At 55.6% G+C, this 449,407-nt stretch overlaps 17 protein-coding genes and 1 long non-coding RNA gene across 52 annotated transcripts; 10 read left to right on the forward strand and 8 right to left on the reverse strand.

The window, feature by feature from the left end:
* Positions 1 to 587: 587 nt before the first annotated feature.
* ENGASE (endo-beta-N-acetylglucosaminidase) lies at positions 588 to 5,082 on the forward strand. Its single transcript, XM_050319502.1, is given in 15 exon segments — positions 588 to 729; positions 1,012 to 1,088; positions 1,220 to 1,421; positions 1,712 to 1,860; positions 1,950 to 1,976; positions 1,979 to 2,106; positions 2,257 to 2,405; positions 2,567 to 2,732; positions 3,064 to 3,167; positions 3,402 to 3,510; positions 3,611 to 3,783; positions 4,003 to 4,157; positions 4,257 to 4,359; positions 4,451 to 4,565; positions 4,675 to 5,082. Coding segments are annotated over 15 exon segments (2,175 nt in total). The 5' UTR covers positions 588 to 616; the 3' UTR covers positions 5,080 to 5,082.
* A 655-nt stretch (positions 5,083 to 5,737) lies between these two features.
* Positions 5,738 to 146,615, reverse strand: RBFOX3 (RNA binding fox-1 homolog 3). Of its 9 annotated transcripts, none has more exons than XM_050319361.1 (15): positions 112,940 to 113,416; positions 81,669 to 81,784; positions 36,520 to 36,564; positions 26,012 to 26,348; positions 13,545 to 13,796; positions 12,913 to 13,050; positions 12,457 to 12,510; positions 11,875 to 11,967; positions 10,885 to 10,945; positions 10,585 to 10,638; positions 10,167 to 10,299; positions 9,584 to 9,623; positions 8,960 to 9,021; positions 8,590 to 8,668; positions 5,738 to 6,995 (listed from the first exon to the last, which is right to left on the reverse strand). In XM_050319361.1, exons 4-15 carry the CDS (start codon positions 26,111 to 26,113, stop codon positions 6,993 to 6,995), a joined length of 1,071 nt encoding a protein of 356 aa, XP_050175318.1. In that variant the 5' UTR covers positions 26,114 to 26,348; positions 36,520 to 36,564; positions 81,669 to 81,784; positions 112,940 to 113,416; the 3' UTR covers positions 5,738 to 6,992. The 9 variants fall into 9 exon arrangements, with proteins under 9 accessions (XP_050175318.1, XP_050175317.1, XP_050175316.1 ...); XM_050319360.1 differs by lacking the exon at positions 5,738 to 6,995 and adding an exon at positions 7,005 to 7,731 and having other exon boundaries at positions 12,913 to 13,047; positions 112,940 to 113,434; XM_050319359.1 differs by lacking the exons at positions 5,738 to 6,995; positions 112,940 to 113,416 and adding exons at positions 7,009 to 7,731; positions 146,409 to 146,615.
* ENPP7 (ectonucleotide pyrophosphatase/phosphodiesterase 7) lies at positions 137,435 to 146,744 on the forward strand. The gene is made up of 7 exons (XM_050319617.1): positions 137,435 to 137,675; positions 138,794 to 138,939; positions 139,740 to 140,360; positions 140,951 to 141,229; positions 143,500 to 143,588; positions 146,309 to 146,556; positions 146,653 to 146,744. Exons 1-7 carry the CDS (start codon positions 137,435 to 137,437, stop codon positions 146,742 to 146,744), a joined length of 1,716 nt encoding a protein of 571 aa, XP_050175574.1.
* Positions 146,745 to 147,392: 648 nt separating this feature from the next.
* CBX2 (chromobox 2) lies at positions 147,393 to 151,580 on the forward strand. The gene is given in 6 exon segments (XM_050319355.1): positions 147,393 to 147,464; positions 147,556 to 147,599; positions 148,108 to 148,173; positions 149,701 to 149,770; positions 150,241 to 151,099; positions 151,102 to 151,580. Coding segments are annotated over 6 exon segments (1,590 nt in total).
* A 5,298-nt stretch (positions 151,581 to 156,878) lies between these two features.
* On the reverse strand, positions 156,879 to 161,119 carry CBX8 (chromobox 8). 2 transcript variants are annotated; one of them, XM_050319367.1, is made up of 5 exons: positions 160,964 to 161,119; positions 160,570 to 160,613; positions 160,326 to 160,391; positions 160,161 to 160,227; positions 156,879 to 159,997 (listed from the first exon to the last, which is right to left on the reverse strand). In XM_050319367.1, the coding sequence occupies exons 1-5, from the start codon at positions 161,030 to 161,032 to the stop codon at positions 159,173 to 159,175; spliced, it is 1,071 nt and encodes a 356-aa protein (XP_050175324.1). In that variant the 5' UTR covers positions 161,033 to 161,119; the 3' UTR covers positions 156,879 to 159,172. The 2 variants fall into 2 exon arrangements, with proteins under 2 accessions (XP_050175324.1, XP_050175323.1); XM_050319366.1 differs by having other exon boundaries at positions 160,161 to 160,251.
* Positions 161,120 to 164,810: 3,691 nt separating this feature from the next.
* On the reverse strand, positions 164,811 to 168,346 carry LOC126642189 (collagen alpha-1(I) chain-like). Its single transcript, XM_050319618.1, has 4 exons — positions 168,045 to 168,346; positions 166,759 to 167,637; positions 165,357 to 165,658; positions 164,811 to 165,247 (listed from the first exon to the last, which is right to left on the reverse strand). The coding sequence occupies exons 1-4, from the start codon at positions 168,344 to 168,346 to the stop codon at positions 164,811 to 164,813; spliced, it is 1,920 nt and encodes a 639-aa protein (XP_050175575.1).
* Positions 168,347 to 178,888: 10,542 nt separating this feature from the next.
* On the reverse strand, positions 178,889 to 183,451 carry CBX4 (chromobox 4). The gene is made up of 5 exons (XM_050319354.1): positions 183,284 to 183,451; positions 183,148 to 183,191; positions 182,403 to 182,468; positions 181,643 to 181,709; positions 178,889 to 181,117 (listed from the first exon to the last, which is right to left on the reverse strand). Exons 1-5 carry the CDS (start codon positions 183,350 to 183,352, stop codon positions 179,789 to 179,791), a joined length of 1,575 nt encoding a protein of 524 aa, XP_050175311.1. The 5' UTR covers positions 183,353 to 183,451; the 3' UTR covers positions 178,889 to 179,788.
* Positions 183,452 to 199,304: 15,853 nt separating this feature from the next.
* On the reverse strand, positions 199,305 to 228,709 carry TBC1D16 (TBC1 domain family member 16). 5 transcript variants are annotated; one of them, XM_050319346.1, is made up of 12 exons: positions 228,576 to 228,709; positions 222,085 to 222,371; positions 220,389 to 220,983; positions 206,766 to 206,963; positions 205,775 to 205,922; positions 204,585 to 204,752; positions 203,648 to 203,796; positions 202,728 to 202,862; positions 201,967 to 202,153; positions 201,267 to 201,446; positions 200,608 to 200,754; positions 199,305 to 200,100 (listed from the first exon to the last, which is right to left on the reverse strand). In XM_050319346.1, the coding sequence occupies exons 2-12, from the start codon at positions 222,311 to 222,313 to the stop codon at positions 199,855 to 199,857; spliced, it is 2,382 nt and encodes a 793-aa protein (XP_050175303.1). In that variant the 5' UTR covers positions 222,314 to 222,371; positions 228,576 to 228,709; the 3' UTR covers positions 199,305 to 199,854. The 5 variants fall into 5 exon arrangements, with proteins under 5 accessions (XP_050175303.1, XP_050175307.1, XP_050175305.1 ...); XM_050319350.1 differs by lacking the exon at positions 228,576 to 228,709 and having other exon boundaries at positions 204,585 to 204,749; positions 222,136 to 222,371; XM_050319348.1 differs by lacking the exon at positions 228,576 to 228,709 and having other exon boundaries at positions 222,136 to 222,371.
* A 189-nt stretch (positions 228,710 to 228,898) lies between these two features.
* Positions 228,899 to 239,834, forward strand: CCDC40 (coiled-coil domain containing 40). The gene is given in 19 exon segments (XM_050319343.1): positions 228,899 to 228,947; positions 229,980 to 230,070; positions 230,201 to 230,355; positions 230,846 to 230,929; positions 231,012 to 231,231; positions 231,590 to 231,747; positions 232,594 to 232,716; positions 233,089 to 233,210; positions 233,802 to 234,045; positions 234,147 to 234,329; positions 235,210 to 235,455; positions 235,982 to 236,195; positions 236,692 to 236,861; positions 236,985 to 237,076; positions 237,628 to 237,748; positions 238,390 to 238,578; positions 238,793 to 238,951; positions 239,502 to 239,648; positions 239,650 to 239,834. Coding segments are annotated over 19 exon segments (2,835 nt in total). The 5' UTR covers positions 228,899 to 228,929; the 3' UTR covers positions 239,749 to 239,834.
* A 210-nt stretch (positions 239,835 to 240,044) lies between these two features.
* GAA (alpha glucosidase) lies at positions 240,045 to 248,614 on the forward strand. Of its 2 annotated transcripts, none has more exons than XM_050319345.1 (19): positions 240,045 to 240,472; positions 240,538 to 240,683; positions 241,025 to 241,190; positions 241,570 to 241,666; positions 241,752 to 241,871; positions 242,000 to 242,118; positions 242,246 to 242,377; positions 242,515 to 242,625; positions 242,776 to 242,889; positions 242,997 to 243,081; positions 243,204 to 243,321; positions 243,523 to 243,656; positions 243,786 to 243,937; positions 244,074 to 244,222; positions 244,321 to 244,462; positions 244,619 to 244,717; positions 244,867 to 245,031; positions 245,385 to 245,537; positions 248,494 to 248,614. In XM_050319345.1, exons 1-19 carry the CDS (start codon positions 240,110 to 240,112, stop codon positions 248,551 to 248,553), a joined length of 2,625 nt encoding a protein of 874 aa, XP_050175302.1. In that variant the 5' UTR covers positions 240,045 to 240,109; the 3' UTR covers positions 248,554 to 248,614. The 2 variants fall into 2 exon arrangements, with proteins under 2 accessions (XP_050175302.1, XP_050175301.1); XM_050319344.1 differs by lacking the exon at positions 248,494 to 248,614 and adding an exon at positions 245,928 to 246,292 and having other exon boundaries at positions 240,051 to 240,472.
* Positions 246,231 to 249,799, reverse strand: SGSH (N-sulfoglucosamine sulfohydrolase). Its single transcript, XM_050319368.1, has 8 exons — positions 249,659 to 249,799; positions 249,197 to 249,357; positions 248,879 to 248,984; positions 248,523 to 248,673; positions 248,103 to 248,259; positions 247,829 to 247,910; positions 247,545 to 247,748; positions 246,231 to 247,276 (listed from the first exon to the last, which is right to left on the reverse strand). Exons 1-8 carry the CDS (start codon positions 249,744 to 249,746, stop codon positions 246,717 to 246,719), a joined length of 1,509 nt encoding a protein of 502 aa, XP_050175325.1. The 5' UTR covers positions 249,747 to 249,799; the 3' UTR covers positions 246,231 to 246,716.
* Positions 249,800 to 249,849: 50 nt separating this feature from the next.
* On the forward strand, positions 249,850 to 256,860 carry SLC26A11 (solute carrier family 26 member 11). Of its 2 annotated transcripts, none has more exons than XM_050319352.1 (16): positions 249,850 to 250,112; positions 250,501 to 250,693; positions 250,889 to 250,974; positions 251,485 to 251,564; positions 251,656 to 251,798; positions 252,084 to 252,259; positions 252,378 to 252,450; positions 252,752 to 252,802; positions 253,131 to 253,191; positions 253,602 to 253,657; positions 253,759 to 253,899; positions 254,029 to 254,156; positions 254,557 to 254,656; positions 254,917 to 255,053; positions 255,295 to 255,367; positions 256,076 to 256,860. In XM_050319352.1, the coding sequence occupies exons 1-16, from the start codon at positions 249,948 to 249,950 to the stop codon at positions 256,156 to 256,158; spliced, it is 1,746 nt and encodes a 581-aa protein (XP_050175309.1). In that variant the 5' UTR covers positions 249,850 to 249,947; the 3' UTR covers positions 256,159 to 256,860. The 2 variants fall into 2 exon arrangements, with proteins under 2 accessions (XP_050175309.1, XP_050175310.1); XM_050319353.1 differs by having other exon boundaries at positions 254,920 to 255,053.
* Positions 256,861 to 256,907: 47 nt separating this feature from the next.
* RNF213 (ring finger protein 213) lies at positions 256,908 to 303,815 on the forward strand. The gene is given in 69 exon segments (XM_050319341.1): positions 256,908 to 257,145; positions 258,776 to 258,911; positions 259,065 to 259,130; positions 260,584 to 260,897; positions 261,351 to 261,977; positions 262,548 to 262,729; positions 263,361 to 263,519; positions 263,766 to 263,959; positions 264,141 to 264,421; positions 265,507 to 265,760; positions 266,737 to 266,925; positions 267,421 to 267,619; positions 268,301 to 268,353; positions 268,592 to 268,736; positions 269,199 to 269,354; positions 269,937 to 270,035; positions 270,790 to 270,912; positions 271,322 to 271,502; positions 272,058 to 272,231; positions 272,473 to 272,631; positions 272,914 to 273,515; positions 273,786 to 273,951; positions 274,519 to 274,736; positions 274,866 to 275,006; positions 275,172 to 275,333; positions 275,790 to 276,597; positions 276,600 to 276,929; positions 277,875 to 278,068; positions 278,427 to 278,579; positions 279,226 to 282,819; positions 283,064 to 283,200; positions 283,491 to 283,586; positions 284,012 to 284,130; positions 284,608 to 284,718; positions 285,344 to 285,426; positions 286,202 to 286,349; positions 286,674 to 286,809; positions 287,400 to 287,588; positions 287,874 to 288,013; positions 288,432 to 288,586; positions 288,930 to 289,142; positions 289,508 to 289,689; positions 290,416 to 290,536; positions 290,644 to 290,744; positions 291,000 to 291,179; positions 291,521 to 291,684; positions 291,773 to 291,875; positions 292,491 to 292,605; positions 293,030 to 293,240; positions 293,885 to 294,075; positions 294,345 to 294,473; positions 294,702 to 294,812; positions 295,054 to 295,296; positions 295,929 to 296,010; positions 296,611 to 296,645; positions 296,964 to 297,058; positions 297,385 to 297,544; positions 297,863 to 298,043; positions 298,820 to 298,914; positions 299,191 to 299,442; positions 299,751 to 299,883; positions 300,130 to 300,213; positions 300,515 to 300,695; positions 300,811 to 301,012; positions 301,145 to 301,222; positions 301,522 to 301,719; positions 302,454 to 302,543; positions 302,640 to 302,818; positions 303,120 to 303,815. Coding segments are annotated over 69 exon segments (15,801 nt in total). The 5' UTR covers positions 256,908 to 256,980; the 3' UTR covers positions 303,274 to 303,815.
* A 407-nt stretch (positions 303,816 to 304,222) lies between these two features.
* Positions 304,223 to 313,008, forward strand: ENDOV (endonuclease V). Of its 17 annotated transcripts, none has more exons than XM_050319294.1 (9): positions 304,416 to 304,557; positions 304,843 to 305,053; positions 306,193 to 306,327; positions 306,526 to 306,565; positions 306,667 to 306,779; positions 306,889 to 306,957; positions 307,505 to 307,674; positions 311,229 to 311,305; positions 312,306 to 313,008. In XM_050319294.1, exons 1-9 carry the CDS (start codon positions 304,417 to 304,419, stop codon positions 312,346 to 312,348), a joined length of 999 nt encoding a protein of 332 aa, XP_050175251.1. In that variant the 5' UTR covers position 304,416; the 3' UTR covers positions 312,349 to 313,008. The 17 variants fall into 17 exon arrangements, 16 of the variants coding, with proteins under 16 accessions (XP_050175261.1, XP_050175251.1, XP_050175259.1 ...); XM_050319302.1 differs by having other exon boundaries at positions 304,843 to 305,014; positions 307,546 to 307,674; XM_050319303.1 differs by having other exon boundaries at positions 304,843 to 305,014; positions 307,546 to 307,674; positions 312,309 to 313,008.
* A 9,406-nt stretch (positions 313,009 to 322,414) lies between these two features.
* On the reverse strand, positions 322,415 to 326,314 carry NPTX1 (neuronal pentraxin 1). The gene is made up of 5 exons (XM_050319420.1): positions 325,847 to 326,314; positions 325,433 to 325,640; positions 324,741 to 324,985; positions 324,463 to 324,642; positions 322,415 to 324,355 (listed from the first exon to the last, which is right to left on the reverse strand). The coding sequence occupies exons 1-5, from the start codon at positions 326,279 to 326,281 to the stop codon at positions 324,134 to 324,136; spliced, it is 1,290 nt and encodes a 429-aa protein (XP_050175377.1). The 5' UTR covers positions 326,282 to 326,314; the 3' UTR covers positions 322,415 to 324,133.
* A 12,570-nt stretch (positions 326,315 to 338,884) lies between these two features.
* On the forward strand, positions 338,885 to 437,531 carry RPTOR (regulatory associated protein of MTOR complex 1). Of its 4 annotated transcripts, XM_050319475.1 has the most exons (36): positions 338,890 to 339,206; positions 351,370 to 351,472; positions 354,055 to 354,137; positions 361,801 to 361,959; positions 363,779 to 363,925; positions 366,822 to 366,997; positions 371,867 to 371,926; positions 377,370 to 377,470; positions 378,392 to 378,536; positions 386,190 to 386,265; positions 388,406 to 388,507; positions 391,950 to 392,033; positions 393,440 to 393,550; positions 395,496 to 395,570; positions 396,110 to 396,175; positions 396,755 to 396,946; positions 397,999 to 398,139; positions 399,292 to 399,409; positions 400,056 to 400,196; positions 400,621 to 400,779; positions 407,134 to 407,252; positions 407,591 to 407,659; positions 411,107 to 411,210; positions 411,326 to 411,509; positions 412,259 to 412,369; positions 416,932 to 417,037; positions 418,899 to 419,013; positions 419,659 to 419,783; positions 421,004 to 421,108; positions 424,132 to 424,179; positions 429,489 to 429,595; positions 431,558 to 431,685; positions 431,767 to 431,853; positions 433,325 to 433,441; positions 433,615 to 433,744; positions 435,191 to 437,531. In XM_050319475.1, exons 1-36 carry the CDS (start codon positions 339,045 to 339,047, stop codon positions 435,257 to 435,259), a joined length of 4,125 nt encoding a protein of 1,374 aa, XP_050175432.1. In that variant the 5' UTR covers positions 338,890 to 339,044; the 3' UTR covers positions 435,260 to 437,531. The 4 variants fall into 4 exon arrangements, with proteins under 4 accessions (XP_050175433.1, XP_050175435.1, XP_050175432.1 ...); XM_050319476.1 differs by lacking the exon at positions 424,132 to 424,179 and having other exon boundaries at positions 338,885 to 339,206; XM_050319477.1 differs by lacking the exon at positions 407,591 to 407,659 and having other exon boundaries at positions 338,893 to 339,206.
* LOC126642121 (uncharacterized) lies at positions 342,515 to 344,690 on the reverse strand. Its single transcript, XR_007629390.1, has 3 exons — positions 344,190 to 344,690; positions 344,020 to 344,100; positions 342,515 to 343,214 (listed from the first exon to the last, which is right to left on the reverse strand). It is a non-coding gene; the product is annotated as an uncharacterized LOC126642121 (long non-coding RNA).
* Positions 437,532 to 438,320: 789 nt separating the features above from the next.
* CHMP6 (charged multivesicular body protein 6) lies at positions 438,321 to 444,599 on the forward strand. The gene is made up of 8 exons (XM_050319492.1): positions 438,321 to 438,412; positions 438,912 to 439,021; positions 439,493 to 439,580; positions 440,199 to 440,285; positions 440,390 to 440,455; positions 440,590 to 440,670; positions 440,790 to 440,844; positions 442,191 to 444,599. Exons 1-8 carry the CDS (start codon positions 438,350 to 438,352, stop codon positions 442,241 to 442,243), a joined length of 603 nt encoding a protein of 200 aa, XP_050175449.1. The 5' UTR covers positions 438,321 to 438,349; the 3' UTR covers positions 442,244 to 444,599.
* The last annotated feature ends 4,808 nt before the right edge of the window (positions 444,600 to 449,407 follow it).

Here is a 449,407-nt window from a genome sequence, read left to right on the forward strand (position 1 = left end):
TTGGTCAGAGCATCCACTGCTGTGCCAGTGTGGCGTGGGCAGCAGCCCAGGTCCCCAGCCTAGTCCCATGGCAGGGCCAAAGCCTCCTGGCAGCACCAGCCCCTCAGGACCAGGTACCATTTCCATTCCAGTCTGCACAGCAGGGCCTGCTATGGGACACAGGTTTCATCCCAGCACACAGATCCTATCCTGGGACACATGTTCTATTGCAGGACCCACAGCCCATCTATACACACAGTATAGATGTCTCATCCTAGGAGACACATCCCCATCCTGGGACACATGGCTCCTCATCCCAGCACACTAGTGCCATCCCAGGTCACATGTCCCATCCCAGAACACAAAGTCCATCCAGACACATGTGGTCCCATCCCAGGACACACGTTCTATCCCAGCATACATGTCCCATGGCGCGAGACTCGTCCCCATCTCAGGACACACGTCCCTTTTCCGGGACTCGCGGTGCACCCCAGGACACGTCCCGCCCCGGGACAGCGGGCGGTGCGGGGGGCGGTGCGGGGTGGGTGAGGGCGGAGCTGCGGGGCCGCGCCCCCGGGAAAGCCGGGCCCGGTGGCGGCCCCGCCGTCAGTGCGGCAGCGGCGGCGGCAGCAGCGCCATGGCGGAGGCGCCGGAGGGGCCCGGGCGGCGCGGGAAGAGGACGGGAACCGAGGCCGGGGCCGCGGCGGAGGAGCCGGCGGAGGCGGAGCGGGCCGGGCGGCGGCGGCGGAGGTGGATGGCGGGGGCCGGGGCGGCGATCGGGACCGGGGTCGGTGCTGTGATCAAGACCGGGACCCAGACCGGGGCCGGGCCGGGGACTGGGATGGGAATCGGAGCCAGGGTGGGGACCGGGACTAGGAGCGGAATGGGGATCAGGACCCGAACCAGGATGAGGATTGGGACTGGGACAGGGATCGGGACCGGGATGGGGACCGGTGCCCGGGCTCGCGGGGCCCCGGAGGGCGCTGACCGCGGTGCTGGTCCAACCCGGCACTCACCCCCATCCCTGGGCAGCTTCCAGCCGGCGGCGGAGACCCGGGGAACCACCGTCCTGCACGACACCATCAATGACCGCCCGCAGCCCTTGCCAGGTGAGGCACCGTGAGAGGGGCCCGCTGCACCGCTGGGGCCCTGCCGGGATGAGGACAGTCTGGTGCTGGTGCCGAGCTGCACAGGCAGTGCTCCCTGCTGACCCTGTCCCCTGTCTCCCCACCGTGCCCAGCGAGGTACTTCGACACAAAGACGACGGAGCCCATCAGCTTCTTCTTGTCTGGCCTGGAGGAGCTGCTGGCCTGGCAGCCCAACAGCAATGACGACTTCAACATCTCGGCCGTGCCGCTGGCCAAGCGCCAGCCCTCACTCCATAGCAGGAGGCCCCGGACGCTGGTGTGCCATGACATGCGTGGCGGGTACCTGGAGGACAGGTAAATGCTGGGTGGAGGGCAGATGTGGCAGCAGGGCTTGATTTTTCACACCCCAAACCACTTCTGTTTCTGGATGATGTGTTTCCTTCCAGCTCAGCCACAGGTGGGCAGGGATGGGGCATTTGGCTCTTGGTGCCAGTGCTCAGCAACCTTGCTCGGGCTGGGATGTTCAGGGCTGGCTCAGTGCCACAGCTGTACGCAGCTCTCAGGTGTGAGTCAGGCTCCTACCCAGCCCCACAGCATCTGCCAGCGTCCTTCCTGCGCTGCCCAACCCTCTTCCCTCTCTGCAGGTTCATCCAGGGCTCGGCCACACGCAACCCCTATGTTTTCTACCATTGGCGCTACATCGACATCTTCGTCTACTTCAGCCACCACACTGTCACCATCCCGCCCGTGGTCTGGACCAACGCTGCGCACCGGAACGGTGTCCCTGTGCTGGGTGAGGGCAGGGCTGAGCCTGGGGCAGCCCCAGGCATGCAGTGGGTTCACTGGGGCGTGCGGCTGACACTGCCCTTGCCATCTCCCCAGGCACGTTCATCACGGAGTGGACAGACGGGGGAAGCTGTGTGAGGCGTTCCTGGCCGGCGGGGAGGAGGCTTACGGTGCCGTGGCCGAGCAGCTTGCCCGCATCGCCCAGCACTACCGCTTCGATGGCTGGCTGGTCAACATAGAGAACACGCTGAGCGTAAGCCATGGTGGCCCTGCTCACCTCCCTGCCTTCCCCCTGCTCACCTCCCTGTCTCTCCTGCCTACCTCCCTACCCTCGTACTGCACCCGTAGGGAGCCCCCCATCCCATACCCTTCACCCACATCTCCTTGCTCTCTCTCCTGCCAGGCAGCAGCAGTGGGGAACCTGCCCCCCTTCCTGCGGGACCTAACGGCACGGGTGCACAGCGCTGTGCCGGGGGGGCTGGTGATCTGGTACGACAGCGTCCTGCAGGATGGCACACTGAGGTGGCAGAATGAGCTGAATGAGGAGAATAGGTGAGGCTGGCAAAATCAGCCCTGGGTGGGGGGCATGAGCCCACCCCAAACCCTGTGCAGGAGTGGTCAGGGCATGACCTTTGCAGCCCTCGGTGTGTGTGGGGGGGTGTCTGTGAGGACAACCACAGCAACTATCCTGCCACCCTGACCCTCATCCCCAGGGTGTTCTTTGATGCCTGTGATGGGCTGTTCACCAACTACAACTGGAAGGAGGAGCAGCTGGAGCACACACTCAGGCTGGCTGGGCCGCGCCACGCCGACGTTTATGTTGGTGTTGATGTCTTTGCCCGTGGGGATGTGATAGGTGGTGGCTTCGACACTGACAAGGTGGGTGTGACAGAACTGGGCCAGAATAGGACCCTGGACTTCGCCCAGCGCAGGGCTCTGAGTTCCCACCAATGGCTGTGCCATGACCTGTTGGGCTGCTTACCTGGGGATGAACTGGTGAGGAGTGGGGGATCCCAGAGCTCCCAGAGATGCATGGAGAGGGAGCTGGGAGTTCCCCAAGCTTCCATCCCTGGAGAGGGAGATGCCACAGCACATTCCCTCAGTGTCCTGCCTCACCACGGGGACAGTGGGACTAGGGGGAGGAGGGACAAGACAGGTGACAAAGTGGCTACCTGGTCTGGCCTGTGCTGCTCACCACTCGTCTCTGCAGTCCCTGCGCCTGATCCGCCAGCACAGCCTCTCCGCAGCCATCTTCGCTCCTGGTTGGGTCTATGAGCACCTGGGGGAGGAAAACTTCCTGCAGAACGAGAACAGGTGAGAGTGGCTCAGCAGGAGGTTGCAGGGGAACAGGGCTGGGCCAGGAGGACTGTGGGGCGGCAGGAACAGGGCTGCTGGGCCCCCGTGGCTGCCGGGGCACTGTGGCTGGGACACTGCTGCTGGCCAGGAGCCAGCTGGTCCCACTCTGCCCCAGCAGACACGATGCCCTAGGCAATGCAGGGCAGCGACTACAGCAGGGGCCTCTGCCCTGACATCCACCTTTGCCTCCAGGTTCTGGGGCTTGCTGGCTGAGTACTTGCCCACACACAGCATCTGCACACTGCCCCTTGCCACCTCCTTCAGCCTGGGCATGGGCAACAGCAGGTTCCTGGATGGGAAGGTGGGTACAGGGTGATGGCTCTGGTCTGGCTGGACTGGGTTGGGAGGGGCAGTGGGTCCCTGCTCTTGAGCCCCCCAACCCAGCTCTCCCTGTGCTGTAGGATGAAGAGTCTGGGCCCTGGTACGACCTGAGCCTGCAGGAGATCCAGCCCCTGTACCCGGAGCAGCAGGGCAGGCTGAGCACCAGCTGCTGCCTGCAGGATGCCTGGTGTGGGGGCAGCTCCCTGCGGCTGCAGGGGACCATTCCCCCCGGCGAGGAGCGCGTGGCCATCCGGTGAGTTGGGGTGAAGCCCTTTGCCCCCTCCTCAGCGCCAGGCTGGCACCATATTGGCACAGCACAGCCTGCGTGGCCCAAGCTGTGTGGCCCCAGGGCCTCATGGCAAGTGAGCTGGGCCTCTGCCCACACTACCCAGCACACCTAACCCAATGCATCTTTGTTTTTCTCTTTGTCTCTATCTCTCTCTCTCTCTCTGGGTGGATTTGGGGTCATCAGCCTCTTCTCTTTGCAGATGCCGGCACCCCCCAAGCTCTTCCTGACCCTGCTCTACAAGCTGGAGGGGCTGCAGCCCGATGATTTTGCGGTGGCACTGGAGGTCACCACCTGGGACTCAGGGACCTGCCTTGAGGGCAACCCCACCTCCCTGCCTGGTGAGGACCCTGTCCCGCCATGCTCTCTGCAGTGAGCACCCCCTGTGGGGCGCAGGACCAGCTCAGTCCCTTACCCCCTGACCTGTCTTCCTCTTGCAGAGCCCAATGGCCGGCACTACCCCCGGTTCCTGCCGGCTCCTCCGCCTGGACTTGCCAAGCTGCTCGCCGCCTGCCACCGTGGCTCCCATGGCTGGACCAGCCGGTGAGTGCCCTACCTGCATCCTGTCCCCACAGGCAGGCATGAGACACCGTGGCCCCCTGGTACCATTCCCGCTCTGCCCCTTCCCTCTCAGGTGCTATGAGCTGGAGCTGCAGGACTGCAACCTGCGAGACCTCTCTGTGATTGTGTCCCGCCAGCAGCCCAGCCCGCAGGAGACATCCTTCACCTGCCTCCTTGGGGAGGTCCGGGTGAGTGCCTGCCACTGTCAGCTGGAGCCACCTGCCCCGACGCCACCCTTGTTCTGGGAGGGTGGGAGGGTGCCTGCTACTCCTTGACAGCCCTGTGGTTCCCTCGCAGGTGCTGGACACAGCCAGCGTGGCGGCTTCTCCGCCACAGGTGCACAGTGTGACAGCCTCGCAGCTTTGGTGGCAGGAGGGCCCCGAGCCCGAGGAGCTCTCGCTCAGCCTCACCCTGCGCTGGTCCTTCCCGCCTGGCCGTGCTGGATGCTTCCGTGTCCTGAGCCAGGGTGCCCGGTGCCGCCGGGGCCAGACGGCACCGCAGCTGCTGGGGCTGGCGCAGGGCTGCCTGTTCCGTGCCGTGGGGGTGCCGGTGCCGCGGCCGATGCCCGGGCAGTCCTGCCGGCTGGAGCTGCTGGTGGAACCGGTGCTGCGGGACGAGCTGCCCGTGGACCCCGACCGCTGGGGCCGCCTCGTGCTGGTCTATTCTGCACCAGGCAGCGGCACCAGCTCAGATGGGCATTAAAGCAACCGTGGTGCAGCCTGTGTCGTGTTTCCTCCATGCGGTGGGTGGGCTGCGGGTGGGGGACACCAATGGTGGAGGGTGCATTTCATCACCCTGGGTAGGTGGGTCCCTCTTCTCACGTGGTTGTGCTCAGCCCTCACCGTGGGGGCCCACTGAGTGCTGACCAGGGCCCTGTGACAGGCTGGCAGGGACCCCCCACCGATATGTGACCCGCTCCCCAGCTCCTGCAGCCCTCACTGCCTGCAAGCTGTGCATCCACAGGCTGGGGCTACTTGTCCCAAGAACCCTGAGCCCCAGACCTCCTCCCCTTGGGGCCCAGCCCAGTGGGGAGCTGCCAGCATGTCTGGCCACTGTGCCCATCACCGTGGACCCAGCCCAATGCCATCAGCCTGTGCTGCCTCCCCTGAGCATCTTCTGAGGAGGAGAGAAAATTTATAGCAGCAATTATTTTCTCACAGTCTGGTGAGCAAGTAATTAGCAGGCAGGAGCAGGCGAGCGCGCCCACAGTGGGGTCCCCAGCCATACACCCTCTGCATGCTGGTCCTGTCCCCAAACAATGCGGGCTCCGATCAGGTTCATCAATGTCAGCGGTCAGGCAGGAACGCACTCAGGAACGAATTAGGCCCCTGCACCCCAGTCAAAACCTGAGTCACCCTGGTTGAAGAAAGAAATCTTTATTAATAATTTCAATAATAATAATAATCCTTGTAATAATAATAATAATAATAATAATACTGTTTATTAGAATGGTCACACCTTTAAGCATACAGGATGGGCCGGCGCCAGCCCGCGCGCCGGGGCGGCGCAGGGGTGCTGTAAGGGAGAAGCCAGTACAGCGATGGACGGAGCTTTGTACACGGGGCGGGCGGGGGCTGGGGCTATGTACACCGGGAATAGAAAAGGCGGAGCTCATCGCTGGGGTGTCAGGGGCGTCTGCAGACTATAAAGTGAGGTTTGAGGAGTGGCAGAGCCACGTGGGTGGGGAGCAGGGGGCTGAGTGTGAAGCCGCCCATGGGACGGGGCTGCACCCCAGGGTGGGCTCCACAGCACCCCGTGCCATCAGGCACCAGAGCCAGTGTGCCAGCGGCTGCAGCCCGACCTCGGGGCTCGGGCAGGTCTCCATGGGTGATGCAGCAGCTGAGACTCCACGCCCATGGCTGGGGGGTCCTGCTGCCTCGGGCAGGGTGGCTGTGAGCATGACCCACGCTGTGGAGCAGGTGGGAGCAGGAGCAGGATCGGGGCAGTCCCTGGCCCGGTGTTGGTCAGGGCTGCTCCGGGCAGGGTGGGAGCATGGGGTGTCAGGGATAGAGGGAGGGGAAGGGGTCGCAAGCGAGTTGCAAGCTCCTCTTAACAAAAATTCCCTTTAAAAGGCAGAGGCTTGTCCCCTGCAACGCCTCAGCACCGCGGCTGCGCCGCCGCCCCAGTTCCACACTGGAGCCGAGGCCACGCACACTTGACACGCTCATGGCCGGCAGCGCCGGGTCTCGGGCAGCACAGAGCTGGGTCTCCACCCTGTCACCCAGTCCCCCGAGCCAGGCAGGGGTGCAACGCTCTGCCGGCACCCCCAGCGCTGCCACACCGGGGAAAGGAAGACGTGGTGCCCAAGCCCTGCGCCTGGGCGGCTGAGGGCCCCGTGGACCCCCACGGACCCCCATGCTGGCTCCCTCCCTGCGGGGTTGTGGGCCGGGGCGCAGCAGGTCCCTCCGGCGCGTCCGGCCGCCGGTGCTTGCCACGGCTCCTCCGGGACTTGCTCGCTCGGTGCGTGTGGACAGTTTGGGACTCACTTGGCTGCTTCCGCTTGGCTTTGTTTTTCTTTTTTTGTTGCTTTGCTTTTAATTTTTTTGTTTTGGGTTTTTTTGTGTGTGTGTGTATTTTTTTGCCCTTCCTGGTCCCAGAAGGAAACAGCCGTGGATTCACTACAACAGAAACAAGAGAGGCAGGTCTTGCTGGAGCAGCCTGGCTGAGCCACTGACCAGGGGGGACACAGGCACCAACCTGGCCCCCCGAGCCCACACAGCCAGCCCAGCCTCATGCACTCAGCTCTGCAGAGCAGCACAGTCAGCCCAGAGAAGTGCTATTGCCTGGGGGTGCCTTAGGGTCCTGTGCCTTCCCCAACCCCATCTGTCTCCAGAGCTGTCAGCAGCCCCTGCCAGCTCCTCTCTCTCCTATGGGGGCAGAGGGGCTGCTTGGGAGCTGCCACCGCCCCATGCCCCAGCACCTCGGGCCAAGCATCCCTGTGGGCCGAGCACCCCAGCGGGCTGAGTATCCCCGCCTGCCTCACAGGGGGACGAGCCCTCTGCACTCCAGCCAGGGCAGTGTCTGTGGGGGGACCCTGCACCCCGGCTCTGGGAACGGGGTGCCACTGGGGCCGAGGGCTGGCCCTATTCCCCGCAGTCCCCGGGGTGGGCAGACGGAGCAGGAGAGGTGCGTGGCGGCGGGACGGAGCGGCTGAGGTAACCCTACAGGTGTGGGGAGCCCGGTGCCGGCCCCGGCCGCCCAGGCAGCGCCCGCGGGTCCTCCACAGGCTCGGCCTCGGCTCTGTCTGCCTGGTTTGGTTTGGTGCTAGTGAGCATCGGGGGCAGTGGTGGGGGGGCTGGGTCTGTCTTGCTAGTAGGGAGTGAAGCGGCTGTACCCTCCTCGGTATAGACTAGCCTGCAACATCAAAGATGAAAAAAAAAGCCAATCAGTATTTGGAGAGAGGCAAAGCCCAGACGTTCCCTTCTTTCCTTTTTTTTTTTTCTTTTTTTTTTTTCCTCTTTCAACTGATAACAAATTGCTGCTGTTCTTGGGACATGAGGATTGGGCAAGGCCAGGGTGCCCAGTGCTGCCCAGGCTCTGTTGCGGCCATGGATACTGCCCTGGGGCCAGAGGCTGCCACGTGCCCCAGCCATGGCACTGCCACAATGTGCCTGAGGAGCCTGTCCCCATCCCTGCTGTGGCACGGGGTTGGAAATCACCAGGATGGAGTGCCCACGGCCCCTCACTAGTGGCTACCTGGGGCTGGGGGTGCCAAGCGAGTAAAAAAAGGCAGAGAAAGGTGGGTTGGCTTTGAGATGCCACCCATAAGTGAGATTTTTCATCTTTGATGCTATCAGAGCTAGCCAAGAGCTGTGGCACATGGTGAGCTGCAGTGCTCCCTGTGTGTGGCTCTACAGGGGGGCCTGGGGACAATGCCCTGCACTGGGATGAGAGTGGGGGTCCCAGACACCAGGCAGGGCCCTGGGACATTGACCAGGCAGCTGGCACAGGGGGCAGCCAAACCCCTGGGAAGCGGAGTGCGTGGGCAGGACTACGCAGGGTGTGAGGGGTGCCTGGAGCAGAGGTGCAGGGTGGGGGTCTCCTCTCCTGCAGACAGAGCCAGGCAGGGGCTGCGCTGTCCCCACTCCCCTCCCACAGTCCCCGTGTGCGGGGGTGCCCATGTCCTGCAGGCTGCCCGGCTGCTGTGCTGGCCCCCTCCCCGGGCTGGCTGAAGACCCTGGAAGCAGAGGAAGGCCGAGGGGCTGCTCTTACCATGGTGCCGATGCTGTACGTGGCGGCGGGGCCGATGGTGTGGTGGTAGGGGTCTGCTGCTGCGTACACTCTGCCGTAACTAGGAGCAAACACAGTGGTGGGTGTTAGTCACAAGAGTGGGGGTCCTGTCTCCCCTTAGAGCCCCCCTGCCCAGCTGTGCCTGGGAGCCCCCCGGAATCTCCCTGATCCCCCCTCCAGTGGTGCCAGCCCTTTCCAGTCCCAGCGCTGAGGGAAGTGCAGGGGTCTCAGTTTGCAGGACACCCTCCCCGTGCCTGACTCTGTGCCCATCCTGCGGTGCACAGAGCTGGGGGTGTCAGAGAGGGCAGTGCAGGGGGTGACACAGGGCTCCCCCCAGCGCGGCCGTGCTTACCTGTCGCTGTACGCTGCCGCTGCTGCCGCAGGCTGGGCGTACCTGTAGGCAGCATAGCCCCCCTGCAGGGAGGAGAGACTGGTCAGGGGGCAGCACCCACGATGGGGGACTGGGGTGAGGGCAGCTGGGTGACCCATTGCACTGCACATAGCAGTGGTGAGGCCTGTGGGGAGCCAGTGCTGCTGCCACCGGGCATGCAGCAGCCTCATTACCATTCCCCAGGGGCTTTCAAAAACATTAACCTTAAAAAATTAAGAGGAGAGAATGTCACCTCCCCACTCGCTTTAATGAGGTGTCACGTTAGGAAAATCCTTCAGCAACCGCCTGAAATATTGCCACTGGCTCCTCAGACACAGAGGTTAAACGTGGGTGTAAGGCACTGACACCGTAAATCCCACGTGGTGCTGGCCCTGCGAGGGGTCTGGCGGGCACAGGACAGGGCACAGGACCCTGTGCAGCACCACCCAGATCGCTCCAGAGGAACCACACTCTGTTCATGCTCTGCCTCTCAGGAAAAGGGGCTGGCAGGGGCAGAGCTGACCACGGAGATGCCCAGTGCTGCCTGCTCCCTGCCCTGGCACAGGGTCCCCATCATGGCCCAACCCTGGGCACAGTGTCACTTACGTAGATCTCAGCTCCGTAGAACCCGTCCTGGTAGACGACCCTGGAAATGAGGTGGAGGTGTCACAGCCCAGCCAGTGTCCCCAGACGAGGGTGGTGAACGAGGGGAGCTGCCTCAACAGTGCAGCTGAGGGGTGAGGAGTTGTTGTGCAGGCCCCCGAGGACATGTCCAGGCTGGGACTCCGGGCAGGGACCTAGGGATGGGTGAAGGGCATGGCCCAGGGCCCCAGGAGTGCTCCAGGGATGGAGGAGTCTGGAGCATGATAGCTGCTGGGAACAGCTGGGCAGCTGCAGATGGCCATGGCCATGTCCGTGCCCAATGTCAGCACAGAAGAGAGTTTCCATTAAACTAACCATCCTGGCTGGAATAACATCCCGTGCCTTGGGGCACAGGAGGCTGGTGAGTGCGTGGGTCACCCTGAGGGCAGCAGCCTGGAGGCTGCAGAGAGTCCATGGCCAAGCAAGTGCTGTGGGAGCCGCAGCCTGTTCCCGATGCGTCAGAGACTGGTGATGCTGCTGCAGACCCGGAGCAGTGTGGCAGCACACGCCCCCCGCCCCGAGCAGGGCCCCTGCCGTGGCTACTCACGTGCCGTAGGTGGGGATGGGTGGCGGTGGTGGTGCAGCTCGGAAGGTGTTGTAGACGGCGCGTCCCCGTCCCCGTAGGTGTGCCCCTCGGTAGGCCACAGCTGTCCCCGTGGTGGGGTATGGGAACCCCGTTACTGTGGGAGGAGGGGACACACGTGGGCTTTCCACAGCAGGACTGCAGAGCCGCAGCGGGGCATCCATGACACAGCCCACCTCTGCACCCCTGGCCTGTCAGGGACATGGCCCTGTGGGGATGCTGGGCAAGGGGATGGGATGGGGGGAGCAGTCCAGGCAGAGGCACAGGACAGGGAGAGGGACTGGGGGCTGCTTGCTGTGCTGAACAGTGGCAAGTTTGGACACAATGCAGGGCTGACATTTGGGGGGCACCTGCGGCAGGGACAGCTGCAACCCGGTATTACCTGCGTAGAATTCGGGGCCATAGACTGCTCCCACCACTGGGTTCAGCTTCCAGCCTGTGGGCAGAGAGAGCCAGTGAGGACAGGGTACCGCTCCTGTGGCACTCCAAGGGGTCACAGCCCCATAACTGGGCAGGGGCGTACCCCCCCGTGGGGGGGTTGTACACCTGCACTGGGCAGGGGTGGCTGCTCTCCACAGAGGAGGATGTTCACAGTCAGAGCTCCATGGCAGCCAGGCAATGAGTGTGTCCAGGGGACGCCCCTGCCCACTGCAGTCCCTGCTCTCTGGACACCGGCCCTTACCATTGGTGTAAGGGTTGGCCACCTTCTTGTTGGTCATGACGCGTGCTGTGGCATTGTTCACCTGCAGAGAGAGGGACAGGGGCTCAGTGCCTGCGGCCGTGGGGCTGGCGAGGCCGTGGTCCAGAGGGCCCGCTTGGCTGTGCTTGGCGCATCTCGCTGCTGCTTCAGGTGCCGGAGCAAAGGATGCCGACTGCAGCAGAGCTGTCACGAGGCAAGTCTCTGCCCGCAGCCGCCCCACAGTACGCAGACCGGCTCATACCCCCAGCCAGACCGGGCCTCCTGGCTCCAGCAACGAGCGTGGGTCAGGCTGGTGGCTGGTGCCCCAAGTGCTGCGGTGCCATGCTCAGGCCTGGCTTTGTTGGACCACATTTTCCCCATCCATGGGGCGTTGCTGTACCCTGCCAGGCTCCTTCCCTGCCCTCAGCACTGCTGGGATGTTTTGTCCCATTCCCTCTGCCACGTGCCACCCTGCTTCCCACTGCTTGCCAGTCACCAGTGAGGAGCTGCTGACAAATGGGCAGAGCCTGATGCCTGTGCCAGGCTTGGAGAAATTAAAGCCTCCAGGTCAGGTAGCCTCTGGCATTGTGGGTGCAGAGCCCTGAGTGGATCCTCCCTCCTGGCACAGGTCAGGTGGGAATGGCACACTGGGCAGAGCCCTAAAGCTCCCTGCAGAGTGCGGGGCAGCTGCACAGCAGGCACAGGGCTGTGTGTGTGTGTGTGGGGTCTGCCAGACCCATCTGTACCAGGCAGAACAGAGCCCCAGCTGAAACCCGGCGCTCCCTGCACACGGGAGGATCCTTTGGGCCAAGCGATGAACTCCCTGGCAGCCGGCACACATGCTCCTGTGCCACATTCAGGGACACATGCACACGCTGGGCACAGCTCCCCAGGGGCACCCAGGACCCAGAGCTGCCCTCAAGCACCCCGCAGCCCGGGCAGGGGACACGCACACGCAGGCATGGCACGGCACTAGCACACTTATCTGAGCACCTCAATCTTCCGGCCCTCTACGATGGTGCCATTCAGCTTCTCCCGTGCCCGGTCGGCATCTGTGCTAGTTTCAAAAGTTACAAACCCAAAACCCTGTGAGCAGAGGAGAAAAGGAGAAAGAAAGACAGAGAGAGAGACAGAGAGAGGGTGTGGGGACAGAGAGAGAGAGGGGGTGAATCAGGAGAGCTGGCGCAGAGGTGAGGCTGCCACAGTGCAGAGATGGAGAGCCCGGGCTGGGGTCCTCGCGGGGGCTGGGGGTCCCGGCTGAGGCCCCAGCATCGACCACAAGCTGGGAGAAAAGTTTGGGAGAGGGGCACAGAAAATGGGGAAGATACAACAGAGACATCCAGACACAGAGGGACATGAGCTGCCTGTGGGGGGCCAGAGCAAGCCCTTCCTTCCCTCCAGTGCCAGCACCACCCCAGTCAGTGCAGGAGCTGCCTCGAGATGGGCCATCCCATGCCAAGATCCCACAGGGCAGGAGATGAGGGGAGAGCAGGTTACAGCGCTGCCAGGCAATCTGGCTGTGCTGACCCCCTCCCCAGGACTCGCCATACGGTGCCATGTGTGGGCAGCACTCACCTTGGAGCCCCGCTCATTGAAAATGATCTCCACATCCAATATCTTCCCGAATTGCTGCAAGTGGAGAGAGCAGAACGGTGAGTGCCTGTAAAGCCCCCGGCCCCACACCCGGGGCTGATGGCATGGGGCTCTGTGCCAGGGATGGGCCAGGGGCTGCCCTGGGGGCCGGGCCCAGGGACTCTCAGGGCCATGCAGGGCAAAGCCCTCACCCCTCCCATGGCTCCCACTGTGACAGGACTTTGGGAGTGTCACCCAAAATCTCATTAGCCAGCAGTGCTCTTGAGTCCTAATGAGGGCCAGGAAGGGGACAGTGAAGGAAGACAAGGGCAGTGTCACTCCCTCCTCCACACACAGGATGGGCCCTTGGAAGGGGACAGTGTCAGTGTCCCGATGGTGACACAGAGCAGCACTGAGCAGGGAGCAGGTGACATGGTGGCTGGATGGGGCTGGACTCACCCCAAACATTTGCCGCAGGTCGGGGTCCCGGAATCGGAAGGGGATGTTGGAGACGTGTAACCTCTTAGGCTGCTGCTTGTCTGTGTTGTCTGAGGAATGTAGCTGCTGGCTGTCTGTCTGTGCCGCCTCGTCTGTCTGCTGTGGGAGGCACCACCACCATCAGCCCCTGGCCATGCCAGACTCATGTCCCCAGTGGGGCTCCAGTCTTGGGAAATGTCCCCCTGCCCTGTGCTTGGCCCTGCCTGTCCCCAGGGACACCCCGAACCCTGGAGTCCCCAAGCCTCGGGCAGTACCCCATGGGTGTCTTTCCATCCTGGTGAGCCGGGGAGACGATGGCAGGGCTGTGGGGGTGCCGATGCTGCCTGGGGGGCCATGTGGAAGCACCAGAAAATGCTGAGCTCAGCGCTTTGCCAGTGCTGAGTTCCCGCCCTGTAATTGCCATGATCTGGTGGATCAGAGCCAAGCAGGTGGATTACAAGTGATTAGAAATGACAGGGGGGCTGCGAGGGGAGGCAATGGTGGAGGCACCCACCCCGGTGCCCCGTGGGACTGCAGCGAGGTAGTACCACTGCCCCAACACTCCCAGAAGCTCTGGAAATGCCCTCGGTTCCCCCCGTACCCCCTGCCCTTACCGGTACTGTCTGTGTCCCTGCTATGGACTGTGTGCTGGCGTCGCTGCCCGGCTGCTCGGCGTGGCTCTGTGCTGGTGTGTAGAGGGTCATGGAGTGCTCCGGTACTGTGCTCTGCCCCGAGTAGTCCTGCGTGGGGTGGGGGTGCGGTGGTGCGTACTCTGCGGGGATCCCGTTCTGGGGGGGCGGGGGGTACTGGGCCGGGGGGTAGGGCTGAGCCATCGCGTCTGGCGGAGCCGTGGCGTCCTGGTTACCCTGCCAAGAGAGTGGCACCGTCCCCCTTAGCCGTGACTCACCTGGGGTGCCCGGGCTGCCACCTGCCCACAGATGGAGTCCTGGTCCCCGCAGCCAGATCCAGGTCCCCCCACCCCACCACTCTGCAGCCCCCCCCCAAACCATGACCTGTCTCTGTGCTACAGTGGCTCTGGGCTCACGTTTCTGGCAGTTGAGCCCTGATCCTCTCCCTCTCTGAGGCCCTGTCTACCTAATGCACTGGGGTTTAGGTAGGAGGATGGACACTCCTCTGTGGGGTTTAACTCCTGAAGTTGTCACATCTCTGTCCCTGGGGAGGGAGACCCAGGAAAACCCCATTTTGAAGTCCAACATGGGGCAAAGCAGAACCTGACTGGCAGCATTGCTCTGCGGAGGCTGCACAGCACTGGCACCTGCCAGTGTCCCAGTGCCAGTGGTGGTAGTGAACGGGAGCAGGGCTGGGCAGGCAGGGAGGGGAGGCAGGGAGGAATGCTGATGGTCCCTTGGCAAACACCATACAGGGATCAATTAACTGCTAAATATTTGATTAGGCCTTTTGCTCTAAGCAGCGGGCCTGGCTGCCCCGGTCAAACTGGGTGAGCTGCACCCATGCCAAGGGCTGAAGACTGTTGGGGGTTTGTGGGGGGCTGAGGGTGCAGCCCACACAGCTGTGCAGCCCACAGCCTGCACCTCTCCTGTACACCCACCTATTCACCCACTGTCCATCTCCACAGCCCAGTGTGCACCCGTGGGCTCTCCCCCCTCACACGTGTGTGCTGCACACAGCTGCCCACCACGGCCGCAGCCCCCACCGGCAGCCCCGAGGCCCTGCACGGCAGTGCCCGCAGCCCCCCAGATGCTTTACAGCGTGCCGTGGCAGCCTCTCGCCCGTGAAATCCATCTGTGGCTCAGCCTGCGGAGACAAGCTCCTTAATTGTGTGTGTCACCAATTTATGTTGCTGGGGGACGGCAGAGGGCTGCAGGGGGACGCGCTGGCAGCCGCCATCCCCAGCCCGCAGGGCCGTCGCGCCTGCGAGGGCGGCAGCAGAGCCGCGCCGGGGACACACGGAAACCCAGTGGGAATAGCCCCGCTGCAGATCTGCAAGTCATCGGCAGCACCAGCAGCGCCTGCCTGTGCTGACTCAGCTGCTCGGGGATACGCCAGCCTGATGCACCTGCCAGCGCGGGCCGGGGCTGCTACGCTGCAGGAGCCAAGCCCATCACGGCTGCTGCCCTGAGACGGGCAGCCAGGAACTGCTTCTGCCCACACCACTCCTGCCCGCACCGCAGGTGCTAATGCCACCTGGCAGGCTGGAGGATTCCATCCAAACCTGCTCCAGGGAGCAGGCAGACACCGACAGTCACAGCGGTCACACCTCCAGTGTGACCCTCCCTGCTGCATCCCTAATTCCCGGCACCAATCTTTCCCTTTCCTGCACGCACAGAGAAAGGAGCAGCCCACATTCCTCCTGTCTGCTACCCACTGGACACTCATCCTAGCTGTCACCACAGCCACGATCAGCCACCACCATGTGGGGACCGGGGGCAGGGGGATGCAGATGGGTGCCGGGGCAGGGACTGTCCCGACCTGCCCAGATCTTGGGCCCTGCTGGCCCCTCATCAGCCTGTCTCGACAGCCACGTTCATACCAGTTATTAACTAGGGCTGTCGCAGAGCCTGTCAACCTGGGTATTATTTCATTCAGGGACCATTAGGTTCCCCTGGTTGCTGCTCACAGCTCTGGGGCTGCGGGTGCTGCAGAGACGCAAATCCACGGCTCCCAGCACCTCTCAGCTGCCCCCAGCACCTGGCCAGCCCCACTGGGGACAGGGCTGCTCAGTCAGTGGTGGGGGCTGGGGGCGAGGGTTCCATGGGGAGGGGGATGCCGGTGAGTTTGGTTGTGTGATGCTTGCTGACATCACAGGGAAAAAACCGCTGCTCAGCTTGCACCCCACATTGCCCACACTGCTGGAACAGCTCATCCCCGGGCAGTCCCGGGCAGTGAGGGTCCCCCTGCTCCTCCCAGGTGGTTATTGTGGGCCCTTCTCAGGGTCCTCCCTGTACTGAGCACTCAGGGGTCCAGGGGGACCCAGCTGTGCAGCTCAGAAGAGGCAGCCTAGGTGCTCCCAGCCTGGTGTGCCTGGCCATGTGGGGAGTCTGTGGCACAGTGCTGGCCCACGGGTGCTCGGCACAGGGACTCTGACACACATCCCTTGCTCCCACAGTACCTGTTCCTCCCTGGGGTGTGGGAATGCTCCCACATGGTGCTTTCGGTACTTGCAATAAAAGAAATGCTGATCATTAATAGTCCTTGGCCTCATTTAAAATGAGACAGATCAGTGCAGTGTTGGAGCCTGGAGCAAAGCCGGTGGCATTTAACATGGTGTAGGAGACACAAGTAGTACCCCACCATCTCTGCTGCCTCCACCTGCTTGTGCAGGTACTGCCAGGACTGTGACACAGCCCTGTGCTGAAACACCATGGCCCCAGGGACAGCAGGGGAGAGGCTGGGATGGGGAGCCCACGTTCCCCTGTGCAACATCCCCTCTGCAGTGTTCTCTGTATGGTGTCCCCTGCCCAGTGGCTGCTGCCTGGCATCACCTCCGTGGTGTCCCCTGCCCTGCCCATGGCTCAGTCTCACACCACCAGCCCTGCGCAGCGGCTGCTGCAGCAGGCAGGGGGTAGATATCATCTTTAGCTGATTAAATGTCCCTCATTAACGAGTTTCTTTAATTAATGAAGTTTTTTTTGTTTGCTCCACTTGCTTTCTCCCCCTGTACTCTGCCTCCTCAGCACAATCCAGGCCATTTCCTTTCAAGTCATTTAGTGTGTGGGGCCGGTTCCTGCCGACGCCGCACTTTGGTGATTGTGCCTGTCAGCTTGGGGATGACAATGCCATTTCCCACATTTTCTCCTTTTTAAGAAAATAACGCACTGAGAGCCCCCAGACTCAGAGAATGGGTCAGAGCAGTCAGTCGAGTGCAGAGCCCTGTGCTAACAACGGGGTACCCACTGGCCACAAGTACCCTGCGATGGACCACCAAACCTTGCCCACAACAGGCGCCCTGCCAGCACAGAGTGATGGTGCCATGAGTGCCTGGGGTTACTGGCCCCTCACCAGCACCTGTACCCAGCTGCCACCAAGGCCACAGCCACCACAGATGTGCCTAATTTCCTCTAAAGCCTCATGGACACCCCGCTGCTTTGTCCTGGCCCCACTCCCATCTCCAGCCCATGTAACTCCCCCCAGCCAGCTCTGCCTGCAGCTGGGCCCTTCCTGCACTACGCCGTGTGGATGGTGCAGAGGCAGCACGGCACAGCATTGCCCAGTCACAGCATGACACCACCTAGTCATGGCATGGCACTGATTGGCCATGGCATGGTACTGCCTGATCATGGCATGGTGCTGCCTGATCATGGCTTGGCACTGCCCAGTCATGGTTGAACCTGCTTGGTCACAGCACCACCTGGTCATGTGCAGCTGAGCTTGAAGCTGGAATGTGGAGCCGGAGCAGCTGGAGAGGGGACACAGTCCTGTCACCACACACCTCCCCACCCTGACAGTGGTCTCCACTTCTGGCAGCTGTCCCACTCCTCCTGCTGGGAACCAGACACCTCATGCAAGGGGGAAATGAGGCCAAGGTCCTCCCCCCACCACAGCATCTGCAGAGGCCCCCCCAGGTGTTCCTGCAGAGCCTCAGTGGGCACATCCCGCAGGCAGTGCAGGCAGGGCAGCGAGGGCAGGGAGGGCAGGCAGAGTGCAGGCAGAAAGCACATTGCTGTGACCTGGAGTGGCTTCTGCCCACTCACTGAGGACTGCCTTGCCACATTGCAAGGCAGCCTGAGGTCACTGCTGGGCTGAGGGAAGGGTGTTGAGCAATTCCCGAGGTCTCCTGTGGACCTGTGCCCACCAGCAGGACACAGAGCAGGCAGCAGCCAGGGACGCTGACGGGACCACCTGCCCTTGTGCCCACCACTCCAGAGCAGGGCAATGTAGCATGCTGGGCAGCAGAGATGGGCTCAGCAAATGCCCCAATGGAGGCAGGAAGGTCCTGGCATGACCCCCACATGCCCCCCATGCACCCTGTGCCCCTGCAGCCATCACCGTGCCCAGCATGGCTCATCTGCGTGACAGCCACAACGTCCCCCCTTCGACCCCGCAGCTCGTTCATGCTAATGACTGTCAACATGAAACAGAGGCCGTGAAGGGGAAGAAAATTACTCCCCGAAAAGGAATTGACTGATCCCCGTCATTTCTCACGGAACCACTGACCTGTGAATATTTCATTACCCCAAATGCTGCACCATCCATACAAAGCAGCACCCGGCCCTGCACAGGCAGCGTTCCTGGAGCTCCCGGCTGCGGCGGAGCGGGGTCGGGGTGCTCACCGTGGGGATAGTGGGAGGTGGCAGCAGGTTGCTTCTCCCCAGAGTGGGGCCAGACCCCACAGAAAGCTGGGTGGGACTGTGAGGAAGGACCCAGGGGAAGGAGCAGTGGAGGAGTGAGGAGCTGTGGGGACCACAGGCAGCGGTCGCCGCACTGGATGTCTTCATCACTGAGGCGCAGGGAGGGGTGAGAGGCTGGTAAGGGCATCTGCCAAGGATGCTCCAGTGGGAAGGGAGTGCTGCAGAGAGCAGCAGGGCTGGTGGGGTCAGGCAGGACCCGAGGGGCAGCAGTGATGGTGTGAGAGGAGAAGGAGTTGAGGGGAGCAGGGCAGCCTGCTGGCGTGGGAAACACCATTTTTCTGAGCTGCCACATACTGTCCAGGCACCTTCCATTCCCCCTTCCCTGCTCCTACCCTTGGCCCCCCTGAGCCCTTGCCAGCAGAGTCAGGACTGGACACTGCTGCTCCTCTGTCCACAGGAGCCTGGGGAGGAAGGATGCAGCGGTGGCAGCCATGTGACATCCAGGAGTGGGGATGAGATGAGATGCTGCTCTGGGCACACACCTCTGCACGTGCCCCCATCACCTCCAGTGTAGGGCAGGGGGACCACAGTCCGGCCCGAGCTCCTGGCTCTGCCAGCTGGAAACTTCGGAGCTGAGGCTGCATGAAATATTCATGAAGTAAATGGTGCAATTTCATCTGCATTCAGCCAACTTCATGTATATTTCAGAGTATTATGAAATGATAATGTTGTGTAACTGAGGCGAGACGGGGGTGCTTGGGGGGGCTCCTGGCCACCCCCTGCCTGCATGGCCGACAGCTCCCAGCCCGCTCGCCCCTGTGCCGCTGCACCAGGAGGGACCGATGGCTGCGTTACCGCCGGAGCTGTGGCAGGATCAGGCGCAGCAGTGGGAGGAACAGAGCTCTGGGACACGTGGCACTCTGCTCCCTCCTGATCAGGGCCTGGAATCTCTGGTGGGGTCAGGGCTCACCTGTGGCAGCTTGTGGCATTGTCAGCGATGCCAGGGCTCCCCTGCAGCAGCCCCCGGCATCATCAGCAGTGCAGGTGACATTCCTGGCACAACTCTTCCTTCAGGCACACTGGAGCAAGTCACACCTGGTCTACTCAGTGCTGGCCGGGATTCCCAGCAGCATGTGGTCCCCAGTGGCCACCAAAATGTTGGGACAGGTGGTACATAAGGTACAAGCTTGGTTGCAGAGTGCAGGAAAGGGCTGGAAGGGATCTGAGTTCACTGGAGCTACCTGCTCCTCCTGAGCCCTCCAGGCACCAGAGTTGGATGCCGGTGCCCAGGCACTGCACAGCTCGGCACACCAGGGTGACCTGTCTGCTGCTCCAGCAGTCCTGGGAGCGGCTGCTGTGTCCCCCTGCTGGCAAGGGCTGGGGCTCTGAAACCCTTGCGTGGAGCTGCCAGAGCCCAGCTGGATCCAGGCAGCTCCAGACAACACAAGCAGTGGGGTGAATGGCCATGTCCACTGGCCTCATGCCTTCCTGCAAGCTCCATGCCAGCTCCACTGCCATTCCACATCTGGCCCCAGAGCTCACAGGGCTCAAGGAGCCCAGCTGGACTCTGGCCCCGATCCTGTAGAGTCCCTCACACCACAGAGCCCTCTCGTGGCCCCTGTCCCAGCCACATCTTTGCTGCTGCGCTGGGGCTCTGGCACAGCTGCTTGCGTGACCAGTGTGGGCACCGGGGGCACCATGGACCCATGTGTTTGCCCGGACAGCGCTCCCACACAGCCCTCTCTAATAGGCAGCCAGGAGCATAATTTTTCCTCTAATTACATATTCAGCACTTCTGAGAAAATGAGATTTTGGTAATTCAATTGGACTGAGAAGCAGCGCTATAATAAAATGAAATTTGTAACAATCGCGCAGTTAAATTAGTTAAATGGAGAGGAAGGAGCTGTGGAAAATTGACCCCTCGATCTCCTAAAGACTAATCAGACATTTGAACCGGGTTGTGCTAACAAAGCCCCCAGGGTGTGCGGCACAGAGAGAGGGGAAACTAAAGATGCCACAAGGGAAGAGCTGGAAAACAGCCGGGACCTTGCGGTGCCGCAGAGGGGACGCTCCTGCTCCAGTCCTGGGGTGGGCCAGGATGGGATTGGTGGGGAGGGTGCCATGCTGGTGCCGTGGTACCACACTGGTGCCATGCCCTCTGTGGCACTGGCCATCTCCAGGGCTTGGCCAACTAGGTCCTGGCAATGGCTGTGCTGTGGAGGCCGCTCTCCCCATGCTGCATCCTTGCTGAGGGCACAGCATGGGGGACATGGGACATGAGCACCTGTGCCCTGCAGTAGGACCAGCCCTGAGTGGGAACAGGCACTGCAGGACACCTGGACAGGGACAACACAGCACATTGGGCGCACGGGAGGAGCATCCCACAGGCTGGAGGGGCTCTGCGGCAGGTACAAGGTAATTAGCCTCAATATTTATCTTGCTGTTCCTCTTTATTTTTTCTTGTGAAAGAAAAGGAGAAAAAGACGAGTTTCTCATTTGCAAGTTAATTAGTCTAATTACCTCTAATTAAGAGCTCCCCACACAATGCAGATCACAAATAAGCTGCCACTGTCGCCTGCTCCCACTCTTCTCTCCCCAGTTTTGATTTTTCACAGGACTGTTTGAAGGCTGCAGCCGGAGCTGTGGTGGAGAGATGCCGAGTGGGTGCAGCCAGGGATGGGGGAGAGATGTGGGATCCCACAGTCTGGGGCTGCTCCCCTCCATGGCCGGTGCCTCCAGGCACGCAAAGGGACGGTCTCACTGCTGCTCCCCTGGGGGACCCCAGCACAGAATGAGGGCTCAGCTCACCGTAGGGAACTCCAGCCTGGAGCCAGGGCTCAGTCTGGCTCTCTGACCCTGCACCAGAGCAGGGCCTATGCAACCTTCCCCTGATTCCCTCCCTGGGAAGCTCCTGCACACATAAAGGGCTTTGTCCACACACCCTGACTGGTGCTGCTGTTGAGGGACGAGTGGGTACAGCTGGTACCTGTGTGTCCTGCCAGGCAGCTGGAGTGGGGATGCAGCTGGAGTGGGGATGCAGCCAGCACAGCCCTGGCTCATGCCTCAGACCCGGAGGATTGAGCTGTCTCCACCAGTACAGTGTGTCCCCAGACACGACCCAGCCAGCCTGGGTGAAAAGATGGGGACAGGAATACACTGGAAAACACAATCCTCACCAAGCTCTGCAGGTGCTTACCCTGACAACTCCCCAGAACTGCCTGCTTCCCTGGCAGCACCGGCCTGGATGCTCAGGAAGCTACCAGGGTGGCAAAGTGACAACCTGGGCTTGGGACACTAGCTGGGTACAGCAGGGCTCGTATGGGATTTGGGAACTGCACCTGACACCTGGATGGCAATGCCTGCAGCACCAGGCGATGCCTGTCCTGTGGTGGCCACCACAAACCCTGTCACCTGCTAGAGCGAGGGGGGACACCTGCTCCCTGCTGGCTGCAGGAACACTGAGGGAGGTGGTGCAGGTTAAGCCTTGCCAGGGTTGCCCAGGGGCAGCAGAGGGGTGAACCCTGCAGCAGCCCACAGCTCCCAGCCCGCAGCTCCCAGCCTGCTCAATGGCACTGGCGCATCACCAGGCCAGTAGCCACGGCAGGGCCAGGACTGCAGAGCCCCTGGCCACACGCTGCCAGGCTCACACTGGGAAGATCCAGTTCCTGCCTTGGACATTTGGTTTCCTTCTGAGTTCAGGTGCCCTTCCCAGCCTTCCCAACAATGGCACTTCCCCAGGGCTCCCCACACCCTCCCGGCACCCAGCCCCACACCTGCCTGCTGAAACCATCTGCACTAAAGGGACTAACAGCCTTCCTGGAGGAGCTGCAGTGCCCCTTGGTGCCCCTAGCTCCCCCACGGAAGCCCAATACTCCACAGACACAGTGCCCCCCTGCATAGAGGTCATTGTCCCCATGGGGAGTGCAGCTGGAGAGCCAAGTGACCCTGAATTTCATGGAGGTGCCCGGGGTGCCTGGCTGCAGCACCCACTATCCTGCCCAGCCCTGGCTGCAGGCCCTGGAGCCATCCTGGCCCAGGGGCAGTGCAAGAAAATCAGGTTTCAAAAGCATTTTCCTATTTGGATGCTGGTCCCTAAGTGGAGGAAGTTGTAGGGCCAGGGCAGTGGAGCCAGTGGGGGTGGCCTGTGCTCGCTCTCCTAATTAGCCTTTCTTTGTTAACCCCCCCCCGACTGCCTGTGATGCTTAAAGAATGACAGATACTAAATCTAATTTAATCTACTCATTCACCCATCACTATAGTACTAAAATAGGAATATACCTATAAAAAGAGCACTGCTAGGCAGTGTGGGCCAAAATCACAGCTATTGTGGGAAAAGCAGCTTTGCAAAGCTAAAATTAATGTCAGTGTTTTCAACATATATATATATATATGCAAAAAGCAGAAAAGGTTTCTGGTGGCTTTAAGGCTGGTGCTCCCCGAGCAGAGCAGCTGCCACAGCGTGGCCAGAGCCGCGAGCCTCCATGCCAGGTCTCGTATCTGTGCGACGCGCGAGCAGGGGGAGAAACCCGGTTTGAATTGAACCCGCTGCTGTAACACACGACAACACTGCTCGGAATAGACCTGCTCCCTAAAAATATAACGTGCTAAACTTGGCAGCAACCCTCTTGGAAAGGAATTTTCCAAGCAGGATTTGCAGAGGCTGTTTCCCAGCGGGCCGGGCACTGCTCAGCCAAGTCTCCTGCGCCACAGTGTGACCGTGGGCACCAGGGATGTTCCCAGCAAGCAGCAGCTCAGGGGTAGCATTGCAGGGGGGTTCAGCACACCTGTACATCAACCTGTGCTGGGGCCAGACCTGCACATGCATCACTGCCTGTGCCGGGGTGAAGCACTGATTCCTCAGAGCCTGGGTCTGTCCTGGGTCAGCGCTGAGCCCTCTCCTGCAGCCATCACTGCACACTCACAACAGCAGTTTTAAGCAGTGACCGACTCCTCTGTTCATGAAACAAAGACACCAAAGCGTCCCTCCACACCAGGTCCTTGCTGAGCAAGAGCCAAATGTCCTCACCAAGCCCCACCAAAGGATGCAGCGTTCCTGCAGGCACAGGCTGCTCCGCCATGGGCACGCACCACCCTCCTGCAGCCTCTGGCCCCCCAGCGGCACCACTCTTGGAGTATGTCAGTGCTGGGAGGAATTCCTGGACACAGCACTCAAGAATGCTGTGGACCATGGCTCCTATGGCCAGGCCAGGTCAGCCACGTGGGGGGAGTGGAGCAGAGTGAGCTGCTGGCACCCGCAAGCACCTGCAAGCACCTGGATGAGCCATTGGCACTAATGAGCTCTCCCTGGTACTGGGAGAACTGAAGTTTTCTTGAGAACTTAATTTCTTGGTCATTCCTTCAAATCCTGGCACTGTGGAAAACACTGGGGCTGGGAGCTATGAAACACAGTTGGCATACTGAGGAACAAACCTAGCCCATGCCACAAACTCCTGGCAGGAAGAGCATGTGTTCAAAGGGATGATGGCAGCTAGTGCATGCAGACCCTGGAGCCTCCCAGCTCCTGACACCCTGGCCAGCCCAGCAGACTCATTTCCCAGCCAGTGAATCAGTCACGATCACGGTATGTGCCCACCCCAGTTGCCCCACTACAAATCCGCACACCTGGATAGGGAGTTGTAACCCAGGGGGTCAAAACCAAGCCCCCCACAGACCTCAGGACACAACCAACTCATGGAGAGTCGGTTGAACCCCTTGAGGTATCCCTGCTACACAGAGGTAAGCTGAGCCAGCTGACCAGGCCCAGCTCTGCAGCAAGCACGTGCCCACGGGCACAGGCGGCATTGCTCCCTCTGTGCTCCTCCGGTGCAGGCGGCACAGGTGGCATGTCCAAAATCCAGAGAAAATTCAGGCCTAAAGCAGGTGCCAGGCAGGCCCATTGCTCACCTGGGCAGGATGAGGGGCCTGGCAGAGCACATGCCCTGTGCCCCTGCCCCATATAATAGCTGCCAGTGACGTCCCTCTGCCTGATGCCTTGTTATGACATGCACTGTGAGACACACCTGTCCCCACGCACCACGTGCAGAACCTCTGCAGGGGACAAACCCCAGGAAGAGGATGGAGATTTTTGCCTCCATTGTGTTCAGCTGGGTGAAAATCCAACTCCAAATCTTGTAATAAAACCCTCCTCCTGGCTCACGAGTCTAGAGCTGCTGCCAAGGAGCAGAAGGCTTCTGGGAGAGCAGGGAGGAAGAGATGCAGAACACGATGGTCAAATCAAACCAGGCAGGGCGATGGGGGAACCAGGAGACACCGAGTGCAGAGACGCACATCTGGGAAAGCTGCTGCTTCCCAGGGATCCCCAGCTCCGCTTTGCCCAGCCCTGTGGGCACCAGGAGCCCTCATCTGCCTCCATGCTGCTGTCCCTGTCACCGTAAGCCGCAGGCAGCACAGCCAATCCATGCCAGAGTGCTCCACAGGGCAAGAGAGCGGCACAGCTGAGCCCCTCGTGTGGCCAGGGACAAGGGGATCCCGGCTGGAGAGGGACATCTCCCATGCTGCAACAGAGGCTCTAGGCCCTGTTCTGGCTGCCATTCCAAAGCATCCATGTGCTCCCTTCAGAGGGACAGAAACTACCCTCCAGGATGAGTGGGGGCTCAGGGGTGGTTTCTTCTTGGTGTCAGAGGTGCAGCAGCCTCAGGGAATTTGATGCAGCCCAGGGAGGCTGAGACTGAAATCCAGTGCAGCTCTGGCTCTCCCCAGGCTCTGCTCGCAGGAGGGTGCAATAAATCACACACCCACCTCGGCAGCCCCTGCTGCAGCCCCCGCGCGCCCCACGCTCCTGTAACCAGCACCAGCTTCGCCAGCCCCATCGCCCACGCACCAGAGAGAGCAACCACAGGCCTTGCCATCCCCACTACCAGCGGCCACGCTCCGGCTGCAACCCCACTTGGGCACTGGCCACGGACAGCCCAAGGGACAAAACACTCCACAGCCCTTCGCTCTGGAGTGGAGGGTTGGCACCAGCGCCTGTCCTTGCCACCGGGTGAGCCGTGCTGGCCACGCCGAGTGTGATGAGGATGCCATGAATTTTTAAACTCCTGAAAGCACAAATGGAATGGTTTGCCTGGTTGGGAGACGGGATTTCCTACGCAGCAAAGAGGCATTTGAAGAAGACGCTGCCTCTCCCAAACGGCGCTTCCCCTGGGATGATGAGCCCGGAAACCTAGGGCGCTGGGTCCAGTGCAGGAATCAGGGCAGCCCTGTGGGACAGGGTGAAAATCCTGGCCAGGGTGAAGGACCAAACTGACGGCCCCGGCATCCTCCGTCCAGGCCACCCAAACTTGGGACTCAGCCGGCGCTGTGTCCCCCCAGTCCCTCTGCAGCACCGTCCTGTGACGGTGACACAAACTCGGCCTGGCTGCAGGCACGCGCCATGTGACAGTACACACACACACACATATGTGCACACGCGTGTGCATGCACGAGCCCATCACCTTCCCTTCTCTCCGGAGGCTGCTCAGGCCGCGCGGGAGCCTCGTTCCTTTATCCGAGCATCCATCATCGCCAAGCAGCAGCAGCACCGAGGCGGGGAAGCGCTGGACTCGCGCCGGCGGCTCTGCCTGCTGCACTGCCTGCGCCTCAGCCACGCTCCAGCCCCGGCCGCGCTCCCGCCACCTCAGCATGGAAACCAGAGAAACCCCCCAAAGCTGCAGCCGAGGACCCGGTGCTGCGGGGCTGGAGTGGACAGGCTGGGAAGAAGCTGCCAAGCTCTGACCCTCCGCCGAGAGGGAACCGGCCAGAAACACGTGTGAACCGGAAAGCAAGAAAATCCCCTGGAGAGGGTTGCTTACCTGTTGGAGGTAGAGGAAGGCTGGAGGACAGGGGAGAGAGTGAGGAAGCATGCCTGAGTTGGAGACAAGGAGGCAGCCCGAGTTAGCCATGGAGCACAGCATGTGTCGACAGGTAGCCGTGGAGCTGCTCGCGGGTCCGTCCTCTTCCGCACACTGCTATCCACCGCTATCCTCGTCTTCCTGGCTGGCCCCTCGGGCTCTCCCCTCCTCGCCGTCCCTCCCGACCCCTCGGCGCTAGTTAGGAGGGTTCATCTGTGGCAGGCCGGCCGCGCTGCCGCCGGAGCAGCGCTCGGCTCTTCACTTCGGGGCCATTAGACACTGGCACTGAGCGCACGGTCTGCAAAGGGTGTGCGTGAGCCAGAGCGGAGCGGGAGAGAAAGGAAGGGGAGGAGGAAGGAGAGAGGGCTTGGGAGTGAAATAAAAGGGGTGGGAGTTGGAGGAGGAGGGGGAGTCCCCTGTGCATTCAGACATCAAACAGAGCTCTGTATAAAATGAAGAGAATCCGTAATGACATGAGAACAGCTGATCCCGCACTTAACCCCTCCACCGCCACCGCTCGCAGATGGTTTCCCTGCCGTCCTCGCTGCCCCCGCCACACGCTGGGGAAGCAGCTGGGCAGGATGGGGCCGAGTGGGCAGAGCTGTCTCCCTTCCCAGCGCTGGCTCCCAGGGGAAGAAGGGTCTTACTGGGAGTTTCAGTGGTGCAACGCGGGAAGTCGTGCTGAGCAGCCGGCACTCGCAGCCGCGCAGCCCCCGCGATGGCGGGGCCGCTGCGGGGCTCCCCATGCACACACCGCCGGACACGTGCACACACGCCACGCTCTCCGTGGGAGACGCCACGGCAGGGCGGCCGTGCTGGGGGGGACACGGGAGCCATGCAGCAGCCCCAGCTCCGCCTTCCCGGGAGCCACCGACCCGCTCCCGCCTGCAGCCCCGCATGGCCCCGCAGCCACTGCTGCACCGCCACGGGCCTGCGCCACCGCGGGCAGGGCCGGCAGCCCACGGCATTCCCTACGGAGCAGCCGCGGCCACGGCTTCACCGCTGCCTGCCTGCCTGCTGCCACAGCTGCTGGGCCCTGCCAAGGCATGGGAGCCCCACGCAGGGCCCTGTGACCTCCCCTGCCAGCCTGCCAGTCCCCCAGGCGTGCAGGGCTGAGGGGACCCCTGCACCCTGGGGTGACATGAGGGTGACATGAGGGGCCCTGCCAGCTGGTGTTGGCTTCCCTGCGTTCCCCGGAGCGATGGGGACCCTCTGCCCTTAGAACCACTGGTTGGCTGGTGGTCAGCCCCAGCAGAGCTCAGGAGGCACTCTGGTGTTTCTGAGGGGCCCACGGTGCTGCCAGCAGCCCTGACGCATCCACACCACACACACCGCTGCCACAGCTGCCATGGCAATAGCCTACGTGCCAGTGCCCGTGAGGGACTGCCGGCATGGGCACACACATGTGCTCGCTCGGGTCTCCGTCCCATCTTATGCCTCCACCTGCCCACAGCCCCACAGCAGCCCCGGCCCCCTCTGGTGCCACAGAGCTCAGCATTGGCACAGAGGTCCCTTCCCAGCACCCCGCACCCTGGCACTGCATCATGCCTGGCTCTGGAGCTGTGGCCAAGGCCAACAGGATGGTGTTCTGCTGGGGTATGTGGGAAACAAAACCTGAGCTCAACTCAGTTTCCATCTTGGCCAAATATGATGCACAAAGGCAGGGCTGTGCCAGCAGCTGCTGATGCTCTGTCTCCGCCGGAGCCTCCAGCACACGACCAGCCCTTTTTGGAGCTGGGATTTTCCACAGTATCCCCAGGCAGAGCGACATGCTGCAGTGTCCTGGTACACTCACAGCGGTTCCCGTTTCTACTGCAGACACTCAGAGCAGCAGCACATGGCATGGCCGGCCCAGAGCCACAGGAAAAACCTGCTCTGGAAGAGCTGCCCTGAGGAAGCAGAGTCTGGGGCCTAGGGAGTGCCAGCCACTCCTATGGGGTTCTGAGACTGAGGGGACCACGCTCCATAGGGACCAAAAGGTGCCAAATTGGGTAGGGGATGCCAGGCTGGGGGAGGGTTTGGCAACACCATCACCCCCCAGAACCAAGCACTGAAGGGGTCCAGCAGTGACATCCACTCCACTGCCAACAGCATCCCTGGGCACTGCTCCCCGCGAGGAGCACGGGTGTCCCACCACGACCGCTTGCCATCCAATTCCAAGGACAATGAGAGATGCAGTGGCCCCTCTGGCACACCACAATGCTTGGACCCTGTGTTCCCGCTCGCCTCCAGCTCCCCTTCCTCGGAAGCCCCACGGCTCCAGTGCCACACTCTCCTGCATGCTCCAGCACCCGGGGCAGGATGGGGACAGCTCTCTAAGGCACAGACTCCCACAGTCCCTCAAGCAGCTGAGGGGAGAGTGGCCCCCCGAGGCACCTGCACGCACCCTGGTGCGTGTGTGAGGGGCACCCTGAGCAAGCTGATGGGCAGCTCTGAAAGCCCTGGGCTGGTCTGGCTCCACTGCAGCTCCCAGAGGTGGCAAGGGCAGGGCACTGGCCGGCAAGCCGGCCTGGCAGTGCCTAACCAAACAAACCACGTGAGGCAGAAGCCGGCTCCAGGATGAGGTAATCTGCCCATCCTCCCCCATGCCGGAGTCTGGCTCCGGCCAGGGTGACTCAAAGGCATTCCTGGCCTGTGGCAGCACCACAAGTGCTGGCACTGCCCTGCGCCAGCAGCAAAATGGGCCCAGCTTTGGGAACTGAGGAGTGTTAGATGTTGGGAGTCTCCTCTCTCCCTCCTCCAGCCATCACCAACACCTGCCTGGCTGCAGAGATGCCCCACAGCAGCAGGGACCCCTAGGGAACTCCAGCACGGCAGGGCAACACCAACCCTTTCGGCTCCAGTGGGGAACATGTTTCCAGCCAGCAGCAGCTGGTTTCCCTCACCCTGCTGCTCCCAGTGACACTGTGCCACAGCCCCAGCTGACAGCACCAGCAGTGGCACCAGCCGCGAGGAGCCCTGGCCAGGGCTGCCCAGCCTGGTGGAGCCACAGCTCTGGAGGAGACCCTCTGAAACTGAAGCCTCCTGGAATGAAAGTTTATTTATCTGTTTAATTAAGATGTGTTCACCAGGCGCACAGACCCCGTTCCATCTGTCTCACTTACAGCCGCGTCCCAGTAAAATTAAACCTAATAAATATCAGCAGAGGGAAAGCAAAGGGCATGTGTGAGATATACGATCAAAGGCAGAAGTTGCACAGGGCTGCAGTTCTCAGCACATCTCTCTCTGCCCTTCGGGGCTGGGCTGGCACTGTGCTCCTCCGCGCAGGATGGGGCTGCCTTTCTTTCAAATCAGCACAATTCCCAGTTTTTTATTTATTTTAAATGAACCCTTGAGGGCTCCTTGGTTTTGTTTTCTGGAAGAGGGAGAACAACATGGCACTGGGACAGGAGTGGTCTTGGCCACTGTTCTGGTGCTGGAGCCAAGGGGCAGAGCCTGCAGTGGGACGGCTGATGGGCACAGACCCCCCCAAACCACCCCCGAGGGAACCCGCTGGGGACAGTGCGGCACATCCAGCTGCTCCAGGTATCCAGGAGGTACCAGCAGCCAGTGCGGTGCTGGCAGCTCCCGGGGAAATGCCAGAACAGCTCGGCTCCCCTCTGACGCACACTCCATCATTTAGAAACTTTATCAGCCAGGAACGAGACCCCCAGGGTCTGCCCGGAGCCCCGGAACCCCTCAGGGCCCCCAAGCGTGTGGTGCCGCAGGCTGGTGGCATGGCATGGCTGCGGCACATCCAGGTGCCGAGGGTCCTGCACACACTGCCCTAAGCCCTGAGTACACCTCAGAGCTGCTGCCCTCCCAGGTCTGCCCCAATGCTACGTCCAGATCCCAACCCACGGCGTGCCATGGGAAATCCAGCCTCTCGTACTGTGCTCCTCACCAGGACCCATCCCTCACCCTCTCCCAGAGAGGGATGAAGCAGCGCCCACGGACCTGCCACGAGGGCACAGCCATGGGTGGGCTGGGTGCCGTGTGGGCTCCCAGTGTCCAGCGTTTAACAGGACCCCCATGGCCCTGCAGCATGCTCCCATGGGGCAAAGCTGGATGCTGGTGCTTGGGAGAGCTGCCAAAAGAGGGCTGCAGGTCAGGCGAGGCGCAGCCACTGCCACGAGGGCTGGCGAAGTCAGACCGGCGAGGTCAGACTGCGAAGTCGGACGCTCCAGCCTCCCTGGGGTCATCCCGTGAGTGCAGTGCTGGTGGCCTGGCAGCACCCAGGGAACGTGGCACCCGCCTAATCCTCTTCTCTCACCCACTCCAGAATGCCTCCAAGCCATGGCATTCATTAATTAAAAGCTCATTAGTAGTTAGTCATAGACATAAAGCGATTAGATGAAGGTGCTGACGGATCTCAGCTGCGGTACTGTGATGGGAGGGTCCCACATCCCCAGTGCCTTGGCTGCAGGGACTGCCCCAGTGCAGGGCACAGACCAGGACGGTGATAAGGAACCAACAAGCCTCGCTCCACCCTGTTAAACCTCCCCTCCACCTTTCCCTGCTCCTTCCTCCTATTCCAGCAGCTCTCAGGGGTCACTAGAAATCCCGCCTGCTCTGAATTCCCAAAAGTGGAGCACCCAGGTGTGATCTCACCAGGTGAGGAGGGTACTGTGATCAAGACATGGTCAGTATCTGAGACAGCAGCTGCAGCAGTGGGACAGGATCAGGAATGTAGGGAAAGCATGTGGAAGTTTAATGGGATCCAGGGAAAAATCCACCTCACTGAGACATTCCTCGCCCATGGTGGGGGCCAGGACGGGGCCTTGGACACCTTCAACCTCTGTTGAGAGCTGCCAGCACCGTGCAGATCAGGACAGTGGCTGGGCTACCATCTGGGGATGTCCTATGGTCCCCCATGTCATCCCTCCCTCCTTTGCCCTTCAGCCACATGGGCAGGGATGGGACCCTCAGTGCTCTCTACAAAATGGTGCCCCAGTTGCAGCCATCCTATGTCCCCCATCATCTGGCATGAGCAATCAGTGCACAGGGACTTCCCATAACCCACTCCCTGTGGGACACACGGCAGCTCCTGCGGGGACACATCTGACACTCCTGGTTGGGCAGGACGAGCCGGAGCCTGTCACTCTGCCTGGTTCCTCGCCTCCCCCCGCACGACCCTTCCAGAAGCCCTTTCACTTGACAAAATATTTACATGAAATGGCAATTAGGCTCCCTGAATTTGATGAGAATTAATATGCAGCAGCAGCACCGTGGCAGAGCAGCTGCTGCCGAGCACCTTGAGCTCGTGGGCCGGGTGGGCAGTGTGGGGGGGCCATGGCAGGGGAAACGGCTGCACTATGTGTGTCACAGGGTCACCAGGGCCACTGCCACCACTGGGGCCAGAGTTACTGCCATTGCCAAGGCCAGAGCCACTGCCAGGGCCAAGGCCACCACCAGGGCCAGAGCCACCACCAGGGCCACCACCACTGCCAAGCCCAGCATGGATGAAGGAGGAGGTAGGAATGATGGAGGGTGACGCAGGAACGACGGAGGGTGATGCAAGGAACAAGCAACTACAGACCCAGGGACCCATAATGCCACATCCCAGAGTTCCCCTCTTTTCTGAGAGCAGCTCTGTTGCCTGATAAAGAGTTCCCAAGAAAATGCACCCCTAAGATGTGCACCAGCCTCTCAGACTGCTGGGTGGCTTTGGCAGCAGGCCTTGGGGTGTCAGCACATGGCACAGGACAGGAGGGGTCCGAGCAACCCCAAGCAAGGGTGCACACGGCATGCCAGTGTGGGCACAGGCACTGGGCTGGGACCCACTGGATTAGCAGACAGGTGAGGTGGGCCGGGAGGAGCACCAGGTTGGAGTTGCTCCAGGAGCAAACACTCCATCTTCATTTTGAGGCTTTTTAAATGCACAGATAGGATATAAGTGTTAAACAGGCACCAGGACCCCAGGGCAAACTTTAAAAATCATAATTACAGACTCCTCCTTCCCCTCACCCCACATGCTCTTCATTTCCCTGCAATTACTGCTCATTTGAAGACATTTTGCTTTGGCATCTCAGCCTGTTGCGATGTCAGTGACTGAGCCACCCACTGCCACCTGCCACCACAGCACTCCAGCCATGAGGGGACACCGGACCCTCTGCTTCCTCCCACACCACGACAGAGAGACGCTTGTGATGCCACGAATGACACTCCCTGCTCCACCAGGAGCACAGCCCCTGCCCGGCCTCCCCCAGCAGAGCTGGGGATGCCACCACGCAGAGCCCAGACAGGACAGGACCCTTAAGCACCACTGCCCCACAGCCAGCATGGTGTGGGGAGTTGTGCCTGAGCTCCCACGGGAACTGGCACCCCACGCTGCCCGCGTCTGCCCGGCTGAGCTCGGCGAAGCCACGCGATGCCAACGGAGCCTCAAGCGGAAGCTCCGGTTCACTCTTGCAGCTGTGGAGAGTCGCTCAGTCCCTGGGCAGAATTAGCGCCAAAGCAGGAGGCTCTGCCAGCCCTGATGAGCTCCGGATCGGCGGCAGCACCGACATCCCTCATGACAAAGCACCTTACGCCTGGAAGCTGCTTCCCCGAGAAACAATGAATTTACATTATCCTCCTCCTCCTCCCGTAAGCTCTTTTCCCCACATCCCCCATATCCTGGCTCTGCTCACTCTCTTCCCTTCTCCCAAATCCAGGGGAGCATAACTCCCTGGAATGTGTAATCTCCACCAGACTGCTGCAGTCTCCAGCCCCCTGCCATCTCTGGGGGAGCAGGAGCGGGTGGAAGGGGCTGGCAGCACTGCCTTCAGCCCCAGTTACGGGCCAGGGTGCCACAGGAAGACCCTTGGATGGTGTAGAGCCTGACACAGCCCAGCTCCTACAGTGCTGTGGAGGGACCTCAGCAGCCTCAGTCATCAACTTCAAGCTTGAGATAAAGTGTGGGGACCACCCCAGGAGCATCCAGTCAGACCCTGGGTGAGCACCCACAGGGCACAGGCCCCGTGAGAGGCAGCTGCTGCTCCACACAGAGCTGTAACCTGAATGTCCTGCTGGCATCACAGGCCTGCATCCCTGCCTAACACAGCCCCCAGGCAAGCTCCAGAGCCCACTGCCCACCACCATGGCATGGCTGGGGCAGGGGACTGGTTCTGGGCAGGGGAGGCAGCTTCTGCCTGAGGCCAATACTGTGTGGGGAGGCAGAAGGGTTGTCTGGAGGTGCCCTCAGCAGGGCACAAGGTCTGGGTAGGGACATCAGCCCGCTGCCCCGTTCCTCCCCAACGCCAGGCCTGCCTCCAGCACTGCAGCCCATCCCCTGCCCGCTGCTGCCAGCTGTGGGCTGCGAGTGCCTGGTCGGAAGGGAAAGCGGTCCCTGGCCGGCAGCACAGCCAGGGAGCAGCAACAGCGAGAAATGACCCCCATCCTGAGCAAAAGCCCGGCAGAGAGGGAGAGAAGTGCCCACCCTTGGCGGAAGTACCTACCCAAAAATACATCATCATGTTGGTGGTCGGGTGTTGAGTCGCTCTGTGGGATCGGCAGGAGGGCAGTGGGCTGCTCCAAATGCTGGCTGTGCTGGCCGCAGCCCCTCCCGAGTGGGCTCTGTCCCCTCCGGCTGTCCAGCTCCAGTGCCGGCACTCCCGGAGCCCTGCGCACTCCCCTCCCTCCCCGGCGGCGTGAGCACCGCAGTTCAGAGCCGGTGCTCGACCTCCAGCATGCTGCTGTGGGAGGGCAGGGGCTGGAGGGCGGCCGCAGGGCAGCCTTGGCGGGCCACAGCTTATCCACCCCAGGGAAAATGGGAGAGGCAGAATAGAAATGAAATCCTCTCTGGTGTCCTCAGGAGCAAAGCAAAGGACGAGCGTGAGAGGGGAACCAAGCCCGGCGATGAGAGGGGTGCCGCGGTGGGGGTCCGGGGCCAGGCTGGGCGCTGGGGGCCGCGGCAGCGGCAGCGTGGGCACTCGCCAGTGCAGCGTGGGCTCCCGCTGACACTCCGAGAAGCCGATGTCCTGCCTCAGCATTTTTCAAGCTACCCTGTCAATAAGGGAATCCGCTGCTCGCGGTTAACCTGCGAGGTGCCAGCCGGCTCCTGGCCCCCTGGCCACAGCGGATTCCACAGCCCCCTGCTCCCACTGCTGCTCCCAGCAGGTAGGGACGCTCGGCTGTGGACGGGCAGGTCCTGCTGGGAAGGGCTTCCTGGGGGGGTCCAGCGTCCCCCCACTTTGTGGGAGCAGCTGATCAGTGGCCCAAGAGGGACAGAGACAGCAGCCATCAGCCCCCTTGTGCAGTGGGGAGCGATAGGGACAGTCCCTGCAGCCTGGGATGTGGCCACCTCGGACTGCATGAGAAGGCACCCAGGAATCCCCAACAACAGGGCAGCCACCATCCCTCAAAGTCCAGCCTTGGCCCCCACAGATGTCCAGGACCCCATCCCATGGGGCAGAGCAGCACAACCAGCAGAGATCTAGCAGGGGACACAGTGGAGAGCTGGCTACAGGGTCAGCCATGGGGATAAATCAGGGGAGTCCTGGGGTAGCTGGATCCTCCCCTCAGTCACCCCCAGCACATGCTGCAGGCTCAGCAGCTGGGCAGTGCTGCTCCTCAGGCACTAAATCTCCATCCTCCTGGGGCACTGCACGGTGGAGGGAGCGAGGGAACTGTGAGCGCTGAACCAGGCACGGGAGTGAGAGAATAAATAAGGATAAGGGAAGCACAGGAGCGAGGGGGGCAGCAGATCGGTCTCCGGAGCCCAGTGGGCTCTGACATCTCCAGCCCCATAATCATATTCAGAGCAGTGCTGGGCGGAGGCAGCTCTCCTCCAGCACGGCAATAAACGAGAGCAACACTCTCAATAATTCAGCACTGGGAGAGGTGATAAAGCAGCAAAGGCACCACTGCAGGCATCTGGGGTGGGGGGCTCCTTGCTCCCTCTTATATTTCAGTGATCCAAACCCTCTCCTCTCTGTGCCCTGCAAATGCAGCCCCAGTCATGTCTTGGGGTCCCCCCAGACTGCCAGACCTCCCCTGCTGCTGTGTGAGACAGGCAGAGGGGGCAAATGCAGCACAGTGAAACTCCTCAATCACCAGCAGCCAAAATCCAGGTTGTCAGTGGGTAGGGGGGCAGAACCATCTTGGAACCAGGGCAAGGGCAAATGCACTTCCCCAGTGCTGTTCCACCCTCTCGTGCTGCTGCAGTCCCCCAGCACCGCACACACCTCACCCTGAGGTGCCTGTGCAATCAGCACCAAGATCCCCGTGCCACATCCCAACTCTCCCACCCAGAGCAGGCATGGGGCAGCTCAGCTGCAGGAAACCCACCCTGCTGCCCTCCCCTCTGCCGCAGGCACGTCTCCTCTCCAGACACAACCGTGTGGCCACAGCCCAGCACGCTCTGGCACTGCAGCCACCACTGACCCGCGATTCCAGACCCACACGCAGTCGGACACTGGGATGGAGCAAAGCCCTCTCCTCAGCACAGGGAGTGCTGCCAAGGCATCAGCACAGACACGAGAGCCAGAGGTGGGGACACAGCCCCGGCCCTGCAGCCCTCACTGCTGCTGCCAACCAGCATGTGCCCCCCAGGCTCACACCCACAGCCCAGCCTTTGGCCCATTCATGTTGGCACCTGGCTTATGCTGCCTGCGAGCCCTGCTCCTGCCCCAGCCTTCCTGCTCCTTTGAGCAGCTCTTTTTCCACGCTTCCCACAGCACCTCAGGACCCTTCCACACCACAATCCCCTTTCAGCAGATCACCTCCACCCTCATCCTGCAGGTGACAGGGATGGGAGCGCTACCTGTCCTGACACCTCTTTCCACCATGGGTTTGCATGGTGGCAGCTCTCAGTGCCCAGAACCACTGCCTTGGCCCTCACCACCCCCTGGTCCCACTGGCACCCCCAGCCCATGCCAGAGCCCAGAACAATGGATGCACCAACCTCCTCCTCCCCAGCCCCTCGCCTTTTTTTGCTCCTCTGCTTCACCAGCTTCGACAGTGGAGCACAGGTTGTGCTACCCTCAGCAGGATGGACCGTGGGGGATGTGGTGTCCCCTCTGTGGTGGGCAACCGCCAGGTCAGGGCCAGTACAGGGCTGGGGGCTGCTGCCCCCCCAGTAAGGGCAGGGTCCCCTCAAGAGGCTTCCCCAGGGATAGCTCCCAGGAGCTGCACAGAGCATGGATGGACAGACAGACAGCAAGTCAGCGCACACGGACACTCACAGACACGGCAGCCTCAGCTCTCCTCACGCAGGACTTATGTCATTGTGTCACTCCTGCGTGGGGGCTCAACACCCAGGGGGTGGGGTACCAGGGCCGCTGGCAGAGGGGAGCAGGCAGATTTCCTCCCATCCCTCCCCACGGAAGGCTCTGAGCCCACCTGCCCCGACCACTGTTCCGAGGGCTGAGGTGCTGCCCTGTCCCAGCTGGCCTCGTGCCAAGCACCCATCACCGGCCCCTCACATGCAGGGTTGAGCATGCAGGAGGGACCCCTGGAGCAGCCAAGGCAGAGCCCAGTACAGCCCCTTGGATCCAAACACTCCGTACCTTTTATTCAGCCCAGTTCCTCCCACGGTGCTCGCGCTGGGCTCTCTAGAAAAGACGGGAAAGAAGAGGAAGAATTAAAATCAATGATCATCATCACTAACCTGTTACAGTCAATGCTGTCTGCTCATCGACTGCACAGTGTTGGGATATGAGTATGGGTGTGAGTGTTATCTCCCAGGCGTTAGGAAACCTGTGCTGGTCAGGAGCCAGTGGCCAGGCTGGGGGCTCGGCCCAAGGCAGATGAACAGCACCCAGTGCCCAACAGCTCCCTGTCTGGGGTGACGGGAGCAGAATGCCCGCCTCCAGCTCCACCAGTGCACCTCAAACCCAACCCAGCTCCCACAGACCACGGGCCCCTTTCTTGGCCCCCTGGACCCTGCAAGCACAGCCACAGACCCACACACATACACAGAGTGAGACAAGGCACAGCCGGTCCCACGCACACCCACGACGTGGGACAGGACGTAGCCATCGTTGAAGCACTGGCTGCACAGCTGGTGTGGTGTATCCCAAACCCTCTGTCCACCCCAGCACAGTGACACGCTCCTGAGAGGAGCGATCCCTGCAGCACACGGCTCTGCTGCCATCCTGGCTCCGGGCACTTCTTGGAAAATAAAGCCAAATTTCAAAGAAAACTTCCTGAAAGCTGCACTTCAACTAATTAGCTTTTGCAGCATGGCCAATACAAACATTCATCAATCATGTCAGACCCTCAGAAATAATGAGAAGGGCTGATACATCCCAGGAGTGGTTAAGGAGCGAGCGAGGACCGCGTGTGTCCATACCCACTGCTTTGGTGACCTGGAAGTGCTGCGTCCCACCTGCCCAACAGCTCCCTCCCCAGCTGACAGAGCCGTGGCACTGGGACCCCCACACCAGGAGGAGCACCCTGAGCTGAGGTAGCCCTGAGTGCTGACTGTGGGTGCAGGGACACCGTGCCCGGATGCTGCTCCCAACTCACGGCCCATCGTGGTGAGTGCACGGCCCACGGAGGGTCTGGAGGCCCAGCCACACGTGGTGGCAGCTCAGGGAGCGCAGAGCCCGCTCCCAGGCACTTGTGTTAGCAAACACGGCTCTCAACCGCGCAGCAGGATAATCAATTATGGTAATTCCTGCCTCAATGAATCAGATTCATGGAGGAGCACAGCTCATTAGGCTGGTGCTGACTTCCATTAGCACTCTTATGATAAAATCCCTCCCAAACGCTCTTGCCCAGCACGTTTTGTTCACCAGGCTGGGAGTCTCCCCTCCCCAGCCCCGGGCAGATCCAGTTGTGGGAAATGGGTGTCCTAGAAAAGCTGTTTGGGGACACCCCTGCAGTCGTGGGCTCAGCAGAGCTGCCTGCCTTGCAGTCACCACTCCTGAGCTTTTCCGTGGCTTCGCCAAGGCAGCACCCACCAGGATCCCGGCTGGGATCGCGAGACGGCACAGCGGGCACAGAGCTCCAGCAGCAGGGCTGGGAGTGCTGGGAGCACAGCCTGCCTCTTCTGCAATGAATAATTGACACTGTGAGCTCCTGGGGGAGGCTCAGCGATGGGTAACGCCGCATTTCCCAAACACATTTCCCAAGGAAGGCGCCTTCTGAGAAGCTCCCTGTGGCAGCTCGGGGCCTGGCAGCCGGGATGCGCCACAGTTGGGATGTGCTGCGCTTGCTGACACACTCAGGGAATTGCCGAGCCCAGCACCTGCCCAGGCAGGAATCTCTGGTGGTCCCGGCACTGCAGGGAGCGGGATGCCAGCCAGAGCCTCCCTGTCCACATGCACCAAAGTGGGAGAGGGAAACCCCTGGCAGAGCACTGATGGGAGGTGGGCAGGAGCAGCTCTGGGAGTTACTGAGGTGATCTTGCCTCAGTCCCTGCTTTCCTGGCACAGCTCTGGGCTGACTGCCTCCAGCTGGAGCCTTGTGAAGCCTCACAGGGACCTGCTGCCAGAACAGGTGATCCCAACTCAGCTAAAACCATCTGGATCCAAATCGGGGGGGCTGCAAAGGAAACACAACTCGTGTCATCCAGCTGCATGGACCCCATGGATGCTGCACCCCAACATCCCCCATCCCACGCTGCATCGGTGGGGCAAACCCTGAGGCAGACCTGGTTTCGATCCGCTGGGAAACTTCTTGGTAGTTTCTCAAAGTACATTTTGACCCCCCTTTCCTCCACCAAAAATCCTAAATTAATTTTGATTTTAATTAAATTCATTAGCAAAGATTATCTGGCTGAGGAAAAATAATGTCCCGCCCCTCCCCCCGCAGCCCTCTCTATTTATATCCCCATATACAGAACAGCAGTGAATATTTCTTTATGGGCCATTAAAGGTTTAATGTTTAATTTATAACCACGTTCTCCGGCGGGTGGGATGGCCAGGCACAATGTCAACACTTTTAATTAAATGAGAAAGATTTTTTTTTTTTTTTTGAACTAAGAAAGATAAAATGCCCCGTTCCCAGCAGCACTGGAGGTGGGGACAGGAGGGACAGGGGCTGGGGTGGGGGCTGGCTCCTGCACCACAGCTCTTGGGATGTGCTTCCACTCCATCCTGCTCTGCCCATGGTTGAGCCTGGGCCATGCCACGCTGCCAGCTGAGACTGGAGGAGATGATCAGGCCTCGCCCAGAGGAGCAAGGCTCTCACAGCAGGGCTGGTGAGGGGCCATCACCAGGACAGCTGTAGGACTGCTCAGGAGAATCCTTGAACCACTGGCTCCAGTCTGGAAAGAGCGGTCCCATCTTGGGGACAGGGATAAAACACGGCACTGCCTCCACTTTGGAAACCCCTCCCAAATCCAGCTGTGGGGACAGGCAGGGTCCCAGCACAGGGCTGAGCACCAGCTCCAGCCATGGGTCCCTTGGGGACGGAGGTGAGGGCACAGCACTGCGACACTCAGCACAGCCCATGCCAACATCACCAGTCAGCAAACCCCACCTGAGTGACAGCTGTGAACCTCCCAACCAAAATCCTTCCTGCAACTTCTGCCAGAACCCAGCATTTTAGCCCACCTGGTGACAGGGGCTCCTGAGGCATCACCACCTTCTCCTTCCCAGTGAGGAGATCAAACTGCTTCCAATGCCCATACCGACCATGGAACCCACTGTCAGAGCTGCATGGCACCAGCTGGCATGGCAAGCACTGCCAGAGGAGTCTGGCATTCCTGGCTCATCCCACTGGCATCCCTCCCACAGCCTCCCATCCCACCCCATCTCAGACACAGGGGCACAGGAGTGACAGGGGAGTGTGCCCAGCTGGCCCCGTGTGGGGCTGGGCATCGCCCAGGCTGCTCTCGGTGCTCCCAGCAGCAACAGCCTCAGCACGAAGGTGCAGCCCTTCCTGCCTGGACCATAGTGAGAGGCGGCTCTGAGCAGGCAGCTTCCCATTAATGGACTATTTTATCTTACAGGAGAGATTAAATCTCTGTATGGAGAAGCACAGAAACACTGAATCAGCAGTTGGCTGGGGGTGGCAGGTTCGGCCATGAGCATTTGGCTCCAGAACAGCCTGTCAGTGCTTCACCCTCCTGCAGCCGTGCTATGCTGGGCAGTGCCAGCCCCAAGCACACCCCACACACCCCGCTCCCTGCCCTGATGAGTTCCAGGATGACTGGAGAAGCCACAGGCAGCCCCAGCCCCCTCATACTGCCTGGCAGCCCCATGCCAGCCCTGTGCCACGCTGATGGACACGAGCAAGCTGAGCGCCTGTGGCATGAGTGAGCTGCCTTCCCCCCTGCCTCCCTTACCACCCTCTGCACAGCACGCACAGGTTGGCAGGAGGTGTCCCGGCGCAGTTGCCGTGCCCACAGCAGCACTGCAGGGCACTGGGGTCCAGACTGTGAACTGAGCACAGCCTGCAGTCAGTGGGTCCCCAGCCCATTCCTCCCTGGGGGCTTTGCTCCCAGTAGCCATCCACACCACCATGGTGCCCCTCACAAAGCCACGTCCCTGCTACCACAGACACGACTCTCACGCCCTGCGTTGGCTCTGAAGCCAAGGAGGAGGCAGAGTGGGCAGTTGCTCCCACGTGCCCGCACACGTGTGCACACAGGAGCAGGAGTGTGAGGCCCCACCGCGAGGAGCCGAGCAGGGATGGCACTGTGCCGCTCACTAAAAGCATGAGTGTCACTAAATCAATAATTCATTTACTTTAATGAGATAAGTACTTGGAAAACTAATTGCAAACCTGCTCCATTTACTCCAACCCGTTATAGCCTTTAATGTAAATGGCAGGAGTGCTGCTGGAGGAAGGGGAAGGGCTTTGGATGGGAGATGGTGTTGTTCTTCCCCTTCTAAGAAAGAGAAACACCAGTCCTCAGCTGGGACACTGGAAGCTGAAGGAACTGGTGGAATCACCATGTGGAAGTGCTGATGGCAGAATCACTGCATGGAAGAACTGATGGTAGAGTGAGGAGAACAGCCAGCCCTCTCCCCAGGGTCACCACCCTCCCTCTGCATTTGCTGCCACCACAGAGGGGGTGTACCAAGCTGGGATGGGTCTTCACTCTTCCCCTGTGCCACAGATTCCCAGCTGGATTCCCCCCCTGGCTGTGCAGGTGGTCACTGCAACGACTCAGGCTCGTTACAAACTCCTGGCTGCATGGCTGGCACAGCATCCTGCACCATGGGCAGCTGCCACCTCCTCTGCCTCAGCCGCGCTGCCCCTTCCCACCGCTCTGGCCCCTGCTGGCCCCTGTGTGCCCAGGGAGCCGGAGGGAGCAGGGGTGTCCTGCCAGGCCCTGGCACTTTCCCGAAGAGGAGCAGCGGCTCCCGGCAGCGATGCTGCCACATTCCTGAACGGCAGCTGGAGCGGGAGCTGGGCGCCAAGGGCTCACTTCTCGCTTGCTGGAGCAAATGGCAGGTCATAAAAAGGAACCGTGACAGAAGAGAAAATGTTCCAGAGTCCACAAGGACCAGTCCAGGGTAAATCCATCTGCTCAGCAATTTAGCTAGAAAATCCTTTCCAATCATCTATGCTGTAGGTACGTCACTCCCACCGTGCGGCTCCGGGCAGGGCCTTTCCCACTCTGGCTGCTCACACAGGGGTCCTGGTGATTGGTGATCCCGCAGCACCTCCATTGGAGATGCTCGAGGAGGGGGCCACACCTCAGGGAGGGGTCACACTGCCCCTTGCAGAGGGGCTGACAGTGACAGTGGCTGCAGGGGCTCTTCCCCGTGCTGCTGGCTCACTCAGAAGAGCACATCATCCTTCCCAGGTTCTGTATCCACAACACCATTTGGGAGGGTGCTCAAATTCCATGTGGAGCTACGTGACCAGCCCTTACACCTCCCTTGGGCAGCAGCAAGGAGGCTGCCCTGGGAGCCACGGCCGAGGAGAGCGTGGATAACCCTGCCTGGCTGAGGACTCCGCGGCTCAGCCTCGCGCTGCCGCCGCAATCTCCCTGCAGGCATCCCGGTGAATCCCACCTCAGCCACTCCTGTCTCACAGAAAATCAATGGCAAGCATCTCAATTAATCACACCGGGGGCAAATTGATTAGGAGCCTAAATAAGGTCAACATGGTTGTCTGCTTATAGGGTAGGACCCTTTAATCATCATTTTATCTGCAATGGGCTGCGGAACCAACAATCACAGCAGCTCAGGAGCACGGAGGCATCTGCACTGATCTGCAGCTGTGAGGGCCACTGGCACCAGAGCCACAGCTCTGCCATAAGGAGCTGCATTCCAGCATGTGGCAGCCTAAGGGCACAAGCAGCTGGGAGCTCCAAGCGGGGACAGTGGGAGCCCCGAGCACTGACCCCATGGCCACTGAGCTCAGCTGTCATCTCCATCTCCAAGGAAGACAAAAGCAGCAAAGCACTGCTCTGGGTGCAGCACATCCCTCTAACCCCAAACCAACAGCTCATGCTGGAGGTTTGATTAGCCCCATCCTTAGGCTGCACACCTGAAAATATCATTAGGGGTCACAAAGGCACCAAACCTCTGCCACAGCTCAGCTACTGTTCTCCTCCCAGCTGCCTTCAGCATCTGGAAGCCCCCCAGGATGTGTCTCTCTCCTCCCAAAGCACTGTGCCCTTGTCCCTTCATGACCTGCTGTTCTCAGCACAGGGAGCAGACGCTGCTCTGGAGCCAAGGATTTCACAGTCCATTCCTGTCTGCTCCAGAGAAGAGTATTCCATATGGTTCCACACCCCAGACAGGCACTCTGCATGGCAGACAGTGCTGTGGGCTGGTGTTGGGACCCCTCAGGTGCCCCAGGGAGCTCTCTGGTAGGCACAGCCATCTGCCAGGCCTCCCCAGTCCATGGGGACCTGCTGCCTCATGCTGCCTGCCACCCTGCTCATCCCAGGGGCTGGAGGGGACAGACCAACCCTGGCAAGGGGCTATAGGGCTCTCGAGTCCCTGCTACCAAGACTGCTGGCACGGTTTGATGGCAGAGCATGGGACAGAACTTCGGCCAGCACAGCTCATCCTCCCTGCAGGGCATGGGGCAGCCACACACTGCACCCCCAAAAGCACCAGGTGATTCCTTCCCACTCTGGTTTGGAGAGCAAACAGTCCCCCAAGGCAGTGTGGACACAGCAGGACCCTCTGGCAAAGCAGTCCTGCAGTGTGCCATGCAAAGGTGTGTGTGTGCTCAGCTCTTGACAGGCTGGGAACGCTGTTCCCTTCGCCAACAGATTTTCCAGTTGGAAGTGAAATCAGTTCTCTGGGGTATTGCACTCCACTGGGACTTGGTGAATAGCAGCCCATGTCCCTGCCTGTTTGCAAGCCATGGTTGGGCTGGGGTGGGAGACAGAGCTTAGACTGCTCCTCTGGTCCCCATGACCCCCGTGTGCTGCCCACAGTCCCTCCAGCACTGTACGCCCCTCACCTCGCCTGCCCACCACTGCCCCAGCCACCCCCCGCCCCCTTTTGTTGTAAATACTGGTATAAATATTATAATTTGGTTTAATATTTAATATAGTCAGGTTAAATAAGCATTCCCAGCCCCATAAATAATCATTAACGGAGGGTTCTAATTGTGCTATTGGGATCTGGCTTCATGACTTATTTAGCGGGCAGGCGCTTTTCCCCTCCGCGCTCCCCACACACCGTAAATTAACCTGCAGCTCAACCTCTCAGTGAGAACCTGGTGGGACATGGCACAAGGAGACAGATCCGCTCTGGGATGGCACTGGGATGTGGAGCCAGAGAAATGGCTGAGATGAAACCGGTGGGGACAGGCGGACTAGAGCGGCTGGAGAAACCTGCAGGAACGTCAAGCAGCCGAGGGAGACCAGACTGTGGGAGAAGATCCATGGACACTGGGGTGTCTTTGGCTCTGGACACGCGTGCACAGGGTGAGCCCTTGGAGCAGAGGTAGGTGATCCATGGGTGACAGGCTGCCCACATGGGGTCCCCACTCACCCTCGCTGCTCCCAGGCTGCATCAGCAGGGACACAGGGACACAAAACATGTCCAAGCAAGCAGAGGGCAGGGAAAGCTTTTATCCTGACCAGAAACCTAGTACGAAATTGATTGGAAACAATAGCACAAAAAGAAACAAACCCCAAAGCACCAAAGCCAGCGCGTGGGGAATTGGCCAGGGGCGAGCGTTCTGAAAGCACCACGCGGAGACACGAGGACAAGCTAAGTGCAGGAAAACCTCTGTGTGTCTTCCCCTCGAGGGATGTGCCTATGCAGTGCTGTAAAGAAAGGTCTGGGTTTTCTTTCTGTAGCTTAATTTCATCTTGAAATGAAAAACTACAAAAGTAAATGGAAAGATCCCCCTCTCTGCTGAGCCCAGCTGCAGCCACCGGGCTGGTGCCATCAGCTCTGTGTCTGGGCTGGGAGCATGTCCTGCTCCCCAGATGCCCTGGGGTGCTCCTGCTCCTGTTGGCCCACCCAGGGCCACCCTGCTGATGCCATCAGGATGGTCATACTCAGGGTCTGTCCCCAAACGGTGTCCCACACCCTCCAGCTGGGAAACATAGAGGGACCCTCAGGAGGTTTCCCATCCCACTGAGAGATGCAGCAGAGGGGACGCTCAGGACCCAGAGGTGACAGCCTCTGGCACGTCTGCTCCAGGCCCTGTTCATCCTGAGACATGGGGGCCCCGAACACTGCCAGCCCTGACTCTGGGCTGCAGCTCCATGGAAAATGGGCTATTTTATCTTTATTTGTCAGGATTTATATAAAAAGGAGATAGTTCAGCTCTAAATGTAATGAGTTGGAAGAACAGCCCTCCAGTGGCTTCCTCAGCTAACACAGCATCAATAGCATTGATTGCTAAAATTAACTGATAACCCTGGCCTGGCGTGGCAGGGAAGCATTGTTCCCTTCTCCGGGTCCCCAAACCACCCCAGCACCGGGTTCTCAAACCACCCCCTCTACCCTGCCCATGGTCAGCATGGGGCTGGTCTCCAAAGAGGCACAGGGACACGTCTCTGTGTCCTCAAGAGGAGAGAAGGTGAGAGCTGCCAGTCTGCAGGGATGCCCCGGGATCACCTGGACAGGTAACAACAGCACAGCACTCTGTCCTGCTGTCATTACTGACCTTCCCAGGATGGGAACAAAAACCCAAGAGAGAAGAAAACGATCAAACACGAGTCTGCAGTTAGGGAGGGAGAGTTATTCAGCCTGTAGGAAACAAGTCTGACTTAATAGAGAAGAAATAAAGTATTTTAAAATTAACGATACAAATGTTAGCCCCATCACAGGGATATTAAACTCTGCGGTTATTTGATGACCTTCTGCAGAGCTCCCTCCCTGTCCCTGGAGCACAGTGAGCACAGACACCTCTGAGATGGCACCACCTGTGATGGGCAGGAGCACACATGCACGGACAGGGCAGTTGTATGGCACAGCAGAGCAGTTATTTGTAAATAATCCTTAATTAATGAGATTTGCAGGCCTGGGTGGCTCAGTGGATTCCAGGCAGGGACAACGGCAATCTCCATTCTTCCACCTCTCAATTACGGCTTCGGGGAGGGAAGCAGGAACTGGCCAGGGTGAATTAGAGAGACTTTTGTCACGTTTAATATCACTTCATTTTGCAGACTGCTGACGCAGCGGGATTTCACAGCTCAGAATTTACGGTTCTTTTGAGAGACATGCGCAAAAAAAGGGGAAAAAATACCCTGCCATCAGCACAAAACCATCAACTCTGCTGGGAAGGAGCTGGGGTCTGGGGGGACCCCTCAGGGACCCCATGGGGAACAGAGCTCAGCAGGGCTGGAGCCACCACACCTGGCTCCTCAGCTTCAGGTGAGCACATGAAGGGGTCCTGGGACACCCAGAGATGCCCTTGGCTGGGGTGCCCATGTCCCCAGGTCCCTGCCCACTGTGCTCCCACCCACGGCTCCTGAGGAGCAGCCGTGCTGGCAGTGCCGGGGCCGGTGTTACACGGTGTTATTCAGCCCCGAGGGGGTTTTATGCAAAATGACACACAATATAAATGACTGTTGTAAACAGAGAGTTTAATAAAGGGCTGTGTGCGAATTTTACAGCCTCCCCAAGGATAATTAAAATTATTTATCTACTTACCTAGCTCGCCGCTGGAGCAGTCTATTAATTATTATCTATTACACAGGGCCTGCTTTGCATGCTGCTGGAGCACTGCCTGCCACCGGCACCCACACGGACGCACTGCAGCACCGGGCGGGCTGCGGGCCGTGCCACCGGAATCCTGGGCTGCTCCCAGAGCGCTCCAGGCCCCTCACAAACCCTCTGGGAGCACGAGGTGCTCGTGATCAGGTGTTTCTCCACCAGCTTTTGGCAAGGGGAGACCCTGCTTGGTTTTACGAAGCAGCAGCTCCCCAGTGCTGGGAACAGAGCAGAATGCCAGGCGCAGGGTGAGACGATGCTCAGCCAGCCTGGCTCCAGCACTGGACAGCCACAGGCACCAGGAATGGGGGAGGGAGACGCCACCGGTATTTCGGCTACACAGCACCTTGAGGGCCAGCAGCCCCCAAGAGCGTGCAGAGCAGCACTGAGGGGCTTTGCAGATGCCCAAACGGCAGGGTGGGCACGGCAGGGAGGCGGCGGTGCGCCGGCCTGCCCAGTGCCGCAGCAGCCTGGCGCAGGGCTACCTGCTCCTCTCCATCCATTAGCGACACAGCAATCATCAGCACGGAGGCTCCAGGATCCCCCAGCTCATCTCTGCACATAAAGAGACCTCGGGGGGCTCGGCTGTGCGGATACTTAATGTTGCTTTATTAGCTTAATAAACCCAGCGAGGCCGCCAGAACCTCCGAACCGGCCGCAAGCCCTGCCTGTTGCAGGAGAGGCCGGAGTGGGGAGAACTGCCAGGGCATGGGCTGTCAGCACAGCTCCCACAGCCTGGCTGGCACCGAGAGCCCTTGGCGAGGCACGGCCCTGCAGCCTAAAGGGCCTGGAGCAACTTGTTGAGAGCAGAGGATCCAGCTGCTCCCTGCCACCACGGGCACTACGAGCTGTCAGCTCCACCAGCACACCATTAATCACCGCTGCAATTGCTCTCCCTGCCCATCTTGCCCAGTCCCAGCAATGCCCTTGGCAACCCCAGCACCAGTGTGAGTGGGGCTGCTGTGGCACCCAGTGATGTTGCCAGCAGCAGCCCTGCTGAGATCCCCCAGACAGCCCCCAGGACATGCTGCGACAGGCTGTCCAGCACCACCTGCAGTCCCCTGGGATGTGTTGGGACAGGCTGTGTCCTTGGGTATGGTGCAGCCAGTGGGACCTTCCCTCTTGGCTGACCAAGCTCCAGCAGGTCCAAGTCCTGGTACCAAGGTCCTGGCCAGTGGTACAGGGCAGGATGGCCCCAGGGGCTGGTGGCAGCTCAGAAGAGAAGCCTGTTGTCCTCTAGCAGCTGCCAAGGCACAAGGGCTGTTGTAGGTGCATGAGAATGGCTCTGCCATTAGGAGCTGGAGCCCCTCAGCAGCCTGCTGGGCTATTTTCATCTCCTGGGGTGGCTCCCCTCAGCCCTGCAGGTCCCAGCTCACTGCTGCATCAGCTTCTCTTTGATCCCACACAGTTACACTTCCAGTCTCATAATCTAATAAAAGCTGCACGATCAAATTCCAGGTCAGGACTCAAGGAAAGAGACCCTTCCACGCCGAGAGCTCCAACCCAATTACAGCGTGCCCGGTGCTCCTGGCAGCCGCCTGCCATGCACTGGCCTCGGAGGCCCCGGTGTAACAAGCAAGATGCAAAAATGTTAATGGAGGCGTTTAAAGGCCGTGCTGGGGGATTCTGGTCAATATGGGCACTCGGCAAGGTGGGGGCTGCTGCTCGTGCTCAGCTGCCAGCAGCACTGAAAAGGCAGCTCTCAGCTCTGCATCCATGTAGGATGGGCTTTGGGGAAAAAGCTCAGTGTCTCCTCCCAAATCCCTTGGAAGAGGAGGGAGATGAGGAGGGGAGCAAAGGGCCAGACTGCTGGGGTCCTTGGCCCCGGGTCTGCTCTCCTGTCCCCTCTCAGGACTGCCGGTGCCCGGACGAATCTCCCCCTGGGAGAGAGCTTGGTGACAGCCAGCACACAAGGGGTGAGGTCCTGGGCAGAGGTAACCACAGCGAACTGCGAGCGAGCCATAGCTACCTGCATCCCCCAGTGCAGACACGCACGTTCCAGATGTTAAATACCAAATAAAATCACCATAACTGAGCTGCGATCAAATCTAGACGTTTAGCATCAGGGCTGGGTATCACCAGCTCCCTGTGATGCAGCCACCAACACTGATTCATCGATGCAAATCCCCTGTGGGGAGGGGGCAGAGCTTGGATGGCACACTGGAAGGGATGGGGACAAGGACAGCATCACAGGGACAGGTGGGGCCTGGGGCAGCAAGGGGCCCAGAACTAGGGACAGGGACCTTGGGGCTAGCAAGGCAGCCTGGCCTCGTGGGGAGGACAAGACCCCAGGAAGCCAGTTGGGGCCCTGCTCTGAGGTGGGCACTTGCAGCAGGTCCCAAATGCTGCCAATGACCCTGCCAACAGAGCAGGCACCAGCCAGGCTGCTGGAGCAACAAAATCAGACTAACCAGGCTCTGCCAGTTCATGACTCAGGAGGGGCCAATTCCTGCCACCCCCAGGCAGAGACCACTGCCTCAGGACAGAGCCTGAGCCAGTGGGTTGAGGGCAGTAGGGCAGGAGCCAGGGCTAGCATTGTTCCCAGGCAGAATCAGAAGGCACCACAGCTGGAATTTGTACTGATGCAGCACCAATGCAGGGAGCAGAGCAGGGTCATCCTGCACTTGCCAGCACGAGAGCAAGCAGGGCTCATTCTCCCGCCCTGCCGCCATCCCCTCTATGCCTGCTCCAGCCCCAGCTCCCGGGATATTCACTGCTGGTTCCCCTCAGCCTGCTCCCGCCCCAGCCCCCGGGATATTCACTAGCTGGTTCCCCTGAGCCGTGCTGGGGGGGCTGCTCCCGCCCCATCACGGAGGGAGCTCGCGCCGCAGTTCCGCGGAGCTTGCAGAAACAGCAGCCTCGGAGGAGAAACCCACCCCGGCCGCGCTCGCTCGGGATGATGGACGATTATGGACCATCTGCACTTCCAGGAGGGGATGGATTTACGGGCGGCACAGACAGCTCGCAGAGTGTCCATTACTATAACTCACCGGCCTCTCCAGCGCTGCGCTGATCGGCCCCTCCGCCGCTGCCGCGGGGAAGTCCGGGTTAAGCGCTGGCAGGCAGGAAAATCAATTATGTTTTCTTGATACGGCGCTGGCAGCGGGAAGGAGGCAGCCAGGGACCCCCAGGCAGTGCAGGGTGGGGGGCTCTGCTGGCACAGCACAGCATCAGGGACCCGGGCCTGAGCACACTGATCTTGCCTGGCCCCTCCAGCGCTGTCAGGGAGCAGCTGGGGAGGCAGGTCCCACACAGGGAGGGATGCTCCACTCCCGTTCCGGTGACCACGAGGCCCAGAGCACATGGTCAGGTCCTGCAGCCCTTTGGTGACCCAGCCCTAGCAAGGAGGATGCAGCCATGATTCCTGAGCGTAGAAGCACGTGCCCCCTCCACACCCAGTGTCCACCTAGGCATTAGCCTGGCACACTGAGCTGCAGCTCCTGTATCCAACAAGAAAAGCGATTTCCCAAACTGGTTTCTACATCTGCAGAGCAGCTCTCCACCAGGAGCCAGGGAGAGAGGTGGGTATTTCCATCCTGGCTACCCTGCTCATGAGCAACACTGTTCCCCAGCATCCGCCCAGGTTCACTCCAACAGCCCCAGCCCTCTCCTCGCTGCCCAGGGGCCCATGCCAGCAGCTAGGAATGGCACAGCAGCTCCCACTGTGTTCCCCCGTCCTGGCACCCACCACTTCCACTGGGAAGAGGTCACTATCAGCAGGACCAAGCACTGGCCAGCGTGTCCCAGGAGCGAGTGGGTAGAAAGAGGCAGCAGATGGGACCTCTGAGCACGGAGAGCAGAGAGATACACACTGAATAACAATGGTGAATTCCCCTGAGCTCTGGTGTTTTTAATGCTGGATTAGGCTGTCAGGCAGCAATTAAATGGGGTAATAAAAAGCTAAGTGCTCGTATTTCAAGGTTCCTGCCTCCCACGCAGCAGGGAGGATAGGGGCAGGGGGCTGCTCTGCTCCCCACAGAGTCCAGCCTAGGGTTTCAAAGGAAGAGTGGAGGAACTTTTCAAAGGAGAAGACACTTTCCTATCACAGCTTCATAATTTGTCTCCTGTTCTCAAAACCAATATATTTAAGAGGTGTTTCGTGCTGAGAAACACAACAGCAGGAGATGTCCCTGTGATGCCAGTGGCACCCCCAGTTCCTCTCTTCATGCCTGCACTTCCCCAGTGCCTCCAGCATGGCCAGGGCTGCAGGGCTCAGCCCACCTCTGCTTTCCAGGCCCTCGGGCCATGGTCACGAGGACAACTTGGTCACTGTGCCGCTGGCACCAGTGGTGAACTCCTGGCAACCCACAGCCAGAGAAGTGATGGTGAGGAAACACAGGGCACATGAGGGACTTGCCTGCAGTAACACCCAGCTCAGCACCGAGCCTCAGCACCTGAGGAATTGCAAAATAACCTGAGCCTTTCAGGGCCAGAGACTCTAGGAACCCTGCAGGGGACATGCCAAATACCCATGGCCACCTCACAGCCGGGAAATGCACTCCAAGCACAGACCACGGCAGCCAGGCTCCTGATCTGAAGGTGGCCCAGGCAGGGCTCAGGGTTTCTAGCAGCCCCTGACCCCTTCCCTCTGCCCGAGGCAGGGTCTGCCAAGACAGCCCCAGCTGAGATGCTCCAAGTCTGCCTGCACTGCCTCTCCCATGGGATGTGTGGCCAGGAGCAGGGCCAGCTCAGCCCATCCCACCTCCCCTCCTCTCTCCCAAGACACAGAAGCATCCCCACAGGTGCTTCCCCTTCCCAGCCCATCACACCAGAACTGATGCAATGAACCCCTGCACTTTTCTAACCTCGTTGTGCAGCTCCTGGTTGGGGCCCGGGTTTATCAGTTTTTATCCCGTGTAATATTCATCACGCTGGTTTATTTATGGGCCCCCTCTTCGGGAAGGTATTTTTCAGGCCTGGTGAATAAAACATAAGGCTGTGCGGGTTGTCAGAGGGAATGCGGCTCCTCTGATGTCAGCCTGACTAACGGCCTTTAGTTTTCTCCAACGACTGCACTTTGAGAGAAATTTATTTGTATTTGGGTTCCCGTTGGTCGGTGAGATGTGAATTCTTTTCCCTTCAGAATAAATGAGGTTTCAGCTCCACAGCAAGGGGTGGAAGTGGGATGATCAGGTACAGACCCTTGGCCCTGGGGACAGCAGGGGAGCAGGACCCCAGAACACGAGGCCTCTCCAGGACACCTCCAGCAGCCGTCCCCCAGGTGGGAGAGCGCGACAGGCTGGGCAAGGCTGAAGCAGTAGCCAGTTTGGCTCTTAGCACTGCCCCTGCCATGGGGACAGTCCCCCATCTGGACCCCAGATCCCTTCCCTATGGAACCTCTGCACACAGGACTTCTCTCCTTTGGGGACCCTCCTCCCCTGAGCTCTGCACCCAGCACTCAGTGCTGCCCAGGCTCAGTGCAAACAAACATCAAACAGCGCCGTTAGCTCCTTTACTGCAGCAGTATCTCTATCCTGGAGTTTGGAAGCACACATTCCCTCTCCCCGCAGGGATCTCCCTTGGCCTCCCTCCCTCCAGGGGCTCTCTGCCCTCCCAGGGCTCTCCAGACAGCAGCACCCACCAGGCAGGAGCTCCACGTCCCTGGTGCTGCCAGAGCCCAGGCAGGACACACAGGGAAAGGCTCCTGCCTTAGTCATGTGTTCAGAAAAACGGGTTTGCCATTTGAGATGATTCCCTGGATGGGAATGATCCCCTGCTGTGAGAGGGCACCACAGGCACCTGTGGAGCAGGTAAACCCCTCCCCGCCAGCCACCACGACCTCTCCATGCTCGGGCGATGCCTTGAGCTCTCGATGTGCGTGTCCCGGCAGGACGGAGCAGGGCTGGGTCCCGCCACGATGTGCACTCTGTGCTGACAGCTCTGCAGGTAAGGAGCAGGATGAGGACACCCGAGAAGCTGTCCTCTCACACCAGCAAGAGAAGGAAGCGAAGGGAGGCAGAATTCCCTTCTGCAGCAGAGATCATCACAAACAAACCCCTTCACAGCAAACACCAGCCACAGGCTGCAGCCTCTGCCACACCGGGCATCCCCCTACATGCGGGACCTCCCACCCACGCTATGGTGGAGCCTTGTCCCATTGCCCAACCCCTGGTACCCAATCCCTGGTGCTGTGCCACCCCCGCAGTGCAGGGACCCACAGACACGGTGGTGGGCACCCACAGCCCTGCAGGCTGCCAGCATTGACAGCAGCTGCTCCCGGAGGCCAGAACCAGCTCCCGCCAGCACAGCCCCACACAGCGTCGCCGCACAATGGGGCAAACCCTTCCCTGAGCCGGGTAAGGAATTCCTGGCCATGACCCAAAACTCCTATTAACAAATCAAACCATAAAAACCTACAGCCACAGCCAGGAGATTTCCCTCCATCAGCTGCTAATTTATGGGGTTACTGGTGTCAGCGGTTTGAAAGCAGCAAAATCCCATCAAAGAGTCGCCCCAACTCAGTGCTGGGCGCTTGAAAACAATCACAAACATGCATCTGAGGAGGCTGCTTGGGATGCAATTCCTTGATGTTTAATTATTAATATTCCAGGCAAACAAGTTAAATTCTACTGAAGAGAAGGAGAAGCTAGAGTTTCAAGTGAGCCGAAGGAGCATCATACATCATCCCGGGAAGTGTCTGGCAGGAGCCCCACTGGAGCCTCTTGTGCTGACAAGGAAGAGAGGAATCTCAGCAGGGAGCAGAGGGGACCGGCAGCACACGATGCCCCTGAGACACAGAAAGACTGTGGAGTGGTTTCCAAAGCTTCGCAGCTTTCTGCTCCCTGGACAGCCCGGGAGCAGGGATGGGACGAGCACAGCGGCTCCATCCATCACAGCACTGCCTGCGGCTCTGACCTCCCGGCCGGTCCCGGCAGTGGCTCTCCCGCACCGCTGTGCTCCACCATCAGCACACGCCGCATCCACGCGCTGACTGCCCTGTCAACGCACCCCTCCGACACTGACTGATGCACCTCATCGCCCTCAGTGCCAGATAAGACGCTCTTAACACACGTGTTTCTTAGCCCATAATATTTGGGGACATCCCATTGGCCTTCCAGACCCCACCTGTCCCCTCAGCAACCCCAAGCTGTGCATGTGGGATCCTGGGGCTCAATGTGACGCAAAGCCAGTGCTTGGTGCCCAAATGCAGACCACTGGTTGATGCCCAGAGGCCCCGGTGCAGCACCCCCTGTCTGTACTGATTCTGGGGCCAAAGCAACGCTTTTCTACTTTTGTCCAGCTTCCAATTTCTTTTCCAATGTGCAGCGCAGTGCAGAGAGGACGACAGACAGCTCTGTCGAGCTGCCTCCTACCTCTAAGTGGGGTCACAGGAACCAGTTACAGGGGCCTCCCCATTCCTGGATCATGCACTCTAGCGCTTTTCTCACTCTCCTCTCCCCCTCCTTTCCCTTCTTTGCAGTTTTGTTTTCCCATCCAGCAGAAAGGAGAGCAGCCAAGACTTCTTGCTGCTTCATCTCGATTCAGTCAGTTTTATATCTCACAAATGCATGTGCAGATTTTTCTGCTTCTTTATTTGTTCATTAAGACTCCAATAAAACTGTTATAAAAGTGCCCTTTTTTGTTGGTAAATGCAATTTCTGGTTTAATATGCGAGCAGTGCTGACTCTCCTTAGAGACTCCTCGAGCTCTCTGTAAAGGCTGTGGCTGCCCAGCCCGCCGTGCGCTGCAGGCCCAGTGCCGGATCCACCAGCTCCTGGAGCCCAGCAACGATGGTGGCCACGGCACCTCCTCCAGACCAGCTTCTCCTCCACTGCCCCCACCCAGAACTCCAAGCCCTGCACAACAGGGCAGAATCGGCTGCTCAGAGAGACTCCCAAGCCCACGCACCCCTGTCCAACATGCAGGACCCCTGGTGTCAATTCCCCACCACTTCCACAGCCTCTGTCTCTGTGCAGCACATGGCTTTTCGCTCTGATGTTTCCCATATCGAGCATCTGCCTCGGGCTGATGAAATTTTGAGGGAAGTTTTAGCAAAAGCAGTTCAAACACTTCCAAGAACACGATGGGGGAAAAATGCTGTTTTGACACATTAAAAAAAAAAAAGTTCTACAGCCCTGATGCTCAGGAGGTACCACAGCTCCTGTGGTCAGCAAGCAGCCAGAGAGCAGGGCTGGGGGTGTCCCCAGTCCCTACTCCCCCACTGAGCCCCAGCCCACCCTGGCAGTCACACACAGTGTCCAGCACTTCTCCTGCACTTCTCCCTTTCCCCGTGGAGTTCAGGAAAAGGCTGAAGCTACAAAGCACCAACCAAGTCCCTGGACAAGGCAGTGAGACACAGCCCAGCCCCCTGAGCCCCTCTGTGAGAGAGGGTCCAGCCCTGCAGCAGGGTAGTCCATCACCCAGACATCCCTCCTGAGACATTTTTACCCAAAGCTGAGCCATGTGGAGAGGCCAGGACACCGTCCTTGTGTTCAGTAATACAGGTCAATAGGAACCTACAAGACACATGAAACAAGAAAGGGCCTGGCCATCCCACATGGCAAAGTGAAGCTGTTTGAGACTCCAATTCAATAAATGGCTGCAATAACACTTCATTTTATTGGCACATTTAATTCATACCTAATTCCAGGGGAGCTCTGACAGCAGCCCCTGTGGCACCCACAGGAAGGACAGACAAATGAGTTGTATTTAGTGCTGAGCCAGCGAGCACCCAGCAACCCCCTCACAGTCACACACGAGGGATGTGTAACAGAAAATACACCTTGTGACATGTATCACTGACATGTTGGGCAGTGCATCCTCAGGAACCAGACTCAGAGGGACCGGTGGCTCTCTGGTACCCTGACAGGGATCAGCGAGGGGTCTACACCTGCACTTCTACCTGCAAAATTCCCAAGCACGAGGAGAACCGGGAGAGCAGGGGGGCATGAAGAGGCACAACACAGCACTGGAATGGGTGCCCACTTGGAAAAGAAGAATTTGGGAACTGACAGCCCGAAACTCCAACTTGTGGAGGACAAACAGCTCCTGCCAGTGCTGCTGCAGCAGCAAAATGCACCCAAGAATCAGCTCTGCATGAACTGCCTCTAACAGCCCCCATCAGCAGGAAAAACAACTTTCTGGTTGCTAATTCTGGACAACTGAGCTGCACAAAACTCAAAATTTCTTTATGCCGCTATTTTTCACTCCCCCCCCCCCCAAAAAAAAAAAAATCAAGGAAATGCTGGGCTCTGGTGGCAAATGCCTGTTTTGGAAGGAAGCTGCTTCGGTGGATCAGGTTGTTCTGGTACCGCATCATAATCTATCAAAGTCTGAGTCCCCAGAGCAAGAGAAATCAAAACATCATGAATAAAGTGCAACTTTAAGGCTTGGGAATTCTGACAGTGTCAGCCTGAGCCTCCTGCCACGCAGCCCGGTATCGATGCCTTCCCCTAATCAAGTCGATGCTGGCCGAGCTGTGCTGCCGACAGCACATTTGCTCAATTAGAGGAGAACAAATAAGGCAACAAGCCAAGATGGAAGCGGTAAACACTGCGCCGAGCACACGGGGCTCCTGCACCCGCCCTGTGGGCTCCAAGCCTGCTCCCGGCCCGTGCCGGGATGAGGGAGGCCCACCCTGCTCCCCTTCATCCTCTTGCCCTGATGCTGTGGGGATGAGCAGGTACAGCACCCACTGTGGGACCCCCAGCTCCGGGCAAAGATGAAGCCACAGTACATCATCCAGATGTGGCATCAGCTCCGCGACCTGCCCCTTGCCGAACGGAGAGCACCACTCATGGCGACAGGGATGCAAGTCCGTGCAAACGCAGCACAGGTTTTTGCTGCTGTCCCTCCCAGAAACACCCAAGTGCTGTTTGTGCATGAGCTGCCAGTGCTGTTTTAAGTGTGGTGCACACAGCGCTGTGCTCCCGTGTGCCCGAGTCCTCTGGCATTCCCAGCGCCCCGGGTCTCCTCGGGGCCACCCCACTCGCAGGCTCAGCACGTCCCCCCAGAGCAGGCGGATTGCTCTGATCCTCCCGACATCTCCAGCGGGCAGAGGCTCCCTGACTGCTGCAGGCAGCGGGGAGTTCTGGCCCTCATGTGGTGCCTCTGGCTCTCGGTTCACACTTTCAAAGGCAATTAGAGCAGCCCGAGACTCGTCAGCTGCGGCAGCCGGGCAGCGCAGGAGGGTCGCGCTGTCACAGCTGCTGCTGCCCAATCGCCCACCTCGGCACAGGGGCTGGCAGAGAGCCCCGAGGAGCCGAGGGAGAGGGACAAGGCAGATCAATACCCAATTCCCTCGTGCAGCCCTGGGGAGACAGGCTGGGTGCACGGTCTGCAGCCAGAAACATCCTGCAGCCTCACTAGCAGACTAGGATTATTCAGGCTGCAGCAGAGCAAGCTGGCCAAGTGCCCAGCCCCATCAGAAAGGCACCAAGGAGTGACCAGGGACCCTCCCCAACCTCCTGCTCTGCCCTGAGCACCCTGGAGCTGCTGGAGCAGGGGTCAGCCCTGCCACCTCCCACAGCTGACACCAAGTAGCCCCCAGCAGGTCCCTGTCTTCCCTGCCATTTGGAGCGCAGGGTAGAGGAATCCAAAGGAAAGCTCCCTCTCCCAAGAAGGGCAAGCAGAAGAGACAGATGACTCTGGTCAGAAGAGCTCAGTGCATGCTGAACTGCATGGAGCTGGGCCAGTCAACGTGGAAAACATCTGGAAATATGACAACATGTAGCAGAAGGTACAGCAGGTCAGGGGAGCCAGGCAGATGGCAATGTAGGAGTTGGGACGGAGACAAACCAAGGCAAAAGGGATGGCAACAAGCAGTGAGGAGAGGGGCCGTGCACGAGACTGGTCACCTCGCACTCCAGAGTGGGAAACCTGATTTACACCAGCCCTGTGCCTCATCCTCAGCCCATCTCCTCGAGGCAAGGCCATCTCTAACAGCCCTCCCACAGGGCCTGAGACCTTCACTGCCCAGGAGCAACCAGCAAAGAGCCACTGCCAGCTCAGAGTTCGTGCCAGGCACCTCCAACAGGCCATCAACACAGGGATTAAAAACATGGCCAAGTCTGATGTCTCTGAGCTGTGCTCCCCGGGCTGGCAAGTGGAACAGTGAGGCTGTAATAGAAAATCTCCACATGGCTCCATCCAGTCCAAGCAGCATTGGATCAGTGCAGCCCAAATCCCCTGGTGCCAAGAGCTCCCAGCCTCGCCCCCAGTGCTGAGCCCGGGAGAGGCGCAGGCAGGGTGTGCAGGCAGCTCATGGCACCGTGGGATGGGTGAACACCACGACCTTGGCAACCTTCCCTGCCAAGGGCAGGGCCAAGCCTGGCACGATCCCGGCAAGGTTGGTGGGAATGCAGGGAAGGAAAGGTCAGGGCTCAGCTCAGTGGGTGCCCCACATTGAACCAGCCCACGGCTCCAAGCAGAGCTGGGACCCGGCCCTGCCACCAGCACTACAAAGGCAGAATGGCCTTGGACAGAGCCCAGTCCTGGTGAGGTGCAGCACTGATGAGTCCTGGAGCCCTCGCCCACACCAGCACCGCTGCTGGGCTCCCGCTGCCAGGGCAGAATGTCACACAGTGCTGTGGCTGCAGCACACAGACCCCCTGCGAGCCCTCCTAAAGCTCCTTCTCACTACAGGGCCCCTCTCTGCACCCACCCGAGGAGCCACACAGACATTCTTTCACAGGTTTTAAAGCTCTGTCACATCCCACTGAGCTCCAACTCTCACCACAGCTCTAAATCCACAACCTTGACTGTGGGATTTCCAGCCAGCCACCGCCTCCGCCAGTGAAAGCGGGGATGGATTATGGCACCTCAGCTCGGCAGCACCGATAATCCTCTGCCTTATCGGAGCAGGGGGGAGCTGGCAGGAAGGACACTGGAGCTCGGAGGGATCCCAGTGCCAGTGGTGCTTGGTTAGGAGGGAGTTCCTACCTGGCCAGAGGTGCTGATCCTGTGGCAGAGCTGCTCTCCTGCTGCACCAAACCCAGCGGTCAGCAAAGACCCTTTTCCCACCACCGCAGCCCTGCACGTCGGGATTTTATCCCTGGGAGATCAGGGCTAGTAGGGCAAGGGGACAGCCCCAGGGAGGCAGTGGACACAGAGCTGCCTCTGCACTGATGCAATTGAGTTAAAGCAGTTAAATGACAACACCCAAGTCAAATGAGCAGCACTAAATGAGAAGCCTTGGCCACGTCAGACCCTCCTTACCCCAGCACTCCCACCACACCTGTCAGGCACCCACACTCCTTTGTTCCCTTCCCTGCTGCCCCCTGGCTCAGCCCTGTGCTGTCCTGCAGACCCCCTGCCCAAGCCATCCTGTTGTTGGGAATGCACAGGGCACCGGCACAGCAGAAGGATTTAATTGCATGTCAAAATTAAATCTCTTTTGATGAAGAACAATTCAACTATGGCTCTGTCTAATCAAATTAACAAAGTCTTTTTTGATTTTCAATTATCTTCTTCGCTGGAACACTTTATCCGCCGCTCCTGCGATGCAGCTGACAAGCCCCGACTGACAATTGAGGTGTTTGCCGCACTTCAGCAAGGCAGGGTGACCGCAGGGCCCCTCGCCAGCCCCCTCGAGCTGAGCCAGGAGACAACTGCAGCAAACACACGCAGCAGAGTGACAATGGCAGCCCCTTGCTGCAGCACAGCTGGGGACAGAGCAGCTCCTCTCCTCACTGGGGTGCTGATGGGACCAGCTCATCCACAGCACCCACAGTAGCACTGCTGTAACACCCTCCCCCACCAGCCCAAACCAGGAGCCCAGAGACCTGGGGACAGTCAGCAGTGAGGCCAGTCCCACCACACCATGCCCCCACAGCAGCAGCAGCGAGAGGGGACCCCAGGGAGCCCACCCAGCACCTTCCTCAGGGGGAAACTCCAGACATAAGCACCCACCGCCTTTCCAGCTGCACCCAGCACTGCCTGCCTCCCCAGAACGGTCAGATAGGACCCAGAACAGTTGGTACTGGGCAATGCCAGCTCGTCCCAGCACGGCCACCAGCAGGGCTGCATACCCCACCATTGGCCCTGGAGCTGCTCTGAGCTCCCTGCAACTGCAGAGACATTAAGCTCTGATGGCAGGACAAAATATATTAAAAGATGCTAATTTAATTAAAAGAACACTAAAATGGCTAAATGAGCAAGGGAGGAGAACACCTCTGTAACCAGGGCACACATACAGGGGGAATGCAGCAGGACCCCACAGTGGAGGCACAGGCTGAGCTCCAGGCTCCCTCCTGCACCAGGACAGGGTTCTAGGGATCCTCTCACCTCTCCATCCTACTGTGGGTGCTCAGCACACCCAGCCAAGCACCCAAGGCTCTTCTCTAGATTATTTGCCAACTTGCAGCCGTTCCCACACAGCACAAGCAGCAGCATCATCTCCTCCTCACCTTGGTTCCTGTTCCCTAACACAGGCTAGAGCATCTCATCCCTCTGCAGGGTCTCTGGGGTCAGGAAACTGGTCTTTACTGGTACCTTCTGCTGCATTTGAACTGGAACTGAGCTTGGTCTTCCCCCCACGAGCCAGGGATATCACCCACCCCACAGGCAGGGGACAGCGGGATGCCCTCTGCAGCACATCCCTGGTCCATCCCAGCATGTCCTACAGCGGCTCCAGCACGGCTGTGGTGCCTTTTCCTCCTTATTAAGCTGTTTGTAAGGGAAACCTTCCCCATCCCTACCGATCTCGGGTGGAGCAGTGCCCCTGCCCTCCTGGAGCTGGCAGCAACCAGCACAGCCCCCTCCTCCCTCCTGCCGGGGGGTCCCTGTGGAGTCCGCACTGCGCCCCAGACCACGGGGGGAGCCCCCCTGGGGGGTCCTGCACACGGGGGTCCCGCACACAGGGGTCCTCCCACAGCCCCCCTGGGGGTCCCGCACACGGGGGTCCTCCCACAGCCCCCCGGGGGTCCCGCACACGGGGGTCCCGCACACGGGGGTCCCGCACACGGGGGTCCCACACACGGGGGTCCTCCCACAGCCCCCCTGGGGGTCCCGCACACGGGGGTCCCGCACACGGGGGTCCCCCCGCAGGCGGGTGGGCACTGCCCCCTACCGGCCGCCCGGCCCCACCGCAGGCTCTGCAGCCCCCAGACCCCCTGGTCCCTCCGGCTCCCTGAAGATGAGACCCCCTGACACAGCCTGGCCTGCCCTGCACCCCCATGACCAGGTCCCAGGGCAGGGACTGCCGCAGGTTGAATAAGCACACACGGATCGGAGAGAGTGCACAGGGAGCTCCCAGGACACACAGGAGGGCTGAGCAGGGGTCCTGGAGTCCAGCCTGGAGTAGTGCAAACACTCCAGGACCCCCAGAGAGCTGCTCTGACTGCCCAGCTGAGGAGACGGAGCAGCACCTGCAAGCCAACCCCACCCTGCAGCACAGAGGATATTGCAGCCCCAGCCAGGCCACCAGCATGGAGCTTCAGGGCTCCACATACCCCCAGGGTGACCTGGCCTGGTGGGATGGGAACAGCAGCTCCCCCTCACTCCTCCAGCCCTGGGCTACGGCAGGCAGAGGGGCTGGAGGAACGTGTGCGTGCTACTCCTCCCAAACACCAACTGCTTCCAAATGAATATCTGACTCCCTCTTCACGGATAAAGGGATCGGCTCCCATTCCCAGGTCTCTCCACTTCCAATCCCTTTTGTGCATTTTCCAAAGAGGGGTTGATCACATCCTGGCAGATGCCGGGAGCAGACGCCTAATGGAGGCCATCTGCCACGTTTCACAGGGAAAATTATTCAAACTCACTAGGACTTTAATTTAATCAGCTGGCACTGAAGTGGGCACCGGGCGTTCACGGGAGCAGGTGTGAGCACCGGCCGGCAGAGGAAAGAGTCACCCCCAGTCACCACACCGAGAACAGGACCTCACCATCAACAAAGACACAACACTCACCAGCCTTGAGCTACAGAGGAGCTCCTCCCTTGGGAAAGCTCCTCGAGTAGCCCCAGCATTTGGGAACTGCAGCATGGAGGAACATTCATGGCAGGTGACACCAGAGCAGATGGGCCATTGGTTACCAGTAAGGAATCTGCTGGCAGGTGCCCATCCCTGTAGACCTGGAGTGCTGCTGAGCCACGGCCGAGCTGTGCAGAGGAAAAGGGCAGGAGGAGCTGTCCCTGGGAACATGGCAGTGTCATTCAGAGCGGCTGCTGGAGCTCACCCAGCCCCCTCCCACCTGGACGAGACCATCCCACCCTCGCTGCCTCAAAGACTTCCCATATGCGAAGTGACAGATCGATTTACTGCAAAGACGGGAAGTGCCAGCCTGGCACTGGGAAAAAGGGACAGGAGGAAAGGTGCTGTCTGTGCTGCATCCTCTGAAATCTGCCTTACCCCAAGGTGAGGCAGCTTCCCGTGCCCAGTGGCTCCCGGTGTTCACGGGAACCCCAAGGAAAGATAAACACATGCCGGTCAAAGAGAGGAGGCAAAGGCAGCCTGGCTGCTGCTCCAGACATCTGCAGAGATCTGGGATCTCTCCAAGCAGGTGGTGTGTCTTTACTGCCTCTGTCACAAACCATAGAGGACGTGTGGGAGCATCTGACCATGGCACCCCACGCACCCGGCACGTGAGCCCCTGCCAGGGACTGAAGGGGAAATGGCCCAAGTGCAACATGGCCCAGGAAGGGAGACAGGGCCACAGGTCCTGGAAAAAAGTCACTGAAGTCCTCATCTGATCACTGTGAACAGAACCCACCTGCACTGGATGAAAGGACAAAGCCTCCAGCAACCCCCAGCCAAGCTGATTAAGAGGAAAATTCTTCCTGAGCCCAAATCCAGGGGCACATTTACATCCAAGCCACTAATTCTGTCACATCATGCAAACACAAGGCAGTTCTACTTTCTCACCTATCAGATCACTTCCTCCCTAGTATTACAGTGTGTCTAGACTCAACCACTAAAACATTTTCATCAAACCTGAGCTCCACAGTGCTGACCCCACACAGCCACTGCAAGACCCGTGGGCTGGGAGTGCCCCTGGCCCAGTTCATGCCACATCACTTCCCTTCCCTTCCACCGCCTTCCATGGTCACTCCAACTGGCCATGGACCCCCCAAGGCAGTGGCAAGGAGCAAACACAAGTTCTCTCATCCTTGGGAAACCACTGACCACTCTGCTCAGGACCTTTCCAAAGGGCTTGTGGCCCAGCTTAGCTGGAAAATCCATGAAGCCCAAATGAAAGTGGGCAGCAAGGGAAGGGGATAACTTGGCAGCTGCTCACATTTAGTTTGCACCTTCTTTGCCAGTATGGAAGGAAACAAACGACCTGTGAAGGGAACTGAGCACAGTGATTCATTACCCCCGATGTGTGATGATGGCTTAATTATTTTCCTAACTGGGGAGAAACACTTTCTGACAGCAGGTGCAAATTAATTCTCCACTGTTTTTAGGAGTGATCGGCCCAGGACAAGTAGAAAACTGGAAAACCTAATTAAATCGGGAGCTAGGTGGAATAAGTGGAGCAAGGAGTTTGTTTGCATGGTGCTGATGGGTACTAACAATCACTGGGAAAGGCACAGGGTTCCCAGCAGGAAACTGGAGCTCCTTGCACCGGGACAGGCTTTAACAGTTTTGGGCAGGAGATGCCACTGCACATGCTACTCACTGCTCAAGGATGGGGAAACCAGGGCTGTGCCCAGGGAGAGGCACTGATGGACGGGGAGGACCAGGGCTGTCCCACTGCCAGGTGCTGAGCAGGAGATGGTGTTCACAGGCTGCCAAACAGATGTGCAGCACTGGGGCTCTCCACGTCCTTCCAGGCTTCGCATCCCTCGAGAGCCACAGGACAGCCAGTTACTGAGCCCCCAGCACCCACTGGGCAGGGGAGCCTGTCCCATTCCTGTGCAGCCAGAGCAGGGGCAGGTAACATCCTTGGAGGAGCCAGTGCCCAGCCTCCCAGACACAAGGGAAGCCAACACGGCTCTGCCAGCCCTGCTCCAGCCCTGGCACACGGTGCCACCACTGCCAGCTCCTGCACCGAGGTGTGGAAAATAACCAACACCTGAAGGGTTTTGCCACCGGGGGGAGCAGCCAGGGCTGATCCCAAGCTCGACAATCAGGGAAGAAAGAGTTTCTGTTGAACGGTTGCCATGGAAACACCATTTATACTTTCCTGCAGCTCCAGAGCCGGCTCTCCCAGTACAGCCACTGCTCGGCCCCACTGCCCAGCCAGGCTCTCCATCACTCCCCTCCAACTTCAGCCTCCACGGGCTTGAGCCCCTCTCCAATGGCCTCAGGGTGCTGAGCCAGCAGTGGCACCACCAGGCTGTTCCCCAGCTGCATCCCAGAGCACCTCCAGGGATTTTAAAGGGAAGGAGCATCTGAATCCCAGCTTAGATGATACAAAGCTAAAAATGGGGGAGCACAGTGGTATCAGGAGGTTAAGTGGGTGTCCTGGTCTCCCTGCAAATCCTCTTGCTGTCTAAGGAGTTTGCTCCTGTGCACAGCTCTTGGCCCCACTGATCCCATCTCACCACCTGGGGGTCTCTCCCACCTCTCCCCAAGTCTGAGCCTGCTGGGCTGCTCTGCTAGTCACCCCCCTCCAACACACCCACAATGCTAGGAAAAAGAACCCTAATTGCTTTTGTTTTTCTGCTTCTCCCATCATTAAATCCCTTCTTCATCCCTAATAGTTTGGGATTCTGTGAAGGTTAATATGTTTCAGGTTCCACACAAGTACAGCTAATTAACGAACAGTCCCCTCAATTCCCTTTAATGCTACACATGGAATGCAGTCGCTGCAATTACCTGCTTCCCAAAGCCATTACAAACCACAGAAAATTAGCTGGAACAGGTGATAAAAACCTTCTTTTATTGGTTCATGAAAGTAGCTGATCCCCAGGCAGCAGCTTCCCCACCACGCAGCTGGAAGGGACCAGCACCCTCTGAGCAACCCAGCTGGGATCCCCCTGGATCCCGGTGAGCCCTAAAACACCAGCAGTTCCAGGTTCACCTTCCCTTGGGCGCTCAAGCCCAGACTCCCCACCTCAGACCTTAGCACCAAGAGCCAGCCATGTTCTTCTACTGATGAAAATGAGTCTGTAACTAAAGCAAACCCTCACCAACTGCTGGGGGAACTCAGCGAAGGGGGCAGAGCTCTAATCCTGAGGGGCACCAGGACACCCTGATGCACAGGGTGAGAGTAGAGCCGAAGCCAGTACTGGCCCGGGGTCCTCAGGACTGGTGTGTTGTCACCATCCTGAAGGAGAGTTGGGACACAATCCCTAGGGACTCACACACAGAGAAATGGGCACAAGGAAAGGGGAAGAATGTTCACACCCACTCCTGGAGGAAGAAGGGGAAGGGAAAGCCCTTATCTTCCTCCTCATGCTCCCAGAGGAAGAGCATCCTCTGCAGACTCCAGGAGGGGTCACAGACAAACTCCCTTCACTCTCCACCTGGGAACTGGGCTATTCCCAGAGGAATCAGAGCACTCACTTTGGAACTCCTTCATGTCTGCTTTCGGGAGCCCCAGAGGGAGATATCCAGTGCCAGGGAATGCACTGAGCTCCCAGTAAATTGCTCCATTAGCCCTCATTAAAAACCAGCCCCTCTCGGATGAGGTTCAATTTCCAGCTCCTGGATCTTGTGCCAGAGGGAAGAGCTCTCCAGTATCAGCCTCCCCTCTGCTCCATCACTCACATGCAGCAGTGATACCTGGGCTTGCTCCAGAGCCCACGGCCCTGAGGAAGACCCAGCTGCAGCCCCAGCACCGTACAGGGCTGCTCCACAGCCCGGCCAGGCAGGTAAAGGCAGCGCAGGGGGAGCAGAGAGCACCGCTCCTCTCCCCAGCACTGACATCCCTGCGCAGCAGGAGAACCAACACCCCCGGGTTCTTCAGAGCAAACAGCTCAGCTCAGCACACACGAGGGACCCCCACACCCGGCACAGCCTTCCCAGGCACAGCCTAGGCATCCCCCCCTCTGTGGGGGCTCCACTCCCAGCTCCCCCAGCACAGCATGGCCACAGCTGTCCCAGGGGAAGCGTGCTGCCCAGAGGCAGGCAGGTGTGCCCGACCAGCCAACAGCATCACCATCCAGCTCCTGGGGGCAGCTGCACGTCTGAGTGTCTCTGGCTGGGCTTCACCAGCTGTCTGTGCCCGCGGCCCCCGGAGCCGCGCTCGGTGGGGTACCAGCGGCCAGGGCACCATGCCCAGGCAGGTGCCCGGCTCCGGGGGTCCTGCTCATCACACCCCCATCCCAGAAGTGCCAGCCAGCCTCTCCACAACCGCATCCTCTCTTCTCAGCACTCCTCCCCGAGTGCCAGAGCACCCTCCAGTGATGGGCTTCCCATGCAAGAGCTCCTTATAAATGTAAATTGGGAACAGCCTCGCAGCACAGGAGGAAAATCACTGTAAACAAAATAGCAGTTGCTGTGGAAACCATTAAAAATAGATTCCCCATGCTCCCCCTTTTGTGCCGGGTATTATACAGCTGGGTTCCTTCATTCCGCATTATTATTACTTTTTAATTATGAATAATTTCCTCCCTTCTATAGGAAGATGGAGTAAAAAACAGAACTTTCCAAACGAGGGGCCTTTAGGATATGTTTCGATATGCAAATGAAGGCAAACATGCATTCAGTGGTGTTTACGCCACAGGGTAGAAATCTTTCTGCATTAACCCTTCTCATGCCATGTTCCCCATTTCCTCCCCTTTCCCCCAGCCAGGAAGGCCAGTGCCCACAATCCCATAGGCAGCTGGATCTGGAATGAAGGGGAAGGGCAGATGTAGGGTAACACCTCAGCCAGCTGGGCTCAGTGCTGCCCTGCCAGCCCTGCTGTGCTGGTCAGAGCCACTGGCGTGTTGCCCACAGCCCTCGTGCACCATGTGACAGAGCTGCTCCACGGCAGGGACCAGCTTTGCCTTCCCAGAACAGTTCTCCATGCCCAGAAACACTGAGATCAGCACAACTTGTGCTGCCTCAGCTCGGATGTGGAGCCCACAAGTGCTAGGGGAGCACTGGGAGCAGAGAGACAGGGACATGCTGCCCCACGGGACAGAGCACAACGAGCCCCCAGCTCACCAAGGAGTGACAGAAATCCCACTCAACAGCCCTGTCCTGCGGGGCTGCCCTCTGACACAGGATTCAGTCTCTGAGCAGAGCAAACCTTCAGAATTATTTGGAAAACGATGGTACCCGGGAAGATGGTCCCATTCCAGAGCCTGACTCAGTGGCTATTTTCAGCCCTCGTCCACGGGAGAGGATGCTCCTGCCCCGGGCGCGCAGTTGGCCACCAGCACCCTGCCGGGTGCCAGCCGTGGGCCTGGCAGCAGCAGCGCGGCACGGGCAGTGCCTGCCCACGGCCCCCAGCGAGCAGGCTGGCCCCAACCCACGGCCCCCAGCGAGCAGGCTGGCCCCTGCCCATGGCCAGCGCCTCGCTGGCTCCGCACAAACTTCCCGCTGCCGCTGAGGAGCAGATGGACGAGCCTGGGAACCCTCCAGCACACGCTGAGCCCACGTCCTGACAACGTGCTGCCCGTGCCCGTGGCCGGGGTCAGACCCCCTGCCAGCCCCAGGCCGAGCCCAAAGCACCCAGGGCTGCAGGACAGACAGTCTGACAACTGTCCATCCACAGTGACCCAGCTCAAGACACAGAGCTGCACAAGCCAACCCTGCTGTGCCCTGGACACCCCCGTCTCATTTCATCCTCCCTGAAGGTGTCCGGGTCTCTGATCTGAGAGGAACATGACTTGCTTTGGCTTTTGGGAAGTTTCTGCGGCCCCATCACACAGTGCGGGTGACCAACAGTGAGCAGCACGGTCTGACCAAAGGCGTTACCACGTGGGCACAAAAAACAGGCTGGAAAACCCCAAACAGGCCTGGATTTGGAGTTTAGATTTTCACAGTTAAGAAGAGAAAGTTTCACTGCTTTCCTGCAGATACCAAATGGGGACAGGGACGGAACTGAGCTGAGGGAAAGGGCAGGGATCTTGAAGGCAACTTTAGCACCTTGCCACCTCCTTCTGAAAATCCCCAGGGAAAACAAGAGCATCTCTCCACAGAGACAAGCTCTCCCAATTCCCATTTTAAGTGCTTTGGTGTTCCATGTCTCCTGTGTAACCCAAATTTCAGCCTATCACAAAGTACTGACACTGAATATTACAGCCCAGGGCTGGAAGGGCACTTAGACCCAGCAAGTGCAGCCCTGGGACACGGGCTAAAGGCTCCAATCCTGTGTTCATCCCGCTCAGTGCCTCCCTCCCAGACAGATATCCGGGTTTGATCCAGAGATGTCAAGCAACAGAGAATCCCCTACAGGCTTAAGCTCTTCCCGTGGTTAATTACCTTCCCTGATAAAAATATGCCCTTTGTTTCCAGTCAGAATTTGTCTTGCTGGAGCTTTCAGAGCCTGGATCTTGTTATGTCTTTTCCCTGCTAAATTAGAGCGCTCTGTACCCATAGAGATCTCTTGATCACAGCCTAAAACAACCCACGTTGCAAAGCCACCTCTTAAACTTCTCTTGGATGAAAAGTTCAACCTACTTAGGCTCTGTCTCCCACAGCAGAGCAGATTTTCCAGCCCATGAACCATTTCTGTAGTGCTTTCCTGCACATTTCCCATGCCACCAGTGTTTTTCCAGCACAGACCCCAAGCATGGTCCCAGCATCCCAGTGACACTGCTGGCACTCCCACGACACACGCTCCCTTTGTCACCCCCTTTCACCCCAACTATTAGTGGGGTACAGCCACAGTCACCCTAACGCAGAAGGGGGACATTCAGCATCCTGCCCCGGTGCAGGGGGGAGAGTGGCTGGCTGTCCCCCCTCCCCTCCTAGCAGGATGGTCCCCAAACCTCTGTGACAGCCAGAAAGCTGCACCCAGGCCAAAGGGACAGCTGACACAATTGTCACCCCTGCACCGCTTCCTCCAGGCTCAGCGGGTCCAAGTCACAGGTTTGTCACCACCACTCTGGGCAAGGAAATGGCTCCTCAGAGAGCGAAGATCCAAGTGCCTTAAAATTCCCCTGGGAGTTTGTCTTAGGGAAGGGGAGGCAGCAACCAGAACTGGGGAGACCCAGGGCAAGTAACCTATTGAGCACCCTGAGCCCAGAGGTACCTGGTGTCCCCCACAGTGATGCCACCCCAGAAGGTCACCAAGCTGTGCCCAGGCTCTGCTCCCCACCCTGCCAGGGAGCTCCATGGCACCCAAGCCCCCCCAGGCACACTGGGATGGGCCCCTTGCCATGGGGCTGCAGCTGGGAACGGGCAGGATAGCAGGATACCAGGGCAGAACCCTCACCACGGAGCCCTGCACCCCAGGAATGGCCCAGCACCGGCTGCACACGAGCACAGCCATCTGCAGACGCACACGGCGAGCTAACAAACCCAGGCAGCCCCCGGGACCGACACGGAGAGAAGATAAACCGGCGGAGCCCCGGGAATACTCACAGGCTGCTTGGCTCTCTCCTGTCAGTACATCCCCCCAGTCAGCACAAACATCCAGTCAGACCAGTCAGCAGAGAGAGGGAAGGAAGGTCTGCGCCGGGGTAATGCCCAGAAACCCCCCAAATCCTCCCCAGCTCCAAACCAGCAGCACGGGGGGGGCCCAGGGAACAGCCCAGAGAGCCCCAGCTCTGTGTGCTCCCCGTCAGGCAATGTCCTGCTCCAGCCACAACTGCATCCGTATTTAATTCACAGCAATTACACTCACATTCTGCAAGACAAATACATTTTACAAGCCCTCAGTTAAATGTGGATAATTACGTCTGCCTGCACCAGGGGACAGCCCTGCCCAGGCTCAGGAGGAAGAATCACATCCCGATTCCACTAATGCTGTAAATTAGCAAGGAGCATCCCAATGGCAGCAGAGTAATTACCAGCTCCCACATCCCCCTTCCTGTGGGCTGCTGCTCCTGCGCTCCCCCCACTCAGCATCGTCCTCCCGCACAGCACGGGTGTTCCCAGGCATATGCTGCTGTTAATGGGGCTTCTGTCACTTCAGCTGCTGGCAGAGATTATTTTATCTTGGGAACCCTCTCCCAGTGCCAGAGCCCAGGCTTTCAGCTCTAAATCACCCACAGGGGAACTCACAGGTGCAGGGGAACACAAGATGGAAGCATCAACTTTTTGGTTGTGCTTTGTGCCACAAAGGCTGCAATGGCAGCAGGAGAGGGGGGGAGACCTACAGGACCAGCCCTGGCAGAGCCCAGGGAATGCACCCAAGTCCAGCAGGCACAGAGAAGCACTGAGAAACAGAGAGGAAAACGGGACAAAACCATCCAGGAAAGGCAGAGAAGAACATCTGGTCTCCAGCAAGCACTGAGGATTGCTGATGGAGGAGCCTCAAGACCAGGGACAAGCTCCAGCCTTGCCAGGACACCCAACAGCAAACACCAGCTACACCACATGGTCTGCAAAAGGATGTTTTGCAGACCTGAGCTCTGTTTAACAGGCAGGTAAACTAAGGCAGGCAGCAGCAAAGGAAAAACAAAAAAGCTGTCAAGAGACCAAAACAAGCACAAAATTCCCTCCACAACCCCACTTACCTGTTCCATCTCCTCTCCACGCTACTGCACTCACAGGATGAAAACAGAGCTGCAGAGTCCCCTCCTGCAAACAGTCTATCCCCTCCTTGAAGGGCTTTTATAGGGCACAAGCACTGTGCCTGTCCTCCCCAAGCCCTCGTTCCTTCAACCGCCTGCAGATGTGCCTGATGAGGGAGAAAGTCTTGGGCAGAGAATGAGGCAGTACCAGCACCTGTCAGCACTGCTAGGGACCCTCCTGGGGTCCTAAGCCCCTCTGAAGGTGGCAAATAATGGAGCCAAGGGCTCCCAAGCCTGTCCCCAGGCAAGGATGTGCAGGGACCCAGGTGGGCTTGGCATGACCTCAAGCTGTGTTGTAGGGAGTCCCTGCTCCTCTCTCCACCTGCAGCTGCCATGGTAGAATAAAGATAAATAACAACACCAGAATGGAATTGCCTCATTTTTCAAATCGATGTGTCAAAGCCAACCTGTGTAATCCAGCCCTGTGCGGTCCTGCAGTGCCACCACCTTCCCACGCTGGGCACAATCATCTCCCACCATTTCTCAGCCCCTCCAAACCTCAGAAGGTCCCAGATCAAGCTCTTCTTCTGGTGCAGAGCTCTGTGACCCCTCAGGAGCTCCAAAACCAGGACCCAGGGGGACAGATTCAGTGTCCCTCACCTGACTTCCCAGTGTGTCAGACCCACTCAGTGGAGCATCTGCTAAGACACTTCAGACCTGTGTGTGAGCAGGGTTCAGGCTGGGGGGACTGGGGGACACAGCACTCCATTACAATAATTGGTTTAACATGGACTGGAAGAGGAGAGCAGCAAGAACAAGGTGAGGGCTGCACGCATCTCCAGCCCAGAACCCGCACGGGAGACGGACCTGAGGCCACAGCAATGGCAGACTGCAAACCTGGATTTACGCAGCACGGCATGTGCATCCTCCACCTGCGCCACGTTCCTCCTGGCAGCCCACGCCCAGCCTCTGCTGTGGGATGGAGCTGGGAATGTTCCTGCTCTGGGCAGGGTGGCCATGCAGCAGGCAGGCAGCACCAGCAGCTCCCAGACACGCTCCACCCCAGCCCCGGAGCACTGCGGCCTCTGCACGGCACTGCCATCGTGTGCCAGAGCGTCACTGACCCTCCCACCCCGCTCCCACCCCGAGGAGAGGGGGCACTGCTCCATGGCTGCATGGCAGGCATGAGCAGACGGAGGCTCAGCGTGGCTCCTGCCAGGGAAAGCTCGTGCACTTTACCACTGCTGAGCAGCTTCTGTGTTCCTGAAATATCCTCTTCCCCTGGGCAACTTCACATGCGAGTCCTGGGACTTGCCGGAGCATTAAACTGACATCTAGGTCACGGTAAGGAATTGCTCAACGCCTCCAGGAAAAAGGGTTTTCCTTCCACATCCCAGCGCCTTCTTCACCAGCTCAGGAGCGAGCACTTAACAGGGGTGACCACTTCTAGCCAAGAATGAAGGAGGTTGTTGGGGTGGAAAAGGGATTAAAACAATTTCTGAGACCTGGTCTAGAGATAAGCTGCCTTTTCTGGGGTCCACTCAGCTCTTCACGGTTCCTGGAGCAGCACCTCTGCAGAAAAACACACTGGCACGATTTAAAACCCAGGGAGCCCGGATGGACACGGGCCAAGGCCGGCAAGCAGACGTGGGACACCCAGGCTGTGGGATGGACAGGGGACAGACTGGGAGGGGTGTGACCACACGGGCACAGGGATCTGTGGGACAGAGGGCTGGCCCTGCTCTCCCAGGGAAGGCTCGGTGTAGGTGGTGCCTGTCCCTCTCCCTGGCGTGTCACGATGATGGAGTGGCAGATGCAGGCACCGTAATGGTTTCATCAACTTAGCTACTTTTTATGAGAAATTTGTTGCAATCCCTTCCCCAGCTGCTGTCACCTTAACAGATGCCAGACCTGAAAGAATAATAATCCTGGCAGGAACCCTTGAACCAGAGTGAGCAGCATCCCAGGGGAGGGCAAGAGTGGGCAGAAAATTCATTTTTTCAGGAGCTCAGGTCCACTCAGAGCTGCTGATGCTGCTCGGGCTGGGAGAGTCACTAGTACCCTCCTCTTCCTTCCTTGAGGAAACCTGCTCTGTGCAGATCTGCTGCCATGCTGGGAAAACTCTGGAGAGGAGCCCCTCAGCCCCAGCCCATCCATCCTACCTCCATCCAGACTCCATCTGGACTCCATCCAGATTCCTGCCTGCTGCACTGACCACCCACCCAGTGAGCACCTAAAATCTACCTCCTCCCCTGACACAATTCCTGCACCTATTCCTGTTCCTGACACCTCTCTAAGAAGCTTCATCAGTGGAACCAGTGCAGGCAGAGCCAGCTCCAGCAGAACAGACACAGATGTGGGCAGATGTTATCGTGCCCCACATCCTGCTGCTGGATTCCTCTGGCCATCGCCCGGCAAGGCTGGACACGGGCAGCCTGTGCCGTGATCCATCACGTCCTCGCTGCCCTGCTCTGGGAGCTCACCTCCTGTCTGTCCCCGCCAGTGCTAGGGGGTGGCACGGGCAGGAGGCAGTGGCACGGTGACACCACCACAGTGCCACCATGGGCTGCACTGCAGCACAGCGGGTGGGCAGCGGGGACAGCACAGTCCCTTCTGCCACTCCCTGTCTGCAGGCTCCAGGGACACCCCAGACCGAGCCAGGGATCTGATCCCCATGCCGAGCCCATGGGCATTGGCAGCAGCTGGAGCAGGTGGAGCCAGTGGGATGGGCAGCAGAGACATCTGGGGTGGCTTCCCTTGCACTCGGCAAAGCCCCAGGAGCCGATCTGGGGATTCCCAAGGCTGCGAGTGCCAGACCTGCCCTCGTGCTGCCTTCTCCTGCGAGGAGCTGCTGCTCTGCGATGAGTCATCGCTGGAAGACGAATTCTATTTAAAGGACTTTATTCGCAGAAAATTGAGTTTTAATAACAGGGCATCAAACGAGCAGAAAATACCAAACTTCCAAGTGGAGCGAAGTTTCCGTATGTTAATTTATACAGCACAGTCACCGCTTGGAGGAATAAAAACCAGGCAGAGAGCTCCTCTCCCTGACAGTGCAGCAAAGGGAGCCCTGTCCTGCTCCCCAGAGCATTTCCCGGCCACAGAGAACAGGAATGGGCACAGCCACCCCGGCTGTGACCGCTGCCGCTGGCACGGCTGTGAGCACGGGCTCGTGGCTCGCCGGCCGCCCTGCGCCGCTGCCGCGCTCCCAGGAGCCTGCGGGCTCTGCTTCGCTGCCGGTGGGAGGGCGGGAGGAGACAGCGTGGAGCTTGCTTTAAAAATAGATCAAACCCTCTGCTACGAAGCCATTTTATTAGAGCAGCACAAGCTGTTGGGCTGGTGACACCTCTGTGAGCACCCGGGGAAGTCTTCCCAGATGAATTTGAAAAGCAAGTGAGGGGAAGAACGACAAAGATGAAGCAGGCTTGTTTTCCAACCAGAAAGCAAGCATGGGGCAGAAGCCTGTCTGCACTCAAGTCACCATCCCCAGCCCAAATGCCTGTCCCCAGCCCACACACACCTCCCAGGCATCACCAGCTGCCCTGGGGCCAGTGCCGCGGCTCTCACATGAGGGTGAGGCTTTGGCTAAGCCCGAATCTACCCAATGGCTCCCCTGCACAGTGTGGTGACTCCCGTGCCCCCACCTTGCCATGCACTGTGCCCGGCTCTGGACAGGGCCAGCACCTCTTGTGAAGGGCAGAGGGAAGTGCCTCAGGTCTCCTGGAGCTGCAGCAGAGCTGTGGCCGAGCATCACCATCCCCCCGAGGCTGCCCAGGACAGGGTCCCAGGGCTCAGCAGGGCTGGGGGTTCAGCTCAAATCCAGCTCAGTTTCCCTGAGCTGGAGCTGCCAAGGACAGGATTTGTCCCTGTAGGGCTCAGTAGCCCAGCAGCCAGCCCAGGATCCCAGTATCGCCTTTGTGTGCACCACCACTGACTCATGTTCTTAAAAGGAAAACTGGGAAGAGGAGAGGGAAAGAGGAACACGTGGGAGCTCTCCCAAAAGCAGGAAAGCGCTTTCCATCTAATTCACCTCTTGTCATTCAATCACCACCTCTCTGGCTTCCACAGCTGGGCAAAGGCCGAGTGCTGGGAAATCCACGGTGGGCCTGGGGCACACTTGGTCCTGCCATGAGCCGGGTCCTGTCCTGGGGCACTGAGCTGCATCGGAAGACTTCCACTGGCAAGGAGCTGGTTCCCCCTGCAGCAGCTCACGGAGCAGCTGGCAGAGCGCCAGGGTCCTTCCAGAGCAATGTCAGCGATGCCCAGGGAAGAGCTCATCTCATGTCACGGTCACAGTGTGGGTGGCCAGTGGACACAGTGGGCACCGGGGAGGGCAGGACCAGGGCTCTGCTCCGGCTCAGCTGCCAGTGCCCATCAATGGCCCCACGCACAGGTTTGGCACCTGCCACTCCCAGGACTGCTCCTGGTGCCAGCAGCTGACCCCTCTGGCCCCATCAGACCCAGGTGAGAGCAACATCTGCCGCCTGTCGGCCTCGGCTGGTGGGACACGGTGAGTGCTGGGGCACAGAGAGGCTGGTCCCAAGGCCAGGGAAACCACTGAGCACTCCTGAGGCTGCTCCACAGCATGGATGAGGGGGAATAAAATTAACCTGGGTGTTGCCTGAAAGCTGACAGAGAAATTTGCTTTGGTGCATGGGAGGGATGAGAGGAGAGGGATGAAGGAACAGGGATGAGGAAAGAGGGAAGAGGGACAAGGGATGGTAACCAGAGGAACAAGGAAACCTCCATCCCAGAAAGCCCCCAGAACTGGCCCAACACATTGTGTCAAGCTGTGATGGGCCATAGAGCTGGGAAGTACAGCATGGAGATCAGAGGAGTTGGGGTATGGAGAGATCCCCCCCAGAAACCCCATCATGCAGAACAGGAGCTCAGTGAAAACCAAGGTGGAAATACATGACAAACAGGTAAGATCTGCCCATACCTAATGCAGTTCATGCAACAGTAAGTTGAGAATGCAAGGGGCTGGGCTGGGCAGCAGCATCCCACAGGATGGGGGGGGGCAGGAGGAGGGGTCAGCCCAGAGAGGGTTGGCACACTCTGAGACCAGAGACACCAAGCAGCAGGAAGTCCAAAACACTGAACACCAGGAGCACGTGGGAGCATCTGCTCCAGCCTGGGAACCACATGGAGACACTTCTTGGCGCATTACTCAGCCATGGGCTGACTCTGAGTCACCAGCTCCGGCATCTGGGAAGAGAGTGAGTGTGAGCGTGCGAGTGTGAGTGTGAGTGTGCTCCCAGGCTGCCTGGCACTGGGAGCTCCAGGGAAAGGTGTCTGTGTCTATGTCACCACACCGTGCTTGGCTTGGATGTGTGCTGTGGGATGACCCTGTCTGGGAAGGTCAAGCTGGGGGAGCAGGGAGAGCTGCCAGGGGATGGGGAGCTGCTTTAGGAGCCAATGAAAGAACAGAACAGAGGAGCTGGTCCAAACCCAAAGAAGACTTCTCTATAAATACACAGGGAATGGGCACTGGGAGGAGCTGGTCAGGTTAAAGGACGATGTTGGCACAAGAATAAATGCGTATAAAAGGCTCAGATAAAGGGAGGCAGGAGGAAACAGGGAAGGACAGGCACCAGGTGAGGAAAGGGGCTGCTTTGAGACTGCCTGGACAGTGGGACAAGGCTTGGGGCTCTAGGTCTCTTCCTAAAACACACTTTTAAACACCACACAGATGTTTCACTGCTTCCAACCCAAAACTAAAAAGTGATGCCCAAAGCAGCGCAGCCCTTGTCCCCATGAGCAGCGACCACCCACTGCAGAGAGCAGGCTGAGGACAGGGGATTGGCCCACGGACACCTGCTGGCCACTACACTGGAGCCTCTTCCCACTGCATCCCTAGAAAATCAAGTGCTGCTGCTCCCTGCTCTGTCCAGACTGCTTCCCTAACTCTGTGCAGCAATCCAGGCTGCTGATCAGATGGAAAGTCTCCATCCCATAATAAACAGAGCGTACTATTTATAAACCTGAAAACGTCTTTATTATTATTATTTTCCCCCAGAAAAAAACCCATAATAAACCCCCCCTGCACACTGCTGTTAAACACACCCCAGCACGGCCCTGCAGGTCCGTGGCGCTGGTGCCGCTTCCCCAGGCAGTGCCCAGCGGAACAGATGGCAGCGTGGGCGTTAGGTACCAGCCTCCTGGCAATCCGAACATCTGTTACCGTTAGAAAATGCTAATTGCCATCAATCAGGACAGCACCTACCCACATTTACATGCAAGCACAAAAAAATTACGTCTAAATTTCTCCAAGTACAACACTTGCTGCATGTTAAGTAACCGGAGCTGCTCAGATGCTGCGCGGCAGCCTGGCACCGGCACGGTGGGTGACGCGCCACAGCTGAGCGCCCAGCAGCGCCTGGACCCCCGTGGCACAAGGGCAGAGCCCCCTGGGGCTCGTCCCACCCTACCCCATCCCTGAGGAAGAGTCCCCTGTCTGCACCCACCCCGGGAGCACTGCCAGCAGTGCGGGGCAGCCCGGGAGGACGGTCCCCTGTCACCATCCCTCGGCAGCGCTGCAGGGTACCTGCATCCTGCCCTCTGCACAACACTCCCGCCTCACCAGGACATGCCAGGCACAGCGGGAGCCCTTTGCCCCCAGCTTGCTCCCTCTGGTGACTGCAGAGCAATCTGGGGTCCTGCACCCTGTCCTGCTGCGCTCAGAGACCCACAAGGCTCCCACACGCTCCGCTGCTCCCTTTGCCCTGCCAAACGTCACGTCCAGCTTGGAGCAGCCCCTAGGAAGGGACCAACATCCCGCCCCACAGAAATTCATCACAGACCACCTGAGTCTGGCTGGGAACTGCCTGGTCCCAGCTGGTCTTGTGGTCTGTGCAATGTAAATGAGACCCTCTCCGTCCCCAGAGAGCACAGAACAGGCAGGATCACAACCAACCCCCCTGTGGTTCATCGAATCACATCCCAGCACACCGACCCCACAGTGAGATGGCAATTCCTGTTCAGAAAAAGCAAAGGCACAAATTCTGAACAGCAAACTCAGACACAAAGTTGAGGCAGAGAAGATCGAAAACAAGAAACCTGGAGCACAGTGATCCCCGAGTCACAGCCCTTTCTGCAGCTGTCCCCCACAACCGGGCCGGTGTGCGGCCCCTGAGCCCTCGCTGCCGGCCCCCGCCTCCCTCGCAGTGGGGAACCATGCCTGAATGCAAATGATGCTCCTGGAGAGTGCCAAGAGCTCCTTGTTCCTTCCCCAATTTAGGACACCTCTTGGTGCTGCAGCCCTCAGGAGCTGACAGGAGGCTGCAAGGGTGCAAGAGGAGATGAGCCTGGCCAGGGTGACTCCTCGATGGCAAAGCCGCATGTTGCAGTGCCCCTTTCTCCTCACCTGGATCTGTTCCCTCAGAACCACAGTCCTGGATCGCAGCTCCAAGAGAAACTTCACATGGCAAAAGACGTTCTACCTGCTGCCCTAATGGACATGACCCTGACCTCTAGTGTGTCCCCACACACCATGGCAATGGCAGGAGAGCTCTCCCCACACTTGTCCCTGCTGTGCTGACTGCTGACTGCTGCCTTGGCTCCTGGAGAAAACTCAGGCTCTTCCCAAAGAAGAGCACAAGGAGAGAGAAGGAGTGATCCTACTGCCCAAGCCAAGAGCTGGGGGCACAGGCTGGAGGAGCTGTCGAGAGGCTCAGAGTAGCCTCACTGGACACATCACACTCTTCCCACAGCCAAGGGGAGCCAGGGATCATGGTGCACATTGAACTCCCCTGCAGCCATCACATCAGGGCTGTTGGGCTCTGGCTCCATCCCCTGGCTTACCCCATATTCCTCCCAGCCCTGGCTCCCTGACAGCTCCCGCCAGTGCGAGCAGGTTGCGGCACCGCTGCCGCTTCCCGCGGCTCCCACCGTTACTCAGCAGCCGAGGGAACCGCTCAGAGCTGCAAGGTCACTCAAAAACACCATCTGTCCAAGCACCACTCCTCGCCTTGAGGAGAGTGGAAGAGAAAATATTCCAGTGTGCTGATGGCCATCATCCCCCTCTCCGCTGCCCCGCTGCGTGTCAGCACCTCGAGGTGCTCACTCAGCCTTGGCTCAGCGAGGGGCAAACCACAGCATCAGTGTCTGCAGGGACACCTCAAAGGCTGGGGCAGCCCCCCACACCCTCCACACCACGAGGGCACCCAAGGCTCCAGGAGCTGATGGGGAACCCTCTGAGTGATTGTCATGGGGTGATGTGTTTGGTGTTGAGGAGAGACCGCCTGTGCTGGTCAGAGCCACTGCCAACTCCCTGAGCCCTGGCTGGCAGCCTCTCCAGTGCTGGGAGGGGGGCAATGGGGGTGCAATGCTGGGAGCAATAGTGGGGGTGTAGTCTACCTTGCATGGGGACAACAAGCCATGGGAGCACCTCAACACCCCCAGAAATTGCCAGTGCCAGGCCCCCTCCCCCAGCACTGCCTGGGGACTATTTCTGGAGAGCTGAAGTCACTTACACTTGGGCTCTGAAGTCACGTTCATCTCTGCTTGTGCTACTTCTCCTGCACCTCAAAGTGTCACAACACAGCGCTATCTCTGTCGAGGTGGTTGGCCCCACACACCGTGTCCCAGATGCTCCTGCATCGCTGCTCGCAGCCAGGATGGCACAGCGGAGGGACTCACACCCAGCCCCGACAGGAAATATTTCATTTGAGCTCATTTACAAACCCAGCCCCGCAGAGCATGCCCGGGGCTTGGTGGAACATCCCTCTGCTTGGGGCAGGGGCAGTGCCTGGCTGTGCCCCTCATCCGTGGGCATTCCAGCAGCTACTTCCCACATTCACCAACCTGCCACGGCTCCATCCCCCCTCTGCGTGGCCCCCAGCTGTGGTGCTGAGGTGGGCACTGCCCCCAGGGCTGCCCCGCAGTGGGGTTCCCTGCACCCCAGGACCCTTAGCCAGGCTGGCCCCGTGGCCCTGCAGTGAGTCCTGCTGTGCACAAGATCCCCTCCATATGGGAGCAGCCAGCGGAACTGCCAGCTCCCAGCTCCAGCGCTTGCCGCTACATCTGGAAACTCTTCTCACCCTTAATTGTTCCTAATGCCTTAACATGCAGAGTGACTAATAAGACACTAATTGGGCAGTGTTAGCAGTGAGCAGAGCAGGAACACGCTGGCAGTGCCCTCCATGCTGAGCCACCAGCTCCCAGTGCCATAAATCCCCACAAACCCCAGTGCCTTTCCCTGCTCAGCCTTCTGGGTGCAGTGGGAAACCTGCCCCAGCAGCAGGGAGCATGAAATGCCACCACTTTTAGCTCTGTTTCATGGTCCCTGTTCCCCGGGAGCCGATGGAGGGAGGGTACAAGGTCCCCCCACCCAGCAGGGATGGCCCACACACAGTCACCCCTTGAGCAGAAAGGCACCAGGTGAGCCCAACGCCCCATTGCTCCCCATCACTGGCACTGCTCGGGGCTACTGAGTCCTCCTGCCACCATGCTGCCTCTGGTCACATATGGGCACTGCCAGGATGGGCTTGTGCTTGGCATTGCCCACATTGAACCCAGGAGAGAAGACGAGTGATGAACAGCCATGGGAACACACTTGCTCCAGCTGATTTATGGGAGCTGGGGTAGAAAACCGCTGCACTGGGGACTCTCTTGTGCCCCCGAGAGATGGGGGTGACAGCCCCCCACTGCTAGGGCTGCCCGGTCTCCCTGGGAGCTCCCACGGGGCTGCCAGCCCTGCCTGCACATCTGCTGGCAGCGCCGCGCTCGCCAGAGCCGCTCGACAGTGGGAAAGAGGCACAAATCTTGTTACACACTGGCTAAGCCTCCCTGGGCATGTTTTCTATAAATCTCCTGGAATTTATTATATGATAACTAGCCTGGAAAAGCTAAATTAAATCCACAGCCAAGAAACTGACTTTCAAGTGTGACCTAATTTAGTTGCTGGAAGGGGAGGGAGGGAGCGGGGATCCCGGTGCCAGTCGTTCCCGGGATGACCTCCCAGTGCAGCCGCACACCCCCGTCCTCCTCCTCACCGTGACTTTGGGGACGGAGCTCTGCAGCCTTTCATGTCTGAGCGGATCTCACACTCCCACTCTCTAGAACAAAAGCGCCTCAAGGGCTCCCCTGTCAGATGTTTTCCATTGCTCATCTCCAAGTCTTCCTTGAAGGAGCACTCTCCTCCCAGGGGGTGCTCTGGCAGGTTTGGGAATGATGGGGAAAGTCGCCGCAGGGGCTCTGCATTGGAATGTTCCTCCCTGCTCGGGGCTGCTCCCCACCAGCCCAGTGAGCCCTGAGCTTGGCACCAGCACCCGCACAGTCCACGGCCAGCAGCACACACAGAGGCCAGCGAGGGGGATGGCTCCAGGGGGAGAGCAGGAAAGCAGCAGGGAGAAAACTGGATGGGGAAGAGACTTGATGGCCTGAGCTCGAGTGAGCCCAGAGCAGGTCCTGGCAGCAGTGGCTGCACCAGCCCCGCAGATGAGGCACATCCCCCAGGATGGGCACATCCCTCCCAACGCAGCAGCAAAACATGCATCACGGCTGGGGTGACAGCCCCCCAAAAAACAGCACAGCCCCAGCCCCAAGAGCCAGACAGGCCCCAGAACAGCACAAAGTCATGGGAGGAACTCCCAGTGCTCCGGCTTCATCCAGAGCGCTGATGATGGCCAGCTCCGGCACACCATGGAGCTCTGTGCCCGGGTAGGACCGTGCACCTCCTCACCCCAAACCTACCCGACCACGGGGCTGCTGGCTCTGGGCAGCAGCAGGTGGCAGGATGCAGGAGCGTGGTGCGGGTGGCGTGGCCAGGGCCCACAGTGAGGGCAACGTGGGCAGAGTGGCACCGTGGTGCTCTGGCAGACCCGGGGGTGGGCTCAGGGCTGGCACGCGGGCGCGTGCTGTTGTTCTGGAACGGAGTGCACTGGCAGAGCTGCATGTGGGAAGCTTGCATAATAGTGCCAGCCCACACTACGCCTGCTCCTTCCCAGCATGATCAGCCCCTTGCTTTCATGAGCAATAACATCCACCCAAAGTTTTCTAAAAGACAAAAAAAAGAGCTTCAAGGTGATGCACAGAGCTCAGCTGCCTTTGCTGCCTCTGAACTGATGAATGCAGCTGGGGAATCCATCTGCACAGCCTTTCTAATCCCCTGCTCAGGACGACCTGTGCCCTAGAGAGTGATGAGAGCCTCAAACTCTCGCTCCCATTTCATGATTCCGGAGCAGACACTTGGGACTGGGGCACAGTGGAGGAACCAGCGTGTGGACAGCGGCACTGCAAGGGATGCACTCACAAGCCCCCACCGCTGGGAGCCAGACAGTAATGCACAGCTCCACGGGCACTCACACCTGCCTGGGCACTCCCCTCGGCTCACGCCAGTGGGAGAAGAGCAGTCCCAGTTCTGTGGGTCCCCTCAGTGCAGCAGTTGGTGGGGAGGGCACTGGAAGACACATGCAGTGGTAGAAAAACCCCAAGCAGAGCCCAGTCCCAGGTCATCACGGCTGCCACAGCGCTGCTGCGACCCCTCTGAGCGCCTGCTGTGCCCGTGGGTACTCGCAGCGCTGGGAAGAAACGGGGACGGTGCCTCATCTGGAGGAGAGAATCCCACTGCCTTTGAGAAGTTTGAATTTTAACTCCTCCTCAAGCTGGTGAGAGCTCCCAGTGCAGGCTGGTGTCAGCGTGAGGGGGGTTCCAGTCCGTGTAACGTGAACTGACGGGGACGGGTTCAGCCCAGACCACGCGGAGCGGCGCACGCAGCCCTGAGGGGGGTTTGCAGCACGGTCGGTGCCAGCAGTCGGTTCTCGGCGGGTCCAGCCGGGCTGCGACGTGCAGGGCTGTGCGTGCACTGTGGGCACACGCTCCCCTGGCCGTGCTGGGGCACCACCGAGGTCCCACACGCTCTGGGACCTCCATGCTCCTGCAGCGAGCAGGAGGGAGATGGCTGGGACTGATCCCTAAGCAGGACCAGACCCCTCCACTCCACATCCCATGAGGACCAAAGCAGGCACGGCTTCTCCTTGTGATGCTCCCCTTTGCCAGGTCATCGCACAAGAGTCTGGACCCACAGGATCTGTACCCGGTGCCGGTGCAAAGTACCTGGTGGGCTGATCGTGGGCTGTTGCCCCAGGCACAGCCGTGGGAAGCAGCAGCTTCATCCTCAACTGAAAAATATCTCCATGCCCTCCCCTACATGGACTGCTGGGTGGGAATAACATACCTGAAGACGAAGAGCAGGTGCCTCAGGCGCAGTGGCAGGCAGGAGCTCACACTCGTGTTCGCCCCTCGGAGCTGTCAGGAAGAGCCGCTGGGGTCTCACAGCAGCAGCTTCTCAGCCTGAAAGAGAGAGGGAGAGGCTCCAGTCCCGTCCCTATGTAGGCACCACCACTAATAACGGAGGAGGACGTGGCAGAGCTCGGCGCCTCAGAACACCGCGGCTTCGGGGACTCACACACACTTGGCCCACTCCTTCAAACAGCACAATTATCTCATGGCTGGGGGGCAGCTCTGGAGCAGCCCCTTACATGTGCAGAGGCAGGACCCTGCCCACTGGAAAGCCCCCCAAGAGGGGGAAGCGTGGCCCTGGACAAGGGGTTTGGCTGCACAGGGTGCAGGGGAAGTCCCCAGCTCAGGATCCCCAGCGCGACACATCCCGGTCTCTGCACTGACACAGCATGCTGAGGCTGGTCCTGCCTCCCCAAAAGCACCAGCCCTAGCCTCAGATGAGCACCTGGGATGGAGACAAGGAAAGGCAAAAACTTCCGAAGGGAAAAAACACCTGTTCCCCCAAAGGCTGCCCACAGCCCCACTTTACTTTTCCCCAACCCAGGTTGAACAGGAAATAGTTTAACAGCTTGTCCCTTGTTTTAATGGGACTTTTTCCCCGTTCCCCTGGGCTGCCCATCCTTCACGGCACGGAGCGGTGACGTCCCCCCTGCAGTTCAGCCAGGCAACCCCCCTGCCCGCCGTGAGTTATGACGCCTGCACCGTGCAGGGATGGGCTGGGAGCACCAGGAGCTGAGATTTATCCCCTCAGCACAACAGGGGCAGAGGCCGGCAGATAAGTCACAGCAGAGCTGCGGGAGCGGCGCTCAAGGTCCTCCAAGGTTGGTTCATTAAAAACCAAGAAGAAGAGGAAGGAAAAATCTACCCGCAGTGGTGTGGCTGCAAATCCCCCTCCTGCTGCCAAACCAGCCATGGCCAAGAGGGAGGTGGGAAGGGAGTCAGGACCCCCAGGCCATCTCTGCAGCAATCCGTGGGGCAGCCTACTGGACCCTGCAAAGCCACCAGTGTCCCCCAAACATCACCCCAGCACATCCCAATAACCACAGCAGCACAGGGCCTGGACAAGGATATTGTTCCCAGCAGTGCAGGAGCAGAGAGCCAGTAAGGAGCCAAGGGCAACCCACAGAGCTGCTCAGATGCTGGCCCCAGGACCAGCTGGAGCTGCACACACTGGGATTGGCACCAGCAGTCAGCCAGCATGGCAAGCCCACTGCTGGGAGTGGGCACCATCGCCACGATGGGCACCATGAGCAGTTTGGGGATAAACCAAACAAAACCCACAGAGACGCAGTGAACACCACAGGCACTCCCCAGCCTCCCCAAACCTGCTGGAATTCCCCTCCTGTTCCATTAGTCCTGCTCATTAGGCTCTGCTCCTGATCAGCAGGCAGAGCTAGAGCTCAGTGCAGCATCATGCTCACTGGTCCCTCCATCCCAGCCCCTTTAATGCTGGTCTGTCACAGCTGGTCCCATAAGGCCCCCTTGGCTGTCCCCTCCAGCAGGCACTGCCACCAGCCTCCCTTGCTCTGCCCTGGATGGTTTGTGTGTGACCAGAAACCGCAGCTGAGCCAGAGGTTCAGTGGGGACTCCACTGTGGGGTTTGCCCAAAACTGAACCACCCATGCATGTGCAGTGAGCGCAGGACATGATAAACACTGGGAAAATCCAACAGCATCCCTGAAACAAGCTGAGCACAGCAGGATTTTTTTCAGCACCTTCTATTTTCAAAAGCAAGCCTACGTGTGTGCTGGGGATGGGGATGGCGTGTTCCCCACTGGTGTCGGGGGCCCAGCAACATCCCTCACCCGCCAACAGCATCCCTTACCACTGGCAGCATCCCTGCAGCACCCCCCTGCAGGGAAAGCGATCCAGCCCCAGGAGGGATGGGAAAGTAGATTGCAGATCCCCATGGGGCATCTCCCCCAGGAGCCACCGGGCTTTTACTACACACTAAACCACAGCGATTAGATCGACAAGCCAACCCCTGGAAGGCTGAGAGGTTTTATCAAAGCCAGCAGCACCCCAGGGAGGAGATGGAAAGATGATGCAGCTGCCCGCAGCATCTGCAATCCCAAGGCCAGCCCGGCGGCTGATGCGGGGGGGCAGGACCGAGGCTGTACCTGCTCATTTTCGGGAGGCTGAGCTCCTGCCACTGCAGCATCCCATGAGGACGCTGGTCCCTGTTCCCAGCCCAGAGCATTCTGCCAGACCCCAGCATGGCAATGGGGTGGCACAGAAATGCCCCTCAGCGGGGCAGGGCTGGGGGTACAGTGGGGGCCTGGGGGGTGGGTGCCCACAGTGGTTTTCCCTGGATTGCAGAGGAGGGGGGAGAGGAATTTTCTTTCAGCAGCAAACTCACTGAAGCAGCACTTGGCGCCTGTGCAGCCTGAGATACAGCTCCTGCTCCAGCCCAACCAGGAGCTATTTCCCACTTATCTCTGCCGCCGCTGATATCTGTGCAGCAGAACACGGCGCTCAGTAATAGGATTTTGATGCTAAACAGAAGATGTTTTTTCCCTGGGTCTCACTTACGTCACACCTGGAGGTATCCATGGCCATGGAGGTGACACAGAGGAAGGCTAAAGAGTTTCAACTCTTGCGCTGAGGGAGCAGCTTCTCCTTTAGCTGCAAAACAGCAGAATTTCAGTGATCTAATATTAGCTGCCCGCATCGTGCCCCCATCCCAGCACAGCCGAGGGAAGAGGAGGGAGGAGAGCACGGCCCCACTACTGCAGCCCAGCTGATCCCCCTGGGGATGTGCTGGGAGAGCCTGCACCCCATGGGCATCACCTGCACCCCATGGGCATCACCTGCACCACATAGGCATCATCCTCTCCCCATGGGCATCACCCGCTCCCAGCGCTTCCCCAGCCCTGGGCACTGCTGTCAACTGCATCCCGTGCCACAGGGACCACCCACACATCACAGCAGCAGCAGCAGCAGCACAAAGCCAGGCTTGGGTGGTGCAGCCACGCTCACAGCTGCCTCAGGGAAAGAGGAGGAAGGCTTGTCACCTCCCTGCCACCCTCCTCCCTATCTGAGTGAAAGGAAGGTCCCACGCACCCCTGGCTGCTGAGAACTGGGAAAGTCTCTGCCTGCCACAGACAAAACTGAAGCGATGGGAACCACCCCCGCTGGGCACAGGTGACATCTCACCCGTGGGAACGCTGCCGGCGCGGCGTCAGGGCTGTCACTGCTCCCACGGCACAAACCGGGTGACAAAGGGCACCGGCAGAAATGCCACAGGCTGCTGGTGGTGGGAGAGTCTGGCCAAGGCCAAGGTCAGTGTGTCAGGCCGGACTCCAGCACGCTTGGCCAGGCTGACCACAGGGTCCCACACCACCACAGCGAGCAGCTCCAGCCCTGGCAGCGATGGTGCCCAGGGAAGCAGGTACCCAGGCCAGCCCCGCTCCAGCTGACCCGAGGAACGCCCCAGCACCACGGGAGGGAAGCACAGCACTGTGCAGGCAAGCACAGCACTGGTACAGCCGTGCCACCACAGACCCCATCCCACACGGACTGTGTGTGGACAGCATATGCCCCAGAGCCAGGGCAGTGTGGGCAGCCCCTGCTGTGGGGACAGGGATGCCAGGGGCCAGGCCAGCCACGCTGTGAGGACAGGGGTGCCAGGAGGCGGTCGCAGTCTGTTTTCCTGCACAAGCACATTAAGCATTCCACACGGCACTTTTGCTGTAAATCACTTCCTATTCAGGCTCACTGCTGAGGGTCTCTGAAGGTCGATTTTCCATGGTTATGACAACAAAAACTAAAATTGGGTCAAACCTGAAAGGTATTATCTTCCTCCAAGCTGCTAAATGCACAATAGTAATGAGGTTGGTTAAGCAGTTCACCCCCAGCCCGCATTATTTGCTCTGAAGATGTATTAACCAGTTAAATGAGCGTGATAAGGCAGCTCCGCTCGTTCCTCCCACCAGCCGCACGGAAGATCTGAGGTTCTGGGTCTCTGTATCCCGGCTAATCACCGAGACCGCAGCCCTGACGGCAAAGGCGGCCGCGCCACCCCGCTCCGGGCCAGGCTCTGCCCGGCCTGACCCGCGGGAACACAAAGGGAACTTTAAAGGCATCCAGCGGCTCAGAGCCATTGGAAAAAATAATTATCCTTCCTCCTCCCCTTTCTCTTTCTTCTTCTTGACGCTCTCCCCCGTCCAACCTCCTGATGAAAGAACGAACCCGCCACCCGCCCCAGCAGAGGCGGTTTAGCAGCGTCCCTGCGCCAGGATGGGGGATTATCCCTGGCAAACACGTGCAGCTGGCCTGGCTGCCGCTGCTGGGTATGGGACCAGGGGGCAAAACCCACCCAACCACCTCGTAAGCATTGCAGGTCACCTCACAATGGTACCCAAAAGATGCTGCATGCCCAGGGCAGAGCTCTCCGTACGGACCTGCTGTAGGGGGTGTGGGGCTTAGGCTGCCTAGGGCACCCACCTCGGGAATCCCCACCCTAGCAGGGCTGCGGGGCTGGCTGTGGGACACAGAAAACATTTGTTTTTACAGGATTTCTGCTGTTTTTCCTAAAACAAACACCCATTAATTTAAATATAACTGATGTAAACAAACACGACCCTAAAATCCATGTGCAGCTGTATGGAACGGGGGAGAGGGAGGGAGGGAGGGGAAACACTTTAATTAATTCCTAAAATGAATGAGATGGGAAAACCCAAACTGCAAGGAAAGCATCTGGTACTGCTGCAGGAAGGGGCTGCCCAGGACATGGGGTCGTGCTCTGCTGTGTAACACTGCTGGAGCTGCCACACCAGCCACCTCACAGCACCAGCCCACGGGTGGAAGAGTCACAACACATCCACAGCACCCACGGAGGGGAGACCACAGTGGTGCCAGTCCCACGTGCCACAGCCCCAAAGCCCTGAGCTGGACACATCTGACTGGCTCTCCCCTCGTGAGCTGCTGCGGGTCCCTGGCTCCATCCCCAGCACAGAGAGGAGGTGCAGGATCCCTGCACACAGCCTGTCCAGATGGGGGACAGGTTCCAAGGGAAGTGGCAGGAGGTTTCACCTCCCAAAGGAGGGACCCTGCCACCAGCCAGGGAGCACACGGAGGAAGCATGGAGAGAGCCTCGGTGTGTCTCTCCCAGTGATCCAGCTGGGGCTTTGCCAGGAGGAAGTAGCTGCATGGAGAAACGCCAGCACTTTCTAGCACAGAAGGATGGATGAAGGTATCCCGAGGTGGGATCTGTGTCGGCAGAAGCTCTGGGAGCAGCACTATGGCCTCCAGGAGCCATCTCCTGTGTGACCAAAATGTGGCTGTAAACAGTAGCTGAGGACCAAGTTGGGAGAGAGACTACAGATCAGATCCAAGGAGCAACAAGATGGGAAGAAAAGAACTGGTGCGGGTCAACCAGAGGCAACAGCGGATCCACACAGTGTAAGGGGACAGCAGTGGACCCACAATGGGCTCTTTCTGACTATTCCAGGCCTCCCTGCCAGCAGCCGCTGCTCTGGGCAGTTCCTTGGGAGCAGCTATCTGAAATGCAAAGAAAGTTGGATGAACTGGAAAGACAAATTTGATGCTTCTGTCCTTTTATGGTCCAGAACTCCCAAGCATACGTGGGATACCTTGGGAGAACAGAGCAGAAATATGGAGCCCAACACGAAGCATCATCTCTGGAGCTTGGAGCAGGGGCTGCTCTGGGGCACTGCAGCACACACAGTGAGTGGGGACACGCAGTGACACGTTCTGTGCCAGGGGACATGGCAGAGGGTGCAGACTCCCCAGTTCCTACACTGATGGCTGGCACCGCATTGTGCCCTGGCATGGCAGGGAAAGGTCAAAACTAGCACAGCCACACAACATCCCTGCTGTCATTCCTGATTTCAGCAGCCTGCCCACCATGAAGCCCTGCCTGCACCCCTGCCCTGTCCCTGCCTGCACACACATAGTGGGCTCTCAAGGTGACACCTGTCTCCCTGTGGATGTGTCCATCAGATCCATACTGCTCCCCCTCTCCTCAAGGATCTCAAACCTCTGCCATGGTGGTGGGAGGTCAGCCCGGCAGGGTGCTCCACTCTGGGAAGTCAGCCCCTTGCTCCCTTACCTTGGTGCACCATTCATGCTGCCAAGGCTCCTCAGCAGTGAAGGCTCCAGGATGGGCGGGCAGGACCATGGCACCTCCAGGACCCACCCAAGCACCGGAACTGGCACGTGCCGGGCTCTGCACCCCAGCAGCCCTCCCGGCCAGGCCACACGGCCGCGGCTCCCGGTGCTGTCTTTGGAGCCGGCTGCCGCAGCGCACACGTCCTCCCCCCTGCCCTTTCCAACGCCGCCGGTGATGAGAGGGAGTTAGAAATGCCAGGAGAAGCATTCCTTATTCCAAGAAGCCAGATCATCTGAAGACTGTCAGCAGCCCAGTGCCCGGCGAAACATCCCCAGATTTACGGCCAGCACGGCCAAAGAGACAGAAGAGCTTTAGTGAATCTGGTTTTAAGACCCCACAGGAAAGTGACAGTGGAACCTGAGTGACCCAGGAACTCCACCTCTCCATGGGGAAAACAAAAGTGACAAGAAAGGAGCCTGGCAGCACCAGGGACTGCAGGGAGGGGGCTGCCAAGGGATGGTCTGTGTCCCAGGACCAACGGGACACGCACACACAGGGATCAGGTGGCTGCTGGGACAACAGGGCATCATTGCTCGAGCACCCTGCACTGCCTGCGGCACTGATCCAGCCTCCCCCTCCTCCTCCTCCCGGGCTTCTTCCTCTCCTTCCCCTCTTTGTCATTCCTCTCAGCTCACGCCTCTTCTCTGCTCTCCTTCAGCTGCTCGAAGCAATAATCCAGGGCACTGACGCCCCGGCAGATTGCTCAGCGCCGCTCCACACTGCTGACCGGGGTTTTAATGACTCCCCCAGCTGCGCCGGGGCCGGTCCCCACCTCCACCGGCTGCCAGGCAGGCTGTCCCCACCACCCCTCCTCCAAAAACCCCTGCACCCTCCGCAGGGATGGGCAAGGAGCACCCACCACCTCCAGCTTAGCGGGGGCTCAGCCAGCATCTGCTCACACCTTGCACCAGGCTCTCAGCCACCACGGGGACCCACAGGATCTTCTCAGCAGCCCCGGCCCCACAGGCAAGGCGAGTGCAGCCAAGGACACCAGTGCAGCAGCCAGAGGGGACTGCACAGTGCATATTCCTTGGGGACAGGGAAGGGACAACTGCGGCTCAGTGTCGGTCAGAGTGCTGCTCTAAGCATCTCGGCACAGGGCTCTGGACAGGCACGGACCAGGCAGGGACAGGACAGGTACTGGGGCTCTGCCTGCAGGATCCAGGCAGCACTCTGGGCTCCAGCTGCTCCGTGCCAGCACCTGCCAGCTTCTGGCACCAGTACCCTGTGAGGGGTGGGGTGAGGGGCTGCTCCCCAGTGAGGAGGATGGGTACGACAGGGACAGAGCCCCGTCCCCAGAGCTGAGCTGCCCATGGGCAGCCAGGCAGGAACATGCCACCAGGACTGGGGGACAGGCCAGCAGAATGACTCTGGCCAGCCCTACCATTGCCCCCCACGAGGCCACATCGAGACCCAGTGTCCAGCTTTGGGCCCCCCGTGCAGGTGGGACTCATACACTGGAGTCCAGCAGAAGGCCACAGTGATGGCTGGAGGTTGGAGCATGGGACAGAAAAACAGTGGGAGGGAGATGGGTGCTCAACCCAGAGAAAGGGAGGCTCAGGGACACCGGGGGTGGGGGGTAATGGGGAGATCAGGGCCAGGGCAGGCAGCAGGGAGGGCAGTGGAGCTCCAGCTGCAATATCCTGCTTCCCAACAAATCCATCTGTCCATGCATATCAGCAAAGTGATTTTAGAGGCAAGTAGCAACCACCGTCCAGGAACCATAAAGCAGAGACAGTGCCAACTGCCAGCAACTATAGCCTGCTGGTCTCCTGCCTGACATCACCTCAGACCCTGCTCCATCTCCACGCTCAGCCTCAGCCCCAGCCCCAGCTGCAGGGAGCAGCAGATGAGCCAGGGGCACAGGGCTGCCCCATGACCCCCAGCCCCCCCGACCCGTCACCGCCAGGCACACCACTCGCTGCCAGGCTGCAGGTCCCTGCGTCCCGTCCTTTAATTAACATTCCACATGTAAAGTTGGATTGTAATTACTGCAACTGATTAACAGGCCGAAGGTAGCCCGTCTCCGAGGGAGCAGATTAGCCGTGGCTCTCTCAAGCTGCTCCTCTCACCTCGGCACTGCCGGTGCATTTTAAGCAGGGCCCGATGCCCCTGCAGTCAGTGATTAATGGGTGAACTGAACGAGGACACGGTGCCTCCGTCCCTGTCCCTGCTGCTCTGCCCACGATCTGCTGGGGCAGGATAGACCCAGCTTCAGTGGCTGGGGGTTGGCAGTGGGGAGGATGTTGGATGCCAGGAGGTGATTTCTAGAGCCTCCTCTCCCGCTGTCCATGCACCAGACAGGGAACACAGGACACTATTCCCAGAAGCCAAGGTCCCTGTGGAGGGAGAGGAGCACACCACTCAAACCTTGCACTGTTTGGATGTGAAGACACACGAGAACGTCCCACATCCCCAGCTCGGCCCCTCCCAGATCACCCGTGGCTCCAGACACTGTGCTGCCCACCCGCCACGGCCCCAGGGTGGGACAGGACCCTCCAGCCAGAGCCCACCGTGGCTCCATCATTCCAGGCAGGGGAGGCAATCAGCTGTAATTAACGGCTGCCGCGGGTAGAGCACAGCACAGGAACCTTCTTCACTTCTTTTCCCCAAGACTGCAAAATAAATTATCCTGCAAAGTTAGCAGAGGCTGAGCTATGGAAACAATTAAACAAAAATTAAATCTAATTCATTTATACTCGGAGCACAAAGTGGATAATGTGGGGGTTTTCTTTGCTCTCCTCTCTTTGCCTTGGTGTTACAGAGGACTATTATGGGAAATTAATCACGGGGAAAAGCAATGAACGTGATCTATCGGTCTTTAAAAGTGCACTGTAGTGATTATATAAAAATCTATTAGAGAGGCCAGGAAATAGCAGAGTGACACCATTTAAAAGGAAAAAGGAGACAGGGCTGGTGGCAAAGGGATCGATTTCTTAAATGACGGATCCATGGCAGAGGGAGCGGGAGGAGGTCAGTCCCCACGGTGGGCAGCGGTGCAGACTGGGACAGCTCTGGGGGACAAAGCCAGGCCCTGGGGCTGTGCATGGCTGAATGGCACTGCATCCCCAAAAAGGCCATCCAACAGCCCACATGCCACTGCAGGGAAGACTGACCCCATGGGGCTCCCACAGAGCACAGTCCCACGCTGCTGCTGGCACAGGCACAGGGATGGCTGTCCACACAGCTGCAGCATCCCATCACATGCCCCGTGGCCCTGTCCCTTCTGAGGGTCCCCAGGAAGGTGACCCCCATCACTAGCAATGATCAGGAGAGCAGACCCTCCCTGCCCGGCCCCCCCTGCGCTGCCACCCCCTGGCACACGCTGGGCTCCTTAACAGCGGCGATAAAACCTTCACTAAAACCTTCACGGAGGCAGATTCCACCATAAATCCCAGCCAGCAACAGGACCAGCCCCGGGGCCAGTTTGAAGCTTTAACGACACCATCAATCCCTGAGGAGCCCAAGGCTGAGCAGGGGGATGTGTGGGCTGAAGCCCCAGCACGTGGCCAGGCAGGGGCTGAGCCCCCCAGGTGCCAGTGGGTGCTGCACCCCAGGACTGAGGCTGCGGCAGAGTGGGCAATTGGCCACACAGCTCCAGGTGGACAACCTGCCCTGATGGGCAATTTAGACTCAGAGATTAGCTCAGCTGATCAGAACACAGTGTGCATGACACCAAGGTTTTGGCTTTGATCCCTGTATGGGCCATTCATTTAAGAGCTGGACTTGATGATGCTTCCACCTCCCTTGTGTCCCTTTCAACTCTGAATATTCTGTGATTCTGTGAATTCCACACCAATGGGCAATCCATCACCAAACCTCAGGCAATCCTGTGCCAGTGGGCAATCACACAACAGGCACTCCCACTCCGATGGGCAATTCCATGCCAATGGGTAATCCCACTCCTCTGGGTAGCCCTCGGCCACCACAGCCACCCAGTGCCATCACCCCATGGCCACCATAAGCTCCTCCAGTCCCACATTAGTGCAGGGAAGTGCCTTTATGGAAATTTAACGGCAGTTTCTCCTCTCCACCAGGCATGTGGAAGCCAAACGCTCCGTGCTGCTTCCACTGCATCCTTTCAACGATTTGGAAAAAAAAGAAAGAGTGGAAAAAAAAGCCCTTTGATCTCAGCAGCCCGTTTGTTTAGCCCATGCCGGGATTTAATTGAGAAGGGATGTCCTTGAATAAATGCAGAGATGTCCTCACTCCCCAGGAAGGCTGCTGTGAGTTGAACAATCCCCTGTATGAGGTTTTCTGCTCATCCAGGGATATTCTGGGACAATACAGCCCCAGGGCTGCTGCCGCATGTCACCCATCCATCACTGGGAATGCCAGCGGCGGGCAGGCTGCCGCGGCACACAGATGAGTGAGGGGGGCACCGGGCCCTGAGAGACAACCAGGGACACTGCTCTGCCCCCCAGTCCAGCACAGGGAAAAGCAGGAGGCCAGGAGGTGGAGCAGCCATGCATGCAGTGGGACAGGGCCCGGGGCTCATTTGGCACTGGCAGAGGGGCTGCAGGTGGGTCGTGGTGCCCCACAGAAGTTGAGTTACGGTGTGACAGAAGGCAAGGGGCAGCCGGCCCACGAGAGTTGGCACTCACAGCCGGGGTGCCAGCACCGGCCCCTGGCAAACGCCTTCCCTGCTGCCAGGCTTGGCAGCAGTAGAGGAGCCACAGCAGAGAGCCCGCCAGCCCCGGTGGGGAGGTCGGCACCGCCGGCCGCAGCGGGCAGGTTCCTGCTCATTTCCTCCCGGGCTGCGGCCCCTGCCAACGCTCAGCACCCCGGCATCCCTGGCCCTCCTCTGCCAGGTCCCTCCGGCCCAGCCAGCCTTCCTGCCGGCACAAAGCCTGATACCGAGGAAAGGAAGCGGCCCTGGGGATCCCCCGGTGCTGCACGCCTCCGAGGGGAACCAGAGAGGGGCAACCATGTAGGGAGGGGTCCCTCAGCGGCAGCACTGCACTCACAAATTTGGGTCTCTGTATCTTCTGCCCTGCCCAGCGCAGCCGGTGTCAGGCGCCGATCAGCATCACCCTCCTCCTCGTCCTCCTCCTCGCCGCCGCAGCCACTTGGGTGTCTTTGCCGCAAGCCTCCTTTGCCAGGGAAGCGCCGCGCTATTTTAATCCGGCATCTCCCACCATCCCAGCGAGGCTGGCTGCGAGTGCAGCCCCAGGAGAGCTCTGCCCCGCGCCCCCGCACCCGCTCAGGATGGAGGAACACCCCGAGGCCATGCTTGGAGGAGTCAAGCTGGAGGCAGGAGGGGGCTGGCGGGCACCGAACCCGGGAGGGGGCTGCTTTTACCCAGGAAGGGAATTCATGGAGATAAAGGCGAGTGCGGGGAGAGGACACGGGAATTCCCAGCTCATTAAAGTGCTGGCATTTTCAGCAGTTACAGCAGCTCCTCTTCTCATCCGTTCAAGTCCTTGTCCTCTCCCTGCCCAGGGGACCTGCGCTCAGCTCTGCAGTCGCCCCAGCTTTGTCCCACCAGCCCTACCATCAGTATGTGCCAGCGCAGAGCCGCGGGGATGCTGGGTGCCCGCGGGATCAAATGCTGGGTGCCCGGGTGGTGCCCGGCCGCAGCTGCGCTGGAGAGCGCGGGGGCTGCGGGCGGAAGGGGAGCGGGAGCAGGAGCGCTCTCAGCCCCTGGACTCGCTGGCTGCGGTGGCTAAAGGCGAGCTGATTAAAGCAATTAGGATTTTAAATAGTAACACAAGAGTGGCTCATCAGCGCTGAAGAGGCAGTCAACTGACAGGCTGAGGAGCCTATTTAGGGATCTCGCTTGGCTGAGGATCCTCAGCGAGGCCCCAAGGCTCCATTGGAGAGAGGGCGCCGGCACAGGGGTGTCCCAGGGACCCCACAGCCTCTCCGGCGCCTGCCCGGGCACAACAGAGCATCCTGGCCAGAGGGTGACAAAGGGGACAGCCCATGCACGCTGCCAGCTCTCTCCCCTGCCCTGCGGCCACAGGGACATCAAGGAGCACCTGGCGCAGCCCAGAAGCACCAGCACGGCCAAGGAGTGCCCACTGCCTGCTCCTCCCTCTCCTTAAGCTTGTTTATTCTCTTTAATAAAGGCTCTAGGAAGGGAACATGGAACGAATTTCGCAGTGTTTCCCAGGAGGCAATGTCGTGCAGCAGCGGCTCAAAAGTAAGCGATAAAGTGCCTTTTGCAACAGCTAAAGCCCCACACACACATTTTGTCTGCTTGGACTCAAGGCTGAGATGCTGGAGATTTAAGGCAGCCTGGTGGGAAATCCATCTGGTTTGGTGTATGCAGATCTCCAATCACAAAGGAATCTGGACTCACATACAGATGCAGAAGTAGCATAAACAGCCTCGAAACGCTCCGTACCCTTCCCGCTGCTCATTCCCTACACCTGTGTTTGCTCCTGGCTGTGCCGGCTGACGCCGGGGTGCCGACAGGTGCAGGGCCCAGCCTGAGCACCTGCTGTGGGACATGACCCACAGGGACAATGGGGGCACAACTGCGAGGAGCTTCCCAGTCCTATCTCCATGGGCCCTGCAGCCCAGGACTGGGTTGCTGCTCCATCCTCGCTCCTGCAGCTGCATCCCAGCAGGATGGCATCGCTGCCGAGCAGCTCAATGTCCCCGGGCTCCAGGGCTGGATCCACTCACTCTCAAACGAGGGAAAAAAGAAAAGGGTAGGAACAGGGAAGGGAGGGCAGGAGCTGCAGCCCAAGCACAAGCCTCTTGCTGACTTTCTTGCGAGCTCCGAGATGCCGTGGGAGGGAACTGGCACAGGCGCATTCCATTTATTTATAGGCATTTCTGTGGCACTCGATTAAACGCTGTGGTGGAGATATTGCAGCCTGAAGAGTATTTAGAGCTGTTTAACACCTCTTAGTCGGCAAAAGCCCATCTGATTCCCGCAGCGAATTGGGAAAGTGCACACAGCAAGGGCAAGAGCAAGGAAGATGCCCTCTCCCAGCCCCAGCTCCGCTTGGAAGAGAGAAGGGATCTTGTGATCCTTGATGTACTTGTGGCAGTGCATCCGTGGCCTCAAAGGATGCTCCACTGTTTCCAGGTCAGCAGCCAAGGGACCAGTGTTCTGCAGCAGGACATGCATCTGCACCCTGCCCAGCTCCCACAGAGATGCATCCCTCCAGCTGCTGCAGGAGTGCTGGTAGCACAGTGCCTGCACCATCCCCAGATCTCCAAGTCCTGCTAAAGGATGGGGCCTGCCCAGGGGAAGGCACAGGAGTTCCTGATGCTCAGGAGAGGCTTGCTCCCAACCTTCCCTGGGTATCTATAACCACTCTGTAAAACCTCCCAGTGCCTTCTTATCAGGACAGCGAAGGGCTGAGCCAGTAAATCTCCAGACCTCAGGAAAGCCGCTGGGGGAGAGAGTTCAAAGGAAAGGCTGCCAAGTGCACGCCAAGGTGAACTCTAATTGCACCGCTGCAAATCTACCACTGGCACTTTTGCCCTTGGATCGCTTCACCCCCTGCTCCCCTCTGCTGCAGAGTTTGGCCTGCTCATCCCCCAGACACGGGGACAAGCCATGGGAGCATCCAGGGCATCAGCAGCTGGGTGGCCACACCACTGCTCACCTGCAGCACGAGACACACACGAGCAAGGCTGAAACATAGGGAGATCACCCAGTCCCTGGCGATGCCAGAGAAGCACCACCAGCTCCTGGAGATGCACATTCCCATGGGCTCTCCCATGTCATCCCCCAGGCACCAGGCACCCTGAACCCACCAGCATCCTGGCAGTGCTGGTTTTGCTTGAGCTGAGTGTGTCCTGGTGCCTGGACAGGAGACGCCCTTCGCCCTGCACGGTGATGGACCCAGGGATCCCACCCACCAGGGTGCTGGGGGCAGGCTGGGGCCAGTGGACATGGGGTGCCAGGGCTCGCCCTGCCAGCTGCTCCCGCTCACCCGGGCCGTGTCGCTTGCAAATGGATGCAATTAAGTTGATACTGCAGCGGCCTGTAATTGCTGTTTCCTCAGCTTGGCAACACGACCCCGGAAACCCCCATTATACTAATCACTGTCACACGAACACAATCGCACAACACATAAAAACCTGGTGTGCCTCGTGCTGAAATATAACCCCGCCGAAGGCTCTGCCGTGCCATAAATCTGCTCAGCACTTAACACTGCCGGCTAAATGGCCCCCGCTTAATTATAGCTCCATAAACAGGACTTTATAGCAGTATCAATACCGTCGAAAATCAATCCTGCTGATGGACAAAGGGATGGACTCATGTCCTGCTGCCCTAGGGCTGGGGCTCCCTGCTGATCCCAGCTCAGGGGGATCCCGGGTGGCTCAGCCTCACTCCTGCACCCATCTCGGACACGCTGCAGCCCGGCCATGCTCCGTTGGACACGGATTCCAACCAGCCTCAGTCTGGTGCTGCCACAGAGCCGCAGCCAGGACATTAGCATGGCAACCCACACCGATCTCTGTCAATTATGCTCCAGTATTTGAGGTCTAACCAGCTTCAAATTGAATCAGGGCGAAATCATCAGTATAAAAAGCGCCCGCAACAGCCCTTCAATTCCAGCACTAGGAAAAAAAAAGTTCTACATCTCATAATGGCCTTCTACCCCATAATGAACAGGAAAAATAAATTAGATTCCCAGCTAAGGGTATATTTATACAATTTCATTATGTGCCCATGAGCAAGTCTGGTTTTCACCAAGATAAAAATGAGCTCTCAGCAATGCTCGTGCTAAATAAATGGAGTGATTTAACAGCTTAACAAGGAGTGCAACGAAGGGGCTGCGGAACCATGGCAAAAAACAGAAAATAAAAATAAAAAATACCAAAATGCTTGTGTTTCCTGCACCACGCTGGCGCTGCTGGGCCAGACCCGCTGGGGAGGCAGGAGACAGCAGCGCTGGGACCACAGGCACATCCTGGGTTGTGAGCAAGCACATCCCACCCTGCCAGGAACAACTCCTGACTGCTTCATCTGCTGGTGCTCAACGTCCAAGTGATCCTTGGAAGCCCAAACCAAAAACCCAGTTCCTCTCCTCACCAGCTGCCGGTGGGTCCAGCTCACTCCCGCGCTGCCACAGCATCTCCACGGCTGCCAGGGCCACGTGTGCTGGCTGCCTGCAGGAGCAGCAAGGATTCTTGTGGCAACTTTGGGGCTGAAAAGGGATATTTGCAGCCTGGAAGTTGTTCCCAGACTCTGAAAGCTTCAAGCCAAGCATGGCTTCTCTCCCAGAGCTGCTGGGAAATTCCTAATTCCTCCCTCCCAGAAGAAGGCACCTCCTGGTACCCAATTCCCACCTCCCTTCCCGTGCGGCACTTGCAGCCCTTGTGCTGCTGGGGACTGCAGCACGTGTCCCCCACAGTGAATTGCCCTCACACAGCTAGAAGGAACCCAGCTGGATTTTGGAGGAGCTTCTTGCCCTTCCAAGGTTATCTGCTCCTGGTGAAGGTTCCTCCATCCCACCTTCTGCCACTCCCAGAAAGTGCGTGTCAGCTCCCTCCGGGCCCCATCCTGGGCCACACATCCATCTGGGCTCAGCACCGTGTGTCTTCTCCAGCACAGTGAGGCTGATCCCAAATCCATAACCCACACTTGAATAGCTCATCCAGTTAATGGCACCGCTGCCAGCAGGCAAATCTGTCCTCTCAGCAGCAGCAAAGCCAGAGTGAAGCAGTTGCCTTTTTTTTTTTTCTCCTTTTTAAATCAATTGTGAGGCCACATGGTTCATCAGAGGGATCTGGAGACCATAAGCCATCTCCAAGACAGAGCTGCTGGCTTGGCTGCCTATCACAGCTCTCCTGCCACAAGGTGACATTTCCCCCTCCATCCTCCCTACCCCAGGGAGCCGGGAGGATTAATAGTTCAGCGGGGCTTTGGAAATATGTGTGCTGGGAGTTATGAGTCTGATTCATAACAGGAGTTCCCTCCCCTGCTACAGAGATTAATCACCGGTGTAAATGCAAACACCGGTTGGGCTCAACCGTCCCCAAACCGCGGCGCAGCTGGAGCAGAGCAGAGCGGAGCTGAGCACGCTGCCAGCTCCCCTGTGCCACTGCTGGGCCTTCACAACATCTGACATCGGAGCCTTTACCTCTGGTATTATGGAAAAATAAATGTGCTGTGGAAAAGACCAGTTCCAAGCTCCCGAGTGCTCCATACAAACACGGCGCAAGCCCTGGAGCCTGCCCGTGCTGCCTCCTCCTGGGAGGAATTATAGGGCAGCCCAAGCTCTGCTCCAGCCCAGAGGAGCTCAGCCCACATGGGCACAGACTGATTACAGCTGATTCATCCTTAAACACCTTGATAAATGCAGCAAGAGCCCAAACCCAGCTCCAAGGAGCTATCCCTCTCCTGGATATCCCACCTGGATGCTCCTGCCCACTGGGGAGCTGCAGCTGGAGGACACCCAAACCCAGCACTGCTCATCATGCCCAGCCCCATAGTGCCCATCAGTGACCCCAACACACTTCCAGAGGCTCTTGCCCTGAACGGACCCAAGTTCTTTCTGGTCAAACCAGCCCTCTCAACACCGTGCCCGCCCAAGGACGGGATGGAGGATCTCTGTTCCCAAGGCAACAAGAACCATCCCCATGATGCTCTGTCCTGGCTGCTCCGGAATTCCTTCCTTCTGTCCCCCTAACATAAATAACAGCCAGATCATTTTTATCACACCATTTTCCCAGCCCCAAGCAGAGCTGTTTCCCCGGCTGCCAGAATCCTTTACAACCCCCAAAGGATCGGCAAATGATTTTTCACTCTTCCCTTTCGATTGGAGAGAAGAGGGATCTCGGCTCAATTGCAATTAGAGTGAACTGCAGCTTGTAAGCAGTGAAAGCTCCCGTTCCACTGCGCAGCAGGAATGATCTAATCAGGCACAGGGTCAGATCACCAAAAAATAAATCCCTGCAGAGATGATAACGGTTTGTACCTGCCCTGAGCTGAGCCGGGCACTGGGCCTGCAGGCCCCCACGCCCTGGAGCTCCCCAGGCAGGACCAGGGGCCATGGTGCTGGTGGAGGGGTCCCACTGCAGCAGTGACACCAGAAGGAAAACAAATTTGCTTTCCCTCACTATCTCTGCTCTGCACCCTCAGCCTCCCTCTACCCCCTAATCTGCTCCTCACCCCGAATCAAGGAGGCTGCAGGTTCAGTGGGGCAGGACGCTACAGACCAGATTGCATCTGTCTGGGTATAAATAATTTACTGCTTGATGGTCAGAGTGAATTTAATTAGTTCTTGTTCTCCTGATAGAATCAGCCCACCGCTGCTAAAGCATTTCACTCCGAATTAGCCTGAGAAGCACTAACAAGGCAGCGCTAAATTTACACACACGACATCCCCCACAGTCTCTGAAAATACTGCTCCGTGGAGCAGGGAGCAGGGAGCAGCACAGCCCCGCAGGGCCAGGAGAGTGGCAGGGAGGGCGAAGCCGGGCACAGCCTGGGCAAGGAGGAATGCGGGGAAGGGGCATGGATGGGCACCAGAGCACAAACCCCATCCCTTTGCCTTTTGCTCTGCCCTTACTTCCAGTTCCCCAGGGAGAGGGCAAGGGACAGGGAGCTTGTGGCTAGCAGAGCTGTCACTGCTGCCCGCTGAGTCCCCTCCTGCCCAGTAAGGGGCTTCCTGCCAGCTCAGTGCCTACCTCACCCCCCCTCTCCCAGCTCCCAGGGTCATGCCAGGCCACTGGCTGCTGGAATTGCTGCTACAGCCTTGGAGAAGCACCAGCACACGTCAGCGCTCCAGGGGGACGCGTGCCCGCTCACCTGGAAGGGAGAGGAGAGGGAGGAACAGCGGGGGTGGCTGCAGGAGGTGGGCACAGGTCCCTGAGGCAGTGCTGGTCCCAGCAGCCCCCCAGCACTCGCCTGCACCCACAGCCCCAGCAGCTCTGGCCCCTCCATGCTCAGCATCCTGTCCAAACAAGGCTGCATACTGGCCTCATCTGAGGTGGAACCATGCAGTCCTGAGGCGTTGAGGCGTGACCCAAGGCACTGAAGGCAGCAGAAAGGTCCCTGCCCCACTGGCTGCATCACCACAGACTCTGAGGGCCCCCAAAACCCGCCTCACAGGCCCCCATCCCTGTCACCTGTCAATGCCCCTCTTCCCTTCGCTCTGTAATTCCCATCCCTGCAACTGCTGCCACCCATCTTCCCCACGCTCCCTAATGAGCCCCTGAGCTCTCCTCTAAGGACAGAGCCGCTCTGCCCGCAATGCTTTACTGCTCCTGCCTCCCTGCTCTGACCTCCCCTGTCTCCACCAGGATTTATGCTCTGCATTAGCAGTCTGCCCGAGCCGCTTCCAGTGTCACTGGGGCGAGGTGGCACCGCAGCATACTGTGCCACACCAAGCCCCTCTGGAGACCCCAGACACCACCAAACAGCACAGGGTGCCACTTCCCTGGGCACTAATCCCTCCACAGACACAAAACCTGGGCATTTCCACCCAAAAGTGAAATTTTGGGGATGTGGGCCAGCAGGGAAAGGCTGAGCAGGCAGCTCCAGCAGTGAGGATGCTCCAAACTGTGCCAGAGGGAACCTGCCTGGGGTAACCGTGCGGGGACTGGGTGTTCATGCCGATTTCTGCGTGGAGCAGAGGCAGCCCACCACGGAATCCCTGCAGCACCTGCCCTCCCTGCTGGCACACAGAACAAACCAGCTTGTTTTCCCCAGTTACTGGGCACTGGCTCTGAGCCTCTAATACACCATACTGCATCTCACTCGATAAATCACCTGTAAAGGTGAAGTGGTCACAGCCACTGGCAGCTGTCAGGAGCCCATGGACAGAGGCCACTTCTCCCCTCCCCCTGGCTCACGACTTGCTGGGCCACCAGTGCCACAGACAGCACTGCTGGCAGTGCTGGGGCACAGAGACATCCTCACGATATGGGGGCATCCCCAGGGCACAGCGGCATGGGGAGCAGTATCCCTCCCTCCCTCCCTCTCTCCATGAGCTCACCCTCCACCCAAGTCGCTCTTCCCCCCACCAGGCAAAGCCTGTACAGTCTCGTCCTCTCTCCTATTTACACATAAGCTGGGCTGACAACTCCTCTTCATCACAGTGTCAGAGCCTTCCTCAGCAGCCATGCATCTCAAGCAGGACAGCACCATAAATATTGCATAGGAGGTGTTTCTAATCTAGTTACGGGCTCAGCCTCTCACGCTCTTCCATCAGGAAGGCTTGGATTGAAATTGAAGTGTATTAGTATAATTTTATCAGGTTTTATTAAGCCTGGGGTCTCACGTTTTTGATATATAGTTTTAATTAAGTTTTAAGTCAAAGAATGCAGTCGCTCATATTTTATCTCGCTGTGGCACTTTGGGAGGAGGCAGTTAATCAGCACATACCCAAACTTCCCTTTGCCCGCCATCAACGGGAGGAAACTTTGCTGGTGGAGCCCAACTTCCCTCTGTTGCTCACAGCCCAACCAGCCCCCTGCCCAGCCTCAGCCCCCTCCCCATGAGTGCAGCAGCCCCTTGGGGATGGTGCAGCCCCTGTCAGCTGTCAGCTGCACAGTGGTGCTGCCAGGAGCATCACCAGCCCGGTGCACTTCTTTCTGCTATGACGAGCAGTTTGGGGACACAAACGTTGAGGTCTGTGCCCTCTGCCAGTGAGAGAAGCAGATGCCATCACAGCTGGTACTGTTGCTGCCCTCACCTCGTGGCTCCCTGCCTGTGGAGGGCTGTGTCTCCCCAGGGACCCAAGACCACGGTGGTGGCAGATTGCTCACAGGTCCTTGAGAAAGGCTGATTCATCCCATCTGGAAGGAGCCACAGCACAAGGTAAGGCAGAGGCTGCCCACCCACCCACTGCTCTACCTGGACACTGTGACATGTCTGGCTGCAACGGTGCCCTTCCCACACACAGCTGGGGCAACAGGACCACATCACATCAAATCACATCAGCCCCCATGCACCTTCCCCACTTGAGAGTCACAGCAAACCCTCCTCCAACAGCCCTGGCCAGGCTGGGGTCTCCAGATATCTCACCCAGAGCATCACTGCATCCCCGAGCACCAGCCTGGGCAGCAGAGCTGGGGGGACAGGAGCTCTGGGGACACACACAAAACACTCCCCCATATGTATGTCACCATCACCTTAGCTAGGGACAGAGATGTCAGAGGATTCCTGAGGATGGAAACAGCCACAGCCCATAAACACCTCAGGTCCTGGAACGCCCCTGGTGCAGGAAGTGAAGGAGCTGAGCACAGACCTGTCTCTCCCAGCTGAAGTGCTGAAAAATTTATCATCAGACTTGCCAAAATTAAAAACCATTTTGATGGTATTATATAAAAAAAAATAATTCTCATCTTTCCCACATTGTGGTCCCCATCTGGAAGAGTGACAGAAATAGCCAAGTGCAGCATTACAGGTGACAGGTACAGCCCTGCCAGCGACAGCCACGTCACCAGCCAGCACACCCAGCAGGGCCAGGACTGTGGTGGCTCCACAGGAGTGAGAGACCACTGGAGCTCTCAGTCCCCTCCCCTGTGACTTGCTCCAGCATCCCACTGCCTCCATGGACAACCACATCCCGTCCTGGGAACAGCCGATGCTCACAGCCAGCGCGACAGCACACGGCTACAACGCCATCACCGACGCCAGCGACGTCTCTGCAAGGAGGAGGGAGGGAATCCCAGGACAAGCAGCAATCATTCTGCTCATCAGATGAAAACTGATAGACTTGGGGGGTGGGGAGCGTGTTTTGCATTTCCTTCTTTTTCCTTTACAAAGAAACAGGGATTTGGGGTTGGATTCGAATTTCATCCAGAAAAAAATAATTTCCTTTGAAAAGGAAGCGGTTGGATTGCTTAATGTGTTCTGTCCCTATTTCCACTGAAATGGGATTTAAGGCAAAGAGAGAGTTTCAGGCCAAGCAGCTCCACTCCTGCTGCATCGCAGTGTGTAGGTTATGCTGGGGCCCACCGGTCCCGCTGTGCTCCACTGGCTCCTCAGCCTCTCACCTGACAGGCAGGAGCATTCTGCACCTGGGCAGCAGCAAACCCACTGCAGCCAGCACTCGGCTCCAAGGCTCCAGCAAAGGCTTCCCACGCACAGGAGCTGCAGGAATTGCTGCCAGGGGGCTCCTGCCCCCAAAAACCCACAGCTCAAGGCATGCAACACCCGAGCCCTGCGCCTGCCGCAGCAGCAGCACGCCGTCGGCATGACAGCTGCCCACCTGCATCCCGCCACCCACTCCAGTGCCGGTGCTGCCAGGAGGGCTCTGGGTGCTGTGGTGCCACCGGGAGGGCTGCAGGTGCCTGTGCCGAGCCTGCAGATGGATTTTAACTGGGCAGCAAGAGAGCAGGGCAGGGCGAGCTGGCGAGCGAGCGCGCTGCGTGTCATTCCAACGCGTGTATTTATATCCTTCCCCGACGCAGCATCCCTTTGTAAAGGCACGGAGCGTGTACAGGCAGGGCTGTCAGTTCAGCGGTGTGTTACAAGTGTTTGATATGGAGATTTTGGCAGTGGGAATGGATGTACCTCGCTGAGAGGTTTATGTAAAATGACAGCTTCTGGAAAATGAAGCACTCAGATATAAAAAAAAAAAAAAGAAAAGAAAAGTACAAACAAAAGGGAGGGAGGGGAGGCCTCCACTCGGTGAGGCCAAAGTGGATCTCTCCTCCCTGCTGGCCTCGAGCAGCTCCTGCCGCAGCCGGCGGCAGCAGCACCAGCCCCGCCAGCTCTGCTGGTTCAGCCGCACACCCGCGCTCCCCACCTCGGCCGCTGCCCCATTTCCATCCCATCCCTCCTCCTCTCCCCTGTTTACGGACTGAGCCTTTCATCGCTGCTGCGCGTGGGCGTGCGCGGGCGGCGGGAGGAGGATGCCTGGGAGCGCTGCTGTCAGCGGGGAATGCGCTGCAACTCCTGCCACGGCGGGCTGGGACGGGGGATGCGGCGCCACCAGAGCCGGGCAGCGGCTGAGCCCCTCGCCCAAGCTGGGACGGCACGATGCTGTGCCAACAGTGCCCTTGCCACGGCTGGGACAGGGGGATGTGGTGCCAACAGAGCCAGGCAATGGCCAGGCCTTGCAGCAGGGTTGGGATGGGGGAATGTGGTGCCAGTGGAGCTGGGCAGTGGCCGGTCCCCCTGCACGGTGATGTGCCAGGGGACGATACTGAGGTCTGGTCAACAAGCAACTCCAACACCTGCCGAGGAGTCTGCACCAGCAGGTGCAACTGGAGGAAGCCCAGCTGAGGTCAGAGGCACCACAGGGGGAACAGATGTGATCCCACCTCCAGACAGATCCAAACCCCATTTCCTGGGGAGCAGGGAGCATTTACTCCTTCGACTCCCACTCAGGCATCCACCACTTGAGGTGGGAGGAGACAGGGATACAGCACCCCTGGCAGAGCCATCTCATCCAGGAAGGAATATGGAGGCAGTGTCCAGCTCCATAGCAAGGCCAGAGTCTGGCTCATACTTCCAAAGCCACAGCCAGCTCCTTCCTTCAGCTTTACACCCTCCTCCATCCCCTGCGCCCAGCAGGGATCTGTGCCACGGCCAAGGTGGAAGCAATTCTTGCTGCAGCTATAATGATCCATAAAGAAGCTGACTTGTTTCTTACCTCTCCGAAATGAAGGATGGTGATTACCCTCCATCCCAGTCCACAAAGCCTAATCCAAATTGATGGCCTCCCAGAGATTGCTTCTCTTGTCTCTCACCAATCCAATACCCAGCTCCTCTACACACATCTACTCAGGAGCAAAACGTCAGAGTAACTCACGCAGGCTCCGGATGGAAAGGCCATTTATCCTGCAGGAAAGGCTCCTGGATGAGACATTAAATTAACAGTGCGCTAGGAAGAGGTGGCAGCATCAGCTCTTGCCTGGCCTTTGGACCACGGGTAGCAGGGTAGGGATCTGCTCCGATGCCCTCAGGAAGGAACCCTCTAAGACACCCCGCTGCAAGATGCAGAGGCACTGAGGAGCAGCTGCACAGGGCAGCGGAGCTGGGCATGGCTCTGGCTCACTATAAATATCCTGGAGCAGGAGTGACAGCAAAGGTGATAGCTGAACTGCCACCATCCACCCCAGGAGCACAGCACAGCCACCCGCAGACCTGCCCTGTCTGTGTCCCCACACCTGCATGAGACCTGGGAGAAAACACCCTTTGATGTCCCGTTGACAGGATCCTGGCACGTGTGCTTGTCCCTGCGGCACAGCTGGGCCTGCGGTGCCCCAGCAGAAGGGCTCACTGGTGATCCAGCAGGCCAGGCAGTGGGGGAGCCTCCGCCACAGGCACCAGGACACAAACCCACGGAGGTAGCAGCTCTTTCCCTGTAGCACCAGGCTCAGGTCAGTTGGCTCCACTGGCTCTAAGCATCTGCATCACCGAGAGCCCCCAGTGACCTCAGGCATCGCTGAGCAGGAGCCCGTTGTGTCCCCAGCCGCCAGCAGCCCCCTCCCCTCGGCTGGACAGCACAGGCTCCCGCAGCCCGACCTCAGGCCATGAGCTGTTGAACACTCACATGTCAGCCCTCCCTCTGCTGCTCGAGATCTCCTCATTCCACTGCACCACAGGTGTGCGCAGCGCTCAGAGCCGGAGCGGCCGCGGAGCCCCCGCCAGGAGAGCCGGCTCTCTAATTACACAGATAACAGCAAATCATGACAACAGACCACCACAGGGACCGGCGGGACCGCTCCTCCGCCGACAGCAGGGGCTCCAGGCTTGCCGACAGCTCGGCCGCTCTGCACTCGCTCCCCACAGCCATGGGGATGCAGCCCCGCAGAAAACTGGAGGAACAGGAGGGAGAGAAGGGAGTGGGGTCCCTTCACCTGCTGCCCACTGCAGCCCTTCCGCCCAGCACCACAGCACACTTGGCTGCTCCTGGGCACCAGTGAGAGGTCAGGTGGGAGGAAAAAGCATTCTGTGCAGGATGAGGCCAAAGCCAGAGCCATGCCATGGCACCATCTGCCCTGTGGGGCATCAGGAGCCACTTGGAGCACTGCCTGCATGTGCAGGGGCACCCCCAGCACACACCACCACAGCCGGAGCAGGGGGTCCATGGAGCCGGCACACCTCGCCCCCAGGAGGGGCACCCCATCCCAGCTCTCCCCAGCAGCTCCAGCACCAACCCAGCAGCCACTGAACCCCGAGGGAAAGCTCTGCCGGGAGCAGCCGGGGAGCCCCGTGCTGAACCGGGGAGCCCGGGCAGCCTGACTCACCGGCTGCCATCGCTCCCACCTCGCGGCGGGTGGGCGGCCGCGCCGGGAGGGGCTGAGTGGGGATGTGGAGGGGGGGCTATGCGGAGGGTGTCCCCAGAGGAACAAGGAAAACAAACCTAAACTCGAGGGATATTCACTGAGCCAGCGCAGCCACCAACGTGCCTATCCAACGGGAGGATCCCAGGCAAAGCCATGAGAACCTGAGCACTGCTCCAACCCCTCGTCCTTCCCCAAATTCTCTTCAAACCAGACGTGCCCTCGCAGTGCCAAGCCTCAGTGTGTGCATGCGCATGTGTTTTCATCCCAGTCTTTAAATGAGGTCTTTGCTGAGAATTTACAATTCCCTCATGGCCTCAATCTTGCAAAGATTGCTTTTTTAACACTGTTGGGCTTTAATTCTAATAAGCCTCCTCTTTATTACAGAACCAGGTCACATTGCCTTGACACTGCAAGAATATCTTTCATCGGGAAGGAAAATGGAGAAGGGAAAAGAGAAATAAAGGAATGGAGGAGGAGGAGGAAGAGAGGAGAAACAAACAAATTAAAGCAGCTAGCCCCCTTCATCCCAGAGACTTTCTGACCCCGGTGAGCAGCCGGCGGGCAGGCGCGGGGCCGGGGGAGCGGAGCCTCCCGCAGCGCCGCTCGCACCCCGGACGCGCAGGATTATTTCTGGTGCGGCTTCACTTCCCACGCACCCTCCCACCCTCCGCCGCTGAAAACGCCAAAAGGAGCAGGGGGCGGGGGGAGGAAACTTGACAAAACTTTGACAGAATGAGGACAGAGTCCAGCCCTGCCTGGACAGATGGCCACCACTGCCAGCCCAGCACAGGGTCCTCGTTACCTGTCCGGCACCGCGGGGATGGGAAGCGGGGCCGGGAAGCAGCGCAGCAGCAGTGCCAAGCACTGGCAGCCCTGGTGCTCCTGCCAGCAGAGATCACAGCCCTGCACTGGCAGGAGGCAGCACAGCTTCACCTTCCCATCCAATAGCTTCTTGAACGTCCACTGTCCCTTCTGGAGGCTCCAGAATCTCTCCAGCACCTAGCACTGGGCTGGAGGGGTCGCTGCTGCCTCCCTGGCTCCCGAGGCTCTGGGGTTTGCCTGGCTCAAGGCACATTATCACAAACTATCTCTGTCAGTGTCTTATACTATGGCCATCCTCATGGAAATGGGCTGATCTCATACCCCACCTCGGCTCCCTGTGCCCACATCCGTGGCCTCCAGGTGCTGGATCAGCAGGGGACTGGTCTGGGACTCGTTAAACCCTCTGCGTTCACTGGCTCCTGGAGAGCGAGGCCCTGTGAGCCAAACCACAGTGTGAGATGGGACTTGGGGTGCTGGTCCCTGCTCCCACTGCCTCCCATCACCCTTCCCATCCCACTGGGGCTGGGCAGGCAGACCAGGAGCCTCCTGTGCCCCACAGGAGCAGTGGCAGCATCGCAGGCTATGCCTGTGCACAGCAGTGCACAACCACGGCACATCACAGGAGTCCCACGTACTGGTGAGCCAGTTCACTGCCACCAGTGGCACCAACAGAGCAGCCCCTTCTCTGCCTGCATCGGAGGAAAGCTCTTGGAAAACCCAGACTGGGCTTTAGCCCGGCAAACAGATCAAGCACAGGAGCTGAAAATGCCTTTTCCAGGGTGGGCAAAGGGACAAGGTTCCTGGAACCCAGGATGATGGCAGGGGGAGGCTGTGGCTGCTCCAAATGTAGATGTTTAATTCTCAGCACTGGCAGCTGCACTCAAGGCAGGAGAGGCAGGGAAGCCATGCACAGGGGTAACCATGGCAACTTCACGGAAGTTAAATAAAAACTTCTTTAAAAAAAGCTAACGAGGTCCCTGAATCATGCTTTATCAGCTGTGTTGCTATAAAGATCGAGATCCAACCAGCTCAGGATTCCTAATTACTCCTGCAATATACTGGAAAGAGCTTTATTTAAAAAAAACCCTGGCTACGCGTGGAACAATTTCAGCCCCTCTCCATGCTGGGATTTGCATAGTCCATGAAACACCTTCCCAGAGGAATCTGCTGGCGAGAGCCCTCCTGGGCAGCACCTGCCTGCTCATGGCTCATCTGGTGGCTGCACCCCAAACACTGCACGCAGGGAGAGCCCCCCCAGTGCTGCTGTCACACCATGCTGTGCAGCACACACTGCCTCTCGCCATGGCACTGCACATGGGAGCATCCCATTTCCTGGGACTGGATCCCTGGGCTGCCTGCGGACCCCTCGGTGCAGGGTGATGTTCTCCAGCACCATCCACATGTGCTGAATGCCTGCACATGGAGCCCTCAGTCCTGACCCCTCCAGAGAGGGACTCGGGCACCAGGGCAGCGACACCCCATCCTTTGGGGTCACCATTCCTGGGCCAGAAAAACATGCAGACAAGGGACAGCAGTGCCATGACCCCCCGACTCCCCTCTCCTGCCCCTGTATAGCCTGAGCCCCAGAGAACACAGCATTGAGAGCTCCTGAGCCCGGCTGGGCACCAATCCCAAAACCATCACATTTAGCCAAAGGATGCCAGGTTTTCCACTACAGAGAGGGCTGCACCACGAGCAGCTTTAAAGGGTTATTTGGAGTCTTTATTTTCACAGCTTATGGTAAGAGTTAGTGAATTATAAGTATTATTTACTATGTTTTTAAACTCATTTAATTTAAGCTGATTCTGAATGGAAATTAGAATTCAATTAAAACGTGGGGGGAAATTCAGCATTTTGAAGCAGATTATAAAGTAAAGCTACATTAAATACTCTGGAAGCATAAATATCTGGGAACAAGTTCTATATTTACAAGACGATTTATTCAACCAAGGAAGTATCATCCGTGGTCCAGGAACTGAGGAACCTGTTATCAAGGTCAAGATTTTATCAGCAGGTCTCAGATTCTCACATCTGTGTTTCACCCAGAGCTTGATTAAGAGTTTAGAAGCTTGGAAAACCCTCCCTTTTGCTCCAGCTTCTGCTTTAGAATTAATTGTTTATCGATCCAACAGGAGGAAAATATTCTCCCTTGCTGCAGAGGAGCTGCCAGGAGCTGAGCCTGTTGTCAAAAGTTGTTTTATCACTTCCATAAATTCCAGTTGCGGTGGCTTCCTCAGCTTCAGTTGCCCTGTTTCTCTGGATGCGCACCCTGCTCACAGATCCACCCGGATGATTTTGGCAGATTACAGCTCTCAGGCCACTGCCCAGATTGCCAGTTTCAGAAAACCTGGATCCATCAGATTGCCCAGAGGGAGCAGCAGTGGTTCCACTCTAACTCCACCGAGTCCAGGATCTCTTACATATGTAAATCCTAATTCCCTCCCCATCTCCTGCCCAGGCAGAGCTGAGCACAGGGCAGCACACTGGGCACTGTGGCACAGCCTGGAGAGGACAGAACTAGCAGGGGCTCAGCAGTCACCATCCCCATCCCTGGGGCAGTATTTCACACCCCCACAGCACCACCAGCCCAGATTCCAGAGAGCCTTTTTTTTTTTTTCACCAAGGGGAATGCGGGCAGCCTGGCAGGGCCCACGGGAGCACCCGCTTCCTTCCACGCTTGGGAAAACCAACAGCAAAACACTGGGAGAAACCAGCTTTTCCCACCCAGGAAACCCTCTGAATTCCCCTCCTCCCACTCAGGATCCAGCCTCTCAGCCCCTGACCCCCCAGGTGACGAGGGCAGAAGGGCCCGAGCTCCTGAGCCCCTCTGCCCAGGAAGCTCCCACGAGAAGAACCGAGTTCAGTTTCTGAGCAGGACACGCCGTGACCGGCAGCAAGAGGGACGGCACATCCACAGTGGGTAATGCAACATGAAAAGGGATCCCTCACTCCTGTGCTCGTTTCTACCCGTCAGAAATTCAATCTTGTCTGGTTGGGAAGAGACAAGGATGCCTGGAGCATCCGCATGCGATCAGAGCGAAGGGGAGAGCTGCCTTCAAACTGCTTTATTAGAGGTTCAAAACAACTGTAATCTCAATAACTAACGAAATAACAGAGAAGACGATTTTGCTTCCTCATCTGGTATCTCAGCCTGTCAATTAATTTGCAGGAACGTACATCCCAAAATACCTCAAACGATTCCAGCAGAAAGCCCTGGAATGGCACCAACAGCAGCCGCTGCCTGTATGGCAAGAGGAGAGAGGAAAGAGAAGCTGCTGTCGGTAGCACTGAGCATCCCAGCCCAGCCAAGGCTGGAACATCCCGATGGAAGAGCTCCTGGCTGGCGGCAGCTCTGCGGTGATGCCCGAGGAGCTCCAGGCTCCCAGCACCACATGGCTTCAGCCACAGCTCTACAGCTGCAGCATGTCCAGCACAACCCCCTCACCTCCCCCTGGCTCAAACCTCCCCTACAGCTCCTCTTCCTCTGCCACAGCTCTTGGAAAAGAGTAGATCAGCCATAAGGACTCATTATCCACTGAGCTCTCACCCCATAAGGCTCTAAATTAAAAGAGAACTCAAATAAATTACGGAACTTCCCTCACGCCTTTTATTATCTCAATAACCTTCAGAGGGATTTATTCACCGTCAGCTGAGCAGCTGAGAACTGTGCCGACAAACTAATTCAGGAATTGCACAACTGAAACCCTTTATTTATGCACCGAAGGAGCGAATGGGCCCGTGCTGATGAACTGCTCGAGACTGGGACTGATGGGGACACAAGTGCCCAAAGCCAGCCACTGTGTGCTCGACCCCCATTCCCACACTCCCCTCCAGATGTCCTGGCAAAGGAGCTGCTGCGTGGAGGGACAGGCTCTGCCACCAGCAAAGGCTGCTCAGCCATCCCAGTGCTCAGGATGTCATCCTGGTAATTCAGGACGACATAATCTAGTGATGGGAGATGGAGAAATAGTGCAACTGGCAAAGAGAAAAATCCCAGCCCTTGCCACAGAAGGGCTGTGTGAGTAGGGGGTGTACAGGTCTGGGAGAGGAAAGCTGGAGGCGACAGTTTTCCAAAGGCAGCATCACACAGAGCAAGGGTCAGTATCCTAAAACATCCTAAACATCCCGGTCGGCCCAGGGAGCAGCGGGGAAGGACAGGATGGGACAGGCATGGTCACAGCCGTGCAGCCAAGCCCATGAGGGATGCCAGCCTTGTGCCAAGCAGGCTCCTGGGGAGCTGTGTGTTGGTGACAGCTCCTTCAGCGCCTCAGTTCTGTGACGTCTGTCCCCACATAGTGCCCAAACTGCCAGGAAGGAGCGAGAGCTGCCACTGCTGGGCCAGGGGCTTCCCAGTCTGTCCATCCCCAAAAGCAAGTGCCACAAGCCCAGCAGAAGTTCACCTGCTGCTGCAGCTGTGGTTGTGCCCTGTGCCAGGGCTCTCTGCGGTGTTGAACAACCCCATAGATCACTTTAAAGGAGAAGGGAAAAAAAAACCTTCAGTATTTTCTGTGAAATTTCAAGCAGAGCCTCGGCACCACTTCCCAGAGCCAGGAACAAGCTCCACCAACAGCCAGGTCCTGCCAGCCCCAACCACTGCAATCAGCCCTCCCTGAAAGTGATCAACTCCAGGCTATTTCTCCATCTGTTATCCAGAAAAACAGCCTTAATTTCTTGCTTTGTGAGGCTTTATCACGCCTCAACCATTTTAGCCTGAAAGAAGGAAGCTCTCCGGGAAGCAGAGTGCCTTCATCTCTGTGCAGCACCCAGCACAGCAACCCAGTACGGCCAGGCCTCCGGCTCTGGGAATGCAAACAACACCAGGCAGCAGGATACACCCCCAAAACGCTGAGAGATGATCCACAAGCCCCCAGCATCCCAGAGAATGATGGGCACAACTAGAAGGGAAAGGTATTCCCTGACCTTGCAGCCTCCTCCAGCACTTGATAACCTGCACCTACCCAGGGCTGTGCCCCCCAGGACAGAACCCAGGGCTGGAGCTGTCCTGCCCCAATGCCAGGCATTTCCGGAGGCAGCGAGCCAGTGCCAAACCTTCACCAAAGGCGGATGAAAATAGCCGGGGTTGTTAATGTCACGCTCACCGGACTGAGAAGCCGAGAAATGCCTGCTCCCCCCATCCCTCCATCTGCGCACACAGGGGCACTGCCAACACCTGGCCAGGCTGCTCTGGCCGGAGGGACAGGTCCGTGCCCCTGGCTCCAGGCACCTGCTGCCCGTGCAGGACCTGCCCCGCACCTCGGCCGGGACCCCCACGCCGCGGCTGTTTACCTCAGATCTGCCCTGGCGCGTTTGGAGGCGACGCTGTGAGCGATGTGCGCGGTGCAGCCTCCTGGCACGCACACCACCGGGGACCAACCAGGAGAACAGCACTTGGCATTTCTACATGGATAATGGCGCGAGGCATTTACACACATCACACGCATAACCCAGGTGACCCCAAAGGGCCTTCGCCATCCACCCGCCCCTCCCCAGGCACAAGCCCTGCACATGCCAGCACAGCAAACTTGTCTTGCAATGAAATTCCTGGAGACAGGCAGGAATTCAAGAGAGGAAAAACCCACGAAGAGCTGCCTCGCTCGCCTGGCTCTGCCTCACAGCTCACCCAGCACAAGCAGGACCCTTTCTTCCTCCTCCTTCATCCATCCCATTAATCCAGACTCCACCTCATCTCGCCTCATCCAACTTTTTCGTACAACGTACCTTCATCTGGAGTCTGTGACGGTAATTAGCGCCATATTCCTGCTAAAAGCTGCCCCTAATTAAGACATCCCTTACGAACCTTTAACACAAACTTAATGGGGCCCCTCGCACGTTCCACGCTGCCGCTGGACCGGGCTCAGCCAGAGGATGCTCTCGGGCTCCCGAGAAGCAGCCGGTGGCGGCGCAGCGCGGGTGCCGCCTGGCGCTGGGGTGAGCGCTGCCGCCCCGGCCTCCCCCGGGGACTGCCGACGTGACTCCCGATGGGGCTCCCGGTGGACGTTCCCCCCGGGGCCGCCCCGGCGGAACTTCGCCGCCTCCGTCCGCCGCCCCCCCCGCCCCCCTCGGCGGTGCCGCCGCCCCCGGTAACTCACGCGCTCAGAGGTGTCCGCCGCGACGGCGGAGGCGCAGGGCGGCCGCGGGTCCCCGCCCGCCGAGCGGCATCTCCCGAGCACGGCGACCGGGGCGGCCCGGCGGCGGGTCGGGCTCTCCGGGCTGGGCTCCGCGGACCGGGCCGGGCTCTCCGGGCTGGGCTGAGCTCTCCGGGCCGGGCTGAGCTCACCGGGCCGGGCTCTCCGGGCTGAGCTGAGCTCACCGGGCCGGGCTGAGCTCACCGGGCTGGGTTCACCGGGCTGGGCTGAGCTCACCGGGCCGGGCTTAGCTCACCGGGCTGGGTTCACCGGGTTGGGCTGAGCTCACCGGGCTGGGCTGAGCTCTCCGGGCTGAGCTCACCGGGCTGGGCTGAGCTCTCCGGGCCGGGCTGAGCTCACCGGGCTGGGCTGAGCTCTCCGGGCCGGGCTGAGCTCACCGGGCTGGGCTCACCGGGCTGGGCTGAGCTCACCGGGCCGGGCTGAGCTCACCGGGCTGAGCTCACCGGGCTGGGTTCACCGGGCCGGGCTGAGCTCACCGGGCCGCCTCGCACGCGGCTGCGCCCGCGCCACCGGAGCCGCCGAGGGCGCGCGCCCCGCCCCGGCCCCGCCCGCGCCCGCCGCCCCCGCCCGGGGTCCCCTCCCTCTGCGGGGACACCCGAGCGCCAGGCGGGGGTCGGGCCCCGCTGCCCCCAGCGCGCCCCGCGGCCGCTCCGCACACGCTCCCAGCGCCGCGCCGGAAAAGAGCCGGGCTGTGTCAGTTTCTCCCCAAAAAATGATCCTCCGGCGGCGGCCCCGGCTGGGAGCGGAGCTGTGGCTGTGGATGCTGCTGCCGGCGGAGGGGCAGGGGCTGCCCCGGGCCCTCTCCCCATCTCTCCCTGCGCTCAGCAGCACCAGTGCTGGCCAGGAGAGAGACCCCTGGACAACCCGGATCGGGACACTGATTTCATCACTGTGCATCCACCTGGGCGCTAGGTGGGATGCCCCTGACAGGACAGCAGCAGAGAAGGGGATTTCCATTCCTCACTGCCAACACTGGGAAACCCAAGGCAATGCCGGTAGCCCACAGGGTGTAGGTTTGTAGCATCCTCCAGACTCACTAAAGCTCCCTGCGTTGTCTCAGCCCCTTATCCTTCCTTCTCTTTCAATGCCATTTAAGGATCTGTGGGCAGTGATCCGGGCATTCCCACCGCAGCTGGAAGCTTCCTGGGGTGTTATGCAAGAGCAGACCTCTGGCTTTCCCGGCTCTCTCCCGTTTTCCTGCTGCTCACCTCCTCCCCTGGGAAGCTGGCAGAGTGGCGCAGATCTGCGCTGTCGGGCTGTGCAGACCCTGAGCTGCCAGAGGTCTTTCTCAGCCCTTTCCTGGGCTCACCACCAGGCGATCCCATTTCGGAAAGAGCCACGAGCAGTGGCTGTTCTGGTAGCAGGTCCCTCATACTGGGTGGCCGAGTCCCCTTGAGCCCCTCTGACCCAGAGGATGTCACAGTGAAGTGACAGTGACCTGCTTCTCTCAGACCTGACGGCATTCCTGGATGGGGCTCAGCAGCTTTTTCCAGCTCAAATTATTTATTTGTGGTTCCCACTAGTTAATACTGTGATGAAGGTCCTCAAGTTCTATATCCTGAGAAATATCTGAAATACCTTGTCTGCTTGAGCCAGCGGTTATTTGCTACAAGCTTAGCATAGGGTCATCTCTGAGATGTTCTCAGCCTCCTGCAGAGCCCACCCACAGCCCCAAAAACAGACACTGCTTCCCCTCCCCTCACACAACTTCCCTTCCTTCCAGGGGGCTGAGGAACACTCCAGAGAAAACCATCAGGGTTTCAAGGAGCCACAACGTGAGTGAGGACTATGAATGCATGGCCTGCGCCTCTCCCATCCCCACATCTATTTTGTATGATCCACGGGTATTTTTAGCCCTCGGGGCCGCGGCAGCCCCGGTGCCGAACGCGGCAGCCCTTGTTCTCCCGACAAAGGCAGCGCTCAGCCAGGCCTGCTCCCAGCTCTGCCCCGCTGTGCCGCTTCCTCACGCCTCACTGGGGCTGAAGATGCTTTAGGCAGCAGATTTGGAGAACGAGGAGCCGGCAATGCAGGAGAGCTCAGCTCTGCAAAATCTGCCCTGCATCTCAAGCCTCCGAGCCGGGTCCTGGCTGACATCCATTCCTAGAAGCGCAAACTGGTCTCCAGTCCGGAGGTGCAGCTGTGTGAGAGGGAGGTGTGCGTGCGGAGCAGCGCAGAGGCGGCGATGTGGCATCAGGATGCTGGGATTATGCGATGCTGGGATTGCTAGGCAACCTGCTGGAGAAGGCCTGAGCCCAGGCATCCGTTCTGGGGCTCCTGAGCAGGAAACCACCCAGAGAGGAACCCACCAGGGGAACCTGCCTGGGTGTCTCCAGGAGGGCAAGCCTGGGAACCTGGCCATGGCAGAGGAAGAGGAGGGGAGCAGGTGGGGGGATAACGGCTGAGGATGTGCGAGAGCAGCAGCAGAGGGAAAAGCAGCCGTTGGAAACAGCACAAGGCTGTTTGTGAACCAGAGGAACAAGTATTACTCTGGGAAAAATACGTTTTTCATTTTTGCTTAGCTGATTTCACAGCCTATTTGCCATCAGGGCCTTTGTTTGGAGGCATTTGGAGTTGTTTAAATTACTGTTGCTGGTTTGTTTTTATCTTTAAGGAAGAAGAGGTTTTCCTCCTCAGAACTATGGCTGGACTACAGAGATGACAAGACCTGCTGTGGCTCCATCTGGGGTTTTTCCTAAACGCAGCTGCTGGAACGTGAAACAGCACAGCCCCAGCACTGGGGATCCCCTCATTCCCCAGGGCTGAGCATCGTGTTCCTGTCAGGGCAGTGCCAAGCAGCCAGTCTTGGAATCTCCATGAGGCAACAGGGGCCACTCGGCACCAGGGAGACAAGGAGGCGACAGCCCCCCACATCGTCCTCTACAGTTCTCAGGGACCCTCATCAACTGTGAAGTGCCCAAAACATGTCCAGCCCCTCTTCGTGACTCTGCCTGAAAAGGGGATATTTGCAGCCTGTTCATCTCTGACGCAGCCCCAAGAGCTCAAGCCTGGCCCTGCCAGGAGCTTCACCTGCCAGTGCCGGTGCCTGTTCCACCCTGTTCCACCGGCGCAGGCGGACGGCCTGGGGGCACGGTGCCAGCTGGAGCTTTCCCCTGAGAGCTGCCAGAACGCTGGGTACCTGCACCACCCTTGGCTGCAATGGAGACGGTGGGATGACATGGCAGGATCCAGGGTTGTTTTTTTGGGAAGTATCAGATACCCTGACCCAAAAAACCCGAAGTGGAATGTACAATCCCAGTGAGCAGCTGAATGGACACGCTCAGCCTGCAAAGCACCGCAGGGGGAGCAGGGAGAGCCACGCTGATGGGCTCTGCAATAATGCTTTCTTAAATATAATTTCCGATAGATTTCATAGCTAAGTTATGCAACATAATGAGCAAATCTACAATGCAATTGTCATTGCACATTAACAGCAAAATCCTGAGCCCCTATTACACTAACAAACTTATTAAATCAGTGAACATTGTGCTGCATCAGTCAATTACTGAAACAATGCCAAGATCGGGAGAACAATCTGATATCCATTACAGGGAGCAGGAGCAGGGATGTCACCGGGGCTGCCTGCAGCTCTGCGTGCTTTAAAGCATTCCATGTATTTACGGCGTCGATGGACGCTTCACCTGCAGGCCCTTCCCCTGCTCCAGTGGAAGGAACAAGCCTGAGGCCACCCCTGTGCTTGGACCTCGGGTCCCTGCCCAGAGCAGGAGGTAGATGGGGGAAGCACCACCAGCCCCACTGCTGGGAATGCCCCAGTGCCAAGCGATGGGCACTGCAGCATCAGGAGCACTGGGTGACAGAAATCACCCTGCAAAGAGGCAAAGCCTTGGGAAAAGCGAGGGACCCGTGGCACTGCTTGGACGCTGGATTCCCACTCTGGGCACCAACTCGGGCCCCATCGCTGCCTCTGCTCCCATCCCTGGCTGCCCACCCTGAGCCCCTTCCCAAAGCATCCCTGCAGCACTCACAGTGAGCAGCAAGTGGATGTGGAACAGCCAGGATTCAGCCGTGCCCCTTTCCAAGGAGTTGGCATTGGCCTGAGCTGGCAGGTCTGTGCCCACAGCGGAGCTCGAGCTGAGCTCATCCCTGGCTCTGGAACTACAGCCACCCACTGCCACACATATTTCCAGGGAAGGGCATTGCTCCAACACCAGAATGGGGCATGGGAAGGCTGGCAGGGGTTTGGCCCTGCAACCCCCAGCTCTCACATTCCCTTCAACTCCATGAAATCCCATCAACACCAACATGACATCCTTAGGAGTCTGTGAAACATGAAGTAAGGTGAGCTTGGGGAAACCTGGGAAGATGTCCATGCAAACACCTTAGCAGAGCGTGCCTTGCACCTCGGTGAAGTGATTTGACACAGCACTAATTATGCAAATTAATCATTGGTAAATGAGGTCCCTTGGTTATTTATTTATTTCATGCTCTGCCCTGCAGCCCAGCAGGAGCAGCACTGGGAGAGAGGAGCAGCTCCATTCCGGCTGAGAAGGAATGTTTGGTAACATGTTGCATGATCCAACCTACCCATATTCTTTCTCAGATAAAATTCAGAATTGATTTGCTGGTATCACACTGCTCCCAGCCCTCAATATGTCATGGCAGTTAATGAACCGTGCCAGGGACTCATTTATAACCCACTATTAGTCGCTTCCATCGCAAAGAGAATTTCTTTTCCCTCTTCGCTCTAATATTCTAAAACTTTAAAAAACAAACCAGAGATCACAAAAAAAAAAAAAATCACCAGCAACACCAAAATCACCATCAGCTGAAAGTCAAACACTTGTGTAATTCCCATCCTTCCTCTTGGACCTGGCTCTCAAGTGGCCACAGAAAAGGCCCTGGACAATCACCCAAAACACTGCTGATCTTCCCCAGGTTCCTCTCCAGCCCCTTCTCCCTTTGGGCAGAGCAGCTCATGGCATCTCCTCAGCACATCTGACCCCACCTCCTAAACCTGCCTTCAAAATCATCCCAGAGGCAAACGCTGGGAGCTGGACCTGAGAGGAAAGGGCTTCCACGCCCAGCTCCCTCCTGCCCACCTCTCGCATTCTGGAGGAGCCTTAGCTTGGAGCAGGGAGGTGATGCTGAGAACTGGAGAGGCCCAGGAAGGCAGCGGCATTCCCCTTCACTCCATTCTGCATCTGCATGTCAGGATGGCAGCGACAACTCTATCGGGGGAACAAGAGCTAATTAAATTTACCGGGATCATTGAAGAGGAAATTATTTAATATTCTGCATGGAATTTAATATCTGAAAGCATGAATGGCCTTGTTTCGTCAGAGATCTGTTCCTTCCCAACATTCAACTTTACTTTTCGGAGGCAGCCCAGCCACCGAGGGACAGGCAGGGACGGGGGAGGACGCTGCCAGTGGGAACCACGCGCCGGAGCCAGGGAGAAACAAACAGCGGGAGAGCGGAGCGTCAGTGGAGCCACGGCCGCATCCTCGGGTGCTCCCGACGGAGCAGCAGCTCCACGATCCAAGGAGAGCAGCCTCCCAAGGGGCTCTGTTGTCTCCTCCGCAGGAGGATCCTCCTGTTACCATCCACCATTGCTTCCACACAGAGCTGCCACTGCTCTGGTGAGCACCCCCATCCCCTGGGACCTTCAGCTTGTGACCTTACACTGTCATCCAGTCCCATGGGAACAGCCCAAAGGGTGCCACTTCTGAAACACCCCCAGTTTGCTCTTCTATCCGAAGAGGAGCCTGAATTGGCCACACCAGGATCCAGGGAAAGGATAACTTTGCCACAGGGAGCCTTCACCTTGGCTGTGCATCCCTGTGGTGCTGCTCACACAGATCAGCCCTGAGCGTCTGCTGCCTTGCAGGAGGATCCCAGCTCTGAGTTCTCCCGTGCTCCATGCTCACAGCTCCTCAGCTTCTCCTGGCTGCAAAGACCCTCCTGGTCCCAAGGGCTCGTGGCCACCTCTGTGCCCTCTCTGGCAGCAGGGTGCCAGAGGGGAGACAGGATGTGGAATGCCAAGTGGGATGCAGGCTGCCAGGTTGGAGGTGGGATGCCATCAGCCACCTTCCTGCCCATGTATGTGGGGACCCCAACCCAAAGGGAGGCTTGGGGGAGCTCCTGTCCCTGCCGAGCAGTGGGTGGGACACCACAGGAGTGATGTCCTCAGCACAGTGTCCCTGATGCAGCTCAGCCACGCTGCTGCAGCCGCTCATCCAGAACCACTCTGTTCCCTACAACACAGCTCCTTCCCTTGGCTGTCAGTGAGTTTCTAGAACCCAAATGTCAGACCCTGCTTGCTGCTAAGTAAAGTCCAGGGAGCACTTCTCAATGGGACCTAAGTTCTGTCCTCCTGCTCCTCCAGCCCCACAACAGCCAATGGGGGCCAGGTCTCTCCAGGTCCCCCAAGCCTTTCTTCGGGGCAGGGGACCCCACATGCCCCAGATCCCATCCAGCCAAGCCACTGCCCACAATTCCCCTTCCCTTGGGCCAGACCAGCTGCAGGAAGTGCCATTCCTCAGCCTGTGTTGCAGGTCCCCTGTGACTGTGCAGAACCAGCATGTCTTCAGTGGAGCAGGAGACACCAGTCTGGGCTTCCCCAAGGACACACCAGCCTTGTACTGGACACCCCCAGCTCCAGCCCCTCTGGCTCCCTGTTTCCCTCTCTCTGCCCTGATAACGTCTTCTTCCCCTCACACACATGAAAGTGATGATAAGTAGCAATAATTTTGCTTCTGTATTTGTGTCACCAAAACTTCCAGCTAATTCCTGTAGCTGCCAGCACGGAGGCACTAATACCTCTGTGAGAGACAAAGCAATTATTTCTAAACATAGCTTGTCCCTTGCATTGTCACTATCAGAACCACCCAACCCCTGGGCCGCTGTCAGCATCTTCCTCTAACTAGCAGGGGAAAAAAAGATAGTTTTTCCCCAAAAAACACATCCAGTGGCCTCGAGCAAACCAAGATGCACCCAAACCCTTGCCTCCCCCAGCCCTGCAGCACCCAGCCCATGCTCAGGTCCAGTAACTCAAGGTGGGTGTGACACGAGTGTGACCGTGGCTGGAGGGGGGCACAGGCTTCACCCAGGGACAGCTGGGACAGACAGGGACATCACCCTGACCAGGGATGAGACTCTCCAGTGCCTCAGTCCAGAGCACTGGGGCTGCTCTGAGCTCTGCAACAAAAGCTGTCTGGGTGACAGGGACCCCACTGGGCACAGCAAAGCCCCCAAAGAGGGGCCCATTTTTAGGGGAGGGAGAAGAGATGCACTGAGCATAGACATCAGGAGCTGGCTCTCCCACGAGTCTGAGCATCAGCCCCATTCAGCCACCCAACTTCTCTGCCTCACAAACGCCTCCCTGCTCCTTCCCAGGTGACAGACATGGCACTGCCTGACCCAGACACAGGCACATTAGCTGTGCTCCAATGTCTCTGGCTGGATGGAGACACCGTGTCTGCTGCAGGACCCTCTGCAGCACCAGACCTTGTTATCCTGCAGGTCTGCTCTCAAGAAATTAAAATGAGCCATAAAATGACAAGTGAAGTGAAATAAGGAATATAAGAGGGAGAATGTAAATGGTGGCATTGGCACATGAACAGCACCCAGGTCAGCACAGGCCCAAGGAGGGGACATGAGACAGGGACACGGCTCTTGTGCACAGCAGCCATGGTGGTCCCACCCCCTCTCTCAGGAGGGAGAGGTCCCTGCTCACCCTACGGAGCCACAAGGCTTTCAGAGCCCTTGAACAAGATGTGGTACCCCCAGCCCTGCAGAATCCCCCAGGTTTGCACAAAGCCCCCAGATCCACGAGCAGCCCCCACTCGAAGGACACAGGCAGGAATAAGCAGCCACAGAGTTAATGAGCAGACACAGTCTCCCCACCAAGGGCTGAAATGAGCCAATACCTGGAGGCAGCACACACCTGGGTGACCTACATACCACTGCTGATGGAATATTTAACGGCTCTTTCCAATGGGTTGGGCACGAAGAACCTCACGGCTCTTGCAGGTAATGAAGTCTCTGTCTCCATCTCTCCTGGCCTCAGATCTCAGAGGGGTTCACAGGAACAGACGGAGGCTGAGCAGGGAGAACAGGGGTGGGAGCTACACCCCTGCCCTGGGATTTTGGCCAGATGCTCACCAGCATCCCAAATATTCATAGAGCTCCCAAAGCGAGGGGCTCACACCCCGAGCAGGGCACCGGGATACTGCTCTGGCTGCTTCCCATCTGAGGCCAGTGACATCCCCCTGCCCAGAGCTGCCCAGGCACCTCCACCCCTGGCTGCTGCATGGGAAGCACCAGGGATGCTCCAGAGCCACCCACACCACGGGCTGGTCCCAGGTGGAGGAGGCAGCTCCAGGTGTGCTACACCTGCAGCTCCTGTCCCAATCCCAGAGCAGCCTCCCAGGGGAAGGGACCCTGGAACAGCCCCGAGCTGAGGGAGGGGGGCCGGCTCCCTGTGAACTGCCCTTAAAAATGTTTCCATAACACTTCATAGTCAACCTGCAGTACCACCTCCAGTAATTAACAGCTACATTTTAATTAAACATTGATTAGCAACTAATTAGTCTAATGATTAGTCACCTGAAGGAGACAAAGCAAAATACTGGGGCTGCCAAGATAGGAGCTGGAGAAGGCAAATGATGAAAGATGAGAGGGAGCTGAAATTCCTCCTCTACTTCCCTCTGGGCCAAACGTTTCTTCATGGTTTGGTCCTTTACAGATAAAGCTTCGAGGTGAATTTTCCTAATTGTGACAATTCTGTCAGAGTCTCAGGTGAGTGATGGGGAGGAGATTGAGTTATTTCATCTTTCCCATCAGATCTCAGCCTGTTAATGTAGCTAAAGGCCCTCTCCCTGCCTGAAGAGACTGAGTCTGTCACCTTAACGAAGTCAGGGAGGACTTTTGTGCCTTGAGAACTGCAGCATCCCAAGGAGATGCCTGTGGAGTGCAGGCAGCCCCCAGACAGCAGCAGTGTGTCCCCTGCCAGTGGCCACTGCAACCCCTCAGACCCTGCCATCACTTTCCCAGTCAGACCCACTTTGTTGTCTCCTGCATGTTGGAGGGGTCTCCCAGCACTCTGCTCCCCCTCCCCACACAGCTGCCCTGTCATGTGCAGGGCTCTGTCAGACCCAGCTGATGGGGCTGTGTGGGGCTCTGGGATGGAGGAGGACAGAGCAGGCAAAGACAGCTTGGTGGCAGCTGGCAGGGCACAGCACAGCCCGCTGGGTCCCAACCTCCTCTCGAGGGAGGCAGGCTGGGGACCTGCTCCCTCTCCCTGCATGTGGTCCCATCCTGATGCAAACACCTCACCTGGGCACGTGCTGCTTCACTGCACTGAGTGCCACAGCTTCGGTCCCTGTGCCCACCCTGCCCTGGCACCTTGGCAGTGGCACCTCCAGGTACCTGCTGAGCACCCACCCATGGAGCCCTCCCGCAGGACACCAACTCTCGGCATCCCAAAATACACCCTCACACCACTTTGCCCGGCACAGCCACAGCTTTGCACTTACAAGGAGCTGGATAGTTGGGCCAGGTCCCGAAAAGCAGCTTCCCCACGTGCCAGGGACTCATGTTCAGCCCTGTCCTCCAGAACAGGCTCTGTGGGTGACGCTCCCACGGCTGCGCTCGGAGTGGGCGGCTGCCCCTGCACCCCCACTCCTCTACCAGGCCGTGCTGGATGAGGATGTTTATTATTTTGCTGGTCCCTTTTGTGAGATAATCCTATTTACCTCCATCACTTATGCCTCAGAAAATCACTCTGGCTGAGGGTTATGAAAGCACTTACAGCAGCGCTCCCCTGGCACTCTGCAGCTCCTGCCCCCACCAGCTGCTCTCCCAGAGCATCCCCACACTGCCCGGCAGCTCTGCAGCCCCTTCCCTCCCCCCACACAAGGGTCTTCACCCTTCTGCAAGTTCAAACCCTCTTTGGGTCTTCCCCCTCCCCCCTTTTCTTTCCACCTCCTCCCCCTGCTCATTCCTGGCTCCTCTCGGGGGTTTTACAGGGAGGGGAGGCAATGCTGGGGTGTTTAGGGAGGTTGTGCCAAGCCTGCACTGAACTGGACCCAGCTGGGAAGGGTTGGGAGGCCATGGCATGGCAGTGCTGCCCAAGGAGCCCGTTGGCATCGCTCACACTGCCCAGACACAGGAAACTCCCCCTGCGAGGTCACCCACAGGCAGAGGCCAGGCAGGATGGAGAGGGCCAGGCTCAGCAGGGAACAGTGGAATTCAGGAGCCACCCGTCTGTCTGTGGGTAGCAGTGGGACACACAACCCAGCCCAGCCAGTGAGCCCTAAGCAGAAGCCCTTGAGCCCTGGGGGACATGAGGACCCCCAGCAGGGGGTGGGAAGGGTTAAACAGAACCCTCATCCCCCGCCTCCCTCCTGGGGCTGAGGTGCATTGATCGGACATTGATCACTTCACACATCCCACACGGGGATCACAATCAGTGGGGTCAGCTCAGGGAGAGGCAGCTGAGTGGACACTGATACCTTCCTCCTCCTCCTCATGCTGGGAATGGCACCTGCTGGGAAGCCCCTGCAGCTCCCACACAGAGACCAGCAGCAGTGGGCAGGAGCCTGCGCCAGGGGCTGGTCTGCCTGCGGGCACTGCTGCTGCTGGGCATGGCCTTCCCACCAACTGGGAGACCCAGGAACAGTTGGGAGATGACCAGCCATGCTGGGAAGAGTCCCCGGTTCCCCTCTCCTGCTCACACTGACCCAGAGAACCCAGCTACATCCCGCTCCCACTCCAGAGCTTCATCCAGCTGAAGGCGTGAGCTCTGGCAGCAGCAGAGGCAGCAGCTCTGGCTGCGGCTGTTTCATGCTTCTACAAAGCAATCTGCTCCTTGGGCTCCTCTGTTCCTCCCTCTTATGCAACTGCACAAAATGTAGAGGAAAACAATCCCCTGGATGCTAATTTATCCGAGGAGCTCGAGCAGCTTTGCACGAGGCAGTAGTTTTAGCAGGAAAAAACAAAGGGAACAGCCATGTCTGAAAGGCTGCTGCTGCTACCTGCCCTGCCTCCCAGCATCCTGCCCTGCCTTCCAGGGATCCTGCCCCACTTCCTGGGATCCTGCCCTGCCCAGCTCCCCCAGGGGTCCCTGCCCACATCCCTACCTCCTGCATCTGCCACTGCCTGCATCCCTACCTCCTGCCTGCCTACTGCCTCCATCTCTCCTGCCCCTTGTCCCCATCCCTGCCTCCATCCCTCTCTGCCGGATGGGCAGGGCTCTGGTTCTGCTCACCCACTCAGAGAAGCAAACTGGGGGTGGTGGGAGCAGTGGGATCCAACATCAAACCATCTCCCTGCTCCAGAGTGCTCCGAGGTGACAATCCCCAGGGATGTGCAGGGAGATCCCACAGCCAGCCTGACCTCAGCACTGCTGCCAGACTGGCACAGGGCCACCCACATGAGCTGGGGTGCCCATGGGAGCTGACCTGGGAGGCACCTCAGGAGTACCTCTGCTGCTGTGCCCCTGTTGCTGCCCCCAGGCACAGCCCGAGCCCCCACAGCCCCTCACCTCGGGCCACTCTCCGTGTATGGGTTCCTCTGGCAATCCCTGGTTTGGTGGCGTGAACCAGGGCCTGACAGCAGCCAAGGCAGGGGGATTGATTTCTTGCTTTATTTTAAGTGCAGTTAATCTAATAGGTAATTTATTTAAATTGATAGGGCACAGAGAAATTACGTTTCTCTCATCTCCAAAAGGATTCCACCGCGTCGGGTGAGCTGGGTGAGCTGCAGAGCTGGGCTGGGGGTCCTGATGCCTCCCAATAGCTGCCTTGATCAGCTTGTCATATTTTTCAATTCATTACAGCCATTTTAGCAAACAACCACTATGGATTTTTTGTTAAAACAGCTCTTGCTGTGTTGGCGATGTGTGAGCTGGTACCTGCCTTAACCACTTACAGTAAAGCTTTCCCTCCAGGAAGGGGTCAGGGCTCCCTACAGACCCCCAGCTGAGCAGGGAGAGGGTTGGTGAGGGGGCCCCCAGTGCAGGCAGCCCAGCCCAGGGGTTCATCCTGCCACCAGACCCTGCTCCTGGCCACAGCCTGTCATTAAAGCCTTTCTGGGATGTGCTGTGGGATGCTCAGTGCCACCAGCCACTTGCACATCAGAGCAGCGAGGGGAGAGAGCACACCCAGGCTGAGCATGTGGCTCTAACACCTTTGGGAATCACCTTTAGTGCTCTCCCTGGTTGTGCTGGGGCACACGGGCTCCTGCAAACAGGCTCCAGCAAACACCCCTGAGCATTTTCCCAGGAGGGCAGGCTCATCTCCAGGCTGCAGCCCTAGCTAAGGAGGGGAATTTGGAGGTGTCAGGGGCACCAGTGACAGCTGGCACCGGTAAAAGCTCCTGCTGTGCCAGGGCTGCACCCTTGACAGGGCATTCCCAGTACTGGGCTGTTTCTCTGCCAGTGCCACCGTGGAGATGTGGGTGAGCTCCCTCTTCATGGAGGGGACAGGGGTACAGCCCTCACTTATCTGGGTAATAACACCAACTTTCCTGGCAGAAGGACAATGCCTGCCCTGCCCACCTGCCCACAGAAGCCCCCAGGCTGCACTGCCAGCCCCACAGGGCCAGGCCAGCCCCACACTCCCACCCCACAGAGCTAACACAGCCGCAGCCACCGCCTTCACCTCGCACGTCCCAGAGCTCCCTCCCCACAGGAACTCCAGTAATGAGTAAATTGCTGTTATTCTGTGCCCAGCTCTTCTGATCCATCCTGATGAGCACCTTCCCCTCACTGCCTCAAAGTCACAGGGTGGAGGGACATATCCTGCAGACACAGACCCCCAGGGTCTGGGATGACTGCAGGGTGGGCTGGGATCTCCCTCTGGGTCCCCTAGGAAGCCCTGCAAGCTGTGTCTGTGACCCCAGTAAGAGGCAATAAATGGGGATGGAGCAGCGGGGCCGAGGCAGGGCATTAAGCCCTTGGTGGAGGTTCCTCAGCATCTCCATCAGTGCCCAGGCTCTGCACCACCAGCAATCCTGCAGAGCCTCCCCAGCTCCCGGGAAGAGCCAGCCCATGGCTCCAGTGAGACCCAAGGCTGTGGCAGGTTTATATCACGTGCTGCTCAGTGTCTCACGTTGGCTGCAGGTGATCCCACCGCTGCCACTGCGGCTGCACGGAGCTCACTGTAGATCTGATTATGCCATAAGGGGCATCAGAAATGCAACTTGTTGCCTATTTCCCAGAGTAATTAATTTCATCTGTATTGAACAAATGACATAATTTGAGGATTTCTGGGTTATGGATTAACTAAAGACCAGATGAGAGCATCCTCATTGGCTCTGAGATTAATTAACAGCATGAGGTGAAGCAAGCTCTCTCCTCTCCCTTGGCTGCTGCAATTTTAATCCACCTGCCTGGCCCTGCACTGTCCTGCCCTGGGCAGCAGCACTACCATCGATTGGGGCACAGGAGCTCTGGCCAGCACTCCTTCCCACACCAGGACACTGGGAGATGCCAGGGAATAAAGCCACATTTTATGTTTTCCCAAGGCTTCTTGCTCCCCTGCCCAGATGAGCACTCCATGATCTATCTCCTCCCTGCCCTGCTCCATCTCCTCCTCCTGGGGCACAGACTCAGGCCAAGGATCTCCCCACACACACCTTCAGCCTCACTGAAAATGTTCTGTGTGGGGCCAGGCAACGGGGCTTAGTGCAGCATTTATTCATGAGCCAGGCGTTTATTTAATGTGCCTTGCGACGCAGGATCAAAGATCTAGAGCAGCACCTAATTAATTATTTTTCCCTTCTTCTGTACCATCCCCTCACTGAGCGCTGAGGCCCCGAACGGAAAAGCTCCCTTCCAATGACTCTGCATAATGAGATGGATTTGGACTCCAGCAAATTTGTTCAGTTTTATGGAGTATTATATGAAAAAGCTGTGAAATTAAGTTCTGTCTTTGCTATCACGCCATGGCCATCAGAGCGCTTTTATGTGCGGCGCTGAGACTCAAAGCCGGGAAAGGGAGTCCTTGCTGCAGTAATGTGGCGACCGGGGAGAGGGAGGAGCCGTGCAATGAGGATGACATGGTGCCGGGTTAGACCGGGGAGATAATGAAGGAAACAAGAAAGGGATGTAGATGAAGAGGGCTGCAAGCAAAGAGCCCGGAACTGGAGCGGTGGCAGCCAGGAGGCTCTGGCAGCGGGGAGGATGGGGGGGCTGGGGACGATGGGGAGGACAAGGAGGGATTCCTTCTCCCACTCTTCCCTCTGTAAAGTGCTCCAGCAGCCCCACTTGTGGCATGAGGAGGCAAACGCCACCATCCTGGGGACACAGCAGAAACCCCAAGGGAGGTTGACCCTTGTCTGGCACATCCCTACCTGGCCTCGCTCCTGCTGCCCCAGCAGCTGCCTTCCCATGCCAGCTCCTTCTTTGCCTGTCCATCCCTTCCTGGGCTTTCTCCTCCCTCTTCTCTTCCCACCCCCAGCCTTCCACCCCCTCCTCTCCTCATCAGCCCTGCTCCCCCGCATCTACCCCAGAGTGAGCTATTTTTTCCCTTGGCAACTTTATAACCCATCTTCTTGCCTGACAGCAATTAAGTAATGCTTCACTTCCAATCCCATGGCCCATAAACATCGGGAAAGGAAAATGTTAGAAAGAAGCAAACAATCAGATCTGCACACAGATCCACACACACGTGTACAGACAGACAGGGACAAATGTGGGGGACGGGGGAAGATGGTGGGGACGGCTGAGCCCCTTCTTGGTTGAGAGACTGGAGACCTCCTCACACAGGCCACAGCCCCCTGCAGTGCATGGCAGAGGAGAGAGGTTTCCATAATGCAGAGGAAGGAGAGCAGCATCACCCATCCCCAGAGCTCACAAGCCCAGCTCCCCAGGCTGGCTCTCAGGCTGCTGCCCTTCCCCTGCCCCATCACTGCCCCTCGCAGCTCCAGCACTTCTGGAGAAACCAAATGGCAGAAAAGTCCACCAAGAGAAAAAGAGGCAGCTCAGCCCCCCACTGTGATGGATGGGATTTTTTGGTGCCTGACAGGCCCTGAGCCTCTGGGGACCAGCACTGATAAATCACACCTTTCAGTTTGCTGTGAACATCTTCACTTTCCAGGGCTGGACGGGGGCTGACACGGCAAACCACGGCACCGGCACAGCACCGGTGTGGGGGGCAGTGGGTACCCCCAGAGCCCAGGCCACCTCCTGAGAGCTGCTCCTGCCCTGACTCAGGAAGCTGCTGTCCTTCATCACCCACCACAGGACGTGCTCTGTGTGCTGAGGGAAGGGTGTGGAGAGCCCAGGGTGCCGGAAGCACTGCCTGTAGTTAGGGCAGGATGGGAAGGGGACATGGACCAGACCTTGGTGATGGTTCCAGGGATGCCCACGGAGGAGCCACACCAGGTGGTCCATCCTGCACTGCTGCTCCATGAAAGGGGATGGGGAATATCGGTGCAGAGGCAAACGCAGCTTGACTAAAACAAGCTCCTTCCCATCCCTGGAGGAGCTGGAGCACAACCTAAGAAGAAACAAGTGACCAGTCAGCAAGAGAGCACAAAATCCAGATGATTACTGAAAAGTTCTGGACATGGCTGTGAATCCCACGGCTGCCAACAGCATCCCCAAGCTATTAAGAAAAAAATCAAGATGTGGACAGAATTAGATTGGCCATAGGTGAAAAATGGCTCAATTATTTCTAGTGCCAGAACCACAGAAGGACATTTCCCTCTGTTCCTGATCCACAACCTCCCACTAATTAGCAGAGCTCGCAGAGAGAAAAATGCTCCGAGCTGCAGAACGAGCCACAGGGAGAGACCCAACACACCGGGTGCATCTGTATGTGCTGTGTGAGCTGGGACAGAGCACCGTGCCGGCAGAATTCCACAGGCTGCTTGGGATCAGACCAGCTGTAGGAGGTGTGAGAGGTGATTTTTGCCCTCTAGGAGGGCAGAGATAGAGCCAGGCTCCGTGGTGACAAGGACTGTCCTGGCTCTGGAGAGGGATATCCTGATCCCACCGCTGTGCCAATGCCAGCTCCTTTCCCTGCTCAGACCATGGCCCAGCGTCCTTGCCTGTGTGGATGCCATGGCACAGGGTAACACCCTGCGGGAGCAGAGGGTTTGCAGAAAGGAACAGGGATCCCTGAGGTTGGAATCAAGAATTCCTGAACTTGCAGAGGCACTGAATGGGATGGAGGAGCAGGGCTGATCTGCGAGGGCAGAGCTCCGAGCAGAATCCAGCCCAGCACAGGTCTCTGTGGGGCCAGGCTGGAGGGCAGAGATAACCACAGGCACTGGCTCCCCAGCCTCTCCGCTCCTTTTTGCAAGGATCTTTTAAAACTACCGATGCATAAAACCAAAAAAAAAGTTACCAGGAGGCTCTGCCCCCTCCCTGCCAAAGTTCGGAACACGCTGTCATCAAGAAAAATGATGCTGGCAAGAGAAAAACCCGCTGGGGTTGCTGGCAATTTCCCAGGCTCCAGCCCCAATGAGTGTTTATCAATAATTTCAGGATCCGGCTGTCGCGGGCGCTGACGGGAGCGCGGGCAGGGAGAGCGCGGGCAGGCGGTGTCAGCACAGCCACGGGCGGGAGCGCCGGGAAGGGAAATCAATTAACGGCTCCGCAGGAGCAGGGATTTGCCGGCATTACAGGGAAAGGGCTGCTCGCTTGCCTGTAACAGGGAAACGCTTAGACGGGGCTTGGTGACACACAGGCACGTCCCAAGGCGAGGGGAGCCCGCAACGCGGCCAGCCCAGCCCCAGGCAGGGCCAGGGATGCTCACAGCTGATTCCTAGGGGAGAGGGAATGGCAGAGCAGCAGTACTGGGTGAGCTGAGCCGTGTCAGCCCGGCTGCAGGTCAGAGTTCCCAGGCTCCATCCCTGCTGCCCAGCTCCTGCCACTCCCTGTGGAGCATCACTCCACCCTGGTGTACCCCCTTCCACCCAGGAAGGGATGGAGGCCCAGCTGGCAGCACATGAAGGCATCCCAGCTCAGGCTCCCAGGACCTGCCTGAGCTCCTCTCACCACTCTGCCCAGGCCCTCCCTGTGCCAGGCCTGGCATTCCCTGACCACTGCTAACACATCCGTGCTCCATGAGCTGCTCTAACTGCAGCAGGGCCCCAAACTGCCCTGGGGTGCCCAGCTCCACGTGAGACAAAGAAAATCCCTCTTTTATTTAGGTTTTAAACCTGTTCCCCTATTGTTTCACTTGATGCCACCTATTTATGGGAAGTAGTAAAAATCCATTTCCTATCGCTTTTTACCACTCCTGAATTTAAAGAAAACTATCCTCAATCATCTCTATTCTCTCTTCTAACCAAGAGAGTCCCAGTTTACTATGTCCTACTCACACAAAGCTACCTGTGCCTTTGCTTAGCCCTGTCATCCTTCCCTTTACTTTCTTAGTTCAACTCCCTCCCTGTTTGTGACTGGGCCACCAAACCCAGGCAGTGCTGGCACTGTGGCACAGCCCAGAGCACAGCAGCACATGCTGTCACCCACTTCCCTAATAACTAACCAGCAATTTGCCTGATTTGACTGACACAAGCTCAGAGATGGCATTTTTCACTGAACTACCCACAGCGCTGTGAGGTCGCTTTTCCTGAGTAGGAATATGAAATTAAAGGTCATTGTCATGGCTTTGTGTGTTCTCATCGGTGTTACTTGGATTTGGAAACCTTCACCTGCCATTTTGCCCCCCAGCCACTGACACTGTGAAATTCTCCACACTCATGGGAGCCACAGCTCCAAAGGGGGCACAGACCCAGCCCGGCACGCTCTGTGAGATGAGTCCTCCAGAACCCAAGCACCAGTCCACGGCAGGAACAGCTGTGAATGTGCCTTCATGTGTGGGGAGAACACAGCCAACCCTTACACACATCTACTTCTAAGAACACCTTCCCTCCCTGGCTTTCTCAAGCTCCTAAAATTCCATATCCTATTCTTTAGGAGATGGCAAGGACTGCCCACCCTGATACCTGCAGCAAGACATGCCCCTGGCACCCCATGTCCCACTCAGGTGGGACACAGCCCTTGGCAGCCTGTGCCCCAGCCTGGCCTCCCCAGAACCAGCCACTTCCCTGCTGGAAGGAATTTTGTTTTGAGCATCTGTCCCAGCATCCTAGCAGGGATCAGACTGGGAGTGCCCGTTCCTGCACTGCCTCTGAAAAGCTTCAGCTGTCCCTTCTGAAAGGAACATTTATTAATATTAATACTCTGCATCATGTCAGACCTTCTCCTGTATTTCTGCTTCCTCCCCAAGCACCTTCCCTGCCTGTCCTGCTCCCAACAGTGAGGCAATTCCACAGGCAGGGCCTGTGCTGCTGGGTGTTCCCCAGCACAGCCCTGGCGTGGCTGTAATGGATTGGTGACACCGCTATATTTATTGGTATTTCAGGAGAAAGGAAAAGGCTACTGGGTGTTCATATGCTCTTGTTGTATTATTTAAGAGAAGCCATTTGAGAGCACAGGAGAAGCAGTGTCTGCTCCCAAAAGGAGGGAAAATAATGGAGGGGAATATTTGCAAAAAGCTCAGTTGAGTAAATATTTTATGCCAAATAATGTTATGGCTTTTGAATGATGCATGTGAGAGAGTTGAAAGGAGGTGAGGCACAGAGTGAGGAGCGTGTGGTGAGCATGGAGGTGTTGGTATGGGGAGAACACAGTGCCCTGGCCAGTACCTCTCACCCTGGCAGGGCTGTGCCACTCCCAGGAGCTGCGGTCGCCTCGTTGCTTTGCATGGGAGAAAATTCAGCCTTGCATGGGAGCAGGGACTGGGGAGCAAAGCACAGGGAGACAGCAGGCAAAGGGATTGCCCTGGGCCAGAAGGAAAAGGCAGGCAGGGGAAGAGGAGGAAGGGCAATCAGTGTGGTGGTTTGGGGGAAGGAGAGCAGGGCCAGCACAGAGGAGGGACATTTCCCTGGACAGAGGAATTCTCCTCCCAGCAGGCACAGGGTGAGCATCTGGCACAAGGGGAGCACAGAGAGGGGTAAAATACCATTAAGTGTAATAAGAAATGAACTTAATCAATGAGCTTTACAGCTGAGGATCAATGGGAGGCAGACACAGCCATTAGCTAAGAAAACTGAGGAAGAGCCACGGGCTCAGATGGAGTGGTCGATGCCAGGATTAACTGAGCAGCAGAGGAAGGGTCCCAAGTGGAGAGCAGAACCAGGCTGTGGCCACAAGGCAGGAGCGACCTGCTCTGCAGGTCTCAGACCCCAACAGGGAACAGAAAGAGGAGCCCAGGCCATGGGCTGCTGAGGAGTCTCATGCTGAGCCCTGGGAAGCACCATGGACCCTGGGCAGGACATGAGTATTCAGCACCAGGGAATGGGACTGATGATGCCAGGGAAAAGAAGGGTCTTGGGCCCCTCATCATCCTCCAGGGATGTTGCTTGGCTGCAGAGAGCAAGAGACAGGGTTTTCTGCCCTGCTCCTGTCCTTTTGCCTCTCTGCTCACCTTGAGCGCTGGCCGGACTGCTCCCCAGGGACCCCCACGTGAAAGAAGCTCAAACTAGACAGCAAAGAGGTCACCCTCCCAAGAAGGGGTTGCACCAACCCAGGTAAACAGAGCTGCTGCTGAGCCAGGGCTTGCCCAGGCCCCAACCTTGAGTGATGTCCCAGTGCATCACTGACCTGCCGCGCCTGGAGCCCGTCTGGGTGGTGCCAGCGTGTGGCTGAATCACCACACACGGGGCTTCCTCCCCGGAGAGAGTCTTGATTTTCAACCCATGAGCAAATTTAGCACTGGGGAAGGCAGACAGTGAGTGGGTACAACCTCCAGGGCTCCGACAGTGCTGCTGCTGAGACACTCCCCGGGCTCCATCAGACCCCCGGCTCCTCCAGCCCTAGTGCTGAACTCCAGCTGTGCGCTCCAAGGCTGTCTCTCAATCCTGACCCCTGCTAGTCCCTTCCCACACTCGCCAAAACTTGACGGCCAGAGCCCGACTGGCCCAGAGCCAGCAGGGAGAGCGGCGTGAGGAGAGACCTCGGGGACCAGGTGCAGACGCAGAGCTGGCTCAGAGCGTTCCAGCCCGGGGCTGTGCTCGAGGCAGAGCTACTGTGCATGCCAGGGAGGGGTGGAAAGCGGCTGTCCCCCGGAGTTCCCCCCCGGGGCGGGTTCCCTTCTCCCGCCGGGGCTGAAATCCCATCCCCGATCCCAGGAGGTGCTCCTGTTCCTCGCGGCGCATGGGGATCGGGCTCCATCCCCATCCCGGGAGGTGCTCCCGGGGCTCGGGCTCCGTCCCCCATCCCGGGAGGTGCTCCCGGGGCCTCGGCCCATCCCCATCCCGGGAGGTGCTCCCGGGGCTCGGCCTCCATCCCCATCCCGGGAGGTGCTCCCGGGGCTCGGGCTCCGTCCCCATCCCGGGAGGTGCTCCCGGGGCTCGGGCTCCATCCCCATCCCGGGAGGTGCTCCCGGGGCTCGGGCTCCGTCCCCCATCCGGGGAGGTGCTCCCGGGGCTCGGGCTCCATCCCCATCCCGGGAGGTGCTCCCGGGGCTCGGGCTCCATCCCCATCCCGGGAGGTGCTCCCGGGGCTCGGACTCCATCCCCATCCCGGGAGGTGCTCCTGGGCCTCAGGCTCCATCCCCATCCCGGGAGGTGCTCCTGGGGCTCGGGCTCCATCCCCATCCGGGGAGGTGCTCCCGGGGCTCGGGCTCCGTCCCCATCCCGGGACCCCCCCGGGTCCCCCCGTCGCAGCCGCACAGCGCCACCTGGCGGCCAGGCCGGCGCACGGCCGCGCTGGGGGGGGGTCCCGGGGGTCCCTCCCGGGGGTCCCTCTGAGCCCCCCGCGCTCGGTGGCACCGCGGCTCCGGCCCGTGGCAGGTACCACGCAGAGCGTCACGGCCCCCCAGGTCCTGCCCGGCTCTTTGCTGCAGGGGCTCAGGGAAACGGGAGATTTGGGGGGGGGGATCTCTGCAGCCGCTCCTGCGCTGGTGAGTGGGTCCAGCTCCGCGGCCAGACCTCCACGGACACCGCACTGTCTCATCAGCTCCCGCAGATCCAGGACTCTCGGGAACAACAAGGGAGCTGTTCCTCGGGAGTAAGACCCAAACTATTGCCCGCCGGTATCGGCATTCATGTCCTGCCCAAGGAGCCCCCCGTGGTACTCAAAGACTCTTCTCCCACTTCCTTCCTCTTTTCTAAGCTTTCCAAGCTGCTTGGCTGGAGCACCTTCCTCCCTCCATCTGCTTCAGGGCTCGGGCCAAGTCCGGAACTGCTCCTGGTTCCATCCAATGCCCTGTCAGTGCTGCCCTGCTCCTGACCTCGGGGCATCGACACCCATCACTCCACCCACCTGTCCCAGGAGCATCCCATCCCCAGCAGCTCCACGTACCTTCCCTCACAGTCACCCCAGACCACCCAGGCACAACTCTCCTGTTCTGCTCATGGGGCAGCTTTAACCACAAGGTCCTGGCACAGGACGTTTTAATGATGCTGATGAGCTTATCTGGTCCTTGGTGCTCAGCAGCTTCATGCTGGGAGCACAGAGGGGCACTGAGGACCCAGCATCTGAGCTGGGCAACCCTGGTTTGTTCAGTTCCCTCCTCATTCTCCTGCCACCTTCTCTCTCCCTCTTCCCTTCCATCACCTTCTTTCCACAGCATATGCAACACCTGAGCCATTGGAGTGGGGCAGGGCAGAGCTACTCCAGGCAGGACAGTGGCATGAGCAAAGCAAAACACCTACTTGCTTTCCATCAACTCATCCTCCACATTATATCCAAGTGCACCAGAGCCAGCTGTAGCTCAGCCTTTCTCAGGGGGATGAAGCCACCCACTCAGAGCCACCACAGTCTCCCACCTCTCCTGCAGTGGCTCCGATCCAGGGCTCTGCCATCCTTCCACTTCCCAGCATTTCCTCCCTCTGTGCTCAGGCAGAGCAGCACCAAAAGGGCTCTGAGAGGGTGGGAGCTTTTATACCAGGTCCTTCAGCCCCCTCCCTCCAGCAGGGCAGGCTCAGCAGTGGAGCCAGCCCAGGTGCTGCCTAGTTCCCTCAGTCCCATCACCAAGGAGCAGCCCAGGCCATGGTGGTAACAGATCCCCACAAAACCAAGTGACCACTCCTGTGGAACAAAGTATCACATTCCTGACTGACATCCAGGAGGCACCCTGAGAAATTTGCAATCTGATTATCCCTTTGAAAATGAAAAAACAAAGAAGGAAACCTGCCCAGCCCCTGCCTGCCCAAACTACTCCCTGGCACTGCCCTGCACTGCCCATGTGTCCACATGCCCCAGGGAGCTGTTTGCCCTTGGGGAGCTGAGCACATCACTTTTTTCAAAGGTTGGAAACAGACTGGGCCCACAAGTAGGGCACTTGCACTCGTGGGTAACTTCTCTGGGCTTGTGGTCTCTATTTTTGAGCCCCTTCATCAGTCTTCACGGAGTTAATTGGTGTACAAGTGCAGGATGGACACTGTCAGCCCCAGTGTGCTTAGCAGGGACCACGGTCCCCAACCAGCTGCTAAGGCTGACAGCTGGTGGTGCCCTCAGAGCTCATTCCTGTTCTCAGGAGCGTTTCCAAGGATGCAGGATCAGTGCTGTCAGCATGGAGCCCGCGCTCTGGAGGACGCTGAGCAGGGACACAGTGGGCCCAGAGCAGCCACAGCCCCTCGGGCACATCCGCACACGGAGCGAGCACCTCTGGGGCGTTGTTAGTGCAAAATCAGCCGTTTCAGGTGGAACTCGCAGTGTCCCCAGGCAGCACGGCCAAAGGTGATGTTCTTTATCAGTGCCTTGTGCTCCTCAGATACCAAATATCAAAATGTGCTTTGAAACATTCCTGATATCGAATATTCCTTGGAGATTAGTGCAGAGCCTCCTTCTAGCTCATCTCTTCCCTCCCAGCAGAGGCGACGAACATGATACGTTATCAGGACCTTCCCACGCTGTTAGCAGTGGCACAGGGACTTGGTGACCCACCTTGGAACAGCACACTGAATATTTAGGAATTTCCTGAGCTTAGTAAATGATAACATCTTTATCATGTGAGCCCTTTAAACCCTCAGTGCTGCCAGGAGCCTCTGTCCTCGATGAAGGACAATATCGGACCCAGGGCACTGATAAAAAATAGTTCCCTGAGTAAACAGCAGTGTCAGGCTGGAGAGAGGAGAGCTGGACTGGCAGAGACAGGTGCTGGACTGGCACACAGGGGTGCTGGGCTGGGAGAGAAGGGTGCTGGACTGCCATCAGTCCAACACTGATGACTTCCATTAGCAGAAGGGGTTGGCTCAAGGCTCAAAGCACAGGTCAGGATTCATCCCAGCATTTCCACTGTCTGCAAACAGAATATCCAAGGCTGCACTCCCAGCTGGTGTTGGGAGGTCCCTGGTGTTTGGACCACTCACTGTGTCCTTGCAAGATTATCCTGTGTCACACACACAGGGAAAGAGATGCTGATGCCCTCCGAGGAATTGGTCCAGATGGGAACACTCGGGATGCTCAGGGCTACAAAGAGACTGTCATTAGTCCAGGAAGGATGAACTCAAGTGCCTGAGGATCCTCTGCCCAGCTCAGCCTTGGAGAAAAACACCAAGGAACAACCTCACACATTGCTGGGGAAACTGGGGGAGATGGCCCTGCTTGGTGAGGAGGGGATGCAAAGCACAGAGGAATAAATCTGGACCTGAGCGAAAGGAGAACAGCAAAGACATAAAGGTTGGGAGTCCAGAGCCCAGGGAACCAAGGCAACCTCTGTTACATAACCCTACAAATGTCTTAAACCCAGTTTTGCTGAGAAATGAGTCGTCAGCAATGATTAAACCCTGGAGAAGCCATAAACCAGCAACTTCTGATAAAATGGAACACTGATAGGGCGAAGCTCAGCAGTGTGTAAGTGGATGAGGGTCATCCATGGTGAGCAACAGAACCCGGGCAGTGGGAGCTGGGCTAATGGAATACAGGGGCTTCAGAGCTGGGCTGCCCTCTGGAGCATCTCTGGAGGTTGGTGCATGGCCAGGGTCCAGGGAAGATCCTCAGTGTTCAGCTCCACAAAGCCACACTGGAGAACCTTGGGTAAATCCAAGCTCCTCCCTGACCCTCTGAGCCCCCATCTTGGGGTGGACGAGCAGCCCTGGGGGAAGTGAGTCGCCTTCTGAGGCCAAACTGCTGACCACAGACCAGGGCACTGAGAGCCAGGAGTGGGGAAAGGACACCACAGTGGGCTGAGAGGGATGGTGGTGGGGACCCAGGGGCCAGTGGAGGCCAGTTCCCAGCCTCCTACCACACCAGCAATCCTTCCCACTCGTGCACACCAACACAGCACCCACTGCCTCTGATGGAAGAGGTAGATGTGGTGTTTGACCCATCAGGAAATTTAAGCTAATGTACTGCAGTGAGACACAAGCAGAGAGGCTCTGATACAAAGTGCTGGCTGAAGCCACGCACCCGATCAGCAACTGCAAGATTAGATAAGGACTGAACTTAGTCCCATCCCACACATATTAATGCCAGCTCTCCAGACACCTGGGCTATTCCAATTCAAGGGCACGAAGATGCTCCCATCACTGGGGCTGCTGTTTGCTGCCCTCTCCTTAGCCAGATGCATCCCCCTGCAGCAGGCACCCAACCGCAGCAAACTCCTCCTGGTGTCCTTTGATGGTTTTCGGTGGAACTACGATCAGGACGTGGACACCCCCAACCTCGACGCTATGGCTGCAGATGGGGTGAAGGCCAAGTACATGACTCCTCCCTTCATCACCCTCACCAGCCCATGCCACTTCACACTGCTGACCGGTGAGTACCCCGGCCACAGGAGCTGCGAGGAAGGCTGGGGAAGGGCAAAGTCAAGGCTTATGCATCAGAGAAGGACACGCTGTCAGGAGCTCCAAACTCAGCAGCACAGAGCTTTAGAGCAGAGAAAAGGCAAGGGCTGCAAAAATGGTCAATTTAAATTAGATGGGGGAAGAAATTCTTCCCTGTGAGGGTGGTGAGGCCCTGTGGCAGCTGTGGCTGTCCCGTGCCTGGAAGTGTTCAAGGCCAGGTTGAATGAGACTTGGAGCAGCCTGGTCTAGTAGAAAGTGTCCCTGCCCATGGAAGGGAGGTGGAATCGGATGGTTTTTAAGGTCCCTCCCAACTCAAACCACTCTGGGATTCCATGAACTGAACCTGTATTTATCAGACGTAAATAGTGCCAGACCAACCCGATAGCCTCCTTTGGTAAGATAAATTATTTTTCAAACAAGGGAGATGCTCTAAATTTAATCTCTTTGGACTTCAGTAATGCATTTGATACAGTGCCACATGGGAAATCATTAGTTAAGACAGAGAAGATGAAGATTAGTACAAAATCTGTAACGTGGGGAACTGAGGGGCTATGGGAAGAGGATGCAGGGGATGCTGAGAGGAGATTGTCAAGCTGGAGGGAGGGCACCAGGGGAATTCCTGAAGAATCGATTTTGGAGCCAATCTTATTTAAGATTTTAATTAATAACCTTGGCATGAAAGAGTGGAGCATGCTAATGAAAACTGCTGATCGGCAAAGGCAGGGAGGCAGCGTCAATATGAGGGAGGACGGGGATATCACGCAGAAGGGATTGCGCAGTCCTCGGGACCACTAGAATAAAAATAGCACAAAATGGAAGGTCAAAGTGCAAATCTCTTCCTTCTGATGGGAACTTCTCCTGCTCACTGACCTCACGGGTTTAGGTCAACAGAACCTGCAAGCAGCATTCCCCCAGCATCTCCTTCCCCGCCCCAGGACCCCACTTTGTGTGAGGTAGTGGGAGAAAGGGGCAAAGGGAGAGGTGGGAGGGGGAGGCCCAAGGTCCCACTGACCAAAGGCAACCCATCACCCAGCGCAGGGGCGAGACCTCCCCAGCACAGCCTGGCTCACCCCCTCGTGTCTCCCACAGGGCGATACCTGGAGAACCACGGCGTGGTCCACAACATGTGGTTCAACACCACCACAGGGGTGAAGCTGCCCTACTACACCACGCAGGGCATAAGCAGCTGGTGGGACAATGGCAGCCTGCCCATCTGGATCACTGCCCAGAGACAGGCAAGTGAGGCACCTCCTCGCACGCACCGACCCCGCACAGGCACAGCCCACCTGCCATCCTGCAGGAGAAGCTACCGGCAAGCCATGATCCCTGGTGGCTGTGAGTTCCCAGCCTCCCTGAGAATGTCAGGCTAATTAGACCAGCAAAAAACAGAAATCCCCAGACACTGGCAGGAATAATTATGATCATTCTATTAAAAATAGCAAAAAAGAATAGATGCATTTCAGCTTTATTAAGACATTAATGAAACAGGTTATACTGTTCCTGTTTAAAGAAGCCTCAGCCCCTGTTCCTCAGGGAACATCCTGAGTCCAGGGGTTCCATACACCTCAGGGCACACCCAGGGCAGGAGGGTGGCAGCCCTGGGGGCCACTCCCCTCTTCCCTGGGGACTGCAGCAAGCCCAGTAGGCTTTGAATCTGTCTTTAAGACAGGACCTGAGACCTGGCCAAGACATATCCCTTTTGTCCATATTTACCTGCCAAATTGGCTCCTCTGACTTCAACAAAACACAACTTAATGTCTTGATGATCAAGAACCAGAGGGTCCATGCAAGCTGCAAATGGGTCACTGGTTCCAGAGTTCTATCTGGTGTTACTAACACAGTGAGAAAACCAGTGTGACAGGGCAGTGCTTTCCGTTAATCACTTTTAATTGGCAATGCAAAAAAACCTCATTAGAGGCAGTGGTAGGCACTGGGGGCTGAATGAACTAACCATGTTAGGAGGTGGCTGCACTGACAGATGGAGGGACACTGCCAAGTGAGTTCAGGGGAGTTTATGGAGTGTCTCCACTCACAGGGTTTGAAGACAGGCTCTATCCACTTTCCTGGAGGAAAAGCAAAATACCAAGGGGAAGAAGTGAGCAAGAAGTTGGTGGAGCCCCCCATATTCAACTACAGCAACGAAACCAACTGGAGGGAGAACATCGACACGGTCATGGAATGGTTCACAGTGGACAACCTCGACTTCATCGCACTCTACTTTGGAGAGCCAGACTCCTCAGGACACAAGTATGGCCCTGAATCCACACAGAGGAAAAACATGATCAAGCAGGTGGACAGAACCGTCGGTTACTTGAGGCAGCGTATCCGGGAGAGTGGCCTGGAATCAAAGCTCAACCTCATCATCACGTCTGACCACGGCATGGACACCGTCATAAAGACCAACGAGATCCTCATCCGGACCATAAAGAACTTCACATTCAAAGACATCGACTTTGAACTCTTAGATTATGGACCAAATGGACTCCTGGTGCCAAAAGAAGGGAGATTAGAGCATGTGTACTCAGTCCTGAAAGACGCCCACCCAAAACTGCACGTGTACAAGAAAGAAGAGTTTCCAAAGAGATTCCACTACGCCAACCATCCTCGGATCACCCCACTTGTGCTGTACAGCGATCCAGGATATGTGATCCATGGGGTAAGGTGTATGCACAGGCATACTCTACTGTCCTTGGGGATGAGCCTCTCCCCTCCTCTTCTTCTCACAGCACCCCAGCACTCACCCAGCCTTAGGCCTTTGTGCTGATTGGTCTCCCTAAAACAGATTGAGATTCAAGCTCTTTGTGTAAAGATCTTCTCTGCTGTTGAGAAGATAACATGTCCAGAAGCCTTGGGGTAGGACTTGCATGAATGCAAATATCTGTGTCAGGATCCTCTCCTAGCCTGGCATGAAGGGAAGGTCCAGTGTTAAGGCCAGCACGCAGCTTCCCGTTGGAAGCTCCTCAGTACAACAAAATTTGGATGTGCTGACGTTAAGGGGGGAACTTGCAGGATGTTGTTGAGAGGTTGAGAGGATGTGTTTGGGGGCACCTCCAGCTTCTGCAGAGTATGACACTAATAGATCAGCTTCCAAAACTGAAAGGAACCAACCAGACCATCAAACCCTGCAGGAGCAGAACGGCGTGTGCGAGGTGGGAGACAGGGGGACACCCAGCAGTGCTGCTGCCCCCTGGGGCTGTGCTGGGGGTGGAGGGGCTGGGGTGCTCACATCCTCACTCTTCCCTCCAGAGGATCAAGGTCCAGTTCAACAAAGGGGAACATGGTTTCAACAACGAGGACATGAACATGAAAACCATCTTCCGTGCCGTGGGACCAGCCTTCAAGAAGGGGCTGGAGGTGGAGCCCTTCGAAAGTGTCAACGTCTATGCCCTCCTCTGCGAGCTGCTGGGCATCACCCCTGAGCCTCACGATGGCTCCCTGGAGGTCACCAAGCCCATGCTGCAAGGGTCGGAGGACTCTGGGAGCGAAGGTGGGCACCGGGAGCAGCAGCAGGCGCCGGGGGTGACAGTGGGCAGTGGGGGTGGTGGCAGGCACTGGGAACTCACACCGGGAGCGGCCCCGGGAGCAGCACCAGGAGCAGCCCCGGGAGTAGCCCCGGGCACCGGGAGCGGCCCCGGGAGCAGCCCCGGGCACCGGGAGCGGCCCCGGGAGCAGCACCGGGAGCAGCCCCGGGAGTAGCCCCGGGCACCGGGAGCGGCCCCGGGAGCAGCCCCGGGCACCGGGAGCGGCCCCGGGAGCAGCACCGGGAGCAGCCCCGGGCACCGGGAGCGGCCCCGCCGGGATTCCCGCGGGAACAGCGACACCTGGCGGCCGCCGCCGCTCCCGCCACCCCCGGTCCGTGCCCCTCCCTCCCCCCGCCGTCCCCTCCGCCGCTGGGAACCCCCGGGCTCGGGAACCGGGCAGGGGTCACCGTGTCCCCGGCACCGGCACGGGGGTGCTGCCCCCGGGGGAAGGCTGGCACTGACCCCCCTCTCGGCCCTGCAGATTCGGGTGCTCCTCTCCCTCCTGCCAAGAACCTGCCGCTGATGCTGGGACTTGCTCTCGTTTTGGGAAGCTGGGGAGGAGTTTTCTAACTGCCATCAGGTAACTGACCCCAAGGACCCCTGGAAGGACCCTACTCAGGCTGACCCGGGGTCTCCCCAGCTCCTGTGTGTCTGTGGAACTGCTGGCCACAGTGCTGAGCTGGCCATGGCACCAGCCTGGCTCTGCTCAAGGCTGCCACTTGGCCTGGGAGCCTCAGAGTCAATCAGCGCTTCCAGCCCCTGCTCCAAGAGCCCTGGTCACCCTCAGCATTGTCCTACTTGTCTGTTCTGTCCCTTATGGCTGTGGACAAAAATGGGCAATGCCACCTATGCACAGCTGAGCTCCAAACCCACAGCCAGGATGGGCCTGCCCACACTGCTCCATGGCAGCACTCCTGAGACCTGCCCCATCTGCAGCCAAGTTATCTCTTGGGAGCTCTGGGAGGGATGTTGATGTATTTTGGAGAGATAGGGAATGTGGCAGTGCCAGGATCAGGACTCCCCCAGCTCACAGAAAACTCCCAGCCCTACAGTTGCCAAACCCCAGAGCCCTGCAGAGCCTGTCTGGTTGTGTCAAATTCACAGGACCCGCTCTGCAGCAGGGCTGAGGCAAAAGGCCTTCATATAAATCAAAACTTCCCTCTGCAGGAAGCAGCCCAGGGTCCCTCAGTCAGGTTGGGGTTTAGGGGACAGGGAGCAGGACATCCCAATCCCACAGGCCCCATTCTGGCCCTTCCAGCAAGGCATTCCAGTGGCCCCAGATGCTGCGGTGCCTTTCCCCAACCCTGTGCCTCATCTCAGGGGCTCGATAAACATCTGTTGCCATAGAGACTCACTCACTGTATCAGCTTCACCCAACGAGATGAAACAAGAGCCGCACCCTCAGAAAAACAGGAAGAAAATGTTTGGCTTGAAGCCGTGCTGGGGTGGGGGTCAGGGCAGCAGCAACAGCAGGGAGGCTCTGAAAGGGGAGCGTGGCCAGTGCTGTGCATGCCACTGAAATTGATATTAATGATAACAGTGCACAGAAACCTTCCCAGTTATCCTGCTGGTGACCTTGGGACTTTCTGTGCAGGTCAGCACATCCATGCCCGTTTTACAGGGGGAGGCAGCAAGCTCCGTTGGGAAGTTGCTATCCTAGAGATCCCAGCAGAGTCTGCAGAGCTCAGAATCCAGTGGTGTCAGGCCCCACACAGCCCCACACCAGGAGTCCTCAGGGTGCTCCAGTGGGTATGGAGCAGGATCACAGACCCATGGAATGGTTTGGGCTGGAATGGACCTTAAAGCTCATGTCATTCTAAGCCCCCTTTCCACTACACCAGGCTGCTCCAAGCCCTGTCCAGCCTGGCCTTGGACATTTCCAGGGATGGTGCAGACACAGCTTCCCTGGGCAACCTGGGCCAGGGCCTCCCCACCCTCACAGGAGAGAATTTCCTCCTAACTGCAGTGAGGAAGGGACTGTCCTGGAGGAACACCGAACCCTGCCATACCCCTGCAAGAAGGTTTCCATTGCTTCTGAAATCCCGGAGTTTGCCGTGGGACACACTTCAGTGTGGCTGTTTTCACGTGGAGCAGCGGAACATAAAACACTGGGCACAGCTCTTGGTCTTGATGCATTTCCAGCACGGAGCATCGTCCGATCTCTGTGCTTCTGAGAGCCGGCCCTGCTCCTCCATGCCCCCTGCCTGTCCCCGTCCCCGGTGCCGTGCCGGTGTGCGGTGTCCCTGTCGCCGGTGTCCCGGTGCCCCGATGCAGTACCGGCAGCCTGCGGCCGGGGGCTCCCGAGCCGCGCTCACAGCCCGGCATTCCCGGCATCCCGGCACCGGCGGTGGGAGCAGCTCGCGGTAAACCCACGGCCCGGAGCATCTCCCCAAAGCCGTGGTGCCCGCAGGCACCAGCCGCTCGCCCAGCGCCGCCCGCTGCCCCAGGGCCACCAATCCCCGGTGGCTCCCCCGGAGAGGGACCCGCTCCTCGGTCCTGCGGGACAAAGCCTGGGAACCATCTCTGGCAGCCGCCGAGCCCGGGGCGCTCCCCAGCACCCACTGAAGCTCTGGCTGCACCACAACGCTCAGGGATGCTCCAAGGGTTGCCCTGGAGTTCCATGTCATACACTGCAATCTCCTGGTCCCCTCCTCCCCCCGACAAAGCGCTCCGGGATGACGAATGCTCCAGTGTCCCAGGCCAGATGGGGGAGGTGGATCCTTTCCCCCGTGGGTGCAAGAAGGTTTAACCCTACAGATGCACAGAGCTGTGATAGCCTAAACTGGGTGCTGCCCCTCTGCTCCACGGCCCAGAAGCCACCCCTAGCCCAGCCTCTTCCCAAGAAAATCCAAAACTGTCAAATTTTGCATGTCCTTTGCCAGCCTTTCCCATTGCACCTCACACCTTCTGCACTGGCACCGTGGGACGTTTCCACCAAACATTTCCCAATGACAAAGCCCAAAGTCCAGCCTGCCCTTGTCCAGACACAGCCACTGCCTGATCCCCACAGATCCCCCCGCCCTCCCATTCCCACATAATTCATTCCCCATCGCCCCCCTCTCCAGGCTGGGGGTCACACAGCAGGGAGAGCCCTGCTGTGTATTGCATCCCAATTTGCCATGCATTTCCACACCATTTGCTTCCCTTTCTTTTTCCTGCACTGGGAAGCTGCTCACTGCCCAGGGGTCCCAACTGCTTCAGGATCGGAAGATAACAACAAACATACATGGACATATATTTATTTATGGATCACAGTGTGCAGGGACACTGCTGCCTCCAAAATGCCCAGTCTGGGGGTGGCACATGCCCCTATGATTCCCACATGTGGCCAAGGGGCCCAGACATGACGTGGTCCCTGGTCACCCCATCCTGGAAGCTGCACAGATCCTCACCCGGCTGTGGTACCCAAATGGTATGCAGATCTCTGTGCTTCAATTGGCTGATGACTTGGGAAAACAGCCACCATTTGCCCACAACAAACATGGCCACCATGGCCCAGTCCAGGGAGCAGCACAGCCCTTTTCTCTTCAACAGGCAGAGGAGACTTGGCTGCCCGTCCCTTCCTCTGACAGCAAACCCCAGCCCTGACTACCTAAATAATGCAGGAAGTGCAGCATTCCTGGGATGTCTGGCATACTTGGGAAAAGCTACAAAATCATGTTCCACCAGATTAGTTCAGGGGTCTGACTCTCTGTTTTAAGATGCTACAGATTTTCGTGGTGGTTGGTGAGTTTATTGGCCCTGCTGTCACTTTGGTGGGAACACAGGTCCAAGCTATTCAGTGTGTCTTCCTGGGTCTCTCTGGGAAGGTGAAGCCTGTCTGTGATGGGAAACACTGAACTCAGCCTAAAGGCACTTGCAGACCGAGTCACAACTTCGGCAGCAGCTGGGGGAGCATCTCCTCACACCTCAGGTAGTACCTCCAAGCAGTGCAGCTCCTGTGGTGGCTCCAGTCAGTGATGCCCAGGGAAGCTCCATCACTGGGATGGTCCCCTCTGGCTGACTGAGTGGAAAAGGGGCCATCACAGGATCCCAGGGGACATCCCACTCTGCCAGGGGTACAAAGCAAGGAGCCCACAGTAGCCTAGGGGCTGCCCAAGACCAGTTCCCAGTAAACCCCTGGGGACAGAAAGGAGATTTCCAGCCCAGGGAACAGCACAGCCCTTTTCACCCTCAGCTCCCCATCAGTGCAGAGGTGGGAACTGGACATGTGTGGCGTGGGGGCTACACAGCAATAGAGACTGTGCAGGGCTGGCCACGAGGGACCAGGGACAAAGCTGCAAGCACAGTCCCCCAAACACTGATCATGTGGTCCACAAAGACTCCTGAATACCAAGGACTGCTCCCACTTCCGACTTCCAGCCCCTCACCAGCTCAGCAAACAGAGGAGGGAGCACCTCCACTCACATCAGCCTTGCCTTCTTCACCCTGGGAAGGGAGAGAACAGCAACCCTACCCCTGTGTCCTCATGGGGAGCACAGGGACTCCAGCACAGAGGGGCAGCTGGGAGGGCTGCCCACTTAGCATCACCTGAACTGGGGCTCATTCCCAGCAGTGTTCATCTCTCAGAGCCAAATCCCTGCAGCCAGGAGGGCCCCACATGCTCCTCATCCCTTGAGCAGCACCCATGCCATGATGCCAGAATGTCCACACACAGCTCGGGCACACAAGGATGGGAGGTCACACAGGGCTTTTTCCTAAAATCTAAGAGGTGCTGCACACAAAGAGCCAAGCTGGTGGAAGGTAAATGCACTCAAAAGAAAGAAAAAGTGCGTTGCTGTTTTACAATTCTGTTTCACCTTTGGCTAAAAAAATGCTCCTACAGCTCTCCTGGTCAGCGAACGGCCGCGGCAATTGTCAAAGAAAACAACAAAAGATGATAGTGCTCAGCCCAGGACAACCCCCGGCATCGACCCAGCACCCCAGACACATCACATCCTGCAGCCCCCGGGTCACCTCCAGTCCCTAACGAAGCAGCTGGTTTCCCCTTTCCTCATGCGGGGGGTCCAGTGTGGTGACATTCCCCCCACAGCGGGGACAGCCCAGCATGCTGCTGCAGCTCCAAACGCTTTTCTAAACCCAGCATCGCTAAATCGAGCACCACTAAACGCGGCATCGCTAAACCCGGCACCACTAAACGCGGCATCGCTAAACCCGGCACCGCTAAACCCGGCATCGCTTACCGGAGACGGCAGTGCCCGGGGTGCGGACGAGGCCCCGCGCAGGACACCCCATGGCCCGTCCGGCTCCCGCTCAGTCCCTGCACGCCGCGGGCACAGAGGCGTGGGGGCGAGGGCAATTCATATCCCTGCGGCTCCCGCACGGTTAACGGTGGGCTCCGGGCCCGCGGAGGAGAACTCCCTGAGGTGCTGACTCATCTTCTTCCATGCCTGTAAAGCACCATATTTCATCCTTCCACGCCCACAGCGCACAACCGCCGTGCAGCAGCTCCTCACGCCGCCCTGCACGCCCCGGTGTGCGCGGTGCCGGCGCGGTCGCTGCTGCCGCACCCCCGGTAGCGCGGCTCGGGAGGGACCGTGGGTCGGGCGGTACCGGGCTGCGAACCGGCACCGCGCGAGGGTCATTAACACAACCGCCCCCGCCCAGGGAAAGCCTTTATTATACTATAATCAATTATTGTAGAACGAAAACGCGTCGGCGCTGCTGCCCCTTGCTCCGGCCCGGAGGGAACCGGTGGGGGCTGCCCCGGCCCCGGGATGCTTTGTCCCCAGGAGGGACATCGGCTGCCCGGGCGGGGGACTCGGAGCCCGGGTCCGCGCAGGAGGGACCCCTCGTGGGGTTGGACCGCAGGGATGCCCCCGGGGGGCCGGGCCGGGGAACCCCCCCAGCGCTGCCCGGGGGAACAAAGCCCCGGGCCGGGCGGCCCCATTGTCCCCGCTCCGGCCGGGCAGCGGCCGCCCCGCGCGGGAGGAAGAGGAGGGGTCGCCCGCAGACAATGCCTCCCCCCACCCCCCACGCCGGATCGCCCCACCCCCGTTCCCCATTGGCCGGTCGGGAATTTGGGGACCCCCGCCCCTCCGCCGTATTGTGCCGGGGGCGCGCGTGGATGTGGGGGTGAGAGCGCGCGCGACTACCATCGGGGGCGCGCCCGGGGCTCCCCTTGTGTGTGCGTGTGTGTGCGCGGGGGTGTGCGCGGGGCCGGGGCCATGGAGGAGCTGAGCAGCGTGGGAGAGCAGGTCTTCGCCGCCGAGTGCATCCTTAGCAAGCGGCTCCGCAAGGTGGGACCCTCCGCACCCCCGTCCCCCGCCGCCCCCTCCGCACCCGCACCCCCGCCACCGGTAACGCGCCTCTCCCCGTCTCTCTTCGCAGGGCAAGCTGGAGTACCTGGTCAAGTGGCGAGGCTGGTCCTCCAAGTGAGCGGGGCGGTGCGGGGCGCGGGGCTGCGCGGTGCGGATCGCGGAACCATGCGGTGCGGAGCGGGGTGCGGGGCGGGGCGCGGGTGCCGCCCGCCCGGCCGCTTTTGTTCGGGTCGCGCCGCTCCTTTTGTTTACAAATAAGCGCGGCCGGGCCCGGCCCTCCCCGCCGCCGCGTGGGGCTCCGCTCCCACCCCCGGGCCGGGCCAACCTTCCCCGGAGCCCCCGCACCCCGGCCCCGCGCCCGCCCTGCTGAAACCGGAGCTACCTCGGGATGCGCGGGGCTCTCCTCGCCCCGCGGCGGCGTGGCCGCCCCCTTCCCGATCTCACTCCCCTGGCCCCTCTCCCCCTCCCGCCCCCCGGCTGTGCCAGCCCCTGTGCGGGGATGCCCCGGTCCACGCCGGGTCCGGTTGTCCTCGGGTGAACCCCCCCGGTGCTGGGCCGGTAACGGAGATGGCGTGGGGGGGTCGACCCCCTGCTCTGGCCCAGTCCGTGTCCTCTGTTTCAGGCACAACAGCTGGGAGCCCGAAGAGAACATCCTGGATCCCCGGCTGCTCCTGGCTTTCCAAAAGAAGTGAGAAAACTCTAAATATTTCTAAGCAAACTATAAAGTTAATTAACTTCTAATTGGCTGCGCGTGCAGTGGAAGTTGTGGAAACAACAGCCTGGAGCTGGCCGGTCCCTTTGTGGCTGGGCCCTTTTGTTGGTCCCTGGAGTCACAGTCCAGGTTCACCTGGGACGGCTCTGCCCAGGCCGGGCAAACACCGAGGGTTCGTGGCCCAGCTGTGCTCTGGGTGCAGCAGCGCCTGGCACAGACCTGGGGCTCCCCATCCAGCAGCCACAGACCCCAGAGGGGAAACAGTGCCTGGGCTTGGAAGGCACTAAAATGAACTTCTGGAGGGTGAAGCTTTAGGAGAGTGAGGGAGTGATGGAGAAAACCACAGAATCATAGAATGATTTGGGCTGGGAAAAACCTTAAAGCTCATCTCATTCCATTCCCTGCCATGGGCAGGGACACTTTCCACTGGCCCAGGTTGCTCCAAGCCCCCTCCAACTTGGTCTTGAACACTTCCAGGGCTTGGGCAGCCACAGCTTCTCTGGGCAACCTGTGCCAGGGCCTGTTCACCCTCACAGCCAGGAATTCCTTCCCAATATCCCATCTAACCTGCCCTCTGGCCGTGGGAAGCCATTCCCCCTTGTCCTGTCATTCCAGGCCCTTGTCCAAAGTCCCTCTCCAGCTCTCTTGGAGCCTCTTTAGGTACTCAGAGGTGCTCTGAGGTCTTCCTAGAGCCTTCTCCAGAGTGAACAACCTGGATTGCTGAACAAAATGGTGTCTGTCCTCTGTCAGGGCCGTGGCTCCTGCCCAGAGCCAAGCTGGGAACAGCAATTGTTCCACAGCCGTTGCGTCCCAGGAATCACACACGGAGGGGAAAGAGTAGCCAGCTGGCTATGGCAGGCACAGAGCTGCCAAGTATTTTGGCTCTATAATAATAAAAATCATAAAAGTTTAATTTAGGATTTAATTATAACTAGTTTCTGGATTCTTTTTTTTCAAGAATAGGATCTGGTGGTGAGTGCAGACAGGACTCAGGACTTAATCAGCCAGATTTGTTACAGTTTAACACAGTCCTGTTTAAAAGGAAAGAGTGACCTGAAACATCCCTATGTGACCACCTTGGCTTTGCCACCTTTGGCCTCCAGCCTGGCCCACCACAGCCAGACCAGGAGGTGCAGGAGAGATGGAAGGAGCCCAGCAAAGAAGGGAACTCGCTGAGTTTGTAAGGAATGTGTTTGCTTTTCCTCTGCTCAGTGTGGAAGCTCAACTCAGCAGGGGTTTAACCAAGGTGAGGTTTAACAGGGCCAGGGATGATCCTTCCCTTTGCCTGATCCCCTTGTACCAGAGAACACAGTAAATCTCACCAAAAATTGGAAAAGCCACGGATCTGGGATATGTAATGCCATGTGGTCCATCACTGATGCTGGAAGCTGTGGGAATGTTACTGATGCAGACAGGGATGTTCTCCAATCCCTGACTGCCTTAGTTTCCCCAGATGTTTTTTTCTTCCCTGCAAACATTGTCTTTAATCCTTGCTTTCTTCAGGGAACATGAAAAAGAAGTACAGAATCGGAAGAGGGGCAAGCGGCCCCGGGGCAGGCCCAGGAAACACGTGGTGAGTCCTGGCAGTGGTGGGAATCCATGGCCATGACAGCACTGTAGGGGCTCTGGCCTTGGAGGGCACGGGAGGTGGGGTCTGCCCAAAGTCCAGGATGGGCTTGGCCTTGAGTGCAGTGAGGGCTCAGCAGTGCCCCCAGACCCTGGGTCAGGGGGTTGTAGCTGGCAGTTATAGACAGGCTGGTGAGGATGCCTGTGAAAAGAACACCTCCATCACTGCTCTGGGGGTAGTACAGGAGACAGAAGAATTCCCTGGCACTGGTCCAACTCGGTATCTACTGCTGACCAATTTTGTGCTCTGTGCTCCCTAACTCATCAGATCAGCTAACGGATCCCTTAAGATCAGCTGTGTGGAGAAAGAAGCTGTGGGTGTCTGAGGCCCCTGGCCAGGCTGCCCTGAAGGGTTTGCAGTGCCCATGACTGCTCTTTGGTCACTGCTGTTAACACCCTGTCTCTGTTGCTTTGCAGGAACCAGAGATGCCTGCGAAAACTAAGTCAAGTAGCTCCTCTTCCTCCACATCCTCCTCTTCTTCCTCCTCTGATGAAGAGGATGAAAGTGACCTGGAAGCAAAGAGAGGTCCCCGCAGCAGAGAGACGCACCCAGTGCCACAGAAGAAAGCTCAGATCCTGGTGGCGAAGCCTGACATGAAAGATGCTTCCAGGAAGAAGCGTGGGCGGAAACCTCTTCCCCCGGAGCAGAAAGCAGCTCGAAGGACTGTGAACCTGCCAAAGGTGCTGAAAACATCCCGGAAGGAGGTGGGGGGCAGTGCCAAGCTGGTGGGGAAGCTGCAGCCCCAGCACAGCACACAGGGCTCAGGCATGGCCGTGCTGAAGGACCCAGCAGGTGCCTTGGCTGGGCTCAGCTCAGGAGGATCATCAGCAGAAAACCTGCCCAACATGATGAAGAGCGGCTCGACAAGCCCCAGCCAGGCCATCAGCTGGCAGAGCTCCATCGTGCACTACATGAACAGGATGTCCCAAAGCCAGACGGCAGCTGAGAGCTCAGCGCTGGGCAGGCTGGCACTGAAGGCACAGGCAGCCAGTAAGAGCAGCTTAGGGCTGGACTTGAAAATGAGGAGCCAGAAAGGCTCTGGGGAGCTGGGGCTCAACGTGCAGGGACCCAAGACTGCAAAGGCTCCCGGCAGTGGTGCCGGAGGAGACCAGAAATCAGGGTTTGCTGTAGGAGGCCAAATGCTGCCCAACGGCAGCAAGACACCAGCGAGCTCATCTGGGGCCGGCCTCCAGCCAGCCTCCAGCCAGGAGCTGAACCTGCAGGCTCTGAACCTGCAGAGCGTCAAAAACGGGCCGAGCGCGGCCGGCGGGAGCAGCCTCCCCGGCACCTCTGCGGAGCCCTGGCCAAGGGCTGTGGCGGCGGCGCGGCCAGCGTGGGTGCCAGCGGTGCCAAGGGCGGGGTGGCGGGCGCCAGGCTGGCCGCTGCCGGTGCGCTCGCGGGCGGGGACGGCACCAAGAGCAAGAAGCAGACGCACCGAGCGGGTGACAGGGACTCGGCCAAAGGCGGCACGGCCGGCGCACAGGAGGGACACGCGACCACGGAGAACCGCAAGCCGTCTGCCCTGTCCGAAGTGAGCACGGGCGAGGACACCAGCTCAGATTCAGACCGGGACTCGACTTCCTTCCCGGGTGTGGGTCAGAACATGTCTGTCTCCATCCAGACCAGCCAGGACTGGAAACCCACCCGCAGCCTGATCGAGCACGTCTTTGTCACCGATGTCACTGCTAACCTGATCACAGTGACGGTCAAGGAGTCTCCCACCAGCGTCGGGTTTTTCAACCTAAGGCAATACTGAACCCAGGAGTGTGAGAGGAGGGAGAGGGTCCTTCAACCTCACCCTCAGCTTTGCCCAGCTCTTCCATCAGGTTTCCTTTCTTCAAGTGAATGTGGAGACCTCGTGAGACCTGCTGGGACTCATATCTGGAGAGGCTTGAGAAAGACGCAGTGAAACCTGCTCCGAACTGCCAGCGGGTCATGGATCCCCCCAACTCCTCTCCATCCTTTTCTGAAGCCGTGCCCTGTGTGGGGGTAGCCAATGCCATTCTCCAGGAGCCGGGGCACTGGTGCTGCTGGGGGAGTCAGGCTGACAAGTTTTGAGCCAGGCTTCACTGCGCACAGGTCTCTTTGCTTTACAGCTTCAAACAGCAGATGCCAAGGTCTGCAGCTCACTGGCCGCAGGGAGGTGTGGAGCTTCCATGGGCCAGGCTTACACCTGGGAGAGGAACAGGAGATCCTCTTCTGTCCTTTAGGCTCTCCATGGATCTGTCTGTGAGCTATGGGGAGACACAAGTCAATCCAAATGAGGCAGCTGCTGCTCCCAGCCCTTGGGGCTGTAGGGGGGTGGCTGCATTTGGGGGTTTTTCAGGGTATGCTCAGCCCAGCCACCCCCCTGGGCAAGGTCATTTCCAATGATGGGAAACCCACAACGTTTCTGTTGAGGTTTCCAACTGATAGGGAAATACTGTTTACATTTTTTCTTAAGGAAAAAAATCTCCTTTTTTTTTTTTTTCTGATGAGGGAGGGAAATAAATCCAGTCTAGGATAGGCTGAGTCCTGGATGCCACTAACGAGATGAGCAGCAGAGGTGCTTCTTTGGAGGGTACCCCCTTTCTGCCCAGGGAGGGTCCTTTTTTGGAACCAGAGAGATCCACTGGCTTCCCTACAGTGACTTGATTTCCAGAGGAAAGTGAATTTCTGGGCAGCCCAGGGAGCCTCTGTGCCACTTCTCTGTCTCATCCCAGCATCGCCATTGTCTCTGTCCTCTCAGCAGTTTCCAGGCACTCGTAGGCACCGAGCGGGAGAATATTGTTTAAGTCTTGCAGAACGTGCAAACCCTTCCAGCAGTAGGTAGGTCAGTGCTGGGGCTGCTGGGCACCTGTGAGGTTGGTGCTGTAACTTGGGCAGAGCCAGGGACGAGTGAGCCTTCCCCACCATAGCCCAGCTAGACCTGCCTTGGCTGCTCCCTGGGTTAGATTTACACTGATCATCCATGTTTTTCCTCAGATGGAAGGCTCAGAAGCTGGTCAAGGCCATCTGCACAGGTGGGGTGGAGCAGTGGGAAAGGGAAGGAGAGGACAGGGAGAAGGATCAGGGCCAGCAGGTACCTCGGGCCGCTGTTCTCTGAGGACCTGAAGCACCTCAGCAGCTGTTTGCCTTCTCTTTACTGTCCCAGCAGCTGGGATGTTCCTTTTGGCTTGTAATTGCATCCAGTAATGGCTTTTTCACTGCAGTATTTTCCCTACTGCAGATTTCTACAAGCCAAAATTAGCAGCAGTTCAGGCAGAGTTTAGTAGTATTCGAGGTCATTTTAGTTCTGTTGATGCTGAGTTCTTTTCTTGGAGGCCATGAACAGCTGGTGGCTGCTCACTGTCCTGCGTGGTTTGGAGGTCCCCCCAAAGGGTTGTCCCACCAGGGGTCACCAGAACATTGACCTGGCACCAGGACAGGCATTTTCCTTTGCCTCAGGCAGGGCCACTCACAGTGTCCTCACACACAGGAGTGACACATGGACCAAACTGGGTGTACAGGTACTTCTGACCCCCACCCCTGGCACAACCACCCCCCGCCAGTCACGGCTGCTGCCACTGGCTGGCAGCGGGGTCATTCTCAGGTGAAAGAAACACTGCCCTGCTGGTCAGGGGATGGCTGGATGGCTGTTCCCTGAGCGCTGGCTGCAGGCTCTGCCTGGGCGGGCTCCTGTGCTCCAGAATGCTCTCCCTCCGCTTTTAGATTTAATCCCCAGCTGTCCTGTGGGTTGTGGTTTGATTTTTTTTTGTGCTGTGGAGCTGAGCATGGTGTGATGCAGGGCAGGTGGAGGCAGATGGTGCCTCACTGCAGGACCTGTACAGGTTTCTCAGGCAGCTCCAGCTCTGCCTCGGCACAGCCTTGAATGTCCCCTGTACAGCCTGGGGCAGGGGACACACAGCCCCCAGCACCACACTGTGCGTTGTTCTGTGAGGGAAGGGGCTGAGCGGAGAGAAGGGAACATTGGCCATGAAGGAGGTTCCCAAGGACAGTTTCTGTCAAGCTGCACGATGCCAAAATGTCACAGTCTGTGCTGTTTACCTTCTAGTCTTTTACTCTGCCAAACGACCTCCAAGGAAGCCTTGTCCTGTGTCAACAGAAACCAGTGTCCTGGGCATGGTCTGTACTGGGCTCTTGTGCTAGGGATACGAGTGTTCTGGGAGTAGAATCAAGGAATCTGGAAGTGCAGGGGTGACACTCTGCCCCACACACCAAATGTTTGCTACTTGGCCTTTGCAAATCCAAACTGATCAATGATGTGCCTTTTGGACCGTCCTTATCTCAGCCTTGTCTGTGACACCGGTCCCACGACAGATTTGTGCCTATGCAAAGCGGGGTGGCTGCAGGGTCCTAGGGACATTGATGCCCGTGGGGAGAGGTGTCCTGGTCCCCAGTGAGACACCCGGCTGTCTCACAGAGCCCTGCTGAGGGACACCTGCGGAGGGGAAGCCGACCCAGAATGGGTGCTCTTGCCTACAGCAATAGGATGTGGAGATTGGTTTTCCCAAGGGGGAAAAAACATCTGAGGATGCTCCAAGAGGGGGTCAGACCCCAAGCAGCTATGGAGGGGGCAGGAGATGAGCTGTGAGAACGGGTGCTGTGCTGGCTGCATGCCAGCTCTGAGCTTGCCGCTCCCTCCAGAGCCCTCATCAAAGCCCCCACGTGTTTCTCCATGTGGGAGCTTGCTCCTGCCTCCTGGCTGGACAAAAGGTCGCTGGGCCTGAGCTTGTGCCCAGGGGTATCCTGGCAGCAAGCGGCCCCTCCATTACCCACCCTTCCTAGGTAGGTCCCCTTCCAGCAGCGCGGGACTCTGCTGTGATCACTTGCTACTGTGCCTTTTGCTGACCAACTGGTTCAATTCCAAAGGTCTAAGGATGGTGAAAATGATAATCCAAGATTTTTTCTGACCTTCATCTCCCCCCATGTTTCTTCCCTAAAGCCTTCCTGAGTGGGTGTTCCAGGTTCTCCCAGCAGTGCTGGGGTGTCTGAGTACACGGTTCGCATTGGGGTTTGCCTCCCAAAGGCTCATCATGCGAGTGATTTATTGGAATATTTTGTGGACAGGGATTGGAAGCTGGTGCAGTCCCCGGTTTGCACCAGGGTCCATTAGGATTCGAGGTGTACTTGGTTTTTTTCCCCCTTTTTTTTTGAGTTTGCTGCTATGGGTTGGTGTGTTCAGCCAGGTATCAGACAGGCAATTAAAGGTTTGTCACTTGTCATTTTCTAAGGGGTTTCCGATGTGGAAAGTCCTTCAGTATTTGTATATTGAATGGCTATTTTCTCCAGGCGTAATCTGGTTAAGCATCCTTGTTGTTTTCCATTGGACTGGAAGAGGTGGCTGATTCAGCCATCTTCCCAAGAAACTGAGTCTATTTTTATATATATATTTTGTACCAAAAAAATACCTGGAGTACATGGAGAGATGGAGATAGTTTAGGGGTTTGGTTAGTGTTGAGTTTCTGCGCTGGTGTGTGCCTGGGTGTGAAGGGCTCCAGAGCCAGGAGAAGGGGTTTACTGGCAGAAATTGAGGGATGGGTGAAAACAAACAATTGTTCTTGTAACTTGTGCCAGTCACTGCTCTGATTTGTACGTTTTAATTAAAGAGAGAGCCAAATCGGTCCTGTATGACACTTATAATTGCTTTAAACTGCAGCTGTTTGTTTGCTTTTATTTTCCAAGAACAAAAGTCGGAGATGTTATTGCCCTGGGAAAGCATGAGGGCTGTGGGAGCAGGACCAGCACCCGGCCCTGCTCCCTCCACAGCCTCCCGGCCCCTCCTGGCCCCTCGCTTGCGTTCTCTGTGCTGTTTTCCAGTGTTCCTGGACGCTAACGCTAGTGTAGCCCCCCAGCTCTAGGCTGCTTTTAATTTATTTGCAGGAAAACACTAGGAGACGGTTACGTCGGGTGGGGACTTTTGTATAACTTTTCCACTGTTCTTTTTTAGCATATCAATAAATATTTTCTTAAACTTTTCAGCCTCGTGTGGTCACTGCTCCGGGAGTGCCCCCGCCCCCCTCCCCGGGCATCGCCTGAGGCCACCCCCTTCCCGGGACACCGTGCTCTCGGCCCGGACAGCCGCGGGGCCCCGGGATGGGGATGTGCGAGGCAGGGGCGAACCGGAGCGGGGGAACCCCCCTTACTTCCCTCCGGGGGTCCGGGCAGGACGAGGCCCCTCCTGGCCCCGGGCTCCCGGCTGGAGTTGCGTCTGCACCGCAGGGTTTTCACCGCTCAGGTGTTTCTCGCCGATCCTCCGGGACCGGGACCCGCCGGGGTTCGCGGGACGCGCCTGGCCGGCCTGGCCTACGGAGGGCGCTGCGCGGCCGCGGAAGGGCGCGGGCGGCTGCCCCGGGGCTCCGCCGTCGGGGTTGCCGTCGGGCGGGAGCTGAGCCCCGGCAGCCGAACGCCCCCCGGCCCCACGCCCACCTCGCGGGGCCCCGCGGCCCGTGTGAACGGGCCCCCCCGCCGGGCCGGGGGAGAAAGGCGCCATTGTGCGGCCCTTCCTCCCGCTCCTCGGCGGCGCTGGCAGCTCCCGCGGCGCGGGGTCCGCGCCCCACCCGCCCGAGCAGAAAAAGGAGGTTAATGAGGACACGGCTTAAAAACCCACCAAACCCCCCACCCCCCGGCTGCGCGGCCGGGGCGGGTTTGCACACAAAGGCCGAGCTCTCCGGGCAGGGGCCGCCGCACCGCGGCTCGCCCCGTCGGAAGGGCAGAGCGCCGCGGCCCGGGGCAGCGCCGGACCCGGCCCGGTACCGGAGCGGCGTGGGAGCGGCTGCCCCGGTGCTGTTCCTCGGACGGGAGTCACGGCTCCCGCCACCACCTCCTCCGGACAGCGCGGGACCTCTGGGGGGGGGCCCGGCCCGGTGTCACCTGCGTTCAGGGGCGCCCCCGACTCCCCCCATCCCTTCGGGTCCCGGCCCCAGGCCCTTACAACCACGACTCCCTGTACGGAGGGGGGATACAGGGCCACCCGTCCCATCGGGGCCCCAGCACACACCACACCATGTTCCCGGGCACCCCCCCGGCCACACAGACCCCCTTACCCCGGGACCACAAAGGGAAGCCAGACACATTTCTATTTACAAAGTATATATTTAAACTGACATAAAAAGCAGGTCTCATATGGACATTCACGGCTGGCAGAAGACACGTAGTTAAGCTTCACTTCTGAGACTGAGATTTAGCCAAATCGTTTTTGTACAAGTCTTAGATTTAAATAATTCACACACACACACCCGCACGCACACACGCAGGGTACACGTCGCTATGTACAGACACACATATACACCCACAGGTACGGTTTGCTCCAGCTGTGTCGGGACACACACGGACACGGGGCAGGAGCAGCTCCGGGCTCTGCAAAGGGAAGGATCCTCCGGCTTTGGGGGCAGCGGGAGGACAGGCAGCTCAACCCCCTCATCATCCTCCAACACCACCCATGTCCCATGTCGGCACTGGCAGCACCTTGCCTCTTCGCACAAACCAAGTTAAAAATCTCAATTTTACAAAATATGCCTTAAAAAAAGAAAGAAAGAAAGAAAAGAAAAAAGGAAAAGCAAACTGAATTCTCAGACACTAGGGCTCCCTTTGCGCAGCCAGTCCAGCATCCTCCTGCCAGGCACCTCATGGGTCCTGAAAGGATGGGGAAGGGGACCGGACAAGGTGGAGCCGCCGATGCGCCCCAAAGTGAAGGGGTGCCCCTTGCCCAGCCCCTTCCCCACTCTCAGACTCCCTGGTGGTCACTCCCTGTGAGCCCCCTGAGCCAGGGGCTGTCAGGAGCCCAGGAACAAAGGGAACCTGGCCCAGTTCAGCCCTCAGGCGCTGCCAGGTTTGTGCTTCCCATCTGACTGATGCCCAGAGCAAGGTGTCGGGACAGGGTCACCTGCCCCACCTCAGCCAAACCACACGCTGGGCAGGGTACCACTCTCCCCTCTGTGCCACGCTGTGGCCGAGCTGGGGAGCAACAGAGCGGGGGCTGCACCCCCCACCAGCAGGGAAACTGCTGCACCTCGTCCAGGGCCATGAGACCCTCCCTGCACCAGCTGGGGAAGAATCACAGTTCCAGGAGGAATCCCACAGGCAAATCCAGCAAAAAATCCATCCAAGCCGGCAGGGCTGCTCCACACGGGAATATTTTGCCTCTTGGCTATTGTTTAACCAGCATAAGGAAAGGGAAATATTTATTGTCTCTGAATGCATAAAGGTGGCTCTGGGATTTGTCAGGGATGTGGGTATTACAAAACACTTTATCGGGAGTCTTGCAACAGTCTGAAGTAAACTGTGATTGGGAATAAAAATAATAATAATAATAATCCACTTTCTATAGCAGAATAAAGTAACTAAATATGGGCAGTGAGATGCTCCCTCCCCAACCTCTCTGGCATTTCAGGAATGTAAACAGAGGGGGGTTTTGTTGGGGTTTTTTTGTTTTGAGTGGGTGGGGGAACAGAATCAAGCGACCAGACAAAATGAAAACAGATTCTCAGCTCAGTCCCATCTCCCACAACTGCTACGACAACTCTATTAAAGTGCATTTCAGTATCACTCCTCAGGAACCTTACACACACAGACCTCCTCTCCTCCGCAAGAAAAGGGAATTCAAGTTAATACTCCAACACTTTTAGCCTTTTTATGGATTTCTGCTTTTCCCCGCCCCGACTTTGTAGCAACATTACTTTTTTTGTTAGACTGGAAACGCCCCATCCCCAACAACACTGTGAATTCAAGTGCTCACGTCAACTGTCAAGGGCAACAGTTCTGGACACAGCACACTTGATTGTACAAGCAACACCTTAAATCACAATCAAGAAATCCGGGCACTTCGCCCTCCGAGGGAGCAACACGTCCCCCTCCACCATCCATAGCATCATATGAAAAATAATAGTTAAAAAAACCCAGCACATACTTAGCTATGAACACCGTTATGTACACCGGCTCCTGTGGCAGATGCGTGAACTCGTTAGTTCTCAGTTTTATTGTCCTTTCAAGGAGCAACTGAGCAGTCACTGTTGTCTCCATTTAAATAAAACAACTCAGAGTTGAAATATATATATATAGATATATATAAGCATTTTTTCTTAAATAACATATTTACATCTAATAGAAAATATAACTCTAGAGATAATCTTTCCAACGAAATGTAAGACGTGAAAAAAAAAAAAAACCAAACAAAAACAAAAGAATGAGTTAATGAATTTAGGACAGTTTCTAAATTCTCTCCAGGACCAAAAACAAAAGAAAAAACAAAAGAAAAAAATTTTAAAGGAAAAAAAAAAGAATTAAAAAAAAAAGAGAGGCCCACCAAGCTCTAACCAAGATTTTGTCTGGATCTGACTGAAGAAAACCCCAGCACCACCTCCACCAAACTCATCGCTTCTCCTTAAAGAATCCTTGGTCCGTGCTGCTCTCCTTGATGGTGACGGTCAAAAAGTTAGAGGTCACATCAGTTACCACCACCTTCTCCAGGTTGTTGAGAGAGGGGCTCCAGGACTCCTCCTCGGGGTCCCCCAGGATCCTGGAGACAGGGATCCTGGCGATGAGGGAGGGCCGCCCCGCCGGGCCCCCCACGCCGTCGCGGTACAGGCTGCCCACGCTGCCCGGGCTCACCGCGCTGTGCAGGAGCTTGGGCCCACCGGGGTCCAGCCCCCCCTGCCCCTTGGGGTCCAGAAAGTCCGCGCGGTGCTTGGCCAGGCGCGGGGGGAAGGTGTCGGTGCCCGCCTCGGCGCGGTTGGGGCCGGGCAGGGCGCCAGGCAGGTCGGGCTCCTGCCGCCGGGCCAGCTGGATCACGCTGTGTCCCGAGCCAAACTTGGCCGCCCCCGTCGCCGCCTCCTCCATCTTCCTGGCCTTCAGGTAGTCCCCCACCTTGTCCCCCGGGTCCCCCAGTTTCCTCTTGGAGGCATCCAGAGTCTCCGCCAGGTCCTTGTAAAGCTCCTTCCTGGGCTTCGGGCCTCTCTTTTTGGGGGTCTCCCCAGGTTTCTCCTCCACGCGGATCACCCGGTCCCGGATGCTGTCTCCCTTGGGGGTGCTGGTGCTGGAGCTGCCCTGGGGGGCCAGGGCTATGTTTCTCAGTCCTTCCCTAGCCCGGGACGTGGAGCCCAGCTCCTGGGGGGACCTGCCGGGATATGGCACCCGGATCCCCCTGGAAGAGTCACTGCGGAATTCATAGGTTTTGGCTTTGGCTTTTGCCTGGGCCTGCAAAGAAGATAAATCACCCGGTGACTTTATTATCCTGCCATCCGGCTGCGTAATTACAACTTACAAGAGGCCACCTTCGAGGGGAGCATCCTCCAAAGGGGCCCGAGAGAGCCCCCCGCTCTGGCACGCAGCCCTCACGTGTGGGCTCCAGCCTCCTTACCTTTAGCAGGAAGGTTTTGGGCTTGGGGCCTCGCTTTTTGGGCCCGTAAAGCTCCATTTCTCGCTCCCTAGAGGTGTTAAAAGAACCAAAGCTTCAATTCAGCATAGCTACAAGACAGCAACATATTTACAAGCACAACTGCTACAGCTCGTAAAGGCCTTGTACCTCTCCTCGAAGGCTGCAAGCAGCCGGGCATCCAGGATGTTTTCCTCGGGTTCCCAAGTGCTGTACCTGGGGGGACACGGAGAGAAGGAAGAGCATGAGGAGAGCCACGAAGGGACAAGATAAATAAAAAAACAGGGGCATAAAAGGAGGGACCCAGTTCGCGTTCTGGCACAAAGGGGGAGGGGGGTGCAGCCAGCATCCCCCCAGACCCTGCTGCAGGCCCCACCGCCCCATGGCGACTTACTTCTGCGACCAGCCCTTCCATTTGACCAGATATTCCATGCGGCCCTGCGGATGGGAAGCGAGGAAAATAAATACGTGTGGAGCGAAAACCGCGATAAAACCGCCCCGCAACAAAGGTCCCCTGCAACGCCCCACGCAGGGAGCGGAACACGGGGAGGAGGGGGCCGTCGGGAGGGGGGAAATGCAACAATGAAAAATAACGCGGATTTAACACAACACACACCCCCCCAGGGCGCGGATTTAACACAAACCCCCCCATGCGCGGGGCGCGGAGGGCGGGAGCGGCGGAGCGGAGCCCGCCCCGCGGCGGAGGGAGACAGAGCCGCCCGCAGCGGGCCGGGGCCGGGGCGCGGGAGGCCGAGGGCGCGGCGCGGGGGGGCGCGGGGGGCACCTACTTTGCGGATGCGGCGCTTGAGCAGGGCCTCGGCCGCGAAGACGCGCTCCCCGACGGCCGAGAGCTCCATGTTTACGCGGCCGCTCGCAGCGCAGGGGCGGCCCCGGCGCAGCCCAGACCATAATACTCCGCCCGCTGACGTCACCGAGGCCCCCCCGCGCCGCCGCCGCCGGAGCCGGGTGGAATATTCCGCCCGCGCCGCATTGGCCCCGCCGCGCCCCGCCCGCCGACGTGCGGCGCGTCCCGATGGCCGCGGGGAGGGACCCGCGCCGGGCACGCCCCGGGACGCGCCCCGGGACACGCCCCGCTCGGGGGGGCGGCCCCGGGGGAGCGGGAAGGGTCGCGGAGCACAAAGAGGGGATCTGGGCAGCGGGACGGGGTGGGAGGGGTTCCCGCAGCTCCGCGGACGGGGCGGAATGTGGGACCCGCAGCCTCGGGGACGGGTAGGGGGGTTCCGCGGCACCTGGACGGGGCGGACTGGGGGGTTCCGGGACCCGGTGCGGGGCCGGTGGTCAGACAAACGGAGAGGTGGCGGGGCGAGGGGCGCTCCGGCGCCAAACGCCCGGCCCGGTAACGGCGGAGCCCGCGGTGCCGCGGACCCTTCCTCGGACAGAAGCGGTCGCGCGTGCCAGCGGCCCCACGCAGAATTTGATCCATCTCCCGCGTTACCTGTTAGCAAACTGGTGGGAATGCGGGTGACACTGCGAGGTTGCGAGCCGGTAGCGGGTCCCCATGGGCCCCCCCTCACCGACTCTGCCTCTCGTCCCGCCTCGCTGCGCCCCGCACGAGAACCATCGCCTTCTCCCCGAGGCGGCCACGAAAGAACGGGACACGCGTGTCGGGGCGGCGAGTCGGGGGAAATGGATGCAGCCTCTGTGGAACGGAGGTCTCATGGGACCGGTTTTCGCCCGCAAGCGGGCAGTGTTAAAATTCGCCCCCCGCGCCGTTCAGGGGGAGGGCCCGGGGGGGCTGGGTAGCCCTTCAGCCCATTCCCGCTGAGTGAAACGGTTTTCGTGTCCGTGGACAGCGCCGTGGGTGGGTGCTACCCCGAGGGTGGGACCCGCAGCACCACGGCGCAGTGTTGAGTGGGCTCCAACTGCCCCTTCCACGCGTGACAAGACCTCTCGTGGATCTGCCCCTCCTTCCTGCCTCCGTCTCCCCTTCCCTAAGGAGCTCCAAGCCAAGGAGCAGTGGGACTTGGTGGCCGCCGCGCTTACGCGTGGGAGAATCACGGCGAGAGTGGCGCCGGGGATCCAGCTGCGCCTGCCTTCCAGTAAATGAGCCCACGGCTGTGGGGAGCCCCGGGCCACGGGGTCCACCGGGACCGGCAGCGGGAACCTCGAGGAGCGTTGTTTCTCGAGGGCATCCTCCCTGCCGCCGCATCACACGGGCGGGCAGGGATCTCCAACGGCGGACACGCGTGGGGCTCTGGGACCCGCGGGGAGCATTGACAAGTGGACCCCCACGGCCCCACACGGGACTCGGGAGGTCGTGGGTCGGTCTCAGTGGGCAGATCCCTCCTGCCACCTCCCCCGGCCGAGGTGAAACTGCGCTCACAGAAGGAGGCAGGAGATTCCCATTCCACGGCTCCCGTGGATTCTCACACCACGCTTGCAACCCCGCCGTCACGGGAGCCTCCCCACTACGCGGGTTTTTGCGTGGCTTGGCGGGGCCGAGGGGGAGAGCAACCCCTGCGCTCTCCCGGACCACGGCGAGCTGCGTCCCGAGAAGTTTTTCGTTAATGTCAAATTACTCTTTGTTAATTAAGGCTGTTTGCGGGGTGACTCATGAATCGGCATGGATGCAGCGGACAGGATCCCGTTACCGAGAAGCTGCCGCGCAGAGGAGAGACCCGGCGGTACCGGGTGCAAGGTCCAGCGGGGGCGGGAGGCGGGGAACGGGAGCGGATCGTGACCCCCCGGCCCGACCGGTGCCGGCGCCGCCGTCTCGTCCGCTGCTCGGGGCTCCCAGGGCAGCGTTTGCGGAGGAGCAGAGGCGCCCATCCCCGTGGCCGTGGAGCTGCTGGAACCCGCGGAAGCTGGTGTTTGTCCAGCACCGTGGCTACCGGTGTCCCTCTGCAGGTGGGAACCGCAGACCCGGGCCGAGTTTCCCCGCACCGGCGCCACACGGGAGCCCCGAGGGTCTGCGGATCTCCCGACTGAGCAGCCGCCTCTGCCTCGTCGCCTGTGACGAGCTACGCGGAGCCCCACGGCCACGCGTGAGTGTGGAGAGCCGAGAGGCCGCTGTTCCGGCTGCCTCACGTGCGGGCGTCAGTGGAGGAATAGCTTCCTCCTCCCGCTGTAACCCACGCGGGACCCGCGAGGAGCCGGGGCTGCGCCCCCGCTGCGGAGCGGGGGGGCAGGGACAAGGCGAAACGTAAACGAGAATGGCACAGAAAAAGCAGCGCGGAGCGGCCGCCGCCGCGTGGGAACCGGCCGGAGCCCCAGGGCGTGGATGGGTCGGGTCCGGGGCTGCGGCCGCTCGTGGGGGTCTTGGCTCGGAAGGAGAAGCGGGACGGAGCTGTCCCGGCGCCGCGGGATGAGGCAGCGGCGAGCGGGACCGTCCTCGGCTCCGCCGGGCAGTTCCTCCCGCTGCGGGAGGGAGTCCGGGAACCCCTCGCCCGGGGCCGGCGCTGCGGGGGTCCCTCCTGCCCGGTCGGGCCAACGGAAGCAGCAGCGGAGCCAGGGCACGGGCCACCCTCCAGGCTCCCGAGGTCAGCGTCAGGGGCTGCCCGGGTGCCCCACGGGCTCTCGGCCGAGGGGGCCGCTCGCCCCCGCGTCTCCACCGCCCACGCAGACAGCGGCCAGGTCTCTGGGTCCCGGGCTCGGTGCCGACCCGGGGACAGCTTCGGCCCGGCGAGGAGGTGTGCCGGCGAGGCAAACCCCATTTCTGCCCGTTTGACCCCAAATCCACCTCTCGGCTGCCGAGTCTCCACTCCTCCAACACGCACTCGTGAGATGAATTCCTCGGGGCTCAGCGGGCCGCTGCGGAGCAGAGTTCCTGGCTCCCTCCTCGTTTCTCACTGTGCGGGGTTTTCCACGGTCACGAGTTTTGCAACGAAACCGGGGGGCTGCCGCCCCTCCCAGTGTCGCGCGTGGGGCGGCGGAGCGAGCACGGGTGTCCGAGCGCGGCTGAGCCTGGAGCGGTGGGGCGGACCTGGCTCCAAACCAACACCGGCACCATCGATGCCCGCGCTGCAGCCGGGCATTCCCCCGCGCCTCCCGTGCACTGCAGTGACCGTGCTTCAGAAGCTGCTCCGTCCCACGGCCACCCGCGGTAGGACGTTAGGATCCAGCCCAGCTCCCGAACCCGTTCTCCGGGTGGCCGAGGGTGCCGATGCCCCTCGTATATCCGTTCATGCCACAGTCGCGCTCCACTGTGTCGACAACCCTTCTCGTGGGCGACCCGAGCACGGCCCCCACAGTGGGACCACCGGGAAGAACGGGGGCAGAGCAAGTCGCCCGCCGGCAGAGCCCCAGCGCTTGCCCGCCCCCGAACCGACCCCGCGACCGGGGTAGCCCTCGGGACCCGGGAAAGGCATCCTGCTGCCCGGGTACCGACGGGTAGCGTATAGCGCGCTTCGGAGCCCCATTCCACCCGAGTTCCCTGAATGCGTGAATAACCCCACACACACTCGGGGCGGTCGGCCCCGAGTTCCCGGTGAGCCCCGCCGCCCGGTTCGGCTCTGGGTGTTTCCCGGTTCGGTTCCGTCCCCGAGCCGTGCGGGAAAACGATTCCCTCCACTGGTGGATGAATGGAGCCGAGAGGAGCCTCGGGCAAATTCACGCTCCCCCGAGCCGGTACCAGGCTGTCTCGACGGGTGAGAACGGACCTGGGACACCGCAGCATCACCGGGCCCCCCCCGGTCCACAGCCTTTTCCGGGACTGGGGGTGCAGCCCGCACCCCGGGACGCTGCCTTTTCGTTTCCGAGCAGCTCGGGGATAATCGGGGAGGCAGAGACTGGCTCCGAGCTGCGGCACCGGCATCCCAAGGTGCCGCTGGGGATGCTGCCGGGAAGCTCGCAGGTAGCCGGTGAGGGGAAGGGAGATCTCGGGGGTTCCCGTGCAGTGGCATCCGCGCGGGGCTGCACCAGCCCCGGAACTCCCGTGTAAGTTTTCGTGTCAAGGTGCTTGGCATCGAATTCATGACCGGGCAGGGCTTCCTCGGCGGCTGCGGAGGCGACGTGGAGACGGAAGGCAGCGTGCCCCGGTGGGTCGACCCCTGGCACGGCTGCTGCCCCTTCCCCGGGGACCGGAGGGGGCTGGCGGGGCCGTAGAGAGACCTCTGTGTGGCCGGACCCAGGAGAGTGAGAGGATGCCGGCCCCGGGGACTGTGACGAGCACCTGAGCAGAACAGCCTCTCTCCGCCCCGCCGGTCGTTATTTCCCGGTTACCGGGGCCTTGGCTAGCCGGTGAAGCGACCGCTCCGAGGAGGTGCAGCCCAGCGCCGAGGCCGGTCCGCAGTCGGGCCCCGCCGCCGCCCCAGGACCGAGCCGAGCATCTTCCCCGGGGCAGGCGGTAACTGAGGGACAGTGGCGGCCCTGCCGACCGGGGCAGCCAAGCCCCCTCCGACACCTCCCGGCCCGGCCCGGAGAGCGGCTCGTCTCGACGGTGCCGCACGGAAACGCTGACCTTCCCGGCGCGTTCCCGCCGGCGCGGTGAATTCCAGGTGCTTTCCATAGGTGGCACCGTCCTCCTGGAAATGGCGGTTGCAGTCACCGCGCAACCGGTGGCGTTCCCGCCACCCCCGGGGGGCACTGCCGCCCCCTCCGCCCCGGGCAGGCCCCCAGCATCGAGGGTTCAGCAGGGCAGAAACCCCCCCGCACCGAGAGTTCAGGAGCGCCCGCAGGAACCCCGGGAGCTGTGCCAAGCTCCGCGACCCCGGTACAAAGCGCGGGGTGGGGTCCCCTCTGCGGTCCCGACGGGGGAGAGAAGCTGCCGTTCTCTCCCGGAGCACAGATCCACGAACGTTCGGGTAGTCGGTCTTCCTCGTGGGAGCGGCTCATGCGTGTCCTGCAGTCCTCTGCTCCCGTGTGTCTGCCGTGCCCCCGAGCCCACTGCTCCGGCGAGGAGCGCCCACGGAGCCCCCGATGGCAAAGCGCCCGCTCCCCGTTTTCCAGGCGTGCCGACACGCACCGGGAGCCCCTCGTCACCCCCGATGCCGGGGTCACCCCGCTGCAGCTTCGCGGGTCACCCCGAACGCCCCAGGCGAGGAAAGCGCCGCTCCCGGGACCGGAGGGCGCCGTTTATCACCCGCTCCAGGCTGCGAGGGCTTTGCACAAAAGACCTTTTGTTCCCGGGGGTTCTGAATTTGCTCATTATTTGTAGGAACATAAACACGAGCTGTTTGCGGAGGGGGAGAGGGAGGAACCGGCCCAAGTGCGGCGTGGGGCGAGGAAACGGGAACGTTCCGGGGTATTCCTGCACCCCGTGTAGCCGGTGCGGCTCCGTCCCACCGGCTGCTGCCCGCGCCGGGGCCGCGCTGCTCTGCCCGCAAGGACGGCAGAAGGACGGACCTGCTCCTTACAGCGGCCACGGGAGCGTCACGAGTGGGCAGGGGCCGGAGTGGGATGGAGCGCGGTGCGGCGGCCCCGCCGGGGAGATCTGACTCGGGATGTGACAGATGAGACGAGGTGCAACCGCGGCCGCCCGGGGCTGCCGCTACCCCTGTCCTACACCCTGCCCGGCTCAGTCCTGCCTCCGTCCCTGCCCGTTCCCCTCCCGTCACCGCCCTTCCCGCGACTCCGCTTTTAACAAAAGCAATTAGAGGTGAAGCGCTGCTCATTTGCGTTCCACCTAATGACCGGAGGCGGGTTCCTCCGGTTGGGGGTGGTCGGCGGCGGCGGGCCCGGTGGGGCGGGGGGCGCGGCCGGGCCCCGCCCTCCCTGCGGCCCCGCCCCGCCCAAGGTAGGCGCTGTATTTAGGTTCATGCCCTTATATGGCGATGCGCGCGGCGCCCCGCGGACGGCGCGCACCATATAAGGCAGCGGCGCGCGGGCCCGGGTGAGCTGGTGGGCGCTGATTGGCCCGCCGGTATCGCAGCAACGGCCCTCGCGGGCGGAACGGCCCCGCGCCCCCCCGGCCGGGACCCCCGGCACACCGGGGGACTCCCGGTGGCACCCCGCCAGCGCGCGCCCCCCGCCCCGACCGGACCCTCGCTGTCCCTTCCCGCCCCGGGGCTCCCGGCCCCCCATCTCGCCGCTGGTGTTCCGTGGGCACCGACGGCACGCGGGAGCCCGCGGCGCTCCAGAAGTGCGGCGGGACCGCCGGTCCTCTGTCTCCGCATCACGGGTCACGGAGGAGGCCGGCCGTCTTCGTCCCACTCGCGGCAGAGGGTCCGGCGGGACTGCGCGCCGGGAAAGCCAGCAGGACGGGGCGGTCCCGCTGCTCCGCCAAGCGGGACCTCGAGTGGGCAGGGGGAGTGGGGACACGGGTGACTTGATCCCCATCTGGGGCACAGACTGGGGGGCTTTGAGGAGGGAGGCATCCGGGTGGGCTACGCCGGGAGAGGTATTGCTGGGAGGCACCGGCGCCCTTCGCACCGTGCGCGGCGGAGGCAGCGGCTTCCGCGCGTGCGGGAGCCACCCGTGATGCGCCCACGGCGCGGCAAAGCGCCTTCCATGTTCAATCGCCAAGGTGTGGAGCAGTCGCAGGGCGACAGGATCTTCCGCTGTCCTGTGGGGAAAGAATCGCCCCGGTCCGGCTCCCACACTCCCGTTTTCGGGACATCCCCTCACTCCGCAGACACCCGCAAAAACCACCGGCGGAGAGCGAACCTCCCGCACGTGTGTCCGCTCCTGCCTCGCGCCCAGACGCTCGGGAGGCTACCGCCGTGACGGGCGGGGGACGGCGACACGGTGCGGGACCCCGGGGTCCAGTTTTCGTTGCGGCTTCGCCGCGGAGCCGGTGCGTGGCCGAGTCGCGGCCGCCCGGCGCCGCGTCCCCCCGGCCCGATTATTTATATGTATTTTATTTTTATTTTATTTTAAACCGAAAGCAAAACCGGGCGCTGCGGGAGCGGCTGCGGGGCTGGGGCTCTTCCGGCGCGGCGGGCTGCGGGGGATGACCGGCCGCCCCTCCACCGCGCCCCCCGGGGTTCGGAGCCGCCGCTGCCCTCGGCGGGCACCGGGCGGGGGCTGCGGGCACGTGCCGGGCCGGCGCTACGGGGCCGGGTGCGATCGGGGCGGGCTGCTCCGCGCCCCCCCGCGTCGCAGGTGAGGCCACGCACCGAGCTCCACCGAGGTCCCACCGCCCCGCGGAGCCTCCGGCCGCCCCCCGCGCCGCCTGCCCCGGGGCTCCCCGGGGGGGCCGGCGGGGAGGGCTGCGCCGCCTCTTCGCCATCCCCCCCCATGGCAGGGTTCAGCGGGCTCCGCCGAGCAGCCATTTTCTGCAGCTGCTTCTCCACCGGAGCTCAGCCGGGCGGCGGGGCCGGGCGGCGGCACAGCCCGCAGGACCCCTGCCCCGCTGCCCTCCGCCGGGACGGGCGCCCCGAGCCGGGTCGGGCGGGGCCGGGGGTGGCCGGGCTGCGCCGCAGGGCTCGCCGTGACAATCCCACCCTTTCCCCGCCATTTTGTTACCGTGCTGGCGTTTTCCCAAAGCAGAGACAGAGCGGGAGCCTTGGGAACGGGCCCCCGTTGTGCCGGGGCGTTCGCGACCCGCGGCCCCGCTCCCTCCCACCCCCGCCGCACCGCACCTGGCGGCGGGGCTGGTCCCGGGACGCGTGGCCACCGCCGGCACCTTCTCACCGGGATTGTCCCGCTCCCCTTTGTGCCCCGCGCACGCAGCACCGAGGGTCATGACTGTCTGAGTCCACGCAGGACCCTGTCACGCGGGGCTGACACCGATCTCCGGGACGCTGTCCCCACGCAGAGGATCCCGGAGCGCGGTCACCAGACTCCCTTGCCGATGGACAGGGAATGCGGGACTGATCGCCTCCCTCCACCCTCCCCATGGTCATCGCAAGTGCCCCCAGGGCCGGGGAAACGTCCCGTCGGGGAGGGTCCGCCGTGGGGCCGTGACGTTAGGCACAGCATTCTTCAGCCTCGCTCGGTCCCGGAGGCGGTCACGGCTCCTCACGGGACCAGCCCAAAAACCCTCGCGGGAAACCCGTGGGGATGGCGCCGGGCACTGCTTGGCCCACGCGAGGCCGGACGCCTCGCCGTGGTGGAGAGCACGACCAGACCGGAGGGAAGGGCGGCGAGGGGCCGGAGGGAGGCGGCCGGGACGAACAGCGGGACAGCACCGGCGGTGCGGGATGGGCAGGCAGGATGGCGGATGCCCCGACGGGGCGGGCCGGTCCTTCCGCCCGCGCGGGGTTTGATGAACGCCTGGTTGACATCAACCAGGGAACCCTGCCGGTGGGTGCGCGTCCCTCCCCCACGGCTGCATTCCCGGGTCGGGGGAGGGGGTCGGATGTGGCACGACGCGGGAGATGCCCCGTGCGAGCGGGAGCCGAGCGCGGCGGGGTCGGTGCGTGCCTCGGGCTGAACCTCCGGAGCTGAGCGGCCGCGGAGGGCGGAGAAGGGAGCGAGGAAGGAGGGGGCTCATGCAGTGCTGCAATGCAGCGCCGCGCCGAGCCCGCCGGCCCGGCCGCGCTCTGCCGCCCGTCACTGCGGCAATGCGGGTGAAAGCCCCACCCGGGCTGGGCCGAACCGACCCGGGCATCCCCTGCCTTGCCGGGGCGCCCTCCACCCCAGCCTCGCCGGGCTGTCGCTGTCCGCCGCTTCCTCGCCCCTGTTTCGTTTTCCTCCCGCCCCTGCCGGGACTTCGGGACGTTTCCTCCCGCGGCGGGAGGAACCGGGACCCGGGTACCCAGGACCGCCCACTCGCCCTGTGTTTGCGGAGGGTGGGCCTTATCCTGCCTCCGGCGCTGGACACCCGGGACCCCCCAACAGCCACCCTGGCCCCTCCCAGAGCCTCGGCTTCTCGCTGCGACTCCCCCGGACGCCGAGATATGCGAAGCCCCCGGTGCTGCTCCGTCCCGGGGAGGATCCTCGGTTTCTGCTCTGCTCCGTTCCAATTTCTCCCGGGGGAATCTTGCCCACCTCACCTCCGGGCCCCCACTCTCTCTATTTCTCCATCTCCTTCCCCCCGTCCCCGATGTCCCTTCCTCGCGGTCCCGCTACAAACAGCGCTGCGGGTCCCCCGTGGGACCCGGGTAGGGGGGTCCCATCTCTGCTCCGCTTCTCCGGGGCTGCCATCTGACTCTTGGACACGCAGCACTGCGGCCGCGCGTGGGAGCACCCGGTAAGAGGGACCCCCACGCCGCAGCCGCTTTCCTGCGCCCCGAGGTGCCAGTGTGCGGTGGGGTGCGGGCAGCGCCCTCGAGGGAAGGGATTCGTCTTTTAAAAGCCACCCATAAAGACAAAAACCCAGCAGGGCACGGCGGATCAGGGGGTACATAAAATATCCGGGTGCGAAGTTTAAGACTGGGGGGGGGGCACTCTAAGCCCCCACCGCCCGCCCTTGTCCAACAGGCTGTGGATCACTCCCCTCACTATTTGCCTCCTGCCGCAGCAGCCTGGGGCTGGATCCAGGGATTCTCTCCCAGCCATGCCAGGCAAACTGGGTTCTGCCCTCCCACCTGGATGTTTTTTTTCTGACGCGGTGAAAATGGCACCGCATTCCAGCTCCAGCTCCTGCCGGTGCGGACTCAGCCACTGGAGCCTGCCGTGTCTGCGTGTACTGAAGAAAATCTCAGCGGAGCCCCTGAATTTCTCCATGGGAGAGGTTTACGGGCTGATAAAAATATACTTAACCTTCCCTTCGGGAGGCCGGGCACCCCCGCGGCTCGCTCTAGGGCTCCCTGAGCCCCCACTCCATCCCTCCGCCTCTCCCCGACTCCTCTCCAATATTTCAGTGTCTCTTTTGAGCTACCGGAGGTTGTTCCATGCGAAAGCGGGCTCACCAGTGCCACACACCGAGCAGTACCATCGCCCGGCTCTGCCCTCGGTCCCCTGCACACACGGGGAACCTTCCTCGGCGGCGGTGCCGTCCCTTGTCCCTGTTCCTCTCTGACCCTCCATGAGACACAGCTCCCGGTGGCACCGAGAGAGCGGCTGCACACGACGGTCCTTGCCGCGGAGATTTGTTGTTTAACTCCTCAGGCAGGGTTGAATGGATGCGGGGGCAGAGCGATCACCGACCGCAAACCCCCCCGTGCTCGCGGGGGGCTCCCAGTCCCCCGGGCAGTTTCAGCCCTTGGCTCATCCTGCCATGGTCCTTCTCCAGGAGCAAGAAAAGGGTCACACTTTGGGAGCACTTTGGAAGCCCACCCTGCCCCGGAGGGGGAAGGTCCCGGGACCCCCCAGGGATGGCTGAGCCCCAAAGCCCCGCACCGAGCGGCTGCCGGGCTGGTTCTCTGCAACAACCCCCGCTCATCGCAGCCCCTTCTGTGACTGAGCATCTCCCAGGACACCGTCCCAGATGCCCCCCAGCAAGTTCCCCACCCTGTGGAACTCCAGCTCGCAGCGGGCTGTGCTGAGCCCACGGCTGGCCGCTCTCAGCCCACGGCCACGGGAGTGCTACTTTCACGGCCCCTGTGGCACCCTCAGGCTCGGCGTTCTGATCTCCCAGCACTTGGGACGTGGCACCAGGCAGCAGTTCTCAGTCACGAGAGGATTGCGGGGGGGGATGGGGCGGGGCGGGGGCACCGTGCAAAGGCAGAACTGCCTTGCCAGAGAAAGAAAGCAGAGTTAAATCTGTCAGCCCGAAAGCAGAGAGACAATGCCACAGTCGAGACTTGTTTGTCACATACTCAGGCGAGAGATGGAAGGAATTCCTGTGATAATGCTCGTCCCTGCTCAGCCGCTGCTGCTGCACCGCAAATTGCTGCTTGCAGCACAAAATATGGAAATGGGATACATTAGATTAGACGCCTTCTTGTTGGGGCTCTGCTCTAGGACTTATTTCTGAGTCCAGAGAGTTAAAGAATCTTCAAGCAGCAAAGCATCAAATCCTGGGAAAGTGGGTCTGCTTCAGGTGGTGGAGCTGCAAAAAGGAAAAACATCAGGAAAGCGGCTACCGTGGAGCCAGTGAAGGATTTTTCAAAGCAGAGAAAGACACCCAGGGAGGGCTCTTCCCACCTCGGGTTAAAAATGGCTCAGGGTCAGGTTGAGCCCTTAAACTCGAGATAAAGAATCATTCCACCAGTCGCCGGGGAGAGGGGAGGCACCGCTGGTGTCCGACCACCGCAGCTTCTTCTCTGCACAACCTACCATGAATTCCCCCGGTTTATCTGTTGGTGGTGACTTCATTTGACAGAAGGACATAGGCAGAGGAAGGACAGTGTCACGGTTGGACCCAGTGCACGTTGCTGATGTTAGAATGACAGCCTGGCTTGCACCGCATGGCAAATGGATGGGTACAGCGAGGACAACGCTTCAGCCTTCATTTTTCAGCCATGTGGAATTACTAACATATGTGAAAATTAACGTTTCCAAGCATATGTGAATATTACCATTTATTTTGTGCTTTGAGATGCTTCGGTGGCTCCTTGATACCGAACAAACCTCCCCTCCCCGAAGCTTGTATTTGGTATTTAAAAGAACCTGACGCTCCATTTTAATTTTTTTTTCTTTCAGAAAAAAATATAAAATATTTCTTTTCCCATGTCCCCGGGACTGTGAGCTCCGAGCAGCTCCCCGAGCTTGAGGAGTCCGTTCCTTCCGAGGCATCGGCGGTGGGAAGGGGCATCCGCCCCCGGGGCGCAGGAGATGGGGCGGCACTAGGATAGGGACCCAGAAATTCAGAGCGCGGAACGCCCCCAGCCCCCATCGTCTGAAACGCGATGCCCAAGCTCTCACAAAGGGCATTTTCAGGGGGTCCGGGCCGCTCTCCCCAGTGCCGAGGCCAAGCGCTGCCCACCCCCCTGCCATCCCCGCGCTCCCCGATGCGGTTTGACGCCCTTTCCCAGCGTGCCGCCCGTGGGATGAGCCCTCCCCGCACGGCACAGCCCACGCCCGCAGCCCGGCGTGGCCATTTTAGCCCGCACTCGCTCCCGCCGCTGCCGCAGCCCCGCTCGCCGCTGCCCGCCGCCTCCTCGCTCTCTCCAGCAGCTGCGGACAGGTCCCGCCTCGGGGCTGGCGTGGCGATGCCCACGCGGCGTGACACGGGTCCGCGGAGCATCCCCTGGAGCATCCCGGTCCCACGGGCCGCGCCCGGGCTGAGCTCGCCGGCCCCCCCCGCCACCGGCGGCACCGGGTGGGCGGGAAACGCTGAGTCCGAGTTTGCTGTTCCCAGCTCTGGGAGCGGCTCCCGGGCTGCAATTTTCCACCCTGAGCTTCAGCCGAGGGATAGCGTGTGACATTTGAGTCACCCTGGGTTTCCTATTCTTGTGCTTCAGAAACGAAGTGACAACGTCCCCGTGCTGGGCACGAGGGGAAGGGGCAAACCCGGGGTGCCTGGGTGGGCCCTTCCCTGGGGCAGGTTGTTCTATCTCTGGCTCATTTCACAGCCTTTACCAAACACCACCATTCCTTGTCCTGTACATCCCAGGCTCGTTCCTACTGTGGACAGAGGCATCCCAGGTGATGTGGTTTCACAGTGGCCCAACCATAATTTTTTGCTCAGCACAGTTTTTATATCCAACATTAAATACACATTTGTTAAAGCTTCCATCAGTTCAGACCCTCCATTCAGGCTGCTGTTAATGCATTTTCTAATAATATCCAAGTATTTCAAATTTATTTTCTCTGTCTGCAGGACTTTGCCCTGGCTGCTACAGCACAACAGCAACATCTCTGAATGGTTTAGGTTATCCCCTTTCTCACCTCCAATGAAACACTTTTATGCCAGAGGGGCTGTGTTCAAAATAGCAAAGTATAAAAACCCCGGACAATGGCAGGGTGGCCATCCTTCACTTCCCAGGAGTTTCCTGGGACAGAGCCTGCAGCACTGGTGGAGCTCAACCATCCCCTGCAAGAAGGTGCTGGTGTTTGACAGAGCTCCTGGAGGGTTTGGGGGATCCTGGAGGGTTTGGCAGTTGGTGTTTAAGTTTCCTTCTCTCCCCACCCCGGAAGGCCAGGGCCTGCTGCCAAGCAGAGTCACCCAGGGACGGCACACAGCCCAGCTCCTGGGATCCAGGGTGCTCCCTGCCAGCTGCGCTGTGTCGCACACTGTGTTTTATATGCCTGCTCCTTCGATAAAAATAAATCTTCATGTTTGCAGTTTGCTTTAAACTACATCAAGGTGTCAGCTGAACTGACGGCTCCTGTGAGAAACGACCTCAGGAGGTGCCGGCAAATGGCTCCCGGGTGACGGGAGGCACTGGCGGGTCCCAGCCTGGGGAAGGAGACCCCAGCCACCCTCAGCCCCACTGGGGCCTGCCCCAAACTTTCATCATTCCAGAGACCCTCGTTTCTCTCCCATTTGCACCCAAAGGTCTGGCATGCAAGAACACCCCTTCAGTGTCCACGAGACTCCGTGTGCCAGCACAGACCCAGGGATGGCTCCTAGGAGCAGCTGCACCACCAGGTCCCTCTTCCTCTTCCAATCTCCTTTAGAACTCACCACCAACCCTCTTTTCCTTCCCCAGCAGGCTGCACACATCCAGTTGCAGCTACCTCGGCTCCTCTCCCATGTCACCCACCCCGTCCCCTCCCTGTCACTTGCTGCAGTAATCAGGGGGTTCCTTCTCAGGAGTGCAATGAGGGGGCCAATGATCTCAGCCCCCATCTCCGTCCAACCTCTCACTCACACGACCACTCTCCATCACGGCGCTGGCGCTGCCCGAGGCGTGGCCACGCCACAGAGCCGTGGTTAGGTCAGGCATTGCTGGCCTAACTGCCCTGTGCATGCGTGAACTACTTTGGTTTGCCTATAATGGGATTCTTCCCAGCTCAGGGTGCAGCAGGAGCTTTCCCAGGCACAGGAGATCCTCAAGAGCCACTCAACAAGGCTCTGGAAGCACCTGGAGCTGGTCTGGGCTGTGCTGACCCTATGCAGCCGCCTTCCTCTTCTGGTAAGGACGTAAACAGAGCCGTGTCCTTGTGGCCGTCTCCTGCGTCTGCTTTGACACAGATCTCCCATGAATCTGGGCTGAATCCAAATGATCTTATCTGCGGAGAGACTGAGCATTTCCTACGGCCAGGCTTTTTCAGCTGCTCAAACCAGAGGTAGCCCCATGGGATGAGAGAGGCGAGGGGGCTCTGGGATGGAGCAGAAGCAGGGAAGCCTCTCACCATCCTCTCTGCATCCCCTCGTGTCCCAGTTTGGTGAGGGGGCCACATCTCAGTCTTGCCCTCCCACAGCTGCTCTCCCACAGAGGGACAGCAACCCCTTCAAAAACCCAGTAAACCCACTTGGTGGCTGCTGGATCAGCCCCACTGGATCCAGTTTTAGATAAAATTGTTTATAGCAGCTGACACGTGCACGGCTGTGCTCAAGGGGAAAGGCCTAGAAAAACAGCCCAAGCCGTGGGTTCCCCACCCCCCATAATGAGACCATGAATGCTTTACCTTCTTATTGACTTCTCTGACAGGGGAGAGATGCTGAGGCCACTCCATTTAGCAAAGTCACACAGTCACCTCCTGTCACTGCACATCGAAAGCAGAGAAGAATGGGAAAATAAAGGAAAAATCCCACAAAATGCACAATGACTGCCTGGAGCTGCCCCCACCCACGTGTGAGCAAAAGCAATGAATGTCCCAACTGCCTGGGACAGCACATTTCCCACAGCACATGGCCACCTACACTTACTGCCCTTCTCAGGAGAGGCTGCTCTACAATTCCCAGTCTGAACCTGGAAGTCTGGACCCATTCCCAGACTGGACCTTCCCATTCCCATGAGGCTGTTTCTTATTCTGGTTAAAAGACATCAGCTCTATGTTATGAGTTTATTGAACATCCTTCTCTGTCACAGCATCCTCACCCCAGGGATGCAGCCCTTCCACCCAGCCCCAGGCCCACGCTGCTGCTGCCCTGTGGCCATTGCCTGGGGATGATGTTTCCATCACCTTGCGTGGAGCAGGGATCACACTGACGCCTCCTGAAAGCACACAGGGCCACGGCAACTGCTGGTGACAGAGCTGGATCCCAGCCCAGTCCTGCTGCAGACACCGGCACCACCACGGGGACGGGAGAACCTGAAAGCATCAGCACAGAGCTGCAGCCCCTCCTCTGTGCAGGGCCGTGCATCCACCAAGCCCTTTCAGAAGGGCTCAAAGACGAACACAAATTCTCCTTTTACATCAGCAAATATTTGTCTGGAATAAATCCAAACCAAGCAGAGGTTAACGCATTCCTGGGAAACACATTAAATGTAGAGCGCACCAGTCTTCCTAATGGAGCGTGGTGACGCTCCATCTCGCCCTGGATCGCTCTGATAACCATTGCAAGTCACCGTGGACTCCACATTAATTTGCTCAGTAACAGGCATTTAGGTTTGATGCATTTAATAGGGAAAGAGTACGCCAGGAATAAGTAATTCATATCCAAACACTCCATCTCTTCCAGCCAACCGGCCCAGCAAGGGAAGGGCGCAGCTTTTAAACCAGTAACTACTTATCACACCTTTCACAGCACAGGAAGCTGCTGGAGTTGTGATAAACATGATCAAACTATTAGAGTAAGAAATATCTGGTTGTGTGGTTTCCGGGAAATGGTGCCTCAAACCAACCCTGGCTGCTGCCGGCACAGAAGGGGCTTTGGGGGCTTCTGCAGCCCCAGGGGTGATGGGCACAGGGGAGGGAGCTCAGAAACACATGTTCACAGGGACAGTGTTCCCTTAAAAACTGGCAACACAACACCCTCCATTTTCAGAAATGCTAATGAGCTAACTGCAAACCTGTGAGCAGTTATTAATTGCCCAGAGCCTCGCACACCTACAGCCCAGGGAACGAAGCTGCCGAGCCAGCTCTCGGCAGCAGCGATGCTCAGGCTCTGGCCCAGAGCCTGCAAGCCCACATTCAAGGACACAACCTGCTATTTGTGAGAAACCCTGTGGGTTTCATCCACCTTTGTGTGGCTAAAGAGCAAGTTGTGCCCTGGCAGCCGCCCTGCCCTGGAGCCGCAGCCCGGCCCCGCTCCTGCACTGGCTCCTGCCGCTGTCTGTCGAGCTGCACTTCCCCTTTCACAAATCACATTTTGCATTCTGAGCATGCGTCTCCTCTTCCATGCCATTTTTGTTTTCAGATAACCATTAGCTTAATTAATCAAGGGAAATGCATCATTTCTGATCATGTGCTCTGATAGCGGAGCCTGGGATGGCAGGGAAACACTTCCCACCAACCCATTCCCTGGCTCCCCCGCTGTGGGCTGGGGTTCACCTGCCCTGACACCCCCTCTCCAGCACCCTCATCCCGTCACCCACACAGCCCTGGTGGCATGAAGCGACAATCAGGCAAATGTTGATTCTAATCAGAGTTCACCATTTCCACTGGCTCTCCATCAGCTTTGGGGTCTCCATGCAGGCAGGTGAACATCCCAGCTGAACATCACCCAAGTGTCCACCGGCTTTGGGGCATGGACTGAATCAGGAGTGAAAGAGAGCTGTCAGCACTGACCCTGCCCACATCAACCAGTTTAACCAAAGAGCTGGGATGGAGCCACCTTCCTGGAGTCAGCTCCCAGAAACCATTCCCACAACACAAGCACTCTGAGCAGCACCAGACCAAAACCAATGTCTATGACATCAGTGGATACAAGCCTCTTCATCTGCCTCAGCTGGGAAAACAGCATCCATACACCCAGTGGTTGCTTTTCCTTCATTTAATCCAAACTATCTCGGAAAAGTACTCCAGCTCTGGCATGAGAAACTCTTTAGGCAAGACATGGGCTGACATGGCACATGCAGGGGTTTCCACTGTGAGCCGCTCCAGATGATATCTGGCTGGATTCTGTCCCAACTTCCCACAACCCTCAGGATTTACAAAGCAACAATTACCATAGTGAGTTTGGAATTTAAACAGAATGACACCTGGGAAGCCCAGGTGGCCCAGAAGTGGGCAACATGAAACAGGGGGTTATTTGTCCTCTGGGAACAGCACTGCCAGACAGACAGACACCATGTGACAGCAGGACCCAGGGCTGAGCCTGCTGGGTGCCCCCCAGCCCTGGGGCTCTCACAGGGTAACTCACCCATGTCTCAGGTAGCTCACATATCACTGTAGGGCCCACCTTACCCAAACAAACTAATTCTGCTTCTCACAAGGTTGAGGCTCTGGTCAACACACACCAACGTGCCAATATTTCAGCAAAGATCTTTGCTGGAAGAGAAATCAACTTTGACCAAAAGCCCAAGAGGAGACAGGGTGGCACTGGAGCCCGTTTTGCTGTCAGGAGGTTCAGAGGGCAGCACTGCCCAGGCACTTGACTCTTTTTGGGGAGGTGCCAGGGGGTCACTGAGGGGGGGTGGGGATCGAGTACCGTATCTTGGCCACCCACAGATGGGCTGCAGGGGCTCCACTGCTGGGCTGCCACCACCCTGTGAGCCATTTTGTAAAGAATTAGCCCTGTGCTGTATTTTCCAGTGGACTCCAGGAATTATTAATCTCCTTCGGAGACACCTGCCTTTTTCTTGGTGGAATTTGGACCATCTTCCTTTCTGTTTAACCTCTCATCTAACCGTGACCCTCCCCAGCACTGGCATGGCAGCCATCACCCATCCCCTGTGCCGCCTTCCCCGTTCCCCATCACAGACCTCACGCAGCCCGTTTTGGAGACGCCCAGCCCCACCTTGGCACTGCAGGGAGAGGGAAGCACCACACCACAGGCTCCTACGGCCTTGCTGCCCACCCAGAACACAGGGTGCCCTCAGCACTGCGGGCAAGGCACTCTTTGGGTGAAAAATCAGAACTACATTCAATATGCTTTATCTCAGAGCTGGTTTTTTAACCTGCAGGTACCTGCTGTGGGGCAGCCTGGCCACAGCCTGCCCGCACAGGGACCTGCTGTCCCTCTGCCGTAACAAACGCACTCCAAATCCCGGTAGTTTTTGTAAAGGTTTATAGTCCTTTGCCATGATTGCATGATACATTTCTTTCCCCATGACACAGCCCTCGGACCAGGACGCGCCGCTGGCAGCTCACAGCAGCTGGGCTTTGCACTCCGACCTACACTAGCTGCAGAACATCAAATGCACTTTCAACATCTCCATTTAATATTTACATTCAAGCAATTAATAATTGGAAGCTTATAGTTTAGACATTTCTAATAGCAGCAATTTCTATAATAGCTCGTTTAGCTTTAGATAACCATTTTTTTTGCACATAGAAACACCACATGTGTACAGTATCAAAAAATATATACGGGTATGGTCCTGCGGGTCGTGGGGAGGGCAAGGGGCCGAGACTAACAAATGCTCAATGGTTAAAAAGGAGAACAGAAAATAGTCGTTTGATATAGTTTATAAGGTGATCTAGGGACTCCATAAATCTAGGCTTTATATTTCATTATATAAATACCTACAAATAAATATATTAGCGTGGCCAGGGAGCGACCAGCTTTCAGCTCAAACAATACATTTCAATAACACCACGTACAAACGGGAGCAAGAATCACTCGACAAGTTAGCACTGTTAAAATATAATACTATAACTCTGAGTAACTGGCGGGTCCCATCCTGGCGCGTCCCATCGCCTGCAGGTCCCGGGGCAGCCCTCGACCACAGGGCGAGAGCAGCGGCGAGGTCACCCCACGTGGCAGGGACGGCCACTGTGCCTGGCCCTGTCCCGGTGCCCCTCGGTGGAGATGGCAGGCTTGGCCGCCACGGCACGGGCAGGGGCACACGGGCTCTGGGGAAGGGGCACCAGTACCTTGGAGGAGGTTGTGGGGCCGGTGGCCCCGGGGCAGGCAGGCAGCTCCCACGGGGAGCAGCCGCCATCCCACCTCACACCGTCACGTACTCCTTGAAGGTCACGGTCAGGCAGTTTGCGGTCACGTCTGTGATAATTATATTCCCAAAGAAGGGCTTGAACTCCTGCAGGGACTCAGCCTCATCCTCCTCCTCCTCCGTGGCCTCCTGGGGCTGCGGAGGCTCCGGGGCCGGTTTCTCAGCCGGCGGTGGTGGCGGCACCTCCGGCTTCACCTGCGCCAGGGCCAGCTCACCCTCTGCCCGCGGCTTCACGCAGCGCAAGTCTATGGGCTCGTCCAGGTCCGAATCCAGCAGGATGACCTCCGGCTGGGCGGGTGGCTCTGGCCGCTCTGGGGCTGGGGGGCTGAGGCAGGTGGGGGCACTGATGCTCCGGGAGGTCAGGCGCTTCTTGCCCGGCTCCCGCTCCACGTGCGGCTCTGACAGGCAGCGCTTCCGCGAGCCAGCACTGGAGAGGTTCAGTCCCATGGAGGAAGGGCTGTGCTCACACACAGGACTCAAGGACCAGGGCACGAGGTCCGGCTTGGTGGTGAGCTGCAAGGGCTGCTCCGCTGGAGGAAGGGGCAGCTCCTTGGCCACGGGAGTCTTTTGGGGACTTTCGTCCAGCTCCGCTGGGGGCTGCCGGGCCTCGCCCTCTGCTTTGCTCAGGGCGTTGCTGCCCACCACCCTCTCCTCCCCTGGCTTCCTCCAAGCCTCCACCTTCTCCTCCCCACCCTTCTTTGGAGTCCTTTCCTCTGCAGCCCGTTTCCGGGGAGGCTCCCCAGACTTGATCTTCACCGCCTGCATGCCGTTCTCCATGTACTTGCTCATGACGATCACAATGCGCCCGTTCTTGTTTTTGTTCTTGACGATCTTCATCTTTCCTCCAAGACCATTGCTGGTCACCCTGTCTCGGGGGGGCGGCCCAGTGCCACTGGACAGGTTCTTCTCAGCTCCATTTTTGCTCTCTGTTGTGAGGTTCTTGACCGGGCCCAGCAGGTTTTTGGCTGGGCCGTGAGCCCACTTGTCTGGGTGGGTGACCAGGGGGGCCTTGTTACTGTCCAAGCAGGCCTGGCCCTGTGGCTCCTTGCTGCTGGGCTGGTAATGGGGCTCGTACATCTTGGGGTCCGGCTGGTAGTGGTGGTGCTTCTTGCTATTCAGCTGGTAGTAATACTTCCCTTTGCTGTGAGACTGGTGCTGCATGCTGCTCTCCTTGTTGGGCTGGTACTGGTGGTGCTTCTTGCTGTTGAGTTCATACTGGTGCTGCTGGCTCTTGCCGGAGGAGCTGAGGTCCAGCTTGGGCCTGGTGTCCACGGCCGGGTCCTGCAGCCCCGTGAGGATGTTTGAGCGGCGGGCAAAGGAGGGAAGCTGCAACACAAAACCAAGGGCCACGGTCAGATGGGGCTGGAGAACCAGGTGCTGGTGCTCCAGCGGGTGCTGAAGGCGCCAGTGGAACCCCCGCTCCTCCAGCAGCTCTCGTTACAGGACGCTGCATCCCGGGGCGCCGCGTCCTCGAGCAGGCGGCCCCAGCCCACTCCAACTTAGAGGCTGTGCATTGCTCCAGATTAATGAAGCAATGAAAAGAAGAAAAGCCCCCTTCAATCAGCTGTCTGGGAACGGGGGCTGAGCGGGACGGCTGCTGCCGAGCCCGCGAGCAGCCTGCTAATGCCACCCGGGCGCGGGCACAGCGGGGCTGCCCTGCGGCCCAGAGGGGAGGGGGGGCTGGGGCTCCCGCTGAGCTCAGCGCTGGGGCTCGGGGTCCCCGGGGTGTTGTGAGGAGCCCGGGCTGCGCGCAGCCTCCTCAGCATGATGAAACCCGCTGCAAGCGGCTCCCCGGGGACGGCCGCGGCAAACAGTGCCCGAGGGTGAGGGGCTGCACTCCCGCGCGTTTACCTGCACGACCAGCGGCTTTGGCTTGGGCCCCCGCTTGCGGTATCCCATCAGCTGCTCCTGCCGCTCCCTGCGGGAACACAGCGTCACGGCGAGGCCAGAGGGCAGCACACCGACCCCCGGGGCGCACCCACCCCCCGCGGCAGCTCCCCGGTGCCAGTGACCCTATGTGGTGCAGCGAGAGGGTGGCAGGAGGGGGCCCGGGGCCCGCAGGTGCGCAGCCGCAGGCCGGGGGACCCGCAGGTGGCCGCGGGCCGGGGGCACAGGCACTCCGTGGAGGCAGCGCTTTCCCCGCTCCCGCCTCCCCCGCTGCGGCGAGGGGCTGAAGTTTACAGTTTGCGCCAAAACACTCCAGGAAATAAATGCGCGGAAAGAGAAAAAAAAAAAAAAGGCTTAAAAAAAAAAAAAAAAAAAAGGAAAGAAAAAAAAAAGAAAAAGCCGAAGCCCGTCCAAGCGCAGCAGCAGCAGCAGCGCCGCCTCCTCCACTCACGGCATCGAATCCCGGGAAGCAGGAGCGCGAGGCGCGGCGTGAGGGGGGGCGCGGCGCGGGGGGGAACCGCGGCGTGGGGGACCTTGACCCGGAGCGTTTCCCGGTGGCCCCGCACCGCCCGCCCCGCCGGGGCCGCGCCCCCCAGCCCGGCCCGGGCTCGGCCCGCGGCCGCCCCGGCGTGGCCCCTGGCTCCGTGACGCATCTGCAATTGCGGGAGCGGCGCCGGGCGGGGGTCCCGCCGCCCTTCCCGCACCCAGCCCCTCCGCCGCTCACCTGTTCTGGAAGGCGATGAGCAGCCGGGGGTCCAGGATGTTCTCCTCCGGCTCCCACGTGTTATATCTGGGAGAGGGGAGGAGAGCGGCCGTCACCGCGGGGACCCGCCGGCGGGGCCGGGGTCCCGGGCAGGGCCGCCCCGCAGCACCGGGCCCGATGGCAGCGGGGTGCGGAGATGGGGTCCCGGGAAAGGGGGATGGGCGGGGAGGGGACGGGGGGGATGTCGCGGGGACAGAACTGTTTATTTAGCGCAGTTATTATTCCGGAGGAATTCCAGGCATGTCATGATGAAATTTTCCAAATCCCCTTTCCCGGACCCAGGAAAGCGGCCGCGGGGCGGAGGACGGACCCGGCCGCCGCGTCCCGGTTTCCCCCCGCCCGCACTGTCATGCGAACCCCGAACGCTCCGCAGCGGCCGCGCTCGCCCCGGTGCCGGTGCTGCCCCCGCCTCGGCGGCGGCTCTCGGGGCTACGGGGCGACGCGGGCGATTTTTGCGGTTATTCCCCCTTTCCCCTCCTGCCCGCCCCCCCCCTCCCCGCTCGGTTCTGCAATATGGAGCCCGACTCTGAGGAGGGAAAGGGGGAAGGAGCCATTTTCTGGTGCACATCAGCCGCCGCCTGCTCGGCTCCCGCCGCCGTCACCGCCGGGCCCCGCCGCCGCCTCTCGCAGCCCGCCCGCCGCCCCGGCCGGGGCCCTTCACGGAGCCCCATCCCCGGCCCCATCCCTGCCCGGTGTCGGTACTCACTTAGGCGACCATCCCCTCCATTTCACCAGGTACTCGACTCTGCCCTGCGCGGCGCGGGAGGAAAAGACACGGCGTCAGCGGGAACCGCCACCCCCGGCGCCCCCGGCCCCCGCCGCCCCCGCCGCCGCCCCCGCACCTTTCGGATCCGCTTCTTCTCGATGCTCTCCACCGCGAAGACGTGCTCGCCCACCGCCGGCAGCTCCATCCCGCAGCCGGGAGGGGCCGGGCCGGGCCGCGCTGCAGCCGAGCTGGGCTCGGGCTCCGGCAGCTCCCGCCGCCGGCCCGACAGACACTGAGCGGCGGCACCGCAACCGTGCAAATCCCGGAGCGAGACGTCAGGGAGGCGGCGCCTCCCGGGCCCGGCTGCCCGTCAGCGGCGGGGCCGGGGGATTGGCGCAGCCCTGCCGGGGAGCGAGGCGGGGAGGGGGCGGGCGGGGGCCGGGCACGGCGGCGCGGGGAGGGGGGCGCGGGCAGCCCGGCCCCCGCCCCACGCGTGACTCAGCACGGCCCCCACGGGGCCGGCGCGGGGCGGCACAGCCCGCGGGGCAGGTGCGCGACCCGCGCCCGCGGGGGGAGAGGGGTCGGGCGGGGGTCCGACCAGAGGATGCGCGTGGGGGTCCCCGCGGGGGACGAGCCCGCGGGAGGACTCCACGCCAAGCCACGCCACGTCGCGGGCAGCCCCGGGCCCAGGGGGTGGTGGCGCCCATCCCGGCACGGCCCGGGTCGCTGCCGCCAACCGCGGGGCCCGACCCTGCCCGGGGGAGCCCTCGGCCCGCTGCTCGGCGGGTCCCTGCGATCGCTCTGCACCCGGCCCGGGGACAGCGAGCGGTGGCGGCGGGCCCGGGGCAGGTGGCGGCGCTTTCCTCGCCCGGTGCCGGAAGCCGCGCACGGCGGGGCCGCACGGGGAGCCCGGGCCGGGCGGCTCCGCGCACTCGCTCCTCGCTGGGCGGATCGCGGGGAGCCGGCTGAGCCTCACGCGTGTCCCCGGCCGTCAGCGGGGCCGCCCGTCCGCTCCCCGCACTGCTCCGGGAAATGTGAGGCGCGGGGGGCATCTTCCCCCGGGCAGGTGGAACGGGCCGGGCACCGTCCCGGGTGAGAGCCCCGCTCAGCCCCCGCCGTGCGGGCCTCCCCGCCGCCGCTGCGGGAGCGGCCCGGGCGCCGCACCCCGGGGGCAGGACGGCAGAACCACGGACACCCGTGGGGCAATTCCCGGCGCGGCGTGGAGTCCTCGGCCCCTTGCGGGGAAACTCGGCTATCAGGGCCCGGTTCCCGCAGGTGCCGGGCTGTGCTTCGCGTCCGGTGACACCGGGGCCACCCCGGGGGTCGGGCGGAGGTTCCCGGTGCCATCACGGTCCCGCCGGCCCTCGGACGGAGCGGCCGATCCCCGCGGGGCCGAGATCGCCCGTGGGGATCCCGGCGACTTTCGCCGGGGTGCGGGAGCGACGGGGCTGATCCCGAGCGGCACCGGGGCCTGGAGCGGCTCCTTTGCCGGGGGTCGGGCAGCATCCCCCGTCCCCCGAGGACGTTCCCTGTCACCCCGGGGCCGGTCCGACCCCGGCCCGCGGGCTCGCCCGGTCTCCGCGGCCCCGGCCGGCAGCAGCCCGCGCCCTCGGTGGCGCTGCCCGGGCCCGGAGGGGACACACCGGGAGACACCGCTGAATGTCACCGCGCCGCAGCCCCTAACAAAGACGCAGCCGCCACGATCGCAGAGCCGAGCCAATAAAAAGCAAACTGATATTACAATTTTGATTTCCCTGGAGGGCCGAAGGGGCTTAATGTAAGAATTATTATCCATTGTGAACAGCAGCCCAAGGAAAGCACACACAGGAAGATTTAATTTTTTTTTTTTTTTTTAACTTAGCGGTTTTCCTAAGAAACATACATTCATTGAAATTTATGCCAGTGGAGTTTGTTAACCCTCCCCTTTGACATTTCCAGCTTCTCCTGTTGCCAGAGGAGACAAGCCGAGCACAAACCACTAATGCTCGCAATAAAACTAAATGCCCAGGGACGAGCATGATTTGGTGCAGTTCCTCCCCTGCCTGGGTAAGCTGGAGAGCACGTCCAGGTCCCGGTCCAGCCCGGCAGGGAAAGCTCTGCTCTTCCCAGGACACAGTCGGGAATAGATGATGGGCAAACTCCGTCTGGCTGCATATATAGAAAAAAATACATATATTTTTAAATTTGTGACCAAACGCCCTTGGCATCTTGTAGAACCTGCCGCAGAAGCACTTTGAGAAGCTGTTGATGAAATATAATATATATTAAAAAAAAAAAAGAAAAAGTGAAAGCAACACTGAAAACCAATATTAAAAGCATTTTAATCACTGCCTGGCCCCTGGCTCCCACGGCTCAGCAGCAGCTCCCGTCCTGCAGGTTTCTGCAGGATCTTCATCTGCTTTCTGTTACGGGGCTGATTGCACATGATTCGCAGTAATGATGGTAATGGTGGTGATTTTCCGTCTCTTACCTTGCTCAGGCGGCAGCAGTTCATGAACTGATACATCTTTCCCTTTGTCAGGCCCAAAGAGGACACCTTATTTGAAACACATAAAATAGCCTAAATAAGGAAAGCGGGAAGCGTTTCCAACTGTTGCCTTTTCCTGACTGGCTGGGGCATATCACAGAGATGAGACAAGGAAAGGGGTTTTCAACCAAAAGGAACATGAGCCAACTGCTGCCTTTAAAGCCAAGAAAGCAGCAGGTTGGTCCTGGGCAGTTTGTTGCTGGTTTGCCTGTGGATCAGGCAGGTACAAGGCACAGACACACATTTGATGGTACCTTCCCATCCACCACACACCTGGCCAAAAATTCAGATTCCTCTTTCTCTGCAGAGCTTCAGCAATAGTTGCTGCTGCAGGAAGATCCTGTCTGAGGTGGAGGACTGGGGGCTTCAACCTCCTGTATGCCCAGGCGGGGGGCCTGATCCCGGGGTGGGGCTGCTGGGGTGCAGCTGTAAGACAAAACCTCTAACAGTCGGAGACAGATGGGCTTCCTGCAGGTGCTAGGAAGCATACCAAGCAATTTTCCCTCAAATACTTGCTGGCCCTATTCCCTCCACGTACCCAGAGCTGATGTCTGTCTAGGTTTATCCTTTTCATCATTATTTATAAAGTTCTTACCCCGGAGCCAGAGCCAGCTCTGTGTCAGTGCCTCGCTTGGGGTGGGTTCTGCCTCTCCAGAACAAGATGCTCCACTTCCCCTCGCCCTGTACGCCAGTAGCTCCTGCAGCCCTGCTCTGTGTTTGCCATCAAGCAGCACTGATTACACGTGCCATCATTTCTGATGTTGCTCATTAGTCTGTATCATTATTAGCAATTTAAAATAGCAATTCTCTTCCAGCTGTAATCCTCCAGCTCCACCAAGGCGACTCCAAGGCTGCAGTTTGGGTGCTTGCCTTTTCCTCCCCTCTGCCCCAACAAGGCCAGCGGTTCCTCCCGAGCCCACAGAGCCAGGGGCACGCCAGGCCGATCACCAAATAATAACAGAAAGTTAATTCATGAATAGTTACAGCATTTCCTTCAAGGCTGCTCCCACAGGCAGCCAGAAACGGACTTTGCCGTGTCCTTGGAGTGGGGGGGAGGGCACTGGCCCCATTCATCCCTACCTGGCCTGCAGCCTTGGCCAGCTGGGCTCTGGGATTTGCCCTTCTGCTTTTGTCAGCACTGGCTTGTGTTGGAAGTTGTGGCCAGTCTGAACAACAGATTACAACGCAGCCCTTGCCGAGGTCAACACTGTGCTGGAGAAAGACGAGAAAAGGAAGAGTAGGTAGGCTTGGAAAAAGAAACAACAAAAAAGCAAACCCACAAAAACCTAAACCCACCCACCCAATCAATAGGATGCCATGAAGTACGATGTGAACAATGAAACACTGTTCCAGGTTGCCAAGGCAAATCTGTCAATAGAGTATTGAACAAGCAAATCTGACTTGCAATTATTGTCTCCTTCTAAATACAGGCTGCCCCTCTTCCTCCCAGCTCAGCCTCAGTGCTGGCGTGGGGAAGCTCAGTGATTGCTGGCTTTGAAATGGTGAGGAACAGTCAAGTCTGGCAGCTGGGCTGGAATTTACTCCAACACATGCACTGAACCTGCCCCCCCATTCCCTCCCAGGGTATCCCCACCACTTTGCTGCAGCAGCTGAAGTGATGTGCCCTGCCCCCAGTGTAACAGGCAGCAGCAAAAATCCCTTTGCAAAACTGTTCGTTCTTCAAAGCTATCAGTAAAACATCCAGGGCCAGGGAGCACACACAGGTATCCTCAGACGCTGAGTGCCTAGAATTTTGTAACACTCAGGAACAGCCTGAGCACCTGAGGCTAGAGCTGTCAGCGTGGTGGCCTTAAAATCCAGCACAGCAGCGAGGTCTGGAGCTGCCACCACCCACCCAGAGGCAGCAGCAGTGGGAAAATCCAGAGGCGAAACCACCCTGAACTGGGTCATCACGTGGAAATTTAAATGGCTTCACGAGTGCATCGCTGCCGCTGGTGCGCAGGGGGCTGTGTTAGGTGAATGCTTTTTTCTGGTGCTGCCTCCAGCGCAAACCAGAGGAGTTTGTGAGCAGAATCCCCAGGAATGAGATACTTGCAGGAGCACACACTGTGCTTCCCCAGCAGTTTAACACAGCACAATGGAGCTGGTTTAGTGCAGCCGACGGAGGGGCTGAGGCACGAGAGGACACACGGCAGCACTGCCCAGAGCAGCCACGCTGGGGGCACAGCCGGGCTCCCCTCACCCCTGGAGCTCCCTACAGATGACCCAGCCCTGGAAAAAGGAGTGACAGCCCTGCTCTGCAGAGCTGCAGCCATAACAGCAAGTTCCCACTAGGCTCCAGCACGTGAGGACTTGGCTGGGAATAACCCCCCTTCCCCCGGGTTCTTTTCCACTGTGCCTTCCCCCCCAGCCTCAAGCATGGGTGCCATCGAGGGAGCCTCAGAGACCATCTGTCTTTAATCTTCTTAGAGCCAGGCAAGTCGGGAGAAATTCAGAGGAAAGAGGCACTGAAGTCCCCCTGTCCCTGTCTGTGACCCTCCTTCCACAGCACAGGGCTCAGCACCCAGCTGGTGGGAGCAGGTCCTGCCTGCCCCACATTCCCAGAGCAGTGCAGGCTGCCTGGGACGCACTCACACCCTGGAAGCACTCCCATCTCCTGGAGCAGAGGGAGAGGAGAGCTCTTTCTCCCCATACCACAGGGAGCCTGATGCCTGTCACTGGCCCCACCCTGCCCTGGACCTTCCCCATCATCCCCCTCAGCTCCAAGCAGCCATGGAGAGATCCGGCCTTGGTGCTCTTCTCCCTCTTATCACTTAAGCCGATGCTGTTCCTTGGCAGCTGAGTGTAATTATGAGATTTTCTCCGTCAGAACTGGGTCTGTGTGTGTGTCCCGGCGTGGCTGCATCTGCCAGTGGTGGTGATGAGGATACTCTTCAGGTCCATGTGCTCCTCCAGCTGGAGCAGGGATGGCCCCATGCCCACTCCTCCCTCTGAGCCTCCAGGCTCTCAGTGCCACTTCTCACTCTTGGGCAGGAGCTGGGCTGGGCCCAGGAAAAGGGACTTAATCCCAGCCCAGCACCCCTAGGGGTGCAGCCCGGCTGCCTCATCCCACAAATGAGCTCTCCTGGCTCCCACCCACACAAGCAATGCTTCCTGGGAGGAAGAAGCATTCGTAAGGCCTTCCCTGGCTGCAGAGGAAAGAGGGCTGGTCATGCCAAGCTATTTAAGCACGAAGTTTGAGTGATTGATTGATCGGTGGATTTGCTAAGATTACAGATGAGGGCAGTTGCAGCCTGCTCTGTGGGTACCAGGAACTTTTCTGTCTGTGCTCTGCTCCCACAGCTGCTTGTGCAGCACCCAGCACTGCCGGGCTGGGACCAGCTCCTCTGGCAGAGCAATTCGATGCCACTTGGCGCTGATCCAAACTGCCATCCCGGCCTCCCCTCCCTGGGCTGTGCAGTGATGAGATCGGTGATCGCCCACAGAGAGCTGATAATGCTGGTTTGGGCTGGGACTGCTCAGGGAGCTGTGGGAAGAGGAGCAGCGAGGGCCTTGTCAGCACACGCCCCACCTCCTGGTCCGGGCATGGCACACGGTGGGGCTGGCACATGGGCAAACCACCCGGCACAGCAGAGGTGAGCCCTGGGCCGTGGGCACTGAGGAGGTGCTGCCTGGCACTGCATCCCAGGGATGGGCACCCCTGGGCTCTGTGAGACACAGGGCCCTTCGGCGTCCCCAGGGCTGCAGAGTCCTGGCCGGCGGTCCCATGGGCTGTGGCTCTCACGGAACAACCGGGCTGGCATCGTGAGGTGCAGTGGGCAGGCCTGGGGCTCTGATCTTGGGTCTCCTCACACGAAAGGCCACAGGATCCTTGCTCCAGGCACGTGGCTCCCTTGGGAGCAAGCTGGAAGCTGCAGGGGTGGATCCAGCAGCTGTGCCACGGATGGGGAGACTGTGCAGCCCCAACCTGGCCGAGTGCTGCCGTGTGGGGGTGAGGGACTCAGCCCTTCCCCCCTGCAGCAGAGCCATCGCCGGCGTCCGGCAGCCACAAACAGCATCGTTTGGCAGAGGTGCCTGGGTTTCACAGGGTTCCTGCCCGGCGTGCAGGGCGCTGGTGTGAGGGGAGGGAGGAAGCAGCTCTGTGGTCAGGCAGTTTCCATTCCCTGCACCTGAGCCGAGGCAGCAGCAGCTCCTCTCAGCCCTTCCCTCCGCCCTCCTTCCGCTCGGCGTTCAGCGCCTCGGCAGCTTCAGCCCAGCCCGGGGCTCGCTGCAACACGGCTTTGCCAACCCAGAGACTGCCCTGGCATCTCCTCGGCAGAGCACACCAAGTGTTTATGTTCTCAGAGGTTTCAGAAAGATTTCCCGGCCCTGCTGTTTGCCCGCACGCGGTGCCGTCGCCAGAGCTCCCTGCTGCAAAGCTGCTTACTCTGACCCAAGTCGAACTGCACTAAACCCATCAGGAGGTGGATGCTCTGCCTGGAGGTGGGAGCCCGTTGGTGTCTGCAGGGCAGAACCCCAGTCCAAGGCACTCTGGGGGCTGCTCTGTGTCCCTGCTCCTGCCAGCCGGAGGGGCTCGGGCACCGATTCAGCACCCGTAAGGAGCACAGGTCACTCTGCTGCTGCAGAAGGCTCAGCCCTGGGCTGGGAAGACATTTCATGGCCTATAAATTCCTTAAACCCAAGGGGTGATGATCTCTGAGCCCTTTGCGCGGGTGCTGGATGGGGCAGAGCAGGCGCCGGGCTCCAGGCTGAACACTGCACTGCTCGTGCTGGGTTTAGGGGATGAGAAACAGCCACACAGGAGCTGAGTGAGCAAAACTCGGAGCCACAACTGGTCGCTGACAGGCTAGACTGGCTCCTCCGACCTCTGCCCCACCTTGGACTACCTGGATTTGGTTATATAGAGCCAAGTGGGGACTCAAAGTGTTTCCTGGGATTCTGCACTGTTCCTACCTGGTGCAGTGATCCCATCCCACAGTGACATTGTCCTGGGCTCTGTGGGTGTTGGTGCCTGACCCTCAGATACTTTCTGATGCCAAACGTTCAGGCGAAGGTGCTGCAACAAAGACTTTGCAATTCACGTGTGGGGGTGGCAAATTGAACAGGGCTGGGGTCTGTTCCTTGGAAAGCTTCAGCTCATCTCCCTTTTCACTTCCCCTTCTCTCAGGCGACTGCATGTGCCCTGGGCAGCTATTTTTAGGCTGCTGCTCGCTGTCTGGTTTCCCCCGGGGATGCTGAGCAGGTTCTGGGAACTCCAGCTGTCTCGCGGGCAGCACGAGAGATGCTTTTCTTCCTGAGCTCAATTCTTCTCTGCCCGGCACATGCCCTGGCTCTGCCACTCCCCTGCAGCTGCCCTGGCACCAGGCACAGCACCATCCTGGCACAGGCTGGAGCACGAGGCAGGGATGCCCATCCCAGGAGCGCTGGCACTGCTGAGGGATGTGGGGGGTCTCCCCTGCCGTGGTGATGCTGGCACTGCTGAGGCAGCCGGGATCACAGGGCAGCGCTGATTCATGGAGCTCTGTCATTACAAACACAACAACTGCTGTCCTGGGCCCTGAGGATTTACTGCCCGCAGCCAGGAAATACAGCACAGGCAGTTTCCTCGTGTTCCTGATGCTGGAGGGGACGTCAGGAGCTCTGGTGCAACCCGGGACTCAGTCCTGGACTCCCCACTGCAGCTGCCTTGCCCATCACCCCCTTCCTACCCCTGCTCCCTCTTCTACCCCGAGATCCAGTGTCCTGGGTCCCTGTCCTGGCCAGCACTGACCACGGGGTCTCACCTGTGTCCCAGCCTGTGGTGACCAGCTCGAGCTGGGGCTGGGATGGAGGTGAGGAGCTGCTGGAGCCCTGCAGCGGCAGGAGCTGCCCTTGGGGGTGTCACTGCGGGCTCGATTGAGTCATTTGGTTTCTGACACACCCTGTGTGCTCGGTGGGTGCATCCTCCCCGCCAGCCCTGCCCGGGCACCGGCCAGAGGAGGGTTGCTGGGGCTGGCGGTGCCCACTGGCCCCTCTTCTCTCTGCCCGGGGCAGCTCTGTGAGCAAAACCAGGGCTGTGTCTGCCGGCTGGGTGTGAGCTGTGCCGTGCTGCTCTGGGGCACAGCGGGTCTGCAGCGACCCTGTGCTTCGGGGTGGACAGGGAGGTGCAAAGTGACGGGCTGGAGCACAGGGCAGGGATGCAGAGCTGTCCAAGGCAGGGATGGGAGCTGCGAGGGGCAGAGGGACCGGGATGAGCTGCAGGGTGCCCCCGTAAGCAGCGTGTAGGTGACACGAAGCACTTCGCCGCTCAGCCCCAGCTCCCCCAGCGCAGCCGCCTGAGCTGGGATGTCTGGGGCACCTTCAGCGGCATCAGGGCCAGCCCCGGGGAGGCTCCAGCTCCGCCGTCCCGCAGCCCATGTTTGGGCCGTGGCTGCAGCAGGGCCATAAAAGGCAGTGTGGGGAGGGCGCTGGCGCTGGGCCTGCGGCATCTCTGTGTGCTGGGGCATCCCGGGGAGCTGCCAGCGGGAATCAGGGCTGGGGGCCGGGCCAACCCCATGGAAAGGTGCTTTGGGTCTCCCCCAGCCCATTGCTGCAGGCTCTGTGCCTCACTGACCCTGGGGAAGGGCCAGGCATCCCCTGTGGCCGTGGGCAGACCCCCACTAACATATAGGGGTGCCCAGAGGATCTGGCTGGTCCTGCACGGGCACAGCTGAGCTCTGCTGGTCACACAGCCTGGGAAGGGGCTGACTTGGTCCCAGGTGCCCTGTCCAGGGCTGAGGAGCCAGAGCTGCTTTTATCCAACGTCACCCTCAGTGGAGTGGTAGAGGCAGCATGTGGCACAGCGAGGGTGTTCACACTCAGGAGGTGCTGAGGATGCCAGGACATGGCAATCAGTGGGGCCAGGAGGGACTGGCATGGGCTGACAGCTCGGAAATGAAATCCAGGCTGAAGCCACACTGCAAATCCGTCCTGGGGGATGCCTGGGCTCGGAGGTGTCTCAAGGGGTGGGATGGAGGAGCAGGAGCTCAGGCAGGCGGGAGGGTGCAGCAAACACAATGGGTGGGGTGGACTCTGTGCAGAGAGGGGCAGGGAAGAGCCCCATCAGCCAGAGGTGACTAATTCACCAGGAAAGCCCGAACTGCAGGGCTGGGTGGGGTGTGAGGCAGCCCCGAGGAATGCGAGGAAGCCAAACAGTGAGGAGGAAGGGCGATTCCCCAGGTATCAGGGTGGGCAGTGCTGAGCTGCAGGGCACAGCGTGAACTCTGGAGAGCTGGGGTTGAGCATCAAGCTGTGTTTCCAGCTGGTGAGGTGGATTGGGTGGGGGGACTGTCCCCAAATGGCATCCCCTGGAGCCTTCCGAGCCAGGTTGTGCACAGGCTGGCAGGCTGTCCTGGGAGGGGGAGCTGGGGCAGGAGGACTGAGGGGCTCCTGGCTCTGGTTGAGAAGTCCTGGCAGCAGCAGTGTCCTTCCTGAGCCCTGGAAGTGTCCTCTACAAGCCACGCCCCCAGCACTCAATTCCCCATCCCAGCTCACCCAGCAGCTTCCTTACTCCTGCTGCAACTTCCAAGGGGGTTTTGGTGATGCAGGTGTGTAACACTGAGCCCAGTGCAGCCATTTCACCTGGTGTTAGACAAAGCAAAGTAAATCCCCATTAAGGACACTTTTTGCACCCTGTGCCCCTGCCAGGGGGTCTGGGGGCTCAGCCCCTGGCTCAGCAGGTACCTGTGCCCGTTCTGTCCCCTGTGCCACAGAGGACACGGGGCTGATTCATCTCCTGCCTTGGCTCCTGCTGACGTACATGCACGCTGTTCATTCCCTGCCTGAGCAGCTAAATTAAGCCGAGCAACAATGGGCCATCGATTATCCCATTATATTTCCATCGGGCCTGACTTCCCAGCGACTCCTGGAGAGCAGCACACGTGGCCTTGGCAGGGGCTCGGTGCAAACAGTCTCTTACTGGGTTCTGCTCTTGAGCCCAGAGTGCCACCCACCCCACGGTGCCACCGACCCCACAGCCCCACGGCCACTGCTGCCCCGGCCTGGCAGAGCCCAGACAGCAGCAGTGAGGAACCTGCACGGGAAAAGGTCCCTGTGTCAGGGGATTCTCTTCAACCTGAGGGCTCTCAGGGGCCATCCCATCTCTGGCAAGGTCAGGGCTTGAACAGACCTAAGGACTGCCTTTTCTCTGGCCCCCACTCCCTTCAGGGCTGGATCCCCTCCCTGCTTTTCCATCTCCCCTCGCTGCTTCCCCCTGGCCAGACACAGCGGAAACACTGCCTGGCTCTTCCTTTCATGGCTGTGAAGCCCAGGAGAAGCCAAGTGATGGGTTTCTGTGGGCTCCCCATCCCATCCCATCCCATCCCATCCCATCCCATCCCATCCCATCCCATCCCATCCCATCCCATCCCATCCCATCCCATCCCATCCCACACAGGTGAACGGCCCAAGGAGCACCAGGTCTCAGTTGTCCATTTCTTCCTGTGCCACCTATTCCAGCCCTGCTTGTTCTTTTTGTGACCCAAACCACTGACAAGTGGTTTTTCAGGAACAGAGAGCTCGGCACACGCAGACCCTCCTGGCCTGCCCTGCAGTGCCACCCTCCTGGCAGGGCTCAGCTCTGCTCCACACCTCTGTGATGCCTGTGAGCATCTCAGGGCATGGAACACCTTTCCAGCTGCAGTTTGCTGGAGAAGGGCTGGGTCAGGCCATGTTTGTGGCAGCAAGGAGTGGGGTGGGCACCCTGAGGTGACCCTGGCAGTGCCATGGGGGGTGACAGGGAAGGCCCCAGGCTGCTCCCTGTGTGTGGGTGGGTCCGTCACCCACTCCCCACTCTTGGGAGGCTCCAAAGCAGCTCAGGAGCTGAGGGTGACGCTGCTGTGTCTGCACTGGGATGCTTGTGGGCAGATCCTACCTGCGTCAGCAGCTGAATTCCCTGCTCTCATTCCCACTCTGGCAGCGCCTTAACCCTTTCCTGCCACCCTGAGCTCCTCAGAGCTTGTGCCAGGGCTGCTGGGACCCTCTGGCTGTGGCAGCCAGACCTGACCCTCCCCACAGACCTGCAGGAGGGTACACGGTGTCTCTCAGCCTGGGGAAGCTGCCCCACACCTGGCTCTTCTGCACCCTTTCCGTGGTACCCCTTCCCCAGCCTGTCTTGGCTGCACCTCATCCCGGCCGGGGTGGGGGCTCCCATGGTGTGGGGCTGCTCCAGGGGCCGGGACCCCCTGTCCCACTGTGCCTGAGCCCTGGGGAGAGCTGGCAGCACCTTCCCAGAGCTCCTGCTGCGCTGGCATCAGGGCAGATTTATCGCCCTGGCACAGGGCCTAAAGGCCAGCTGCTGTTTGGGCTGTTTCCAGGGTTCACTGCTGAAAATTTTTCAGTGCCCACCCTCATCTGCAATTTGTGGGAATTGGGTTCCTGGAGCCAGGACCCAGCTGTCAGAGCTGATCTGGGCCAGGCAGCCCTCCTGGTGGGTGCCCTTGCTTCCTGGCATGCAGGCACAAGCCCTGTGTCTCCTCTGCAGAAACCTCTGGAGAGCAGAGAGGACTTTGGCAGATGCCCATCATCCAGCACCTCCCTGGCCACCTCTGCCATTGCCAAGGTGAGTCGAGCCCCGGCCGCAGACAGAAGCAGCTGAACTTGTTTGTGGTTTCTGAAAGACAAATTCAAGCCAAACAAAATCAAAAATCCCAGGAAGAGTCCTTAGGTTGCTCCTTCTCCTGCTGCTGCTTTGCCACACAGAGCAGGACCCTTGACAGGGCCTGAACTTGCTGAATTTGGAAGGATCTGGTGTACTGGGGCTCTGCCGGGGCCGCCTCAGCCTGTTTTTCTTCCAGGTGCTGTGAAAGCCCGTCACAGGTTGTGTTTGTGTTTAAATGAGTGCAATGAAGGGCATGCAGAGCCCAGGGTGCTGGGCTCGGGCAGGGCTGGGCCAGCCCCACAGCAGGATGTGACCCTGAGCTCCGGCTGGCCCAACCAGTCTGCTTTTATGACCCAAGCAGAGCGACCCAGGGATTAATCAGCCAGCCCAGGGGGACAGGCTGTGTGCGGTTTGAAATTCTTTGGTGCTGGTAATAACTCAGGTGAGTCTCTTTGTTCTTGTGAACTGTAATTTTTCATTTGACAGGCAGCGTCATGCGACAGAACACCCAAACAGCCACATCCAAACACACCCGGCCCCGGAAAGCGGGACCAAGCCCCCCACCTGCCCGTGCTCCGCTCACAGGTGCTGATTTCCCCAGTGCAGCAAATTCCAGGGTGGTTTGGCTGGACATCACTGCCACCTGCGTGGTCAGTGCTCAATGCCAAGGTCAAAGGAAGCCGATCCATTGATCCCCTCCCGCTCATCCACATGTGGGACGGCTCCATGCCCCCTCCCAGCCCCGGGGTGGAGCGGGGCAGTTCTCCCCTCTGGCCACGTGCCCAGCAGCAGCCCAGGTGTCACAGGACCGGCCATGGCAGCATGGCCAGTCCCCATCCGGAGGTGTGGGGCTGTGCAGTGCTCTGCTCCACTCCCAGCGTTCCAGGTACAGCCCATTGTGTTCCCACTGGGATTACGGAGCAGAGCATTACCCAGGAGTGAGGACTCGGTTTTCTTTCCTCCCTGCTCCCCTTCCCCTCGGCAGCGGGAGGCAGGAGGATGTGTCAGCTCAAGGCTGAGGCTAAAGAGGCTTATGCTGACTATTTACCTTCGCAAGGGTCTATTTTTGGCTGCTCAGCTGCCGCTAATGCAACGCTCAGGGCAGCGACCGAGGAGACGCCACGTGAGGGTCACTGTTTGTAGGATCCACTTTCCTCCTCTGTAGGGACCAAGCCTAGCTGCTTTTTTGTTCCTTGGGGTTTTTTTTCTGATGGCAAAGAGTGTTACAAAGGAAAATCTTGGGGTTGGGTCAGAAGGACCTTGGAAACCCACTGTCCTTTCACTGCAGAGGAATCCCATAGTTGCTCCTGACCCTACCCCAGGTGCTACCAGAGAGTTCCAGGTTGGCTCCACAGACAAGCTCAGAAGGCTGTGAATCTCCAATGAGAGTTAAACGGCATCACGAGCTAATGAACAGGCTGGAATCGGGTCACCAGGATGTGAGCACTGCTGGTCACTGGGAGCAGCTGGGGACCTCTGTTTCCCTGACTATGGCAAAGTGGGGGCAGTGTGTGCCAGGGGCTCGGGGGGCTCCGATGGGAAGCACAGACCTGAAGTCTCCTGCTGGCAGCGAGACCCTCAGGGAACAGCAGGCACAGGAGAGCTGGCTGAGGTTGGCACACCAATCCTGGCCATGCACTCCCAGAGCTGAGCCCCGCTTCAAACAGAACCCAGCTTATCCCACGTGCTGGAAAACTGCAGTGCAGAGTCTTTAACTACACGAATCCTGAGTGATTTCCACATTGCTGAATGACATTTTAATAGTGGAAAAATAATGCTCCAAATTATCTACTTCATCTCTTCCTATTGTCTTTTACTGGCTGGGAACGAGTGCTGCAGCAAAACCAGCTCCGGCTCTTCTGGGAGGGGTTTGCTGGTGCCTCCCAGCCCTCTGCGGGCAGTGGGGAGCTCAGAAGGGAGCTGTGTCTCCCCGTGCCCAGCACCCCTCGAGCTGAGGAGGGGTCTGTTCTCCCCCTGTGCCCAGCAGGCCGTGCCTGGCAGAGCTGCCCCCCGTGCTGCTGCCCCTCACGGCGCTCCTGGGGAGGCTGTGGCTGCCCTGGCTCCGCGGACGAGCCGCGGTGCTGCCAAGGGCTCGTGGCGATGCCCGTCCCACACGAGCAGGCAGGTGGCAGCGGGCGGTGCCCGGCTCCTGCTGTCCCCACGCGGAGCTGGCGCCTGCCCCGGTGCCACCAAGCTGCTCTGCAGGAAGGTGCTTCTGGCGCTTTCTGCCGTGCAGTTCTCCTGACCCAAATTCAGCCACCGCCACGTCGAGCTTCCATCTGGATGGATCCATCCAGTGCTGCCACACATCCTCAGGCTGACATGAGCGGGGCCTGGGGACAGCAACGCAGCCCCAGCACCCAACGCATCTCTGAGTGGCTCCAAACGGAGCAGCTCCAGCTGGGGACGGTGTCTGGCCAAGTGCTGCCCTGCCCGTGAGCTGCAGCTCCCAGCCTGCACAGCAACAGACACACAGAGGCCTCACACACACTTTTATTATTCACTGAAACATCATAAATCTCGACGAAGTCCCTGCCCCAGAGCAGTGAGCCTCAGCCCTTACAGGAGGTGTCACCTGCCAAGCCCCACTGCAGCCTCGGTGCCTCTCGCACCGGCTCTCTCAGAGCTGTGCCATCCTGCAGTGGGCTTCCCCACTGCTCTCATCCAGGGGAAGGTTTTCATCCTCTGAATTAAAGGCACACAAAGTGGGGGCCAAACTGTCCTTCTGCCATGCAACAGCCAGCCTTCAGTGTGGTGCCTGCAGCGGGGCAAGGCTTCTTCCCCTTAGGAATGCAGCGTGCCCTTGGCTTGTGCTGGCTTCACACAGAGCATCCCAGCTCCAGCCTCACTTCCCAGCAGGAACCGGGCACGTGGGCTCCAGGACAGGCTGTGGGTAAGGCCTTGCAGAAGGATTTTGCGAGAATTGTGCTTGTCAGGTGCAGGAACCCCCCAGCACTGCACGAGGACAAGGGGCTTCCACAAGTGCTACTGAGGGAACAAACGTGCCTGAGAGGCAGAGCTGATCATGAGCGTGGCCTCACCCAGCCTGCCCAGGACAGCTGTGTGGGAAGCAGTGAGGAGCAAGTGAGAGGGAGCAGGACAGCCAGGAAAGGCTGCAGACCCCCCAGTGTCACTGTCACCTCATCTCCTTTTCCATTCTTACAGGGAAACTGTTCCTCCGGCTCTGTTTGGCACAAACACTGGCTCAGGACACACCTTTGGAGGCCACTGAATTTGGTAAGGACCTTTGGCAAGAGGGCTCAAAGCCCCAGCTCCACTTCTGGTTGTAAAATTTTATAGCAGACAAGAGAAGAAACACGCTGTCCTTTCAAAAATACCCCAAGGGAAACCTTTATCAGACAGGGCTCAGCAAAAATGGCTGCAACAAGGCAAGTTTCATTTTCACTTTGGGATGGGGAACAGGGTGCACCACTGGCACCAACTGAAGAGCCTAAAGCCCAGAAGGAGTGTATGTGCCACAGCCTGTGGCAGTGATAGGCAAGGACAGTAAATATTCAGTAACTGAGGAGAGCCAAGGGAAACACAATGGGAAACATACTGGAAACAACAGACTAAAGTGTCTGAAGTCTGTAGTTGTCAGCATAAAGAAACAGCTTTGCTGTAATGTCATGGAGTCAGAGAATCATAGAATGGTTTGGTTTGGAAAAAACCTTAAAGCTCATCCAGTTCCACCCCCTGCCATGGGCAGGGACACCTTCCACCAGCCCAGGCTGCTCCAAGCCCCGTCCAACCTGGCCTTGGACACTTCCAGGGATGGGGCAGCCACAGCTTCTCTGGGCAACCTGTGCCAGGGCCTCCCCACCCTCACAGGGAAGAATTTCTACCCAATATCATCGTGAAGAAGAAACTTTGAACAGTGTCTGTGAAATACCCCAACTCAGAGCAGCTGTGCTGTGAGACCTGGGGCTGTACACTTTCTGTACAAATGGAAAAAAAAATCAGCCAGCCAGTATATCCTATAAAAAAGGCCAGAGACAAGACCTTGAGGTGACCAGTCCTTCCTTGCCGACAAAGCAGACACCTTCTCTGCAATCCCAATGGTCTGCAGTTTTATTTTTGGCAGATTATAATTAAAATGGTCTTTATGGCTTTAGAGAGAAGCCACGTTTTGCACGTTTTGGTTGAAGCGGAGAGCGCGTGGTGAGCTCTGGGTGAAGGGCAGAGCCTCGTCCAGCTCCTGCCCCGCTCCTGCCCGGTCCCACCAGCACTGCCAGCTGCACTTGGCTCTCTTGAGTGTTCTCGTTTCTCATCAGCAAGTAAGAAAGTTCTGGTTGATAACCAGTCCAGTCCCAGAGGCAGAATAAAAAGTCCTTGTTAAGACCTAGAAAAGCTCGTTTCTAACAAAACCAAACGCAAACACGTGTCAGCACAGTTCCTGGGTCGATGCCTTCTGCTCAAGTTCCACCATCCATGCACTGCAACTTGCTTCCCCTATAAAGTGATTTAATTCCTCTTCCATTCCCCACCTTCCAGTCTTCTCAGGAATCTTGACAAGCTATTCCTCCATTTTTGTCTTCAACATTTTTTCCTATGCACATCCTTCCTGCCCTTCCCTTCCGCCGTCACACCCTGTTCCTCTCAGCTATTTTCGGAAGGCAAAGACATCCCGTGTTTTCAGGCCTTTCTTGCCTTCACTTCCTGGTCTAGGAGAAGACACTTCCACCAGCCCTCCGTACGGGCAGCTCTCGGACTCAGGGTGATGGCCGGAGCACTCCACGGCGGGGATGAAGCCACTGTCCCACATCCCTGTCCCACACAGCTTGCAGAGGTCGTGCAGGCTGCAGGGGATGCGGGGCAGCAGGTGGAACTGATAGAGCAGACTCCTGGCCTAGAGGGGAGGGAGAGAGGGAAAACATTCACTCCTCACTGGGGGATGAACACGGGGAGCTGAGGTGGCCCATGGCTTCCTCTCCCATCCTCCTGTTTGGCTACCTGAGCTGCAGCAAAGGTGTGTTCCTCTAACACAGAGCTGAGGGTTAACTGGGACAGTGGGAAGTTGCAGGGGCTGCCACACACCCCCCCAGCTCATCCCACAGCCCCAGTCATTCCAGCTGAGACGGAATGGGGACCACGGCACCAACAGCTCTGTCTGCCCTTTCCCTGAGCATGGGCACGGGTTATCCCAGCCAAGGGTTATCCCAACCCTACTGCTGGGATATCTATCCCATCCCATCCCATCCCATCCCATCCCATCCAGGCAAAGAGCAGCATCCCACCCTCCTGGGCTCCAGCCAGGCACAGGGATACAGGCAATGAGAAGCTGAAGCATCAGTCCCTGGTTTCCTCAACCCTCTGACTCATCTCTGGACCCGAGACTCAGCACCTGGGTATTTACCTTCCTGAGTACGAGCTCCCCGTTCATGTGCATGGCCAGGTTGCTGAAATGCAGCAGCATCTGGTCAGTGGCCAGCTGTTGTTCAATGACATCATCCCCGTAAATCACCACGATGGCCACGCAGATAAAGAGGTGGAAATAGTCCGTCTGCAATGAGAGCACAGGGGCTGCTGTACAGCAGGTGGAGGCAGAGCTCTGGCTTCACCTCCCACCCTCCACAAGTGGGTCCTTGGTGAGAAGTTTTGCTCTCTCCAGTTCTGCCCAGTGGTGAGAACGTGAGTTATTGGTGAATTCTGAACCACAGATGATGAGCCAAAGCCTCTTCTCTTCACAGCATGGCAGCAAAGTTTGCACCACAGCGTTCAGACCAGACCAGTGATTTTTGGGAAGACATTTCCCAGCTGTGCAAGAGAAGCCTGAACATCAAAAGTGGGTGTTCAGTACTTTCTGAAACACCTCCTTTTGAAACCGGACATCCCCAAGGAGGAGAGGCAGGCAGGGCTCCATCCTCCTGCTACACAGACACAGTTCTTCTATAGTTACAGACCCTCTGTAACACTGATTTATTGTGGCTACTTTGCCACTAAGAGCCCTTCTGGAAATCGTGCAGTGCCTGCTGAGGGGTGAGGACTCAGCCCCGCCCGTGCCAGCGGCCTCACCTGGTAGTGAGCCCAGCAGGCCTCCCACATGCGCAGGGCCTCGGCCTCTGGGAACTCCCGTTTGAAACAGAGGAGGATCCAGCGGTGACAGAAGAGCATCTGCAGGCCATCCTCCCCCAGGGCAGAGAGGTGCTGGTGGAAGCGGGGGTGCATGAGCCGCAGCAGCTCGCGCAGGTACATCTGGAAAAGACGCTCTGAGCTGAGGCCCTGCCTCGGGCACAAGGACTTGTGCCACCCTCCCCACCCCTTGGCACCCCGGGGACCCCCACACTGTGAGCCAGAGCTGGAGAGTTCTCATCTCTCCCAGAAAGCTCCAGCCCTATGGTCTGTTTAGTACAGCATGGCCAGGAGCACACTTGGGTCTATCACCAAAGGCCAGAGCTCATGGGCCATGGCAGCTATTTCCCAAGGAAATATGGATATAACTGCCTTTGGAGAGCCCCAGTCACCCAGGAGCAATTCTAGCCATCACTTATTTCCATAGGATCATAGAATCCTAGAATATGGTGTGCTGGATGTGACCCACAAGGATCATCTGAGTCCAGCTCCTGGCCCTGCACAGGACAACCCTGAGGATCAGCCCAAGGATTTTGTGGCTTTGGGACGTGACTTGGCATACTGGAACACAGGGAACTGCTTTCTGTGACTGGGGAGAGGAGAAGGCATTGACAGAGAGCAGGATCCCATCATTCAGCCTCACCAGCTGCTTCTCCATGTCCTCATCCCGGGGGGAGCTGATGAAGATCGTGTTCTGCATCAATCCCACAAAGCACCAGAAAGTATCCGACTCATCCAGGATCTCTGCCAGGAGCGGAGCAACCAGGTCGGACATGCCCTGGGAGTATCCGATGGCTGGGTTAAATACTGCATAGTTCAGCAAGATCCTCCTGGAGCAGAGACACAAACAGGGAGGAGGGACAGGTGAGGGCAGGTGACAGCTGAGCACAGCCCCATCCCTTCAGCCCAACCCCCACCACACAGGCTGAGCCAGGATCAGTGCAGGAGACTCACAGATCCTCTGACATCTAAAACATTAACTTTTGAGCACCTTCTGTTGCATCCCTAAAAGAACTGCATCTGGAGGCACAACAAAGATACACTAACACTGTCTGTTAAGTGTGACTCTCACTTTTTACAAGTCCCACCCCCTGGAGCAGGCTCCAGAGTGCTCATCCTCCATCCCATCAGGAGAACCATAGACCCAGGCACCTGCACACAGCCTGCACAGCACCCCTGTGCATGCAGGGAAGGTTGGGGATGGGAGCAGGGTTATTAGGTCGAGAAGAAAACGGCTATGGAAGCACTGGGAGCACTGGAAAGGCCTTGTTGTTGCATCCCTTGATTCCGTCACCACATGCACAGCGGGTGCTGCCCAGCATTCCCAGGCAGCCCAGGGCTGGCTGACCGAGTTGTGTGTACGCTCAGCAGCACCAGGGAGGGACACTGAATCAGACACTTCACCTCATCGTCTCCACGTTGGGGTTGTCCTCCCCTCGGAAGAACTGGTTGCTGCGGTCAGTCCTCACTACGTCCTTGTCCACCGTGAACTGCACTTGACGCCAGAAATCCTTCTGTTCATCCGGAGTCATGGACAGCCTGGAAACGGAGCAGCAACAGGAGAGCATTGCCAAGAGAGGAATATGCTTGCCACAATGAACAAAAAGCCTCATGTCAGTCATTTCAGTCTCAGTTTGCAGAGAAAAACAATTCCTGTGCAGCGTTTTCTCAGCATCTGAAGAACAGACAAGCAGGTCTGTCCAGAACAGTGTCTGTCCCAAGGGATTACTAGAGGGAGCCTCCTGGGTTACAAATGGGATGACACGATGTGTTTGCAGTGATACACACTTCAGAAGCATCAGACTCTGCTCTCCACTGCTCCTTGGGGGTGGCACACCTGAACTCACTCTGGTTTGACTGTCTCCTCATTAACACCACCACTGTCCCTCTACAGCTTAAATGTACCCACAGCTATTTAACAACACATCATTCTTGCAGTAAAAACCTCCTTAAATTAGATATCCCTTCTCCTTCCTTATTTTTATGTACAGTTATATTTATAAAGAAATGCATGCTCCCAATTTCTCCTTCAGTGTTCTAACTCAAGCCTTGTCTGTGAAATGTTTCCCTGTGTGGTACTGATGAGCCTGTTTCAGAAACCCAAGTGAGCTCTATGGTTCAAATTATTATCATCAAATTATTATTAGTTCCAGAGCCTCAGGAGGTCAGCAGAGCCCAATACACCTCCTTCACCATCCCTCTCACTTCTTTACCCCAGCTTCTCCTGATGCAAAGGAGGCAGAGACTCTGCACCATCACCAGCAGTGTCACTGTGATGTCCAGCCAGCGAAGATGAGTAGGGGAGGATGATGATGGTCTGCTACCTTTTCTCCTGGATCTCAAAGTATTCCTTCCTCTTCTGCAGCCTCAGTGCCTCCCTCTCTTCAGAAGTGGACTCGTAGCTGTAGTAGTGCAGCAGAAAGGGCCACACCTCCCCACGGATGGAAATATCAATCCCACCAAAGAAAATGGCCTGGAACAAGGAGCAAAAGTTATGGCTGGTACAGTTTTAACATTCCCAAATACAGCAACAAGGAACTGCCCGCTGCTGTGCTTTGGTGCCTCTGCAGTTCTCTCCTGACAAGTGACGCCTTGATTCAAGCTCCTGCAATTTGCACATGTTTAGAGGGAAAGTGCTGGCCCTCTATTCCCAGACCAGACACAAATCGGGCTCATTTCAATGTCAATAACCACCCCCGGAGAGGCTCTATGATTAACGTGTCGTTCTCATGTCACGGCTTAATCCCCAGTCCTGGAGACACTGCACTGCACTGCAAACTTCTCTCTCAGAGCCCGGGCCCAGTGCTCCCCCTGCATTATTTCATACAGCAGTCCCAGTTCCTGCAGCAATCCCAGTTCACTCTGTGATTTGGTCACACATGCTGCAAACACTGTGGGCACTGGGCACTTTGGTTTATTGATTCCAAACGGCAGCAGACGTGGGACAGCTCATCCTTGGTCATGGACGGGAGATACTCCACCATCACAGAAACGCAGAACAACTGGGGTTGGAAAGGACCTCTGCAGACCACCCAGTCCAACCCTCCTGCCAAGGCAGGGTCACCTGGAGCAGGTTACACAGGAACATGTCCAGGTGGGAATCTGATGGAATCTGCTCCAATCCCACAAGATCTCCAGCCAAGGCTTCCTACACCAGTCTCCACACTCCCAGTTCTTGCCCCTGGCATGAAAGCAAACTCCTGCAGCTTCCCCTGGGGACTTGCACTCTGCAGCAGGAGAGAACAGATGAAAACCTCTCACCTTCTGCAGCTTGTACTCCTCTTCCACCTGTCCAGATTCATTCAGGTGATGGAGCCAGGCAGACACGTCGAGGCGCCTGTACGTGTTCTCCTCCGGGTGGGTTTCCGAGGAGGGCAGCTTGGGACGGCGGATGGAGAACTGCATGCAGGTTTTCTCATCAGCAAGCTGCTGAATGGGGGAACACAAACCAAAACTGGAGGCAGGAGCCAGAGAGAGCAGCAGAGTGTGAAACCCAGAGCAGGGAAACCTCTTTGCATGGTTCATGTAGGATTAAGCACTGAGGAGCTGCACTTGGGGAGGTTTGGGCTTTTTTTTTTTAAATTCCAACCATTACAATAACAAGAGTGATTAGAATAATTAAAAATCTGAGCACCACAGAACAGCTTCATCTTAAAAAAAAAATAGTTTCCATTCCTCCTCCCATCTTATCCCTGACCTGAAACTGAATTAATGCTGCTTACAGCAAAACTTCCCCCTGCCAGGAATGCTTGCAATAAATTACATATGATTGGCCATATACAAAGGGATTGCTGTTAGGCGAGCGGGGAACGGCGCTGCCAGGCTCTCTGAGGGCACTCATGATCCCAGTGCAAGACTGCAGCTGACATTTAATTTAAAAATCAAAGGTTGCTCAATGCAAAAAGTGAGCCCATGCGACCATAATAAGAAAAGCAGCAGGGGGCTCTGTGGGAAGGATGGAAATTTAAAAATCAGTGTTTCTAATAAGCACATACAATATCTTAAACAGATAATTAAAGAGCTCTTATCACATTTGTATGTAGATTGAACAAAATATGGCAAGATGCCTTGTCAAAACACTCTCCAAAGCGGTGAGCTGTGCGTCATAAAGATGGATGAAAAGCTCTGACAGAATTTCCGACCTACCACTGCAGATTTCCAGCACCTTCCACGCCTAAAGGGCAGTGCTGACCTGTCAGATCTAGCAAAATCACTACCTAAGCAAGTCTTCTGGATGAACTTCCCCCATATTCCACAGGTGGAACAACAACAAGCAAGTCCAAGAGAGACCTCGTGTCCGACTCACGTTCCATCCTAAACACCCAACACATCACAGCCTTCTGCACGACTTGGCGACATGAACTTAAAGCTTCACTTCTCCAAAACACAAACCCAAGTGTGAAACATCTGCTGGGAAACCCCTCTTTGCCCCAGGAACCCCAGTCAGGTACCTGGTCCTTGAGATGGGTCTCTGTGCAGTACTTCCACTGCTGAAACACCTCGGACAGTTTATCCAGGCCACCGTGGTGAAAATGGAAGATCTTGTACTGGCTCTCTCTGCTTGCAACCACCAGCTGTCCACAGGTGCATGCCTCATCACTGCAGGGAACAACAGGAGAACAACCTGCATGGACTGCCCAGGACAAGGAGGGGCCAGCAGGAATGGTGACCCTCAGGTGAGAGACAGTGCAAAACAAATCACAGTTTGCAGTGCCAATCTGCCCCTTAAAACAGGGCACAGAAATAGCTTTACAGCTCTAGGACTCGGTGGTCCTTATGGGTCCCTTCCAGTTGAGATATTTTATGATTGTTTGACATGGCCATAGTGACCATTTTCCCCAAGAAGCTCCACTAGTCCCTGGTAATGGCATTATTTTTACCCTTCCTTCACATGAAGGAATTAAAATTTGTCTTGCCTGGAGACAAATACACAAGAAGTCTGCTCCAGAAACATTAAGGCAGTACACAAAGTCAGCTCCCAGGGATGTGTAGACTTGCTCTCACACAGCTTTGTCCAAAGAAACAGGGAGTGAGAGCAAAAAGAGGGAGTAAAAATGTTTTTGTAATAGTTTGAAATAAATTTAGTAATAATCTGAAACATCACTGAAGAGACTGAAAGCAGCAAGACACTAGAGGAGCATGGTGAGGGGCAGGAAAAGGAAAAGGTACCACAGGTAAAGATTTTTTTCATACCTGCAGGTTATTTGAAGCATTTTTGGTAAGACAGTTAAGAGCAACCTTTAGGAAAACCTGTTAGGAAAAAAAATCCTTTTGACCCCATAACTGTAATTCAGAGTCTCTTCCTGGGAAGGCTGAGATGTGCTTTCCTGGAGACAACCGTTCTGGAAAGGCTTCCAAGGAGGATTGCAGAAGCCATCTGCCCCCAGAATCCCCAGAGCCCCGAGCCAGAGCACACACAGCTCACACACAGCGATCCAGTACCTGAAGAAGAGACGAAGGGATCTCATTTGTCCCAGGTCCACTCTGAAGACACCACAGACCTGCTCAAGGGCAAATACCTTCTGCTGTTCATCCCATCTGGTGCTCTGTGTCTGCCCATTGTTCTCCTGGAACTGGGCACTGGTGTCGAGGCTGGAGGTAGAGCTGGTGGAGCAGGTCATGCGATTGTCACACGTGTCCCTGTGGACAGAGCAGCGCGTCAGCCACGGGAGCCTGCAGGTACATGCAACCACCACGTTCAAAACCTTTAGGCAGAGCTCTGAGATGAGGATTCAGTGCAGGCCCAAGGAATCAACAACTGACAGCCCATGTAAGAGATTAAGTTATTTTTATTTAAATTGATTCTCTACCATCACAAAAAACATCCTGATTTTGGTCTGTTCCAAACTGCACACAGAACTTGGGCAGAGCCAAACCCATTCCTCAAGACACTTTTGAGAAGGCAGAATTAAGAAGCTCAAGTAATGCCCTCAGCTCAGCTGCTCCTCACTGGGATGGGGACAGGAGGTGTGAGTACATTCTGACGGCAGCATGGACCTGGGATCTCATCTGGGAAGTTCCCTCCATGATCAGTAAGATCCAAAGATGTTTTCCCTGAACTCCAGTTTCTCATTATGCCTTTGCAAGTGGACCTGCCAAGCCTGGATTTGTGTCTATAAATTCCAAATGGTTTCCACTTGCAGTCTTGAAACATGGGGGAGTTAACGATGGGAAATCACACCCGAGCTCTTCAATGCACCACAAGGAGAGTAAATGAACCCAACCCTTTCCCAGTCCACCCCAGACCTCCAGCTTTAAATCTAACTGAGCTCAGACTCAGAAAACCCACATGCCCCCACCAGCCCCGATCCCAAAAGAAAAATACCACTGCTTTGGGAATGAAGTGAATGTGAAACTGTGAGCCCTTGGCTCGTCAAAAGGCCAATGCACGTGAACAATCTCCGAGGGGCTCTGAATGGGCTCCGCTGTGAAATCAGGGGTTGCCAGACAAGGCCAGGAGCAGGTACAAAGCAGCCCCCTGCAAGGCCACTTTATGCCATGTTTTCTAATCCGCTTATGCAACAATGTGGGCACTGAGCGCTGGGAATCACACACTCAGCACGCTCTCCACACCAGTGTGCGGCTCCAGGGCCTCTTCCGCAGGGAGCAGCTCTGTGTGCCACGTCTGCCACGGCTCAGGTCACTGCCTTCCAGTGGACAGGGCCCTGCACAACCCACTTAGCTGGGGGTTAAATTTTTAACTGAGGCCCTTTGAGCCACCCCATTCTAATGTGTAACTCAAACACACTGGGAGCAGATCCCAGAGCCCCTTCCTGGTCCTGCAGCACCATCTGGATGAAACCAAGGCTGGCTGGCTTCAGCTAAAGGGGTGACTTCGCTGCTCTGGGCACCAAGTTCTGACGCTCCAGTTTTTGGAGAGAAAGCAGCAAAGCAGAACTTACATTCAGGCCAGTTGGTGGATGAGGATTTAGAAGTGATGTGGCAACAGGGATCACAGTACACACCCAAACTCACTCAGAGAGCACCCACAGCAGGTTTTCCAGGTTAGACACCAGGATACCTCCAGTCTCAGGCACAGCTATGCACCTGCCTTGGGAATTTTTCCATGAAGATTGTACTGTCCTTTGTGAAAAATCAAGCATTACTTTTGGATAAAGGGTCAAAATGTAACACTTTCTAAAACATTCAGCATCTCATGTTAATGAGATGTAACTGGAGTCCTGGTACAAGACACTTGGGCTGGATTGCCTGCTAGAAGCAGCTGGTATTTATGGAGCAACACTTCATAACAGCCACAGCTGGTTACACAGGATTTTCCTGGAAGAGATGACTCAAACTAACTCAAAGACTAAGCAAAGGCAACCCATTTTCTAAAACTCTTGCAAAGACGAGCTGGTCAGCATGGCAAAGGGCTGGAGGATGGGTTGGTGGGAGGATCCTTGGCCTGTGGGTCCTTGCCATGGAGATCAATGTGCTCATTCTTCACGAGCATCATCTCAAACCAACAGCAGCAGAGAACTGCCAAGGAACGAGTTACAAGTAGAGCTGAGCAGGCTTGCTTTGGTCCCAGGAATTCCACAGCTCCTCAGTACAGAACACCATTGCCCACTGCAATTCCTTCTGCTACATAACCCAAATCTCAGGTACACCAGGTAACCTGAGACCTGAGGGGCTGCAGAGCCCGGGCACGGCGGTGCTGGCACTGCTGTGTTTTCAGGAAATGCTTCTAAAGACAAATGTTTACAGTTCACAGTCACTGGTGACAAGCTCGCACTTGCACCCCACAGACACAGAACCAGCTCGTGTGAGTGGATTTACCCTCTCCAGATAGAAAAAGGCACCCAGGGTAAGTAGGGTGCCTCAGCGTGTGCAGCCCAGGGAAATTCTGATGTTTTCGTTGGTGTAGAGGGTGAAATCTGAAAGAGACACCTGTGCCCCCTGCCCTTCACAGGGGTTGATGAACATGAGCATTCATACATATGACAGATGCAGAGATAGAACCACCTTGTTCACTGGTGCTTACTGAGTCAACGGGGAAATTCGGAAAAAACCCTCACTGTGTTTAAAATTACTTTTTTCCTATATGTATTGATCAAAAAAAAAAATACTCTAACCCACTGGACTACTTTCAAAAATAATTTTAATATTGAGATCATTCCGGATGTCAGTAACAACAAGCATTATGAAGCTAATTTTGTGGATTTTGGGGAGTCCTCTACCCTGGCACTCAAGATATACAGATGCAGGGGTAGAGTTTATTATCTGTTGGTCTATTCTATCTGTTGGATGAGGAAATTATCCCAGAGTGCCACGCAAAAGCAGGGAGCTGAAGCATTGCAAGGCAAATAGCCGGAGGAACATTCCAGAGAGACTTTGGGTTGAGGGATCCAGGAAAAACAGAGTGCCAGCTAATACACAGCACTGCTCAGCAAAACAACAAGTGCACTGGGCCATGGGAATAAAAGGGACAGGGAGAAAAACCAAGGAGGATGAGCAAAACCTGAGGCAGGAAACCAATGGACATATTGATGTGGCCCCCATATTTTTAGGCCCTCATGACAAGAAGGACATTGAGGGGCTGGAGCATGTCCAGGGAAGGAAACGGAGCTGGGAAGGGGCTGGAGCAGCAGGAGGGGCTGAAGGAGCTGGGGGAGCTCAGCCTGGAGAAAAGGAGGCTCAGGGGGGACCTTCTGGCTCTGCAACCCCTGACAGGAGGGGGGAGCCGGGGGGGTCGGGCTCTGCTCCCAGGGAACAGGGACAGGAGGAAAGGAAATGGCCTTAAGTTGCACCAGTGGAGATTCAGGTTGGATATTGGGGAAAATTTCTACATCAAAAGGGCTGCCCAGCCCCGACACAGACTGCCCAGGACAGTGTTGGAGTCCTCATCCCTGGAGGGACTTAGAAGCTATGTGGATGTTGCACTTGGGGACATGGGTTAGTGGTGGCCTTGGCATTGCCAGGGAAGGGTTGGACTCAGTGATCTTAGAGGGCTTTTCCAACATAAACGATTCTGGGATTGCACTTGAGCCTTTTCCCTTCACCAAGCTGCCATTACTCTTGTCTCAAAACACATCCCATTCTTGCTGGGGAGCAAGACCAGGTGCTGATGTCTTTTCTCCTCTCAAGTACAGCAGCCAACCATACCTATGCTCCTTGAGTTGTTGTAGCCCTCAAGGAGCCACTGTCCCGCTCCCACCACGTGGGACCTGCCACACGCCCGACCGAGGAGCTCCAACACTGGACGTGAGCAATGGGACCCAACTTGCTGCTGGGTTAATGCCTTGGAACACACCTACAGCACAAAGAGAGCTAAACCTACTTATTACTTCTGTTCCCAAGCAGGGACAGAGACCTGCCCTGATTACCTGGGAAGCCGATTTCAGCAACAAAGATCTAATAACTCATTTTACAACGTGATGTGACAAATGTAATTATAAGAGAGAAAGGGGCTGAAGGTTACAGCCATGACGTGGCAGTCACCCAAGCTGTCAGTGTGCACCACCTGATTCCCAGAGAGCCTCCTGCAAGAGCCAAACCCTCCTCACGGAGCTGGCTCTCCATCACCACTGTGCTAACCTACGCCGTCGCTAATAACAGCTCTCCCACAGCCCCAGCATTCCTGGCTTGGGAAGCATCATTTGCAGACAATGAGTATCATCATAATGTATGAGCATCCATGTAATGGGAATTACATGCCCCTTTTCCTCCCCAGGGGTTAGTATTTCTCCATTTCTCCGCTATTCCCCACAGGCACTGACCTTCTGGGCTCCTCTTCTTCCCAGCAAGGTGAAACAGCTCCTGACAGCATCAGCTGCTAAGACAGACAGCTTCAAACAAATAATCTGTCAATAAAAGTTCAAAGCTATCCTGAAGTGTCTAAAAATTTAGTGCAGTGGCTGTATAGAGTGAGGTAATATTGGGCAGCTGGAACCCAAATCCATTGTTCTGATACAAAAACTGCCCTTGATGATATACATATATTATGAACTGTGAAACCTGCTGACTTCAGTGACATAAAAGACATGCAAAGGAAATCAGATTGGTTACTCAGTATTAAAAAAAAGGTGTCAGAATGTTTCTGCTCGCTCTGTGTAACCTTGCAGAGCAGGACTGGAAGGACACTTGTGGGACAGCACCAGCTTCCCACAGAGTGTGGCCACACAGAGCCAGCCACAGACACTCACCTGAATCAGCACAGATGAGTAAGTAGGTTGAGAATTGTGTTAAATTCAGACTTTGGCTGAAAATATTTGGAACTTGAAGTTTCTGTGCCTCAGAGAGCTAGAACAGAATCGATTTCCACTGACCACAGTGACTAGGGAACAAGGTGTTGGATAGTCTGGATGAAAGCCTATACAGGATTTCTGAAATTAGATGTCAAAACATTCACATGTGGAAGCATTTTTATACGTCTGCAAACACAGGGGAAACAAATCTAACAACTCTTCCTATTTGCTGGTGAAACCTGGGAGAAACTTCTCAGGCCGTTACGGTACAAAGTACACGGATGTCAGCGTGGACTTTCCAAAAGCTTGTTCCACAGGCTTTCCATTGATCTGTTTGCTTTCAAAACATAAATTTCCTCACGTTGAACTGCACTAAATGCTATTTAGTAGCTAATTAACTTTCTGTGCTGAAAACCTCCTGTAATTGCACTTCTTTCACCTTTTTGAGCCTGCGTCCCCTGGGGAACCCAAGCTGTCCTACGGCATTTGTTCTGCTCATTTCTATCTCACAGGCACAAGTTCCTTCCCGACACCCAGCTGCCAATCACGGCTGCAGAGGTCACTGGAGACCAAATTAGGAGCACTCTGCCTCTGACAAACTTGCTTTGCTTAGCTTGTTGTAAAGGGAAAATAAACGGTTACGAAAAATAATTGTATCCTTTCATGCAGGGCACCAGCAGATCCAAGCTCTTCTCCAAGTCAGCACATTGTTGTTAGTCACTCTTTGGGTCTGTGTTATTAACAATATGCAAAGAACAAGCTGTTTACATGTGAAAAGAGTTGGAGTCCCTCCCTCACCTCGCACGGGGACGGCACAGAGGGGTCTGTGGTCACCAGCCGTGAACACGTCGGCCACGGCCCGGCACGGGGAGCGCAGGGACCTCCACAGGCACCCTCTGACCTTGGGCTGTAACAGCAAGTTCATGATCAGGGACGGGGCTGGGAATTAACATCAGCTCTGCCAACACCAGCCTGACAAATAAACCACTGTAACACGGCGAGGGACTCGCGGAAACCCGATTATGCAGCTTTGCCTTCTGACGGGCGTAATTGGTTTGTCCTTGAGAAATAAAGATCAAACCGATTTGTTCTGCTTTACGGAGCTACTGCAATCCGTGTTTACAGCACCCTGCCTGCTTTCCCAGAGCTTCACAACCACCTGGCAGAGGTAGAACATGGTTCACTATCCCAAATGTTGATGACAGCAGACACTGCATGCGCTGGAGTGGCTGGGGGGGACCCCAGTGGTGCTGCCGTCCTGCCCCACGCCAGGAGGAGGGCGAAAGCCTCACCACACTGCAGGCTTTGTTGCTCCTAATTCATCCCTCCAAGCCCTCAAGCCTGAGGGGAAACTGAGCGATTCCAGCCAGCAAGAGGGACATTAGAAAAACAGCCCCACAACCTCCGAAGGGTTTCCCCAGTGCTGTGAGTTGAAGTAAAAGGAAAACAAAATAAACCCAGAATTGTTGAGTTAATTATTTAGATTGCAAATGGGAAAGGGAAAAAAAATAATCAGAAGTTTGTAGGGAATTAATGGGTGCTTTAATCTCTTTTCCCCAAAGTCTGGAATGTGATACATATCTACCTCCAGCCAGCAGACCAACGATCTACTCTCACAGCTGACACCTCCACACAGGTGTAGCTGCTCAGGTAAACCCAAACAAGCTTTTTCAGTTCTTCTCTGTGACTTCTTGCAGGGAGGGACAGGGGCAGAATGAGCAGTTTGATGCTGATGAATAAGATACACACAGTTGAGAGCAGCCAAACCCAACAAATCACTTAGAGCCGAGTGGGCGTTGCTCAGGGATGCAAATGTTACCTTCGGTTTAAGGGAGGAGAATATTCCAGAAGCTGAATGGTGAATTTTTACAATCCATGTGGAGAAGGGGCACCTCATGCCTGGGTTTCTGCTCATTAATAAATCAATCGAAATGCAACACTTTTAAAAAAAATTCCTTAGATGGAAAAAGTGATTTCTCAGCAAAGCCTGAAAAAGAATGTTTGCTTTTCAGACCATTCCAGTCTGGAGAAGGGGACCTTTCTTCCTAGTGTTTATTTAATTTTTTAAATCAATGGATTATTTTGCTTCTTTTGCTTTCAGTTCTACACATGCAAAAATAAAATTCACCCCTAATTATGCTAATTACAATCAAGCCTTCAAACCCCTGCTCCCTTGAAAGCCCTGCAGATTACCTTTGTTCTTATATTCCTGGCTCTAAGCAATGAACTGGGAATTTCAGGGGGACGTTTTAGTGGCAAAGTTAACCAACTCCCTGGACTCTGCTGCTGCCCCAGCGTGAGCTGAGCCAGCACCACCCAGGGAGGATTTCACTGTTTCCACAAGACAATGTGGATTTCCCAAGGGAAGAGCTTGCTTCAAGTAGCAAAAAAGGGAGAGGAAAGAGGAGCGCTGCCTAAAAGCATGTTCCAGAGTTATTGTAAATGCCTAATGCTGGGATAATTGCGAGGCCCGAGCCAAGGAGACAGAGGCCGTGCAGATTTGTTTGCATATACTGTGGTGCTTTGGAGGGGACATGCTCTTTATTTTGATCCAGTTAACACAATTCTTCCCTCACAAAGCTGTGGATACCTGCCAGTGCCATTTATCTCTGCTCTCCATTCAGATTTCTGGGCGTTGAGATTGTATAAATAAGTAACAGAAGAAATGTAAGAATATCCAGGGAAAAGGAGAGAGAAGCCCTGCTGATGAGGACTTGGGGGTGCTGGTGGGCGAGAGGCTGGACATGACCCAGCCCAGAACTCCCCCCTGCCCTGGGCTGATCCGCAGCCCCTCTGCCCCTCAGCTGAGACCCCCCAGCAGAGCTGCTCCAGCCCTGGGAACAGCACAGGAGGGACCTGGAGCTGCTGCAGAGTCCAGAGGAGGCACCAAGAGGATCAGAGGATGGAGCAGCTCTGCTGGGAGGAAAGGGGAGAGAGTTGGGATTGTGCAGCCTGGAGAAGAGAAGCTTTGGGGTGACCTGACTGTGGCCTTCCAGGACCTGGAGGGAGACTACAAGAAAAGATGGAGAGACTATTGACAAGGGCCTGGAGTGCCAGGACAAGGGGGAAGGGCTTCAAAGTGGCAGAGGGCAGGGTTAGACGGGCTACTGGGAAGGAATCCTCGGCTGTGAGGGGGCCAGGCCCTGGCACGGTGTGAGGGGGTCAGGCCTGGCTCGGTGTGAGGGCTCCGTGCCCATGGCAGGCCTGGCTCGGTGTGAGGGCTCCGTGCCCGTGGCAGGGCTGGCACCGCCGGTCCCCTCGGCCCGGCCCGGCCCACAGGGGGCAGAGCGCGCCCCCTGGCGGCGCCGCCCGGCGCGCTGAGGGCCCGCGGTCGCGGCCCGGCCCGGAGCCCCTCTCTGTGCCGGGACAGGGGCCGGGACAGGGCCCGGGACAGGAGCCGGGACAGGGGCCGGGACAGGGGCCGGGACAGGGGCCGGGCCTGCCCCCCCGGCACTCCCCAACCGCGCCCGGTGCCCCAGGAGCCCGGCGGGAGAGCGGCTCCCGCCCCGAGTCCCCATCGCTCCCGCGGCGCGGCCCTGGGATGCCCCTCTCGGGCATCGCCCGCTCTCGGCACGGTCGGTCCCTCTCCTGACATCCCAAATAAAGAGCTTCGCGGGCCCTCGGAGCCGCAATTCCCGATCCCGAGTGAGCTGTCACCATATTCTCCCACTGAAATCTGGCAGCGAACCAACGGAGGGAAGAAACAAACCTGCTATAATTAATGTTCTTGCTGTTCAAATATTTATATAAAGCAAGATAGAGCCGTATGCCTCTGCAATCTCTTGGATCTGTCCAACCTTCTCAGCTCTGCAGCTGGGAACAACTATAATTGATTACACAGGGCTATTGATGGCTCAGCCCAGCTCCCCTGCCCGGTACCCGGCTCCGTGCAGACCACTGCTGCCTTGGAGAGAGGTTACACTGACCCCTGGCACAAACAGAAGGGAAAAAGGACTATCCCTCTCATGGAAGAAGGATTTGGGGATATTTTTTCCCTGGACATGGGTTTGGGTACAAATGGAATTAGGAGCTTTGGTGTCTTACATCATAAATGACACCAGTTCAGGCAAGTCCTGGGGAATTGGAGCCTGGACCAGGCACCCCTTGTGCTCATCCCCAAGGCTGAAATCATCAAAACTGAGATGCTGCAAGAAGTTACAGGAGATTTTGAAGTCTGTGAGCAATTCCCCTGGTTCTACAATAATCACTTCTGTTACAACAGCCACAAATTCCCAATCTCTTGATGACTCCAGGGCTCCTGCCAGTTCACACTAATTTCAGCTCATTTCCCTCATAATTTTCCCTCTTGTTTTTGCTGCAGAGGTTGGAACAGCTCTAAGCCCTTCAGGTGAGCTGCCAAAACAACATGATGCAACACCATTCCCTGCTCCCACCTGCTCCCGCCGCGGCTGCCGCCCTCCGCTCCCCGGAGCAGCTCATTTACTGATGAGCTCCTGGGAAGAGGTTTAACAACAGGATGTGCAACACATCCGTAAAAATTGCATCAACTGCAATGCCAAGGAGTTTTTCCCTGCGTTGTGAACTTTGCCTGGACTGTCTGTGATGGATCTGCTGTGTGAATCCACATCTGCTGAAGAACATGAGAACTCACCATCGTCCAGCTCCACTATGAAAATGTTTCATTATTTGTATTGCTGGCTGCTAAAATGATCAATGTCTTCTGAAAGACATTTCCTCCTTGCATTGATATCCATGACCACATCGCTTCTGCTTGTCCTTTTACAGCAAGAGCTGTGGGAGCACTGCTGGCCACTGTCCCAGCACCTGCTAGTGGAGCTCCAGCCTCTGGCCAGATGTTGCCCCAAGCTCCACTCACACAATTCCACCACCAAGGCTCCTCAGTCCAAGTTCTGACTGTGTTGATCAACATCCCAAGCTGAAGTTAGCGAAGGAACCAATGCCAGCATTTATTTCTCCTCTTCAGCACTTTTGTGTTGCTCCTCAGGTATCAGTAAGAGAAAAGCCTTCAGCAGCCTGAGCACCCATTGCTCAGGAAAACTCCTGTTAACCAGGGATCACTCTGGCATGGCACAACCCCCCCATCCAAACCAAACCCCACTTACAGAGCACTAAGTGCTTCCACAACCAATTGTATAGATCTGATGTCACAGTCAGTTCAATAACTCCATCGCTGGACAGACGTTACAGACGGGTCAGATGCTGTTTGCTCGCCAGGATGTAACAAAAACCTTTTAGTTTCACTTTACTGATGGGGAAAATGGAAGCTGAGGAAGCCAGAGCTGAGCACAGAGAGCAGCTGCACGAGGCAAATGTTTCCTGACGGCCAGCTAACAGCGGTGACCAGGGAGGGAAGGGACACAATGGAACTATTTTATTTCCAGAATCCCTCCTTTCCTACAGAAACACAGTCCCTGACAAAGCTGCCATCAATGCAGGCAATCCCCACACCAGCTACCTCCTGCAGGAACCATGTCTTGTGGGCAGAAAGGGGCCCCCAAAGTTAAGAAGGGCACAGACCCCGGGAGAGCAAGGCCACCTTTCCCTGAGGGATGAGGACACCGTGCAGCACTGATGCCAGGCTGCTTTAGAAAGAGAAGCAGGAGTGTGCACGCTGGTGCTGGGACACTCCCATTGCTCCCACCCCGAGGAATTGTGTAAATGGGAAGAGAGAATCGATCTCCACATGGGATCCCTGGCAGCCTGTCAAACTGAGAAGCAAAGAGGAAAAAAAACAATGGATATGTTTTTATTTCCTTATGTTCTACCAGGCCAGTTGTTGAACTTACAATGACCGACTCGTTGTGCAACTCCAAGGCTCCCCAGCCCACCTCCCTCCTTCCTCTCCATCCCTGGTCCACACAAAATGTTTTGTGGTCCCTTCTGCCCAGGTGGCCAGGCCACCTCCTCAGAGGATGCTCTGGGAGGCAGACGGGACTCGTGACTCCTGGTCACACAGGAATTTTGGCAAGCAGCTCGCTGAGCCCCTGATCTCATCTGACCAAGTCTACCTGTCTGTCCCAGTTCCTCCACAGTGTCCCATTTCTCCATTTCTAATCACATGGGGAGCTGGCTGGAATGAAATGCAACGTACTCCTTTGGCTTCTGCAGCAATCACAGGGAAGAGCAGAGTTGTCTTAGCAAGTACTCTCAGTGCAGAGGCAAACAACCAGAAACAGTCGTTCCTCCTGGCAGGGAGGAGGTGGGGACCAGGAGGTGGGGAGGGAAGAGAGCTGGAACAATCTGCCAGCAGCACAAACTTTGTTCCCACTCCAACTCCGGCTCAGAGGGGAAGCAGCCAGCAGAAAAAAACTCAAACCAAAACAAAACCTTAAGAAGCAAGGAAGCTGTTTTCATGCTTGCAGTGACTTCTAAAAGAGCATCTCCCACCCCCAAAATGCTGGGATGAATGCAGGAAATAAGAGATGCTTTTTGACAAGACTTTCACAAAGTATTCTATGCAGAATCTCCAATTCAACAGATTGTAAGATCCTGCAGATGACATGCAAGGGGGTCTATGGGGAAGAATAAACGGGCATAAAAAATGCACACACTGGACAAAAACCTTTCAAGTCTGAAGTCTCAAACAGCAAAACGTCTGTTTTATTATTTGCTGTCAATTATGAGTGTTACATGCACTGTGTGAGCCTTCAGACTGGCACCACAGGAGTTAAAAAAAAAGGAAGAAAAAAAATCAAAGCCAGCCAGGCCCCTGAGCTGCGTGTGCAGAGCCGGCTCTGCCTGGCTGGGGCTGTCGGGGCTCCAGCAGCAGCGAGGAAAGCCAGCAGAGGGCAGGGAAATGCTGCAAGAATTCACAGACAAGGCAGGGAAGATGCAATAAACTGTATTTCCTTCCTTTCCCGACACTATTTGCAGCTCAGAGCATAACTGTTGCAGAACAGTTAAACCACAACACTTCTCACCCATTGGCCGTGCCCCAGACACTGCCTGGACCCTCCTGTGCCAGCTCTGCTCCTGGTGCCAAAGCTCTCCGAGAGCACAGCATGCCTGGGACAGCTGTGGCCCAGGCCAGGACTGGGATTCCCCCTGGATGAGCTCAGTCTCCTGGTTTTCAGCAGCCAGGACATTATTCTGAACATCTCCCTCACTCCTCCCACTTCCAACCACTACAGCGGGATAAGGACCTGGGCCACAGCTGAGGCCACAGCTTCCACAAGCACACTGACAGACAGGAACATTTTTCCTACAAGAACCTTGCTGTTGGAACTCCAAAATGTTCCCAGAGGCATTTTAATTATACTTTATTTACAAAAAAAAAAAAAAGCTTAAATATCCCCCAAACTTCACTTTTTTGAGGGTGACTGAGACAGGTCAAACATACAGCTTGCCAGTGCTGCTTCAAGGAAAAGAATCATCTCATACACCTTAAACAAACAGAAGCTTTGGTTGCAGTGGATTTGGGGGGTTTCTGTTTTTTGAGTCAAGGCCAAGAAATTTCTAAACTAACACAACCTTCTCTGAAAGCACAGACAAATAAAGTGTCATCCTCAAGCATCAGCCCAGTGCCAGAACACAGCCTGAATGGGACATAAAAGCTAGAAATTAATAATTAGAGTCATTTAGGAATGACATAATTCAAAGACCTCTGTAGATTTTTTCCAAGGTGTGCTTCACGACACTCATGTAGTTTCCAAAGTCTTTTACACTACTGTGAATACTTGCCACAAAAGAGTGGCAGGAATCATATTTGGAAAGCTAAAAGAGACACTGTCAAACTGATGTTGTTCACACAGTAAGGAAATCAAAGGCCCATTCTGGGCAGCCCACAGCCCCTAATGGAGCCAGAGGGGAGGCTGGGGTGGGATGGGATGGGATGGGATGGGATGGGATGGGACAACCACCACCCAACCCACTGCCCAGGTGCTGCAGAGCTCCAGACCAGCAAACCCTCTGGGTCACAGTTAATCAGCAGCATCCTGCTGGGGCACATCTTGAATGCAAAGCTGATACAAAGTCTGACATCACCACACTGAGGGGTTTTAAAATATCCAGAGAGAGTTGAATCCATTAGAATATTTCCTCACAAACCTTGTTCTTACTGGCATTCTCTGGGCTTGAGAGACTGCAAAATAAAGAGGCCAAATGGTTTCAGTTGCCAGGTCTCAGTGCAGCCTGTGCATTGCTGACATGCACAAAGGAGAATTCCTTCCCCCTCATTTCAGGTGTAGCTTCAAAACTGAGCTGTAGCCTAAAAATCAGCCACACAGTGCTTCAGGAACACACCTGTCCTCCCCGAGATGGAAACGAGTGATACACCAACAGGGCACAGATCAGAAAGCCACAACCACTGGGTATGAAAACAGTGGGTTACAAAGGTGTCCTCCTGCGTGTTATTCCCCTGCCAAGGTGCCCTCTTACCCCGTGCAGAGTTTACTGCAGGTGCCATTGAGAAGCAGTGACGAAAATATGCAGGTTAGATACACAAGAATTAATATTTATGTGTCTGAAGTGGGACCATGTTCTGAACAGCAGCAAAACAAGCTGCCACACACAGGTTTCGTGTCAAGAAGGGGCCTGGAGAGGCACCCCCAGCTCAGGAAGTCACACGGGCTCTTTGATGTGGCTCTGCATGAGAAGCAACGAGCTCAGCTCCTCAGCAGAGCCAATTAGGCCAAGGGCCTGTTTAATTTAGTAATGCTGCTTCCAGGGCCCAAGACACTTCATCTCAAAGACTGTACATGGAGAGCCCTGGATGTCTGGGGCCAGGGTTCACTGAGCAGAAGCAGAACTGGCAGGCAAACAGTTTCCTGTAAATTCCACAGGAGTCTGAAGCAAGACATTCTGCTTGATGCCACTGTGAAGTTTCACAATCTCCTTCAGCATCTCCAAGCTCAGCACCCAGCTGTTCACCCAGAAACTAGAGAAAGGATGCACTCACCTGCTTTCACTGTCCAGAAACACGGAACTGCTGCTTTTCCCAAGGGCTTCACTGATGGGAGAGAGGCAGAAGGGGGAGGAGAAGGCATCAGAATCAGAGTCAAAAGTACTGTCCCTGCTCACGTCGTCAGCAGACAGCTCCAAGGAGCCCTCGTCCTCGCGGCAGTCCAGCCCCTCCTCCGTGCCCTCCGCCGACAGCTCCGACCTGTTCTGCTCCTCCTGGGAGCCGACCGTGCACAGGATCCCTGAGTCGCTGCGGGGGGGCTGTGGGGACCGGCGGGCGCAGCCCTGGGACAGCCTCTCCCCCTCTGAGGAGGGGGGGCTGGTGGGGGGCCCATCTCTGGCAGGCTGTGGCACGGCCAGGATCTCGTCTCCCCTGAGGATCAGGGCCCCCCTGTGCTCGGGGGGCGAGGCGAGGCCGAGGCCCTGAGCGTGGCGGCCGCGTCTCCGCGCGGCTTTGCGCACAGGGGAGCTCTCGGGGGTGATGTAGCGCAGGGCTTCCTCATCCTGCCTCTGGATGCGGGAGTTGGGCACCCAGGCCAGGATCAGCGTGGTCCCCAGGAGCTCATCCTTCTCCATGTACAAGCACAGATAGCCTGAGAGAGAGCACAGGAGCAACCAGCTGTGAGGCAGATTTGTTCTACGGGAACTGCATAACCCTGACATTTCCCTTTCCCTGTCTCCCCATCCCTGGAAGTGTCCAAGGCCAGGCTGGATGGAGTTCTGAGCAACCTGGTCTAGTGGAAGGTGTCCCTGCCCATGGCAGGGGGGTGGAATGAGATGACCTTTAAGGTCTCTCCCACCCTGAGACTCCCCCCACTTCACCAGCACTTACACATGGGCAAAACAAACCCTTAGAATTTACCAAGAGAAAATTGTGTATTGTTCAGTATTATTCAGTATCTGCAAATCATTTCAAGTCTGCATATGGCTTTTGAACAGTCTAAATTCCCTCTGGCCTAAGTGGACAGAGAAATGCCATGCAAACACTTGGACTTCCTGGATGGATTACTAATCAAGAGTAAATTGCGAAATATGTTGTCACATGTAAAACTTCTACTGTTTCTTAGTTAAACAATTTCAAGTGACAGCTGAACATTGATTTCTCAAGAATATTTACCTTAGTGTAGCTAAAGGGCTACTATTTTCATGGAAAACCAATAGAAAAAGGAGTCACCCACACATAAAGGGAAGCAAGGGTCAATGTTCACAGAGTAATTTGTTTTGTGAAGCTAAGCCAGGAGCCACATTTCTTTGATGAGAACATGAAAGAGTGCAGGAGCAGATGAGAATAAAGGGACAGAGCAGGATTTATCTTCATTTACTCCAGTGCATGCAGCCACAATCAGGTTTTCTTGCCCTTCCCTTTATCAATGGTTGCTGAGGCCACTCCAGCAATGACAGTTACAAGAGGATACTTGGATTTCCTGAACGATTCAGATTGGAATGAGCAACAGAAGTTACTGTCCTCAAAGGACAACTGTCCAGCAGTACAAAAGGACTTATCAAAACAGGTAAATCCATGCTGGACCAGAAAAGAAAGGTAGAATCAATTTTCCTACTAAAAGAAGATGGATCAGCTGATGGCTCAGCTTGTGGATGGCTTTCCTTAGTCTTCCACAAGACTGCCTGGCCCTGGCCTTCACTGGCACCTCTTCATTCATCAGAGCCCAAAATATAGAATTTGATAGAAACACCTGCCAGGAGAGAGAAGAGGAGAGTGGGCAGTGTCTGCAACACCCCATCACCTGGATGGTGCTCCCCGATGCCTTGGAGCAGCTCAGGGGGGTGGACACAGACATTGTTCTTGGAGTAGATAATCTCCCCATCAAGCACAGAAGATGAGCTGCCACCGCCACCGGGATTCAGGGTCAGGAGGTCGGAGGCTTTGGACGAGGCACGTCGGAGGAGTCGCCCCAGAGACATCGCCAAGGAAATGTTTCCATTATCTGTCAGCTCTAGTCAGCAGCCAAATTCAGGAGATCTGCCAACAAGGGGGGAAGAGCAGTGTTAGAACTGATTTAACAACAGCACAGCACGTGCCACCCACTGTCTGAGGATGAGTCTCCCATGAATGCTGCACCAATGCACAATCCAAGCAAGAGCCTCTGAATGCTCTGGATCTGTAACATCACCTCCATGCTTTAAAGAAGCTGAAGTACAGAATCCTGGGATGTTTTTCTCTGCAATGAAGAAATATGAAGGCAGCAAAACCCCACATGTTAATAGCTACTGTGGGAGGAGGCAGAAGAGGCAATGCTGGTCCCTGCAATCACCCACTGAGGGAACAGCTCAGCGGTGTGGAGCTGCCCCAGGTGTCACTGACCCCGGGGTGTCACAGAGTCACAGCTGATCCCGAGGGCTCCTTCAGCACAGGAATGGCTGAGACCATGGCACTAAACTCGAGGCTGCTGCTCCAGCCACAGCAACCTCCCATCTCCAGAAAACCAGCAAGCAAGCCCACTTCACCTCGTGCTTACCACTTCTGTGTGTTCAGGGTTTTGGGACTGGGAATTCTTTTCTGTGAGGTTGTTTTTTGGTTTTGGGGTTTTTTTGATGGTTAAATAGAGCCTTGTCAGAGGTAAATGGCAGGAGCCCACTATTCAACAGAGTGGGCAGACCTCAGAAGCAGAATGTGGCGCACCAACTCAAGGCAAACATTCCACCTATCAATAGCTTTACCCAACTGTGGAGCATGATCCCCGGCTCATCACCAAGCTCCCTCTGTGCTCAAGTGAGATGTGCTCCTCGTCAGGGCTGTTGGTGAGGAGCTCTGCAGTGGACCCAGAGGGGTCACCCAAACTATAAACCATTTAGCAGATGGACCAGCAAGACCTGATGTATTGGAAGAGCAGGTGGATCCCACACAAAGCAATGCCACAGACAGCCAGACACCCCTGGGTGCAGTGCAGGCTCCCTCTGCCATCCCCAGCTGGGAAGCACCGGAGCCACGGCAGTTTCTGCTCTGCCAAAAGCACACAAGGAGAGGAAACACCTGCTTTTGTTCCTTTGTGTTTGCATGGCCCACCTTGCTGTGAACAGGCCAGGCTGACCTAGCACACCCTGCACATGGCCACGCTCCAGGGCCAGGGCAGCACGTGGGGAGATCGGCCCGGGGTGTTCCTTGGGGCCAGTCCCACACCACGGGCATGGCCAGGGAGAGCCAGAGAGAGATAAAACAGGCAGGCCCTGACCTGTACTATCAGGGGCATCTCCTGAGGAAATACTCAGGGCCCAAAGCAAGCATCCTGAGACATGGAACAGCTCTAATTTCCTTAACCTGGTTTTGATGGTATCTCCAGCCAGCTGAGGTGGGGAGGAGGCACAAAGGGCAAACAGAAACTGGCGTTTCTCAAAGAGCAGAGTGAGGGCTGCAGGGAAGGGAAATGGCTGTCCTGATTCTGACAGATTGGTACCTACAGAAGACTGCAAATGAGACTGCCAAGTCACTGACAGAGCCTTCATTAAAGGACAAACTATTGGTTTAACTGGCAATCACCACATTTGTCAGCTTGAATCACAGCACAGGCGTTTCAGTCTTTGCTGGGGCTGGATGGAGAAGCCTGCTCTGTACCAGCAAGTGTTCAGGATAAGAGGATCACTTTGCAAGTCCTGTGCACTCCTGTCTCCTTCCAGCACCAAACACAACATGTATCCTCCTGTCTCAGCACCAAAAACCAAACACAATGGAGCTCTGTGCTTGTTCTTTTCCACATTGCCTAACTCCAGTTTCAGGCTGGGTTACACCAAGGAGAAAGTCATTTGCTCAACCACATTTGAAGAACAAATCACCTTTCCCCTCATTGCACTCTGCAAGAACAGACAGTAAATTCTGCTGCAACTGCTCCCTCCCCACAGCGAGTTACAACAGGCTATTTCCACACAGTGTCGGGGGGCTGGAGCAGCGATGGGGAGCAACCTGAGCCTCCAGCACACCTGAGCAGGGGCATCTGTCACCACAACACTTGGTAGGCAGCACAGAGTGTCCAGCTCTGCTGGGTGCTGTAGAGACTGAAACCAGCCCTGCTGTCCAGACCTTCAGCTACGTCAGCGATTTCATCAAGACCTGTGCACACACAGGGGGAAGGTGGCACCAGCTGGATGCTGCTGCTGGCCAGGGAATGCTTCCTCAGGAAACACGAGGCAGCTCCTCCTACCAAGGGCAGGAGATGGAGAAGCACACTGAAACCAGAGCCCGTGTGATGTCCTGCTGCAGCTCTCAGGGCTCTCAGGAAGGCGGGCGGAGCCGCAGGACATCTCTGCCAACAGAGGCACCATTTAATGAGCTTTTACCTGGCACAGAAAGAACAAAGAAACACGTAAAGATCAAAAGCTGCTGCCCGGAAAGCCGGAGGAATTTAAAGGGAAGCACTGCTTTGATCCTGCAGAACACCTGTTGCTGCAGCACTGTCTGGATGTGCAGGTGGACGGCGCTGCAGGTAACACAGGCACACCGGGCTGGGAAGGGGAAACCAAACAAAAGGACAAAAGGTGAAGAATACAGTGTCCTGCCAGCTCAGAAATTTACTCTGTTGGACTTGTCTTGCAGAAGAGCTACCTATCAGAAACCAGAGACTACTGCAGTGCTGCAGACAGCAACCAAATACACTCGGATACGTAAATATCACCAGCAAAATCAATCAGTCCTTTCACCATTGCTGCAGGCCAGGCAATTCTGTGAAGCTTTGGTTGCAGGATTAAAGAAAAATAGATTTAAGTCACTGGACTGTTTCAAGGAGGGTGACAAGAGTGATCTGGTCCATGGAAAGAGATTGCCAAGGGAAGATTAAAGTGAGGGAAATGTATTAGAAGTCTTCACACGTGGGAACTGTCACTGCCAAAGAAAGGAAGAGCTGCCAGTGGAGGTCAGGAGAAGTTGAAAGGCAGTTGAACTGTGGCAAGGACTATCCAGTTTTGTCATTCTGGTAGCAGGGACAATGGTGCACCAGAACAGGGCAACCTCAAGGGGCCGTTTCCTTCACTGGGGTCTCAAAGGCTGCAGAAATAGATACACAGTCAGTCCCAGTGAAGACCAGATGATGGTCTTCTGAAGGCCATCTGGTCTGCTGGTACAACCCCAAAAGTCTCTGAAACTCAGCTTAGGAGCGTGCCTCTCCTTCCTAAAAGACAGGAGTTCACACAACACAACCCACCAAAAAACAAAGACCCCGAACCCGCAGGGTTTGCTGTTATCAACCCTCTTCTGTGTGGGGCAATGTCTGCACACAGTCTGTGGGCCTGGGAGGTGGGGAGAGGCAGGAGGTGCTGCTGCCTCCTCTGTGAGCTTGGGAAGGCAGCAGGAACTGTCCCACAGCTCAGGCAGCAGTAAATCAGCACCATTCAAAAACCCCCATTTTTCATATGAATTTCATATTTATCTGCTGATCTGAAGGGATTCTTCTCAGTGTGGCAGAGCCAGCCCAGCTCTCCAGAAGCTGAAGCACTGAGTGAGCTGATAAGCTCTTACTGAGTGCCAATATTTATTAAGCACACACACGTTTTCTTCTCCCACACATCAACTGTTGCCACTAAAAATCTTCGCTGCAGCTCCTGAGTCTGTTCACACAGCCCTGGCTGCTCTCCCAGGCAGTGCCAGCACTTCTCAGCTACATGAGTGAAAAAGCGACGGGGAGCCAACTCCTGAAATCCCCTGGGAGCCTCTTCCCAAGAGCCTGACCAGTTGCAGCCAGCAGCATCCAGAACGGCACCGGCAGAGATGCCCTTCCCGTCCTCCCAGCCCATCAGCAGAACGCTGTTTGCCTTGGCAGGTCACACCTCACCTTGGCACGCGCTGCTGGACCAAACGCTGCTGCCTCCGGTTGCACAAGATTCCCGTATCCTGTCAGGGGAGGGCAGTGCCGGGCTCTGGCACGGGCTGACAGCCCCAGCTCAGCGCTCCTGCCCCAGCAGCACCAGGAGCACGCAGCACCAGGGCTCCTCTCCCAGATGAGTCCAGCCTGCAGAGGTGTCCCAATGCTCCTGCAGCCCACAGGTCCCACGGCCGAGCCCTCCGTGCAGGCACTGGGCTCGTGGCTCCCAGGGCACATTTGCTGGGCAAGACTTCAAGAGCTTTGCAAGCAACATAAGCCGAGCTACGGGGCTCTGGAAGTGAAATGTGAGACTTGCAGCGTGTCTGGGCACGGCAGAGAAACACGAGCTGTCAAACAGCAGCACCACAGTCTAACACGAAATGTCTTTGGCGAGGAAAGAGCAACAGGCCCCTTTTCTGTTTTGCCCCAATAAATTTAAGCTTACATATTTAAGGAGTGCAGAGTCACTGCAGCGAGGGGGCTCAGACACTGCACCAGTTCCTGTCTCTTTACCCTCTTGGGAAAAGCAAAGGCTGGGTTTGGAACTCTCAAGTAGAGGTCACAGAGCGAGTGACTGGAGACAGAGTACGGCGGCCCAGAGTCAGGACTCGCAGCTTCCTTCCAGCCCTTGGAGTAGATTTTCTGTGCCACTCTCAGCTGGTCACCCACTTGATCTCTACTCCTCCACGGATACATGAGAGCCCTTGTACGACCTTCCCTCTGTATTGCAATACATCAACATTAGGGAATAAAAAAGAAAAGAGCTTTCCAAACTCCTTGCCATTCGCTGGAGCCAGTTAAGAGGACCCAGCCAAATCAAGGAAAAACATTTACTGTAGGGAGCCACTCTGAAGTCATCCCATCTCATGGGGAGAATTATGTAGGTCACCAAAAAGGCCTTCATTGCTGCCCTGCCAGAGCAGAAACAGCTCACTGAGCACAGAGCAGAGGGAACTGAATCCTGCAAGTTTGTGACTCAGAAATAAAAAGGAAAAGGGAATGAATGCTCTATCGGAGCCTGCAGCTGCTCCCAGCCACACCTGCTCAGGCATCAGAAAGCCAGCAGAAAGCAAACAAAACACTCACCACTGCCCACCCTGGCACCAAACTCACCTGCAGCAGCACCTAGACGCTCTGTGTGCCACATGTCCCTCCGTCCCAGATTAACCAGCATTTCATGTCCCTTATCTGCACTGCTCGTGCCACAGGTAACACTTTTATGGCCTTTTATTTCCAGCATCCTGGAGCCAAGGCCTGATAACGCTCACAGGACTTGATCCCTGAATATCAGGATCTAAAAACCCCAGGAGCCTGGATTCACAGCTGAATGGATGAACTACTTGGAAAATGAACTAAAAAGTCTTTCTCGGTATAACAGACATCAGACCACATGTCTCTGCCACTCGGACACTCTGGCAGTCCCCTCTCCCTGGGCACAGGCAGGACTGGGCCCCTTCCCTCCCTTCCGGATGGACTGAGACAGCCCTGCTCTGCCCCATCCTGGCTCTCCAACTTCACACCACTCACACACTCAGAACAAACACAGATATTCTCCAAATTCAACACAGAAAAGCTTTTAGAGACTTTTACCCCAGTTATCATCAGGACATGAATGAGCTCCTACAAAATAGTGCCTTCAACAAAAGAAGCAACCAAGTTCGAGATCCTTACCCTGAGTTGTCCTGTCTTCACATTTCTACTGTTTTCTCTTAAAAGATCCTTCATTTTTCTTCCTATTCTGAGTGGCAACTAAGAACAAAACACTTCTGCAAGTCAAGCTCCCAGCCTGAGATCCGAAAGACAGACAGATCTCCCAGAGGAAGCAGTAGAGTTATTTTACGGAGTGTCAGCAGCACAGCGAGCAGTACAGCACCTGGCAATCCCTGCCTGGAGCATCCCAAGGCCACGCATCAAACCACTGGCAGGGACCCCCCCTCCACCTCCTCCGCTGGTAACAGAGCTCAGGTAGGTACTGGGGTCACCTGGGAGAAGACCAGCTCCGTAAAAGGAAGGAAACCACAGAAATACGCTCGGAAATAACAGAAGATAAAGTTTAAGAACTATTTCGCTTTCCACCAATCCCCACGGGAAGCATCCCGTCCTCCCGGGCAGCATCCCGGTCCCCAGGGCATCATCCCAACCATCCTCGGGCATCATCGCAGCCCTCCCAGGGCATCATCCCCCCCGCTCCCGCCGCTCTGCGCGGGGCTGCGGCGTGGGGAGAGCGCACAAAGAGCGGGATAACGCCGGGATAACGCCGGGATAACGCCGGGATGCACCGCCCAGGTGCCGATCCCGGGGTCCCGGGGCAGCGCTCAGTGTCCCCCGGCGCCCCCACCCCTCCCACCGCCCCCGGCCCCGGCCCGGCCCCGCTTTACCGGCTCAGACGAACCCGGGGGAGCTCCCGGTGCTGCCCGGCCCGGCCGGGCTCGGAGCCGCCGCCGCTCCCGGCCCTGCGCGGGGCCGTGCCCGCCCAGCGCCCCGCCCGCCACGGGGAGGGCGCGGAGGGACCGCCCGGGGCCGGCACCGCCCGGCCCCGACACCGGCCCCGCCCGGCACCGACACCGACACCGGCACCGGCACCGGCACCGGCACCGCCCGGCCCGGCACCCGCCCCCCGCGCCGGGGATGGTGCGGCCCCAGAGCCCCCCGGGCCTCCTCCCGCGGGCCGCGGTGGTGCGGCCCGCGCGGTCACGTGAGCGGGTGTTGACGCGTTGCTTGGTAACGGGAGCATGGCGGAGCCGGCCAGGGTGAGGCGGGACCGGGACCGGCACCGGGACCGGGACAGGGAACGGGACAGGGACCGGGACAGGGACCGGGACAGGGACAGGGATAGGGAACGGCACTGGCAGTGCCACCTCGACAGAGACCGGGAGGATTTTTGTCAGGATCTTTGCTATGTCAGTGCTTGCTGGGTGACTGTTTTTGCAAATGAGATTAAGCTTCTAAATTAAACTTTCTGTGCCCTACGGCAAAAAATACCGTAGCATTGGAATTAAATCGTAAATGATAATCTGCTGTTCTGCTTTCCACCTGTGCTGCGTGCCAGGCCATGGAAGCAGAGAATGGGAATGACAATGGAGAGGGAGAGTCTGTTCTTCTGGAGGAGCAAGAAGAGTCATTTCCCCCCGAAGAGAGGTCTGTGGGGTTACAGAGCTGTTCACGGACAGGAGTGGGACACCATAATTATGTACATAATCTTATTGGTAATGTGGCTGCCCGTCCCTGGCAGTGTCCAAGGCCAGGTTGGACGGGGCTTGGAGCAGCCTGGGACAGTGGAAGGTGTCCCTGCCCATGGCAGGGGTGGAATGGGATGGACTTTAAGGTCCCTTCCAACCCAAACCATTCCATGATTCTGTGATTCCCAGGATGCCTGAGCAGTGTTTGCAGCTGCACATTCTCCTGGTGCAGTTTTATTGCTGCAAACACAAAACCAACCAGGATTGGAGCAGAGAGAAGCCTGTGGGTCAAGCACAACATGTACATCAGCTCTGACAGAACCAGAGAGGTTCTGTTGCTGTGCTGTGTACCTGTGAGGTGTTTTTTTAAAGCAGGGGTGACACAGCTTTGCCACTGTCTCTGTGCTGGTTTTAGAGCCAGGCCCTCCTGTTGATCCTTTGTCTGCTTTGCTCGTGTCTCATGGTGACAAAAATAAGCACATTTTTAGGGGTAAAGGGATGTAGATGGAAAAGCCGTTTCAGATGATGGATTTTATGTTTCAGGAAAAATCTCATGAGACTTTGTAGGACAATGTAGATGGTGACAGTTGTCCTCCTGAACAGGGTGACATGGAGCAGCCAGTAGCAGGCAGAGGAGCCCCTTCCCTTCCCTCAGGAGCATCGGCAGCAGAGCCGGACCCCTGCACAGAGCCAGGTATCAGCACAGCAGCACCTGACACCTCTTCTCCCTCTCTGATCATTGTTAATCCAGCTAGAGGCACAATGCAATGAAATCTAATCCTATTTCCTTATCTTTTTCTTTTTTTTTTTTGGCGGGGGTCCAGGGAACATGGGAGACCCCATTTCACTCCCTAGTGAGCATGGTGACCGAAGATGGGAAAAGGAATTCCAGCAGCATGGATCCAAGGAACACGAAATAAGCAGAAGTAGTGAGGGAACAGCAGAAGAAAAAGAGCTGATGGTCCTGGATCCAGAACACGTGAGAACTCCTCAGATCTTGTCATTGTTCTTTGCAGACTTGGTGATTGTGCTTGTCTAAAACGTGGAGGTGAAGGTTCAGCTGTCTGCTGAACTGCACATTTGAAAATCACTTCTGCCAAAGTATTGACTCCTTCAGTGCCAACCCCAGAGCTGCAGGTTCAGAAGGGAGCAAGGCAGTGGGTAAACCTGGTGCTCCTCAGGGCCCCTGACAGAGAAGTCCTTGCAGCAGGAGTGGGTGGGTGGGTTCTCAGAGGTAGCTCTTCTGACGTGTCTCAAATGTTCTCACTAATCACTTTTTGACATCACCAAATACCCACTGTGTAACTCCTTTCATTCGCTACAGCAAGTGTAGCTAAAATAAGAACTCAAGTGCCTATGGCAGAAATTAGATGTTTTATTTAATGGGGGGAGTATTTAATGAGGGAGGCTTCCTCATAATTTCTTTACACAAGTATGTTAAAATTTCTGAATGCCATCCTTCTTTGCAGCCTCTGATGAGAAGATTCCAGGCTGCCCTGAAGAATTACATCACCAAGCAGATGGAACAAGTGAACCTCGACCTTCATGAGCTGGTACACGGCCTCTCCTTTGCCTTCCCACAGCCCCTGCTGTCCGAGCTGCCGTGGGACAGCTCATCACCTCTTGTGTCCGCAGAGGACAGCAACCAAGGACAGCAAAGTGCAGAGGGAAGAGCTGGGGGTGGTCCTCTATGGAGCCCAGCAGCAGCTGGCCCAGCTGCAGGTGGAACTGGGGAAGAGCCACGAGCGCCATTCCCGGGCAGCCGTGGCGCGGCAGCAGCTGGAGGAGGAACTGCAGGGCCTCAGGGATGCTCACAAGGACATGCACCACAGCACAGAGGATGAACGCAAGAAAGGTGGCTGAGGCAGTGCTGGCAATGTTTCCTAATTCTGGGGCTGTGTGGAGAAATTCTTTTGGATTGAAAAATACGGTAAAATTAATCGTGAATAATGCGCTCACCAGAAAGTTTCACAGATGCTCCTGGAATTCTGTGTGCTGGGAATCAAGGAGTTGCTTACCAGGATTTTTAGCTTTGCTTGTGGAGCTTTACTGCAAAGCTGATGTAAATTCTTACGTTGGGGAGGGCTGATGTAGCTGGTGTGTGAGAGGTTTTGCTTTTGGAGCTTCTGAGTTTCTTTCCCTTTTATCTCTGTTTAAGGTGTATCCTACAAACAAACTTCTCTGTAACTATTTGCCCTCCTCCCCCGCCCCAGTTTCTGCAATGCAGACCCAGATTGAAAACCTGGCCTTGCAGCTCTTCTACATGCAGAACATGGACCAGGACATGCATCACAAGATCTTACTGATGAAACGGTCAGCAAAGAAGGCTGAGGCAGAGAAGTTCCAGGCTGAGGTGGAAAAGAAGAAACAGGTACCAAGTAAAACTGTCTTTAAAAAAATAAATACAGGTGACAATTAGTGGTGAGTCTTGGAGGATGTGCTGCCTTGTCAGAAGGAAGGCTGGAGTGATGGAGTCATGGAAGATGCATGGGGATATTTTTCCCAAATATTAAAAAAAAAAAAAAAACAAAAAAGCACAGAGGCTTTTCTAAAAAGGAGAAGAACCCCTGCCTCCCCCCAGACAGCAGCACTTACTGCCCAGAGGATTGGGCAAGCCTTAGGACAGTAAATCACTCTTCAGTCAAGCAAAGGGGGTGTGGGGGCAGGAAGATATTTAGTGAAGAAGTATCATGCGTTCAGGCCTCGAGAATTATTGTGAGTCACAGCAAATTTCACAATGGAAAGAGAACTTTGGGAATGAGCAGAGCTGGTCGGTGCTGGAGCTCCCTCTGCTGCCTTCCAGGACACAGACCGGGTATTACCAGTGCAGAATTCCATGCAAACTGTTAAAATACAGTGGGTTTAGGAGGTTTTTAACAAAGGATTTTCAAATATACGTTATTAAGATTCGCAGCATCTGGAGAAGTGGCACAGTGTAATCCATGCTGACAGGAGGGAATGTTGCTTCAGAGCTGAATTATCAATTTACTGCTGCAACTGGAATAATAACCATCAGCAAAGGTTTCATTCTCTTACAAGTTGTCCCTGCTGCAATCTTGAGTCCTTTGTGTGTGAATGGGAAAGTTGCAGTAGGAATCAAATCTGATCCAGTTGCCAATTTAATTCTTTTTCTAGCTGATGTTATCCATGTAGGATACAGTTGGTTAAGACTGAGAGTACATCACTCACCCTGAACGTTTTGGCTCTGACTCCGTAGGACCTTCTCCTAGACCAGTTAACAAGGAGAGCCTACGAGCTCCAGGAACAAATTGCTCTGTTTGAAGCTCAGCTTGTGGCCCAGGCAGAGGACACAAAAGTGACCCGGCAGGCAGTCACTGAGGTAGGAGGGGGCTTTTCCTATCTGGTTAACACTTCCCTCTGGCAGGACTGAGCCCTCTGGCCTGCCCTCATGTGGTGTGTACAATGTGGGCCAGAGTTGCATGTTTTGTTCCTGTTTGGAGGAATGAAGACTTTTTTTCTTTTCCTTTGTCCTTAAGAATTGCCTGTAAATCACTTCCTCCTCCCCTTCTCAGCAGTTTTTTCTTGCAGACCTGTGCTCTCTGGTCTGCTGTGACAATGAACCAGCCACAGTAGTTCAAGCTGTTCCTGCTCAGCATATTACAAACAGAAGAAAATAAATTGCATTGTAACATGAATTTGGCTTTTCAACACAGTGTAGATTCATGCTGTCTGCCAACTCTCTGTTCCCCAGGCTGGACTGGAGGTCCAGGCTATTAACATGGAGAAGAAGAGGTTGATAAACCACTGGAACAGCAGCTTGGCTGGAATGAAGCAAAGGGATGAGGCCTATGTTGCCACTCAGGAGCTGCTGAGGTATGATCTGAAACCAGGCCCTGGGGAGACCTCGGATAATTTGGGCAGGAGGGGTTCCAGAAGGGGCAGTGTGTCCTGTCAGGTTCAGCTCTTGAAGCTGTTCAGAATTTTTCTATTCATATTTCATTCCTTTAAAAGAGTTCCCTCACCTTTACAACACCTCCCACTCCAAAGAGTTAGATGTCAGGAAGGATTTATTTCTCACTATCAGGGTTTTGTGAGGCCTTTAGAAATCTTCAGGAAAACCTCCCCGTTGTTGCCAAAGGAAGTGTTTATTTGCTCTGGAGCCTTAAATCTTGACTGATTGTCTGAGAACAAACAATCTGCTTTTATACGGTGACATCCTGGAAGGAATAGGGGGTGGGACAGTACTGAAAGAAGGAATCCATTTTCCTGCATACATTTCCTTTTAAATCTTAATGTCTCCATCCATCTCCTGCTGACTCTGCACTGTCCCAGCAGCTGAGCCCTTACAAAGATCTTCCTTCTCGGGCAGTTGTTGGTGCAATAACGTGTTTGAAAAGAGGAATTTGTAGGTGGCTGTTCAGCACCAATCCCCGTGATGATTTTCCATCCTATTTGCCTCTCTAGCAACTACAGACGTGACCTCAGGGCCCTAGAAGGGAACATCCACGGCTGTGGAAAGTCCATCAGGAAGGAGGAGGAGAAGAATGAGTTGCTTGTCACCATCCTGAACCGGTCTCAGAACGATGCCAACGTGACAAAGAAGCTGATTGCCCAGTGCCTGCTGCAGCAGGAGGCCCTGAAGCTGGAAACTGCCACCTACACTCGTGTTCTCCATGAGACAGAGCAGGCCCTCATCAGGACCAAGATGGTGAGGAGAGTCCATGGAAGATGCATCCTTTGGAATATTTGAATTTAATACCCTTCCTCAAACAGTTGTAGTGATCCTGTCTCTGTCTTCCAACCTTTTAGGACCAAGCTGCTCACCTGGATGAGTTGGTGTCCATCAGGAAGGATATACAGAAGAGAACTTGTGTCAAAGAGCAGATGGAGAATGAAATCATGGCAAAGCTTCAGGACCAGATGATATCCAGCCAAGCTGCAAAGCACTTCTCACAGATGGCTGCAAAACTGCGGAGGAGAAAAACCGACCTGGTATGGCACCCCCTCCCCTTGGCAGGGCAGGGAACCCCAGAGCAGTGGTTCTCCAGGGGGTTTGTCAGTGACTTCATTCTGGTTTCAGGTCTGCAGTTGAAGGGCTGCTGAGTTTGTCTCCAGTCTGATTCTCCTTGTGATGTTATTGCAGGATTCTGATGTATGAGAGAGAGTTTGGCCAAAAAGGCCTGACAAAACGTAGAGTTCTTCACTTAGGAAATGGGGCAGAAGGATGAGTCCTGGGAGTATTTACTATAAAGGATTAGCAACTCTTACACACTGGAGAAAGACAATGGATATGTGGTACTTCTGTACTCCACATTAACTTTTACCTCTATACTCCATCACAGAATGGGATGCAGGCAGCTCTTGATTCCAAGGAGCAGTCCAGCCTAACCCACAGCTCTTTAAGGCATAAGTTACTCTGAGAGTGTAGAGCTGGTCCAGGTAATAAAACCAGAAGACTGAGCCCAGCATCTCTCACACTGAGCTGTGGGGCTGTTGTAGGTGAGGGATGTGTGTGCCAGCTGTGGTGGAGAAGGTGCAGTGCAGTGATGTCCTGCCACTGTTAGGCAGGTAACTGGACACACTAGAACGGGGGTAATTGCAGGAGGGATGGGTGAGGTCACTTGAAGGTTTTGGGGATTTTTAGGCTCCTTAATGCTTCTCAACAGCTGTATGGCAGAGGTGAATATTGTATTACCTGTCAACTGATGGAGAAACAAAGGTACACAGAGGGTAAGTAGGTTACAGCTTGTAGTTCAAACCTGGGATTAGAATCTCAATCCCCTGATTCCTGTGCTGGGGTAAGTAAGTGGCACTACAACTGAACGAGTGGCTGTTGGTGACAGTGATGTGTTTCCTCTCTTGATATTCCCAGGAGCTGCATTTTTACAAGGTTGAGAACGATGTGGCCCAGATTATCCTGAATGCAACTAATACCAACTGCAGTCTGACAGTCCTCCAAAACACACTCTGTGAGGTGGACAAGGAAATCAAAAATATCAGTCATCTGATCAGCTGCCAGGAAAATGAGATTGCAAAGTGCAGGGTCCTGGCTGATAAGAAGGGAGGGATCATCTGCCTGTACAACAAGAAACTGGAGATGCTTCTTGCTCAGCAGGGGGTAGGTACTTTTGTGTTTCAGTCCTAATTTTGATTTTATTCTTTGTGGTGACCACAGATGTCCCTGATAAGCGTACCTGTGTAAGTGTTGGGTAGTTCAAACTTTCAGGCATCTGCATTGTGATTTAAAAGCTGCACTAGTTAATGCAGGTGTTTATGTTTGTCAGACAGTTCTTGATGCACGTGAAGGGAATTGTAAAATGAGGGTGTGCCTGGCACAGATTCCTGCAGGGAGTTGTCTGCATCTGATGAAAATGTCAAATGCCATCAATAGTCTGGGAGGAAATAGGATCTTGTTAGAAAATCTGCAAACACTGACGAGGGCAGTGTGGAGCGGGCAGAGACATTCCAGTTCTTTGATGGTTGGCCCCATTCAGGTGATTCCCAGATCTGTCCCTGGCAATGTAAGACCTGTGTGGATACCGATGTGGAAACAAGTCCTTTCTGCAGACTTTGGAATGTCCAGATGCTGTAAACAAGCTCCAGCAGCGTCTGCCTGATTTATCCCAGACTTTGTCCTCATACAGGGGCAAGAGCTGGGACCACTGGAAATTGAGATCAACAAGCTGACCAAGGAGATAGAAGAATGCAATTGTGAGGTGATGACACTGCAGAAGTACTGGCTCAATGAGCAGAAGGAGCTGGTGAAGTTAACCCGGGAGCGGGAGGAACAAATCAGCTCCCTGGATGCGCTGAAGAAGCAGATCACCGTGATGCAGCAGAGGAAAGTGCGCATGGAAAGTACGTCATTCCCTGGCGCTTCCCTACGGCGCTCACGCGGGAGGGGAGGAAAAAGGGAGTGGAGGGTTACAGATGGGAAAAGCTGGACCTGCCTCTGGATATGTGTGAGCAGGAATGCCAACAACTCTGGCACTGCACCAGGGCTGAGCCTGGCACCTGTGCTGTTTGCACGTCGTTATTCCTGTCAGGATTGATCCTGCTGTCCCGACACAGTGGGACCCTGAGTAACAGTGTCACCTGTCACACTTCTTAAATAAAGTTTGCAGGTAGTGGGTAGGTTAATGTCACCAGCAATGACAGCATGTCCCTTGGCCAAAACCAACTCTTTTCCACAGGAGTCTCCTTCAAAACCTTCTTTGGTTTTTGGGCTTGTGGGAAAACATTTTGGCTGGACGTGGGGGACATGGGTGGCTCTGCCTGATAGCAGTTTGTCACACCTTGTCTGTTCAACCCAGTGCTCAGGGGAATTCTAAGACTTTTTTGTGTTCACCCATAGATGAAATTCAGCAGGAAACAAAAGAACAGAAGGACATCGAACGGCACATGAAGGACATGTCCAATGACTTGGTAAAGTTGAACGTGTTGATCAGGAAGAACAACAGCAGCTTTGAGGAGCTGCAACATGCCAACATGATCACAGAGAACGAGTTTGTGCACTCCCTCAAGGTACCAAGGCCTGACACCTCATTCCCAGGTCTCAACCTTCTGTGCAGATCAGAGGCAAGTCATGATCCTGGAAAACCTTCTCAGCCTGACAACACTGTATTGTTTTGTGCTTCCCAAATGTAGGCAGCAGAAAAAGAATCCTTGGAGATGCAGGAGAAGTACAGTCAACTGACTGAGGAGAAGGAAAGGCTTCTGAACAGCATAGTGGAAGCAGAGTAGGTACCAGAGAGTGCCACAATCTTGTGTGTCTGTGTCCATGTTCCTGTTCTCCTCCAGTCACCAAACTGACCCAGCACGAGCAAATGTGCTTCTGCCCTTCCTGAAGAAGGGGAAAGGACTTTAATGAATGTTTGAAACACAGAAACTGAAAGGTGCTTTAGTTGTCTCTGGGACCAGCACAAGCTGGAAGGATGTTTGCTTTAACAATTCCATCATGTGTGGGCTGGATGCTACCAAGATCTGTATGGGAAGACTCCGCCAGTAAGTCGGAGTGATTGTGCTACACTGGGCTGGTAATTGGGGTCCAGCAGTCCCTGCCAGTCTGGGCACGCTTGTCTTTACAGTCATCACCCCATTTTCTGAGTTGGGAAGCTTTCTATCAGGTTTCAGCCTGCTCTCTGTTGCCCTTTTCCATGTCCCATGTGCACATCCTTGATTTCTGCCAGCTCTGTGTTCAGAATTACCTTGGGCATGTGCTACTGCTGGTGCACAGAGATCATCCTCCCTGTGGGTTACAAAGGCTTTCCCTTTCCTTTCTTCTCTGAAGGCATCAGATCCTGCTGTGGGAGAAGAAGATCCAGCTGGCAAAAGAGATGAAAGAAGCAACGGGTTCTGGGTCAGAACAAGGTGAAATACAAGCCATGAAAGCAGAGATTCGTAGGATGCAAGTAAGGCACTGGGAAAGAGGGCTGAGGAGGGGAAGCCACACAATGTGCTCAGCTTTGGGGTGGCTGAAACATGAGGCAGGAGATGAGCAACAGGCTGGAGAAGTGGCATCTCCAGTGTCCAGGCTGGGACTCTTAACCCCCTGCAACTTGACTGAACTGAGCACATCCAACATCCCACACATCCTGCATTCCCTGTGAGTTCCCTGTGCCAGGCTCAGCGGAGTCTGGATACTCCCAAGAAATCTATTTAAATTGCAGTATCTGCCACCTGATTCTGTGACCCCAATTTATAAGCAAAGAAATGTTGATTACTAAATATTGCATCACCTTAATCACTGGTTAGGAAAGTGTTCGCTCTCCTGGCAGAGCAGCTCTGCCCCTTCATTCTTGGGATGCTTCTGCTTTTGCTCTTGCTAATGAGATCCAGAGCAACATCTGGAATATTGCTGTGGATAAGCTGACAATTCAGATCCACACACAGCAAACCAGCTTTGGATTTGGACCAAATTTGGCTTGCAGGCACTCACGTGTGACGTGTATCTGGTTTATGTTGGTGGGATGTGCCTCCCAGACAACCTCCCTCGGTGCCATTGGTAAACATTCCGTATTTTGAGCCTGGTTTGTGTCTTGGCAAACGTCAGGTCCGCTATGGGCAGCTGCTGAAGCAGCAGGAGAAGGTGGTTCGGGAAATGGAGGCGTCTGTTTCTCGCAGAGAGACAATAGCGATTCGGGGAGAGGCTCAGAGCAAGGTGGATAAGAAACACAGCTCCAAGAATGACTTCCACCAGAGGAAACAGGAGCTGAGGAGGAAGATCAGGGAAGCCCAGGAGGTGAGCAAAGCAAGCAGGGCTGCAGGAGCTCACGCAGCTGGTGTTGGCCTGTGATGAGCAGCAGTGGGCACAGGGGTGGCCGTGCACAGGGCACAGGGGAGGGCTTTGGATCTTCATTAAAAAAACCCCAACAAAGGAGTTCTGGGAGGATAGTCGGGAATGCAGCTGAACTAAAGAACTGGAGTCTGTCATTTCCTTCTCTTCCATTTGCTAGAACATTTTTAACTGCAACCAAGCCATCCTGGAGCTGGAGAACACCCAAGAGTCCCTCAGGGCCAGCTTCTCGGAGAAGAAGCAGGAATTGTGCAGACTCCAGGCCAAGGCTGATGGCCTCGACTTGGACATGGAATGTCTCCAGAATGAGAAACGCTGGGTGAGTGCATCTGCTCCCTTGCAGGACATGAGCCAAACAGAGCCTGCTGCTTCCTGCTGCTGCCAGCTCTGTCCAGCACCATCCTGACCAGGTGTGCTCAGTGTTGAATTTTAGCAACATGTTCACTGGGCACGTTCTGGGGGTTCACAGTGGCCCTCAGTTGATGCTGCCATTGTACTCAGGGCGAGGCTGTGTTCACGTGGAAACATCAGCCTGAAGGACCTCATTTGTATTGTGAAAATACCACCCTTTGTGCGTGCCAGCTGGGTACTCAGAGCCAGCTCGAGGTCTTGAAACCCTGTCCTGGCAAGGGTTGGCTTGTACGCATGGGAATTTCTCTGATTTATGGAATTCTGTGTTGTCTGTACCCCTACAACACTCGGGATGGAGGTGGTGTTTGTTTGGCTGTTGTGATGGGGAATTCAGAGCACTGTCCTTCCCTTGTCAAACAGGCTTGTCACGCCACCTGACCCAAGTCACACCAATGCCATGGCTCTTCCCTGAGTGCATATTTCCTACTCTCACAGCCCTTCCCTGTTGCTTTTCTCAGAACCTGTTGGAGCTTGTGGCCCACCAGGCGCACCAGAAACATCTGCAGGCACTGAAGGAAGGGAAGTACCGGGCCTCGGGCTGCACAGAAGAGGCCTGCAGGAACCAGCAGGAGAAACTGTGGGCACGGCTCGAGACCATTAACACCTATCGTCCAGCGGGTCCGGGAGGAACAGCCCCGGCACCAGAGGGCTCTCCAGTGGCTCAGCCACTGCTTGGGATCCAGGCTGGGGTCGGAGAAAGCCTGACAGAAACAGAGAAGAGACATGTAGTATCTGTTTTAATTTTTCTACCCGCTGCAGGCTTTGTAAATAAATACATATAAAAAAATAAACAGGTGTAGGGTGTAATATCTGTCTTGTAGGGTATAATGTTTATTTAACACGTACCATGGTGATTTTTTTGTATGTTTCTGTTTACATTTCACTTTCGCTGCCCCAGGCCGTTGCCGGGTCCCGCCTCCCTGTCCCGCCCCGGGGCGGGGTCGGTGTGTCCTCGGTGTGTCCCCGCCTTGCCGCGGGTCCTGCTGTCCCTCCGGTGCTGGGCCCGGTGGGTCCCCGCGGGGCTGTCGCCGGTGCCGCCGCAGTGCCGGGAGCCCGGGCCGGGGCGATGGGCCCGGGGGTGGCGGCCGCGCTGCTGGCGCTGCTCGTCCCCGCCGCGGCCCGGGCCGGCCCCGACCCTGCTGCCTGCCAGCTTCCCCCGGGCGGCCGCTTCGACTGCGGCCCCGAGCGGCTGCTGTCGCGGGCGGGCTGCGAGGCGCGGGGCTGCTGCTACAGCCCCGGGCCCGGCCCCGGCCCGCCCTGGTGCTTCTTCCCCCGCGGGTACCGCAGCTACCGCGCCGAGAACCTGACGGCCACGGCCCGCGGCTTCACGGCCCGGCTGACCCGCGTGGCCGCCGCCTTCCTGCCCGCGGCGCTGGACGAGCTGCGGCTGGACCTGGCGCTGGAGACCCCGACCCGCCTGCGCTTCACGGTGCGCCCCGGCCCCCGCCCCGGGCCCGGCGCGGCCGCCCCGCGCTGACCCCGCTGTCCCCGCAGCTGCGGGACCCGGCCCGGCAGCGCTATGAGGTGCCGCTGGACACGCCGCGGGCGGGCGGCGCAGCCCCCTCCACGCTCTACGGGCTGCAGGTCAACCAGGACCCCTTCGGGCTCGTCGTGTGCCGGCGGCGCGGCGGGAGAGTCCTGTGAGTGCCCGTCCTGCCCTCCTCGCCTTCCCCAGGGATTCAGTCTGGAAGGGGGACCCCACGCAGTGCAGGGGCAGGGAGCAGGGATGTGGCAGGGGACACTGGTGATGGCAGGAGACACTGGTGACAGTCGTGGGGCGGCAGTTGATGGCTGTGCGGGCTTTGCTTTGACGCCCTCTGCAGTTCAGTGGCTGAGAAGGGAACCAGGAATCCCAGAGTTCAGCTGAAACTTTCGTTGCACATGGTGATGAGCATCCGTGTTCCTCCCCAGTGCTGGGGGCTCCCAGCTCGGTGTGCCTCCCTCCTCCCGGCTGTTTGCCAGAGCCTCCCTTTCTCTGCAGGTTGAACACCACCGTCGCCCCGCTCTTCTTCGCAGACCAGTTCCTGCAGATCTCCACCTCCCTGCCTTCCCATTTCATTTCTGGGCTGGGGGAGCACCTGACACCTCTGGTCCTCAACACATCATGGACCAGGGTCACCCTCTGGAACCGGGACATGGCGCCTGCGGTACGGAGCAGGGCTGAGGGGAGTGAAGATGCTCATCTGGCCTTGTGAGGGCAGCCCCACAGCCTCTCACATCTAGTCTGGGGCTGGGGAGGGGTGTCTGTGCTGGTTCAGCTCTGGGACCTGGCCTCAGACCCACACAAGCCCATGGGACTGTTGTCCCCAGGCCAGGCTTTGTCCCCTGGGGCTCTGTGCTGCTCAGGAGCTGTTCCCCTCCCTGGCACTCCGGGGCTCTTGCTCAGGGCAGAGCTCTGCTGACTCACCAGTGTTTGGTGCCACAAGCCCTGGGTTTGCACCCTCCTGGCTGGAGGTGAGGGGTGGGTGGGTGGGTGCCAGGGTCTCCAGCAGAGCCTCGCTGGCACCACACCATGCTCTGCTCCAGCCCCAGGTCAACCTCTACGGCTCCCATCCTTTCTACCTGGTGATGGAGGAGGACGGTTCAGCCCACGGTGTCTTTCTGCTGAACAGCAACGCGATGGGTGAGTCCTGGGGAGGTGCTGGGCGTGGGCTTGGCCCTGTCCCTGTCCTCAGCTTCTTCTTCCTCTGGCACTTGTGCTTCCCCAGACGTGCTCCTGCAGCCCAGCCCGGCCCTGACCTGGCGCACGACGGGCGGGATCCTGGACTTCTACATCTTCCTGGGCCCCGACCCCAAGAGCGTGGTGCGGCAGTACCTGGCTGTCATCGGTACGGGCGAGCCACGAGTGGGGCCGTGGGTGCTGTGAGCAGTGTGGCAGAGCTGGCGTGGCAGAGTGGGGCTGTGGAGCAGCGTGATGCTGGGCCATCCCTGTCAGCACCCACCCTCCCGCTTCCAGGGTTCCCTTTCATGCCCCCGTACTGGGGCCTGGGCTTCCACCTCTGCCGCTGGGGCTACTCATCCACCGACATCACCCGGCAGGTCGTGGCCAACATGACAGCAGCCCGCTTCCCCCTGGTAGGTCTGGGCTAATCCCCCAGCCTCTGTCCCACGGGAGCCACAGGGAGGTTGATGGGAGCTCCATGGGCGGGGGTCCCACGGCACTGTGCAGGAGTCCCTGCTCCACCCATGTCACCATTCACAGGATGTCCAGTGGAATGACCTGGATTACGCAGATGCCAAGAGGGATTTCACCTTCAACAAGAAAAGCTTTAAGGACTACCCAGAGATGGTGCAGGACTTCCACCGCTGCGGGCTGAGGTACATCATGATCGTGGTGAGTGACACCCCACACGGGTGGGCTGGCACCGGGGCTGCACTGCCCCAAGGGCAGTGATGGAGCTTCCTCTGAGGAAGGCAGGGCCGGCAGTTCCCTGCCCTTGCTGGTGAAGCCCCTGCTCTGTGCCCTGCCAGGATGCCGGGATCAGCAGCTCGGGACCCCCCGGCACCTACAAGCCCTACGATGAGGGACTGAAGCGAGGGGTGTTCATCCGAAATGCCACGGGGCAGCCCCTGGTCGGGAAGGTGTGTGTGGGGAGCAGCCCCGGTCCCTGCAGGAGGAGGGTTGAGCAGGACCCCAAGGGCCAGAGGGAAATGCTCAGGGGGTGGCTGTGATGGAAGGCAGGGTGGCAGGTGGGGCTGGGGTATCTGCCCATTGCTGCCTCCCTCCCGCAGGTCTGGCCGGGCCCAACGGTCTTCCCGGACTTCACCAATCCGGAGGCTCACGAGTGGTGGCATGACATGGTGAAGGACTTCCACGACCAAGTGCCTTTTGATGGCATGTGGCTTGTGAGTGGCCCTGGTGAACCTGCCGGCTACGGCTCCCTGGCTTCCTCCCTGCCCCTCTGCTGGGCCCCAGTGTGGCAGCGAGGGCATCCCGTCCTTTCCCTCCCCAGGACATGAACGAGCCGTCCAACTTCGTGGAGGGCTCCCAGGATGGCTGCCCCCAAAACAACCTGGAGCAGCCCCCCTACGTGCCAGGTACAGGAGTGGGTTCCAGCCCTGCCTGGGGCTGTGGGGATGCCGGGAGGATCCCGGAGGATGCTCCAGTCCCAGCTGAGTGGGCTCTGAACTTGCCCTTTGCCACGGCCCATCCTGTACAGGTGTGTTTGGGGGGCGTCTGCGAGCTGGGACCATCTGTGCCTCCAGCCAGCAGTACCTGTCCTCCCACTACAACCTGCACAGCCTGTACGGGCTCACCGAGGCCATCGCCTCCCACAAGTAAGCCGGGGCTCCTGCTGCAGCTCCTGCACATCCCAGGGGATGCCAGAGCTGGCAGAGAGCCCCAGCATGGGCAGTGTGGGCACAGGGAAGGCACTTGGTGGGTGGGGGAGGGTTTGGTGTGTACTGCCGTGTGCTGTGGGAGCTGCTGAGCCCCTTCCCCATCGGGGTGATGCTGAGCAGACCCTGCTCTGCCCTCAGTGCACTGCTGAGGGTCCGGGGCAAGCGCCCCTTCGTCATCTCGCGCTCCACGTTCGCTGGGCACGGGCGCTACGCCGGGCACTGGACAGGGGATGTCGGCAGCAACTGGGAGCAGCTCTACTACTCCATACCAGGTAGGCTGCAGGGCACTGGGACACATCCAGCCCTGCTTCCCTCCTGCGCTGGCCCCGCAGCCGGGGGCTGCTCCGCAGGCTGTCCCCCGGCACCACGGAGCCTCCATGCCCTCTCTGCCCCCTCCACAGAGGTGCTGCTCTTCAACCTGTTCGGGGTGCCGCTGGTGGGTGCCGACATCTGCGGCTTCGCGGGCGACACGTCCGAGGAGCTGTGCGTGCGCTGGACGCAGCTGGGCGCCTTCTACCCCTTCATGCGGAACCACAACGACCACGGCACCAGGGTGAGCCCCGGGGCCCTCACCCTGCCGGCCCGGGCTGGCATGCACGGGAAGGTGGCTGGTGCAGCTGCAGTGCCCGTGCCCTCGGTGCTGGGCCTGGGCTGGGGTCTGAGCGTCCCCCTGGGCCTCTCCCCTGCAGCCGCAGGAGCCGTACGCCTTCAGCCCTGCTGCCCAGGCTGCCATGAGGAACGCCCTGCGCCTCCGCTACTCCCTCCTGCCCTTCCTCTACACCCTCTTCCACCGGGCTCACACTGCCGGGGAGACGGTGGCACGGCCCCTCTTCCTCGAGTGAGTGCTGGCCCAGCCGGGGCCGGTGGGTGCCATCCCGCTGGGCTCAGTGGGAGGTGGGTGCAGGGTCTCCCTGGCGCTGCCCTTCCCTCCTCCAGGTTCCCCACAGACCCCAACACCTGGGCCGTGGACCGCCAGCTCCTGTGGGGCGGGGGGCTGCTCATCACCCCCGTGCTGGAGGCAGGAAAGACCAAAGTCAGCGGCTACTTCCCAGCAGGGACGTGGTACAGCCTGGCAGGGGTGGGTGCTGCCTGCTGTGTCATGGGACTGGGTGGGGGCTTTGTGTGGGTCCCGGGCCTCACCTGCCTTCACTCTTGGCCATCTGAGGACCAAAGTGCTGGCCCCCTTGGGCACATAGTACCCTGTGCCTGCTCGTCCCTCTCTGTCACCATTTAGGACTCCACCATCCACAGCAAAGGGCAGTGGATCCTCCTGCCAGCACCCCTGGACACCATCAACGTCCACGTCCGCGCAGGGCATATCCTGCCCCTGCAGGTGAGTCCCTCTGCTCCGCAGTGACACCGCGGTGACCTGCCTGGACAGCCTGGGGTGGGGTCGAGGCAGTCAGTGCCGAGGCAGCTGTGGCAGGGCCAGAAGATGTGGCTCTGGCAGTGCCCCGAGCTGTGCTCGCTCCCACGCCCCAGGAACCCGCCTTCAGCACGGCCCAGTCCCGCAGCAGGGGCATGGCCCTGGTTGTGGCGCTGACCCCGGACGGCTTCGCCAGGGGAGACCTGTTCTGGGATGATGGGGAGAGCTGGGAGACCTTTGAGAAGGGGGACTACACTGAGATCCTCTTCCTGGCCACGCACGTGAGTGAGGAGGGGCTGCTGGCAGGGGGCATCTGGGCAGGGGGTCCTGGTGGCCCTGGGGCACATGTGGTCACAGGCAGCACTGTGCCCTGGTGCAGCCGAGCTGTGTGGTGCCAAAAGTGCCAGACTGAGCAGCTGGAGGGGTGGAGGGGCCAGCATCCCCTCAGGATGCCCCAAGGAGGGAGAGAGGCTGCTCTCCTTGCACTTGCTCTGCACAGTGGATACTCTCCGGCCCCCTGGGCTCAGTGCCTGGCAGAGGGGCAGCACGAGGAGCAGGGCACCAGGGAAGACCTGTGTGCACGTGGGGTGTATGGGACCCCGGAGCACACGGTGACATCCCCGCTGTCCCCCAGGGCGCCGTGCTCAGCCAGCTGCTGCGGGCGAGCACCCACCTCGATGGGGTCCTGCTGGAGGCTGTGACTGTGCTGGGGGTCACCAGCCCTCCCCGGCAAGTCCTGGCCAACGGTGCCATTGTGAGTGACTTCTCCTACCGCAGTGACACCCAGGTGAGTGTTCGTCCCTGTCCCGTGGGGGTGGGAAGGGACAGGACGCAGCTGAGGGGCTGGTGAGGTCTGTCCCCAGCAATGGCACAGCACCAGCTCTGTCAGTGTGGGCTGGGTCACTGCTCTGGGGCCAGGCATGATTAGACCAGGACAGGAGTGAGGATGGGGAGATGGAGGAAGGAAAGGCCATGTGGTGATGGGGCTGGAGCTCAGAGGAGCAGCAGCACAGCTCTGCTCCTGGGGCTCCCTGCCACGGATGCCCTTCTGAGGGGCTCTGTGGGATCAGGACCATGCCAGGCTGTGGCTCTGTATGGGGGCAGAACACCCCCCTCTGCTCTGACACCTCCCAGCTCTACCTACTGCCAGCTGCCAACCCTTCCTTCTCCCCCTCAGGTGCTGAGGGTCCCCGTGTCACTGCCGATGTGGGAGCAGTTTGTGATCTCTTGGTCCTGAGCCACCCCTGGTCACAGGGAGAGGCCGTGCTGCTCCCCCCGGCTCCAGGGCCGAATCCATCCCATCCCTTGGGCAACCCGGAGCTGCCACTGCTCTTCCCACACCATGTGGCTCCTGGACTTCAGCTGCCCTGAGTCCATGGAGGGGTGTGCACTGGACTGGCACGGGGAGAGGAGCTTGCACAACCCCCGGGACAGGGAAAACCTCATCGTCCTCAAATCAGGGGAAAAAAGACCCAAGTGCCTTGTGAGACAGCAAACCTGTTTCTGGGGGGGACTGGTAGCCTCTGGGGGGCCTGTGGAGAGTCTCCTGGCTGTGGTTTTGGGGAGTGGGATCTGCAGGGGGGTGAGGGAGCAGTGCTGTGAATAAAGCTGCTGTTTGCTGGGAGCAGCCCCAGGCCGTGCCTGTGTCCCCTCTGCCACTGCTGGCACTGAACTGTGGCTCAGCCCCCTGCCCCTGGCTGGACGTGCTGGTTCCCTCCCTGCCTGGGGGTCTCCAGCAGGGCTGTCTGTGCCCCTTGCAGGCTTCACCCCATTTCCCAGAGCATTGGGGGGCCTCCTGGCTGCACCACAGAGCCCCTTGGCCTGATGTCCTGCTGGCTCCAAGCTGCAGGGACGTGCTCAGCTCCAGGCAGGAATGGAGCCCTGTCCTCCAGAAGCTGCACCCCCTCGTGCCCGCTGGGAGCACAGGGCTGTCCCAGAGCAGCGGGGACAGCAGCACAGGGGACGCTCACAGCTCGTTGTGCAGCGGCCGGCACTGGGGGCTCAGTTTCTCCTCCAGGACAGCGTCAGGGGCACACACCCAGGGGTCCCCCGTGTCCCACTGCCACTTGAGGAGCTGCGTGCGGAGCAGCTGGAAGACGTGGGCGTAGCGGGGGTCGGGGGCCAGGTTCTGGCTCTCGGTGGGGTCGCGGCTGCAGTCGAAGAGCTCCCAGCGGTCTCGGTAGTAGTACTGGTGCAGGGTCTTGTTCCAGTGGGTTGGCTGCCCGGCCCTGGTGCGGTTGAGCAGGTCTTGGAAAGTGGGCGAGACATAAAAGTCCTGGTCGATGGGAAAGGGCATCTTGTAGTTGAGGTTGTGGATGAGGCGGAACTGCCGGTGCTGGATGGCTCGCATGGGGTAGTACATGGTCACCTCGTGGTGGCTCTGGCTGCTGAAGGCGGTGGCCCAGGACTGCTCTGACTCCAGTGCTGGCAGGAGAGACTTTCCAGTGAGCTGCACCTGCTTTGTGCCAAAGATGCTGTAAGAGGGGTAGGGGATGGAGAACCAGTCCAAAATGGTCGGTGTCAGATCTGGAGGGAAAGAGAAAGGTGAGAGAAGGGACTGGCACCGTGGGAGGAAACAACCTGGAGAGGGGCAGAGGGTCCATGGGGTCTGCAGCTGCATGGGCTGTGGCTGCTCCTGGGATGAGCTGCAGAGCTGAGCCCTGGGATGCTGTCCCACAGGGGACCCTGTCCTGTTCTCCCTCCTCTCCCATCCAAGAGCTGCCCCCGGGACAAGACCCTGGGTTTCAGCGTGGGGAGCAGCCCACATCCCCCAGGCCCAGGCACGGGCTCTTACCCAGGAGGGTGGCGAAGGCCTGGCTGACCTGCCCCCAGCGCTGGGGGTGCTCGGGGGACGAGATGAGCAGCGGCTCGGCGGTGCCCGAGCGGTAGAGGTTGGTCCTGCCGCTGGGGAAGGGGATGCCATTGTCAGAGGTGTAGATCACCAGGGTGCTGTTGAGGAAGCCGGCACGGCGCAGCTCCTGCAGGACCAGCCCAATCCCTGCGGACAGAGGGGCAGAGCTGAGGGGGTGGGAGGGTCTGCAGTGCTCACCAGAGCCAGGCTGGCCCCGCGGCTCCTACCTTGGTCCATGCGCCCGATGGTTGTGTACTGGGCAGCCAGGTCCGCCCGGGCAGCCGGCGTGTCGGGAACAAAGGGGGGGACCTAAAGGAGAAGGGGACAGTGGCACATGGCCACCATGGGGAGGGAGGTCACATGATGGCCTTCACCAGCTCTTGCCTGTAATGCTGCTGGCAGTGACGAGGCGGGGGCCAGCCCTGGCTCCATCAGAGGCTGCCATCACGTGCAGCTCCCATGAGGCCCCACACAGCCCCATGCAGACCCACAGGTTCCCACCTGCACTTGCTCCGGGTGGTAAATCTGTGGCTTCCAGTCAGGGATCCAGCCCATCCCACTCTCTCCGTTACCAAATTTCTCACAAAAGGCCCCGTACTGGGGCTGGGAGTGCCCGCAGCGATGGGGGTCATGGAAGGCGACGTAGAGGAAGAAAGGCCTAGGGATGGAAAGGTGGAGGTGATGGAGCAAAGGGCTGCCCACACCCCCTGAGACCTTCCTGAGACCCTCCGCTGGGGTGAGCTGGGGTTGGCAGGAGGACTCCCACCTAGTCTGGGCTTCTGGATATGGGGTGACCCAGAGACAAGGGGTCCCTTCCTTTTTATGACCAGCTGGGACGTGGGGACACGTCTTCAGCGAATCTGGTTTCCCTCCTCTCCTGTGCCCCTCACAGCTGGCCCTGGGATGCGGGGGCCGTCTCACCTGTCGTCCTGGCTCTGCAGGAACCGCCTGACAAGCGCTTTGATCCGGGTGATGTTTCTCCCAACCTGCAAGACCGAACTGTTCTCTTCCGTGTAGGCAAAGTCGAAGGGGTACACAGCCTCTGGCCCAACATGCTTCTTCCCAATTATCCCTGCACGAACACAGGCAGGTGGTGTGCCAGGAGCAGAGGGAGTGGGGGGACATGGCTGCCGCTGTTTCCTCCCGGGGGATAGGCACGGGTTCAGGGGTGCTCCCTGGCTCACAGGCAGTTTAGCCATCAAGCTCTCCTGCCCACTGGGGATCGGTGCAAGAAGGGAGGGTTTCCCTTCTCATGTCCCTTGCCTTTGGCTCCCTACCTGTCCGGACACCTGCTTGGCTGAGCAGGTGGGGCAGGCTCCGCACGCCGTCGAAGGAATTGAAGTGGTGCACGTCCTGGTGCAGCCCGTACATCCCATTCTGGTGCTGCAGGTGAGGAGACACAGCATGCTTGGACAAGGGCTGCCAGCCTGGCCCCAAAACACATCCAGCCGTGCTCGCAATGTGTGAGTGGGGGAAGCAGGTCCTGGGGGCTGGGAAGAGGGTGGGCCAGCAGGTGGGGGGGTTTCCCCCGTCCTGGGACTGTGCCATAGGAATGCCAGTTCTGGCCAAGTGCCAAGGGCTGGCGGTGCCCCTACCTGCGGTAAGCCGGTCAGGATGCTGGCCCGGCTCGGGGAGCAGCTGCTGACGGAGGTGAAGGCATTCTGGAAGACCACACCACGCCGGGCCAGCGCGTCCAGGTTGGGCGTCCGGATGGCCGAGTTGTTGTAGGCGCCGCTCTCAAAGCCCCCGTCATCGGCTGCGGCGGGAGGGGTGCGGGTGAGCCCGAGGCGCGTCCGTGACCAGGCGCGGGGGCAGAGCCCGGGGTACGCTAATGACACCGACAGCATCCCCAGGCTGCGGGTGACCCGGGCTGGGGCCGGTGCTGCGGGGACCGCCCCAGTGGAGGGGATGCAGCGGGACCCCCGGACCGTCCCTCCCCGCCCATCCGCGGGGCGCCCCGAGCGCCGAGCCCCGGGCTGGGGGTTCCCGGGCAGGGGGTGACGGGCGCGGTCCCGGCCCCGGCTCGGGGGCTCGGCTGGGCCGGCGGCCGCACTCACCCAGGAACAGCAGCACATTGCGGGCCGGAGCCGGGGCTGCGCCGGCCCGGAGCGCTCCGAGCAGCAGCGCCAGCGCCCAGGGCCCCATGGCACCGGCACCGGCACCGGGACGGGGCGGCTCCTCCTCACCCCGGTCACATGAGGCGGCCCCGGCCGCTCAGATCCGGCCCGGGCGGAGCCACGGTCCCCGCGGGCGGAGCGGGCTGGCACCGCCCGGCCCGGCCCCGGGAGGGTCCCGCCCCGGGAGCGGAGCTGCGGCCGGGGGTGCCCGGGCCGGGGTGTCCCCGCCATGCCGGGGTCCCGCTGCCCGCGCCCGGCGCTGCCGGTGCTGCGCTGGCTCCCGCGGTACTCCCGGGCCTGGCTGCCGCTGGACCTGCTGGCCGGGCTGGCCGTGGGCCTGACCGCCGTGCCGCAGGCGCTGGCCTACGCCGAGCTGGCCGGGCTGCCGCTGCAGGTGGGTGCCGGCACCGGCGCTGGGACCCGGCGACCCCCGCGCCCCGAGCCGCCTGTGACCAGGGTGGTCTGGGACACTCTCCTCCTGAGCTGCCTGTGACCAGGGTGGTCTGGGACACTCTCCTCCTGAGCTGCCTGTGACTGGGGGCCCGGGGACCCCCGCTCCCCGAGCCGCCTGCAGCCCGGCAGCGTGGCGGGCAGGGCTAGGCTGGGCGACCAAGGGCTGACCCTGTGCAGTCGCCCGTTTGCCGGGCAGGAAGCTCCTGACGCCACGTGTGTGCCAAGTGCCCCGGAGTGACCCGAGATCAGCGCAGCCCTCCTCGCCGAGGAGGTGTCTGGCTTCTCCCAGCATCCAGCGTTACTCCAGTGGCCCTTCTGCCCCCCTGCAGTATGGCCTCTATTCCTCCTTCATGGGCTGCTTCGTCTACTTCTTCCTGGGCACTGCCAAAGACGTGACGCTGGGTCCCACGGCCATCATGTCACTGCTCGTCTCCTCCTACGCATTCCACGACCCTGTCTATGCCGTCCTGCTCGCCTTCCTCGCCGGCTGCATCCAGCTGGCCATGGGGCTCCTGCACCTCGGTGAGATGCTCTTGCCATGCTCCACTGTATTTTTAGGATATTGCTGTACATCCTGTAGTTGTTCCCCCCTTCTCTCTGCTCTCTGGGACACTAGGGTTGTCCTGCTAATGCTTGTGACAGCTCTGTGCACACAAACACCCCGTTTGGGTGCCTGCCAGGGACAGCAGTGTGCTCAGTGCTGCCCATCTCATGCAGGATTCCTTCTGGATTTCATTTCCTGCCCTGTCATTAAAGGGTTCACATCGGCTGCTTCCATCACCATTAGCTTCAACCAGATCAAGGTAGGATCTGCTCTGCCCTGGATGCCTCACCACCTGTCTCCTAGTGCTGTGGAACTGGGATATTTAACACTGGGCTGGGTGATGCATCTTGGTGCCAGAGGAAGGAGCCCCAAAGGGGTCGTGAGACCCCCTGCTCAGCAGTTCTGCTGGGTCCCTGAGAGCTCTGCTCTGAGCAGACCAAGCCAAACACACCCTTTGCTTGTGACCAGCTGGTGACATGCAGGACACCAGTAAATTTGGTCACTTGCAGGGGGTGCTGGGCGATTCTCTGTCACGGTGGGTTTGCAGCCCTTCAGCCCCTTGCTGGCCTCTCAGGGACGTGAGGCCGTGTGGCTCCGCTGGGGCTGCCTCGCTTCCTCTGTGGTTAACCCAAATCAGAGCCTCTGGCAGCAGCTGGCAGGCCGGGGTTGGCTAATGGCTGCGGTCATGGGGACGGCGCAGCTCCAGGGGCCGTGGCACCCTCAGCTGGAGCTGAGCCAGGCTCTCCCCAGGCTTTGTCTCCCTGCACAGAACATCCTGGGGCTGCAGGGGATCCCGCGGCAGTTTTTCCTGCAGGTGTATGAGACTCTGCGGAGGATCGGGGAGACCAGGTTGGCACTTCCCCGCTCCCTGCCCTGCAGCTGTGGGGCTGTTCCTGTGCCCCAGAGCGTGTTTGGGCTGGCACTGATGTGCCTGTTGCAGGGCTGGGGATGCTGTGCTGGGCCTGGCCTGCCTGGCCGCGCTGGCAGCGCTCCGGGCCATGAAGAGCCACCTGCCCCGAGCTGCCTCTGTGGAGCCTCTGGCTGCCAGGATCAGCTGCCAGATCGTCTGGATCTCTGCCACAGGTGTGCCAGCCATCCCCTGCCCCGTCCCCTCCCGCAGCCATTCCTCCTGGGGCTCATCTCTTTGGGGCAAGGAAGAGACAGCCCAAAACTGGTAAAACCGAGGTTGGCAGGAGCGGAGATGTGGGAAATGGGTCAGGGAGGACAAAGTCCTAAGAGTAGTCCTGCCACTGTGCACGCCCCTTCCCAAGGCTTGGAAGTCTTTGGCAGCTCAGATACCCATCTCCAGCCGTCCCTCCTGCTGCCCTGCCTCTGGGCAGGTTTCCAGGGTTGCTCTCTCCTCTGCAGCACGCAACGCCCTCGTCGTCCTGTTTGCTGGCCTGGTTGCTTACTCCTTCGAGGCGATGGGCTCCCAGCCCCTCACGCTCACCGGCAGCATCCCCCGGGGCCTCCCTGCCTTCCATCCACCGCACTTCTCCACGGCAGCGCCCAACGGCACCGTCCCCTTCCACAGCATGGTGCAGGTGAGTGCCGGGGGGGCTGGTGGAGGCCAAGCTCCCCTTGGGCTGCTCTGCTCCCTCCTGCGTGTGCTGGCTCCCTGCACGTTGGGATGAGGCCACTCACTGGATCCTTCCCTCCCAGGACATGGGGGTCGGGCTGGCCGTGGTCCCGCTCATGGGCCTGCTGGAGACCATCGCCATTGCCAAGGCTTTTGGTACGGCTGCACCAGAGTCCTGCCCTGCACTCGGGGGGGGTCCCAAAGGGCCTTGAGGTGCTGGGGAGGGGCACGAGGGCACTGGTCTGCCTGTGCTGAGCCCGTTCCATCGTGTGGGCTGGTAGGAGGGGTCCCGCAGGGAGCACAGCTGAAATTTGCTGTGTGTTGTCTCGGGGTGCTCCTGTGCCCGAGGGGTGTCAGGACAGGACCCACACTGTCCCAGTCAGTGCTGGCCCCACTCCCTGTGCATGGCAGGTTGTGCCTGCGGGAGTCTCGGGCCCATGCAGATATCTCCTTTCAGCCTCGCAGAATGGTTACAGGATTGACCCCAACCAGGAGCTGCTGGCTCTGGGTAAGACACTGCTTTGGAGCAGGAGGTTCAGGGGTGGGGGTCTGGCTTCAGCACTACCATGTATCCTAGAGCGCCTGAGCTACAGGAGATCCCATCTCAGCAGTCCTGCCGCTCCCTGAAGTTTTCCCTTTCTTACCTTGCATGCTGCCCCCACCAAAGCTGTCCCCACAGCGTGGGAGTTTCCAGAGCAGGCTGAGTCACACTTGCACAGCGGGATGGACTCTGATCTGGCCCCTGGTACTGGGATTGGAGGAAGTGCTGATGGGGACACAGACCCATCTCATGGCCCTGGTGGTGCCTCCCCAGCCCCTCTCCTTCCCCTCCACAGGCATTGCCAACATCCTGGGCTCCTTTGTCTCATCATATCCCATCACGGGCAGCTTCGGCCGGTGGGTAGCAGGAGAGGGGGCAGACCCCAACCTACAGGACACTCACTGGGTCTATGTGGTGAGGGGACAGACCCCAGCCCACAGGACACTCACTGGGTCTATGTGGTGAGGGGGCTTTGCAAGATCTTGGGTGGAAGATTGTGCAGACTCCAGTGGGTCTCTGAGCTTATCTCCTGGTCCTAGCAGCCCACCTTGGTGGCCGGGCTGTGTGTGTGTCCCAGGGCCACCTTCTCTCCCGTCTCGGTGCTCTGCGGTCCCGCTGCAGGCTGGGAGCCTCTCATGTTTCTTGCTTGTTTTTCTCCCTGGTGGGGTCGGGCAGGGTCAGTGATTTTCCTGGGTGGGGTGTCTGGGCAGTGGGTGGGGGCTGCCCCTGGCCCCCTCACAGCCTGGGACTTACCTTTGCATTTCAGGACAGCGGTGAATGCGCAGTCAGGGGTCTGCACCCCCGCGGGAGGGCTCGTCACAGGTAGAGCCCTGACCCTGCCGTGGGCTGCTCTGCAGGCCCCGCTGCCTGGGAGCTCTGGGCATCAGGGACCCCTTGGCTCAGGGGCTGCCCATGTCCCGCAGGTGCCCTGGTGCTGCTCTCGCTGGCCTACCTCACCTCGCTCTTCTACTACATCCCCAAGGCGGCGCTGGCCGCTGTCATCATCTCAGCCGTGGTGCCCATGTTCGACGCTGGGATCTTCAGGACGCTCTGGCGGGTTAAGAGTGAGGGCACGAGCTGGGGGAGCTGATCCCCTGGTGCAGCTCAGCTCTGCCTGCAGAGCAGGCACTGTCCCTGAGGCCCCTGTGGCATCAGGACAAAGCAAAGCTGAGCCTGGGCTGTCTGTCTCGTAGGGCTGGACCTTGTGCCCCTCTGTGTGACGTTCCTGTTCTGCTTCTGGGAGGTGCAGTATGGAATTGTGGCCGGGGTTCTGGTCTCAGGGATTCTCCTGCTCTACTCCATTGCCAGGCCCCCAATAAAGGTGGGTGTCACACCTCCCCTCAGATGTGGCAGGGCCACAGGGATCTCCAGGGATCTGGGAGAGGGCTCCTGAGGGCAGTGAGGTGTTGGGGTGCATGATGCTTCCTGTTCATGCCCTTTCCCATGTCACCAGCCTGCCATGGGCTCAGCACAGGGACCTCTTTCAAAGAGCACAAGGAAGGGAATCTCCCAGGGTTGGAGAGCAGGAGGGGGAGGCATTGCTGTCCCTGTCCTGCTGACGCTGGGTGTGGGCAGGAGGGGCTTTCCCTCAGGGATGGGGGCTCCTGTGTGTCCCTCTCTGTCCAGGAGGACAGTGGGTGACATGGGCAGTTGTCCCCACCTGGGAAGGTCACAGCCCTGAGTTCCCAGTGACTTGTCCCCCTGCACTGGGGTCTGTGCAGGTGTCGGAGGGGGACGTGCTCCTCGTGCAGCCAGGGAGCAGCCTGCACTTCCCAGCCATCGAGTGCCTCCGGGACACTGTGTGCAGCCGTGCTCTGGCAGGTACGGTGCTCCCTGGCCTGCTGGCTTGTCCTGGGGACCCAGCTGACACCTGGTGCCCACCTGGATCACTTCTGGTGGGGCTGGCAAGTGCTGCCCAGACCTGCAGGCTGCAGGTACAAGTGGTGACAGCACAGCTTCCCTGTGCATGGCAAGGACCAGCCTGTCCCACCCCTGCCAGCCCTGGCCCTGGCTCTGAGGGCTATGACCCCTGGGCTGGTCATTTCTGGACTCATCAGGGACATGACCTTATGCTCTTCCAGCAGCATCTCCACCACGCTCCATCATCCTGGACTGCTGCCACATCAGCAGCATTGATTACACGGTGGTGGTGGGGCTGGCAGAGCTGCTGCAGGAGCTGCGCAAGCACGGCCTCTCACTGGCCTTCTGTGGCCTGAAGGTGTGTGGGACCTGCTGCCCCATCCCAATGGGTTCAGCCCAGCTGCCTTTCCCCCATGGTCTGCTGGCCTCTCCTGTGGCAGCACCTCTATCATCTCAGCACCTTCATCTCGCAGAGGTGGAGGCTGCAGGATGCAGGTGGTGGGAAGGGCTGGATCCTCTGCTCTGGGCTGGCTGGGGCTCAGCTCTGGAGGGACGGGAAGTGTCCAGTGCTCCCCCAGCCCAAGTTTCTCTGCCCTCAGGGCCCTGTTCTCCAAGTCCTCCTGTCCGCTGACTTAGAAGGATTCCAGCATTTCCCCAGCCAGGAGGAGGCAGGTGAGGCTCTGGGCTCTCTGGGGATGCTGATGAGTGGGGCTTTGGAGGACAAACCCGGGGGTCTGGCCTTTGTTGAGCCCCAAAGCAGCAGGGGTGGGGCTGCAGGACCTGGCTGCTGGGAAGGCGAGCTGGTCACCCCAGCCTCAGGGATTCATGTGAGCTGTCGTGGTTTAACCCAGCAGCAGCTCAACACCACACAGCCCTTCACTCCTCCCACAGAGATGAGAATCACGAAAGAGGTAAAACTTGTGGGTTGAGATAAAGACAGTTTAATAGGACAGAAAAGGAAAGGAAAATTATAATGACAAGGGAATATCCAAAACAAGTGATGCACAGGTTGGTTGCTCACCACTGATGCCCAGCCAGTCCCTGAGCAGTGGCCATCATCTCCCCCAGCCACATCCCCCCAGTTTTTTGTTCAGCACAATGTCCTGAGGTCTGGAACATCCCTTTGGGTGTTGGGCTTGGCTGTCCCTCCCCATTCTCGAGCTCCCCAGCCCCTTGCTGGCCAGGCAGGGTGAGAGGCTGAGAAGTCCTTGGCTCAGTGTAAGCACCGCGCCGCAGCAGCTGAGCCAGCAGGGTGTTATCAGCAGGATTCTCATCCTGAACCCAAACACAGCTCTGTACCACTTCCTGTACCACTTCTATCCCAGCTAAAAGCAGGACAAAAATCTGGCCTTAACTTGCTTCTCCCCCTTCCTGGCCCAGAGCGGTGCAGAGGAGCAGAGCCGTGGGACAGCAGGACCGACCCCTTCAGCAGCACCACCGAGAGCTCGGGGCTCATCCAGTGAGTCAAGGAGTCACCGTTTGTGCTGGGGTTCAATGTCCTGTGGCACCCCAGTGACATCAACACCCTCTGTGGGAGCCACCAGCCCCTACCCAGCTCCTGGGTGGCTGAGGATGGACTGTCCTGGTGTCCCACACCAGGGAGGGCAGAGCAGCACCAGCCCAACCCCACAGAGGCTGGGGTGAGCACTGAGGCTCTGGCACCTCCCCTCCTCCACAGGCCAAGGACAGGCACCTCCCTGGAAGGGTTCAGTGGGACAAAACCATTCCCTGTCCCAGTGATCAGTACAAAGAGCTCTTTCACAGAGCTGCAGTCGTTTTTTAATCCACTGTTTTAATTCTGGACATTTTCCATGTTCTGGGTCACACCCACTGCGTGCTCTCCTCGAAGAGAGTTTCAGGGCTGCTGGCGCTGCCCTCCAGCCCGAGGGCTCAGGGAAACATCCGGGGTTGTGCTCCTCACTGATCCCTCTTTGGTGGGTGTTGTGCCAAACGCTGCCCGGGGGCAGGGCTGGGCTGTGCCCCTGGGGTGCAGCCCCTCGCCTGAGTCCTGCTGAGGGGTCTGTCACGTTACAGCAGCCCGTGCCCGGCTGTGCCATGGGGGCAGCGACCGGCGGGGCTGGGCAGGGTCAGGAGTTGAGTTTTCCTGAGCAGCCCTCGCCTGGCACCGGGCCCTGAGGCTGTAATAAATCAGGAATTGCTAATGAGTCAGTGTGATCTTTGTCTTGGGGAAAGCTTTCTCTTCTGTGTGGAAAGGGGAAATCATCTTCTGGGCGCTGCTGAGCACACCAAGGAAAAGAAACTGAAACCAAACTCGGGCTGCCCAAATGATCCCAGCCCGAGGGCGCAGTCCGGTGCAGTTCAGTTCCTCCTGCCAGAGCTGTGTTGCGGGTTTTGCAAGAGCAGCAGAGGTGTCCAGGAGCCACACTCCTGCCAGGGCCGGCAGGCCCTGCCGTGGGGTGTTCATTCCTGCAGCGGAGCAGCGCTGGGTGGTGAGTTCCCTACTGCACCCCGGGGATGCTGAGAGCGGGAAAACAGGAGTATGGGGGTCAAAGGGACCGATCGTGTGGGAATAGTGTGTGTGCTCAAACCCGTGTGAGCGCTACAGGAGGTCAGGTGTGCCGGGAGCCCGTCTTCAGCTTGGTCCTCCTTGTATCTGGGATGCGGCAACAGCTGCATCCCCACTTTTTACGGTTGGATCCACTTTGACTTTTGATTGTCGGATCCAGCATGATGTGCTTTCCTACGACACACCTGCCCCATCGCCCCCAGCCCTGCTCCAGCCGCCTGCGGAGTGCCGGCACTGGGGGGTTGGTGTGTCTGTACCCCACGAGCCCAAAGCAGAAAAACGGGGGCTCCGCCGGGGATTTGGGGGCTGCGGGAAATGCAGAGAAGTGGCTGAGCTCCAGGCCCGGCGAGCAGCACCCACTCCCTGCCGCCGGCAGCGGGTCTTTGCCGGTGCCCCGGGGGTGGCAGGGGATACCCGGAGAACCCCCACGCTCGGACCCCGCTGCCCCCCAGACCCCGGCGGGATGGGGGGGCCGGGCGGGGCGGGGCGGGACCCCGTCGGGAGCCGCCCGGGGGAGGCGGCCGGAGAAGGGATTGGCCGGGTCGCCCGGGGCCGGGCGGGGACCGTGACGTGCCAGAAACGAAACTTGGCGGCTCGGCGGAAAAACGAAACTTCGCCGGGCGGGAGGCGGTGGCCCGGGGCGGCCGAGCGGGCGCTGCAGGTGCCGGTGCCGGGTCCCCGGCCCCTCGGTGAGTCGCGCTGCCAGTGCCGGCGGGTGACGGGATGGGCACTGGCCCTGGGCTTGCGGGGGGCTCCGGTGCGGGCGGCGCGGGGTCGTGGGAATTGGGGATCCGGGGAGGGCGACGCTGTGGTCTCCGGGCTGCGCTACAGCCTCCCGGTGCCCCCGGAGCCCCCGTGCTGTGCGCCGATGCCCCGGTGCGCCCCGATGCCCCCGGAATCCTCCCGGTGCACCCAGATCCCCCGGTGCGCCCGGACACCCCCGGACACCCCCGGACTGCTCTCCCGGCCCCGTTCACCGGGACCCCCTCCCCGCCGTGCCCCCCACCGGTGCCGCCGGCCCTGCCCCCGCCGGTGCCCCGGCCCCGCCCCCCCGCGGTACATAACGGGCCTCATTTGCATACCGCGGGACGCCCTCGCCGCGCCATTGGCCCAGCCACGGGTGCATTTGCATATAACCCGGGAGGGGCGAAGAGAGCCGCCTATCCGGGCGTCTCATTTGCATACAGGCCCCGCCCAGGAGGCAGCGCCCGGGCTGGGACCCCCGAGCGGACCCCGACCCTGCCCGGGGGAACCGGACCGAGCCCAGCCCAGCCCGGCGGGAGCGGCCCCGCGCGGGGCCCCGGGCCGGCCTGGGAGCGCGGTGTGAGCCCGGTCCGTTCATTGCACGAGGCCTCAGCGCGGGGGGAGCTGCTGTTTGTACTTATTTTTAACGCGTCTGTGGTTCCCAGCCCCCCACGCTCTCGGGGGTCGCAGGTTGTTTCCTGGCAAAATGGAGCCGGGCTGAGGGTGACGTGACAAAGTCCATTGCCACAGTTTAATGCCGGTGTTTCTCTCTCTGCCCTGTCCCCTTCTCTCCCCTCGTGGCTCCCAAGGTCCGCACAGCGCCCGTGAGCGGGACCATGCAGTGCCAAGTGTGTCGCGTCGCTTCTGGGGACGGTCCGCCCGGTTCTTGCAGCAAGTGTGGGGCCAGGCTGGCTCCCGGCGCCGTTCCTGGGGACCAGGACCCAGGTAGGAGGTGTGGGGTGAGCTGGGGCCGGTGCTGGGGTGTCCCGGGGCTGTGCCTGCATTGCTGCGGGCTCTGCTCTGCCCAGGGCATTACACACTGCTCTCATCCTCAGCTCCCCTTGCCTTCCTGACCAGAGAGTTTTTCTCACTTTGCAGTGACTGATGGGGGACAGAGAAGTGAGTCAGCTGCTGGCACATCCTACACACAGTCTCCACACACAGGTCTCCAGTGCTGAACTAATTTCTGTTTTGCCAATGAACTGGTACTGCTTTTTGTGTTACAAAGACTGAGTCCCTCGTGAACCAGAATATCCTACTTGCACCTTGTTGTTAGGTTTAGAACACACTAATTCTGCCTTTCTGAGCAGTGACAGAATTAAGTACACACCATTGTTATGGTGGGGAAAATATTTTCTAATCCCTTCTTTGTTTAAGACAATGTCCTGGGCTACCAGAATGGCTTTTGGTTTGTTGATAGAAAGAAGTGGTATCTTTAAAGAGCACACTGGTGCAGTGCTGACAGGATCAGTTCTTGGCGAATCCTTCTGCAGTCCAGCGTGGCAGGGTACCAAACCCAGGGTCTCCAGCTCTGAAATGCCGTAGGAAGGACATCAAAAGCAGCTGAGGTTCAAAGCTTTTGTGCTCAGAATTGGGGTAGAGGCTGTGCAGAGGAGCCCGTGAAACCCCTGCAGAAGGCAGAGATCTGCTCTGATGCCTGACTTGACCCTGAGCTGCCTTTCCACAGTTTTTTTAAGGACTAGATAAAAGATGAAGGTAAAAAGGGAGTTTCCCCTGCCTTCCTGGAAACAACTCAGCTGTGTGGGAGTGGTCACACAGCCAGCCCAGAAGGCTGTTACAGCTGAGACCAGTGTCCTATCACTGCTCGTCCTGGGGGTCCAGAGGAGGGTCAGGGTTGGAGCAGCACCTCATTCCTCTGGTTCCTTAATCATTCTGCTGCTGGCAGGGCCTTGGGGCAGGGGCGGGAGGCTGTGCAGGGAGAGCGGTGGCTCTGCTCGTGGGAGCTGTGGAGCAGGGAACAACAGAACAGCTGCTCTGTGTTCCTATCCTGACTTTGGCTGGGACAGAGTTAGTTTTCTTCCAAGGAGCTGCTGCAGAGCCGTGTTTGGGTTCACAATCCTGCTGATAACACCCTGCTGGCTCAGCTGCTGCGGAGCGGTGCTTACACTGAGCCAAGGACTTCTCAGCCTCTCACCCTGCCTGGCCAGCAAGGGGCTGGGGGCTCGAGAATGGGGAGGGACAGCCAAGCCCAACGCCCAAAGGGATGTTCCAGACCTCAGGACATTGTGCTGAACAAAAAACTGGGGGGATGTGGCTGGGGGAGGTGATGGCCGCTGCTCAGGGACTGGCTGGGCATCAGTCAGTGGGTGGTGAGCAACCAACCTGTGCATCACTTGCTTGCTATATTCTCTTGTTATAATTTTCCTTTCCTTTTCTGTCCTTTTAAACTGTCTTTATCTGAACTCATGAGTGTTACTTTTTTTTTTTATTTTCTCCCCCATCCATGGGCTTGGAGCAACCTGGTCTAGTGGAAGGTGTCCCTGCCCATGGCAGGGGGTAGAATAAGATGAACTTTTTTAGGTCCCTTCCAACCCGTTTTGTGACCCCACTGGGGGATGAGTCTCTAGTTTAACAATGAACTTTGCCTCCACTGCAGAGAGAAGAGAAGTGCAGCTCTCTCCAGTCCCTGATGCAGGAACAGAGGTGAAGGGAGAAAGTGCTGCCAGGCCTTCTTCCTCTGCTGGAAAAAAGGAGGCAGAGGGAGAATTGCTGATGGATAATGCAAGGGCTCTGATCAACACCTCAGACACCACACCTGAATGCACTGCAGGTGGGGCTCCTCCCCCTGTTGAAACTCAGGAGGGGGAAGAGGGCTCATGGCTGCTGGAGGATGCGACAGCTGCAGGTGACAGCTCCCAGCCCACAGCTGAGTGCGGGGCCGGTGACTCTGCCAGGACATCCCAGCAGAAGGTGAGGCTCTTGGTGGGTGCTGAGGAGCAGCTGTGAGTTGTTGCTCTCCCCTCTGAAGCGATGGGGTTGGGCTGCATCCCGCAGATCCCTTTGGCCACACCGGGGAGCTGCTGCCTGGGTTCCTCTGGGGAAGGGTGGCTGTGTTTGCTGACGCTGTGCTGGGCCTGCAGCTCCCTGTGCTGCTGGGGGAACAGCACACCATTCACTGCAGCACTGCCCTGTGCCCTGCCTGAGCAAGGCCTGAATAGTAAAGCTGCAGAATTCCCAAGAGTTATTAGCGTTTCACAAGCTGGTCTTGTCCCTCCTCTTCCTGATTGCTCTCCGTTTACCCAGAGCTGCAGGAAGATGTCAGTACTTGCTGCAATGGAGGAAGTGACAAAGAATTTCTCTTTGACAATGAATAAACAGACATTGTGGTGTTTGTTTTTGTGTTTTGTTTTTTTTTTTTGATAGAAAAAGAAGAGGAATAAAGCAAAGAAATATTCTTCTAGCTCTGAGGAACAAGACTCTCTGCCGCCTCTAAGCACAGACCCGGCTCAAACCACAGAATTGCCTGATACGTGTGTTTTTCCACAAGAAATCCAACCCCCCGGCAGTGAGGCAGCAAAACCAGATGCTGATGTACTTGCTGGTGCCAGTGGAGGCACACCTGAAGGTGACAGGGCATTGGCTCAGCTGGGGAAGGAAGCTGGCAGCCTGGAAGCAGATGTGCTGAGCCCACCAAAGCAGAGCAGCAAGGCCAGTGAGGCTGCCCCAGCTCCCAGCTCTGCAGCCCCAAGGGACAGTCTGGAGGATGGAAGAACCACAGAGCATGGAGAAACCATCAGGGATAAGGTGGAACCAGGCAGTTGTGCCCCTGGCCAGCTCCCAGAAAGCAGAGCAGATTCCCGGTGCCAGGGCAGCAGTAAGAAACTGGCCTCAGCAGGGCAGGGAGGCAGCGTTGCCCCTGGGCTGTCCCCTGCCCAGGAGCCCAAAAGTAAACCAGCCACAAAGACCTCACCTGTGGCACAGAGCCCACAGGCTGGGAAGAACAAACAGGACCCCAGGCAGAAGGGGAGCACTGGCAAGGCGAGCTCTCCAGTGAGTATTCACCAAGTTGGGCCGAGCTTCCCTTTGCAGCTGGGACTCGTCCGTGCTGTCAGTGACACTGAGGAGCACGAGGCCGGGGTCGTGGGGTGGAAGGGGGGAGCACTGTGGGGGGTTCTTATTGGAGCCCTGCTCCCCTGGGTGTTCATTCCAGCCCAGCTCTCACTGAGGGGTCGCTCAGTTACCCCCAGGAGCTGGGAGGTGTCTCCTCTCCAGGGAGCTCTGGGGTCTCCTGGGATGAGGGGATCTTTGTCCTTTGTGGGTGTCTGTGCTCCGCTCACACACAGACCTGGTAAGCTGTGGGTTCTCCTTCTCTTTCTTTATGCCCCATCCTCTGGCACCTGGGGCTCACTGGCCTGACTGCTTGGCAGCATGTTTGGGTTGGATTCCTCTTGCAGTGTGCACTGTATTCCTTAACCAGCAGCTTCCCTCAGTGAGGGATCAGTGTTTCCAGGAGGATGATGCTTGTGGTGTGCTGTGAGTGCTGGGTATCCCCACCTGGCTGAGGAGGTGTTGTACTTCAGGGCCTCCTGTTTCACTGGGCATTGTCTGTCTCTGTTGCAGAATGAAAACACAAAGCAGCAAAATAAGAGCACAAGTAAAGAAAAGCCTCAAGTGAGTGAGAAGACCAGTCCCAGCAAAGGAGCTGAGGCTGCCAGAAAGGATGGTGCTGGTGCTGCAGCTGCAACAGACAAGAACAAAAAGGAACGAACCAACCAGAAACGTGTGGAACAGATTAAGGAGAGGTGAGAACAGCCCTGCTGCTCCCCAGCATTCTTCACTGACAGGAGTTGCTGTGAGGAGGACTGGAGGACTCCAGACTGAGGTGGGGGACTGAGGTACTGGGATTAGGTGTTCCTTGGATGTGTGGAGATAGAATTGCCTTAAAACTGAGGTGAAGTGCTTGTGCACAAGAGAGCCAGTGTTTAGTGGGAGCTGCAGCACAGGTGATGTGCTGGGTAATGTGCTACAGGTGGTCCTTGAACCTGCTCGAGCATCTGATGAATAAAAAAAGGGATCACCCTCTTATTTCTTGCTCTAATGAGCAACATGTGCTACATATTACTCTTTAGATTAATGGTGTGAAGAGCTGTTTTTGATGAGTATAAGGGAGAAGAGGAGAAAGCTTAGCCATTCCAGGTGGCTCTGCTGGGCCAGAGCCTTTCCTGCTACCTTTAGAAGCCTGTCTATCCTTTTTGCACTGGGCTTTGCACTAGGCCTGCTCTAACACCAGTCTGAGCAAACTGCTGCCAGAAATCATGGCTCTTGCAGCCAGTCAGCTGGTGTTTCAGATCTGATTTGTGGTTTATAATGATTTGTGTAATTATAAAAAAAAAAAAAACATTCTTTCTCTTTTCCCTCTAACCCTCGGTGCAGTTCCGTGAGCCGCAGTGGGGGTGTCACCGTGTATTTCCACGCCGTATTATCCAAACACTTCGGACTGAACCCCGAGACCCAGCAAGTGTTCGTCAGAGCTGAGGGCATTCCTTCCTACGCAAGCTGGAAGGACAACATCTGTGAGATGACCTGCACCAAGTAAGGACCTCGAGGCACACAGGCCCAGGAGTGTTTTGGAGAGCAGGATCAGTGGGTACCTTGGCTTTGTGTCCGCGGGTGGGTGTTGCTACAGGGGGTTTCGCAGCGGAGGAAACTGTTATGAAACCTTCTTGTGAAAGAATAATCACCGTTCTGATTAAAAATGGAGCGATGCATGGAGAAGGAAGTCTGTGGATCAGCTGACACTCCCTGTGCCTACCTTTTGCTGTGTTTTTTGTTTCCTAGGAATCTGGGAGAGCACGGATACCTCATTGAAGGCACTGTGACTCTCACAAAAGAAATCCTGGATAAATGCATTCCTTACAAGTACTGGGTGACCTGTGGTGGTGGGCAGTATGAGTTCATTTACAAGCGTCCCGAGGTGACTAAACATGTGAATCGCTGCTTATACATAGAAAGCACCTTGCTCAACAATGGAGGTGAGCTTGGACCTGTGTGTTTGGATGGGGATCTCCAATGTCATATGGGCCAGCATTCCTGTTAGATGGCATTGCCTGCAGCTGGAAGCTTCATGGGCCAGTGGGGGCATTTCTGTGGGCATCTGGAAGAGTGAAGGGATGCAATTTCAGTGATTGTTTTCCTGTTGTGTTGCTGTTCTAGAGTGGCACCAGTACGATGACATTGTGTGTGCAAGACCTTCTATTGTCAAAACCTTTTGGCAGACACTTATTGGCGATAAAAACAAAGAGGTGGTGCAAGGGAAGAGAATAGCTGCTGATGTTATGTTAGAAAATATCTTCAGCATTCTTGAAACGTGGAGTCCTGAAAATGTGAGGAACTTCCTCTTGCAGCTGAGACAGTTTTATGAAGTTACAGTGGCCCAGCAGGTGCACGATGGCTCGGCAATGCCATGGAGAGAATTGAACTTTGGCGTGGAGCAGGTAATCCCTTCTCTTTCACAGAGGCTAGAAAACAGTTACTAAACCCGAGCTTTAATTTGCTCTTGGTCTTGTTGGGTTAATTGTGCTCTTTCAGTCAAAGTTCAGGTGCAGAACCAGCAGGGATCCTTCTGGGGTGACTGGCAGCATCTTGGGGATTTCAGTGACACCTGTGCAGTTCTAGGTGTGCTTCTGAGATCCCATGTGGGTCAGCTGCAGAGCTGCGATGTGGTGACTTCATATTTGAGTGGGTTTTGTGTTTGGATATTAATTTCCTAAGTCTGGCTCTTTAGTTTTGCTGCCAGTCACTCCATCACCAACTTCTCTGCCCTTGTCTCTGATTCCAAACCTGCCTGGTCTTTGGGAGAAGCTGCTCCTGATCCTGTTCTAAGCAGTGGTACCGAAAGGACTTCTGGAGTCCAAAATGTCCTACTTGACATAATAGGGAAATATGGCAGAAATGCCACCTTGTCTTCTTTGGAACTTCAGAGCAGCGTCAGGACTGCTCCTTTTTAACTCTGCAGGCTCCCTGCTCCTGGTGACATGGGAGAGGCCACAGGCTGGCACAGCTGCCCAGCTCAGCAGAGCTGGTGTTCCGTGTCGCTGCTGGTTCTCAGAAGGGTGATTTTGGTGTCACCAAGCACCGTGGTACTGTGGACCCCATCAGTGTGGTTCCAGAGTAGCTTTTGGGGTCTATGGGTAAGGACAGAAGCCTCTCTCCCTTTGCTGACTCCCAGCAAAGTCTGAGTCCATGGGGAACCTGGAGGCTGCTCGTGGGATGTGATGGTGGCTGAAGACAGTGTAGGGTGTAAAACTACTCAGCTTATGGTTCCCTTCCCCAGACCTGCCCTGGCACTCCCAACTTGCTGGGTGTGGGGAAGGGAGCCAGTAGCTGAGTGGTGGGAGCTGCAGTGGGGCACCAAACTGTCACAGATACTTGGGGGCCCCACCCAGTGGTCTGGGTGGTCAGGGCTACCCTGGGCTGTCCGGGCTGTTCTGTGGCTTTACTGTAACAGGCAGAGGAAAATGGCTTCAGAAGAAAAAGACTAATGCTGTGGTTGGCTTGTTTCTTCCCTTCTCTATCCCAGGTGAATGACTTGCTGATAAATTATATGAAGAAAATACTTCTTCCTTTCGTTGCTCCGGAGGCATCGCAGGGGGTCACCAAAAGCAAACTGGCTCTGGGGCTCACCGTCCTCGTGGTAGTGGAGGACTTTCTCCCTCCAGTGTCTCGGGGTGACCTGGCTGACCTGTGTAGCCTCTTGTGCTTGGATAAGGTGTCACAGCAAGCTGTGCAGGATGAGATTGATCACATCAAAAAGACTTTTGAAGAGGTTCTCTGGTAAGTGCTCCACATCCCCCCTGACTGACTGGCTGTTTTGCTGCAAACATAGCACCCTCTGTTAGAACACTCAGGAATCCAGCTCTGTCCTGCCAGAGCATCAGAAAAAAAGGTGCATTTCAGGGTATCTTTGGAGGTCTCAGTTCAAGCCTCCTGCTTGAAGCAGGGCTAACATCCAGGCTGTGGGGTTCTGAAAAACTCCAGGGATAAAGAATACCCAACCTCTCTGGGGTCCTCTCACAGTCACATACCTCTGTTGTGACTTTTCCTTTTGTCCAAACAGATTTCCCTTATTGCAACTTGTCACTGTTGCCAGAGCCATAGATTGAGTTAAAACTGCTGTGTTTTCCTTATATATAATAATCTTATTTGTTATCCTTTTCTGTCAAGCAACTTCTGGCCTCTTACCTGTTTCCTATTCATACTTACAAACGCCAGTGAGCGGGATCATCATGTATTTACTTATTAACTTTAGATACCACATCTGGATTCTTTTTGTCTCCTCTGATGTGCATCATTCCACATTTTTTGTTGATTCCCCCCCCCACCATGGAGTGCCTGCTTATCAGCCTGTAATCTGACTACTTACCTGGCACTTGGGTTTCTGCTTCTTCACTTGCACAGCTGTTACGTTGTCTTTTGGAGATCTTTGTAGTATTTCAACCCAACCAAGAAGGCCAAGAATTGTCCCCAGAGTGCCTGGCTCTGTGTGGGGTGTTGGGGAAACTGTAGATGAAGAGCTGGGATTTCCTAGTGCTCAGGTAGTCTGTGCAGAGAGATTCAGAAATGTTACAGCTCTTCAACCTTTAGGTGTGCACTCTCCAGTGAAGACAAGGGGGAGCTCAAATAACCATCAGAGGTTAATTGAAGGTACACAGGGAGATTGAGATGCAGCCCCTCCACCCTGAGGATGTTCTCTAGGCCTGGATAAAGCTGTTCTTTCACTCACTGTGTTTGCTTTGGTATTTTATTTTAGCTTGAAGGTTTACCTGACAAGTTTGTGCCACAGATGCATTGAAGGTGGAGTAGACCAGTGGGTGTGGATCCTTCCCCTTCTGCATTCCTTTGCTGCTCCTGTGCAGCAGGAGCACTTGCCAGTGGAGGAAGATGTCTGGGCAGGGCTGGAAGGGCTTTCATTTGCTGAAACAAGGAAGACGCGAGATCCGTGAGTTTTCCAGAATTCCTGGTTATACCCAGTGCCTTGGTGCTGTAGTTGGGGGTGATCACTTTACTCTAAGTATTTTTTTTTTCCTTTCTCCTGGTTTTTAAAAAGTACAAACCATAGCACGGTGGTGGGGGGTGTTTGGGCACTGCCATCGTGGGTGCTCAGAGATCACGGTGTGTAGCCCAGTGGGGCAGTGTGAGACCTCTCAGACACAAACCCCCCAGTTCTGCCAGCTCTGGAGCAGGTGGGAGTTAAAGCAGCTTGTGGTGTGTGTTGTGCAGAGTCTGAGCAAGACCTGGGGTTTATTTTCCTTGAGTGCCTCTGCTCAGTGGTTTGGCTCTGCCTGTGCCATTGCTGGGCCTCAGGGACTTGCACTAATCCTCAGCTGCAGTGAAAAAAGCCCAGGAGTGAGAATGAGACTCCTCTGTGGGCTGAACAAGCTCTTGACCTTTTCTACCTTGGAAACTTGAAGGTTTTGTTTTATCTCTTTTCCAGAGCGACCCTGCTGCAACTGATGGAAGAAAAGAGGTACCTGATGGACTTGGATAGGATGCTGGTGAGGTCCTGGCTGTGTGTGCTGCCCCTGAGGAGCCTGCCTCAGTTCATCAGAGACTTCTCCAGTGATTTGTTAGTTACTCTTCAAGGTGTTTTCTACAGACTGCAGAACGTTGACCTTCAGCGGAAGAAACCTGAGGTTTGTCTTCTGGCAGCTTTACCCAGCTCTGGGATAAAGACTCAAACTGGGCCCTTGGGTGTCTTTTAGCAGAACTGACCATCCCTGGGGGGATTGGGGTTGGTAGCAGTCACAGCACAGAGAGCTTCAAAGCTAGGTAAGAGCAGAAGTAGTTGCTCTGAAGTCAGAGACTCCTCAGAGGAGATTTGAGGATGTATCTGCAGCAAAAGATGTTGTTGGCCTGGATGAAAGAAGGGTGTGCTTGGCTGGATTTGATTTTTGTCAGTAATGGCAAATGTTTTAGTCCTGAGCTCCTCAGACATGTACCTGAAACTGGTTGTTTGTTTTTTTTTTTTGCAGAGGGGAGGCTGGGCAAAGGGACTGCTGGTTTGGGAGATTTCCCTGCTGTTGTGAAGACACTTGTGTTTGTGTGAGGACAGCAGGAATAGAATGTTGCAACTAATAACAAGTTTTAAACCCCTAGATTGTAAGAAGTGCAGGTTTGGTTTGTACAAATAAAAGCCACCCGTGTGTTGGCTCCAACATCCAGTAAATAAGTTTTGTGATTTTATGGTAAAAAATTAAAACATTAGAGAAGACATGGAAGAACAGGGAAGTTCCTCTCTCACAGCATCCTCTCAGCTAATGAGAAACCAGTCTGTAAGACTTCTTTCACAGTTTAATATTTCTATCTTCCTATAGATAGAGGATCTTCTACAGGCAGTGCTATGTGCCTTGGATGAGCCACCAGCCAGGTAACTGTACCTTTGTGAGAGCACTGTCCTTCATCTACATGAGCCCTGAGGGCTGGTGCCTTGAAATCTATGTAAATAAAAGAATCCTGTATTTCTATCCCACTTCTTAAATCCATCTGAGGGGAGGGATAGTTGGCTGCCACTGTTGAATTTGGTGGTTTTATTTTTCTTTCTTTTATTATTTTTTAGTTTTCTTCTGAGCAGAAAATTAATTGTTCCTCTGTATTCCTGCCCTCAGAACTCTGGAAAGTCGCTCTTGGCAGTCCTGCCTGGCCTGCTGCATCAAGCTGCACAAGATGCTCTGCACGTCCAGAAGGTGGTTCTCTATTCCTGCCACTGCTGCCATGCTGATTTCCAAGGTTGCCAAACTTCAGCCCGTGGAAGTGAGTACCAAGGAACTTGGCTTGATGTGAGCAAAATATCCAGAAACATTACAGATATGGTACAACAGTTTGGGTTTAGATCAGATCCATTCTCAGTTTGGAGAACTTGCCACTCTAACCAAGACTGTGGTACTTTCCAAAAGCTGTGGAATCACCTAATAATTTTGATTCTTATTGAAAATAAGGTCAGATGCTCAGGTTGGCTGTCATAAGCTTTGTGTTTGGTTTTTGTAAGCATATGTTGTCTGTGTTTCCTGGAACAAGCATTCTTAAGCACAAGCTCTTTGTAAGCATTTTGTGTTTTCCCAGCCTCCCTCTGTCCTTTAGTCAGGCAGGGGTCGGTCTGTTGCTGGGCACTTTTGTGCTGTGGATACATTTAGGGCTTCTTTTGAGAAGTGGTGATTTAAATCATGTTGCTCTCCTGCTTGAACTGCTCTTGTTTTTTGCCTTGTGTGTGTGTAGCAGGTTCCAAGAGAGGCTGTGCAGGAAAGTGCAGTGGGAGAAATGCTCAGTGAAGCTCTGAGAGACACTCGAACCTGGTTCAGAAACAATTTAAAAGAGAGCTTACTGAAAGAGTACCTGGACCACGTGACTTTCTCTGTCTATTGGGAACTTCAGGTTTGTCATCTTCTGATATCTTTTACTGTAGCTTAACCGTGAAGTCCTGGGTCTAAGGGTCCTTGCTGGGAACCGTGGCTGTTGTGGCTGGGTAAGGAGTGAGATGGGGATGGGCAGTGTTGGAAACACTGCTGGGCTGAGGAGCAGAGGGCTGGAATTGGTGCTGCTCAGCTCACCTTGGCTCTCCTTTTTCTCAGCTGTTTCTGGGGTGAGGAGCTGCCCCTGGTGTTGTTTTGCTCCCTGTGTGTCCCCCTGGTTGTCCTTCCAGCAGGCAGAGCTCAGAGCAGCCCCTGGCAGTGTGATCTGCTGCTCCCAGCCCTCCCTGGGACAGTCTCCATCAGCGAGGTGCAAAAGTGGTTCATCCAAATGTCTCCTTTAGTAACTGAGACATTTACGCCCTATTTGGGCTTAAAAGCTGCCTTTTGCAGCTCTGGGAGTGCCCCTTTTCTTCTGGATGCAAAAATGTGGAAGGACTACAGACTGTCTGAGGAGCGGGGCCTCTTCCCCATTGTTCTTTTAGTTTCTTTCTCTGACAGTTAAATCTCAGCATTCAGCAGTTTGGGGTTTGTTTCTCCCCTGCAGGCCTGGAATATGTTTGTGACTATCAGCTTTCCAGATGAGCAGTTCACCAAGACGTGGAAGATGACTTTACTTGAAGATCTGAGGAAAAGAATCCAGGAGGTAGGGGAGACTCCAGGCAGTCATAGCTGGTGGTTCAGAGGGAATAGACCAACCATCTTCTGCTGTGCTTGGAGAAGGAGCACGTGGAAACACAGTGGCTTGGACTGTAAAAATTGCCGTTGCTGTTATAAACTGTGTTCTGGAGGCTCAAAAATGGGCCATGACAATGTACCAGGCTGAAATCTTGGTGTCAAGGTTTCTGCCTGGCTGCAGGGCCGGAATGATGTCCTGGTGCTTCAAAGGAAATGGTGCATTTTGAGCAATTACCACCTCTGTAGTTTTAAGAACCAGGGGGTGTAGAGTAAACGCCCAAGGGCTCAGAGGAGAAAAGCTGGTGCTTCTCTTCTCATTGTGCAGAAATGGTGTCGTTCAGGCTCCCAAATGTGCACCCATATATGCAAGTCCCTTCTAAACTGACCTTGTGCGTCTCCTCATCTCCTTTCTACAGCAGTTAAAAATTCTTTAAGCCGTTAATTCTCATGGTGGAACCAGGAAACAAATATTTCCTGCTATAAGCTTGGCTTGGAGAGATGGATATTAAATAATTACACGCTTTAGATGAAAACAATTAAAATATTTTCCAAGTTTATTTTTGTTTCATCTCTCTTCCAGGCCCTGAGAAATGGGCTCATGCATGGTCCCACTTTATACTTTTTTCAACCTAGTTCCTTTTATTGCCTCGAGAGCAGCACTCAATGTCTGAAGAAATACTTGGGAAACTAAGTTGATAAGAAATCTCTTTTCTGCCCTCTAGGAACCTCCAGTGAACCAAGTCATGGTGTACTGCTGTCAGAAATATCAATTCACACAACTGGACTCTTCCATCGACCACTGCTTCCAAACCTGTGCCATAGAGGCTGTGGCTGCAGCCTGCCAGGTATTGCATCTGCCCTGGGACAGGGGGGACAGGTAGGAAGGAAAAGTAGGAAAGGGAAGGTAGGAGAGAGAAAAGCTGACTTTCCTGGTGCACAGAAACCCTATTACCTGGCTCAGGGATGTGCCTCGTGGTGGAAGGAGAGTTGGGTGTTGCTTGAGTTGCTGTGTATTGTTTAAGTCTGTTAAACCAACAACAAAAAGTACTGATAAGAAATCAGGAAATGAGTATCCACTGCTAAAGGGTCCTTGAGGAAGACTTGTACTGCATTTCCATCGTGAACTCTGGTGTCAGTTGTGTGCCTCAGCACTGGAGGTGGGGCTCCTTGACACCAGTGCCCAGTTCTGAGAGGCAGGCACAGTGTGATCCCAGACCCTCGTTCATCCCTGCCCTCTCCTGTGTGCCTTGGCAGATGGAGAACAACCTCCTGGAGAAGATATCTGCCTACAGCCTGGGCCAGTTCAGCCAGCTCGTGTCAACCATCATCGTGGAGTCGTGGCCCATCAGGAGTGAGCAGTCTGGGGGGAATTCTGATAAGATTCTGCACCACCTGCTCACGTGGCCTGACACCAAACAAATCTTCAGCTTTATTGGTATGTCTGTAGCTAGATTTATAGGATTTATAGCTGTTCTCTGCCTCACTGCTACCACAGTGCAGAGCAGCAAGCACGGAGAGAAACCATCCTGCTCTTGTTTTATTCCTCATCTCGAAGTTTGAGGTACTCAGCCTGCTTTTGGAGAGGAAAGGCCAAGGAAGAGGGATACAGTATTCTTCTTGTGCTAATCCACTGCAGCTGCCTCAGGATTTGTAGACCAGAACTTCTTTCTCTGAGAGGTTCTCACAAGTTATTGCCACACAAAAATACCCAAGTGCTGGCCATGTGAATGGATCCAAGTGGCTTGTGTTTGCTCCACAGGGCTTGGGTATGTGTTCTCCATGGAAGGTTTCCAAATAGCTGTCCTGAGATCCTGTTTTTTTGTTCAGAAAGACATGAGGGGTTGGAGGGTGAAGTCCCCAGGCTCTTGGGTAGGGATTCAGTAGGAAATGGAAGGACTCTCTGTACTATAGCATGGACTAGTTGCTGATTCTGCCTGGTTTTTGGGAAGCAGGGATGATCTAGGTTTGACCTGCTTTGTTTCTGGAACAGGAAGAAACAGAAACTTCATAGAAAAACTCACAGATGAAGCCAAGGATATCATGGCCACAGCAGACTCTATGTTTGAGAGTGTCACTGACGGCATCCAGAAAGGCTGCATCCTGGTGAAACATCTGGAAGAGGTTGTCCAGCATGAGGAACAGTTCATCTGTATTTGGGAGACAAGTAAGAGACACTGAAAAGTGGTGTGGTTGCCTTAGAGCATCACTGCAGTGCTGGGTGCCTGCTCTGCTGATGCTCCAGGGATTAGGAATGTTGAGGAGGTGCTCCAGCAGTGCTGCCCTTTGGCCTTTGCATGGAGCTCCCAGCTCCAGTTTGGTTTGGGACTCTGCAAATCCAAACCTGAGTCAGGGGTGCAGGGGATGGGAAGTGTCTGCCTTGTGACTGCAGGTGGGTTTTCTTTCAGAGCACCAGCAACTGCCACGTGAAGAAAGGGAACTACTCCAGAGAAACCTGAAAGACCTGCTGCAGATGAGGAGAGAGGAGGTTACACTGCTTAGGAAAGATCAAAAAGCAGTAGGAACCTTCCTGAGCATGTGCAGGAAGGTGCAGGCATCTGTGAAAGGTAGAGTTCTGAGAGGGCAGTCTGACAGTCATAACTCCAGAAAACATAATTTTCCTTGAAAATCCCTTGACTTTGCAAACAGCTTTGATTCTAAACCACAGTGAGGGTGAGGAGGGGTGGGGGAAGTAAACCCAGAGTACTGGGGGGATCGAGTGAGGGTTTGTGCATCAAATGACACTTACAGAGCCCCACCTGCCCAGTAGCATTCTGTGGCTTGGGGGACTGGGTGAAGTGAGCTGGAGCCAGGCTGCACACCTGATCTCTGGCCTGTCTCTCTTAAAGTGGATGTAGGTGAAGTGGAAGCTCAACACTCGGAAGACCTTCACTTGAAAAGACTGAATAATGTTGTGAACGTGGGAAAGAGACCCCTGCAGACCTACTACAGCTTGAGACCAGAGCTGAAAGAATTCGTCCAGAAAATGCATTTCTTTAAGGACAGCCTGATCTTCCAGCAGTTCTGGGAGGAAGCAGCACAGGAGGCAGGAGAGGGGTATGAACATGAGTGTTCAGAACAGGAGGAGGAGGAGGAGGATGCTGTGCCTGAACTGGACCTTGATGATGTTTTGTTCAGTATGATGCGCCCTTGCTTTGCCAACTATGAAAGGCTGTATGATGATCTCAGGTCAGGAAGTCTCACACTTTCTGCAGTTGATAAAATTTTTCATGAGTTCACAAACCACCCTGAAGATCTCAGGACGGAGCTGAACACCATCTGTGAGCTTCGACCTGGAGAAAGCAGATCCTGGATTGACCAGCGAGTTCAGCAGATCCTGCAATACCATGAAATGCATTTGACTTTTGACGCTGCAAAGATCATTGCAAATGTCAAAGAGAACTTAAACCTCTCTGGTGACTTCAGTATCCTGCAAAACTTGTTGAATATAGTAAGTATCCCCTCCTTCGGGTCTGTACTGCCAAGGTGTTGGCTAAATCTGAACCTTCCCACAAGTCTATCGTAGCTCGTCAAGAACAATTCCTTGTCCCAAAATGTCTGAGGTAAAAATCAAAGTGCCTTTGTGTCATCATTCCTAAAAGAGACATGATATTCCTATGCTGGGACGTGGCTTTGCAGAGGGCTTTTCTTTTCCTGCTGCAGAACCAGTGGCATTTCCCAGTTCCAGACTGAATGTATGTTTGCACTGCTTGCTTCCTAGACAGAAAAACTTGAGTCCTCCAAGACCCAGAAGCTGGATTCCATCAGCCCTGAGCTCGTGCAGGCCAAGACACGGCTGCAGGGGATCACTGTGACCCGCCGTGACTGCCTGAGGGAGCTGGTCCAGCAGAAGGAGTTTGTCTACTGGGTCAGAGAAGCACTGAAAGGTGTGTGCTGCTCACCCAGGAATTGGTCAGAGAGTACTGGAAGGGATGGCAGCTTGTGTGGGGGCAGAAGGAACAAGGAACACTCTATCCCTAACCCATCTGCTTTGTGCCTTCACTGCTTCTGGTGCTGATAGTTACAAACATCTCTCGGGGGTTTTGGTGTGGAATGTGCTAAAAAGTCCCTTTAAACGTGTCCTGCTCTGCAGGCTGGTGCAGTTCACAGTGACCACCCTGCCCAGGGGCTGGGCTGGGCCTGGAGGGCTTTATTAGCTGCTACTGCTCAATTCAGACAGGTTGTTTCAGAGGATGGGACTGTGTGTGTCCAGCTGAGGTGTGTGACTTGAACAGACACCCCTAACCTGCATGGACACCCCTCACCCCAGGCTCTGACCCTGTCCTGAGGGTGGATGGATCACGGGGGAAGCTGCTGGCAGGGTGGGGGGAGGGCAATTGCACAGGAGATGACGTTCAAAGCCTCCTTTCTGTGTTGCCTGTAGAAGGTGGGGATGTGGAATTGCCTTCAGGCTGCCTCATTTGTTGTTCACTCACGTGTTTATCCCATTTCAGATATAAATGAGCTGAAGGTGTTCGTAGACTTGGCGTCCATCTCTGCTGGGGAGAATGACATGGATGTGGACCGTGTGGCCTGTTTCCACGACACTGTGCATGGCTACTCCTCCCTGCTCTATGAGCTTAGGCAGGAATCAGGCTTTGAGGACTTCCTGCGCTGCTTGGAGAAGCTGTGGAGAGCCCTGGACAGTGATGAGAATCTCCCTGAGAAACTGGTGAGTCCTGCTGGAGCAGGTCCTCTCTGCATCCTCCTGCCTTTCTGCCTTCCACGAGTGGCTGGAAATTTGACTGCATGGAGCAAATGGGACATGGCAGCAATTCTTGTTATTGTCTCCTCCCCACAGCGTGCCTCAGCCCAGCACTTGGAGTGGCTGAAGACAGTGAAGGAGAGCCATGGCTCTGTGGAGCTGTCCTCGCTCTCCCTGGCAGCTGCCATCAACAGCAGAGGAGTCTATGTCCTGAGAGCACCAGCTGATGGCCAGAAGGTGAGGCAGCTCAGCTCCCCCTCCCCTCCTACTCCCAGAAACCAGCTGAGCTTTTCTCCCACTACACACACAGCTCCTTTCTGGGGGCTCCTGCCCCAAGTGCTCCCCTCGCTGGGCACGGCAGAGCCTGGGGCACATCCACACTAGTGACCTCTGCTCTGGCAGGTTTCCTTGGACAGTGTCCTGCGCTTCACCCTCCCGGGGAGCTCGGGGCAGGACGAGGCCTCACGGAAATACTCCCTGGCAGAGCTCCGTGAGCTGCAGAACAAGCTGATGCTCATGTCAGCAAAGGGAGAGCAAGGCCTGGAGGTGGAGAAGTTCTCTGAGGTCAGATTCCAAACCCAGGGGGTTACTGGTTTTGGGGCTGGGGCTGGATTTTCCCTTGAGTGTCAGCTCCTAAGGCTGTGGTTGACAGCTGAGTTGCTGGGGATGGATGGTCACAGGCAGATGGGTGTTGCTGCCTCTTTGGTTCCCTGCTAAGGTGGGACTAAGCTGGAGACCAGACAATGGGCTGATACCCTTATCCTCTAGGTGCACTGGGGATGCTCCTGACTGAGAGCATCTCTCTGCTGGGGTTCTCTACTGGTTTCCCCGGGGTTCTGTACTGGTTTCCCAGGGATACTGCTGTTAAAAAGTCACAGTCTGTGGTTGCTGTACAAGGCCTGACAAACATCTGGACTAAAGCCTTCCTTTTCATTGGAAGTCTTTCCTGTGGTTTCATGGCTGGAACTTGTCTTGGTAAACTAGCTGGGTGTTTTTTCTGTCTCCTCTGTCCTCACACAGGTCTTTTCCAATGTCCAGAGACTTGCACAGGCCTTTATAGACCTTTATTCAGCTGGGAACATGCTCTTCCGCTCCTGGCTTGCCCACGTGTATTGCTCCCCCAAAAGAGAATCCTGTGTTCTTATGGACTTCTCCCTGGGCCCCATCCCGGTGCTGGAGGGGCAGGGGGATATGGCAGCTGTGCTCCCAGGCCTCTGCAAGACCATGGAGAGTTTCCTGGCGAGCTGGAAAAGCTTCATGTACGAGAAACGGTTCCAGCACTTCTACCTGAACTACTACACTGCAGAGCAGCTGGTGTACCTGTGCACCCAGCTGGGGCAGGGCACGCCCAGCCAGGCTGCCCTCACCATGCTGTCCTTCCTGAACCGCGGCTGCACCCAGTGGGATGTGCTCAGGGCCTCCAGGAGGGAGGTGCCCCCCAGCTCAGGGAAGACCATTTCTGATTTGCAAGAGCTGCTGGGTGGGGAGAAGGACCTGACTGCCCAGCTGAAGTGCATCTGGGAGTGCTACATGAGCAACATGGGTTCCTTCCTGCCCAGCTGCCTGGATATCGACTCGCTGGGTGTGTGGCTGGAGGACCTGGCCGGCTGTGGCAGGGAGTGTGTCACCCGGGAGTTCCCTCAGGATCTGCTGTGCGTTGGCCAGCCCAACCTCATCACCTGCCCTCGCTCCGAGGTGCTCACCTCTGCACTGGCCATTTACATGAACAGCCCCGAGCAGCCCCTTCCCATGTTTGATGAAGTTCTGCTGTGCACTCCTCAGACCACTGCTGAGCAGGTGGGGCTGTTCCTCAGGAGGTGCCTCATTCCCTGCAGCAGGGGGAGAAGATTTACACCATGCTGTACGCGGATGAGCTGAGTTACGATGTCAGCTGCAGAGCGGAGGAGCTGTTCCAGGACCTGCAGCGCTACAACAGCTCCTATCGCCTCGTCATCCTGTGCAACTGCGAGCGGGAGCACAGCTACATCCCCTCTGCCTTCAGCCAGTACAAAGTGCACATGATACCCCAGAGGCCACGGGCTGAACTCCAGCAGTACCTGCAGCACCACTACCGAGTGGCTCAGCCCTCGAGCTCGGCTGCCTCTGTGTTCAGGGACAACATGTGTGTTGGGATTGTGTCCTCCAGGAGAGCTGGTGTGGGTAAGGTGCCACGTGCAAAGTCTGCTGAGAGCTGGAAAACAGAGTGGGGCTCACCTTGTCGGGTTTTGTGTCCAAGTTCCTAAGTGTCTTAGTCAGAAAGAGCGATTCAGACTCTCCCCAGTGCAGTGATTTGAAAGCTGGATGTTACCTTTATCTTGTCCTGAGATGGGCATCTCTGGGGATGGGTCACCTACTAACCTGACACTTGTTTTGTTCTGCTCACTCGTGTAGTTGAGATAAAACATAACTAGTGCTGGGTGAGCTGAGCCTGACCTGCTGAGGTTGTTTACACATGCCTGCAGGAAATGGGCTGTGAGGTGGAACCAGGGCTGCAAAGGCTGCCTGTGTTCCTGTGTGGGAAATGGCTGTTCAGTGGCTCTTAATGCAAAAAGCTTGGAGGGGGGTGTTAAGTAAAACTCCTTATCAGGCTGAAAAGCAGACAGAGGAGGGTGGTTTTCAAAGAGGGACTGGCTGAATTGTGGAACCCAAAGCTTTACATAGGCTTAAAAAGCGATCAGATACAGTCAGGAGAGGAACCTCCATCAGGGGCTGTTGATCACAAAGATGCTGTTTCTGCCACCAGAGCTCCTGAGCTGCAAACCTCTGAAAAAATACTGGACAAGACTCAGCGTTACAGCTGTGTTCTTACCCTGGCTTGACTTTAGGAACAAGCACAGAATAGATTCAAACCCTAATAAAGAGTAAAGCCTCTCTCAGTAATGGAAGCAAAACAAGCCACGTGGATAACAACAGCAGTGGCTTGGATTCCAGCTGCTCAAACCAGGTTTAGGCTTTCTTCTTCTGGAATGCCTTTTGGGAAGGTTTAGAGATTTCAGAGCATAGGGCCCTTAAACATTTTATTTCCTTCTTTCTGTTATGGCTTTAATATGGCTTTGATATTCAATATCAATGGCTTCAATTTCTGTGGTGTTTTTTTTACAACAGGGAAATCTCTGTATGTGAAAAGGCTACATGAGAGGCTGCAAGAAAAGCAGCCTGACTGCACAGAACTTCTGGAAACCATCAGACTAATTGAACCAGAAGTGGATGAAGATAAAGTGCTAAAATCTCTCCTACCTTTTCTGAAGAAAGAACACCAGACAAAGCCCATGATATTCCATTTTGATATCACCTCCTCAGTAAGTACATCCCTCCCACAGCTGCCTTGTCCCAAGAAGTCCTGTAGGATCCTTGCAGGAGTTGTTTCTTTAAAGCTCTTGTTTCTTAGTAAGCCATTTCTGTAGGATGTGTGTCCTAATTATTGTGTAACACAAAGAACTCATTACCATCAAGGTGGTTGGACTTAGCTTTCCTAGAGAAGCTGTCAAGTCTCATCCTTGGAGGTACTGAAAACCTGGCTGGGTGTGGCCCTGGGCAGCTGTTCTAGCTGAGCCTGCTTTGAGCAAAGAACCTTCCCACCCTCAACTGTTCTGTGATTCTGTGAAGTTGTGGTGGGTAAATGAAGAGGAAGTGCCTTTGTGTCTTTTCTTGTGATAGGTGCAACGTGGAATTCCAGAGTTTCTCTTCAAGCTGTTGGTTTTGCAGTACCTGACAGATAGCAATGGCAATATGTGGCTACGACAGAAGTGTCATCTGTATGTCATTGAGATCCTCGAGGTGTCCCCAGTGCCAAAGAAAGCAGCCACACCTGTACGTACACAGCAGTGCTCCATTTCTGGGAATTTCTCAGTCATTTTGCTCATGGTTGTACGTGGAGACTGTAAACACAGCACAGGAATTCTCTGCTTGATTTGGGGTGTGCTGCTTGCCGTTACACAGTGGTGCCCCTGGAGTTGTACAAAGTGAGACTAAAAAAATCCGACAGGAAACTGGGCCTGTCGTGATTCCCTTGGGTTGGTGACTTCTGAAGGCTTGTTAGTCCAAGCCTCAGTGGCCCCACTGTAACATTTATAGGAAACAGAAAGAAATGGAAAATCTAATCTTCCTCATGTTAATTTGCAGGTTTGAAAGCATTGGAATATTTACGTGGAGCTAAAAGAACAGAGTGTGGAAGTGACAGTTTCTTGGGTTTAGTTTTGTTTGAGGTAGCACTGAGAAGGGGCTGGAGGTGACACAGGACTCATGTTCCAGGGAGGAAAGTGTAGAAGGGAATAGAATTCATTGGTGCCTTTTATGTGGAAGAAGGGATACACGGGGGAAAAGGTGTCCTGGATGTATAGGCTGGCTCCTGGCACTGCTGTGGTTTTAGCCAAGACTGTTAAGAACAGATCAGCTAAGCTGAAGATCAGGGCTCTGATCATCGGCTCTGATGACACTTTCCTTTCCTCTTCTCCAGGTGTCAGCAAGCCAGAAGTATAATTTCTTAGATGTGTTCCCTAAAGTAATGTGTAGGTCTCCCAAAGAAGTACTAGAAATGGAGACACTTGGAAAACAGTCTGGGGATGTTTTGGACCCGGGAATGGACAAGGAGGAATTCTGCAGTGAGGCTTTCCAGAGACCTTTCCAGTATCTGAAGAGGTTTGACCAGAGGTGTGACCTGGACATGTTCTGGTACGCGGCGCACTCGGTGGAAGGGAGCCCGGCGGAATGTCTGCAGCTGCTCCTCCTGCACTGCGGGATCGCAGATCCCTCCTGGGCAGAGCTCCGCAACTTCACCTGGTTCCTCAACATTCAGCTGAGGGACTGCGAAGCTTCTGTCTTTTGCAACCCTGACTTTGTCCAGGACACTCTGAAAGGTTTCAAAAACTTTGTCGTTACCTTCATGATTTTAATGGCGAGGGATTTTGCGACGCCCTCCCTGAATATTTCCGACCAGAGCTCGGGAAGAAGGTCCTCCCACCTGGAGAACGTTGCAGAGGAAGATCTCCTTCCGTTCCGCATTCGGAAGAGGTGGGAGTCGGAGCCTCACCCCTACCTGTTTTTCAACGAGGATCGCGTGTCCATGACGTTCATCGGTTTCCACTTCCAGCCGAACGGCCCTCAGGGTGTCGATGCCATAAATCCTCTGAACGGCAGCGTCATCAAGCGCAATATCATGAGTGCACAGCTGTACCAGGGCCTGTTACTGCAGAGAGTCCCCTTCAACGTGCCGTTCGATCAGCTGCCCCGGCACGAGAAGCTCGAGAGGCTTTGCATGGTGCTGGGGCTCCCCTGGGTGGTAGACCCCGATGAGACGTACGAGCTCACCACAGACAACGTGCTGAAGATCTTGGCCATTGAGATGCGATTCCGATGCAACATCCCCGTTGTCATCATGGGGGAGACAGGCTGTGGGAAAACCAGACTGGTGAAGTTCCTGTGCCAGTTACGCAGAAGCCTTGTAGAGGTGGAGAACATGAAGCTCGTCAAAGTCCACGGAGGTACCACCGCAGAGATGATCTATGCCAGGGTCAGAGAAGCAGAAGCCCTGGCTAAAGCCAACAAGGAGCAGCACGGGTTGGACACTGTCCTGTTTTTCGATGAAGCCAACACGACAGAGGCTGTGAGCAGCATCAAGGAGGTTCTGTGTGACCGCACGGTGCAGGGGAAGCCTTTGGCCTCTGGCTCTGGCTTGCGGATCATAGCAGCCTGCAACCCCTACCGTAAGCACACGCCCGAGATGATCCAGCGCCTGGAATTAGCTGGGCTGGGCTACCGCGTCAAAGCAGATGAGACCAAGGACAAGCTTGGGTCTACCCCTCTGAGGCAGCTCGTGTACCGGGTCCACGCGCTGCCCCCCAGCATGATCCCCTTAGTGTGGGATTTCGGGCAGCTGAACAACCTGACGGAGAAGATGTACATCCAGCAGATCGTGCAGCGCGTGGCGGAGCAGGTCCCCATGGAGCAGGGTGAGGTGGAGGTGATCACAGAAGTGCTCTTTGCCTCCCAGAAGTACATGAGGCAGAGGGACGACGAGTGCAGCTTCGTCAGCCTGCGGGACGTGGAGCGCTGCATGGAGGTTTTCAAGTGGTTTTACAGGCACAGTGAGCTGCTGCTGAGGGAGCTGGAGAAGTACCTGGCCGAGAAGAAGGCACCAAAGGCCAGTGTTGAGAGAAACAACATTGTCTGGTCCTTGGTGCTGGCGGTTGGGGTCTGCTATCATGCCTCCTTGGAAAGGAAGGAGGCCTACAGGAGTGCTATCAGCCAGGTCCTTCCAAAGCCTTATGACACCCAGAAAAAGATTTTGGAAGAAATCTCCCTGATGCAGGACTTATTCCTGAATGGTGTGCAGCTCCGGGAGACCATAGCAAGAAACTTGGCCTTGAAGGAAAATGTCTTTATGATGGTCATCTGTATTGAGCTAAAGATCCCTCTTTTTCTCGTTGGGAAACCCGGGAGTTCCAAATCCCTTGCGAAAACCATCGTGGCCGATGCTATGCAGGGCCAAGCAGCTTATTCAGACTTGTTCAAGGACCTGAAGCAGATCCACCTCGTGTCTTTTCAGTGCAGCCCTCTCTCCACTCCAGAGGGAATCATAGGCACTTTCAAGCACTGTGCTCGATTCCAGGAAGGGAAGAACTTGGATGAATATGTCTCCGTGGTGGTTTTGGATGAGATTGGGCTGGCAGAAGACTCTCCCAAAATGCCCTTGAAGACTTTGCATCCACTTTTGGAAGATGGCTGCATAGATGATGTCCCTCTTCCTCACAAGAAGGTTGGCTTCATTGGGATTTCCAACTGGGCTCTGGACCCTGCCAAGATGAATCGAGGCATCTTTGTGTCTCGTGGGGACCCCAGCAGAGAGGAGCTCATCGAGAGCGCGAAGGGGATTTGCTGCTCATCACGAGGGGCTTTGCAGAAGGTCGAGCCGTATTTCCATCACTTTGCAGACGCATATGAAAAGATTTGCAAGACCCAAGACAGGGAGTTCTTTGGTCTGCGTGACTACTACAGCCTCATAAAGATGTTTTTCGCCCTAGCCAAGAACTCCAAGAGCGAGCCGACACCTCAGGACATCGCCGAGGTGGTTCTTCGTAACTTCGGTGGCAAAGACGACGTCAATGCCTTGGAAATATTCACCTCAAAGTTACCGGAGAAAGGAGAGATACACGCTGGTGACATCAGCAGGATTGAGCTGGTCCGGCGGAACATTTACAGCAGTGCTGAGGATGGGGATTGCAGGTACCTGCTCGTGTTGACTGAGAACTACGCGGCACTGCAGATCCTCCAGCAAGCTTTCTTCGCTGCCCGACAGCAGCCAGAAATTATCTTTGGCTCCAGTTTCCCTAAAGACCAAGAATATACCCAGATATGCAGGAACATCAACCGTGTGAAGGTCTGCATGGAAACTGGCCAAATGGTTGTGCTCCTCAACTTGCAAAACCTCTACGAGAGCCTCTACGATGCCCTCAACCAGTACTACGTGTACCTCGCTGGCCAGAAGTACGTGGATTTGGGACTGGGCACCCACCGGGTGAAGTGCCGAGTGCACCCCAAGTTCCGCCTGATCGTCATCGAGGAGAAGGACGTGGTGTACAAGCACTTCCCAATTCCGCTGATCAACCGGCTGGAGAAGCACTACCTGGACATCAGCACTGTCCTGGACAAGGGGCAAAGGGAAACGGTGAGGGAGCTGAAGAAGTGGGTGCAGGAGTTCACGGCGGTCAATACGGAAGGGCACTTCCTGAGCCAGCAGCGGTACCGCCCGTCCGACGTGTTCGTGGGCTACCACCCCACCACCTGCGCCTCGCTGGTGCTGCAGGCCACCGAGAGGCTGAGGGCGGGCTGTCCCCCCGGGGAGCTCCTGGCCCGGGTGAAGAGGGAGGCCCAGCTGGCCCTGCTGAACTGTGCCACTCCCGACGCCGTCATCCGCCTCTGCAACTCGGTGGGCATGTTCACGGCGGACTCCCTGGCCAGAACGTACTTCAGGCAGCAGCAGCACACGTCCTTCGCAGACTTCCTCCGGGCTCACGTCCACCAGGGGTCTGGGTCCCAAACAGCCTTTACGGAGGTGAGTACCTGGTGGGGTCCTCCCAACACGCCCCCGACCTGCCCTCAGGTTTTATTTTATCCTGCCAGGGCTGCAGGATGTCCAGCAGTGGCCCTGGGTTGCTGTAACAGCCCACATTGGCCCTTTGACTATTGGCAGGGCAAATACAGGTGGTTTTTGGGGTGCATTCCAGCTCTGCAGCACAGAGCACAGGTGAGTGAGTCTGTGCTGCCTTCTTGCTGCATCCCTGCCCCTTGTCCCCCAGGTCACCACCTTCTCTCGGCTGCTCACCAGTGCTGACGCTGCCTGCCTGGAGAGGGAGGTGCAGGGGAAAGCCCAAAGGCCCCAGATCCTGTTCCTGCAGCAGTTTGACACGGAATACTCCTTCCTGAGGAGCATCAGGTGAGTCTGGGCTCGCATTGTCCTGCTTGGAACAGGCCATCAGATGGGTGGAAGGTGTGTGGGCAGAACAATTGGAGTCACACGTGGAAAAGGGAGGCAAGAGCCCGTGCTGTGCTGACAGTGGACTGGCTTGGGGCAAATCTTATCAGCTCCATCACACACAGGGGTTTGGTGTTTTAATCTCTCCTTCTGCCTGCAGCCAAAGCTAATGTGGAGTGACTGGTTCTTTAGTCTTTAATGTTTGTTTTTTACACTTAGTGACTTCTCTTAAATCCCTTTTCACTCTTCAGGGATTTCCTGGATGCCACTTCAGGAAATAAAGTCCTTATTATTCAGACAGACTTTGAAGATGGCTCTCAAGATGCCCAACTCGTTGCCTCAGCCAAGTAAGTCAGGTGTGAAGTGGTTCAATTCTGCTTGGCCACTCCTCACCACCTTTGCTTATTAGTGCTGCTTGGGGATTTCAGGCTCAGGAATGTGCAGTCCTTTATTCTGCAGCAGAGTGAATCTGGATGCACTAATTATATTTCAAATAATAATCCACAGACCTAGTAAAAATAAGCTAAGCTGGGTCAAGTGAGCAGATAATCCCCTTTGAGGTGTGAATGCTGGCCACTGGCTGCAGAAGTCCTGAAGAGCTGAGGGTCAGGGGGATCATCTGAGGCACAGCTGGAGGTGGCAGCTTGGCTGGGTGGAAGGAGTGAGAGTCACTTGTGCCTGTCTGGGGGGAGGAAACGTGTCCTCTCAGGAAGGGCCATGCCCTGAGCCTCTGCCTGGGTGTGCTCTGCCAGCAGCATTTGCTGTGTTGCAGGTACACGGTCGTTAATGAGATCAACAAGGGGGACCTGGGAGAAGTCTCTGTCTTTGTTTACTTTATCATGAAGCTTTCCCGGCTGGAAGGAGGAACATCCTACGTGGGATTCCAGGGAGGTGGGTGAGCCCATCTGTCCCTCCTCACTCTTCAGCTGGCTCCAGGCAGTTGCTTCCCTTGCTCACTGTCCTTTTGAATGCTGAAAATCTGGACTCGGTGCATCCTGTGCACTGTCAGAGCTGCTTCCCTGTGCCCCAGGGACTGGCCTGGGGAGAGCAGCACACAGCCACAGGGGTAACTCCATGGGTATGTTGTCCTCTGGGAGGCCCTGGAACACGTGCTGATGTGCTCTGCTCTCAGCAGCAAGGCTCCTCTGGGTCTGGTGGCTTCTGAGAGCCTCAGAGCCCTGGTCCTGTGCACGCCCTGTCAGGCAGTGTGTGCTGAGGGAATTCTGCTTTCCCTTCCTACAGCAAGGGGTGAGAGCAAGTGAACTCTGAATGTAAACCCACAGGGGCTGGCAGGTAATTTTTGGGAAGCTGCTCTAGAAGAATAAGCTGCAGGCATGGAATGATTTCTTGCTGCTGCTCTCCCTCCAGGCCTGTGGCAGTCAGTGCACATAGATGACCTCCGCAGATCCAAGGACATGGTCTCCGACATGACGGCCCTGCAGAACCTCACCATCAGCCAGGTGTTCTCTGGGGACTCAGGTAAAACCAAAGGGGAGCTGTGTGCAGCTCTCCAGCCAGTGGGGTTGATGTGCCAGTGGGGAAGAGGGGAGATGTGGCCCCAGGCTTGGCGCTGGAGGAACCACTGGATGCCCGGGACGTTGTAACTCTGACTTTCCCTGCTCAGCACAGGTTTTTTGGGGGAGGATCCCAAGTGGTATTTGTATTTAGTTCATTGCTACAACTTTGGGTCATCAGGTAAGTTAATTTGGTAGTTTTACCCTTTTCTTTTGACAGAAATGTGGCGCTTGCACTGCTCAGCAGCCTGAGTGCTCTGGCCCATCACAAGAGGCAGCAGATGCTGCGTGACAGACACCACTGAAAAGGGGCTTTCTTTCCCCTCAGTTATTTTACTCTCTTTCCTCTCACCACACTGCCTGATAGGATTTTGGGAGAGCTCAGGGTGTTAGCTCAGGTCACTTCTTCCAGCTCTTGCTGCATGAAGCCTGACAGCCCCAGCAGCTGTGTCTGTATTTGAGAGGTGGATGCAGGTGCTAATGGATCTGACAGATCTTCTGCTGATCTGGGATGCACTTGCTAAAATAAACTCTTATCTGACTGATGCAGAAATTTACTGCTGCTTTCTAATAAAAATTCTACACCTTAGTTGCAGCTCTGCCTGTGAATGGAGAAGCACAGGAGGAAGAGGTGGAGGGTGGAACACCAGTGTCAGAAGCAGAACACTATCAGGTCAGTTCAGAAAACATTTGTTTGCTTCTCAGCTGTCAGTTTGGGTCTCTGCTCTGTCATCCATAGGTGCAGCACACCTTTTGCATCCCCATTGCTTTGAAGTCCATCAGCAGTATTTGCTTCATGAATATGAATGATCAGACAAAAATTCCTCCTCTCCCTGTCCAGTCCCAATCAGCATCACTAAAGAAACAAACCATTCTAAGGACCCTCTAAATCCTTGCTCATTTTGTACTTCTAATTTTTAAAAATCAGCTTTAAAGGCTTCTGTTGTGTTTCTCACCCTGAAGGTGGGAGCTGTGTTTCTGAGGCTGCCTCTCCAGCTGGGTGTGCTTTGGGGTGTGCATTGGAGCTGTGCTGGAGCTGTTCAGAGCTTGGCTGTGCTGCAGCCACACTCACACTGGCTCCTGTTCCCCTGACAGCCTCAGCTGGACGATGCCCAGGACAAGGGACATGTGGCTTTTGGCTTTTGCCCTTCACGTGCTGAAATGGTCCCCAGGGAGGGCAAATTTTCCCTGGTCACATTTAGCATTTTGGCTTTTTCTGCTGAACTGCTGAGTCTTTCACGTGTAGGAATCTCATCACAGTACAAGTGCTGTGTCACAGGCCAGTCTGAAAGGGGCACAGAAGTTGCATCACGTCCTTGACAGCAAAAGAACTCAGACCTGCAGTCTGAGCTGGGATCAGGGAGCACTGGAACCCTTCTAAGGGGGGTGCTGGGGGCAGGAGTGCAGCACTGGAGAGAAGTGATCCTGTTTCCCACTGCTGTGGACAGGGTGAGGTCCTGGACACCACTGTGCTGCTGAGGACCTGTGTGCAGAGTGCTGTGGGGATGCTGCGGGACCACAACGAGGACCTGAGTCGGAGCACAAAGCGGATTAAGATTCTCCTCGGCCTTCTCTCCAAGGAGGATGACTTGAAAGGTGGGTGCTGTGGGTACTGTCCCTGGGCATCTGGGGGACCCCCAAACCCTGTCAGTCAGGTCACTGGGGACTCAAAGGTCCCTGCAGACAAGGAGGATCTCCCAGGAGTGTGTGTCTGTGCTCCAGTCTGTTGCTCCTTCCAGGGCTTTTCCTGGAGTTCAGGTGGTGGCTTTTTCTCTGGCTGTGCTGGCTCTAGTGGCTGGGTTTTCCCCCCCGCAGTTGGCTAATTATTGAAACAACTGTGAAATGCTATGCTTGGTGGGATATTTGTGTTTGGATGCAATGCTAATACATAGAAAATGCAAGTTCCTTCTTGTTTTGCAGCCTCTTTCCTGAAGATCACAAAGGCTCGTCTCTCCAGCCTTTTGAAGAAGCAAGAAGAAAATTCCCTCCACCCAAAAAACTGGGTGCTTCGGGAGGCTTCCAACCTCAGTGCTCTCCAGGAGGCAGGTACCTTCAGGTGAGGACAGCAGCAATCCTTGGAATGTGCAGCCTTCCCAGAGGAGTCTGCAAGTGGCACCTGTGCACTTCTGTGTAATCTGAATATTTGCAGTGCCAGCCTCCAGTCTGTGCTGGAAACTCTCCAAAGGCAGTTTTAACCCCTCCTAGCTCCTGAGGGGGGTGATTTAGAGCTTAGTGGGCTGTACTGGGACAGGAATGCTCAGATGCTCTGAGTGGAGCAGTGGGATTACAGGTGAGTCAAGGAGTGAGAGAAGGGTAGGGTTTTATTGGTGGCCTTTTTTCCCCTTAAAGGCAGGATTAGGACTTTCTCTCATGCAAATGAATGTCAGCATCTATTCAGGGCAGTCACCTCCCTGGAGTGCAGCTGAGCTCTTCCAAGTAAACAGAAAACTAGTTAAAAAAATCTAGAGAATACTGAAAACAAAAACTGCCTTTTCCTTACAGGTGGTCCTTCTCTTCTGCCCTGTTGTAATCAATGTTATCCATGGAAGCAATCATGTAGATGATGGCCTAAAAAAGCATTTAAATAATTTATAATCTTTCAACAAAACTAAATCACAAGTTTTTCTGTCTCTCTCTGCCCCAAAGGCACACCCTGTGGAAGCGAGTCCAGAAGGTCATCACTCCCTTCCTGGCCCTCCTGATTTCTGTCATCGACAGGAATGGCAATTTGGAGCTGTTGGCCAGGCCAGCAGCAAAGTGGGTGACAAACCTGTGGATGTTCATCTTCAGTGATACCAAACTCCTGACTGTGCCCTCGGGAGTGGGTCAGAACAGGTGAGCCCAGGGGAGCAGCAGGAGGGCTTGGCTGGCAGCTCTGGGACCAGCATGGCTTCAATCCCACTTGGCTGCTCCCTGTGCTGTGCCCAGGGCAGGTGGGCACTGCTGGGGGCTGCACAAGTCACTCCCATGTCGTACCCAGCAAAGTGAGCTGTATCAGTCCTGCAGTTCTCTGATCCTCTTCTAGGGCTGATTTCTTGCTCTCTGCACCTTCTGCTTCTGTTGTCTGAGTGTGCTTCCCAGACAAAAGCCCAGTGCATTAATGACCTTTTAATCTCCCAGCTCTCAGCCAGAGATAATTCTGGTGCAGAACAACATGATGGTGTCTGCTGATGCTGGGAATGAGATGCCATTCAGCTGGAGGATAAAGGAGTACCTGGATGAGATGTGGTTGGAAGCTCAGTACATCCGAAACACTGAAGGTGAGAGCCTGGCTCGAGCATCTCTGTCCACCTGCCCTGTGAGCTCTGGTCTGTCATTGCTGTGCCCCTCCAGGACACTGGAGTCACCTGCAGTCCCTCTGTGCTCCTACAAGCCAGCAGAGCTCTGTGTAGGCAGCTTTTCTTTGTGCTTCTCACTATTAATCTTTCTCACCTATCTGTGCCCTTGCATTCAAAATGCTGTGGAGATGCCAAGAGTTAATGACAAGGTGAGATTCCAGAAATACGACACTGGTACTGGGCTGACAAGGCCTGGCCTGAGTCCCTCATTAGTGCCCTGTAAGAGGGGAGTGCTGGATGCATCAGTGATTAACTAGGTGTCAGTCTCTCTAGGATAGATGCTGTGTCAGAGCCAACCTCCTCCCAACATTCAGCTTTTTTCTCCATTCTCATTTTCCAGACCATGCTGAGAAGTTTGTGGATATCTTCCAGAAAACTGCCCTGGGAAGATTTATCTCTGCTCTGACTGAGGAAGACAGGCAGATGCTCTTCCAGTGCTACATCACAGACTTTATTGCCTTGACCATGAATATGTCCTCCCAAGAGGAGCTGCAGGTCAGTGTCAGGAACAAGAGCTGGAAACCCTTTGGATGGAGAGAAGAGCATGATGCTTGTGAACGTGTCCTTCTGAATCAGTCCCTGCCTCTCAGAGAAAATCCCCCCCGAGACAGACCAACAGCAAGGGCACCCCAAAGCAGGTGCTTTGGCACCGAGTGGCTGCTGAGATTGCTCAGAGCTTACTCAGAAAGCAGCACCTGTATAAACTGACATGCTTAAGACTGGCTCTGTAGGGAGCTGATTCCCCTCTTTCAGAGAATTTTGCCGGTGTTTCCGGTGCAGAACTAATTAATGATAGAAGCTCTGTTTTAATTTTGGTCCAAACTCCTTTCCCCCGCAGTGCCTGCGCTCAGCCTTCCTGTCCTGCATAGCCGAGTGGGCGTTTGTGTCCCCCCGGCGAGAGGAGCCAGAGCCTACCCTGCCTTGGGTCCACCTTGCGTACAACCAGTTCAGGAGCCGCCTGCAGAACCTCTCCAGGATCCTGGCTGTGTACCCCCGGGTGGTTGTCTACCTCACCAACCAGGAAGGATGTGGAAGTCCATGCTCAGAGATGGTAGAGTCGCTGCCAGGCGTTTCGCGCTCCTCAGCCCTAGCAGGGAGCTGTGTCTTCACTGGATGAGCTGGTGTTCAGTCTCCTTTGGTTTTCAGCAACAGCAGAGGGGCAAGCACAAGCTCAGGATCCTCAGAATTAGGAATGATCTGCTGTGTTGTTTTTGCTACTGGCGGGTTTTAGAATAGTTTGCCCTGCTTTTGCATTAGTTAAAACAGTCCTAATGGGCCAAGCCACTAGCATGAGAATTCCAGAGCTTAAGCAGTCAAGCAGAACGTTATGCAGTAGAACATGTGCTCCAGGAAGGTCCATAAATAATTCTGAAATGCAGCTGTTGTGTTACACTCCGCCCCTGTGTCCCTGTCCAGGTTTTGGACGTGTTGGCTGCAATGGTGTGTGCTGAAGAGCTGGAGAACCAGGTGCTGACATCGCCCCCCGAGGTCTGGCTGCAGAGAGTGAGGAACCTTCAGATGCCCATTGAATTTCTCTGTAAAGAGAAGGATGCCCAGCGGAGCGGGGGTCGGTGCCGTCAGCTGCTGATGGAACTCAGGTGGGCACCACAGCTCTGCCCACAGTCCTGATCCTTTGCCTGGCTGGTAATTAGGGCATTGGTACAGCCTCAAGCTGCTTGGGGCTGCTTTTCTCAGACTTCGCAAACCTTTCCAGATTCCTGCTGGGCTCAATTACATACCAAGCAGCAAGAACCACATTTTTTCCTCTCATCTCCTGTAGATTCTCCCTCTAAATCTGGCAGTATCAGCCAGTGCATCCCACCTAGGTTCAGGGGTTATTTAAAACTCTCCTCAGGTTCCTGTCAACCAGCAGTGTGTCCCCACCTCATCCCCTGGGCACAAAGGCTCTGGGAGATGGGGAATTTCACTGCATCTTGTCTTTTAGAAGAAAGCCCAGAGAGCTACCCCAATTTCTCACAGAGCTTGTTTAGTTTGTCCGAGGTGAAGAAAACATAGTTAATTGTGATTAGTATTTTTTAAATTGATTTCTTCATATAGAAGTTGGAGGTGTGAGAAGGTGTGGGCAGTGGTGCTGGTCCTGCTGCAATGCTGCCTCCAGGCCAGGCCCCCAGGGTTATGTGCTGCATGTGTACTGTCCTTCACAAAAATCCCTTTGGATAACAAAGCAAGAATGTCGTGAGAGGTGCAGAATTGCTGTAGTGGAGAGCATGAAAAGCAGTGAGATCGTTGACTGCCCTGATTGCACTGCCATTGCTGCTCTCAGCTCATGCTGTTCTGTTTGAACCCTGCTTTCCTCCCCACAGAGTCTGCTGGAACCGGGTGTTTGCCATGGCTCTCTTTGTGGAACACGTGCTGTGTGGCATCAGCACCGTCATGCCGGAATTCGAGACTTTGGTGAAAGAATACACTTTGCTTCTTGCCAAGGTAAGCAAAGCTGTGACTGCACCTCTCCCCCCTTCGCTTCTGCTGATCCTGGGAGTTTTTGTCTCTGTTAGAGCTGAGTCACTGAGCTCTGTCCTCTCTCTCTGCAGTGTTTTCAGCACAATTCAGACATGAAGACTCATCCAACTTTTCTTGCAGTGATGACAGTGCTGGGGCGCTGTAAGGACGAGGTCAGCAGCAGGCTCTACAGGTACTGACAGGGGGATGAGCAGGGGCATGGCCCGTGCTGCCAGCACATTTCTGGGGGTAATGCAGCGCTCCATGGGACATAGTGAAAGCCAAATGAAGAGCAATAACCCCGTTTGGTTCTGCGCCCTGAGCTGAGTGGGGAGCCAGCTGGTCTGGCTTCTCTCCTCTTGGTCTAGTTGCAGATGAAAATTTTATTAAAGGCTTTTGGTAGGACAACACGGAAGCAGTTGTGTTCATTGTTGTTTCTGGATTACAGATACGGTCTGAAGCCATGTCCCATCTGCCTGGGAGAGCTGAAGGATCCCATCTGCCTGCCTTGCAACCATGTGTTCTGCCACAAGTGCATCAGCACGTGGCTGGTGCCAGCACAGATGCACTGTCCATGCTGCAGGGTTGCTGTGGGGGATGTGGAGTTAACTGTCTCCAAGGAGATCAGGTATTCCACCCTCTCTGGGGTAGGGGCCTTGCAGTGGGGCAGGTGTGGTGAGGAATTTCTCCACTCTGAGGTTATCACCACGAGCAGAATGGAGGAGGGAACTCTCCTTGTCTCCTTCTGGAACCAAACAGATCCTGTCCAATCTGTTTGTTGTTTCAAAAGAAGGAAGAAACTGCCTTGGCCCCTGTAAGAAAACTAAATTACAGAATCATAGGATGGCTTGGGTTGGAAGGGACCTTATAGATCTCACCTTGGTGACTCTTGCCTTTATCTGCATGATTCTTCCATTACTGAAGTGGCTCTGTATTTGAACATTGCCTCAATGCTTCTGCCCTTCCCAGAGATGCCATAGCAAGGAATGCCCTGTTCCGGCAGAGGTGCAATAACTTCTTCATAGATGTTGTCACTACCATGTGCTTCAAGGACAACGAGCCCCCTGACACAAAGGTGATCCAGAGGCTCCTTGATCTGCTGTTTGTTCACAGAATCCTCCTGAAAGATTCAGGTGAGCTCCCTTCACCCTGATGCTTGGCCTCATGGAGCTGTCTGTCACCCCTTCTCTCACCTGCCAAACCTTTTCCTTATCTCCACAGACCACCCTGCTGTCTACACAAAACTCCTGTCCCCGTTTAATGATGAGGTGGATGAAACTCCCGTCATCCGCTCGGTGATGCTGAAGCTGCTCTTGAAGTACAGGTGAGCAGTGTGACAGCTGAGAGGTGTTGTGTCAGGGGATGGCTCAGCTTTGTTCATGACCCCATCCAGCCAGTCTGATCACTGCCCTCACTTCCATGCTATTCACTGAATGCGAATCCTTGCAGGTGAAATTCATGCCAGGCCTTTGCATTAGCCATGCAGCTTGGCTGTTTGCATGAAGCTTGTGGTGGAGTATCTGAGCAGTCTGTGCCAAGGTTTACCTCAGCAAAGCAGGGCTACTCATCCACAGAGGTTTAATCAGGACTGACCTGTCTGCTCCACAGACCTCCCTGTTCCCACAGCTCTCCCAGCCTCCCTTTGCAGGCAGGGCACAAAAGCCACTTCTCAGGTGTGATCACCTCCTAAATCAGATGCTTAAAACAGATCAGGTGCCTTCTGCCCTGGAAATGCTCACTGAGCATCAAAGCCTGGCTCAGGCTGTGAAGCCAGATGGCATCTGCAAAACATGGCCTAATGGCTTTCCCATCTTCCAGCTGGATCCAGAGAGACCCCACATGTCACACAGACATCCCTGGTAGTTCTCTTGTGGTTTAGAACATGAGTAGTAGCTGTCAGCATGGCAGCTGTGTAAGGGGGTGTTTCTCTCTCTCATAGCTTCAATGAAGTGAAAGATGATGTGCAGCACCACCTGTCCCAGGTGGAGCACAACGAGCTCCTAGAGAAAAATGACAAAAAAGAGCTCTACTTACTTTTTGTCAACTGCCTAGAGGTAAGAGTGCTGGGGAGGTAAGAGCTGGGCCTTGAAACTGTTGCAGGAATAAAAAAAGTCAAGAATAGAAACTCTGCTGCTATTTTAGGGTGTCTTTATAGATAAAATCAACATTTGTGTTCTTCCTAAGGGGCAGGTAGAGCTTGGCATCTTGGAACATGGGCTGTGTGTGGCCAGTCAGCCTGCTCAAGGCTCTTGCTTGGCTCCATGCTTGGGGAATCTGGGACAGCTGGGGCACACTGGGAAAGCGGTGTTTGGTGATGTTGCAGAGGTTTAGGATAAGCACTGGAGAGGTCACAGGGAGGAGCTGATGGCAGTGGGGTGGAGGGTGCAGGGAGAGACGTGCTCACTGCAGGGGTATCAGAAAGTGCTGATGGCTGACTGAAGTCTCTGCTGCTCATGCTGTATCCCGGCCCCTCTTTAGGATTCCCTGTGTGAGAAGTCTGAGGACAGCCTTGGATATGAGCATATAAACAATCTTCTTGGAAGCAAAGGCTTTCCAGAGAACTATCTCCCAGGGAGCAACCGAGAGACTCCTCAGGAATCATCCGTGGAATACCTGCAGGCAGTGGCCAAGGTTCGCCTGTACCTCAGCAAGGCTGCAGAGCTCATCTTCGACCTGCAGCAGCACACACGTAAGCCTGATTAGTCTGCTGGAAAATGGGAATGCTGGGTACAGAGCAAAGGCACCAGGGCAGGTGGGCTGGATGCAGTCAGTGCACCTGTGCTCTGCTGAACCTGTTTTGATGTGTGGCCAAGAACAAGAGCAACTCACTCTTCTCTCGAGGGTGTCAGTCAGTGTTTGTCCCCTATACCATGTGTGAGAAGTGCTCTGTAACTAGTCCAGGGTTGTGCTGGTGACTCCAAAGGTGTCATCACATGGCAGTTACACCTTAGGAAGGAGATTTGTTTTATCCTCCAGATTCGAACAGTGAGTTTTATTTAGAGCCTGCTTAAATGAACTTTAAAGCATAAATGCCGCTTCAGACACATGACTGCTGTAAGGTTTATTGTTTTATATGAATGAGACCTCTGTGCAGCTAAAAGGGATTAAGAGTTTATATCAAAGAGTTTATGTCTTCTCTGTCAAAGAAATGAATCATTGTCTGAAATCTGGCTGAGCAAACGCTCCAGACGACGCTTGAGAAGGGAGGGCTCTGAAGTTCTCCTGTGTAGTCACTCAGTACTAGTAAAGGGATTTGGTGCTACAGCTGGTGCAGACGAAAGTTTTTAAAAGACGGGATGTGCTTTTACCTTTTTTATTTTTCTTTCCCTCCAGAGCAAGAGCAGGCAGAGGAGAAGCAGCGTTACCTGGCGAGCGTGAGGGAGTTCTGCAGCCGCACCAGGAACGACTGGCACCGCGTGTTCCTGGTGCGCAGGATTGCCAGTCAGTACGGGATGGAGTTTGCCCAGAAGCTTGTCACAGAGCCACGGTTCGAGTGGGTGTTCCCAGTGGAAATCCTGCAACAGGTAAAGAAGAGGTGTCTCCTCTTCATCCTCACTTTGTGCTGCTTTGGGGTGTTTCTACTGTTGTGTGGCTCCTGGGGGAGCCCCCAGGGTGGGAGTGGTTGTGAAGATGACTTGTCCCTGCTCTCTGCTGAACGGAGTCTCTCCTGGCTGTGCCACCCTTTGGGTGGCCATGCCTGCTGCTGCCTCTCTGGGAAGGCTGAAATGCCCCAGTGTTTGGGAGGAAGAGGAGCTTCTGCCTTCACCAACAGGTGGCTGTTGTCCCTCTGCAGGTCCAGAGCAGCCAGTCCATCCACATCGACCGGTACCTGGTGTGTGGTGAGGGGTACCGGGCCCTGCGCGACGCCGTGGGACGAGCCATGGTGGAGGGCACGGCTGAGGGGCTCCTCGAGGCCGAGAAGGTACAGCCTGCTCCTCACCAGAACCCCTGGGGTTTGAAGGGCCACTGTTTCAGCTCTGTGTCCCTGTGGGCAGTGCCTGTTCCTGTGCAGGTACCTGGGGGGCCTCTGCTTGAGGTCACTGTGCCTTGTGCTGCAGACACGTTTCCTTTCCTTTCTCACCTGCATGTCTGTCACTGTAGCTGGGACAGCTCTGTTCTGTTCCCTGCCACATCATCCCTTCTTCTCCAGGCTTCCAGCAGCTCCCCAGCTGTGGAACCAGTCCACCTGCTGCTGGCCATTTTCCGGGAGGTCACTGCCCTGTATGGTGTCAGGGACCCACACCTTCATCCCAAGCAGCAGGTAAGAACCCCCCCTTTGGAAGCTTGTGACAAACCTGCTTCCTGCAAAAGCATAAAGGAGATTTGAGTCAGTGGTGGAAGAGCTTTTGTTCCTCTGCCCCAGACACGGTGATGGCCTGGGCTGAGCAGTCTAGGAGTGTTTTCAAAGTGGGGTGGCCCAGCATGGGAAGCAGCTGACAGTCCTCTTCACTGTGGTGGGCAGTGTCATGCTGGGTGTGTTTCTTTTAAATATGTTCTTTCAGCAAACAGCCACGATGACTCAGTTCATCCAGAACTCCCAAGTCCTGAGTTCTCCAGAGCTGCAGAACTTTGCAGCTGCCCTTGTGGGGAATGCCCTGCCAGCCCTGAGCGTGGATCCCCAGAGCTCCAGCCAGCACAGAGCCCTGGTTGAGGTGGCTGTTCACACCACTGCTGTGCTGCTGTGTGGGCACAGCCCTGTCCTGCAGCCCCTCAGGAACCTGGCCTTCCAGCCACACACCATGGAGGTAAAGAGATGGAACTCAGATGCAATTCAGCATTTTTCTAGTTCTTTCCCGTGTTTGCTGGATCCTCTGTAGCCTGACCTTTCTTAACATCATAACATCAAAAGCACCAGCTCACTGTTTTAGCTGTGAAATACTGATGTGTGATTATTTCAGTGCTGTTGGGGTTAATTAGCACAACAACAAGGTCCAGCCTTAGAAAGGTACCTCTGCATCCTGAGCAGTATCAAAAAAGTACTTTTGGTGATATTTGAGTGAGCACAGCTGAAAGCAGCAGGCAGTGTGCAGACCTGCCTGCTCCAGAGAACACTGGCTCCTGAGACAGGGTGGAGGGAGCTGCTGCTCCACTACTGGCTGCCTGAAGTGTAAGGAAATGGCTGGTACACGCCAGGGTGCATCAGGAATCCAGGTCAGGATGTCTGGAGAGTGCACATGCAAGTCTTAACAATACAGACAGTTCTAAGAGTGGATTTTCAAAGGCAGAATTTGAAAATCTGTGTCTACGTCACCCACCTGACCTCTGTGTTCGCATGTCCCTTGTTCTCCATTGTGAAAAAAGAACCAGTGAGCAACTGCTACAGGAAAGAACTGGTCTGTAGATCCCTTTGTCACCTTTTTCCCTTTTTCCTCCTCAGCACTCGTTTCTGCCTACAATGCCAGAGGACATCATGGCTCAGGCGAGGGCCTGGGAAGGAATGACCGCTCTGCGCTGGTACAGTAAGTGCTCCTGGATGGCTTTGGATGGGACTGAAGGGTAATCCTTGGGGTTGGAATTCCAGGTGTGAGGACAAACACACTCTTCAGCACGAGTTACCCTTTGTAAATCAAGATTTATAATGAAGGTTTGTGTGGGTGGTGCACCAAAGTGCATCAAATGTCTGTTTAGTCTTCAGTCTGCCGCTGTGTGCAGAGCTTCAGGGGGCACACGACCTGTCCTGTCACTGGTGGCAATGGTAACATGCTGTGAGAGAAGAGCACTTGGCCACCTTCCTGGCCAGCTTTCAGTCTCTCCCCACAGCAGGCCCTTACTGCAGACTGGGAGTCAGGGGCTGGGAGCATTCCTGGAGCAGCCCCTTTGGCACTTGGCTGCAAATCTTTCAGGCTTCCATTCCTTGTTTTCAAGGAGAAGCAGCACTGAAAAATTCCTTGAGTTCCTGTGTAGGCTTGTCATTCTGTTGAGGTTTGTGGCAGTCAGGGCTTTGGATTAGATCCTGAAGCATATTTCTTGCTCCAGGATGATGGTGCCTATGAAAGGAAATAGCAGGGGCTTTATAAATCTGTCTTACAATACTGTCCTGTTTGATTCTCTCTTGACAGCATGTCCCAATGGCCACCCCTGCACTGTGGGAGAGGTAAGAATTTGGCAGTGGTGGGTTTTTGAGCAGGCTGTTTTCAGCAAGACTCTTTTATTTTGTTTACTGGTTTTAATATTCTATGGCACAGAGTTTAATTTCTCAACTAATATTATTAATAATTTTGTCATTAAAATCTAAATCTTATAAGCTGTATTAAGGCTATTGTACCATAAATGTAGGAAACATGAGGCCTGTGCCCAGTATGCAGCAGGGTTTGAATGAAGCAGTTACAGCTTGGATTTTTGTTTCATTCCCTTTTTCTGCTGGAGAGGCTCTTGCTCTGGAATTCAGAGTTCTCCTTTTCCTTTTTCCTAGTGTGGCCGCCCTGTGGAAATAGGCCGCTGTCCCGAGTGCCTTCTCCCTGTTGGAGGGATCAATTACAAACCAGTGCAGGGCTTTAAGGAATTCTGGTAGGTTCACTCACCTTTTCAGTGCTAAATGATTCAGGACTTGACTGTCGTGCCTTCAAGGCCAAAGGTACCAACACTTTATGCTGCTCTCTGGAATGTTGGGAAGGGACATCCAAGCAAGAGTGATCAGCCAGCAAAACCAAATAAATTACCTCATCTGTGTACAAAACTTACTGGAAGCCTTTGCTCCCCTATAGCACTTTTAATTGGCAGCTTTTATGCCATTCAAAGACCTTATGGGTCAAAAAGACATTACTGGGTATCAGAGATGCTTGTGTGGTTTTTTTGTCAAGGCAAAAAAGTACTATATATACATTTTCCTACAGGAATAGTGAAGACAGAACTCAAACTGGCCACATTCTTGGAGATGTTGAGCACAGAAGAACACTGGGAGTGTCTGACCGGGGCATGTCCCCCATCGTCTTTGTCCTGATCCGCTCGCTCACACACCTGTCGATGCTGCTGGGAGCCACAAGAGACCCTCAGGTATCTTCCAGAATAGTCCCAGGTGGCCACACAAAATGTGGTGAAACCTTTGTACGCTGCTGGTCCTTTTCATCATGTTGCCAAGTAACCAGGGCAGTCTGTCCAGGTGCAGGACCCAAATTCCCTTCCCTCCTTGCCCAGGGTTGATTTTGGCTCCTTTGTGCAATTCCGTGGAGGCTTTTACAGCCACACCTTCCTTTAGTGGCTCCAGTGGCAGGAATCCCCCGGGGTGGAGTCTGGCAGGACTGAGCTGTGTGTGCCTTGTGCTTCCCTGCTGTTATTGGCTGTGCTCAACTCTTGCCTTTTGCTACTCCTCAGTCTCTGGCAAAGATCATCCAGCCGCGGGTGCGTGACGCCGTGAGCTTCCTGCAGGAGCACGTTCAGGAGGACCTGAACCAGCTGACAAAAATTCTGGGGAAGAGTGTGGATGAGACTATCAACACCCTTCATCTTGTGCTTGACAGCCTCCTCCAGGGCCCCCGTCAGCACCCAGGCCAGTGTAAGAAAATCCCCCTGCCATGTCCCACCCGGAGCTGTGTCTGAAGGGCCACAGTGGTGCAGCCTCTTGGCTGATAAACCACGTCCAACAGCAGTAGCTGAGCTGATGAGGAAGATCCAGAATTTGAAGCTCGTTTCTTACTGTAGGGAGTGAAGAATTTTTGGCTGTTTGCATCTTTCAGTCGAGTACATGGGGTTTGCAAGTTTTGGTGCAGTCAATACTTCCAAAGATTAATTATTGACTAAATAACGTCATGACAGATTGGCAGAGCCTCTAGCTCCCGAGCAGGGGGGGATGCTCCCAGCACAGCAGCTCGTGCTGTGTGCAATCTCTGTTCTGTGCTGCCCTCTAAACGACTCCCAAGGAGGTCTTTGGTAAAAGAGGGCTGGCAGAGTGTGGTCCGTGGGAGAATTTGGGGTGCAAGTTGACAGGAGTCTCTGTGTCACGGAGGGATTTATATTGAATGGCCATATTCTGTGTGTGACACCACCAATCAGTATTCCAAGCTTCAGTCTGTCATTGATCATGGTCTGACCTTGGACAAGCTGTTTAACCTTTCTGGGTGAATGACTTGTACAAGTGTCCCCGTCATTCACGTGTGTCCTGGTTTGGGTGTCGCTCTCCAGATACTCATTTAGCTTCTGGGACCTCTGCAACTGCTCTTGCTCCTCATGCTGACCTGCAAGGATGTCCCATCAGGAATGTCACTTAGAGAACCTGTGCTTTCTTTTCCCTGAAACACTGCAGCTGTAAGAGATGAAATATTCCTGTTGCAGGGCCGGTGCAGTTTGATCCTGTTCTCTCTACCAAGGAAAAGAGAAACAAATGGGAAGAAATTGTTGCAAACACAATTATTGTTCCTGAATTGAAGGTGAGAAATTTGCTGGACAAAATGTCAGTAGTTGAGCATTTCAAAATGCATTTATGTGGAAATCTGACATGCTGTGATACCTCTGCTACACTTTTCACCCAGCTATTCCTAAAACCAATCTGTCCATGACACAGCTGCAGAACTTCATTCTACCTGTGGAAATGAGATTCTGAGATTCGAGTTGTGCTGGGTTGATTTTGTACAGCTGGAAAAACAGAATTGGCTTAACTCAGTTGAAAGCATTTGTCCAATTTTTAAAATTTTATTTTAATGCAGGATTTGGATAAAAATCTTCTGGAGTTAAATCGACAGATACAAGAGGATGAGAGAATTTCTTCCAATCCCATAGTGAAGATAGTGTATGGTGACCCGGCTGTATTCCTGTCCCAGCTGCCAAAGAACAGTCACATACATCACTCCAAGATGTGGAGCTGCAGGAAGAGGATTTCAGTGGAGAACCTGGGCCATGTGGTCCAGCAAAAGAATGCCAAGGACACTGTCCCTCTCCTTTGGAAGTTCCTGCAGAAGGTGGGGGTAACACAGGGAGGACAGCCTGGAATGTTCAGAGAGCACAGAGCCAAGGGCTGGGTGGGGTGGGAATGGGCCCTGGAGCTCCAGCTCCTGCCTGAGCAGGGTCACCCAGAGCCAGTTGCCCAGGACTAAACCATGTTTGGATTATCCAGTAACTTTATTCTCAGCACTTGCTATAATCTTGAAGAATGCACATGGAAAATATTGTTGTCTTTTAAACATTTAAAAATTAATTCTGTAAAAGTATCCAGAAGTGGTTTTTCCAAGCACAGCCTTACCCACACAGGCTCCCTTTCCTCTTCCAGGAAACTGAGCTGAGACTGGTGAAATTCCTACCAGAGATCCTGGCTCTGCAGAGGGACTTGGTGAGGCGATTCCAGAACACAGCTGAGATCAAACACTGCTCCATCAGGGAATTCCTCAGAGAACCCCTCTCAGGTGAGAAGACTTTGCCAAAACTGTAACTACTAAAATAAAAGGTGCTGGATTGTCCAGTTGAAAATGAAGGTGAAAACTTCTCTTGAACTTGCAATCTTAAGACTTCATCTTTCTTTTTAATTCCCATCCAAATTAACTGGAGACCTTAACCCTTAAAAAAGTGTGGAGTTCAGTGGTGTGCTTTGAAAATTCTGTATTACAGAATTTCATGGTGTTTCATGGATTTGTCTTTCTGTTCTTCCTCAGATGTGATGAGGGACCTGTTACAGAGGAGAGTAAATGTGTTTCTGTCTGTCTGGAACAAGCTGAGGAGCTCTCTGGACACCAATGGTGAGCATCTCCTGTCCCAGCGCTGCTCCTCTCTCAGTTCAGGTTTCTCCTGTCAGTGATGCTGAGACATATCCTCAAAACCGAGCTTGGCCATTAAATTTTAAGATCATCTAGGCACAAGGGGAAGAATTTGTTTCCCTCCTGTAGTGTTCTCACCTGGACTTGTGTGCTTTAGTGCTGATCCCTAATGCAGAGAGCAGGGCTTTTCTCAGGCCTTATGTTTTTCTGCCCTGGGTCAGGAGAGGCTTGCTCAGCCTGGGCTGCCTCTGGGCCACCTCAAACAGTCTCTTCTTTATTTCAGGGGAAATTAAGCTCCCTAAAGGCTACTGTGATGCTGACCTGACCTTGGACAGCAAGCTCGAGGTCCTTCTGCCCCGGCGGCAGGGGCTGGGCCTGCGCTCCACCGCCCTGGCCAGTTACCTCATCAGTCTGCACAACGACTTCATCCACTCAGTGAACAAACACATCAAGGAAGATGACAGGTGCCTTGCTGTTCCATTTTTTGGGCTCTGTTTTATTTCCTGCTCCCACACACGCAGCTTCCCCTGCTGCAGAAAGGCTTCTCGCTCTGAATGGAGACCGTCTGCTCTCCTGCAGGTACCTGATCAGCCCCTTGGAAGTGGCTGACCTGCACGTGATCAGTTACGAGGTTGAGAGAGACCTGATTCCTCTGATCCTGTCCAACTGCCAGTACAGCATGGAGAAGGGAGGGGAGACGTTGCAGGACTTTGACCTGGAGAAGATCCAGCAGCAAGTCATCAGCAAGTTCCTGCAGGGGAAGCCGCTCATCACGCTGACGGTGGGACGGGGCAGGGGCTGTGCTGCCTGGCTGTGTGGGAGCCCTGCAGCGGGTGCTGCTGCCAGGCACTCACTGTGCAGGGTGAGCGGTGTCTCCAGAGCTTCACATCCCTGGGTTTCTCTCCTCTGACAGGGAATCCCTACCCTCGTGTGCAGACACGATCGGAACTATGAGCAGCTGTTTGATGATGTCAGGAATAAGCTGGAGCAGGTGGGTTTCTGCACTGGGGGAAACAGGGCAAACATGAGACCCCTGACTTCCCAAGAACTCTTGGATTTTCTGTCCCTTGCCTTGTCCATCTGAAGGCTTGTCCACTGATCTCTCAGCATGCCTTGAATATGTACGGTCTGGACTTCTGTTGTCAGTCTGGGTTTACAAAGGAAAGGGAGACAGTTCAGCATTTCAGTTTCCTACACCTGGGGCTCTGTCCTCTTCCATGAGTTTAGCACCTTGAGCAGCAGTAAGGAATGGCTCTAAACTAATATTAGCTCTGACTTCATGGTTTTCAGAGTGCTCTGCCCAGTTCTGCGATGAACGTGATCAGTGGGGAGCTGCAGTCCTACAGTGATGTCTGTGATGCTCTGTCCCTCACTGAAATCACCCTGGGCTTCCTGGCCATGGCTGGGGAGAACGCTGAGATGCTGCTGACTGACTACATTGAACAAGTTCTGCAGATGGGGGACCAGACAAACCCTCACATTCTGCAGGTGAGTCCTGAGGGCAAAGCTCTGATTCTTACAGGGTAGAATTGCACTGGTTTAGGCTAAAGCCAGCCAGCAAAAGTTTAGCTTGAAAGGGTGATCGAATTCCCTCCCCACTGTATTCAACAGTGAGGGGGAAGCAATTTTCACTCCCTCTGCAACCAGTGTTTGCAAGGTGGGAGGACCTGACAGCTTATGATGCTCAGCAGGCTCGTGCAACCCTCCAGAAAGGTCAGGTGCAGGAGGTGCAGAAGGTCGGGCTCCTCTGCAGATCCAGGCTCTGACAGCAAGGAAGGAGAAGTATCAATGGAGTGTCAGCAGAATTAGTGCAATGCTAAAACTGAGCAAAGGGAGAACTTCAGATCTGAGTCATGTCCTGGTGACACTGGCCTGGTGCTGAGCAGGACTGAAACCATTCCTTCACCTCTCTAAACAGATGATGTGAAAGGTTTTACCTCCTGATGATGTGTGAAGAGAGGCCCTTCACTGGTAGGGCAAAGGCACTGGGTTGTGACCAGGACATGTGACAAAGCCCTAGCACTTTCCCACTCCCTTTCATGGTACCACACAGATGGATTATTGAAGGCAAAATGGGGAGGGGGGAGAGAGGGGCTTGTTGCAGGCAGGCTATAAAAGGGCTGGATGAACTCCCTGCTGAGCTGTGACCTGCCTGTGCAGAGCAGGCTGGGGACAGGCTCCCAAAGACACCTCTTACATCCATGTACGTGTTTTTGTTGCAGGCCCTCAGACGATGCCACCTCAAGCACAGCATAGCCCTGTGGCAGCTCCTCTCCACCCGCAAATCAGAGCAGCTGCTGCGCCTCAGAAGGGTATGGCACCCCCAGAACTGTCTGACCAGCTCTTCCTCTGCTCTCAAGGAACCTGCTCAAATGTCTGGTTGTCTTTTTTCCCCGCTGTGTTTTTAGGATCCTTTTGCAGATGTCAGTCGAGACTACAAAGCTGAGCTCAGTCCAGAGATTGCCAAGCTCCTCCACACCTTCCTCGTCCACTCGAGGCTGGAAACCTTCCTGCAGGAGCTCCATGAAATGATTGTCCTGAAGCTGAGACGTGCCCAAGCTGTGGATGAATTCAGACCCAGGTGGAGGTAGGAGTTACACAGCCCCAACCCAGCACAGTTATTAACTGAAGCTTCTCTGCCTCTGAGAATGCACACAATGGGAACAGTTCCCTTGGCAAATGCCTGTCCTGTGGGGACACAGACAACCAGCAACACCAGAAATATCCAGCTTAGTCCTGAGATACACTGCCCATTCTGGGCATATGTGACTTCCTTTCCTGTTAAACTGTGCATATTTAGTATTTTGGGTGGTGGGAATACACCAATATTACATGGCACTTGTGGTTTGCTCTAGCTATTAATAGAACTGTTCTGCTCTGTTTTCCAGCTTGAAGGAATCGCTCCTGCCTTACCTTGATGCCAAAGACTCTGAATTAGCTACAGAGCTGCAAGAGACATTCCCAGATGAGATTCTTCTCTCTCATGCAATTGCTACCTGGAAAGCAGCTGCTCGTTTCAAACGAGAGCGCAGGGAAAGTTAGGAACAGGTCCCTGCCAGGAGTGTCGGTGCCACAGCACCCAGGGGTGGTCATTTGGGAATGGTGGGGGGTTTGTTTTGGGTTTGTTGATTGCTTTTTGGGTTTGGGGTTGTTGTTTTTTACTAAAAACACGTGCTGTGGAGCTGCTTCCGTGCAGCAGGAGGATGGAACAGGACCAGCAGCTGTGTGTGTCGTGGACAACCCTAAAGTCACCTCAGGAAGATGAAGTATTTTTTTACAAACCACTGTGCCCTGGTGCTGGGAAAAGGGATTTATTTTTTCCATCTGCATTTCTTCTGACACTGAGGTGTCAGCAGGATGTAGAATTGGCTCCTTCTTCCAGTTCCCCCTTCCTGCCCCGGTATCTGCTGCCAGCACCTTCTCACTGCGCCAGGGTGGGGCTGGACCATGAAGGAGAAATGGAACCAGGAAGGAAGGGGCTCCTTCACTGCCTTAACCCGGTGGCCCTGTGCCTGCTGCTGCCTTGTCCCGGGGCTGGGCCCCCCTGCTCTTCCCCAATAAAGCTTGTTTAGTTCCTTCTTTGGCTCCTTCCCTCTCTCATTTGGCCCTGCGGTCCGCAGGGATGGGGAGTGCCACAAGTGGACCATCAGCTCCCTGGGGCTCATCCCCAGCATGGGCAGAGCCCCCTCAGCTGAGACCCCCCAGCAGAGCTGCCCCAGCCCTGGGAACAGCACAGGAGGGACCTGGAGCTGCTGCAGAGTCCAGAGGAGGCACCAAGAGGATCAGAGGATGGAGCAGCTCTGCTGGGAGGAAAGGGGAGAGAGTTGGGATTGTGCAGCCTGGAGAAGAGAAGCTTTGGGGTGACCTGACTGTGGCCTTCCAGGACCTGAAGGGAGACTACAAGAAAAGATGGAGAGACTATTGACAAGGGCCTGGAGTGCCAGGACAAGGGGGAAGGGCTTCAAAGCGGCAGAGGGCAGGGTTAGACGGGCTATATTGGGAAGGAATCCTTGGCTGTGAGGGGGGCAGGCCCTGGCACAGGTTGCTGTGTCTGCCCCATCCCTGGGAGTGTCCAAGGTCAGGCTGGACGGTGCCTGGAGCAGCCTGGGCTGGTGGGAGGTGTCCCTGCCCCTGGCAGGGGGGCGCTGGATGAGCTGTGAGTTCCCTCCCGCCCCGGAGCACTCCATGGCTCCAGCATCCCGGGCCGAGGCTGCGCCGCGCCCGGAACGGCCGCGCTCGGCCCCGCGTTCCGGGGGACACGGCGGGGAGGGACGGGGGCCCCGCGCCCGCCATGGCCGGCCCGGCAGAGCGGAGCCGCTGGGAACGGTACCGGGGAACGGGCACGGCGGGAACGGGGAACGGGGCACGGCGGGGCCGGGGCTGCACCGGGGACGGGGCACGGCGGGAACGGGCTGGAACGGGGAACGGTACCGGGGACAGGGGGCACGGCGGGAACGGGCTGCACCGGGGAACGGGGGCACGGCGGGAACGGGCTGCACCGGGGAACGGGGCACGGCCACCCCCGGGGAGAGCCCCGAGGCACCGCTGGCGGGGATGGGGAGTCCCGGGGAAGGGACCCCCTGTCAGTGCCACCCCCGGGGGTCCCTGCAGGGAGCAGGCCCGGCTGAAGGCCGGCGTGGTGGAGCAGGACACCGAGCCGTGGCAGAAAGACCCGAATTTCGCCGGGCTGGAGAGAGTGGGAGGTGTGGACTTATCCTACATCAAAGGAGACGACACCAGAGCCTGCGCCTCCCTGGTCGTGCTCAGCTACCCGGCCCTCGAGGTAACCCGGGTGAACCCCTCACTCCGGGGCTCTGTCCAGGTGTGCCAGGACACGAGGGGTTTTTAGGAGTTTATAGCAAGCTTTCACAAAGGCCATTCCCCGCAGGGCATCGCTCAGGTACCCCCTGTGACAGCCTTGAGCTGAAGGAGGGCAGGGATATTGGGAAGGAATTCCTCCCTGGGAGGGTGGGCAGGCCCTGGCACAGGTTGCCCAGAGAAGCTGTGGCTGCCCCTGGATCCCTGGGAGTGTCCAAGGCCAGGTTGGAGCACCCTGGGCTGGTGGAAGGTGTCCCTGCCCATGGCTGGGGGTGGAACTAGGAAGATGTGCTGCAAACAGCTCCTGATCACAAGAGGTTTGTAGGATGGCTCATAACTCACAAGGTGTCCAGAGACAGGTTTAGTGTCTGTTCAGGAGGGCTGGTACCTCCCAAAAGCTGTGATGAGATGCAGCCCCTGGTCAAATACAACACACCAACTGCTTTGGGGGTGTGTTGGACATAATCAGTGTCAGCCCCTTCCCAAATGAGCCAAAAGGGGCTGATGTCCCTCAGTGCCTGTGCACAGAGGGAAGTGTTTGTAGCACTCCAGTGCAGAGCCTCATGTGTGAGTTCCTTCTGGGAATCAGCTGATAACATGGGATGGGACTTAGAAAAGCCTTTCCAAATTCACCATGGTTCCTACATCACACAGTCATTTTATTTGAACTAATAAAGTTTTTTGGTCTCTTTCCCAGCTTATGTAAAAATTATCTTTAACTATAAAAGCCCTAACAAGCAGAGAAATAAAGTTTGATGTGGCTGCTGGGATTTTTATGAACTGAATTTCAGGTCCTGCTGCGATTCCTGCCTCGCCCTGCAGATCACTTTTTTGTCCTGCCTTACAGGGTTTGTTTTGTCCTGTCCCTGCCCAGGCCCCTTTGGCGCTGCCCTGGCAGGGTGAGGTTCCCTCTGTCTCTCAGGAGCTGCCCTGGTTGTGTTCAAGGGCTCTCTCAGTCAGAGCATGGTGTGTCCAGCCCTCTCCTGCCATCAGTCCCTTCCCAGTGACACAGTGGTACAGCCCTGAGCCCTTGGCTCTGCGGAGAGATCCAGCAGCAGGGATCTGAGGAGGGGACGTGAGCCAGAGGAGGAGCCTCTGGCACTCATCAGGCGTCCCCAGGGTCGCTGTCTGCTCCTGCTCCAGGTGCTGTACGAGGATTGCCGGATGGTGACCCTCACTGCCCCCTACGTGGCCGGATTCCTGGCCTTCCGAGAGGTCCCTTTCCTGGTGGAAGCTGTTCAGAGACTTCAGCAGGAGCAGCCCAGGCTCAGACCTCAGGTGTGCCGTGTTTCCTTGTCCCAGGCTGAGGTGTCCTGTGGGCACAGAGTCCTGCTGGAAGGTGTTCTGCCTCTGGAGACTGCACTGGATGCTCTCCACGGGTGTGTTGGAGCGTCCACTGTCCCTTCCTTAGGGAGCCAGTCACTGATTGCTCCTTGGAGTGCTCAGGAAGTAACATTTCTGCTTTGGCTTTTTCAGGTGCTTCTGGTAGATGGGAATGGGGTGCTCCATCACAGAGGTAGGCTGTTCCTGGATGGTCCTGCTGTCCTGGTCCCTGTGCTGCTGGTTGGGATTCCAGTTCCCCGGTGTCCTGTAGGTACAGTGGCTCGTTGTTGGCAGGATTTGGTGTGGCCTGTCACCTCGGAGTCCTGACGGATCTGCCGTGCGTTGGAGTGGCCAAGAACCTCCTGCAGGTGGATGGCTTGGTCAGGGACGAGCTGCACAGGGAGCAGGTTAGACCAGGCTGGGAATGTGTTTCTGCTTTTTAATATCCCAAGGGAATTGTCACAGCCACATACAAGTACCTCCTAACAACCTGACCTGGTGTGTGTTTACCCCTAGATCCGTTCCCTGCAGAGGTCAGGAGATACATTCCCACTGACAGGCACTTCAGGGAGAGTCCTGGGCATGGTAAGCATGTCACTGGGCCATGAGGATGTTGTTTCCACAGTGGGGCTATCTCAGTGATCCCAGTTCAGGAAGGCAGGTGTGAACAGGGACCAGTAAGAGCCCCTTCCTGAGAGCTCAGATGTTCGTAGAGAGTTGCCAGTTCCGGTGTTGGGTACAATCACGGCTGTGGCTGTGGCTGTGGCACCTGAGGTGCTCTGGCACCCCGGTGTGTGAACCCCAGTCAGGGAGAGGTGCCAATTCCCTGGCAGTTCACCAGGATGCAATATGGGAGCATCTGACTCAGAGGAGAACAGGAACAGGCAGATGTAAGAGACTTCCTGTGTCTGGTGTCAGTCTGCACTGGCACGTGTCCCTGCATCCCAGAGGAGCGTGAGGCGTTTGGGGAAGGGCCACGGGGGTCCAGAGGGACAAACAGTCCCTGTGAGGAGACACAGGGATGGAGAAGAGCTTCAGGAAGGCTGGGAATTGCAGACACAGAGGCACCACCCCACCCTCTGAGAGCAACTGCCTGGCTCGTGGTTCACCTGCCCCTCTGTGTGTTTTAAAGGAGCCTGTTGGGTGCCTGATGTCTCGTTTCTGAATGCCCAGGCGCTGCGGAGCTACCACAACAGCTCCAAGCCCCTGTACGTGTCGGTGGGGCACAGGGTGAGCCTGGACACGGCCGTGCGCCTCGTGGGGTCCTGCTGCAGGTACCGCGTCCCGGAGCCCATCCGGCAGGTACGGCAGCAGGGGCTGGGGGGGAGGCAGGGCAGTGTGGGGGGGTGTTTGCCAAGCCTGGGGTGTGCTGCAGAGCCTCCTCTGCTGCTGGCACCCCTCTGCTGGGCTGTTCTCCCAGCCCGTGCTGGTGTTCCCGTGGCCGTGCTTGTTCTCCTGACACAGTGCCCGGCAGCCCTCCCAGCCTGACTGATTTCCTGGTTCCTCTCTGCAGCCAGCTCCTGTGATGCTGATGTTAATCCACAGGAGCTGGGAATGCAGCTTTCCTGGGCACTTAGAGCCCAGCACAGCCCGCAGTGCTGCTCCTCTGGGCTTTTCCCCGCTGCCGCACTCTGGACGGAGCCACGGGCCCAGCCAGCAGGGGACAGCACTGGATCACTGTCACTGAGCCACAGCTGCCACCAGGGCTCAGCCTTGGCTGATTAAATTGCAGCAGAGCTTCAGGAAAGGCTCTGGAGAAGCATAAAGACTCCGGGACTTCTGGCCTGGCAAGTGCTTCCCTTCTCTTGGGGTCACTGCTGTCGGTGGCTCCGTAGCCCAAATCCACAAGTGCCCAGGGAGCAGGGCCTGCTCAGGTGTCCCTGTTCCTAATGCTGCCCTGGGACAGCCCGTTGGCATCGCTGGTGTGCTGTGCTGGTTGGGTGTTGGGGGTGTGGCCCCCCAGAGCAGCGCTGGGGTGACCCTGCTGAGGGCCCTGCAGTGTTCTCTGAACACCGGGTCTCTACTTATAAACCAGAGGAAAGTCTTACACCTTGGAGCAAAGCAAGCCTTGAGGTGTGCGTAGCAGAGCCAGGGTTTCTAATCTCATCCCCAGTACCTGCCAGACAGGAGGAGGCTGATGGAGCTCCTTATGTAATCTCCAGCCAGGGACAGATGCCTCTGCAGAGCTCCGAGCCAGCTCTGCAGCTCGGCATCTTCAAAGGGAAGGGAAAAGCACTCCCTTCGGAAACAAAAAGGTGTCTTGGAGCTTTTCATCACCCTCATTTCGCTTCCAGCTCTCTCTAGGATTTGCTAATGTTGGGAGAATCTTCCAGTTCTCTGTGACCTTTTTCTTAGAGTGATGGAGTGAGTTATTGTCACTTTTCCTACAGAGAGATGAAAAATCCAAAGGGGGTGTGTTTACTGTAGAGGGATGGCAGGAGATAAGGACACTTAAACCTTTCCATGGGACTCTGCAGTTCCTCTGTGTGGTGACTGTCACAGGTCTTGGCACAGGGCAGACCTGGAGGCCTCTTGAGCACCTGAAGCTGGAGTTAGGAAGTAGAAGGCTGCAGAGAATCCTGCCGTGGTTGGCTGACTTTGCCAGAACAAGCTTGCAGACCTGATGGGTGATGTGCTCCCGGCTTTCCCAGTGTTGTGAAAGTTCATCAGCTCCTGGTTTGTAAGTTCTGGCAGCCCTGGGAGTGAAATGCTCTCTGAGAGCTCAGCTGCCCACACCTCCTGAGGCTGTGGTTGTGGTTTGTGTGAGGGCAGTGCTGTGCAGCTGCTGTGGGAACTCAGATCTGCTTTCCCAGAGGCAGGCTGGCCAGTCCACGTAGGGGGTGTGGTGCTTCCCGGGAATGCAGCACTATCCAGGCAGGAATCAGAACGGCTCTATTTGCATTCAGCCCACAGTGTGGTTGTGCTGCCAAGGAACTGGCTGTGCTGCAGGTGAGCAAAGTGATCTCTCAGAGGAACCAGAGGGAATTCATTGTCACCTACAATCAGTATTTACATCCCACTTAGTCCTTACTCCACGTGCCAGCGCCAGGCCCATCTGGGAGAAATGTGCTTGCATGGGGTGATCTCTGCCCAGCCAGCTTGTGAGGTTCTGCACAGAGCTGCACAGGTCATTCAGAGCTCCCAGGCAGGAACTGGGGTAGGCAGGAGCTGTCATCCCACAAAAGTAAGCACAACACTCAGTCTGAGTGGCCCTGAACGATACCAGGCCCTGCTGAGAGAACTGCCCTTGCCTCCTCCTGGCTGAGGCCAGAACCCTTCTCCAGTGCTCCCCCTCACTCTGGGACTGGAGTGCTGGGATCCCTGTGCACAGCAGGGAGACAGAAGCTGTTCCCACTCTCCAGCTGACAGGGACTGCACTGGGACCCTGCTCTGCTCTCACTGGTTCAGGTTCCTGGTTGGCTGCTCACCAAGCAGCCGCTCACTTGGTGATCCTTCAGCTCCTGCTGGCCTCGTGCCCAGCTGGTTCCTGCTGGCTCAGGAAGGGGCTGATGGGACAGCCTGGTGTTGCTTCAGCCCACCAGGAAAGACAGAAGGAGGCCTGCAGGTCACTTCCTGTGAAATATCAAACCTGTGCCCTCGGGAGAAGTGAGAGACGAGCCATCAGCCCCCTGCTCTGAGACGGGATGTCAGTCTCTGGCATCCTGAGGCTCCAACTCCCTTCGGGTGTACCCCCTGCGATCTTGCTGTGTGCACAGGGATCACCATTGCCCCTCAGAAAACAGGCAAAGCAGCAATTCCAAAGCCAGCATTGTCCCCTCTGAAAATAGCCCAAATCTGTGAGGATTATTACAGGACAGTGATCCATCTTATTGATTAGCCCTGTGGTTAATCACCGGGATGAGCTGACTCCGGCACTGCACTAGGAGTGAGCACTGGCTGGGAACTGCCACCTAATCAAGCATCAGCTGATGTTCTCAGCAGAACGTGGCTGGGGTTTTTCTTCCCTAGAAAAATAGTTGGTAGCTGTGCCTCCTGCTCCTTGGTGTCCCCGTAGGGAGTATCGAGCAGCCTCCTTCCCTGGTTATAAAATACATCACGTAATCGCTTATCCTGAAGAGTGATCAAAGTTATTTGTCAGTTCAGTTATGAAACTGTCCAATTATAGAGAGAAGGGAAAAAAAAAAAATCTCCCAAACAAACCACCCTTTACGTAACTCATTCTCAGCTGGCAGGATGGCTCTGCAGTTGTGGAGCAGGTTCCAGCAGCAGCAGGAACAGCCTCCACTGAGGGCTCTGGGGGTGAGGGGTGTGGGGGCTGCTTGGAGTGCAAGAGAGGCTCCTCAGGGGCAGCACAGTGGTGAGAGCAGCAAATGCTTCAAGGACAGCCACCAGGGATGTGTTAACCCACTTTCTGAGCATTATCTCTATGCTGTGAAGCTTTTCCAGCTGGGAAGGTCACATCCTGCTTTTTAAGTGGGGAGAGGCACTCTGCCTTTAAGGTGGGGCACGGCAGCTGCTCTGGAATGTCACACTGTGTTTGGGAAAGAAGTTTCTGAAAAAGAAAAAAATCCTTGAGGGACTGTAAAAATCACCTGCCGGTTCTCAAAGTTGTCCAAGAGCCTGGGGCGTGCTTGTGATGGCATTGGAGAGTCCTGCTGGTGTGGTGCAGCGCCAGGGGGGCTGAGCAGCACCACCTCAGGGGCACAAGAGCACCCAGTGAGTGCCAAGCAGCACTTTCTTACAGCTCTGGGGATGTGTCGGTGCTCTCCTTGCCCCAGGCTGTCCTGCCTCGCTGGAACACAACCATGAGTGTTCCTGGGCACGCTGGGGTGACAGGGGGAGGCACCAGCCAGGCTGGTCAGGCCATTCCCACCCGTTCTCCTCCTCAATTCCAGGCTGACATCAGGTCGAGGGAGTACATTCGGAAGCAGCTGTGCCCACCCCTGGAGGTCAGACCTGCCGGCCCAGAGAGGTGGGTGTGTGGGCAGCCCAGCAGGTGCCTCTCCAAAGGGGATCTGCTCCTGGAATGAGCTGCAGTAATGGCATTAAAGGGCCAGGGGGGGTAACAAGGTGAGCTCAAGTGCCATGTGCTGCCTCCAGAAAGGGTGATTTCTGGTCAGTGTGGCCGTGCTGCTTCACACGTTCCTCCCTCCCAGCGCCGTGTCCTGAGCTGGGCAAGGTCAGTGGGGATTTGGTCTTTTTTTGGCACCGGTGATAAGCAGAGCACTAACGCCTACAGGTGTGACATGAGGCTGGACAGAAATACCTGCAGGGAACTGGTTTTGGCCCCTGGATCTTGGGGGAGGGTCACACTCCTTCACTCTTGCATAACATGGGCCAGTGGGTGCTCAGTTTATTGGTGTAAACCTGTGGCAAACCCTTGGAGGTGCAGGAGCTCCTGGAGTTGTGGCTATCCTGCCTCTTCAGCAAAGTTCACAGGAGTGTGGTTGGGTTCCCTCAGACCCTCAGCAGGACCAGGCTGGACAGGTTGTTGATGGCCCTGCCCCAGGAGCTGCTCAGGGCTGAGCCGGGTGTGTCAGGGCTCCAAGAGTCCTCAGGGACCAGAAGGAGTGAAGGGGGCTGATGGTGGCAGTGGGGGATGAACACTGGGTGAGACAGCTCTTACAGATTCCTTGGGACACCTGGGTGGTACAACTCACTGTGCTCTGCTCAGCTCCTTGATTCTTGAAGTCATGCATGCAGGAGCAGGAGGAGGGGCATGGCCTGGCTAGTGAGTGCCAGGCTGGATGTCCCCTGGTTGTGCCAGAGTTCGTCTCTAACCCCTGCCTGCCAGGGCAGTGCTGGAGCTCAGCTGGGCTGGAGGTTGTGCACCAGAACCCCCAGACTCGTTCCATTTGTGACCCTGTGTCTCACACCTTGTGTCTGAGCCCTTCTTCACCAAGTGACTGTTGTTTGGTCTTGTTGCTTTCTACTTTTATTTGTCTGTGACCCTTCCTTGTTCTTTTTCCCAGCAGCAAGAAGGAGGCTGAACTGGAGGATTATTCTGATGCCTGAAGAACCTGCAGGGCTCCTCTTCACTTGATCCTCTCCCTCGAGGCTGAGTTCTGTTGAGTGCAGGAGCCTGGTGCCATCCTGGGGGGCAGAGCCGTGCCAGGCCGTGTCCCTCGGGACAGTGACAACCTCTGTGCATGTCCTGGCAGACTGGCAGAGCAGCTGCTGCTCAAGGATAATCCTTACAGTGGTTTCTCAGGGTTTGTTTTTCCTCAGGGGAAAGGAGAATTTCCCATCAGGGATGGGGAGGGAGGGAGGTCCTTCCTGATACATCAGTCAGGGTGGCCAGATCCCAGGCTGGAGTTTTTGCCATGAGTGGACTGGGAACTCTGGCGCCAGGCTGGAAGAAGCTCCCTGTGCCCGGACCTTGGCCCAGCACCAGCTCAGCTGTTTGTGGAGCTTCTGTGCCCAAATCAGTCCGTGACCCTCATCCAGTCTGCAGGGCCAAAGCTTCTCCTCCCAAGCTTGGAGTCCTGGCTGGTTTGACAGGTGGTTCCTGACTGCTCCCAAAGAGCAGCAGGAGCAGAACATGAGCTGTGGGAGTTCTTGACATGGCTGTGTAAGATTCCAGGCTAAGGAGGAAGAAGGATGCTTTCCTGGGACTGGGGAAGGGTGCTCAGGTCGGGGCTGTCTTAACCTCAATAAATTTCTTGTACAACTCTTGTTCTTTTCTCGATCTTGGAGCTGCTTTGGGTGGGGAGGACAAAATCCAGCCCATTCTGCCTATCTGCTGGGTTGGGGTCTGGGCTGGTTCCTTCTGCACTTCCTCCTGAAACCTGGGCTGGAAAAGGGATGAAGCAAAAAACCCAGCACCCCCAGGGCCCATCTGGGGAACTTTGGGGCCCATCTGAGCAAGTGGTGAAGGGAGGGACAGGCACTGGCAGGGCACTTCCCAAAAAACCTTCAGTGATGTGTTTTGAAAGCCGAAGCTGCAGCTGCTGCAGCTCCCCGGCCTGCGAAGGAGCCGCCATCTCCTGGGAAGCCTCTGAGCTGTTTCACAGCAGAGTTTGTACGTGGGTGGAGAGACTGGGAAGGGAAAACCGTCTCAGTGGAAGCTGCTCCTTTGATCCCAGGGATGTGTGGGGGCTGCTGGCCCAGTGTCCCTGCAGAACACTCAGTCTGGTTTAGCAAGGCAGGTCTGGCTGTGCACAGCTCTGGGCACCCCACACCCCAACCACCTGTGCGGGGCTGTCGACCTGGGAGTTCTTGCTGGGAGGAACTGGTCTGGCACCTGTCCTGGCTCTTCCCAGGGGCCACAGCACTGCTGTCAGTTCATCCATTCCTTGTTCCAACCACACAAAAACAGCAACTTCACCAGCCATGGGGACAGCCTCCTAGAGCCTGTCACAGATTTGGGCACAGGTGACACACTGTGGGCAGGGACAGCTGTTGCCCACCTCTCTTGGGCAGAACACCAGGGAACTCCATCTGGAATTGCTCAGTCCTGTGCTGGGGGCCACAGGACCAGCTCAGGCTTGTCCCAGTTCTGGCTCACACCACTCCCACTGCAGATCGATCCCAGCTGTGCTCAAGCCCCTTGTTTGGCTCAGCTGTGCCAGGGGTCTGTGGGGCAGCTCTGGGAGGGCTCTGCTGGAATAGAGGTTCCCTCAGCACATGGGACTGTGGCTCCCCCTGACCTGGTTGTGCAGCTGAGTGGGTGAGTGCCTGTGTTTTTATTATCTCTTGGTCTACTGGTGATTTTTTTGTGTTTCTGGCTGGTATTTGGCTATGAGAAATTTGGGGAGTGCTGGTTGGGGGAGGTTCTGCAGCCAAAGCTGACTTGGGTGGAAGCTCAAGGAGTTGGTCTGAGTTTGTCAATAGGAATATGAGGCTGTGGCTGTTTGGGGTCTGTTGCTGGGAGTTCCCTCTTCCCACTGGGACCTGGGTGTTTTTATACATGTGGGGTCCATGTGCTCACCCTGTGAGGGATCCAGGGCTGGGGATGCAGCTGTCCTTGGCTGGCCCAGCAGGGAGTGAGGAAAGAAGCTCAAGTTAAAAAAAAACAGGCATCAAAAACCCAATCACATGGCTCTGCATCACTGCCCTGACTTCCCTCTGCGAGAGTCTCTGAACTCTTCTCATTCCAAGTACAGGTAAACTCGGATGACTCTGGATTAAAGTCACCTGGCTGGGGTTTAGGTGGAGGATGGTGCTGCTGGGTCAGTGGCACCTGGCAGCCCCTGTGCAGTCCTGTTGGAGCTGGGGCTCTGGTCCCCTGGGTTTGGGGCGTGCCTGTGCCATGGGATGCTCTCCCAGCTGCCCAAACCCAGGGTGGTGAAAGGAAAGGACTAATCTCTGTGTTTGGTGTCTGCTTGTGGCTCTTTGGACACAATAAGGGATTAACTTGGTCTTTATCTAATTGGCTTATAACCCTGGGAAGGGAAAATCGCTTTGTAATGCATGAAACCTCTTAATGGAAACTCAGAGAGTGGAGCTTGAGTGTCCTTCGAAGTAAACTCGTACAGGTCTCGTCCTTTTATTTAACTCTGATTGCTGGAAATTGGCTGTTCTGGGTGTTAAATTGTTGGGAACCAGAGGAAAGCACTTATTACTGACTGTAAAGCCTTTTGTTGTCACCAGGGGGGCTTTCCTCTTCACTATTTCTACCTGTGACTGTTCAGGAGTCTCTGCAGGAGTCCTAGGGCTTGGTCACCCCTCGGTGCTGCTGGGGAACAGGGTGTGGGTCTGGAGCAGTGCTGGGATCAGGGTGTGGCTGTGATGGCTCTGGCCCAGTCAGATGATGAATGCTTTGTTCTGCTCCAGATCTGCTTCCTCTGGTTTTCGTGGACAGCCAGAGGTAGGAAGGAGGATCCCCACATGTGCACTGTGTGTCTGGGGTCCTGGAGAAGGGAGAGAAGATACTTTAGGATGAAAATCTGTTCGCTGAGTTTCGAGGGAGTCTGGATGAGCAGCTCTGTCACAGGTGTCTGAGGCTGGGTGGGATGAATTCCCACCTCCGTGTCTGGAGCCTGTGGCAGTGTAGGTGCTGCCTGTGCAGTTTGTACTGCACGGAGGGAGCTCTGGTGACTCAGGGTTTGTATTTCAGGACACTCATTCTGAGGATGGGGGAAGTGACTTACTGGGATTCCCCCCCTCCCCGCCTCCAATTCTCATTCCTCTCCCCCTTTGGATTGGTTGGGTGGATTTAGGAGGGGCTGTTTCTCTCATGATTGCCCAGACCCTGGTCCAGCTGCAGACTGGCAGCACCGAGCCATGGTCTGGCAGCTGAACCCCCTCCCTTCCCACGTTCCCAGCGCGTTCGGTGTTTGGGCTGGCTGGGGCAGCTGTGTCCCCTTGGCTCTCAGAGCAGGGAGGCTGTTCCTCAGCTCTGAGCCTCCATCTCTGGCTGCAAACAGGCATTTTTCATGCTGGTTCCCTCTGTGGCAGCTGAGCCTTGTCGGGGGTCCAGAGGCCTCTTGGATGCCATGGCCGGTGCCCATGGCCAGTGCCCGGGCGTGCAGAGGGAGCTGGGGCAGCATCATGGCTCCCTTGCAGGTTTTTTTTGTCCCTTTGTCCCTTTTTTTGGATTTTCCCGTCCTTTTGTCCTATAAATAGTTCTCCACCCGACTGCCCTTCCCGTTGTTGGTCTGGGTTGGTCCTCTGGTCCTGCTGCAGACACCTCTCACCAGAGCCCTCCCAGCCCCATGGCTTTATTTTAAGGCCCCATTAATTAAAAGCGAACGAGTGGAATTTCTCTTGACAACCAAATTAATAGCAAATGAGATAATTATGAGCTGTGTCATTAGGGTGATGGAGCAGCTTGTACAGGGCTCAGCCTGAGCAAGGTGGCAGATCTGTGGGGCACACAGATCTCTCCTACTGGGGGGACGGGGCTGGGGCCGTGTCCCCTGCTGAGGGTGGAGGGAGGGCAGGGGGCAGGGGTGTGGGAGCTCTCGGACAGGTCAGCAAGGACCCACTTCTTTGTGGCAGCTTTTCCTCTGTACCCACGGTCACCGTGTCCCCCTGCACGGAGGGGACCTGGCTGGCAGCGCTGCGGCCTCGGGGGGCACAGGTGAAGCCTTGCCCAGGCAGAGAGACCCAGGGAGGGTTCTGGGAGCACCAGGAGCCCCGTGCCCAGGGGGGTCCTGCTGAACATGCCCACCTGCCGTGGGTGGCTCTGCCAGGGGCACCTCCTGGCCCCTGTTTTGTCTGGAGCCGTTTCTCTGTGTGGGAACAGCTCCGGATCGTGCACTGAGGATGAGGAGGAGCTGATCAGCCAGGCCAGGGAGGGAGGGAGAGCTGCCTGCGGGGAGGAAAGGGAGGAGAGGTGGTGCCAGGGGCTGGCTCTGCTCCTGTGCCATCGCTTGACAGAGAAATGTCCGGCATCTTCCCGAGGAGCATCATCGCCTGTTAATAAAACACCCAGTAGATTCTTAGGAGAGTGCTCAGGGTGTGTGATAAATCTGGAGGCTTTGTAACTTGCTGGAATGATGATGGGCAGCACTGTGATTAAAGGCTCTGATTAACACACAAACCTTGTTTGTAATGAGTGGGATTGGGAGGGTTTGGGAAATCCAGCTGGCATATAATGAGGTTACTCCAACAAATTGCTCAGATATCAATTACTCTGCTAGGTAAATGTCACCTACTTCCTCTTTGTTTGCAGTAAACCGGGATCCAATTAATTTGATGTGGTTATTGCTCCTTCCTGACACCGCTGTGGCCCCAGGGTGGGTGCTGGGGCAAGGCAGGAGCCAGGCCCCCTGATCACCGAGACCACCGATGCTGGGCCAGGGCTGGGGCTCCCCTGCCGGCTCCGGATGCTTCCACAGAGCTCATGAATATTAATGGCATTAACATATGGGATCCAGGGAGGGAGCAGAAAGCGTTGCCAATTGTGGAGCAGCCCATCCCAAATCCAACCCTGGCGTATGAAGCCCCTGCCTGTCCCTGGGCATGGGGAGGATTTGGAGGGGCTGGAAGGGAAAGGCTGGTGTGAGCTGGGGGTGGGTGCTGTCACTCTGGCTCTGTGGGCGTTCAAGGCCCTGCTCACCTTTCCAGAGGGAATAAATCAGCACAGCTTTGTCCCCGTGGGGTTTTCCCCGCCCCATCAGGTGCTGGGTGAGAGGACTGAGGGGTGTGTGTGGGTGTTTGGGGGGCTGCTGCCATCGCCCAGCTTCCACTGACTCAGCAGCATGATGGAGCTCTGCCTCTCTCCTCATCCCTTCTGGCAGGAGGGGATTTATGGGGTGATCCAGACCTTTCCATCCCTCCTTCCCTCCCTGCCAGCCAGGCCGGGGGCGGCCGCTGGTGTGGGGCTGCCCTGTGGCATCTCCCACTTGCACCAGAGCCTCGGCAGGATGAGGAGTGTTCAAATCTGCTGCAGGCTATTGCTGACCTGATTTCCAGCAGCGCTGTGGAGCTTGGCATCTGTTGCTGACAGGGAGGGAAGTGGGGGCGTGGGGACCCCCAGATGTGCTGCCCCGGCACCCCCGGCCCTGGAAGGTGCGGGGAACCTTGGGGGGCCAGGGCAGCACAGGGTGGGCTTTGACCCTGCTTTTACCCCCCACCCTTGTGTACCCCCTCCTGTGCCCACCCTGCTCCTCAACTGCTAATTAATCAGCATAATTAGCAAGATGCTGCATCTATTTTTAATCAGCTTTGGAAGACAGAGTCTTCCTTCTGCTCCACAGGCTCTCCCAGGGCGGAACGGGGCTTAGTCGAGGACCCTCTGGTGGGAAGTAAATTGTTATTCCCCTCTGCGCCCCTGGGATGGGAGTGGGATCCCTCATGGGATCCCCGGCCGGAGGATCATCCCCCCAGAACTCCTTGGTGGAGTCTGAGATCCCAGCCTCTGCATAATCCATCCGGGATGAATGGGAAGGAGGGAGGAAGCAGCTGTCAGGGTGGCGTTAGCTGGGAAAGTCGCAGGAGGAGGAGCCCGGGAAAAGGCTGTGAAAATATTCTGGGAAGGCAAAAAGGGGGGGTCAGGCCCACGTTCCCAGCAGCTCCCTGCCCCTGGGGGTGGGATGGGGTCTCCCTGCTGCTGGGGGCTGTCTGGAATCAGCCCTGGCTGGGGAGGCATCACCTTGGAGGGGACTGCAGGGCGTGAAAAGCAAAGTTTGCTCTGCAATTGCTGGCTCCGTGTGACCCTGGCCAGGTCTGGTTGTGTCCCCTGGGGTCAGGAAGGGCTGGAGGAAGCCCCTTGCCCGGCTGTGCTGGCCGGATGCCCGGGCAGTGCCACAGGGATGGAGGAGAGGATGCTGTGCCAGTGAAGGCTCCTGAGTGGCATTTGAGGGGCAGTCACAGCGGTGACTCACGCCTGTGACCGGAGCGCTCTGTGGGCCTTGACTTCGTGGCCTGGGGTGGTTTCCAGCTGCCTGCTGTGCCCCAGCTGGTGCCCTGCAGCTCCAGGGTCCTGCTCCCCTCCTGCCCTCTCACACTGGGGGCCGACACCTTCCCTCCCTAAGCCGGGACTTCCCCCAGCCCTGCCTGGTGCCCCAGATGCAGTGTTTGGCTGCCCATCCCCTGTCCCTGGGGAGCCTTGGATGGTACTTGGCAGCCCCTGCACAGCCAGGACCCTCCTGGTGGTGCCCAGCTGAGCCCTGGGCCCCCACGCGCAGGGTGGAGCTGCTGTGGAGCTCCCAGTGGCATCACTGCTCACGATGCTGCTGCATCGGGGAGGGAAAGGATGTCCTGCCTGCACACCCCCCCCCATCACCTCCAATTTTTGGGTAGTGAAGGCAGAGGGACTTCTGTAGCCGTGTGCTGACGTCTCTGCGGTTTCCCCGACACAGCCCTGCCCAGGCAGGGAGCTGAGCCCCCCTTGCTGCTCCGGGGGGGGCTCTTCCCGCCTCTGCGCGTCTCATCCATATTTAATCCGGGTCTCCTGGAGCCATGTGCTCCCGGCACGGCGCGCAGGCCGCGCACACGGCGTGACACACTCGCTGCTAATGAATCCAGCGGCGTTTATGAAGTGCCTGGCGCGCCTGGGGCGCTGCGTGGTGATGATGATGCTCTGGGACGCTCTGGTCCCAGTGCCGCAGGCAGCTCCGCTCGCGGGCGGCCCCAGGCGCTCCCGTGCAGGCAGGGATGCGGGAGAGGCCGTCTCAGGACATGCTGTCTCTGGTTTTCAGGGGTGTTTCACTGTAACACACAGCAGCTTTAATTTTTCATCTCCCCGTGACCTCCTCTCACCGCTCAGAGCCCCCAGAGGAGCTGCCCTGAGGGGGAGAGCGGAGGATGGGATCGGTGCAAAGGGCCCAGCGAGGCGTTTCCCACCCGTGTGAGTCGCCCACGAGGAGCCGGATCAGAGCTGTAAATCCCAGCTGTGTCCTGCCCTTAAGGACTCTCCCTCGCCCTGCCGGTATCTCTGAGCCATCTCCCGATGGGAGTCGTGGGGCCTGTCCTCACGCAGCCCAAGATCTCCATCTGCTCCGCTGCTCTAAAAGCTCCTGGATTTAACACGCTCCCTGATCCTTGCGCTGCAGGGACACCGGGCTGGCTGTCAGCAGGGAGAGCTGGGGCCACCAAACAGCTCCCAGCCCTGAACAGCGGGTTCTGGTGCAGGGTGAGGTGTCAGGATGGTGGGTCTGACTGATGGGCAGGGCTGATCCTCACCTCTCCCAGGATCCTCCCTCCTTCCTGCAGGAGCTGGCACTGCTGCAGCAGCCACAGCACTGGCACACGCAGGTCCTGTGTCTGGAGCTGCTGTGGTGGCCAGAGCTGGGATGGGAGGGCTGGACAGGGACGGCCTGGGGCTGCTCAGCCTCTCCTCTCCTGTCCCGAAGCAGCTGTATTCATGAGGGGTTCAATGCCCACAGGCTTTTGGGGGGCTGAGAGGCAGATCAAGGGGCCCTCACAGCTGTGAGGAGTGTGGGCTGAGATGAGCTGTGAGGTTTGTTACCCCCTTGATACAGAAGTCTCTGCTGCTCCAGTTCCAGCCCCCTGAGCCATCACCCACGGCGTCCCCAGGCTCTGCTGTGGCTGAGCTGCTGCCCTGGGGCCCAGGACAGCCCCACTTCCACCACAGCAGCGTTTGCCAGATGCCACAGAAAAACCAAAAAACCTGTTAGTGTAATTGTTTTAATTGCAGTTCAGATTGCAGAGCAGCACAAGCCTCTGGCTGAGGGTATTGTTTCCTCTCCTGCAGCAGTGGGTGGGCACTGGGGTCCCACCTTGGCACAGGGATGGCTGGGGGTGGCTGTGAAGGCAGCAGCACCCCGAGGCCAGGGCCCTGCCTGGGGCTGGGGGCTGAGCGGGAGGCAGGAGCTGCCACCCGTTCCCTGGGTATAAATAGCATCCCCTTGCAGATTGTAGGCTGTTCCCAGTGACACAAAACCCAACAGCCTGTCCTTGGAGCAGCTGGTTTTTGGGGGCGGGGGGGAAGGACGGCGTCTGCGTCGCCAGAGAGGGCTGGGCTGCTCCGAGGGCTGGGGAGGGGGAGTGCTGGGGGGGCTGGCGGGGGCTCTGCAGTGCTGCTGCCTTTGTAAGGCTGGCAAGATGCTGCCCTAAATCCTTTCTGCACCTTGGGGGCATCTGATGAACTGGGGAGGGGGGAGCCCTTGGTTGCACCGTTTTCCTCGCTGCCCCTCGGTGCCCGCTGGCATCGTGCCCCTGTGCCCGTGTTGCTGCCCACCCTGTCCCTGTCCTGCCCCCTCAGCCACGGCCTGAGCTCCTCAGCAGCCACCTGTCTCCTGTCCAGCCACCTGAGGGGGTGATGGGCGAGTGGCACCTCACACCCAGCCTGTCCCCGTGGGCTCAGTGAACTGCCCTGGAACGGTTCTGATGTGTCACCTTTTCCCTGCCCCCAGAGGATTCCTGGTGCTGACTGTCCCCTCCTGAGGGTGCCCAGCACTTGGCATTCTGCTCATGGCTGGCTGGTGGTGCGAGAAAACACCTGGGGCCCAGACCTGCAGTTTGGCTCGAGGCATCTGCCTCACCCTGTTCTTTGTATTCTGATGGTTATGGCTGGAGGCATCCTGAGAGGACCTGGAGCGGCCACAGGAACAAACACTCCAGAGGAGGAGAGGCTTTAGGAGGATGGCAGGGGCTGGGTGAAGGACAGGGACCTCAGGGTGGCTGCTGGAGGTGTGGGAGGTGGCAGGGACCAGTCAGGAACAGAGGGCAGAGGCTGCAGTGGCTGGAGATGTTATCTGGGAAGATGCAGCACAAGTGGCCGCAGGACCCTCCCTGTGACCCTCACCATGGCTGTCACCAGTCCCTGGAAGCTGAGACTCGCTGACTACAAGCAGTGAGGGCTCTGCTGGGTTTCACCAGCTGCGACCCTTGGGGCTGTCACCACATCCTTGCTCTTGTGGAGGAAGGAAGGAGGGGCAGTGCTGGTGTCACCATGTCCTGCCCCGTGCCCCAGGAGCAGCACGGGACTGAACCCACACGGCTCCCACTCACAGCTGCTGTGGGATAGGGGACTTACAGGGGGGCTGTCTGTGTGGGTGGATTGTTTTTGGCTGGCCTCAAGGAGTAAGTAAAGATTTCCCTACTTGATCTCTGATTCTATAATCGATTTATCCGCACAGCTGCTCTGCAGCAGGTGTGGGACAGCAGGGAAGTTGTAGCACCCAGGAACAGCATCGGGCACACTGCACTGCCCTGCCCATGGCTGTGGCACTCGGGTGGCCTCCAGCCCCATCACACACCGAGCCACTCGCTCAGATTCACCCCTGAAGTGCTGCCTTCCAGGAACTGTGTCCTGACCCCGCCTGGCTCCCGAGGGACAGCGAGAGCCCCAAGGCAGCCGCTGCCCAGGAGCGGGGGACACAGTTCAGGGGTTGTCACAGTGACCACAGCAGGATCGTTTGCTGCAGAGCCCTGGGGGTGTCACTGTCCCCCCGAGCCAGCTTGGCAGGACCCGGAGGGAGCTGAGCTTCCAGCCTGTGTCTTGGGGGAAAAAATACATCAATCTGTGTGATGTGTTACATAAACCAGCACAAGACATGGTCTAAGGGTACAGGAGAAGGAGAGAGCCTGGCAGGCAGGCTCAGGGTGTGCCTGAGCCAGTTCCAAGGGGAACTGGGCAGAAATCCTGCTTTACACAGGCAGAACCTTCCTCTGGAAAAAGACCAGCTCCCGAGCTGCTCAGGGAACAGACACACGTGAGAGAACCCGGTGTCTTTCTTCACTCTTTATTGTGTAAAAATAAAGTCAACAATTCATGTAATCCCAGCAATAAAATGGAAAAAGCATGAGAATCCGTAGAAACAGTGCATTGTCAGAACTGCCGATGAGGGCCGGATGCGCGGGGTATCGGAACCCCTTCAAATCCCAAAGGAGACAGAGCCAGAATAGGAAAAATGTACAGCTTTGGTTAGCAAAATAATGACAAATTAAGATACATTAATCTCTCCCCTACTGTACACTATGTACACTGTGTTGACATCACACCCTTTCGTGGTTTTTTGGCAAATCCAACGCACCTGGGGCTGGAGGTGAAACCTGTGCCGTGGTCTCGTTGTTCTCAGCAGGTTGTGCTTGTCGCCGATGTGAACAGGGGCTTGGGAGGAACTGAAATTAACTCACGGTGGTTTGGGGTTTTGCTTGTAACAAGAGCACAGTTGAAGATCCGCTGCCCCGAGCCCCGGCCGTGCAGGTGTCTCGCTCTGGGGTGTCCCTGCCTGTGCCAGGTCCCCAGGGCAGCAGCGGCCGGGCTGGCTCTGTGCTCCCAGCCGGGGGGCCGTGGCCTTGCCGGCTCCGCACGTGTCTTTGCCGCATCCTTGGAGTTGGTCGGGAGGCTCTGGAGCCCTGTGTGAATTCTCTGCCTCATCCTCCACTGCCACCCAGGGCAGCCCTGGGTGGGCAGGGAGAGGGCTGGGGGGTGATTTCTGCAATCTGTAGTACAAACCAGGAGTTTAGAAAAGGAAACCATACAAAATGCATCTGTTATCTCAAAATACGCTTCTTTATCTCTTTTTATCCCACAGAATCTCAAAGCACTTTTTTTTTTTTCCTCAGGGAGCACTGATAATTCTATATTTTTTTTTTATCTTCATAAAAATACCTTTTTTTTTTTTAAATTGGTAATAAACTTCCCTTTACAGTAAGAGAAACAAGAGAGTGTATTATCAAAAGCAGAAAGGCTTCAGACCTGTCAGTGGGAGCTGGACTTGAGGGGACGGTAAAGGCTATTTGTCACCAGCTACGGCGCGTAGGAGGCCTCGGGGGGCTGCAGGCGGCGGGGCCGGGGGTACCTGAGTGCGGCAGGTTGGGCAGCGGGGCCAGTGGGGGGGTCCCGCCGGGGGTCCCGCCCGGTGCCCGCCGCAGCCCGGGGCTATGGCTGTGGTGCTGGGGAGCAGCGCCGGCCGGGGCAGGGGGCACTGGGGCTCACCTGGGAAGGGGGTCGTCTCCTTACCCCGGGGGTGGGAATGGAGGGGTCGCCCCCTCCATGGAGTCCCAGCCGCTGTTACAACCCCGGCTTGGAGCACAACTGGAGGGGATGCTGCAGCCTTGCCCCAGCTCCGGGGCCACCACCCTCCCGGGGGGGTCAGGCTGGAGAAAGACGAGCCCCGAGGGGTCTCCTGTCCGGGCCCCGCAGCCTTTTAAGGCGCCGGTGCCCGGGGAAAGCAGCGGCTAAGCAGGGGCCGGGCTCGGGGGGGCGGCAGGGGGGGCGCAGCCGCGCCAGGCCAAGGCACGCAGGCGTTGAAGGACGTTGGCAAGACAGAAACCGGAGGGTCGTGGGGCTCCGGGGGCGGGCGCCCCGCTGTCAGGGCATCCCCGCGCCCGGGACAAGACGGGTGGCTTCGTACTCGGTTGGTTTTGCGCAAAAAAAAAAGGAGGAAAAAAAATAAATAAAAGAACCCGCTGAGGAGGTTTCTCTCGCTTGTCCGTGGCTCTAGTTGAGCTGGCGACAGGCCTCGAAAGTCCACTTGGTGGCCCCGCCGTAGATGTCGATGTTGGACTCGGCCCAGGCGATGACGTTTCCCGCGAGCGCCTTGGAGCTGCAGGTGGCCAGCCCGTACACCTCGCCGGGGCTCAGCTTGCGGTCCCACACGTTGAAGTGGGCCAGCTCGCCCATGAAGGCCTGCGTGGCGTCGAACCCACCGCCCAGCGTGTCCTGTGGAGGAGCCGCTGTCACCGGGGGCACGGGCCGGGCAGCCCTGTCCTTCCCCTCGGGTGCCCCCAGCCGAGCTGGGACCCCCACACCTGTCCCCCAGCCTTTACCTGCTCCTGGCCCAGCACCAGGACCCCCTGGGGCTTGATGGGGTGGTAGGGGGCCAGGTTCTCGCCGTTGCCCGTCTGTGTGCCGTCCTGGTAGGCTTCCCACACGCCGTCCCTCGTGGTCCAGGTGACACAGATGTGGTGCCACTTGCCGTCGTTGATGACAAAGGGCAGTTTGGCCACCTGTGGGCAGTGGGTCAGGGGTGCGCAGTGGGGTCCCACACGCTGCCCCCCCAGCCCGTTCCCCCCTCCCAGCACCCTCCACGCTCCCGGGGCTCTACCTTGTCATTGATGAGGATCTCCATGGGGTTGTTGCCCCACTCAATGAGCACCAGCTCGTTCGCCTGCCCGGGCACAGCGTAGGAGAAGGGGGTGCCCATGCCGGGGGAGGCGTTGGATTTGATCCACATGCAGATGCTGAAGGCGTACATCTCGGGCAGGCTCTTCTTCACCTTGGCATACATGTAGTTGGTGCGCAGAGGGAAGGTGAGCTGGAACCTGTCCGGGGGCCGGTTGTCCTTCTGGCCTGTGGGAGCGGAGGGTCGGTGGGCTCCGGCCAGATCCCCTCTCTGCCCCTTTGGGGGTTCCCCCCTCCCCACCCCGTTATGTAACGGGCCTTGAGATGGCAGCGAGGAGCAAATCCCTCCGGAGCCGCACGGCTCCCTAATCCCCGGGGCGGGCAGAGCCCGGAGCATCCCCGGCTGCGGAGCCCGCGGGCACCGGCTGCCCCGACCGAATAACGGTGTGGGTTGGGAGGGAACTTAGAGACCGGCCAGTTCCAACCCCTGCCAGGGGGAAAGCAAAGCGAGGGACCGCTCCGCGGGTGGGAAATGGGACAGCTCGGCAGAGCCGCCCGCGGGAGCGGCTCCGCATCCACCGACAGCGCCCGGTCCCCGGCGGCGGGGGGAGCTCCGTGGGGAAGCCGGCACGGGGGTCCCGAGGCCGGCGGGGGTGGGTGGGCAGCGCCCGGTACCTTTCTCCAGGTCGCTGATGCGCTGGTGCAGCGAGGTGAGGGTGCTCTCGATCTTGCCGCGCTCCTCGGACTCGTTGCGGGGGCTGAGCTTGCCCTCCTCCAGGCTGTTCACCCGCGACAGCACCTGCTTCTCCAGGTCGTCGATCTTATTTTGCAGGATGTCCTTCAGGTTGTTGGTCTGGCTGGAGGAGTTCATCCTGCTGAACTGCTACAGGGGGCGAGCAGAGGAACAGGCTGTTAGGGCCGGGCAGCGGTTCCCGGTGCCCGGTTGTGCGGGTCCCCCGGCTGTGCGGGTCCCCACGTCCCGATGCGCGGGTGTCCCGATGCCGGCTGCCCGGCTCCGCTGATGCCCGGCTCCCGGTGCCCGGCTCGGCGGCTCCCCCGGTGCCCGGCTCCCCGGGTCTCCTCGCGTACCTCCAGGTTTTCCAGCCGGGTTTTCAGGGACTGCAGCGTCTGCCCCAGCTGGCTGAGGGTCTCGGCGGCGGGCGGCCGCGACAGGTCGCCCATGGTGTTCTTGGCGAAGCCTTTCCTGCCCTTGGCCTCGCCGGGCTCCAGCACGCTCTGGCTCTCGCAGCGGCCCAGCTTGGCCGTGAGCTCGCGGATCGTCTCCTTCTGGTTCATGATCGTCTCCTTCTGCTGCAGCACCGTCTCCCGCAGCTGCAGCACGGTGCCCTTCAGCTCCTCGGCCGAGCCGGTGCCCAGCGCCGATGCCGCGCACACGTCCCCGTCCAGGGGCACCGAGGTGCAGACGAAGCGCGTCTGCCCCAGGCCCTGCCCCAGCGCCGGCCCCAGCGCCGGCCCCAGCAGCAGCAGCAGCGGGACGAGGCTGCCGGGCGGCCCCGCGGCCATGGCTCCGCTCGGCTCCGCTCGCTCCGGGCCGGCTCCGGCTCCGCTGCGGCGCCGCCGCTTTATAGAGCCCGGGCGGGGCCCACGGGACGTCACGGCGCGTGGAATCCCGGCCCGCGGCGGGGGGGTCCCGCGGGGAGGGGGCGTGAGAGCGAGCGAGTGAGAGCGTGTGTGTGAGAGTGAGTGTGAGAGAGTGCGCGTGTCCGTGTGTCCCTGTCCGTGTGTCCCTGTCCGTGTGTGTGTGTGTGTGCGGGGGGGGCGCGTGTGTCGGTGGGCGGGAGCGTGGATGGGCGCGGGGGTGGGCGGTGCGCGTGGGTAGCGGAGATCGTGCAGCGGGGGGTGTGCGGGAGCGTGTGCGGGGTGTGTGTGTGCGAGGAGTACGTGTGTGTGTGTGTGTGCGGGTGTGTGTGTGGGAGATGCGGGTGTGTGTGTGCGGGGGTGTGCCCGCGCACGCGGACAGTGCGTGTGCCTGTGTGTGCGGGGCTGTGTGCGGGGCTGCGTGTGCGGGGGTGGTGGCACAGCGCTGCGTTCGCTCCGGGCCGCGGGTCCGGGGGTGCTCCGGGGGTGCCCGCGCCGGGGGTTTGGGGGTGTTGCCGGGGGTGCCAGTGTGCGGTCCGGGGCAGCCCCTGGGGCGTGGGGCCGTGCCCGTGCACTGCCCGGGAGCAGTGGAGCCGCTGGAGCACAGCCGGGCCCCGGTGGCTGCGTGTCCCCAGGCATCAGGTGCACCCGCCGGTGCCAGTGCCGGTGCCCAGCTCGGCTGTGGGTACGGGGGAGCAGTCGCTGCTTTGCTGCTTTTTTAATCAGGGAAAAAAAACCACACAGGCAATATTTGGAGCTGTCCTTGGTGGGAATAGCTCGTGGCTTTTGGAGTTGTCACTTTTCTCATCTCCAGCACTTCATCCAAGGCCGATTCCCCTTCAGCCCTGGAGCAGTGAGTGTGCAGTGTCCCCCTGCCCTTGTGCCCCACGTGCTGCCCTCGGCCACGCACCTGAGCATGAGTGAGACTGTCCTGGCCCTGCAGCCCCAGGCCCCTGAGCTTCCCCTGCCTGTTGGCTTTATCCTTGTCTTCTCTCTGTGATGTTGTACCATGACAGGAGATACCTGACCTGGAGAGCAGGCTGGGGGGTGAATGGTGGAGCATGGTCCCCTCTGCTCAGCTCACAGCTTGGCTCACCCAGCGCTGCAGCAGCACATATGGCTGGAGTATTTACATAATGCCAAGTTATCCTGTGAAATATGAAGCAATTAATTTTGATTAGTGAAGTGGGTCAGTAAAATACAAAGGCTTTCAGTCCACGGATCTGCAAAAGATAAAACACAGTCGCTCCATGGCCCTTTACCCTTTGATCTCCTCTCTGGAGCGGGCCTGAGGAGCCCTCACCAGGGCTGGAGCTCCCCAAGTGGCTCCTGGTGATATCCTGTGACTGGGTTTGGTGCCTTTTCTTTAGCAGGTCTTTAGCCAGCCCCTAGAGGTTTGTGACACGCTGCCTTAGCATGGAGTGTTTCCTCCTCAAAGGCACCTCAGCTGCCCTCGGGAGGCCCTTTCCCCATCCAGCCATGCTCTGTGGGTTATGGTTAAAGCAGCATTTTATGGCCAAACCCAGGGGCTTGGGGTGCTCAGCAAAAAGAGGATGGCAGGTTGGCAAACCCTGTGATGCTCTGCTGTGGCTGAGTCTGTCCGTTGATGCCAGCCCAGGGAATGGAGGGCAGTGCTGGGACAGAAGAGTCCAAGGGGGCTGGAGCTGTGCCAGGGTGCTCAGCACCTCTGGGCACCTTCATGGGCATCCTGTAGTGCTTTTGTCACTGTTGCTGTCCAACCTGCCCCAGCACTCCTGGGGCCTGCAGAGAGTTATTTCCTGAGGCTCCTGGGTGTCACTGCTGCTCCTGCCCCATGCAGTTCAGAGCCTCTGAAAGCCATGAGTTCACCTGTGCTGCTGCTTACCTGGGGTGCTGCTCACTTCTGGGGCTGTTCACACCTCTGGCACTGCTCACCTGCTTTGCTGTATGAAATTCTGGTTGAAAATCTCCATTTCCACTCGGTTGTTCCCTTCTGGCTTTATTGCCCTGGTTACTGTCCCTGCTGTTGGCTCTCTGTGCTGTGCAGCATTTCGGTGCAACAGGCATGGGGCAGAGGGGAGATAAGGAGGGGACAGGCAGGATGGGGTTTACTGGGCAGACCAGTCTCCCTTCTGTGCTGGTTTGGTTTGGGGTTGGTTTGGGTTTGTTTTTTTTAGCAAAGGGATGCTATGGAAAAGGCTGAAAAGACTGCAGGTCTAATCCTTCTGCCACAGGCAGGAACACAACCCAAAAACGATGTTACTGCAGGCAATAGAATTACACCAGTGTAAACTGGTCTGAGAGGCAGCAGAGTCGGGTCCCACTTCTGTTAACATCTGCACGGTATTGACAGAGCTGTGCGTGTCACTGAACCAATTTACCTCGGAATCTTTTGTCATCCACTGCACATTATGCGGAGATGAGACCAAGGTGACAAATGCAATAAGATAAACACTTGGATACTATGGTGATGGAGACCACGGAAATGCCTGGGTAGGAAAAAACAACAAAGCTGTGCTACAAGAGATAAGCAAAATAACCCCCGTGGCTCCTAATGCAAAGAAAGAACTGGAAAATATGATCAAGATTTCAGCTTTCCCAGAATCACTGAATCATGCAGTAGGATCCGTTATTGCTTCTGTAGATTTAGGAGCTGTGTGGCTGTAATGGAATAACGGAGCCCCTATTATTTTTAACTCTTCTCTTGCCTCTTCCTGAGCGCTCGGGAGCAGCTGATTGATGGCTCTGTAGCTGAAAAGAGCTGAGCACAGCTCTCAAGGACCCTCGGAGATGATTTAGCTCTGAACGGGAGCCAGCAGGCACATTTGTACTTGTGATGGACGAGGACCTTCGTGGACAGCCCGGGGTGCTCCCCCCAGGGCCCGGTGCCCTGGCTGCCTGTGCCCTCTGCCAGCACAGAGGTGAGGGGTGTAAATATTCCATCTGGTCGACACTAACCTTTGTGTGGGAACAGCAGAATTACAAATGCAGAAAGGACAGTTTTTAAAGTGGACAAATCTCTTTAATCCCAGGAGCTGGAGCCCCAGGGAGCAGGCAGTGGAAGCTTTCTCTCCTGCTTGTGCAGCCTGCTGTACATAAACCATCTCCTGTGGGGTGATGCTGATTCCGCATGTAAGTCTCCTCTGCGGAGTGGGAGCAATCTGATCCATTATGGGATGGAGGCAGTTTTGTGATGGGAAATAGCAAAGGGAACATTTCACTGAGTGAGAAGCCCAGGTCCTTATGTTCGTGCATGGAGCTGCTGATTGTGCTGGTTGTGCCCATGTTGTCACTGAGGTTTCTGGAAGGATTGTCCACTCCAGCCCCTGGCCATGCACCCCTGTCCCCAGTGGGCTCCAAGCAGGCCGTGCCCGTGGCTATGAGGCTGTTTTGTTGGGTTTTTTGGGGTGTTTTTAATACAAAGGCTTGTTCTCAGGATAACTGCAGCAAGGTCTCTGGTCACAGAACCGCTGGCTGTGCAGAGCCCAGATGTGAGTGGAGCAGGATCCTCTCCAAAGCCCTTTTCCTTCTGCAGCTGGATCCGGTGTAGGGAACCAGCCCACAGCTCCGAGCTGCTCCATGGTTCTGTTTGAGAATAGTGCACATGCAGAATATTTTTCACTGTGCCTCCTAAACTGTGCAGCTGCCACTGGAGCAGCTCGGGCACGGTGCAGCCAGTGCAGATACCGCATGTGAGGTGGAGTATTCCCATCTGTGACAGACACACTTTGGACTGGAGTTGGGAATTTTGCTGCATTTTGCTGCAGTCTTCCTTTGCAGATCTCTCCCTCTCTCTCTGTCTCTCTCTCTCTCTCCCTCTCTCACACATTCACTCTCTCCCCTTTTCCCCTTCCCTTTCTTTCCTGTTCCCATCTCAAAAGTCGGTTTCCTCCTGAACTGCCTGACATTTACACCCAGGGAGAATGAGGAGTGTGGTCTCTGTACTAGTAGGTTTCTGTGATGCTATAGGGACACAGCTCCTTTCATTACAAATAATTAATTTAGCTCTATATTGCATAACATCCTAAAAAGCTTTCTAGGGCAGTCTCATACTAGCTGGATGCACAGATCCTATCAATATTACATTACATTTGGGTACAACAGTTATGAAGTTTCATTAAAAATTTAATTTGTGGTTTAAAACTGCAGCATTCCCTTAAAAGTGTAGCAGAGAAACCATTGTGGCTGCTGGAGGACTGAGCTTGCATTAGCCAAAATTGCAGTGAGAGCTGCAGAAGGGGTTTGGGATGGTGGTGATAATCCCTGCACAGGAATCCGGGGCTGGAGCGGAGCAGGAGGGAGCTCGGGTTTGGCATCAGGCTGTGCTGGGTCCCACTGGGCTCCTGCCAGATGAGGGGGTTTTGTCTGAGTACAGAATTAAACCTGTGTCTGGTTAGCCCAGAAAAGGCCTCAGCCCATCCCCACATGGGCCCGTTTTGGGGGAGTTTTTGGATGAAAAAGGTGCCATGGGAACATGGAATGACAGGGATGTATGCCATGGGAATGTGGAACGAGAGGGATGTGTTCAATGGGATCATGGAATGAGATGGATGTATGCCATAGGACCATGAAACGAGAGGGATGTGTGCCATGGGATCATGGAATGAGAGGGATGTGTGCCATGGAAATGTGGAACAAGAGGGGTATGTGCCATAGGATCATGGAATCAGGGATGTGTGCCATGGGATCATGGAATCAGGGATGTGTGCCATGGAAATGTGGAACAAGAGGGGTGTGTGCCATAGGACCATGGAATGAGGGGGTGTGTGCCATAGGATCATGGAATGAGAGGGGTGTGTGCCATGGGATCGTGGAATGAGATGGATGTGTGCCGTGCCCGGGGCTGTGGGGTGGGAGCTGGGCTGGAGCCCCGGAGCTGTGAGCCCGGCAGCCCCGGCTGCTGCTGCTGCCTTTGTAGATCACTGCCATCCTCCTGCACTGGTGTGAATTAAGAACCTCCTCGCCGGCAGTGGAGGGGCCGACAGCCGGAGCGGGAGGCGGGAGCGGGAGCAGGGCCCGTGTCATGTTTTGTTAATGAGGGTTTGCTGTGACGCCTCAGCAGCGGAGCTGAATGGAGGCAGGATCCAACATCCCGCATCCGCCCCGCCGCCTCAGAATTGATTTGTGCAGGAATTCCCCCCTGTCTGCGCTCACACACGTCAGAAGAAGCAGCAGCGTTTCTTTCCAGACCATCCCTCAAGTCGTTTTTCAGCTCTCTCAGGATTTTCCTGCAGTGAGAGAAAGCAGGATGCTGGCTGGGGGCTGGATCCCAGCTCCTCGGCAGGACACACACACCTCCCAGTCCTGCCCAGCTGCTGGGACTGCACCTGCTGCTCCTGCCCACCCAGGGCCTGGCTGTGACACAGGGACAGTCCCCCTGGGACCCCAGCCCTGCCCGGGGGCTCTCACAGGGCTGGCCTCTGTGCCACACCCGCAGGTGACAAACGGTGACTGCGCGTTATAAAAACCACGTTTGTCGTTTTTTCCCCCTTGTCCAACAAATTAGGTGAAATTCGCATCCAGGGCGGGGTGTTTGAGGAGTCAGCACCGTGCTGGTGGTGACTGTGGTCTCAGAGATCGCTTCCCCTCCCCCCGGCGAGGATAATAATGGGGAGTGGGTTCCTAAATCCCTTAAGCCTCTTTGATAGCTTCAATATTTATCTGTAATCCTACTGGTGCTTCTGAACAGACACAGCTCTGTGTCCCTATTGCTCTGGGGCTTCTTCCCACCTTGCAGCGTTCCCTTTCTGTGGGAGAAGAGGCAATGCAGGATGAGAAGGAAACATCAAAAGCAGTGACACTGCTGTGCCCTAGTTTTTTCCATGATTATTTATTATTTTGCAGTCTCTTGCTCCCTTTCTCCCACGCTCTCTCCTCTGATCTGTTAATGTGCTGTGGTGGGTTGACCCATGCTGGACACCAGGTGCCCCCAAAGCTGCTCCATCGCTCCCCTCCTCAGCTGAGGGGCAGAGAAAATAGAGCAAAAAGCTCGTGGGGCGAGATAAGGGCAGGGAGGGATCACTCACCAATTACCGTCCCGGGCAAACAGACTGGACCTGGGGAAATGAGTTTGTTACCAGTCAAATCAGAGTAGGATAATGAGAAATAAAAACGAAATCTTAAAACACCTTCCCCTCCCTTCTTCCTGGGCTCATTTTCACTCCTGAATTCTCTCCCTCCTCCCCCCCAGCAGCACCGAGGCACAGGGGTGGGCAGCTGGGCCGGGCAGGGCCGTGGGCAGGAGCAGGTGTAGGGTGAGCCCAGGATCAGGGAGTTCTGTGCTGGCACCTGCTCCCACCAGGGAGAAGCTGGAGCAGAGATGGAGAGGTGTGGAGAGAGAGGCAGCACTTCCCAGAGTGAGGAACACTCTGGTGCTTGGTGGTGGGGCAGGGGTCTGGTCATCTGTGCCAGTGTCAATTTGTGTTTGTGCTCGTGATGGTTCGGAGTTAAAGTAGAAGGTTTTAAAACCAGGATGGATAAAAATGCTGCCAGGCATCAGGAGTCCCTTGTGTTTGGTGCTTTCAGGGCTGACCCTGAGCTCAAGCACAGCTTTTAGTGGGAAAAGGGGCTGTCAAGACACTGAGATTCTCCACTGGTGAGGCTGCAGCAGGGCTGGGGATGGCACTGATTCCTGTACAGGGTCAGAGGCTCAGGAAGCTGCAGAGAGAGTGAGTGTAACTGGAATGGCACAGAAGCTGCTTCCAGGCAGTAAGTGAAGCTGGAGACGCTTTGGCTGCTGTGTGCAGCTGGCACTTCTTGAGCTGAAGATGCAGAGATGGCAGGCACCCAACCGGCTCTGAACCCCACTGGGACGGCAGTGGGAGCCTGAACACCATCTCTTTTAGGGGTGAAAGATGTGCTGGCAGAACTCTGGGCTCCTGCACACGTGGAGCAGAGCACAGGTGGTTTCTTGTTTCCCACACTGGAATTGCAGTGCCATCCCAGCTCCTGAAGGCTGGCATTGCCCGGGGTCACTGCACGCTGTCAGTCTGTGGTCTGGGGGGATTTACCTGTGCTGTGACTTCTTAGGGGTTTTATTCTGCATGGGAAATGCGAAACAAATTAAGTTGTGAATCCAGAATATGCTGGCTCTGCTGCAGTGCTTCCAGCAATGGAAACTCCTGGCATGGGCTTTGGAAATGGAGTAAGCCTCCTCTTGTTCCTTGCCACAGCCTTGCTGTTCAATCAGCAGGTTAATGGGAAGTCATTAGTCTGCTGTAAATCCACACTTCAGATTATACAATGCACACTTTGCCATGTAGGACAGCCCTTACTTCCCAGCTGGGTGGGTACTCCCTGGTGTGACTCCCTGGTGTGTATGTTCATCCTGCTGCCATCAACTATAATCAGACTGGTCACACCATTTCTTAGAAAACCTCTGAATTTCAGCAGCAAACACATGAGCCATGAAACCCACCAAGACTTAGGAAATAGATGTTGATCACTGTGTCACTCTGCATCAGGAATCTGGGTTTGAAATATCCTAGGCATGAGGAAAACGTTTCAACTGATGTGTTTCCTGGGAATGGTAAAAAGAGAACTAGAAGAACATGCTTGATTCCATGGGTAATTGCATTTCCCAGGTGTAGGAAGAGATTTTTGGGTTTCTCCATCTAAAATGTTTTTGGTCAACACTCCATGGGCCAGACTGGGCTGAATGTCTCCATTCTGGGATTCTTTTGTTGGGATCCAAGTCTCTTGGCTGTGCTCTCTCCTATAGCACATCATCAAACCATACCGATTCTGATTCTGGTTCTGATTCCAAAGCCATCCCTGCATCATTGCACTGACAATTCCAAAGGCAGCTCCATGAAACTTTCACATTGCCAAGGCCCAAGTGAAGGCAGCAGGAGAAGTTCCTGTAACGTGCTGAGTTATTTCTTCTCAGCCAGTTGTGCTCTGGCTGAACGGAATGTCGGGTCCCACCTGCAGGAGGGAGTGCTTGGCAAGGGGCCTGCATGAGGATGCACCAGCAACCAGGACTGGTGGGCTGGATGCTTTTGCCAGGCTCGGGAGGAGCCAGCAGAGCTCCCTGGCTCCTGTTTCCAGTGCACTGGGGCGGTTTGGGGGCTGAGTCAGAGCTGATGCTGATCTATAACAGCGACACGGTGTTTAAGGAAATACTTGTGTGCTCAGTAATGAGAAAAGCAGAGAATATCTGCAGAGGTGACATCTATCACGTGTTTTTAAACACACATAGCCCGATAACCTCGCAAATTATCCGGACTGCTTGGAGACAAAGGGAGATAATGATAACAAATGAGCTGGCGGGTCGGGAACGCCGTTCATGGAGATGGATGGCCGGGAGTTTGAGAACTCTATTAACAGCTCCTACAAACTATCCAATCTATCGCATCCCCAGCGTATTGAGTGCAGCCTCACTCAGGCTTTATGAGAAAAACAGCTCCATTAAGCAGCCAATTTTTGTCAGTCTTCAGAGGGGTCATTTAAGTCTCCCCTGTGCCAGCAGGAACACAGAAATCTTTACGTTTGTGGTGAACTGAAGTCGCCTTTGGAGTGGAACGTGGCAGTTGCTTCACGGTCTAAATGACTCCTAACTTGTGCACTGCCTGGTGTCCAAGGATGTCAAATACACTCATTAACTAAACTCTACAGCTCCTGATTCATCAAGAAACTTGCCCTTTTTTAGTTCAGTGGAGGCAAAGAGAAAAGAGAACTCCCAAATTTTCTGCTTCCAATGGCTGTATCACCTCTTCCCGCTCCCTCTGCCATCTTACTTGGTGAAAAATTTCCCCTCCTGACGAAGTATTTCTTCCACTAAGAGGGTGTGCCAGGAGAGGTTTAGGTTGGAAACTGGGGATGACTTTTGGAAAGCCAGAGTTGCAGCAGGAGTTGCAGCAGGAATTGCTCACCTTCCACGGGGGTGCCTGTGGCAGGTGGACAGGCAGGTGTTCCCTTAAGCCCCACCTGGCAGGTTTAATGCTCCAGGTGCCGCCTCTCCCGGCTCCGGGGCAGTGCCCGTGTGAGCACACGCTTCCCCGCCCACCCGGCTTTAGGGGAAGCGAGCCGGGAGGAGCGCGGCAGTGCCAGGAATAGACACGTCTGTTCTGTCTCGCAGAGGAGGTCACTGAGATTCTTTTAGGAGACGAAGAGTCAATTTTATGAATCATGTTTTGGTTTGTATTGGATTTGGCACATAACACCACCCGCCCCCTTCTCACCTGCCTCCCGATCCCACCCTCCCCAGGCTCCAGCTCCCAGCCCCGAGCCTTCGATTCACATTTGCTGTGTGGAAGGAAGTCTGTGCTGCACATGCATAAATAATAGAACTGAAATCAGACTTGCTTAAAAATAGATATTCTTCCTAATAAATATTTTACCTACTGTCTTTAGGCTGCAAAGCTCCCCTGACTGAAGTGTTAAAACAAACCTTGTTGCTGGGACCCCTAAATGCCTAAAACAACCGCAGGATGGCTGCACAAACAGTGCTGGGCTGACAGGCTGCATGTGGGGAGGGAATGTGGTCACCTGCACACTCAGGGAGACAAAGGCCTGCCCCTAAAGCCTGGGCAAAGGTGGTTCCTTTGGCTCCTAGCACAGACCTTTGCATCTGACTTTGATTCATTTGGTGACCGTGAATTTGGCTAATGAAACTGGAAGATAAGGTCTCTCTTGATATTTATGAGTAACATTCTCCTTTTCCTATCTTTATTTCTTCCTGCCCAAAAGTGGAATTAGAATTAGGTGGCTGAATAAGGCAAGACAAAGGACACTGGCAGAGCCTGAGATAGGAGGATTTTTCATTAAAAAGAGTGACAGGTGGGAGAATGTGTCCAAGTGTGTTTCTGGAAGATAATCCATCCACATTTTGGGTTTAGGGCATCACTCACTGTGCCTTACCCGACATGGTGTTTCCACTCCCTGGATTCCCTGGGAACCAGGGGTCAGTTTAATCTGTTGTTCTGCCCAGAACCTGGGGCCAGAGGGTTGACTTTGCATGGAAATTGGGGTCCTGATGTCAGCAGCAGGGACCACACGCTGCCTTTGGTATAGAGCAGCTGGCAGCAGGGAATCCTGGCCAGCGGTGCCAAAAAAGGATGCAATTAGACAGGAGAGGGTGGATCACAGCAGGAACAGGGGAGAGCTGCAGGTCCAGACTGAGATCCTCCTGGGAAGCACGTCTGAGCTCACAGGAGCGTGGCAGGGCAGGGCTGAGGCACTCAGAGCTGAGGGGGAGGTCTGTTCATGGTTCCCATCCCCACAGGAAAGGAATCACTTTGGCTCTGCTCGGCCAAGCCTTCCACGTCCACCTCCCCCACCCGTTCCCTCCTGGTGGGGTGGAACCCGGCAGTGATGCAGGTGTGGGTGGATGAGGGGGGAGCAGGGTGGGCATTCAGAGGAGTCCCTGCAGTGACAGGGAAGGACGAGGGTGCCCAGGGCTCTTCCAGCACAGGCTGTGGACTCTGCCTGGATGGCTGAGAACAGTCCTTATGTGAACTGATCCCCTGCCAGCCGTGCGGGAGCGGGGCAGATGTGAGCTGTGCCCGCTGCCAGCTGTGCCCTTCACAGGGATTTGTGGCAGCAGCACGTTCCGGCAGGGCAGGCGCCGGGCTGGCACACGCTCCCCAAAGCTGTCGGGAGCCGGGATTAGGGTCCATCTGTGCAGCCCCGTGGCGCTGGATGAGCTGCCCCAGGCGCTCCAGAGCCTGGGATTCTTTCAGGTGGCTTGTTGGCCTTGTTGCTCCCAGCCCTTCCACGGCAGAGCGCTGGAGCTGGGCGATCTTTAAGGTCCTCCCCACCCAAAGCATTCCAGGATTCCAGGATTTTTGTGTAGCTGCCATTGAGGAATTCATTAAAGGTTAGCAGAAACACAGCCATAAGCATTTTCCACACCCTGGCAATTCATCCCAATAACAATCACGCAGTTATGATCAGCCATCAGCACAGAGCACCGTGAGGCAATGAATCAGCTCTGTCAGGACGTGGAAGGAGCAAGAGCCTCCCCAACAAACATCTTGGCCTCCCCAAGAAACATCACATTCCAGTGTGCAGTAAAGAAAGGCCTTTGCATTTAAAATATTCCATGAGTGTAAACACACAGAAAGCATTAATGAAAATTAACGGTTCTGTAAACCAAATTACACATTTATTCTTTGATTTCTACACTGAAATGATTTTTACACGTTCAAGTATTACAGATGTGAGTGTGGTGGGGCTCGGTTACTGCCAGGAGCAAACACTGAGGAACTTCATTAGCAGCAATATTTGATATTCATTAACCTGCAGTCTCATAGCAAGGAGGATCTATCCCTGGAATACTGCACCTGCCTTTGCTCCTCTCTGGAGTGCATGTGAATCAGACAGAGCTCTGCTGGGGACTGTTGCCCAGTTTCACCACCATCCTGCTTTTCTGTCCCAGTATAAATGACCACACAACCCAAAGTGAAGTGAGGTCCAAAAATAGACCTATAGGGCAGTTGTTCTGGGTGGATGGGTGTGAGGGGCTGTCAGTCCTGTGCTGCCCCGAGGGATGCAAACCCAAGTTGTGTTGATTTTTTTCGTGTATTCATTTTTTGACATCCTGAAGGTATCAAGGAACTTGACCCCAGGGGTCAGTGTTGAGCCCAGGTGGGTAAGAAGGCACCTGGGCTGTCCCAGCCATGGTGTGGCCACAGGCCCAGGGCAGGGACTGTCCCCTGTGCTGGCACTCCTGTGGCCCTCGAATGCTGTGTTCAGTTCTGGGCCCCTCGTGACAAGAAGGACATTGGGGGGCTGAAACGTGGGCAGGGAAGGGAAGGGAGCTGGGAAGGGGCTGGAGCAGCAGGAGCAGCTGAGGGAGCTGGGGGGGCTCAGCCTGGAGAAAAGGAGGCTCAGGGGGGACCTTCTGGCTCTGCAATCCCTGACAGGAGGGGGGAGCTGGGAGGGTCGGGCTCTGCTCCCAGGGAACAGGGACAGGAGGAGAGGGCACGGCCTCCAGCTATGCCAGGGGAGGCTCAGGTTGGACATCAGGAGGAATTTCTTCATGGAAATGGTTATCGGGAATTGGAAGGGGCTGCCCAGGGAGGTGGTGGAGTCCCCACCCCTGGAGGTGCGCACTCAGTGCCCTGGGCTTGGTGACAGCGTGGGGACCGGGGCGTCGGTCGGACTCCCTGATCCCGAGGTCTTTTCCAGGCTCGGCGATCCCGGGATTCTGCGGTCCCGCGCGGTCCCCATGGCAACGCGCGGTCCCCATGGCAACGCGGCGGCCCCGCGGCCCGGCGTGTCCCTCGCGGCGGCCCGTAGCGCGGGGCATTGTGGGCCGGGCAAGATGGCCGCCCCCGTGGCGCGGTGCTGAGCCGAGCCGCGCTCGCCGGGCCCGGGGCGCGGGTCCCGCCACCGCCGCCGCCACCGCCACCGCCACCGCCACCGCCGAGCCGCTCTCGGCCCGCCGCTCTGCCAGGGGCCGCCATGCGCCGGCCGCGCCGCCCGCCGCAGGGAGCGCGGGGCCCGCGGGGGTAGAGGCGCGAGGAGGCCCCGCGCCCGGTGCCGGCCCCTCGGTGCTGCCCGAGCCGCGCCGCCGCCGAGCCCGCCCGGGGCCGCCACCCGCGCCGGGTGACGGCGCTGCGACCCCCGGGCCCGCCCTTGCCTGCGGAGCGCCGCCTTCCGCCGCCCTCGGCCCGTCGCCCCCCTCCCGGCGGAGGGACCCCCGGCCCCGCTGGGTGCCGGGCTGGACATCGCCGCGCACGGGCCGCCCGCAGCCGCCGCGCCGATGGAGTCCGAGATGCTGCAGTCGCCTCTGCTGGGGCTCGGCGAGGAGGATGAGTCCGACCTGACGGACTGGAACCTGCCCCTGGCCTTCATGAAGAAGAGGCACTGCGAGAAGATCGAAGGCTCCAAGTCTTTGGCCCAGAGCTGGAGGATGAAGGACCGGGTAATGCTCCCGGGCACGGCGGGGTTTGGAGGAGGAGGAGTGGGGAGAGGGCTGGAAAGGAGCGGTAAGAGCTCAGAGGGCCGCTGGGCTGCAGCAGGGGTCCGTTGTCAGATGAAGCACTGGGTGTTGATGCGATAGTTTGTGTCCCAGCCGTGTGGAATTAGGGGAAGCAAACATGCGGAAGAGTCGGAAGAACTGAACTGATGCTCGTGGTGCTTGCCTTCTTAGAGCAGCTCCATCGCTTAAGCTCTTTCAAGGAAATTTGGGCACTTGGTGCTTCTTGGGAAAGTCAGTACAATTCACGAGGTCTGCAGGAGCTCTGCAGGTGCACGGGGAGGCTCCAGGTGCAGGAGGCTGGGGATGTTACAGCTCTCCGGAGGTGAAGTTGCACGGGAGCTTTGCGGGTTTGGAGCTTGCCACCAGCATGGTGTGTGGAGTGTAAAAGGAAGGTGTGTTTGTGTGTGTGGAAACTGGGATTGTGGGAATTTGGGGGCAGGAAATCGTTGTGAGATGAAGCTCTTGTTGTATTACATGGGGAGCTTCCCTGTGTTTGGAAACATGCTGTGTGTTAAACTGGCAAAGCCAAGAGAGGCAAAGAAAGATCCCAACTGGGTCTGGAATTCTCTGTTGTGTCTGTCCCAACTTCAATGTTTAAGTAAAAACCAAACCAAACACGTAAGAAATGTCTGGGATAATCATCTCCAGTCATTCAGTTCTTGGAATCCGCTTGGGGTTGCAGGATTCCCTGGATCCCAAGGTTGTTTTGTGTTTACAGATATTTGTGAATTTTTGTGGTGACCAAGGTTCTGTTATGTTTATGACTCCTCCTGTAGTGCTGTGGAATAACTTGTTGGAATTCCATGCTGTAGTTTGTTTCCAGAGGCGTTATGATGAGGCACAGGGGTGCTGTCCCTGTCTCAGTTCCCAGAGGGGTGGTTATAGTTCTCAGAAGTTCTGGGAGGGCTCTGGCTGAGCCAGTGTCATTTCCCTGAGGAGAATCATGTACTGAAAATGTGACTTGGCAGATCATTCCCGGGTTGAGCTGCGCGTTTTGGGTGTGATTTAAGGGAGGCACAGACACCACGTTTGTGCTCTTTCTGCTCTAGAGGGTTTTGGCAAAGAAGAGACTTTCTCTAGTAGACTGTGGAGGTGTGATGAGCTTGCTTGTCTATTTTAGTGATCCCTCTGCCTTCCTGGGAAGCTTCCTGTTCACTTCTTTCCTGATCTGCAAAGTTGTCTCTTTCTAATTTGGGACTGACTTTGACTGGGTCAGGGTGATCAGCAGGTTGTGCAGCAGCAGCACAAGGGCAGGGGGTGAGGAGCAGCTTCTCCGTGGTTGGTGTTAAACGTTTCATGTGCTCGTTATGGCCAGAGGGAGTGGTTTTGATGAAGGGAGCAGTGGTTAGTGATCACCACAGCCCAGCTCCTGCTTCCCGACTCCCGTGGAGCTGCAGTTTCCTCCTCCCAGACTCTCCTGTGCTGTGAACGTTGTCCTTGTCACGACATCGCTGCTACAGGGAACAACTCGCAGAGGTCAGGCCCTGGATTGCTCCAGATGCTGAGTCTGATTCCTGTAAAAGAAAAAAATAAAAGCAAATTCAGAACTTTCGCTTTAGTCCTTGTGTTTTCACTGTCAGCTTGAGCCAAATAACTTTACCCTGGGGTCAGTGGTGCTGCTCAGGTGTCGTTTGTGTCTGGGCAGCTGGATCAGGGGTCCTTTGGACAAACTTGCCATTGTGTATCTTTACTTTTTGTTCAAGAAGAGGTGCACAGGAAGATTGAGAAAGCACATAAAGATGTGAGAGAGGAGAAACAACTGATTTGAGAATTCTCTACCTCATTACTTTTAAATCTTAGGAGTTATTTTTCATGTCATTTGTTCCCCTCCTTAGCTGTCATTGGCTGTCTGCTGAGCATTTGACGTGAGATAACAAAGACAGAGCCTCCTCTGGGAAGGAAGGGCTCTGAGGATGAGGGTTTGGAGTGCAGCATGGGGATGTTTGTTAAATATTTCCCCCCAGCCAACTCGAGTTTGGTTAATCCTGCAAAATAGCTCATAATAATAAAAATAATAAAATATAATCCTGTGGTCCATGAGCAGGAGGTGGAAGGCAGCTCGCTCATGCTGCTGCTTTCCCACAGCCCAGCTGGAAATGGCAGTGGGAGCGTGACAGGTTTGTCCAGGGAACGGGGCACCTGGATGAAACCCCAGGACCTGTGGTTGGTGGCAGTTTTATGGGAAGCAGTTGGGAAGGATGTGTGAAGGCAGACACAAAGTAACGTGGCAGCCTGTGCTGTCAGTGTGGGAACTGCCCTGCTGTTCATCTCCCTCTTCTGCTTCTCCCTCTCACCGAGCTGCTTCATTACGCTCTCTGGCATCGTAAATTAATGAGTCCTTGTTCTGGCTGTCCTCACAGAGTTTCCTGTCTTGCTCTTTTCTTGCTTCTGGGCACTGATCCCCGGTGATGGGAAGGCTGTGCAGCCACGTTGGTGTTCAGAGCCCCTGCTGTTTGTCTGCAGCTGCTCATCCAACGTGGAGCCCCTTCCCTCCAGTCCCAGTGTGGCTGAGGGTCTGTCCCATTCCCCTGCTCCTTTGTCTCTTGGCCCCCTTTTCCACAAGCCAGGGCTGATGAACCTGAGGTGTGCTCGTGTCTGCAGGATGCTGTTGAAGGAGGATGCACCTCTGGCTGTGAGCTGAGTGTGGAGAACGTTCCGTTTGGAACTTGATAAATGAACCTGTCACAGCTTAGGCTGGGAACCATCACCTGTCGTTAAACACACCAGCCTGTCTCTAAATGAAGACATTCTCGAAGGTCACCCAAACCAAGCCTCTGCTTGCCCAAGTTGCAGGTGAATCTGTCATTTCCCCTGTGAATCATGAAATCCACGAGCAGGGGCAGATTTCTGCCTTATTCATCGAGGAGTCCTGGGGAGTGATCCGAGCTCTGCTCTAGTTATAGGAGATGATTCACTAAGATCTGGGAATGGAATGAATCTTCTTTTCATCCTGCTTTGTTACTCTAAAAACCCCGGAGTTTTTATGAAGTTGAAGGTTCTTTAGAAGGCAGAACTCTGATAAGTGGGAGAATCGAATCAGCAGAATAACGAGTGGTAAATCTGGAGAAAATAAGTGAGCATTCACTGCTGTCCCCCGCCCCTTCTCCACGAGGGCTGCTCTGAAAACATTTAATCCTTGCTCTCCCCCTTCCGTGGACTGCATATGCCATCAAAGTGACACTGCTTTGATCTATTATTTATTTAAAGAATATTTTTAACACAAGAGGGTTGGAGTTGTGCTTTGTGTATTGAATTAAATCTCAGCCTCTGTAGCAACCAAAGCATGTAACTTGATTTAAATGAAAAGACTCCCAAGTACACCAGGTTTTACTGACAAGTTGCTATTAAATTCTGAATATTTAAATTAGGAATTACTGTATTTATATTGATTTCTAAGATAAGCAGAGAGCAACAAAGCTGATTGTAATAGTTTTACTTCAACATTTTTTTTCCTGCTGCCTCATAACTTGCTGAGTGAGAATTAAATCCTGTTTTTATGAGGAGAGGAATACACGATTAGGTTTCTCTGGACATGCAGATTAAAGCAGGACTGCATACAAATGTGCTTAATTCAGACAAGCAGAGTTTACCTGCCTGCACAGTAGATCCATGGGAGTGTCCAAGGCCAGGTTGGATGGGGCTTGGAGCAACCTGGGCTAGTGGAAAGTGTCCCTGCCCATGGCAGAGGGTGGAATGGGATGGGCTTTAAGATCCCTTCCAAGCCAAACCAGTCTGGGATTCTGTGGTTCTGATGTTCCATGTGTTGAAGGGAATTACTGGAGGGTGGTAGTGGTGTAGGTTTGTGCACATCATTTCAGCCTGAGGTCGTTGTTTCAACGCACAGAAGCTTCTCAGGCACTGAACAGCCGTGTCTGGGCTGCTGGTTGATCCTGGAGTGCTGGAGGCTCATTTCCCCCTCTCTTCTAAGGCTGGTTTAGTCTTTCTTGGGAGCTGAAATCACAGAATCGTGGAATCATTAAGGCTGGAAAAGACCTTAAGGCTCATCAAGTCCAACCATCAGTCAGCACCACCACTGTGTTCACCACTAAACCATGTTCTCAAGTGCCACATCCATATGTTTTTTGAACACTTTCAGGGATGGTGACTCCACTCCTGCCCTGGGCAGCCTCTGCCAGTGCTTTACAACTCTTTCTGTGAAACTTTTTTTGCTAATATCCAATCTAAACCTCCTCTGGCACAATTTGAGGCCATTTTCTCTCCTCCTGTCCCTGTTCCCTGGGAGCAGAGCCTGACACCCCCCGGCTCCCCCTCCTGTCAGCGAGTTGCAGAGCCAGAAGGTCCCCCCTGAGCCTCCTTTTCTCCAGGCTGAGCCCCTCCAGCTCCCTCAGCCGCTCCTGAGAGCTGGTGATGGGGGGGAATCTCTCTCCTTGGTCAGTGGCTGAAGCCCATCCTGGTTCAGTAGTTCCTACCAGTGGTGATTGCAGCCCTGTGAGGCGTGGGAATTGTGTGGGAGCAGTGGCCCCTGCTGCCTTACAAATGACTGTCAAACCAAACCAAACCAAACCCCAGCCTCTCCTCGAAGGCTCAGGGTGAGCAGGGTCAGCTCACTCCAGGATCTGTGCCTTCCCTCCCCTGGAACAGTCTGAACTGAGGTGTTGGGTATTGGCTGGATGGGAGGGGAGGCTGCTCTGTGTCCACAAATGTTTTATGTCCGAGCAGAGGGGACTCTGATTAACAGCTCTGAGAGCACAACTGGGCACAGACTTTGAAAGAGAAAGGTCTGACCTTTATTTACCTTATTTAGCAGGAAACACTGAAATCTTCAACTCGGCCATTCTCTTTCTCATCCTATGAATATTCTCCCTTCAGCTGAGATCTGTAAAATGAACACCATTAGCAAATGGAATGTCAGAAAATAGCTATATCTGTGTCTCTCCATTTGAAAATGCAGTGAGAGGAATTTACCTATATATAACCTGCTGCTTTTTTTGTCTCTCGGGCTGGGGCAGTCTTGGGGGCTGGTGCTGCTGAGCAGTTGGGATTTGCAGAGGAGTCAGGCAATTATTGCTACTGAAAATCAGCATCTATCTTGTGGTGGGTAGTTACCCCCTGCCCTCCAGCATGTGTGGGGAAATTTGAAAGGTCTATGAATAGCAGGCAGAGGAAAAAAAAAACCTTGAAAGATATACACAGATATGTTGCAGATTGCATACTTCAGTTAAAAATGTGTCACTCCATGAGGAGTCACTGGAATTCGGTGATGGTGACAACTGGGAAACATCTCTGCTGCCAACCAGCCCTGCTTGGCCTGGCACTGGGTGTGCTTCAGTAGCCGGAGGTCGTGGGGATGTCTCAGAAATGCTTCGTTAGTGCTTCTCTGGTTCTGCTGCTTCTCCTCTGCCTGTGTGCAGACAGACAGGTCTGAGGGCAGCAGCTTCCTCGGAGTTTCAGTTCTGGCTCTGTGGGTCGTGTTGGCTTTCTGGGAAGTTTAGGGGCTTTGGCTGTGTTTGCCTCTCCGAGGTGTTGTTTTAATTGGCTCTCTGCTGTGCTGATCTTCATCCTTGGCTGCTTCCAGAGGTGACTGTTGGCATAGCGAGGCCACGGGCGACTGAGGGGGGTTATTGATCCTTCTGTGACTCGTAGCTTCAACTGGCACTGCCAGTAAATTTGATAAACCCATGACGTGTGTCTTGTTCCTCTGATCTCTAAAGGACGTACTGCAGATGCCTCTTTCAATGAACTGTCTAATTCACTACTTAAACCCAGGTTTGTGTTAATGACGTTCTTTAGTGCAAAGCCATGATATGGGATGGGTACAATAGGTGACAGATGGGCCCAGGGTCTGCAGAATTCCTTTTTATCTTATTGTCCCAGTGGTTCTACCAGTGACAGCCTCACTAGTATTTTTATTTCTGGATTGGTGTTTATTGATTTATCCTTGCTGTGTTGTGGCAGGGTGACCTACAGCCAGAGCAGCTCTTGTTGGGTAGGGGATGGGAGTGGAGCTGTAATCAGTGTAATTTCTGTGGGAACAGCCATGGGTTGGGTCAGGCCACCCCTCTCCATGTCTGGATGAGCCCTGTGTTCCTGGCTCTCCCTCTGCTTGGCCTCCCTGTAGCCTGAGGAAGCCTCCAGCAGGAGCACAGGCTGCAGCATGGTTTGTTCCCTCAGGGACCTGTCCCTTTTCCCATGGCACAGCAGCAGGACGGAGTTTAAAGCCTCTGGAGGGATGGTGTGGCTGAGCCTTGGGGAGCAGGGGGCCAGTGTGCTGTACCGTGTGCCTCTCAAACACAACCAACATCTCCTTCTTTGTGTTCCTGACACTTCACTTGGATTCATGGACTTGATCATTTTCTCCTACTCGCTCCTGTAATCTTAGGAAAATTCCTCTTTTCAGAAGTTCTCTGACTGTGAAGTAGTTGGCTGTGGCTCAGGGATTGCACCGGAGCGAGGCAGCGGCTCCTGATCAAACGCAGCGTGTTATCCGGTGTTATTGACTCCCTAAAGATCTGAGAGTGCTGTCTAGGAACGATTTGAAAGAATAGCTTGCAAGGAAGATCTGAAGCTGAAGTCAGTCAGTGCCTGGGAAGACCGACACCTTTTCAAGGCAGTGCTAGACAGGAGTGGGAATGCGGTGGAGCGATGGGGAGAAGCCGGTACGAATGCAAAGCAGAGCTGGGCTGAGGTGAGGAGGAGACCTGTTGTCACAGATCAAATGGAGAATAACGTCTAGAAAATGCCTGCTGATTCTTTTGCATGTTGTATAAAGAAAGATCATAGAAGTAAAAGATTTGCTTTCTATTATTTTTCATTATTTTTAGGAAATGATTGGCAGGGACAAGGAAACACCGATTTGGTTCTCTGCATCTGAGTGAGGGTGGTTTGAAGGCAGTGGCTGCTTTGCTGTGACAGTGGATCAACCTGCTCGAGTCTGTAGTTTTTAATCTTAAGGGCAGTGGGTCACACACGATCCCCTTTCATCTCTGAGGGCACCTTTGGAGCTGAGGTCGCCGGGCCACAGCGTGTCCCTGGATGTCACTCCCTGTCAGACTGAGGAGATGCTCAGTGTTCCCAGAGCAGGTAAATGGGGAGTGTCTGTGGATATCTGGGGCAGTGAGTGACAGTGGTAATTCAGCCACGAGCTTAAGAAGTGCTTATAAAGGTAACAGTGCAGGCAGCATTGAGGTGTGCTTTGTGAGGAGCTGTGGCACTGCTGGCACGGGAACCGGGGGCAGGAGCCGCGTTCGCTGGGCAAACCAACATGTAGGACATAATAAACCTCTGACGAGAATTCAGGGTGTTAGTGCTGAGCACAGAGGTTAGAGAAGGAAAACAAACCCTGGGGAGGAGTTGATCTAGGAATCTAGAGCAGGCTGGCACACCAGGAACCCTCCGTTTGGGCTGCAGATGGCTGAAGACAACCTGCAGAGCTGTTGAATTATTAATGTTAGCTTGAAGGATTTCTTTGCATTTTACTATTTTTATTGCTGTGGTAAAGCACACAGAGATTTTTTTTTTCCCCCTAACAATTTATCCTAAACTTTGCATTAAAAAAATTTCCTTGAACTTGAAAGCTCTTCCTTTTTAGATGTTTTTACCCTGCAAATGGAGAGGCAGCAGGGGTCTGTGTTCCTGGGTTGGGATAAGTTGTGTCCGTGTGGGATGTGTCCTTCAGCACCCTTTCACTGGGTTTGTGTGCAGTTCTGTGATGGAGTGCCCCAGGAAGGTCAAGGTTTTGTGTGCCTGTTCAATACTTCCAGCCTTTTCCCTGGCTGATTTGCAGCCCTGCATTCCTCAGCGGTGTGTGGTGCCAGAGCCCTGGGAACGATGCCTGGGCACATTGTCCTCACTTGTCACCCCTCGGCTGGGAGCCCAAAATGGGAGGGACTGGGGAAGAGAAAACACAATTTCCTGGTGCTGCAGAGTGAACTGGAACTGGAACTCCAAGGGGGAACAGTGTTTTGTGTTGTTAAATGCTGCTGCTACTGCTCGGTGTTGGGGAGTTTAATGGCACATCTCCAGAGGAGCCAACATGCTGGAGTTACCTGTGGAACACCTCACTGGGTTCACCTGTTGGTCGAGAGGCTTGTATTAAATCTGTGTAAAAATGTCCAAAACAAGTCTTTAGGAAGAGAATGTATTTCCTGCACAAGCAGGGCATTGAGCCTCCTGGCCAGTGAGGGTTCCAGATGAGACAGCAATCTGGAAATCTGTCCCAGTGTTTGTATTTGGTGTTGAGAACTTCACCCTCCACTCTGTAAAACAACATAGCAGCGTATATTTCATGTTTAATGCTGACTTAATCTTGTGTTTATATGAACTCACAGAAGCAATTTGAACTTACTGGCATAAGGCCAGGCAGGTTTCTAGCAGTTGAGTGTTCTTCTGGGTAATGTTTAAGAGAAAGTTTTCAGCTTGCAAATTGCAGTGCAGAAATCAAATATTTATAGGTCTTAAAATGTCCAGTCTGAAATGTGCCACAAAATGCAAAATCTCTTACAAATGCATTGGCTTGATCTTGGTATGACTTGAACTAGAAGTTACTAAACTGTTCTTACTCAGGCTGTAACCAATCCAGCACTGCTGAAATTGGGTGCTTGAGTTTCAACCTGGACTGGAATCACTTTCAGGGATGCTCCAATAGGATCAGGTGGGCTCCCTGTGATGATAAAAGTTCACATTTTCAGTCACACCCATTCTTAGGAAGATAATGCTGCAAATAGCTGCAGAAAGTGCGCTGTACTCACCTGCAGACCTGTTTGGTCTCTGAATGAAATAAGAGGTGAATCAGAAATATTTTACAAGTTCTCTGATCTTTACTATAAGATGTAAATTTTAATGTCAGATGTTTTAAAAAGCATCTTCTTTTCCGAGGAGATGCAGAACTCCCTCTGCTCCCTGACTCCCATTTCCGATGGGTTTGGGGAGGAATTCAATACCATGGCTTCTCAGGAAGAGCATTTTGACTGAGTGGATTTTGCAATTTAGCTATTGCAGGTTCTGACCCAGAGTTATTAACCCATTTTAAATTGGATGCAATATAAGCTTGGGAATTGTATTCCTTTTTTTTTAGCATGCAAACAACACTCCCCAGCCCAGAGCCCGCAGTAAGAGCTGCTGTGGTCTGATCTTGAGCCTTTGCTGAGAAAGCATTTTGGGTATTGGTTTTCTTACCAGCTTGCCAAACATTCTTCTGCTTCATTTTTTTTAATTCTAACAAAAATCCATTGAAATGTATTCTGGGAGATACACTCTTGAAATGGGAAAAAGAAAATTTCCACTGTCTTAATGACAGATGAGAAGGTCCTAATACTTCTTGTATTAAAAAGATTTAAATATGCAGTGAAGTTTCTGGTGTGTTCCATAAGTTTAGTAATGTCAAAAGCATTATTGGGTTTTTGGGCTTGGGGCTGTTTTTGTCTGCTGTGTGTGCTGCCACCCCCCTGCCCTGGGCTGATCCCCAGCGTGGGCAGGGGGGTTCTGCCCCTCTGCCCCTCAGCTGAGACCCCCCAGCAGAGCTGCTCCAGCCCTGGGAACAGCACAGGAGGGACCTGGAGCTGCTGCAGAGTCCAGAGGAGGCACCAAGAGGATCAGAGGATGGAGCAGCTCTGCTGGGAGGAAAGGGGAGAGAGTTGGGATTGTGCAGCCTGGAGAAGAGAAGCTTTGGGGTGACCTGACTGTGGCCTTCCAGGACCTGGAGGGAGACTACAAGAAAAGATGGAGAGACTATTGACAAGGGCCTGGAGTGCCAGGACAAGGGGGAAGGGCTTCAAACCGACAGAGGGCAGGGTTAGACGGGCTACTGGGAAGGAATCCTCGGCTGTGAGGGGTGCAGGCCCTGGCACAGGTTGCCCAGAGAAGCTGTGACTGCCCCTGGATCCCTGGGAGTGTCCAAGACCAAGTTGGACGGGGTTGGAGCAGCCTGGGATCATGGAAGGTGTCCCTGCCATGGCAGGGGATGGCACTGGATGGGCTTTAAGATCCCTTCCAACCCAGGCCATTCTGTGATTCACCCTCAGGGGTGGATGTGGAGGAGCAGGTTGGAGGGGAGAGGAGTGAGCTGTAATTCTCCCTGAGGGTGTGCTTGTTGTTTGAAGAATGAGTCCTGCTGGAGTGAGAGACTTTATGTCCTTTGGGAGGGGTGGCAGAGGGAAATCACCCCATTTGTCTCTGGGATCAGTTCCCGTTCCTTTCATTAGGGGTTTGCTGTCAGTTTTCCTGGAGAGGTGCTTATTTAAAACCCCGAACTTGGGAATGGAAGATAAATATCAGCCTGTTCAGTGTAAGTCACCGATCAGACATTACCAGCAAAATATTGAAAAATAAGTCAGTATTAGACTGCAAATGGGAAACAATAAATACATGAGATGGAGAAGATTGGTTGGCAGGATACTTTCTCTTGGAAGAATGATTTATGTGTTTCCATGCCTCATAAGTTATTTTGTCTGTAGTTTCCTGTGTTTTCCTCGGGGTTTTCAGGGTGTTTGCCAGCGCATGCTGACTCCTGGCAGTGTTTGTGCCCTTCCACACCCTGCAGCACTGTGGGTTTTCTGAGGCCCTGTGAGCTGGCAGATGATGGAGAGTGCTGGAAAGGTGTCCCTGTGGGCAGGGCAGTCCCAAGAGTTGTGTAATGGTCAGGTGTTTTGGGGAGGGAGGAGTTTGGGTGGCGTTTTTAGGTGGTCCATGACACTCCGTGGGAATGAAGTGTCTGGAGGACCGAGCTGTATCTTGCAGATGACCCTCATGTGGCAAGGAACTCTGCTTGTGCTATGGACTCTTGTGAAGTTTGAGGAAGTACCCTGGGTGCACCTGTCCTTAGTGCTAAGCTCCATCTGATGAGGAGCCACCCCATCCACGTGTGGCTCCTTGGGAGCCCTCGGGACATCCTGGCATGGGGAGCCCTGTTCAGCCGCTTGGTTTCATCTCTGTGCTGCAAAGTGCTGCTCCCTCCTCGCTACCTCCTGGGCACGAGGAACTCCTGCATGACTGCAGGGCTTGTTAGCAAGCACATAGTTTGGGATGAAGCCACTGACCACATTTCTTGCTAGAGTTTTACTCCGTGTTCCCTGTCATGGCCATGGGAGTGAGGAAAAGCTGCAGGATGTCTGTCCTGGGGAAGAGCCTGTCCCCCCTCCGTGGCGTGAACAGTGTCTGGCTGCTCCAGTTTCCTTATAAATTATACATTTGTGTGGCTCTAGGGTTTCTCTAAGTGTGAAATTTTGGATTTTTCCCCCTCCTGTTGTGAACTGCAGTGAGCACCCCTGGGAAGGGGGGTGTGGGCAGCCTTGCTGCAGACAAGCCCTGATGGAATCACTGGGAGCCGTCACCGCCTTTGTTTTCCTTCTCTGCTTTAGGTGTTGGGTCGAGGCAGTGTAGAAGAGGCCATGCAGACGTGCAGCAATGACTTTCAAGCAGTATTTTTAGCTGGCTGTAGTGCTCAGCCGTTGGTTTAACGCAGGGTTTCGGTCCCAGGTGGGCTTTGGTGGGGTTGGGTTTGGTGCGTTCGTGGTGCCTGTGTGGCACAACCCTATGTGCTGCCTGGGCAGTGCCAGGGCGATGCTGGAGCAGCTGGAGCAGGCCCAGGGAGGGAACCAAGGCAGGATTTCTCCTAAGAAGGCCCTCCAGGATAAATAATGTGTGTAGAAAACAAAGAAAAAAGGGACTTAATGTGTTTGTTTTGATGTGTGTGTGTTTGTTTGAGGATTTTAAGGTTTAGTTTGTCACTTGGGGTTTTTCCATTGTAATATGCTTAGTTTTAATATTAGAGATCATGCACTACATTATAATATTGATCAGGGACCGTGAATAGCTTTTCCTCATGTTTTAATAATATGTTTCAGCTGGACAATGGCTAATTTAAGATGAGTAGCAGAAGTTCACTGATATCTATTTCCATGCTCAGAAAGAGAAGAATGGGCTCTGGAAATAATAATAAAAATAGGAACATAGGGTCTAAGTACTGTTCTAATAAAAAATATGAAAAATGTAATCAGTCAGGCCTTGCTTAAAATAGTCCATGTGAAAGAGCAGGTAAGAGAGGTTGGTTGAAACCCTTCAGAAGTTCTCAGAGTGGTAGAATTTGAACCCAAGTGAAAATTGCTGTTGTTTCTGCACTAAGTAGGTGTGTTATTGCCTGTCTTTGCAGATGAAGACTGTAAGTGTTGCCTTAGTTTTGTGCCTAAATGTCGGCGTGGACCCTCCTGACGTGGTGAAAACAACTCCCTGTGCCCGCCTGGAGTGCTGGATCGGTGAGTGCCCAGGGCTGCCAGGCTCCAGCTGACTGAGCCTTACAAATACTGAGTCAGAAGGTCATGCTAAGGTTGTGAATTTCCTGAACTTAACACTGGGGTGAACAGAAGGAAATCTGGGTTCTGCTTTCTCTCTCTCTCTCTGGGTTACTCAAGAGTCCAGCCCCAACTGCTGCCATAGGCCATGTCCTGCTTTGTTCTGAAGTGGGATACCATGGAGAAAACCAGCTGTTAATGAGCTGCTTTGCTTCCTTTTAATTGTTGTAGATTTATAAATATCTGAGGAAATCTCTGAGCAGTTCCATGTTCAGAGTGCTGGGGTCTGCAAAGCTTTAAATCCCCCTTTGCTGCCTCACACAGCAGAGCAGGGAGGTTTGTGAAATGCAAGGGCTCTGCTGCGTGTTGAGGTGGCTGCTCTGGGGCTGTTCTAATTGGAAACATGAATTCAGAAGACCTGGAATTATTCCCAAGGATATCTTGCCAGCAGTTCCAACACCTGGGCTTGCTAGTTTGATGCAGTGTTGGATTAAATTCCTGGTCTTTCTTGTGAAGCAATGAAAAGTTCCCTTGGTTTTGGAGAAAAAACTCTGACTATCAAGATGAGGCAAATCTGAAGTAATATTAGAAGGAAATATCTTGTGTACAAAAGCTTTCTCAGAGAGATTTGTTTTTTATCTAGGAACGTTCAGCCTCCAGCACACAGCGCGCCGGGCACTGTAATCCTCAACTCTGGGGCTTAGACGGGCCTCAGGAGCAAATTAATCACTGCACAGACTGAATCTTAATAAAAAACTTGCAGAAAATCTTGTTTCTAACCTTGCTTTACCTGCTTTTATGAATCATAGCATCTCAGGTTTTTAACCTAAAAACGCTGATGACTTTAAAGCAGTTGAAAAGCCCTGAGCAGGCACGAACAGATACATCAGTGCAGGGGAGAGAACAGCTCTGATGTCTCATTGATACACCAGCAGAGAGCAACGAGAATGAGGAGCATTGCAGAGTCATTTAAATAAAGTCATTAGTGCCTATCATTAGCAAAGAGAATTTTGAATGCAGTTTTGTAATTAAATTTTCAGTGTGTGTATGTACACAAGTGCTCCTTCCATTTCCAGCCAACTTGAAACTTCTGAAAAAGGTAATTGCAGAAGTGGGGGCTGTTTTTCCTCACGCCAGTCTCAGGAGAAGCGAGTGGGGTGCGTGAGGACGTCTGTGCAGATGTGCAGGGAGCTGTGGAACTCCTTTTGCTCCAGCTGCTGCTGTTCTCAGCTGAGCTGGGATCAGCTGCCCTTGGTCCCTGGTGACAAAAGGCCCAAAGGAGTGCAGGTCCCAGGTGCCTTGCAGGTGGTGTGTGCGGTGCTGCAGTGCCAGCTGTCCCTGTGCATGCTCTGCCCGAGGGGCTGGGGCTCTGTGAGGACTCTGTGCCACCATCTGGATGTAGGAAAGCAGGGAGTTGCCGTTGTTTGGCTCTGGGGTGGCCCCAGTGCAGCTGGGTTTGTGTGCAGGGCACTGCCAGGGGTGCTGAGCATGCACAGGGACTCCTCTGCCAGCCCAGCATGGGAATCATTCCTGATGTCTTCTTCAACTTCAGTTTGGGCCTTTTGAAGGACTCAAAAAAACACATCTGATGTGTTTATGCTGGTTTTTTGTTTCCTTTCTTTTTATATTGGAGCAATAGCTGATGGCTACCGGAAGATGTGAGGCAGTGTGGGTGTGTTTGGGATTAGTGCTCAGCATCTTGTGGGATCAGCCCCAAACTCACCTTACACAGCACAGTAGAGACCCCTGCAATGTTCAGAGTGTTTCAGTGGGTGCTGCCCATGCAGGGTCCCTGGGGGGAGTGGGTGTTCCTGGAGACAGTCTGAGCACGCAGTTTACTGCTAGAATTTAAATAAGATCCCAGCTTTTATTCATTAAAGAAAAACAGCTCATACAATCCTGCTTTCATCCTACTTTATTATGTTTCCAACAAAAATAGAATGTTTGTAAAGGTTAAAAAAACACAAACCTTCATTGATTTGGTTAAATGCTTTTAAAATAATTTATATTAAATAGTGAAATATTAGCTTCTAGGTTGTTGGGGTTTTTAAGCTTGTTAATAGTGTAATTATATGTTCATGGTGTTTGAATAAAGCACATAGGCTGGAATTGTATTGCTATGTATGGATGGTTGTAATTATCTAGTGACAAAATTAACTTCTTAAATATTACAAATGGCACATAATCTGAGAAGCAAGAAGCAAAGGAAGTAAATGAAGCAGGATTTTCATCCATCAAGAGAAAATGTTTATCATCAAATATTTAACCAATTTGAATTTTTGTCACTGTTTACAATAGAAACTTTTTTAGTATTAAAGGAAACAGATGTAATGCCTCTCCTGTCCTTCAAAACAAAATTGTGTATAGTACCTTAGTGAGAGAAACCTTCCAGCTTTGACAGTCTGTAATGAACTGGATTTGTATTGAATTGGGTGTTTCCCCAGGTAAATTCCATGAGGAATGACAAGTTTTGTGAGTTTGAAATGGGTCATGAAAGGAACCTGTGCAGCTGGGGTCAGAAATGCTCCTTTGTGTTCTGTTCCCAGATCCTCTGTCCATGGGGCCTCAGAAGGCTCTGGAAACCATCGGGGCAAACCTGCAGAAGCAGTACGAGAACTGGCAGCCAAGGGTGAGTATTGCTGGGCTGTTGCCTTTTTCTGAAGTGTTTTTAAGTATATTTCTATCAGAAGGACCTGTCTTGAAGAGTTTATGGTAGATATTATATTTAAGACAAGAGAATTTACTTTGGCGTTTTTCCTTGTGGTACATTGGCAGTTTTTAAATCTCAATCCACCAGTCCAAGAAGTTGGCAGAAAATTCAAATAGTGCCTGAAATCAAAAAGGAGAGTAAAGCATCTTGATGCAAAGGTGAAAACAGTCCCTTTTCTGCGCTCTGTAGTGGAGTCCCTGGTTCCGAGGCATGACGGGGCAGAAGGAGCAGGTTCCCTGCGTGGGCCTGGTGGAGGCAATCCCAGGGCTGGGATGGCTGTGAATTCCTGGTTCCTGTGGGAAATCACAGCCCCTGAACCATTGCAAAGCCAAACACGTCCTGCTTTATTGCACTCCACAGGGCTCTTGAGTTTTCTGCAGTAATAAAGAGAGGTTGATGTGCCATGTGCAATAAAACAATAAGAACATTATTGAATTTACTAGAGCTTTCATATAAATACTAATACATCTAGTTTTGTCTCTTTCTCACTGGTTTGGAGTGGTTTGGAACGGAGAGCAGGAAGACAATTTGTGCAAAACGGGGCACTCTGAAAGAAAAAGGCCAAATGATTAAAACCTTGTGAAAGAGCCAATATTCCAGGCTGTCAGTTCCTCACAGCACAAGCTGCCTGTCAGGAACACCTTGCTGGGAGTGCACAAATGGTACCCATTCCTGGTAATGGGTGGTGGCAGTGGTGGACACTGTGACCAGTCCTGGGGCGTCGCTGCCAGTCCTTGGCCGCTTCTGTTTGCAGGGTGTTGTTCAAACATCCCCTTTGTGTTAAATACAAACAGCTTAGCTGGAAAAAGCTGTAAAATGGGTAAAAGCATGAAAATTCCTTGTTGCTGGAAGTTCCTGGGCTGCACAGCTGATGGATATTTCCTTCCAGGTCTTATTGAGCCCTTTTCTAAATAATTTATCAGCTTACTGTTGCTTGAAGTATGTGTTCTGATTAAATTTAAGACTTTGCTTTATTGTTGTGTAGCTAAATAAATTTTTGTGGTGTGGGAGTAAAAACCACTTCAGCTGTTGTTTCATCTGCAAAATCCTGCAGTTAAGCAATATTCAGACATTTCATGCAATTCTCAAATAAAGATTGTACTGGGGAGAGAGCAGGAGATGACAGAGCTGGGGCTCGATCTGTCCTGATAAAGAATTCTCTGAACAAGCCAGAGTTCTGGCAGCGATAATTGAGGTGCTGGTGAAAAGTGAAAAGAAACCAAGACAGCTCCTCACTAACCCTCCCTTGGGTCATGGGGTTTGAGTTTCATGGGCAGGGAAGAGGTTAAACCTGAGGGTTATCTAGAAAGAGGCTCAGTTACAGGGATCAAGGAGGCTGCTTAAGCAGCTGCAGTGAAAGGAGAAAAGGAATGAAAGGCACAGGACCCTGTAGGGCCTGACTGGAGGGGCAGCCTTTCCTGGGACTGCTGCCCTACTTTGGGAATTTGCAGGCTGGGGGCTTGAGAACGGCTGGAGCAGCCCAGTGGAACTGGGGTTGGTGGTGACAGGCCTGGAGCAGAGGGTTTGGCAGGGAGCATCCAGGGAACACGTGGGAAAGGGGAGCCTTTGGCTGAGGCAGCACTTTGTACCACTTCAATTGCCCAGAATAAAATACTTGGAATTTCTTTCGGAGATTCCTCACGTGCTCTGCATTTAAAATATTTAGGTAAGGAATTGATCATGTTGAAATGGGATTTCTCTGCTTCTGACCTTCGTGTATTCCCCCCTGCAGAACCTGCCTGCATTGGGTGCAGCCCCGTAGTGAATGCCCAGCCAGAGCACGGCTTGGCTTGGGCTGGCAGTGAGGAGCAAACAATTTCCCTGCTGTTGAGGTGTAAATTCAGTTTTCTTGGCAGCACTGCATGTCGTGCCATTCCAAAGGCAGGAACCTGCCTTGGTTTAAGAGTCAACAGACTTTGAAAATAGTACTAATGGACTGTGAATTCCGGGTGCTGCTGCAGAGAGATGGTTTATGGAGATGCAGGAGCTCGTGGGGATTTTTATGAGCAGGAGTTACTGCTCTGTAAGTCCTGGTTTACCTCCATTTATCAGTGGAGCCTGGGACCTGGCTCTGTGCTGTGGCACTGCAGAGCTGACAGAGGGGCTGGTGGGAAGGATGAAGGTGTTCTGCAGCATTCTCTGTGCTCGGGGACTGGATTGAGGGAGTGTGTTTTCTGCATCCTCCTGGCTGGAATTCTCAGAGCTGAACCCCAGCACTCTGTATAAAAGCATCAGCTACCCTGTGAGCACTGCTTCTTGCACAGAACCTGTGGGATGGGCTGTCTTTCAGAAGGGTACCAGGTTTTGTCCCCCCTCTGTTTCCTTCCTTGGCTCCCAGCCTTGCCCGGACAGTGAAGTTCCCTGGGTTTCCACCCCTGTGTCTGAGCTACTGAGAAGGGGCTGCGCAGCCCAAGGCATAGCTGTGGGTTGGATGATGCAAGTTTACATAATTCAGGACCTGCTATGAAGTAGTCTGGAGCACATGCTTATTAAATTTGCATGAAATTATAGATTTGTTTTCTCTTTGTTGGCAGTGGCTTTTGACCAGTTTCTCTCTTTAACTCTAAACTGACCAGAACGTTCACAGGACTTTTTCTTCCTTTTGCTTAACTGTGCACAGGGTTTTATGCAGATTTTAAATGAAGGGTTTTCCTATTTTTCTCTGATCCCATCTCACCCAGAGTGTGATGCCTCTTGCCTCCACCAGTGAGTGATGCTCTCTGAGGACACACCTCCTACAGCATGGGCAGATTATCTCTTTTGTGGCAAGCCTTCAAGGAAACAGTGATTTTCTGATCAAACAGGCTGTGTCTCCCTCTCCTCCAGTCTGCTTCCCAACAGTTTTCTCTTCATTTCAAAGGAAGCACAGCCAAGATACTTGAGATGGATCATTGAAAGCCTCTACCTTTTAGCGCGAGTTGTCTGTTGTTGATGCTGTTGTTCCCCTCATTAGAGATCTCTGGGCTTTGATAAGGTTTCTGAGGTTTCATTCCTTCATTGCTTCTTTCTGCCTAATTAATTGGGAAGTTGCTGCTGCACATCAAAGGGGGAACGTTTCCTGAAGAGTAACTACTTAAGCATGAAAACTAATTGAACACATGACCTAATTATTGGTCTCTCAGTGAGTCATACTTTTCCTTTATTTCTGTAGGGTTTTTCTTTTAAAACAACAGCAAATACTAATTGCTCCTGCAGAAGAAATACTGTAGAATTCCGAAGGGGAACATGGAAAAACTGGTACTTGGTCTCCCCACTCTGAAGATGTAGGAACATGTAAGGGAAAAAGAATAAGAGGGAAAGAAACAACAAAAAGACAGTGTGACCTTGTTTAACAAAACCAGGTTTTCCTTAGAGGACTATGTTTGTTGGTTTTTATTTCCCAACAGCCCCTTGAATTTGGCAGCTATTTCAGGCTCTGCAAAATTCTGCTGTATCAATCCTTTGCTGTCTTGTTAAAGATCAACTGTCTTCAGCATAAACCAGCACTTTTATTTTTTCAGAACAAAAAAAAAAGTCTCTCGAAGGAGAGGAGTCAACAAGTCTAATTGCCAGGCCCAGTTACTCCCGTTCCCCTCCTGTCTGAAAACCTGTCATGGTGCTGTTCAGAGTGTCGCTGTCAGCCAGGGGCTGTGCCACAAAACACCCTCTGGAAGCACAGATTTTAACTATGGGATAGGATTAAATCTGCTTTTTTTTTTTTGTCTCATGAATACGGAAAAAATGAGGACAAATGAAGCAGTGGCTGCAGATTTCCTTGTTTCATGAGCAAAGTGACACAGCAGCGGGACTGTGGGGCAGCTCTGAGCAGTGCCAGGCTCAGGGTCACTGAGCTGCCCCTGCTGTGGGGTGAGGAGCTGCCAGGAACCAGGTCCTGTCACCTGCTGCCTCCTCCACCCTTACACACCTGGGCATTTGCAGAAGCAAAAGGTCCCCCTGGCCAAGGTGGAGCTGCCTGAGGCTGCCTCTGAACTGCTTTTCCTTTGATTTATCACCCAGCATCTGAATTCCTGTTCATTTTGAGATCCTGTGTTGAAGGCAACCCTTTAGTGACCCTGCTTACTCTTGTCTTGTTTTCCATGTTCTCCTGACAGTGACATCCATTCACACATTTTATACTTCACCTGGGTTTTGGTTTGTGCTTTATCATCCAGATGGGGCCAGAATTGGCAGACGAGCAAGATTTGTGTATTTGAGGGTATTTTCCTCTGACCATTGATATCAGTTTGTCCTGAGATGGGAAGACAGAGCTGATGTTAAAAGGCTTCTCGAAGAGAAAAGCAGCTCTGCCTCACAAAGCTGATTAATTTGTTTCTGTAATTACCACCCAGCTCTGGGTGACCTATTTAGAAACACCTTGTCTTTGTGTTCTGTGGGGAGTGGTGAGTCCCTGGCGGTGGGAGACAGGGAGGAGCCTCCTGCAGATCCCCTGGCAGCATCCTTGGTGCTCTTCATCTGCTAAATGCCACTGGACAAGGGATTCAGTGCCTGCTCACTTGGACATGCAAAGGATGCTGTATTAGACAGCTGGAGCTTCTTTGTGACAGACACCAGTTTTGTGCAAAACAGCATTAACAGAGAAAACTACTGACATTTTTATTTATATTCCTGCTCATCTCTAAGGCAGAATGAGAAAAGTGTGAAATGCTTTGGTCTAACCCCCTTCCTATAGAGCTTAACAAGGCATAAACCTCAGAACAATTGGTTTTCCTTCTGCTGACTCATTAAGTTGTTTTTAATCAGAATATTGCTCCATTAAACAATTGCTTTGCAATCAGAGGAAAATTTGAAATTACTGAATAATTATTTAGAGTCGAGAAGATGAACTTCTTGCCCTGCATGAATCCAACCTCGCAGCTCCTTCCTGGGAGCAGGATGCACTTGGGCCAGAATACAGACACCCAGTTTGAGGAGGCACCAGTTTGTGGTCCTGCAGCCTGACCTGGGATCCCAGTAACTTTTAAGTCTATATTTAAGAAACAAGAAGATGTGGAGCCTGAAACTGTAGAGGTCTTAAAACTGAGGTTCTGGAGAAGGAATGGGACTAAAATGACACTGATATTTGAGAGTTGGGTTGTTTAACTAAGCAGGTTTTAAAGATGTGTCCTGGGGTGTACTTGAAATCCTGTTAGGGCATTTTGTGATGTGACCCATCGAGGTGTCTGCAGGCTGAGGCTGCAAAGCTGGCATATGAGAAGCAGATTTGAGTTCCTTTACCATTCCCTTTGTTTGAAAATGAACTAGTATTTACACAACCCTCTCAGAATATTTATTTGAGCAGAGAGGGAGGGATTTGTACCAAACAGGTCAGGCTGGTGGGTGCAATTTCTGTAAGTCTTGGCACAGGCCTGCAGAGTGAAGCAGCTTGTAACTGCTGAGAAACACACCTGTCTCCTGGATGTGCTGTAGCAAACACTCAAGGTTAGTAGCCCTGATTTTTGTCTTCCCTGTCAACATCAGTTCTCATGAACAAACTGCTCCAAGGTATTTTTTTTGGAAGTGTTACTGGATCCCGAGTCTGCACAATGAGGATTAGGTGCTTTGGAATTCATTTCACATTGGACTTAAAAGCAAGGTCAGAGCCTCTGCAGAGGGAAGGTAAAGTCACCACAGTGCTGACTCCAGGCAGGAGAGGAAATGTGCCACGCTCAGAGCTCAGCTCCAGCAGTGCATCCCATCCTGGGCATCAGCACATTCACCCCTGGGAGCCCCAGGCTGCTCTGCAGGGAATCAGCACGGCGGAGACGGAGATGGATTTGAAATGCAACCAAATACCTGCAGAGGACTGGCCTGAGACTGGCAAGAGTCTTCCTCGGCTTAGTTCGGCATTTACACTTAAGCAGCTCTAAGTTATAGTATGTCTTCACTGTAATTAATGCTTTAAAGTTAGCAGTGACTAATAATTTTATCAGTAATGTTTTCTCATGGCCTGTGTTAACCAGGTTAAGCTGCAGCTTGTAACGTCAATTTGGGATTTCCAGCACACTCCCTTGTACTTAAATATGCAGTTTTTATTATCTTGGACTAATCCTCATGAATTTACATCAGGGTAATTTCATGTGCCCACAACCAAAATTAAAACACCTAAAAGGTGGTGTTTTGGTTTTTTTTAAATAAAAAATTAAAAACCCTGGAGCCTATGGATATGGTCCAGAATAATTTGTATTTGCATGATGTGTCTAACCCAAGAGTTATTGTGGCCATATCAGCTTGGGCTTAAGGCAGTTGGGTTTATGACTGATGGAAAGTAGGGATAAATTACAGTCACTTCTTACGGTGCTGAGTTATCTGAAGTTACCACACAACAGTCTCCTGCTGCTGTGTGTGTCTCTGGGATGCAGTGAAGGGTTATTTTAAACCAAGGCTTGTAGTGGGGTAGAGCAGAACATGTTCCTACATGAATTCCAAAGGCTGAGCATGTTTTTGACTGGTTTCCTGAGGAAGCCAGGCTGTTGAACCATGCAGTGTGGGACTGCATCGTGCACCCACAGTTCATCCCAGCAACCTGGGATGTGCCATTTTTAAAGGGGTTGAGAATTTGGAATTTAAATTCGTCCTAAACATTTAGTGAAAACAGCCAAACCTACAGAGTTTAGTTTCAGAGTATGAATCCACCTGCAGTAATTGTGAGCTGTGTTTAATCCTGATGCTCAAGGGACATGAGGAGGGCTCGAATGAGTGAGTTCTCCTGTGGAAAAGAAGCTGAAAAACCCCCCAGCACTCTGGTTCTGGTGGCTGGTAAAGCTGCCAACAGGCAGGCTGGGATTTAAGGGGCACATTTTTGCAAATCAGCGTCTTCATCAAAACACTGAGCGGAGAGAGGAGGAGGTGGAGGATCCGTGGGAAGATTAATGTGGCCTCTTCTCTCTCCTGAGCGCCGAGGTTCCTGAAAATGATGAGAGTGTCACATCACTGCTTCTTGCTTTTTATTTTTCCTCCTTTTGCTTGCTTTTCCCCATTGTTGCCATCATTAAATGCTGCCATTCCTTGTGTCCCTCTTCCCTGTTGGCTGGGGATGCTGACTGTTAATTGAGCAGCACCATATGTACTTTTCAGGCTTCATACTTAAACAAATCATTTCTACATTAAAGTGCTTGACCCTCTTTTACCATGATATTTTAAGACTTTCTCATCTTTGCCTGTCATAAAGGAAAACCTAAAAAGCCCAAACTTCTGAGGCCTTAGTTTGGTTTATAAACGGGCTCCCAACAGCAGGTTTTGTACAGGACTCGGGTCCTGTCGCTGGTTGCCAGTCATCATGAGGGGTTAATTTTGAGTCTGGCTAATGCTGAAACAGCTTTCTCCTTCCCAAGGCTTTTTGAATAACGATAACTGCAGGGTGAAATGGGTCAGGGTTGGGAGCTGTGATAAACTCCCTCAGACCCATGTTGTTGGTGTATGTGTGTGCACAGGCCCACACACTGTCACAGACATACTCCGTTTATTCAGCTCTGCTGTAAATGCCGTGTGTTTTCTTCTCCCAGAGTAAACAGTTTCTGTGCACAGTTCTGTGGCCACCAGGTGCCTGTGTGTGAAGGAGGTTGTTTCCCCCTGCTGAGGCGGTTGTGTCCCGTTTGTGCCCCAGGCCAGGTACAAGCAGAGCCTGGACCCGACGGTGGACGAGGTGAAGAAGCTGTGCACGTCGCTGCGGCGCAACGCCAAGGAGGAGCGGGTGCTGTTCCACTACAACGGCCACGGCGTGCCCCGGCCCACCGTCAACGGGGAGATCTGGGTCTTCAACAAGGTGGGGCCCTCCTGCTGCGTCCTCCTCCGCGCTCCCAACTGCTGAGGTGTTCCCGTTCTGGACTTGCTGGCTGGGCGGTGCTGAAATGTGCTCACAGTCCGTTTCCAGCTGAGCTGTTTGCTGTGCCCTTCCCTCGCAGAGGCACAGAGGGGTGGTGGGAGCAGTGTGAGCAGAGCAGGGACTTCTTCCCACGAGCCAAAGTCAGGGAACAAACCGCCCGGCCGAGTCCCGCCCAGCCCAGCGATGAGGCAGCATCAAAGTGTCACCCTGAACGACCACCCTACAAAACTCTTGGTTCACACTCCTTTTTTCTTGAAATCAGCTCATTTACATATCATTAGCAAATGTTGATGTTTTATGTGACCCCCACAGTAGAGCTGGAATATAAAATTCTTCTGGTTGGAAATACCACAATATTAATCAGAGCTATAATCCAGTCTTGGCTGGAGCAAGATGCATTAGAAATACAAATTTAAAACAATTCATGCCCATAAAATGTCGTCGATTGGATGTGTCAGAGCAGGTTTTTTATGTGTAACTTCTGTGATTGGAATGTGCTTCATGGGAGGGATGACCTTAAGAAAGGCCTGTGCTGAAGAGGAGCTGTTCATGCATCATTTCCATCCTGCAGTGATCTGCAGAGCTCCCAACTCCCCAAAACTTTGGCTTTTATAAACAATTTCTCCTATTAATTTTAATGAAACAACCAAAACTGTTATATATGGGCAAAACTGGATTTGGAAATGCCTTACCCTTCCCTACCTTACGTAACATCTGGTTTATGATCCCTTCTGTCTTTATCGACACTGATACGTGTCCTTGAAAATTTGATTTTTGTAAAAGTTTACCGGTTTTATTACAGCTATTTTAAGTCTTTTGAATTTAAATGGGAGTTATGATCCCATCCATCATTCTGCTGATGTTAATAGGAACATCAGAGCTTTTCCTGAGGATTTTGGGCCAAGCTCAGGGCTGTAGGAACGCCAGGTTGTCCTGTCCCTGCAGCTGGGCAGGATCTTGCTGGCAGCCACTGAGTGTTTGGTGGTGACTCTTTGCAGGCAGAAATCTGCTTTGGTTTATATTTTCAGCTCAATTAGTTCAGGCTTGGCCCCTCATAGCTGGTTTTAAATGTCTGATTTTTGTGCTCTTGCCTCCAGTTATTTGGGGGTGTTAAGATGGAAGACACAGAACAAAATCCTTCCTATTTACAGAAAGGGAACTGTGGGCACTTCGCTCTGTTGAAGGCAGCTTTGTTGGTTTTAATTTTATTGGATAATTCAGAAAGTTGCACAGAAGTTAAAGCTGTAATAAAATTATGAAGCATCTCGTTAAGCTCAGGCAGGGTAGCACTGATGGGCTGCAGGGGCTTAATTATCCTTCTTGATTTATTGATGGGCTTTTCAGTTTAGGATGTTTGATGTTAAATTAAAGACAGCTGGTTTGCATCCTTTATCAGTGTTGCAGAAATTTGGGATAAAATTGGACTATTAAATGCTGTTTGGAGTTGTTAGCACAAATCAGAGCTCTAAATATCTAATATTGAAAATGCCTGCTGGAGTTTTGGGCTTGCAGTTTAGAGCTGAATGTTTCAAACAATGCCACAATAAAATCTGCTCATTGTTTGTGTTGACTTGGGTTCCCGGTCCTAGTTTTTGGTAGATATTGACTGATACTTGTATTGATTAACCTGGTCAATGTAGGTTTTATGTTAGGATTTCAGAATTGGAATTTTGTGGGTGTAATTTTTGCTACCTCACCAGTTCAAGCTCTGTTGTTTCTGTGTCTCGTGGTAACTGCAGTGGGTGTTTTTCTCCTGCAGAACTACACTCAGTACATCCCACTCTCCATATACGACCTGCAGACCTGGATGGGGAGTCCTTCCATCTTCGTCTACGACTGCTCCAACGCCGGCCTTATTGTCAAGTCCTTCAAGCAATTTGCACTACAGAGAGAGCAGGAGCTGGAGGTGAGAGCACAGACTGCGAAGCTTTGCTGGTGTTCAGTGAACACAAAGGAACTTTAAGCTTGCTTTGCTATATACACTGAAAAATGTGTTTAAAACCGTGTTGGAAGGCGAATTAATTTGCAAATAACTTTGGCACTCCAGTCTTTCTGGTTCAGTTTGCCATCCCATTAAACTTGGAATGATTTCTAATACAAGCACTAATTAAATGTTAATGTTAATAGAATCAATCTGGGCCCTAATGGTCTTTTCTGCTGCAGTGAATGCTGAGGTGAGCGAGGCATTTATTTTGGTTACAAAAGTCTGGTTTCTGGGTCTGTATTTGGGTGCAGTTGTGGTTTTGCACTGTTAAAGTGAATGAGAAGATGTGAAACAACGAAAACCTCATCCGGAGGGATTGTCCTGTGGTGGTTCCAGTTCCACAGAGTGCTGAAGCTGAACGTGTTCCCACTGAAAAGCTGTCTTTGGTTACAAACGAAATTAGCAATGAATTCATTGAAGTAAATTGGAAATGCAAAGTTAAAGGGAAGAAGTTGGATTTTTTGTGCAGAATCCCACCTGCCAGACCCCCCTGCTGCCTTCAGCTTCCTGGGAAAGGACATTTGTAAAGGTTCACTTCTTACACTCCCACAGCTCTGAGGTACTATATTAAAAAACCCCCAAAACTTCAAGGAAGGAATGTTAATTGATCAAGCAACTGCCTGTCACAAATACAGCCTCCAAGCGGATGATAAGAGTATCCCTGGCTATAACTCCTTTCCTTCCGAATTCCAGTTTTTGGAGGTGCCTTTGTGGTGACTGTTTTTGGCGCTTTAGTATTTCTGCTCTTGCAGCACAGGTTAAAACTGCCAATTAATTTGATTATGAAAATACTTTCAGGCTTGTGTGGCAGCTTTTCGTTCTGTCTTTAGATTTCATTAACTGTGATGGCTGACTGAGGTACCTGCTCGTGATTAATAGAAAGCAGAGACGTGGCACCAGAGAGAGCAGAGCGCTCAGGGCATCCTGCAGAGCGTGGATGGGAATTCATTTGGAAAATTATAAATTATCAAATTGTTCAAATTCATGAAAAGTGAAGTGAAGCTGGAACTGGCGCTCCAGAGGGGCTGCCAGAGTGATCAGGATAATTGTTCCTCATCTTCCTGCAAGGAGATCAAAGCAGTTTGCTGTTCTCTTAATCTGCCAGAGGGATTCTGATCTTTTGATTCCGTATCTTGCCCTAATAAAAAGTTGTATTTATGAGAGAGCCAAGCAGTGTAGAAAGTCTGACTCCAGTGGATGCTCCAAGGATGCAAAAAGAACTGTTCATCGTGGGCTTTACTCAACCCTTGTTTCTTCCTCTCCTTGTTTTTGGCCTGTACAAGGAAGCTGTGTCCCATCACTGTCCTGAGCAGCCTGACAAGTCTGTAATTGCTGGCTGCTCCTGTGTGTTCATTTATGGCTGTTAATAGGTTGTCAGTTAATCTCCAGTGTGTGGGTCCAGTTTCTGTGGCTCGTCGTACTGGGGAGAGGCTGGAGTGGAGCAGGTCCTGGAGTCTGAGCTGCTCCCCTTCAGACCTGAGGGGCACCACCAGACCCTGACAAACATCAAGCCCTGAGTGTTTCAGAGTGCTCAGGGAGCTGGAAATCCCTCCAAATGTGCTTCCCCCTGCAGAGCCCTTCCTAGGGATGCCCCGAGGGCAGGGCTTTCTTTGGGGAGTGAACAGCCACAGCTAAGCAGTTTGGCTGCTTTGTATTTATACATCTGTGAAGAGCTAATGCTTTCCCACGCTATCTCTCATGCCTTTCTCCTCAAATAAAAGAGCTTTGCAGTGTTTTAATTACCTTTTATTTAGTTGTTGGCATACAGGGGGTTGGGACAAGATGATCTTTAAGGTCCCTTCAACCTGAACCATTCCATGATTTGATGATAGAGCTTAAGTTTTGTTGAGAGTAAATATCACCAGAGGACAGGGGGTGGCTCCAGGGGGCCTTCGTTCCCCCCAGGTACGTGTGGATCTCTGCTGGAAGCAGCTCAGCTCAGCTGGGAGCACAGACAGGTCCCAGCTAATTTAGACAACTGGAAAAAGCCAAAGTGTGTCAGTGCTGCCCCTGGGATTAGAATGGAAAAACTTATGTTTGAAGAATCAAAAAACTTAAAGGTTGCAGAAACTTCTCCCTGGCTTGTCAGGTTGCTTTGCCAGGTGGGAGGTGTGTGGCTGTGCCTGTCACACAATGTTCTGTTCCCTTTTGACCCTCTGAGGCACCAAATGGATTCCCTCTTCACACAGACAGGATGTTTCATGTGAAGGATGGCAAAGGATGAGCTGATGGTCGACTGTGTCCCCGTCCTGAGCTGGCTGAAGGGCTGGTCTTTGGAAAAATGGGCTTCTGTCAGCTTGGCTAACACAGCACATGGGTCACTGTGGTGGTGCTTTGCTTTCTGACTCCTACAGCAATGGGCAATGAGGTGTTACACTGCTTCCCCTCTTCCTTCAGGAACTTTTGAGTGCCAGAGAGAAAAATTTGGGGTGGCTGAAGTGTTTACTTTGTTTACCTGGTTCAGAAAGGCACTGGAAAGATTATTTATGTTTTCATTCTGTGAATTATTAGCCTCAAAAATCATATTCTTAGTCAAAATTTTATGTAGGAGCATCACTGTGGTTTTGGAAAATGGGAATATTGGTATATGTTATATAAAGTATTTCTACTTTATAGGCTGATGTTTGGACAGATTAAATACTTAACAGTTGAATTTTGTTAATTCTATGTGTGAAAGCTGTGGCTTGGTGCTACGTTATTCCTTAACTTCTCTGAACCCAGAGCTCCATGGAACACTGGCAGCTCTTCACGGGTTATTTTGGTGATGTGGAAATGCCCTTCCCTGACTCCCCCCGGGGAATTCCCTTGGTCCCTGCAGGTGGCTGCGATCAACCCCAACCACCCCCTGGCGCAGATGCCGCTGCCCCCCTCCATGAAGAACTGCATCCAGCTGGCAGCCTGCGAGGCCAACGAGCTGCTGCCCATGATCCCCGACCTGCCCGCCGACCTGTTCACCTCCTGCCTCACCACCCCCATCAAGATCGCCCTGAGATGGTGAGTGGCGGGCTCAGCACGGCCTGGGTGGCTGCTCCATGGGAAGGGTGGGTTTGTAAATCCAAGTGCTCCGTCTGACCTGAGGTTTCCCTGCAGTGCTGAACTGTGGGGTTTGAGCTATGCATTTGGGACAGCAGCTTATTAATCAGAACCAGAAAGGTGAAAATATTGTTATCTGCTACTTAACTATGTTTTAGTTTTCAGCTCAGTATCTGGGTTTGCTCAGATTAAGGGATTTACTGTTCTGGGAATTAAATATCTGCTTCCTCAGAGAGCAGGAACAGTACATAGTGCAGTACAACTTGTTGTAAACTGTCCTTTGCACAAATCATATTCCAGATATTGCAGTTGCTGTAAATAATGCAGCAGCATTAAACAGTGCTGGAGTGGAAGGAAGGGAACCATAAACCGAGGAAAGGCGTTCTGGAATGACAAACCAAGTTAATTAGGCAGAAAGTTAGAAAAGGCTGCAACAGGGAGCAGCAGCTTTCCAAGAGCAGTGTTTTACCCAACAACAGGGGCCACAAGGGCCTGTGGTGCCAGGGGGGCAGTCCAGTGCCCCCAGGCTGTGCAGAGCTCTGATGGTCTGTTCCCTTGGGCACAGTTCCCCTGGTCCTCAGGGCTGTGTCTGGTCCAGAATGGAAAAACTTCAGGGCCTTTGCTGGGCAGGGTTAGAACAGGCAGAGACCTTTGGACACTGCACGTGATGGGGAGGAATTGTCACCACAGCTCCCAGAGTTATTTGCTGCCTTTTGGAGATATTTACAATAAATTGCAATTCTCTGTACTCTTTCTGTTTCATATTAGCAAACTGAATGAGTTCCCTTGATCAGGTTCTGCTTTGGATACGTGGTGCCTGTGACTCTGCTGCTGTGAGGGGCAGCACAAAACCTGTTGAGTTTTTTGTCCTGCTTTTGATGTCATGAGCTCCCCTGGGGTTTTCTCATGGAAGCTTTTAAACACTGGCAAAATTCCCTAGGGGGACTTTGAGAAATACTGTTTTGTAAGTAGGAAAATATGGCTTCAGGGAACTACTCTTATTCAATGAATTTTGTGAGGATCCCTCACATGGGCTTTGGTGCCTGTTAGAGATGAACTAGTTCAAGGCAAATTGGAGCTTCAGGAGTGAAGTGGAAGGGTTTGGTTTCAGGGTTCTCCTTCCCTTCAGTCACCAGACTTGACAGTTTCTGCCAGATTTAAAGTGAAAATGCTGTGGCTCTCTAAGACAGGTTTTCTCGGTGGGTTTTGTTTGTTAGATGTAGTAAGAAAGGTTTTTTTCAGATATTATGATCTGTTCAGGAATTTTCTGTTCCTTCATCTCCATGGGAACGTGGCTAAGGGGGTGAGCAGGGCAGGTTCTGAGCGCAGCTACACCTGGGGTGAGCACGACATTCTCTGAGCTGTGTCTGGTTGGTGTTTGACAGGGAACATGTTTGTGGAGCTGTGGCTCAGGGGGAGGATGGAGAACCATCACCCTCAGCTGGTCAGGGGCTGACGCTGGAAGGTGCCACGTTAACTCCCAGATAGGGAAGCATTTCCCAGCACCTAATCCAGTGACTGTGTGTCACTCACTGCATGCACAGAAATTCCTCCTCTATTCCCCAGGGAAGATTGTGCTCCTTTATGTTCCCAGTTAACTGTCATTATTGCTGGTGTGGGTTTATCCATGCAATCCTGTAAATAAGAAGTGCTGCTTGTGGACCATTGTTTTTCACCAGTGTTAAACACAATGTATGCAAAGCCAGATCCTCTGCTGCATTCCAAGAGTTTGATCCAAACTGTATGTTGGTGCCCTAAAGCAGTTAACCAAAAATAAACACAGAAACCTTTGCCATTAAAACTTCCCTTTTCCTTTAGTCCAACCCTTCTCCCAAAAGGAACTGCTTTTGAAATACAACATTTTTGCAATTGTGGACTGATACTCTAATGATGTTTCATATATGGAATTTATAGGCAAATGAAAGTTTGGTGAATAAATGTTTATCCATCCCATTTTGTGCTCTGTGGTAACTGATGGACAAAATCCCTCATCAATTGGAGTTGCAGCTGCAGCCACTTCAGTCTCATTTCAGAGGAAGGAAAATTGATGCTGGGGAGAGAAAGCCAGATCAGCTGGGCCCTTCTGGATGTGGTGTGTGAAACCCCTAATGCCAGTCTGCGATTCCAGGAACCTGGAGTGTGAGTCTTGGCTACCTGGATGCTGATTGTCCTTGTGTGTAGTGACTGCTGTGAGCTGACGTATTCCAAATATATCTTGTAACTATATAAAGCTCTGTGTGAGGCGAGCCTGGAGCTAAGATGCATGGATTGTTAATCCTGACGGATGGCACTGTCGGGAGGCAAACGTGGATATTGAGGAAGCAGGCAGAAATCAGTGTGTTTGGTGCCCTGTTTTACGCACATCTGAGTGTTTCACGTTGTCTAAAGCAAAAGCAGCTCCACTGGAAGTCGTGCTCAGTGGTGAGTCATGTGCTTGTGTTTCCATCAGTCCTGGAAGGTGTAAATAAGCTGCAGTTACAGATCCGGAATTCCACGTGCTGGGGCGAAGGCTGCACTGGTCTGGATTGGCTTCAGGGCCTTGTGGCTTTGAAGTGTGAAATCCTGCTCATAAACAGTGACAGGGCTCCTGAAAAGTGCTGGAAAGCCCCCAAACAACAAGAAACAAAAAGTTTGGGAGCTGCTCAGCCTGGGGAATTTGAGATGTGCAGTTTGTACTCCAGAACACCCCTAACAACAACCTGGAAGGGCACGGGAGAGGAGGGAGCTGTGGCAGCTGATGTTTGATTGGGTCAGTTCAAACAAATGTGTAAAGTGTTTTGGTTGGTTTTCCCAACGTATTTATTTTGCATTTTGGCTTGAGATTTTGGAGGTGGACTCAACCAATCCTCTGTCCCACACTGATTGCGACAAACTCCGCTGAGTTTCGAAGTGTTCCCCTCGTAGGAGGACCGGCTGCACCTTCGTTTCTGGGTTTCCTTCAGTGCTGCCATTCCCTGACCTGCTTCTGTGCAGCCCAGCGTGTGTTACCTGCTGTGTGTGACAGTAACACCAGCCCCCAGTCGAGACTCCACGGCTGAGCCTCGCAGCGACGAAGGGGGTGCAGACACAGGCGGAGGAACATTTTGTTTACGAGTACATTTTCTTGGCAGTCAGTGGTTGCTGGAGAGGCGGCGCAGAGGCTGCTCCTGCTTCAGTGGGAGTTTCATGGACTGAGCTCTTTCCAGATATCTAGGACAGTGAGGAGAGCTTTGACTGCAACAGGGAGAGAACCATGGAATGGTTTGGGTTGGAAAGGACCTTTAAAGCCCATCTCATTCCAGCTCCCTGCCATGGATGGGGACACCTTCCACTAGCCCAGGTTGCTCCAAGCCCTGTCCAGCCTGTCCCCGGACACTTGCAGGGACACACTTCTTTAGAGACAGCAAGTGTGTGACAGGGCAGAGTTGTGGCTGCTCTTACGGTCCTTCCAGACACGTCATGATGTGGAAGCACCAAGCAGAGGAGTTCAAGTCTTCCAGCATCCCCAGTGTGCAGGGAGGCTCCAGGCTGATCCCAGTGACCCAGTTCTGCCTGTGGCTGTGTTTAGGAGGGAATTTCCCCGCCTGGTTCTGTAATGCACTGTCGTAAGAATTTTATATTTCAGCAGATTGCAGAGGGATCCCACTGCAGGTTCCCTGGTTCTTTATGGCTTTTTCTGTGCTGGATGACGCACACATCAGGAAAGCAGCCTGGGGACCACTGAGCTTTCCAGAGCCTATCCCCGTTCTTGCCTTGGCAGCAAGGGATGCCCTGCTGGCAGGGGATGCCACAGGGAAACTGGAGGGTTCCAGAAATGGGCTCTGCACATCTTGTCTTTGATAAGTAATTGTTCTCTCCTTTAGCTGGGGAAGAGCCTTTTGGAGGTGGGTAGTGTGGCTCTGGTGAGGTGAGGCTCCTGCTGCAGCAGCTGGATGCAGGAGGTGGGATTGCTGGGCTGGAGAGCCCTCGTGGTCCCTCACTGCCCACAGAACTGTGACGAGTGCAGTGTTGGGGTACATGTCAGCTGAGATTACACTGAGGGCAAAATTCTTCCTTGAACAACAGAGAGTGGATTTCTGAAAGGGTGGGACAATGGGCTGGGAATGTGGGGCTGTCACTGAGGAAGCCGTTTCTGGAGTTGAAGTTGCTGGTTTTCCGTCCCAGAGCTGTTGTTCCCGCTCTGCCCTCTGCAGCACAGAGCGTGTTCCCGGGAGGGCTGCAGGAGGGGGACAGAGCTTGGAATTTGGGCTGGCAGCATCTCCCCTTCCCACACACGCAGGGTCCGGCGGCTTTGGGGATTTTCCAGGCACAGCGAGTGGTACTGACAGGGCCGGTGTTCCTGGAGTAGTGGGATTTGTAAAGCCAAGGAAATGGAGTCAGCAGTTTTTTTAATTAAATAACGGAGGTGTCTGAACCTGACACATCCCTCCCGTTCCCTGCCTTTCTCCCTTCCCTGCCTGCAGCGCCACATCTCTTCAGGGAAACCCAGCCAACGCTGCTCATTATTCCAGCAGCATAATCCTCCCCGGCTCTCGTGGCGTCTGCTGCTCCCGGGAGACCGTGCTGGATGCCTGGGAGCCCTTTTCCCCCGCGCTGTGTCGGGGAACTTGTCACCGTGACAGTTACAATACCCCGGTTTTGACACCTGACGATGGAAACCGCCGCATAATCACGAGCGTGACAAATACTGAGGGCCTTGTTTGGGTCTGATTATGCCGTGCCAGAGTTGCCTACCCAAACACCATTTTAAAAGCAGAAACAGCACAATAAAGAAACCTCCTTCCCCATTCTCTCCACAGAACCTTGTCATTAAACAGTCAATTAGGGTGTTTTATTTTATTCTCTCCCCAGGTTCTGCATGCAGAAGAGTGTCAGGCTGGTGCCAGGAGTCACGCTGGATTTAATAGAGAAGTAAGCCAAATTTTATATATATTTTCTTTTTTTCCCTGTTGCTCTTAATTTCCTCATTATTTCTTGCATTTCTCTTGTTTGTCTGTGAGGCAATTTCTTTGGGAAGCTGTTCAGAGTCTGCACCTGCAGTAATTGTGGTGCTGAAACAAGCAGGGGCCATGGAAGTGAGGAGCTGCTGGGGGAGATCAGCTCGGCACATTCCATGCCCTGGCATGTGCTGCCAGCCTGGACCAGGCAGGAAAAGCCCCTGCAGGCACAGGTTGGGATTGTTCCTGGAGAGCCCAGTGTGTGGCTGGTGTAGGGGAGGGGTTGCCCATGGGAGGGTTAAACTCTGCTCCCACGTCCCCAAACCCAACTGAGGGACAGCAAAACAACCAGAAATCATTTGTCACTTGTCACTGTGCTGTCCCCCTGTTCTCTGTCTGACAGGGATGTTGTATTTCAGATTTAGCACCACTGGAACACGTTATAATCCTTTTTTCCAAGCGATATTGGAGCATAATTCCTGGTTGTCAGGCAGCTGAGTCAAAGTGATTATCCAGGACAACTGCTCTTCAAACTCTGCTTCAGTTTATACAAGCAAGGCAGATTTTGAGATATTAATAATAATTGTTCTCTGTAGTCTTTGCTGGCTTTGAAGATTTTTTTGGTTTTTTTGAAGACAGGAGTGTGCAGGAGTGTGCAGCCACTGGATGCAGGAGTCCTGTGCTCCCTGAGGATTGTTTTGAATGCCCTGTTCTTGGAACACTGAAACATACACAAACTGGGAGCGATTAATTACAGACCATTATTCAATTCTGAGAAATCCTGACTGTAGAAATGCTGTTGTTGAGGTTAATTAGAAGTCCTGTGACACGTGGATGTCCAGAGCACAGTTGTGTGTTTGGACCAGGGTCAAACTGTAGCACTGAAGGGTGTCCTGACAGGGGTTGGGAGAACAGCAACCTGGATAATAAGAGCCTGTCAGTGCTGCCAGCCCTTCCACACAGGAGTGTTGGACCAGCCAGGCTCATCAGTACAGCTGAGGTGTTCAGTCACACTCATTTTATATGGGAAAATTTGATTTTCTTCTCTCAGCTGGGGAGGATAAGGGATGATTCCTGTAAAACTGTATTTCTGAGACCCTCACTGGACCAAAACATAAAAAATTTCAGTTTACAGCTAGAAGAGCAGAGACAGACCCTGTCTCTCAGAAGGAGTGTCAGATGTGTCAGCTGAGGAGAAGCTCCAGCACTGGGTATTGTTCTCTTTGGAAGCTGTGGTGAAAACGTGCTGGGCTGTGGGTCTCTGGTTGTAAGGAGATGGGGAGCAGGGAGGGAATCCTCCTGGGGCTAACCCTGCTGTGCCTGTGTGCCAGAGGTGTGCTGAGGGTTTGGCCATGCCAGGAGGGCTCAGCACCAGCGTGGACTGAGGTCAGAACAAGGACTGTGTTGTGTTAATTGCAATTAACATACTGCTACAAGAGTGCCTCTCATCAAAGGACATGTAGTGAGGTCAATGAAGGTCTGAGCCAGGCAGCTCAGAGTCATCCTCACAGAGCACTCAGATGTGCTGCTGAGGGTTAAATAATCTTTAAATAAAGGTTTACTGGCACAAATAGACTTCTCTTCAGTACTCTTGGTCTGTGTTGGTTGGTGCCACAGCACACATGTGTGTGTTCCAGGCAGTCTTCATGGAAAGCATGCCAGGAGTAGGTTCCTGTGGATATCAAATATTTAAACCTCCTCATCATCTTGATCTTCTCCATATATCAATTATAGAAAACACAGATTTTTATTGCATCTCGAGACAGACCTGGGATAATTCCTGGATTGCCTGTGTGTATATTGTAATTTATAATTTAGTTGTCTTTAGAACTGGGGAAAGAGTTTATATTGCAATTAAGCTGCAGACTTTGAGGCTAAATTGAGCTGCACCTTCTCTGAAGGGCTCCAATTTCCAATTATCCAGGCTCAGCCCACGTCCTGTTGAAGGAACGTGTGGTGGATCCTGATGTGCGTTTATATCACTGATCTGAGATGGAGCCAAAATAATCCCTATCTTAGAAATAAAGATCTTCTCTGGAGCCAGGCAGCAAAATGTAATGGAAAAAAGAAGGAAAATGATGTTGGTGGAGGACTGGGAATTTGGGACCTTCAGGCTGCTGCTTTGTGAGACTCCTGGTTGGCAGTGTTGCTGTTCATGTTCCTGCTGCCTTGGGTGGACTTTTCTGTTTGATCCCAAGACTTCAAATCATCTGTGCTGGGGGTGTGGCTGCTGAGTGACATGAACTGGGCATCTGTTCTACTCTCTAAAAATGTTGGAAAAAACCCTGAAGAATGGTTTATGAATCCATTAGTAATTGAAATACAAAGCAGGGTGCCAGGAATCAGGGATATGTACAAGGATGCTTTAATCTCTACTGCTGCATTGGCCTCCCTCTCCTGAGATCCTGTTCTCAGGGGCTCAGGAATGGTATATTGCTTTCCTGGGATTTTTTAGCTGGGGTCTGTTGTGCAGAGGGAATTCTCTAAACAAAAATCCCCTGAGAAGGGAAAAAAAAATAAAAGCACTGAGAGCTGATCCTGCTTCTGGTTGGGCCACTCAGCAGACAGTCTGTGGCTTGGCAGAACCCACCAGGACTCACAACCAGATGGGAAAGGCATTTGATGAAAAGAACAGAGATGTTATTTTCAGCAGGACTAGACAGGGACCATCCTGTTGCCTCTTGGGCAAGTGACTGATGGTGGTGGAAGGCAGAGTGACAGCTGGGCTGTGACAGGACCGTGGCTGGGCTGGGGCACCACACACACATTGTGGAGGTGTCTTTGCAGATGTTTAATCAACCATGTGCTGGTCCAAACTCTGAAATACTGTAGCCTTTTTTTTAATATTCATTATTTTATTTACAGTGGGAAGATGATAATGTAGGTTGTCTTCAGACCTAGGTTAGGTTCTGCCCCTTGATTTTCTTCCAGAAAATTCAGTGCAAGACATCAGAGCTTATTTCAGCATGTGTCAGTAAGTGCTATTGGCCCTGGTGTAGCAGGGCTGCTGTGTCACCCTGCCCGTGGGGAACATCCCTCAGTGGTGCCTGAGCAGAGGAAGAACTTGGCTTTTGAAGGTGTTATTCTAAAAAGTTTCTCTCCTGCAGTCAGTCAGGTTTGATTGCAGTGGAGTGTGTCGTTTCATCACCATTGTTTCGGGGTCTGCCTAGTGCAGGCAGAGCCTGTTGTGAATGCAGAGTGAAGATCCTGCTCAAAGGCACGGTTTTCATGGCAACACTCCTTTCATATCCCCGCTCAGGAGCTGCCAGGATTGACACCGGCGCACGAGGCTTTGCCGCTCTCCTGCAGGTCAGGGGAGAACCTCAAAGGCTTTGTCTTTCTCCAGCAGCTTGCCAAGGTTTCAACAGCCCAGGCACAGCACACCTGGATCATCCCTGGGATCTCGTGGTGGGAAGGGCTTGTCTTTGAGCACAGTAACTGTGGTGATCCTGGCTGAGCAGCTCTTGCCAGTCCAGGAGCTTTCACACAGAGTTACTGAGGTTGGAAAGGACCTCCCAGCCCATGGAGTCCCCCCTGTGCCCAATCCCCAGCTTGTCCCCCAGCCCAGAGCACTGAGTGCCATGGCCAGGCGTTGCTTGGACACCTCCAGGGGTGGGGACTCCCTGGGCAGCCCCTTCCAGTGCCTGACAACACTTTCAGTGAAGAAATTCCTCCTGATGTCTGAAAGCTGCCTTGGAAGTTGGCACCACGTGGTGTGAGCCAAGTGTTTGTCTTCCCAGGGAGGCTCAGCCCGGATCCCTTTGGTTTCCAACCAACACCCCGTGGCTTGGGGAGCTCTGCTGTGCTGCAGAGGGCGTTCTGCAATGCAAATATTGACGGGGAATCCTCACCAGAGCACTGTGTGGCCTCGCGTTCCCTGCGCTCGCTCCGGGGGATCCATTAGCAAACACTGCTACAGAGATGTATATTTTTCCTCTGATACTGAGACAGACAGGAATTTTTTATAAGATGTTAATTTCTAGCTGATTTAGTACTGTATTTGTACAAGGGAATGTGCTGCATCTGACCCTGCACAGGAATGGTGCTGCTGCACGTCAGCAGTGAGTGGCCACAGAGAAACTTCCTCTGTTTGTGTTGATACTTTAAATATTTAATAACCTGTTACAGAAGGGAAATTTAGTCAAATTAGGATTAAATCCATAGAATGTCTTACTGTGTTGGTGCATGTTTGTGAAACTTTCTCATCCTGTTCCTGTAACTTTCTCACAAGGAGCAAAGCTGTGCTTGGGAGTGCCAGGCTGTGTATTTTATACTGTATATATCTGATTATTGATAAGGCAGCCCAGGACTGAGTCTGCTGGTCTCAGTTTGTTGAGGTTTTTTTCTTCATTTTTTCATGTCTTTGTTTTTATGAGGAGCAAATAAACATTCAAAAGCTTATTTAAGAAAGCTCATCAGGATGAAGGCAGAAACTCAGGACAGGAACACTTGTGTTCCATTAGGGGCGTGTGTTGATCCTCAGTCACAGCAGGCTGTCACTTGGGCTCTTCCATCACAGAAATCAGGTCCTCTGTTTTTTTCTCATATGAGAAGTTTGTTCAGCTCTGGGATGAAAAAAATTCTAATTACTTTTTTCAGCATGCAAAAAAAAAAGTCCTGGGCTGTGGAAGAGCAAGATTGCTGGTGGAACATTGCTGTTCTTCACTGACTGCTCTGGCCAGGCTGTTGTCTCTGATGTCTCTGGTGTTAATGCTGAGGAGAATAAATGTGAAGCCTAGAGGAGACCGTTGGTTCATCCTCTGTGACCTTCTGTGTGTCTCAGGCTGCACAGTGTCACTGGGTCACACAGCTTGTGCTCCTCTGAGGTGACTGTGTCTCAACCCTTTGAGAGATGAGGGTTGAATCACTTTCCTTTCATAGTCAAGCACTCTTCTTTCTTTCTTTCTTTCTTCCTCTGCTTGTGTAAGGTGTTTGTTGGCACCAGGATTTTTCTCTTGTAGGTGCTTATCCCCAATGTTCACGTTGTTCCTCAGTAGGGTGCGTAGGGTCACCTTACATTTCTCACTCTGTGCCACCCATTCAGTTTTTAAAGCTGTTTCTGCATCCTCTGTATTCTGTATGTCCTGTTTTGACACTTCCTAAATGAGTGCCAAAGTGGGAATACTTGGCAAAACATTCTAGTTTCAGTCTCAGCAAGGCGAGGCTGAATCTCCTCTGCCCACTGCTCCCTGCCTTGTGCCACGGATCCCTGCCCAGATCCCTGTCTGTTAACAGTGCTTGGCTTTGGTGTCTGTATTTACCACTCGAGGAGTCTTCATGTAACAGGAAAATGTTACAGCAAAGAGTTCCTTTATCTCTGGATCCCACTTGGAAGGATTTAGAGGTGTGCACGTGCCTATCTCAGAAATGTGGCTTTTCCTAGGAAGCTGATTTGGGTGTTTTCCCTGCCCCTGTAGGATTCCTGGAAGGCTGAACGACAGGAGGACTCCCCTGGGAGAGCTGAACTGGATCTTCACGGCGATCACGGACACCATCGCCTGGAACGTCCTGCCCAGGGGTACGGCTGGGAAAGCAGGGGGGCACAGCAGGAGAGGCTCAGGCAGAGCAGAGGGGTGAAGAGCCTGAGAAACATGAGACTCTGAAATAAGGAGAAAATTAAACCCTCGTATTGGGAGAACAGATCAGGCCTGATGTTAAAGCTGGTTAATTTTTTATTTCTTCTTTTAACAGAGCATTGCAGCAACCTGATTGTTGGAGCCCAGAAAGGGTTTCTCTGTGCCAACACAATTGTTTTAGCTTGAATAATTCTCTTTCTTACAGTATTTGCAAAGAGCAATCTGTTTTCTTCCAGGCTTATCATAAATAAAGGGTTTTTTCCTCTTTGTTGGTAAGGCAGTTGTGTTTCCCATGAGTAACTTCATCCCATTCTCTATCCCTGTTCTGAATTGGTGCTTCTGGAGCACAGGCAGCCAAATTTGTAAACAGTTCTCCAACTCTGCTCTTCCTAATGCTCACACAGCATCAATTCTTCTCTGTCCTGTAGAAGAGAGCACATTTGCTATCTTCTAGGATTCATTTTGGCTTCTCATAAGCGCATCAAACTGCCAGTTAACAGATGGATAGTTCTTGATTAAACAGTACACAGAGGTCCTGTTCTCCCTCAGTAATTTTCCAAAAACTTAGTCAGGCTGAGCTGAAGTGAAACAGCAAAAAGGGGGATTTTATCCAGAAAAGGCAAAAAAGAACCTGAGGTAGAAAGTGTTTAATTGTGTTGATGTAAAATTGAGAGGAGCTGCAATGCTTTGAGGGAGCTCCGAAGGCAGAACTGAGCAGTTGGTGTATCATCCACTGCAAAACTGATGAAGGTTCCTTGTCACTGCAATGAAATGTTGCCGTGGCTGTGTGTTTTAAACTGTTTTTGCATGTTCCCTGGGGTGCTGCAGACATGCATCCAGTAATGCCTGCTCTCTCTTGGCAGATCTTTTCCAGAAGCTCTTCCGGCAGGACCTGCTCGTGGCCAGTTTGTTCCGGAACTTCCTCCTGGCAGAGAGGATCATGAGGTCGTACAACTGCACCCCCGTGAGCAGCCCCCGGCTGCCCCCCACCTACATGCACGCCATGTGGTGAGTGCCAGCAGGGACTGGGGGGCTGTGCCACCAGGGGCTGTCACTGCTCGGGGTTACGTGGGATACTGGGAAGGAATTCCTGTCTGTGAGGGTGGGCAGGCCCTGGCACAGGCTGCCCGGAGAAGCTGTGGCTGCCCCAGCCCTGGAAGTGTCCAAGGCCAGGTTGGACGGGGCTTGGAGCAACCTGGGCTGCTGGAAGGTGTCCCTGCCCGTGGCAGGAGGTGGAAGGGGATGATCTTTAAGGTCCCTTCCAAGCCAAACCCTTCCATGATTCTGCTGAAATTTGTGTGGTGCTTCCCTGATTCAGTCAGTGGATCAGGAATGGAACAGCTTGTGGCAGCCTAATGCTCATCTCCAAAGCTGCTTCTGCTCTGTGCATTCCTAATTATCCTGTAGTTCTGTGGTGCAGAACCTTCAGTCCAGCCATGTCGTCTTTCACTCTGAATACCAAAGAAATGGGTCATCTGCTGCCTTTATTTTCCCAGAGTAAAGCTGGTCCCCTGGGATTGTGCAGGGTGGGAAGAGCCCAGGGCCTGGGGGAAGATCCTTAACTTGCATTGCTGAAGTAGAAGAAATTTTTGCTGCAGAGTTCATCTACTTTTACTGTTGCTTTTAAGATGATTAATGGAAATGGAGGTGGCACAGTTATCAAAATGCTCTTAAATGTAGTTCTGACGATCAAACAAATGTCCCATGAACAATCATAATAAAAATAATAATAATAACAGTAATAACAAAAATGCTCACTTTTATTTTCTTACTCAGTGTGATTAATAGAGCAGCACCAAACTGGGCAAAGTACAGACTGGTGCATGAGGCTGATGGGGTCCCTGGGGAGAGAACAGAGCCTTGCTAAAGGCTGATAAAGTGACAGGTAAAGGTAGCTGAGGGGGTTTAACCTGCCTGCATTTTCCAGAATGCTTTTAATAAGTTTCCTTCATAAAAATGTGGAGGAAAATGAATGTAGGGGAGGGATGAAGGGACGATGATGAGTGTAACACGGAGTTCAAACTCTCTGAGCAGCCTGGCTCTAGTGGAAGGTGTCCATGCCCATGGCAGGGGGTGGAACAAGATGAGTTTTAAGGCCCCTTCCAACTCAACCCATTCCATGATTCCATGGTTTCCGTAGGGAATGGAGGCAGGCTGGCAGCAGGGAGCACCTGCACTTTGCAGGTGCAGGCAGCCCCTGAGGAGGCACTTGCTGGTACGACAAAGCTGCTTTAATTATTGAAAATCCTGGAGGCAGTCAGGGAGCCTTTGGCTGGAGTTGTCAGCAGTTGGGCAGCTGAACATGGCAAATGATGTTCCTGAATGCTTTGGATCAGGAGCTTCCGAGGAAAATGGCTTTTGTCATCTGTAAGTGGGGTGAGTTGTTTTATCAGCGTCGCATGAGGGACTGGGACACTTAAAACTGAAGAGCAGGAAAAGCCTCTCAAGTTCCTGTGGTGTCTTTGAGCTGCTGGTGCTGCTGGATGTGGCAGAGCCCGAGCCATCAGCTGCAGTTCCCAGTTGCAGGAGGGCAGAACATGGTGTTGCAGGAATGTTGAAATTAAGCCAGTAAATTTCTGGAGTTATTTATATCTTCCTTGTTGCTAGCATATTAAAACCCTGTATTTCCTGTACCTTACAGGAATATAATTCATTCTTATTGCCAGCCTATTAAAAGCCTGTATTTTTGGCTTCCTGTGGGAACACGACTTGACCTGGAGTTGGTGTTGCCATCCACGGGCTGAACCACAGGCGGGAAACTGGGAACCCCTGGATCCTGTTCTGTGTCTGTCCCAGAGCTGCATGGCAGCCCCGTGGAGTCTGGAAACATGTTTGCTTTGTTCATATTGTAGTCACAGAATGGTGCTGCAAATTCCTTTGAGAAGGTGCAGGATGATGCTGGAAACACCTCTGTGAAGCCCCTCAGGCCACACCACGGGGATGATGGCATTGGTGCTGGTTTTTAGGATTCACCAGAAGAAATTCCTTAAGAACAGTCACACACAGGGCTCTCTTTGTTGTGAATCCCAAGCCTGGTGAAGTAGACAACAAGGGAGCAGAGAATTGACACACTTTATTCAGTGTCCTCTAAAAAATGTGCAGTTGGAAGCAAATCCAGCAAAGGGGACAATTCCATGTTCGTCAAAGGTGGCTCAGGGCGTTCTTAGGAACTTTCAGAAAGGACAGATTTAGAAACTAATTTAGGGCTCGCTTAAATGTTTTCTAATAATAGTCACCTTCCATTCAGGAATTTCCTAATGGATCACCAGTCTGAAACCTCCAAACCCATTTTGCTGTTTGGATGAACTGGGTGATGTGATGAGGGCAGGAGAGTTGGGCACAGGGGTGCTGGAAAGGATGGAAACTTCCAACAGAGTGACGTGATGATCGTGGTGAACCGATGTCCATATCATTGTGTGGTGCATGATACAGCAAGGGCTTCTGGCTGCTGCTTTATAGAGACTTTTCCTGGATTTTTGACCCCCAGCATGTCAGGCAGTGTTTTGGGGAGCGAGTCCTGGCTACCACATCAAGATCTGCAAGTGGTGGGAGCAATGCTGCAAAAATTCCTTACACTTGACCATCAATTTACCCCCGAATAATTCCTACTGCCCTTTTTTAGACATTAAATATCAACAGTTTGCTCTTTTTCTCCTTTACTGACCCATGTCCCTGCCTATCAGATAATTTCTCCCAAGTCACACTTGGATGTCTCCTAATTTGGGGATCTGGCAGAGGTGTAACTGGAGGGCTGAGGCTGCTGGAGGAATGAGCTGCTCTGCTTTTGGGTTTAGTCCTCTTGAAAACAGCTTTTTAAAATATTAACCTGTTGCTATTCTGATCAGTTCATTTGGGAAATCACTCTTGCCCCGCTTATTATCCTTTTCAACTGAACACTTGAGGAAAAGTGAGAACTTTTATTTTTTCAGAGACCCACAAGTCTTTCTTTCACCAGGAGGGCACCACATTTCAGAATGAGGACAGCTGATCTCTGTGGCCGTGCCCTCTTTGGTGGGGTCTGACGTGTTACTTCTGGTTTTTTCTGCTTTTCTTGGCCTTCTGAGTTTTGCCTGCTCAGGTGCGAGCCCCTGGGGCACGGGCTGGCTGTGTTTGTGTGGTGCCTCACACTGCAAGTTCTTGGCTGCTGCAGGCTCTACTCTGATGCAGGATTAATATTAATATGAATATCTATTGATTGGCTGGCCGTGCTGCCCAGCTGTGAGTGTTCTGGCTGTTGTGCATAAGAACAGAGCCCTGGTGCTCTGTCAGCACCTTGATCTCTGCCCTGATGGATCAGGGTTTATGCACTGCTGCTGTTGCCAGCTGGTTTTATTCATGACTGTTGAAAAGACCTGATAATGCCTTTGGAAATGTTTCCTAACAGGGGTCATATATTAGACCCCAAGTACCTTAATTATGCTTTGGAAGAGCTGCAGTTCGTCCCTAATAGAAATAGTGTGATGGTGTGTACACAGACCATGAAATCCAGGTTGAAAGGGAGTCATAATAAAGCAAAAAAAGAAGGAAACTGTAATTTATCAACCCAATTACAGGTGAGAGAGGAGCCCTGGAGCACTGTGGAGTGTGCAGGATGGATGCAGGGCTGCTCAGCCATCCCTCGGGGAAGTGAGGCTGGTGGAGCTGCACCGAAACACTCAGCAAGGAGGAACTGGTTGTTTGAAGAGGCATTTGGAACTGTTTGACGTTTGAAGGATTAGATTAACTCAGATTACTCTGTAACCAGATTTTTTTGTGTCTTTGTGTTAGTTTTAACATCTCCGAGTCCCATTATCGGGCTGCGGGGAGTTTGATGGAGAGAAATGTGGCACAAAAATAGCAAAGTCTGAGCTCTAAGTTGTGCCTGGAGCAGGGGGATGTGCTGGGAGAAGGCAAGGATTTCAGACTTGTGCCAAATATTCATAGCAATAACTGATTTTTTAAAAATAGCTGTGTCTGAGCAGCTTCCCAGCTGTGTCCTAAAGCAGCTTAGGAAGGTCCCAGGGTCACTGCAGTGCAGGTGAGCTCGGGCTGGGATCTGGACATCCACTCAGACACGTCCTGGAGTTGTACTGGCAGACAGAACAAATGTGAAAAGTCTTGTCCAACCGGCCTGCTAAAGTCTGCAATACTTAAGGGTTCTAGAAATACAGTTCAGAAGAAGGAGATACCCCGGGCCTGACCCCAGGACTGCACGTGGCCTCCTCAGCTTCCCTTCAGCTGCTCCTGAGCGTGGCTGTCCCAGTCAGAAACACTCCTTTTCCCTGGTACTGTGTGCAATGCAGCACACACGATTCCCAGAGGAAAGGAGAGTGTTAAAAGATGTCAAGAATACATTATAAAAAAAAGGGACATGAGAGTTAAAAGCATTAGACATTGACTCAGCTCAGAAAATGTGTGTAAGAAAATGTGCCTCCACGAGCTGCCAGCTCAAGGTACCCGTGGGTGCAGACAGACACACACAGCTCTAATGGGGCTGAATTTCTGCTGTTCGAGTGTTTCTGGGGGTTTCCATCGCCTGGCAAGTCGTGGGTTTGGGCAATAAACCAGAATAAACCAGTCCCTGAGCAGAGCTGGGACTCTCTGCCTTCTGTTCTCTGCTTGAAGCCCAAACTTTGCAGCTCCTCCAGGAAACAAAGTGCCTTATCCCTATGGAGGGTCTGGAGCACCGGAAGAGCACAGTGAGGAGGGAGGAAAGAATGATGCTGAGGGATCACTGAGCCCTTTTTGTACCCAATGTAGTGCAAACAAATCATCCAGAGCCGTTTCCAGACAGCAGTCTGTGCAAAGGGGGATGCAGAGATCTCTGGGTTGGCTTCCTTAAATCACTTGTGGGATGCAACACCCCCATCCTGGTTCCCTGCTGCTCCCTAATTTATCTCCTGTTTGTGTGCTAAGCTGTGACAGGAGTTCAGGCAGCACATCTACCGTGTGCCCACCTTTCCAGTTCCCTCTGGGATATTACAGCTGTCAGTCACTGCTCCTCCTCCCCACTGCAGCCCTTACTGTCACCAGGACTGTAATGACTGTTTTCCCTTCCCTTTCTCTCCCCACCTCTGTGGTTTAGTCCTTTCCCATTCACTGATGGCTTGGTTTGAATCTTAGTTATTGTGACACCTGTTTAATGCCAGTGCAGTGAGTTACCTGTGTGCAGCTTGTGTGTAACCTGAAGTCTGGTGAGGGAGGAGTAGCTGTTCCAGTGGCTGGGAATGGAGGAGCTTTACCTCAGGCAAACCTGCATGCTGGTGTCTTGTTGGGCGGGAGGGTTTGTGTTTCCCACGGAGAGAACAGAAATGACGGGTTAAGGAAATCTGGAAGGGCTGGAGAATCATTTGAAGTGTTTGATTGGAGTGGAGTCTCTTCCCCAGTGGATGCTGCTCAGCAGCTCTCGGCTGTGGGGAGCAGGAGCATTATGATTTCATGTTGAAGGTTTCTCTTTTGAAGGCTGAGGAAGTTTGAGTGACGTTGGCCAGCGCTGGTAGGGCTTTGAGGAGTCTGAGTGGCGTTGGCCGTGTGTCTCCCCTGGCTTTTCACAGCCCGCTTTTAGAAGGGTAAAAAGAGATTTTGTTTTAATCTACCAAAATCTCTTTTTGAATTTTTTTGTTTGTTCTTTCTGATAACACTTAAAACCCTTGAGATTAGATCTCAGGGGGTTGCTTTGGACATTTTTGTAGCAGCATTAGTGCTGCTTACCTAAAATGACTGTGAGGAGCTCAGCATCTTAGTGCTGTGCGTCTGCAGTGTGATGACCTGCAAAGAATCCTTTTATAGGCAGCCAAAATCAGACCAGTTGTCTCTGATCTCTAAACCATTTTCTTCCTGCGTAGTAAAACCTCTCTCAAAGGCCCTGAGGATTGACATTTTGTAGTGCTGCAGAGAATTTCTTTAGGTGTTTTGCCCATTCCTCCAAGAATCCTGAAACTCGGGAAATACGCCTTCGCTTGACGTAAAATTGTCTTTGTATTTGCACTAATTGCCTTTGCCTCAACCAGGAGAAACACCTCTCCTGAGCTCTGTGTAAACATTTTGTCTCCAGCCTGGGTCTGTATGGAGCTCGTGGGAAGCATTTTCTGCCCGTGCTTTGATTAGCTCTTGATTAGCTCTTAATTATATTGGCAGCACGTGTTCAAGCGGAAGGTGAGAGTGGGAGGCTGAGGGACAAGGTCTGGGGCAGCCAAACCAAGCTGCAGCTCCTGAGTCCATGGAAAAAAAAGTACAAGAGCCTTAGAATTCATTTTTCCATTAATTGGAGAGATTGGTTTTGGTTGAGAACAGCTCCCAGTTGTGCTGATGGGATAGATCCGCTCGGCAGTGGGTCTGATGGAAGGTTTGTTTGACTCAAAACAGGGTGATTTAAGGAGTTATTAGAGCTGGTGACTAAAATGCAGAGTATTGATTATCACCCACGGCCTTGTGTGTGCAGACATTGCGAGGAGAAGAAAAATGGCTTTGGCTATTGATGTTAACACAGGATGCCACGAGCCATGGAAGAGCAAATGCGTCTGGAGAGGAAATCTTTCTTTTCTGGAAGAAACCCTGTGGGTGGGGGGTTTAACTTAGCCCTTCAGAGTGCATAAATTCATGTGCTGAATGAAAAGTGCATGGAACTTCTATGGGCAGAGTAGGGGAAATCGTTTCTGGGGTGAAAAGTAGCTCTTTCACTATTTTAGAGGTGTTTGAGGAACTTTGGAGACCAAAGGCATTTATTTCGCTCTGTGAGCACAGGGAAGCAGCCTGTTGGCACCTTTGCTTTGCACTGAATCAGCCACAAAAGGTTCCTCGGCCACCACACGAGTGACACACTGCTGGAGCTGAAACACTGGGATGTCGTAATGGCTGCTCAGAGCTGTGGCTGCCCCATCCCTCCCATCCCTGCCAGTGTCCAAGGCCAGGTTGGACAGGGCTTGAGGCACCCTGGTCTCGTGGAAGGTGTCCCTGCCCATGGCAGGGGGTGGAATGAGATGGGCTGGAAGGTCCCTTGCAACCCAAACCATTCCATGAGTCAGTGATTCCATACTTCAGCCCCCAGGGGTGCAGTAGATAAGTGTAAAAATGGAACTGTTTAGGTCTTTTCTCTTTTTCTGGTGTGCTGTCCATCCCTCCGTGCTTGGGGTGAGTCATGCAGAGCTCAGTTCCCCTCCCAGCAGTGCAGGGACACACAGGGACAGTGTCTGTGCCCAGGAGGGGAAGGAGCACCAGTGTGGGGGTGTATCCATGAGCTGAGGGGCTGCTCAGCAGGGATGGAGTGGCTGGAATGCAGGGCAGGTGAGGGCTGGGTGCACGTGGAGGTGTGAACTGAATCCTGGCTTGGAGCTAATCCAGGATTAAGTTCATTTTTCAGTTTAAGAAAGAAGTGCCATCCAGTTTGGGATGAGGACAGGTGTGTAAAGGTTTCACCTCCCTCAGGCTCCTTTCTCCAGTGCAGAGAGCATTGATTTCTGGGAACCTCTGTGAACTCATCCAGTGCTGGACTGGAGCTTCTCCCTGCTTTTCTGAATTGTGCCCACGTTATTGCTGCTTTTTGAGAAATACCAAGCACATCCAAGCCAGTCAGACAACACTGCTTTGTCCACACTCGTGTATGATCAGAATTTAAATTTCCCATGCTATTCCTTGTGGATAACTTGTAATTCCTTGTCTTCCCTCTCTCACCCTGTCCTCCAGGCAAGCCTGGGACCTGGCTGTTGACATTTGCCTTTCCCAGTTACCTACAATTATCGAGGAAGGAACTGCCTTCAGGGTAAGTTGGGGGGTGTCCTGGGCTCACTGTCCAACACCTGGGTCCAGCGCGTCACTTCTGCCTGTTGGGCCTTGAATTGTCACAATTGCAGGGTTCACACTTTTATAAAGAACATGCAGCACAATTTTTTATATGAAAGGCTTAAATGTGAAAATTATCTCTTAGTAGAGTTCCTTTCAAATAAACATGAAACAGAGGTTGAGGGTGTGTTCAGAGAGTCCTCCTAAGCTCAGTGTCACTGATAGGAGTCACTGGGGGTTTTCTGCTTTATTTAACTGGGAGAGCAGAAAAGTAAAATTTTTAGTGTTATATTTGGCTTAAATTCCTCTATCCAGAATGGGTTTTCTTGATATTCCTTTGACGTTTCATGAACTGAAACCTTCAAATAATGATTGTACAATCTCAGGTAGCTGTTCCACCCTGTTGCCTTTCTAATTTTCAGTAACATTCTTGCGTTTTTTTTGGGTTACCAAACTTCCAAAGTTTTTCTGGCTGTAATTGCAAGCTGTCTCCAAAGCCTCGAGTGCAGGAGGAGAACTGTGGGCTCCTGCCAGGCTGGGGGTTGATCAGGATGCCCTGAGGCCTTTATCCTCCCACCCCTTGCTTTCCTCACTGTATGTGCTGTGTTTTAAAATGCAAAAAATATGATTTTTCTTCCCCTGGCTTATGTTCGTTTTTATTTCAGGCTTCTAACAATGTCAGTGGGGGCTTTTATATTAGTGCTAACCCTCACCTGGACGTCCTCTGTCAAATGAGCTGAAATTCAGCAGATTTCTGAGTATTTTGGGGTGAGAGGAAGCACAGACTTGCTGGGGATCAGACACAAGATCAGTAAAGAAGTGGTTGTTCTCAGCTGGAGATCGATTCAGGGTGGGGTGGGAACAGTTTACGAGCAGGTTTTAAAGCCTGACAAATGCAGTTTGTTGTGTTCTGGCTGGAATTGAGGTGGGCTGAGCCATCAGTGTGCTCCCGGGGCCGGCAGCCGGAACGAGTGTCAGAAACACCGTGGGGTTTGTGCCTGCTCTGCACAGAGTGGACAGACATTCACCTGGGAACTCCCTGTGGGACACTCACAACCATGGGAATCCTGGCTGTTGTTTGGGAGGGAGGGGAGGGCTCACCCCTGGGACAGGGGCTGGATCAGACAGACAAATGCACACCTCTGATCTATTCCCTGTGTTCTAATCAATGCTTTGTCCTCAACCCCCTGGATTTCTGCCTGGTGCAAAGTGTAGTGGATCAGCAGAGGTTGGCTGGCACTGGCCAGGCAGGAGGAAAGGGCTGGAGGCACTGAGGGCAGTGCCAACCTGTTCACAACCCCATGGCAGAGCTGGGATGGATGTCTGGGCCAGGTGAGGCTCAGGGTTGCTGCTGCCCCTCCATTCCCTCCCTACTGGGGGCTGAGAGTCCAGCCTGACCTAAATAAATCCATTGACAGCCTCTTCAGGCTGTTCTGTCTCAGCGGCACATCACACACCACGTGTGTCAGACTCCTGCCTGTTCCCAAGGTGTTCTTCCCTGGTCAGACCTGGAAAATACAATAACCTGATGGAGAGGGGCCTAGGGGGTCATGGTGCTCCTGCAAGGGGTGTGTTTGAATTGGTTTGCTCCCTCTCCTTCACCTCTTCACTCCTTTCTTCCCCATTGATTTCTGTTTCCTTGTGCATTCCTACCTGGAAGCCGCTGTGTGCTGTGGTCAGTCCGTTCTCACCCAGAGCTCATACCACGTGCTCAGGGAGATGGATGGCACAAGGAGTTTATTTTCATTGCTCTTGGATGGTGTCTCCGGCCTGGGCAGAGGCAGCTCCGAGTGCTGCTGCAGGAGTGAAACTGCCTCTGGAGAGCAGATAAATCCACCACTGTTCTGTCTGCTTCTCCTGAGGAGACATCAGCCCCCTTTCCCTAAGACCTCTTGTGATAACTTTTCCTGTTTCTCTGCTCTTTCCTCCTCCTTTCTTCCAAACACTTACATAAAGGGATATTTGAAGGGAATTGTATTGGGAAGCTCACGTACATTTAAAAGCTGCCAAACAAACATGTCAATTACAAGCAGTGGTTTTTGGAAGTCAGTGAAGTCCAAAACTCTTTGCTTCCCTCCTGGATTTTCACCCGAACCCGCGTTGCTGTTCTTGCTCCGCAGCACAGCCCCTTCTTCGCGGAGCAGCTCACGGCGTTCCAGGTGTGGCTGACCATGGGTGTGGAGAACCGCAACCCCCCGGAGCAGCTGCCCATCGTGCTGCAGGTGAGCACCAGGGTGGGGGTCCCTGCCTCTCCTGCCTGGGCCGTGGGGTCCCTGCCTCTCCCTGTCCGTGCCTCCCCTGCCTGCTCAGCACAGGGCTGCCAGCACGATGGCTCTGGGGAACATAAATTCCATGGGCTTCTCCAGGATGAATTTGAGCTGGGTGCACGTCCATTAGACCTGTGCAGCCCCCTCCCTTGGCTCCTGGTGGGCCAAGCTCCCACTCCAGCCCACGTGCAGCAGTGTTGGCTCTGCTGCCTCCCCTTTGCTCTGGACACACTGACTGTCTCAGAGCAGCACATCTTTGTGGTCTCTCCTATGGCATCTCCTCTGTATCCCAGCTCTGTCAGGCAGAGACTTTTATCTTCTCCCTGTTTTCAGAGAGTGGAAGTTACTGCAGCGTAAATAGTGTGAAAATGGCTCCTTTATCCATCTGGTACAGCCTGGGAAGTGTTCCCTTTAATGTGGGGCTGAAATTTTGCTGCAAGAACATAGAAACAAATCTCTGAAGACTGTGCCTGGAGGAATGTAGAGTCCTGGTAGGCTTTGCTCAGGCAAAACAAAGTTCACATGTTTAAGGGAGAAGTAAATCCAGGAGAAACAGAATAGTGATTCAGCCGATGCTTTGTGGCAAGGCCCACATTGCAGTTGTTATCTGTCACCTGCTCTGGCCTCTCCTCCCCTGCAGTTTGCACTGACAGAAATACAAACCCTGGCCCAGGTGCCTGTGGGCTCTACTCTACCAACAGCAGAATTCAAAATCTTTCTGATTAAAGGACTATGGTCCTGGTCCCTTCTAAAAGGGTCTGTGGGGAGACTCTCCTTCCCTGTCAGCTGCCAGCTGGATCTGAGACTGACAGCACCATCCATCTCTGCAAGACCAAACTTTAATTTCCTGAGCCTCCCAAGCCTTGAGAGATGATGTAGATGTGGAGAAGTGTGGTTTGTCTCTGTCACTGTGATGGGAGCAGGCAGGATTCTGCTCCAGCTCCAACTTTGCTGCTTTCCAATGGATTGTTTGGCACCAGCAGGCTCTGCAGGCAACAAAACTCTGCAGTGAAATTGGGAGGTCACCTGGCAAAGGAACCTGCTTTCCTGCCTGGAGCAAAAACAAGCTGGGACAGCGTAATTATTGTTACAATTATAGAATATTAATTGTACAGAGGAATCAGATTGGTTGTTAACAGGTCTGAGATACTTAGAGAGCAGCTGAGGCAGAGAGGGAGGGGAGTGAGTTACAGACCCTTCTTGGTGTCTCTTGGCTTTGACCCCGTGGGAGTGCTCAGACCCCGCTGCTGTCACCTGACAAAGGCTGATTCTGTGTTCCCATTTTAGATTGAGGCTGGTGGGGCCCTGGCACAGATTGCCCAGGGAAGCTGTGGCTGCCCCATCCCTGGAAGTGCCCAAGGCCAGGTTGGATGGGGCTTGGAGCAACCTGGGCTGGTGGAAGGTGTCCCTGCCCATGGCAGGGGGTGGGATGAGATGGGCATTAAGGTCCCTTCCCACCAAACCATTCTGTGATTCTGTGCCCCAAGAGGAGGAGGTGTTGAGTGCCCAAGCCATGGTACCAGCCATGCAGAGCCTGGATTTACCGAGGACAGGGAAATGGCCCTTTGTAAATGGCCTTTTAATTAATAGACTTCAGGAAGCTGCTTTCCACTTGGAATTCTTGCTGTGCATGGGGCAGGTTGGGCACGGGAGGTTTCCTGGTGCAGAGAGGAGAGAAGCCCTCAGAGAGCAGTCAGCACACACAGCCTGGCCAGGCCTGAGTCCCAGGTGCTCGATCCCTGTGGAGATTCCTCCTCCACGTGATCTCCCGTGCTCGTGGACAAGAGCTTGTCCCCCACAGAGGGCCTGTGGAGATCGCTCTGCAGGTCCCTTCTCCCATCCTGCCTTTGTTAGGAGGTTCCTGCTAGAATGTGGGCTGTTCGTTCTGAGTTACCCCGCTGTGCCCTGGTTAATCCCTGCTCACGGGTGGTTGCAGTTGGCTTGCTGTTTGTGTTTGGGAGTGACGCTGGGCGGATGCCAGGGCGGCTGTGACGCAGGGCTGTGTGCGCTGGGGGCTCAGCCAGCACTGCCGTTATTCACTCAAAGGTCAGGAGCTGTGTCATCCCCACATCCTCACCCAGGGCTCTGGGACTGCTGTCAGTTCAGGCTGCAGGTTACTGTGCGGATCAGCTGGGGAAGTGGGAATGGGGAATCCTGTGAGATGGAGGCTTTGTTTGGGTTGCACAATAAGGAAGTGGAGCTTTTCAAAGCAGACACGGTTTGCTTTGGTGGAATGTTCTTGTGGGATGCCAGCAGTGTGGAGCTGGGATTTTTATCCTCACCTGGAAAGCCTTTTCAATTAGATGAATTTCTTTGCCCAGCTATGACAGAATTCGTGGATTTCCTTGGCTTTTCTGCAGGTCAGGACAGCAGCCGTGTAGATCTGAGCACCCTGCCCCTGCCAGGGCCTGCTGCTGTCCCAGCCCTGCCCCAGCCTCCACCTGCCCTGGTTTCTCTTACTGCTTTAATCACAAACAGCTGCTCCTGTTGTTCCTGGGCTGGTTTATGGGACAGGCTGGTGCCAACTAGGGCAGGATGACCAAAATCCTTTCTCTTATGACCTGTGCTGAGATCTGAACTCAGACACCCAGAGTGAAACGTTAGAGTAGTTATCACATCCTCCTGTTTTTTCTGGACTTTTCCTGCACTACTTCAGTATCCAGTAGCAATCACCCACAGTGTGAGACATGAGCCAAGTAATTTAGTTATTCTTCAATGTTAAACATGAGAAATAATTTAATTTCAATATGCAACGTGGAAAAACACTGAGAAGAGGATGGAATCGGGGAGGTAAATCAAGGAGCTTCTTTCCCTGAGATCCATCTGAGGGATGCTCCTCAATTTAAACCAAGGATTAAATGTTGCATTCCAATATCTTACATCTGTTAAGGAGATTAAGAACTGCAAGTCTATCTGTTAATATTTCACACCAGGGTAGGTATAAGCCAGTAAACCACCACCTCATTAGCGTTGTCAGACTCTGTTTTAATGAGATTTTTATTAACGACTAATGTGACCTTTTGCTCCCTCTTAAGTCTCCAGTATTGATTTGTCAAGGAAAGCAAAGCCTCTTCTTGTGCTCCTGGGCTGTTTGGAGAGTGGGAGGCTGGGCTGTCACTCCCCTTTGGATCCTGCTGCAGGTGCCACCCCGTTCCTGCTCTGCTGGGAAAGGCAGGCTGGAATCTGTAGGGATTGCTTCCCTCTGTGCCAGGAGCAGCTCCACGAGGGAGCTGTAACCCCTGGCTGGCCAGGCTCTCACAGCCAGGGTTTGTCCTTCAGCTTTCCATTCAGACCGTGCTGTTCCAAGCGCTGTAACCATCCCAAGGTCCCTTCCGTGTGCTCTGCAGGCACAGGGATTTGTTCTCAGTCCAATATCCCTTCTCCCTCTCCTCTGCAGGTGCTGCTGAGCCAGGTGCATCGGCTGCGAGCTCTGGATCTGCTGGGAAGGTTCCTGGACCTGGGTCCCTGGGCTGTCAGTTTGGTGCGTGGGTGCTGCCCGTGGGCTTGTAAATTCTGGTTTGTCTCAGTAGGGGTGATAAATACAGATGGTGATTTAGGGAAGGAATATGTGGAGGATAATCCACAGATTTGACAAATGAGCAGTTCTGTGTGCTCATGTGTGGGAAATGCAGCAAGTATCCCGACAAGAACAGTGGTTTTATTAATCAAATTCATTTCCATTACAGTGAAGAGGAGTTCCTTGGGAATAGTTTAGTGTAAAATAGTGTAAGAAGCAAACCAGGAGGAAATAACTGGGACGAGTAAGGTTTGTCATGTAAAATAAATAGCCCAAAAAGGCATACACATTTTTTTTCTGTTTTCTCAGGTTACTGTCTGCATCACTTTCTTCTCTTTCTTTATCTGTTTGGTCTCTGGATTTTACAAGTGCTTCTGAGCAGGCAGCAGCTGCATTCTGCAGTTTGGGAAGTGGCAGCACAGTGTGGAGCATAAATAAGAATTTAACAGAGGAGCAGTTTAAAACACTCCTGTAAATGGAGCTGTTGGTTGATAAAAGTGAAGATGAAGCACCAGCTGGTTGTGGAGCAGCTCAATGATGGGACTTTTTAGTGGTTTTCTTTATCTCCCTCCTCCATCTCAGCCAAGAGTCCCTTCTGCAGAGGGAGGCTGGAGGCACAGGCAGCTTGGGAGGACAGTGTGTGTTAAAGGGGATGTTAAAACCTCTGGACTGTCAGATTCTGTGAGGATCAGGACGTAGCTGAGGTCAGCACAGGGGCCTTTGCTCTGGCTGGGACGTGTGTTATGCCCTCACTGGCCATGTCAGGGCCATGCCCAGCTGCCCCCAGGCTGGGGGCTGCTCACCCTGAACCCCCACACATTCCCTCTGCACTGAGCTTTGGGAAGGCTGTCAGCACTCACAGCGATCCTCAAGGCTTTCCTGTGTTCCCTGCCCTCCTGGCAGTGGTCTCTGATCCCATGGAAAAGGCTTGCTAGAAGTCTGTGTGAGGAGACACCTGTTCATTTCCAGTGGAAAGGCTGGAATTGTGGAGCTTTTGCAGCGTGTTTGGAGAGAGCAAAGGACCCCAGCTGAGGGGAGTGAGCAGATTGGGAAGCACAAAATAGCCCAGGCTGGAAGGAGTGAAAGCTGGTGCTGGATTAGCTCAGAGTCTTCATGGACCAGATGAGTCTGGAAATATCTGGTGGCATTCAAGATTAAAATGAGCAACAAGCACACAGGGATCCCCTCTTTACTAGAAATGTGGGAAATTGTTTTCTGCCGGATTTCTCAGCTGTGTCAGTGGAGATGCCGCGTCCTGGCAGCGCGCTGTGTTCGACCCTCGGGGCTGAGCTGCCTATGGGGGTTTGTTCATGGGGGTTTGTTCACAGGGGTGTTGCTCATGGGGGTTTGCTCTTCTCTCTGCCTCCCAGGCCCTCTCTGTTGGCATTTTCCCGTATGTGCTGAAGCTGCTTCAGAGTTCAGCCCGAGAGCTGCGACCGCTCCTGGTCTTCATCTGGGCCAAAATCCTGGCAGTGGACAGTGTAAGCACTCCTGGTTCTTTGGGGTTTCAGCAATGTGCCTTTTTTTTTAAGGATGGCCTCAGCCAGAGCTGTAGTTGGTGAGGCTTAAAATAAATAATTAATCAGGTAAGTAACTGCAGATAAATTTATATAATTGTATATACAGCTCTATGGTTTGTGGGTGCAATTAGTTGAGCACAATAAAAATATTAGGAGAGGCGCACACATTAATTCAGGCACAATTATAAGCCCATATAGAATGTGTGAACTGCTTGTGAATGTTGGATCTTTCCTATTTGGGGGTTGTTTTTGCATATCTCCTCCATTTCAGTATGGAGAATAGCACTGAATTCATTGAAGTTTTCCCCTCTGTTGATCCAGCATTGTCAGGTTTAGTTTTATAACTATATTTTCATTAACATCCTAAGAGGATTTTGGAAAGCAAGGAAAATGAAAACTATTCATCTTAGAGCTATTCTTGAAAAGCTCCTTTCTGATGCACCCAAGGCTGGTGCCTCAGCCCCAGGTTCATGGCAGGAGGCTCAGGTGTGATTCCCCCCTGGTGTCCTATTGTCCTCCCCTCCAAGAGGGCTCTCATCCCTCCTACCCCCTCACACGCCGCCTCCCATGCTCTGTTGTTACCTCGCTCATTTGCAGGCTTTGCTTTACAGCAAAACAGAAAAAATACTCTTAAATGGTGTGTTTGGGCTTTTTTTCTGCTGTTTCACTCACTGACTCCACCAACACACGGTGGGAGTGGGAAGGGAGGAGGGGGCAGCTTCCCCAGAGAAGGGCCATGGGCACTGCCAAGGAGGGGACAGGCAGCAGCTCCTGTTTCTTGCAAATAGAGTATTTTCTGTACATTCTGAACTTCCACACCAAGCCTGCAGCCTGTTTTGGTCACGTTGTATTATTATTCACAGTGGAGCTGCTCACTCTGTGAGGAGGAGGAGGTGTCAGTGGTGCTGGATTCCATATTGTTCACAGGATCTGAGCAGGGAGGGGTCGAGTGAGTGTTCTGGTTTTAGAGCCATCATTTCCCTCCCTTGAGCCTCAGGAATTTGGGTTGGAGAGGCAGCACAGTCAATGAGTGTGAAGCTGGGCAGCCTCCCCTGTGCTGGTGTCTGTGTGCCTACATTAAAGCCAAGGGATTGTTTTGTGGAAGAAACAGAAAGCTATGACACTGAGGAATAAAAGGGGGAAGAGGAAGCCTGGTGTGTGCAGAGTGACCCAGGAGGCAGGAAAGCCTCTTGTAGTCGCAGCCTGGCAGCAGTCCAGGCCCTCTGCTCTTTGCTCTGCCAAAACCAGCCTCACTCCCCTCAGCAATAAACTATTCTCTTGCATCTCTGCCTTGCCATCCCCTCCCCTTTCAGCAAGTAATTCCCTCCTTCACCTTCTCATCTGATAAAAGATGCATGGTCGTGTCTCTGGCAGGGAGCACACGGCAGAGCCGAGTCACAGGGGAGCTCATTGCCAAGTCACTGTTTCTCCCTTGCATTTCCACCTGGGTGGTGCCCATCCTTTTGCTGTGACCCCAATATGTCAGCCTGAAGCCTGAGGTGGTGTGTCAGCAAACCCATGTGCTGACCCCAGCCAGGAAACCTGCCCTGTGCTCCGGGGGGGCTTGGAAAGGCGCTGGAGCTGCTCTGCAGTTTGGGTTGTGTGGAGGTTTAATGTGGGACAGAGATGTCCTGTTTAACTCTTCCCCAGAGCAGGAGGTCACGTTTCCAGCTGCTGTTTGTGTCCCTTTGGGGGTAGCAGAGGGTTCCCTGCTCCTCCCTGTTGTCCCATTCCCACAGGGGTGTTTGGTTGCAGCCCCCAGGAAGCGTTTGAGCTTTATTTTGCTTCTCAGATGAAAAACAAAATTTGAGAAAATGGTTGAGACATGAAGCGTTTGTACATCACTGGAGGAGCAGATTCGTGTTTGTTGCAGTTCTCATTGTGGTTTTCTTGGTCTCTTTTTCAGTCATGCCAGGCTGACCTGGTGAAGGACAATGGACACAAGTATTTCCTTTCGGTTCTGGCAGATCCTTATATGCCAGTAAGGACAAGTCACGTTTATTCTGACGCCTGTAGCATTTCTTACCTTGTTTTAGCTGATCTGTTCTGTTTAGCTTCTGTTCTGATTCTGTTCTGATGCCCCCACTCCAGGGCTGTACTGGGGAGTCAGCAATGCTCCCACCAGTGTGACAGAGGCAGCCAAACGAAACAAGGATTTACAGACAAAGGTCTCTAAGCAGATGGCTGTGGGAGCTGGGGGCTCCAGGAGGCTGCAGAGACAGGGAATTGCGCTGTAGCTTTGGCAGTTCCCTCAGCAGCAGTTGTTTGGGTTCCTGCAGTGGGTGGTGGGGAGCCCTGCCCAGAGCAGGGGCCAGGCTGACTGGGAGGATCATGTGGCCAGGCTGGGGAAGCATCTCAGGTGTGTCAGGCTGATGCCAAGAAAATTCCAGCTTTCTTTCTCCTCTCTCATTCTTTTAATGTGACACAAACTGCACTTAGAATAATGCCCCGTCTCAGGATGGGGTGTAGCTGTTCCCTGCCCTGTTCTCCAGGTAACCCTCAGTTGTGGGTTGTTTTCAGGCTGAACACAGGACAATGACAGCGTTTATCCTGGCTGTGATTGTGAACAACTACAACACTGGGCAGGTGAGTTCCAACAGCCTTTTCCCTTCAGTCTCTCCTGCCTCTCTCTGCCTTGTGCCTTTACCTCAATAAAAGTGTCCTGCCTTGCATTACAGCCCAGCCCTGAACTGGGAAACTGAACTAGGAGGTTGTTTTATGTTATTTCTACGTGGATTAAAAGAAAAATTGGCCTGGAGGTGTGACAAAGCACCTGGCAGTGGAGGGTAAGGACACGAGTCACTCCACAGCCACCCCTCCAGGCAGCCACTGGCAGGTTGGGAAGGAAATAGTACCTGGTCCTGTCAAATGTTGGCTGGGAATGGTCTGTGGAATCAGCCATAAACCCTGGGGCTCTCACAGGTGCTAGGAACGCTTCCAATGAGGGAAAAACAGGCTTTTATGCCTTATAGGAAACATTTCTAATGCTCAGCTTTTAACCAGCTCTGGTAGTGTGTACCTGCCCTTCCCTTCACCCTGCTGCCAAGTGGGACCACTGAATGATTATTTTCCTGTGATTTTCTGAGTCTTTCAGAAATAGTGTTGTGCTGTGGGGATGAGGTGGGAAGCTGTCAGCCCAAGTAAGTGGCTTGGTTTGTGTTGCAGGAAGCTTGCCTTCAGGGAAACCTGATTGCGATCTGCCTGGAGCAGCTGAACGACCCCCACCCGCTCCTCAGGCACTGGGTGGCCATTTGTCTGGGACGGATTTGGCAGAACTTTGACTCAGCCAGGTGGTGTGGAGTGAGAGACAGCGCTCACGAGAAGCTCTACAGCCTCCTCTCCGACCCAATCCCAGAGGTAAAAATCCAACTTTTCCAGTAAACGCCAGCTGAATTGGCAAATTCTGGCAGAGGACAGAAATTCCTGTGAACCAGGACCTTTGAGAGCTTTATGTTTGTGTCTGGTTCAGAGGAAGATCTTGTTGCTGTTTCTTCAAGGTGGTGCTAATGAAATAAACCCTGCAAGAGGAGCATCCAAAGAAAAGCAGAGGAAGTTCCTACAGCCCCAGCATCCTGGGATCTGGGCACTGGAGTTGGGAAAAGCCACATTTTTTGCTTCCTTTCATATCACACTATTAAAATCAGATTGTTAGAAATGTGGTCCCAAAACTCACTGCGTGTTGCAAAAAACCCTTTAGTCTTTTTGCCCAAGTGTGAAAGCTGTTCTCCCACTGCCATGTGTGAAAATCCACCTTTAGTGGGACGTGTTTTACCTTTGTGACACTCTTCCCAAGAGAAGGGACTGTGCTGAGCCCCTCAGAGCCCAGGGAGGTGACAGCACACGTGGGAGAAGGGAGCTGAGCTAAACACCTCTGATAATGTGCAGAGATTAAAGATGAGATGCCCCTCCCCATTCAGCCTCTGTCCTTCATCCTCCACCTCCTGTCTCTGGCTCCATTCTCCCCACATTGTGAGCAGTGTTTCTGCAGAGGTGGGGTGGGCTGTCCAAAGTTTTCCCTGATTTTCCTCCTCTTCCCCTTCATCTTCTACATTCCTATGAGCCCATATTTGAAGACTGTAGTCAGCGCTCCTATTAAAGATTCACATCCCAGCAGGAACTCTGTGTTTACCTTATTCCTGTTAATTAATATTCAAGGCAATGCAACTGGAAGAATCACCCATGGGAAGGTCACCAAGTGTTCTGGGAAATTAAATATACCCCGTGTCTGTGAATACTTAAAACTCAGCGCTTTGCTGAGGCTGCCTGGGCTGTGGCTCCCCGTGGGCCTCCCTGTGACCCTCCCTGTTCACCTGGCACAGTGGTTCAGGTTCCCAGAGACGCCGTCTGTGGGGACACAGTAAATCCCCCTGGCAGATGAGGAAGTGGATAACGGCTGTTTGTGTGTCCAGGTCCGCTGTGCCGCGGTCTTTGCCCTGGGGACGTTTGTGGGGAACTCTGCGGAGCGCACGGATCACTCCACCACCATCGACCACAACGTGGCCATGATGCTGGCCCAGCTCATCAACGACGGCAGCCCCATGGTCCGCAAGGTACGGCTGGAGCCCTGCCCTGGGCCTGGAGCCCTGCCCTGGGCCTGGCAGTGCAGGCTGCCTTTCAGAGGCTTTCCAGGGAATTTCTCTCCCTTGGAAGGATCTGGTCCATCACAGAATCATCATCGAATCCCAGAGTGCTTTGGGTTGGGAGGGACCTTAAAGCTCCTCCAGTGCCACCTCCTGCCCTGGGCAGGGACACCTTCCACCAGCCCAGGTTGCTCCAGGCCCCGTCCAACCTGGCCTTGGGTTAGGGATCTCAGGTTTTAAATTAAATAGTTTTGTGTTGCTAAAAACATGGAGTGGTGGGAGTCCTAGGGGAGGAAGAGGAGGGGGAGTCAGAATGCTGTGGAGAGAATGAGAGCTCTGTTCAGTGAGATCTTCCTGCCTTTAGAACCTCAAGGATGGATCACAGACAGCTTCAGAATAGTTCTTCAGATTTGGGAGAATTACAGTTTCTGGTGCACCATTGTACATCAATAGTACATTAAATAGTTTTTGACATTCTGGATTGTTCTTGAGGGCTGTTCTGAGGTGTCCTAATGCTTGTGTTTACTTAACTGGAACATCAACACCCTGGCACTTGTCACCAGCATTGCAAGGATTCATTTCTGTTGTCTTGTTCCAGCATTTAATCAGTTTAATTCAAGAGAGAGCTGCGTGTCACACTGAATGCTCTGTGAGATTCATAAATCTCTCCTTGGGAGATCTGTCCCTGAACAGAGACAGCAACCAAAGCCAGCTCTGGCTCCTGTTTGCTGTTCAGTGCTGTCTGTGACACTGCTTCAGTTTGACAACGCTGGGCAGAATCAGTGACAGAATCATGGAATGGTTTGGGTGGGAAGGCACCTTAAAGCTCATCTTGTTCCAAGCCCTGCCATGGGCAGGGACACCTTCCACGAGAGCAGGTTACTCAGTAGTAGTACTGGGTAGGAGTGGTGGAGTAGTGAGAGCTGGTTGAAGTAAAAAAGGCTTGTGAAGAATTAGGTTTGAACTCTGCAGCTCATCTCTGTGAATTAAGGGGGATTATTAGCCTGGATGGCCACCTAATAATAAGGTCCAGAAATAAGGACCACATTGGTCTGTGTTTCCCTTCAGTCCCTTGTTTCTGGCCTGTGTACCCATGAGGTGTTTCTTGTGCTCTTTCCCCAGGAGCTGGTGGTGGCCCTGAGTCACCTGGTGGTTCAGTACGAGAGCAATTTCTGCACCGTGGCTTTGCAGTTCATAGAAGAGGAGAAGAACTACCCTCTCCCTTCTCCAGCTGCCACAGGTGGGGGTTTTGGGGGGGCAGGAGATGCAGGGCCTGAAGGCACTTGGGAACTGATTTAAGGAGTTTTCCCAACACCCTGGAATCCTTTCCGGTGGGGATTTATTGAAGCGGCATTGTTGTGACATGGTGAGTGATGAGGTGGCAGCTCTGGTGTCTGTTCAGCCCTGTGAGAAATCCATCCAGGTCATGGGGGAAATAGGACTTGAAACCAGGCTTGGAATTCGGTCAGTAAACCAGAATTTTCATAATTCTTTACAATGAGACAATCTAAGGGGTGTTTAATGAGCAGCAGCACAGAGGAGCTGACCAACGCTCCTGTGGCTGTCCTGGTACAGGGGCCAGGCAGTGGCCCAGCACCCACCTGCAGAGAAGAGCCACTGTGTCCCCTGGGCAGTCCACAGGCAAGGCTGGACTCACCTGGCTTTGTTGGATGTAACAACATCTCAGGCTGGACAGCAGATACACATCCTCACTGGTTATGTGCTCAGAGGACCCTTTGTCATACCTCCTCCCCTTTTAGCCTGGCAGGAAATGACTGAATTTTGTTTGTATTAGTGGTATTTTAGTTACATATTTGCTGGGAAGCAACCAGAACACCACGATTGTTTTTGGTTACATCTGTAGCTGCTGCATTTTGCCTCCACAGAGGGCGGGAGCCTGACGCCGGTGCGGGACGGGCCGTGCACGCCGCGGCTGCGCTCCGTCAGCTCCTACGGGAATATCCGAGCCGTGACCACAGCCAGGAACCTCAACAAGTCCTTGCAGAACCTCAGCCTGAATGAAGAGTGTAAGAGATGTCAGAATGCTTTCGTTTTCCTTTGCTTTTTCTTCCCCCTGTCCCCACTGTGCAAGCCAGGAGGTACCACGTGCGGGACAAGGGCTGGAACCAGCACTTCAGCCCCAATTACCCAGCTCCAAGGGCTTGGATGAGAACCTCCTTCATAATTATTTTCCATTTGCTGGTCATCAGTATTGATTTTCCTGAGTGTTTGGGGACCAAAAAGGTGTCTTCCAGCTTCCAAGCATAAGTGGATTTTTAACTCAGTCTTTTGCTTATGCTGTGTTTCATCATTCAGTATTAAAAAGGGGAGTTGTGGGTTTGCCCACACCTTCCCTGAGTGTGGCAGGATTTAGAAAAGAGCTGTAATGTCTGGGTAAAAATTGTTCTCTCACCAGTCCTTGTTCCAGCATCCACTCTTTTCTGTTGGCAGCTGGGAGCTCTGTTGCGTTTTCCCCTGGGAACCTGAGCACGAGCAGCAGTGCCAGCAGCACCTTGGGCAGCCCAGAGAACGAGGAGTACATCCTGTCCTTTGAGACCATCGACAAGATGAGACGAGTCAGCTCCTACTCCTCTCTGAACTCCCTCATAGGTGAGCAGAGCCTCTCCTGCCCTTCCCTTGGGGTCACCTCTTGGCTGTGTGGAAGGCTGGGATCTTGGCTCCTGCTTGGTCTTACTCCAGGAAAATTTCTCATAACACTAGAAGTGCTATTTCTGTGTTTGGTTGGGTCGCTCCTGCTCTGGTAGGAGGACTGGGAATGGGAGCTGTTGGCTCCAACTCTGAGCTCCCTTACAATGGACAACGGTCCTAATAGGAATTTAAGCACAAAAATGTGGGGTATACAGGAATTCCACGCCCACTGCAGTTTCACTGGTTAGGCAATGAAGCAAGGACTCTCCATCCTGTGGATGCAGCAGCTGAGCCTCAGCACTGACTGCTTCCCTGGGGATCTTTCATGTAGGTTGTGTTTCTGTTCAGCCCCTGTGCTGTGTTACTCCTCCAGGGAAACCTGACCCAGCTTATTTCCTCTGCAGGTTTATGTGTATATAGTTAAAACAGGACTTAAAGAATCCCAGGTTGTGTCTTAAAAGCAAAAAGACTGAGTGTTCCATAGAACTCCGAAGGTCCCATGGCTGATCCTGCTGCCTCTCATCCCCTCTCCATCATTTCTCCTGGATAAGCAGCTCTGGCATCACAACCACCACTCAGCAGCCCCTGTCTCTCCCCATTTCCCCCTCTGGGTGATGTGCAGAACTCTGCAGAGCCCAGTGCTGTAGCCCAGAAGAAAGGGAAATTGCCCCTGTGTTTGTGCCTGGCTGATCTGGGGTAATGGATTATTTGCATTTCTTTTATGGAACAAACTGGAATGTTTGCACGAAGCTCTTCCAACCCAGTTGTTTTTCAGGTAGCTTTCCCAGTGGTGTCTGACTGCCACAACAGCTTTGCTTTACACTACCTGTATCTTTTCAAACAACCTGAGCCATTTTGGCACAACAACACAGGCACCATGCAGAAGGACCTGGCTTTTGGAACAGCCTCTTTCCAGGGAAAGCAGCATGCACAGGGAAACGCTGGGGGAAGTCTCTGTGTTTCCTTTGTAATCAGTAAATGGGCCCATATTTTCACAAATCAGTGAAAAGAGAGTGGTGCAACTCAAGAGAGGACTCACCTGGGTGATAACCTGTGTTTTCTGGGAGAATTAATGGTGATTTGGCTCTTCTGAGCTGAAAGACTCTGGGATTGTATTTCCTGAGCCCCTGTGGCAGTTTAAAATCATGTGTTCATTAGGAACTTGATCAGTTAATTTGCCTTTGATTGTCAGTAATGAAATTGGATCTTGTAAAGCATGACAGGGATGTTGGGAGATTTCTCTCCATCTTGAGCTAGGACTCAAGTTTTCCCATTCCCACTGGTGCCTCCTGTGTCTGCTTGATGGCTTGTGCTTGTCTCACAAGGGCTGTACAGCACAGCTGGAAAAGAGTCTGGAGAGGAGCTGGAGGAGGTGAAGGAGACCTGGGAAAGCAAAGAGAGCAGCTCTCCAAGGCCTCCCTCATTCCAATTCCATCAAAGAGCTCAGACCCAGCTGGAAATGGCAGAGCTTAGAGAAGTGTTTAAAATTCATGACTCGCACAGAATGCCATTACCTTCCCATTTGCCTGCTGCAAGCCAGGCTTTTCTCATTCCTGCTGAAGAATCACCACCCTCCAGCCCCCTCCTGCTCCCCAGGGAGAGCTGCCATCAGCCCCAGCCACCCTCACAGCTCTGTGGCTGTTGTGCCTGGCTCAGGTTAACCCCTGTGTAGTGTCCTAACAGGCACTAAACTGCTGCTGTACAGCGAGGGGCAACTCTGGGAGCCCACCTGGGGAGAGACTTGGCGTGACTGAAGGAGTGCTTTGCCTACTCTGTGTCCTTTGGAGGAGGAAATGGGCCTTTGGCTCTGCAGTAACACCTCTGCCACATATCCGAGGCAGCCAGAGCAGCAAAAACGGTGTTTGGGGGCACGTGGGGAGACTCAAAACAAAGCAGAAATCTGGTCTGTAAAAGCAGAAATTCTCAGGCACAGTTTAACTGTGTCCTGCACTCTGCATTCCCTGGGCTGACCCACTGGTCACAGAATTGTGGAGTGGGTTGGGTTAAAGCCCATCCAGTCCCACCCCCTGCTCTGGGCAGGGACACCTTCCACCGGCCCAGGTTGCTCCAAGCCCCGTCCAACCTGGCCCTGGACACTTCCAGGGGTGGGGCAGCCAAACCTGCTGATGCTCAGGACTCTCTTCCTCTCTTGCAGTTGGAGAAACACGGTGCCAGAGGGGTTGTTCTGGATCAGCCTCTTCCCTGACACAGAGGCATCACACCATATACTTCTTGCCATAAACTGGAGGAAAAGCTCTCCATTCCTCCTTGTTCCATTTTACAAGCAGTTCCTGAGCTAACTGTACACCAAATGTCCCCATTTATTGCCCCCCCAATGCAGCTCGTGCTCTCAGCCGAGGTGTTTGTTCTCTGGCAGCTGCTCCTTGGCCAGACAGGGCTGTACCAGGAGAGACATTTATTTCTGGCCCAATTTTCAAGCTGGCAAGAGGCGGTTTGTGGTTAGTCAACAAAGACATCAGTTTGGAAGGGAAGCTGAGCCTTGCTGCTTTTCCATACAGCCACTCATTAATCTTGGTGTCCTGGAAATGTTTAGTTTTAAGATAGGAAAAGGGAAGGAATTAAGATTGGGGGGTTGCATACCTTGAGGCTGATTATTCATATCCAAACTGCATGATGAAAGTCTTTGTCCTACAGAGAGCATTGCTGGAAAGATGATCTTAAGGAGTGATCAAAGAAGGAGGAAAATAAATCTTGGAGCAATGAAATGCTGGGGAATAGTTGTCTTTTCCAGAGGGAGAGGCTGGGGGTGGAGAACTGTTTGCCATGTCACAGGATCTGCCTCAAAGTAACGGTGACAGCGGGAGACTGCTGCAGTGAGGATGAGGAGAGCAGAGGTGGAGGTGGACAGGGAGGTGCAGGAAATAGGAGTGAGTGTTAGGACAGGTCTCTCACCAGGCAATGTGTTTAATGCACAGACTTAATGAGAAGTAACAAGGAGCCAAACACAGGGATTTGGGGCAGGTTTTGGAAATGCAGACTTGCTGTGGAGGCTGGTCGTGGTGGGCTGCTTTCATGTGGGTGACATCAGCCCTGGTCAGGGGGTACCTGCTCTGAGGGAACTTCTTTCTAATGAGCTGGTTCTGCCTTGTGCTGAAGCACTGAAAGCTCAGCTCTGTCACTGGGCTCCCCTGGTGTTGGAGTGTGCAGAGCCCAGGGAGGCTCTCAGGGGTGCAGGGGGGTGGGTTTGCTGTGGCTGCAGGGAACAGGCAGTGTTTGCCCGAGTAGAGGTCAGAGACAGCAGGGATTTGGGGGTGCTCTCCACCCAGGGTCCCTGATGGCAAGAGGGATGCACACTGACAGAGCAGGAGGGGCTGGCACTGGTGGGAAGGAGGTACCTGAGGTGCTGTTCAGCCTGACAGATTTCCCTGTGTCCGAAGGTTCCACACCCTGTCCCCGTGTGCCCATCCGAAGGTTCATTCCCTGTCACTCTGCCCATCCAAAGGTTTCACTCCCTGCCACAGGAGATGACCCTGGGCCAGCACCCTGGTGCTGCCATTGGTCTGGTTTTGCTGCGGTGCCAGTGGGGAGTGGAACTGCCCCTTGTGTGGAGGTCAGGGCTTGAAATCACTGCAGTGATTTTTACAGGGGCTTGGAAAGAAACCCTGTCCCAGCCTGGCAGATCGGGGAGAATAACTAAAGCCATCAGCAGTCAGGTTTGCATCCGGTGTGGCCCCCTTGGAGCTGCAGGACCCCGGGACAGCTGCGTGGGGCTGAGGTGAATCCAACCAACCTGTGTGTGTGCAAGGAAAATCAAAGTCAAGGGAAAGGCAGACCATTTATTTTTGACATTCTTGGCATAGAGGAATCATTTTGTAAACATAAATCCATACTGCAAGGTCCATTGAACTGGCTTTCAGTCAGTGTGACTAATTACAGAGCTGTCTGCTTAGATTAACACCCATCTCCTGCTCGGCTCTTTGTTTGCATCTCGTGGATAGCTTTTGCACTTGAGTCCATTATGTGGAAAGAAGATGCTGTTCCTCCTGCCACCTCTGCTGTTCCATTATCCCAGGGACTCGGAGCTCAGGATTTTACAAGGAGCTGTTTCAGATGTGTCACTCCATGCACTGAACAGCACTGACATGGGGAGGTGGCATCAGGGAGGACCAGCCCCTGGAGCACCAGCCCTGAGCCCCAGATGCCTTTGTAGAAATTCCCTGTGTTCTCCTCAAAGGCTGCCAGGTGAAGGAGGAGTTGCACCAGCACAGTTTTTGCTTTAAATCTGTTTTTTTTTCATGATGCTTAGATGTATAAAAAATGTCACTGGGTTTCTTTCTTCCTGAACGAGGTGGTTATCAGAGACCTGGAAATTCTGCCATGTGCCCCCTTGGTCTCCCTTTCCTTTTACTCTCTTTCAAGGGCTTTAAAGAATTCAAGGCAGGCAGTTTTCCCTCTGGTCCTTATGTAACTCCTGCACAGGCCTGAGTGTAGGAGGCAGAGCTCTGGGCACACCTCAGACCTTACCTGCCTTGCTGCTTCAGAGGCTCAGGCTTTTTTCCTCCCACAGCTTGTAGCACTTCGCCTCTCTCCCTCTCTTGTTCTTTATCCTTCCCCCTCCAGTTTTTCTTTCCCTGGTAATAGAAGCTTCCAGGATTTAACATTGTAATATATTTACAGCCTTTACAATTTTATACTATTATATAAATATTCTACAGTATTATATAAATATATATTTATAGCCTTTACAATTTACAGCCTTATAACAATTTACATTGTTATGTGTTTTACAGCCTTACCAGTGCCTAAAAGGGCTCCAAGAGGGCTGGAGGGAGAGTTTGCACAAGGGTCTGGAGGGACAGGACAAGGGGGAATGGCTTCCCACTGACACAGGGCAGGGTTAGATGGAATATTGGGAATAAGTTCTCCTCTGTGAGGGTGGGGAGGCCCTGGCACAGGTTGCCCAGAGAAGCTGTGGCTGCCCCTGGATCCCTGGAAGTGTCCAAGGCCAGGTTGGACGGGGCTTGGAGCAACCTGGGTCACCCCCAGCACACAAGCAGCGCAGTCCAAGTGGTCCCATCAAAAACACTTGTGAGATTCACAGGTGAAAATTTAAGCAGAGATCACTTGGAACATTCTTTGGTTTCCAGCTGAGAGAGAGACCCTCTGCAGGTGGAATGAGAGGGAGGAGTTGGATTATTGGGGTACTGCCTTGGTCCTTTGCAGAGTGATTTGACACAATCTGGGGACTTTCTGACAGAGAAAGCTTCCCCTGGTCAGGCAGAGCAGCATCCGAGGGGCAGCCTCCTGTGGGCTCCTGGAGCTTGTTGCTGCCTTCAGCCAGAGCTCAGAACTGGTCTGTCCCAGTCTGTTCTGCTGGTTTGAGTATCAGGCTCAGCAGCTCTGCCAGGTCAGAAGCTGCTTGTTGACCAAGGAGCCTCTTTCCTCCCAACTTTATATTTAGATGCCTCCAGAAACACGAGAGGAAAAGCAGTAACAGCTTGATCTGTCATTTACCATTGATTGTGACTCATCTGAAATCTCTATTTTAGCTCCTTTTTTTTTTTTTTTTTTTTTTTTGTTAGTGCAACCACTTTAGTATTGTCCAAATGGCTCAACTCCCAGCCGGGGCGTTGCACGATCAGACATCGGGAGGGTTCGGGGACAGAGGAACGAATCACTCGCCTAAAAGCAGCAAAATAAAATGTTCACAGAATTTTGTCAGTTGTTGCAAATGCTTATTAATGTGATTTGTACTTTGAATCTGTCAGTCCCTTCTGCTGCCGTACCAAATGGCAGATATGCTCATTAAATAACAAACTGGAGGAATTGATACAAATGTCAATAGGAAGGACTGAGTTGGACTCGCTGCTTCCCGAAGGCTCAGCTCCTGAAGCCTTGGTTTAAACATTTAGTAAACTTGTAGAATGCACAGACCCCTGAACAATTTGATAAAAATAACCACAAAAATACAAGGCAGTAACTGGGGGTTTATACCATTTAGTATTTTAGCTCAGGAAACCTGGACATTATCCATTTGGCCTTTCCAGGTGATTTGCTTCAGGAGCCTGGAAAAGCAGCAGCTTGACTGGAGCTGATTTAGGGAGTCTTTAATTTATTTTGCTTTCTCCCACTTTGATTTCACAAGCCCTTGCAGAGTTCACAGACGGGCAAAAGGGAGACAAAATTCCCATGTGGGGTGTTTTTGAGCTCCTCTCTTGATGTTTCCTGAGATGTCACTGGGGATGTTTGGAGTTCTAATGAATTTTCTCACATCAGATCAAAGAGTTGGAGTTGATGGATTGTCATGTGCTGCAGCACGGGGCTTTGGGTTTGTTGTGTTTTTTACTGTTTTAGGTGTGAGCTTCAACAGTGTTTATACCCAAATTTGGAGAGTGCTCCTTCACTTGGCTGCCGACCCCTACCCTGATGTCTCCGACCTGGCCATGAAGGTTCTCAACAGCATTGCCTACAAGGTATGTGCCTGTCCCTGCTCACCTGTGCCTGCCAGGTGTTTGTATGTGGATTTGTTCATGCTTAGGCAAGGCTTAGGCAGACTGACCTGGATGGGTCTGTTGGAGGGCTCTGCCTTTTGCAGAAGGAGCTTTTAATGCTTCAAGATGATAAATTCTCCTATGAACGCTTGATCAGGTAAAATGAATAAATGGGGGAGGGCCCGGGGTTGTTTTAGGGTAGAAATTAGATGCAGACCTCTGACAGTAGGTCTGGTTTAGAAGTCTACTTGTCTAGATCAGTCCCTGGGATAAACCTTTAAATATTCTTCATTAAATTATCCGTTTGCAAACTGATTTAGATAATGCAAGTGGGACTGGCCTGCAGACTGAAGCCACAACGGCTCTCCAACCCAGGTGAACTAGTACATGTGAGTCAGCATGCAGACACCCTGCCACTCCTCACCTCCAGCCCAGGCTGGGCGCCTAAACCTCCATCCTCATCCCATCTCATCCTCCCAGGGTGACAAGATGTCCCTGGAGGCTGCCGTCACTGGGGAGGGGGCAGCACCTCCACCCCCACCCAAACCAGGCCACCCCAGAACATCTTCTCACCTCCTGCCTCCCCCAGCCCGGGCTGGGGACAGAAAGCTCTGTCTGAACCTGCTTTCTGGTCGCTGAAGCATCGAGACCATGAGCCATTGCAATGCCAGGTGACCTCTCTTACTGGTCATTCCCAGGGAATAATCCCAGATCTTCAGCCTTGGGCTGCTGAGCTGAAGCTGCAGTAAGAGATGCCAGCATTGTGCACTGCCATCCTAATGCCCTAGAGATTTCTTGCTTTTGAATCACATTCTCTCTTGGGACGATAGTTACTGATTTGAACTCTTTTATTTGTTTGAAGTGCACGTGTCAGTGAGCAGTCAAGGCTGGGTTTGGGAGAGAGAATTATTTTGGCAGTGGAAGCAGCAAGCTGAGCCCTCCCCTGGTGATATGGGGGTAGAACAAATGACTGCCAGGCTGGGGATGCCGAACTGAGGGGAAGAAAGAAGGGAAAAGGTGGAAGATTTCTCTCTCTCTGCTCTAGATGCATGAAACAGTTTCAGTTCTGTATATTGGAAGGCTCTTTGCAAAATGAAATATTACTCCTACTTTTAAAAGGGATATAAAGAGGAACCAGATCTGCTTTTCCTCACTTAAATATTTTTTCAGGACTTGCTCCCTGGGCAATGGAGAGGTGGATTGATACCAGTACTGTGATCATTATGTTGTGATATCCCTAGGGAATGTTATGACTGATTGGGTAAATTCTGTGTTGATTCTGACAAGTTTGGACCAAACTGTTGGTCCTGAGCAGAGTCCCAAAGCTCAAGTGATGGGTCCATGCATCTCACGCTGTGCCTCGTCTGCTGGTCTGTCCCTGCTTTTCCTAAGGCAACAGCTCTTCCAAAGGGTTTGGAAAACAAGAAGCATTCCTGTTAACCGGGGTTTTTATCTGGGGATGCTTCAGTGAACAACACTGATTTGTTCTGCTGTGCCTTAGCCATGAGATCCGTAAGGAGAGTGTTTAACCGTGGAACTTGTGCGCTCGTGGGCCTGGCTCTGGCCAGGGCCACCTGGTCTGGCTGCCTCCTAACAAGGCTTTCTTATTCCAACAAAAACCAACCAACCTGGGAACTGCCCACCAAAAATTTAAGGCTCGGATCCCAGGTCGTGGTCTGGCCTTTATTGGTTCCATTCAGGCCCCAGCCCTGCCGTGAGTGGAGCTGCAGGACCCACAGCCAGCGCTCCAGGCTCTGTGCTGGGAGCTCAGGCAGGAGCCCTCTGGTTTCTAATGCAAATTAGTGACAATTAAATCTTGCTGACTGTATCCTGAGATCTTTCCTTGGTGCTAATGGAGCGTTGTTGGATGGAGAAGGGAGCACCTGGACGCTGCCAAGCACGTCCATCCTCCCCAGTCTGTGCAAACACTTCCCAGTTTGGGGGTTGAATTTTGTCAGGGAATACAAACAAAAACTGATTTTCCTGCTTAATCAAGAATACTGCTTCAGGTGAAGTAAAGCACTTGAGTGTTCTAGGGGTTTAGTATTTTGGTCTAATTAGTTAAAAATTTGGGAAAGAAGAGGTTTCATTTTAGAACTGGGACAGCTGGGGTTTTCTTAATTGACACAGCTGAGCAGAACTCTGTGATCTGGGAGACCTGGCTGGGAACTGGGGGGCTCCAGGGGAAGCACCTGGACAAACAAGCCAGGGGCTTCTTCCTCTGGATGGTAGTGGGGAATTAAATGTTTATCACAGAACCATGGAATAGTTTGGGTTGGAAGGGACCTTAAAGCTCATCCCTTCCACCCCCTGCCATGGGCAGGGACACCTTCCACCAGACCAGGCTGCTCCAAGCCCTGTCCAACCTGGCCTTGGACACTTCCAGGGATCCAGGGGCAGCCACAGCTTCTCTGGACAACCTGTGCCAGGGCCTCCCCACCCTCACAGGGAAGAATTTATTTCCACTATCCCATCTAACCCTTCCTCTCCAGAGACATTTCAAACCCACCTGGACGCGTTCCTGTGTCCCCTGCCTGAGGTGACCGTGCCTCGGCAGGGGGGTTGGAGTGGGTGATCTCCAGAGGTCCCTTCCAACCCCAGCTATTCTGGGATTCAGTGATTTTTCTTTCCAAAGGAGCCCAGACTGTCCTGTTCAGGTTTTTAACGGAGCCCTGAGCGTGGCTGTGTCTCCAGGCTGGCTGGGGGCTGTGGGGATGGTGCTGTGTGTGAGCAGACGGTGAGTGGGCTGCCCAGGCGTGCAGCCTTCCTGCAGGAAATCTGCTGCTTTATTCCCTGGGCTGATCAGACACTGCTGCTTCTCACCCAGACTGCGGCTGGGCTGGGATTTATGTTTATGATGCAGATGGGAATGGTGCAGCTCTCCTTCCCGGCCTGAGCTTTGGAAAATGCCCAAACAGGCTCTTTGGAGCACCAAAACAAACAGAAAGGACCCAGGATTCAGTGGTGGCCTCTAAAGACTTTCTGAAATCCGAAAGTCTTAAAAAGGAAAGTTTGCTTACCCCCAGGTTGCTTCATCAGGGTGCTTTTAATGAAGGGCTTGAGGCTGAATTACAGAATCACTGAGGTTGGAAAAGCCCTCTGAGATCGAGTCCAACCCTTCCCCAGCAGTGCCAAGGCCACCACTCACCCATGTCCCCAAGTGCCACATCCACATGGCCCTGAAATCCCTCCAGGGATGGGGACTCCACCACTGTCCTGGGCAGCTATGCCAGGGCTGGACAGCCCTTTCAGGGAGGGAATTTTCCCAGTATGCAGCCTAAACTTCCCCTGGCACAGCTTGAGGCCATTTCCCTTCATCCTGTCACTTGTTCCCTGGGAGCAGAGCCCGATCCCCACCTGGCTCCAACCTCTTTCCAGGGGTTGTAGGGAGTGAGGCTCCTTTTCTCCTTGCTCAGAACACGTGTGTGACTTGAGGTCATGGTGGGAGGGAAAGGCTGAGGGCTGCAGGGAGCTCTGGGCTGCTGAGGGGACCCCAGGCTGTCCCCTTGTCCCATGGCACCTGAGGAGACCCTGGGCTGTCCCCTTGGCCACGTTTTTGGGGTGCTGGTGCAGGCCCTGGGCTGCAGCTGGCTCAGGGAAAGGCTGATGTGTTCCTCAGAGCCATTTCCCTGCAGGCAGCACGAGGGCACGTCCTGGTAAGTGTTTTCTGACTACACAAGTAGTGGAATCATCTCACGTGTTGGGAACAGCACAGGGGCTTTTCCATGTCTGTTTTAACCCCCCCACTGCAGAGAGCTCAGTCCCTGCAGCCCCAGGGGTGTGGGTGTGGCTGGGGCCACGCTCCGGCCGTTCAGGGCTCCGTGTGTTCTCCCCAGGCCACGGTGAACGCTCGGCCCCAGCGCATCCTGGACACGTCCTCGCTCACCCAGTCAGCCCCTGCCAGCCCCACCAACAAGGGCATGCACATCCACCAAGTGGGGTAAGTGCAGCACCTCCTGCCAGGGGGTCAGTGCCCCCTGCCCAGCCCCACCCCACGGAACTCCACTGGGTGTCCAGCGAAGCCTAAACCCTTTCCCTCTTTTTGTGACCTTTAGAGGGTCCCCTCCAACCACGAGCACGAGCAGCTCCAGCCTGACCAACGATGTGACCAAGCAGCCCGTGAGCCGGGACATGGCGTCCGTGCGTCCTGCCAACGTGGGCAGCGTGGGGGTGCAGTACACCCCCCACTCCCACCAGTTCCCCAGGACGAGGAAAATGTTTGACAAAGGGCCAGAACAGGTAAGGAGACTTCCCTGTCAGGTCTGACTGCTTCCCCCTGCTGGGGTTTGTCACACATTCTGTTCACCGGGGTTTATTTCTGTATCCCTTGTTTGCCTCCAGCTGCTGCTAATCCAGATTGGCTTCCTCTAACCAGCCAAATAAAAATTGATTAATTTTTTTTTTCAGGATAAATTGTGTTTTATAGCCTTTGATAGGGCATTATTCACTTCTGCCACTAAGAAATGTGTTTAATCAGAGTCGATTGCTTATTCTTGCATGAACATTTGTCTGTCTGAGTGATAACCCAGAGTCAGATCCATGACCCTCAGAGGCTGCTGAGAGTCTCAGCAGAGCAGAGAGGGGGGAAATTGTCCTGTGTGATCCCAGGAAGGAAGTGTTGCAGCCTCAGCAGGAACACCTTCCCTTCTCAGGGGTTTGGCAGCACCAGCCTGGATCATAGTTATGAAAAAATGGCTGGAACCTGAGTGCAGGGAGCAGCTTTTCCCTGTTCTCTTTGGGTGTCCCGTGCTGTGTGACAGACACTGACACCCAGCTGTGTCTGCTGGGCTTGATCCCGAGCCATCCTCGCTGCTCCTCGTGGCAGGTGCTTGGGACACTGAGAGGAGCCTCCTGCCGGGCCCTGGCTGTGGTGGCAGCCCCGGTCCCCAGTGTGTGTGTGAGCTTTTGCTGCCTGGCTGAGGGCAGTGTGGGTGTCCCTGTGCCTGCAGCAGCCCCCGGGGTGCTGACACCCTGTTCCCTCCCCACAGACGGCCGACGACGCCGACGACGCCGTGGGACACAAGAGCTTCATCTCGGCCACGGTGCAGACGGGGTTCTGCGACTGGAGCGCCAAGTATTTTGCTCAGCCCGTGATGAAGGTAACACTGCTCTCCTGGGTGGGCTTTCCCAGCCCCCCAGCAGTGCTGGGCTCCTGCCTTCCTGTTCTTCCTCCAGTCTGGGGAGGGAAAGGGATGGGTTTACCTTCATCGTGCTGCTCTAGGAGCTGTGGGACCACTGTGCTTGTAAATAAGAGGGAGCAGAAGAGTGAGCTTGGGACAGTGGGGGATGAGCAGGGACAGAGCCCAGAGGAGAAGGCCTCTGTGCACCCCATGGAGCACAATCCACAAAGGATGTAACAGTGAGGAGGGGTTCTGTAGCCCAGATCCACCAGATTTGCCTGGTTGCATTGCAGAGTTGTTTCATTTGAAATGTTGTGCTTGTCTATATACTAAAATTGCATTATAGTGAAAATTAATAGAATTTTAGTATAAATAAATGGAGTAAGGAAGGTCCTTTCTTCCTGAAAGGCCTGTGAGAGGCTGGAGAAGGAGAGATGTTGTTTTCTTTCTGACATTCCAGCTGAATTTCCTGGCTGTGGGGATGCTAAAAGAGGCAGAGAAACAGTGGAGGGAGGCTGCTGCCCTGGAGGGAGGTCACAGCATCCCAGTGACAGCAGGAACCCGTGACTTCACTCTGTCCTCAAGAGGGATTTCAGAGCTGTGCTCTGATCCCAGGCACCCAGTACAGACACCTTTAACTTAAAGAGCAGAAAGTGAGTGTGGCTGGACATCCACATGAATTCCTGGGGGAAACCTGGGGAGCCTCACTGTTGGGTTTTAAAGTTTAAAAAAATAAAAAAAGTTGTCTTATGGCAAACAATAAGGATGGTAATGACAAATCTGCACCAGATCTTTTTGGGAACGAGCTCTTTGTGTACCTAAGTTGGCTTTGCAGGAGGTGAACGATAAACTGAAGCCTTATTCTGGGAAAAACCCAAACCAGAGCTCTTGAGAGATAGGCAAAGATCTTCAGTGACTGGAAAGAGAAGCTGTTAAATTCCCAGAATTTTTTAGCTGTTAAATTCCCAGAATGTTTTAGCCAAAGCTCAGGTTTCAGGCTGAAGTATGAAATAAAACAAGCAGCAAATCTCCCTCATTAAAGCAAACCTCCAGGTGCTCTGGGAGTTGTCAGGGAGCCCAGACTGTGTCAGGACTTTCAGCTGCATTTCTTGGAGGGGTTGCTGTGTCTGGGAAGGATAATGCCCAGCCTGCATTAATGCCACTTCCACAACGGATGTTTGCATCCAACCACTGATATTTAAATCTTAATAATGAGGAAATTGTACATTTTAAGTACTGTCTCATTCAGGAGTTGCCACTGAGCCACACATCCCCACTCTTCAGGCATACTGAAGTGTTTGGGGTGAGGTAATTGCCCAAGTTTAGGATATCAGAACAGTAGTTGCATGGCAGGTTGTTGATTTCCATAGGGAATCACCAGGAGGAAGCAGTAGCTGGTGAAGTGATTGCCTGACACTTCCCCAGCTGCTGTGAAATTCACTTTCCCCTGATCTCACGAGCAGAATAATTCATTAGGACACATCTGGCTGTGGGGCTGGGCTGCCTGGTCAGGCTTTAGCCAGGGGTTCCTCTCATCAAGATGAGTTTCCATGTCTTGATTCAAGTCCAGACAAGAGCACAGGAGGAGGGAGATGATGTTTGAGCTCTTAGTTCTTATTGAAAACATTTGTCTGCTCTTTAAGGAAATCTCTTCCCAGAGAAGAAGGGTCTTTATTAATAAAATAAATCACGGTAGGCAGCCAGGCATGGGCAGGGGCAGTGGGTATGTGGGGAGCTCTGTGTGGGGGGTGGGTTTACTGCTACTTCATGTCCATAAAATAGACAAAATTACTTTAGGGGAAGCAGTAAAAGGCAGGGAGCATTCCTGTTTCATAGGAGCCAGGGCAGGGGAGGCACGAAAATCAAGGGTTTCCTGGAATCCTGGAATGCTCCGTGTCTCCCAGGGGATGGGAGGTGCTGCAGCTGCACCCTGAGCATCCCACAAGTGCCAGTGAGCAAAACCAAATCTGTATTTTCTAATAAAACAAGGAAGAGAATTATTTCCCCATTACTTTTGCAAAGCATCATTAAAAGGCCAAGGAGATGATTTCTGCAGGAAAACTGGAGTGTTATCCCATCCTAACAGGGAATTGTACGTAACTGGAGTTCAGAGTGGCTGGTGCATGTGCAAGGGACAGGAAGAAATCCCTTTAGGAGAAGTTTGAGGTTTCTTGGTTGGAAGTCAAGCAGGACTGACAGCTTGGGTGCTGCCTGAGTTTCCATGGAGTCTCTGTTCCTTCCGTCCCCGTTCCTGCAGCGACAGGAACAGCCCCAGTGCTGCCTTTTGGGAGCTTCAGCCTCATGAAAAAGGCAAAGAATAAAGTCTACCAAGTACTGATGGAAAAAGATGACACTGATGCTTAATTCCAGCCGTTCATTTGGAGCTGCTGCCTGCCCTCTTAAGCAGGGAAAGACAAGACAACTGTTCCTGTAATGAATAAACATAAAATGACTGTGAGTGCATCTTAGTCATATTTAATTTATGAATTTAGTTTTGCTTCATAGACCTTGCCCTGAGAATGCTTTCACTGGAAAGATTGAGGGATTAATTTCCAGTGTAAATCACGGGCTCCGTTTCAAACCATCATCCCAGTTTTGATTTATTGATTATCTAATCAAATAAACGGAGAAAGAAAACACCACGTTGTAAACTCTCCGTGTGCCAGGAAAAGCAGATCCCTAGCCCAGCTCTGGTCTCTGCAAAAGCCTTTCCTCTTGCTGAAATCCCTGGTGGCACAGGGCTGTTCTGGGAACCACGGGCGGGCTTGGCCCGAGCGCGCAGGAAAGCCTCGGTGCCAGCTGTCAGGAAGTCCTGAGTCAAGGAGCGCGGGAGACGGCATCTGTTGTTTCCAGGGCTGGCAGAACATGCAGGCAGGAGCTGGGAAGGATCCTGGAAGGTGAGAATTACATAAGAAATCCTTCCTGATAAATCCCTGCCTGAGCTGCAGCGCTGTGCCTTGGCCACTGTTCAAAGTCCTGGGAAAGAAGTGAGCTCCCTGCAACTGCTGCAGGAATGTTAACCGGGGAAAACTGGATTTGCCACTGGAGCCGGGTGCCAAATCCTCCCAAATCCTCCCCTGCTGCCCTCCTGGCACCCACTGCCATGGCACGAGGGAGAGACACAGTGTTGGAGAAGGAAAGCTTGGCTGACTTTCAAATGCCACTGCCAGGTGGGAGGGTTCGGGTGGTCACTGGTTTCTGTCTGGGGGAAGCTGGCAGGGTGATCCCTCAGCCCAGCCCTGCAGGTGGGTGGGCACAGGGGACCAGGATGCTGTTTTCCTACGTGCTCTGACTCACTGCAGTGGTGGTCCAAGGGCTCTTCCTCGGACCTTTAGGGCTTACTTTAATTTATTCCCAGAGAAGCTGGATTTTCATTAAGGTGTAGGTGTCATCTCTCCACTCTCAAGTTCCTTTGATGTATTTTAGCTCAGGTTTGTTTATTGCTTTACATTATGGGTCGTTTGTCATTGCCTTTCTAATAGGTGTTGTACTGAAATAAAGTGTTTTTTTCTTTTTTTTTGCCAGGAGGAAAGGTGGAGAGCGAGCTTCTTACTTTTTATTTGTTTTAAAGAAGCAGAAATTCAGCTCAGTAATAGTGTTTTCCAAAGTATAGTGTGTTTTGAAGGCAGTGTAAATAATAGTGACAGATGATTTAAGTACTTTCTTATCCAGGGAAGAAGTGTGTGTTTGTGAGGCACAGGGAAGGAGTGGAAGGACTTTGTCTCCCTTCTCCAAGAGTTACTCCTTTGGAAGAGCCAGCATCAAAAGAAGCTGGATCAGAGTCCTGTAGCTCAGCCCTTTAACTGATCCAGGAATGGCTCCAGAGCAGTGGGGTTACTGGTCTTGGACAACGTTTTAAGCATTAAAAATGCTACACCTCTGATGTAGCTCCTGCCATGGCTTTGCTCCTTTTAATCCTGAGCTCTGACTGAGGGTGGGAATACCCGTGGTGGGAGCAGCACTGTGGCCTCTCCCGTCCCGGGCAGGAGCTGCCGAATCCCTCCTGGCCTTCTGCCTGGAGCACAGGTTTCAGGGAAGCCATGGAGTGCCAGAGCCTGGAGCTGTGAGGTGTGAATAAATATCATCAAATAGCTCGCTGTGGCTGCTCCAGAGCCGCTCTCCAGTTTCTGGGGGAGTTTTGTGTGTAGTCAAACCCAGGTGACACGGGGGGATCACGTTCCTGTACGAGGAACCGAAACAGACTGTTCCTGGTAAATGATGGTGGGAACCTGAACATCCCGGGGATGTGGGAATGAGCTGTGACCTTGTATGCCTGCAGTCCTTGCTTAGCAGGGAAAGGAGGATTTCAGTGGGTTCTGAGCTGGCTGTAGCAGAGCTGTGTTCCCCCCTTGATCTCAGGGCTGCTTCGTGATGCTTTTCAGGTGAGGAGCATTAACAGAGAACTCTGCATTGTACTGAGGTCTGACCTGCTGTGTTTGGAAGGGACAGGAGTCACAGGGACCGTGGGATCAGTCAGCTAATCCCTGGAGCTGTGGTGGTCACTGTTGGTTTGGTTTGTGTATATGTTCCTCTCCCGAAAGATCCCTGAAGAGCACGACCTGGAGAGCCAGATCCGCAAGGAGAGGGAGTGGCGGTTCCTGCGCAATGCCCGGGTCAGGAAGCAGGCCCAGAAGATCATCCAGAAGGGTGAGTGGTTTCCCTTGCTCAGGACACTGAACTGTAAAACCCCAATTAGTGATGCCCCCAGTTAGTGATGCCCCCAATTAGCGATGATCCTGTGCTGCCCCTCACCCTGGACAGGCGCCTGTTCCTCCTGGTGCAGGGGAGGTGGTGCTGCTGCAGGTGTTTCACTGATGGTCACCCACCTTTCTGTTCTCAGCTGCTGGGTTTGTTCACCACACCAGGGAGATGTCCACCTAAAGTGCCCATGGTGTGCCTTCCCTGTTGAACACACGACCCCATCTCAGCTGGAGCAGCTCCAGGCTGGCTGACCAGTGTGGGAGCCCAGAGCAGGGACTCCCCCAGGGAGAAGGTGGAGTCCTGTAGGATAAACTTTAGAGCTGCAGAGCTCAGTGTTTGATGTGGGACAGACATGGTCATGGCAGGGCAGCCCTGGAGCTGCTGGACACGTCCCACCATGCCCAGGAAAGACCTCGGCGACGTCTCTCACATTCTCTGCTCTGCTGAGCTCTGTAAATGATCATTTACTCCTCATATCCCATTATATTTTGAATAGTTGTGTGTATGGCTTTGTGTGTGCTGCTTCCAGTGTGCCTCAGGTTCGTGTGAGCTCTCCAGAAACCTGTGTTTATCTAGGACTCTCTGAGGCAGCTTCTGGGCTGGGAATCCCTTAGCACAGGAATTTATGTGAATAAGGTGGAACCTAATGAAGCTTTCTGAGGAATTTGCATCCCTAAATTATCCCTGCTTCTTGTGTGCCCTGAGCAGCAGAGGCTGGGGAGCTGCACTTACAGGAGCTCCTGGCACCTTTCCCGTGGCATTCCTGGGGCAGGACCGTGTGGTGGAGGCTGGTGCTCCCTGGGGGTGCTCGTGCAGGCACGTGGAGCTGGAAATCCGAATGTGCCGAAGGGAAAGCGCCCAGGGCTCAGCCTCGTCCTCGGGAGGTCCCCACGCTCCCTTCAGTGCAATGTGGAGCAGAATATCATCAACCAGAGAAACAGGAATGAACCTGGAGCCCAGGAGATGGCCTGGGAGATCTGTTTGAATACAAAGAAGGGGATTTTTCATGCTTGCCTGGAGAAATTAAATCTCTTTCTAGACAGTGTTCATATTCGGTTGCTTGACCTGAGTGACTAAAATGCCACTATTCATTAAAAAAATAATGAAAATGTGAAATATTAAAAAGAATTAAAATAGACTTACAAGCTTTTAATGAAAATTAGATTAAATGGATGCATTCTAAAACAAACTCGAGCTGAATAGATGTCTCCTGGGCTTAGGGGTATGTGTGATGAATTTGTAGTGTGCCAAAAAATAGCAGTGTCAGGGGTCCCATCACTGCTTGTGAATAGGAAAGTGCTCTGAAGACAAGATGGGAAAAGTCTTTACCCACCGTTTTAAGGTCCCCGTGGAAAATGCATTTTTCATTTGCAAATTAACCTAAAATTTAAAAGAAATTAAATGGAGGCTTAAATAAATAATCCACAAGCTACAGTGACATGCTGCACTTTAAGTTGAAAAAAAGCATTTTCCTGTTTTATATTTTGAAGAAATAGTGTTGGGTTTTCTCTCAGCATAAACTGGTGTTTGGCTGTGTTTGTTCTCTTTGGTTGCCGACACAAAGGACCCCCTGATTCGTCACCACAGGTTTTAGTTTGTGCCCTGAGTCGTGACACAGTCGGTGTGGGGGGGTCGGGGCTGTCGGTGATGGGGTCTGAGAAGCTCCTGGAAGGAGGGAAGTGCAGGGGGTCTGTTGGCGAGAACGGGGGGCAGGAGGAGGGGGGGAGTGGCTCTGGGGTGGTCCGAGCCCCCTCCCTGGGGTGGGACGTGTCCAGGGGCTGAGCTGTGCTGCCTCCTGTGCCCCCAGGGATCTCCCGGCTGGACGATCAGATCTTCCTCAACAGGAACCCGGGCGTGCCCTCGGTGGTGAAGTTCCACCCCTTCACGCCCTGCATCGCCGTGGCCGACAAGGACAGCATCTGGTGAGGGGGTGAGGGGGCTCTGTGGGGTCAGAGCGGCGCGGGGCACGTGGGGCCCTCACAGGTGCCACAAGCGTTCCTTCTTTTCCCTGCCCCTTTCCCCCACAGCCGTCCCTCCTCTCAGGGCAGGGACGAGGGGCAGAACCTCCCGGGGCTCAGGCACGGCTGTGAGCGTGGCCCCGGTCCTTCTGACCCCCAGGTGCATCCCAGCTGGGTGACAGCACTGACAGCTGGGTGACAGCACTTACAGCTGGGCTTCTGCCCTGTGCCCTTCACGGAGGGTTGAGGTATTCAAAATTCTCCCTGTGAGGGGGGCAGGCCCTGGCACAGGTTGCCCAGGGAAGCTGTGGCTGCCCCATCCCTGGAAGTGTCCAAGGCCAGGTTGGATGGGGCTTGGAGCAGCCTGGGCTGGTGGAAGGTGTCCCTGCCCATGGCAGGGGTGTAATGGGATGACCTTTAAGGTCCCTTCCAACCCAAACCCTTTCATGATTCTATGATATGTTATTAGTAAAGTGTGGCAAACTCCAGGGAGAAATCCGAACTGAGCTGGTATCCATGAGATATAATTGGATACTGTGTACATCTCTTTATAGCTTGCACAGAGAACTGAGAACTGACTTGCTATCTTGCTATTTTTTCCTCCCACAGTTTTTGGGACTGGGAGAAAGGGGAGAAGCTGGACTATTTCCACAACGGGAACCCTCGGTACACCCGGATCACGGCGATGGAGTACCTGAATGGACAGGACTGCTCCTTGCTGCTGACTGCCACAGGTAAACAGCACATTGTCCCATGGATCAGGGCAGGACTGGGGGCCCTTTGCAGAATTCCAGTCCAGCTGTTCTGGGCATCGTGGTCTCCCCTCTGTGGATTTGTCCTAGCTTGACCTTTCCTTCCCCTGCACTTACCTGCCTGCTCTCAGCTGAGGAGGCTTCTGGCAGTCCTGCAATCTCTTAACTGGGTGCTGGAAAGATTTTCAAAGGACTGACAAGTCAAACACTTGAAGTGTTCCTTTCCCAATCCCAGCTTTATTTGTTACCTCATTCTGAATCTTTACCTGTCATTGCAAGGTCACCTCCCCATGTAGAACACCTGGGGAAAGGGGATTTTAGTTCATTAAAGCTGTTGTCCTGAGCTGAAATCATGCAGCAACCAAAATTTAAGAACTCAGTTCTGTTCCTTGTGCTGTTTTCAGTGTAGAGCATGGGAAGCTCAGCTTAAGCACTGAACTTTTCAGGTAGTTCTGAGTTTCTCTCTAGTCCATCTCTCACCTCAGCAGTTCTCCAGAAGACCCTGTTGCATCACGTGGGATTGCATGAAGAGCTCTGCCCCATTCCTTGGTCTGTAAAGCTGTGAGTCAGATCAGCTCCTCTCCCAAGGAACCATTCCAAACCTGTCAGTAGGAGTGTTTTCAACAGCTTCTCCAACTTCCCACTGAACTGTACAGGTTGGGTGTAATTAAGGGAGGTGGAAGAGGAGCTGAGAGGGCCTTTAGGACATTTTCCTTTCAATTTATTGATTCTTAGCACAAAAGTTTCACAGATGGAGAGAAAATTGAAAAAATACACAATGTTCTTGAAAGATTTGCTGCTGATGGGCTGGGCTTTGATTCAGCTGCTTCTGTGGGGCTGTTTTGTGTCGAGTGGGTACTTATGTAGCTCTCGGCACCAATAGTGAGGAGGACAGAGATGAATCCTGGAGAAAATGAATGAGTCAAGGAAATGGAGAGAAATGTAATGTCAGGTGTTATTCAGGGGAAGGAGAAAAGCTCTTCCAGAACAGTTCCAGTAGAACAAAGCTTTAGGTTTCACGGATGTATGATTAGAGAGGAAAAACAACTCTAACAAAAATAATTAAGTTCAAGTGACACTCTTGAGTTTTGGAGTCTGTGCGACCGCAGTTTTGCTTCTCTTCTTCCTCGTTGCACAAGGAATTGTGAGAGCTGCATCAGCAGTGACATTGCTTTGTGTTCTCTCCCCCTGTGCTCCCCAAGACGATGGTGCCATCAGAGTGTGGAAGAACTTTGCAGACCTGGAGAAGAACCCAGAGATGGTGACAGCCTGGCAGGGGCTGTCGGACATGCTGCCAACCACACGAGGTGGGTCCCCACGGAGTTCTCTTGGGGGGGAAGGTAAAAACCAGCCTTTGTACAGCTTTGCATGCTGCACCTGTGATCTCCTTCAGCCTGAACTCCACCTCTGGCACTTGTTCTTTGCTGTTTATTGTGGGTCAGGAGGGGGCAAAGGAACGTGCGGTCTGAATCTGGGACGTGCAGAAGGGCAGCACAGCGAGACATTGGCCTGCTTGGAATGGTAGAAAAGTTGGGTAGAAAAGGGTGTAAAAGTGAATACTGGCATCCAGCCACATGTAGGATGAAGCCAGAAAATCAGTTTGAGTAACCCTGAAGTCTGTTTTAGGGCATTGCAGGAGGTTTTAGGGCATTGCAGGAGGTTTAAGGGCGTTGCAGGAGGTTTTAGGGCATTGCAGGAGGTTTTAGGGCGTTGCAGGAGGTTTTAGGGCGTTGCAGGAGGTGGACATCCCGTCCTTCCGAGACCTCATCCTGTACTGATGCTCTAATGGCAATTCTCTGTCACTTGAATATTTTCAGTCAAGGCTTCAGGTTTTCCTATGTGTGCTGTAGTTCAATCAGCACTTTGTGGGATTGATGGAGGAACTGCTGAATGAGGCTCCCTGGCCTGTGCTATGCAGGAGGTCAGATGAGATGACCATCATCATTCATCCTGACCTTAAAAGCTGACAGTTCTCATTTCTGAGCTGATGTGGTTCATCCCAGGAGCCTGACACAGCTCTTTTAGCTATTCATTGGATTTTCCTGGTGCTGCCTCGGTGAGCTCCTGTCTGTTATGTTTCCCTTAACACCTCACAGTTTGTCTCAGGGAAGAGGAGCTGTGTTTGAGGTGACTCCAGGCTCTGCCTCGCTGAGGGATGTGCTCAGAACTGATTATGAGCTGCTGGAAGTTCAGAGCCCGCTGTGCAAATGCCGTGGTCTGACCTGCCCTTTCAGAGGTGTCAGCAGGAGCAGGAGGGACACAGTGGGGCTGCACTGGGAGGGAAAGGCCTGGTTCTGCTGGGGCAGAACGGGTCCAGTCGGCATCACAAGATGCCCTTTGTAGTGTCATCCTGTATTTCTTTGTCAACACCAGTTTTCCTGGATGCTGGTTAATGTTTCCCATCCCTGGATTCAGGATCTTGCATCTTGGTGCTGGGAATTCCCCCGGGCTGCCCTGGCTGTCAGCTCTCATGGTGTTCAGGGAGGATGCTGACAGCTGCCCACTGAGCTCCCTCAGCCCCATCCCATTGTCCTGCCTTCTTTTCCACATGCACTTTGCATGTGCTGACTGTGCCTTGCCCTGCACAGGGTTTACCCCCCAGGAGGGATTGTCAGCGTGTGATGCTGCAGAACAGGCTCAGAGCTGGGCGAGCTGGGGCAGTTGGGGGGTTGCATTTGCCAGAACAGGAAGGGGTTTTGCCTGTTTCTTTCCCCCGTGGATTGAAGCAGTCTGGGGCCTGTTTTCTTTGCCTTTCACCTTGGCAGTGGGTTTGGCAGAAGAGAAGGACAGATCTCTTTGTGGAGAGAGAAACAAATGTACCACTTCAAAAGAACTATGTGGAGCAAGTCCCAGTGGAAATGAGACTCTTCACAGTCATCTGGTGCCAAGACCAAGCTGTGGTCCAGCACTGGCTCATAAAACTGAAGGTGCATCTTTGAAGCTGCAGAGCTCAGGAGTTTTACAGGAATTTGTTTGCTTCCACTACTGATTTCCTTCCCTCCTCTCCCAGCATTTCCCCTGTGTCATAATGCCACACTCATCTCTGAGTTGCTCGAGAACAACAAAACATGACATTCCTGGGCCATTTCCCCATGTACAAAAGGCAAGAGGAACATACCTTTGTTGAGCAGCATAGGAAGAACATAGATGTGCTCTGAAACTGTGCTTTCTCAGCAACAGGAGGCTTTGGGAATTTTGGCAGTTCCTCTAGAGAACAGTGTTTGCAGGCTGGGGAGCAGCACAGGGACCCGTGGCCCAGTGTGAGGGTGTTCCCATACAGCAACCTGAACAGATCTGCCACATCCCTGTGACAAAGGGAACAAGCCACAGCTCCACAGTCAGAAAGGCCTTGTCCTTGAAAACAGCACAATTCTGGAATTTGGAAAAATGCAGAAGTGGGACCAGCTGGTTCACAGTCATCAACCCCCCCTGATGTGCTCCCTGCAGATCCCTGTGGTGTTTTCCCTCTCCAGCCAGCAAAGGGAACCAGGATTTCACTTCGGAAGGACTTGTCCTGATCCCTTCCTGAGCACTTGGAGCTCCCTGTGCAGCAGAGGGTGGGCAGGCCCTGGCACAGGTTGCCCAGAGAAGCTGTGGCTGCCCCATCCCTGGAAGTGTCCAAGGCCAGGTTGGACAGGGCTTGGAGCAACCTGGGCTGGTGGGAGGTGTCCCTGCCTGTGACAGGGGATGGAACTGGATGACCTTTAAGGTGTCCCTTCTGACCCAAGGCATTCTGGGATTCTATTTTGTGATTCTGTGACTGTCCAGGGTGGCCCCACAGTGCCTCATCCCCCGCTTGCTGCTCTGCTCTCATTTCCTGGGGGTTCATGGCTGAAACCAGTCTGTGTCTGGGGGTACCTTCCCATTTAGGAGCTCTTCAAACAGAGCCCCCATGGGTTGTCTGCTCTCTCAGGTGCTGGTTACCTGCCCACCCAGGTGTGGGGCACGGGAGCCCCGACCTCCCCCAGCAGCAGCCCCGCGCTCCGCTCCGATGGATTTGCTCAGATCCGTCTGTCACTTCCTGACGAGCTCGAGAACAGGGCCCAGCTGAGGCAGGGGATGGTCTCCCTGTTCCAGCAGAAATGTCAGCTCTGTGCTGCTGTCAGGCAGCCAGAGCCCTCGCTCCACACGACAGGCTGATGGCTTCCCGGGAATGCTGTGCTGGAACGAGTGCCTGCGCTTGGATGGAGGCATGTGCTGCTCTGGGTGCTGCTGCTTCTTTTGTGATCTTAAATTTGAGTTGCTTTTTCTAATCCTTCTTTAAGATTATTTTTGCTCTGGCTGACCGAGTCACCCTGAGCACCAACCCCTCATCCCTGTCTCCTCACAGGTCTGGCCCGAAGGGTTTCAATCTATCTTGACAGAAGTAAGCAGGGAGGTGAGTGCTGCTTTCCCGTTCCTGTGCTCAGGTGGGTGGGCAGGAGCTCCTTGGCCACCTTCGGGGTGGTTGGTCGGGTTTTTGGTATGGTTTGAATGACTGCTGGGTCCCTGTGGTTCCTGGAAAGCTTTGCTTCCACCTCTGCCATCCCTTGACTTGTGTCTGTGAGAGTCGTGAGGAATGCAGGGAACTCCCTGAGCAGGCACAGCCACTGCTGGGAGAAGGGAATGTTCATGTCAGATGCTCTGAGCTCTCTGCAGCCAGAGGAGGTGTGGGTGGGATGTTCAAGTCTCTCTTTTCCAGGAAGGTTTCAAAGCATCCCTGGACAAAAGGGTTTGAGTGACAGGTTCCAGATGGGAACCCCCATAAAGCTACTGTGGGTTTTGCTGGGGTTTATTTATAACACACTTTAGCTGTAAAGATCATGGGAAAAGGAGATGCTGATGAGTCTTTCCCAGGAGCCACAGAGTAGGGGACTTTTGGCAAGAATATGCCAAAAAGGAAAGAGAGGAAATTTAGGTTAGATCTGTGGAAGGAATTCCTGGCTGTGAGGGTGGGCAGGCCCTGGCACAGGTTGCCCAGAGAAGCTGTGGCTGCTCCATCCCTGGAAGTGTCCAAGGCCAGGTTGGACGGGGCTTGGAGCGACCTGGGATCGTGGAAGGTGTCCCTGCCCGTGGCGGGGGGTGTAATGGGATGGGGTTTAAAGTCCCTCCCAACCCAAACCATTCTGGGATTTGATGATTCTAATAAATTTCACAAATTATGCTCATTTACATGGAAGGAAGTTGAAGGAACTTCCCAGCCTCCATCCATAGAGGCCAGGGCTGTGCAGGGTCTCTGAGGCTCTGGATCCCGACCCCCCTTCTCCCCCAGCTGCCAAGGGCTTGGGGGAACAGATGGTGATGTGTCAGAGTATCCTGGGGGTGTGCACGGCCGAGTGTCTGTGACTGTTCACGGTGACATCGTCACTTCAGGATGTTCATCAATTATTAATATTTGCTGACTGATAAGAGCTGGCTGTGTCTGTACTGATTAATCACCGAGGCTCTGATGGCAGGGGGTGATTCAGGGCTCGTTAGCTCGAGTTTAGCACATCTCTCTGGTGGTTCAGGCGAGCACTGGGGCAGGAGTTAGCAGAGCTGCTGTGAGTGCCTGCTCTGCACTTCACTCCCAAACCCACCAGCAAAGGCTACAATTAGCACAACTTGGCTGCAGGGAATTCCCTGCTCGGTGACCCGGGCGGGCAGCAGTCGGGGGGGATTCCAACCACTCCGGTTGGATCGATAGCGCTGACGGCACACCGGGAACAGCAGATCGATCCAGGCCTTCTCCAGCATCTGCAGTTCTCCTGGGGACAGGTGCAGCACAAGGATTCCTCCTGTCCCACTGAAGAACTCTTAAATATGTGTGGAATTGGCTCTTTGCCTGAGAGCTAAATACATCAGCAATGGTTAGATACTGCCCCTGCATCCCTGGAAGTGTCCCAGGCTGGGTTGGACGGGGCTTGGAGCAACCTGGGATAGTGGAAGGTGTCCCTGCCCATGACAGGGGGTGGAACAAGATGAGCTTTAAGGTCCCTTCCAACCTAAATCATTGCATGATTTTAGGATAAAATATCCTGGGTTTGTCACTAAAATACAGAAAATCTGTTCTCATCCCTAAGGTTTCCATGAGGAGTTTTTACCAAAAGGAAGACTGGGAACAGTCTCTTCATTCTGGCATCACTGGGGGTTTTCTAACAGATCCAGGATAAATCAGAGAAACACCAGTGGCTTACTGGGCCAGGTCCTGTCAGGCCACTGGGCAGGTCATTCCCTGGGCAGGGAATCCCTGGAGTTGATGTGAGCAGGGAGCAAAGTCTGAGCTGGGAAGGCAGCAGCGCTGGGAAGGCAGCTGAGCTGGCAGGAGTCAGAGGGTGCTCGTGTCTTACCCTTCAGGAGTGAGAAGTTTGGGAAAAGCACCGTGGTTTTGGTCAGATTATTTTATGGCAGTAAAATCACTGGAGAAATTGCAGCTCCAGGGGTTTGTGTTCTTTTAATTGGATTCCCAGCATCCCAGCTCCTGCTGTCCCTCGCTGTGCAGTCCTTGGCAGGAGGAGAGTGACACTTTTTGAGAGGATGTTGTAGAAATTAATGATGAGTGAGGTCATCCAACCCTCCCACTGCTTCCTGGAAATTAAAGCAGGGATGTGCTTCACTGCTCAACCAGGAGGGCCCATGATTAAAAAATGATCAGTCAGAATCCAAGATTTTTTATATTGTGTTCCGTGTAGATATTCCCGATCCCATTGAAATGCCAAGGACGGGCTGGCCACGTGCCAGTGACGTTGCAAATAAACGCTGGGAATGCAGCTGCTTTCACCAGGGTTAGTTATGGTATTTATGCAGGGAACTGTCCCATCCAGACCAGTTACTCAGAGGGAATCCTGAGGGAACAGCCATGGGAAGTTACACTTCCAGGAAGGGCTGTTGGGGTGTATAAACTCACGTTATACAGAGCTGCAAGTGCTGGTGTTAAAAGACTCCAAAACAAACATAAAAGCAAACCCAAAAACAACAACAACTCACCACAGACCTTTAAAAATTCCTTTTCCTGAGCTGTGGAAGATTTGTTGCTTGTTATCTAAGAACATACTCTTCCCTGGGGGAAACCCGTGCTCCTCGCTCCGGATGCGTTGCAGCAGTGCAGGGCTGGGACACCCCTTGGTGCAGTTTTGGCATTCTGGGACCACCAGGGTTCCACCCTGGCCTGTGTCGGGCCCTGCCACAGCCTTGTCCCTGTCACTCCGATTCTGGGAGGAGGTGGGAGCGTGGAATTAGGGTGGGAGTGAGGCAGAGCCCGGCTGTGGGGTCGCACAGGTGCACAGAGCATCACCTTCCTGCCAGGAGGAGGCTGAGGAGCAGCTCAGGTGCCAAAGCCGGGAGCCAGAACGCGGCGGGTGAGCTGCAGGCTCGGTTGTAACATCCTGGGGAAGGGCCTCTGTTAATTAAAAAGGAAATGATCGTTAGTATTAAGTCCCACGTTTGCTTCTCGTCCCAAAATACTATGAATTTAGCATGGAAACATGAGCCAATCCTGTATCACTTGTACCAGGAGAGCGTTTGCTCGTACATAGAAATAGTTCAGCTATTTCTGTCTCGTGCCACACTGTGAGCGTGAGCTCTGGGTGGAACATTTCCTCCCCCCTTATACACTTCCAAATGACTTAAATGTCTGTACAAAGGCTTTTCTTCTCTTTAGACAGCTTGGAATTCTGGTTCAGCGTTGCCAGCCACATCCTGGGCTTCCCTTCCTGGTCAGGGCATGGCTGGGGTGCAGTGGGAGCGCAGCCCCTGGAGCCACAGCCAGACGGGACCTGGTGCTGCTCAGACAGAACCACCCTGGCTTCAAACGGGAACATAACTGGGAAATTGGGAGTTTAAAGCTGCCTCGGAGCACTTTGCCTGCTGAACTCCATCAGGGGTGGTAATGGCCAGATCCATCTCAGCTGCCAGGTTTATCTTGTCACATGGGCAATAAACGAGATGACAAATGCAAACACTTCAGTGATGTTTATCATCTCAATCACTGCCTGCTTGTTTGCCTCCAGCCCTCCGAGCTGCCAGGCAATCTGAAGGAACAACCCATTTGACTAAAGATAAAGATCCAAGCTCCCAGCTTAGCCCAGAGTCCCGAATTTCCTGGGGTGAGGTGACGGACTGTCAATAAGTGTCAGCAGTCTCCTCCGTGGGTGCAGCAAGAGCAGGAATCGGCCGGCTGCGATGCTCAGGAAGGGGAGATGGGAAAATGTTTTATCTGTATCTGTGCAAAACAAGGTCATTCCGTCATCTTTGAGGAAAACTCAGTATTTATAGGATGTTTCTGTCATTTCCTTTGTGCCCTGTAAAGGTGGTTGTTCTGGTACGAGGTACTTGTGGTCCTTTGGTGACAAAGAGCATGTTGGGGTAGGCTTAAATTTCCTGCTGGGGCTAATTCCTGGCAGTAAATGCAGAAAGATTCACATTTGTACCTTCTGGACAAGCAAGCTGTGGAGTGGAGACACAGGCATGGTGCTGAAGGCGAGTGGCTCAGGGCAGGAGCTGCAGTCCTGATGCATTGCAGAGGGTTCTGACTCTGGGTTGTGTGTGGTTATGAAACACTGCTCGGCACCAGAGGCTGGGTTTGGCACGGATGAGAGGGTGGACAACTGCTCTGAGAGGCAGGAATGCTGCTCTGCAGGGCGGGGATGCTGCTGTGGGAGCCAGGGCTGCTGCTGCCTCTGCCCTGCCCCAGGGGTAAGAACAGACACCAGACCTGGAGTTCTTTGCTTCCCTCCTGCGGTGCTCCCGGGACTTTTGTTTCTGTTTTTAATGGATGAGTGGGAGTGTCCCTGGAAATGCCATAGATTTGGGGTTGCTCAGCATTAAAAGCAAACCATAGTGGGTGTGTGGCTGTGCTTTGAGCAGGACATTCCTGAGCTGTGGAGGCAGCACACAAAGTCCCTTCCAGTAAAACGCACAAGAATTGTTCCTTGGAGGTTTCTCCCCTCCAGAACCAGGGGGTTCATTGCCAGGGATTTCCCAGGAAGGAGGTGACCTGCATTCACCCTGCTCTGGGAATTCTGCCCCAGCAAGGTTCATGAGCACACACAGTCTGTCTGTAAGCAGGTGCTTTGAGGATAGAAAATCCCTTGTCGTGCTCTTACAGAATGGATGGGATGTTATTCTGAACTTCACCTGGAGATTGGTCTGTGCCCTCAGAGATGAGGAGCAAAAGCCTTTGTAAAGGATTTTAGGTGTTGTCATTGCAGGGTGTTCCCGCCCTTGCCAGTCTGTGCAGCAAACTGGTTTGTGCTCCCACCAGCTGTTAAATTCAATATATTGCAGCTGACTGACTCTGCTGTTCCTTGTTGAGAAACATTTCCCACATCTTTGTGTTGGAATGAGGAATCGTGGTGATCCAGGGGCTCTCAGGTCTTGCTCTGTGAGGTGTCACCAGTTGAGTCTCCTTCAATCCTTGTTTAATCCGGAGTTCTCATGGAGTGCTGGATAATTTATTGACCCCCTGGAAGTCCCCAGCAGTGTCCTGGAAGCTGTGCTCCCCTCTGAGCACTCAGTTAGACCAGGGGACAAAGGCATTTTGGACTCAAATCCAGGGCCAGCTGATCCGATCCCGTTGGGAGGATGTGTGGATGTGTGTGTGTGTAATTTCTCATTTCCTCTGGCAGTGACAGCTTCTGAAACACGGGGTCAGGAGAGCTGGGGCTCCTCATGGGTGCAGCTCTGCCCCTGCTGCTGCTGATTTGCACCCCTGCCTGTGTTCTGCCTTAGGGGCAGGGATGGTGGTCGACTGGGAACAAGAAACTGGGCTCCTGATGACCTCGGGAGATGTGAGGATAATCCGGATCTGGGACACGGATCGGGAAATGAAAGTACAGGTAACACCTGTGTGTTTGTCCCTTTCCCCTCCTGGAGCACATGCCATGGGTGAGTTATCCCAAAGCACCTGAGACTCACCTGTGAGGAGCTGACAGGTCCTGGAGCTCCTGCTGCTCTGCTTCCCTGCCCCAGGGTCACGTTCCAAGATCAGTAAAACCACACACATCCTCGGGGAGCGTGCCAGGGCTTTGGGGAAGTTGCTGCTGTTATTCTGGATGGGCAGCAGGGTTTGGGGAGGCTGAGGCTCTGGAAGCCACCAGGATGCAGATTGGGTTTCCTAAGTGGCATGTCATTGAAATAGTGTAAATCTTTAAAGGCCCTGGCACAGGTTGCCCAGAGCAGCTGTGGCTGCCCCATCCCTGGAGGTGTCCAAGGACAGGTTGGACGAGGCTTGGAGCAACCTGGGCTAGGCAGTGGAATGGGATGAGGTTTAAGGTCCCTTTAAACCCAAACCATTCCACAATTGTATGATTTGTGAGGAAATTCAGGGGTGAGTTGGGTTGGTGGTGGAGCATCTGGACATTTTGCTGCCATCTCTGCTCCTCTGGGACACACACGGAGCTGGTGATGGAGCAGCTCTGCTCCAGTGCCTCCCATGTGTCCAGGAAAGCTGAGTCCCTGTGGAGAGCACTTCCATAGCTGCTCATCCACACCTGAGTCAGGACCTGGGGTGTTCACACCTCAAACGAGGCACCAGCAGGGCAGTCACACGTAACTTTCTGTGCCATATAACGGATAAAAGGCACTGCAAGAGTCCATGTCATTCATAACCACATGGAAGTTTCTCAGAAATTCCAAGGAGAAGCAGCTGGTCGGTGAGAACGGAGGCACCATGCTGGAATAAAAAGGAAGTCGAGTTTTCAAAGCTTCTCGAAATTAATTACCCTTGGATGAACATTAATTGCGACACTTTGACCCCGCCATGCAGGATAATTAAGCCTCTGTTAATCTTAATTACTTTCACATATTATTTTTTTTCTATGTAAATTAGGGAGCGGCAAAATTCAGGAGGCGAAAATCTTTTAAATTATGATGATTAATGATTGCACCGAAAGTGTCTAAAAACATGTTGTTTCTTTTTTTAATTGGAAAGATTGGGTGTGTTGAAATTCAAGTGATTGGAACTTCCTGACTCAGTAACTGGGAAAGTGAGAATCAGCACAAAGAGCAGGAATAATCCAGGCGGATAAAGGTGCCTTCCCTCTTTGAAGTACAAAACCCCACACCTCTGGAAGCACTTGGGCTGGAGCTGCAGGAACAAGTGCTTCATTTGCACTTCTGCTGAGTGTTGCTGCTTCAAAGGAGGAGCTGGGGGTGGGCAGGGGCTGCAGCAGCCCCGGGGCTGGTGCCTCTCACAGCTCAGCCCAGGCTGGAACAGCAGCTCCAAAGGTGAATCTGCACAAGCCAAAATAGCATTGAAGTGTGAAATGAGCTCCTGCAGCTCCAGCGGGTCCTGCACAGGCTGCCCGGAGAAGCTGTGGCTGCCCCAGCCCTGGAAGTGTCCAAGGCCAGGTTGGACGGGCCTTGGAGCAACCTGGGCTGGTGGAAGGTGTCCCTGCCCGTGACAGGGGTGGGACTGGATGAGCTTTAAGGTCCCTTCCCACCTTCCACCCACTCGCTCTCTTGCTACAGGCAAAAGGATTGCTCCGAACAATCCCTGCTGGGAGGAAAAACAGTTTCAGTTAAAACTAGTAAAAACAGCTGAGCAGCACTGCAAAAGCAGGCTGGCAATCATGGAATCATGGAATGGTTTGGGTTGGAAGGGACTTTTAAAGGTCACCTCATCCCACGCCCTGCCATGGGCAGGGACACCTTCCACCGGCCCAGGTTGCTCCAAGCCCCGTCCAGCCTGGCCTGGGACACTTCCAGGGATGGGGCAGGACCTTGGTGTGGGACCTTGAGGGCAGTGACTGGAGGTCAGGCCGTGGTCTCAGCATGGCTGTCGTGTGCTCTGTCCCCAGGACATCCCCACCGGCGCTGACAGCTGTGTCACCAGCCTCTCCTGCGACTCCCATCGCTCCCTCATCGTGGCGGGGCTGGGGGACGGCTCCATCCGCGTGTTCGACAGGAGGATGGCCCTCAGTGAATGGTAATTGCCTCTCCTTCCCCTGGGATCCTCGTGCTCCCTCCTCCTCTTTGCCCTCCAAACGTGTCTCTCCTTGTTCCCCAGCCGGGTCATGACCTACCGGGAGCACACGGCCTGGGTGGTGAAGGCCTACCTGCAGAAACACCCCGAGGGCAACATCATGAGCGTCAGGTACACGATATTTTACTCTTTGGGCTGTTTTCCCTTACACACAGCTTGTTTTCCCCTCTAAGTTGTGCCCCTGGTATCCCAAGAGCTGAGAGGGCAAAGCTGTTTAGTTTGACATTTGCGTCAGTAATGAACTCCTGCTCCAAACCCAGTGGAGAGGAGGCAGAAAGGGATGTGGAGCTTTCCTTGGAAGGCTGTTGGTGTGGCTTGGGAGTAAACAAGATGCTGGAATCGCCGTCACGAGGCGTGTGAGGGAGGAAGGGAGCGAGGCAGGAGCCGAGGCTGGATACAGGATATGTTGTGCTGGTGGGTCTTTATTGCCAACGTCTCCGTGGGGTCATTTGGGAGAGAACACGAGGAGGAAGGTTGATGTTGCATCTGTCAGGCATATTGCTGGGCAGGATTACTGTGCTGCCTGGCAATTTTCTACACATAAATCCATTTCTGCTGCCTGGTAAATACTGCAGCGAGAGCAGCATATACTGATTTGGCCATTAAAGAACAGCAGAATATAATTTATTGTCACAAAGCCACTGTTTGCACACAAAGAGCCTCTTTTTCTTGATTACAAAATGGAAACAAAACATAGTTTTCTGGGATTCAGAACATTCCTGGGGTGGGGGGATGGGCCAGCAAAAATGTATTAAGATTTTCAGAAAGGGGATTATGTGATGCAGCTGCCAGATTTGTCGAGCTCCCATATTAGAGTTTTTAATCTTCCTTTCCGTAAGCTCCTCCGGCGGCTCCGGGGGTCACGTCCGTGTGCCCCGGGGCTGAGGGCTGGGTGTCCCCTCTCCTCAGGGCCTGGGCTGCTCTCAGGGCTGCAGGGGTGGGAGGAGAGGTTGTGCTGCAAACCACAGGTCTGTTGTCCTCCCGGAGGAGCTCAGGTTGTGGACATGAGCTGCCCCACTCCCAGTTCCTCCCTGTTCCCGCTGCTTCCACTGACAGCAAGATCCAAGAAAAACAAATGTTAGGACGTGGTGAGATCCTGGTGCAACTACTACCTGAGAAACACAGAGGTGTTACTGCTGGTGGAGCAGTTCTCTGAGCCTCAGCAGAACTTTTTCCCTGGTCCAGACACTTGGAGTAATGGCTGGCACCAGCACATTGTCTGCTCAGAGCTCTCTAATGCAATTCCCTGCTGTGCAGAGCAGCGGGAATTCGGGGCTGACATGGAGCTGGGTCTATTGGGTGTGACAGACACTCAGTGATGAGCTGTGGAGGCAGTGAGGGATCCCTCCTGAGAGCAGAGCAGGGCTGTTTGCTCGGCACTGAATGTGCTGTGGGTGGGACCAGATGTGAGTGACACTGGTGGGAACTCGGCCGTGCTGACGGGGAAGGCAAGGGCACATTTCTGCTCCGTCCTGATTTCCCCCTGAGGCAGTCAGCTCACAGCCAGCCCTGCAGCTCCATGTCCTGGGCTGTGGGGTCTGCCTGGGCCCAGGCTGACCCTGAGGAACCCCTGTGTTGGCAGTGTCAACGGGGACGTGCGGTTCTTCGACCCCCGCATGCCCGAGTCCATGAAGGTCCTGCAGATCGTCAAGGGGCTCACGGCCCTCGACATCCACCCCCAGGCCAACCTCTTCGCCTGGTAAGTCCTGGGACCCTGCAGAGGATGATCTGCCCCCACAGACATCATTCCTGGGGCCTTGTGTGTTCCAGAACTCTCTGCACACTGGTGTGACACACAGTTCTGCCAGGCAGCAGTATTGTCCCTGCCCAGCATTCCCAGTGACTCTGTGTTTCCTCTCCATTCCCTTCCAGTGGCTCCATGAATCAGTTCACTGCGATCTACAGCGGGAACGGGGAGCTGATCAACAACATCAAATACTACGACGGTTTTATGGGACAAAGGGTGGGAGCCATCAGCTGCCTGGCGTTCCACCCTCACTGGGTCTGTGTCCTCTGCCTGGTTTGGGGGTTGGCACCTCTCAGTGTCCCTGGGGGAGGGCTCACACCTCCAAATTTTGTGTGCCTCTCTACTCCGTGCCTGGGCTCTGCAGACGAGTCTCACCCCGGGTCTCTGGGGCTGCTCTCGCACCGTTTTACATAAAGCTGATGCTGTGCGGGAAAAAACTGCACGTCAGGAAAATGGGAGAACTGCAAAAATTAGAGGCATAAGCTGACAAAGGCTGGAATGAATCAGAACAAAAGGAAATTTGGAATGTGTCACAGTACTTAGAGGGAGAATCTGGTTGCTGCTCAAGTAGGAGGCCGGTCCCGTCTGCGTGGTGGACTTTGCTCACCCAGGGATGAGAGGAAATGAAGGAGATGGAAAACCTGAGAGAACAACATGAATGGATGGGAAAACAGGAAGGAGTTAAAACAGTTGTTTTAGAAACCTGCAGATCAGCACACAAATATTTAATATGTAATAGAAGAGCGGTGGGAAGGATCAAGGGCCTGGAGGAGGGGAGGGAGGAGCTGTGTGACCCTGTGAGCAGGAGGGGGAAAGGTGGTTTTCCTGCCTGAGGGATGTGTGTTTGACATCCTGAAGGCAGAGGGGTGAAGGAAGGCTCATCTCAGTTCTGAAAAGCCTCTTTGCAGGAAGCCCAGAGCGATTTCGGGGATGGAGGAAGAAGTGGGGAAAATCACCTGAAATGGGTTTGCTCTTAAAATAAGCAAAGCAAAGCCCTGTCCAGCCCGGGGCTCCCTGGCTGGGCCTGTCCCACGCCCCTCACTGCAGGAAATGCTCCCTTTCAGCCCAGGCATTGGCTGCTAATGAGCAGATTTGCAGCCATTTAGAGAAATTATGGTGGCAGTTGGCAGCTAATAGTCCCCATAATTTTTCCCTGTGGCTGAAATGGGCCTATAACTGGCTGGGAGTGTGGGTGCTGCAGGAATGCGTCAGAGCAGACGCACTCAGTGCTGGAGCAGCCAGAATGTCACCCTTCCCTGCACCTGTCACGGCCCACACCTGGAACTTTGGGGAGGCAGCCACAGGAGGGGAGGCTGAGGGAGCTGGGGGGGCTCAGCCTGGAGGAAAGGAGGCTCAGGGGGGACCTTCTGACTCTGGAGCTCCCTGACAGGAGGGGGGAGCCGGGGGGGGATCGGGCTCTGCTCCCAGGGAACAGGGACAGGAGGAGAGGGAACGGCCTCAGCTGTGCCAGGGGAGGCTCAGGTTGGACAGCAGGAGGAATTTCTTCATGGAAAGGGTGGTCAGGACTTGGCAGGGGCTGCCCAGGGAGGTTTGGAGTGCCCAGCCCTGGAGGTGTCCCAGGAAGATCTCAGTGCTCTGGGCTGGGGGACAAGGTGGGGATGGGGCATAGGGGGGATCCGTGGGCTGGGAGGGCTTTTCCAGCCTGGCTGATGCGCTGACTGTGTCGTGCTCTGCCCACAGCCCCACCTGGCCGTCGGGAGCAATGACTACTACATCTCGGTGTACTCGGTGGAGAAGCGGATCAGATAACGGCGGAGCCGAGCGGGCCCGGGGCGGGGCCTCCCTGTACATAGTGAAATCATCGACTTGAATGTTTCGTGTTGGCTGCTGCTGCACCCCATAACTTGAACATTTGTTTTTCTGACTTAGCTACTGATGGGTTTGACAAGGGGAAGAGACAATCTCCTTTTTTTTGTTTTTGTTTTGTTTCGTTTTCCAGCTATATCCTCTAAAAGCTACAGAAAAGGAACATTTATTTTTGTTTCCAGTGGTTGGCTTCTCTGTCAGAAACACGGCTCCTGAGCTTGGAAGGACTTGGATGAGGCAACACCCTTGAGAAGGGTCTTGTTTTAGTCTTTGTTCCTTGTTTTGCTGGAGCGTAGGTTGCTCCAAGGACTAAGTCAGGACTCACCTACAGCTCCACAGGACCCTCCCACTGCTGCCAACCCTGTGCCAAACAGAATTCCTGGGACAGGGCAGCGAGACCTGAGCTGTCTGCCTGCATGGGATGTACCTGCTCCTGCACTGCTGAGCAGGGCAAGGGAGGCAGAGAAGTGTCTCCTCTGCATGAACCTCCTCCTCCCTCCCTGCAGCGTCCTCTCCACTGGAAGCAAGGACAGAAGGTGACCTGGTGGCCTGAGGAGGCAGGAATCCTGGGGGAAGAGGCTCAAGGAGATGACAAGAGCAGGGCAGGATGCCCCACACCGTAAGGCTGCACATGAGGAAGAAGAGGGAAGGAAGAGAATGAAGATCTCCAGCGTCCCACCAAGCCTGGAGCAAGTCACTTGTGTCACCACATTCCACCAAGCCCACGGTGCTGGTGGGGAGTCTGGGACACCTTGGCACTGTCCCTCCTGCTGCCACTGTCCTTCTGCCCACAGGGAGCTCCACGGACACGCCTGGTCCCCTGGGAGCTGTGCCCAGGCAGCGAGGGAGGCTCCAGGGCCGGTCTATGAGCTGGTGGTCACCGGGGTGGGGGTGAGGGTCTGGAACTTGCAGCTGCACACACGGTGTGGCCACGGCTGTGGCTCTGTCCCTGTGGAACTGGGCGTGGAACCACCTGGGCTGAGCACGAGAGAATCACTAAGGAGGGGAAGACAGCAGGTCACCTGCTTTGAGCACAGCACCTTTGTCCCAGCTACCCAGGGAAAGCCTGCTCCGTCTTCCACACCTTCCATGTCTCAATAATGAATGTTTTTGTCCCTTGGGATCCGTGCAGGGTCTGGAAATGGGTGTGGGAAGGGGGAGGCAAAGCCAAAGGACAGAATTCCTTCCAGAGGTGGGATGTCCCTGGCTGAGAGCAGAACTCGCTCTGTGCAAAACTGACTGTGGAACCTGCGAGGTCCAGAGATTCCCAAGGTTTCCTTCCAGCCAGTCTCATGGGATCTGCAGGCTCCCAGCAAACAGCCAGCCATGGTGAAGGAAATACTAGTGAGGGAAGGGGTGAGAAACCTTCTGTCCCTGTGCTGACGGTGACTTCACCTCTGCCACACCCCCTGTGGTGTGTCTGACCTGTCACTGCTGCTTCTGCCCCTCTCGTGTTCCTGTGTGTGCTGAGGCACCTGGGCCAGGGACAGGGAGGTGGCCTGGTGGCCATCCCGAGGTGCCACACACACGTCAGGACTCGGGCTTGGGAGAGGCTCCTCGAACCAGGGCCGGGCGCCGGGTCCTCACCGAGCACCGTCCCCGTGTCAGGGAGGCCAAGGGCCACGTCACAGGATGATGAATCAAAGGCTTTAAACTTAAAAACTACCTAAAAATCCACTTTTAAGTTACCCAAAGTTAATTATGGTCTAACAGAGCTGTGCCTCTTCCCGCCCCGCTCCCGCGCTGCTCCGGCGGGACGAGTCCCCTCCAGGGGGGAGCCAGAGTTTGGGATCACACGTAACCCATTAACATTCACAGCTTCAAAAACAATAGATTTTTAACTTCTATCAGTGTATTTGTTAAAGGAACAGGGAATACCTGGCGAAAGGGGGAGGTGCGTGGTGGGAGCCGCTGCTCCCGCTGGGCTCCGGTGCAGCCCCACATCCAGGATGGGGGATTTTAAGGAACTCGGGCTCTTGAGCTTTCTCCTGAGCGTGTGTGGGCTGTGCTTCCACAGATCTGATGCAGAGATTCAATCATGGAGTTTAACCAAGGATCTGGAGAGTGTCCTACCTTAAAAGTTCACTTATCTCTATTTATTTTACAAAAATAAAATTTAAAAAAAAAAATATATAAAAAACCCCACACGATTGTAATGTGAGAGTAAAACAATTACAGACAAATAAATGGTTAATAAAAAATAAATGCAGAAACACTTCCTGGTGTGAAGATCCTTTCCTGGGGCAGGGGCAGCTGTGACCCAGGAAGGAGCTGACTTGTATTTGGGGTGCTGGGCTCCAGGTGTTTTCCCCATGGAAGAGGCCAGTTACAGGGGGAGGAGTTGGGAGGCAGACACTTGTCCCAGCCCAGGAGCAGCAGGAACAGGGTGATCCCACTGTGCAGCTCTGCAGAGCCCAAATCCTGCTCTGGAGTGCTGGCTGCAGCCCAGAGAAATGAACTGGATTGGATATGAGGGGAAAATTCCTTCCTGAAAGCCCTGGCACAGCTGCCCAGGGCAGGGGTGGAGTGACCATTCCTGGAGGGATTTAACGGCAGTGGCACTTGGGACATGGGTCAGTGGTGGCCTTGCCAGTGCTGGGGGATCAGTTGGACGTGATGGTCTCAGAGGGCTTTTCCAACCTGAACAATTCCATGATTCTGTGAAAGAATTCAGTGTTGCCCCTCCAGCACCCCATTCCCTATACCTGCTATTCTGTGTGTTCCACATCTCCTATAGATCCCCCATCCCCTATATCCCCCCATTCCCTGTTCCCTCTATCCCATATCCCCCATATCCCATATCCCTGTATCCCATATCCCCATATCCCATATCCCCTATCCCCTATCCCATATCCCATATCCCCATATCCCCGTATCCCATATCCCCATATCCCACATCCCTATATCCCATTCCCGCCGTTCCCACAGCGCCCCCCAGCGCCCCCGCTCCGCCGGCGCTGCGCGTTGTGCGGGGCCGGGCCCTGCGCGGCCGCCGTCGGGGGCGGGCCGGGCCGGGCCGGGGCTGGAGCGGCCATGGGGAACCTGTTCGGGCGGAAACGGCGGAGCCGCGTCACGGAGCAGGACCGGGCCGTGCTGGTGAGGGGGGACCGGGCCGTGCTGGGGAGGGGGGACCGGGCCGTGCTGGTGAGGGGGGACCGGGCCGTGCTGGGGAGGGGGACCGGCCAGTGCTGGGGAGGGGGACGGATCGGGCCGTGCTGGTGAGGGGGACCGGGCCATGCTAGTGAGGGGGACCGGGCCGTGCTGGGGAGAGCGGGGGCACCGGGCCGTGCTGGTGAGGGGGACGGGCGGGACTGGGCCGTGCTGGGGAGGGGGACGGGACCGGGCCGTGCTGGTGAGGGGGACGGGCAGGACCGGGCCGTGCTGGGGAGGGGGGACCGGGCCGTGCTGGGGAGAGCGGGGGGACCGGGCCGTGCTGGTGCCACCGGGGAGAGCCCGGGTGTGAGGGCGGCGGGGCCGGCGCTGGTTCGGGGGCTGCCGGATCCGCCAAGGCTCTAGCTGTGACCGTGTCCGTCCCTCTGTCCGTCCCTCTGTCCGTCTCCCTCTCTGCCCCCCTGTCCGCCCCTCTCCTCTGCAGCAACTGAAGCAGCAGCGGGACAAGCTGCGGCAGTACCAGAAGAGGCTGAGCCTGGGCCTGGAGCGGGAGCGGGCGCTGGCCCGGCAGCTGCTCAAGGATGGCAAGAAAGAGTGAGGGGGGAAGGGTCACCAGGGGGGCGAGGGCCGGGGGAGCGTCAGTGCCGAGTCCAGGGTGTCCCTGGGAAGGAAACCTCCCTGGAGTGATGTTTTATCATAAAATCATGGCATGGTTTGGGTTGGGAGGGGCCTTAAAGCTCATCCATTTCCACCCCTGCCCTGGGCAGGGACACCTCACACTATCCCAGCTTGTTCCAAACCCTGTCCAGCCTGGCCTTGGACACTCCCAGGGATCCAGGGGCAGCCACAGCTTCTCTGGGCAACCTGTGCCAGGGCCTGCCCACCCTCCCAGCCAAGAATTTCTCCCCAGTACCCAGTTTGCTCATCCTTGCTCTTCACAGGAGCAGCCCAGTTACACTGCACCTGGCTTGAGTTGCACAGAACAAACGTGGTTTTTCGTTGGGGTTCTTTCAGCCTTTATTTGGTTTCCCCTGTGCTGAGTTTTCCTCCCTCTGTGTCCCTCAGGAAGGCCATGCTGCTGCTGAAGAAGAAACGATACCAGGAGCAACTCCTGGATAAAACAGAGAACCAGATCAGCAACCTGGAGCGGATGGTGAGCCAGGGCCTTGGTCTGTGCTCCTGGGTGGGCCTTCCCCTGGATCCTCTGGAATTCCATTTCAACTGCCAGTCCTGGCAGTTAAATAGGTGTCTTGTGAATTACTAAAATGTTGCTCACAGTGCGAGTGGCTGCACTGGAGACTTCCTTGGGCTTGTCTCGGGACTGTCATGTCAGAACTGGATGTGTTGGGGTTTGGGGAGGCCTCAGCTGAGACTGGCAGCTGGAAAATGAGGTGAAATCGGTTCAAGGGCTGCTGGACGTGCTCGTGGAGCTGCCTGTGCCGAGCTCTTTGTGTGGATAATTTTTACTGCTGGTGTAGCTAATCCTCTGTCCAGTACAGAAAGGGCTCAACTGATTCCTCCTTGCAGCTTCTCTGGGGTCCCAGCAGATGGGAACCACAGAATCATGGAATTACCTTGGCTGGAAAAGCCCCTTGAGACCATCGAGCCCAGCTGTTCCCCAGCACTGCCAAGGCCACCACTGTCCCCAAGTGCCACACCCACACGGCTGTTAAATCCCCCCAGAAATGGGGACTGCCCTCTGCCCTGAGCAGCCTGTGCCAGTGCCTGGCCCAAGTGTGACAGGGTCTTCCCTTTCTGCTTCCCATTCCAGGTCCAGGACATTGAGTTCACCCAGATTGAAATGAAGGTCATTGAGGGCCTGAAAGTGGGCAACGAGTGTCTGAACAAGATGCACCAGGTACGTGGGGCTGGGGCAGCTCAGCACCTGTGCCCAGGAGGGCCTGGCTGGAGCTGCCTCCCTGCAGGCCTCACCCACGCCTGGACTTTGGCTCTTCCCTTCAGGTGATGTCCATAGAAGAAGTAGAAAGAATAATAGGAGAAACCCAGGATGCTGTGGAGTACCAGAGGGTACGTGCGGCTGCGTGAGGAGTTGGGAGCAGACTCTGCCTGCTCTGCAGAGTTCCTTGGATGTGCACTGTGCTCCCAGCCCTATTTAAGAGCCATCAGAGTGAGAATTAACTCTCTTTCCTTCTCTCCCACAGCAAATAGACGAGCTCCTGGCTGGCAGCCTGACTGAGGAGGATGAAGATGCCATTCTAGAAGAGTTAAATACTATTACTCAGGTAGGATTGGTGTTCTTGTGATTCTAATCCACACTTTCAGGAAGTTGGTTGTAATAGGAGATAAAGTGGGATAAAGGAGGTGCCAGGTGTGTCACATGTTGTCTTTCACATCCTTGCAGGAACAGTTGGAGCTTCCAGAAGTTCCTTTGGAGCCGCTCCCAGAGAAGATCCCAGGTACGCTCTCTCTGCAGCTTTGGTTTCCACACAATAGCCTGGGACCCTCTCCCAGTGTAAGTGTTGTCCCAGAAAACGGGGAGGAGTCCCAGCTCCCTGGTGTGAGCCCTGTTCAGGGGGCTGGGCCAGCTGCCCCCTCACTGTGCTGGCAGATCCAGCTGAGCCCTCACCCCGACAGGACCCGAGGCTCCGGTCCCTGTTCCTCTGGCATCGGGTCCTTCCCTCCAGGAGTTTCCCTCTGTGACATCTGCTGTGCTTGTCACGCTCTGTCCCTGCTCTGAGGCAGCCACCTGCCTTGAGACACCTTGTTGCACTGTGAATCTCCACGAGGAATTCCTGCCCTGCTTGTCGCAGGCAAGACCCTCCCACAGCACTCAGGCTGGTCCCCTGCAAGTCATGACAAGGCAGGGACAGTTGTTTTGTGGATGTTGGATTCACCCTGCACGACACTGGATCTCACCGAGGCTTCTGAGGCCTCGTAGCTCTTCTCGGCTCGTGTCCCGGGGATTTGGAAGCAGCTGGGTGAGGATCACTGCAGTCCCACAGCTCCAGGAGTGCTGGAGCACGAGCTGCGCACAACTGATGGTTCAGGAGAGTCTGCCCCTGAATGGTGCAAAACCTCAGCGGATGAGTTTTGTGGGAATTCGGCTGGGAGGTGGGAGAGAGCCCACGAAGGAGGTGACCAGACGGGCTCTGGTGGCTCTGCCTGGCGAGGAAGGAGCTCACACAGGTGTCTGTCCATGCTGAGATGCTGAAAACTCAGACTGATGACTCTTCTCCTGGGGCAGCAGAACCCCGAGCCATCACTCACAGAAGCTGGGCCTCTCTGCTTGTGCAAACAGGAGCTGGAAGAAGCCATTTCCTCCGTGTGAAATCTGCCCAGGAGCAGTCTGGGATGTGGGGAATGGGGCTGGTGTCTTTGGTGCTTGTTTACTCGTAAAGAGGGCTCAGGTGTCATCGCTGTGTGATGGCAGGAGCCAAGCAAGACACTACCTGGCCCTGTGGCTGCAGCTGTCTGAGCCCCGTGGTGCCAGATCCAAGGGGTCAGGGGAAGAGCTGGACTTAGCCCTGCGCTCCAGAAAAGGCTCCTGCCCTGGCTCTGTGTCACTGGGCTGGTGGCTCCCTGGGTTGGGTGTGCTCTGAAACTGTTTGAATTCTTCAGGTGCTGTGGGAAAGGGCCACACTGGGAATGTGGGATTGTTTACAACCAACTTCTCTTAGTTCAGGTGCTGTGCAAGCGTTTGCTGCTCTGCAGAATGGATTCTGAGCCCTGGATCCTCCTCAGGAGATGGCTGCAGGGTATTTACATTCTCTGTTTCTGTAACAAGTTTCTTTTCCTTCCACAGAAGCGTCACCCGTCAAGAACAGGCCAAAGCCAGAGCTGGTGGCAGCATCTTAACTCCCAGAGCTGGGGATTCCCCCACGAAACTTTACCGAGGACAGTTTGCCCTCCCAGCGTGTGCTGGGAACAGGCAATGCCTTGGCAGATCCCAGCTGTGCTGGGCGGATTGTGGAGCGGGATTCCCTGCGCAGGGTGGGGAGCCCCGGCTGATTATCGCTCTTGTATCAAGATTATTTTCTAGTGCTTTCTTTTTTTGTAACTTAAATTCTAAACTCACTCAACTGCGCTGTCTCGGGATTAAACAGCAACTCTAAAACTTCCAAAGCCAAATTTTAATCTGTAGGTTTGATTTTGGAGGCCAATCTGCCTTTGCTCTGACGGAAGTCCCAGGAAATCCCACCCTCGGAGCGATGGTGTTTGTGCTGGGCTTGAGCTGGGCGAGCACAAGCCCTCCAGACCACGCTGTAGTCTCTGTCCCTCTCTGTCCCTTCACTTTTCCTCTCCTGATTCTGCCTGTGGATGGGCTGCTGTGTCCCTTGGCCTGCTGTAGGTTGGGCCGAGCTCCTGCAGGCAGCGACACGTCGTGCTACGGGCTGGAAACGGTTCTGTCTCGTGTAAAACCAGCTTGAGGGTGTTTGATTTGGGCCAAGTTCAGCCTGTTTGCTTGGCTCTGCACTTGCTGGCAGCGGTTCTGGTCGGGGAAGAGCCTGATTTCGTGTGAGTGAAGAGCTGGCCTTGGTCACGGCTCAGATCCTGCTCCGGGAGCCCCGCGGTGCTGAGTGAGACCTGGGCTGGCAGGAATCTCTTAAAATGCCAGCAAGGAGCCTTCTGCCAGTGTTGAGAGCCAGGATTCCTGCCTCGTTGGCTCTGCTCCATCGTCAGGAGTTCACCTTTGTGACATTGAGATGGACTGAGATGGACTCTGCTCCCGCTCTCGGCTCCTGGGGGACGATTCCTCGCGGGCTCAGGGACGGGAAGGTCAGGCTGGGATGAACGTGAGGCTCGTGCTGTACCAGACACGAGGCCCGAAGCTTCACAGATCAACAGATCACAGATCAAAGACTCTGCTGCAGGAGTAGCTCGAGGGAGCCCCATCCCCTGGGGCCCACCCTGCGGAGGACAGTCGGAGCCCACTGTGGAGGGGTGTGACACCAGGTCACACGGATGATGAAGGGTCTGGAACACTGCCTGGCCAGGTGGCGGGCAGATTTAGCTGCTCTTGGAAGCAAGCTCACCTGCCAGCTTGCAGATGCTCTTCAGGACACTGCAGATCTTTATTTATTACGTTCTTGAAGCCACGACCCTTAATCTGCATTTCTGTGATAGCAGCAGAAGGACCAGAGGGTCCTTGGAGACTTTTGGAGGCTGTCGTTGGGTTGTGGGATCTGGTGCTAGACAACAAGTGATCCCAGAGACTCTGCTGCTCCCCTGTGGTGCTGGGCCAGCAGCAGCTCTGGGCTGAGTCGTGTTCTCCGTGTCCTCTCCGTTATGTTCCAAAGACTGGCCGGGGCATCCTCATCCTCCTCGTGTCCTCCAGGCAGTGAGTACCTTGGAGCCACCCTGTTTCCAATCCCTCTCTCCTGATTAATGTTCCCCAATAACCCTGGGCCCAGAGCCCTCGTGTTTACCCCAGTGCAGTGCTGGTGAACCACCCGCTGTCTGTGGGGCTGGGCGGGGGTTTGGGTGACCCCAGAGCCTGTGCTGTCACCCCAGCCAGGGCTGGAACAGCCAGACCCTGCTCCCAGCCCTCCCGAGGAGAGGCTGTGTCCTGCTCTGCTCCGGTGGTTTGTTTTCTCTACTCGGTCCTGGCTGTGCTGCAACGCAGCCTGTTCCCACCAGAGAGAGCCTTGGATCCATTTCTGGGCAACGTTTTCCCTTCAGGGCTCCTGCAGCCGGTTGCCAGCCTGATGTCGGGTTGTTTAACGTGACCCTAATGGATTTGGATTCCTAGGAATGAGAACTGGGCTCTCCCAGGATGGTCCCCGGGGGATCTGGCCTGGGAGCATGGCTATTGCTGTGGGATTGGCATCACCCCAGGTGAGGGGGGAGAGGGACGAGGGGGAGGAGAAGTGCAGAGCCTCTGCTCCAGTTTGCTTTCTCATGAACGTCCTGGCAGCAGGAGAGACGTGAGCCAACCATCCCCAGGGCAGCTGCAGCGAGGCCGGGCCAGGTCCCGGTGGCTGCTCCCGGGTGGAAGCAGGTGCAGAGAGGGAGGGCTGGTGCTGAAGGGGTTGATGCAGCTCCTGCCATTTGGTGGTCTAACAGGAAAGTTTGGAGCAGATTGGCTGCAGCTTCCTCTGCTAATCCCTGCCCCAAACAGCTTGTGCTGGATCTCCTTGGGAGGAAGAGCCGGGAGCGGGCTGTGACCTCTGTGCTGTGCTGTGACAATAAACTGGTTCCAATGGTTTCACCAGCTCTTGTTCCAGCCTCGTGTTTTCACAGCGAATGTTTTGGATGAGCAGGAGTTGCTTTCCTCCACCCTCACCTCTCCACTCCCTGCTCCTGGGAGAGATGTGGGCAGGAATTTCAGAGCAGGCTCCGTGTGTAACAGAAACAATCCTGTTTGCCTGGATGGCCCAGGGAGGCTCGGGTGGCACTGACAGCACTGTGACAGTCCTGGCACAGCCCCGAGCCAGGTACAGGTGAGCTGGAGGGATTTTTGAGAGCCTCTGCTGTATCTAGGTGTGATTTTGGGGTTGTCCTGTGCAGAGCCAGGAGTCAGACTTAATGATCCTCGTGGGTCCCTTCCAATTGTGAATATTCCATGATTCTATTGTTGCTGCAAAGGTGGAGCAGCCCCTGCCCATGTCACAGCACTGTGCCTGCCTGTCCCTCATCACCTGTGGGCAGGGGTTGGGCAGATCCCCTCAGGGATCTCTGGAGAAACAGCTGCAGGGGAGGAGGGCTCTCCTGGGAGGCAGGAGCGACGGGCTGGATCCCATGGTGGGGAGGAGGTTTGGAAGGGCTGCCCTCACACCTTGGGTGTGTGGTGAGACCAAGCTGGGGGGTTTTGCAAGAATTACTCTGGAACTGGTGACAAACTGAGCCATGACCAGCCCATGCCCTGGCCCTCCAGGGATGGGGAGGACACCTGGCAGAGCAGGGCCACAGGACAGCACCGCTCAGCCCTGGGGGTGCAGGATGAGACCCCACCCAGGCTGTGCCTGAGCTGCCGGCTGGCGCTTGGACACCAGCTGGTCCCTCCTTGCCCTGCAATTGCGTCTCCCCTGCTGATGGAATCACCAGGATGCCTCTGCCCCCTCCTGCCCATGCCAGCTGGACCCTCAGCAGCAGCTCAGCCCCCCTGGCCTGTCCTGCTGGGGGAGCTGCCAGGGGTTCCCGTCCCCGGGAAAGCAGCTGTGCCGTGTCTGCCGACTTTAATTTCCACTGCCTGTACCCGCTCGGCTCTGGCAGGGGGTGGGAGCACGGAGCTCGTCCAGCTGTGTTTGAGTTGGCCAGATGTTGAGTTAGTTAGAGGAGTGTGGAGGCAGCACTGCTCGTTGTTAATTAAACCCTGGAGGATATGAACAAACCTCAGGCTGCTTCCTCAGCCATCCCCCGCAGTGCCTGGAGCCTCCCTGGAGCCCCCAGCCCTGGCATGGGCCCTGCTCCTCCTCCAGAGGCCCCACTGGACAAACCCCACCTCCGACCTGCCCATGCAGGCACGGCCCCTGTGGCAGTGACAGGGAATCTCGGTCCCGTAGCATTCCCAGGAGTGGGTGATGTGTCACTCCTGCCGGAGCAGATGCAGGATCTCTGTGGAATTCCCGACGCGCCGCTCGGTGCCGGATCCAGCTCCGTGGCCTTTAACGTGACTTGTGTGGCAATGTGGGATCACGGCCCTGTGCAGGAGCTGGGGGAAGGGGGGTGCTGTGCTGGGATTGTCGCTGCCCATTCCCTGCTCCCCTCCACAGGATCAGGCCCTGTCCTAGGGGGACGTTGCCAGCGCCTGCCCCATCCCATGGGATCTGCCTGGCTGGGACCGCTGCCCACACAGACCCTTCGTCCACTGTCCAGTGCCCCGGGAGCAGGGAAGAGGCTGAAGGAATTACAGCCGGCGTTATGCAAGCGGCAGCACCTTTAAATAGACTCTGATTCCCTGTTGTCCAGGAGGCAGCGGAGCCACTGGGCACCAGCACCACTCCCTGGGGCTCTGTGACCCCTCCCAGTGCCGGGAGCTGGCGGGAAGTTGGTTTGGGGCAAAGGCTGTCCTGGGAGCTGCCCCCCTCCTCAGCAGCCCCTTCCCTGGGGTTTAAGGGAATTGTGTAATGGGAGGTGGTGGCAGAGCCCTGGCAGTTTCTATGCCAACACAGCTGGATGGCAGCGCTGCTCGGGGAGGGGGGGCTGCCAGCACAGCCCCAAAACAACTGCACAGCCCCAAAACAACTGCACAGCCCCAAAACGGCTGCACACTCTTACTCAGCTGAACACCCTGATGAGGCTGCACCCCCTGACACTGTGTCGTTCCCTGCTGCCTCAGATATTTCCTGAAACATGCCTGGAAAAACAAAGTAATGAACCAAGAACCCCTGAGGTGACAGATCGTGGGCCTTTCCTCTGGGTCCCATTGCTCTTTTGGCTCAGAGCCGTGGTTGGGCACCACACACGAGGGTCACACTCCCCCAGGGGCTGTCGGTGCCCCCTCCCAGCAGCCCTCAGCTCCCACCCAGCCATGTTCCTTGTCCCCACCCTCCGTGGCAATCCCTGACTCAGGACCAGGCTCAGTTTAGAGAGGATCTTTCATTCTCCTCCTCCTCCTCTTCATCCACACTCCGAGCTCACTCTGTTCCCGGATCACAGGGATCAGGGTGCTGCCCACACTTGGGGGCCACTGGGGTGCTTTGTTCTGCACCCAAATCTCACAGTGCCCATCCCCCCCGACTGCCCCCTCAGCCCCACGGGGAAGCGGCCTCCGGCTCCTTCCCTTTCCCCCTTCCATAGTTTCAGTGCCCTGGTGTCACGCTGAGTCACCAGCAGAGCGATGGAAGAGGCTTTGGCAGGGAACAAACCCAAGTTTTGATAGTTCAACTGTGGGAAAGAAAAAAATCAGTGCAATTTCCTAATTAGAGCCGCGATGGGAACAAAGCGGGTTTGTCGGAGCGCGGCGCGGCCGCGGCCGGGAATGTGACCTTTGCTGGCTCGTGGTGCCAGACGGGAGCTGTCGGTGTACGGTGGTGCTTGGCAGTGGCTGAAATGCCTCAGCAGTGCCTGCTCTGACGTAGGAGCCAGAATTCCACCTCCTGGAGGAAGCCAGGCCCACGGCAGATGGGTGGAAGGGGCACTGGGAGATGGCAGTTGTCCCCGTGTCCCCCACTTTTGCTGTCCCAGCCGGCCCTGGCTGCCCTGCCCCGCAGTGGAATGTGGCTCCTCAAGTCGTGGGTGAAGCTGTGGCCACGCTGGGTGTCCCTGAGGGCCAGCACTGCGGGCGTGACGGGTGTCCCCAGCCCGTGGCTGCCACCCAGCCAGTGCGGCAGAGCGATGCCAGGCTGCTCCAGGGTTGGAAGGAGCCACAGCCCAGCACTCCATGATTAATTAGTGAGAGGAGGAAACAAGTGGAGACCAGTCCCAGGGCTGTGCCTGTTCCCCTGAAGCAGGAGGAGCCACACTCCTGCGTGAGCCCATCCCTGCAGAAAGGCTGGAGATGCCGTGCAGGGAGCTGGGTGACCTTGGGGCTGGAAGAGGAGCAGTGGGAATTCAGCACCGTGCCTTTCAGCTCCAAAACCCAGCATTCTGCTCCAGCCTGGGACTTGGGCTGGGCTGCCACAGCCATCAGATATGACCATGGGACAAGAAAACGTGTCTGAGGGGCCTCTGGGGCTGCAACCAGCCCAGTGTCAGCATGAGGGACTAAAGAGGTGACATGGGCATGTAGTGACAGAGGATCTGATCCTGTCCCTCCTGTTGCCCACCCTGTGAGTCCGGCTGGTCCTTCCCAGGCAGGAGCTGGTCAGGGGGATGCAGCCCCCAAAGGTGCCCACAGCCCCCAGAGGTGCCCACAGCCCCCAGAGGTGCCCACAGCCCCCAAAGGTGCCCACAGCCCCTGGGCAGCACCCCAACAGCTCTGCCCCAGACGCTTCCCCGAGCTCAGCAACGTGATGCAAAATCCCATCATGCCAATTATGCAAATCGCATAAACTATTCCTGTTATTCAGAAGGATCCCCAGAGAGCTCCTTAGCGCTGTAATTCAGCATTACTCACTCGTGAAACAGGCACTGGGGCAGGTGAGGAGGGAGAGGGGCTCCAGGCTCTGTCCCAGCCTGGGAGCGAGGGGGAACCGCCCATCCCAGCGCATTTTGGGGCTCTCCCAGAACGCACAGCCCTGCTGCCCCAGCTCCCAGCGTGGCATGGCAGAGGTTGGCTTTGCTGTGGAGCTGAGATTTCTCCCTTCCGAGCCTCCCCAGTCCCCAGGGATGGCAGCATGGATGTGTGAGCTGTCCCACAGAGGTGCCAGCCCCGCTGCCCTTCCCCTCCTGCAGCAGCCGTGGCCTCTCGCCATCCCCCTCGGTGCCTCCATCTTCCCAGTCCCCACCACAGCTCTCGCGTCCGCAGCGCTTTGTTCTCCCACTCACTCCCTGTTTCCTCCGTCATTCCGGCTCCTCCCTGTGCCTGCTTTCCCCAGGAGCCTCCCGGGAGAGCCGGGGCTCCTCCGGGCTGCTGCAGACGTGCTTGGGGAGCCCAGCCTGTGGAGCTGGGCAGGGCTCAGGGGGCTGCAGGGGGCACATGGAAGGTCCCTGTTCCCCCCCACCAGGAGCAGGGGCTGCCAGGGCCGAGCTCCAGGAACACTGCTTGGACTCACCTGGGCAGCAAGAGTGCCCCAAACACCTTCCAACAAACCTCTGCCTTCTGCACCCCATTCCATAGGAATGGGAGTGGGAGTGAATGCGATCCTGGGGTCCCTCCCTGCAGTCAGGGCTTATTTTATTGCCACTGGTGACCCCAGGGAGAGAGGCAGGCCCCAGGCAGGGGGTCGGTGCTGGCACAGCCATGTTCCAATGCCCAGCTCGGCTCATCCCGGCGTTGTCCCTCACCACGGGCAGGGCCACGTGCTCCAAGGCAGAGCCACCTCGGGGAGCAGAACAGTTCCCAGTCCACAAATACCTGGAAACAGCAGCTTGCCCTGTGGGAATCTTGTTGAGAGCCCTGCTGGGGAAGATGGAGAGCCAGGAGCTCTGCCGTGCCTCAGTTTCCCCTGGGTGAAATCATCCCATCCCACTCGAGTC

The sequence above is a fragment of the Myiozetetes cayanensis genome, unplaced genomic scaffold (genome assembly GCF_022539395.1).
Source record: "Myiozetetes cayanensis isolate MyiCay16 unplaced genomic scaffold, myiCay2020 scf22, whole genome shotgun sequence".
In the NCBI taxonomy this organism is placed as follows: domain Eukaryota; kingdom Metazoa; phylum Chordata; class Aves; order Passeriformes; family Tyrannidae; genus Myiozetetes; species Myiozetetes cayanensis.

Excerpts from the sequence above, each read along its gene's own strand:
- RBFOX3 (XM_050319359.1), bottom strand. The coding sequence starts at position 26,113 with ATGCTGTGCTCCATGGCTAACTCGGGCTGCCTCCTTGTCTCCAACTCA. Across the intron at positions 11,968-12,456 it reads TCAATGAGCGGGGCTCCAAG|GGTTTTGGGTTTGTAACTTT; the intron begins GTGAGTGCTGCC and ends CTCTGCTCACAG. Across the intron at positions 10,300-10,584 it reads TGGCCCCGAATTCTACGCAG|TAACGGGGTTCCCATACCCC; the intron begins GTAATACCGGGT and ends CTCCTCCCACAG.
- ENPP7 (XM_050319617.1), top strand. The coding sequence starts at position 137,435 with ATGCTCCCATCACTGGGGCTGCTGTTTGCTGCCCTCTCCTTAGCCAGA. Across the intron at positions 137,676-138,793 it reads CCACTTCACACTGCTGACCG|GGCGATACCTGGAGAACCAC; the intron begins GTGAGTACCCCG and ends TGTCTCCCACAG. Across the intron at positions 143,589-146,308 it reads GGCGGTGGGAGCAGCTCGCG|CATCGCTAAATCGAGCACCA; the intron begins GTAAACCCACGG and ends TTCTAAACCCAG.
- CBX8 (XM_050319366.1), bottom strand. The coding sequence starts at position 161,032 with ATGGAGCTCTCGGCCGTCGGGGAGCGCGTCTTCGCGGCCGAGGCCCTG. Across the intron at positions 160,614-160,963 it reads TCAAGCGCCGCATCCGCAAA|GGCCGCATGGAATATCTGGT; the intron begins GTAGGTGCCCCC and ends TCCCATCCGCAG. Across the intron at positions 159,998-160,160 it reads CCAAAACCTTCCTGCTAAAG|GCCCAGGCAAAAGCCAAAGC; the intron begins GTAAGGAGGCTG and ends TCTTCTTTGCAG.
- LOC126642189 (XM_050319618.1), bottom strand. The coding sequence starts at position 168,346 with ATGGCTGCTCGGCGGAGCCCGCTGAACCCTGCCATGGGGGGGGATGGC. Across the intron at positions 167,638-168,044 it reads TCCGAACCCCGGGGGGCGCG|GACAGCGGAAGATCCTGTCG; the intron begins GTGGAGGGGCGG and ends CTTTCCCCACAG. Across the intron at positions 165,248-165,356 it reads ACCGGCTAGCCAAGGCCCCG|AGGTCTCTCTACGGCCCCGC; the intron begins GTAACCGGGAAA and ends CCGGCCACACAG.
- CBX4 (XM_050319354.1), bottom strand. The coding sequence starts at position 183,352 with ATGGAGCTGCCGGCGGTGGGCGAGCACGTCTTCGCGGTGGAGAGCATC. Across the intron at positions 183,192-183,283 it reads AGAAGAAGCGGATCCGAAAG|GGCAGAGTCGAGTACCTGGT; the intron begins GTGCGGGGGCGG and ends CGCGCCGCGCAG. Across the intron at positions 181,118-181,642 it reads CAAAGCCGCTGGTCGTGCAG|CTTCCCTCCTTTGCCCGCCG; the intron begins GTAAACGCGCGG and ends TTTGTGTTGCAG.
- TBC1D16 (XM_050319346.1), bottom strand. The coding sequence starts at position 222,313 with ATGTCTCTGGGGCGACTCCTCCGACGTGCCTCGTCCAAAGCCTCCGAC. Across the intron at positions 205,923-206,765 it reads TCCCTTCGTCTCTTCTTCAG|TGATGAGGCATGCACCTGTG; the intron begins GTACTGGATCGC and ends TGTTCCCTGCAG. Across the intron at positions 204,753-205,774 it reads AGACCCATCTCAAGGACCAG|CAGCTTGCTGATGAGAAAAC; the intron begins GTACCTGACTGG and ends TCCCCCATTCAG.
- GAA (XM_050319345.1), top strand. The coding sequence starts at position 240,110 with ATGGGCCCGGGGGTGGCGGCCGCGCTGCTGGCGCTGCTCGTCCCCGCC. Across the intron at positions 240,684-241,024 it reads CGGCGCGGCGGGAGAGTCCT|GTTGAACACCACCGTCGCCC; the intron begins GTGAGTGCCCGT and ends CTTTCTCTGCAG. Across the intron at positions 245,032-245,384 it reads TCCTCTTCCTGGCCACGCAC|GGCGCCGTGCTCAGCCAGCT; the intron begins GTGAGTGAGGAG and ends GCTGTCCCCCAG.
- SGSH (XM_050319368.1), bottom strand. The coding sequence starts at position 249,746 with ATGGGGCCCTGGGCGCTGGCGCTGCTGCTCGGAGCGCTCCGGGCCGGC. Across the intron at positions 247,911-248,102 it reads ACCACCCGGAGCAAGTGCAG|GTCCCCCCCTTTGTTCCCGA; the intron begins GTGGGAACCTGT and ends CTTCTCCTTTAG. Across the intron at positions 247,749-247,828 it reads CATCGGGCGCATGGACCAAG|GGATTGGGCTGGTCCTGCAG; the intron begins GTAGGAGCCGCG and ends CTCTGTCCGCAG.
- SLC26A11 (XM_050319352.1), top strand. The coding sequence starts at position 249,948 with ATGCCGGGGTCCCGCTGCCCGCGCCCGGCGCTGCCGGTGCTGCGCTGG. Across the intron at positions 250,975-251,484 it reads TTAGCTTCAACCAGATCAAG|AACATCCTGGGGCTGCAGGG; the intron begins GTAGGATCTGCT and ends CTCCCTGCACAG. Across the intron at positions 255,368-256,075 it reads CCCCAGCCAGGAGGAGGCAG|AGCGGTGCAGAGGAGCAGAG; the intron begins GTGAGGCTCTGG and ends TTCCTGGCCCAG.
- ENDOV (XM_050319289.1), top strand. The coding sequence starts at position 304,523 with ATGGCCGGCCCGGCAGAGCGGAGCCGCTGGGAACG. Across the intron at positions 304,558-304,842 it reads GAGCGGAGCCGCTGGGAACG|GGAGCAGGCCCGGCTGAAGG; the intron begins GTACCGGGGAAC and ends GGGTCCCTGCAG. Across the intron at positions 307,675-311,228 it reads TCCCGGAGCCCATCCGGCAG|GCTGACATCAGGTCGAGGGA; the intron begins GTACGGCAGCAG and ends CCTCAATTCCAG.
- NPTX1 (XM_050319420.1), bottom strand. The coding sequence starts at position 326,281 with ATGGCCGCGGGGCCGCCCGGCAGCCTCGTCCCGCTGCTGCTGCTGCTG. Across the intron at positions 324,986-325,432 it reads CATCAGCGACCTGGAGAAAG|GCCAGAAGGACAACCGGCCC; the intron begins GTACCGGGCGCT and ends CCGCTCCCACAG. Across the intron at positions 324,356-324,462 it reads TGGTGCTGGGCCAGGAGCAG|GACACGCTGGGCGGTGGGTT; the intron begins GTAAAGGCTGGG and ends GCTCCTCCACAG.
- RPTOR (XM_050319475.1), top strand. The coding sequence starts at position 339,045 with ATGGAGTCCGAGATGCTGCAGTCGCCTCTGCTGGGGCTCGGCGAGGAG. Across the intron at positions 386,266-388,405 it reads AGGAAGGAACTGCCTTCAGG|CACAGCCCCTTCTTCGCGGA; the intron begins GTAAGTTGGGGG and ends CTTGCTCCGCAG. Across the intron at positions 412,370-416,931 it reads TTGCTCAGCCCGTGATGAAG|ATCCCTGAAGAGCACGACCT; the intron begins GTAACACTGCTC and ends CTCTCCCGAAAG.
- CHMP6 (XM_050319492.1), top strand. The coding sequence starts at position 438,350 with ATGGGGAACCTGTTCGGGCGGAAACGGCGGAGCCGCGTCACGGAGCAG. Across the intron at positions 439,022-439,492 it reads CTCAAGGATGGCAAGAAAGA|GAAGGCCATGCTGCTGCTGA; the intron begins GTGAGGGGGGAA and ends TGTGTCCCTCAG. Across the intron at positions 439,581-440,198 it reads TCAGCAACCTGGAGCGGATG|GTCCAGGACATTGAGTTCAC; the intron begins GTGAGCCAGGGC and ends TTCCCATTCCAG.